The sequence below is a fragment of the Schistocerca piceifrons genome, chromosome 1 (assembly GCF_021461385.2).
Source record: "Schistocerca piceifrons isolate TAMUIC-IGC-003096 chromosome 1, iqSchPice1.1, whole genome shotgun sequence".
Lineage (NCBI taxonomy): Eukaryota > Metazoa > Arthropoda > Insecta > Orthoptera > Acrididae > Schistocerca > Schistocerca piceifrons.
The window spans coordinates 884,165,822-884,742,537 of NC_060138.1; the positions used below are offsets into that span (position 1 = coordinate 884,165,822).

A 576,716-nucleotide genomic window follows, 5' to 3' on the forward strand; every position below is an offset into this window, starting at 1 on the left:
GAGAAGTTGGGAATTATAAAATATGTACATGACAATTTTAAGGAATTATATCCAATTGATAACCCTTACTGAGCAATGACAATTCACTTTACGATTAACATTGCAATCAACTTTTAATTAAGAAAACGCTATTAAGCAAATGCAAAATAATAATAATGCATCAATAAATAAAAACCAAAAGGCCATGGAGGCTTTCACTAACAGAATATTTCTACGCAAGCCAGAGCCAGCGAGTATTCCAAATTACACATCAGGCTCGAACCGCAGTCAACACAAAATATTTATAACACCGACAGGTATAACTTACACTCTTGGCAATTTGATAAAAAAGGGTGAATAAATACAATTAGAAGCAGAACGCCTCTGTAGCCTCACCTAAGCAAGAAAACAACTTGTCTGCGCAGTGAACACAAAAGCACACACGACTGGCAGTCTTCGTGAATTATCCGCAATGCACAAGGGGAAAATGCCGCAGACGTGCATAAGCGTAAGGTAACATCAATTTCATGAATGTAACTATCAGGAAACATTCCTGTACAAGTGGACCGGCTAAATCACAAACACCCTACAGAGCAAAATAAGATGCTCACCAAACCAGTCCACATGCTTCCGCTGCGCCACTCAGCCTATGTACGTACAGGGACAAACAGCAGGGGCGAGTCGCACAAAGTACGGCCCGATTCCGTCAGGTGCTTGTAGCCTTAAAGAACCCACATACACGCCATTCACAGCTCTGATTAGCAGTAAGGAACAACTATGGCCGAGTTAGAGAGGCGCTAAGTCAACGTACAAGAGATTGAGTGTCCCCATTCCCCCCTCCCTCCCTCCCCCTTGTGGGGTAGTGATCGGGACGTTGCTTGGCGACAGGCAAAGAAGTTATATTGCGCTTTCGACCACCTGTCAAATGCGTGCACAGGGTACATACACAGATGAGCCAGTACTTATGATCACTGCCCACCACAAGACCCAGTGCCATCTGGAGGCAATACGGCCGCGTGACGTCGAAAGAACGGAGCAGAGGCATTTGGAAAATCATCTGAACCGTCAATGATGGACAGCAGCGATCAGAACCAGTCATCTGTCCACCCCAATACTTCCAATACGGCACTCTACTAGCTCCAGTTGCTCCTGGGGCATCACAGGGTACCTGAACTCTTTCGAAAGTTCCCACCAGCAAGTCCCTGATGTGACACAAACCCTCAAAAAGTGCGTACCACAATGAAAAAGTTTCAAAATGTCATGGCTTTCTTCAGTGATGACTCAGATTAGATTGCGATCTTTCCGTATTTTAAATGGGAATGTGAGTGTCACTTCTGACGAGAAACATAAATTAGATCACTTCCTTGACAGCATGTGTTTCTGAGAAGCATGTGACCTACACTGACAAACTGACCACTCCTAAATATGCAGTGCACCGGGTCGACTACTCGGCCGCCTTGGCTGCACGTGGCCGTCTGGTGAAGTGGTGACTCTGTTTCAAGGCACTGGACGTTCCCCAGACAACCCATTCTCGGGTCGCACGTTGGCCATACCACAGACCAGATCTTTGTGATCTATAAATACCCTCATGCCTCCTTAAAAAATCACGACATTAGGCCTCTTGTGGGAATGTGTGAGCGTGTATTGGTACTTGGTGACCTCAGTGTAAAGCACGAGGCATAGGGCTGTCATACTGTGAATCTGAGTGGCATGAAGGTGTGTTAAATAATTAGGTTCACGCTACTAATAGTATCGCTGTGCCTGATTAACCGACCCGTATTTCTCGCAGTTCGCAACATCATATTCCTCGCAGATGGCCACATAGACCACATATTCTGGATATCTATGTTGTGAAAAAGTTTTTGGGACAGGGCGTCTGTGCATCATGAGCTCAGCTCCGATATGCCCTGTAAAAATTCGGCCAGCGAACTGTGAATTTTTAAGTTTTAATTCAGCTGAAGGCATGATTTAGAGAGTAGCTCAGCCGATGTGCTAAGCAAGTAATTCACTGCGTAGTATTGTTGACATTATGTCAGAGCACTCCGGCTAATGTGATTTGGGACACTGGACATGACCGAGATGAGTCGAATAGCCAAAGCCACAATACAGTTTGATCTAGAGCGAACTAACATTTTATAACTCAGAGTACTTGCATGCTACCGACAAACTTAGTCTCGCAAATATAACTGGGCCTAGCAACCCCTGCTCGATGCCGAGAGAGCTAGAAAAAGCTGACAGACCAAATAATATGAAGAACCCACCCGTCCCCTACCCTCTAGTACGATTCTGTCAGAAATGTAGCTATAAATGTACAAATAATCGAGCTTAGGGAATCAAGGCATTCAGTCGTCTCAATGCTCTCTCCGTGTCTGAATGAGGTTTTTTTTCCAGAGAAACCACAGCTAACACTTGGTGATGAAGAACGGCTGGCCGCCTATCCACTCATCGCGTTCCGGCACAAGTCTACATCTACATCTACATCTACATCGATACTCCGCAAGCCACCCAACGGTGTGTGGCGGAGGGCACTTTACGTGCCACTGTCATTACCTCCCTTTCCTGTTCCAGTCGCGTATGGTTCGCGGGAAGAACGACTGTCTGAAAGCCTCCGTGCGCGCTCTAGTCTCTCTAATTTTACATTCGTGATCTCCTCGGGAGGTATAAGTAGGGGGAAGCAATATATTCGATACCTCATCCAGAAACGCACCCTCTCGAAACCTGGCGAGCAAGCTACACCGCGATGCAGAGCGCCTCTCTTGCAGAGTCTGCCACTTGAGTTTATTAAACATCTCCATAACGCTATCACGGTTACCAAATAACCCTGTGACGAAACGCGCCGCTCTTCTTTGGATCTTCTCTATCTCCTCCGTCAGACCGATCTGGTACGGATCCCACACTGATGAGCAATACTCAAGTATAGGTCGAACGAGTGTTTCGTAAGCCACCTCCTTTGTTGATGGACTACATTTTCTAAGCACTCTCCCAATGAATCTCAACCTGGTACCCGCCTTACCAACAATTAATTTTATATGATCATTCCACTTCGAATCGTTCCGCACGCATACTCCCAGATATTTTACAGAAGTAACTGCTACCAGTGTTTGTTCCGCTATCATATAATCATACAATAAAAGATCCTTCTTTCTATGTATTCGCAATACATTACATTTGTCTATGTTAAGGGTCAGTTGCCACTCCCTGCACCAAGTGCCTATCCGCTGCAGATCTTCCTGCATTTCGCTACAATTTTCTAATGCTGTAACTTCTCTGTATACTACAGCATCATCCGCGAAAAGCCGCATGGAACTTCCGACACTATCTACTAGGTCATTTATATATATTGTGAAAAGCAATGGTCCCATAACACTCCCCTGTGGCACGCCAGAGGTTACTTTAACGTCTGTAGACGTCTCTCCATTGATAACAACATGCTGTGTTCTGTTTGCTAAAAGCTCTTCAATCCAGCCACACAGCTGGTCTGATATTCCGTAGGCTCTTACTTTGTTTATCAGGCGACAGTGTGGAACTGTATCGAACGCCTTCCGGAAGTCAAGAAAAATAGCATCTACCTGGGAGCCTGTATCTAATATTTTCTGGGTCTCATGAACAAATAAAGCGAGTTGGGTCTCACACGATCGCTGTTTCCGGAATCCATGTTGATTCCTACATAGTAGATTCTGGGTTTCCAGAAATGACATGATACGCGAGCAAAAAACATGTTCTAAAATTCTACAAGAGATCGACGTCAGAGATATAGGTCTATAGTTTTGCGCATCTGCTCGACGACCCTTCTTGAAGACTGGGACTACCTGTGCTCTTTTCCAATCATTTGGAACCCTCCGTTCCTCTAGAGACTTGCGGTACACGGCTGTTAGAAGGGGGGCTAGTTCTTTCGCGTACTCTGTGTAGAATCGAATTGGTATCCCATCAGGTCCAGTGGACTTTCCTCTATTGAGTGATTCCAGTTGCTTTTCTATTCCTTGGACACTTACGCCATACTTGTGGCGTGGCGGCTGCGGGACTTGAGAAACTTCATTGATGCTGGGATTTGGTTGGTAGCCATCCTTCACCCTCTGAGAGACTTGGGCCGATGGACTGGAAACTGTTTACGATCTGGCTGGGAAGAAGGAGCGGGAATGGGCGGGAGGTGCATCCTAGTGTCCTCCTAGCCAAACAGGCGTCTTCAGCCACTGGCGGGGAGGGGGGGGGGGGAGGGGGAGGGGGGGATGACCCGGGCATTGATGCATTCCACCTAACTGCACAACATGGGAACCACTAGGACGTGCAGGGGTGCATAGCTGGAGAAACTCCATAGAGCCTAGGTGGGCTGCACTCGTTCCTCGCCTGCTGGCGACCCATGTGGTGTCACGACAGCTGCCGCACGAGACCCAGGACAATGAATGTCACAGGTGGGGTGTCAACGCATTATGCAATTGGCTGCACCTGCATGCACGCAATTTGGCTCTGAGACCAGCCAGCATGCTGTACAAGCTTAAATAAACGCCTGTCAATACTACTACTGTTTAACTGAACGCCTTGGCGTGAATCTGCCCTCTCCCACACCATTTCTCTCAACCATCCTGATACATAAAACTCTAAAAAAACTCCTCCCGCATAGCCCATGAAGGCCCAAAGGTACCGACTAGCCGCCGTGTCATCCTCAGCCCGTAGGCGTCACTAGATCCGGATATGGAGGGGCATGTGGTCAGCACACCACCCTCCCAGCTGCATGTCATCCGAGACCAGAGCCGCTACTTCTCAGTCAAGTAGCTCCTCAGTTTGCCTCACAAAGCAAGTGCACCCGGCTTGCCAACAGCACTCAGCAGACCGGATGGTCACCCGTCCAAGTGGTAGCCCAGCCCGACAGCGCTTAATTTCGGTGATCTGACGGAGAACCGGTGTTACCACTGCGGCAAGGCCGTTGGCCATCCTGATACATAGCAGCTTGGAGTTGGTTGGGTCGTTAAATCTCTCACCATTATTCGGATGTCCTGGACTTGGCAGTGTCTAATGCGATGCTGGAAGGTATATGACGCCTACTTCTGACACAAACAGGAATATTATAATGATCTTGTAGGGCAATACTTAATCTTTAAACAGAAGTAGACTCGGCTATCAAGTATTTTACGCGACCTCCATAACTTTGTCCGCGAGGTACTGACACTGGCGCTAGGTATCTGCCGCCCCCTCTCCCCCCCCAGAAATCAATTATGTTATCGTTGTACAATGCAGGACATGACGGCAGTGGCACCTATTTCGCGACCCTGGTGATCAGAGAATGGTGAGAAAATGCTTCGATCCGCCTCGAAAGCCTTCGGAAAACCTGGGCGATGACCATGCATCGGAAGAAGACCGCCAGTAAAGTAAGGCCACTCCACTGTGAAATCTCACCGAAATAGTTGGAGTACACTGCCATACATCATCAACGATGTCGCGAATGAGTGGCAAGAAGCACTATTTCTCGGACGCGTAACTCTTTGAGAGCAGAACTAGCAGACAGGGCATCTGAACGCAGTGGATGAGCATCCTGCATCTCCACCTATCAAGCCTCAGTGCAACCACAAAGCACTCGGTCCCGATCTTATTCTTACTCCTCTTCTCGAACATCTCCCTCCCCAGATCATTACCTTTCTCACTTACCTCTGCAACCCCTATCCATCCTTATTCTATTTCTCCTCGGCGCAGAAAGCAGCCGTTAACAAGCCTAAGAAAAACCTGCTCTTTGCTGTATCTTGTACGCCCATCTCTCTCCCTGATTTCTTCGGTAAAATTCTGGAGCGCATTTTCCTGCAAACTCACTAGAAAATCCTTACTGTGTGACGGTTTACCTGTGACTAATATTGTTTAGGCTGTAATTATTCTCGGCGAGAATTTTCGTTTCCATCGTTAATGAAAATCTTTGTGTGCTTCATAAAGTTAGAAGCATCTATAAAACGTTATCGCTTAAAAGGCAAGTGAAACTCCAAGAGGAGGAAATGTTTGTGAGAAGCTGTTGCAGATAGCCATACGAAAAGTTAGCAGTTCATGGAGCAGGGAGCGGTGAGGTGCCGGGGAACATAATATAAGTTCTTTTACAATTTTTCTTTATTTTTCAGGGGTATTAACAAAGTAAATTTGGCACAATTTAGAAATACAGTCTTCAGTGTAAGTATAAGGGACAACAAATTCACTATTTTCCAAAATTACTCTTTTACAATTTTTTGAAAGTAACATACAGAAGAAAAATTTCCATTATTAACAAACTATCTCCTTTTCAGTAGTCAGAGCGCCGATCCAATAGCTTGATACATCATTCACAGCAGGTTCCTCAAACAGGATCAAATCAGTTACGAAAATAACTTCACACGAGCAGCCTAATTTAATACACCATAAGGGTGCAGAGTTACAACAAGCTTTATAATTAATTACCAAAGGGATATAAACACAACTTATTAACAACGAAAATGAAAATTCTTGCCGAGAATAATTATAGCCTAAAAAATACTGGTTACATAGTTGGCCATGTAAACTATTATGTATATCAGAAGATGATTGTTCACAAAGTGATTCATGTCATGTCCAAGCAAGCTTTGGCCTGTACCTCTTAAAGAAAATTTATGGTTCTGCAGAAGCACGTCTTGAAACAGCTTACCTAAAATAGCAAGATTGTTCTCACCACATAAAAATACCTACAAAAAGTTGCTGATGGCCTCTAGCACCGTTACCTTTACCTTTCTTCTCCAAAGTAGTCATGAGCATTACAAGACAACTGGACTTTAAGGAGTCACGCACAACCAGTTCATGTTTAACAAAATTCAGGCTCACCAAATTCAATAGGATCCAAGTATCCTGGCGAAATTTCTGTAATGCCCGTCATCGGTCACCAAACAGCTCGCTAAGCACCCATGAGCATGCCTCCAGAAATCGCGACCACGCGTTTGAGGCCCACTCGACTGTAGACCCGCGTCGATTGGCTGTGCATCGCGCAAAGGGAATAATTATGGGTAGAAGCAGGATTTTTTTCACATTCTGTACAATTTTGCGACAAGGATACTAATTTTCGCCTTATTTCACGATATCTGTATTTCCATACCACATTAATGAAATTCAAATTAATCATTAAAGTATTTATTATTGTGGCTCTGAATTATTTAAATGAATAGTAGATGTACAAGTTACAAAGAAACATACAATAATAATTTCATTATATCCCTGATTACATTACACTTACATTACATCGTCACTGGGCCATCCTACCAATGCTTAACTTCGTGACAGGTAATATAGCTGACGTTAAAATGCAGATAGCTTTCATTAGTCGTCTCCGGTCGTTGCCAAAGAAATTATGCTTCAAAAAAAATCTCTCTGCGTCAACGGACGAACAGGGAGTAAAAATAGACTTTACTAAAGCATTTGAAAGCTCAGTTGCGTTAATTTCAATGCTTGCAGTGACAGAATTGTATGAATCTGATGACTGGTTTTGGTATCAGTTTGATTTAGCAGAATATCTTCAAAAGCAAGGCTCCCAGCAATAATATCAGACTACGAAATGTTTGTATAGATTGATTGAATTATGTTAACTGTATGAAATAAATCATTCAAAAGTCCAAATAACATGTTAGCATCATTTGGGAACATGTGCTTTCCAATTCTGTTAGCGACTAAAATATTAACATTCACTTTTTAACAAATCATTCAATTCCTCGATAATCTTGCTATCTAGTCCATCAACACGATTAGAAGCAATTACATTCGTCCTATCACAGTTCTGTTATTTTTGAAATCAGCATACAAAAATAGGGATAATTAGACCCTTCTAATTCTAAATTACTTCTGCAATAAACTCACAGTTTTCAAAAATAAATGCTGCTCGGAATTTTATCAGGTTGAAAAACCTGGCATCTTCCATTTCTGCCAACCAGTTTATCGCTGGAACAGATTTAAGACACACCGGTTTGAACAATGTATGGAGGATATCTAATTTTAAACCAAATTCCCTATTTTGTCAACAGAGGCTCGGAGTACAATGAAACTGACATATCTCGGAAGCTTTCTTCTAAGTGTGAGCGGAATAAGTGTTTGATTTTCCTTGATATTTGGAAACAGTTCTTTGTTTTCAACACAATGGCATTAAGCTCTTTCAGATTCTTTTGCAAGACATCACCGAACGAGTTGAATTTATGAGCCCAGCAACTGATGTGAATTAAATGTTCTCCCATAATTCCTTTCAGTGGTTCACAGAATTTTAACATACATGAGGCAGAATCAGTTATTACACATTTAACATTCTGATGGTTAATTTCAAAAGTATGCAACGTATGCAAGATCGCTTGAGAACACGTTCTGTTGTTCGCAGCATGTAGAAACGCAATTCTAACAAAAATATTTCCTGTTCAGATATTGGATCTCGAGTTTTGATCAAGACTGGGAACACACAGCAGCATGAAGAGTCGGTACTATCGTCGCAGATTAGAGCCAAGTCTGAATAACCACCAAAGCGGCTAAAAGAGTGTACCACGTCAAAAATATACATGTTTCCGCGTCTGGTAGGGAAAGGGTCCCAAATAGTCAACGAACAGCGTATCCATAGGATTCTGCTCGCGATTAGAACATAACAAACATCTACGACTGTTTGTATCTGGCTCCGTAAACTTGCACTCCGGGAACTGAGCCACAAGATTCTTCACGGAGGAATTCGACATAAGCCTCGTCATACGCTCCACAATTTTTTGAATCATTTTCTAAAGCGCTCCCCCTCACAATGATACGTGGGTATTGAAAGACAGCTGGCACAAGCTCCTTTAATAAACAAATCTTCAGCCTTCCATCATGGCTGCTGTATTAGCACTGGAGTCCTTTATTCACCTGGTATCCAATTGTTGACTTTCTTTTCGTTAACTTCTTCTCGATGCGCCCCAGATGCTTACCCTCGTTCTGCTTTCTCTGTAAAGTTTCGAATAAGGAGGGAACTGCTATCTGAATCGTGGCATTCGAAGAAGACTCAGCGGCATTTTACTCCATCTCCAGTACACGACTTAGGTCTTCCGCCTGTTCGTTATTGAGCCCTTTATGTGTCTCCCTGAAATCTTAAATGCAGACATGCGGACTGCCCAACGGTCTATTCTCCCGGTTTTTACGGGCTTCGCCAAAACCCAGCTCAGGATTTTATCGATCTCCAATTCGAAGCATGTAAGCTCGAGACAGAAGCAAAATTTACCTAAACCAAGTAACTCGCCTATGGCCTCCAACTAAGAAATTGACTTTTTCATTTCAGCAGTGGACAGAGTCTTGGGCGCGTAAGTAATAGGCTCACGTTTCCCACCTTGCTTCTGATGTACAACTGCTGAAACACTGGCATTGGATACATTTGTTTGGCCGCGGTGGTCTAGTGGTTCTAGGCGCGCAGTCCGGAGCCGCGGGACTGCTACGGTCGCAGGTTCGAATCCTGCCTCGGGCATGGATGTGTGTGATGTCCTTAGGTTAGTTAGGTTTAAGTAGTTCTAAGTTCTATGGGACTGATGACCACAGAAGTTAAGTTTCATAGTGCTCAGAGCCAAGCCAGCCATACATTTGTTTGATGTACACATTCTTTCATAAAATCTGGGATCACTTGAACCGACACGTTACGCAGATCCGCCTTTATCACGTCAAACGCTGCCTCTTGGCTCTCAGACCAAGAAAGAGCCTCACCTTTTCTCTGAAATTGATTTAATGGCGCAACCAACTGCACAAATTTCGGGATGAATTTTTAAAAGAAAATTGATCATCTCAATGAATCAAGCTATGCACTTTTTGCTTTTCGGTGACGGATAATCATTAACGGCCTTGATCCTTCTCCCATCAATTTTGATTACTTGAGTGAAAACCAAGTGTCTCAGGAAGGAAATTTCGAAACGTGCTACATTAACTTTGGTAGGGTCTACAGTAAGACTGGCCTCCCATGGGTGCTCTAAAAACTGTTCTTAATTGATCAAGATGTTCTGCAAAAGTTCTAATATAAATGACCGCATCAACCAAATAATCCCATCCTCAGGATGGGATACAGACGTGAGATAGCACAGCAGTTTCTGTTGCCAAACCAAATGGAGCTCTTGTGAATCCAGAGAGGTTTAAATCAGTACAGAATTCTGTAAGGGTATTGGATCTTTCTATTACAGGTACCTGGTAACAGGCATGAGTTAATCTAGTACAGTGAAATTGCAGGCTCCAGTGACCCACGTAAAGCAGTTGTGGAGATCCGGGAACAGAACTGACTCTAATACAACCTTTTATATTCGAACCCAGTAATCCACAACTAGTCGTTATCCCTTTTCTGCCCCCTTGGGAACCAAAAGCAAGTGGGCCGCATTTGGCGAAGTGGAGGGCCTAACGACTCTATCCTCTAACAACTGATTAATAATCTTCTTCGATTCTCACATCCTATTTGGAGACAGGCGGTAAGGCGACTGCCGTACTAATACCTGATCAGTTAATTGAAAGTACTGTTCAATCTTGTCTGTAACGCCCAATCAGTTTGTCGAAACATCCGGGAACTGATGCAGCAATTACAACATCTCACAAGCTCCTCTGGTTTAAGATAATACAACTGAAATTTACTACCAGCCTCTTCCCCTGCTTTAATTTCGCAGACCCATTTATGCTAACACCATCTGTACTTCTTCTCAGGCCGAAGTTTAAAAAGAAAAATTTTCCCAGCATCATCAAAAATATTTTTGCTTTTATTATAAAGTTACATCCAAAAATAACGTAAGAGAAAGACCGCTAGCTACCTGGAAATCCAACGGTCAATGAAGATCCCGAATTTTTAGGATGTTCCGAACCTTACCGAGCAATGCTGAATTTTTCCCATTCACGGTACAGCATGTTGGTTAACTGTCCGCAAGGGTGGAAATTCAGATATGTCCCAGTGACTTTGGTATCAATGATAATCCATTAAGATTACTCCCTGAATCTAGTAAACTACAAACCCAGTCACTATTAACAGAAGTGAAAATGAAGGAAAGGCCGTGATTCAGCCCCATGTTTTTGTTAAGTCCTTTTGACGGCCAACCGTTTCACCAATACCGTCAGCTGTTCTTAGGGTCCGGCCGCTGAACTTTACATGTCAAGCCACGTGCCCTGGTCGATTACATCAAAAACAATTCCCCGACCGAAAATAGCCTTGCCTGTTCCTTTCCACCACAGATTAACTGGACATGCTGGTACTGATTCGTAATCAGTTGTACTCCTCTTACCATCGTTAAAGTGACAGCTTTCCATGGCCTCTGCTAATTGATCACGTTTCGCAGAATTCTCAGGCTTCCCCGCGAAAACCAGTCGCCAGCGGTCAGGGAGCATGCCTTCCAAAACATTGTTAACTGTGTCATTTTCAGCAGTCTCTAAACGCTGCATGTCAAGCCCTGCGGATATACTCCACATTGCGGACAAAACATTAATTCCAGCTCTAAAGTTTAAAAGAATGCTTATTAGTTAACTCTTTTCTGCACATACTGGAGAGGTTTCCGAGGACGATTTTCCTATACAGTCGCTCCAGAGACCCCTGATCGCTAATAATTTGGTCAACTAGTTCATTCAATCTGTCTGAGCTGAGAGGGCAAACCACTTGAAATACAAGTAGGTGCAAAAATTGGATGACATCAGCATGATGCTGTAATCTGACAGCTAACCACAAAACTGCACCATTTCCACACTGGACTCAATACACAAAATCTTTGTTCCCCGAAGTATCCCAGCTAATAGGTTCGAGAGCTTATTAAGGCAAAGCCACATCACATTTCACCACCGCCCGGCACATAGTCACGTCCCGCACTTAATTTAATCCCGTCCTTCGACCCGTGCTGCCACTACAAGCCATCGGTTAGAGTTTAAAGTTCCAAAACGTATTCAGTTGGTGTCTGCTCCATGTCAGTTTTTGTTGTTGTTGTTGTGGTCTTCAGTCCTGAGACTGGTTTGATGCAGCTCTCCATGCTATTCTATCTTGTGCAAGCTTCTTCATCTCCCAATACCTACTGCAACCTACATCCTTTTCAATCTGCTTAGTGTATTCATCTCTTGGTCTCCCTCTACGATTTTTACCCTCTACGCTTCCCTCCAATACTAAATTGGTGATCCCTCGTGGCCTCAGAACACGTCCTACCAACCGATCCCTTCTTCTAGTCAAGTTGTGCCACAAATTTCTCTTCTCCCCTATCCTATTCAGTACCTCCTCATTAGTTATATGATCTACCCATCTAATCTTCAGCATTCTTCTGTAGCACCACATTTCGAAAGCTTCTATTCTCTTCCTGTCCAAACTAGTTATCGTCCATATTTCACTTCCATACATGGCTACGCTCCATACAAATACTTTCAGAAACGACTTCCTGACACTTACATCTATACTCGACGTTAACAAATTTCTCTTCTTCAGAAACGCTTTCCTTGCCATTGCCAGTCTACATTTTATATCCTCTCTACTTCGACCACCATCAGTTATTTTGCTCCTCAAATAGCAAAACTCCTTTACTACTTTAAATGTCTCATTTCCTAATCTAATTCCCTCAGCATCACCCGACTTAATTCGACTACATTCCATTATCCTCGTTTTGTTTTTGTTGATGTTCATCTTATATCCTCCTTTCAAGACACTATCCATTCTGTTCAACTGCTCTTCCAAGTCCTTTGCTGTCTCTGACAGATTTACAATGTCATCGACGAACCTAAAGTTATTTCTTCTCCATAGATTTTAATACCTACTCCGAATTTTTCTTTTGTTTCCTTCACTGCTTGCTCAATATACAGATTGAATAACATCGGGGAGAGGCTACAACCCCGTCTCACTCCCTTCCCAACCACTGCTTCCCTTTCATGTCCCTCGACCCTTATAACTGCCATCTGGTTTCTGTACAAATTGTAAATAGCCTTTCGCTCCCTGTATTTTACCCCTGCCACCTATAGAATTTGAAAGAGAGTATTCCAGTCAACATTGTCAACAGCTTTCTCTAAGTCTACAAATGCTAGAAACGTAGGTTTGCCTTTCCTTAATCTTTCTTCCAAGTCAAGTCGTAAGGTCAGTATTGCCTCACGTGTTCCAGTATTTCTACGGAATCCAAACTGATCTTCCCCGAGGTCGGCGTCCACCAGTTTTTCCATTCGTCTGTAAAGAATTCGCGTTAGTATTTTGCATCCGTGACTTATTAAACTGACTGTTCGGTAATTTTTACATCTGTCAGCACCTGCTTTCTTTGGGATTGGAATTATTATATTCTTCTTGAAGTCTGAGGGTATTCCGCCTGTCTCATACATCCTGCTCACCAGATGGTAGAGTTTTGTCAGGACAGGCTCTCCCAAGGCCGTCAGTTGTTCTAATGGAATGTTGTCTTCTCCCGGGGCCTTGTTTTTACTCAGGTCTTTCAGTGCTCTGTCAAACTCTTCACGCAGTATCGTATCTCCCATTTCATCTTCATCTACATCCTCTTCCGTTTGCATAATATTGTCCTCAAGTACGTCGCACTTGTATAGACCCTCTATATACCCCTTCGACCTTTCTGCTTTCCCTTCTTGGCTTAGAACTGTGTTTCCATCTGAGCACTTGATGTCCATACATGTGGTTCTCTTTTCTCCAAAGGTCTCTTTAATTTTCCTGTAGGCAGTATCTATCTTACCCCTAGTGAGATAAGCCTCTACATCCTTACATTTGTCCTCTAGCCATCCCTGTTTAGCCATTTTACACTTCCTGTCGATCTCATTTTTGAGACGTTTGTATTCCCTTTTGCCTGCTTCATTTACTGCATTTTTATATTTTCTCCTTTCATCAATTAAATTCAATATTTCTTCTGTTACCCAAGGATTTCTACTAGCCCTCGTCTTTTTACCTAATTGATCCTCTGCTGCCTTCACTACTTCATCTCTCAAAGCTACCCATTCTTCTTCTACTGTATTTCTTTCCCCCATTCCTGTCAATTGTTCCCTTATGCTCTCCCTGAAACTCTGTACAACCTCTTGTTTAGTCAGTTTATCCAGGTCCCATCTCCTTAAATTCCCACCTCTTTACAGTTTCTTCAGTTTTAATCTACAGTTCATAACCAATAGATTGTGGTCAGAGTCTACATCTGCCCCTGGAAATGTCTTTCAATTTAAAACCTGGTTTCTAAATCTCTGTCTTACCATTATATCTGGAACAAATCTTGAAACGGATTGGCTAAATGGATTAATTAAGATTAAATAGGTAGTATTTGCTTACGTGAAGGATTGTTATCCCTTAAGAACTCAATATTGGCCTGCACTGTAAAGAAGTATTTCGAGTACAGCTGCACCTAACTTTTCTGTATTCTGTTTGCTCAGCTGTCACAAGCGGTCCAACGCACCAAGCAGTCTCTTGTGTTAGTTCCATCACGCTTGCCTCAGTAGTCTTCCCCCTTACAAGGATCTCATATTGTAACAGCTCTTTTTTAATGTGCGAGATGCCAATCACTTCTCGGGTGCCCATATCAGTATTTTCAGGAGTTAGTATTGACCACAGGGTTATAGTTTTTATGATTAGAGATCTAAACTACTGAATACTTTTTTTGCAGTTCGAATTTTGTTCGAAACCACTAGTTTGGGAAATATTTTGATATTGAAGAGCTCTTTTGTACTTGTAAACTATTATACTACTGTTAGCCCAAGAACACTGACGTGAGAGGGGTGGTGGTGGTGGTGGTGGGGGGGGGGGATGTAATATTTTTACCAAAACATCGTAAATATTAATCAACATTTTATTAATGGGTAGTCAGAATTTATAGTTTATACATTAGTTAATTACAATTATAAGGTCTCCAATGGTGTGTCATATACAAAATAAGGGTAAACTGTCTTGTTTTACACCCCATACCGACAGTACGAGATTGGCGGGAACCCAGAATTAGTACCAAATGCAATCGTCGGGTCTAAGATGTTTTAGTAATCTAGGGTTAAATGACTGTATGAACCAGTATACGTATTATTATAGCTCCTTAAATGAGAATATACTGATGGTCTTTTTTTTCGGCTGTCAGGAACCACACCGAGCGATAGCGGTTTTACCACCACTCGATGAGAAGGTACAAATATTGAGGACGCAATGATCAAACCATGTGCTTAAAATGTTTTGCAGAATTTTTTCACTGAAAAGTAAGGAAATGGTTTCACAGTATAAGGTGTTAAATAGGAGATGAAAAAATTGCTGAACCCATGCTTCCATCTTTACTGAATATTGCGAAGGGCATGTGAACATTTTACTGCTGATAATAAGGGACTGACGCGAAAAATTCGGTGAAATCACCATCTAGGAAGAGCAATCAGGAGGACCTCACAATAATGGGATTACAGAAGACAATGACGGCTGAGAAAATATAGTCAAACAGCAGAAGTCTCTGCTGACGGCTAGCTGCTTATAAATCAGGTTACATCGCCATGACAAAACTGTCTCTCTACTCCACTGTTGATGCACAAGGCTTCAGCTCAGATATTTTAAGATATATGAGTGTGACACGGATAAAGGAGTCTTCATTTGTTATCAGTAGTTATTTTAAACCGGGTAGGGGGTTGGGGGAGGCTGCCTGTTGATCATTAGTGGTCTTCTAACGAATTGTCTAGTGTTTCTTTTCTGTGCTTCGCTGGAGACTCTTCGTCGCGGCGGTAGGAGCTGCCAGCTCTTCATTACGAGATTGTCCTCCGCACTTGGGATGGGCTGAATACTTCTCGCCTTTTGTGTGCGTGTGTGTGTGTGTGTGTGTGTGTGTGTGTGTGTGTGTGTGCACCGGACGCTCGCCGGCGCTGCTGACGCGATAGCGACGCGCGCCGCGGCCACCAGGTGTCTCTGGCGGCGCCCGGCGTATCGACCCGCCGGCGGCACCCCTTTAAAAGGGGCGGAGCGCCGCGGCGCCGGGGACGACTGTCGGCGACCGGCTGCCTGTGAACGCACAGGCGCCTCCTCCTCTCGCAACTCGCTCGGCCACAGCTCAGCCACAGCCACAACGCAGCCGCCGCTAGCCGACGCTGACTCTGACGCTGTCGTTGACCATTCATGAGAGCGGCCCTGTTCACGGGGTGAGTGAGCGCTCGCTGCGCGCCCTCATCAGAATGCCGGCGGTGTCCACCGTACCCGCCCGTGCCGGAAAACTTACCCTCTCTGTACCCTCTACCGCTGATGCGGCTTTCTTTTTCATTTTTGGTAACTACCATGCCGCAAATACTACGCTTTCGCATTTTCAGCGTTTTTCATCCAGTATCATGTAACATCACCATACAACCCGCGTCGGGTATAACGTTCATGCTTGGAAGCGTCAACACGTGAGGACAGTACCAGTTGTCGGAGCTAGAATTCGCGACCACCCTTTCGTAATACTTTAATTACGTAAAATATCAAGTAGAAGTTTGCACAGCGCATGAAAAAAGTACGTAATGCATTAAAAGCTGCTTTGGTATTTGAATTATTAATATAAAGCACAATTTGAATCCATAGGTCCGTAATTACATGTTAATGTGTGTTGTCACACATAATGGACTGCAAAGTCGTGTACGTACTGTATCACCCATTTCACAGCAACTGTTATTAATATGTCGGTAGAAAGCACAGCGTGCGATAACTTTCTAGCACAATTTCATAAACTGTTTTATAATACGCCATCCATATCATAGCTATCTGAATGCACTATCCAAATCTTTTTTCAATAATTCTGAAATTTAAAACATTATACTCTCACGTATGTCTTTCATATTTCAGTTGCAACTACAAAATGGAACTCATGTATCAAATATTCTACTGCACCCGAAATCTTCTTTTTGCGTCTCTTCGTACATTTTACGATATGTTTATTTTAATATTTGTGCACCATGTTCGCAGGTGTATGCAGTATGTAGAAACAAATCACACGCTCGTTCGACGGAGTCAGATGCGAAACTCAATAAACTGATAACGCTCGTTCATTACAACCTTCTTCATCGCAAATTCTTTTTATTGATTTGTAGGTCCCTTATTTATTCCATCTAAGCAGAAAGAGAGTTATGCCTTTTATGCCTCCCAAGGAAGTACGTCACTTTCCATAAATTTCTGTTCCCACGTATCAGAGCTGTCTATATACTCTCCCTTCTCTGCCAGTTACCTCCGAGTGTCTTATCCGTGTGATTCCCTTCCTCGTTTTCCTTACAAACTTAGCATCTATCTGTGTGTGCCACTCTGTCAGTTGTTAGCTGCCCCTCTGTGTTTGAGCGCGCCAGATTCACTTGCATTCAGATAATGACATTTTGTCCACGTAACGCCGCTTTGATTAGCAAACGAGGACTGAGTTATTCGTTTGTGAGGGGCGGCTAGAATGGCCGCTATTATCGGTAAATTGATCGGCCCATCGCCGGCTCGTCCATTCATTTTATGGTGGATGACGTCCGTGATTATCCACTTTCATATCTGAACTCACTAGAATGCCTGCCCGGCCGAAAGACGACTTGAGAGAAGCGACTAATACACAGAAAAGAAATACAAGGACATTTCAACTATATAGGCGCCTTGTGAAAGTGTGTTACAATTATATAACCTGGCTTATTGGCCCGGAGGACAAGTGTCGGAGTAGAACTCCAAGGTTCAGTGGTTTTCTTACGATGAGCTGTAGGAGATGCTTTAATTTTTCTTTTCTTTTCACGTGATATTAACCTCTGGAAATACTCATATATGCTTAAGTTTCAAAATGACTGCGTCTGTCAATTGTGTGGTTAGACGCTATCAAGGTTACACCGAATCCAGCATCACTGCGCTAGTTAATGCACTATAGCAACGCTGGCGACAGAAGTAACTAGTTTTATATAAAAAGCCGTGTTGTCTTCATGTATCTGAAGACAAGCGGTTCCCAACATTTTTAGCCTTGCGGATCAACTATTTTGTAAAAAGAAAAAAACCTTAGAGGCCCAGTAACTAAATATAAAAGTGTGTTTGTGTGTGGCTGTATGTGTGTGTGTGTATGCCAGTAGCCTTAATTAGTAAAATATACTGTACAAGAAGGATTGAAAAATATTTACATTTTTTTATAAATAAAAGACTTGAATTATAACCAACTACATGAAAACACAAAGGATGTGTGTGATGTCCTTAGGTTAGTTAGGTTTAAGTAGTTCTAAGTTCTAGGGGACTGATGACCTCAGATCTTGAGTACCATAGTGCTCAGAGCCATTTGAACCATTTGAAAACACAAAATCGAGTGGTCAGTCTTAAAAAGAACGCAATGGGATTTTTGACATTATTTGTCACCCTCAAGAGAATTAATTACCTGTCTTAAAAAAGGTTAATTTTAGCCACAAATCACAATCTACATTCAGTCTATTACCGCACTTAAAAAAAAAAAAATTGAAGAGGCTCGTTCACAAAGACAGTTTCTAGAAAAAGGCCCACCAATTGTATCAGTGATTAGTAATTCAGTAGTAACCACACGAGGACTGAGCGAACTGGTATAGTCGCTAACGCTCTCAACTCGCATTCGAGAGACAGAACTTCCGTTCTCGGTTCGGCCATCTTTATATCGGTTTTCTGCTGTCACCAAAGGTCGCCTCCAGTAGCAAGAAATCTGAACAATACTTCCTTTCTTATAATCTTAGCCTTGGTCGGTATGCAGATCACCAATCATCCTTCCTTCATTTAATGCCACGGTACAAAACGACCAAAATTCAAGCGAGTCGCTCTTGTGAACACTTGTGTCCGAGAAACTACCAGATTACGATCGGATTGTGGCATGTTATGTAGCAAGTGAATAAGACAGCCGAACAGTTGGAATAAATGGTGGTTTTCAACCAACCTTAACCATTGTATGTTAACCCGGGACCTAGAAACGACGGAGAGGCTCCGTTCCCGCCGCAGCCGCAGTGGCCCACAAACCCACGGCAACTACCGCAGTCCACTTCACCCTTGTGCGGTTCGGCCCCCGATGCCCCCCCCGCCCCCCTCCAGGGAACGTCTCACACCAGACGAGTGTAGCCCCTATGTTTGTGTGGTAGAGTAATGATGGTGTACGCGTACGTGGAGAACTTGCTTGCGCAGCAATCGCCGACATAGTGTAGCTGAGGCGGATTTAGGGGAACCAGCCAGCATTCGCCGAGGCAGATGGAAAACCGCCTAAAAACCATCCACAGACTGGCCGGCTCACCAGACCTAGACACAAGTCCGCCGGGCGGATTCGTGTCAGGGACCAGGCGCTCCTTCCCACATCGGAAAGCAGTGCGTTAGACCGCTCAGCTAACCGGGCGGGCGTACCTTAACCATGGTTTCAACGGATTTAAAGCTGTCTTCTTCAGAAGGACAAGAAACGAACTTCCACTAGCATTAAGTTGGTAAAGCGATATAACATCGCCACATGAAATGTCTCGGCAACGATCTGTACATCCATTTCTAGAAGTGTAAGGCCCTTAAAATCAAGGGCTTGTTACACCAGTAAAATCAATGAGATACAATTCCATATCACGTCAAGATGACCCACGCTATATGTTCACGCCATTAGTAGCCAGCCAAGGGCGCGCGCCAGCCCTGTAGCGCAGTCTGTAGGGGCGTAGACTTCCAACAACATGGTGGCACACGATATTGGTAATTTTCAACATTAAAAAAATACTGGCAGTCCATCTTAGCACCTTCTTTTGATCCATCATTTCTGTCTGTTTCTTTCTTTACAAAAAAAAAAGTCTCTGATCTTGACGACTAACGAGCGAAACCATGAAGCTCCCGATAATTTTTATTTTGTCTTGGGCTTCCGATTAGAACTCACGGCCCAGTGCCACGCTGCCCGTTGGAAACCGCCGCTGTAGACAATTCCAACTATCCAAATGTAGACCTACATACCCATCATCAGAAGTATCCTGTTTTCACATGGTATTATTTTTTGGTTATTGTAGCGGTTAGATGATCAGTTAGCGGCTGACGGTTCGTCGTTCCTGCTGCGTAAGGAATTTTATAATGGAAGAATACGCTGACTTACGACATACTTTCAACGTACTTGTGTACCGTGACTGAATATGAGGTGTCTGTACAACGCAAATCTACGGAACCAAAAGCTTGTTGAAAGCCAGTGTGCTTTGACCTTTCACATCTTCATGACTGTCACTCAGAATAATATGTTTTTACGAACGCAATTCCTTGTTACATGTATTCACTAACTCCCTTTTCAACATCGATTTTATTCACTTATTTGAATTTGGTTTTGCTCTGATGACTTCAATTTGTGCATCGTTCGCCGTTACTATGCTGTAACGGGCCGTAAAATGTTTTGCACACTCTGGTGGTAATAAAGGCTCATTGTGCTGTCAGTGTTAGTGGATTTTTTATACGAATGTATAGGAGGATTAAAAATAGTTGAGAAACTACACGCTCTACGACTGCAAATATCATTTCTTGTGCAGATAAATTAGGTAAATTTTCAAAACTGATTATTTACAGACAATTATTATGGTAAAGCATACTACTTACTACATCATCCACAACTGGAAGTCGTAATATAACAGAAACGTATAGTATAACTGAGTATTCACAGCAATTAAGAATTTGAAGTTATTTACTGGCTTTTAATTTTTGTGCATATAGTTCTAAGTGTGTTTGGAATACGTTTCGCTCTTCTGCGCTACTGTTACAAGAGGAAAGTACTAGCAGTACTTAACTACACGAGAGAGAGAGAGGTGGGTGAAATGGGAAAGAATTGACACTCCATAGAAGGTAACTAGTTTAGATGCTAATGTAATACAAATATTCATTAAAATATTTAGGTAGCTACGTCAGGATCAACAGGTTACATTAAGGTGTACTCAAAAGACCTCAGAACAATTGTTAAGGGATCCGAGACAAGTAAATGTCCTGACGACTTACGTTCATAAGCGAGAATGAAAGACGTTGACAGTGATCATGAAAAGCTCGCTCACTGATTTACGGGAAGGCAATAAAAGAAAGTTTCAGCAGTGATATTGGATATGATGTATCTTGAGAGGAGAACTATTTCCATTGCTCCCTCTCTTAGTCTGGATTTATCGCTAATATATCGCCCAGTGGAAAATCCCAAGCGACTGAAAAAAACCGTACGTGACTTTTGTACGTTAAAAGAACTGATCCGCAAAATAACAGACCAGTATCCTTCGGTTGTTATTCGCAGCATCCTAACAGCATAAGGGTACGCCGACGATATTCTGCGTCCCGTTTTGTTGCACTTCTTACGAGCCATCCTGTTGCCCGTCTTGCATTTCAACAAGAAAATGCCCACCCGCACACGACGAGTGTTTCTACTGCTTGTCTTCGAGCTTGCCAAACCCTGCCTTGACCAGCAAGGTCGCCAGATCTCTACACAACTGAGAATGTTTGGTGCATTGTGGGCAGGTCCCTCGAATCACCTCCGTATTTTGACGATCCAACACTCCAATTGGACATAATTTGGCACGATATCGCTCACGAGGACACCAACAACTCTGTCGATCAATGCAAAGCCAAATAACTGCTTACATAAGGGCCAGAGGTCGACCAACACGTTACTCACTTGTTCAATTTGTGAAGCTCTTTCTCTTTAATAATTCATTTCATTTTTCTGAAATTTTAATCATTCGTTTGTTTGTACATGTAAATCACATCTACCGATTTCCGTCCCATCCGGATAATTCATCCGTCGTGCGTCGTTCTTTTTTTTCCCTTAGACTGTACGAGATCTGATCGAAAAGTTTAAAGAATGGGCCTGTAATTGTACAATGGTGGTACTTACATGCTACTGTGATGCATCTCCTTCAAAATAGTCCCCTTCTGACTGAACACACCGACTCCAACGGTGTTCCCACGTTTGGAAACATTCCTGGAATTTTTTTCCTGAAGTGTGTTAAGGACGCTCTCCGTATTTGCCTGGATGTCTTCAATCGAGTAAAATCGCTTCCCTTTCAGAGAATATTTCAGTTTAGGAAACAGGTAGAAGTCCGCAGGGACCAAATCAGGGGAATATGGCGGTTGTGGAAGCACAGGAATTTTGAATTTGGTCAAAAATTCAACTATGCAGAAGGCACGATGAGCCGGAGCATTGTCATGGTGTAGCACCCAACTCCTGTCTTCCCACAATGAAGGTCTTTTCTTCGGCACCTTTTCGCACAAACGCTCAAGGACACATTTGTAGTATTCCTGGTTAACTGTCTGTCCTACAGCGGTAAATTCATGATGCACAATACCGGTAGAATTGAAAAAAATCACCAACATTGTCTTCACCTTTGACCGACTTTGCCGTGATTTTTTCAGTCGTGGTGAACCTGGAGTCTTCCACTGCGGAGACTGCACTTCGGTTTCAGGATCATATCTGTATACCCACGATTCGTCACCTGTAATTACCCTGTTTAGCAAATCTGGGTCATTTTTAGTCCGATTAATCAGTTCTTGGCACACTTCAAGTCAGTATTGTCTAAGGCCACCTGACAACAATTTTGGAATGAATTTTGCGGACACTCGGCGCATGATCAGATCTTCAGTTAAAATTGACAGAACTGCATAGAAACTTAAATTAAGTCTATCAGTTGTCTCCCTAATTGTAAGGCTACGATCAGAGCGCACTAAGTCGCGAACTTCCACAACATTTTAATTCGTTTTTGGGTGGAAGGACGGCCGGACCGCGGTTCATCTTCAAATGATTCGCGGCCATTTTTAAATCTGCTGAACTAGACAAGAACATTTGACTGGCTCGTACACTTATCTCCAAAAGCTGTTTTTAATAGTTCATAAGTCTCAGAAGGGCGTTGAGGACAAGGCAATGAATCACTCTCCACCCTCCGTGTACCCCCCCCCCCCCCCCCCGTCAAACCAGTAACCAGTAGCGGATCCATTCTTAAAACTTTCCAATCACACCTCGAATGTATGACTTGTCACTCATTACCATTTGCATTTACTGCTGATTCTCTTTCTAGTAAAGGTAATACTGTTAGTGCTAATGTGCAGTCATGTTCAAAAGTATCAGAAAGACCTTAACTATGTTCCGCCTGGTTCATTTGCAACCCACATAACGCAACTGTCCTGCAGGTCCTCTGATTTCTCTTCATTGCAGCCATTTGACTGTAAAAAATAGTTACTACAACAGACCACCAAAGAAATTTGTTCTGTACACCAATCAATCCAAACGAAAATTAGTACCACGATGATGAAAATATCAGGAACCACGTTATTAGGAAGACACAGCCTTTAACAGCTATAAAGTCAAATTTATTACAAAAAATAGCATTTCAAAAGGCAAATTTCAACTTGTAATTACATGATATAAAGCTTATAGTGGATTAGGTGCCGGGTTTCCAATCCAGCAACAGTTCTCTCTGTTAACTAAGCAGGGTTTCAGTTACAAATAGCGAAGTGTGCTCTCGTTTAAACCTCAAATGATGTGGCGCAAAATTTTGTGTTGGGCAGGGACTGGAAATCTGCACCTAATCGATTGTTAACTAACCACAGTCAGGTGTTAGGTATCGAAATTTTTCACTATTAGCAGGATGACTGAAACTGAAATGACGAGACGAAAAAGCCTGGCCTTCTGGGGACTCGAATGCAGCACCTATCACCGATGTTTTGTGCCACGATTAATCGTTAAATATCAGTGTGCTTCATCAGTAGCGAGATGTGCGTATGTTTGAACTGGAAATAACGCAACGAATAGTTCTGTGCTGACTGAGATTCAAACCCGCAGATATAATCGCTCTTGACTACACACCAAGATGCGTTAACCATGGAAATTTCTTCCACCAATAAATTTACATATTTTCGTGATAGTTTCGAAGTACTTACTGGATAGGACACAGGACTTTACGTAGATAAAACCATATCGAAGTCAAAAATCTTGCTAACAAATGAAGTTCTGGGCAGGCTCGTATTACGAACATTTCTTATATTAAATTAGACTTTAGTCCTAGGGTTATATGGTAAGTTGTAATTGGTTCGTTATTAGAAAAGTGTATATTTTTATATTGCTTCTCGTTAGTTTACTGAATACAACGGAAAAATACGAGAGAAGGTAATCATCAACAATATATTCTCTCACGTTAACTAAAAGAGACTGGTAATGCTCAGGACCCCACGCCTATAGAAAGCTACTGGTTCAGAGATAAAGATGTCGATCCATATTTTAAGTACATTTTCATTCACAAAGAAATTTTGTTAATGGTTGATCGATACTGGGCGAGAAAGACAAACGTGTGAGGCGAAAAAGGGTGTGCTGTAGGCACTGTTTCCCAGTCGAGCTCCGAATAGGTTGTTTGGAGAAATCAGCAGTTCGCTTGGTAGCTTTTTCTATATGGCGACGACGAGGCGTCTCATAAGGGCATGATCCATTGCGACGTGTCGAAACCTTCTCAGAAACTTTTCTCACCGAAAGAACACATCGAAAGAAATGCACTGTCAAAATTTTAGCTGCTAAAGCGCATTTCAAGTATTTTTTTATGTTGAAGTTATTACCGCTTACAACAGTGGATTGTATAGCCCATTCTGCGTAGCGCACTAGTCGGCGAATAAGCAGAGCAGCCGTGACAAGAGAACATGGTGTCACACAATGAAAAATCCAAATTTCAAGTTTTGGGTACTGCAGTCATACTAAAAATGTCTCAAATCATAGATTTTTTGAATAACTTGTAGTTCATATCGACAGTTATGACAGCGTATTTGTTACACAAGTATATGAATGTTTGGTGTCTGTTCTTTCGGACATATCCGAAAGAACAGACATCATGCATTCATATAATTGATTGACTGGTATAGCTGGGCAATGGATCGACCTTTTTCAATGAGGATGCACAAATACGTCCTACCTCATGTGGGAATCTCAGATTAGCGAACATGAAGAAGATGGACAGGGACTGCGTATAGGTGGCGCTTGATGGGAGTGTGAGTCGGCCGTGAGGAGTGCCGAGATAGTCCTCGCAGCTGTGATAACGCTGTGTCCCGGATGGCGCAGCGGTTAAAGCACCTGCCTAATAAGCAGAAGATCCCAGCTTCGCGCGGTGCTCATTTTCACTCGTCGCCGCTGATTCCGCGTGATTTCCCTATGCACCTGACAGCAGTGATCCACTGCCTTTTCTTTCCTTTCCTTTCTTCCCCTCTCCACCTTCAATCTACATATGCCACACAAGTGACTAGAAAATCAAGGCAGTATATGATGTTACATTCAGACGACTTACATCAAATGGGACTTTAACTTTTTGACATGAAATACGTATTTTATAACAATACCTGCAACTCAGTTTTATGATAATTTTCGAATAACGTATATTTTACTAACGTTGAAACAGGTTATTGTTTGTTCCCTGTAGTCGCCGCAAAAACTAGATGGATGGCCAAACCAAACGTTTCCCCTACATCAGATACACCTGTTTAAAGAAAAATTAATGCTGTCAGGCACTTCACTATAATTATTAGTTTTATTTACACAGAATCGGGATAGAGTAAGAAATGGTTGTGGCCATTTTCCATATAACGCTCCACACCAGGCATACTTCATCAAATTAATAAAATATGGTGATGAAAACTGACAACGTATAAATGACTGACGTTTAACAACAACATTGGAAATTATGTTTGTCCGAAATTTTCGAAAAAAAAAATGCTTTACACTGTGGAAACATTACCTTGTTGAGAGGCTAAACGCACTGTTGGTTCCGAGTCGTATTCGAGTTACGTTATTATTCGTTATTTTCACTGTCCTCCTAGAAACAGAGGTGTCACTGTGTCCAATCCAAGAGCCTAACAAAAGCATTGCATTAATTTCTGCAACTGGTAAGAACACGCTTCAGCTGTAATATTGAAAATTATTCTCTCATATTTTTCCAGATTTTCCTACGTCCATTGCAAATTTTTGCAACTAAACAGTTCTATTTTTTTAAATTTATGTCCTAAATTGCCTTGAGGTTCATGAAACCAAATACAAAGCTGTGGAAAAATTAACCGGTGGTACTTATCACTGGTATTATTGTATACGAATGTGTCATAGCATTCATTGACTGCACAAGTAAGTCTGTCTTTTTTTCGTTTGAAATGAAGAAGTGCACTTTGCTCGTAGATCTTGCACGAAACCTGACTGACTGCCTTGGTATACAGCATTTTAAGAGACAACAAGAAGCTAAATCTTCACATTAGCTAAGAATTTCTCTGTAGTATTACCTATTACTGAAATCTCTAAACTTTTACTTTAAGTAAACTTCGCAATTTTGCGAATTCCTCTTCAGTATAATTTCCTGAATCTGTGTAACCAAAAGTTACAGTCTGGTAGATCTCTCTCATCACAAGCCGTTCTAAATCTTTTGAATAGTTTATCTTTCACACTTTTGCGAGTTTATTTTTTGCGCATATTTCATACTTCGCATATATCTTTCATTTATTTATATAGTTTATGCTCAGATTTTACAAAATGAACCGAGCATTACAAATTGCTTAACTATGAGCACTTTCTCTCTCCTTTGTTCATCCAAGGAAATTTACATTGTTTTATTTGGACTTGGAAGGTTTGTACTTGAACAACGGTTCAAACCCGTCTCCGGCCATCCTGATCTAGGTTTTCCGTGATTTCCCTAAATCGTTTCAGGCAAGTGCCGGGATGGTTCCTTTGAAAGGGCACGGCCGATTTCCTTCCCAATCCTTCCCTAATCCGAGCTTGTGCTCCATCTCTAACGACCTAGTTGTCGACGGGACGTTAAACACTAATCTCCTCCTCCAAGAAATTAACTGATAAATAACACATATGTAGGTCTTCAGAAGAAATAGGTGATATCGATTGCGTACGATGTTCTTCATATTTCGTCTCTGCAAGATTTAAGACATTATCAGATTCCACATTACTGCGAAAGTATAGAACCTGGACAAAGATACATGCTGTTAGTAAGCTTATACGAAAAAAAAACATAAAGAAAATCATTTCTCAAGTAACCTACCGGAATGCAGCCAGATGAAGTCGTCGACAACCGTCGATATTTTGACAGGAGCGCACACAGTCATTTTCAAGGCTAAACAGGAGCAAGTAAGCGCTATTTTCACCGAAACTCCGTAAAGATAACACGCACATGCACTGTAACACTAGCGCCACCACAAACCAAAGATGACCGACGTTGGAAATTATCGATGGTTTTTGATAACTAAGAGAGCAGGATTCCATCCAGAATCCAAACAAAAACCACCATCTCTATTTATAATGTTATTTGCTCATTTAATTTCAACAGCTTCCTTAATAACAGTATCGTAATAGATGGAAGTGCATACCACAATCTCCGTGGTGTCATATTCTGTAGCATGACCGGTGTCAATCAGTGCTCTGTAATGGTGTATTTTCTCGGCTGTCGTCAGCGTGTGTGCCGCTTATGCTCAGTACACCAGTTCTCCACAGTCCTAATAGTCTGACCAATATATTACATGCCACAATTACAAAGAACATTCCCGCCATACGTAAACCAAGATCATTCTTTACGGATCCTAAAAGGACCCTGATACTAGATAGTGGTCGAAAAACACACTTCACATCATATTTCAACAAAATAGGACCAATCCTGTTCAAAATGCTTCCTGAGTAAAGCAAAATGGCCTTAGATTTTGGTGCCACCTCGGTATTATTATCTATTACCCGGCGTAAAGTTGGTCAATAGCTCAACGCACGTCTAATCTGTCTTTCGCCATAACGATTCTGACAAAAGATTACATCGAGATGGGCTAACTCAGCTGACAAACTCTCAATGTCCGTGATGATATGCGCCCTGTTAACCAAGGTACGAAGTACCCTTTCATATTGAGCCGGATGGTGACAACTGTTAGCCTGCAGTAGGCTTCCTATAACCAGCATGTGTCAACCAACGTACCATCCACCTTCTTCGTGCCCAACACATCAAGGAAGGGAGACAGTGTGTGTGTGTGTGTGTGTGTGTGTGTGTGTGTGTGTGTGTGTGTGTGTGTGCGGCTGCATTTTTGTGAATTATTTAAACACTGTATACGCGGGAGAAACTAAGGTCTCAAAATTAACTCTGTTCCACGCCCATTGTTAGCGATACCGCAAAGGGATCTTCTAATTGTTATGGATAATAAGTGAGTGAATAGTAAGTGTGACCAACTGTTCAAATGGTTCAAATGGCTCTGAGCACTGTGAGACTTAACATCTGAGGTCATCAGTCCCCTAGAACTTAGAACTACTTAAACCTAAGTAACCTAAGGACATCACACATATCCATGCCCGAGGCAGGATTCGAACCTGTGACCGTAGCAGTCGCGCGGTTCCGGACTGCAGCGCTTAGAACCGCGTGGCCACCGCGGTCGGCGACCAACTGTGAGAAAGAAACTATCAATGAAAACTGAAATTTGCCTCACAAATCACAATCCTGTCGTGTCATTTTGTCTGTTTACCGATGTGCCAGTAACCAAGGATATGCACCTGCCGTGTTTCGCACGTGCGCTCTGCTACAACATACGGTAGGGGTGTACATTTCTCCTAGCTAGCTACGAATTTGAAAGTTTCAGAATTGTTAAAAAGCAGCTAAAATTTTCATATTGCGCTTCTTTCGGTTTATTTTCTTGTATAAAAAGTTTTAGGGCAGGTTTCGACGTGTCACATTGGACGATTAGTTGTTGGCAACGGGTTCCAACTGCGATTGACGCAACACTGGGAAGCCGTTCGTAGCATCTTGCTTTTGTCACCAGGTGCATAAAATTACTTTTTTGAGATTCACATTTGGCCGCAGCTTCAGATACTCTTTGGCAGACCCAACCGTTATTCTCTTTTTATGAATTTAACACAAAGGTTCAAACGTTTGTGTGCCCATTCTGATTTAAGTTTTTCGTTACTTCATTAAAGCGGTTAAATCAAATGTTGGGATACATCCTTCCAGAAGACACAGTCGATTTTCGATTTCCTTCCCTAATCTTCCTGAGCCTAGCTTCTGCTTCGTCTCTAATGAGCTCTTCATCGGTGGGATGTTTAACCATAATCACCCTTGCTTTCTTTTTTTCCGATCATTGCCCTCTGAATGCAGGTGTCTCGCGAAGGTTATATGGTCGCAGTTCATCACATTTGCCAATAATTCGATGGACTACAGTGGTCAACCGTAATAAAGTCATTCATCAAATCCTGTTGGCCTTTCTTTTTTGTTTACTATCTCCTTCCTCCCCTAAAATACTGTACCATAACAGTTCAAATTTAAAACAGTAATTCATATAGAAATATACCCATCCTACCCTTTTATAAGTTCGTGTTGATGGTAATTATATGATTTCATTACAGTGATTACAAAATCAACTCGAATGTACGCGTTGGTTAGTCAAGGCAGCTGGTGGATAGCATTGTGGACGAATAAGAAGATGAATGTTTTAACAGGCTGTAATCACCTCCTGGGGTCAGAATTTGCATTCGATCTGGAGGAATGTTCGCTATGACAAAATCATGCTCTAGACAATCTGGGTAGTTCTGTGGACTTTTGGGGTGATTCTAGCCCTGTATGCTTGAGGGCTGGGTCCCATTCACACATCCAGCCCAAATTTTAACAAGCCTCAATTTAACAAGCCTCAACATATTTTCTTCACTCTGGTATCGTCAACTGATCAACGTAGGTTTGCGCCATTGTTAGAAACCCACTTCAAACTTGAAGTCCCTTGGCTACCGACTGGAAGTGAGTTGTAGGTTGGGCCATGAGAGAAGCGGAAGTCGCGGCAAGTAGCAACTTTGTCACCAGTAAGCTTTCTTGCAGCAGAAATTTTATTTTTTAATGGACCAATCGTAATGTAAAATCACAGGGCACCTATTTCTTACAGTATTTGAACTTCATATGATGAAAACATTAGTGCTGGACTTGGATGCGAACTCAGATCCCCCCATTCACGAGATCTTACTTCTTCGGGAAGCCACAGTTCAATGATTTAGTTGTTTCCCCAGTATTCAAAACTCCTCAAGCTCTCCACTAAAGATACCTGTCTGGTTTCGAGACTGGTCCGGCCAAAAATTTACATCATGTCATTTGAAGTTGTAGCACGTCACACTAAAGTGAAAAATAATTACCATTTCCCACATGTCTCCATTCGTTAGGAACAATTACGATCGGTGCCGGTTCTGACTCCCAGTCAGACAGTGATATTTTCATCATATCATTTCAGATTCATGTATGCCACTCCTAGCTACTGGTGAAAAATAATTCGATAGTGAAGCCCTCTCCGGGTGCAGTCAACAGCGATGTTAGGTGCAGGTTTTACTCTCAGTCAGCACAGAACTACCTCCGCGTTATTTCCAGATCAAACATACGCATATGTCGCTACTGGTGAAGCACACTGATATTTAGAAATCGTGCATTGTAAAAAACAGAGGCCATACATGCTACCCACATCAAAAAAAGTTTTGCATCAACCCGGTTCCCATAACTCCAGGACATAGACGTTGACTGTGGATATTCTATCACAGACACAGTCCCTTTGACTGTTCAGAGATATCACTAAACCCGCCCATAGATGAAACAACCATGCATGAGCAGCGCCTATTAGACGGAGGGGTCCGACAGCCGATCAGTTCCAGTGATTCCACCAGGAAGGAGGTACATGGCTCGTGTTGTTTGTAGTTCAACCATGCCTAGACGGTCAGTACCGCGGTTCGATCGCGTCCGCATTGTAGCTCTGTGCCAGGAACGGCTTTCAACAAGGGAAGTGTCCAGGCGTATCGGAGTGAACCAAAGTGATGTTCGGACATGGAAGAGATATAGAGAGACAGGAACCGTCGATTACGTGCCTCGCTCAGGCCGCTCAAGGGCTAATACTGCAGTGGATGACCGCTACCTACGGATTATGACTCGGAGGAACCCTGACAGCAACACCACCATGATGAATAATGCTCTTTGTGGAGCCAGAGGACGCTGTGGCACGACTCAAACTGTGCGCAATAGGCTCCATGATGTGCAACTTTACTCCCGACTTCCACGGCGAGGTCCATCTTTGCAACCACGACACCATGCAGCGCCGTACACATGGGCCCAACAACATGCCGAATGGACCGCTCAGGATAGGCATCACGTTCTCTTCACCACTGAGTGTCGCATAGGCCTTCAACCAGACAGTCGTCGTAGAAGTGTTTGGAGGCAACCCAGTCAGGCTGAATACCTTAGACACAGTGTCCAGCGAGTGCAGCGAGGTGGAGGTTCCATGCTGTTTTGGGGTGGCATTATGTGGGGCCGACGTACGCCACTGGATGTCATGAAAGGCGCCGTAACGGCTGTACGATAAGTTAATGCCATCCTCCGACTGATAGTGCGACCACATCGGCAGCATATTGGTGAGGCATTCCCATCGTACACATTTTGTTAATGATTTCCTTCAGGATAACGACATCGCTCGACTAGACTGGCCAGCATGTTCTCCAGGCATGAACTCTATCGAACATGCAAGGGATGGATTGAAAAGGGTTGTTTATGGACCACGTGATCCACCAATCACTCTGAGGGATCCAAGCCGAATCGCCGTTGAGGAGTGGGACAATCTGGACCAACGGTGCCTTGATGAACTTATGGATAGTGTGCCACCACGAATACAGGCTTGCATCAATGCAAGAGGACGTGCTACTGGGTATTAAAGGTACCGGTGTGTACAGCAATCTGGACGACCACCTCTGAAGGTCTCGCTGTATGGTGGTACAACATGCAATGTGTGGTTTTCATGAGCAATAAAAAGGGTGAAATTGATATTTATGTTGATCTCTATTCCAATTTTCTGTACGGCTTCCGCAACTCTCGGAAACGAGGTGATGCAAAACTTTTTTTGATGTGTGTATTCGAGCTCCAGGAAGGCAAAACTTTTCTTTACATCATTTCAGTTTCTGTAATCCGACTAATAGTGAAAAATTTCGATATCTAAGATTTGATTGTGGTAGTTAACAGTCGATGAGGTGATGGTTTCCAATCACCGTCCAACACAAAATTTTACACCACATAATTGTAAGTTTAAAAGTGAATACTTTGTTATTTGTGACTGAAACCATCTTTAATATATTACGTGGTTGGTTAACAGTGAGAATAGTTGCTACTTGTGCGTCTCGTCACTTGGTCCAGTACAAAATTTTCTTCATGTAATTACAAGTTGAAATTTGGCTTTTGAAATATTATTTATTTTCATAAATTTGGGTTTGCAATTGTTAAGCGCTGTTTCGACTCTAATAACGTCGTTCTTGATATTTTCGTAGTCGTGGTATTAATTTGCATTTGGGCTGATTGGCATACAGAGCAAAGTTGTCTAGTGATTTGTTGTTGTAACCACTTTCTATACTCATACGACTGTACCGATATGAGTTGAGAGGATCTGAAAGACTGTTATGTCATGCTCATTGGTCTGCCTCATGAGCTGTAAACCCGAGGCGAGTCGAGCATCGGCAGAAATATCCGAAGGCGGAATACAATGCGAGCGCCTCGCATTCTGCCGCGAATTTCTTCCGAGGCCATACTGAGAACATGGCGGGGATTGTCTGGCCCGCGGCCGCTGCTTCCCCACCCGTTCTCTGCACAGTTCGCACAAGGAGGCACTTTCATGTGATGCGTGCGAGAATCGCATTCACCATATCAGTTGCTCACAATATTTCTGTGATGTCCTGATTTCCTGACGATTTTCATCCTGGGAACCGAAGCGCAATTGACCCATGAACAGTAAGTTCTCCTATTCATTCTTGATTTTTTTTAACTGTGTTGCAGAAGTATCTTTTTAGGCTGTTCGCCAGTTTACTTACCTTCTGACCTGACTTCAGTGTCGTTTTTCATAATGTGACTACCAAAGTAACATCATTCCGATTTTAAATTGATATTAAAGGCATCTTTTTTCCGAAATTATACTTTCCTTTTTAAAAGTTTTGTGTGCCGAAGATAATTAATTAAATAATGCCGGCCTCTGTGGCCGAGCGGTTCTAGGCGCTTCAGTCCGGAACCGCGCTGCTGCTGCGGTCGCTGGTTCGAATCCTGCCTCGGGCAATAATGTGTGTGATGTCACTGGATTAGTTAGGTTTAAGTAGTTATAAGTCTAATGGACTGATAATCTCAGATTTTAAGTCCCATAGTTCTTAGGGCCATTTGAACCATTTGAATTTAGTAATATCAAAGTTATGAGAGAATTGAGTAACCTTATCCCTGAGTCTTCTTGTATTTTATTATACTTGATATAAAAAATTAAAAGTTAAAAATATGTTACTTTAAATATCAATGAGGTCATATAAAGATCGTATTGGTTATCTCTCTCCGCCTTTTTCAATTTCATTAAGTTGTAAGTAAACAAAAGGAAAGCTTTCACATGGCCAGATATTGGTCTTGTTGAGTAACAGGCATTCTTTGTCGGTCTTTTGAAGGCTTTTGTCACTGTACGCAACAAGAGGCTTGTATTGAAATTGTGTGTTTATGGAATATCGTCGCAGTTATGTGACTGTATTCGTGATTTCCTGTCGGAGAGGTCACACTTCATAGTAACTGACGGAAAGTCATCCATCAGAACAGAAGTGATTTCTGGCGTTCCCCAAGGTAGTGTTATAGGCCCTTTGTTGTTCCTTATCTATATAAATGATTTCGGAGACAAAGCGAACAGCCGTCTTAGATTGTTTGTAGATGATGCTATTGTTTATTGTCTAGTCAGTCATCAGAAGATCGAAACACATTGCAAAATGATTTAGAAAATACATCTGTACGGGGCGAAAATTGGCAATTGATCCTAGGTAATGAAAAGTGTGAGGCCATCCACATGAGTGCTAAAAAGAATCCGTTAAACTTCGGTTACACGAGAAATCAGTCAAATCTAAAGGCCATAAATTCAGCTAAAGAGCTGTGAATTACAATTATGAACAACTTAAATTGGAAAGAACACATAGAAACTGTTGTGGGGAAGGCAGACGAAAGACTGCGTTTTTTTGGCAGAACACTTACACAATGTAACAGATCTAAATGAAGAGACTACCGCTACTACGCTTGTCCGTCCTCTTTAGGGGCAATGCTGCACGGTCTGGAATACTTACCAGATAGGATTAACGGAGTACATCGAGAAAGTTCAGAGAAGGGCAGCACGTTTTATACTACCGAAAAATAAGGGAGAGAATGTCACTGACATGATACAAGATTTGAGGTAGACATAATCAAGACAAAGGCGTATTTTGTTGCGACGGAATCACGAAATTTCAATCACCAACTTTCTCCTCCGAATGGGAAAATATTTTGCTGATGCCTACCTACATAGGGCGAAACGATAATCATAATAAAATAATGGAAATCAGAGGTCACACGGAAATATATAGGTGTTCACTTTTTCCGCGCGTTGTTCGAGACTGAAATAATAGAGAATTATCGCGAAGGTGGTTCGATGAACTCTCTGCCAGGTACTGCCACTTAAGTAAGCATGATTTGCGGAGTATCGATGTAGATTTAGATGCAGATGTAAACCATGAAATGACACAATGTTGATTTGACATGCTGAGACTTCGGTTTGTGTCATCCTCCGACGAATCGAGGTGATAGTATCCAGAAAAAGCAATTTCACTTGACATATTTGTAGCATCACCCTGTAAACTTCGCCATGGGAACATACACAGTTCCCACAGAAAGTGTAAAATGAAACAGACACGGGGCGAGCAATGCACCACATTGTTTATTCAAAAATGGTTCAAATGTCTCTGAGCACTTTGGGACTTAACATCTGTGATCATCAGTCCCCTAGAAGTTAGAACTACTTAAACCTAACTAACCTAAGGACATCACAAACATCCATGCCCGAAGCAGGATTCGAACCTGCGACCGTAGCGGTCACGCGGTTCCAGGCTGAAGCGTCTAGAACCGCACGGCCACACCGGCCGGTCATTGTTTATTAAACACATCAGTTTTGGCATACCAGCTACTCCTATCACAGACTTCTAGAGGTTGTAGTTGTAGACGGTGTCTCGAGGAACAAATAGAAGATAGTAACCAGTGTCCGGAAATGTCGTCCATAGACTCTACAGAGCGTCGAAGTTCCAGGCGCCAGCGGCTGCCACTAGGCAACAACTTCGTCAACAAACAAACGAGACTTTGTAAGCTGACGGACCGCAGGTGGAACATCGTTCAATGTTGCTTGGTATTTAGTTATCACAAATTACTGACACGAACGCCAGTGGAGAAGATGAAGCTGGCTGCTGCGTAGACAGGCCTTGTCTCCCATAAATGCGATGCTCTGTTGCCTCGGTGGCTGACAGTTTATTCTGTTGCCTCGGTGGGTGACGGTTTCAGACACGGGTTTCCATCCGCCGTTTATTCTTCTCCTGGAATCCTCTAATATGTCTAGTTTTTCCGGTATACACGAGAAAAATAATGTGCAGATAAACTCGTGTCCGAAACCGCCGGCTACCGAGGCAACAGAGCTTTGCATTCATAGGAAACAATGCCTTTCTACCCGGCTCCATCTTCTCCACCGGCGATCGCGGTAATCCAGCCACTGAACAACAAACAACATTGCTAGACATACTACCTAGCGCCTGTAAACAAGCAGAGTGTTAGCTGCCAGTGGAGTGACCTAGCTCCAGACCCCGGCGCCTGTAACTTCGAAGCTCTGTAGCGTCGGTGGCTGACGTTTCCAGACACAGGTTGTTGTCCTTGATGTGCTCCTCAAGACACCCTCTACAATCTCTCGAAGTCTGTCGCGATACTTCTGGGACACCCTGTAGAACAATTATCAGGGACAGAAAACCACCAGCTCCGTTTAGCGAGGGAAAAGTTGCTCAAATAATATCCTACGTTCGGTAATCATAAATCTTTGTCACCTCCAAAAAAATCAAACTGTGACTGTGAAACGTGGTGATGATGCTAATCCTTCTCTACATACTCATCTTTAAATTTTCTCCAGCGATGGATAACGCGGCAGGGATCTTGGTTCCTGAAGTTTGCAATTTTGCTGTTCAGGAGGTGTTCCGACTTGAAAACCATCTCGTCATTATTCTGAAAATTCCTGCCACTCAATTGTTTCTTCATCTGAGGAAAGAGGAAGAAGTCAGTGAGTACCATGTCAGGAAATACCGAGTGATGCAGAATTTGGCAACCCAAAGGAGCAATATGTGTGACTGTCCTGTGCAGAAAGAGCTGCGGCGTTACCGGGGAGCAAACACAACTCCTTGGACAGCTTTCCACGACGCTTCGTCTTCGCAGCTTTCCGTAACCTCGTCAGGAGACTGATAATATGATAATATCCTGCTGTGACGGTTTGCCTCTTACAGTCAAGTGTTAAGCTGATGCATAAATTCGTAGCGTTTCTGTTTTGCATGTTGGTACTGTAATTTTTTATTTGTAGTTACTATTGTTATTTGAGCTTACATTTTGTTATTTTGTCATTTGGAGATAGTGAGTGGAGTTGCCGACGCTAAAAAATGGAGTGTCAAGTAGAGAAATTACAATATTTCCGACATATTCTTTTGTTTGAGTTCAATAGAGGGGTGACAACAGCGGAACAGCCAGAAAGAAACGTTTGCGCCGTGCGTGGGGCTCATGCCACCGGACAGAACATACGAAGAAAACGGTTTTCTCGTTTAAAGGAGGATCGTTTTGACATTGGTGACCCTCTACGTTCAGAAAGACCTTCGGGGTTTGATGAAGAATGTTTGAACGCATTAATCCATAATGATCCACGTCACTGTACTTGAGAACCGACAAATGTGATGAACTGTGACTATTCCACGATCGTACATTTGCGTGCAATGGTGCAGATTCAAAAATCGAGTGTATCGGTCCCGCATGCTCTATGACAGAATCAAAAAAATCACCCTGTGGCCGTACGTGCATGTGTGCTTAAAGAGATTCAAATGGCTCTGAGCACTATGGGACTTAACATCTGAGGTCATCAGTCCCCTAGAACTTAGAACTACTTAAACCTAACCAACCTAAGGACATCACACACATCCATGCCCGAGGCAAGATTCGAACCTGCGACCGTAGCAGTCGCGCGGTTCCAGACGGAAGCGGCCACCCCGGCCGGCCATGTCTGCTTATTCCTTATCAAATGGCTCGTGAACAACACCGACCAATCCTATCCTTTATCGTTTCTGGTGACCAAAATTAGTGTCCTTATACTAATACAAGGATAAAAAAGGAATGGTTTAGCCCAAACAAAGCAGCAAATTCCCCGTACAAAGACCTACGCACATCACCAAAGATAATGTGATGCATCTGATGGAACAGCGACGGTGTGGTGTGATACGAATTGCTTCCCCGGAGTGTAGCCACCACTGCTGACATTTATTGTCAAGAACTGAGACATCTTGCAACCGCAACCCAAGAAGAACAACCAGGAAAACTGCGTGAAGTGATGCTACTCCATGACAACGCACGCCCGTATTCTGCTAGACTGACAAAGAACACTATACAGGAGTTTGGTTAGCAAGTCATTCCATACCCACCTTAAAAATTTGATCTTTGTCCTCAGATTTTCACCTTTTCCGTTCTGTGTCGAACAACATCCAAGGAATACGTATGAATGTGCGTTCAGAACATGGTTCGACGAGTTCTTTGCCTCAACACCATGTGATTTATGATAATATATTATTGATCACTCAAGTCTGTGTTATGTATATCTGTTGTGTTTAGTAAACTTATGGAGGAACGTTAAGAACTTATGCACCAAAGCAGTACTATTATCAACACACAAGAGGTGCCCGAAAAGACACTCATAGTAATTTGTCCAATTGTGGTTGGATCTTAATTTCGATGGTGATGAATCCACATGTTACCACTTGTTGTTTGCCCTCTACTCTTCCTCTCGTAATGATACACTCAGCACTCGTCTATGGTGATAGTCAAATGGTTCAAATGGCTCTGAGCACTATGGGACTCAACTGCTGAGGTCATTAGTCCTCTAGAACTTAGAACTAGTTAAACCTAACTAACCTAAGGACATCACACACATCCATGCCCGAGGCAGGATTCGAACCTGCGACCGTAGCGGTCTCGCGGTTCCAGACTGCAGCGCCTAGAACCGCACGGCCCCTTCGGCCGGCAGAAGGTGATAGTCATCATGATCATCATCATCATGTACATTTTGGGTTAGTCATTTTTGCTTGTTCCGTAACGAAGCAGTTTAAAGGTCATCGCACCATCTTCTTCGTGGCCGTCCTATATTCGTTCTACCCCAGGGTCTGTAGCCGCAGGTTTTTCTTGGTGTACGGCTTTGAATTGTACGTAGTTGATGGTCATGCCATTTCTTTGCATAATATTGGATCTTTTCTACGTACTGTTCCTAGGACATGGAGCTCCTTTTTATCTCAGTGTTCCTTTCACGACCTTCTAATATGTATCCTGCCATAGGTCTTAGAAGTTTCATTTCTACCGCTTCAGTTCTGTGCAGTTGTTTGGTTGTTAAAGTCTTTCCTTCTGATCCATAAAACTGTAAAGCTCATAGTCTTATAGAATGTAAGTACTATCTCTCTCCTGGCTTTGCTCAGGAGCGTTCTCTTAGTAGTAACTAACATGTGTGAGTATCTTTGTATCTTTCTTAAGGATCGTTATCATAAGCATAAGAGATATCACAGCCCACATAGTTGACTATATGGATTGTTATTCTCTATTACGATTTAAGCTCTAAGCTTTTATTTTACACATAATGCCATAATTTTTGTTTTCTTTGCGAACGTGGTTAAGCTGTACTGTTTTGCTACAATTTAAGGACCATACAGCTCGTTGTGAGTTGTCTTCAAAATCTGTGTATCTACCAGTAATTTTTATTATTATTGTTATAAAAGGTGGAGCCCTTCCACTCCCATACCGACGTGGTGATCATCTCGAAAGATCTACTGCCATATCCGTATTGTTAGTTGCGAACCGAGGAGTTCACTGGTTGTGGGGCCGTGATGGTGTCCGTGCGTCTGGATAGGATTACCCACTAACACGCGCAAGGGCAGAGGGAAAAAAGAAGCTAGGCAAGCACCAAGGAGGAAAAACTTCTACGACAGTCTGACCTGGTAGTAAGAGCAGTAGCGGATTTTTTTGCTATCTGCGACTGTTCATACAAGGGTAATGTTAGTTAGTGATTGGGTATCGTGCAATACTAAGCACCAATGTCACAGCTTAGATTCTTCAGAAGAGTGTCTGTCAGAATCGACGTGAGGTACTGTTGGGCTGGGCACCGATCATGTCTCCTGGACCACCTGCCGCGTCTGAGTGCCTGTAAAGGCCATTGTCATCATATTAGTGGCCGATTGGTCACAGAATCGATCGCACATTGTAGGAGGTTGTGTGAGCTATGTTTCTGTTTAGTGTGCAAAATTTGGCTTCCCTGCTATGACTGATTGAGCGGCTGTATGATTCTTCTGGCTGTGCCAGTCAGCTTCGCTGCGATGTAGGGGTTCGCCATTATTTTCGTTGTTTTTGTGCCTTGGCTTGCCATGGGAGATTATGTGTCCCTACTAATGCAAAAAAACCTATTTGCTCTATTTGCTTGAGCTGGAGGAAGTATGTAATACTCAAAACATTGATCCTGTACTGTAAGATAATTACAGAAAGACGATCTTTCTGTTGGGTAGGCAAACGGTCCCTAGCCCCAAGAGCTGTCCAAATCACTTGACCCTACTTTTCCATAACCAATAGCATCCGAGGTACGAGCCCGGAAAAAATCCCGAAGTAATTTGAATTAAGACGTAGAAAACGTTAGTGTAAAGCAGCTCATTTTGATCATGTTGTTATGAGAATTCTGCATATCACAGCCAACTGGCTGCAACAAGATTTTAGTTTAACATGGTTTTGACACCTAGTTTGGCTGTTTTTATAAAAAATCGAAATAATTACCTAAAAAATTACAAAACCATTAACATAAGAGAAAAACCAAAAATAGATGGTTATTATACCGAAAAAACTTTGAGAAGACTATTCTCACATGTAGTAACAGATGAACAGATTTACGAGCAAAATGCTCTCATCATATAAAATACTTCAAGAGAACATAATATTTAAACCGTAGAAAAATTGGAGCTGACATAAAACCGTTAACTGTCAGTAAAATTATATCTACATGGCGTAGCACACTAAACGCCGCTAAGAGCCGTAAGAGATGGCATCAAGCCAAGAGGCTCACGGGCTGCAATTGCCACGACGTGGACACGGCACAAGTCGCACCATCTATTAACAATCGAAGAAATCAGCTGCTTACATTACAAAAATATTTTAAATAAGTGTTCATTTCATAAGCCAACAGCCAGTATTATAGAAACCGAAATTTATACATGATAATGCAACAGCAGTTGCTCTATACATTTTGTATGAAAACGAATTGCAAAGCAGTAAATACAAAGGAGAGAGGAAGATGATATTTCTGAGACCACTTCAAATGGTTCAAATGGCTCTGAGCACTATGGGACTCAACATCTTAGGTCATAAGTCCCCTAGAACTTAGAACTACTTAAACCTAACTAACCTAAGGACATCACACACACCCATGCCCGAGGCAGGATTCGAACCTGCAACCGTAGCAGTCCCGCGGTTCCGGACTGCAGCGCCAGAACCGCACGGCCACCGCGGCCGGCTCAGAGACCACTCCGACGAAAAATTATCAATTATCTGAAGAAGATTGTGACGTCGGTATCCTGCACACAGAGAAGAAAGACTTCAGACTTATTGTGCTTGAAGAATTAGGAATTTTGAAACACGTTTCGCTTAGTGACGTTTCCAGTCTGAATGAGCAGTTGCAGTTACCTAATAAAACTTTTTTCAATGGTATAAAGCCATTACTTAGAAACGCCTGAAATTGACTCCTCTTTTTCCTCAGAGTAGTATAGAATATCGTCTTCGTCTCTCCTTTTTAATTATTATCTCGTAATTCTTTTTCATACAAAATGTATAGAACAACAGCTATTGCACTGTGCTGTATAAATTTCAATTTCCATAATGCTGTTTGTTGGCTTGTGAAATGGACACTTATTGTCATTTAAAATGTTTTTGTAATGTAAGTTGGCCGAGCGGTTCTAGGCGCTTCAGTCTGGAACCGCGCGACCGCTACGGTCGCAGGTTCGAATCCTGCCTCGGGCATGGATGTGTGTGATGTCCTTAGGTTAGTTAGGTTTAAGAAGTTCTGAGTTCTAGGGGACTGATGACCTCAGATGTTAAGCCCCATAGTGCTCAGAGCCATTTGAGCCATTTTTTGTAATGTAAGCAGCTGATTTCCTCGACTGTTAATAGATGGTGCGACTTTTTTAGTCTCCACGTAGTGGCAACTTTGGCCTGTGAACCTCACAGTCTGATGCCACCTCCTGGGCCTACTTCCTAAAATGGTTCAAATGGCTCTGAGCACTATGGGACTTAACATCTGTGGTCATCAGTCCCCAAGAACTTAGAACTACTTAAACCTAACTAACCTAAGGACATCACACACATCCATGCCCGAGGCAGGATTCGAACCTGCGACCGTAGCAGTCACGCGGATCCAGATTGAAGCGCCTAGAACCGCACGGCCACACCGGCCGGCCCTACTTCCTCTTACAGCCCTTAGTGGCGTGTAGTGTGCTATGCCATCGTGATATAATTCTACTGACAATTACCAATTCTGTGTCAGTTCCAATGTCTGTAACTCTTATATGGTTTAAATGTTATCTTCTTACGAAATATTTTATATGACGAGAGTATATTGCTCGGAAAACTGTCATCTGTGACTATATGTTAATATAGTCTCCTCATAAACCTGTTCGGTATAATAACCATTTATTCTTGATTTTTTTCTGTGTTAATGATTTTGTAATCTTTTGAGGTAATTGTTTGCATTCTGATGAAGACACCCATAGTCGGTGTCGAAACCAGGTTAAAGTAAAATTTTGTGGCAACTGGTTGGCCGTATTATGCAAATCATATTCTTTTACGATTGCTGTCTCACAGCCATGTTTAAAATTGTTTGTTGTTGGTATAAAGTTAAGCAAAGTAAGGGACCGATGCTCATAGACAGTGAGCACGTGGAAGCGGCTGGGCAGGGCTAGGTCGGTCCGCCGGAAGGAAGCGGCGCCCCGGGAGAGCTTTGCCTGATCCTGTTTGCCACAATGGATATCTCATTACGAGCCGGCGCCGCGTGGAACCACGTAACGTGATTGGCAGCCATTACGCCGTGGGGCGGCGTCGGCCAAGCAGCAGTCTCTACTCAGCCGCCGCACGGCTGCGAGGACGCGTTCTTTTCTCCATCGGACGTACTGATGATTTATTTGTCAAACTGATTGTTCTGGTCAGTTGAATGGAGAGCACAAAGGGCTGTGTACTCATTTGCCAAACACAATACGTGTGATCTGGAAAGGTTTTCTTTTGTCACGAATGTAAACAGAGCAATGGCCACAAAGATTTGCCGTTATTGGTCCCAAATATTTACATTCAGGTTGTCAGCATTTCGAACTGTTTAACACCACCCCACGTCTCTTCCCGTCAGTATTAATCTTTTCATCTCTATGTGCGTTCTGTTTACTACGTCCTGAAGTACATATTTATGCATTGCATCCTTTTTTGCCTCTACAATTCTTTCCACCAAAAATGTAGAAAGGAAGATTACCGTTTAGCGTCCCGTCCAACGACAATTTCATTAGAGATGGAAAACAGGCTAGTACTGGACACAAAATCGGTAACGACTAGTTCAAACGTGACAGTCTTATTAGGCCAATCGAGAAGCTATTTGGAAGTGACTCTGCGGCTCCAAGGCTCGGAAACCTATTAACGGATGAATCAGTGTATGCCGACTACATGTTAATTCACGTAGTAGCCAGATGAAGATGTTGGCTGAGGATGATACGGTGCTAATCAGCATTGAATAGCCTAAATAGCCTGATCGCGGAATTAATTTGCTGAATGTTTGCTATTGTAAGTTTCGAAAGTTGAAAGTTCAGTGTTGTAAGCGGCTTCTTTCATCGAATGTCGAATTCTTCTGTCCGTACAATGTTTCTGTTAAGTTACTACATAGTGTGCTCAAAAATTAGCGGAAATTTTAGATTTTTTAGATAATTCTATTTACTCGTCTTAATCAATGTTATCCTCTTTAAAATTGTCCCTATTAAATATTATATACTTATGATAGCGTTTCTTCTTCCAGTCCCCGAAACACTTCTAGAACTCGGTCTTTGGAATTGCTTTTAGCTCTGTCACTGATTCACTTTTAATATCTTTTATTCTTGTATAACGATAGTCCTTGTAGGTTTCATTTATTTTGAGGCGCAGAAGAAAGTCACAAGAGGCCGTGTCAGACCAATACAGAGGCTCGGGCATCATTGGAGTATTGACTTTGGTCAAAAATTCACGAACCAACAACCGTTTGAGAACGTGCAATTACAGTTTTGCCAGCCCCATTACCTGTTTCGCCACAACTCTGGGCGTAATTTCCCAACTGCTTAACGCGAACGATGTTGAACTTGTAAGTAATACTACTTATTGATCGTTCGACCCTCTGGAAATAGCTCATGGTACACTATGTCGTTAAAATCGAGGCACGCTTGTCGAGCTTTCTTCATTGTTGACGATCTAGAATGCTTCGACTGGGACGACTGAGTCGTAATTTTTTCGTCGTACCGCTAAAACCATATTTTATCACCCGTTCTGACAAGTTGCAGTACCTCTGCATCATTGTTGACTTCATTTAGCGACTCCCGAGCAACATCTGTTCACCACCGTTATAGTTGTAAATTCAACATTTTCGGATTGAATTTGCTGCCACACGTTTCATACCCAAAGCATCCGTGAGAAATTTCATGATATGAGCCAACATCATAAATAATTCTCTGTTCAGAATTATTTCTTTCACTTTTGTCATGATTTCATAGGTTGATAATGTGGTGATGTGTCCACGGTCCTCGTCATGTACAACGCCTTCATGGCCTTTTTAGGAAAGCTTATACCATTCTTAAACTCTTGTGTTGCTACTAACAGGCTCAGCAAAAGGATTGTTTAACATTTATATATCTTTGCTGTACTTTTATACGAAAGTTACAGCAAGATTTAATAGAACTTGCACCAAGTACTGGGAGATGAAGAAGCTCGCACAGGATAGAGTGGCATGGAGAGCTGCATCAAGCCAGCCTCAAGACTGAACACCACAACACCAATAATATCATTTTTATACTAAATAAATCTCCGATACCACAAAGACACATGTCTTTACTTCTTGGATGCACCTCGCATAGTGATGCCGCAGAAGTCACAACTTGCTTCTTATTAAGTGTTAAATAACATGAGACTAGCGTTTATTAAGTTAATATATTTGTTGGTGTTGCTACCATGCAAAAATTCAAACGAATTTAATCTGTTTTGAGGAGGAGGAGTAGGAGGAGGAGGAGGAGGAGCTGATTAGTGTGTAACGTCCCGTCGACAATGAGGTCTTTAGAGACGGAGCACAAGCTCGGATTAGGGAAGGATGGTGAAGGAAATCGGACTTGAGCTTTCGAAGGAACCACCCCGGCATCTGCCTGAAGCGATGTAGGGAAATCATTGAAAACCTAAGTCAGGATGGCCGGACGAGGGTTTGAACCGTCATCCTCCCAAATGCGTGTCCAGTGTGCTAACCACTGCGCCACATCGCTCGGTTTAATCTGCTTCATCTTTAAGAAACTGTACTTTTAACACATACGGCCAACGCCTCGTCACATGTTAATTAGACAGTGACATTAGGTCAAATTTCATTAAGTATAATCAGAACTGGGCACACGTGGTCAGAAAGCTAAACTTCTCTTAACAGTTTTGAGCATTTGAACGTTGTTTCTACTTCTCGTGTAAACAGTGAACAATAATAGTGTTTTTTTTTGGGATCTATCTCTAGATGATAACATTGTTAAAAGACTCATATACGACAAGATATTTTGACATGTGCTAAAACACAGTCCTGTACATTATATTATTTGATCATGCCCTTAAGCCCGAAATTGCAATAATGAAAATAAGTAATTTCTACAGTGAATGTCTTTTAACAAGTATTATATCACTGTGAAACCCAACCATGGGAAAGTTAATTAACTCATAAAGCTATCTTTATGGATGCACTTCCAAACGTAAGCCACTTGTTCCTAGGAAGTGTGGTCGAGTCTCCATTTCTCTTCATCTCTTCCATCAGTAACTCTACAGCATCTCATATTTGTGCCGTAATAGTTTGCACATCAGGAATTTGAGAATTAAATATTACATCCTTAACATAAGCCGACAAAAAATGTTGCGGGATGTTATGTCTGGTGAACGTGGTGGCCATAATTTTGGACCGTCTCCCGCGATCCATCTGTCTGAAAACCTTTCATCCAAGAAAAGATGAGCTAATTCCTCTGCTGTGGCGATGCACCGTCTTGTTGAAACACTACCCACGGTTGAAATTCCTATAACTGAGCTATCAGAAGACATGTAGAAGTGTTTAACTTCTCATTAACTTCTCATGGTCAGGGTTCACAGTCAAGTAGAATTTTTGGAATGATATCATATTCACCATTGGCTGTAGAAATTATAATTTTTATAGTCAACGGCGAGTATGATGTCCTTTAAAAATGTAGAAGTGTGTCCATGACTTAAGCTACCATTTGCAAAAACCGTATGGACATGAAGTAGTACATCCACAAAAAATCTTCGTGAGCTAAGATACGATTTGCAACAAATCACATAGCTGTATCTAGCAAAGATCCCTAGAAATAATTGTTTATAATCAGGAAATACTTTATGCTCACCATGAATACCTGAAATAAAATAAATACTGTGTTTTAGTACATGTCGAACATAACATCTTGTCCTTGTATCTGAGTCTTTTAACAACAAACCAGTATTATTGTTCAATGTTTACAAGAGGCAGAAACAACGTTCAAAGCACTCAAAACTGTTAAGAGAATTTTAGCTTTCTGACTACGTACGCTAAGTTCTGAGATTATATTTAATGAAATTTGAGCGAATGTCACTGTCTAATTAACATGTGACGAGGTGTTGGCCGTATGTATTAAAAGTACAATTTCTTAAAGATGAAACAGATTAAATTTATTTGAATTTATGCATGGTAGCAACACTAGCAAATATATGAACCTAATGTCATTTCTGGAAACCCAGAATCTACTCTGTAGGAATCAACATGGATTCCGGAAACAGCGATCGTGTGAGACCCAACTCGCTTTATTTGTTCATGAGACCCAGAAAATATTAGATATAGGCTCCCAAGTAGATGCCATTTTCCTTGACTTCCGGAAGGCGTTCGGTACAGTTCCGCACTGTCGCCTGATAAACAAAGTAAGAGCCTACGGAATATCAGACCATCTGTGTGCTGGATTGAAGAGTTTTTAGCAAGCAGAACACAGCATGTTGTTCTCAATGGAGAGACGTCTACAGACGTTAAAGTAACCTCTGGCGTGCCACAGGGGAGTGTTATGGGACCATTGCTTTTCACAATATACATATATAAATGACCTAGTAGATAGTGTCGGAAGTTCCATGCGGCTTTTCGCGGATGATGCTGTAGTACACAGAGAAGTTGCAGCATTAGAAAATTGCAGCGAAATGCAGGAAGATCTTCAGCGGATAGGCACTTGGTGCAGGGAGTGGCAACTGACCCTTAACATAGAAAAATGTAATGTATTGCGAATACATAGAAAGAAGAATCTTTTATTGTATGATTATATGATAGCGGAACAAACAGTGGTAGCAGTTACTTCTGTAAAATATCTGGGAGTATGCGTGCGGAACGATTTGAAGTGGAATGATCATATAAAATTAATTGTTGGTAAGGCGGGTACCAGGTTGAGATTCATTGGGAGAGTCCTTAGAAAATGTAGTCCATCTACAAAGGAGGTGGCTTACAAAACACTCGTTCGACCTATACTTGAGTATTGATCATCAGTGTGGGATCCGTACCAGGTCGGGTTGACAGAGGAGATAGAGAAGATCCAAAGAAGAGCGGCGCGTTTCGTCACAGGGTTATTTGGTAAGCGTGATAGCGTTACGGAGATGCTTAGCAAACTCAAGTGGCAGACTCTGCAACAGAGGCGCTCTGCATCGCGGTGTAGCTTGCTGTCCAGGTTTCGAGAGGGTGCGTTTCTGGATGAGGTATCGAATATATTGCTTCCCCCTACTTATACCTCCCGAGGAGATCACGAATGTAAAATTAGAGAGATTCGAGCGCGCACGGAGGCTTTCCGGCAATCGTTCTTCCCGCGAACCATACGCGAGTGGAACAGGAAAGGGAGGTAATGACAGTGGTACGTAAAGTGCCCTCCGCCACACACCGTTGGATAGCTTGCGGAGTATAAATGTAGCCGTAGATGTAGAATGAATACTAGTCTCATGTTATTTAGCACTGATTGCTTATTTCTGCTGCTTATCTTGCAGAAAAAAATATTATTGCTCATATTTTGCAACTGAATTTTTATTCTTGTCCTTAGGCAATCAAGTTTCACTTTACTGTAATGGAAATATACAGTGGTCTACAACTAAATGAAACAGTAAATTTTTTGTTCAATTTTAGACTTTTTTTTCAAGTTAGGTTGTGATTCATAGCTTTACATTGCCTGAACACGTTTGATTAAAATCAAGAATAAAAATTCATTTGAAATAGGCGAGTAACAGTTATATTTAACTACTAGGTAAGCAGCATTGAAGTATCATCTGAAGAAGAATAATGTTAACGGCGTGTATGGTTTCAGTTAGTCCATTTAGTTCTACCCTTCTACTGGTCGAGGTTTCTAACTTGTTAGACGCCTATCTTTGTGCTTCCTATTTGTTCCTGGATGTCACAACAAGAACTGTGCTGCCTGAAACATAATCCCTATTTACTAGAGCTTACCGTGTTTCCTCCACCAAACTGGAGAAAGTTTTTCGCGAAAACCCTGTGCTAGTGTTCTTTTAACTGTAAACACTGCGTGCAGCGCATGTTTACACGAAATTTTGATGTTACCTGTTTTACGTAACCTCGGCATTTAATTACGTGTGGATGGTGCTTGCAGTGAATAATGACATGCCTGCAGTGAGTACCGAGTGTGGCGTGTCTTCCACAGCTGGAATCGCGAAATCTAAAATCAACAAAAGCAGGCATGTTGTCACTGTGTTTCGTAAACATTGACAGGTCGACACTTGAAGCGTTTAATTTATTGTGTATCTGTTGCGGATCCAGACGACACTAGAGAGATATGTTTGGTTTTAATTTGACGTCGGATATTCTGGACGTACCCACAATTCAAATAAGGTACAGAGTTCTCATAGTGCGTATCTCAACTACGCGAAAAGTTACATGGCTGATAGAGAATACTATACATTTGTAATAGGTAGGAAGTGGTGTAGTCTTCTACAATAGAGAGAATTGGCACAACTACTAAAGACCACGTCATCATCTTGTAACATTGGCTAGTGTTTCGATCACTGCTTTATTTCAGTTAATAAGTCGTCCTGATGGAAGCTAGTTAACAGTGACCGAAACATTTATCAGTATTACAAGATGATGGCACGGTAGGCATTCGATCAATATAATTAATTCCTATTTTCTGCTTATAGTGGCTGTCAAAATAGCTGTACTTATGTAACATATTTGTAAAGAGGAAAAATACTCTGTAGAAGAAAAATTCGAAGAAGCTACATGACACTATGGCTCATCTTTACTAATACTTATGCATATGATCAAATGTAATAATTTATTTAAAATGTCTGATTTCTACGGCCTTGTTATTAAATTTTAACATTCCTTCACTTCTTTTTCACATAAAACAAACGTATAGTTGGCTTAATGCTGAAAACGAGATCATCATCATTACATATGCGGAAACAACTTGCATTTGTTGCATGTTTGGAAAGTCTGTGTGCGTTTGCAGATGTATTCAAGGTTAAAGAAACATGCGTTTGAAGCATTTTATTAGAGACATGAACCAATTACGCTGACATGCTGGTAAGGCTTACTTGTAAATACTGAACATACATAACTGTTAGAGACTGAAATGGCTCTGAGCACCATGGGACTTAACTTCTAAGGTCATCAGTCCCCTAGAACTTAGAACTTCTTAAACCTAACTAACCTAAGGACATCACACACATCCATGCCCGAGGCAGGATTCGAACCTGCTACCGTAGCGGTCGCGCGGTTCCAGACTGTAGCGCCTAGAGCGCTCGGCCACCCCGGCCGGCGTAGAGACTGAGGATGTGTATTTCTTAGGTATTGAAATTCTTGAGTCATTAAGCGATTGAGATGTGCTGGAGTATACCTTTTCCCACTATACGTATAGCTATAATGTGAACCGATCATTTGACTTTTCAGATCCTCGACTATTCAGAAATTCGTCCGAAAGATGCTATTTCCGAGAAGTCTCCGTATGAACTCTAGTCTTATTGAACCTCAATCAATTTTGCAGCTAAAATGTATTTCTTCCAGTTTTGTGTACAGTTCTGTTCTGTGTCGATTATATGTTAAGTTTCTGGGTGAATCGAGTTCTATCGCGAATACCTACTTCTCGTGAATGGTGCGAGTTATGTTACTTGAGCACTCTTCAGGGACCGATTGAAAGCTTTCCACAGGTTTCTTTGGGAAAGTTCAGAAGACACTTGGCCATTGCTCCAATTCGTCTTGATCATTTCTGTGTTACAGTATAGCAGATATTTTTTCATAGCTTCATGCCTTCTTTATTACCAATAGCATCATTGATGGATTTTAACCGTGGGTCGCTAGTTTGAAAAACATATCTCCTCGAAGCTTAACGAGTGCAGGAGTTTTTCAACTTCACACACTGCATTAGCGCTCGATTGAAGTCTCACTGACACAAATGCAAAGGACTCCAACATTTTCCTCGACACGTTAAGAAGAATAGACTAGAATATATACTGAGCTGAGGCTCTTAAATTGTTTAGTTTCATTTAATTTATAGTTTCTAATTTCTTAACCTCTGATCAAAGAGACAAATGTATACAACTTAGAAAAATTAAAATTCTACTCTTTTGTAACAAACTCCTACTCCAACAAAGCACCACTTACGACTTCTTTTTCCATTTCATTACACGGAGTACCCAATTCGCATTCCTCCACGAGACTAATTTTCCGGGTGATCGGGCCTAGAAAGTTCCACCAGATCTTCGTCCCACAAACTTCCATTACACACTTGTTGCGTCCAGCTCCTAACCACAAGGGATGCCTTTGAAACATCTGTTCCTTCTGACCTTCTCGCCGGGAACGTCAAAGGCTGGACTACTTTTACTTTTAGCACTGGGTTGAGATTGCTCCTCTGACAAACCTACATCCAGTCACATCTCCCCTGTAAACGAAAGAAGTTTCAAAATCTGTCCTGCTGGGCCTCTTCCCACACCAAACAGCACCCAGGCCAGAAAGCGCTGCCTTACGAAGAAAACCATTGAAATGAAGACTTAAGATTACCACTGAAGTCACACAGAACTCAGCAACAGATTTAAGCAGCCTCAGAGTTTCAAGGAACGTACAGATGACCTAGGCAACAAACGTCTCCAAACAGGTAAACATTAGTTTGAATCTCTGTTCATATATAACTCTGGTGCCGAATGTGGTCTTTAAACTGATTTTAAGGAGATACAGTTGGCCAATAGAGGGAATCGGAGTCATTTCTAAGCTAATAATGCCCCAAAATGAGCGGTCCTGGACCACGATAACTTCAACACGTTGCTCAGTTTTCTCGCACCTTATCCTCAAATTCAAGTGCCATTCCTTCTCGCTAGGTGGCACGTAATACTTTTCGGACTGTGTCTGAAATGTAGCTCTGGAACACCAACTAAAGAAAACTGCTATTGCTGGAACCAGCATTAGTACTGTGCTTTTAGGATGGGACCATGCTCGTTACTATCACACCAGTTGTGTGACTGGATTGAAGAGTTCCTAGATAACAGAACGCAGCATGTCATTCTCAATGGAGAGAAGTCTTCCGAAGTGAGAGTGATTTCAGGTGTGCCGCAGGGGAGTGTCATAGGACCGTTGCTATTCACAATATACACAAATGACCTTGTGGATGACATCGGAAGTTCACTGAGGCTTTTTGCAGATGATGCTGTGGTGTATTGAGAGGTTGTAACAATGGAAAATTGTACTGAAATACAGGAGGATCTGCAGCGAATTGACGCATGGTGCAGGGAATGGCAATTGAATCTCAATGTAGACAAGTGTAATGTGCTGCGAATACATAGAAAGATAGATCCTTCATCATTTAGCCACAAAATAGCAGGTCAGCAACTGGAAGCAGTTAATTCCATAAATTATCTGGGAGTACGCATTAGGAGTGATTAAAAATGGAATGATCATATAAAGTTGATCGTCGGTAAAGCAGATGCCAGACTGAGATTCATTGGAAGAATCCTAAGGAAATCCAATCCGAAAACAAAGGAAGTAGATTACAGTACGCTTGTTCGCCCACTGCTTGAATACTGCTGAGCAGTGTGGGATCCGTACCAGATAGGGTTGATAGAAGAGAGAGAGAAGATCCAACGGTGAGCAGCGCGCTTCGTTACAGGATCATTTAGTAATCGCGAAAGCGTTACGGAGATGATAGATAAACTCCAGTGGAAGACTCTGCAGGAGAGACGCTCAGTAGCTCGGTACGGGCTTTTGTTAAAGTTTCGAGAACATACTTTCACCGAAGAGTCAAGCAGTATAATGCTCCCTCCTACGTATATCTCGCGAAGAGACCATGAGGATAAAATCAGAGAGATTAGAGCCCACACAGAAGCATACCGACAATCCTTCTTTCCACGAACAATACGAGACTGGAATAGAAGGGAGAACCGATAGAGGTACTCAGGGTAGCCCCCGCCACACACCGTCAGGTGGCTTGCGGAGTATGGGTGTAGTAGTAGTAGTTACGATATAGACTATACGTCACCACACTTATAGCATATTTAAATTATGTCATCTCATAAAATTAATAGTAACTGAAGTCCTACGTTTTATCGCACTGCGTCGTCCGGTTCGGTGCCTAGTTTCTCAGTACTCTATTTTTACTTTCCAGACAGATTTCCCACCCATCCCAAATGACGATGTGGTAATATAAATAGCATGCGGCATAGAAATAAAATGATATTAAATCAATGATAAATGGTGTACAATGTAAACTCGAGACTAACATCAGTAAATAAAAGAGAATTCTCATGGTGATCTTCAAATATTATACTCTCGCAGCTGATGGAAATACAAACACAAAAAAAGAAGTGTGGGATCTTAGTTTGGTCCAATTGTAAGAGCTGGTATCTTTAGCTACAACCCTTTTCCTTAGGTATGAAATAAGATCAATTTAAAATAAAAGTGAAGAATTGGCGATAGACACAAACAGAACGGAACAACAATCAAAAAATTTCTGTTATAGAGTTTAAGTTTTTGATTCTACAAAAATCGTTGCTCTTATGTAAAGAACGGTATCTAGCTTACGGAAACGAGAGTATTCGTGCAGCTAGCGAAAATGGGATTTGAAGACCAAAGAAAATTCTTCATTTATGTAGTCATTCTGTTCGTAATCAACAATTATTAAAAGTATTTACAATTCGCTTTTTAAACTAAATCTATATTTATTTTATCATATAAGTTTACCTTTACTCATTTACAACATAATGAGAACTAGAATTATTTTGATTTCAGATTGCATCTAGAAGTGTTGTCTGTATCCAAATTTTCCACAGGATTTCTGCTTTTGGCACTCGTGTTTTCCACCTAATTTCACTTTGGTTTGCAGCGCTGTACACTTCTTGTCGTAAAACATGACAAAATATCGTACCAACAATGTTTATCTACATTCTCCCAGCTAAAACATATGCCTAGTAAGAAAGAGACCACAGTGTAATATTTAAGGCACGTAAATGCCGACCCCGGCTATGCGACTGTGTAACTTTAGTTTGAAGGCTACCTTTATTGCGGCTTCTTGATTACTCCATTTCCAGTCACACGTGTTACATACTCTTACGAGCCAAAACATTATGACAATTGCCCAACGTGAGAGTTACGTACGCATACATCTGACGCGTCTGTTCTGTCGGACATGTCTGACAGAACCGAGACTACTCATATCTAAAAAAAGAGGGGGAGAGCTCCTCGACATTTGTTTCTGTGCGAAGTAATGAGAAGTAACAGAAATGAGAATAGCGAGAAACCTAATATCTTAATTGGGCATCCCAAAGTAGACGAAGTTAAGGAATTATGCGAACTAGGCAGCAAAATTCCCCACGATGGACGTAACAAGGAAGACATCAAAAGCAGACTAGCACTGGCATAAACAACATTCCCGGCCGAGAGACGTCTGCTAGTATCAAGCATAGGCTTTAATTTGAAAACGAAATTTCTACATACATTTGGAGCACAGTATTGTATGGTAGTGAAACATGGACTGTGGGAAAACTGTAAAAGAAGAGAATCGAAGCATTTGCGATGTATTCGTGGTAGGCCGAATCATACCAACCACAAGACTGATGACTCAAACAAAAAGCTCAATTAACAGTCAAGAGTGGCACAGGTAACATATCTTTTGAAACCAAAATGTACAGGTTTTCCTTCAAAACATCCTGCGAGAAGGAAACTGCTGAGCTGTGCTGCGAAAAGTGAGGTTTGAGTTTTCTTTTTTATAGTTAGTTTTAACTACGAAGACAGAGAATTTCAACCATTAGATAGGCTGTTTCTCCTATGTATATTATTTCTCCTCATACACAACCCTAAATAAAAGTTTTATTCACAACTATTTATTGCATTGTTTTGTACCTGGAAGCTGGTTTTAATAGGAAACGTTGCATTTATGGCTTATTGGCTCATGATTAGGATATACTTCGGAATCTGAATCCTCCAAAACTTTGTTATTCCATCCCTTCATACGTTAACGCTACGATAAAAACCGTCATTGAAGCTGTTACCCTCAAAGATCCATTAGCTGGAGAGGTCTTTCATACCCTGTATACCACTGATCCCATTTACCCTCTTATTTTAAGTGACTTCAGTTCCCAATAACAATAAACAAGGCTCAAGGTCAGAGAGAGAGAACAGGAGATGGACAGAGAGGGGGGGGGGGGGGGGGGGAATGAGAAAGTGGACATAGAGAGGGCGAAGGAGGAGATGGACTAAGAGAAGGGGTGGACGTGGTGGACGGAAAAAGCGAGAGGAGGAGGAGAAAGACGTAGGGAGCGGGCAAGAGGAGATCAGGATGTGTTTCGAGTCCTAATTCACATTTAGAAATTGCGAAGCTTTGCTGGGTTCGCTAGCATTATTATAAAGATAACAGAGCACCGCGCGTGAAAGACAAGACGTATGTGAAGCGAAGACAAATAAGTCAGCCTTTGCTAAATAATAAAAAAAGAGCCGAGTAAAATGACTGCTTAAGAACGACGGTAACAAGCAGTCTTTTTTACCCATGTTCTGCTAGTACCTCTTGTTGCGAAAAATGCTTTTTTGCCAAAGTTGAGGTTTGGCACTGCGCGATTTGCTCGTCTGCAGTTGCGAAATGAATTGCAAAGTTTTTAGGTACGTTTGTGCTGTTTCGGAGTGTCGTTCCAAGGGCCACCCCGTACTGGCGGAATGTCGAGAAATGACATCGTACGGCAGGGGGCAGCGCTACCGCGGCGTGGATAGGGGTCGCGGCAGGCAGTAGGCGGCAGGCGGCAGGTGGATCCGCGGCAGCGGTGTTAACTACGGCGCTAATGAATGCGGCGCTACGCCCCACAAACGCGGCCACTGTGGCGCTAATTCGCAGCCTGAAAGCGGCAGTGATGAGCTCATGAGCGCGCGTAAATTGCGCCGTTTGTGGCGGCAGGCGAGACCTGCGCCGCGGCCGGAGCAGCACCGCTTAATGGCGGCCACCGGTACCGGCATCGCCATCGCCAACCGAGCTGCAGCGGTGGCGCTGCGGGCCTCAGTTATTGACTTCCGATGACGCCGGAGGCGCGCCCGCAACCACCCGGCCGCCTCCGAATGGGCAAGAGGACGCCGCTCTGTGGGAAGGGGACAAAGTCAAATCGAGGGGTGTAAAATAAGTAATGCACGACATTTTTTCTGAAAGGAGGTTGCTTTTCTTCAGGATTCCAATACATCATATTATTCCCCCCCCCCCCCCCCCCCCCCCCCCCCCATGAACCATGGACCTTGCCGTTGGTGGGGAGGCTTGCGTGCCTCAGCGATACAGATAGCCGTACCGTAGGTGCAACCACAACGGAGGGGTATCTGTTGAGAGGCCAGACAAACGTGTGGTTCCTGAAGAGGGGCAGCAGCCTTTTCAGTAGTTGCAAGGGCAACAGTCTGGATGATTGACTGATCTGGCCTTGTAACAATAACCAAAACGGCCTTGCTGTGCTGGTACTGCGAACGGCTGAAAGCAAGGGGAAACTACAGCCGTAATTTTTCCCGAGGGCATGCAGCTTTACTGTATGATTACATGATGATGGCGTCCTCTTGGGTAAAATATTCCAGAGGTAAAATAGTCCCCCATTCGGATCTCCGGGCGGGGACTACTCAAGAGGATGTCGTTATCAGGAGAAAGAAAACTGGCGTTCTACGGATCGGAGCGTGGAATGTCAGATCCCTTAATCGGGCACGTAGGTTAGAAAATTTAAAAAGGGAAATGGATAGGTTGAAGTTAGATATAGTGGGAATTAGTGAAGTTCGGTGGCAGGAGGAACAAGACTTCTGGTCAGGTGACTACAGGATTATAAACACAAAATCAAATAGGGGTAATGCAGGAGTAGGTTTAATAATGAATAGGAAAATAGGAATGCGGGTAAGCTACTACAAACAGCATAGTGAACGCATTATTGTGGCCAAGATAGATACGAAGCCCACACCTACTACAGTAGTACAAGTTTATATGCCAACTAGCTCTGCAGATGACGAAGAAATTGAAGAAATGTATGATGAAATAAAAGAAATTATTCAGATTGTGAAGGGAGACGAAAATTTAATAGTCATGGGTGACTGGAATTCGAGTGTAGGAAAAGGGAGAGAAGGAAACATAGTAGGTGAATATGGACTGGGGGACAGAAATGAAAGAGGAAGCCGCCTTGTAGAATTTTGCACAGAGCACAACATAATCATAACTAACACTTGGTTTAAGAATCATGAAAGAAGGTTGTATACATGGAAGAACCCTGGAGATACTAAAAGGTATCAGATAGATTATATAATGGTAAGACAGAGATTTAGGAACCAGGTTTTAAATTGTAAGACATTTCCAGGGGCAGATGTGGACTCTGACCACAATCTATTGGTTATGACCTGTAGATTAAAACTGAAGAAACTGCAAAAAGGTGGGAATTTAAGGAGATGGGACCTGGATAAACTAAAAGAACCAGAGGTTGTACAGAGATTCAGGGAGAGCATAAGGGAGCAGTTGACAGGAATGGGGGAAATAAATACAGTAGAAGAAGAATGGGTAGCTTTGAGGGATGAAGTAGTGAAGGCAGCAGAGGATCAAGTAGGTAAAAAGACGAGGGCTAGTAGAAATCCTTGGGTAACAGAAGAAATACTGAATTTAATTGATGAAAGGAGAAAATATAAAAATGTAGTAAATGAAACAGGCAAAAAGGAATACAAACGTCTCAAAAATGAGATCGACAGGAAGTGCAAAATGGCTAAGCAGGGATGGCTAGAGGACAAATGTAAGGATGTAGAGGCCTATCTCACTAGGGGTAAGATAGATACCACCTACAGGAAAATTAAAGAGACCTTTGGAGATAAGAGAACGACTTGTATGAATATCAAGAGCTCAGATGGAAACCCAGTTAAGCAAAGAAGGGAAAGCAGAAAGGTGGAAGGAGTATATAGAGGGTCTATAGAAGGGCGATGTACTTGAGGACAATATTATGGAAATGGAAGAGGATGTAGATGACGATGAAATGGGAGATATGATACTGCGTGAAGAGTTTGACAGAGCACTGAAAGACCTGAGTCGAAACAAGGCCCCCGGAGTAGACAATATTCCATTGGAACTACTGACGGCCGTGGGAGAGCCAGTCCTGACAAAACTCTACCATCTGGTGAGCAAGATGTATGAAACAGGCGAAATACCCTCAGACTTTAAGAAGAATATAATAATTCCAATCCCAAAGAAAGCAGGTGTTGACAGATGTGAAAATTACCGAACTATCAGCTTAATAAGTCACAGCTGCAAAATACTAACACGAATTCTTTACAGACGAATGGAAAAAGTAGTAGAAGCCAACCTCGGGGAAGATCAGTTTGGATTCCGTAGAAACACTGGAACACGTGAGGCAATACTGACCTTACGACTTATCTTAGAAGAAAGATTAAGGAAAGGCAAACCTACGTTTCTAGCATTTGTAGACTTAGAGAAAGCTTTTGACAATGTTGACTGGAATACTCACTTTCAAATTCTAAAGGTGGCAGGGGTAAAATACAGGGAGCGAAAGGCTATTTACAATTTGTACAGAAACCAGATGGCAGTTATAAGAGTCGAGGGACATGAAAGGGAAGCAGTGGTCGGGAAGGGAGTAAGACAAGGTTGTAGCCTCTCCCCGATGTTGTTCAATCTGTATTTTGAGCAAGCAGTAAAGGAAACAAAAGAAAAATTAGGAGTAGGTATTAAAATTCATGGAGAAGAAATAAAAACTTTGAGGTTCGCCGATGACATTGTAATTCTGTCAGAGACAGCAAAGGACTTGGAAGAGCAGTTGAAGGGAATGGACAGTGTCTTGAAAGGAGGATATAAGATGAACATCAACAAAAGCAAAACAAGGATAATGGAATGTAGTCTAATTAAGTCGGGTGATGCTGAGGGAATTAGATTAGGAAATGAGGCACTTAAAGTAGTAAAGGAGTTTTGCTATTTGGGGAGCAAAATAACTGATGATGGTCGAAGTAGAGAGGATATAAAATGTAGGCTGGCAATGGCAAGGAAAGCGTTTCTGAAGAAGAGAAATTTGTTAACATCCAGTATTGATTTAAGTGTCAGGAAGTCATTTCTGAAAGTATTCGTATGGAGTGTAGCCATGTATGGAAGTGAAACATGGACGATAAATAGTTTGGACAAGAAGAGAATAGAAGCTTTCGAAATGTGGTGCTACAGAAGAATGCTGAAGATTAGATGGGTAGATCACATAACTAATGAGGAAGTATTGAATAGGATTGGGGACAAGAGAAGTTTGTGGCACAACTTGACCAGAAGAAGGGATCGGTTGGTAGGACATGTTCTGAGGCATCAAGGGATCACCAAGTTAGTATTGGAGGGCAGCGTGGAGGGTAAAAATCGCAGAGGGAGACCAAGAGATGAATACACTAAGCAGATTCAGAAGGATGTAGGTTGCAGTAGGTACTGGGAGATGAAAAAGCTTACACAGGATAGAGTAGCATGGAGAGCTGCATCAAACCAGTCTCAGGACTGAAGACCACAACAACAACAACATATTATTCCCCACTCTTTTGGCTAAAAATGTTGTTGTTGTTGTGGTCTTCAGTCCAGAGATTGGTTTGATGCAGCTCTCCATCCTACTCTATCGTGTGCAAGCTTCATCTCCCAGTACCTACTGCAACTTACATCCTTCTGAATCTGCTTAGTGAATTCATCTCTTGGTCTCCCTCTACGATTTCTACCCTCCACGCTGCCCTCCAATACTAAATTGGTCATCCCTTAATGCCTCAGAATATGCCCTACCAACCGATCCCTTCTTCTAGTCAAGTTGTGCCACAAATTTCTCTTCTCTCCAGTTCTATTCAATACCTCCTCATTTGTTATGTGATCTACCAATCTAATCGTCAGCATTCTTCTGTAGCACCACATTTCGAAAGCTTCTATTCTCTTCTTGTCTAAACTATTTATCGTCCAAGTTTCACTTCCATACATGGCTACACTCCACACAAATACTTTTAGAAGTAACTTCCTGACGCTTAAATCCCTCTTCTTCAGAAACGCTTTATTTGCCATTGCCAGTCTACATTTTATACCCTCTCTACTTCGACCACCATCAATTATTTTGCTCCTCAAATAGCAAAACCCATTTACTACTTTAAGCGTCTCATTTCCTAATCTAATTCCCGCAACATCGCCCGATTTAATTCGACTACATTCCATTATCCTCGTCTTGCTTTTGTTGATGTTCATCTTATATCCTCCTTTCAAGACACTTCCATTCCGTTCAGCTGCTCTTCTAGATCCTTTGCTGTCTCTGATAGCATCACAATGTCATCGGTGAACCTCAAAGTTTTTATTTCTTTTCCATGGATATTAATTCCTACTCCGAATTTTTCTTTTGTTTCCTTTACTGCTTGCTCAATATACAGATTGAATAACAATGGGGATAGGCTACAACCCTGTCTCACTCACTTCCCAACCACTGCTTCCCTTCCATTCCCCTCGACTCTTATAACTGCCATTTGGTTTCTGTACAAATTGTAAATAGCCTTTCGCTCCCTGTATTTTATCCCTGCCACCTTTAGAATTTGAAAGAGAGTTTTCCAGTCAACATTGTCAAAAGCTTTCTCTAAGTCTACAAATGCTAGAAACGTAGGTTTGCCTAAATATTTTATTCAACATAATCTCCGTCGAATCTGACGATCTTGGGCCACCATACTGGAAGGGCGTGTGTGCCTGCATGATACCACTCTACTGGTCGACTTCGGAACTAACGTCTTGAGGCATCAATAGCCTCCCCGTCATTCACTTACTGCCTCCTGCGGTGTGCATCCTTCATTGGGCCACGTACATGGGGATCAGAAGGTATGAGATCCGCGCTCTACGGTGAATGATGAATCATAGTCCGATGAAGTTTTGTGAGCTCCTCTCAGGTGTGCAGAATTGTGTGGGGCGTTGCGTTGTCATGGAGAAGAAGAAATTCGTATGCATTTTCTGTAGCGATGAAAACGTTAGTTTCTTCAGTTTCAGTAACACAGTGCACTTCAATCGTAGCATCAAAAGGAATGACGACAAACAGAATACTCCCTTCAGAGACCCCCAAGACCACCAGCATGGCATTACCGGCTGAAGATGCGGCTTTGAACTTTTTCTTCGGAGGAGAGAAGGTGTGGCGCAACTCCATCGATTGCCGTTTTGTTTCTGTTCGAAGTGATGAACCCATGTTTCATCGTCTGTGACGATGTCCGACAAAATATTGTCACGATCAGCATCGTAACCCGCAAGCAATTTTCGCACAGATCGTCCTTCGTTCCTCGTTTTGGTCTTCTGTAAGGTGGCGAGGAACGCACAGAGCACACACGCTTGAGACCCCAACTGGTGAACGGTTGTGTCAGCACTTCCAACAGAGACATCCAGCTGTGCCGCAAGGTGTTTGACTGTGAGCCGTCCATCATCGCTGATGAGCGTGCCGCACGTTCCGCCTTTTTGAAGGCTACGTACAGCATCGTCACCTATCAGAACTTCATGAAACTGTGGCGACTGAAGCGGAAATATTCCACGATGTCCCACAACAAATTCAGCATTTTTTCAGTCGAAAATAACCGAGAAAAAAATTGTTACTTTAGTTATTGAAATTCAACCTTACAAAAAGAGTCTCAATGGTCACACAAAACAGGGGAAACAAGAGTTATAGACTAAATTACATCTAGCCATACAGGCCTTCATTAGGTAGAACACACTTCTGACATCGGTTGCAAAGCTGTTACAAACTGACGGCAAACGATTCTTGTGCAATCCCTCGAAGCAATGTGGTCACACGTTATTGGTTATCCGCAGCGTGTGCTAATGTTCGCGAACAATAGTGCATACACTTTCTTCGCTTATCTTAAACTCCACCGCTCTCGGTCTCATAGACTGCCGCCTGTCACCTGCAAAAATCCGTCTCTGTCGTGTCATACCAAAATAGAACACAAAATGGAGCAACAATTTAACATCGTGTTTTGCTTCAAATTAGGGGAAACGGCGAGGGAATCTCTTAGAATGTTAGTCCAAGCGCACGGTGTTGAAGCTACGAGTAAAAAGTTTAAGCGCTTCCGAGGGGGAAAAGGCGGTGTCGAGGATGAGCTGCGTTCGGGTCAGCAGACACAATCCCAGACATCATCGAATGACTGTAACGAATGCTTGCGGCTTATCAGCGACTGTACCGTATTTTTGAAAGAGAGCAGAAGGGTTGAAGACAAGCAAACATATTGTAAGCACTATTTTTCACAAACATTCGCAGACGTTGCGTATATCTAACAACGCGTGACCATGGTGCGTCAAGCGATTTCCCAACAAGCTTTCGCCACCAGTTTCCAGCAGCTTTACAACCGATGTCAGAAGTTAGATGTAGCTAGTGGTAATCGATTTGACAGTCAGTAAAGGCGTGTTGTTTGTAATTAATGCTCACTTTTTTCCTGATACCGTTCATCGAAATTTTTAGACACAATTTATAGCTCACTAATGACGAAAAAACTGCAAGTGCTACATACAGATTTCCCAGAATCTTCGTTCAGTGGAAGAGGGGTCAAAATAAGCGAGTGCGTGTCTCGGCTTAACCGTAGACATTCAACAGCTTCTGAGAGAACGACAGGCAAAGTTTCCAGGATACTTTAAATGCCTTTTAACGAGTAAACAGTCCAACCATTACCGAAACGATCGCACAGTGACTAGCGTCGTGTCTTCACACTTTTTCACCCTGTGTTCGAAACCCGATTACTACTTTTATTTTTATTTTTGTTTCTCATTTACAAGTATCTACCCACGTCTATAGAAGGTTACTACATGAATGCTTTCCAATGTATATTGAAATAGCATTGATCTGATGGAACAACTTTTTTCTGGATAGAAACTAAAGGAATGAATTAAAATTTGTGTCAAGGTCAGGACTTGAATCTGGATCGCCTGCTTACTAGACAGATGTGTTATCCGCAACACCATGATGGCACTGAGGTTTTTTGTTGGGGACAGCACTGGACTAGGGTGATTTGTGCAGTTGTTTGAGCAACAATGCCAGGATGATGTAGTATGTAACACATATGTCTAGTAAGCAGCAGAACCAGCTTCAAGTCCTCGCCTTGACACAAGTTTTAATTCATTCCTTGAGCTTGTATTCTTATTGAAATAACTTTGTCATTATTCGTCTACTAATTGTGTATCTGATGAATGAATTAAAAAAGAAGAAAAAAGAAATAATAAGTAAATGGAAAAATTATTTGAAATCGTTTATGGTAAACTGGAGTCATAATCAATCACAAGTGCCAGTCTTTGGGAAAGTGATCCATTTTGCGTTGCTTGTCGTGAAATTATTGCCAATGTGTGAAATCTTGAGCAATGTTAATGACATGTCTTTCCTGACTGAGATTCATATGAAGAAATGTCGCTGGGACAAACGTGCCTTCACACAATGCTGGTGGTGTCCTATGTTTTGAATGTTTCTATGGTTGGTATCATACAAGTGAGTTCCCATAACCTTTCTGAAGAATAAACATAAGAATAAAATAAAAGAATTAAGAACTGATATAAGTATGAAATATAAGAATACGAGAATTTCAAAAAACTGTAACCTCTGAAAATACTCTATATAGACATATATCATGCAATAAATGTATGACTCTTGTTGTGAAACCAACTTGCAATGATAGAATTAATATAATGCCCTTGTATCCTCCAACTCTATAAAGAAACATTCGTCTAGTAACCTTCTACAGACATGGCTGGATAAATGAAAAAATAAAAATAAAAATAATGATCGTGTTTCGAACACTAGACGCGAAAGTGAGAGATCGTGACGTTAGCCACAAAGCCACCAACTCCCTTGCTAAAAGACATCTAAATTACATAGAAAACGTTTACGGTCGTTTCTCAGAAACGGTCGTGTATGTACGGATACGCGGAGACACGTTTTCACTTATTTTGGCTTCTCTTTCACTGAGCGAAATTTCTCGGATGTTGGGTTATGGCACTTGCCGTGTTTTCCTCCTAAGTACTGCGAGCTGGATGCTACACGTATCGATTACTGATCTAATATTATACTGTACTGGCGAAATTGAAAAGGGTTACACCGAATACTTCGTCGAAATATACCAAATCGATACTCCAGTAATCCTACGCCTTCGGGATATGTGGATTGAAACTGCCTCCTTAATATATTGACAGATCTGTGGCCGCCGGTGGACATTAATAGGAAGCTTACTGCCATATTTTAGAACTTTGAGAAAGGTGGAATCACTAGCATGAGAGATGTCATGCTGACTGATAGTGCAGCTGGCTAGTGCAATGACTGCTGAACAAGTGGTGATGAGATATACGACAAATATATCTTCCTTTCTAAAAGTGCACGTTTAGTTAGCTCATTATCAAGAGGTCATCATATAATAAAGGTCACTCACAAGACGTTGCTTTTGGCGGTGAACGCTGCACGTAATTCCGCTCTCCAGGAAGCTCATTAAACTATGACGTCAGAGTAAGGCTAATGCACGGCTAGCACCATTCTCAAAGGGATAATAATGGTTGTGTAATGAGCATTACATTATCGTTATTAATTACCCCCAGGTGGCGCGAAGACACGGGAGAGGCAGGGTGCTTAGGAGCACCTGTCTTCCGGGAGCTTTAAAGGGGCCGAGGCTTTTGTTAGTGTTGGCTGTATTGATCCTCCGCAGAGTGTCAAACGATGTTTGTGGGAGGACAATTGTGCTTTTCTACGACAACAAGAATAACGCAAAGTAAAGAACAGTTGTCGCTATATTTTACGTTTCTTGAAATATTTTGTCGGATTTTTTTCCCTAAAACAACTTTCGTCTTCGTCAGAACAGTCAGTGATGCATATGAGCTATTTTATATAGCTACCTGGTACATGTTTCCATAGTAATTTCTTTCTTGTTTACCTGGTCTCTTAGCAAAGAGACAGACTATATACAAAGGCAACGTAGCTGTGAAGCGAGTGAAACAATCGTCCACCATTCTGTGTTTAGTCAAAATAAAGGACCCTTTCCTTAGGACAGTCGTAGAAAATCTGTAAAATAATGACAGAATAAGCATATAAACACCCAACTCTTCAATTTTTGGTAGTCGCAGCCAGAAAATAACTAATCTCATTACATGTAATGTGCGCATTATATGCTTTGTCTCGTAGTATGTAGATCATATATTATTATCACCAACTTTTAAATCGCGCAGTGATCGCCATTCAAAGATAGGGGAAATTAGAGCTCGTACTGAAGCGTTCAGACAGTCGTTTTTCCCGCACGTTATCCGCGAGTAGAACAGAGGGGAGGGGGGGGGGGAGGGGGGGATATGACTTTGGAGCGAATAGTGCCCTCCGCCACACACCGCATGGTGGCTAGCAGAGTATATATGTAGATATAGTAATTTCAAAAATTTGTATATATGTGTTGTTGTCCTGGGCGATCAATTGTGTAAGTTTATAGGGAGAAGGTGCAGTTTGAAATTTTCGGCCTGGGACAATTCTTGGCATGGTTTGAGCACGCTCCGTTCTGTAATACACATATATCCAACGCAAAAACAAAACAAATATCGTGTAGTAGGAATGAATAACCCTCAACTGACGGAGAAGACCACAAATATTTAACATGTAATTCAGTACGTAAAGAGAGATAAAGATATGGTTCAAATGGCTCTGCGCACTATGGGACTTAACTTCTGTGGTCATCAGTCCCCTAGAACTGAGAACTGCTCAAACCTAACTAACCTAAGGACATCACACACATCCATGCCCGAGGCAGGATTCGAACCTGCGACCGTAGCGGTCGCGCAGCTCCAGACTGTAGTGCCTAGAACCGCTCGGCCACTCCAGCCAGCGAGATAAATATAGTTACGGGGGATAGGAATGGCGTTGTAGAGGAAGTAGGAGAAGAAAGGGTTACGGGAAAATACGGGATTGGTAGTAGCAGTGAGAGCGGAGAAAGACTAATGGAGTTGTGGAATAAATTTCAGCAAGTATTAGGGAATACTTTGTTCAGTAATTATAAGAGGAGGATGTATACTTGGAAAAGACCCGGAGATATGTGTAGATTCCAGGTGGATTACACAACAGCCACACAGAGATTCTGAAATCAGATGTTCGACTTCTATCTACACCCAGTAGCAGATATAGACGCAGATCATAATTTAGTAATGATGAAGAGCAGACTGAAGCTTAAGAGAATCATATATTGAAGTACTGAAGAATGATGAAATGCATTTGAAGTTCGCTAAGGATGTGGATAAGGCGATAAGGAATATCAGAGTGTGAAGGGTAGTCAGCAATCACAGATATTGGACAGACAAACATAGTTACAATGCAAGTAACTGCAAGGAAACCTTGGTTAAAAGAAGAAATAATTCAGCTGACCGATTGAAGAAGGAAGAACGAAACTTCTTAGGGAGAAACAGGAATACAGCAAAATAAAACCCTTCGGAATGAAATAAATAAGAAGTCCAGAGCATTCAAGGGGAAATGGCTGCAGGAAAGACGTCAAGAAGTCGATAGAGAAATAATTATCGGAAAGACTGATTCACATTTAACCTTCGGTTAAATTAAAACCAATGGTGGTAATATTAGGAGTGAAATGGGAATTCCACTGTTAAACATAAAGGAGGGAGTGGATGGGTGGAAAGAATACGTTGAAGGCCTCTATGAGGGGAAAGACTTGGTCGATGATCTGATAAGGAGTCGATAGGGAAGACATGAGGGATCCATTATTAGAATCAGAATTTTAAAGACCTGTGGAAGACATGACATCAAATAAAGCTGAAGGAATAGACCACATTCGATGGGAATTTCTAAAAACACTGCGGGACATGGCAACGGAAGACCATTCAACTTGGTGTGTAGAATCTATGAGACTGGTAGCGTATAATCAGATTTTCGGAAAAAAACATAATCCACACGATTACGAAAATAACAAGCACAGATGGCTGGAGAACTTACACACAGTGAGCTTAACAGCTCATGCATCCAAGTTGCTGACGAGGATAATATACAGAAGAATGGAAAAGAAAATTGAAGATCGAAAGAAGTCGATCAGTTTGGCGTTAGAACAGTTAAGAGGACATGAGAGACATTTCCGACACTGCGCTTGATAATGGAAGCAAGACTACAGGAAAATCGAGATTCGCTGAGCGGAGTTGTTGATCTAGAAAAAACCTTTGGCTATGTGAAATGGTACAAGATGTTCGAAATTCTGGGAAAAATGGGAGTGAGCTACAGGGAGAGACGGGTGATATACAATAAGTACAAGAACAGTCGGAAGAATAAATCTGCGAGACCAAGAACGAAGTGCTCGGAATTATAAAGTGTAAGACAGGGATGCAGTCGTTCGCCCCTACTGTTCAATCCATACATAGAAGAAGTAATGGGGCAAATAAAGAAAGGTTCAAGAGTGGTGTTATGTGACAAGTTAGTGAGGAAACGGAAGAGCAAAGTTTTCAAATTTCGAACAGCCGGGATTACTCAGTCATTCGAAGTATCAACAACCAGCAGCCGGGAAGTGTACACACTTCAACACTGTTATCCCGTCAATAAGCAGAAACCTTGACACTCTTGTGTACGACTACAGTGGGATTAAAATTCAGGATGAAAGGATGTCAATAATAAGACTCGCTGATGACATAACTGTCCTCAGTGAAAGTGAAGCAGAATTACAGATCTTTTAAGTGAAATGAAGAGTCTAATGAGTTGACGAGTACACAATGTGGATGAGCGTAAACCGGAAAAAGAGAAAAATAATAATTAGTAGCATAAATGTCAAAAGCGAGGAACTTAATATCAAAATAGTGGTGACGAAATAGTCGAAGTTACGGAATTCTGCTGCCTGGGAAGGAAAACAAAATGTGACCGACGAAGCAAGGAGGTTATAAAAAACAGACTAGCACAAGCAAAGAGGGCATTTCTGGCCAAGAGAAGTCTATTGGTATCTAAAATAGGCCTTAATTTGGGTAAGAAATTTCTGAGAACGAACGTTTACAGCACAGAATTTTATGGCAGTGAAACATGGACAGTGGGAAAGCCAGAACATAGGGGGGAATGACGCTAGAGGAACGTTGAAAATCAGGTGGTCTGATAAAGTAAGGGATGATGTGGTTCTCCGCCGAATCGAAGAAGAACGGAGCACACTGACAAGATGAAGGGACAGGACAATAGAACTCGTGTTAAGGCATGAAGGAATAACCTCTTGGTACTAGACGGAACTGTACCGTATAAAAACTGCGGTGAAAGACAGAGGATGGAATACATCCAACAAATAATTGATGATATTGGGTGCAAGTGCTACTTGAACAAAGTGACACAGAGGAGGAATTCGTGGTGAACTACAATTCATGCTGAAACCTTCTTCTACTGGATCAGTTTCCCATTTGCTGATTTTATCGGCTCATATCTTACGAAACGACATCTGAAGTTCCTGAATCAAAGTATAATTTTCACATCACACGTTGGACTTTACGTTTAGCGGATTCCCTGCAACATTTATACGTCTGTATTCTGCGAATCATTTTAAAGTCGTTAACAGAGAGCACTTTTTGTCGTACCATACGGAAAGTTCTTCCCTTTTCATTCAGGCTGGGGCGTGGGAAGTATGTCTGTGTGCTGATATTTGCCTAATTTTGTGTGCCCGATTTCTACGGGGTAGATTCCTAGAGCGCCCAGCAATATTCGTAGTCTACAATTTAGAAAAAAAGACTGAAAGACAATTCGCAAAGTTTTCTAAGTTTTCCCGAAATATACAACGTCTTTCTTTGTCTGTTTGCCAGTTAAAATTTTTCAACACTTTCTAGCCAGTCAAACAAGCCTGCATCTTTTCGCACAGCCCATTTTTGTGCAAGCTCAATATCCTCCGTTATTCCGAGCCGTATGCAGGCAGATGAGCTCACATTTTCACGGTGGGTAGAATCTATGACATTTCAACTAACATTGCCAGGTAACTCGTTATTGGTAACATGGATATAAGCGGTGCCATTGCACTCCAGGTGCTACTGCAGCGTATGACTATACTCTCTATACAGGAACATAAGCTGTATCCTGCCTGTATCTCGTCGAAAATCTTGTTGGACATCCCATTGAAATGCATTTTAGGAGGAAGACGTCGATGTGGTACTGAATTAAACCTTTTCCAAAGTCTATAGATACCGAATCAACCTGACTTCCTCTATCTGTGGTACCGAGGACATCACGTGTGGAGAGAGTTTCACTTAGTCGAACTTTTAACTCATGCTGATTAACGTTATTTTATACTTGGTAGGTCTAATGTTTGAGCTAGTGGCCTTGCCGCAGTAGTAACACCTCTTCCCGTCAGACCACCGAAGTTAAGCACTGTCGGGCTGGGCTAGCACTTGGATGGGTGACCATCCGTTCTGCCGAGCGCTGTTGGCAAGCGGGGTGCACTCAGCCCTTGTGAGGCAAACTGAGGAGCTATTTGATTGAGAAGTAGCGGCTCCGGTCACGTAAACTGACATACGGCCGGGAGAGCGGTGTGCTGACCACATGCCCCTCCATATCCGCATCCAGTGATGCCTCTGGTCTGAGGACGACACGGCGGCCAGTCGGTACCGTTGGGACTTCCAAGGCCTGTTCGGACGGAGTTTTAGGTCTAATGCTTGAACACAGAATTACAAATATGAGAGTTATATAGGTTGGTAGTTATGTGAGTCAGTTGAGCTCTCCTGTTTTGATAGATGTGAGTTTTCCTCTCATGGGAACGTATATCCGCTTAGATGACCAGCTTTAATTACGGTCAAGAGTGCAGGTAATTCAATAGAAAATTCTATACGGAACCTAACTGGTATCGCGTCTGGTGCTGGGAACTTCTTGAGTATTTAGCGCAACTTTTTAGGGAACACACACTTCCCGTTTACACTCATACTTTAGGGTAGGCACATGGCTAGCTTATGGAGATCGGAGTTAGGCGGCAGAGAAGAAACGAAGGAGAAGAAAAGGTTCTTTGATCAGATGGTTCAAATGGCTCTGAACACTATGCGACTTAACTTCTGAGGTCATCAGTCGCCTAGAACTTAGAACTAATTAAACCTAACTAACCTAAGGACATCACACACGTCCATGCCCGAGGCAGGATTCGAACCTGCGACCGTGGCGGTCGCGCGGTTCCAGATTGAAGCGCCTAGAACCGCTCGGCCACACTGGCCGGCACAAACGATGACAATTTATTTTAACGGAACTTGGAATTGCCACATAAAATATTATGAACGTTGTTCACATTTAATTTAACATTCGGTTTTTGTCTCGTGACAGTTCATTAAAGTTAGGGTCTATTCATACTTATCACTAGGATGCTAGGCAAACATTCGCTCACTGGTACGTGGGACAAGCCTCGTATTTGAAACGGCGAAACTACATTAACAGTGGGAAAAGGATCATTTAATCCGCATGCACACATCGACAGAGAGTGAATAACACATACTTCTACAACCTACTGCCACGAGAATGTCCAGAGAACAAACAGAGAGGGCAGGGATGAGCATCGGCTGTGAGGCAGGCTGTCGCCAAAATCGCTTTAAAAATGGAAAAATAGGGATCGAAGGAAACCTCTACATGCCTGTAGGTGTGCAATGAGTGAATAGCAGCATTAAATGGTAGGCCTAGCTATCGAATTTTGAAGTCCTGTCGTGATTCACATTCGCTGGGCGAATGTATTTTTCTAAAGGCTCATCTCGCCTGTGTAAAGACGCCGTGAATAGGCGAGGAATAATTGATAGAGACATTTACAGTCGACTGTTTTGTGGCTTGACAGCTTTGTGGTCAGTTCAATTGCTCTTGGGTAACACGTGGTGATGTAACGAACAAAGGCTGTAACGTCGAACACAATTTCTATCTGTTTAAAAGAATAATAAATTCAACATGCTATTTATTACATGGCTTGTGAAAGAGTACGTAGTCAAACTAGTAAACGGGCAGTTCATCCGAAACTACCACTGTGTTATCGTGAAGTAAAGCACGCTATATCAAGTTCATTCCGTACGCAAAATTAAGTAAAAGGAACCAAAAAAATAGTCGCGAGACACTTCCCTAACATAACGTATATGAAACACTTAGATTAAGTCCTTTTACGAGCTTAACCATTTCATTCCGATACCACGATTCATATTCTAATAGGACCGCTCATTAGACATCTATGCTCGGCAAGCTACTTTACGGTGTGTGGCGGAGGGTATTTTGTGACCAGTATCACTTCCCCAATTTTCTTTTCCACTTGCGTATGGTTCGCGGGAGATAATTATTGCTGGTAAGCCTCCGTGTGGACTCGAATCTCTCTAACCTTACCTTGATGGTCTTTTCACGAGGTGTTCAAGAGGGAAGTAATATATTAGCTGAGTCTTTGAGGAACGCACGCTCTCGGAAATTTAACAGTACACGATTCCATGATGCAGAACGCCTTTCTTGCATCGTCTGCCACTGGAGTTTGCTGAGCATCTTCGTGACCCTGTAACAAAACGTGCAGCTCTTCTTTGGACCTTTTCTGTTTCGTCTATCATTCGTATCTGGTACGTATTCTATACTGATGAGCAGTATTTAAGTATTCGTCCCACGAGTTTTTTGTAAGTTACTTCTTTTGTTGATGGACTTCATTACCACATAATTCTTCCAATGAAGTTCAGACCGGCATCTGCACTATTCGCGATTAATTTTATGTGGTAATTCCACTTCAGATCGGTCCCTACGCATACCCTTGCACACTTTATGGAGCGATTGTACAGCAATTCTGTAATCATACAGTAAAGGGTATTTCTGTCTATGTATTCGGAATACGTTACATTTGTTTATGTTGAAAGTCAGTTGTCACTCCCTCCACCAAACGATCTTCTACAGGTTTTCCTGCATTTCACTGCAATTTTCTAGTGTCGCGACTTGCCTATATCAATAGCACTACCCGCGAAAAGCCTCGTGGAACTTCCGCAGTTATCTGCAAGATGCTTTATATACATAGTAATGGTCCTATAACACTCTCCTGGGGCACGCCTGAAGTTACTTTTATGTCTGAAGACTTCTCTCCTTTCAGATTGACATGCTATGTTCTGTTTGTTGGAAACTATTCGATCCAATCACACAGTCGGTCTGATATTGCATAGGCTCGTATTTTATTCGTTAGGCAACAGTGCGGAACAGTTTCGAATGCCTTCCGGAAGTCAGTCAACACAGCATCAACTTGAGCGCCTTCATTTACTGCTTTGCGGGTCTGGTGGACGTGCAGAGAGATGGGTTTCACGCTGTCGTTTTCGGAACCTGTGTAGGTTACTAGAGAGGAGATTTTTCGGTCTCCAGAAATGTCATAATACACGAGCGTAAGACATGTTCCAAAATTCTGCAACAGACCGACGTCAGAGATATAGGCCTACAGTTTTGTGTTCCTGTTCGACGACCTTTCTTGAAAACGTCAATAACCTCTAGCTTTTTCGAATCATTAGGTACGCTTCGCTCCTCTAAGGACGTAAGGCGCACTACTGCTAGAAGAGAGGCAAGTCATTTCACGTACTCTGTATGGAATCTAATTGGTATCCCGTCAGTGTAGTGGCCTTTCCTCTGTTGAGCGTTTACAGCTGCTTTTCTGTTCCTTGGTCACTTATTTCGCTATAGATCATACTGACGGTCGTGCGGCAATTTAAAGGAGTATTTACTGTGTGATCTTGCTCTTTTCTGTGTCATACTTACAAGGTCGCCATAATAGTGACGAAGTCCGCGATTTTACCGTTCCATTCTCGGCCAACTGGAATGGAGAGGAGAGGTACTATTAAAAGTAGTAAAGCCAGCCACGTCCTGTGACGCCCAGGCCTATCGTACATCTTTGACCCAACCCACTGCCCTCTTTCCTCTTCTATTCTCATCCACCAGGTGGCAAGGCTCATCCACGACAACTCTGGTTGCCCAAGGAAACGTTTGAAATGCACTCTCTCACGTTCAGCCATTAATGGTCATTCACGGGAAAAATGGGGAACAGATATATCCTTCAGAAGCGAAATAAATGAACTGATTGACCAGTCCTTTCTAAAAGGTTTGTTATTAACTTCACTGAGTGGTGTGTTTTTTGAATTCAGTACTGTAAGCATTCTTAGAACTTTTATATACCATATATTATATTCGTGAAACTAACCTGATTGAACCGTTTCAGTCTTAGAAGTGGTCTGACAATTGAATGCTAGTAGCAACATCCCTCGATTTTTTTTCCAATACTAAACACAGATTTCGACATTCCAGTTCCTGCCGCGTCCACAACTCTGTGGATAGCGATTCTCGTGGCGATGACAGTCCAAAGAAGGCACTTGCTGACAGGTATGCGTTGTGCCCAAACATGAGTGAAACAAATCATCGTTGACAAATACAACTACGCATGCTTCACAGAAACTCCAGAAGACTTCGGAGAACACCAGTGTGGCTCCCAGATAAGTGGACGATTCCGACACAACGGCAAATTTTAGAAGATAGATTGAAGAAAAGCAAACCAACGCTTATGGAATTTGTAGCTTTACAGAATTCTCTTTAGGTGTTGACTGGAACACATTCTTAGTAATAGAGATAAAATACAGGAAGCGAAAGTTGCAAAAACTTGTGCAAAAACTAACTGCAGTTATAAAGGGAATCAGTGGTTGAGAAGGGAGTGAGATTGGGTTGTAGCCTATCCCAAATGTTACTCAGTCTGTACTTTGAGCAAGCAATGAAGAAAACGACCACAACAACAACGACAGCTTTAAGAAACGGTCAATGTTTCTGTGGTGCTGGGATACGTATTGTGACAATCCTTTAGGACTGCTGTTATTGGAGGCAACAAACTTTGACATTTTGGAAGCCTAGGGTCAACATCTGCCTTTTTACGCTATATCTTAAGAAGCTTCCTAATATTGCTTGTGTACTTTGTAGTATCTCTGGTGGGCCCAACGGTACCGACTCACCGCCGTTTCATCCTCTGCTGATGGCGTCCTTGGAAACCATATGGAACGGCGCACACCGGTCTTCCGGCCGTTGTCAGTTTTCCTGAGCTGGAGACGCTACTGCTCAATCAAACAGGTCCCCAACTGGCCTCTGCGAGGCTAACTGCAGCCAATTCCAGTCCTCTACTGGTTGTACCGGGCATCGAACTTGGGTTTTCTGTATAGTATGCTGACCACTCAGCTAGGAACGCGGACGTGGGATAATAACTCTACCAAGTGGAATTATTCCGATACGTACATAACAGTGATGAAATATTTTACAGAACAGTCCTGATCGCATAAAAACATACTTTTATCCATAGGTGGAGATCGATTAAAATATTTTATAGAACAGTCTTGATCGCATAAAAATACACTTTTATCCATAGGTAGAAATCGGTTTCGACCCAATGTTAATCATTTTCGGACCTTACTCCAGTGACTATGTGTGGAGACGATGACACAAAGTAGGAACTATGGGTGGTGGTATCCACTGGTACTGCTCCGTGGCATCATCTTGAAACGTCCCCTTTGAAACAATTAACATGACTGTGCTTAAACTGACATACAATATTTTTAGCGCAACGCAATCTGACTTTCAGAAATCCCTACAAAAGAATGGCCCTGACTAACATTAACCTATGCATTTCACAAATCGCTTACCTCACAAAAATCTTGGTTACTCGAACTACTGCAATACAGCGAGCGCCACTACTGCCAGCTAAATAAAAGATTCAAACTACAGAAGGCACTAATTACTGATAGGCATAGTTAGCAAATGAAAGATTTTGATAGAGAACAAACAATGTATTTACCTTAATAGTCATAATATATATAGCAGTTCATGACAAATTACAAAACTCCGCCATCTCTCTCCCCACATCCACCACTGCTGGCGGCTCACCTCCAACTGCGCAACGCTATGCGCTGTTCATATCCTGCTGCCGCTGCCCAACACTACAACAATGCAAACTAGACACAGACTGCACACAGCACAGCCAGTGATTTTTATACAGAGGTGGCGTTACCAATAAAAAAACCTAAACAGCCTACTTACAATCTCCACACGTCGTCATTGGAGTATGGTACGAAGATAATCCGCATCGGGTTGAAACCAGTCACAACCTATGGATAAAAGCGTGTTTTTACGCGCTCAAGACTGTTCTGCAGGATGTTTCATAAAGTTTTGACAGTTTCAAACTTGAATTACACACAAACTAATCGCCAAGCCAAGTTTAACATTTTACACAAAATAAACAGTTATTCAAGTTCACTTATAGTACTACATCGGACAAATGACGACCTTTAGCGGCTACTCGACGCATTTTACCCAGTTCTGGAACACATCTTCCGCAACTGATGAAAAAATTCTGGAAATTCCATCATGAATTCGATCTTTTAACCGTTGCAAGCTCCTCGACTGGTCGGAGTACACTGTCGCCCTTAGGCAAAAGACTGGCACGGTTAAATCAGGCGAGCGAGGCGGCCATTCGACAAAAGGTAGTTTGGAAACTATGCGATTATCAAACGTTTCACGGAGAACTTACAACGTCTTGTTCGATGTGCGGCATGTTCAGCGTTTGGATACGTTTTCGCAACGAACGACGAGCGCTTGCCTGTAAATTGCTACGCACATATTCGATGTTCTCGAGACTTCGGACGGTTTTCCGAGGGCCGGTTGACTTTGGATTCAATGCACTGGCAGCTACACGAGAGTTTCTTACTCATCTGACTATTCTTCCACGAGCAGGAATTGGATATCTTAGCTGAATCTTGAAATGCTTACGAAAGGAACGTTTCACGTGAACGACAGATTCACTGAAGCGAAAATGGCACTCCACCGCTATCGCACGATGTAGCTTAGATCTGTAAGACATGATTACTGACCTATATAGGGGATGAAACTTGACTCTCTGCGCTACTAATAAACGGCGCCACCGTCACTGTATCTTGTTTTTAGAATGCGTTATTTACATTTGAAATCGTTAAAACAGTGTGAAACACCTTGTACATAATATTTTATTACTATTTCATTGCGGTCGCCGCTGTTACCAGTATGTTTACAACGTCATAGGTAACAGTTTCTCTACATATTTACTGGCTAAAAAAGGTTGTAGATACTGTCTGAGACATTAAATTCTTCTTTATTCATTTAAGAGTAGATTTGAAAGAAATGAAACCAAGTCAAGTTTGTAACCGATTTGTTCCCATGTGAGCTGAGAAATGTGCGAGATGGTAATGGTGCCTTATTTATCAGAGTAAGGCCTGCTGAAATTAGAAGATCACACCAGATGCCTCTTTCTCCCAATACAACAACAAAAGCCCGCAAAGATGACACCTCTAGAGACAAACGCCGGAACTCTCTGACGTGTCGTCTTGCTCTAATTTTTAATTTAAATTTAATTTAATTTTATTTTATTTTTTGTGTGTGAGCTATTAGCCGTCGTATTTCGTGTCTTCTTCAATGCGTTGCAAATACGTATTTCGTGGTACCCCCGCCCCCCCCAAAAAACTGAAAGGTGATCTCATATGCTTCCCTAGGTGGCCAATGACACTAGGTTCTAACATAACACACTCGACCCAATGGTTCACAGAACACATATCTCCGTTCTACAGTCCCTTACAATCGCTCTTCACGTGTTGTATGTACTTTTTTCTCAATCTCTTCTCCTTTTTTAAGGGAATAAAGTCGGACTGATTTGATATGGACCTAAAAGATATAGCATGGAATCGGCCATGGTACTACTGAATTAACCTATAGATGTTCATTTTAAATCATTTAGAGTGACGAAATTAGAAAAGAAAAACTTGTTTTACTATGGCGTATATCAAGTGTACATGTTTAATATTACAAGACATGCACTTTCATTATAATACCTTACTGAATTCTCTGCCCGTATTTCTTAAAATCATATGAAACAAAATGAATTGAGTAGCCTAGTTGCTGATTAAGTTGGCGGCACAGATCGTGACCTCTTGTGACCCATCTTTTAACAGCTCTCTTTACCTTTACATTCTGTGCAGTCCCCGCGCTACTCACTCCGACAGTGAAACGAATAACGAATACGTGCTTTTAAGAACGTAATGCTTAACAGGAACTTGAACAACTTCTTTGACATCGTAGTATCGTCCTGCGTGCGAAATAGATAGGTGTGCATTTACCTTGGAACGTAAAGGTCTAAAACCGTCGCTTGTGAAATGTCAGCGGACATTAAAGGTAGCCTTTTTAAGACTCGGGTGGCGGGACACTAAAATAAGACCTCCGGCGAATGCCTCGTCACCGTTCAATAATAGCGAGCAACAAATATGGCCACTCTCTTAATGCGCCGCCTTCTGCAGAAGAAGCAGAACTGTTACCGCGTCCTCTCACTAGCTACATGGGCTACGTGTCAAATAACAGACAGGAAAGTAAATCAACAGCATGACATACGGGAGACATAAGATATCTTATTAGAAAGGACAGGCTTTTTTGGGTTGCAAGATTAAGAAAAGGCAAACCTACGTTTCTAGCATTTGTAGACTTAGAGAAAGCTTTTGACAACGTTAACTGGAATACTCTCTTTCAAATTCTGAAGGTGGCAGGGGTAAAATACAGGGAGCGAAAGGCTATTTACAATTTGTACAGAAACCAGATGGCAGTTATAAGAGTCGAGCGGCATGAGAGGGAAGCAGTGGTTGGGAAAGGAGTGAGACAGGGTTGTAGCCTCTCCCCGATGTTATTCAATCTGTATATTGAGCAAGCAGTAAAGGAAACAAAAGAAAAATTCGGAGTAGGTATTAAAATTCATGGAGAAGAAGTAAAAACTTTGAGGTTCGCCGATGACATTGTAATTCTGTCGGAGACAGCAAAGGACTTGGAAGAGCAGTTGAACGGAATGGACAGTGTCTTGAAAGGAGGATATAAGATGAACATAAACAAAAGCAAAACGAGGATAATGGAATGTAGTCAAATTAAATCGGGTGATGCTGAGGGGATTAGATTAGGAAATGAGACACTTAAAGTAGTAAAGGAGTTTTGCTATTTAGGGAGTAAAATAACTGATGATGGTCGAAGTAGAGAGGATATAAAATGTAGACTGGCAAAGGCAAGGAAATCGTTTCTGAAGGAGAGAAATTTGTTAACATCGAGTATAGATTTAAGTGTCAGGAAGTTGTTTCTGAAAGTATTTGTATGGAGTGTAGCCATGTATGGAAGTCAAACATGGACGATAAGCAGTTTGGACAAGAAGAGAATAGAAGCTTTCGAAACGTGGTGCTACAGAAGAATGCTGAAGATAAGGTGGGTAGATCACGAGCCTAATGAGGAGGTATTGAATAGGATTGGGGAGAAGAGAAGTTTGTGGCACAACTTGACTAGAAGAATGGATCGGTTGGTAGGACATGTTTTGAGGCATCAAGGGATCTCAAATTTAGCATTGGAGGGCAGTGTGGAGGTTAAAAATCGTAGAGGGAGACCAAGAGATGAATACACTAAGCAGATTCAGAAGGATGTAGGTTGCAGTAGGTACTGGGAGATGAAAAAGCTTGCACAGGATAGAGTAGCGTGGAGAGCTGCATCAAACCAGTCTCAGGACTGAAGACCACAACATCAACAACAATATCAACAGTGATCTCATTGTTTCTCCTACTTAATTTAACTGATGCGCTGTATGTTCGAAGACATACTGTATGGTAAAAAGCAAGATGAACGAGGAAGAACCAGAAATAGTGCTCGATATCCTAAAAAATTTGTAACAGTTTCTAGAGATTAACCAGACACTTGGTAATTGTTCTAAAATGACTGAAAAACACACCAGCTTAAACCAAAACCTGCAGGGAAGCATTCCTGACAGTTAATTTAGTTATTGTACTAGCTTCTTGTACCATTAACAGAATATGTTTCTTATTTCTCATGTGTTTCCGTTTATTGGTAGAATTTCAATATTCATCTTCGGTGCTGCGAGACAGCATATTTAAGTGTAACTTATCTGCAAGGGAAAGATAATCTTGGTTTCTTCTTAATATGATCCTTCTCTGTAACACGTGATTCAGGTTTATCAGTGCTTCTCTTTTCAACCACCTACTCATGTTACTGATGAGACTGTGAACGACAGTGCCTGTCGGTGGATGTTTCTTCGGGACGAAAATTTATGTTGGTGCGTTCTTGCAGTTTTTCTATGTTCCAGAGTTTTATATTTGTATTGTGAGACATATATTTGGTTTTCAATCACACAACGTGTATGCACACGATATACATCTCTCCTCTAGTGCAGTTTTCAAAAAGAAGTAAATAATGATACTTATAACCCCCCCCCCCAAAAAAAAAAATTCCCGTTATCTACGTCATTGAGTAAATGAAGTGTACGACAATCGGACGAGTGAAAGGGGCCGTTACGTTTGACACGCAGGCGGTCTTTAAACTGAGCTGCACGCATAATCTGCACGCAGTAACTATGTTTATAGGGAACCATTTCTTTACCATTTCTTTGCCATAGTTTACTTGTTCATTCTTCCAGATTATTTATATAAGTCAGTTTCCTTCCATTATTGACGGTGCGAATATTTCAACTATTAATTAATTTACCCAGAATTGTTCAAAACAACTTCCTACATTCAGCTTTTACTCACGCTCACATAAGACATTAGTTTTCCATGTGCTACCAAGACTGCCGTCAACGTAACACTCAACCATCTTCGAACAGCACAAAACTCACAATTCTATACACTTCATGCATTACGAAATTACTTTCCATGAATATTCAATCACGAATAAATTTCAGATACTTTTCGTTATCACTTTCACACTCAATCCTTCAATACTAAACTCCTTTCTGCGAATCTGGGCCTCAGGCCGACCCCCGTCCTTGACCACCAGCTGCCGACTGACTCTCTCCAACGTATCCAAAGTGAGCAGTCTACCTGGGATTCCTTGCCCATTGTCCCGTAACCCTAACTTCCAGAAACTTCTAGCTCATCAACGGTATCGAAGTCACAGAAATGAGCTGATCTTTAGTAAGGAAATTGCTCATGGTACACATACATCCTGTTCGGAAAGAATCTTATTAAAGACCAAAAACATAAAAACAGTTTAACGTTAATTAGATGTAAATATCCGGAACTGAAAGTCATTAAGATTTACATCTGGCCTTCTATTTCCTCGCTTCTGGCATAGAAAAAGATGAGACTTGTAAGGAAAATAGTGTGAAATGATCTGAGTGTGATCGGTCGGTTTAATGTCTTGCTGAACGGACATGTCCCCCTCGAGGTGTAGCAGGACACAAGCTTCTACCGGGTCAGGAGGACGATAGCACACGTTGCCGGGGTCATTATTCATGTGACGTCAATATTACTCAATCGAGGACACCACGACAAGCTTGAGCTGTTCTTTGATCCAAAGGGAAGTCAGTAGACTGTCGACTGTACCATCAAGTGCCACCAACAGAAGTCTGTGTTATTTTTTCCCACTATTAGGGCACCCAATGGCAGTTTACCTACGCCCAAAGAATAAGTGGACTACAGAGAGTAAGTTACACATTATTGTAGCAGGCTAAGTAACCTTTATTCAGTGCTGCAATAGACTTCACGTTAACGACGCTACATGATTTTGTTTTTCAACGTAGTCTCCGAGACTCTGTAGACAGCAGCCAGAACATTCTACTAACTTTTCAATTCCTTCACGATAGAAATCCGCTCCTTGGTCGCGAGGCTATTGGAGAACCGCTGTATGAACATCCTCATCATTGGAAAATCTCTCACTCTCCCTCTCCTCCCCCCCTCCCCCCCCCCAAATGCTTCTTCAGCTTCGCAAAAAGATGGGAAGCGCATGGTGGAAGATCCTGACTTCCCTATCAGCACCTCACACATCTGTGCTGCCATGGTCTAATTGTTAGCTAGCACCATTTGACTACAGCTAGACGTGATATTGGATTTGGTCAATATAAGGGCAGAATTTCATGGTGCAGCTGTGTGAAATTTAGAGATATTGTCCTCAAGAATATTGCCGTACCACGTATGTACTTCAGATTTGGGGTATCTTTCCAGCAGTAGCAAAATGTGATGCACCTGTTGTCGGTACCATAGCAGAACTGTGCCTGCAGGAAACCCACAACGTGTACTCTCCTCTGACATTGTGCCATGATTTTACGGAGTGTCTGTCTCGGTAGTTCAGTGTCGGGCTGCTATGCTGCGGACCCAGGTTCGATTCCCGGTACTGCTAGTGATTCTTACTCGGTGGGAGGATTGAAATGGGGTGCACTCAGACTCGTGATACCAGTTAGGAAGTAATTGACCGAGTAGTAGCGGCTTCACGGTCTAAAAGCCGACAACGGACGGGAGAACGGTGTGCTGACCCCATGCCTCTCCATACCGCATCCGAATGAGGCCACTGGCAGATGATGACACGGTGGTCGGTCGGTCGCAATTTTTCCCGTTTGGGTTAGAACGCGGAACTTGCTTCCTGTGTCCAGTGATAGAGAGACGAGTCCTAAAATCTCTAGTATTGCCCTATATGTTATAAAATAATGAAATACAAAATACAGTTTATTATAAAAGGCATTATCTTATTATCGTATGTTATAATGACCATCTGATACGTTAACTTCTTAACAATAACTTTATTTTATTATTTAACTTGACTTTAAGACCAAAACTACAATAGCTGAATTCAAATAAAGCTACTGGAAATGGCGGAGCTGTCATTCAAAAAGAAAAAAAAAATATCGCGAGACTGTGAAACGAGTTCAGACGCACTTCTGTAGTGCAGGTAAGATATTTTAATTATATGGGTTATGGTGATTTCAAACCTAGCCAGTGAGAACACACTGCGTCGAAGCAATATGGTGTGACCAGGCCTTGGTAAAGCAAGACCTGAACTTCGATTCTTTGATAGGAAGGGTGCTTGTAAACTGAATGAGATTTCTAAAAGAGAGTCATTAAAAACATACATTGTAAAATACTCCAAGAGATAAAATGCATATCAGAGCGAAATAGTACAGGGTAACGAACGTATACAACGGGAGATATCACGAATCGTCAAAAGCCTATTTGACTGGAGGACTAATGTAACAGAAATGAAAAAGCTGAAGCGGTAAACCTTGCAATAAATATGTCTAGTATCTCGGGAAAACTTCTGAAGAAAATGAAGCGAGCAGCAGAAGACAGAAGAACATGTAGAATATCTGTGTAATAACCTGGCTACAGGCATAACAAATGGTTCAAATGGCTCTGAGCACTATGGGACTTAACATCTATGGTCATCAGTCCCCTAGAACTTAGAACTACTTAAACCTAACTAACCTAAGGACAGCACACAACACCCAGTCATCACGAAAGGCATAACATATAATAATAATAATAATAGTAATAATAATAAAATTCCAGGAAATTCATGAACAGGATTGCGTGATATGACCTACAAGTATTGTTTAACCCTCTGCGTATGACTCTCGAATGACACGTGCGTTTTGGAGGGCTACAATAGGGAAATAAACTTCGAAGCATCATGATAGAAACAGAAAAGGAAGTAAAGGAAGATGTGATGGCAGATACAATACTGCGAACAGTATTTGACACAGCACGGAAAGACCCAACTAGAATTAAGTCCCCTGGATCCTCATCATTATTGAGATCCTTGGGAGAGCCAACCATGACAAAACCATTCCACTTTCTTTGCATCATATAAGAGACGAGCGAAATAGCCCCACATTCCGAGAAGAATGCAATAATTCCTATTCAAAAAGTAAGACTTCTGGCGACAGGTGGAATATCACAAAACTGTCATTTCAAGAAGCCATAGTTACAAAATCCTGCCACGAAGTATTTACAGAACAATGGAAGACGACCTCAGGAAAAATTAGTTTGGGTTCCTAATAAATGTAGAAACACGCGAGAAAATACTGACCCTACGAATTATATTGGAACTCAGGTTGAAGAAAGGAATAAATACGTTTACATCATTAGCAGATATAGAGAAAGTGTTGATAATGCTGCCTGAAATGGATTCTTTGAAATTCTCAGTGCAGCATTAATAAAATACACAGAGTGGAAAACTATTTAGAATTTCCAGCAGTTATAAAAGACGAGGAATGTGAAAGATGAACAATACTTGACAAGTGAATGAGAGAATTTTTTTAGTCTATTCCCGATGATATTCAATCTGTACAGTGAGCAAGTAGTAAAGGAAACCAAGGAAATATTTTGAAAGAGTATTTAAGTAGAGCCAAAAGAAATAAAAAGATCTTCGACGTTTGTCGATTACACTGTAAGAACAGCTGAATGGAATGCATAGTGTTTCGAAAAGAGGTTATAAGATAAACAAGATGCAAAAGTAAAACATGGGAAATGGAATGCAGTCGAATTAAATTGGGCAATACTGAGAAAATTAGATTAAGAAATGAGGCACTAAAAGGAGGAAATGAGTTATTTGGGCAGCAAAAAAGCTGATGATCGCAGAAGTAGAGAAGATGTGAAACGCAGAAGAAGCAAGAAAAGTATTTCCGGGAAAGAGGAATTCCTTAAAGTTTGTTTTACACTGACGGAAAAAAATCGCAACACCAAAATATAAGTAATGTAGAGTAATGAAATTTCTGGAATAAATTTGTGTAGGTAACATATTTAAGTGATTAACATTGCAAAACCGCAGGTTAATGTAAGCTCGAGATAAGCCATTGCAAATGTGAAAATACTGGTACATTAATAACTGGTGTGACCGCCAGAATGTTGAACGAACATGCATGCGTTGTGTTGTACAGGTACCGGATGTCAGTTTGTGGGATGGATTTTCATGCTTGTTGCACTTGGTCGGTCAATTCAGAAATGGTTCAAATGGCTCTAAGCACTATGGGACTTAACATATGAGGCCAGCAGTTCCCTAGACTTAAAACTACTTAAATCTAACTAACCCAAGGACATCACACACATCCATGCCCGAGGCAGGACTCAAACCTGCGACCGTAGCAGCAGCGCGGTTCTGGACTGAAGCGCATAGAACCGCTTGGTCACATCGGCCGGTGGTCAATTCAGGATCGGATAATATTGTTTATAAATGACGCTGGAATTTTCGTCCGATGATGTCTGACACGAGCTCCACTGGAGTCAGATCTGATGATCGAACAGGCCAAGGTTACATGTCGACATTCTGAAGAGTTTGTTGGGCTACAACAACCGCATGTAGGCGAGTGTTATCCTGACGGAAAACGCGTCCTGAAATGCTGTTCATGAATGGAATGGTTTGATTGAGTAACTGATGACGTACTAAATTAAACTGCAAGGAAAGGAAATTTATGGCAGAACTTCACTGGGAGTAGGCAGCGGTTGACAAAACACCTAGACGCACCAGGGAATCGTCAGTTTGGTAATGGACAGAAATGTGAAACATGGGAGAGAAGTGTAAAAGTTACAGCGAAACATCAAGGCACGAATACAGGAATCAGGTTCAAATTATTCGAAGACGGAGGTGTTTGAACGAGACATCCTAGCTTTTAGAGCAGCATCAAGCCAGTCTTCGGAGTGAAGGTCACAACAGCAACATGATGCAACAAACAGGAATGCGTAGTACAGGGATGTTAAGCGGTTTACTCACATTTCATCCATGAATGGAACGGGAAGATGTCTTATTACGTATTGCAATAACAAATATTTTCGTAGGACGTGGAAATCAGTTGCTGAGAATAAACACAGGAGCGCTATATAACTGAACATTGCATGTCTGACTCTAGTGAAGAGATGAGGGTAAATGTAGCGTAACCAAGATGTCTGCATTCAAAATTACGGCAACGCCGGATGGTGCAGCAGACGAGCCGAAACAGCAGGCGGTGACCTCTGCAGCTGGGGCTTGGGACAGCACGTGCGGCCCAGCTGGGCCTGCTGCCAGTCGACCGGTCGATCCTGCCATCGACCCGACCGCCCAACCGGGACCATTTGCGTCACTCGCTGCATAGCGGCCGCCTCTGCCGAAATTTGTACTCCAGTCGCAAGCCTATATCTGTGCGCCGGAAACCACACTAGAGTGTTGCCTGGGATTATAATATCGACGAGTCTCTTTTCTTTCCCTTACATTATCTGACAATGAGATTGCCGAAGCTGAATGTATGAACTGTATGTCGTTTCCTCCTACACCAACGTCAGATACAGAACTGTGTAACACGCTGTTGAATAACAACGTAGTGTATTTGTGTGGAGCTAGTTCACTGTACAGGAATTTGTTGTTTTTTTTTATTTTTAATTTTTTTTTAAATCAGGAGAAAAGAAAGGGCCAAATGGTCACAATACATTTTGGTTAGATACAAGGGCGTTTAGTGCTGGAGCACTTTAGTGTAAAATGTACAGATTTTATGAATGGTAAAAGCTGACTTGTGACACAGATGAATCATGGAGAGTGAGGACAAAAAGAACGCATTAAAGCTGTGAAGAAAAAAATAAAATAAAAACGTGGCAAGATATTTCTGTCAAAGCGCAGTCACAATCTCATGCATCAAGTTGAATTTTTCTGCATATTTCTGATGACGCAACAACATGCAATATCTCAATATCTTCTGAATAACTGTGAAGAACAAATGAATGTTCGCTGTGCCTACTACTGTCCTTAATGACAGATTAAGCGTACGAGAGAAACGGTGAAATATATAAGAGAAGAAAACTAAAAAAGTAATCAATAAAATGCTAGTGGTACGTCAAAGTTGAATCTTTCGAATAACTTCCGTTAAAAGAAATGTCACACAAAGCATACACTGGTTACTCTTATTTATTCGTGTCATTTTACTTTGGATGTGTACCAACAATGCTTTCATTTATGGCTTTTTTTATAAAAGCTTCTTTTCACGGCTCTTCGGCGCAGGTTATTTACATAGGCAACTATTTCCTGTCTACTCAACGCAATTTTTTTTCTTTTTTTGCGATTTATACTTGTACAAAAGGACCATTACCTTCAAAGTAATAAGTACTCAGTTAAATTTTCGTATTCATAAGTAAGCCATAATATTTAGTGAATCATAGTTCACCACTTTCTTGTATTGCTTCATAGTTCCATTGGCGTCGTAAACTATCTTTAGCAATTCGCACAGAGCAAATCGCGTATTTAAAAAGCAGCAGAAAAATGCTCCCACCGGAGCACAACAAAGGCGAATATGCTCCCGTTTTGGCCGGCCGCGGTGGTCTAGCGGTTCTAGGCGCGCAGTCCGGAACCGCGCGACTGCTACAGTCGCAGGTTCGAATCCTGCCTCGGGCATGGATGTGTGTGATGTCCTTAGGTTAGTTAGGTTTAAGTAGTTCTAAGTTCTAGAGGACTGATGACCACAGTAGTTAAGTCCCATAGTGCTCAGAACTATTTGAACCATTTTTTTTGCTCCCGTTTTGACTCTGACTGAAAAGTGGGGTATCAGATGTCTAATTCTACCATTCTCAGTAGCTACAAAAAAGTGCAGCCTACGTCTGACTCCCATGAGCTCCCCTAACAGTCACTCGCTCAGACCCACTGGTCCATCGCTGTAAGGCGCTCTCACTTGCCCACTCTCACTCACTCATTCAGCCCAACTCACTGTCGTTATTTCTTGGTGCCTCTGTATCTGTCCCTTGTCTTACAGCCACAGTCTCATTTCTTCTGTCCTATTATTACTGTCTCCCTCTTGTTTCCTCTTTGTCCATTCCTTCGCTCTGCTGCTGCCTCTTCTCACTGTCACTATCTTTCTCTTCCCCGTTTTCATTGCCATAGACTCTGTCTTTCATCACCACTGACTCACCCACATCCACTTTCTCTTTCTCTTTATTCGCCTCCCACTAGCACTGCGTCCTTCACTCTTTTCCCAGTACTGTTCTGTCAAATGTGTTACACTGTTACTGCGTCTCTCTCTTTCTCTCAAATCGTCGCTTACTTTTCCGTCTTTTTCCCACTGCCACTTCTCCTCTCTCAGCATAAGAAAAGAGCACGCCAAGATTTTTAAAGGTGCTGAGGAGGACAGAACGAGGCACCTGGTACCCCACTTTTCTGTCAGTCTTTTAATAAACAGGAGCATATTCGCCTTTTTATGCTCCGATAGGAGTATTTTCACGCTGGTTTCGTTGTTTACCCAAGTGATAAGATCTTTAAGGGTCAGTAACATTATGATAGTTTACTTAGATGAAACTGAAATAACGCAAAACTATTTCATTTTACAACTCATACCGGATTTTATGTGAATAAAAATTTTGCTTATGCTTCAGCATTACAACAACATGGGGTTCCCAGAGCCCTTATGATGATAAAAGAGACAGTTTACAGCATATTTTTCCGTAATACGTCTGTTTCTAAACTACGTTTACGCCTCACACTGGATTTTACGTGCGTACATAACCTGTACTAGCAGGGTATTTTTGAACCTTTGTATCTCGGAAGCGGATAAAGATAGCAATATGAGATCGAGACCTTAGGAACATGTCTTAATGATTACACCCATCTGCTGTGCATAGGCATCTTGGTATCTCGGCTCGATTTTGTTAGGTCAAAAACTATGTTTTTGGGGTGTTTCTTGCTAAAGGATAAAGATTTTTTAAATCGGGATGCCGGCACTTTTAGATAAATCCCTAGATAAAGTATCGTTAATAACTAAGCAACTTTCTACTGTTATTAGCTAGATTTTGCCTTACACCGGATTTCGCGCGCATTGTGTACAAGTATGGCAACTTTGAAACTCTGTATCTCTGAAACGGATAAAATTATCAAGAAAATGTTCAGGGTTGTTTGAAACTGTGATCTTAGGACTGTGTGCTAACGTGCCTCAGCAATGCCTCTGCGACGTGGATTTCGTCATCGCTGGCGGCGCAGTGTTCCTATTTACAAGACATTGAGGGCGATTGATATTGACCTCGCTGGAGAGTTTAATAAGCAACAATTGATGGGAGGTCCTAATGTGTTTCGTGGACTACGATTGCAGTTCACCTGTGATGTTCAAGCTGTTTTTGGAGGCAGTACATGGTTTACTTTGGCAGTTGTATGGGGCAACCACGCAGACTGTGGTGGCCTTGAAGCTTTTCCAGACGCTAACACCTTGACTTGGAAGACATGGAGTATGTTACAGATTTTGAAGTCAAGGAAACATTACGCAATTAAATTTTTTGGAGAAAATTAAAAACCAAGTACTCCTTTTTTGAATATGCCCATTGTTTTATAGGACAGCTGTGGCCTCAAACAAGGGAGAGTGATAACCGTCGTAGGAACACGGAAAACAGTTTCAGGGAGTCGAGCACACTGTACAGATGTTGCATTTTTACAGTTGTCACCGTACGAATGCTATCTGAACCAAACAGAATTGACCTGGAACCAAGTTAAGGTGTTTGTGGCGAAAAAAAAAACATACTGGAACTAATGCACGAAGCTTTGTGACATGTCACTGGCGAACGATGGCGAAATGCAGAACAGCACGTCATAAAAGAGGAGGAGGAGGAAATGGGGACATTTTGGTGGTTTGGGACTCTGTTGTTGATCGCTGAAATGTACCGCTTTCCTCGGAGTCCGATGTGGAAGAAGTTCAGAGATTACCAGACGACTGACTTGTAATACCTTCAGTGGCTTCTATATGTAACTACATGGTGAAATCACAGCAATGCGCTTTTACGCCCCACATAGCTCATGCAGAAAAATTACCCTTGTTAAAGTCAGGGATGACTCTGTTGTTGATCGCTGAAATGTACCGCTTTCCTCGGAGTCCGATGTGGAAGAAGTTCAGAGATTACCAGACGACTGACTTGTAATACCTTCAGTGGCTTCTATATGTAACTACATGGTGAAATCACAGCAATGCGCTTTTACGCCCCACATAGCTCATGCAGAAAAATTACCCTTGTTAAAGTCAGGAATTTTGATTACTCTAGTTTTTAATTACAGTATTATGTTTACTAAGATCGAGAGCATGTTTTCCTTCAGATCACCTAAGAAGCGTATTGCCTGAGTTTTACCATTATTTCCTTCTATTCAAAAATTAAATGACATTCAAGACTATATTATTCTCTGCTCATCGCTTTTTACGTCTTTACTACAACTGTTCACATCACTGCAGGTCAGTTGTACCAGGTGGCTAACCACTGCTTTCCAAGTTAAATGCGCCAATAAGGCTGTTGTCCCGTGTTGTTGCTGAGTCGAAGTACGCGTAACGCTCAGCATAAAACTAATCCTCATTATCGTGCTGGACTGTACTCGAGACATATTGACTTCTGCTCCACGTGGAACGAAATCCAATGAGGTTCTAGCAAGTGCGGAAGAATACATAGTGTAATGTTTACATGAGGTTTACCCTTATGATGAATGGAGTACAGTGAAGAATGTCTAGAATCGGGCGATGGTAATTTCATCAGTAACAGAAATAGACTAGTCTTACACATTGACTAATAACTGAAGAAGGGGTGTCTGTAATTATGCTTGGATCGTGGACCTATTATACATAGATGTTAAAGCAGATGATGGGGAAGCCAGAATAGTGAAAACAGCAGTTGTTTAAGATGAAAAAAATAACGTCCGTCAACTTCTGCATCATTCGAGAGGAAATATAAATTCATTTGTGAAAGCGCCGGATGGGGGGAGGGGGTGTAATGGCTCAGGAGCGGCTTTTCAAGTACGTTATTGATGGTTACAACGTCTGTGTTTATACAGTGTCTATATTTTCACGTTACATGCATGCATGCATATCTGAAGAAAAAGACACTGTTCTGACGATTACAGCTGTGGTAAATAGTACGAAATGGGTTCACATTTTGCGAATATGGATTGGCATCAGCTGTATGCGATACATGAAGATTTTTGCCGGACCGGAAGTCGAACCCGAATTTCCCACTTATCACTTGTATGCCCCTGTCTGAACGGCATTGTAACGTGAAAATACATGCATACATGTCTGCAGGGCATTGCAATGTGAAAATTCGGGCGCTTCATGGTTACAATGTCTTTGTTTGTATAGTGTCTGGATTTTCACATTACGATGTCCCTCAGACCTATACGCATCGTTCCTAGAGGCGTGCTCGGACAGCCGAAGTGGTTAAGGTGACTGCTCGCGGTAAACGGGAAATCTAGGTTTGGGCCCCACTCCGGCACTAATTTTTCTGTTTCGCAAATAGCTGAGGCCAATCTAGATAAGCAAAATGCGAATCCATTTCGTAATTTTCAAGTACTACTCCGCACCAAGTACTCTCCAGCACTCACACTCTTAGATATATGAAAAACATTCATCGCTTTATCTGCTCGGAGAGTTGAAAGCTACTCTTCACGTTTAGATGTCCATGATCTGAAAAGTTGCAACACCTTGCGCACTACCAGGAAACACAGCACTATTAGATAATGTAAGCACCGGAACATTCCTAAAAGACCGGGAAGTATCACAAACGCTTAGGCTCCTCAGCAAGGTGACTCACGACACAAAGGAACAGGGAGAGTGAACTTACGTCCCATATTGAGTGTGTCCGACTCGTACGAAAAGCTGTCCGAGCATGATTTCTGGACTTTTTCTGCACTTACGTAAGCAAATGTCAAGCTTGTTCCTCATAGTGAGCTGGCGAACACAACTCCAAAAAGCAGAAACGCGAGTACATACCGATCAATGTTTACATCATTCGTAGACATATGAGGTAAATAACGTACCGCCCTTATGGTTACTGACGTCTGTTACGGCATAAAGAGGATCCGGCTAGTGAATGAAAAGGAAAAGAATGTCAGACTGTAACTGTGCAATTACTCATTATTTGCGACCTGTCACAAGTGGAACAAGCACTGACAACAACAAATGCAGAGTAACGTGAACTGCATAAACAAGATAGCGTGTACAACTGCTAATGCTAAACGTTTTGTAAACAGAGTGAGTGCAGATGTGAGGCTGCAGCCGTGCAAGGCTTACAAACTGTGAACCACAGATCAATGGATGCAAGACGTGGTCTGATGAGTCAATTATTACTCTGTTCCTTGCCAGCGGACATGTCTACTGGTGGGGAATATGAATGGAAGCAAACAGTCTAGTTATAAGTATATTTATGCAAAACAAATCTGTAATGTATGTATTCCTTAACCGGAAATGAAAGTGACAGAAGCGAAAGCTCCAGATGGCCAAGCCTTTGGAATAAATTGCTTTTCTGGGGATGGTCGCGCAATACGTGAGCCCATATATCAGCATAATTTCAAGGCAGCGACAGGCGCAGCGGAATGATTTCAGAACTATAATTTGAGGGTAGTGGGGCCGAGGTCCTACGTAATGACTTTTTTACTTATACTGTAAGTACACCGAAATAATGCTCAATATATATTGTCTTTATAAATACACTCCTGGAAATGGAAAAAAGAACACATTGACACCGGTGTGTCAGACCCACCATACTTGCTCCGGACACTGCGAGAGGGCTGTACAAGCAATCATCACACGCACGGCACAGCGGACACACCAGGAACCGCGCTGTTGGCCGTCGAATGGCGCTAGCTGCGCAGCATTTGTGCACCGCCGCCGTCAGTGTCAGCCAGTTTGCCGTGGCATACGGAGCTCCATCGCAGTCTTTAACACTGGTAGCATGCCGCGACAGCGTGGACGTGAACCGTATGTGCAGTTGACGGACTTTGAGCGAGGGCGTATAGTGGGCATGCGGGAGGCCGGGTGGACGTACCGCCGAATTGCTCAACACGTGGGGCGTGAGGTCTCCACAGTACATCGATGTTGTCGCCAGTGGTCGGCGGAAGGTGCACGTGCCCGTCGACCTGGGACCGGACCGCAGCGACGCACGGATGCACGCCAAGACCGTAGGATCCTACACAGTGCCGTAGGGGACCGCACCGCCACTTCCCAGCAAATTAGGGACACTGTTGCTCCTGGGGTATCGGCGAGGACCATTCGCAACCGTCTCCATGAAGCTGGGCTACGGTCCCGCACACCGTTAGGCCGTCTTCCGCTCACGCCCCAACATCGTGCAGCCCGCCTCCAGTGGTGTCGCGACAGGCGTGAATGGAGGGACGAATGGAGACGTGTCGTCTTCAGCGATGAGAGTCGCTTCTGCCTTGGTGCCAGTGATGGTCGTATGCGTGTTTGGCGCCGTGCAGGTGAGCGCCACAATCAGGACTGCATACGACCGAGGCACACAGGGCCAACACCCGGCATCATGGTGTGGGGAGCGATCTCCTACACTGGCCGTACACCACTGGTGATCGTCGAGGGGACACTGAATAGCGCACGGTACATCCAAACCGTCATCGAACCCATCGTTCTACCATTCCTAGACCGGCAAGGGAACTTGCTGTTCCAACAGGACAATGCACGTCCGCATGTATCCCGTGCCACCCAACGTGCTCTAGAAGGTGTGAGTCAACTACCCTGGCCAGCAAGATCTCCGGATCTGTCCCCCATTGAGCATGTTTGGGACTGGATGAAGCGTCGTCTCACGCGGTCTGCACGTCCAGCACGAACGCTGGTCCAACTGAGGCGCCAGGTGGAAATGGCATGGCAAGCCGTTCCACAGGACTACATCCAGCATCTCTACGATCGTCTCCATGGGAGAATAGCAGCCTGCATTGCTGCGAAAGGTGGATATACACTGTACTAGTGCCGACATTGTGCATGCTCTGTTGCCTGTGTCTATGTGCCTGTGGTTCTGTCAGTGTGATCATGTGATGTATCTGACCCCAGGAATGTGTCAATAAAGTTTCCCCTTCCTGGGACAATGAATTCACGGTGTTCTTATTTCAATTTCCAGGAGTGTATCTTGATAAAAGGCGTGAAAACGATAGACGAAAGAAGATTTGGGATTGAAAATAATTTCCGAGAAAGAATTTTATTTACAGTGTTCACGAGAATTCTGCAAATAACTTTCCAAGAATGGATAGTGTTTAATGCGCACAGGAGTTTGTGTTTGGCTAGTTTCATTTCGGGCTTCGAGCAGCCATCACCGACTGCACGCCAACAATATATATGGACCACGGCAATTCAGCCCGGAAGTTTTAATTAATGAAGACGCCGGCCGTGAAAACTTACATGCTATTATTAATGACTAATGAATAGGTTCCCCTGTTCTTACCATGGCTATCACCCCAGGACATGTAAATCAACTGTAAAATAATAAAAGAATTAGATTTATATACGAAGTTCTTGTGTAAATCATAATTAAAATCTTTTTCTGGGAATTTATTTGCAATCGCAATTTCATGCCAGGAATTAAAATGTTAATAAGTATTGTAAATGTTATTTCGGTTTATTTGCAATATAAGTAAAGTAAAAATTGAAAATGAAAGAAATAAAAGAAACTCGACCCCAAGACATTGAGATTACTGTTCTAAAGTCTTTCCGCTGCGTTAGGTATTGCCTGAAAACTACGCTAACATAAATGGCTCATACCTTCTCCGATCCGCGTCGAAAACGCTATATTTTCTAAACGATTCGCTATCCGGAGCTCTCACTTCTGTGACTTCTTTTTTGGCCAGGGATTGCATATAATATAAATCTGGACGAAATCGGTGATAACGAGTAGTGACAGTCCCCTTGGGAGATCTATTTGAGGAGTATAAAATGGAAATTCTTTTTCTTGCCCCATATTAGAATAATGTCTGAATACACTGGGAAATGATAAAAGGGCTATCACCACCTCCAGCGCCGTATAGCATCTTTCTAAGTAATGCTGTTGCAAAACCACCGTTTCGGATTTACATGCTTTTATCATAATGGGAATTCAGATTGCTTTGGATGCCAAAGGTGGCTCTGCGCTGTATGAAGTACTTGTTGTGTAGTAGCTACCGTTCGTCACTCACACAGAATGTTGGCACAAGCCAACGAAATCATTGGAAACAGATGTGCTGCTACCAGCCAAACATATAGCAAATATACTTCTAATTTATAAGCTAAAACGACTAGAATTCTATTTCCGGAAACACCCATTTATTCAATGACACACAAATACTCAATTTGAAAAGATCATTGTATAGTATTCGTAGTCTGTAACAGCTCTGCTCTGAGTTTAAGTGCAATTGTGCATGATTCAGTCCTTAGGCACTGTTGAAGAGCGGCGGATCGTCTTCGGATGTAGACTGCGGCTGGAATCGAATCTGGCCTCTGCTGAAAACCTCTCTGGAACACTGGAGCACACTCTGCAGGAACTCTGCAGATTAAGCGGCGGAGCGTGGCTAATACTGTAGTGCTCAGTGATACTAAGCTCAGCACTACTTGTTCGCCGTGGTGTGTGAAGTGAAACATTGTTCAGTTAAGTTAGCGACCTCGGCTGCTAGAATTGATGGCGGGCTCGCTTCGCCTGGCCGTGTAGGCTGACCCATTCACCCTCTGTTGCTGGAGGGAAGTGTAACTTGCAGGGATTGGGATTTGCTGTCAACCCATGTTATTCCCTAATACTGCAATATCACTGTAGTGCACCCTTCTCTGGCGTAACGTGTTAAGTGATCCAAGCTTGTCATCAATAACCTTTTTGGTTGTCCGTCAGGTTCTTAGGCTACCAGCAAGCGCAAACTTTATGTAATTTCATCATGTCATGAACATTATCGTACAACACAGCACAGAAAGTGATGGACTGTTGCAATAAGGTCTGTAACATCATCTTTGGACACAAGTCAGTTATTGAAATCCACTTTTTTTAGCTTATGCTACTAAGAATTCGGATAAATTATGGGGTGTACGCTCATGGTCGAACTTGCAACCGATCAGTCTCTAACACACACTTACTGTTAGTTGCCAAAAGTCAGGGGAAGACACTATGCACGATATTCATCGTCTGCTACCGAAGCGTATGCGGTGCTTTAGACTTTATACAATCCTTGTGGAAATGGGCTTCCCCACGTTCTAATCGACGGCTTTCTCACAGAAAACAGTTGATCGGCTCACATGATTTAACAGAGGTGATGAGACATCCTGTGGCGAAACACCTGTGTTCGTTTTATATGGCTGTTACATGTGTGTTAACATTGTTTCTACGATTTTAAAGATCCACTTTTGAGTCTAAAACCTGGATTCTCATCTGATGACCCATACGTTTTGCCCCTATTATAGTTCCACAATGCTTAACTCCTCGCGTTCTGCCATGTTCACCCCTCCCCCCCCCCCCCCCAATTGTGTTACAGACTGCTCTCAGATGTTATGTCTACACTAACGCAATACGAAGCACCTAGTCACAAAATTCGGAAGTCATACCTGGCATATTTTCAAACGGGCCAAACCTTGTTGTGATTTTTGGCTTCTCGCTGAATGATAAAGTATGTACGCCTTAGAAAAAACGTAGGGTCCTATCAACGTTGCCGTCTGCTATACGTAGTGATTCTGTAATGATATTACAAGCTTTCAAGGATGATATAGAAGAGTAAATGTATGAGTTTGAGGCAAGGGACACTGGTCCAGAAACGATCGAGTCAAAAGCTATAAACGAAAATCGTTCTGGTTCCTCTAACAGTGGAATACATATACCGGTAGTATTATTGTTAAGGTTATAGGGTAGGGAACTTACAAACCAAAACAAGAAAAAATGTTCAGTAAAAATAGGCTCTAAAATGCGTACCTGAAAAGCTATGAGCACTTGTTCATTTTCGATACAGTGACACATATCTCTTTTACGGCAAAGCTTGGTTTCCATATTTTTGGAGGAGGTAGCATGGCCGAAAACAAGAAAAACGAGTACAATACATAGAGCTCTAAAGTGAATATCTTAAGGCTATGGCCATTAGTTAGTAGAAGAGGTATGTTCGACAGTATCTAAGATGAACAAGTGCCCATAGCTCTTAAAGCATGCATTTTAGAGCCCATGTTTTCTTGACGTTTTTTCTTGTTTTGGTCCGTACTGCCTCTGAAAGTTGTCTGCCCTGCAATCTTAGCAACAACAGTACCGGTACATGTATTTCACTGTCAGAGGTATCAGATCGACTTTCGCTCATAACTTCCGATTTGGTTACAGACCAGGGTCCCTTACCTGAAACTGATACGGGGAAAGATCGGAAAATAAAGCCCAATAATTTTACTACCAAAAAATTTAATAGCTAACAATACAAAGAAATTGACTTGAATGTTTTACATACTTCTTGCGTAGTCACCAATGATCTCAACGCATTTCTCTCATCGTAGTACCGATTTCAACGTGCCTTGTTCATAGAAGTCCGTTAGGGTGAAGTATAGCGATCTGCGGTCTGCTGATTTCACTTCAGCTTGTGTCGCAAAGCTTTGGCCGGCCAGGGCTTTCTTCGTGGGACCAGACAGATGAAAGTCTGACGGTGCAACGTCCGGACTGGATGTTGGACCACCTAAACTCAAATGTGGCGATTTTCTCACTGACAGGAGCAGCAGTAAAAGGCACGACATAACTTAACCAGAATTGTGACGTAGGCTGCAGCATCCACCGTGGCCCAGTGATCAGCAGTGACAACAATAACACACCATGCATATCTCAGATCACGGTCACAAGCATTTTCTTAGAAGATTGAGTCACTCTGAATTTTTTAGTACTGGAACACCCCTATGTTTCCACTCCATAGTGGCTTGGTTGGTTTCGGGCGTGTAGTGGTACGACCTTGACTCGTAACAAGTGACGCTTCCTTTCAGAAAGTCATGCCCTTCTGCTGCGTAACGTATTAAGTGATCCAAGATTGTCATAGCTCGCTGGTCCTTGTAGTTGTCTGTCAGGCTGATAGGCACCTAGCGAGCACAAACTTTGCGTTATTTCATCGTGTTACGAGCAACGTCGTACACCGCTCCACGGGTTATGATGAATTGCTGCAATAAGGTTCGCAGTTACAGTTCAAAATTGTTGCTTCAATGGATTCAACATCCTGTGTGGTTGCAGCTCTTACCGGCCACCTGAAGCATCGCACCACGCATGGCGCTATGAATTTCACTTGGTTTATGTCCTTTGATCCACTAAAATTGAACTACATTTCGCTGCTCTTCACAATTTGACGACAGGAACATGTGCGACATATTTGTTACGTAGTTCAGGCTTCTCTCACTCGAGCTACACATGAAAACAAAATACCCACTGTAATGCAATCTTAAAACCGAAACGCCGTGAAATGTCAATATTTCAGTTGCAATCCCTATGGAGACTAGTAAAATTTTCTCGTAGCTTGCAGAACAGACACTAGCCATTCCGGAGACTGGAAGCCTGCTGTAAGCGTCGCAACTCGGCACTCTTTTTCAAATACTTGGGTGACATCGCGGAGTCACAGAGGAGTAATCCATTAGCCGGAGATGAATGCCCATTGTCTCGCCTCGCTAGTGCTGGTTGTGTGCAATGAAGGTAAGCAGAACGGCGGGAATCCCAGATGAGCGGCGGCACTTGCGGGAAGCGGAGCTATTGTCGGCTCGGCCTGGGCTGAGGAGGTTCTCGTGTAGCTGAGGGCCGTACTCCGTCTTGGGTCCCGCGCGGCGCTGTTGAAATATGCAGGAGAGGCGGCGGGCGCGCTCTCAGCCGGATTGCAGCGGCACGGCTTGATTCACGCGCCTTGCCACTTTAAATGCAGATGCGCCGTCCCCGGAGGCTGTTCCTGCCACCTCCTCGCTGACTTCTTAAGGCGCTCACTTTTTCAACCGCACGAGATGCAATTATCCAAGTAGACATAGGACGCGCACTTTCTGACCCCGTGAATTCCGTTTACATCACAGCAGTCATAGAAAAAAAACCTCTCTAATTTATCAGTATACGAGGGCGCTCAGTAATAATGCAACATATTTTTTTTCTGAAAACAGTTTGGTTTTATTCAGGATTACAATACATCGTATTGTTCCCCCCTCTTTTAGCTACAAAACACTATTTTTCAACATAATACTTGTTCAATGCGACGGCCTCACGCCACCTTACTGGGAGGGCCCGTATCCCCGCATGGTACCACTCTTCTGGTTGACGTCGGAGCCAACGTCTTGCTGCAATAGTCTCCCCACCATCCAAGTATTGATTCCTGTGGAGTGCATCCTTCATTAGGCCAAACAGATGGAAGTTCTGGTTTTCGGCCAAAAGAAACTCAATGACAGCTCTCTGCTTCGAACGCACCTCCGTTACAGACGCCATTTTGAAGAGAACGTATAGTGCCGCCATCTACCAGAACTTCATAATACTATAAGTCTGAAGCGGGAATATCGCACAATGTCCTACAGAAAGTTCAGCATTTTTTCAACTGAAACTGACCGAAAAAGGTGTTTTGTTACTTGTCGACTACCCCACGTATAAATCAGTATCGAGACACTGTACATCATACCACGAATTAAACTAATCATGTGTGCTCTCTGCGAATCCCCGTCTAGAAGAAGGCAGAGAATTTCCAGTTTTTTATATAAATGAAGAGATGTTTGTTGTATACAACTTCATGCACAATGGTAAGAAGAGGTGGGCTGCACAGTGATGTTACAACTGTCGCCATAGGGGAGCTGGACAAGAGCAGAAGTGTTTAGCGAACAATTAACACAACAAACAGGAAATTAATTGACTAGTATTTCTCCAAACGTACGTAGACTCATTACAAACGATGGAACAAAAAGTAGAGCTCTGCCCTCAGTGTCAACAAGGAAGAGCTTTCTTGTACTGTAGAACGAATGGTGTTGTTGGTGCCCTGACTAGGCGGCGCCTATGTAAACTCCCATGGTGAAGTGGCTCCAAGCTCGACTGGGCTAAGCGGCTGCCACTGGCCGTCCTGTACTGCAGCGGCAGAGGGCGCTCATAGGACGGAGCCGCTGGAGGACTGGCTCAGCGGACGTGCACCATTGGGTCTGCCGGATTCTGCACGACTGCTATCAGCGTTAGGCGGAAACATGCAATTCCATTACCAACTGAGATACACTGATAGCGTGGTATCGACACGTGATATCACAATGTTACACAATTACCCTGCTAGCCACTAAAACTGCTGCACTGAGGACGATAGCAAATAAAATAAAAATAAAAAAAATTACTCATTAGATAAGTATTTCCTTATTACATATTATAAACGAAGTTGGGAAAGATGGTACACTAATACAACTGTACTCAAAAGAACGGCTCTATTCACCGTAAGTGCCAACCATAGCCTAGTAATAAATAATTCCACGAGTAGCACACTGGGTTCGTATTCGGGAACATGACGTCTAAAACCTGAGTCCGCCCAATCTGATTTAGGTTTTTCACGATTTCCCAAACCGCTTCAGGCAAATTCTGGGATGATTCCATTGAAAGGGCACGGTCGATTTCCTTCACCATCCTTTTCTAATCCGAGCCTGTGCTCCGTCTCTAATGACCTCGTTGTCGACAGGACGTTAAATAATAATCTTCTCCTCCTCTAATAATTTCCGAGACGCTTCAGCGTAAGTAAACGTGGTCTTTACACATTAATTATCACATTTTACATACGCATAATAAACATACTTTATGCACGCACAGAAATTTTTCTTTCGCCGAACCTCAGCTCGTTCGTGGTCACTTTGATGTATTAATAAAAAACGATGTGCGTTTGTTTGTTTCACACTTCTTCCTGGATCGATTTTAACGAAATTTGGAACACAAGCCATTTACTATCTGGAAAGAAGCACAATGTGGGTAAGAACCACCTATCTTCCGAAGGGGGGGGGGGGGGGGGGCGAGCTGTACACTCCCTTTCCCATATATATATTGCAGGAATTGAGTTAAACTGGCAAAATGTAGGAAAAATACAGTAATTATCTCACTGACGCGTACATGTGCCACGTTTGGTGGAAATTGCTCTAGGTGTTACAGAGCTATGCTGATATGTTTCTTAGCAGTGAAATACCATCGAGGCTGTAGCCAGTGAGTCTAGCACCAGGAATTTCCTGCTAATATCAAGCGTTATTTTACACATTATAGCCCATATATATATATGGGAAGGGGAGTGTACAGCTTCTCCCCCCCCCCCCCCCCTGGGTGTAAGAAGCCATAATGTGCAAAAATATACAATAACGCTTGATATTAGCAGGAAATTCCTGGTGCTAGGCTCACTGGCTACAGCCTCGATGGTATTTCACTGCTAAGAATGTGGCGGCGGTAGAAAGACAGAAACATATCAGCATAGCTCTGTTACATTTAGAGCAATTTCCACCACACGTGGCACCTGTACGCGTCAATGAGACAATTACTATACGTTTCCTACATTTTGCCAGTTTAACTCATTTCCTGCACTATTTTAGCATGGGAATGTTTGATTTAACGTATTTAAGTTGTCTAAATACATACGTGAAGTACCAGTTATATAATATACGTGTTTGCTATCTGCAAAAAAAAAAAAATTACTTTGATAGTGAGACACTCTTAGATCCCATATGGCTGAGATTCTACGTCAAAAAATAGGTACGGTTTACTCAAATCATTGTTTCCCATCCATGGTAGATGACGCCGTAATTGACAAATATCAGATGTTTCCAGAATGAGACTTTCACTCTGCAGCAGAGTGTGCGCTGATATTAAACTTCCTAGCAGATTAAAACTGTGCCGGACCGAGACACGAACTCGGGACCTTTGCCTTTTGCGGGCAAGTGCTCTACCATCTGAGCTACCCAAACATGACTCACATCCCGTCCTCACAGATTCACTTCTGCCAGTACCTCGTCTCCTACCTTCCAAACTTTACAGAAGCTCTACTGCGAACCTTGCAGAACTAGCACTCCTGGAAGAAAGGATATTGCGGAGACTTGGCTTAGCCGCAGCCTGGGGGATGTTTCCAGAATGAAATTCTGGAAACATCCTGTGCCTAAGCCATGTCTCCGCAATATGTTTTCTTTCAGGAGTGCTAGTTCTGCAAGGTTCGCAGGAGAGCTTCTGTAAAGTTTAGAAGGTAGGAGTCGAGATACTGGCAGAAGTAAAGCTGTAAGGACGGGGCGTGAGTCCTGCTTGGGTAACTCGGGTGGTAGAGCACCTGCCCGCGTAAGCAAAGGTCCTGAGTTCGAGTCTCGGTCCAGCACACAGTTTTAATCTGCCAGGAAGTTTCAAATATCAGATGTGTCTGAATGAATTTTTCACTCTGCAGGAGAGTGTGCACTGATATGAAACTTCCTGACAGATTAAAACTGTGCCGGATCGAGACTCGAAATCGGGACCTTTGACTTTCTCGGGTAGGTGATCTACCCACATACCCGCAAAGGGCAAAGATCCCAAGTTCGAGACTCGGTCCAGGACAAGACTTTAATCAAATGGTTCAAATGGCCCTGAGAACTATGGGACTTAACTTCTGAGGTCATCAGTCCCCTAGAACTTAGAACTACTTAAACTTAACTAACCTAAGGACATCACACACATTCATGCCCGCGTCAGGACTCGAACCTGCGACCGTAGTGAAACTTTAATCTGCCAGGACGTTTCACAAATGGTTCAAATGGCTCTAAGCACTATGGGACTTAACGTCTCAGGTCATCAGTCCCCTAAACTTACAACTACTTAAACCTAACCAATCTAAGCACATCACACACATCCATGCCCGAGGCAGAATTCGAACCTGCAACCGTAGCAGCCGCGTGGTTCCGGACTGAAGCGCCTAGAACCATTCGGTCACAGCAGCGGGCAGACGTTTCACCAAGTGTGCCAGTTTTTGCAGTTAAGAACCGATACAACTGTTGATATTTACGTTCGAAATTTAGTGTTGCAAATTCGACTGCACTGTACAATATGGCTAGCCGTTTCAATGTCTGGCTAGAAACTACGTTCAGCGTGATTCAGGAACAACGAAGTGGATGAAATAGTTTTCTGTTCTCATCGGGATGGTTGATTTCGGTGAGTCCTCACCATAGGGGTGCTTCATTTTGTTGAGTGTTACGGCGCCTGCGCGGGTCATAATACCTTATTACAACTCTTGTGGTCTGTATTACGACGGTAGCGGCGTAATGGCCAGCGCAAGAGTTAGTCGGTTGGATGGAAACACCCACCGAAATTAGTTATCCTGAAGTAGGGGTATGAGGCGGCCACCGAAATTAAGCATTCCGATGATTTGGTGATTCACTAAACCAACCCTGCAGGGAACAAAAATCTACCTTCCCATAAAAGTAACTTGTTTGCCAGAAATGCCAATATCTATCTATATTATTTGTGCTGCGCAATCACATTTGCAACACTGAAGTATCGCTTGAACATTAGTATCAACCGTTGGAACACAAAGGTTTACGTCTACATCTTATATGAAATGTAGAAAAATGCGCCGGTTCTTAACTGCAAAAGACAAATAAGTGCAGAAGGGGTTGATTATGATACAGCCAGTTGTAGCACTGACAGATGTCCCTTTAAGATGTTAACTTTTCACCCTGAACATTTTTTTTTTCGTACGATGCACTATTTTCGAGATATTTAGGTCTCTCAAGTTAACACAGACATCACATATATATAACTCATTATTTGTACGGAGATACAGTGGGAGTAAAGTACCGTTACCATTCCTCAGGCGGGAGAGGGGTCGGATGTAAAAAATGTTAGAGAGCGACCAGTTGAAAGAAAATTGGAATGTGTAGAGATGATAGGAAATACAAACCTCATAACAAACGCCAAAAGTGTTTGTTCTATTTTCACACGTTAAAAGTTGAATCATAGTCCACGCATTTCTCATAATTCTTACCCAGGCAGAGTTACACGTTTCGTCAGAAAATGAAACTGTGGAGCCAAATTCACTACAGGTAGAAAGGAATGTATGTGACAAATACATGGGAAATACGTTGAATATATGTGAAAAAATATATATTTGTGAAATACGAGGGTATACTGGAAGGCAATCCCTCCCAATTCCTAATGTGAAAACTCTTAAAGCGTTTTGAATAGCAAAAATATTATTAACTTTCTAAAACTTTATTCTTCAGGTGTATATATTTATTTATCAACATAGACATACGGGCGACGAACATATTTCTCCCAACCAGAGACCACTTTGTCGAATTCGTTCTGTAAAATGTTGTTGACGGAGCCACAATCTCACCTATCCTTTCACCACATCGTCACTATGAAAGTGAAGTCCTCGAAGGTAATCTTTAAGTTTTTGACTGAGCCAGAACCTCACCTCTGCTTGCACCGCTTCATCAAAGTTAAGTCCTCAAATGTGCTCTTTAGGCTTCGGAAAATTGGATGGTGCCAAGTGAGGACTGTATGGAGAGTGATCGACGACTGAACCCAAGGTTTCTGCAGGCTGCAGGTGTCGCAGCGCTTGTGGCTGGTCTGTATTGTCATGCTGAACGATAGGAAGCTCCATGTGTGAACGCTTAGAAACTTCGATTACAGCACGCTGATTCTCGTGCATCGACACAGTTACGTTACACACCGCCATGTTACACGCAACAATTCGGAGCCCTTTAGCGGCAAACGCTTGCAGGCTGCGTCAGCGAAGCAGAAAAGTCGACCGAGTAGTACGCATGACATATAATACAGCAACCGATATTGAGAATATAATAGAACATTTCAAGGCGTTGCTGTTCAGCATGACCTCGTACATGTAACATTCGGGTACGCGGGTGAGGCCACGGGCGAAAAGCTTGTAGAAGTATAATTGTCAGCAAGAAATGGCAGTGCACGCACGAGCGGATAAGAAAACCGATATGTAGCATCGAAGTCAGTAAGGTAATAATAAAACAATGGAATCTACACGACTGAATGTCATCAAAATGAGCAGTTGGGTCATGCGATTAATCGTCCAGTTACTTCAACACCCGATCGCGAACTACTGGGGCACCGTAATGTAACTTTCACCGTTACCGAGATCGATGCGTTCAGAAACTCATTTCGGAACCTTCATGTACTACGCCATTCTTTTGAATCGTTAGTAAGCCGCCCGGGGTAGCCGTGCTGTCTCAGGCTTCTTGTCACGATTCGGGCGGCTCCCCCCGTCGGAGGTTCGAGTCCTCCCTCGGGCATGGGTGTGTGTGTTGTCCTTAGCGTAAGTTAGTTTAAGTTAGATTAAGTAGTGCGTAAGCCTAGGGACCGATGACCTCAGCAGTTTGGTTCCGTAGTCGTTACCAAAAATAAATAAATTCGTTAGCAGACCTCAAAAGTAGGGAGATTTGGTGTCTCGCGTAACAGACTACGCGGGACAGGTCATGACATCTCTAAAAATCTGGACATGACACGAAAATCGGTAGATCTGGCACCCTTAGGTACCCTGACGGTGGGGAATGATTTTGTCAGTGTGGAGTTGTCTTCGGTCGCGGTGCCGGCCGCATAGTTTCACGTGCTGCAACTTTTGTCGGGAACAAAGGAGGGAGTACTTGTGAGAAACGGCGCTGCGTTGTGTATCAGCCACTTAGGAGAGCGGCCGCAATAAAAGCCGCACCGCACTCTCTCTGCAGTCCGCGCCGCCGCACTTGGACCGCGCCTCACGTCCGCCGCCTCCGCCGCCTCCAGTTGAGAGCCCCTTTACGTCCTCGCCGAGTTCACACGAGAGCGCGCCGAGAAAGTACTCCGCCTGCACTCTTTTCCGCCCATCTGCGAAACCACAGGCGCGCTCTCTTCCCGTACCTGCTGTAAAGCTGCCTTTTTCCCACCCCTGCAGCGCCATTACCTGCAGTAGATAACGACAGAAAGCGCAACGGACGTCTCCTGTTTCGGTTTGAAATGCAGCACGTGCATTCCTACAAAATTCACCAAAGTCTCTTCTGCCTGCTGCCATTCTACAGTGGTCTGTCTCACACGCTCCTGACTCAGGAGTCAGAAACTTCTCTCGGTTATAGCAAAGGCGGCAGAGGGACAGAGATTATCGGGGAAATGCACTTCGTCCACTAAGGCTGCCGTCACAGTGGCACCGACATCGTCGCGTGACACCGACGAACGACGTCGGTCGAAGACGCGCGATCTTTTCAAATCAGTACCACAATACGTGCACCGTCTCTGTACAACGGATCTCAACACCCTACGTAGAAACTTCAGAAGGCGGTCGACCTAGGCGCTACTCCCACGCGCAAAACATGGTTTTTGAGACACTTTTAAGTTCAGTACAAGAAGGATGGATGTTTTGGTGGCCTGAGGATAATAAATATCATTATAGACATATATCTCGGAATACGCGGCCTGAAGTCGCTGCTATATCACACACCACGAGATGAAAATTCTGGTTCACAAGATGTAACGCTTTTCTTGTATTTGACCAAATGCAAATACACTCCTGGCCATTAAAATTGCTGCAACACGAAGATGACGTGCTACAGATGCGAAATTTCACCGACCGGAAGAAGATTGTGTGATATGCAAATGATTAGCTTTTCAGGGCATTCACACAAGCTGACGGCACCTAAAACGTGCTGACATGAGCAAAGTTCCCAACCGATTTTTCATACACAAACAGCAGTTGACCGGCGTTGCCTGGTGAAACGTTGTTGTGATGCCTCGTGTAAGGAGGAGAAATAGGTACCATCACGTTTCCGACTTTGATAAAGGTCGGATTGCAGGCTATCACGATTGCGGTTTAACGTATCGCGACATTGGTGCTCGCGTTGGTCGAGATACAATGACTGTTAGCAGAATATGGAATCGGCGGGTTCAGGAGGGTAATACGGAGCGGCGTGCTGGATCCCAACGGCCTCGTATCACTAGCAGTCGAAATGACAGGCATTCTTATCCGCATGGCTGTAACGGACCGTGCAACCACGTCTCGATCCCTGAGACAACAACCATCTGCACGAACAGTTCGATGACGTTTGCAGCAGCATAGGCTATCAGCTCGGAGATCATGGCTGCGTTTACCCTTGACGCTGCATCACAGACAGGAGCGCCTGCGATGGTGTACTCAACGACGAACCTGGGTGCATAAATGGCAAAACGTCATTTTTTACAGGTTCCGTTTACAGCATCATGATGGTCGCATCCGTGTTTGGTGACATCGCGGTGAACGCACATTGGAAGCGTGTATTCGCCATCGCCATACTGCCGTATCACCCGGCGTGTTGGTATGGAGTGCCATTGGTTACACGTCTGGTCACCTCTTGTTCGTATTGACGGCACTTTGAACAGTGGACGTTACATTTCAGATGTGTTACGACCCGTCGCTCTACCCGTCATTCGATCCCTGCGAAACCCTACATTTCAGCAGGATAATGCACGACCGCATGTTGCAGGTCCTGTACGGGCCTTTCTGGATACAGAAAATGTTCGACTACTGCCCTGGCCAGCACATTCTCCAGATCTCTCACCAATTGAAAACGTCTGGTCAATGGTGGCCGACCAACTAGCTCGTCACAATACGCCAGTCACTCGATGAACTGTGGTATCGTGTTGAAGCTACACGGGCAGCTGTACCTGTACACGGCATCCAAGCTCTGTTTGACTCAATGCCCAGGCGTATCAAGGCCGTTATTACGGCCAGAGGTGGTTGTTCTGGGTATTGATTTCTTAGGACCCATGCACTGAAATTGCGTGAAAATGTAATCATATGTCAGTTCTAGTATAATGTATTTGTCCAATGAATACCCGTTTATCATCTGCATTTCTTCTTGGTGTAGCAATTTTAATGGCCAGTAGTGTAGCTTTACGTTATGAAACGTAACCCAATATTTTTGTAATAAACGTTTTTCGTTCCATTGTTATTACAAATTTGCAACATTGTTTCTTTTTAGGGTTCCGTACCTCAGTGAGTAAAAACGGGACACTTATAAGATAGCTCTGTTGTCCGTCTATCTGCCTGAACCTGTCACGCAGCCAAAAGATGCGGCCAGTTATGTCACACATTTTGATACTCAAGAACTCACTGATCAAAACCCACAGGGTGCTTCCCGTTGACATAAGCTCATGAAAGCTTCCCCGGTAAAAAAAAGAAAAAATTCGAAAATGGTTAATTTGTATTTACACCACACGAAAAAATATCCTTTTTTCATTTGTTATTTACTTAAAACTTAAAACTAAACCATTCTCGAAAGTGTTGGAATTCCCATGACATGTCTTGCGAGTATCAGTGTCATTAACAGGCCGAAATGTCGAGATTCTCGAGTCCTGGGATGAATGAACTTTCATTACACACAATTGTGTACGGGACCCGCAGAGCGAGAGTCCTACTCGCACCTGGACACATGTCAACTATGAAACATATGTTAACTAGACTATCTCGTCAGTTCATACGCACAACCCTATGTAATGCTGAAATGACCAATAGATAGGAAGAGAGGCAAACCCACCTTTAAAAAAGGAAACGGGGGGTATTGTGTTGTCAGCAGAGAAGCGGCAACAGCAGAATGCGTCGGTCGGAGAGCTCAGTCACTTCTCTCGTGGGCCAGTTATTGGTGTCACCTCAGTAACAAATCCATCAGGGACATTTCAATTATTCTATAGCTTAGGCAGACACCATTTACAGACGGAGAGGGACCGTGGAGAATTGCGGAGAATGGTTATGAAAAATCGCATCAAATCAGCGGAAGGAGTCACTTATGATTTACGTAGTACTACCAGCAGACCATCCGGTATAATGACTGTGAATAGGGAGTTATAAATCATATGGTAGAATGGTCGATCAGCTACTCATAAGCCACTTATTTCTGTAGGCACTTGAGGTGGTGTAAATAGCTGAAGACGAGTGATTTGGACTGATGAACGATGCAATGTGCTGTGACAATTCTATGGAGAGGTTGGGTTCGGTGAAAGCCTGTAGACAGTTAAATACCATCATGTGTAGTGCCAGCAACTAAATACAGAGGAAGCGGTGTTTCGGTATGGGGGCGTTTTTGGTAGTTGTGTTGTGAGCGTTTAAGAAAATTCTAAATGTGAAAGTCTCTGCAATTCCATCTTTGTACAAGATCGTTGAGGGACTTCCGCTGTTCAGTACAGAAAGTAAAATTAAAAAACGCTTTCGGCGGTCTATATTTTGAATTCAATTTACACTGAGATGACAAAACTTACGCGATATGCACATACACAGATGGCGGCAGTATCGTGTACAGAAAGTATAAGAGGACAGTGCATTGGAGGAGCTGTCATTTGTACTCAGCTGATTCGTGTGAAAAGGTTTTCGACTTGATTATAGCGGCACGACGGGAATCGACGTACTTTGAACACGGAATGGAAGTTGGAGCTAAACTCGTGGGACATTCCATTTCGGAAATCATTAGGGAATTTAATAGTCAGAGACCCACAGGGTCAAAAGTGTGTCGAGAATACCAAATTTCAAGCATTACCTCTCACCACAGCAATGCAGTGGCCGACGGCCTTCACTTAACGACCGAGAGGAGCGGCATTTGCGTAAAGACGCCAGTGATAACAGCAACACCGCGAGAAATAATATCAGTAATTAATGTAGGACGTACAACGAACGTATCCTCTAGAACATTGCGGCGAAATTTGGCGGTAATAAGCTATGGCAGCAGGCGGCTGACGCGAGTGCCTTTTACAGAAGCACGGTATCACCTACAGCACCTCGCCTGCGCTCGTCACTAAATCGCCTGGACCCTAGATGACTGGAAAACCGTGTCCTGGTCAGGTGAGTCTCAGTTTCATTTGGTAAGAGCTGATGGTACGGTTCGAGTGTGGCGCAGACCCCAGGAAGCCATAGACTCAAGTTTTCAACAAAGCACTGTGCAAGCTGGTGGTGACTTCATAATGGTGTGGGTTGTGTTTACATGGAATAGGGTTGGTCCTCTGATCCAAATGAACCGATCACTGACTGGCATTCCTTATGTTGGTTACTTGGAAACCATTTGAAGCCATTCGAGGACTTCATGTTCCCAAACAAGGATGGAATTTTTATGGACGATAATGCGCCGTGTCACCGAGCGATTGGTTTGAGGAACAATTAGAGTGAACGATTTGGCCACTCACATCGCTTGACATGAATACCATTGAACATTTGTGGGACATAATCGAGAGGTGAGTTCCTGCACAAAATTCTGCACCGGTAACACTTTCGCAATTATGGACAGCTGTAGAGGCAGCAGGGCTCAGTATGTCTTCAGGGGACTTACAACGACTTCTTGAGTCCTGCCACGTGGAGTTGCTCCACTACGCCGGACAGAAGTAGGTCTGACACGATGGTGGAAGGTGTCCTATGACTTTTGTCACCTCCCTGTGTTTATATGACCAGTCTACGGATACCAGTTACTTAATGCTGGCATTGTTTCCACTGCACATGAGGTTGGATTCCTTCTACTTGTTGGTCAGGAGGCCTGAAAACGGCGTTGTGCAAAACCGAAACTGGTCGCGTAAATAAATTACATCCGACGTATAGACAGCTGAAAGTGTTTCTACTTTTACGTTTCTAAGTGAGAAAGGAAATGAAAACATTTTACAGGTTGGTGAACTCCATACAGTAGAGGAAAAGTTCGCAGACCACGAGTGTATGAGCATGACAGTGACCACAGAAGGAGTATCTATGAGGCAACGGCTTGTTGCCAATAATATTCCTGAAGCAGACTGGACTACGCAGAGTCCCTACCTGAGCCGAATGGAAACATTTGGGATGAGTTGAACATCTACTTCACTCCAGATTCTAGTTTCCAACATCACTAACTTCTCTAACTTCTGCTGCTGCTGGTGAATGTGCTCTATTCACCCACACGTACACATACCACATGTCCCCAGCAAAGGCGCTGCAGTCTGGAACCGCAAGACCGCTACGGTCGCAGGTTCGAATCCTGCCTCGGGCATGGATGTTTGTGATGTCCTTACGTTAGTTATGTTTAACTAGTTCTAAGTTCTAGGGGACTAATGACCTCAGCAGTTGAGTCCCATAGTGCTCAGAGCCATTTTTTTTTTTTTGTCCCCAGCAGAGGGTAGACTGTCATAAAGGCGGACGGGTGACACACCAGATATTAGCGCCCTTTCATAAGTGTCCGGGCACTTTTCAGTACACAGTGAACAGATAATTTAAAATTATTCGCTTAAAATTAACTGTGAGTATAGGCTGATGGAATCTGATGATTTTAGAGAAACTTCAGTTAAAAAATTATATTCTGCTCATTCTAACCAGTCTTAGTGAGAGATGCTATACCGAGTAGCACTGTGACAGAAACGGAGCAGATGTAGAACAACCTCGATTTTTTTTAAACATGACATTAAATAATATTAATAAAATATAATTATCGTATGGTAATAACTTGGGTCTTTTCCACTAAAATGTATTTTCTAAAGCTAGATTATTTCTAAATATCACCACGTATCATATAGAGAACGTATCAAAACGTTTCTATGTAGCTGTTTCAGTAACTGAGAAAAGAGTGAATTGTACTCGAGTATCCCTCGACACAGCTATAGCTTACTGAAAGCATTCGGTATCGTTTAATAGAAAAGCTACAACGCATCCATCGCGACAAAAACCGACGAAGGATATGGGACGCGCTGTGACCAAGTTGTTGGCTCAGGCCACCGAGCGGCATTAGGCAATGGCGACCGTTGTCGGTGGGTGTGACTGAAGCCTGGAGAGTATCTCGCTAAGCCATCGATTGACCGATTTTTGAGAACTGCTCGCTGTCTGGGTAAGGACCACGCAACATTAGTAGAAAACGAAGAGAAAACCTGTAGAAGAAAAGCACGTTTCATCACAGCTTGTTTGGCAATCGTGAGAACGTAACGGAATTTTCAAGTACACAGAAATTTTAATTTTGACGTGGCAACACGTCGCTCATTCATGTTTTATGTGCTCGTAAATTGAATGCTTTTGTATTCAGCTGGCACAAGATGTCTGTAATAATCTTAATGAAAATCTGAAGATGGTAACTTAGTTTTATCGAAACCGGTTATCTAAGGTTTTTTTATAGCGATTTCAGATAAGAAGTTCTTCTTCTCCTAAGTAATAACGGAGAAGCTCATCTTCTTCCAGTAACAGACACCACAACGGAAGTGGCACAGAGAGTTATACTGCCAGCCGAAGTGGCCAAGCGATTCTAGGCGCTTCAGTCTGGAACCGCGCTACCGCTACGGTCGCAGGTTCGAATCCTGCCTTGGGCATGGATGTGTGTGATGTCCTTAGGTTAGTTACGCGTAAGTAGTTCTAAGTTCTAGGGGACTGATGACCTAAGATGTTAAATCCCATAGTGCTCAGAGCCATTTCAACCATTTTTAGAGTTATACTACCGAAGGTGTGGGAATACACAACCCAAGAAGAGTCAGTCAACATATGACAGAACCATCAGATGAATCCGAACTCATACGACAGTCTTTCCCGCGCACAATTCGCGAATGGAACAGTAAAGCGGAAAATGATTGTGGTATACAAAGAGCTTTCCGCCAGACAACGTAACATATCTTACCGAGAATATATACAGATGTCCTTCATGCATTAGCTGAGCTACAATGGTTTCCATTACTTACACAGAATTTGTGGATACAACAGTAACTCACGGGAAGAAGAAGCAACTCACACGAAATCCGATGATATCTTAGCACAATAGTGTGGCAAAGTTCAAATGGTTGAAATGGCTCTGAGCACTACGGGACTTAACATCTGAGGTCATCAGTCCCCTAGAACTTAGAACTACTTAAACCTAACTAACCTAAGGACATCATACACATCCATGCCCGAGGCAGGATTCGAACCTGCGACCGTAGCGGTCGCGCGGTTCCAGACTGAAGTGCCTAGAACGGTTCGGCCACATCGGCCGGCCATCCATCTGCAATTGCCTACTGTATCTTATTCTTACCACTTCTCTATAGACTGTTACCTCTGTTAGCATATTAACTATTCCTTATCGCTTCAGAATGAATCTGATCGACTGATTCGTTCTTTTAATTAAGTGGTTCCATATAGCTTTTATCTCTTCAATTCGATTCTGCAATTCTTTATTAGTTAACCAATCTAGCCATCTAATTTTCTTCATCCTCCCGCGGCACCCTATTTCAAAGCTTCTTCTCTCTTCATTTATACACTGTTCATCGTCCTTGATTCACTTCCGTATAATGAGCCACTCCAGACAAATTCTTTCAGAAAAGCGTTCATAAAACTTTATGTTTGACGTTAATATCTCTTTTTCAGAAATTTTCCACTAGCTGTTGTCATTCTGCATATTATATCCTGTACAGTCCTGACCTCGTTAATTATTTTGCTGGCCAAATAGTAAAACTTGTGCTATCTTTACTGCAACATTTGCTAATCTATTTCAGTGTGATGTGATTTAGTTCGATTTTTCCACTTATATTCACACCCATACCATTTCTTTAAACTGGCCCGTCCCTGCCAGAATATCAATGTCTTCGGAAACTTTAAGGCTTTTTTATTTGTTCTCCCTGTTTTTCGGTTCCTTTTGCAACGATATTCTTTGTTTGAATCAGTGCTTGCTCTGGGTACATACTGAATGGAATTACACGAAGGAGACCCTACTATCCTATCTTACTTCCTTTTTTAATTATTGTTTCCCTTTCATGCCTTTACTCTCTTAAAATATTTTCAAAAATTGTTCAAATGGCTCTAAGCACTATGAGACTTAACATCTGAGGTCATCAGTCCGCTAGAGTTAGAAGTACTTAAACCTAACCAACCTAAGGACATCACACACATCCATGCCCGAGGTAGGATTCGAACCTGCTACCGTAGCAGCAGCGCGGTTCCGGACTGAAGGGCCTAGAACCACTCGGCCACAGCGGCCGGCTTAGAATATTTTTAAAAAATTGTTAAATATCGCAAGGTCTAGCACATCACCTTAGAAAAAGTTACACATCGAGTAACATAGTTAACTATGAACGGAATACTTCCTACATGTAAAACAGACTGCTCGAATTTGTGAACAAGTGTTTCACGTGACGTATCAGTACAGAGGGCGGACAAAAATCTGGAAACACCAAAAACATAACACATCACCAGTCTGTAAGGTGTTCTAGGGAATATTATACGAGTACTGTTATTTCCGCTAAACAGTGACCTATTCAGGTAACGATGATGGAGGTGGACAGCGATCACGCAACCTTTTACCCAAAGTAGATCACATAGGTTCAATAATACAAAGATGTGATGACTGTGCTGGCCGGGGAAGATGTGACAATTCATCCTCGTGCTCATACAAATAGTCCTGGACTTTGCGACCTGTGTTAAGAGGGACTCTGTCGTGTTGAGTCACAGAATCACCACTGGTGTACGAATATCGTACATTGGGATGGACCCGATCAGTCAGAATGGTCATATGTCCTTGGCGATAATGCGACATTGCAGAGTAACCATGTGGCCCACGATATGGCTGCACGAATCGTCTCCGAATCCCCGCCATGTTTCGCCCTTGGGACGTAAACACTAGCAGAAGTTGGAAACGGTGTGAAACAAGACTCATCCGACCAAATGATTTTCTTCCATTGCTCCATAGCCCAGGATTTATAGACGCGCCATCACGTTTTCATGTTACGGGTGTTTGCGTCACTGATGAGGGTTTTGTTGTTCCAGCTCCCTGCTTTGTAGCTCCTTTTGTGTTGTTTTGGTGCTGACAGGGTTCCCGAGCACGACATTCAGATCTGCAGCGACTTTTGCAACTGTCGTACTCTTACTTTTCATCAGAATTCTTGGATCACGGAGTCCCGGGTTCGATACCCGGCCGGGTTGGAGATTTTCTCTGCCTGGGACTCGGTGTTTTGTTGTCCTCATCATTTCATCCTCATCATCATCATTTGTTACAGTGGCTAGATTGGATTGTATAAAAAATTGGATTGTGAAAAAATTGGGTCTTTGTACGGACGCTGATGACCACGCAGTTGTGCGTCCCACAAACCAGAATGGTTCAAATGGCTCTGAGCACTATGGGACTTAACTGCTGAGGTCATCAGTCCCCTAGAAGTTAGAACTACTTAAACCTAACTAACCTAAGGACATCACACACATCCATGCCCGAGGCAGGATTCGAACCTGCGACCGTAGCAGTCCCGCGGTTCCGGACTGCAGCGCCTAGAACCGCACGGCCACCGCGGCCGGCGGTGGCGCTTAAAAACGTAATTACTCGTCTACGATCACTCAATCGATCTAGCACAACTTGTCACGAAGTACGAGCGCAGTTCAGTGTGGGGGAAAAGCTTCCTAGTAACACGCCAAGACAGAAGCTTTTAGCAATGCAAACAGCCCTTGTTTCGATACAGGAAGGTGAAAATAGAGAGAACAACGCGTGGCCATTGTCAATTGTGTGCTTCATTAACATAAATTAATAAATACTTGACTTTAAAGCACTCAAAAAATATTATTCTAAAGGTTAAAAGTCAAACTTAAAATACCCTGTCTGCTTGAGAACTGAGATGTGAAACTGTGCACGAGGTGTGATAAAAAAGTAACGGGAATTTTTGTTTTTCTTAAAGAGTCCTTATTTATTCATCAGGAACAACTTTGTCCCCATCAAAGTAATCCTCCTCGAAGTTTTCGATGGTGGTGAGCCAAAGTCATACATTACCTCTAGAGAGAATACATCGCCATTTCATTGTATATTACTGTATTTTTCTTCTGTACAATTAAGATTGCGGCTTTTACGCCATTTTCGAGAATAATGTTCTTAGACGACAACACCTCATACCTGGTAAAGTCAGCCCGAAGCAGGTAAACACAAGATTGAGTCAAGTCAGGCAGTCAGGATTTTGGGGGAGTGGCGGTCAGTTAAGTCTTATGCCTACCTGCCTTGAGGTGACTTTACCAGATGTGAGGTGTTAGTCGTCTAAGAACATTTTACTTGATAATGGCGTAAAAGCCGAAATCGTGATTGTACAGAATAAAAATACTAGAAGTCGGCGGTTAAGGCAACATAACGGTTTTGTTTTTTGCCAAAAAATCAAAAACAATCATTGAGATGTGAGCGGGAGCATTATCGTGAGACAATTTCCACGAGTGGTTTTGCCACAATTATGGTCGTTTTCTTCGGACTGCTCCAAGCAAATGGCGTTTAACGTCCAGGTAGTATTCCTGATTGATCGTAAGACCATAAGGCAGGATCTCACTATGCGCTATCCCATTACAATCGAAGAAAACAGTGAGATGAACCTCCAAATGTGATCGAAATTGCGATTTTTTTTTTCGGTTTGGCTCTTCAGGCAGTTTCCAGTGGGATGACTGAACCTTGGTTTCGACCTCATACCCGTATACTTTTTTTTTTTTTTTTTTTTTACGGTCCTGGATCGTTGTCGACTTCATTCAGCAATTCCAGATCGATGACTATGCGACATTGTTTTTGGTCGAAATTCAACAGTTTCGGAACAAATTTGCTGCTACACGTTTCATGCCTAAAACCTCCGAAATAATTGCTTGGCATGATCGAAAGGCTGTGCAGATACCACCAGTAACCTCTCTGATGGTGATTCGGTGATTTTCCAGAACCATTTTCTTTACTTCTTCCGCAGTGTCGTCATTAACAAATGTACTAGGGAGTTCAACGTCTTCCCGACCCTATCTGAAACATATCACCCGTAAGCTCTTATCTTACTGATTGTAGATTCGCCAAAAGTCTCAGTCAACATTTCAAAAGCGGTGCTGCACTTTATTCCATTTTTCAAGTAAAATTTAATCTTTAAAATTTAATTCTTTGATCCATCTTTTTCGAAAGTAAAAATTCGTCGAATACTCGCAAACACGTATAACCTTTTCGACATCTTTCATATACCGGACTGTAAATAAAACGCTACATTTTTCAGCTTAGTTAAAGTACAGAGTCAGCGATAAAATATCAATATAGACGTATGTCAAAGTAAATTTGCTGGGAACTGTGCGAAAGATCGTGGAAAACGGAGAAGAGTTTTCGTAGCTTTCGCAGTAGTGTTTGCTCCCGTTCACTAAAGCTGTAAAAGTCAATGATAACGAATACAGAGCAGCGTCGGGAACAGCGGCGGCCATTATTGAACTGCATCCCTCCGGCGAGACGTAATAACAGGGCGCAGTACATAGCGCAGAGCTACTGTACTCGTACTGGGTCGCGGAACGGCGCGGCGTGGTGTGGAGTCCGCACGTTGTGCTTCACAGTCTGCAGGCGGTCGCTAAATTAGCGAACACAGTGCGGGTAAATTTCCCAGCAGATTCGTACTCGCTCTCGCACTTGGAAAGCTGGCGGTGCAGGCGGTGCAACTGCACCTACTCTTCATTACTGCCACGTTTCCCGTGCGTTTCAGAGCTTCACTTGTCGTTATTGCACTCCTATGTTTTGCAGTCTAGATCTATCTATACATTTCGCAAGCCAATGTACATTGTTTGGCGGACTGTACATCGTACCAATACTGTCGATTGTCTTTCTTATTTCATTTGAGTTTCGGGAGAAGGAAATATGTCGATGATGCCAGCGTAATGGTCTTCGAAAACAGGTTTTATAAATTTACCCAACCGGATTACGCCAAATCGTGGCGTCTTCCTAGGATTCCCGGAGCTTTTCTGACAGACTTTCATATGGGCTATGCCGCCCTTTTACCATCGTAGCAGCGTATCTCTGAATTTGTTCGATATCTTTCGTCAAGCACACTTCCTAATTATGGGGTTGTTGTTGAGATCTTCAGTGAAAAGACTGGTTTGATGCAGCTCTCCATGCTACTCTATCATGTGCAAGCTTCTTCATCTCCGAGTAACTACTGCAACCTACATCCCTCTGAATCTGCTTAGTGCATTCATCTCTTGGTCTCCCTCTACGACTTTTACCCTCCACGCTTCTCTCCAGTACTAAATTGGTCATCCCTTGATGCCTCAGAACATGTCCTACCAACCGATCCCTTCTTCTAGTCAAGTTGTGCCACAAACTCCTCTTCTCCCCAATTCTATTCAATACCTCCTCATTAGTTATATGATCTACCCATCTAATCTTCAGCATTCTTCTGTAGCACCACATTTCGAAAGCTTCTATTCTCTTCTTGTCCAAACCATTTATCGTCCATGTTTCACTTCCATACATGGCTACACTCCATACAGGTACTTTCAGAAACGACTTCCTGACACTCTTAAATCTATACTCGATGCTAACAAAGTTCTCTTCTTTAGAAACGCTTTCCTTGCCATTGCCAGTGTCTCATTTACTAATCTAATTCCCTCAGCGTCACCCGATTTAATTCAACTACATTCCATTATCCTCGTATTGCTTTTGTTGATGTTCATCTTATACCCTCCTTTCAAGACACTGTCCTTCCGTTCAACTGCTCTTCCTAGTCCTTTGCTGTCTCTGGCAGAATTACAACGTCATCGGCATACCTCAAAGTTTTTATTTCTCCTCCATGGATTTTAATTCCTACTTCAAATTTTTCTTTCATTTCCTTTACTGCTTGCTCAATATACAGATTGAATAACACAGGGGATAGGCTAGAACCTTGTCTCAATCCCTTTTCAATCACTGCTTCCCTTTCGTGCCCTTCGACTCTTATAACTGTCATCTGGTTTCTGTGCAAATTATAAATAGCCTTTCGCTCCCCGTATTTTACCCTTTCCACCTTCAGTAGAGAGTATTCCAGTCAACATTGTCAAAAGCTTTCTCTAACTCTACAAATTCTAGAAACGTAGGTTTGCCTTTACTTAGACTATATTGTAAGATAAGTCGTAGGATCAGTATTGCCTCGCGTGTTCCAACATTTCTACGGAATTCAGACTGATTCCCCCCCCCCCCCCCCCCCCCCCCCGAAGTCGGTTTCTACCAGTTTTTCCATTCGTCTGTTAAGAACTCGTGTTAGTATTTTGCATCCACGACTTATTAAACAGATAGTTCGGTAATTTTCACACCTGTCGACACCTGCTTTCTTTGGGGTCGGAATTATTATATTTTTCTTGAAGTCTGAGGGTATTTCGTCTGTCTCATACTTCTTGCTCACCAGATGGTACAGTTTCGTCAGGGCTAGCTCTCCCAACGCTACCAGTAGCTCTAATGGAATGTTGTCTACTCGCGGGGTCTTTTTCTTTACTTAGGTCTTTCAGTGCTCTGTCATGTTCTTCACGCAGTATCTTCATATAAGTCCTCTTCCATTTCCATAAGATAGTCCTCTAGTACATCGCCCTTGTATACACCCTCAAATACTCCTTCCACCTCTCTGATTTCCCTTCTCTGCTTATGACTGGTTTTCCATCTGCAATTAAACTTTCGTTTCTTGAGCCAGTGTGTAGGGAAAACTATTTATCGTACGGGTGCCAAACTTTTCTGACTTTGCGCTGCAGGATATTCCTTGTTAGTAGTGTTAGTGTCATGAGTTGCTTAGTCGCCGGTGTTGGTACGGCGACGCAGGTTTGAAACACTGTATTGCAGTTGCAGACAGTCAATATGGGTCTGGGCAAGGTGAGCAGAGCCTGACTCGTAAAGCTGTTTTATCAAAACAACAGGAGTAGTCCTACTGCTCTCGGCGAATATCGACGCATTAAAGGATTACGGAGATGTACTCATTCCGCACAGGGGTTGAAGAACATGATTCGGAAGTTCAAATCAATTGGCAGTTAGGGAAATGCTCCTTGGGGAGGCAGACGGCTAATTGCGTTACAAACTGCTGAAGTCACTGTTGCCGCGGCTGAGAATGCCCAACGCATGTGCGATTTCCAAGCAGTACACTTGCTGGGTTACGACAGCTGAACTTTCCATGGCCCATGGTTCGCAAAGCGCTGCGCACGCCTTTGAAACGGTATCTATGTTGCGGTTCCAGAATATCGTGGATGGAGATGGTCGACACATTGAGCAACGTTTCTAAGCTGGAACGTAAACATGGTACTCATTTAACAAATGTTACACTTACACGTGGAAATTAAAAACATGTTTCCGCAAAGTTTCTTTGCCTTCAATCACTAGTTTTTCATAGAGGCCCCCTCAAGCAGCGAAAGTTTAATTGTAACCACCCAGTGCTACCGACGCTACAACTTCTAACTAGCGGCACTAGCGCCTTAACGCGATTTCCTTAACGGATGCATTGTATTCGCCTTTTCTAATGCTGATTTTACGTGAGCGCCTACTTTTCACATCATGATCGTCATTTTCTTGCGCATTTATAGCACTTCAACGCGCGGTCGGCACTGTTACTATGGATTTGGCAGTGTTAGTGTCAGAGGTTGGCCAGATGGCCTTCTTGTCGTTACCCTGTAACCCCCAGGACCGAAGTTGCGTATCCCTGCTGGCTGCGTCTAGTATAAGCTATGAAGGAGGGCGAACGTTTCACAAATGTCTGCGAGTCGTGTAACTGACGCGGGACATGGGGACCAGCCCGATATGCACCTACTGGGATGTGGAAAACCGCCTGAAAACCATATTCAGGTTGGCCGGCACACCGGCCGTCGACGTTAATCCGGCGGGAGGACTCGATCCGGGGCTGGCACACCTACCTGAGTCCAGGAAGCAGCGCATTAGCGCTCTCGGCTAACCTGGCGGGTAAGCGCCCCATTTCGCATGGTTTCTTAGTATTACCACTAAATATTTACACGATTGGATGCGCTCAAGACGTTCTCCACCAGTTTTGCAGTCAGACACTATCGGGTGCTTTCTCTATGTTACAGGCATTATCTTACATTTATCGACATTTAAAGAGAGCTGCTTAACAGAAATTAAGTCTTACAGCAACTTCTTTCAGTCGTTCAACGGCGATAGCCCCCCTCCCCGCGTGTTACAGAACGGCTTCATCAGCGAACAGTCTTATAGTACTGCTGATCCTGTCTGGTAAATCTTCTATGTGTATTGAAAATATTCGATGTCTTACTACATCTGCTTGGAGGAGACGTGCACCGTCCAGTATAACATTCACGGTCCAGTATAACGTACTTTGTCTACTAGTGTAATATTCTCCGAGCCAATCACATATTTGCGAAGATACTGCATTTTTAATACATTGTACCTTGATGATTATTCATTATTCTAAGAACAATGTTTATCTGAATCTTCCTTTTTTCGTTGCAATTAGAGAAACTATGAATATGCGTTTATAAAACACGAATATCCAGATTGTTCGTAATTTCTTTGTTTTCTGTGTCTTGGTTTCAGAAACTGTGAACTGGAAAGTGACTGTAACACCTTTATGGCGTCCTGAGCAATGATACTAAAGGAAACAATTTAAAAATCAAAATAACTGACTTACTCCCGTACGGAACACAACTCCAGTTTTCAGTCGAAAGCCATGCTGAGTGTTAATCGACCTGGATTCTTTCAAAAATAAGGAAAGTTTTTTGAGAGTCACAAATTTTGTTGGCTTACTTAAATTATTTAATAAAGCAACATGTTTCGAGTTGGAGTCTTTATTTTCTAGCTACAATGGCAACACAAACAAAGCAATCAGCAAAAGAACAAATAGATATTAACCTTGTTCTTTAGTCTTGGCGTGTGATGGGACCATACTGCGGACAAAGAGAACGATAATATAATATGAGGGAATAGTCACTGCACTTTTTGGCTGGTTGTTCATATACAAGATTTAAATAATCACTGTCTTTATTTACATGAAATGACTTTCTTCCTGTGGTGAATTCTCTTACCTCCAATGCTATGGCTCCTTGGATCTTGTTAATCACTGTAAGCAAACTTGCAAAGGATCCTTAAAACATGTAATCACAATCAACTAAACGTTACAATATAAACAAGATGGTGATCAAAACAAAGCTTGTTTCAATTTAACCATCGATGAGTCGCTCCTGCTGTTATCTGTCACTTGCAACGTCTTCTGCACACCTTGCTAACGCATCTCTGATGTTGATCAACGAAATACATTAAAAGAAAGAAACAACTTCATATTAATAATGATACCATAAAATTATTTTAAAGAGTTAGTAAGATATTGGTGCTGGAATAGGCCTACATATTCGTATATATTGTTATGAGTTACGTATTTTATATTTTATCAGTAATGATTTCAAGTTGTAACAGAACACGCCACAAGAACATACACATTTCATACGAACGAAGTAAATGATTATTTCAGTTTTTAGTACTAACAGCAAACCAACAAACGAATATTTCCTCATACTGGGCTATCTTTCTCTTTCTCCGAAGGACAGTCAGGACACATGCCCAGCCTGTGTTTTTTGAACTATCATTTTATTATGTAGACGAAGTTTGCACCTGATAGCATATTGTTTTATTAAGTAATTAAGAAAATCAACAGAATTTGTAGCTTGTAGCGGTCTCTGAAAAAAATTTTCATATCCAGTTTTTTGATTCTTGAACTATACAGTTCATCAAGTGGACGTGCGGCTTCCTTACTTTTTCGTTGACAGTTTAGCATTGGTATTTTTATTTTTTTACTTGAGACTTGAACAAGGGTAATACTATTCGCAAACTGGAAACAATATGATTAATTGATTGTTAACATGCTGGTATATTAATGGTCATGTTTGATGTTACGTGCGGAATTTTACCGCAACGTCCAGCTGCCCATTCGTTAGGTTAACGAAAGTGGAAGACAGGATTTTCGATTTTCTACTTAGATGAATGACTGTTTTGGAGTCATCGAAATTTGTATGGTAGTTCCCTCAAACGTCTTAACAGACAGCTACGAAGTACTGTGTCAGTTATATTAATTAAATTTCGATAATGCGACCAAGCGGCATCTACTTCCTTCACTGAACTTCAGACTCAAATGCATACAGTTGTCTTCCCACTGAACTGAATAATGCTACTGTAGAGTTACTGTGCTTATATCACGAATGGCAGCTCTGTTTTCATCCGAACCACCGGCGAAGAAATCATACAGCATTTGCTTGCATTACCTAAATTCAGGCAAAATTCGAACTTGAAAACACGGCTGAGGATTCTGATGAACCGATGTCAGTACGAATAACGAACAATACCTGAGATGCCAGTTAAAATTACTTCATCGAATCAATGAAATGATAATTAAATCAAGACCCTATGCTGTCGACAGGCGTCGATATACATCAACGGGGACAGTTGAAAGTGTGTGCCCTGACCGGGACTCGAACCAGGAATCTCCTGCTTACATGGCAGACGCTCTGTCAATCTGAGCCACCGAGGGCACAGAGAATAGTGCGATTGCACGGATTTATCCCTTGCACGCTCCCCGTGAGACCCACATTCCCAACTTAACGTCCACACACTACATTCGTAGTACCCCTGCCCACTACACTCATTACTCGCGGCAGACAATCTTACCGAGTCCCGTAAGAGTTCGGGCAATGAGTGTGCATTCGCCACAGAAGAAGAAGGTCGATGGCAGGTTAGCCTTAACTATATACAGATGGTACCTGTTCTTTCGGGCAAGTGCCAATCTCACGTATCAAATCCGAGGTCTATTTGCAGTGATGATGTAACGTGCTAGTAATAGAAACTACTTACCTGTTGTGAGAATAATGATCGAACACCACTGCGATTCTTCTCGGAAGCAGTAAACTACTTACAGATACAGAGATTGGCATTATCCTTCTGCTCACGTTAAAAAGAAAAATGACGACGTTATAAATTACGGTCACAGACTCACAGCAAACCGTACTGTGACATTCCTGGTACTTATACAAATTTCTCATAAGCTGTACTGTGAAACTAGTTTCATGGTTCCTCCGAAGACTTCACATTCAGTCACTGAATGCAGGGATGTCCGCTCCCTTTCGTCATCCTGTAACAGGTACGTATGTATCCTATCATGTAGCCTAAAAATGCACAGGACCCTAACGTAACAGTAATGAATCAATCTCACATTGATACTAGTATGGAAAGTGTGAAAGAAAGGCTAATATCTGGCAACATATGTGAGAGCAGAGAAATGAGATATCGGTTCCTTAATTCCGACTGCTCACAAAAACGTGAAACCTCTGGCTACAGAACACCATGCGGCGAGAAACGAAATGCGTGACGTGGGTGCCTTCACCGATAAGGTGTTCTCTGCTCGCGCCGTAATAAGCGTGGCGGAGAGATTCCTCTCTGCTCTGAATACGTCGCTTCGTCGCACATGACCCTCCCACCCCGACCCCGCCTCCTTCTCTCTCTCTCTCTCTCTCTCTCTTGTCTAGCGGATAGCAAACTTCTGAACAAAGTAACGCTATGAGGGATCGATGTTGTTATTAAATTATGCAAACGCGTTTACACTGCGCTCTGAAGTAATCACAAGGTCTTCGTTTCGGGAAAAACAAAGCAACTGAAAATCACACTCAGACGCGCTGACGCAATAAATTTCGAACCTTAACACACAAGAAGTTTTCTTCATTCGTGTCATGGGTATCACATATGAAGAAAGCAATTTCTAGAAGCATCGTTAGAGCGAATGCTACAATATTTTTTGTATATTTGTATTTTACTCGGCACGCCAATAATGTTCTTCCACTTCTCCCCTCCTTGTGATAACGTCGTTATCGTATCAGCGATAAGTTGTTCAGTGCTTTCTGTTGTTTTATCATCTCATGGCTAGATAATCCTGATTACGTTCTGTGCATTACTAAATAGTTTCTTGGAGTCTCGGTGGGCCTGTGCCGATGCCCTTTCTGTTGTTATGCTGCAAACTATTCCCTTTCTTTGTCATCAGGGTATTTTCAGTTTTCTCGTTTATTTGCGAGCATCAGTTAAGTTTTTAGTTGGTCATTCACCATTATTAACGGCCATGGATTTACAAGATCCAGCATGAATAAAATAACGTGTTTGTTTAATTTCAGGCTAAAGAAGTATAAATTACAATGCGCAGTTAAAATCTGCACAGTTACTAGCACTATTTAAATGAGTAACTGACACACAATAGACCATATTTCTCATCAACTGCTCCACTGCATTCACTGTTGTATTGATAAAAGAAAATGTGTGAACTAGAAGAAGTTAACTGAATTCAAGTTGGTGACAAGAGCTCTGTACACTGGCGTGCAATGCTTATGGAGGAATGTAACTTCCACGTGGTGTGTCACTGCGACGTAAAATAGGTCGATGAAACTTGGACCATGCATAGAAAAAACTGCTGTAGTATATCACGGAAAATAAAACAAATACCCAATGCGACGGACAGACAGACGGACAGAAATGACACTTTTATTCAAAAACAATGACTATACTGAAGTCATCCCCATTCATGATGATCTTCTGGACATTACGAGCAGTGGGACATGGTTCTTAATAGGGTTTGTCACCACCAAACACGGTGATTCATACTCTGTAACGTGCTCCCATGCCGGTCACAATGCTCTTGTGGTACAGCGTTCCATTCATCCACCAGTGCGAATGAAAAGCACTGGAGGGTCGTTGGTGGATGTGGACGTGCAGCAATAGACCTCCTCAACACATCCCATACGTTCTCGAAGGGGTTTAAGATGGGGAAATGGGTAGGCCAGTAACGGACGAACGCACTATTGAAAGAGGCACATGGCGGAGAAGTACAGTGCTGCACTAATGCGAATCAGTGAATGTACCGTGTTCAAGCATTTAGAGGCCAGAACGCCCATGCAATATTATGGCTCTCCACACCACAACACCGGGATCATAAAACCGATCATGTGTGACATTGCTCGATGTAACCTCTTATAGGGGGAGCTGGGAAAATGTAGTGCACCCATGAATATCGTTGAACGACGTCGCTGTTTAGTTCTTTAACTCGACCTCGCTGTTTAGTCCTTTAACCCACAATCAACCAACCAACGCCCCAACCAGCCAGCTTCCTCCCACACATGACTCATGAAATAATCATGACAAGGTAATCAGGGAACTTAGACTTCATAAAAAAGCGTACCGAAAGTTGTTGCCACGTACCGTTCCTGAATGGAACGGGCAAAAAGGTGGAAGAGATGATTGAGGTACAAGAAGTACCCTTTGCCACACACTGTAACGTGGTTTGCGTGACGTACAAGTAAATGTGGAAAAAATCACTACAAAAATTCTGTCATTTGCTAACGAAAAGCGTTAATAACATGTGTATCGTACAAGCAAACTGCACATACGTGGCGCCTTCACGGTAACGTGTCTGCTTGAATCAAATGCAGTGTCTGAAGTAATCTATGGATCAATAGTGCGAACCTGCTCTTTTTTTTTACTTTTGCAGTTGTTGTTCAATGCATCGAGTTTCTCTGCTTCTCATTCACCCCCCACAGTTTGTACTACCACTTCTGTTACTACTACTACTATTAGTACTACACACCCACACACACGCATGCACGCACGCAGAACTGTTGGGTGAACTGGGTTTAAACGGATTGTAAGCCAGGCATGCGCCGCAAAAATTAGGGTGCTCTCCAAAATAATGAGTGAGGAACCATATGTTTACTAACTGACATACGAATCACGATTACTTTGATTTATTCCAATAATTATTAACAAAACAAACGACAAACATTGGTAACAACTCAATAAGACCTAGATATATTGACATGGGGGAATACTAATAATTGTGTAAATCAATTAATTGCAATTGTGAAGTGCCCATGGTTTGTCATGGTGTTAATTGAAAACAAATAGTACTACAGAAAGGAAAATCTCAAACCTGTGGTAGAGTTGAAAGCAGACTGTTCTTTGAGCCGAAAACAAGTAGTCAAAGAAAAGTTTGAAGTGATCGAAATGTTACAAAATTACTTTAGTTTCCCTATTCCTCATCTTTTGGTTGAGGCTTGATCTCACTATAGTATTGTAGGTAGGAGCTGAAGTAGCTGTAAAATCAGTCATTCGCCGAACCAACGACTCTCGCCAATGGCAAAGTGCAGATCTAGCACGAAACTTCTCTAAGTCCTTTGCTACATCAGCTCTCAAGATGGCACTTACAGATACCAAATCAGAAATCAAATGAGGTTGACTATTAAGCAGAAGATAAAGTGATTTTTAATCGAATGTTTACTAAAAGGAAGCCTCGCATTGCCACGTATTGCGTTTCTTACTGAATTCTGATTGGCTGGGATCTGGATGTTTTCAGCGCTGATTGATAAAAATGTTCCTTAGAACAAGCTAGACCCGTTCGCTTGCCTCTACTCTTTTTGATTAATGTTCGATTTACATCTTCCACAGAAAAAAGCCGCTTCGCGTTCCGTCTATTTCTTTTGGTGACCAATGAGGCAGTCTTTGTCGGCACAGCCGAACTTCTCTATCTAATCTGCAGTTTATTCAAATGAGTCAATCACTGCGATTCTTATGTCACGTGTATATCTTTTTTGTACAATCAACATGTCCAGCGGTATCTAATATCTTCAAAGCCCCCATTTCATTTTCGAGATGTTTATCTGTGGCATCCAATGCTACCAGAGAAAAACTCTGCTGTCTACTTTTGTGAACAATAATGCTTTATGTTAAAACGCTTTTCTCTCTCTGGGTAGTAAAATGTTGGCAGTAGGAGCTTGCGCCACTCGAGATCCTATCTGTGTGTCCACGAAGCTTTAGGCGCCATGAGATGGAGTCACAAAGAACTGCCTGGTCGTGGGCTATTGATCCTCTATTCTCCTTTGGGAGACTTCCTGCGAAATGGCTTTAAGGGTGGCAGCTGACTTTTACTGTCCCTGCACCATCTAGAATGCTTTCAACATGCTCTCGCTGCTACAAGGCATGCAAATCTGAACCAGAGTAGATGAAGAATAAGGTTGCATTAGTCACTTCCCGACAATCACTAGTACTGCAGTTTATCATTTTCCTCAGCGTCAATGAAATATTCCGATCAAATGGGTCTTTCACTATGAATTTGCGTATGTTACATCACTGTTTCCAGAAAAACGGTCGTGAGAAATACACACACACACACACAAACCAGAGTGCACACAGAACTGTACTGATAGATACACACGAAGACGACCGGTTTCCCTTCTTTCACAAAGATTTTTTTTTTTTTTTTTTTTTGTTTCAGGCTGCACTTCTGCTCTGTCTCTAAGGAACTCATCGTTAGTGGAACATTAAACATTAAAAGATTTTCTTCCTTATTCTGTTCACCTCACAATTTTTTCTCTTACAATGTAGAAACGTCACTGGTGAAGTGTACTTTTTTGGCAGCATTCGACATTTATTGGGTAGAGGTATATGACGACAGTTGCTAATGTTTGTTGTTAGATTCTCTTGAAAATGTTATAGAAGCTGTTTAAATGATAGGACCGATTCTCCAGCACAGCGCTTTTCTTTCCTTATCGCTACATAAACCGACCCAACCACGATCGGATCATTGTCTGAGCATTATGTTTAGAGTATTTTTTCACTTTTACTTCGAAAAAAGGAAGGATAATTACAAATATCATCCCGCCGACGACAATGTCGTTCGATACAGCATTCTTTCGAGGTAATTTCACTGCAAATACTATCATGCTTTGCATTCTACAATATCGTTAAAGAAATTACTTTATTCCATTAAAATTCGTAAGAGTCTTAATACCACTACAAATAAGGGAAGCAAGAATTCCAACCATTGAGCAAGTAGTTGTCCCTTTAACTGAACTATTTACGTAAAACCGCCTCTATTATATAGAGAAGCGTGTATGATACACTGTGTATTCCCAGATAACGTCAGATACACCATTTATGATTCTTCATTTCTAATTGTCAGACACAGGCGATCGAGAACAAACGAGTTTACGAAGTTATTTTAGTTGCAACAGGGTACACAGCCACCGTAAATTATCTGAATTATGACTTTTACAGGGAATTACTGTCACTGGATGGAGTAAAACATAATCGCTGGAGGTTGGTCACATTATCAGACTTTACAATCAGAAGAATCGAAACCACTGCATTTAATACATTAGTTACCCAGTGTGCAATGGTTGTATGAGTGTAAACACATAGTTGATTTTCCTTGTTATCTGCTACTGTTATAAATTACTGCCCTTGTATCTCAATCATTTATTTACAAAGCAAAATAATTGCAGTTAGGAAAATACTATTTTGTAGAAAACATACGCCGTATCTGTACATAAAGACCTCAGAAAAAAGCATACAACTAAAAAATGAATGCAAAGATGGTAACTTACAATATAGCTCAATCTGCTGTTTAGTAACATCTGTATATCTGATACAGCGTTAAGGTATCGGAAATATGCCTTTAGAGTGTTTTGTGTCACCAATAATCAACTTGTATTAAATTCGGGCAGCGTGGGTGACATTTTGGGTGTCCACATTTGACTGGAATAGTAATAAATTACTGAATTCAGGTAGCAAACATTTATCAGATGAGATGACATGGTTTCAATCATTAATTGAGCAAACGCTATGACCTAAACCACCTGTGTGTAGAGCGCCAGAATTTAAACGTTATACAACGTAACTAAAGTGCGCGTCATTTATGTTGGCGGCCGAGTTTAGGTTCGTTCTGCGCATCTGACGTCACAAAACACAGTCAGCCAATGAACAGAGAACGACGTTGCCACATCTCGACTGCAGTGCAGAGCATGGACGAGTGTCTTCAGTTTTAGGAACGTTCAGTCATAAATAAAGTAATAGAACAAAAGCAATATCTTGATAGCAGACATTCTTTTATAGAAAGTTTGGAAAAAGCATTCTTTATACCAATTGCTTCATATTCTATTAATTAATTAAATCAAACAAGCAATAAGACTCCTAATTCAGGCGATAGCAAGGAAAGGTGTTTGTATCACTCTCACGAACCGCTTTTTCGCAATAAAGAACAGCGGTAATTGTTTATTTCCTATTGTACTTCGACGAAGTGTGAGTAATTCATAGTCATACCAACAGTGTTTGTCAGTATTTTGCTGTTATACTCCTCGTGGCGTTATGTAGTCAGAGGAGGTGCGTTAGTGTAACGGTTAAGGTGTTGGGCTTCGTGCAGTGCTAAATATTTTCATTATTTAAAAACGATATCGAAGTGCCTTACTTCACGAATTATATTCGTTTGAATGCAATTTTTTTAAATTTCTAGTGCTTTGTCTCTTCATTAACCCTTTCACTGCTGCAGACACGTGCTCGCCGCATTCCGCACTGTGCGCGATTTTGTCATCACTGCACTGCTCGCCTGTGCAGACACATGGTGTTCCCACTGCTTTGACACACTTATCATTCGATTTCACAAAAACTATTTGGCCCAAAAATTTGATTTTTACACGTCTTCTTGACTGATACCTTCCCCCCATATGACTTAATTTTGTTTCGATGTTCAACGCAGTTATTATGCACCATTAAATGTAGTAAACCATTGCACGAAATTTTGAAGAGTTTGCAGAGGTAGAAGTCCATAGCGTACACTTTCCGTATGGTCGATTTTAGTTGCCACAATGTTGAGAATGAAATGTGGACAAGATACCTAAATTTCATATAAAATTTGCTGTATAACAATATCTCATTTAATTTAAGTACGACATAGGTGTCGTATGTAATATTGAGAAACATTCCGTCTTTCGCGACTGTAATAAAAGTATTATTTACACCAGATGCGTTTGTCTTTATTTTAAAGCACTTTAATCAAGGAAAGGTATGGCACATACACAATGGTACTCATATTCTCTTTCTTGTTTTTGTTCCACAGTCGCAGTTTTACCAATGGTACTGAAATATATTCCTCTTCTGCAACTGTAATAAGGGGCTTATTTAGACCAGACGTGTTTCTGTCTTTTGAAGCATCTTCAGTGGACAGTATTTTGTCTCCTCCATTGACAAGTCATCTTTCGTAGTTTTGTGCTGCGGTAACACAATATTCAACGTTTGTGTTGGCAGATCAGTGTTTTAGCAAATAAATGATGTTTGTGTGTGCCACACACAAAAATTATATTTGACATAGCTCAGAGCACTTCACTAATAGACGGTATATTCAAGTACTAATGTTTTTGTAAGTCCACAGTTTTGTTTAATGTATTTTGTCTAATTCCTTTTGATTGATTGAAGTGCTTTAAAATAAAGCCAAACGTGCTCAGTGTAAATAAAACTTTTGTTACAGTCGCGAATGGCGGAATATTTCTCAATATTACATACGACACCTATGTCGTACTTAAATGAGCTATTGTTATACAGTAAATTTTATATGACATTTTGGTATCTTGCCCACATTTCATTCTCAACATTGTGGCAACTAAAATCGACCGTACGGAAAGTATACGCTATGGACTTTTACCTCTGCAAACTCTTCAAAATATCGTGCAATGGTTTACTATATTTAATGCTGCATAATAACTGCGTTGAACATCGAAACAAAATTAAGTCATTTATGGGGGGAAGGTATCGGTCAAGAAGATATATAAAAATCTAATTTTTGGGCCAAATAGTTTTTGTGGAATCGATTGATAGGAGTGTCAAAGCAGTCGGAACACGATGTGTCTGCACAGGCGAGCAGTGCAGTAACAAAATCGCGCACAGCGCGGAATGCAGGGAGCACGTCTTAGTAGCAGCGAAAGGGTTAATGCGGCCGTGGTTGCTTTACTTCATGAACTGCGCGCTTCCCCCTACACGTAAGCTTGCGAACTATGCTATACTATGGCGCTGCTTCTATTGGCGCGTGCGTCGTGTGCAACTGACAACGCAGCAATCTCCCGCGTCTGGGCGGGCATGCGCGAGCCGCCAAGATAAAAGAATTGAAATATAGTGGAAAGTTGAAACTATGGACCAGTCCCGTTGACGTTCTTGGACACAAAAAGAGAAAGGTTCATGTTCTAACGCCGTTACCTCGTTTTTAGTTAATAAAATGAGAAATAGTGAAAAAGCCACTGTAAAGTATTGCATTAGCAGCTGCGGACTGGTAGCCGCAGGTGTGGCGACATTTGGCTCAGAATAACTTACTGTAAGGGGGCTGCGACAAGGGGCCAGCCGCGCGCAGCGGAAAACTGTGCCACACTGCAGTGACGACTGTACCAGGCGGGACGATGTTACCAAACCAGTACGTCTCTAGTATCGGCGACGTGACAAGGGCCAGGTTTTAGGGAAACAAATGCGCCTTAGAGCGATAAACTACGTTTCGATTTTGAATTATAGAGGGCATTCTTGCAGTGTCTCGTTGACGGTGCCTGCTGCCACCAGCACTGAGTTCCTAATAGAACTTAGTGCCTCAGCACTAGGCGCCGTCAAATGGTTCAAATGGCTCTGAACACTATGGGACTCAACATCTTAGGTCATAAGTCCCCTAGAACTTAAAACGACTTAAACCTAACTAACCTAAGGACATCACACACACCCATGCCCGAGGCAGAATTCGAACCTGCGACCGTAGCAGTCCCGCGGTTCCGGACTGCAGCGCCAGAACCGCACGGCCACCGCGGCCGGCACCAGGCGCCGTCCGACTCCTCCCAGAGGCCAGCAAGTTGAGGCCCGTCTCCGCGTGTCATCGTGGTAAATGTGTGCTGAGCCAAGGGTTCACCAGGTCTCCACGCAGTCAAGGGAAGTAGGACGCCACATAGGCCACTGCTGTGGCCTCCAGAGGCCGCTGTTCTGTCACAACACTTCCTTCAGCATCGCTGAGTGGGTACACAGTATCCAGGGTGGAAGATGCGGCCCATTTGACAGCGCCGACCCGGGACAACAGAGGGAGGCGTGTTTGGCTCGCTGAGCAACGACACGTCATGTATGGGAAAGGTATTCCTGCCACTGGACCTACTGGCCTCTCACCACCATTCACTGGTCCCTCTGAGTGCGTCTGCACCTTGTCCAGGGCTGGAATCTACAAATCACCTGCTCAAGAAATGGTTGAAATGGCTGTGAGCACTATGGGACTTAACATCTGAGGTCATCAGTCTCCTAGAACTTAGAACTACTTAAACCTAACTAACCTAAGGACATCACACACACCCATGCCTGAGGCAGGATTCGAACCTGCGACCGTACCAGCCACGCGGTTCCTGACTGAAGCGCCTAGAACCGCTCGCTCAAGAAATGAAAAAGAAATTTAAAATCATATGGCATGGTTGGCTGGAAGGTTCAGCGTCCTAATTGGAAAATATTTCTGCTATCTGTCGAGCACGCTGGCACCTTTCTGTGAAGTGGGTGAGTCGTATGTTAAGTGTGTCTGATTCATGTAGATGTCTGTAACGTGTGTGTGTGTGTGTGTGTGTGTGTGTGTGTGTGTGTGTGTGTGTGTGTGTGTGTGTGTAGCGATGTGTCACGTTTGAGTTGTACGATGTTGAGACAAGGGACAGAGTGAAACCTGCTGCCAACACCTACTCCTCTCGAATAGCACCAAGGCGGCCACCGGACTTAACACTCTCATCTGATGTATGGATTACAATCAACAGTGCCACATCCCATCTTTCCATAACGCAGTACGGTGAAGTATGAAATTTAATCCAAAACATTTGCCATAGGTCGCTTGCTTTATCGTAAATATATGTCCAAGTGATGCTAAATGTTATTATCTTTACATATAGGCAAGTGAAATTTCAATGCATTACAAACATCGGCTGTGCGCGGGACATTGATAGAATCTACGGGGAGAGCTGAAAATGTGTGTCCAACCGGGATCGTACCCAGGGTCACCTGCTTACAAGGCAGGCACTCTCACCCCTAAGCCACCGAGGATATAGGTAATAGCGCGGCTGCGCAGACTTATCTCAAGCATTTCCATCAGCAGACTCACATTCTCAACTTACTCCACACACTATGAAAGTAGTATTCCCTGCCCATCAATCTCAATGTTCGTGGCAAGGCTTATTCCCACACGAGTTCGAGGGTATGTGTGCATGCGCACAGAATTGATCCTTGGCTTGTGATCACCGTAATTATATGTGTAAGGTGTCTGTTCTTTTGGACAAGTCGATAGAAGATCCTGGCGATTTCCTGGCGTCAGCAAATTTACACTCACTAAACACGTGCACCAGCCGTTCTGATCGTATCGTCTCAGCTTCTAACATGAGAATGCTTATAGTTTTAAGACAGTCCAGTCGTTTGCACTAAAGCTTAGATTACAGCAGTCTCTCTTAAATGGCTTCCTCCACCCACTTTCCGCCATCTGACCACCTTCCTGACGGAATGATTCCTGGACCAGGTAAAACGTTCTGCGAGCCGGCGCCATCCTGCTCTGATCCTGAGTGGGAAGAGCAGAGTGTCACAGACCGAGGTCTCCAAACAGGTACAATTCACAGGGAGCTGCTTCCCCAAATCACTCGCACAGCCAGGTCGCTGAACACAACATATCCATTTTTCTCTCTGTTCTCCATCGCCTCGACTATGGCCCCTCGGGTACAAGTTCTCTACAGCCTACACATGCAATTATAAGAACATTCTGTTGATAAATTCCTCATGTAAAAATATCGTTAGCCACACATATCAAATGTAGTACTAGGAAACACGGAGATCATGACCTAAAATGTGAATATTAATCTGACTGAATAATTAAAGTGAGGGAGTGGCTTGCCACATTTCACATTGGTTCAAAGTCTGGTGATCAGAAAGTTTGCACCACCGTCTACATCTACATCTACATTGATACTCCGCAAGCCACCCAACGGTGTGTGGCGGAGGGCACTTTACGTGCCACTGTCATTACCTCCCTTTCCTGTTCCAGTCGCGTATGGTTTGCGGGAAGAACGACTGTCTGAAAGCCTCCGTGCGCGCTCTAATCTCTCTAATTTTACATTCGTGATCTCCTCGGGAGGTATAAGTAGGGGGAAGCAATATATTCGATACCTCATCCAGAAACGCACCCACTCGAAACCTGGCGAGCAAGCTACACCGCGATGCAGAGCGCCTCTCTTGCAGAGTCTGCCACTTGAGTTTATTAAACATCTCCGTAACGCTATCACGGTTACCAAATAACCCTGTGACGAAACGCGCCGCTCTTCTTTGGATCTTCTCTATCTCCTCCGTCAGACCGATTTGGTACGGATCCCACACTGATGAGCAATACTCAAGTATAGGTCGAACGAGTGTTTTGTAAGCCACCTCCTTTGTTGATGGACTACATTTTCTAAGCACTCTCCCAATGAATCTCAACCTGGTACCCGCCTTACCAACAATTAATTTTATATGATCATTCCACTTCAAATCGTTCCGCACGCATACTCCCAGATATTTTACAGAAGTAACTGCTACCAGTGTTTGTTCCGCTATCATATAATCATACAATAAAGGATCCTTCTTTCTATGTATTCGCAATACATTACATTTGTCTATGTTAAGGGTCAGTTGCCACTCCCTGCACCAAGTGCCTATCCGCTGCAGATCTTCCTGCATTTCGCTACAATTTTCTAATGCTGCAACTTCTCTGTATACTACAGCATCATCCGCGAAAAGCCGCATGGAACTTCCGACACTATCTACTAAGTCATTTATATATATTGTGAAAAGCAATGGTCCCATAACACTCCCCTGTGGCACGCCAGAGGTTACTTTAACGTCTGTAGACGTCTCTCCATTGAGAACAACATGCTGTGTTCTGTTTGCTAAAAACTCTTCAATCCAGCCACACAGCTGGTCTGATATTCCGTAGGCTCTTACTTTGTTTATCAGGCGACAGTGCGGAACTGTATCGAACGCCTTCCGGAAGTCAAGAAAAATAGCATCTACCTGGGAGCCTGTATCTAATATTTTCTGGGTCTCATGAACAAATAAGGCGAGTTGGGTCTCACACGATCGCTGTTTCCGGAATCCATGTTGATTCCTACATAGTAGATTCTGGGTTTCCAAAAACGACATGATACTCGAGCAAAAAACATGTTCTAAAATTCTACAACAAATCGACGTCAGAGATATAGGTCTATAGTTTTGCGCATCTGCTCGACGACCCTTCTTGAAGACTGGGACTATCTGTGCTCTTTTCCAATCATTTGGAACCCTCCGTTCCTCTAGAGACTTGCGGTACACGGCTGTTAGAAGGGGGGCAAGTTCTTTCGCGTACTCTGTGTAGAATCGAATTGGTATCCCGTGAGGTCCAGTGGACTTTCCTCTATTGAGTGATTCCAGTTGCTTTTCTATTCCTTGGACACTTATTTCGATGTCAGCCATTTTTTCGTTTGTGCGAGGATTTAGAGAAGGAACTGCAGTGCGGTCTTCCTCTGTGAAACAGCTTTGGAAAAAGGTGTTTAGTATTTCAGCTTTACGCGTGTCATTCTCTGTTTCAGTGCCATCATCATCCCGTAGTGTCTGGATTCGAGCCACTTACTGATTTAACGTAAGACCAGAACTTCCTAGGATTTTCTGTCAAGTCGGTACATAGAATTTCACTTTCGAATTCAATGAACGCTTCACGCATAGCCCTCCTTACGCTAACTTTGACATCGTTTAGCGTCTGTTTGTCTGAGAGGTTTTGGCTGCGTTTAATCTTGGAGTGGAGCTCTCTTTGCTTTCGCAGTAGTTTCCTAACTTTGTTGTTGTACCACGGTGGGTTTTTCCCGTCCCTCACAGTTTTACTCGGCACGTACCTGTCTAAAACGCATTTTACGATTGCCTTGAACTTTTTCCATAAACACTCAACATTGTCAAGTGTCGGAACAGAAATTTTCGTTTTGATCTGTTAGGTAGTCTGAAATCTGCCTTCTATTACTCTTGCTAAACGGATAAACCTTCCTCACTTTTTTTATATTCCTATTAACTTCCATATTCAGGGATGCTGCAACGGCCTTATGATCACTGATTCCCTGTTCTGTACATACAGTCGAAAAGTTCGGGTCTGTTTGTTATCAGTAGGTCCAAGATGTTATCTCCACGAGTCGGTTCTCTGTTTAATTGCTCGAGGTAATTTTCGGATAGTGCACTCAGTATAATGTCACTCGATGCTCTGTCCCTACCACCCGTCCTAAACATCTGAGTGTCCCAGTCTATATCTGGTAAATTGAAATCTCCACCTAAGACTATAACATGCTGAGAAAACTTATGTGAAATGTATTCCAAATTTTCTCTCAGTTATTCTGCCACTAATGCTGCTGAGTCGGGAGGTCGGTAAAAGGAGCCAATTATTAACCTAGTTCGGTTGTTTAGTGTAACCTCCACCCATAATAATTCACAGGAACTATCCACTTCTACTTCACTACAGGATAAACTACTACTAACAGCGACGAACACTCCACCACCGGTTGCATGCAATCTATCCTTTCTAAACACCGTCTGTACCTTTGTAAAAATTTCGGCAGAATTTATCTCTGGCTTAAGCCAGCTTTCTGTACCTATAACGATTTCAGCTTCGGTGCTTTCTATCAGCGCTTGAAGTTCCGGTACTTTACCAACGCAGCTTCGACAGTTGACAATTACAATACCGATTGCTGCTTGGTCCCCGCATGTCCTGACTTTGCCCCGCACCCGTTGAGGCTGTTGCCCTTTCTGTACTTGCCCAAGGCCATCTAACCTAAAAAACCGCCCAGCCCACGCCACACAACCCCTGCTACCCGTGTAGCCGCATGTTGCGTGTAGTGGACTCCTGACCTATCCAGCGGAACCCGAAACCCCACCACCCTACGGCGCAAGTCGAGGAATCTGCAGCCCACACGGTCGCAGAACCGTCTCAGCCTCTGATTCAGACCCTCCACTCGGCTCTGTACCAAAGGTCCGCAGTCAGTCCTGTCGACGATGCTGCAGATGGTGAGCTCTGCTTTCATCCCGCTAGCGAGACTGGCAGTCTGCACCAAATCAGATAGCCGCCGGAAGCCAGAGAGGATTTCCTCCGATCCATAGCGACACACATCATTGGTGCCGACATGAGCGACCACCTGCAGATGGGTGCACCCTGTACCCTTCATGGCATCCGGAAGGACCCTTTCCACATCTGGAATGACTCCCCCCGGTATGCACACGGAGTGCACATTGGTTTTCTTCCCCTCTCTTGCTGCCATTTCCCTAAGGGGCCCCATTACGCGCCTGACGTTGGAGCTCCCAACTACCAGTAAGCCCACCCTCTGCAACTGCCCGGATCTTGCAGACTGAGGGGCAACCTCTGGAACAGGACAAGCAGCCATGTCAGGCCGAAGATCAGTATCAGCCTGAGACAGAGCCTGAAACCGGTTCGTCAGACAAACTGGAGAGGCTTTCCGTTCAGCCCTCCGGAATCCCTCCCCTACTTTTATGGAAAGCAAAGGGAAAGCAGCCGTACACGGGTGTTTACCCGTCCACGTACTAGTCGCACTCAACGTTGCTTAACTTCGGTGACTTCACGGGAAACGATGTATTCAACGAGACAAGGCCAGTGACTTTCAAGAAAGTTGTAAAACTGCGTATGAGTTCATGTTTACATATTATTTCCTGAAGAGAGTTTTTTGCTCGCTGCACATATAGCTTGAAAAAATATGTACAGTGTGTATTATAACTAGCAGCGAATCTGACATGAGTGAAAATATAACAATAACAAAAGGACAAAAACTCCCATTGAACATCAGACCACAAACAAGCCGTTTGTGATATAATGGAGATTTTGTAGTTACAAGCTGCCTCTGACACCACTATAAAATGCTGTTCTACATAGTACAAATTTATTTAAAATGCAAACATTTCCATCAATTATGAACATTTTCCGCTTCACCGAGTCTATATGTTCCTCTGTCGTCCTATATATCTCATTACTATTGGTTTATAATGCATTACTTGTGTAACTAGTCTTTCCTCATTATGTTGGTATGTTGTTTCCATGTTGATGCATCCGTGCTTTATTTTTTTCCGCTTGTGCAATGTATATTAAGTTCTGGCCCTATAATATTGTTTTGTTTTCGATATCTGTGGGCACATCCTTTCACTTTCCATAAAAACTGCACGCCCAAGATTCACTTCCTTATTTTAGAATTACTTTGTAAGATTTTACCTCTGTACAAGTCTTTGTTTTGTCCCCAGTTTTCTGAGTATTGTCTCACATATCACTTGAAACTTTTTTAACTTATTAATGACATTGTTTTAATACTGATATCTAAAATACCGCAGCTTAACGTCTGAAAATGGACCACTTGTCTAATAACTGTCCATCTAGTACTACAACTAGTTTGAAGCGTACTGGAAATTTGCTTCTGAAATCCAATACTTTCATCCATAATAAACTCATAAAAGTCATGGTATAGCGAAACACTCATATACATATGGTGGTAGTATCGCGTACACAAGGTACAAGTGAGCGACGCATTGACAGAGCTGTGATTTGTACTTAGATGATTCAAAAAAATGTTCAAATGTGTGTGAATTTCTAAGGAACCGAACTGCTGAGGTCATCGGTCTCTAGACTTATACACTACTTCAACTAACTTAAGCTAGGAACAACACAAACACCCATGCCCGAGAGAGGACTCGAACCTCCGACGGGAGGGACCGCACAATCCGTGACATGGCGCCTCTAAACACGCGACCACTCCGTGTGGTTTAGATGATTCATGTGACAAGGTTTCCGACGCGACTCCGGGAATTAACAGACTCTGAATGCGAAATGTAAGTTGAAACTAGACGCATGGGACATTCCATTTCGGAAATGATTAGGGAATTCAATATTCCGAGACGCACAGTATCAAGAGTGTGCTGAGAATTCCAAACTTCAGGCGTTACTTCTCACCATGAACGACAGAGTTCAAAATGGTTCAAATGGCTCTGAGCACTATGGGACTTAAAATCTATGGTCAGCAGTCCCCTAGAACTTACAACTACTTAAACCTAACTAACCTAAGGACATCACACAACACCCAGTCATAACAACGGAGTGGCCTACGGCAGTCACTTAACGACCGAGAACAGCGGCATTTGCGTAAAGCTGTCAGAGCTAACAGACAAGCAACACTGCGTGAAATAACCGCAGAAATCAGTGTAGGACGTACGACGAACATTTCCGTTAGGACAGTGCGGCGAAATTTGGCGTTAATGGGCTATGGCAGCAGACAGTCGAAGCGATTGCCCTTGTTAGCAGCACGACACCGCCTGCAATGCCTCTCCTCGTCTAGTGACTACATCAGTTGAACTCTACACGACTGGAAAATCGTGTCCTGGACAGATGAGTTCCCATTAAAGTAGGTAAGAGCTGATGGAGGGTTACAGTGTGACGCAGACCCCACGCAGCGATGGACCCAAGTTACCTACAAGGCACTATTCAAGCTGGTGGTGGCTCCATAATGGTGCGGGTTGTGTTTACATGGTATGGGCAGAGTCCTCTGTTGTGAGAGAACCGGTCATTGACCGGAAATGGTTATGTTCAGCTACTTAGAGACCATTTGCATGCACTGAAGGATTTAATGTTCCCAAAGACTACAGAATTTTTATGGATGACACTGCGCCATGTCACCGGTCGACAATTGTTCGTGACTGGTTTGAAGAACATACTGGGCAATGCGAACAAATGATTTAACCATCCACGGAACATTTGTGGCCGGCCGCTGTGGCCGAGCGGTTCTAGGCGCTTCAGTCTGGAACTGCGCGACCGCTACGGTCACAGGTTCGAATCCTGCCTCGGGCATGGATGTGTGTGCTGTCCTTAGGTTAGTTAGGCTTAAGTAGTTCTAAGCTCTAGGGGACTGATGACCTCAGATGTTAAGTCGCATAGTCCTCAGAGTCATTTTTTTTAACAATTGTGGAATGTAATCGAGAGGTCCGTTCGTGCACAAAATACTGCACCTGCAACACTTCCGCCGTTACAGATGGCTCTATAGCGGTAGTGTGGCTCAATATTCCTGCAGGGGACTTCCAACGACTTGTTGAGTCCATGCCACGTCGGGTTGGTGCAGTATGCCGGGCAAAAGGAGGTCAGACATGATATTAGGAGGTTACTCCCATGACATTTATAACACTTGTGTGGCTCCTGGTATTAATTTGACGTATTGTTTAAGTTCCCAGTTCGATTATCTTTCAACATACCTCGAGAGCTAGTACAAAGTGGACTCTCTGCATCCAGCAATAATATAAGACGTGGGGCAGTAATTTCGTATTAGTGGGCTGTGGTCGCAACGAAGCAGGGAGCAGCGGCCACGCCGGGTGTGTGCCTCAAGGCCTAGGTCGAGACGGCGCGCGTCTGCCCCCGCCGGCTCGATGCGGCCCGGCCCGCGGCGGCTATTGATCGCGGCGGTGACTGGCGCTGCCGCCGCGCTGCTCCGCTGCCCACGCCGGCCGCCGCTGGCGCCAGCGACGCCCACAACCGCCGCCCTGAGGCGCCACGGGTCGCCGCACGCCGCGCACCCACACAACAGCTCGGCCTGCGTGCTGTCTCTGCCACTACTTCATTACCCTTCACCAAGTTTTCCGCTTTGCACTGAAAGAGTTGGCACAGTGCTAAGAAGTTTGGGACGATGGTTGTTCAGATCACCACCCGTTCGTCAAGATTTGGGTTTCACGCGATTTCTCCAACTTGTTTAAGGCATATGCCGGTGTGGTTTTGTACAGGACTGGACGATTGAGGGATGTGGATCGGATGGAAGATGTGGTTTTCAGTAAGTAACATACTTCCATGAACCATAAATAGAAAAAAACTGCTACAGTATAGCCCAGAAGACACAAAGGAATTAAAAGCATTAGCTCCCATTGGACAGTGATTTATATCAGAGGGTGAAGTTGAGAATTTGTCCCAGACTGGGTTTCGAACTCGGGTCTCCTGCTTACGAGGCAGATGCACTGACGTCTGCGCCATCTGGACACAGTGATCACCACATCTATACGGAGTACCCTAGCACGCCTTCCATCAGACCCAAACACTCACCTTCTACCATACACTATTGATGTAGAGCCCCTGCTCATTATCCTCATTACTCGCACCATGTCACCGATTCCTGCAAGAGTTCCAGCTTGGTGTGCATCTACACTGGAGGGATGTTCTTTCGGAGAGGTCTGAAATCACGGACACCACAAGTTATTTAAACTTCGCTCCTACACGTGCTTCACTGCCATTAACGGATTTCATCAGTTCCATTGAGGAAGTCATTAGACGTCTCCCTGTGGAGTGTGCAGACGAAATTCGACGTGAATCTTGCCGAACGTTGTTGAAATATGCGCCACAACCAAGTAAAATCTCGCCAGCTGAAAGAGCTGCTCTCCGCAGTCTCAGAGAAGACACTAGCACAGTCGTACTGCCTGCGGATTAGGGGGGCTGCATATCCGGAAATTTTTAGAAGAAGAAATACGGCGGGAAAATTTCAGAGGTCACCACACCACAAAATTATATATCACTCATGGAAAAGCTCCTGTAGTAATTGGTGTTAGAGCTGCTGGTTTTTTAGACTGAAGTCAGCTGATAGGTATCCCTGCATAAAGAAAGTCCCTCTGACAAAGGAATTACCTTCAAAGGAGGTCAGGTGTCCAAGTACTGAAGGAATTGTCACATTTCATGAAAATATAAGAAGTTTTAGAAATAAAATTAGTGAACTGCTTATAGGTATTAAATCTAACATTATTGGTCTGTAGGAGCACCACTTAAATAATCTGACAATTCAGAGGCTTCCTTTATCAGGATGTATATTAGCTGGCTATTTTTCAAGGAATTCGTTGCGGGGTGGGGCAGTGGCCGTGTATGTAAAAAAAAAAAAAAAAAAAAAAAAAAAAAAAAAAAAAAAAAAAAAAACAGACTTCCATTTGAGTCTGCAGATGTATCGCGGCACTGCACTGAACATGTATTTGAATGTTGTGCAGGGACCGCTCAATTTAGTGAAACTTAACTTCCAATTGTTGTTATTTATAGATCCCCTAACTCTGACATCAGAACATTTCTGCTCAAACTAGAGAGGGTTCTTGGTTCACTCTTGGTTCACTTTATAGATGTACGAAAAATTAGTTATAAGTGGTGACTTTAATATTAATTTTTGTGCAAGATAAAGGACGTTGGAAGATCTCCTAAATTATTATCAACTGATGCAGACTGCCTTTTTTCCAACCAGGATGCAGAAAACAGTAGCACAACTATAGACAATATTTTTATTCATTCATCATTATTGTATGGGCCTTCTGTTAGTAAAAGAGTGAGTGGCATTTCAGACCATGATGCACAAATTTTATCAAGGTTTTTTACTCAAACGAGTGCTATATATAAGTACAAACTACGTAGAAAAGCTAATCCGATGGCAATAAAGAGTTTTTTAAGCTTCGATAAGGAACAAGAGTGGCAGGATGTTTATAGCGCCGATGACATAGATGAAAAATATAATGCTTTCCTTAACACATTTCTCATGCTCTTTGAAAGTTGCTTTCCATAAGAACGTTCTAAACAGACTACTAGCAGTAAACGGCAGCCTGACTAGTGGGTAATGATATTATGTAGAACAATTCGGGAATTATATCAAATCGTTAGGTCACAATAGAGCTACAGTAGCACATTACAAATAGTATTATAAGGTGCTGAAAAGTGTTATTAGGAAGGCAAAAAGTATATGGTAAGCAAATAGAATAGCTAATTCATAGAATAAAATTAAAGTCATATGGTCAGTTGTAAAGGAAGTGTCTGGTCAGCAGCACAAGATCGACGACATAAAGTCAATTCATAATGAAAATATTTCTGATAATTCAGATATATGTACAATATTTAACAATCACTTTCTGAGCATTGCTGGTGAATTAAATAAAGTTTCTACAGGGATCATGTAATTCTCTTGGAAAATGCCTTTCCCAGACTGATGTCTGAAATACTCCTTTGTGATACTGACAAGAGGGAGATTGAGCCAATAATCAAATCACTGAAGACTAAGGACTGTCATGGATGTAATGGAGAACCTAGCAGAATACTGAAGTACTTTGCTGCACTTGTAAGCCCTGTATTTAGCCCTATTTGTAACTTTTCCTTTAAGAATGGTCAGTTTCCTGAACGATTAAAGGGTGAAAGGGTATGTTAGACAATTTTAGTTTCCTGTTTCATCAATAATTGCTAAAGTTATTGAAAAGGCTATGTATGTAAGGCTAATTCATCATTTTATTTCACATAATTTGTCATAAAATGTACAGCACGGTTTTAGAAGTGGTTTAACAACTGAAAATTCTACATTCTCTTTTGTCTGTGAGTTACTGGATGGGTTAAACAGAAGGTTTCGAACGCTAGGCATCTTTTTATGATATAACTAAGGCGTTTGATTGCGATGATCAGAAAATATTGCTGCAGAAGTTGGACCATTGTGGAATACGGGGAGTATCTCACAATTGGTTCACCTCTTACTTCAATAACAGACAGCAGAAAGTCTTCTCCACAGTGTTGAGAATGGCTATTATGTGAATTCTGAGTGCGGGGGGGGGGGGGGGGGTTGCCCTAAGACTCAGTGCTGGGGCGACTCCAGTTCCTTATTGGCAGTTAAGGATGTTGTGCGCAGCAATGGGACTGTTTCAAATAGTGCAGTTCAAACATAAGTCTATGGCTTGTAGAAAACAAGCTAACGCTAAATCACAGTAAGGCACAGATTTTGCTGTTCCTAACACACAATTCAACAGAACACGACGTTTTAATTTCACAGAATAGGCATGTGATTAGTGAAACTAATCAGTTCAATTTTTTAGTTGTTCAGACAGATAGTAAACGGTCGTGGAAAGCCCAGGTTTGGGATCTTGTTCAAAGACTTAATGCTACCATTTTTACTATTCTAACGGTATCTGAAATAGGTGATAGTTCTACACGAAAAGCAGTCTACGTTGCTTATTTTCATTCGTTTATGACGTATTGTCTTGTATTTTAGGGTAACTCTTCCCATTCTCAAAGGATATTTTTGGCTCAGTAACGGGAGTTTCGGGTAGTAAGTGATGTAAGTCAGCGAACCTCTTCTCGACTCCTATTCGTTAGTCTGGGTGTTCTGACGTTGGCCTCTCAATGTATATATTTTTTTACTGTCGTTTCTTGTTAACAAGATTTAGCAGCTTTCACTCGATTAATACTAGGCAGAAATCCAAACTGTAGTTGGGTCGCATTTCCTTGACTCTTGTGCAGAAATGCGTGCAGTATACTGCTTCATCCATTTTCAATAAGCTAACAGAAAAATTAAAAAATCTTAGCAGTAATCCACGTGGTTTCAAATCTAAACTGAGTAGTTTCCTCATGGGTCACTCCTTCCGGTCTATCGAGGAGTTCCTTGGAAAATTAAGCTGATTCCTGTGTTATATTGTTGATTGGGTTTACATAACCTTATGGCTTGCCTTTTTCTTTGGTTTCATAAAGATTTTATTTTACGAGTATCTGTTACGACTTCCATGTTGTAATTTCATGTACTGACACGTTCCCATCAGAGATTTGCTCCTCAATTTGGTACTAGACGTGTAAAATAAAATACAAAATAAAAAAAGTGTAGAAGGCAACCGAAATGAGTACTCTACGAGACGGACAGAAATGAGACTTTTACTCAAAAAAGACAATAACTACTCTGCAGTCACCGCAATTGACAATGGTCTCTTTTTTTATAGACTTTTTTATAGATTTTTATCAGCAGTCCAATGTAAAAACTATACCGAGGTTGCTTATGAAACTAAAAGAAAGCAGACTTTTCCTATTTTCGTGGAAGAAGGCCATTTATTATTGTCGCAAATGTGTTTTCCTTTTTATACACATGCTTGATTATAGATGCACTGACGTCAAATGAGGGTGTTTTCCATCGCAGAACGAGAGGCCTATTGGAGGCATTGGGGGCCTGCCTAGTCTGTGTCAGGTCGCCACCACAGGTGTGCTCCCTAACCATTAGGGACGGCTGTGTCACTATACTTTAAATGAACAAGTTGCATTTGAGGTGTCTGTCCTTTTATGTCCTCTAGTTGACTATGCACACTACTGTGTTGGCGTAGGATCATCGCCTTAAGGTGGTGGCCAGATGGACCATTCTTCAGATGGGCAGGGCTATGCTACTTAATTTCCCTTTAGTGTTTTCTAGGACTGTCTCCTGAAAACATGCCGCATATCGTGAATGGTGCAAAGGGGCGGTAGTGGGGACACGTCTGCTGTGAGCGGTCGCCGGACACAGCCGCTCTCTGTCTAGAGGGCGGTGCGTGCGCGCTCTCTCTCTATATTTTAGATGAACAAGTTGCACTTTATTGTGTTGGCTTAGGAGCGTGGCCCCAAGGTGGAGGCCAGATGGTGGGAAGCTGAGTGCGGCCAGCGACCGCAGAGGATGGCTGCAAAGAGCAGGCAGCGAGGGCACAGAGAAACTATAATATGCTTGGTGGGGCAGCTGGACATTTCAAGAAGCCTGTGTCCCCCCCGTAGGTGGATGGAGGGAAGAAGAGGGCCTCGATTTTCGGCAGTTGGTGGATGACTATAGAGGAGAACGCATGTTCAACTACCGACACCTCTGCAGTCTTTTATGACGACGAGTTTACCCAGTGCATGTTCTGCATTATGACCCATTCATTACGAGTGCTTGTTTCCCACAATTTCGAAGCGTAATTAAAATTGTGACGCATTTTTTCCATCAGTTGTGGTATCGTGTTTTGGAATCGGTTGCCTGGGGGGTGGTTTCCGAGTAGCCGTCTTTATCGAACTCTGACGCCAAACAACGATAGATTCTGTATGCTTACAGCTAATGCACTTTTTAAACTCCTCTCTGCCAACACCAGCATCTCGTCTGTCGAATATTGTTCCTGCCAAAAAGAATAAAGATAGTACCTTATACCCCTGCCTTTCTCCCGCCAGCTAGTAGGTTTAGAGTAGAGTCTGTGCTAGTTTAGAGTGGTATTGCTAAATTTTTTCTCAGAAGAATAATACCAGTTGTATTGTCTCGTCAGTTTTTGAGCTGTATTGCGCTTTTATGCTGTCCTTTTATAGCGCTATGGATATAGTTGAGTAATTAGGCCTGATCTTTGTGATTAATTATGTAATTAGGATCGATATTTGTGTCAGTTTCCTAACCAAAATAAATAAAGTACCCTAACCTAACATTCCTCTCCCACATCTGGACAGCTTCCATGTGTTAGGGGGTGCACATGGTCTTCCCATCGAGTGCAATCAGGGTTCGAGTCCGGAAAGCGCACCACCAATTTTAATTTCCCATCAATTCCAAGCGTGTCTGGTGGTTTAATTGTGTTAGGGGGCGCAATTGGGGTTTCTGCCCGGGAGGTCCAGGGTTCAAGTCCTAGAAAGAGTACTGCCAATTTTAATTTCCAGTCACTTCCCGGGTACGGGGTGGGGTGTGATGTCAGCACAGCCCTGAGACAAAGTAATTCCCGCCAAAATTCGAAATTCCCACCAAAATTCGAAATTCCCGCCAAATTTCGAAATTTTCCTCAAAATTTGAATTTCCCACCAATACGGTAGGTGCAGGCTGAGAAAACACGTGACGTCATCTGGGGGGGGGGGGCGCCGTCGGGGGCGGGAGCCGCCGTGCTCGGAAGCAGTGGTTGACGGGGTTTGGCAGAGGCAGGGGTGATTAATTGATCAATTTAATTAGTTTGCATATCAATTTGATATAAAAATAGCACCGAAAACCCCACCATGCTACTACTTGCATTGTATTGAAGCCTGCTGAAGGTGCATTACAGCAGAAACTGTGATGCCATTGCCATCACTTAAAATCTAAGTATTACAGACTGTATAAGGTTTAGAGCCATAAACTAAGTCTGCCAAAACGCAGACATGTGCTATTTTTTTTAAAAAAACGTAAGTCTGTCATGAAAGGCATGTTTGTTTACTTTAATGGGTTGTACATTCCTCTTCATTGTGTGAGCCCCTGACATAGGTGCATCCCTCGGCAGCTGCGTTATTCACATTTTGTTTCGTTTAGGAAATATATGACGCTGCAAAGTGTAGGCCTGTATCCATTTTACGCAATTACAGAAACCTAATCCGCTAATATAACTAACAATTATACTGAAATACTTATCATAGATTAACTTTCAGTATTTGATTCTGTACCATAATCAAAATAAGTCACTGCATATATTGCTTGATGAGTACAGACATCAGTGTCATCCGAAGTCTACAACTTAACGAATAGATATACGAATGATGAGAGGAGACACAATAATTCCCACGGTCAATCCAACTGAGAACTCGTCAGCCATCATGAAAAGAACATAAAAAAACATTACGAATCTGATATAGTCCAAACATATTTTATGTAATTAATATGCCTTCATAATTAAATCGCTAATGATTATTTACATACATGGCATAGTCATGTGTTACATATCGTTTGCTGTTGAGCTCCCTACATGACCAAGAAATAGGATGACGACAGTTTTGGGGTTTGTGAAAGACATTTCACCTCATCACGAAGGTCTCACGCCCGCCCCGATAGCTTGTGTTTTTTAATAAACAACTTTGCTGAAGGCGGTCAAGATAGACGCATCCGTTAGATGTGTCGTCAATAAGTGCAGATTTTGTGTGCTCTTATCGAGTCGGAAGCTGTTTCGGCCGATATTCGCATGTATATGATGTAGTCAGCTCCTGATTACGTCAAAAGTATGTCAGATTTATTAGTCATCTAGTGTGTTAATATTTCTCACAAGAAATATTGCAGCCTACCTACTTTCACCGCTGTACGACGTTTCCCAAGGATAACACTATAAATGGTCTTCAGGATTACAATGATCTTCAGCGACAATGAGACGCGACCACTTATTACAAATATGGTTACATTCCAATGCGCTTACTCCATTGACTGAAATTTCAAAGGAATGTAAATAAGGACATTTATTACATGCACTTATTGCAGAAGTTCACCGTGGAAACGAAGCTGATTCTTGACGTTTCCGTTTAGAGCTGCCTATCCGCAGTGGCGTAATTCTGTTGAGCTAGTGATGCAATTCTTACGTGTATTACACCGCCACAACAGTACAGTAAACGAATGATACTACCCGAAGAAATGAACGTCAACAAGAGACGCCTCGGTTACACCCTCAGTGATTCTTACTATAAATAGTCATAGTTACCAGTAACCCATTGCTAAGTTTTGAATAATGTAAATGTAAATTAAAGTTTGTCAAGATAGTCATGATAATATTTAAAGAATCATCCCAACTTTTCCCGGAATGTCTTCAAGACGTATCGAAACAAACTAGAGAGCCTTGGAGTTGATAATTACTGCCATCCTCGATTATGAATTCATTACTTGTGTTGAACAATTTATATCTGGCACAAGTCGCATACGAAGTGCTCGTGCTGACCTACTCTTGAGTGTGTATAAACTGCGTGTAAAGTCACACAATCTGCAATGAACAGAAACAAATACCAGGCGGTATCCAAGAGCTTGTAATTTATAAGACATCACGGAGAAAGAATACAGTTCTCTGCAGAAAATTAATAATAGTCTCTTCTCTGCAGAAAATTAACAATAATCTCTCAACATGTCTTTCGGTCAAAACGAATATCTCAAATGTAGATGGAGCCTTATCTCGCATCTTTTAGTATCATTTTAGTGAATTTTACGTAGTTTATGCATGAAGTTAAAGACTGTTAACGAATCTCCGTATCAAAATATGAAACTTGACGTGACTGGTTGAGACATTTGTTGAAATAGTATTAAATAAGATAAGTAATTTTATTAATGGTGTCAATAGTTCTTAATATATTCCACTGAACTAATTTTATTTCGTAGGAAGTGCTATTAATGAAACAGATACGAGAATATGTCTACTTATTATCTAATTCTTTATGTTTATTCCCGAAAACAATTACGTACACGGAGTGGCCGTGCGGTTCTAGGCGCTACAGTCTGGAGCCGAGCGACCGCTACGGTCGCAGGTTTGAATCCTGCCTCGGGCATGGATGTGTGTGATGTCCTTAGATTAGTTAGGTTTAATTAGTTCTAAGTTCTAGGCGACTGATGACCTCTGAAGTTAAGTCGCATAGAGCTCAGAGCCATTTGAACCAAGCAAAGCCAATTTCGTCAGCTTAAACCATAATTTTAAAGGATCCGCCGGACGGGATGGCTGAGCGGTTCTAGGCGCTACAGTCTGGAACTGCGCAACCGCTACGGTCGCAGGTTCGAATCCCGCCTCGGGCATGGATGTGTGTGATGTTCTTAGGTTAGTTAGGTTTAAGTAGTTCTAAGTTCTAGGGGAGTGATTACCTCAGAAGTTAAGTCCGATAGTGCTCAGAGCCATTTGAACCATTTTTTTTAAAGGATCCATACCTAACAATAAGGAACATCGTATGGAGTATTCCTTATCGGATGAGAGAAATGTGCCGCAAAGAAAAAGGCTACTCTTAATAAGACATTATATTGAATATATAATCACTGATTACATAAAATATCCACGCACATAATACTCTTTATTAACGAGACATTGTTCTGCAGAAAGATCTCTCGTTTCTTAGTGAGGCCTGTTGTTGACACGTTAGTACTGCATCTTTCTGACAAAATGCTGTGTTATTCCTGTGGAACTGCAGTAACGACACTGTTTAGTTCTTAACAGACTCGACAATCGACATCGATTTAGTGCTACAAACAAAAACCATTGTTACTAAAAGCGTTTTATCTAAATGTGTATCTTAATGCTGTTGCATGACAGGTACCAGTTTTTGTTTCCTTTCAGATAAGAATTTCATCAGTACATAAAAGAAAATAACAGTTGCCACCTGCAACGAATCTTCAGGAAAGGAACTGCTGCTCCAGTTCATTATTACTTCTATTTTTTTCTCTTTGGCTGTCACACAGTTGATAACATTATTTCATAGACTTTCTATTGCAAAAACACAGCAAATCCGGGTGTTTAGAAAGTTAAAATAAAAACTAATGAAGCTTTGGCTAGTGTTGAAAGTGTCTTGAATGTATTGTACATACGCATCATAGCATAAAAAATTTAAAAAATGGTTGTAGTAGAAGGAGCGATGGCTAACCAGAGAACTGTACACTGATCAGCCAGAATATTATGACCACAGATCTAGTATCGTCATAATCCCGTCCAGGCGATAGCAGCGTCACCTGACGAGGAATGGCTGCTAGTCGGACACACGCACCGTGCATGTAGCATCAGTGAGCCTGTTGTCCGTGTGTAGAATGGTGAAGGCGCGCGATCTATCTGTGTTTCACCGAGGACAGATTGTAATGGCCTAGAGGCTCGGCACGAGCATTTCGTAAATTGCACGACCTGCCGGGCACTCGAGGACAGCTGTGGTGAGTGTCCTCTACACGTGGCGTAACGAAGGTGAAAATCACGTGCAGACGTCGTGGCGTTGGGCGTCCACCCCTCATTGCAGGTGTCGGACGTCGTAGTCTGGGCAGACTGCTAAAACACAAGACGGGTGGCGAACTGTGGCGGAACTAACATCAGACGTTAATGCTGTGCAGAGGAGAAGTATGTCTGAACACACTGTGCACAGAACACTCCCAACGGTGGGCCTCTGCGGCCGACGATCCATGCTTGTGCTCTTTTAACACCACGACATCGGCAGTGGTTCAAATGGCTCTGAGCACTATGGGACTTAACATCTGAGGTCATCAGTCCCCTAGAACTTAGAACTACTTAAACCTAACTAACATAAGGACATCACACACATCCATGGCCGAGGCAGGATTCGAACATGTGACCGTCCAGTTCCCGACTGAAGCGCCTAGAACCGCTCGACCACACGACATCGGCAACTACGACTGAAATGTGGACGTCACCATCGGCAGTGTACGTTGGCGCAGTGGCATAGCGCTGCATGGTCTGATGAACCCCGATACCTTCTTCATCATGCAGATGGGAGGGCGCGAATCCGTCGTCTTCCAGGGGAACAGCTTCTTGACACCTGTACTGCGGAACGGAGACAAGCTGGTGGCGGCTCCATTGCGATCTGGGGAACACTCACGTGTGAATCCACGGTACTGTGGAGCTCGTGCAAGCACCATGATCGCCAAAAAGTATGGTACCCAGTGGGCAGACCACGTATACCCCTTCAAGACGATCATGTTTCCCGGAGGCAGCGGCAATTTTCAACAAGACAATGCGCCATGTCACAAGGCCAGGAGTGTGATGGAGCGATTCGAGGAATACAGTGGCGAGCGACAGTTGATGTGCTGGCCCCCCAACTTGCCAGATCTGAACCTTATCGAACTCATCTGGGATGTGACTGAACGTGGCGTCACAGCCCATTGTACCCCATCCGCGCAATTCAAGGGAATTAGCTGATTTGTGTGTGTAGATGTGGTGCCAAAGCGCTCCAGCGACCTACCATCTGGGATGTGATTGAACGTGGCGTCACAGCCCATTGTACCCCATCCGCGTAATTCAAAGGAATTAGCTGATTTGTGTGTGTAGATGTGGTGCCAAAGCGCTCCAGCCTCATTGTTTCCATGGCACGACGCGTCGCCGTTCTTATCCGTGCGAAAGTTACACATGCTGACTGTTAGGTAGATGGTCATAATGTTGCGGCTGATCAGTGTACATGTAATACAGATACGAAACAAGGAATCCTGTCCGATTTATTACGATTTCATTACTCTGGAAACTGTTTCCCACTGCACTGGTGCCAGTACTACGTAAAATGCACCAGCAGTAAGCTGAAGTCATTTTTCACTTGGGAAACTCTAATAAGCTTACGTGTGGCTCCTTCAGCTAGCTCATATTAAACATAGAGTTGGCTCTGCGATAGCGTCTGTCTTTCTAACTACTCTCCATAGATTACATCAACACAAATGCGTATCTTTCGCAGCATACTTCGTGAGTAACATTTTTCTGTCACTTAGCTATGTCGGTAGGTATGTAGTCACCAGAGTTTCATTGAGTGAGTATTTTATATCCTGAAAATATGTTCATGGTAGTCTCGGAATTCTTAGTAAGTTTCGAGCCCTCATTAAAAGACGAATTTATTTTCCGTTGTGAAAATATTTGAGGCACTCAAGTGTATGCACGCGTCTTTCTCTGAGAAGGCCATCCTCTTCCATACCTATGCTTCGATTAGCACATCCATAGTTGGCTCTAGCCACGCAGGGTCTGAAAACAGACAAATACTACCCTGCACCCTCCCATCCGATGGCCAGATACCTGAAATGAATACTTTGAACTACTCGTTGTTGGTGTTTGAGCAGTGAATTCAGTTTAGCCATAATGATTCATCGTTGCAAACTGAGGAAATATAGGAATGTCATACAGATACTGTTAAAGCTTTATCTTTTTTATGGTTAGACATACACGCCTAGGATCATCGTAGGGCTCGCTCTGCGATGCATGTATCGGAAACGTTGTCAAAGAATCGCTTATATGTCGTCTTCGGAAGTTTGTAGCTCAGGCAATTCCATCGTGAAAAAGTTCAACGACAGGCAATTCCATCGTGAAAAAGTTCAACGAGCGAACTTTTCTCGGAGCGAAAGAACTTGAAGAGAAAGTTCGGAAACTCGACTATGCTGCACAGACACAGAAGTTTCTATGCAGAAGTCCGCTTGATCAACGCAACACAACTTCAAAGTTAGCGGAATTTTTATGGTGCAGTTTAACTGAAATGCTGCATTTTATTTGTATCTGCTACTGGGGTACGAGGTGAGGGCTAGACTCGCAGCTGCACCACATCATCTGTTGCCATAAAAAACAGGTCAGCCACTGTAAGAACTGCACAACATGAAGCACTGAATTCGCATTGGAAGGGAAGAAACTGGATTCAGGTATTATGGGTAAAATGGGAACCAGAACTTAGGTAAATGTTGCTAATCCTCTATCTTTCTTTTTTGATTCTCTTAGAACAAAGTGATCACTCATTTGGTGAAGTTCCATGTTGTGGACAGAGACGAGCAATCGGGTCCGCCCGACCGCCGTGTCATCCTTTGACAATGGCGCCATTGGGTGTAGTACGGAGTGCATGTGGTACGCACACCACTCTCTCAGTCCTTGTTGGGGTTCTTGACCTTGGAATCACAACTAATAGGTCGAGTAGCTCCTTAGGTGGCCTCACGAGGCTGAGTGCACGCCGTAACAGTCATCTCACCAAGAAAAAATTCCAGGTATTTCCAGGAGTCGAATATGGCAATCACCCGCGCTGACAACTCAGCTATGGATGTGAATTGTCACCTACTTACCGAATTAAATTTGCAAGGACATGTAACGTGATGTTAAAAGACAAGTAACTACACTTGTTTACTTCCTTCATCCAACCCCAGTCCTTCTTCCACTAGTTGTGAGTAGGGCACAGATTTTAATGCACTAAATAACAGCGAAATAATCAAGCATTTATGATCTAAAACTCATTTAAATACTACTTTAAAAATAAAACATAACGTTGTATAATTTATTTAAAAACATTATTGTTTTTTATGTAGGGGAGAGCGGGCCAAGTGGCCAGGGTAAGGTATTACTGTTTTTTAAGCGGAGTAGCAACAGGCGGAAATAAATAGCAATGAGTGATTGTAATCTGTAACTATTGATGTATTATATCGAATAGTTTAATCACCATAAGATCCAGTTAAGTACTTCAAACAACATGATTTTCACAAAGTGGTGAAATAGCCACTTTGACATGAATGGGCGAAATGGCCAACTGGCCGCTTAGTCTTAAACTAAAAAAAAAAAAAAAAATTAAGGATAAAAACTCTTTTAACTAACCATTAAATATATTTTATTGTAAAACATAATTCGAAATAAATTGTTAGAGCTTTTCACAAGAGAAGGTCAAACTGCGGTCCTCAAAGCCTCTGTAGAGCTCGTGAGGCCAGAGTGGGCACAAGTGGCAGTAAACTCACTGCTATTCTGTCCTTGAATTTGAAAATTTTTCTTCGCAGTACAGGCACTATCTTTCTTCATCATTGTCGTCCAAATGAGTCCTTATGGGGGTTGGATTTCGTGCTCTTCACATGTTTCTTTTTACTGCCTTTCATCTCTTCGGCTGCTTTCCGTTTATCCTTCTCTTCACTTTCTTTTCCTTCTCTTTCATTATTTGCCGTTTCCAGGTCGCTCTTATATGGACTTGCTGTTAAGTATCGTCGCGGAGCCCATTTCTCGACCGCTGCTTGAACGTTTTCCCACAAAGTTGCCAGAAGCCACCGCCCAGACGGCCACTTTGGTCGCATTGACGTTATTACACAAAGACTGTGTATCACCTAACAATATAACCGAAATTTCAGTGACTAAATTAGTATTACGGAGTCAAGATATGTTACTTCCAGCACAATTTCATTTAAAACACGTAAGTCACTTTCCCCGTCCATAATAAATAGTCGAACTGACCGATTACTTTATATTAGGGTAACTAAAATCCACAAAAATTATCATAAATCTGAGGAGCGGACGTGAAGCAGATTAGACTTCATGGGGTGAATGGGCCCTCCAGGGAGAATAAATTAAAGCATTTCCCGCGCCAATAACAGCATCTTACAGTCCCAGGACCCCAATGGCTACTATGCGCCATGCCCACTTTCCCCGGCTCTCCCCTGCCATGGAATGAAAAATTCACTTCTGAACAAACCGTTAGTGTAGTACTTACTTTTTGCAGTGTTTGAAATTAATTACCACTTATTTTTGAAATCTCTGCATGTGTCTGAAACAAAAAAGTACAGTAAAACAATAACACCTATCAAAACAATAAGACCATTTTTTTGTTATTGCATACCACCCTCTTAAAGTATTCCAAATTTTCTAAGATATACATTTGTTGCCGAGGATCGTTTTGTACCTGGAAAATCTCCTTAACACATCACAGGACGTCACAGAAGCGTGTTCGACGGCGACAAGGTCACTGCAGGCCAGCTTTGGTTCATTATCTTCAAATGTCATGGCGTTCCCGGAAAGACTAGCACTAATTTTGCACACTGTAGAATATAAAGGATTCCACTGGAGAACACTTCGGAATTTGTTGTTCACTTTGTCAGCCACATGACTAAACTCACTCTTCACATGTTGCACAATAGCCAGGGCCACACATAGTTGGTTACTAACAGTTTGCAGTCATGTGATCACTTTTGATAGCATTGAAAAGTTGGCGTTGATGGATGCCAAGTTTCCGGACTAGGTATCTTTTACAGTTCTGACAGCAACTGATTCATCACTATCAAGATCACAAAACATTGACTTTATTTTGATGCAGCTGTTTCCGTAATATTCAGGAGCATTAAACTAAGAGCCCCACGTGTTAGAATCGGCTGAGGAGGAAGGGGCAGCTAAGGTGATTGTTCCTTGAATTTCTGCATCCGTAACGGAGCTGTCACATACATTTTTGCTGACACATGAAATTAATTTGTCCTCAGCACGGTAATCTGAACGCACCTTTTCTGTAACTCTGTGTAATACATGTGCAAGGAAGGTGACGTACACCACACTGGGGTAGAGAACCTGAAGTCCCTTCGCAGCTTTAGCCACGTATGAAGCACTATCTGTTATTAGTAGCAAAACGTCTTTGCTCACACATTCCGGCCACAGTAGCTTCTTAGAGTTGTTAAACAACATGGCAGTTGTCGAGTTGTTTAATCTCTCGAGAGCTTCACACGTTAGGAGTAACATTTCTCCAGGCCTCCCAAGTTTTAGAACACCAACAACATTTGCAACACACTGCCCACACATATCTATGGACATCCACACCCTTACGTCACTAATACTAGCTCGTATTTTGTTGAGCACTTCCTCGTAGAACAGGGATAAATAGTTCGTTCCCAATGTAGATTAATCTAGAACTGAATGTGTTGCGTACTTCTCCACGGACTATCCGAAACGTGGATTCTTCAGTTTCTCCAATTGTATGTTGCAAGACACCATAATCACTCAAGCCCTTAAAGAATGGTTGCAGGATTGGAGATGTTTGTGTCAGCTCGAATAACAGCATTTTTCTGCTACCATTTTGAGCACTTTTCTTCACACAGCCGTTGTGTTTCGCTATATTACAGTGTTGTTGCGTATGAAAGGGCTTTTCTGCACTAATTTTAACTTCACATAGTTTAAAAAATAATATTTCTTCGGCAGTGCTGAAGAACATTTCTCCACAATAGCGAACAAAACCTCGCAACTTCATGCAGTTGGGACACTTTAATTTCGGTATGTTGTATCTAATTGACTTTGTATTCAAATCCAATAGTATGACCACGTGTGCAATGTTCATTACATCGGCAGCTGTCTTTGTTGGCTTTGAGATCGTATTGTCCACCATACGCAACAATGTCTTGCGCCAACGAACCGAATAGCGTTTTACGATGCTTGTCTACTTTAGTCCTGATAAATCAAGCTTCGTTGTAATTGTTTCATTGATTCGTGACAATATCACCTTAAACACTGTCACGTGAGCTACATATTCATGTTTATATTCTTGTATCATTAAAGATACGACCAATAAAGGAATTTTTGGCCAAAGGTGACCGAAATATCACCTATGATGGTAAAAGTTGGCCAAAAGATGAATTATTACTAAAAAAGTTGTAAATGTGACTTTATACGCACATTAAAAATACATTTTTCTGCACTACAATACCTCAATTCGTGCATAAATTGTTGTAAAATTCATCCTAAAATTCAGGAAATAAAATGACTTCTCATTAAAATACGGGGCCTAGTTATGCGTAAATGTCAATTTCAGTTTGCTTCGCTCGTGTTTTTATTACGATATCCAAGACAGATTATCTTTTAAGAGTATGTGACTCCTGTAGCGACGGTTTTGTCATTTAACAGTTTAGTATGACTTATATTACTGAGGCCATGTGACTATCCACCACTGCTTCGTCGTTGCTGCCAAGATCAGTAATCAATTAACATATCTCCGACGTTTTCTTAGGCATAGCGGTTTTGTGACAGCTAAGTTCACGGGGGTCCTTGCATGACAGGATCCAGAACGTCATGGATTAAGACTAACAAATGTGTTACTGTGTAAGCTCAGGGGTAGGAAAGCATCTAGCTGAGACTTTGCAAACTAACTTGTGGCGTTGTTGTGGAGATATGGATCGTCCATTTATCTGGAGTGCACGCCTCCGTAGCCAAGTGGTCAGAGTGCCTAACTGCTGTGCGGACGATCCGGTTTCATTTCCTGATACTGACAAGGAATTTTCCTTGGTGGGAGGATTCGACTGGATTGCGTTCAGCTTCGTAATGCCGATTGAGGAGCTACTAGAGTGAGAAGTAGCGGCCGCAAAATTAGGGAAGTTGGAAACGGCCGGGATAGTGGTGCTCCCGTACACCACATCTGAATGAGGCCATTGGCAGGGGATGACGCGGTGGCCGGCCGGTACTGAATAGCCTGAAAGGGCCTGTAGACGGAGCTAAAGTGCAGGTCTGCTGTGAAGGGCAGGAGTTGTTGTGGCTTATGCAAACGCTCTCATCTGTGACGATCGGTTTGCTCTTTAGAATACATTGCTTCAAGCATAAAAATACGTGTTGCACGTGAACCGATATCACGATATTGTAGGTACATAACAGCAAATACCAGTATCAGTCATGTGTCGTAGCCAGTGGCGCTTGTTGGATGAACTATTCATAACCAAACCTATGGTTATAAAGGATTCGCACTATTTATGAACAACAGAAGGGTGAATATTCAACATGAACATTCAATCTCTGTGACAGATTGGCCTGTCTCCAATCTACCAATGGCCTAAATCGCAGTTAGTCTAGTAAATACCATCTTGATATAATCACTATCTCGGTTGTCTTCTACCGCTCTCTCGGCATCGTCAGCTTACTTTATTTTATCTTTCATGTCAACTACGAGTATAGTACGCTTTCCTGCGATAGCTTCCGTTTAATGTTACAGCAACCAGCCTTGGGATATTACTGCGCGAATGGTTTTCGATATTCAACTGTGTCCTAGCGCTGTGAAAATATTTTTAAAATATCCAATGGTAGTGGATGACTTACTCTATTACAGACTTACACGAGAACAGGCTTTCACGGCCAGAGTCCATTTCACTAAGATTCATCTGAGTGTGTTGGTGCTTCATGATATGATGAAACCATCGACGTATCTTGTACGATTACAGAAAACGTTTATCAGTGTGACTACAGAATTGTTCTTGCACTCTGCAAGTAGCTTAAACGGTTGAGCTTCTGAACCATCTTATAGCAAAAGATGTGCAGGTTTGTTTCCAGCAGTGGAAGGCCAATATGTAGACTTGTGTTGATTCAAATGCGTCCTATCTTTAGTGCGACCACGACTAGTTGAATATATTCCATTAGTACAGAAATTTCCAATATCAGTCTCGTTTGTTTTGTGCCCGACGTACTAGACTTACACTTCCTATTTGGTGTTCGAACTTGAATAAACTTGTCACAGTTTAAGAACACAGTCCATGGACGAGTAACAGTCGCGTGTTAATACGCCTTGACCAATAGGTCCCAATTAATGTTACGAGCCTCTTTTCTTTTTTGACTGACCCTTTACGTTGTTTGCCATAGAAACTTTAAACAAATCTTCGTCTTTCCCGGATGATATGGTTAAACGTTCCACTGAAGAATTCGAAGGGAAATGTAGTTCACAAACACTCTCTAAAAATGGTTCAAATGGCTCTGAGCACTATAGGACTTAACTTCTGAGGTCATCAGTCCCCTAGAACTTAGAACTACTTAAACCTAACTAACCTAAGGCCATCACACACAACCATGCCCGAGGCAGGATTCGAACCTGCGACCGTAGCGGTCGCGCGGTTCCAGACTGAAGCGCCTAGAACCACTCGGCCAGTCCGGTCGGCAACACTTTCTACATACTTATCATATTACAGGTTCCTTATAATCATCCAGGCAAACTTGCGTAGAGTTGTCAGTGTTAACACACAAACAACATTACATGGAGTGTCCGCGGAAATCAATGTCGGACATAGCCGAACGTATCCGTTAAGACAATGAGCTATGGCAGCAGAAGACCGACGCGACTGCCTTTGCTAACAGCACGAAATCGCCTCTGCTGGGCTCGCCTGATGGTAGAGTTAGAGTGTAGTGCAGACCCTACGAAGACATGGACCCAAACTGTCAACAAGGCACTGTGAAAGCTGGTGGTGGCTCAATAATGGCGTTGTCTATGTTTATATGGAATGGGCTGGGTCCTCTGGTCCAACAGAACCAACTAAGGCCATGTGCAGTCATTTCATGGACTTCCTGTTCCCAAACAAAGATGAAAGTTTCATGTATGACAGTGCGCCATGGCACTGGGCCACAATTAGTCGCGATTGGCTTGAATAACATTTTGGACAGTTAGAGGCAATGATATGACCTCCCAAATCGCCTGACATGAATCCCATTAAACATTTTTAGGACATAATCGAGAGCTCAGTTCGTGCACAAAATCCGGCACTGGCAACACTTCCGCAATTACAGGCGGCGAGAGAGGGAACATGGCTCAGTATTTCTGCAGGGGACTTCCAATGACTTGTTGATGCCGTATCGAGTTGCTGCACTGCCTCCTGCAAAAGGACGTAGGATACAAAATTAGGAAGTAGCTATCCCACGACTTTTGTCACCTCAGTCTACTACAGCAATTGAAATGCAAGGTATGCTGAAACGAAGCCAGGGATTTGTAGATAAATGCGGCAGTGTTACCTAGCCTGTAAACGGCGATCTCTGATGTTCACGTCTGGTTATCCTTACTGTCGCAGGATGTGTGTGTTTGAGTGCTACTGTTGTTAAAACGAAGCGTTTCTCCCCATTCTTCCTAATCGGACCCCAAAGTGGGCAAGAGGATGGCTGAGTGAATACTAATGCAGAAAAATTTCGGCAATAAGGCTACGTAGTAACTAAGGAATTGTTTATGTTGTCGGCCCCAGACCATTAGAGATGAAACTGCTCAAACTTCTCACAACATTGCAAGCTGGACTACTTAAAATGTAGGTCTCTCTTCCACAGTTGGTTGACTGGGGTAGGTCTGGGACATGCAAGTAATCGAAGTGTCCAAGTGAAAGTCTTGCAGCTGACAATTTAATCTCATGAAATTATTATTATTATTATTATTATTATTATTATTATTATTATTACCATTTTTCTTTCCCACAAAATCTCTCCTGTATCTTTTGCTGGACTAGCACTCCTCGAAGGAACGATGTATTGGATGTTGACGTTATTCTCCCAGGTCAGTATTCAATATCAGCTATGAGAGTCGCTGATGATATTGCTATCTTCAGTCAAAAGGAGGAATCATTGCAGTGTCTGTTAAATGGAATAAACTGTCTACATTGAAGCGACAAAAGTCATGGAATAGCGATATGCATATATACAGATGGCGGCAGTATCGTGTACACAAGGTACACAAGTAATGGCATGGCTATAGCATGGCATCCACGAGGTTAAAAAAGGACAATGCGTTGGCGGAGCTTTCATTTGTACTCAGGTGATTGAAGTGGAAAGGTTTACGACGTGATTACGGCTGTATGATGGGAACTAACAGACTTTGAACGTGGAATGATAATTGGAGCATTTACATAAAGCTGTCAGTACTAACAGACAAGCAACACGGCATGAAACAATCGTAGAATGTATGGTGCACAACGAGAGTATGCGGTAGGACAGTGCTGCAAAATTTGGCGTTAATGGGCTATGACAGCAGACGACCAACGCAATTGCCTTTGCCAACAGCACGACATCGCCGCCGGCCCATGTGGCCGAGCGGTTCTAGGCGCTACAATCTGGAACCCCGCGACCGCTACGGTCGCAGGTTCGAATCCTGCCTCAGGCATGGATGTGTGTGATGTCCTTAGGTTAGTTAGGTTTAGGTAGTTCTAAGTTCTAGGGGACTGATGACCTCGAATGTTAGGTCCCATAGTGCTCAGAGCCATTTGAACCACGACATCGCCTGCAGCGTCTCTCCTAGGTTCGTGACCATATTGGCTGACCCCTAGAAGACTGGAAAACTTTGGCCTAGTGGGATGAGTTCCAATTTCAGTTATTAAAAGCTGATAGTTGGGTTTGAGTGTGGCGCAGGCCCCACAAAACCATGGGCCCAAGTTGTCAACGAACCACTGTGCAAGCTAGATGTGCCTCCATAATGGTGTGGGCTGTCTTTACATGGGTTAGACTTGGACCTCTGGTTATGTCGGCTAATTGGAGATCATTTGCAGCCATTCATTGACTTGTTGTTGCCAAACAACGGTGAGAATTTTATGGATGACAATGCGCCATGTCACCGGGCCACAATTGTTCGCGATTGGTTTGAAGAACATTCTGGACAGTTCGAACGAATGATTTGGACACCCAGATCGCCCAACATGAATCCCATCGAACATTTATGGTATGTAATCGAGAGGTCAGTTCGTGCACAAAATCCTGCACCATCAACACATTCTGAATTATGCACAGCCCTCGAGGCAGCGTGGCTCAATATTTCTGCAGGCGATTTTCAAGACTTGTTGAGTCCATTCCACGTCGAGTTGCTGCACTGTGCGGGCCAAAAGGAAGTCCGACAAGATATTAGGAGGTATTCCATGACCTTTGCCACTTCAGTGTAATTACCACACACTATGGCTTGAGAGAAAACAGAAGAAAGATGAAAGCAGTGCGGACTAGCAGATATGAAGTTGCTGACAAACTTAATATGAAAACTGGGTACCAGGACATATACGAAGTTAAGGAATTCTACTACCTAGACAGCAAAATAACTCATGATGGACGGAGAAAGCAGGACATAAAGGGCAGATTACCACTGATTCAGAGGCCATTCTTGGCCAAGAGACATCAATTGGTGTCAAATATAAACCTTAATTTGAGGAAAAAATTTCTGAGAATGTACATTTGGTGCACAGCATTATATTGTAGTGAAACTTGGGCTATGGGAAAACCGGAACAGAAGAGAATCGAAACGGTTGAGATGTGGTGCTAGACACAAATGTTGAAAATTAGGTGAACTGATAAGGCAAGGAATGAGGAGGTTCTCCGCAGCATCGGTGGGGAAAGGAATGTATGAAAAACACTGACAACAAGAAGGAACAGGGTGACAGAAATTGGTTAAGACATCAAATAATAATTCCCATTGTACTATACGGAGCAGTGGAGGGCAGAAACTGAAGGGGAAGACGTAGAATCGAATATATCTTAAGACATCAAGGAATAATTCCCATTGTACTACACGGAGCAGTGGAGGGCAGAAACTGAAGGGGAAGACGTAGAATCGAATATATCTTAAGACATCAAGGAATAATTCCCATTGTACTACACGGAGCAGTGGAGGGCAGAAACTGAAGAGGAACACATAGAATCGAATATATCTTAAGACATCAAGGAGTAATTCCCATTGTACTATACGGAGCAGTGGAGGGCAGAAACTGAAGGGGAAGACGTAGAATCGAATATATCTAACAAATGATGACGCTCGGTTCAAGTCCTACGCTGAAACAACTAAGTCGGCACAGAAGATAAATTCATGGAAGGTCTCATGAAAGAAGTAAGAAGACTCAAGTCCCAATAAAAGAAAAGAGCTTGCCAACAGGACCTCCAGGAGAGATTATGAGCAACTTTGGAAAGACAAAGGATGTTGTTGGTGACTTGGAGGTGGCCTTGAAGCGTTCATGATATCTCAGTCAAAGAAACACACTCTGTGCAAGGGTCGAGATTAAATTCCGGTCCGACACAATGTTTTGCTCTTTAAAAAGTATTGCCATTCACGGATATTTCATAAACCGTTAGACTGAGATACACTGTTATGGAACATTCACCAACCTCAAAATTTATACCCCAAATGTTTAGTAATATAACAAACAAGTTTTAACAATATCTACGGGGATGATTTCATCACATCCAAGATTCTTTGCTCCTGACAACATTTCCAGATTCAGAAGTGTGCGTAAATATACATTCAACAACATGCTCGGTGAACTGACAGCTTCTGAGTTCCAATAAAGCTGTGCACATTCCAGATTAAATTAAATATATTGAATCCTGCTGTCCAGTTCGTATTTGTGAAGTTAACGTATTTCTGATGGAACTTCACATATTAATCCACACAGATACTGCATTTGAAAAACTTCTTGCACCTGATGGCAATGAATTAGCAACAATCGAAAGTGGTAGCAATAATGACGATTTTAGTGTTAGGTGAGGCTGGTACATCATGACTTTCAACATATGCTTTAAGCAGACACCACACAATTTTCGTTTAGATTATGTCGTGCAACACTTATGGATTCACAAATGGAACGAAGTCCTTGCATTCCTAATGCGTACGAATGCTTGTAAATTAACAGTTTGCAGTTTTATTCTTGAAAGTGAAACAAAAATCATCTACCTATATTCCACATTATGTTTGTAGGTGATAAAAATATGCAATGTCCGCTATAAGGAAATTTCAGGTATTTTACAAATACAAATAAAAGAAGATTGATATTCTGTGACTGAACCCGTCTCTTGTGCTTCCTACAAATCGTTGCATAATTTTTCCACACTAGTGGGCTTCTAGAAAGAATTGGTTTTAAACATTCCCGCTAGAACGAATGCCGGCTCAAACTTATAATCTAAAGTGGTCGATTGCCTGATAATACCGTGACTCTACTGGTCAGTGGATCAGAATCAAATAACTCTTTAGAGCCATAAGAAACCTACTCTTACCTCTTCAGTGGTTTAGGTATTCTGGAAGAACGTCTCATTTTATCCCACGTTTCCTTAGTGTTTGCAATATTCTGGACATGCATGAAAGTCGACAGATGTACAGATGAAATCATCTTTGCTCTTGCGGTGCATATGTTCATTTCATCTGCAAATTCTCTCGAGATGCATCTTCACAATTGTTCGCGTTGTAGGAATGTCTTCATCCCTAACTGCGTCATGCTACAGTTACCCCCTCTCAAAACTTTATCTGTCGGTGGCAACGAGCTGGCATTGGGTAAGCCATAACATTCGCGTTTACTTTGGAATCGCGAAATTAAATTCCACCGGCTTTAATTAATGCATGCCGACGAACCCTCTCCATGTTCGCCTCCCCCCTTTGTCTGTCAGTCTCTACCTCCTCCCTTTCTCTGTCCATCTCCTTTTCTTCCCTTTCCGTCCATTTCCTCCTTCCGCTCTCTCTATCCATCTCCTCCTCTTCCCATTTTGTCCAATTCTCCTCCCCCTGTCTCTGTTCATCTCCTCCTCAATCTTGTCTGTGTCCGTTTCCTTTTTCCCCTTTTCTGTCTGTCCATCTCGTCCTACCCCTTTCGCTCTCCACTTTATAACCCATACCCCAATAGAAGGTTGCTCGTTCTTAGCCCCACATTTCTTTCAGATGGTATGTGGTATGTGCACCAAGTTTCGTTGAAATCGATCTAGTGTTTTAAGATCAGTTTCTTATCTGTGGTTTTGCCCGTGTACGCACATTTCATACATATTTCACTCGTATTTAGTATGCTTCATATGTCTTTGTACATATTGTTCACCTGTATCTGTAGCGAATTCCGCGCTGCAGTTTTCTTGCGGCTCAGTGGTATGACGTCATATCTTCTGACCTATGTGTTGTATGATGATATAATTTAGTAGGTACATTCATCGGCACATTTGGATTCTCCCTGTGAAGTATGTACGAACAGATTCAGTAGCAAAGAAGTATTAAATTTAAACGTCAAGCAAGATGCGGCAGTTTTTCACGCACCTCAGTGTTTATGACGTCTTCTTTATTGAACTATGTGTCCTACATTGATATAATTTTACAGGTACATTCAGTAGTATATGTGAATACTGTCTGAAAAATGTATCGTGAAAATAGTTAATAGCAAAGAAGAAATAAATTAAAACGTCTTGCCTGATACGGCAGTTTTACTGCATGAACAACGAAAATGAAGAAAGCGATAAACTTTTTTTCCGTTTCCTCATTTTGAGGGGGTTTCCAGCGAGAAAGTTTCGTAAACGTATGAAATTATGTGTAAAGCTTCTCAAACACTGGAAGAATAAAATCTGGGTACACTTCTTTTTCAGCTCCACCCCGAAATCTTTGATAGGTATGTCGTTTTTATCTCGACAGAGATTTTTTTCAGACAGTAACTGATATATGTATAAAGTTGGGGTGAAGTCGGTTCAATGGTTTAGGAGGAAATATGGAACATACATACATACATAAATACATACAGTGTTTGTAATGTGTTTGGATGTGGATTTGCACGGTGAATGCACATAAAGCGAACATTTGAAACGTAGAGCAGACCAGACATAGCAATGCATGTACATTGTCAAAGATAAAAATGCAGTTACGCATAAATTCTAATTTGCAACAGGTTTAAAACACGCGTTCGTTTTAAATCAAGTCCTTATGAAGCAGATTTCTGTTTCGCGACGTTATTACGTCTGCTAGAGGAGACGAAAGCGTTGACGTCTTAGCAGTGAGGTTACATGAAAGAGAACAGGGAAATTTCCATCGGAATACAGAGCGTAGTGCCATAATTAGCGCCAGCGCCACAGGACCTGGAATGTCAGAGGTCGCGCTACTCGTGAGATTGCAACACCCCCTCACTCCTTTCCGTCCCCCCCCCCCCCCCCCCCACTTCCAGCCACACCACGCGCTCCGCCACGCCCACTTCCTGTGCCAGGCTGCTTCAGTGCCACAGAGAACCGATAGTTCAATCCCAGACACGCACCAATGCACGCGTGTATTAAGTCACAGGCGATTTGTAGCCCATCCTCGATGTTATTCACTCTGTGTATTGACCAAGCAGTGAAGGAAACCTGGGAGAAATTTGGTAAGGGAGCTGAAGTTCAAGGAGAAGAAATTAAAAAAAAAAATCAAGTTTGCTGATGACATTGTAATTCTCTTAGAAACAGCAAAGGACTCAAAATACAGTTGAATATAATGAATAGCGTCTTGAAAAGAGGTTATAAGACGAACATCAACAAAAGTACTCTGAGGCGATAAAAGTCATGGGATACCTCCTAATATCTTGTTGGACTTCCCTTTGCTCGGTGTCATCAGCACCTCGGCGTGGCATCGACTTAACATAACAAGTCGGAAGTTCCCTGAGGAATATTGAGCCATGCTGCCTCGGTAGCCGCCCATTATCCCGGAAGTGTTGCCAGTGAAGGATTTGTACACGAACTGAACCCTCGATTATATCCTATAAATGTTCTATGGCATTCATATCTGGCGATATGGGTGGCTAAATCAGCCGCTCGGAAAGTCCAGACTGTTGAAAATAATCGCGAACAACTGTGGCCCGGAAGCATGGTGCATTACATCCAAAAAAATTCCAACATTGTTTGGGAACGTGAAATCCATGAATGCTTGCAAATGGTCTCCAAATATCCGAACACAAAAAATGGTTCAAATGGTTCTGAGCACTATGGGACTTAACATCTGAGGTCATCAGTCCCCTAGAACTTAAAACTACTTAAACCCAACTAACCTAAGGACATCAGACACATCTATGCCCGAGGCAGGATTCGAACCTGCGACCGTAGCGGTCGCGCGGTTCCAGACTGTAGCGCCTAGAACCGCTCGGCTACTCCGGCCGGCACCCGAACACAACCAAGCCCAGTCAACGATTGGTACAGTTGGAACAAAGGACCCAGTCCATTCCGTGGAAAGACAGCCCAAACTATGATGGAGCAGCTTGCACAGTGCCTTATTGACTACTTGGGTCCATGGGTTCGTGGGGTCAGCTCTTACCAACTGCAATGCGCTCTCATTTGACCAGGCTACAGCTTTCCTGTGACCTATGGTCCAGTCGATACGGCCACGAGCTCAGGAGAAGCGCTGCGCGCGATGTCGTTCTGTTAGCAAATGCACTTGTGCAGGTCGACTGCTACCACAGCCCATTAACGCCAAATTTAACCGTACTGTCATAACTTCGTCGTTCGTCCCACATTGATTTCTGTGATTTTTCCCGCTATGTTGCTTGTCTGTAAGCACTGACAACTCTACACAAACGTCGTTGCTCTCGGTCGTTAAGTGTAGGCCGTCGACCACTGTGTTATCCGTAGTGAGAAGTAATGCCTGAAATTTGGTATTCTCGGCACACTCTTGACACTGTAGATCTCGGAATATTGAATTCCCTAACGATTTCCGAAATGGAATGTCCCATGCCTCTAACTCCAACTAAGACTCTGTTCTCAAAGTCTGTTGATTCCCGTCTTGCGGCCATAATCCCATTGGAAATCTTTTCACGTGAATCACGTGAGTAAAAATGCCAGCTCCGCCAATGCACTACCCTTTTATACCGCCGTCTACATATGTCTCTGCGTAAAATAAATGTTATGGAATGTAGTTACATTAAATCATCCGATGCTGAAGGAGTTAGATTAAGGAATGAGACGCTAGAAGCAGTAAATGAGTTTTCTTACATGGCCAGTAAAATAACTGAACATGGTAGAGCTAAAAAGGATATAAAATACAGACTAGTAAGAGCAAGAAAAGAATTTCCGAAAAAGAAAGAATGTTAACATCTAACGCAAATTTAAGTGTTAGGGAATCTTTCCTGAAGGTATTTGTCTGAAATGTAGCCTTATACGGAAGTGAAACGTGGAATACAGACAGTTCAGACAAGAAAAGAATAGAAGCTTTTGAAATGTTGATGTGACGAATAATGCTGAAAATAACCACGGCAGATTCAATAACCAACGAGGAGGCAGTAAATCGAATTGAGGAAAAAAGAAATGTACTGCACAGCTCGACTAAAAGAAGCGATAATGTGATATGGCACATCCTGAGATAGAGGAGACAGAAATACTAGAAAGAGACCAATGCATAAATACAGTAAGCAGTTTCAAATGGAAATAGGTCGGAGCAGCTATTCAGAGATGAAGAGGCTTACACAGTATAGAGTTGCATGGAGAGCTGTGTCAAACCATTCTTCAGACTGAAGACCACAGAAATATCATCATTATATCCTCAAGAGCATAAAGAACTTTTCAAAATATGGATTGTTTCATTTCAGAAAGCATCTCTACCTTCCCACTCAAAAACAGAAAGAAGAACTAAGAAAATCGGTGTTCACTGATGTATAAGAGACCTTCAGATGGGCCAGCCGACATGTTGTCAAGGTTGTTTTGACTACGCTGCAGAGGTTTCGCTGGGAAGCCCTTACACATCCTACACACAGTCCCAGTCTCCATATTTCCATGTTTTGGAGTCCTGAAGAAAGACATTCGTGGCTATCGACTAGTTTTGGACGAGGAAGCACGCATGGGTACACCATGATTCCGTAATTAACCGTAAACATTTTTCCATGAAGGCAAAGACCGTCTTATCTCAGAGTAGGATAAATGCATTAACAGTTATAGTGATTACTTTTGACATAATAAACAGGTTACTTATATTTTTCCATCTGTCTCATTTTCATTTGACTACCCCTTATAACTTGTGAGCGTAGAGACTATGTTCGAAACGATAATTTTGTTTCAGGGGGAAAAATGGTGGCAAACATGGAGATGGTCAGTACAACATGCAGATAAACATAGAAAGATAGAATTGTATTTTTAGTATTAGAAGATGGAAAATGGCTGTTGGAACAATGGTATCTCAAGAAGGCTAGATACATAATATGAACATTTATGTGAGTGGCAAGATGAAGTTGAGGACTAGTAAACAAAATATAAGTAACTAAATTTTTCATTGCGCAAATAATTCGAAATGCAAGTTCAAACACTGATTTTAGGACGTCTAGAGTCATGCGACTTAATTGCTCCGAACAGCGTGTCACGTACGTCAACACTGTCTGCAAAAGAGGTCACATGTTGAAGTTCCACTACACAATGTAAATTGCAAGAACGTATACAAAAAGTTATAAAATTAGATAATTAGTATTTTTTGTCATGCCGGCCGGTGTGGCCGAGCGGTTCTAGGCGCTTCCGTCTAGAACAACGCGACCGCTACGGTCGCAGGTTCGAATCCTGCCTCGGCCATGGTTGTGTGTGATGTCCTTAGGTTGAAGTAGTTCTAAGTTCTAGGGGACTGATGACCTCAGATGTTAAGTCCCATAGTGCTCATAGCCATTTGAACCATTTTTTTGGTCATATTATTTACGTAAGTTCCTTGTAGGGAAATTTCACTTATTGAAATTCTATTATAAAATTGTTCTTATCTGTTAACTTCCTAAATTGTTGTCTTTGCTTCTGTCCAGCTACCTCAAATTCATCTTCAATGCCACATATATTTATGGCTCAATAATTCATGCGATTTCTTGTCACTGGTGTGAGCTAGTGTCTTATTCGTTCTTCAGAGAACTGATCTTATTGTTAATGCACTTCCGTGTTCGTTATAGTTGAAACGTCCCCTTTGAAGAATTATACATGACTGTGCTTATACTGACACACAATATTTTTAGCGCAACGCAATCTGACTTTCAGAAATCCCTACAAAAGAATGCCCCTGGCTAACATTAAACTATACCTTTCACAAATCACTAAATCACTTACCTCACAAAAATCTTCGTTACTCGAACTACTGCAACACAGCGAGCGCCACTACTGCCAGCTAAATAAAAGATTCAAACTACGGAAGGCACTAACTACTGATAGGCATAGTTAGCAAATGAAAGATTTTAATAGAGAACAAACAATGTATTTACCTTAATAGTCATAATATATATAGCAGTTCATGACAAATTACAAAACTCCGCCATCTCTCTCCCCACATCCACCACTGCTGGCGGCTCACCTCCAACTGCGCAACGCTGCGCGCTGTTCACAGCCAGCTGCCTAACACTACAATGGCGAGTATTACAACAATGCAAAGCAGCCACAGACCGCACACAGCACAGCCAGTGATTTTCATACAGAGGTGGCGTTACCAATAAGAAAACCTAAACAGCCTACTTACATAGTCATTACTGGCTTTTTAAAGCAAAGCTACATGTGCTGGACTACTTGGTACGTGACAGCAGTCCGCAGCTCGTAGTCGTGCGGTAGCGTTCTCGCTTCCCGCGCCCGGGTTCCCGGGTTCGATTCCCGGCGGGGTCAGGGATTTTCTCTGCCTCGTGATGACTGGGTGTTGTGTGATGTCCTTAGGTTAGTTAGGTTTAAGTAGTTCTAAGTTCTAGGGGACTGATGACCTCAGATGTTAAGTCCCATAGTGCTCAGAGCCATTTGAACCATTTTTGAACGTGACAGCGTTGAAAAGCACAAAATACACCATCAGCTCAAGACAATGGGAGACCTCTACGTAATGCGGAATTGATTATTAGACACCTACTGGCGGACATTAATATGGGTTGTGCCTTCATGACGGCTTGAACTTTGCTGGGAACGCTGTAAATTAGGTGTGTGATTGCCTCTGGAGGAATGGCAGCCCATTCCACGTGTCGTAGAGTTTGTTCAGGAATCAAGGTGCGGTGATCAGGGTTCATACACATTTTTCTCTTCTTCAAAACGTTCTCGAGAATGTCTTGACGCTTGATTTACAGACGTTGCCCCATTGCGATTTGAGACATACGGACTTTGACATAGCACGGTCACACGTCCACTACCTAACACTGCGTGCTTACAAGTGAATGGTCGAATGCACATCTGTTTCCAGTATGAATTTTCAGTCTGCAATGGAGTGAGGGCTGATTTGAATTGTTTGGCAGATTAAAAGTGTGTGCTGGACCGGGACTCGAAGCCGGGACCTTTACCTTCCTCGTGCAAGTGCTCTACCAACAGAGCTACCCGAACATGACTCACGTCAAGTGCTGTGGCCAAGTTCTGTCTTCTCAATATTCTTTCTTCCAGGAGTCCTAGTCCTGCAAGCTAAGGAGAAGAACTTGTGAAGTTTGGAAGGTAGAAGATGAGGTACTGGCTGAAGTGAAGCTGTGAGTTGCGGTCGTGTGTCGTTCTCGAGTATCTCCGTTGACAGAGCACTTGCTCACGAAAGGCGAAGGTCCGAGGTGCAAGTCCCGGTCCGACACACTATTTTAAAACTTCCCGGAAGTTTTACACGTCTGTTGTTTACAGTTGTTGGTTCAAGCTGCCAACGTAATTACTAGATTGACGTCGCTTACATGTCAGAAAAAAATCTTCTATCTCTAGAACTGAACCAGGTACCTGGACTTTAAGTACCAGTGCGGCTCTGTAGTTAGATGATCACGAGCTGGCAACTTTTTTTAAATATAAATATGTTTGTAGTAATTCAAGTACAGGATTCGACAGCATGCAACTGACAGACTGCAGCTTCCTTATCTGGGAGTTATCAGTTTTTACAATCACTAGACCTAATCTGGGTCATCTCTTGCAACACAGCTGCATCAAAGTTAGCTCTGGGCCCCTTCCTGACATAAAGCTGTTTCTGAAAACCATTAGGAAGTTTAATAGAACAAAAGAGTAAGTTAATTTCCACTCAGGTTAATGATGTTAGTGAATTTGGTCCTAGTTTAGTTGCCTATCCGTGCATATTGAAAACAGTTTGACACCAAATGAGCCTAAGAAGTGGGCAAAAATACCTCTATTTTCTTCTTTGAAATGAAATTACGTAATTTGCATCTTACAAGGGGAGACCAGGACGTTGGGACCACAGACTTACTGTAAACTTTGTACACCTTTAGTGGGCCATTAAAACGACATAATGTGCAAGCAATAAGGTGCACTACTCTAGCAATTCCGAGAAAATCATAGGGGAAGTTTTACGAGTCTGTATAATAATTGATATATCTGTGCGTAACGTTAGAACTTCGTAAGACACACGTGTATAAGGCGACAGTTCGATTCCCGCTCAAACCTCCATTTTTGTAGTACAAGTAGCACAAATGTAAATTTTGTGATATTCAAACAATTTGCACTTACATATTCGTTCTTCCTACATTAGCAACGTCTCACCGCTGCACGCGTTAACCGCCAAATGAGGCCTGCCTCTGTGTCTGCTTCTCGAAGAGTCGAGGTGCAAAGTAGTTCCGAGTACCTTACCAGACGGCATGTATAAGGGATTTTTCTCGTTCTTTTACTTGTAGACAGTTATAAATATGTTTGTTCTAATAATTAAATTTGATTAAAATTAGTAAGCAGTCAAATACCATGAAATTCACTAAAACAACATGTAAATACACGTAGTTTCTTTAATTACATTATCTCTCAAATGTCATATAAATTAGATAATACGATCAGTGTTGAAATAAATATAGATTAAAAGTTAATTGCGAGCGGTAGTCGAACCGTTGCTTCGTGCTCGTCCGTGTTACAACAGTCGAACGCTAACCACTTTTTTTATCCCATTTTGTTCGTTATTGGTCGTTATATTTGTTGCGGGCGGACGTCCCATGACGCTTCTTCAAGTTTATCGTTGATCCATTCATTCACTTTTTTATTACAGAGGGTAGCTAACACTCTGACCGAACACAACACGTTGAGTTACCGTGCCGGACCCCTTGACCACCATGAACTCTAACGTTTGCCACTTACGCACAGATACATCCGCTACGTAATAGACTCGTAAGACTTCTCTCGCGATTTTCTCGGAATTGACCGGGTAGTGCACCTTACTACTTGCACATTATGTTGTTTTAATGACCTACTAAAGGTGTAGAAAGTCGGAAGTAAATCTGCGGACCCAGCGTCGTGGTCTCCCCTTGTTAGTGAGCGTACACAAGCACAATGGACAGAAATTTGTGTACCCCAGTGGGCATGTCACAAAAATTGTGAACACCCCCTTTACCCTTGATAATGTCCCCAATTCGGCGAGGAAGAGAGTCCACTACGTTCTTCATGAATCCGGTATTGGGAAGTAGACCTTGTAGAGATACTAAATTACAGAGGTGTTCATTGCTATGATCCGCCCAATGTACCTAAAAGTCCCAGACATTTTCTTTGGAATTAAGATCGGCTGATTTAGCGGGCCAGTCTAGATGCGTTAGGTACAGTTCATAACCTGTCTCGTTCACCTTGTGTAATATGGAGAGCATTATCGCCTTCACTCAGTGGCAAAATGTGGTGAATGTCTTCGACAGTATATCCAGCGAGGCAAGTGGCTGATTTCGCCACACACTGCTTCCTATTTTACCGGCAATAGAGCAGATCCTGTCCTTCAATAAATTCACATAACGAGCCTGTACATCCAGCGTGCAGCCGTGGTTCGTGGCTAAAGATTCCTTCCCTGCGACGTAGAATTTCCTGCAGGACGCACCGCAGTCCGCCTCCGGCCAGTTCTCGATTTGATATTCTGAAGGGAATTGTTTCATATGGATGTTTGTGAACTAGACAGAAAAAAATGTTCATATGTGTGTGAAATCTTAGGTCATTAGTACCTAAGCTTACACACGACTTAACCTAAATTATCCTACGGACAAACACACACACCCATGCCCGAGGGAGGACTCGAACCTCCGCCGGGATTAGTGGCACAGTCCATGAGTGCAGCGCCTTAGACCACTCGACTAATCCCGCGCGGCGAACTAGACAGATTGCTGCAGCATTGCACCTACTTTTTATTGACACTGAAGTTTATTTAGGAAGTTTTGCGTTTCGGTGCGATGACGCCAATAACCATAATATATTACGAGGTCTTGCTGAAAAGTAATGCCTCCGAAATTTTATGTGAAAACTTCCAAAGCTTTTTAAACAAACAAATGTTATTATAATTATTCTTCTTTACTCTTCATGTCTGCATATTTATTTCTCAACATAGTCAGCCTGGTGACGAGCACATTTCTTCCAACTAGAGACCAGTTAGTTGATACCGTCAGGCACCGTCAAACTACGGCCAGGATAAAGTAATTGTGTGGTTATTTTATAATAACAGCACCTAACAGCCGAAGCCAATACCTTAAACTTACGTTATGAGCTTCTAAAGATTATAGTTTTCCTCCTCAGTAACAAACAAAAATATCTACGGAGACAGTAACATTTTAAGATGTGCTTAATTTTAACGGACGTCGCTAAATTCGACAGCGAGCTAAGTCAACTTCGCTACTTACTGCATGGAGGCGGGAATGCGCATTGCACAGATCTTCCAATGCGGTACTTATTTGTGGTAAGGAACTTCAAATTAATTACGGCTGTTGTAATGCAACGCAGTGATTGGAAGAAGCCTGGCGCTTAAACCATTTAAAAAACTGTTGTGATGGTGTCTCATATTCAGTTTTTTTCTTGAGTCATCAGTCTTGCGAGTAGTTTGATGCGATCCATCACGAATTCCTCTCCTGTGCCAATCATTTCATCTCAGATGATTATTTGTTGTATATATTCCAATCTCTGTCTTCCTCTGTAGTTTATTCAATAGTGCATTTGATTGCAGTATAAATGCTATTACGAATCAAAGTGCTTTGCACATATAGTAAAACAAACAACTCTTAACCACATAACTGTAGTGTCACGACTGTCAGATCGCAGAGGTTGCCAGCAATCTGAAAGAGATCACAGTCGATAAAAAGTGTCCCGAATGGTGCCGACCTGTAACAATCAGTCGTCTTATTGTGCCCTTGCCGTAGCTAATCTTTTGAGGGCTCATAATATATTTATTTATGTAGGTTACCAATTAATAATAAGTTCGGTGGATATACCGCCCGAGATGTCGCCCCACAGAGCAGTATTGGCTCTCGAGCAAAGAAGTTTGACGACCACTGCGTGTACACTGCTTGACTTTGTTGACGAAGCCACAACCTCAACGCTTCATCACTATCAAAGTGAAGACCTCAAGGTGTTCTTTAAGTTTTGGAAGCAGATGAAATCGGATGGGGCCAAGTCGGGATTATATCGAGGGTGATCGATGACAGTGAACCCAAGGCGTCGGATTGTTGCAGATGTCGCAGCGTTCGTGTCTGGTCTGATGTTATGCTGAAGGAGAGAGTGCTCTATGTGTAGACGAATTCTTCGAATTCGAAACTCGAGTGCAGCACACTGTTTCTCATGCACCGACATAATTACGTTACACACCGCCATGTTAAACACTACAATTTGGAATCCTCTAGCAGCAGAAGGCTGACATGAAGAATAAAGGTGCAGAATGTTAATTACTTAAAATTTAAAGACTTAGGAGATTTCACATAAAAAATTTGAAGGCGTTACTTTCCAACATGCTCTCGTACATGAAATATGAACAAAATAAAAAATAATTACGCTAGTTAGATGCCATTATTCTTAGCTATTATTCTTAAATACCGTACGCTGCTTTCTGGCTTTTTTTGTTTATGTTAAAGTTCTCGTAAACTTACTTCGAAGTCAAGCAACTACAACATGACAAAACAGTGAAAGATACTATGAAGCTTTTCTCATTTCATCAGTGACATTTATATTTAAATATGTGTCTTTTAATAGCATTACAGTATTTTTGTAAGTTATTACTCTGTCCAGAATTCCGTTTAACTTATTAAAAAAATGACTACACTACCATACTGTTACGTCATTGGTACAAACAGAAAATGGTGAAATACTTGGAAATATCGATCTCTGCTATACCATTCCACCAAATTTTGAAGTGCTCGTCATTACTAACTGTGGTATTTTCATACCTGATTTTGAACCAAGTTTTTTGTGACGTAAATGTATGATCCTCCACTATAGGTCTCAAAAAATGGTTCAAATGGCTCTGAGCACTATGCGACTTAACTTCTAAGGTCATCAGTCCCCTAGAACTTAGAACTACTTAAACCTAGCTAACCTAAGCACATCACACACATCCATGTCCGTGGAAGGATTCGAACCAGCGACCGTAGCGGTCGCTCGGTTCCAGACTGTAGCGCCTAGAACCGCTCGGCCACCCCGACCGGCAACAGTTGTTTCATTTTCGTTAAGACCATAATTTTATTATATGTGCTAGCCCTGTTTTTAAGCATTTATTTATTAATAACAGCATTGTTGAATAATTTTTGCAGCCACAGGTGTGCCAAACGAGAAAAAGTTGCTTTACAAGTACTAAAAATGTTAATTACGTTTTTCGTACCAGTAATAGACTCTTTGAGCGGTGAAAAATATCGACATACTTTGTAATAAAGAGTTAATATCATAGAGCTGATTTCTGATTTCTGTGATCGTATGGCCACAAATTTACTCGACGTGTGCTACACAAATTTGCTGGTGTGAGAGTGTGCTACCAGTCAATTCGTTGAATAAATACAAAATTTGAGCAAATTTAACCTGCACACTATGTATGCGCTTTGTTCAAATGGTTCAAATGGCTCTGAGCACTATGGGACTTAACTTCTGAGGTCATCAGTTCCCTAGAACATAGAACTACTTAAACCTAACTAAGGACATCACACAAATCTATGCCCGAGGCAGGATTCGAGCCTGCGACCGTAGCGGTCGCGTGGCTCCAGACTGTAGCGCCTAGAACCGCTCGGCCACGCTTGCCGGCTATGCGCTTTGTTAAAGTAGTTCAAATAGGAACCATAGTTCTAATGCATACGGTAAGGAGAATGAGTAGTAATGTATACGAATAATATTGACGACGGCTGAAGTAGGGAGAATATAAAATGCAGCCTGGTTGTATTAGATTGGTGCACAAGTTCGTATCGTTTCTGTTTTCCATGTTGACATTCCTGACGATATGGGTAAATTTATCGATTGCCATTTTTTATTCTTAGTTCATTGTTGCAATTTGAGTTTACGTATTATCAATTTGTCATTTGGAGATACTGCGTGGAGCTGTGGACGCTAGAAAATGAATATTTTCGACATATTCTTTTGTTTGAGCTCAGTAGAGGGATGACAGCAATGGAGACAGCCAGACACATATCCGCAGTGTAGGGGGGTAATGTCATTGGGCAGAGAATGGGAAGAAAATGTTTTTCTCGTTTTAAAGAAGATCGTTTTCACATAAGTGACTCTCCACGTTCAGGAAGACCTTCAGTTTTTGACGAAGATCGTTTAAACGCATTAATCCGCAATGACCCATGTTAGTGTACTTCAGAACTAGTAAATGTGATGAAATGTGATCTTTCCAACGTAATGCGTCATTTTCATGCAGTAGGGATGGTTCAAAAATCTGGTGTATGGGTGTCGCATGCTCAAAGCCAAAATAACAAAAATCAACGGGCTGCCATTGTGACGAGAAACGGTGCCTTCATGCTAATATAAGGAAAGGAATGGCTGAGACCAAATAAAACAGCAGTTCTCTGTATAAAGACCTGCACGCCTCCACAAAAGATAATGTTATGCATCTGGTGAAACAGCCATGTTCGGAGCGTATTTTCATCCGGAAAGGAAGTTCCTTGAAGGTTGTTCGATGGAGAGACTATGAACGCGGAATGGTAGTTGGAGCAAGACACATGGGGCATTCCATTTCGGAAATAGTTAGGGAATTCAATATTCCGAGATCTACACCGTGAAGAGAGAGCGGAAAGTGTGAAAATCTGGGGGCGCAAGATCAAGTGCATAAGGTGGGTGCGGAGTGACTTCCCAACCTGTATAGTGTTTTTTGTCAATCTAGCAGAATGCGGGCGGCGTTATCTTGGACTAGCGTCACTTCACGCAGCCTTCCTGGTCGTTGTTCTTGAACTGCGTCTGCAACACGTCTCAGTTGTTAACAATAAATGTCAGCTGTGATGGTTACTCCTTGGGGAAGAAATTCGTAGTACGCCCTACCATTGCTGTTCCACAATTTGTATAATAGCGTGCTACGAATTGCTTCCCCAAGGAGTAACCCTCATTGCTGACGTTTATTGTCAACTGAGACGTGTTACAGGAAGGATGCGTGAAGTGACGCTACTCCAAGTTAACGCCGCCCGCATTCTGCTAGACTGACAAAAATCTCTATGTAGGTGTTGCGTTGGGAAGTCAATACCCACCCATCATATTCACTTGATCGTGCGCCAACAGGTTTTCACTCTTTCCGCTCTCTATCGAACAACCTTCAAGGAACTTCCTTTCCGGATGAAAATACGAACATGGATCGACGAGTTCTTCGTCTAAAAACCAAGTGATTTTAAAAGTCGCGGAATCGAAAAGATACCCCAGCGTTGGCAAACTGTTGGAAATAGCGAAAGATAATATATTATCGGTGACTAACACTTCTGTTACGTGTATCCATTGTGTTTATTAACCTTATGGAAAAACGCAATGAACTTATGAACCAACCCACCAGCAAGAGATACGTTTCCGAAAAAAGAGAAATTTTTAATATGTACTATAAACTGAAGTGTTAGGAATTCACAACTTAAGGTTTTTTCAATGGATTGTGGCCTTGAGCGGCAGTGAAACGTGGACCATAAGCAGTCGAGAAGAGAACGGAAATCTTTGAAATGTGGTGCTACAGAAGACTGTTGAAAATTAGCTGGGCACATCGAATAAGTATTGAGGAGGTACTGAATAAAATAGAGGAAAAAACAAATCTCTTGCACATCTTGACTAAAAGAGGGAACTGGTAGATAGGATAAGATCCTGAAGCATCAAGGACTCGATAATTTGGTAATGGAGGCAAGTGTGGGACATAAAAATTGTAGAGGGAGACAAAGGTTGATTACCGCAAACACGGTCAAATGGCTATAAATGAGACGAACAAAATTCGTGGAATACCTTCTAACATTGCGTCGGACCTCCTTTTGGTCGGCGACGTAGTCTGGACTCAACAAATCGTTGGAAGTTCCCTGCAGAAATATTAAGCAATGGTGCATCTATAGCAATTCATAATTGCGAAAGTGTTGCCGGTGCAGGATTTTGTACGCAAACTGACCTCTCGATTAAGTCCCGTAAATGTGTCGCTGGCCGTTGTGGCCGAGCGGTTCTAGGCGCTTCAGTCCGGGACCGCGCTGCTGCTACGGTCGCAGGTTGGAATCCTGCCTCGGGCATGGATGTATGTGATGTCCTTAGATTAGTTAGGTTTAAGCAGTTCTAAGTCGAGGGGGCTGATCGCCTAAGATATTAAGTCTCATAGTGCTTAGAGCCATTTGAACCTTTTGATTCGTGTCGGGTGATCTGGGTGTTTGGGAACATGAAATCCATCAATGACTGCAAATTGCCTCCAAGTAGACAAACATAATCATTTACAGTCAATTATGGTTCAGTTGAAACAAAGGACTCAGTCCGTTCTGTGTAAACACAGTCCGCGCTATCATGGAGCCGCCACCAGCTTGCGCAGTGCCTTATTGACAACTTGAGTCCATGGATTCGTGGGCTCTGCACCACACTTGAATCCTACTATCAGCTCTTACCAACTGAAATACGGATTCATCTAACTAGGCCACGGTTATCCAGTCTTCCAGCGTCCAGCCGATATGGTCACGAGCCCAGGAGAGATGCTACAAGCGATGTCTTGCTATTAGCGATGGTACTCGGGTTGGTTGTCTGCTGCCATAGCCTATTAACGTAAGATTTCGCCGCACTGTCCTAACAGGTACGTTAGTCGTCGTCCCACATAGATTTCTGTGGTTATTTCACGCAGTGTTGCTTGTCTGTTAGCACTGGCATCACTACGCAAACCCTGCTGCTCGTGGTCGTTAAGTGAAGGCCGTTGGCCACTGCGTTTATCAAATGGTTCAAATGGCTCTGAGCACTATGGGACTTTACATCTGAGGCCATCAGTCCCCTAGAACTTAGAACTACTTAAACCTAAAACTAACCTAAGGACATCACACACATCCATGCCCGACGGAAGATTCGAACCTGCGACCACAGTGGTCGTCTGGTTCCAGACTGAAGCGCCTACAACCGCTCAGCCACAGCGGCCGGCCTGCGTTGACCGTGGTGAGAGATAATGCTTGAAATCTGGTATTCTCGGCGCACTCTTGACACCGTAGATCGCGGAATATTGAATTCCCTAACGATTTCCGAAATGGGATGCCCCATGCGTCTAGCTCCAACTACCATTCCGCGCTCAAAGTCTCTTAATTCGCGTCGTGCTGTCATAATCACGTCGTAAACCTTTTCCCATAAATCACCTGAGTACAAATGCCAGCTCCGCTAATGCACTGTCCTTTTTGAACCCCGTGTACGCTATGCTACCGCCATCCCATGACTTCCGTCACCTTACTGTATGTTGCAGTAGTTATTCGGAATGAGGCTTGCACAGGGCATAGTAGAGGGGAGAGCTACGTCAAATGAGTCAGCAGACTGAGGACCACAACTCAACAAGAATGAACGAAGATTAAACACCTGGAACCAGAAAATAAAATCGGAAGAATTTCAAAGGTAGATATATCGCTATATTGCTGCATTTAATAGCTCCAAATTCGATGTTTTTCGGTATCTTTACACTCTGGTGCATCAGGAAACTATTTGATAATGCTACTGATGCATAATTTATCAAAACAGAGACGCAGCAAACGATCAAACGAGCTAAAAGAACGTCCTGTTGACGGCGAGGTCATTAGAGACGGAGCACAAGCTGGCATTCCGAAAGAATGGGGAAGGAAATATGCAGTGACTTTTACGAAGGAGTCATCCAGGCATTTGCTTGAAGCGATTTAAGGCGAATCACGGAAAACTCAAATGCAGTATAGAACCTCAAACCGAAAAAGACATCAGAGCTGCGACACTTGTTGCAAACAAGCGAAATTCCCTTGACTTTATCTCTCGAGAGCTTTAAGCCAAGTTCATTTCATTTATCGCATGCAAATTACTAACATACCTTTGAAACGCGTGTACAAACTACACGGTGCTTTTGAACAGTATCTTCTGTAGCAGCTATGTAATGACATTCAAAATTTGTAGGGCTCGTAGGTAAAAATCTTACGGCATACCGTAGTCAAATGACTTCTGCTATCAAGACATATGTCCAAGTAAATGGCAGAACCTAGCAAAATTTTTTAATGCAGCCCATTTTCAAAATAATTTAGTTCCAAATGAATCGTAATCAAACCTTGTTTGTTGCAACAGGTGATGCAGCTGCGGTGGATCGTGTTGTTGCTGGTGCTGCCGGCGGCGGCGCTGGCGCAGGCGCGCGGCGACAGCCTGCAGACGGCGCTGGACGCGGTGACGCGCCGCCAGAGAGACCTGGCGCTGCCCGCGCGGCCCTCCGGCTACTACGCGCTCAGCCAGTACCGCCACCAGGCGGCGCCCGCCGCCGACGACGACATTGCTTTCCTCGACACCGGCAGAGACTTCACAGGTGCGGCAGGCCACCAGTTCTCCTTACAAGAAACCCACGTAGATGTCTCACAAACGATTACTTTCCTACTAGACGTTAGTGTACAGATATCAAAACGAGAAAAGAACCTCACTCTAAGAAGCAACTACACAACAATAAACCTACTCCAGAATGAGATTTTCACTCTGCAGCGGAGTGTGCGCTGATATGAAACTTCCTGGCAGATTAAAACTGTGTGCCGGACCGAGACTCGAACTCGGGACATTTGCCTATCGCGGGCAAATGCTCTACCAACTAAGCTACCCAAGCACGACTCACGCGCCGTCCTCACAGCTTTACTTCTGCCAGTACATCGTCTCCTACCTTCCAAACTTAACTTTCTGGAAACATTCCCCAGGCTGTGGCTAAGCCATGACTCCGCAATATCCTTTCTTTCAGGAGTGCTAGTTCTGCAACTTTCGCAGGAGAGCTTCTGTAAAGTTTGGAAGGTAGGAGACGAGGTACTGCCAGGAGTAAAGCTGTGAGGACGGGGCGTGAGTCGTGCTTGGATAGCTCAGTTGGTAGCCGGCACGGTAGCTCAGCGTGTTCGGTCAGAGAGCCGGTTAGCCTCTGTAATAAAAAACTGAGTGGGAGGATCAACCACCGGACTTGAACAGGATGTCTTGCGACGTCCGCAACGACCAAACACAACGATCAATAACGAACAAAAATGAAAAAAAAAAAGTTGGTAGAGCACTTGCCCGCGAAAGGCTAAAGTCCCGAGTTCGAGTCTCGGTCGGGCACACAGTTTTAATCTGCCAGGAAGTTTCAGTAAACCTACTGTTAGCAATGTCCTAAGAATTTTGTTTCAGGTTATCTGCCAAGTTCTCGGGTGAAAGCTACAGGTGTCCAAGCCTCTGTCAAGTGCACGGCAGGGGGTACTCCCTCCTCCCCTGTCCTTTTATTCTAGTTGTGAAGGTTTCTTCCAATTCCATTCTCGTACGGAGCACGGAATTATTGCTTAAACGCCTCAGTTCACACTGTAATTATTAACCTAATCGTAGAGTGCGGACTTGTCGTGGACTGGCCACAAGGCCTGTCACTCGCCTCTTCCGTACATGACCCAACTTAGTGACATTAGGGAGAGTGCAATAATACTTTTTACTTCAGATTTGGGCTACTGACAAAATTACTTTTCTTTTGACATGCATCTCAGTTGATTAAATTGATGTTTGATTAAATTGTTGTTTCTTAGGTTGTCACAATTAATCTTTAATTATTCGTTATCAGACCAATTCTGTCCGACGGTTTGAGATCACCTTTGGCCGCTGTAAACAGAGGACTATGGGCTCGTGCGGGTGGACGAATTTTCCAGGTGCTAATTTGATAAATTCTACAATATCACAGGATGCTGAATACTGGCAGAGGCTGTTGGTTTCAAATTCAGGCGAAGGCTATTTACCGCGGAAGGACAAGAGAGTGTCCGCCGTTTTCGTGGAACTTGCCGCCACTTCAGCTGTCCCAGCTGCTGGGCAGTGGCCTCTGACCGCCGCAGAGGAGCTAAACAGTAACCGCAGCGCTGGTTAGGTTAGCTATACGGCCCTCTTCTTGCCGGCGGAAGCTTGCTATGTCGAGGGCTCCTCGGCTACGAAAGGGACGAGAGACGCCAAGATCACCACAGTTGCTGTTAGTTGATCGATCTGAACGGAGGTGAGTATTACGATGGTCGTGAGTTCAGGACCAGCCGTCATCTTGACTTCGGTGAGCATGATTTGTGCAACGTTTGCTGCTACTCGCGAGGTTACAGATAGTTAAATTCACCTCCGAGTTCACATTCAGTTGCAAAAAAATGGCTCTGAGCACATGGGACTTAACTGCTGAGGTCATCAGTCCCCTAGAACGTAGAACTACTTAAACTTAACTAACCTAAGGACATCACACACATCCATGCCCGAGGCAGCATTCGAACCTGCGACCGTAGTGGTCGCGCAGTTCCAGGCTGTAGCGCCTAGAACCGCTTGGCCACTCCGACCGGCATTCAGTTGCACTCGTAGCTATGTTGCCAGTCATTCAGTATGCAGTAGACCGGGAACTTTCTTAAAATCATACGGGAATAATTGTCTGAAGTGCCCAGTTTGGCTTCCGTTACCTTTCATACTACTGAAGAAAGTTGTCCGTGTTTCCTCACCACGCACTTTCTTGTTGTTCAAGAGCTGGACCATTTTAATTTAATACCTTTCATACGACTGCATGATTTATATTTTATATTCTCGTCCTGCAACAAGAAGCAGCAGGGCATGGCTTTCGTAAGTTTACGGTTATACTCGTGTGTCAGGCTACCTCGGCATTTCATTACGTGATACTGGAGAAAGAAAACAGCAGCTCTTACCAGAACATACGCGTTTTTTCTTGTCAGCAACTTACATTTGTTGTCCTGTCTGTTATGATAATTAACCATCAACTGAATCCCTTCTAGAAGAGAATTAGTTCGGTGCGAGCCAGGTCGGGGCAGGAACTGAAAATGGCTCTGAGTACTATGGGACTTAACTTCTAAGGTCATCAGTCCCCTAGAACTTAGAACTACCTAAACCTAAATAACCTAAGGACAGTACACACGTCCATGACCGAGGCAGGATTCGAACCTGCAACCGTAGCGGTCGTGTGGTTCCAGACTGTAGCGCCTAGAACCGCTAGGCCACTCCGGCCGGTGCAGCAGCTGACAGTTGGGTGAATTACGAACCGCACTCTTTCAGGGAAACAGAGAAATCGCCTGCATAAGATATTATTTTGTCATTTCTCTTCAAATTAACCTTCATTAATGTTCACGCCATCGTCTACAGCAGCGAACGACCGCTACAACCTCTTAGTAGCCCCTAAGGAATCGATATGTAACGGTTTTTAGCGTATTTCTACATTCCTCACTTACGTTGTTTCTTGAAACTTACTAACAAGAGGACCACACGGCAAAAGGATTTTTGTATTTTTTCATATTTAACCCACGTGAAGTTTAGAACTCAAATCCCAGTCTCCCAATGGAGCTCGATGCAACTCTCAAAAATTTTCCGAGGTCCTTTAATACCGTAAGCAAGATAAATTTTTCCACAGATAGCACGGCACTGTTGCAGAATATTCGCCTGTAGTGTGGGGGGCTGGGTTCAGATGCCGGCCGATGCAAATTTTTAAATGCTTTTCGAACATTTTCGTCATCTGTAAAATACATAAAGATGGCAAAAAAACTTAGGCGCTCGAGACTTGTTATGGCTGGACCGCTGGTTCCTGTCTTGTTTTCGTCAATATTTTTTTTCGTTTCTTTCCATTCAATTCGAAGACCGACATGATTTCAGTATAAAATTCATCGAATAATGTGGTAATTAAGAGGTATATTCATTTTTATGAGAAATGCACCTCTTCTTATTTGTAATCGCTTATCGCACACAAAAATCCACATCCCATTGCAAATATAAAGTCTTAGTTACCGATCTTATATAAAAGATTTTTGATAAAGATTGCTTATATTAAAAAAGAAATTACACAATCTTTGTGTGTTTCAAGTTTCACGGACGTGCTCGTAGAACAAGCACCTTTGTATAAATATTTATCACGACCAGGGATCGAACCTGGGTCACCTACAAGACAGCTGTGCATGCTACCAGAGCCAAGTGGCCGGTCAAAACAAGTCTCGCTTTTGGGTATTAAAGATGGTGGGAAAACTTTGAGAGCTGTATCGAACTCCTTTGGGTGACTGATGTTTGAGTTCTGCAATTCAGGTACCATAAATATGAAAAAACACAAAAATCCAATTTCCGTATGGTCTCCTGGTGAGTAGGCTCTCACAGGATAGCTTGCGTCTGTGTTCACGTGTTTGCCAAATCAGTTTTCTCAACACCTCTGTGAAGCTCCTCCATCGGTCAACATTTGTGCTGCCCATCTATATACATGTTCAGTACCCCTATTAGTTTTATTTAGTAAAGGTGCACATAGTAGACCAATGCTCTAAGAAGGGTCGCAAGAGCGTATTGTAAGAGCTCTTCTTTATAACCGGCCGCTGTGGTCGAGCGGTTCAAGGCGCTTCGGTCTGGAACCGCGCTGCTGCTACGGACGCATGTTCGAATCCTGCCTCGGGCATGGATGTGTGTGATGTCCTTAGGTTAGTTAGTTTTAAGTAGTTCTAAGTCTAGGGGACTGATGACCTCAGATGTTAAGTCCCATAGTGCTTGGAGCCATTGTTGCATCTTCTTTATAGACTGATTGCATTTTCCTGTATGCTACCACTGAACTGAAACCTGGTACCTGCTTTACGCACGACTCAGTGCATATTTCATATCCCGACGAATTAGTACACCAAGATATTAAAATAAGCTGAATAATTCCAGCTTGTGTCTCTTTCAGTTTTTGTTTCGTGCTGTGACAAATTTTTACACTTCCAAACGTATGAAGGCAGTTGCAAATTTCCCACCACTTTGAAATCTTATCAGCATCTGAGTGGATATTTGCGCGGATTTTTTGAGACAATGCTTCATTAGAAGAAGTTGATGTCATGGCTATCCTGTGGGAAGGATCTGTTGGATGGAATGAATAGTCTGATGAGCACACACTATGGATTGAGAGAAAACCTAACACAAAAGCAATAAGGAGGAGCAAAAGTGGGATTAACGATAAACTTAACATCGAAATTGGTCACCACGAAGCAGACAAAGGTAATAATTCTGTGACGAGGGATGAAAAATAATACGAGGGTTGACTGAAAAGTAATGCCTCCACCTTCGTAACTCTTCAACAGCACTGGTATGTGGCAGGTACTGGCTTGTTCCGTAGCCTCTTCTCTACAGCTCCAATTGGCGGAAGCCTTAGCATTGAACGGTTGTGTTGTTACAGTGCAAAGTATGGAACCCTGCGCAGACGGTCAGTCGATGCTATGTAACCAAAGTGCAGTCATTGAATTCTTGACAGCAGAAGGTGTCACCCCAAAGGAGATTCATTAGAGAATGAAACCAGTTTGTGGTGATTGTGTTGATGTGAGTGCTGTGAGTCGTTGGGCGAGTAAGTTTAAAGTTGTTGAGGTGAGAACATCTGACCTGCGTGACAAGGACTTGGACGTCCTGTGACAGCAACCACCGAGTTTCACAAGCAAAATATTGACAGATTGATTCAGGACTAGCGTCGTATCACTCAGAGAGAAATTGCAATCCCAATCGGCGTTTCACAAGAACGTGTGGGTCACATCATTGCTTTGCTTGGCTATCGGAAGATCTGTGCACGATGAGTACCCCGGATGCTGACTCCTGAAATGAAAGCGCACAGACTTGAAATTTGCCAGGAACTCCTCTCGCGTTACGAGAATAAAGGTGATGTCTTTCTCCATGCAATTGTGACAGTATATGTTTCTGATGAAGACGGTGAGAGAACTGTGAGACTGTGGTTGCGAAAACAGAGTGTCGACTTCTTCCGTGACGGCTTCAGAAAACTTGTTCATCGTTGGCAGAAATGTATCCAATTGGCTAGTGATTATGTGGCAAAGTGAATATTGGTAATTAAAGATCACATTCTAAGAATTATTTCTGCGTTTGACTTATTAAAATATTCCCATCCAAACACAATTAACGAAGGTGGAGGCATTACTTTTCATTCAACCTTCGTTCTTGACGGACGAAGCAAAGAGGACGTAAAAGCAGACTAGCAGAGACAAAGAGGACATACTCGGCCAGGAGGCTCACTTGCATCAAACACAGACCTTCATTTGAAGAAGAAATTGTTGAAAATGTACGTTTGTAGCACAACACAGTATGTTAGTGACTCATTGGCCACGGGAAAACCGGAAAAACAGAAACTCGAAGCTTTTGAGATGTGATACTTTATAAGGTTGTTGAAAATTAGTTGGACTGGTAAGATAAGGTATGAGGAGATTTTCCGTAGACTCGCCGTAGAAAGGTTTTATGAAAAACACTGACAAGAAAAATAAACAGGATAATAGGACACGGTTTAAAACATCAGGGAATAAATTCCATGCTACTGAAGTTAGCTGTTGAGGGCAAAACGTGTAGGATGTAGGGAGCAGTTGTTAATAGAGATTAAGGGGATAGTACAAGAGAGGATCTGCGAAGAATCTGAGGTGACTGCTAATATTGTCTCCATGTACACATGAACAGCAAGTGTTTCGATGCACTTTCCTGGGGCACACCCGCAGTTCCTTCTATAATAATAAATGATAATAACTACTGCTAATAATAAATACCATAGTTACCTAGAAAATATTGAATAGCTGTCTAACAAAAAGCAGATTTTACACCCAAAGGAAACATAAAAAAGATAGAAACGAACTTCTTTGGGCCATACTCCTTGGGTCAGAGACGTCCGTAGTATATTTGGGCTCTACATAAACAGTTTTCCAACTTTCTCACATTCTTCATTAGCGTAATTCGCCAACTATATGGATATGACTATCAATAGTTCGATTCGCGCAGCTACAAGTTGTTTGTAGAAGAAAATCGATGAAATAAAGATGTGAGTCAGACTAAAACCAATTAACCCTAAGTCAGACAAAACGAATGTAGTATTTTTAACTCTGAAACATCCAATCTTCGATTAACCTCTCACTGCGTGGGGCATCCGAATGACAGGATGGACGAAATTTAGCATATATAAAAGATACTCATGTCTCGTTTCTGTATCAGATTAGATTATATTAGATTTACTTTCATTCCAATTGATCCGTAGTGAGGAGGTCCTCCAGGTGTAGAACATGTCAGATAAAACAATATTACATGACAAATATTTACAACTGATCAAATAAGCTTCCGACAGATCAAGTTGTATCGGACATATACATTTTTATCACCTTTGGTTGTCGATAAATGTTCAGTGTATTGTACAGCCTACAAATAATTATAAAAATAGTCATAATAATAATAATGATAGGAGACATCAGATACCACAAAACAAATGCCTGAGATGGATTGTGGAAGTATCCAAGTGGACAACTACCGGAATCAGTCACGAAGTGATCACCAACGTGGTAAAGGACAATACAAAAGGTTATGTTCAGAAATCGTATAGAGAGCTAGAAGTACTTCGTCTAACCACTATCACATTGAAACACGTGGATAATTTACTATGCAGTTTCTCGGACAATAATAGAAGCACCAGAACAACACAAATCTGCAACAAAGATGCACAGCTCCATGGGGGTAACCCCTTAAGTTATGTTTTCACTGGGCACCACACAAACACGAGAAAGAATGATTTACTGAGAACAGCACAAGACTCAATTTCGAGTTTATTTAATATCGTTATGCACAAAATAGATTACACATTCCGGAATGCTTGTATCACTCTCTTTCTTGTATGTATAGGAGAAAATTAAGAAAATACAGGTTAGATAACTTATGTGAGGTGGATTGTTATTACCTTCCCAACCATTACATGAAACTACAAGCATTTCATGTTGTCTACATTCTATCTACAAACATGATGACAGTCAAAGAGTTTAGTCATTCCTCTTACGAGCACACAATAATATTTTACACAAGGTCTGCATCATGTGATCCATGTTTAAGTCTAGGTTTATATGTAAATAACTTTGTAGGTAAACTAGTGCACCGGCAACTGTTTAATAAAGAACAGAGATTTACTTTCTAAGGAGTTCACGTCGTTCCTAAAATGCATGAAATTAAAGATTTATAGTTAACGAGAACATGTCATTCAGCCAACATAGTTTATTGAGATTCTGCTAATGATAGCATGATATGGTTTTAAATGCATTTCAGACAGTAATAATTATAACTAAAAAAGATCTTCCTATAGTTTTCATGCTTAATAGATTTGATTCGAATTAAGTTTTTTGTTATTGGTTCATAAAAGTCTTAAAGCCAAAGTTTTTTGTTAATGGATCCTTGCGCAGGATTAGCCGAGCGGTCTGGGGCGCTGCAGTCATGGACTGTGCGGCTAGTCCCGGCGGAGGTTCGAGTCCTCCCTCGGGCATGGGTGTGTATGTTTGTCCTTAGGATAATTTGGGTTAAGTAGTGTGTAAGCTTAGGGACTGATGACCTTAGCAGTTAAGTCCCATAAGATTTCACACACATTTGAACATTTTAATGGATCCTTAATGACGGAAGCAATGAGTGAAATTGTGTTTTTATTAACTTGCGAACAGTCTCGCTCTATACCTAATAACTGGTACAATGAATCTTTCTGTTCATAAAAGTATCCAATACCAAGATGTTATTTTTATACAGAATTCACTTTTCATCGCATTTTCCTAATCATCTTCTTCAGTCCTTGAGTCTGCTTTATTATCTTAAACCTACGCAGTTATAGTTATACTCACCCATACGGTTTCAGTTGCCATCAGACCCCGATTTATTTTGTGTGTGTGTGTGTGTGTGTGTGTGGTCTTTGGAACACACTCAAGCGTGTTACCCAACAATTTCCACTTCACACTGTTGTACAACACTATTCTCATAAATTTACTTGTAGTGTGTTCATCACAAACAAACTAATTGTAAATGCTGAAAAAATGTACATAATAACCTCAACTGATCTACCCCAATGCCATTGAAATTGTAGCCAAACAAAGTTAAGAGAAAAAACTATAGAAAATGTTTGTGTTGTGCGTTCAGCGGTACTTGAAATGGGGCATACATATAACAAAGTTGCTGAGGAAACTCTTAACGGTGTGCTATGGTCAGAGGACATTAAAAGGTACAACAAGTAAACAAACAGCGGCTCAAGGATTATATGAACAGCTCCATCCACTGCTTCGCTTTGGAATCATTTCATGTGGAAGCACTGCTCATGTCATGAACTTATTTGGAATGAAAAAGGAACACTAAGGATAATTTGTGGCTTTAGTAATATGGAGTCGTGTAAACCTCATTTTTCTGAAGTTGGTGCTATAAATATCTATGTCTGTTTATTCTTGAAACAATCTTACTATGGACTATTTCCTGGAAACTGGTACACTGATATAGAACAAAGATATTATGATGCCACAAGAACACTCAGATATCAACCAACAGTTTCCCAGAACATCAGCCTATCAGAAAAGTGTAGTCCACTGTGGTGGAATAAACATTTCTCCATAGCAAATATTTAAAAGCAGATCAAAGACATTCCCAATAAAGTACTACAAAAGAATTTCTGTGTATGCAAGAACAATATTTTTCCTTCAGATGTATATCAGACATTGAAAGTAAGAATGTTTACATATTTCCCTTTTTTGTTTGTCGTGTATATTATGTCATGTTATTTTGACGTGTCCAGTAATACTTGTACAACCTGTACTTTATGGTAAAACAGGACTATTAAATGTACAATACAGTATTGTCCAAACACGTCATGGTTCGCAATTGGGAAGTATTCCTTGCCGTGAAATAGTTCAGTATCGATTGAGATACTGCCTGGGGACTAGCTTCGTATCTGCCACCAGCATAGCTTATGAACTCACGTGGACTCAGTTTAACGGGAACAGTTATGGAGGAATCTTGAAGCCGAAAGCCACAGACAAGTAAGGTGTTAAAGGAAAAGCGTTGTTTGGGTGACGTACATATCTTTTCAGGTTTTTCTGGAATATGTAAGAGTCTAATATACATTAGCACGTCTTGTGCTTAAAAATTGTCTGAGTATATACAGTATTATGTCTGGAGGTGCATTGAAAGCTTCAGAACTGAATACTATTGAGAGTTTCCTTAGCAAAACTTCAGCTTTGATTTCGAAAGAAAAGTCCAGATTGAACAGACTTAGAGACTCACACCGCACTTTAATGTAGTGTAGGACGATAATTCTAAAAATGAACGTCTTAAACTGGAGTTCAAGCCCCACATGTACAATAACAAAATTCGCAATTTTGGAAGTGATAAAAGTAAGGCATTTGTCAACTTTCGTAGTAGAATTGCGTCTGTTTCACATAAAATTTGAAATAATTTCCACATGCATTGTCCATTTTGAACCCCTAACTGTTTTAGCCACCACTGCCTGCAATTGGTGACTTCAACAACGACGAGGTCGGCATCATTTGTTCTGCCACCAGCGTATATTGGCATCCTGGAGGTCAGATGTAGGCGTGGTTCGAAAGTTTTAGTTCTTGTTCGTGACGCATATGATCCGAGAGTGCCCTTTTCGAGTCATTTGGGACGCAGTCCAGTAATTAGTTATGTGTCAGGAGCAAAAAATGTTCAAATGTGTGTGAGATCTTAAGGAACTTAACTGCTAAGGTCATCAGTCCCTAAGCTTAGACACTACTTAACATAAATTATCCTAAGGAAAAACACGCACACACACCCATGCCCGAGGGAGGACTCGAACCTCCGCCGGGACCAGCCGCACAGTCCATGACTGCAGCACCTTAGACCGCTCGGCTAAACCCTTTGTCAGGAGCAGATACCCACGCTAATTGTGAAGTAACTCCATGAGCGACGTCAACTGGACCTGCTGTGGTGCGGTTCGTCCTACTGGGGCGGGGCAGCAGCGCTGTTTGTTTGTAAGACCATTATAAATGGAGCTGATACTGATGGCGCTTCCGGACATTATCATAGGTAGCTACTATAATACGTAGCAGCTACGGGTCAGCTTCCAAGATGGTGGGTATCTTAGATGTCGACTTTCCAAAATGCACATTGATGCCAGGGCACCAGGGCGGAAATGAGGTGAGAGATTCTTGTGGGGAGACTTAGGACACGGGTGCAAGAGCTTTCTGAGCTGCCCTCAGTGCAGTAATTCAGCTGGCCTTGTGTTGCTTACCAATGTAGTGCAATAGATAGTAAGAAATAAAGGCAGGGCTGACTCTGGTCATGCATTCCCAGTTAGTAGGGATTGTTTCTACTTGAAATACCAACATCTATTCTTCACTGCCATTATTGTGGTGGTGTATGTGAAGTGGTGGATAACACGTCCCCGCAAAATCTTGAAATATCTGAGAATTAGGGGCTCATTACTTGTTACTATGGCCTTAGGGAGATCCTTGGTCATGTTAACGGAAAATGGAAGGCCGGACAACGCATCAGCCGCGATCGACCTCAATGATTTAAGAAAGGAACCAACTAAGTCCTAATACTTTGTAATTAATGTAACAGTATTCGCTCTAAAGCTCACAAAATCAGTGTCTCTCTGTACTAGTGGAAAAAGCGTTTCAGTTGCATAAGAGAATTTATGATCTTTTTCCAAACATCTTCATGATGTTACGCTATATCATAGCATCTTTGTCACTCTTATGTTTGTAAGCACTTTGTATTGTATAAAAACATGTGGTGTGTGCTGTAAATCTTTTCTGTGTCAGATCTAAAGTGTTCAGCGAGAAAAGTTTACGTCTGCAACGATAAGAATGCAGTGAAAATGTATTCACGTTTGTTGGACGAATGTGATGAAAACAAACACTCCAAACCGACATTTCACATAAGTCACATCCACCGAAAATCTATAATGCAACAAACTGTGTGGTGTGCTTATAATTATGTATTACTTATATTTTAGGACCATTAATCTGTGAAAAAAACGTTGGAATGAAAGCATGAACCGTCTGAAGATGAATCATAACGATTCGAAACCGGTAACGGTACCCTTTGAATAAAGGAACTGAAAATAAATTTGTGTCTGGTTGCTGTCTCAACACCACCAACATTTGTCTTCAAATAACAGCCATGGTCTCCAACCATGTCATCATATGACAAAATTGCAATAAGTCCTATTTATTCGCTCCGTATAGCGTATAGTTATGTGGAAAGGGGAAAAAAGTACCTTGGGGAGCTTTTTAATGTGGAATGTATTTGTTACAGACGTGTACGAACTGCTCGATGTCTTTAATCATACCTAGCTCTTCATTCAACTCATTCCCTAGTAATAAACGTGTAGCTGAGCGAATATCTACAACTGCAAGGTGTTGATTATCACTGGGGTTGAAGATCAATGCTCAAAGCGAGCTTTTTCTAGCATGTGATATCTGAGTGACCCTCCCAGGGGACACCGCCTTATAGTAGGCACCTTCAGTGCCGGGCGGGAGGGTTTGCGTGCTTCGGTGAAGTCGAGAGCTATGCCGGTGATAGCATAGCTACTGGCAGGATCTCCCAAGCCGGACTGGTCTCGACAGAGGAGCCAGACAAAGTGTGTCGCACAACATAGGGCAGGGAGGGCTCTAGAGGCGTAGTGAAGCCAGCTTCCCTAGAGGAGTAAACCTCATACAAATCCTGGTCCTCCAGGTTGGGGGTTGGGCATGGGGCTAATAACCCCATACTGTAAAAAAAAGAATATTACGGAAATTCAACAGAAGCCTCTGAAACTGGATGGAAAGCATGTATCACGACCCCGGCAAAGGAAACAGATAAAGGATCTAACAATAGCATCGCGGAATGTGAGGACAATGCTTCAGCCTGGAAGAATGAAATAAATAGCCAATGAAATTTTAAAATTCAAATATGATATTGTAGGGCTACAGGAAATAAGATGGCAGGGGAATGGGCAGATACTCATTGGTATATAGTGGACCAGAAGAAAGAACAGGCCAACTTGGAACAGGGTTTATAATAACTAGGGAAGTTAGGAAAAGCCTTCTAGAATTTGAACCTATAAATGAAAGGATGTGCAGACTCAGACTAAAAGGTAAATTTAGGAATATATCAATAGTTAATGCACATGCACCAACAGAGGAAAAAGAGGATATAATTAAAGAACAGTTCTACGAAGACTTGGAAAAAGTATGCTGTGCAGTACCTAAATATGACCTGATGCTAGTAATAGGAGATTTTAATGCAAAAATAGGGAGGAATGAACATCCGTATGGAGTTTCTGGAAAATATTCACTACATGAAGAAAACAATGAGAATGGAGACTTACTATGCCAATTCGCAGCAAGGAATAATATGATTATTAAAAGTACCTGCTTTCCACATAAAAGGATCCATCTGGGTACTTGGAAGTCTGCAGCCAATGGAGTAGTCAATCAATTGACCATATTTTAGTGATTACACGCCACTCCACGTCAGTTACGGATGTACGGAGCTGCAGAGGACCAAACTGTGATTCAGACCACTTTTTGATAAAATCAGTCTTGAGAGAGAAACTGAAACTAACAAAGGGCAACAGAATGGGAAAGATGATGAAATGGAATACAGACAAACTGAACATCCCTGATGAAGTAAAAAAATACCAAGTAACACTAAGCAGAAAGTTGAGCAATGAAGAGACCACAGTAGGAGTAGATGAAAGGTGGAACAGGTTTGAAAAAGCCATTAAGGATGCTGCAGAGGAAATAATAGGCATAAGAAGGAACAGAAGAACCCAGGAGTGGTTTGATGAAGATTGCAGGTCAGCAATAGAGGGAAAGAACAGGGCAAGAACAAAAGTGCTACAGAGAGAAACCAGAAATAATGTGGAACAATATAAAGAATTAAGGAGAAGAGCTAACAGACTGTGCAAGAGAAAGAAAAAAGAGTGGAATAAGAAGAAATTTCAAGAACTAGAAGAACTAAAGGAACAGAGTGAAATAAGAAAGTTCTATCATGCCACAGGTAAAATGAAGAATAGATTCCAACCAAAAACAACGGCCTGCTCCAGTAAAGATGGGAAAATGATAAGGGAGGAAGAACAGATAGTGGGAAGATGGGCAGAGTAGGCTGTGCACAAGTCAAAAAACAATCGAGCCCCTGGGGAAGACAGCATAATTGCTGAATTAATAAAAACTGGTGGTGAGGCTGTAATAAAGGAACTGCACACACTAATATCAGATATATGGGAAACAGAAACTATGCCAGATAATTGGAAAATTGGAATAATAGTCCCCATTTATAAGAAAGGGGACAGAACAGCATGTGAAAACTATAGAGGTGTAACACTCCTAAGTACAGCTTATAAGATCTTCACAAGTATATTAAACGAAAGGATACAGAAGTGTGCAGAAGGCATACTAGGGGAATATCAGTGTGGCTTTCGACCAGGCAGAGGAACAACTGATCAAATATTTGTGATAAGGCAAATGATGGAAAAGTTCTATGAATATGATATAGATCTTTATTTCTTATTCATCGATTTCAAACAAGCCTTTGACAGCATAAATCGGCAAGAACTATACAGAGTACTGAAAGAAGTTGGAATATGTGCTAAATTAATAAGACTAATCAGAATGACAATGACAGAGACAAGAGCAAAAGTAAAGGTCCTTAGCAGAACAAGTGATAGCTTTGACTTTAATAAAGGTGTGAAGCAAGGGGATAGTCTCTCCACGGTCCTATTCAACATAGCCCTGCATAGTGCAGTAAATAAAATCAACAAAAGAGGCACCATATTGATGAAAACTAGTCAGATATGTGCATACGCTGATGACATTGCTATAGTAGGAAGAAATACCAATACACTCCTAGAAACATACCGGGCAATGGAAACAGAAGCCTTAAAAATTGGCCTCATAGTAAATGAAAACAAAACAAAATATATGGTAATGTCACAATCTGAGGCCGGAAGAACCCCTAAAAACCTAAACATCAATGGGAAATGCTTCAATGGAGTGTCCTCTTTTAATTACTTGGGAGCCCTAATAGCAAATGATAACAGTATTGTAAAGGTTATAAGAGAAAGAATACAAGCAGGAAACAGAGCTTACTTTGCAAATATGCAGCTTTTCAAAAATAGCCTTGTTACAAGAAAAACTAAACTGCTAATATATAATTCCCTAGTCCGCCCAGTTATCACATACGGCTCAGAGGTATGGACGTTGACAGAACACGATAAAAATGCTCTAAGAAGCATTGAGCGGAAAATACTACGCAAAATCTATGGGCCAATAAGGGAGGAAGAAGGCTGGAGAATACGCTACAATGCCGAATTACAAGAGTTAATACAAGGCAGGGACATAGAAAATTTGTGAAATCACAGCGAATACGATGGCTAGGCCACTTGGAGAGAATGGCAGAGGATAGAATTCCAAAGAAAATGATGAAAGGTATGATCCATTCAGTTAGGCGAAAAGGGAGACCTAGAAGAAGATGGATCAAAGAGGTAATAATGGATATCACCAATATGGGAGTCCGGGGATGGAAAAGAGCAGCAAATAACCAAGAAGTGTGGAGGAAGATTGTTGAAGAAGCCAAGGCTCACCAAGGGCTGTAGAGCTACTGAAGAAGAAGAAGAAGAAGAAGAAGAAGATATCTGAGTGAGCCATTAGGTTTCTTGTTTACTGGAGGTGTGGCCCATTTACCTTAAGATAGCGGTTCTATGACTGTCTAGATGTAGAGGTAACCAGGTTCTTTTTGACTACTGTTTTTACCGAGATGGGGTGCGGTCAGACCCTACAATATTCTACCACTGAGTACTTCAGAGGAATTCGCGAGCTCGAGTGATGGGCGAAATCTTTATATGTATCCTTCATCATGTGGAAAGGAATTCCCAGAGTGACTGAACTGATAGAATTTTGAATAGTAGGGAAAAAAAGTTGTGAAGGCTTATAAAAATTTATGGTGACATAGCCACAAGGAGGTTGCCTTTACAGCGATCATTTTGTATCTGACTTATGTGGTAAACATCAATTTGCTATGAATAGACTATTTGCAATGAGAAACGAATTGGTGGCGTAAACGTGAGAAAGACTAGGTTTCTAAACTGAACAGTGAGTCGACAACGTCTAAATTATTCTGAAAGAAAACTGGATGCTGATTTATGGTGAGTCTTATGAATATTTTTCAGGGTTTACGCATGCTAAGGGCGCAAAAGTGTACCACATGAGCTGTTATTCGTCAGGGATGGCTTTCTCGGCCTTCTGTATCACATACTGATGATGTGACTGCCCTTGTGAGAGCAAAATGATGAAAAATGAAAAGAATATTAACGTTCCTCGTGTTCAGGAAAGCTGATGCAGAATACTTTTTAACATCCGGTCGACGAGGAAGATATCGGAGATAAGAGCAAACTCAATTGGAACAAATACTTTTCCATGGCACAATCCCAGAATTTACCTAGATCATTTTAGGAAGAACACAAAAATCTGTGTTTAGAAGGTCAGATTAGGGCAACGAAAAGAAGGAGAAGGATGGGAAGGGGTTCACCTCCAATAGAGGGGAGGGATGAGGGTGTAGGGAGAAGTAAATAGATTTGATAGGAGAGACTAATATCACGGCGAATCTTATTTTCTGGCAGTGACTATCTACTAAACTAGCATTGGAGACAGTACAGCTGCAGAATAAGTGGGATGATTTGGTCCAGACGTGGGAATGTATCAGGACTGACTGGCGGCGATATAGTGGGGCTTTTTGAGTCACGTTTGTAGGAGATGCTTTATGTGTGGACGCGGAAAAGAGGGACCCGTGAAAGGGGCGTGGGGTGGGGGTATGAGTTAATGAGCTGGTATAAAATTCGTGTAAGGGATGAAAAACATACAGTATTTGGGAAATAAGGTAGAGTAAGCGTTGTGCAAGGATTTTCATAGAGTGATTAGACTTTGGAGAAACAAATAGCCGGCCGGAGTGGCTGAGCGGTTCTAGTCGCAACAGTCTGGAACCGTGCGACCGCAACGGTCGCAGGTTCGAATCCTGCCTCGGGCATGGATGTGTGTGATGTCCTTAAGTTAGTTAGGTTTAAGTGGTTCTAAGTTCTAGGGGGCTGATGACCTCAGAAGTTAAGTCCCATAGTGCTCAGAGCCATTTGAACCACTCTTTTGAGAAACAAATATCTACGCGACATTGGCATAAGTGAAGATATTGGAAGAATGCGATCCCATGTTCGTCCAGTCAGTAGTTCTAGCTTATTCTGAGCTTCGTATTGGATGGTAAACGTAAATGGAGTTTCGACGTCACTTTAAAATTCAGACTGAGTCCAAGATAGTTCTGTGTGTTAGTTCCTTCGACATGGTGATTATAAATATTTGGGTAAAAGTCATCAATGCAGAGTCTATGTACGGTTAGTACAATAGTTATTGCCTACGATCTGGAAGTATTTGTCTAGATAAGCTAGTGGTAGCAGCACATTATGACCTAACTGAGATAGAGCAGGTCACGCTAATTTCATTTCTCGAGGGCAGGGTAGGTGGCAAAAACATGATGTGATTCGCGAATTGGAGGAGAGGAATAGACATATCAGCGTTGTATCTAATATGCAGAACTGGAGAGTGAATAGAGCATCGCGGTAGCGAAGGATGGACGTTGTAATAAAGAGGGTCTGAAGTTTGAAGAGGAGACCAGAATGCCATATGCAATCATAGGCTTCTTCTCAGAGAAGAGACACAAAATGGCGAAATTCCTTTCATTGAACTGTTTCCATAGGAATGGTCCAGTTCCACGAGCTTTTCGTCAGAGAAGAACTTGGGGTAGAATAAACAATGTTTAATAGGAAGGGATAGAAGCTGGTTTAGTTGCTTATGAATAAATTGGAATGAAAAGCGTTTTGAGACCTTACTAAACACCTAGAGAAGGCTAACAGCGCAGTACAGAGTAGTTTCATTTGAGAGTTTATTTTGGTTTAAGGACGTATATTACAGCTCAGCAGAGCAACACACGCAGACAGTCATATTATACAGGGTTTTAACGATTACTAGTAAAGAGGGAAGACATTCTATAAAGTGTCAATAGGTACCATGCCTTTAACCAGGAACATTGTGATTATTATGTAATACTTTTTTAGTGTCATTGCTATAATCGGGTTATTATGTGTTATTTACTCCAAGCAGTGGAAACTGAAGACAAGTGATAAGTCGGTGATGCCAGTAAGTTCTTGGACTGTAGGGAATTGGGAGCAATAATACTAAGGGTTATCAGGAATTGTGATGTTTCAGAGAAAGGATGCAAAGTAATAATCATCGATCAAATTGTCAGGCAGGGGTGGGTGTTATTTAGTGGGTACTGGAGCTGAAACGACTTCCAGTGAGCTGATGGAATGTTATCCAGTACTGTGAAGAATTTATAGGTGTTGTAGAATTAAATCAGATGCATGTATGGCACTAGTCTCGGCTTTTCTTAACGTTTGGCAAGTTTCGAATGTGTTTTCGTAATTAACAACAGCATGTCGATGTTATTCATTCGTGTGTCTGCAGGAATGAGTGGTGCAGCTGACAGGATTTGTGGAAGAGTAGAACTGATGGCGGGAAAGTAGGTCAACTAGGCTGGATAGGTTGGAATATGGACCGATACATTGTTTGGGCTGAATTCCTGCAGGAAAGAGACAACATGAAGGAAATTATTCATATACTTCAAGATTTCTGATTTTGAGACATGCCTGTACTGGTGATATACAAAATGCTATCTGTTGATTCTCAGTAGGCATTCTAATTGACAGAAAAAGTAATGGGTAGCTTTTGGATGGACGTTGAAACTGAGTGCACGGTGTGGGGGGACATTCCCAGAGTTATGTTGCCCTCTAGTGGCAGGAAGCGTCCAGGCTTCCATTTTCATAGGTGTCTCTGCGACAGTGATCCTTTTATCTTTGCTGGTTATCAGAGTCATTATATATTTAAATATATACAAAATGAGCGACCTGTTCATGTAATGTAACGTACATGCGCTGTATTTCAAGATGGAGAGCAGAGATGACGTAAATTAACTTCAGTTCGAAGTCCTTGGTCTGGAACATGAAGTACAATCTTCTTCTTCTTCTTGTGACTTTGTCCCGCATCGGCGCAGTGTTGACACGGAAACTAAGGGCTTTGGCGTGGTGATCGGATGCCCTTCCTGTCACCATCTCGTTACCCCGCAGGACGAAATATGTGTACCCCAACTGTGTGCGTGTATTGTTATTCAGGTAGAATGTGAGCGGAAGTTTCATAAATGCCTTCGAATCGTGTAACTGCGGCGGGTCGTGGGCACCAGCCCGGGATTCACCTAGTGGGACGTGGAAAACCACCTAAAAACCTCATCAAGGTTGGCCAGCACACCAACCATCATCGTTAATCCGCTAGGCGCATTCTGTCAGGACCCAGTGCACCTCCCCTAACCAGAAGAGGCATTTTAACATGCACGGCTGTCTGGGTGGGTTGAAACATCATGTAGCATGGTTATTGTTTAAGCGAATTGTGTACTAGCGGTACTGTTGAGATTTGGTGCATACTAGCGGTACTGTTGAGATTTGCTGCATGTTACAGGCGTTGAACACAAGCAAAAGAGCAATTTACTCAAAGACTGCAAGACCAATGCTCAGAACCAAGTCCAGGCAAAGGCGTTGCTAAACAGCAAGAAAGAGTCTGCCTGGCACAATAATCCATAACGAGTGCACCAGAGAGGCAAGAGCATCCATCATTAATACGTTTGGAGAATAGTGAAATAACATCGAGCGAGCAAACATATGGATCATTCTGTGCTTAGCTGTGTGAACTTACGTATTCCATTCTGAGGACATATGATCCACGTGATCCTACATGGAGTCAGGATTGCAGAGCGTCACTTGCAGTCTAACAAACCTTGTCCCCTAATTTGCTATTGCTGTCATTGACAAATATAGCATTCTCCGACTCAGTCGCCTGAGAGGCACACCAAGGGTGGAATAGCCCCAACTTGTACTGACTCCACCTTGGAGGAAGGTATACTGCCTGAGATGCTGAAGATTAGGTTTAGCCATCTCAACGTCTCTTGCCTGTGAGGTAGATTACTGACAAGGGAACCTCCCCATCGCAACCCCCTCAGATTTAGTTATACGTTGGCACAGTGGATAGGCCTTGAAACACTGAACACAGATCACTCGAGAAAACAGGAAGAAGTTGTATGGAACTATGAAAAAAATAAGCAAAATATACAAACTGACTAGTCCATCTGCAAGATAGGCAACATAAAGGATAGTGTAAGTTCAGGTTCGTCGTGGTCCTGTGGTTAGCGTGTGCACCTGCGTAACAAAAGGTTCTTGGTTCAAGTCTTCCCTCGAGCGAAAATTTTACTTTCTTTATTTTCGCAATGTTATGATCTGTCCGTTCGTTCATTGACGTCTCTGTCCACTATAATAAGTTTAGTGTCTGTGTTTTGCGACCGCACCGCAAAACTGTGCGATCAGTAGACGAAAGGACGTGCCCCTCCGATGGGAACCGAAAACATTTGATCGCAAGGTCATAGGTCAACCGATTCCTCCACAGGAAAACACGTCTGATATATTCTATACGACACTGGTGACGGCATGTGCGTCACATGACAGGAATAGGTTGTTGACCCACCTAACTTGTACACTTGGCGAATGGGTAAAAAGATTCTTCTACCTTGCCCGATTTAGGTTTTCTTGTGGTTGTGATAATCAGTCCCAAAAAAAAGTGATGAAAACATAAGAGTTTGTCACATAAACTGCAACAAATGAATGCAACAGTTTCACAGTCGCTCAGTTTTCCCTGTGTTCTGTCAAAACATGTTTTTAACGTTTTCAAATTTTTACGTGTGTAGACCGTTAAATCTTGCATATGTTCAAGCAAATCTGAACATGTCCTGGAATTTTGGAGATCGAATCAATGCTGCATATCTTACACATGGACTACTCAGTTTGTATATTATGCCTATTTTTTTCCTAGTTCCACACAACTTCTTCCTGTTTTCTCCATTGATCTGTGTTCAGTTTTTCAAGGCCTATCCACTGTGCCAACTTATAACTAAATCTGAGGGGGGTGTGATGGGGAGGTTCCTTTGTGAGTAGCTACAGGTGAATTCGTCTCCCACCACAGCGATGGTGTCGCTGCGATGGTGCAATGTCGGAGCCATGTTCCACTTGACCTGTGGACGGAGCTGTGAAGCTTATAGAGGCCGCAGCTGCCAATTCTAAGTGTGATGTGGGGCGCAAGTCTATGGCATCCACAAAGTACCGGCGATTGCCAGATTTCACTGCTGCCACTTCTGCTGCTGCTGCTGAGGAGAAGCCAGAGATGGTAAGGAAGTTAGCAGCGTCGGTGGAGCAGTTTATTACTCTGAGATTTATTCCACCTGACTACCATTATGACTAAACTGAATGCTCTGGAATGTAATATAACATGAGTTGCATGCTATTATCAATGTATCGGTGCCAGTGGTTAGTCACTTGAGACCCTTAGTGCCACATATATTTATTAAATTGGTCGCGAAGTAGCCAACGTCCACCTAACGTTTGTTACACGTCGTAAGCACCACAGACCACGACCTTTATATTTCTCGAAGATGTTTGGCTTTCAAAGATAGTCCTGCAATCCCGCTGTCGATGCTACTCACTGTAAGCAATCTTGGGAAGCAACAAATGAACCAAGTAATATTGGAATGATAAAGGGTGTTGCAGCAAATAAGAACACGAATCTACCGTGATAAATAAAATATAATTCACAGGCGTAGTGTCCTCCAATAAAGCACATGTTAAAGCTGCAAAGGATTGCTATTACAGTAATGTTTGGCACCCGTAGTTAATCCGAGAGCACACAAATGACAGAGTATCAAGCTAACGTCTTCCCTTACGCATCATATGATGACATATCTTTCATTTATGTTCATAAATTATCTTCATAATGAATCAGGCTCTATCCTTCAGAACAATGCAATATAAGTTAGCCCCTTCTAGAAAAAACTGTCCTCTCTTTACGTACGCAGAATTTAGATACCGGTTTCACTCACAGTTAAGCAATTAATTTTGCAGTGCCATACGGGACTTCTAATGATGGAGCTGCAACAACAAACACCCGCTCGCCTGAAGAATACCACCCTACACATTCAGTTTGGATTCGTTTCACTGCATTCGAGTCTACGGCCATCTTGCGTACAGTAAAACCTTGAAGACTTATCGTAAGGTCACACCAGCACCGAGCCATGCAAGAAATCACTTACACATGATGAAGAGACCGCATCTTGATTGCGATACGATGTACTACTACTGTAGTAACGTTCATCACAGTTCCGATGGGACTTCGTATCACACAATCAAAATCATGGCCTCACGTATGCTTTTACTGGGGTATTAAATTGCGAAATAACCTGTCACTACTCAACTGCTGTTCCAGACACTTGAAGCGGTGTACTGTACTGTAAAAGTACTTACTGAATGAATAAAATTAGTATTTCATCAGAGCGGTCAAATGCGGGTCTGTCCGTCATGAAGGACCCAGAGTGACTCTCCAGAGCGAAAGCGCAAACGGCAAAAGTAGCTCTCGCCTCCGCTTTATTCGTACCTCCGCGCCTGTAATTAATCATGTTGTTACTCATTTTATAAACTAATGAAAGAAAATATCATATAAGAGAGAAGATCGATTTCATAAGCTCTGTCCTCAATTACGTACTTTAGATTGTATTTAAAATATGTTTCTCTTAACCTGAAGCCGGCCAGAGTGGCCGAGCAGTTCTAGGCGCTTCAGTCTGGAACCGCGCGACCGCTACGGTTGCAGGTTCGAATCCCGCCTCGGGTATGGATGTGTGTGATGTCCTTAGGTTGGTTAGGTTTAAGTAGTTCCAAGTTATAGGGGACTGATGACCTCAGATGTTAAGTCCCATAGAGCTCAGAGCTATTTGAACCATCTTAACCTGAAGGGCTAAGAACAAGTGGGACTATTCTCTTTCGACGCCGATATCTCGCAATATTGCCATCGAAGTTCTACGGGGTGGGGGTGTTGCCCTCAGCATTCACGACCCCGCGCGCTTTCTGATGCCGGAACAGTATTAATTACTACCCTGAAATTGTTCTAGAAGGTACTAGAAACCTATCATTTTTCCCACGCAACTGGCACTCCCATCTACATCCAGCCACGTCAACCAGTGCGTCTTCCAGCTCGAGATGACTCAAAGCCTTCTATACCAATCGTTCGACGTATACGTGTCCACTGCCTTCTTCTTTGATTAATAACGAAAATGTATTAACTCACCCCGCCTTATGGTTGGCGTGAATTACTTTGGTTTGAATTTGGGTGAAGCCCTTACATTATTGTTATTATTAAAATTACTGTTGAAGACTTTAAATAGAACTGAAAAATAGAGTATATATATTTATACAGTACTCTGTAACGTAGTTGCTACATTACAGGTAGTAGATATGCATCTGCAGGCCAGGCTGAAGACTATAAGAACTAGGAGGTTCCGAGAGCCGCAGACTGTGTCACAGCTGATTTTGGTGGTGCCACCATTGGCAGTAATTCACGTCCTTTTAATACAGCAGCGTTCCAAGGCTCCAGTGAGTGATGTGGGCATCCACGCAGGGACCAGCCGAAAAGTTTCTATCTACATCATGGCACCCAACTGAGAAGTTGTTTTGATGTTCATCACTCATGTTGCTGTGGCTGGACCGGGCTGAGAAGTGTCTGCGGCTGTTTGCCATACAAGTGACACGCTGGGCTCTTGTCAGCGATTGGTGTGGATCTGAAGATACTTAAAAATATAATTCTAGCCTCCTCCTTGGATGTCGACTGGATCACTGTATTCGCTTTTTCCTTGGAATGAACCATCCATTTTGCCTCCCCATTCAATTTTGAATGGAAGGGGGCAGTAGGAAAGTGCTGGATGCCCTGTAATTCACAAAACACCATAATGTAGGCAACTGTCGTTTAAAATTGCTCTTGGTTGACGTTTGATGCCATAATTGTGGCCTCGGCTATTCTAGAAAGGATCTACCTCACATGGCAATTCTGAAGGCAAGTCCATCACAACAAGCTGGTTGAAGCCATGTGTAACTCCGGAAATGCATATCCTCCTATTTCCATCCATTGCACTGCAAATTTTTTCCTTATTTTGTTACCTGAAGATATAACATTTCTGTGTCTTTGTATATTGTAATTGTTTTACTATTTGTATATTTATGCATTTATGTTGGTTTGTTTTGTGAATATTATTTGTATTTATACGCTGGGTCTGGCCTAGGGAAAACTATGCTATCGAACGAATACATCGATAGGTCGTGTGGAGAACCAAAGTGTTTAGGATCTTTGGTAGTATTAACTCGGTCGCGTGGAGCGTGGGCAGAGGGGAGTCTGGCTGGGGTGGTGCAGTGGAGCAGGTGTGTTGCGTGACGCTCCCGCGAGTTGCCGCGCTTTCGGGATTGGGCAGCATGTAATTGCGCTCGAGTTGCTATGATAGTTTCTGACACGGTGTCGCGGACGGGAAGCATTAGGTGGCGCACATCAAGAGCCCGTTTCGCCTGGTGACCGTGTCGAGAAGAAGGCGCGCCAACATCCAGCTTCTGCAACAGCGACGGCCGACAATGAGTGACTGTCGCCACCTCCTCGATCGACGGCTTCAAACCTTCAATCAACCAACAAGGAAGACTGGAAGCACGTAAAGTTTTAGAACTGTATGGCAGACCTCAGCTTTTCAAACTGTTCCATTTTCATAACTAAAGTACAGCAACGTAGCATGAACCTTTGTTGCTCATTGTCCCAATTGCATTACCAAGCAGGGTCCCTTCTTTTTCCGGAATGAACCCGAGTGTCGTTGAAATTCAAACGCCAGCATCATTCGATTTCACTGCTTTAATTTCAAAGTTCAGTTAAGGTATTCATAGCTGGCTACAATATTTAGATTACACAAGCACATATTAAGAGTGCGAGTTTTGTTACCGTATTTTAGCTTACCTGTGACTGTAGCTCAGCTTGGTACGTACTAAATTTTACTATTGTTAATTGTTCAGAATCATTTAATTCAAGTTCAAAGTTAAATCTCTTATTTCTAAATTGCGTAGATTCAAGTAGCTTTTGAAATGATTGTTGAGGTAGTCCAAGACTAACCGTATTTTACTGAATTTCGATGTGCTTCAGAAAGAAAGCTCACTATTAACTTCAGTCACTAAATTAACTTTCGATTTTCCGGTTTTATTAATTCTTTTGCTAAATTAAGTCAGAGTGTAGCGAAATTTATTACTTCTGACAAACTTTCAGTTTTCATACTACACGTGTCAACCTTCAGTTGCCACACTTCTAGTGCTAATTATATGTGTAATAACCTTTCTTTTTCAGTTACTATAGTAATTGTCCTTAGGACTGGCGACCGTAATTTCCCCCAAATCTCAAATATCTAATTACCGCTAGTTAATTGTTAACGTAACGGCCGCACATTCACTTTCTTTATTAACTTTACCCCTTTTCAAAATTAATTTCCACCAGTTTCATTTGCATTTTTCCTTTCATTGAGATATAATCCTTTCCTCCCTCTTTACCGACAAATTAACTTCGGTGGCGATTGCTTTCCCCAAATTTCCATTAGGTGCACGCGGTTTAATTTTTCACTCTCATTAAGGTCGATAAGTGAGGGGGAGGTTACACATGGAGGAAAAAATCTTTGGGAGACAAACTTGTTGGGAAGCCCTATCTGAACATAAGTAGGCCAGGTGCTCAATCTCTTTGTCTATTATTGGTCAACAAATATGACAGTGGGAGAGAATCTTCATGCAGATGGTTCCCCAACACCCCACATGCAGCAACTCAATTTCTGTGACATATAGTAGATTGAAATCTTGGGCAGCTAAGCGATGCCTTTAGGATAAATAGAGTTGAGCTGGTCTGTGGTCTTGCCAGCCTAACTTCGTACTTTTCGAGATTTGTTGAAGCGTTGTATCTTTATTCAGCTCTGCCACAGTTGTTGATGCCGTGATGAGAAATTTTCCTTCCAGTTCAAAGCCTTGAATATGAGATGTTTCTTTCACAGTGTCACAAAATACCCCAGTCCAGTAATGAAACACACCAGTGATTTTCCTGGGCAGTATGGGCTTTTTAATATTAGTCAAAACTGGATTAGAATTTTATTTGTTTGAGATGGTATGGGATTAGTTTCTTACTGTTTAGTTATTTCTTACCAAGATGTAAGGTCTTATAGTGCGGGTATATTAACTGCCTTATCTCCACGTACAGATGACCGTGTTTGTTTGAGGGTATAAAAGGCTTTACCACACTCCAGTGATCACACAAACTTTAAACTCTTCTTCCAAGTGCGTTGAGGAGGTTCGAATTCTGCTCTACGCTGGCAGTGAACTTATTACAGCAGTTTACTTTTCCTGTGAAGTATTGTGAGTAGGAGTTACGCTGTAAAGGACATGTTAGTTTTCTGGTGGGAAGAATACTCTTTTTTTCTGCTTATTAAAAATAGATATTCCACACAGTGTTGGAAAAGTGACACTGCTTCAGGTTGCATTTCAGGTACATGTTCTGCAATATAGTGAACCACATGTGGATGTCCTGCAGATGTTCACCTGTACGAGGGGACTTCCGAATTTAAGTGACATATTATTTCTTTCTGAACAATTATTAACAGATACGCCCAGGAACTGGAGGAATTGACAGAATGCCATTTTTTTCCATAAGCTGCGAAGTTTCCCTTTAATTCCCTTGTGGAGAGTGTGGGAAATGGGTCAGGCTTGGGCCAAAGTGGGGATTGCGGTTGGCTTGTCATAAAATTGGTTCTGTATGTCTTTTGCGGAGCCTAACCCAGGAGAAACAAAGTCAGAGAATCTAGTATATAAAATTTTGTACATAAATCAAATATCAGCAATTAATGAACGGCTTCGAATGGAATATCAGAGACTACTATGTGGATATTTTCGGCAAGAGAAAATTCAAACCAATTGAGAGTATCTAGGCCGAAAATGAACCAATGACCGAAACTGAAATCTGTCTGGCTTATACACATAACTGAACTGAAACTTCAAAGGTTTCCTTTATCTATAACTTGTATACAGGGTGGTCCACTGATAGTGACCGGGCCAACATCAAACGAAAAAACTCCAACGAACGAAACTCGTCTAGCTTGAAGGGGGAAACCAGACGGCGCTATGGTTGGCCCGCTAGATGGCGCTGTCATAGGTCAAACGGATATCAACTGCATTGTTTTAAATAGGAACCCCCATTTTTATTACATATTCGTGTAGTACGTAAAGAAATATGAATGTTCTAGTTGGACCACTTTTTTCGCTTTGTGATACATGGCGCTGTAATAGCCACAAACGTTTAAGTACTTAGTATCGTGTAACATTCCGCCTGTGCGGACGGTATTTGCTTCGTGATACATTGTTGTTGTTGTTGTTGTGGTCTTCAGTCCTGAGACTGGTTTGATGCAGCTCTTCATGCTACTCTATCCTGTGCAGGCTTCTTCATCTCCCAGTACTTACTGCAACCTACATGCTTCTGAATCTGCTTAGTGTACCAGCTGATGTAAAATCATTGTCGCTGACAGCGGTTATGTACCAAATAGTTTTATCTTGTGACTTCGGTTTTACGTTGTTGTTGTTGTGGTCTTCAGTCCTGAGACTAGTTTGATGCAGCTCTCCATGCTACTCTATCCTGTGCAAGCTTCTTCATCTCCCACTACCTACTGCAACCTACATCCTTCTGAATCTGCTTAGTGTATTCATCTCATGGTCTCCCTCTACAGTTTTTTCCCTCCACGCTGCCCTCCAATACTAAATTGGTGATCCCTTGATGCCTTAGAACATGTCCTACCAACCGATCCCTTCTTCTAGTCAAGTTGTGCCACAAACTTCTCTTCTCCCCAATCCTATTCAGTATCTCCTCATTAGTTATGTGATCTACCCATCTAACCTTCAGCATTCTTCTGTAGCACCACATTTAGAAAGCTTCTATTCTCTTCTTATCCAAACTATTTATCGTCCATGTTTCACATCCATACATGGCTACACTCCATACAAATACTTTCAGAAACGACTTCCTGACACTTAAATCTATACTCGATGTTAACAAATTTCTCTTGTTCAGAAACGCTTTCCCTGCCGTACGGTTTTACGTATCTCATGGAAAGAATGACCAGGAGAGCATCTGTTTCTTAATGTACCAAATAGTTTTATCTTGTGACTTCGGTTTTACATATGGAAAAGAGTGACCAGGAGAGCAGTTGTTTCTTAATTTTTGTGACAATGATTTTACGAGTATATCAGTTGGTCTGCCTCGTGTATCGTTATATCCAAATGTTTTATAAATATTAATCTACATTCAGGTATGTAATGATACTGCACTAATAGTAATGTATATAGTGTAACTCATGTAAGCCCCCCCCCCCCCTCAAACCTGTCTTGTTATATCTTCACAGATCCGATGGTGGCACCTTTAGTGTGTTGAAACCGGTTATCCAGTAAACAGTATTTAAGCGATCGCCCCACTACACACTATGTGTTCACTGCAAAATCCCTGAAAGCTCAGGTGGGCTGAGTGCGACAACTTCGTGCGCCTTTCTCAACCATGCACAGAATGTGATGTTGTCAACGTCTCTATGGCAACACCTCGCTGTTGTCGCAGTTTTGTGGATACCTCCTATTCTTTCGCCTGCAGGTGTTTGCTGTTCGTAGCTGAAAGCTCACAACAGTTCTGCCAGCTGTCTGGGAATTTCTTACGGCGACTCGGTTATAGAATTTCCATAATAATAATGAAATATATAAAACGTTAAATGTTGTAAGGTCATAATAATAATTTGTTTACGTTAGTGGTTAGTAGAGAGAGTGCTTCTGCCGTTTGGGAGCGGACTCCGATGGTTCCCTCTCCCTGTCTCCCTGTCCACCTCCCACCCTTCCCCTTTCCCCCAGCCCCCTAACCTGAGCCTAAGTGAAAATCTAGCGCTGCCAATAAAATGATTTGTAATGAGTCCAAGTGGTGGGCAAGAGACATTGACGATGATGTAGCTGAAGAATAGCGAAATAACACAGAGCGAGAAAGTACCTGAATCTGTCTGTGCTTTTCTGTGACGGCGTACTTATACGTTACTGGAGACCACTAGCTTATTTGGTTCTAGGCGATGAATCTACGATCTGGAGCATTGTTCTTGATATAAACCCGTGGAACATGTTACTACTAGTGGTGCAATGTGACAAATCATGTCTTCTGAGAAGCTAATGCTGTGACTAGCTGAAACAACTGAGAACTCATTTATCTCCAACTCAAAAACTGTTTGAAAGATGAAAGCGCATGGAACATAAATTATTCTACGTAAGTCTTTAACAGACGGTGTGACACCAGGGAGGATATCTGATGCCAGAAGGAAGTGCCGTATCTACAATCACCAATGGCTCATCACATGGTCGCCAAAGTGTTCCTATCAATAAAAGTTTGGAAATTACTCACTTATCATGGAATATTATCCCTGTTACAACGACACTGCTACCATCTCTTCGGCAGATGTTCTAAGTATAATATAGTGCTAGCATCCAATCAGACCTCTTGCTGCCTTCCTCACTGGCATATTTCTGCTCTTATCCAAATAAGGTCACAAGCTGCATTGATACATATGATTTTTAGGTTTGCAAGTGACTGTGTGTGAGGAACAGACTCAACACCCTAGAGGTTATTCAGGTAGCACACAACATGGAACTCCAACAGTTTCAATACCAGTGATCTGACAGGCTATAAAACGGGAGTTCCTTATTTAGTGCATCATACAGAGATGATACTGTGAATTTGTCAAACAATGATATAGAACTGGACGCTGTATTGAATTAGCTACATGACTTGACCTACTGACAATGACACAGTCATAAGTGTCAAAAGCTGTGAGCTCTGCAGGAGTTCCAGATACTCGAAGCAGAACTCTTGCATAGAGTTAGGCTTTCAAATAATGATGATGAACAATCACTATTGGAACAATCAAGCGTTCACTTGGTCCTTTTCCTCAATAAAGAGGAATGGTGATAGAAAGGTCATAATGGTGGTAGCTTATTGGAGACAGTGTCTACTTATAGTTTCCAATGGGTAATAGGGTAATGTATGTTCTAGCACGTTTTGTTAATGCGAGTTGCATACATTCAGGGGCAAGCATACATTCAGGGGAAAACGATTAATTTATGACCCCATCAAATTCCCCTTAACCTATTGTTCAGCTAAGTGGTTTATGCCCCGTCATGCTTGATTTATGATCCCCTGGTGATAATCTGTCCTTCTGAGAAACCACCCCACACATCCCCGTCCCTTTCCCCCCTGCTCCACCTTCTGGGAAATTTCCTCTCCCCCTTGCTGATACAAGCACACTTTTGATACCAAATGAACGGATTAATTAATTAAATAGATCAATTAAGTAAACCCTCTCCCTCTCGGAAACCCCCAGCTCTCCCCTTCCCCATCTGGAAATTGGCAGTCTGTGGTGGAGAGGAAGGACCTCTCAACAGGAAATTCAAATCAATGTCTATTACATACCAGAGCACATACAGTTTATTTAAAAAGTTCAATTTTCAGTGGTTGAGACTCTTTATTTGGTGGAAAAACCTCACATCCAGCAACTACATTTCCTCATTATGTAATTACCCTGTTGCAGATTGAAACTGTTGTCTTGTCAGAAAATTTTCGCTTGTACACTCATCTTGACATGTAGGGATTGTCTGAGCTACTGCACAATGCAACCATCAGAAGATGTCTCCTCACTACATCTCCCCCTTCCCCTCTCTCCCAGACTCCCAGAGAAAAAATTGGTGGAGAAAAGACTCAATCAGTGTTGGAGAGGAAGGATCTCTCGACATGAAATTCAAATAAATGTCAATAATATATTGATGCATATTCTTTATTTAATCAATTTCTAGGAGCCAAGGCTCCCCCACTTGGATAGAGCTCACATCTGCACCCCACACCCCACTGCCCTGACATAATAACTGTACACGCCACGTGGAGTGGCCGTGTGGTCTAGGGTGCTATGTCACGGATTGCACAGTCCCTCCCTCGGGCATAGGTATGTGTTGTTCTTAGCATAAGTTAGTTTAAGTAGTGTGTAAGTCTAGGGACCGATGATCTCAGCAATTTGGCCCCAAGTAATGGAATGAAGTACAGTATAGTAGGCACTGTTTGGGGTCCCTGCATGTGCGTCTATGGCCCACACGCCTCCACAAAGGTCAAAAACTGCCCATTTCCTAATTACAAACCGCTATATTGAATACCACATTCCAGATATCAGCGTCCTTTCATATCACTTTCCCAGACAAAGTATCAAGTGACGGAATTCTGTTCATCTGGAAATTCCAGACTCACTTCCTGTCTTTCCTGTCTCTGCCCCTCTCAAGAGGCCACTTCCTATTTGTTCGTGTGAACCAACGTCTCCAAACATGCAGACAGAGGTTTTCATCTCTCCTCAGAATACTGTTGGCAAATGCTGGGACAAAGGGAGAGCTGACGCAATTTCAATATCAAAAATAGAGGGAAATAGTCCATTTGCACAGCCCTATCAAATTAATTGTTTAGAAATTTACAGGAGTCAAATAGATTGCTTAAAACACTCACCACTGCCTTACGATGATCCTCCTTCATAACAAAAATTTATTTTCAGCGTTTGAGTATCACATGCAAACATCATAAACATCAAGTAATTACATATGCGCCACAAATACACTGTAGCGCTAAATACGAGTATATCTGAGGTTCTGTACACACCGACGGTTGAGAACATTAGCGGCCTCCTCCACTGCAACGTTTGCACTAAACAACTCAAGTGAAAAGATCCAACGGATCACAAACACTTAGGTTCACGAAGAGCACACTGTCTGCTCAATGCTGGGAGCTGTTGTCCCGCCGTCTGCCGCCGGCAGGGAAATCGCATTTTCTCAAATGGCTCTGAGCACTATGGGACTTAACATCTGTGGTCATCAGTCCCCTAGAACTTAGAACTACTTAAACCTAACTAACCTAAGGACATCACACACATCCATGCCCGAGACAGGATTCGAACCAGCGACCATAGCAGCAGCGCGGTTCTGGACTGAAGCGCCTAGAACCGCTCGGCCACAGCGGCGGCGTTGCATGCCCATACACATGCCAGCACTACCAAACACTCAGAGGTCAGAGAGACTGTCACTAAGCAGTCAATGCCCGCCCGGCGAGCCACGCAGTCTAACGCGCTGCTTCCCGAGTGGGAAGGCGTGCCGGTCCCCGACACGAATCCGCCCGGCTGATTAGTGTCAAGGTCCAGTGTGCTGGCAGCCTGTGGAGGGTTTTTAAGGCAGTTTTCCATCTGCCTCGGCGAATGCGGGTTGGTTACTCTTATTCCGCCTCAGTTACACTATGTCAACGATTGCTGTGCAAACACTGTCTTCAAGTACAGGTACGCCATAATTACTCTATGACGCAAACATTTGGAGTTATACTCGTCTGGTATGAGACGTTCCCAGAGGGAGTCCGCTGGAGGCCAAACCGCACAATAACACTGAGTGTGGTGTGGGGAGGCGGTGGGGTAGGTGGACCTGTTGTGGAGTCGTGAGCCACTGAGGGCTACGGCGGGACGAAGCCTCTCCGTCGTTTATATGTCCTCACTTCAATACATACATACATACATACAAGCAGTCAATCGATCATTTTACATCGGAGGAATAACCATTTAGTGCAAACACTTGTCACTTTTAATCTTCTCGCACATTTCCACTTCTCTCACCACTCCCGCAGCACACTGGTCACTTCGCTAGCCCCTGCTACCGTGGGCAAGAGCAGATAGGTCAGTGTATTCTTTGTACCTAACTGCCTGTCACAGCCTGAGCTACCCGCGACTTCCGGTCGCTGACTCCTCGTACCACTCCTGCCGCCAGCTGCGACACACTACGAGTCCAGCAGCAGCTTCTTGAATGTATACATTAGTTCTAATCAATGCCACCTCGACGTAGACCCTCCCCAGTTTTAAAAATCCATTTTATCCAATCCGAAACCAGGACGTTGTTGACCATAAACCTTGAACTTCTCATGAGAACTGTAGATTTGTCCCCTTTATTCGAAGTATTTACGAAGACAGATGAAATCGGAGCAGACACGCGTTTCCAAATCGCTAAAGTATCGTTAATCGTTGTGAAATGCTGTGACAGTGTGTCATAAGCTACATTTCCTTTAAGTATTCTCTTATGAGGTAAAAACTATTCTAATTAGTTTAGTATCTGTTACATCCTGCATCACAGGACTTGAATATTAAACTCGGTTTTGGCTAATGACGTAGTGCTAAGGTCTACCACTGTGACAGGACGACTTCTCACTTTCGGTCGCTCTTACCAAAGTAAACAAATGCATAGCCACACACGATGTCTCTTAAGGTAACAGCACAGAGAAGTCGTAAATATCAGGTTTATAGCAAGTATCACTTTATAAATTCGGTTATAAACCTGATTTTATTACCATGGTTGTCTCTCCCTGTGTAGGTGGGAGATAGAAATTTCGTTAAAAGATATCGCCGCAAGTAAAAAACGCCTGATTATCGCTCCAACTCCCGAATCATATCTGTTTTACCCTAGCTATCGGTTTCACCCAACAGACAGCACGTCATCGATATCAAATTGATAGGCTAATTAATTAAAATATTCATGAGAGTCACTTTGAGGCCAGCTGCCGCATTACACTCGGCAGGCAGCTCAAATGGGAATCCCTGCAGGGAACACAATGTTCCTTTCGAGGAACGACATTGAGAACGGACAATTAAGGCTGACTGCAGAGGGATTCTACTGCCGCCGATATAAATTTTTCCTAAGGACAGCGAAGACAAGACAACAGAAATTAGCGCTCACAAGGAGGCATAAGGTCAGTCTTACTTCCTCGCTCTATTTGCGAGTGGAACAGGAAGGGGAATGGCTAGTAGTGGTACAGCGTACCCTGCACCATACACCGTATCATAGCTTGCGAAGTAAGCATAGAGATGTAAATATACATTTAGTCTAACTATTAAGATCTCAGTCCATTCATTTATAGGCATACGAAACTCACAGAAGAATGTTCTCTCTTATTTATCTTGAAAACAAAAGATGCAACTTCGGCTGCGGATTTTGTCTCGGTAAAAATCTTTATATTAGCTCCTAATTTTCTCGTTACGAGACAAATGCGAGAATTTGTAATATGCTTGCCCACAAAACTTAGCAGAAGCGGCATAGAGCTCACCTCTCAACTCCCCTTTCGTCAGAGTATCGCTTACCTACAGTATTCTCACGAATCTTCCAGTCTTTGATATACAGCATCTGAATCCACATCATTTCCACGAGTAAGAGAAGTTCCCTGCCAAGTCACAGACCCCTGCTAATTCCCTCGAAATCCCATCACTTTCCGACAGCATTGTTCCATTGGTTAGAAGACTGGCAATTAGAGAGCTATCAAAACGAGAAAAGTAGCCCACTAACACACAGTCATGCTGAGTATACGCTTACTGCATAAAGAAATTCAGAAACATAACACCTACAATTCATCGATATCGAATGACGCTCTATAAATATCAGTCTGTACATGTCCTGAACTCTTTTATCGTGTTCCCATGATTACTACACTAGAAATACGACAGCGTAATGGGGCCCGAGTCTTTGTCGACAACACTGTCTCTCTCTCACTCTCCTCGTTATTTTTGTCACATCCAACGCAGTAAAACCAGAACTATAGAAACTACGATTACGTCACGTGGTAGAGAACTCAATAAGATATTACTCCTTGTCTCTCTTGTGATATATTGGGAAGCAAATACCGTCTGCATGTTGACATCGACCAATGTGCTGATCTCATCAAACACAAATGTATTGGTCCAGGAGCAGGTGAATAGTGATCGAAGTCGCTTTCACGGACTTGTGTAAAGTTTTGTGGCCTGTACTGCAGAAAGACCATGTCGACTATCAGTCATTTGCAAATGGTTCTTGTTTTGGTGTTTCATAAGCAATTTGATAATTGTATTTTGCTGTAAGCAATGTATATCTACAGCTGTGTACACAAGCATACATTGTTTCTCCGCCATGTCTTCGAGGTCTGTGTCAGGTGCTAAACCAACATTAAGACGTTTCAACCCGTTGGCTCTAACAGAAAGCTGGACATCACATTGTGGAAACTATGCTACTCCCACTATGCAGCGGGTGGTTAATATAAAAGACAGAGGTGGTGTTTTTTACTGACGAAAATGTGGGAGACATCACAACATATAGAAACTGGAAGAGTTTTCAGCATTGTGGAGCGTTTCCAAACAGAGATAGTGACATCTGCATTTAATCTCATCTTCCACCGTGATGATGTAGTAGATGTCTCGGTGTTCTCTTTCAGAGAGACGAGGAGTATTGATTTCTTATATTGCAGCCATGTACGTGATCACTGTTTCTGTGCTAGCCATCCCCAGCAGGTTTTGCTCCTACCAAGACTCTCTCTTTCTCAAACAAGTGATGTCAGTAAATTATAACGTAGTAATCAACATTGTATCAGCTGACAGATGGGATGGAAAAGACACCATTGATATGGGACCATAATAAGCACCACAGTTGTAGTGTGAGCAGTTTTGCAATTTCAGCAATTTCAGCAATTTTTCCGTAATTTCAACGCCAACCAATGACACAACAGCATGCTTCCTAGTTTCAGTATCGTCGCTAAATCACTCCACTACTAGTTTGTGAGTACCATTGACTGGATTGCAAATGTAGATAGATGACTGTGCAGTACGTCCATTCATGGTTAATTCTCGGACGTATGCACAAAATTACACCAGATGGCGTCCTATATCGATGCAATTATGTTATCTACGTATTTCTAATAGTTCTTCAAAATGGTTCAAATGGCTCTGAGCACTATGGGACTCAACTGCTGAGGTCATTAGTCCCCTAGAACTTAGAATTAGTTAAACCTAACTAACCTAAGGACATCACACACATCCATGCCCGAGGCAGGATTCGAACCTGCGACCGTAGCGGTCTCGCGGTTCCAGACTGCAGCGCCAGAACCGCGCGGCCACTTCGGCCGGCTTCTAATAGTTCTATTTTGTGCATATTTGTATCTGAGCGTATGTTGCAGATGGCTCCCCTGACCCAAAGTAGACCCGAGTTAGTGTTCGAGTGTCGATCCGTCATGCATTACATCCAGAGCAATGTTCGGAGGCGGATCTACAATACTATATGTTCAGGATAGATAGATCCATGATGCATTACATCCAGAATAATGTCTAGAGGTGAATCCACATTGCGCTATGTCCGGGATAGAGCTCGAAGTAGATCTACCACAATTATGTCCGGACATCTATTATATGTGCGAAGGTGAATCCACCAGCGGCTCAGGTTTATGGGAGCAACAGCAGAAACCAACCCTGTACACATGTCAACACCCTGTTGCAGATCCCTACACGATGGAGTGGAAGTCAAATGAACATGTAGAACTGTTTCCAGACTTTGAGCTTCCATCAGGTGTAGCACTACATGAGTCTGTAGACATGCTCTCTGATGGGTCGGAGCAGTATACGGAATTGTTTCCAGACTTCGAGCGTCCAGTACATCCATCATCTGCTCCACACATTGAACCTTATATTGGGACAAAGCGACTGTTCTATCCAAAATGCAGGCATGTGGATCATTGAGAAGAGATGAAGTCTTAGGATTTTTTAGTAGTTGGTATATAATACGCACCAATATTCTCGTAGGAAACCAAACAACACATGGGTATATCAGCAATATTACCGTAAGCATATGGTAAACTGTCAAAAAAATATGAAAAATGACATAAAATAAGTAAAATTTGAGAAAAACGAAGTATTGACGTGAAATAGGTAAAACTGGGGGAAATACGATGAAATATCTGTTGAAAGGAGAGGTGTGACCTGGCAGCAAGTGGAGGAAGAAAAGTGGTGGGAGGACCGAGCCAAATGGAGAGGACTCGTCAGCACCCAGACCCGGCAGTAGCTGGAGCGGGATTCGGATATAGATAGATAGACGATGAAATATCTAAAATCGTGAAAACCATGCAAAATTACGGACATTGACTGAGAATACATAAAATTAGAGAAAAAGTAGCATGAAATGGCTACTGACCGACATCAGAAAAACTGCATGTTCTAGAGGAGAGCGGACTGATGCCACATATACAGACCTTAATAGTGGAAAGAGGAGGCGTTCTAGAGAATGGTGTCAAGGCGAAATGGCCATATTATACTGCACATGGGCAATACAACCATACAACAGGCCAGGACTTCTGTGTGCAAGAGGAAGGTTACCACAGGCAGTGGTAAGATGCAGTAAGAGTGTTACATCCCCTCTGGCTACTGATCGTGGTGTTTGTTTCCTTGTAACCTGGCTACTGATCGTGGTGTTTGTTTCCTTGTAACATATTGTTGTTTCTTTGTACGCCGGTTATAGAACCGTTGTGAACATAACATTATCTCTTAACCATAATCGGGCTTGAACTTCGTAAATAGCAGGCGTCATATACCTCCGGAAACCTATGTAGTATTTGAGTTAAAACGAATCGGTGTTTTCTTTGGCGTGCAAGGAGTTGCTTTATGAACTTACAGTTTGTCGCCATACTTTATCACACAGAAACTTACGGGGAGAATGTATGCTATGTGCTGGAGTTATACTTCTTACATTGGAGTATTAACAGCGTTGCATTCCACATGACTAACATAGGTCAGAAACCGCACAGTTCTAACATTATAGCGCGTTTAAGGGCAGAACACTATAGCCCTTGGAATGTGTTTATATTGCATGATCATTTCTCTCTTTCCGATACCTTTTTGGTATGGACACCAAACACTGGAACAATACTTCAAAATTGTTAGCGCAAGTGATTTACGTAAACTGCGTCAAACTCTGTGTGTGTGGAGCTCCATCATGTATAAACCACACATTTCTTTTTAACCATCTGTTATATCACCACAACACTCTCTCTGCTATACACCGATAAGGGGTGCTAACCTCCTCGACATGCACGCATCTGGATAGATCTTGTGCACATGGATAGGTGCTGTGAGTAAGACTGGTGTGGAACGATTTTCACTGAATGGCAGTTACAGACTCAGCTCGCTCTCTTCTTTCATGACACATGGAATATAGCGGGTATAGTACCCTCCTACCTCTGAAAAAAAAAAAAAAAAATGAAATGTCGTGTGGCTAGGGCCTCCCGTCCTACCTCTGATCTGTTGCAAATTAAATCGGCGACAGTGTTGCAGGGAGGGTTGGTCGATGACAATGCAGGAAGATCTTTCGATCTCCAGCTTTATCCTATGAATGTGAGAATACTCTATGACCCCCCACAACAAAGGGAAAGATGACCAGTCGTAATCGTTAATTCTGCATTATGGTCAAACTGTTAGAAATAAGTAGGTAACATAAATGCATCGGTGTAGGAACTTGTCTGGTATACCTTGGTTTATGTATCCGAGAATTAACTGTGAATGAACCTACTGCGCAGTCACTTATCTACATTTGCAACCGAATATATTGTACTCGAAAAGTATAGGCGGAGAGGTTTAGCGATGATACAGAAATTGGGAAGTATGCTGCTGTGTCATTGGTTCGCGTTGAAATTACGGAAAAACTGGTAAAATTGCTAAAACTGGTCGCACTAACAATTGTGGTGCTTATTACAGTACATCGTCCCATATCAATGGTGCCTATTCCATCGCATCTACTGGTACGCTGTTGATTACCAAATAATGATTGACTGACACCCCGTGACTGAGATGAAGAGACTCGGTGGGAGCAACACCTCCCGGGGATGGTCAGCACCGAAACGGTGATCGTGTACATGGCTGCAACATACGGAATCAAAGCTCTTGGTTTCTCCGAAATGGAACACGGAGACAGCTACTAGCCTCATCTCGGCGGAAGATGAGATTAAATGTAATGTCATCACCTCTGTTTGGAAACGCTCGACAATGCCACAAACTCTTCCCGTTTCCATATGTTGCAATGTCTTCCAAACTTCAGTCATTAAGAAACACCGCCTCTGTGTTTTATTTTAACCATCCTGTGTGTAGTGGGCGCAGCACAGTTTACACCATGCGATGTCCAGCTTTCTCTGGGAGCCAATGGATCGAAACGTCTTAATGTTGGTTTAGCACATGACACAGAGCGCAAAGTCATTGTAAAAAAACTAATGTAGGCCTGTGTACGTCGCTGTAGACATGGATTGCTTTCATGTGTTACAGCAAAATACAATGTATCAAACTGCTTATGAAACAACAAAACAGGAACCCTTTCCTTCGATAATCGAAATGTGCTTTTGATGGATCAGCACATATTAGAGGTGGGCCAAACGGTTATTCTGGAGTAACCGTTATCACAGTTCCAGTTATTCTTTGATAACCGTTATCGTTAACGGTTATTAATAACTGCCAAGTTATTTTTCGCTAGCGAATACCGATAACTCCGACAGTTAAATAACGACATAGTTGGAATCCATCAGTTTAGTTATCAGTATAACTGCGAGTAGTGTGAAATAGCAGGAATGTCGTATGAATCGTGTCATAACCTTAGCTTATTAACTCCGGGTACATTTTAGTTGATGTTAGAACGATTATTAGTGTTTCATATTATATGTTTGTAGGTTATCGGTCGTTATTAGAAATATTATCTTCGCAGCTGCGACAGAAAGTACGCGGAACTTCGCCAAAGCACTGATTAAGTAAAATGTTAACAACGTGCGTTTTTAAGTGTGAAGTAATATGTAAACTGAGTACTGTAGGTTAAATTCGAAGCTTAATTTCTTGTGCTGCTCACATAATAGAATAAAGTGTACAGCCTTATGATACAACAAAAAATTTACGTAATGTGACAGATTCGTTTACTCCTGTGCTGTAAAAGCTAGTCCTATTGGGGAAAGTGTGAGTACGCTAATCCAAGTTTTATGTCAGATTTGCAAACTGCTCGATTTCTCCAGCGACAGCATATTTATAACATATGAAGACATGCAGATCGAAAAGGTTGACAGTGTTACATTTCTGGGACTACAACTCGATAATAAATTCAGTTGGGAAGGGCATAACACATTTTTTCATTCTATTATTTCATAAGGGAGCATATTCTATGGTAGCTTATCAAACGTAGCAAAAGTTTTTCGCATGTAAAAGCGTGTAATAAAAATCGTTTGTGGTATCAATTCAAGAACATCATGTAGGAACCTGTTCAAGGAACTTTGTATTCTAACCACTGCTTCCTAGTATATTTATTCCTTTATGAAATTTGTTTCAAGTATTTCCAACCAATAGCTTAATACATAATATCAGTACTAGGAATGGGAACAGCAATCTACATAAAGACCTAAAATTAGTTACCTTGGTCCAATATTCAGGAAAATGCATTTTCAATAAACTGCCAGCAAGTCAGCAACCATTAAAAACTTGGTTTCAGATAAGGCACGGTTTACAGTGTGTTTGAAAGACTATTTGATGCAGAAGTGTCTGATTCCACCCGTCATCAATATGCCGGAAATGGCTATTTTAAGTGTGTCTATGACGTCACTACATACACGTCGCAACAAACACGAAGATACATATAAATAATACAATAACATTTCCCACCAAAAATACAATCAGACCAATGGGACAACTGCGGGAAGTTGGGGGTTTTATGGTGAGGACAAGCTAGTAAAAAAAACACACCATGATCCCAAAACACAAAATGAAGAACAAAAAGAAAAAAAAATACAGCATTCTGCTACACCAACAAAAATCTGCAGGAATCAGACACTTCCCTTGAACAATATAGGTCAACTATAGGTGACCATACCAAAACACCAATACCCACAACTAAAAGTACGAAAATTGGAATCAGACATTTCCCTTGACCTACATAGGTCAACCTCAGATGACGATACTAAAACATCAACACACACAACTATGAAAATGGGAATCGGTCATTTCCGGTGACCTATATAGGTCCACCACAGCTACTGATGCCAAAAAACCAACACCTACAACTGCGAAAAATAAAACCACAATCCCAAAAGTCCACAAATCAATCATCCCTACATAAATTAAATCACATTCAATACTTCATAAATACGCAAAACATCACAGCTCGAAAAAAAAAAATATTAATTACCACCAGCAAATTCCGGCACTGCAACCTAGATCGACAGCCCCCTCCCCCCCCCCCCCCCCACACACACACACACACAAACACACACACACACACAGACACACAAAAACCAACTCATAAACACCGTGCCGTAATGACATTCACACACCACAACACCTTTACGTCGAAGCAGACGTGTGGAATCAGACGCTTCCATTGACCCCTCCTTCTACTCTGTAGATGAATAACGTAACAGAGACTGATAGACCAGCTTAGGTAAAAATTCTGCTATATTTCAGTTTTGACAGCACTTGGTTGCAACAGTCAAGATCGGGTATTCTGTGTACGATAAATTTATTAAAAGTACGTAACTGTGTTTTATTCTGTCAGTGTACCAATTCTGTAAATATTAGCAGTTACTGTGATATATTCACATATTTTGACAGTCTCCTGACAAATGATGAGGATAATAATTATTATATTCCACTGTATTATGTTATACTTTCTGACATGTTATTTGTCATTCGCGATGGCCAGCGGCTATTTCCGTAGCAGTACGAAAATATTTGTTCGCTCCAGTTACTATCCTCTCTGGAAATATCACCTGGAACTACGACCTTTAACTGGAGTCACCGAGTCAGGAACGTCTACACACACAGTTATTCCGTTACCAGCTTCCAGGTTATCTGTGGTGGTAGCCCGATAACTACCAGAGAACTAGAACTACGAGCCAATAACGATAACTGCCAGAGGAGAATACCGGTCTCTGACAGTTATTTCCATAGTCGCTCGAATTCCTAAGTAACTTTCCTTGTACTACCCGTCCAAGCTAAATTAACACGTAAGGCGGTGGCTTAAGGGAACGACCGTACTTGTTAATGCCTGCATTGCACCTCCTATCAGCCACGGCTTGGACATTAACTTTATTTAATTGTTTATGCTAAAAGTAACGAAGGCCCACGAAATAGTACACAGTTCTTATCAAAAGATGGCGCGCAGTCTCACAGTTATTCCCATGGTCTATAGAACGCCTTCAAAATGCGCAGTACGCTCTACGGTCAACAGATGGCGCGAGGCACTGTTGACACTAAACAGTTATTGAAATAACTGCCAGAATCAGAGGAACGGTTATCGCAGTAACCGTTACTTCTCAGTAACCGGTTATTTCTATCAGTTACGTTATTTTTTGCCACCTCTAGCACATATGATCGATGTTACACGCAGACAGTATTTGTTTCCTTGCGTTCTCTACCATGTGACGCTAGTGGAGTTTTTATACACTAGTTCGTAGTTTTGCTCTGTTGGATGTTACAACAAGAAAAGAAAGAGGAGAGAGAGAGAGAGTGTGTGTGTATGTGTGTGTGCGTGAGAGAGAGAGAGAGAGAAAGGGAGACTGTGATGTCAACAAACACTCGGACGCCATTACACAGTCGTATTTCTAGCGTGGTAATCATAGGAACACGATAAAGGAGATTAGGACATGTGCAGACTGATATTTGTAAGCTGTCATTTGAGATCGATGAATTGTAGGTGTTATGTTTCTGAATATCTTTGTACAGTCTGTGTATACTCCGCATGGTTGTGAATTTCCTCCTACACGTTAATGTGCTAATTTTCTTGTTGTGATAGCTCTCTACCTGTCAGACCTCTAACTAATGGAACAGTCGAAACACGATGGAATTTCGAGAGAATTAGCAGGGTCTGTTACTTGGTAGGGAACATCTCTTACTCATGGATATGATGTGGATTCGAATGCTATATATCGAAGACCGAAAGATTCGTGAGAATACGGTAGGTAAACGATACTCTGACGTAAGGGGAGTTGAGAGGTAATCTCTATACCACTTCTGTTAAGTGTTGTTGGCAAACATATTACAACCTTTCGCATTTGTCTTGCGAAGTGACTCCAAAGAGAAAATTACAACCCTATATGGAGATTTTTACTGAGAGACAATCAGCAGCAGGAGTTCCGGTTTTAGTTTTCTTGTTACAAACGAGACAACATTCTTCTGTGAGCTTTGTGTGCCTATAAATGGATGGACTGACGTGTTAATGGGTAGACTAAATTTATATTTGCATCTATATGCTTACATCGCAGTCCATAGTACGGCGTGTCAAGGTTTTTACCCTGTACCACTACTAGTAATTCACTTTCCCATTCAACTCGCAAATAGAGCGAGGGAATAAGACTGCCTAGGTGCCTCCTTATAAGCGATAATTTCTTTTAACTTGTCTTTGCGTTCCTTACGTAAAATGTATGTTGGCGGCAGTGGAATCCTTTTGTGGCCAGCTTTAAATGTCGGTTCCTGATAGTGTTCCTCGAAAGGAACATCGTCTTATCTCCAGGCAGGAATTCCCACTTAAGCTACCTGGCGAGTATAATAGGACTGCAGAAGAAAAAGTTACTCGCCATGCAGAGTGACTCTCACAATCAGTTTAATTAATTAGCCTATCAATTTGATATCAGTGACGTGCTGCCTGGTAGGTGGAAGCGATGGCTAGGGTACCACAGATGTGATTCAGGAGTTGGAGCGGAAATCAGGCGTTTCTTCATTGCAACAATATCTTTTAACGAAATTTCTATCTCTCACCTACACAGGGAGAGGTGACCATCGTAATAAAATCAGATGTATTGTAAAGTGACATGTCGTATAAATCCAATAATTACGACTTCTCTGCGCTATTATTATGTCGTGTGACTAGAGCCGCCCGTCGGGGAAACCGTTCGCCGAGTGCAAGTCTTGCACACCGATGGGGATGAAATAATGATGATTAGGACAACACAACACCCAGTCCCTGAGCGGAGAGAATCTCCGACCCAGCCAGGAATCGAACCCGGGCCCTTAGGATTGACATTTTGTCGCGCTGACCATTCAACTACCGGGGTCGAACTTCTTTGTGCTGTTCCCTTAAGAGACTTCGTATGTGGCGATGCATTTGTTTACCTAAGAGAGACCGAAAGTGAGAAGTCTTCCTGTCACAGAGGTAGATCTTAGCACTACGTCATAAGCGAAAAATTAATGTATTATTCTAGTCCTGTGATGCAGGACATAAAAGATTTTTTTTACCTGATGCGAGGCTACTTAGAGGAACTATAACCTATGGCATTAGCGATGCGAAAACACATGTGTCCCAATTTCTTCTGTCTTCGAAAATAATTCGAATAGTAGGGAGATACCTACATTTCACGTGAGAAGTTCGAGGTGTATGGTTAACAACATCTCTGTCTTGTATTGAGTAAAGTGGATTTTTTAAACTGGGGGGGTCTATGTGGGAGTGGAATTGGTTAAAACTACTATACACATCGAAACAGCTGCTGCTTGATTCGCAGTGTGCCGCGGCTGGCGGCAGGAGTGGTACGAGGAGTCAGCGACCGAAAAACGCGCCTGTGACGGACGGCTAGGCACAAAGAATGCTCCAACCAGCCTGCTCTTGCACACAGTAGAAGAGCTAGCGAAGTGACCAGTGTGCTTTGAGAGTGGCGACAGAAGTGGACGTGTGTGTTGCGTGAGAAGTGTTTGTGCAAGACTATTATTCCCCCCATGTAAATTGATTGAGAGTTCAGTAGAGCTGGTGTGTAGATGCCAGGGGATGGGCATGAAGCTGCCGGTACAGCTGATACGTGTGCGGCTCTCTCCTCACCAGCGTCCATGAGATGATGTGATATCCCTGCCGGCAGCAAATATTATCTGCATAATATTTGCGTCTGATACTTAAGTGTTTGAAATATGTTTTTATTACGAAGAAGGATCCTCATAAGGTGGTGGTGAGTGTTATAGATGATCTATTTGACGCCTGTTAATTGTTAAACAATTCATTTGATAGGACAGTCCAAATGGACTACTTCCCTCTATTTTTGATATCGAAATTGCGTCAGCTCTGCCTAAATTCCCAAAATTTGCTAACAGGAACACAGTATTCTGAGGAGAGAAGAAAACCTCCATCTGCGTGTTTGCAGACATTGATTGACACAGACAATCAAAAAATGGCCTCTTGAGAGAGGCAGAAACAGGAAGCGAGTCTGCATTTTCCTGATGAACAGAATTCCCCAACTTGATGCTTGGTTTGGGACCACAAGTTCAAAGGAGGCTGATATCCAGTCGACATTGGGCAGTTTTTGACCCTCGTAGTTTCGCCCTAGACACACATGCTGGAGACCCCAAACAGTATCTACTATACTGTACTTCATTCCATTCCTCGGTGCTCACAGTTATTACATCATGGGAAGTGGGTTGAGGGGTGCAGCTGTGAGCTCTACCCAAGTGGGTAAATGAAGAATATGCATTAACATACAAATGACATTGATTTGAATTTCGTCTAATGAGCTCCTTTATCTCCAGCATAGAATAAGTCTTTTTCCTGACCATTTTTTTCTGGGAGTGGGCGGGGAGGGGGGGGGAGGAGTTCAAATAGCTCCGAGCACTATGGGACTTAACAGCTGTGGTCATTAGTCCCCTAGAACTTAGAACTACTTAAACCTAACCAACCTAAGGACATCACACACATCCATGCCCGAGGCAGGATTCGAACCTGCGACCGTAGCAGTCACACAGTTCCAGACTGAGCGCCTAGAACCGCGAGACAACTGCGGCCGGCACAACAGCTTCAATCTGTAGCATTGTAATTAGGACATTTAGTTGGTGGATGTGAGCTTTTTCCACCAAAGAAAGAGACTCAACCCCTGAAAATTGAACTTTATAAACAAACATTGTGTACTCTGCTACGCAATAGACATTGATTTGAATTTCCTGTTGTAAGATCCTTCTTTCCTCTCCAGCACAGGCTGAGACCTTCTCCCACCAATATCCAGTTGGGAGGGGAGGGGGAGGTCCGGGGCGTTTCCCAGAAGAGGAGGGGTAATTAATAGATCAGTTTAGTTAGTTAGTCTATTAATTTGACATCAAAAGTGAGCTTGTATTGGCGAGTGGGAGAGGGAGGTGTTGGGGCTATCTCAGAGGTGGGGGAAGGAGGAGGAGGGGGATGGGAGGAGGGTTTCTCAGAAGGACAGATTACCCCCCAGTGGTGTTATAAATCAGACATCAAGGGGTCTTAATCCACTTAGCAGAACAGTAGGTTAATTGGGGGTGAATGGGGTCATAATTCAATGAAGTTTGCCCCTGAATGTATACTTGGTGCTGAATGTGTGCAAACCACACTAACAAAATGTGCTAGAAAATACATTAGCCTACAACTCCCATGAACTGTGCTAACATAATCTCTGTTCACACTGCAGAAAAACTAAGTAAATAAACGTCTTGTGACACAAAGTGAGCTGCAGGGTCCTACACCTTTTAAATTGATGACACTATGCATGTAGACATTATTGCTTAGTAATTCAAACAACTGTCACATTTTTTCAGTTGTCCTAACAATGATGGTTTATACCACTTCCAAATCATTATAACTCATAAAAATTTACAGAAGTGACAAGGAATTCACTTAAGGTCTTGATATCAGTTGCTAGTGACTCAACAGGTATAAAACTTAACCATTCTACTTACAGGACTAACAGCGGTTTTTTGTGATATGTTTGCAACATTGATTACCTGAGAACAAAAAAGTAAATAAAATAAATAAATTACTGTGGTGGGCTATTCCACAAGATTTCATACCAACTCTGTGATCAGTCTGTTGTAAAAAAGCATTATTACATTTTTACAAAGAATCTTACAGCAGTCCTTCATGTTAACCTCTTCTATCAAGAAACCACATCTCACACAACAGATAAGAATTGGCTGCAAAAGCTTCGGTCATTTGGGTGGCTTATGTATTACTTACAGGAATAATCTGTGCTCCTCTTTTAATCATCTCCGTTTGCTTTTTTTGTAAGAAAGTATGTTCACTCCAAAGGTAATCTGCATCCAATGTTTGTGTAGAATGATCATTTAACAATGTCATCATCTATCATGAAAATATGAAGTCTACAACATAAGTTGAAATGAGTGTTACCAACCTTTTTCCTGCAAGAAGGAGCACCCTCATCTTTACTCCTGTTGTTTCCGTTCACTCAGTAATGCCAGTATTTTAGCTGTACACAATTAAATACTTAGGATTTTGAAAATTACTTTCATTTTAATAGTATAGCTCAGCAGTGTTGTGTTGTCATTCATTCTTACATGTCTTTAAGCCACAGACACTGAACGAGGGCTCCAGTACTGCACTAGTCCTATACTAGTATGCAACAGGAAATTAATAAGGAAATTATATTACTTTGTTTTGAGTATCCTGTAATAATTTAGCACCAGGAATTTGTTACTCTAGATTCCAAATGATCAAGTACCTTACAAAATTGTGGACCTGTTTTGGATGCCCCTAAGACTTGTAGGCTTTCTGCTAGCACTATCCTGCCTATTATTATTACATTCTTTAGACAGTTATTAAGAACATGAATAAAAAATGATCAAATATACATCTCATTTCACTACCTTTATTGTTACAAAACACACAGCTTTCAGCCCATAACTTTGGTATTACAACACAGGTGAGCAGCTCACATAGGCTCAAGTGACCATTCACAACTACACAATTAGCCACAAAACATACTTTTGACTATAATAATCATTGTATCCAGACATTACGACTATCAAATTGACTGTATGAACATTATGACTTACACAGAAGTTTACACAGTGATTACTGGATGCAGGCTCATTTAGTACTTTACATAATGACAACCAGACCTAGGCTTACACAGTGACCACTGAACTCAGATTCACACAGATCTTAACATAATGACTACTAGACCCAGTCTCACATAGAACTGTATATAATGGCACTTTGATTCAGACCCACACAGAGCCTTACATAATGACAGCTGGACTCGGACTAACATAGAACTTCACATAATGACAACTGGAGTCTGACTGGCTTTGTGTGTGATGCCTATTTAATAATGGACATCAGGTTGTTTTTATGAAACAGTAACATACAAAGCTACTACATTTTAAATATTCATGTGAAACACACAAAAAAAAAACATATAAAGCAGAGACACAGTTTTGTTTGCAAATTGTTTTGATGTCCTTAAATTAATAGGTCCCTTAAATAACAGTTCTGTTTTATGGGGTGGAAGAACTTTCTTCAAATTTAAATATCATAATCTAAGTGTCTCACAAACTAATATGCTCTTCTAGGAAAGTTTTGTATTTTTGGAATCAGAAAATTGAGGGCTGCAAGAGACAGATTTTGTGAGGCTTTCATTTCAAGATTTTTATCATTCTGCAATACACTAATTCTGAGTAGGAAGAACTTTTGTAATGCTAAGTGTTTGGAAAAAGTAAAACATTTGTTTGAAAGAGGAGTATGAGGGCTTTTAAATAAATTGTCAGTCCTGAAACAAATATTAATTAGTGGACTCAAATTTTGAAGTGCTCATGGTTTAAATGACTCTTGCATCATGATATTTCTTCAAATCAAATGTGTTTGAAAAACTAATTATACTAGCAATCTGAAAACTATACAAGGAATTTGAAGTACTCATGGTTTAAATGACTCTTGCATCATGATATTTCTTCAAATCAAATGTGTTTGAAAAACTAATTATACTAGCAATCTGAAAACTATACAAAGAATGGTAAAATTTATCAAAATGCAGCTCTTGAAAAAGTATTTAGAAATTTTATATATGTGTGCCTTACGTATAGAAAAGGTTTCAGAAAAAAAGGTTTGCTTACAGAGTGGGCTTATAACAAATGAAACCATCTTGTTATGTTTTGATCTCACTGAACCATTACCAGTAACTAATTTTTAGGTCAATGTGCAGTAGTGTGCAAGCTCATGTCATGGTATTTTGTGTTACTGGTAGGTTCTTCCCTTGACATACACAGATATTGTACAGTTCATAAAAATATTTTGGTTTCCTCTTCTGTCACCAGTGAAGCACACATAGCCAAAATACTGTTAATGCAATGGACTGCGTAGTAGTTATTAGAATATTACAGAAGACAAGGTATTACCTCCAGTAACACACTTTCTGGTGGTTATTTTCAGGTTATGGACAACCGGAAAATATTGGTGCTGGCTACCAAAAGACCATATCTTCAGGAGCTGCACCTTACCCTGCAGTGCTGTCAGATGTTCCAGTCCATCCACCACCAAATCAGCTAGAAAATATGCTACTTGATTACATGAAAGATGCTTACGTAAAAGATGGCGATGATGAAGAAGGAAATTACTATCAGTATGGAATGGATACTGATGCTAAACGCTCACTTTTCAGAGAGAGAGAAAATGATGACAGCGGTCAAGATGTAGAATATCATCAAGTCTTACCTACATATTATGACAGCGAAAATAAGCAAGAAAATGTTTTACTACCTTCATTATTTCGAGAAAGATTTCTTACTCGGCCAGAAATTGACCAGGTTGTTGAACTGGAGAATATGAGACGCTATGCAGCAAAAGCCATAGCAAAGCAACTAGAAACTGATGAGGAAGAAAAACTGGAGAACAAAAGGAATAATGATGAAGAGGAGGAATATCTTTCACTCCTTCGTAATCTGTGGGAAAAGTATAAAGAAACAAAACCTCAGCTTCTAGATTTCGATGATCTTACACAAAATGATATTCAGGAAATACTGTCTTCGTTAAGGAATGATAGGTCCAGTTTGCATAAAAGACAATATGGTTATGGCTCAGGATTTGATATTTTTAATAATGCAGGACTTATGGGTCAGTGGGGAACTGGTTCAAACAATTTTGCTAAGCGAAATAAGCAACGTGTTGAAGGTCCTGGCCAACAGGGAGCAAACTTCTTATACTCCCTAAAGTTTGTGGCTCCAGAGGTAAACCGTGAAGCAGTTGAAACTCTCAAAGATAATGAAGGTATTGAGCTACCTGATGAGCGAGATGAAGATGTACTGCGTTTAGCATCAGGATTTGCAAGAAATAACCCTGAAGACTTGATGCAAATATATGGCAGACCAGCTACTATGGATGAAATTTACAGTCCAAATCAGGAAACGTATCAAACATTATCTTTAGAAACACCAGATATTGGTTCCAGAGCATCTTCTACAAAACACTTTTCTTCTCTTGCAAGGGATGTCAATGAATACCAGCAACTTTCACCTCCTAACTATATGGTAATTCCAGAAAGGACTTCAAATAAGAGATTCATCTATGAAGCTAAAAGGAAACGTTATCCTGTAACAAAACGCAGCTCAAACTTTTATGCAAGTCCACCTATGCTCCATCACAAGTCATTCAACTCTGAAGGAATTAAGGACACTAATAAGAAGAAAAGTTCTCCTATAACAGGTGTTACAGACCCAAAGGTCGCCCAGGAACTTAATCAAATATTCTCTTCATCTGCTACTCATGATGATTCGCCTAAGGCCAGTGAAAAGAAAGTAGATTCAGGAACTAATTCAAAGGTGACAACTTCTAAAGACCCAAAAGATCCAAACCACGAGACAACCACAACTCATTCAGTCACAACAGTGAGTGTGCAAGAAAATACCCAAAACAATGACACAGAAACAGGTACCAAAGCTGCCCATAACAGAACATCAGGACCTAGAGAAGAGGGTAATCATAAATCACATGCCCATGGAACATCTTTACATATGGAAAAAGAAACAGCAGAACCAATAACAATGAGTAAGATCCAAACACCTTTGGAAATTAAGAAAAAATCCATTGATTGGTCAGATTATTTTGGCATTGACAGAAGACGTAAGAAAACTGCACCTGAGACTGTAGAGACAAAAGATGGCGATGGCAACATGATTGATGATAATTGGTTATTAAATCAATATTACAGAACTCTTGCAATGGTTTCAAATCCCTTAAAGAAACGAATGGCATCACATGGTCATGCAAATTCTCCTAATAACAATGACAATAAAAGAGATACTGGTAAACAACAAGCTTACAGTACAGACATATTTTCAAGAAGTTCTCAAAGAGAAGCTACCAAGAAGAGTTTGAATACAAAAGAAGATACAAGTATTGATGACATGGATACAAAACTTCGAAATATGGAAGACCTCATTGTAAATGAAGCAGTAAAGTACACAGGTTCACATGAGGGAACCCAAGATCCTAAGGAAATTCAGGAAATGAAAGATAAAATTATGTCCCGATTGGCCGCAGCATATAGTCTAGAGAAAATGAGATTGGCATTAGCTGAATTTAAATCAAGCCTGCAGGCACAGATGATGTCAAAATATAATCCTGCAAATCTAAAATCTTCCTTATCTAATGATAATACTCAGGAAGAGAGTAAAATGAAGCGAGTGGCTGTGAAAAAGGAAAAAGCTGAAGATGACAAACATAATGACGATGGTGATAAAAAGAAAAAGAGAAATGGTATTAAAAACGACGCTGAGGAAGAAACATCAGGTGAATTTTTAGATGGACCAGTTGATGTGGAGCCAATGTCAGAAGGCTATATGGGAAGATCTTCCGACGATTATGGTAAGTACACTTGTCTTTCCTGGTATCTAGAGCCCAGATTTTCAAACACTGTAAAATTATAAAACATGGTTGCATTCATGCAGTATCATATCATTTAATATGCACAATGAAATATCAAAACAATAAAAATATGCCATGTCAGAATTCAATTCTATATTTATTTCTATTATCTTCTGAAATTGGCTGAAAGCAAGGGGAAACTACAGCCGTAATTTTTCCCGAGGGCATGCAGCTTTACTGTATGGTTAAATGATGATGGCATCCTCTTGGGTAAAACATTCCGGAGCTAAAATAGTCCCCCATTTGGATCTCCGGGCGGGGACTCCTCAAGAGGACGTCGTTATCAGGAGAAAGAAAACTGGAGTTCTACGGATCAGAGCGTGGAATGTCAGATCCTTTAATGGGGCAGGTAGGTTAGTAAATTTAAAAAGGGAAATGAATAGGTTAAAGTTAGATATAGTGGGAATTAACGGAGTTCGGTGGCAGGAGGAACAAGACTTTTGGTCAGACGAATACAGGGTTATAAATACAAAGTGAAATAGGGGTAATGCAGGAGAAGGTTTAATAATGAATAAAAAAATAGGAGTGCGAATAAGCTACTACAAACAGCATAATGAATGCATTATTGTGGCCAAGATAGACAAGAAGCCCACGCCTGCTACAGCAGTACAAGTTTATATGCCAACTAGCTCTGCAGATGACGAAGAAATTGAAGAAATGTATGATGAAATCAAAGAAATTATTCAGATAGTGAAGGGAGACGAAAATTTAATAGTCATGGGTGACTGGAATTTGGTAGTAGGACAGGGAGAGAAGGAAACATAGTAGGTGAATATGGATTGGGGCTAAGAAATGAAAGAGGAAGCCGCCTGGTAGAATTTTGCACAGAGCACAATTTAATCATAGCTAACACTTGGTTCAAGAATCATGAAAGAAGGCTGTATACATGGAAGAAGCCTGGAGATACTGACAGGTTTGAGATAGATTATATAATGGTAAGACAAATATTTAGGAACCAGGTTTTAAATTGTAAGACATTTCCAGGGGCAGATGTTGACTCTGACCACAATCAATTGGTTATGAACTGTAGATTAAAAGTGAAGAAACTGCAAAAAGGTGGGAATTTAGGGAGATGCAACCTGGATAAACTGACTAAACCAGAGGTTGTACAGAGTTTCAGGGAGAGCATTAGGGAACAATTGACAGGAATGGGGGAAAGAAATACAGTAGGAGAAGAATGGGTAGCTTTGGGGGATGAAGTAGTGAAGGCAACAGAGGATCAAGTAGGTAAAAAGACGAGGGCTAGTAGAAATCCTTGGGTAACAGAAGAAATATTGAAATTAATTGATGAAAGGAGACAATATAAAAATGCAGTAAATGAAGCAGGCAAAAAGGAATACAAACGTACCAAAAATGAGATCGACAGGAAGTACAAAATGGCTAAGCAGGGATAACTAGAGGACAAATGTAAGGATGCAGAGGCTTATCGCACTAGGGGTAAGATAGATACAGCCGACAGGAAAATTAAAGAGACCTTTGGAGAAAAGAGAACCACTTGTATGCATATCAAGAGCTCAGATGGAAACCTAGTTTGAAGCAAAGAAGGGAAAGCAGAAAGGTGGAAGGAGTATATAGAGGGCCTATACAAGGACGATATACTTGAGAACAATATTATGGAAATGGAAGAGGATGTAGATGAAGATGAAATTGGAGATATGATACTGCGTGAAGAGTTTGACAGAGCACTGAAAGACCTGAGTCGAAACAAGGCCCCAGGAGTAGACAACATTCCATTAGAACTACTGACAGCCTTGGGAGAGCCAGTCCTGACAAAACTCTACCATCTGGTGAGCAAGATGTATGAGACAGGCGAAATACCCTCAGACTTCAAGAAGAATATAATAATTCCAATCCCAAAGAAAGCAGGTGTTGGCAGATGTGAAAATTACCGAACAATCAGTTTAATAAGCCACAGCTGCAAAATACTAATGCGAATTCTTTGTAGACAAATGGAAAAACTAATAGAAGCTGATCTGGGGGAAGATCAGTTTGGATTCCGTAGAAATATTGGAACACGTGAGGCAATACTGACCCTACGACTTATCTTAGAAGCTAGATTAAGGAAAGGCAAACCTACGTTTCTAGCATTTGTAGACTTAGAGAAAGCTTTTGACAATGTCGAGTGGAATACTCTCTTTCAAAATCTGAAGGTGGCTGGGGTAAAATACTGGGAGTGAAAGGCTATTTACAATTTGTACAGAAACCAGATGGAAGTTATAAGAATTGAGGGGCATGAAAGGGAAGCAGTGGTTGGGAAGGGAGTGAGACAGGGTTGTAACCTATCCCCAATGTTATTCAATCTGTATATTGAGCATGTAGTGAAGGAAACAAAAGTTCGGAGTAGGTATTAAAATCCATGGTGAAGAAATAAAAGCTTTGAGGTTTGCCGATGATATTGTAATTCTATCAGAGACAGCAAAGGACTTGGAAGAGCAGTTGAACGGAATGGATTGTGTCTTGAAAGGAGGATATAAGATGATCATCAACAAAAGCAAAACTAGGATAATGGAATGTAGTCGAATTAAGTCGGGTGATGCTGAGGGAATTAGATTAGGAGATGAGACACTTATGGTGGTAAAGGAGTTCTGCTATTTGGGGGGCAAAATAACTAATGATGGTCGAAGTAGAGAGGATATAAAATGTAGACTGGCAATGGCAAGGAAAGCGTTTCTGAAGAAGAGAAATTTGTTAACATTGAGTGTAGATTTAAGTGTCAGGAAGTCATTTCTGAAAGTATTTGTACGGAGTGTAGCCATGTATGAAAGTGAAACATGGACGATAAATAATTTGGACAAGAAGAGAATAGAAGCTTTGGAAATGTGGTGGTACAAAAGAATGCTGAAGATTAGATGGGTAGATCATATAACTAATGAGGAGGTATTGAATAGAATTGGGGAGAAGAGGAGTTTGTGGCACAACTTGACTAGAAGAAGGGATCGGTTGGTAGGGCATGTTCTGAGGCATCAAGGGATCACCTGTTTAGTATTGGAGGGCAATGTGGAGGGTAAAAATCGTAGAGGGAGACCAAGAGATGAATACACTAAGCAGATTGAAAAGGATGTAGGTTGCAGTAGGTATTGGGAGATGAAGAAGCTTGCACAGGATAGAGTAGCATGGAGAGTTGCATCAAACCAGTCTCTGGACTGAAGACCACAACAACAACAACAACAACAACATCTTCTGAAATAGTAAGTAACAAGTAATTTCTCCAAAGTTTCTTCACTTAAGCTCACGTATTTGTAAGAACACTTTTGTACGTAGAAAATGTAATTTATATGTTTCAAGAAGTGGAAGGTGCATACTTAAGTGAAGAAACTTCCGAAAAAATCAGAAAAAACTGTAAGTCTTATACGTTGTCTCCACAAAATATTTTTTTGTCAACTTTATAAACTCAAAATCAGGATTTCATCGGATAACTTGGTTCTCATTATCTTTTACTGCAACATCTACTTCTCCATAGCATGATTGCAAAGACTTTTCAACCTTTTCAACAATTTCAGAGAGTTCATCAGTTATCTGTGACATGCAATTTCATTACTGCCGCAGAAAATGGGTCAAATTTGAGTTGATGTAAATCAGGTCTTGCTTCTATCTGTTCTCTTTAATGACACTTCTGTGCCTTTAATACGCATCCAAAATGTCTACAACTCAAAACAAAACAAAAAAGAAAAAAAGAAAGAAAAGAATTAGGATACCTAAGATTTTTCAATATAATGCAGCAAGTAGATTTTATCACCAATAAATTATGGTGTCCTATCGACTTCATCAAAAGTATCACAGTAAAAGATGGCAATGGCAAGGAAAGCGTTTCTGAAGAAGAGAAATTTATTAACATTGAGTGTAGATTTAAGTGTCAGGAAGTCATTTCTGAAAGTATTTGTACGGAGTGTAGCCATGTATGGAAGTGAAACATGGGCGATAAATAATTTGGACAAGAAGAGAATAGAAGCTTTGGAAATGTGGTGCTACAAAAGAATGCTGAAGATTAGATGGGTAGATCATATAACTAATGAGGTATCCCAAATGGTTAAAATAGGTTGTGGTGACTAAGCTAAATCTGCCAGTATACCTATCACCAAATGAGGCAACAAGGACAAATGCTTTCAAGAATACCTTCGAGTGGAAAAAAGTCAGCATATGGCCAAATTAATACTATCAGAATTATTACCAAGCCTTTGTATTTCGTGCATATATTTATCTTATTTGTGAAGGATATCAGCGTATTTACATTGTTATATTCCAGTCGTCAGCCACTTTTTCAGTTACATGATGTGGCACATGTGTTAAATACGTAACTTGGTTTAGGTTCAGATAAATATTTTTATTGCTTTCTGGCCTTTATGCCACGCTAGGCAGCATCATTTAGTAACGATACAGACCCATTTTACACTCTACAGAAGTATAGTGGTTGACCGAACTATGAAGTTTGCAGATTTTAATGAAAATTCGTGAAATTACTGTAGACATGTTCAGTACTTTTGGTGAAACTCATAAGAAAACAACACCAATAAAAGGTGATATTATGTAATTTATTGCAATATATACACAGAGACAAGAACATTGATATAACAAGCTTTGTAAATGTCCACATTCCTGCAGTTATATTGATGAAATCTTTGAATCATGGATTTCCTCCCCAAGTGGCCAGAACATGCAGACATGCATGTAACATGCATTTGCATGGAAATATGGGCTCTACTTAGCTATAACGTAATTAGTAGAAGGGGATCGCTCCTATAATTGCCTAAATGGCATATGAGAAAAGTTAGAGAAGTATTTGATTCTTATGATAAGAAAAAAGATGTTACATTTGACATTAAAAATGTACACACACACACACACACAAACACACACACACACACATGTACACACATCCTTGGCATTCATTTATCATCCACTGCTGGATATAAGCCTCCTCCAGACTTTTCCATTCATTACGATCTTCAACTTTTTGCATCCAAATTTGTACTGTGTTTCTTTGTGTTGTCGATTCATCTTTCATTACGTCATTCCTCAAGTTTTTTTTATCATGATGACTACAGTACAGAGTCATCTTAGTCCATTTCCTATAAATTAGTCTCCTCATATGACCACCACATCTCTAGTTCAGTTTTGTAACAGTCAGCATCATGTATTCAGTTCCTGCATAAAATTGTTTACCTGTCTATCAATTCTCATTATTCCCTGCATGCATATTTTTCCATTTCTCACCATCTGTCCATTTAAAATTCATGTTCCACTTCTCTAAAAAAAGTATTGGCAATATATAAAAATTATAGACTTTCAATTTATGGATTATTTGTAGTTTACAGTTGAATTCAGTTACTGTACCCAAATGAACTTCAAACCATTTTCTCCCTCCAGTTTATTTATTTAACTGGTCATCCACTTTGTTTTAATTTGTGCTAAGTATACAATTTGGTCAACTATTTCTATAAATTCATCATTATTATTGGTATTATTGTAATGGAGTGACAGGAGAGTGGAAAGACTGATTGATTATGTAGGTTAGTGTTAAGAAAATTTGTTAAGAATATAATTGCAGGGCGAAGAATATATCAGTGAGGTGAAAGACTGCATCCATGCCTTATATCCTTTTTAATCTGAGTACTTCACTCTTGGTCTTCCAATCTTATTCTCCCTTGATACCTATTACTTGTCTTTCCCTACAATTTGCTCCTATTTTTCTAAGAATTTCCAACACCTTACACCGTTTTACATTGTCAACCATTTTTTCTACGTTAACAAATCCTATCAGTGTGTTTTTATTTTACACTCAGCCTTGCTCCCATTATCAAGCACATTGTCAGAACCGCCTCTTTGCTGACTTTACCTTTCCTAAGGCCAAACTGATCGTCATCTAACTGATGCTCAGTTTTCTTTCCCATTCTTCTGTGTATTATTTTTGTCATCAGCTTGAATGCATTTGCTATTAGTTGTTGGTAGTCTCGTACTTATCTGCCTTTGCTATCTTCTAAATTGTGTGGATGATATTTTTATGAAAGCACCAGTCTCACAGATTCTACAAACCAGTTTCAGTAGACATTTGGTTGTCATGTCTCCCAATGATTTTAGAAATTTAGCCTAGAATGTTATCAATCCCTTCTGCCTTACTTGATCTCAAGTTTTCCGAAGCTCTTTTAAATTCTGACTAAATTAGTGGATCCTCTATTTCTTGCATATTGACAATAATTTCTTCTATCACATTCCCAGACAAGTCCTCCCCATAATCATTCCTAAGGGATATTTATTGCTATTTTTCCCAGAACTTCTCTCTTTCGATGACCAAATGAAATATTTCTCCTGTTACCCAAATTTTCTTCACAGCTACCTTCCTACATCTGCCTGGCCAGCGTCTGTAATTGCCCTTTTTAGAGATATTTACTCCTCTTCAACTGGATTGCCTACTGTGGTATATCTTATCACAGTATCCACATCCATAGTGAACTTCAAATGTTTCCCGTCACTCCTCAGTACTTTAAAATCGTACTTCTTTCCACAAGGATCCTTGCAGACGATTCTCTTAAACTTAAGTTTACTCAACACCACTAAATTATGTTCTGAGAGTTTACCAGCACTTGGGTACGCATTACAACCTAAGATCTTTGTCTGACCATGATGTAATCCAGTGTCTCCAGGTCCTTGCCAAATATACCTCCTTCTCCTACAATTATTGAACAGAGTATTTGCTACTAAAATCTGAAATTTATTGCAGAAATCAATTAGACTTTCTCCTTCCTCATTTCTACTGCCACGATCATGATCTTCTGTAAGCCTTTCTTCTACTCTTTCTCCTACAACTGCATTCCAATTCCCCATGATTATTAGATATTGATATTCCTTTACATACTGAATTCGCCAATCAATATGGTCAAAGACTTCCTCTGTCTCTTCATCTTCTAATTGCAATGTCGGCCTGTACACGGAACCATTGCTGTCAGTCTTGGTTTGCTGTTGATTCTGATGAGAACAAGTGTATCACTGAACCGTTCAAAGCAGCTTACTCTCTGTCCTATTTTCTTGTTTAAAATGAATCTTATCCACAATACGCCAGTTTCTGCTGCAGTAGATATTACTCTGTATTTGTCTGACCATAAATCCTTTCCATTTCACTTCACTGACCTCCACTATATCTGGACTGAGCCTTTGCATATTCCTTCTTCAGATTTTCTGGCTTTCTTAGCACGTTCAGACTTGTAATTTTCCAGCTCTGGCTTGTAGATGTAGAATGTTACCACCCCCCCCCATTTGTTATTCAGTCTTTTTGTTATGGTTCCTTCCCTCTTGGGAGTTAACTACCGAAGCTCTGAATGGGGGACTAATCCGGAATCTTTTGCCACTGCAGAAATTATCATGATGCTTTTCCAGTAAAAGGCCACATATCTTGTGCATTTGTATTAAGTGTATTTAATACAATGGTTTTCATTGCCTTTTGCATCCTCATGCCATTGATCATTACTGATTATTCATCCATTTAGGGGCACTTTATCTCTCCAAGGGCAAAAGAATGATTTTAACTGCTGCTACTCCAACACATTTGACAAGGCCATTGGCACAATGAGGGCAATTTCTTATGCCTGAACACTTTGTATCATAATATTTAGAAGTGTCACATAGATATCCAAAACACTTAGTTCAGCATATTTTGCACTGAGAATAATTTCTATATTTTGGAGTGCACAGTGTACAAGATTAGTGTATATGGCTTATTTCGATTCTATTATATCCTATGGAATAACATTCTGGGGTGCAACCAAATGTCGCTTGAGAGAGGTTTTTAAATTACAGATAAGGACCATTAGAATTATTACACACAGCTCTCCACAAACACACTGCAAACCTTTTTTCATGCAGCTAAACATACTTGAGTACCATCTTTGTACATATTAAAAAGCATACTCCATGTTGTGGTTGGCAGGAGAGCCAACGCCGTGTTACTAGAGGAAGCCGAAAGGCACGCGTTTTAGCTCACGCAGGCTGGCGTGAGGTCTGGAACAGGACAAGGAAATTAGAATTTACAAAAAACGGACATAGCTGGTGGAATACTTAACTTTAATCCATTAATGGTGAATGTCGCTCGGGACGGTACATTATTCACTGTATCAATAGTAACTGGTAATGGCGCCTTGCTAGGTCGTAGCAAATGACGTAGCTGAAGGCTATGCTAACTATTGTCTCGGCAAATGAGAGCGTATTTTGTCAGTGAACCATCGCTAGCAAAGTCGGCTGTACAACTGGGGCGAGTGCTAGGAAGTCTCTCTAGACCTGCCGTGTGGCGGCGCTCAGTCTGCAATCACTGATAGTGGCGACACTCGGGTCCGACGTATACTAACGGACCGCGGCCGATTTAAAGGCTACCACCTACCAAGTGTGGTGTCTGGCGGTGACACCACATTCCTCCCTTGCAAATTGGCGTACGGTTGTGGCATAAGGCTTCCGCCCACCATGGGGAGGACCCCATGTTGACGTATGCGACGAGGTGGGGAGCCTAACAACAGGCAAGGCTGTGCCACCCGCACCCTGCCATTCGGTCGATGGGGAGCTAGGAAACGCCTGAAAACCTGCTCCAGGGTGCACGCCAACATGCAGTGTATGCACCCGCAGAGAGACAGGAGGGGCTGAAGGGTCGACCTCCATCAGGCCGGGGCACCCGAGAGCGAAGACGAAATACGGTCCGGAGCGGGCAAGAGTTCCATGTCGGAGGACAACTGGTCACGGGAAGCGATTGGCGGCATGTGACCCAGGGAGGCGCCCGGCGGTTGCAGTGACGCATCCACTGTGGGCATTGCTGGCGGGAGAACAGGTGGCAGCGGTGGCGGCGGCGGCGGCGGCGGCGCGTCGCCATGGGGCAAAATGGAAGGCAGCATTGGTAACACCTGGGGCCGGCGCGAGCCAGTAGATGGGTCCCCAGGGCGCTGACCAGACGGCACCGTCGCTGAAAGCAGACGGGGAGCAGCAGATCCCGTGTGACGACAGAGGTGCAGCTGATTGAGATGCCGACGCACCTCACCAGAGGCCCCCAAAACCAGATACATAGTGCGGCCGAGGCTGTGAAGAATGCGCCCTTCGAGCCAACGCCGTGAACATCGATGGTGACGGTAGTAGACAACGCTGCCTGGGGCAAAAGCAGGTGTCTGCCGCTGCACAGGAACCTGATGCGGCGGATGTAGCAAAGACATCAAGGTTCGATGAGGGCGACCGTGGAGAAACTCAGCCGGCGAGTGACCATCTCGGGGCTGAGAGTGATATGAGGACAAAAAGAGCAATAACGCATCCTCCTGAGAATGCGACTCTTTCAACTTCAACATCTGTGACTTGAAAGTCCTGACCAATCGTTCAGCGGCACCGTTTGACTGTGGCGAAAACGGCGCGGACGTCAGATGTTGAATACCATTGGCCTTGCAGAATGACTGAAATTCTGCGGACATGAATTGTGGGCCATTGTCGGAAACAATAGTCTGTGGAAGACCTTCAATGCAAAAGATAGCAGATAACGCCTGGATGGTGGCAGATGACGTCATGGAAGACATCCGGACAACAAAAGGAAAATTACTGAATGAATCTACCATAACCAACCATCGAGCATTCCAGAATGGACCAGCAAAATCGATGTGTAAGCGTTGCCATGGGGAAGTGGCTTTTGGCCATGCAAAGAATTTCCGCAGTGGTGCTGATTGTTGTTCGGCACACACCATGCAAGAAGAGCACATATTCATAATCGCGGCATTGATTCCGAACCAAGTACAGTGCTGACGAGCAAGTTGTATCATTCTCACTATACCCCAATGTCCTTGGTGGAGAAGCTGTAAGACAGAGGGCTGTAACCAACGTGGGACCATGACCCTGGACTGATCATCATCAGAACACAACAGCAAAACACCACGTCGTACAAAAAGTCTCTCCTGGTGAGCAAAAAATTGGCGAACGAACGGGTCCCCGATCCGTGACTTTGACACGGGCCATTGTGTAGCAACAAAACGCAGAACGGTAGCAAGGACAGGGTCGGCAGCTGTGGCTGTAGCTACACGACGAAAATCAATTGGAAACGATTCGACTGCGTCATCTGTTTCCGAATCAATGAACATGCAAGCAAGTTCGGAGGAATCAAATGCTCTATCCTCAGCAACAGGCAAACGGGACAACGCATCAGCATTTCCGTGCTTAGCAGTGGACCGATACAAGATACTGTAGCGGTACTGCGAGAGGAAAATAGACCAGCGAATGAATTTCTGCGCTGTATGGGGAGGTACAGCCTTGGTCGGATGAAAAAACGATGTCAAAGGTTTGTGGTCTGTGATGATGGTAAAGTGACGACCATACAAGAAATCATGAAACTTTGTAACACCAAATACGAGAGCCAATGCTTCTTTCTCGATCTGTGAATAATTTCGTTGCGCAGACAAGAGCAATTTGGATGCAAAGGCAATAGGGCGATTGTGCGATCCATCTTTGTGCGCAAGCACAGCACTGATCCCGAAATCTGATGCATCCACCATCAACAAAAGGGGCTTCTGGGGATCGAATGGCGTAAGGCAAGTATTGGAAAGCAACGCCGATTTCAACTGGCGAAAGGTGCATTCGCATTACGTCGTCCAGATGAACGGAACACCTTTACGGCGTAAGCGATGAAGCGGAGCTGAAATGGAAGAGGCATGTGGCACATATCTGTGATAATAGTTAATTTTTCCCAGCACACTCTGTAGCTGCTTCAAATTCTACGGCGAAGGCAAGTCTTGTATGGCACGGAGGTGCTCGGGACTGGGATGTATGCCTTGGGCATTGAGTACATGTCCCAGGTAGGGCAAGTCATGAGCAAAAAACACACATTTGTCCTTCCACAAGCGAAGACCATTTTGTCGCAAGACCCGAAATAATGTTCTGAGATTGGCTAAATGTTCTTCTTCCGTCTTTCCGGAGATCACAATATCATCCAGTTAGTTTGCTGCAGTAGGGACCGACGCACAAACAGTTTGTAGATATTGCTGAAACAATGCAGGGGCGGATGCACACCCGAATGGCAGTCGTTTGAATCGATACAAACCAAGATGCATGTTAACCACCAAAACGCGCTGGGATTTTCATCCACCGGTATTTGCAAGTACGCATCTGCTAGGGCCAACTTCGAAAAATATTTACCCGGGCACAGTTTGTCAAAAAGATCTTCTGGGCAGGGTATAGGAAAAGTTGTAGTCACTAGTTGTGGATTCACTGTTGCCTTGAAGTCCACACAAAGTCACAATTTTCCGGAAGGTTTTGGCAAAATTACTAAGGGTAATGCCCAGAGAGAAGCCTGCACACGTTCAATTACACCTTGTGATTCCAAATCGTGTAATATTTTTGTGACCTCATGACGCAATGCATGGGGATCATTGCGCGCTCTGAAAAATTTCGGTTGCACGTTTACTTTCAGTTCCAAATGTGCTGTATAGTTCTTAGTGCAACCGAGGCCCGGTGCAAAAATATCTGAAAATTCTTCACATAGACGAGAAACACTGTTGGAAGGCACAGTCTGGTTCACTGATAGGACCTGATTTACGATAGACAAATTAAACAACTGAAATAAATCGAAACCAAACAAATTCACTGCAGAAGAAGAACAAAGGACGTAAAATGACACAAGTTTTGTTTGTCCCTTGTATGTTGCAAGAAGGCTGCACTGTCCTAACACAGGGATCTCTTGACCTGAATAGCTAGTTAACTTAACAGTTGCGGCACACAACGGAGGTGTGCACAGCAGTTTGTAAGTGTCTTGATTGATCAGTGAAACTGCAGCCCAGTTATCGAGCTGGAATGGTATCACTTTGCCGTTAATATCCAAGTCCACAAAAAGTTTATTGTCCTGCTGACGACAAGAGCGACTGTCTCGTGCAACGTGAACTGACACTGGTACAAAATCACTTGCGACTTGACGGGAGTTCCGGCGATGTCGACGCACACTATTTGTGGGATGAACACAGTCACTGTCAGAGAGAGTGGCACTGGGCGGAGTGGAATGAACTATATGAATTTCCATGGGCGAAGTTTCACGAGCCTGAGTATCCTTGGTTCGATTCCGATTCCGGCACGAAGCAATGGGCCTGGAATGATTTTGAGTTTCCAATCTGAGCTTTTTCTGGCAAACACTTTGAACATGTCCTTTTTTATTACAGTAAAAGCAAATAGCTTGGCGTGATGGGCAATTCTCACGCGAATGTCTAGTAGCACACCGCGGGCATGATTTTAGCACTGCATTTTCTTGCCGGCATGGTACACATGGCTGAGAGCCTGGCGGCAGCGGCGCGGCCGGGTGCGAGGGCTGTTTACTGTTCCGTGCAGCTTGCCCGGTGGGCCGGTTAACCTGACACACGGGTGACGAAGTTTCAAATGAGTCCTGAGCAAAGTCAAGTGTGTCCCGCCAATCCAATATGTCCATCACTTGTTGAAGGGAGGGATTGACTAGTTTCAAAATCTGTTCCCTTATACGAACATCAGAAACGTTCTGTGCAATTGCATCAGGTACCATAGTATCTGAATAAGGGAGTCCACTCCCGATTAGTCTGACCTGCCGTACGTTTTGTACGAAAGAAGGTATACCGTTTGGCAACTACATTGACTGATTCTTTGAAATATGCATCTAATGCAGACAAAATTTCGTCGCAGGACAGAGTTGCTACGTCATGTCGGGGAAATAATTTGACTATCACGCGGTACGTTTGTACGCTGACCGAAGACAACAAAAATGGCTGCCGCTCGTTACCTTGAATTCTGTAGGCAGCAAGATGGAATCCAAATTGGCGTGACCACTCCGTCCAGCTTCCCAGTGCAGCATCAAAAGGACGAAAAGTTGGTGCACCTGCGTGTTGTGGCTGCATTAGCGGTGGAGCGGCGGCTGCCGCGTCATTTTGCATTGCACGTTGACCCTGGACGAGCTGTCCAAGGGCATCCAGTAAGGCCTGTGTCTGCTGATTCTGTAAGCGATGAAATTCGGACAGTACATTTGGAGGTAGTGGCGAAGCCATTACACAAGTAAATCAGGGCAGGATAGTTAAGAACGCGGTATTGCCTCGTCGCCAATGTTGTGGATTGGCAGGAGAGCCAACACCGTGTTACTAGAGGAAGCCAAAAGGCATGCATTTTAGCTCATGCAGGCTGGCGTGAGGTCTGGAACAGGACAAGGAAATTAGAATTTAGAAAAAACGGACGTAGCTGGTGGAATATTTAACTTTAATCCATTAATGGTGAATGTCACTCGGAGCGGTACAATATTCACTGTATCAATAGTAACTGTAATGGCGGCTTGCTAGGTCGTAGCAAATGACGTAGCTGAAGGCTATGCTAACTATTGTCTCGGCAAATGAGAGCATATTTTGTCAGTGAACCATTGCTAGCAAAGTCGGTTGTACAACTGGGGCGAGTGCTAGGAAGTCTCTCTAGACCTGCCGTGTGGGGGTGCTCGGTCTGCAATCACTGATAGTGGTGACACGCGGGTCCGACGTATACTAACGGACCGCGGGCGATTTAAAGGCTACCACCTAGCAAGTGTGGTGTCTGGCGGTGACACCACACTGCATACAAGAACACAGTTGAGTAGTTTACATGTAAATTCAGATCTTCGTGACTACAATACACACATATATATATATTAACCTGCATGTAGGAAGAACAAGAAAAACAAAAAACATGTGAGCCACTATGGAATAAAGCTTTATCATGCTCTGCCACTCTGCATCAGGGGAAGAGAAGATGAGGGAAAATTTAAGTCAGAATTAAGAAAGTATCTGATAAATAAATGTTTTCATAGCATAGAGGAATATTTGGAATCCTTATATCACCAACTAATAGTTGTATTGTCAATATCATGTTGTTCTCATTGTCAGTTCTATGTCTCGTTTATAATCTTTTAACTCTAAATTATGTGAAGCAGGGTTATAAATTCATCACACACAGTACATGTTAAAAGAGCATGTAAAAGAACAGCCCATTAATTCAATGTTTTAATTTTCAACATATTATATAATGTTAATTTTATGTGTTTGATAGAAATTTGCAATATTCTGCTGCGCATATTCCGGACAGTATTATGACAATTCCTATATCATGTAAATGATACAAAGGATGATCATAAATGAAATCAAAAAATGAAATGAAATGAAAACTTAACCTCAGTAACAGCTCCTGACAGATGCTGTTTCTTAGGTTTCTAAAATATTACATTTCCAAATAATAAAATTAAATAGCCCGATGCAGACATATGAGCTACACAATCACCTGCCCAGTAAGCACTGGCAAAACAGTCTAATGGATCAATATTTTTGGTCATTCCTTATGTTAACTTCAAACCTTTTGTTTGATACAAATACAACTATTTCAGTACTCACAAAGCATGCTTAAACTGAGTATGATTGCAACCCTTTTGAAATGTGCTTTGTTAAGTTCCTGTACTTAATATCATGACATGCAACTTTTGCTGGTTCTGCTTTCAAATAAGTTCCATTGGGGTACTGTAAAACTATATGCCCAATGTGATATTTACTAACTAGAGATTCAGTACAGCTTTTCTGGCTAAGGTTCACTATATTCTGAGTATAATTATACTCAATATTCATCCCAGAATAATTTTTTATTTCACCTATGTCTTTTATTTGAAACTGGTTGGATAACAGGTTCTTGATTTCTTGTACTTTCTCTTTATTTTTGCCACACATTTGCAGATAATCAAAAAACACAAATGTAGATCATATGAACTGTTGACCAGCAGAATCTGTTGCATAAGTTAGAGGCACTAGGAGTAAGGGGAGTGGTTAACAAATAGATTTGTTCATATCTGGAAAACAGAGTACAGTTAGTAGAGATCACACATGTCTCCAGTGGATCAAAGTACATTAAAAAACATGTATTGGATCCACAATACATCAATACTGGGGTCCATCAAGGAAGTGTACTAGGCCCAGTATTGTTTCTGGTATATATAAATGATTTCCCGCAACACATCATCCATGGAGAGAAGATATTGCTTGTTGATGACAGCAACATATTAATCACCAGTAAGAAACCAACACAAATACTGGAAAATTCTATTGAAGTGCTGAGGGATGTCTACAAAAGTACATGGGGAAACAAAGTAACCCTCAGCATAAAGAAAACAAATTCAGTCTGCTTTAGAATAAATAGGAAACAGAGTCCCTTAAATTTAAAACTAGGTAACGTCTCCAAAGATGATGTACCTACGACAAAATTCTTAGGGATGCACGTTGACAAACAAATGAAGTGGAATGAACATGCTACGAAACTCTTGAAAAAGATAACCACAACATGTTATGCTTTTAGGGTCCTTGAATCTGTATGCAGTGATGAATGTCTGAAAACTGTATGCTTTAGTTATGTTCATTCAGTAATCAGCTATGGTATAATTTTCTGGGGAAACAGTGCTCATAATTTACAAACAGTATTTAAAATCCAAAAGAGAGCAGTAAGAATTATAATGGAAAGCAGTAAGTAGTCCCACTGCAGAGAACTTTTCAAAAAGTTTGACATTGTAATTGTTCCTTGTGAATTTATATGTCAAATCATAGTGAATATCAATAAAAATGTAAAACATTATAGTACAAATTGCCATTTCATAACTATAGAACAAGAACAAGTCACTGTCTTCACCTAGACAGGAAAAATAGGTATAAGACTCAAAATAGTTTCTTTTATGAAGGTGTAAAAATGTGTAATAAACTGCTGCAGAAAATAAAAGAAACAGATAACATGCACTGCTTTAGGAAAAATCTTAAATTGTGTTTGCAGAAACACTGTTTTTACACTATAAGCAAATTCTTTAGTAAAAATTATTGTAAATAACTTCTGTCTCACAATGTTTAAGTATATGTAATGTCTTGATAAAGAACAAAAATGATTGTAAATAACTTATATCTCACAATGTTTAACTACATGTTGTAGTGATTTGAGACTTTTGGCATAAATTCGAGAACCACTCGGCCTAATTTTCAGAATTTGACAGAAAGGTTGGAATTGAATATTAAAGACAAATGTAATAGTGTTGAATTAGAACTTAATGAAAAGTTAGGATCATTTGAAAATATGTTTAATGTTAATTTTAATGCTGTAAAGCAAGGGTTGAGTACTTTGAAAGCAAGTTTTCTTTATCTTGTAGTCATATAAGCAGGATAATTTAATGCCAATAATTCAGTCACAAATTACAAGGGTTAATACACAAGTAGACAATGTGGAAAGGAACTTCAAAGAGAAATTAATGAACACTGATATCATAAATATAAATAGTTTGGAGGAACAGGGTGAAGAAATTATAGATTGAAAAGTTACCGAGAGAGTAACATTCGGAAACTTATCTCATATTCTATCTTCTGAACTTAATGATACCAGGAAAAGTAAAGATGACCTATGGAAAGAATTCAAGCTTATCCAGGTTAAAGTAGACAAAAGGGTAACTTCACCTAATGTGGTATTAACTAGTGAAGTGGTGACTACTTTGCAGTGGGGAGACTTTCATAAGAAGTTTAAAGAGAAGTACTGGTCTACCAGGGCTCAAGGAAAGTTAATATCAGATCCATGTTACCTGGGTGGAATCATCTACCCCCCCCCCCCCTCCCCCAGGGATGTTAACATTCTAAGTTAATGGGCAGAGTGACGACTGCAGGATCCTGAGTTGTTTTCAGTGTTTCTTCCAAAATAGTTCTCCCACTGCGCCACCTCACTCGGTAGGATAGTGGGACTTCAATTGTATATATAGACATAGTATCTAGTAAGAGTACAGAAGTTGAGATGTAGAGGAGGACCCTAGGGAGTGAATGATGCAGTAAAAAGTGAATACAAAGTGTAGAATAGATTTTTTTTTTTACCAGAGAATACTTAATTATAGTATACATAGGAATGTATAGTAAGGGAATGAACCATGAGGCCTACTCAGAAAGGATAAGGGGGGCGTACCTGGCATTTGCGAAGTGTATAGAGCAGGCATACCTACGTGGAGATAGGATGCCTATGGCATATAAAATAGGGATTTTTATAAAGGGGCTTACCTACCAGAATGGAAAGAGGAAGTGCTCTCATAATGTTGACCCACAAGCAAGGTATAGGTATTTATCCTAGGAGAAGGGGACAATATAATGACAACAAAAGTCACAAATTTTATAGGGATTATTCTGGAAAGTTTGAATTATATGCACAACTAGCTGTATTATGTTTCGTGTAAGTTTATGAGTGTCAAAAGGAACACTTCCATTTTCCCCAGAGTTCCTCCAAACTACAAAAAATAGTAAAAATAGTATATACTAAGGGAAAGTAGTACAAAAAATGAGAATGGAAAGAATGGAAAGTAGATTACTCGTGTATCACAAACATTGGAGTTTACAATTGGAAGTGCATATATAAAAACAAAGATTCTGTAACTTACCAAATGAAAGTGTTGGTACATTGATAGAAACAATAATAAACACAAACACACACACAAATTTCAAGCTTCTACAATGCACGGTTGCTTCATCAGGAAAGAGGGAAGGAGAGGGAAAGACGAAAGGATGTGGGTTTTAAGGGAGAGGGTAAGGAGTCATTCCAATCCCGGGAGTGGACAGACTTACCTGGTGAAAAAAGGTACAGGTTTACACTGTCCCTTTTTCCCCCCAAGGTAAGTCTTTCCGCTCCCGGGATTGGAATGACTCCTTACCCTCTCCCTTAAAACCCACATCCTTCTGTCTTTCCCTCTCCTTCCCTCATTCCTGATGAAGCAACTGTGGGTTGTGAAAACTTGAAATTGGTGTGTGTGTTTGTTATTGTTTCTATCAATGTACTAACACTTTCGTTTGGTAGGTTACAGAATCTTTGTTTTAAGATATATTTTTCCAACGTGGAATGTTTCCCTATATATATATATATATATATATATATATATATATATATATATATATATATATAAGAATACACACAATATGAGAACTGATTAGAACCTCAAGTGACTGCTCATATCTCAATATCAAAGTAAAGTAAGAACAGAATAAAGAAATGCTCATCAAAGGATTGTTCTAGACAGAAAACAAGGTTGTTGTCGAAGTGAAAGATGTATGTATTACCATATATAAGAAAAGTCTATTGTTATTATATAAAATGTTGTTATGAGTGATGTTATTTACTAATTATTATCTATAAAATATTACGTGTCGGGGGGGGGGGGGGGGGGGGATATGCAGTGATTCAAGAATTTTGGCATAAATTCTAGAACTACTCAGCCATCTATCATCTTGAACATGATATTTTAGATATAAGTGCAAGAAAGTTGAATCCTACCTACTGCCCATCATATGTCTTCTGTGTGTGAAGGTTTAAATTTAGTTGCAGGAAGAATGTAGATGCAGTGCTCGAACGGCACTGACAAGTATCTTTCAGGCGATCCATGGAAATTTTAGTGAAAGTACATATGAGAGGACCATAGAGTAGTTATGTAACTCTGTGATAATAGTGTCAGTGACTATTGTTAGAGAGAAAAAAGAACTTTTATCTTAGCTTTTGTGAAGGGAAGATGTGTATTCTGTTTCATGTTGTGAATGGAGGTGGTTTTTAGGCCAACTTTCTCTCATATGTAACATATTTTGTTTCTAATACTTGGAGACATGAGAGGCTTACAAAACAGTATTTATTTATGTGAAGTGTGGAAATTGTAAAATGTCAGAAGTTAAAATATATTAATTAATGCCAATGAAACTTTGTACGTCTACTTATTTTTATAAGTAGGATGAGTCTTAAGGAATTCCTGTATCTAGCAGCATACTTTGGAGAAGAAGTGAAAGAGAGTTTGCAGCAGCAAGCTAACCAGCAAGGAAGGTCAGCCGAGCATCTCAAGGAAGTCATCTCAGAAAAGAAGTGGGAGTTAGTATATCTACTTCACACTTAAATCATCGTCCAGAGCATTAGAATAACCTGTATAAATATGTGAATGTACACAAATTGACAACATCCATACATTTTAAAATGTCTGTGGATGGCTAAATAAATAAACAGAAAAATACATTGGTAATTACAAAAATGCACTTATTGACATTACAGTAAGGTTACCAAAACAATGCTCGCACATCACAAATATCATGCTTAAGATGATATAGTACACTACTTCAGCACTTCACTATGGGGACCATTTCCTAAAACATGTTGTTTCTGTGACTGGCAGCAGATGTTACTGTATAACAAAAACAAATACAATATGTTCCCGTGCTAGCAGGTCACTAGTTCCTAACATCTCATGGCAAAACGTGCTGACTAAGTTTTCAATTAGCTTCAAAGGTGGTGACGCCTTGGCCAATGTACGTTGTTTAATTAGGCAGTGTTGTTTATACAGGTCATTGTTTGGTACAATATCAGTACAAAATATAGATTTTTTGTTTCAATACCTGTATCTGATAAACTTTAACAACTGTAAGTGACATGGCAATGACAAAAAGCAGATGTAACATCAATTTATTTTCAGTGTGTACAGATACGTTCTTAACAACATTGTTATGTTTTTTCTGGAGGCTTATGTGTTGTTTGTTTGTGCCAACATCAAAAGAATAAATTGTTTCATGAACAAAAGTTAATGCAAACATGAAGTAAAAAGTTAAAAATTACATCGTCCTGGTAAAATTAAATAAAGTATGTTATGTACCTATATGATGAAAAATGGAGAATTAAATTTATACTTCTATAGTCAGAATATTCTGGATGTTGGTACTTACTGACAATGTGTGTGATTCATAAGGAAAGGAATATTATTTGTCAACAAACTCTGGGCATTCCTAATAAACTATAACAAAATGGAATGAAGCTGCCAACTGACTGAGTTATGAAACTAGTACATATTAATGCAGTCTGCCTCTAACTCTTTGTCAACATCTGCATCTACATCTACATCTACATACATGTTCCAGAAGTCACCATACAGTGTGGGATGGAAGGCATGTCGTACCACTACTAGTCGTTTCCTTTCCTGTTCCACTCAGAAATACAGTGAGGGAAAAACGGCTGTCAGTATACCCCTGTACAAGCCCTGATTTCTCATATCTTATGGTCATGGCCCTTACATGAAATGTTCATTAGAGGCAGTAGAAACGTTCTGCAGTAAATTTCAAATGTCTCTCTAAATTTCCACAATAGAGTTCCTCTAAAAGAGTGTCATCTTCCATTCAGGGATTCCCATTTGAGTTTCCAAAGCATCTCTGTAGTATTTACATGTTGATTGAATCTACCAATAACAAATCCAGCAGCCTACATCTGAAGTGCCTTGATGTTTTCCTGTAACCTGATCTCGTGGGGATCACAAATAATCAAGTAGTTCTCAAGAATGAGTATCAGTAGCATTTTCTGCAGATGGACCCTACTTCTTTCAATAAACTGAAGTTGACAGTTCAGCTTTCCTGCCACAATCCTTACCTGTTCATTCCATTTCATATCTCTTTGTAACGTTATGTCTAGATATTTAATCAAACTGACAGTGTCAAACAGCACCCTACCAATGATATATTGAAACATTATGAGATTTTCTTTTCCGCTACTCATATTCATTGACATAATTTTTTCCACATTTAGAGCAAGTTTCCAATCATCACACTAATTAAAAATTTTGTCTAAGTCATTTTGTATCCTTCTGCAGTGACTCATTGACGACACTTCCTGTATGCCACAGTACCATGATCAAACAGTTGTAGATTGCTGTCCACCCTGTCCATCAGATCATTTATGTCCAGCATATAGAAAATAACAATGGTCCTATCATACTTCCCTTGGGAACTCCTGATGATACCCTTGTCTCTGATGAACACTCACTGTCTAGGACAGCATGCTTGGTTCTATTACTTAAGAAGTCTTCAAATCACTTATATATCTGGGAACCTATTCCGTAAGGTCGTACCTTTTTTAAAAGTCTGCATCTGAGCTTGTGTCAAACACCTTTTAGGAACCTAGAAATATAGAACTTGTCTGTTGCCCTTTATCTGTAGCTAGCAGGATATCATGAGTGAAAAGGGTAAACTGAGTTTCAGGTGAGCGATGCTTTCTGAATCTGTGCTAATCTGTGAACAGAAGCCTTTCTTTCTCAAGGAAATATTCAAATTAAGAATATGTTCAAGAATTCTGGAGCAAACTGGTGTTAAGGATATTGGTCTGTACTTTTGTGGATCTGTTCCTTCAACTTCTTATGTACAGGAGTCACCTACACGTTTTCCAGTGACTTGGGACTTTGAGCTAGGTGAGACATTCAAGGAAAATGCAAGTTAAGTAGGGGGCCAATGCCATAGAGTACTCTTTGTAAAACTGAACTTTGATTCCATCCTGACCTGGTAACTTATTTGTTTTCAACTCTTTCAGATGCATCTCCATGACAAGGATAACTGTTACTAAGTCCTCTGTATGGGAGTCTGTGTGATGGTCAAATGATGGTATATTTGTACACTCCTCCTGCATGAATGATTTCCTGTTGCTCTCTTCTATTGCCACACCAAACTGGTTAATGAGTGACCAGATAGAAGCCATCAACCGTTTAACAGTTTTACATACTGTAGGGCCAGAATTTTAGTTGTTGCACACTTTGAGGAGGTCATGTGAAAAGAAGTGTGAATTGAGTTTTGCATCACCAGTGTTGTTGTAACCCATGCAACTACATAGAAAAACACTGAATTTTAATCAGCCAAAGGAATAAGTTGATTATAGAAGTTTATATAGCAAAAGGTTTTAACCTTACAGAAGATGAACAAAATTATAGAATGGAGCAGCAACTACCAGTTTCCACCATATGTGGGGATTTACAGATTCTGAGGTGGCTTTTGACAAATCTGTACTGACTGTTCTAAAGAGAGTAGGAAATCCATCAGTACTAGAGCTTACATTAGACTTCATCAGATTAGAGTTTCTTCAAAAATGGATGAGAAGCCTGGCTAGGTGATTCCACATTAGAACCATTCTCAGCAGCACCTCCATGAAACTGAAGTAGAATATATGTGATGAAACATATTGTAACCACCTTCATGTTGCCGTACTTTTTGCATTTAGTGTAGGAAATTTCAATAATGAACAGAAGAACATAATATAGCAAGATTGAATGTAAGCCTGAAAATATGTTAAATAATTTATCATCAGTACAGCAAAATCAAAACAATAGAAAATCAATAGAAGACAGTAATGAAGATGTATAAGAAGACTACCTTTTTGCATTAGGGCAGTTGAAGACAATGGATGGATGGTCTGTAAAGGAAAAAAAAAGAAATATGGTTGGGGTGTTCTTGTGAAAGTAAACAATATTTTAAATCAAAGAAATGGTAAATTTACCATTTGTGTGTATTAAGAGTTTTGTCTTATGGCAGTGGGACATAGACTTCCAGTAAAAAAAATATATAAAATGAGAGTTTCTCAGTGACCAAAGGTGAGATGTATGTTTGGAATTATTAGTAAAGACAAGGAAACAGACAAACCAATCTGAGAACATACTGGAGTAGAAAACATGATTATGGTTGTAATGAAACTGAAATGGAGGTGAATGGAACATGTAGGCCAGTTGAATGGGTGATAGAGACAGTAAGGAACTTCTTTGCTACCTTCCTGGAAATAGACCAAGATTATGATTTCAAGGACAGTGGATGAGTGACATTAGAGACACACAGTAGCAGAAACTATTGCTGAAGACCATATGCGTGAAAGGTCTAGAGGAGGCCCATTTATGAAAAACTGTATCTTAAACAGCTAATGATGATTAAAGTTATAAAGAAACTACAATTCAGAAATAGCTGTTAACCACCCTGGTACACAGAGCATGAGTCTTACACAACATGGAAAGTCTGCCAGCAATAACATGAAATCTTATGCAAGAACAGAACACAAATAAGACGCACTCTCCTGCTGAGTTAGAAGAAGGAAGAAAACAATCCAGAAGAAGAAACATCTCACAAACCCTCACACAGGATGGGCAAGAAGCATGACAGCTGCTTGCCTGGCCTCATCAGGATGTGTGTACCTGGCACATCTATTAATTCCAAATGCGACGCTACCCACAGCTAAGGTTGCCAGGACTTTGGAGGAAAAATAAAAAATAAAAATAAAAAAATAAATTAAAAAAATCCCAGACAATGATTAAAATCAAGAATATACTTGGGGTAAATCAAAGATCAGCTAGGGCTATGGGCACCTGCTGTCTACAACACTGGTTATGAGTGTGACAGGCAGTACATTGGTCAGACACAGCAATGCATCTCACAGTGTTGTTGCAAAGTACAGCATCATCAAATGATGCATGTTAGACTCCAAACTAATGAAGGTGCTATGCCTTTCCTACAGGTTTCAGGATTTTGTCTTCAAGGAGGCTGTGGAAATAATAATGCTAGAGGATCTTCAGTTGCGACAGCAGTATGCAATTGAGTTCAGAATGTGGTGTTATCAAAATACATCATGAATGTTCAGATGTGAAAGTGGCAGACGCAGCAGTTAGAATAGACAGGCAGCACCAGCACTTGATGTCTGGACTCCATTCCGCTATTCCCTCCCCCTCCCTTCCCCCTCCCTCCTCCCCCTCCCACCCAAATCCCAATCACTTGCCACAACTGTGGTGCTGGAGCCAAGTGATTGGCTCACCTTTGGGTCCGCAGCATAGGAGCCTGTGGTCCAGTGGCTGTAAAGGGATGAACTGAATCCAAGACTTCCACTTAAAATGATGGGCAAGAAATTTGTTGAAACATTGCAATAGCATAATGCCACACAACTCAGCTGATAACTTGAGAAGATTTCATCAATGAAATTCGCCAAGAAAGCCTGAATCCCATACCATACATATTTTTTATCAACTAACTTATCTGTACTGCACAGCATTTTATGTAAGCATCATTACCATTACACTGGCTGAACACATCAATCGGCATACATAAACTGTCCACTTTGGGGACACCGAGAATCCAGTTGCTGAGTATACTGTAAAGAAAGACCCAGTGAACTTGAGTGATTGTTATTTCACACAGGCTATTTGAATGCTCCTATGCAATACTAGTTTCCCTGAAGTCCAGAACTGGAAACCTGCCCTCCAACACATCCTCATATCCTGACATCCTCCTAGACTTAATGTCTGCTAATACATACTCCCCCTCTTTCTCTTTTGTTGCATTATATTATTATATTTTTCATTTAATGCATTTCTTTTGTTTCCTTTATTGCTTTTGTTTTTTCATCTTTGTTCTATTTGTTCCCCCATTCTCGGTCTTCTGTCCTAATTCTTAATTGCATTTCTCATTGTGCTTCCTCCTAATTTATTTTTACCTCTCAGTCTGTCATCAACATATTTGCAGAGAAGCTGGCACAGCAGTTTCTAATGTAATATCTCCAACCTCCCACTCTCTGTGTTGTACCCACTTCATCTTTGTCTGACCTTATCCTCACTACATATTGGTCCCTCTCATCCTGGTATCTGAGTGACTTGCCCTTCCTTTTAACCTTCCTCAGCCTATCTCTCTCTCAACCATGTGGAACTACCTAACAATTCTGAAACCTGTGATAATATCATCATTTTCACTTTTGTGTATGTCTGTAAGCAGTACTAAACTTTTTCCTTATAAATGGAGTATCAGACAGCTGTTCTGTCTCATAATTTATTAATTTCCTTGATTAAATTTTCCTTGATACATTTAACTGCTTTGTGTCTTTTTAAATTTTGTAACTCAGATGTCAATAATCTGCATGTGATGTGTGATTTGGATATACAGGGTCTTTGGCAATTTCTGTTACAAACTTCTAGGGCCTGTACAGAAGAGTGAGCACACAATATTTTCAGTAGGAACCCATGTCTGGAAATGTACCATTTCTGGTCTACAACTGTTTCAGTTCAGATATGTAAGGTGTCCATGTCAAATGAGGGAAAGAGAAAAGTTTCAAGAGTTGCTAGTCCTCATATGCTCTAGGGTAGTCAGGATGATGTACACTATGTCAGATGGTCACCTGATGTCACTAAATGTCTGTTTTGGTGTGAAACCTATTCAATGTCTGTGCATCTTCGATACAGTAAATACGGTTTGGTATATGTTTTCAGAATACACAGAAATGCTTCTTGTGTATTTCAAAGCTCAAGATAACTGAAGAGCTGCTATTCAGCTGTATCATGAACATTTTCTGCAATGTAGCATGCCATCACACAAACATTTGCCCATGTTATGTAGTGGCTCTGAGAAACAGGTAACTTCAGCATGAAGAGGCAGGACTGTGCTGCTCTATGGCAATGCTGCACATCCAAATTTGAAGCAGATGTACTGCATCATGTTGAAGAGGACCCATTGATGAGTACTTGAACAATTCTGTGTGCAATGGGTATAAGTCACAGTATCGTCTAGGATGTTCTGTGTGACCAACAATTACATCTGTATCACTTGCAAAGGGTAGAGAGAGAGGAAGATCTCTGGCACAAGTTTTGGGTGCTGTACCAGAAATTGAAGAGATGCCAAATGGGATGGAGAATGTATATCAGAGCATTTTAAGTAGATACAATGTCTGTAACAATAGTGGTGGTTGCCACACCTAGCCACTGCTGTAATGTATCAGTACTGTTCTATACATACAGTATTCTGGGTACTTTTTTGTTTTGTAATGATGTAAACATGTAATGTTTAAGTCTTAATACAAACAAATGTGCTTAAGTCATAAATGAATGTTTCATGGTGTTTCCTTTCGAATTGTTACATAATAATCATACTGTGTCACACCTAATTCAGTCCCTCAAGAACAAGCGGATGAGTTGAACATCTGAATTGAAACCATCACAGTACAGGAATGGTATGTTTCTGGTCATGAGTTCATATTCAGAATATTATATACTCATTGCACACTCCTAGAAGTTTGTAATAGGAATTTCTGCACACCCTTTATACAGACTGTAACTGTTTGTGCTTCTGCACGTTCATCTTGGCATGCACCAAATAATTTAGTATATAAAGAAACAAAGATGATGTGACTTACCAAACGAAACCACTGGCATGTCGATAGACACACAAACATACACACAAAATTCAAGCTTTCGCAACAAACTGTTGCCTCATCAGGAAAGAGGGAAGGAGAGGGAAAGACGAAAGGAAGTGGGTTTTAAGGGAGAGGGTAAGGAGTCATTCCAATCCCGGGAGCGGAAAGACTTACCTTAGGGGGAAAAAAGGACGGGTATACACTCGCACACACACACATATCCATCCACTCATATACAGACACAAGCAGACATATTTAAAGACAAAGAGTCTGGGCAGAGATGTCAGTCGAGGCGGAAGTGCAGAGGCAAAGATGATGTTGAATGACAGGTGAGGTGTGAGTGGCGGCAACTTGAAATTAGCGGAGATTGAGGCCTGGTGGGTAACGGGAAGAGAGGATATATTGAAGAGCAAGTTCCCATCTCCAGAGTTCGGATAGGTTGGTGTTGGTGGGAAGTATCCAGATAACCCGGACGGTGTAACACTGTGCCAAGATGTGCTGGCCGTGCACCAAGGCATGTTTAGCCACAGGGTGATCTTCATTACCAACAAACACTGTCTGCCTGTGTCCATTCATGCGAATGGACAGTTTGTTGCTGGTCATTCCCACATAGAATGCATCACAGTGTAGGCAGGTCAGTTGGTAAATCACGTGGGTGCTTTCACACGTGGCTCTGCCTTTGATCGTGTATACCTTCCGGGTTACAGGACTGGAGTAGGTGGTGGTAGGAGGGTGCAAGGGACGGGTCTTACACCGGAGGTGGTTACAAGGATAGGAGCCAGAGGGTAGGGAAGGTGGTTCGGGGATTTCATAGGGATGAACTAACAGGTTACGAAGGTTAGGTGGACGGCGGAAAGACACTCTTGGTGGAGTGGGGAGGATTTCATGAAGGATGGATCTCATTTCAGGGCAGGATTTGAGGAAGTCGTATCCCTGCTGGAGAGCCACATTCACAGTCTGGTCCAGTCCCAGAAAGTATCCTGTCACAAGTGGGGCACTTTTGTGGTTCTTCTGTGGGGGATTCTGGGTTTGAGGGGATGAGGAAGTGGCTCTGGTTATTTGCTTCTGTACCAGGTCGGAAGGGTAGTTGCAGGATGCGAAAGCTGTTGTCAGGTTGTTGGTGTAATGGTTCAGGGATTCTGGACTGGAGCAGATTCGTTTGCCACAAAGACCTAGGCTGTAGGGAAGGGACCGTTTGATGTGGAATGGGTGGCAGCTGTCATAATGGAGGTACTGTTGCTTGTTGGCGGGTTTGATGTGGACGGACATGTGAAGCTAGCCGTTGGACAGGTGGAGGTCAACATCAAGGAAAGTGGCATGGGATTTGGAGTAGGACCAGGTGAATCTGATGGAACCAAAGGAGTTGAGGTTGGAGAGGAAAATCTGGAGTTCTTCTCCACTGTGAGTCCAGATCATGAAGACGTCATCAATAAATCTGTACCAAACTTTGGTTTGGCAGGCTTGGGTAACCAAGAAGGCTTCCTCTAAGCGACCCATGAATAGGTTGGCGTACGAGGGGGCCATCCTGGTACCCATGGCTGTTCCCTTTAATTGTTGGTATGTCTGGCCTTCAAAAGTGAAGAAGTTGTGGGTCAGGATGAAGCTGGCTAAGGTAATGAGGAAAGAGGTTTTAGGTAGGGTGGCAGGTGATCGGCGTGAAAGGAAGTGCTCCATCGCAGTGAGGCCCTGGACGTGCGGGATATTTGTGTATAAGGAAGTGGCATCAATGATTACAAGGATGGTTTCCGGGGATAACGGATTGGGTAAGGATTCCAGGCATTCGAGAAAGTGGTTGGTGTCTTTGATGAAGGATGGGAGACTGCATGTAATGGGTTGAAGGTGTTGATCTACGTAGGCAGAGATACGTTCTGTGGGGGCTTGGTAACCAGCTACAATAGGGCGGCCGGGATGATTGGGTTTGTGAATTTTGGGAAGAAGGTAGAAGGTAGGGGTGCGGGGTGTCGGTGGGGTCAGGAGGTTGATGGAGTCAGGTGAAAGGTTTTGTAGGGGGCCTAAGGTTCTGAGGATTCCTTGAAGCTCCGCCTGGACATCAGGAATGGGATTACCTTGGCAAACTTTGTATGTGGTGTTGTCTGAAAGCTGACACAGTGCCTCAGCCACATACTCCCGAAGGAGGAGAGGGATATGTGTGTGTGTGCGAGTGTATACCCGTCCTTTTTTCCCCCTAAGGTAAGTCTTTCCACTTCCGGGATTGGGATTGGAATGACTCCTTACCCTCTCCCTTAAAACCTACTTCCTTTCGTCTTTCCCTCTCCTTCCCTCTTTCCTGATGAGGCAACAGTTTGTTGCGAAAGCTTGATTTTTGTGTGTATGTTTGTGTTTGTTTGTGTGTCTATCGACGTGCCAGCGGTTTCATTTGGTAAGTCACATCATCTTTGTTTTTAGATACATTTTTCCCATGTGGAATGTTTCCCTCTATTAATTCTTAGTATATAAAGAGATGTAATAGTCAGTATTTCAAGTTTTTTTTAAAAAAAAAATATGGTCTGAAGCATTCAAACTTCCTTGCTCCAGACATGCACTTGACTACTTTTTTATGCCACTTAAAAATACCTTTCACTGCCAAGGAATTGCCCTTTAACAGTAAACCATAGGTTAGATGACTGACAAAAATGCATAATAAGGGCTAAGCAGTAGCCTGTCACTTACAGTTGTTGTAATTTGCTTAGCAGGCAGGTGACTTGAACTAATTTTGTACATATGTAGTTGTGTGAATTCCTCATGTTAGCTTTCAATCAAGGTAAATACCAAAAAGTTTAGTTGATACACTACCATTGTCATTTATGAATAGATTGAAAAGAATATTTGCAATTTTAGAGACTTCAGGACAGAAGCTTATCTAACATCTCATATGATGCATAGAATGATTAATGTGTTATTAATAAATGTATTATTTTTCTATCAGTTTTATAAGATTTAACCATTGACAGTTTTGTGCCTTTATAATAGAAGAATATTTTAACAGAGTTCAATGTCTGACATAGTCAAAAGCATTACTAAAGTTCACAAGTGTGGTAATTACAAACAGTCTGGATTTAAATGAAAATAAAGTAAAAGGAACAATATTTTCACCTCTTCATAGCTGAGAAGACAGGTCTGCAACCATACTAAGAGTTGTTAAGAATGTTGTTCGTTGACAGATGACTATGGATTTGGAGGTGCATGTAGTGTTCTATTAATTTTGATAGGATTTCTATTAAGGAACTGTGGTAATGGCAACATGGTGGAAAATAGCCATTAGAAAAGATCCAATTTATGGTTGCACTATTAAGTCCTCAATTTTTAAGTTACAAAATTAGATAGACCATAAATGTCTTCTTGATTTGGATACATAGTTTTGAAATTTATTTTGTGATGTCATTTATTTTACCCTCTCTTCATTCATAGCAAAAAATTATATTTTCAAAATGTTGTAAGGCATTTTCAGTATATTTCATGTACTCAATTTTGTCGTATTTACGATTGAATTTCATTGCAGTGGTACTGTGCACGCCATCAGCCCTAATAAAATGATCATTAAATTTATTCAGTATTATATTAACAGTATCTGACACACTTTTACAATACTTACTTCTACCCTATTTGGCCTTCACAACATTTTACATTTTGTATGAGTTGTTGATGCTGTCATTAGCCTAGAACATACTTAATATAATTTATGTCCTGGTTCTTCTTTTCAATTCTATGGATTTGGTTGTATCTGCACCACAGTTTTCATATCTGTTATAATAAGTAATAATTAATATTTTAGTCATCTATACAGTCAATGTGTATGACTTATACTTAGATGCAGAGTGATGTATACTTCTTGTTGCTTTATTTTGCTTCACTAACTTAGGGCAATAGATTTCAAGAATGTTTAAAGGATTATGAAATTGCAGCTATAAAAATTACTCAGTTCAACCTGGTTATTGCTACAGTTTACCGATCACCGTCCGGGAATTTTGAACTTTTCTTAAACAAAATGGAGTCATTGCTAAATAAAGTAAATAAAATGGATTGTGAATTGATAATCTGTGGTGACTTCAATATTGACTTCCTCACGAATAGTGGAAATAGGGAGAGCATTTTGAACCTTGCAACGTCCTACAATTTAAAGGCTGAAGTAAAAGCAGCTACCCGAGTATCAGAAACTTGTCAAACAGCTCTTGATCAGTTTCTAGTAAAGAAGAGTTTACACAACACCTCACTAAAAATTTTCAATGCAGGTTTTAGTGATCATCTTGCTCAAATATTAAGCATAAAAGTACAAGGCAGTATTATTAACAACATGTCTTTTAGAACAGCATATCGAAGTTATAATCAGCATAATGTGAACTACTTCAACAACTTATTACAGAAAGAAAAATGGCTAGGAGTGTACAAAATGAACGATATAAATGAAAAATTCGACACTTTCATTGATACATTAACCCATTTCTTTGAACTTGCATTCCCACTGAAAACATTAACCATACAGGGAAACTCTAGAACAAACAGCTGGATCACAAAGGGAATAAGGGTTTCATGCCAGAAGAAAAGACTACTTCATGAAATATGTAACTCAAAAAATTCCTCACCTGTAGTTCGCGCATACTATAAAAAATACTCCAAAATATTAAGAAAAAATAATGCATAATGATGAAATCATTCATAATTCAGCTAATAAATCAAAGGCTATGTGGAGTGTTATAAAAAAAGAATGTGGAGAATACAGACAACCTTGGAAAAATATAACACTATCACATAAAAATAAAAAAGTAACAAACCCCATAGAAGTAGCTAACACATTTAACAACTTTTTCACAGGTGTTGCTGAAAATATGTTACAATCAAACTTTAAGAGCATCCAGGCAAATGAATATAAAATAAGTACATGTAGAGGATCAATGTACATCAGTTCTGTTTCACAAGATGAAGTAGATAAAGCAATAAAAGGACTAAAAAATTCCAAATCGGCAGGTATTGATGGTATACCTGCAACAATGTTAAAGAAGAGCGCATCAAACCTAATTGAAGTACTCACACATTTATGCGACTGCTCACTTCAGTCAGGCACTTTCCCTGATGTGTTAAAAACATCAAAAGTTATTCCTGTATATAAAAAAGGGGATAAAGACAATGTAAATAACTACAGACCCATCACAATTTCCTCCTGCATCTCTAAAGTACTGGAAAAAGTTATGTATGAGAAACTTATAAAATTTATAAATAAAAACAGCATCCTATGTAATGAACAACATGGATTCAGAAATAAGAGGTCAACGACAACTGCTGTCTATGAGTGCATCAATTCCATCCTAAACCTGATGGACAAAAAACAGGAAACAATAGGAGTCTTTATTGACTTGTCAAAAGCTTTTGACATGGTGGACCATAAAATTCTGCTATCAAAGCTAGAAAGATATGGTATTCGAGGTCTGTCCAACAAGTGGATCAGTTCCTTCCTGACAAATCGTATGCAGGCAGTGTGCGTCAAGCACACAAATATTGAACTAAAAACTGTATCTAATCACTTATCTGACTATAAACAAATAAAATGTGGTGTACCCCAAGGATCCGTATTGGGACCCCTTCTGTTTCTTCTGTACATAAATGATCTAAGCTTAAATATTGATGCACACAAATCAATCATATTTGCAGACGACACCACGATTCTACTAAAAGGAGACGACGATGAACAGTTACAGCAGACAGTAAACACGGTAACGAAACAACTTAGCAGCTGGGCACAGAGTAATCAGCTTGTAATAAACAGTAAGAAAACCGTTGCTCTAAAATTCCACAATGTTCCTAACAAGGACATGTTTATCCCATCAGTCTCTATCAATGACGAACCAGTTGGTAACAGTACTGAAACCAAATTCTTAGGACTTTGGCTGCAGAGTAACATCAGATGGAATAAGCATATTGAATGTCTCAATTCAGAACTGAGCAAAACATGTTATCTTCTTTGTTCATTAAAATCATGCTGTAGTGAGAAAACAGTATTGAATGCATATCATGCGTACTTTCATTCTCGTCTTAGATATGGGGTCACCTTCTGGGGAAACTCTAAAATAGCTAATAGCACTTTTAAACTACAAAAAAGGGCCATTAGAATCTTGTTTGGGTGCAAGCCTAGAGACTCTTGTAAACCCCTGTTTAAGAAATCTGGTATTCCCCCATTACCGTGTGTATACATTATGGAAACCGTTTTGTTCTTTAAATTAAATGTAATAGGCAAGGACCAGAGGCTACAAAAAAACTGTGATATACATGAGCACTTTACCAGACAAAACAGGAACTTACATATGACTCAAATCAGCACAGCACTGTGCCAAAAAGGTACTTTTCACATGGGAGTTAAGCTTTATAACAAACTTCCTGAAAACATAAAAGCTATCACTGAGGTCAATACATTTGGAAAATCTCTAAAGTCATATTTACAGCATCACTGCTTTTATTCGATTGAAGAATATTTAAATTTATAAAATGTGTTATATAAATTCTTGTGTGTAAAGTGTATTATTATAAGCTTAAATATGTATGCCTTGAAATTACTTTCAGCCTGTATATTTATAACTTGACTTGTCCAATGTCTTATGCATAAGCTGCTATGTAGACAACAGGACCAATAAAATACAATCTACAATCTACAAACTATGTTAATCAATATTGAAATGCGTCCCGAAAATTCTCACTTTGAAGCAGGATGCTATTCCACTTAGTTTTTTGTATCTGAGTCCTATAATTATTAAGGTTTTGATTGCTCAGTAGTTTAACTTACTTACCCTTGACACTGACTAATGTATGACACATAGAAACATGCAACAGAAAACAGTATTTGTACTAGCTTCAGAGCTTTTGAAATTTCTTGACTCGAAAGTGAGTCTCACCATTGCCATGTGCATGTGCATTTGAATGTGTGTGTGGTTTTGTGTATGAGAGTGGGTGCACTTCAACCAGAGAAAGAGCAAGACCTCAAAAGCTTGTATAAGTTCTTTTTTTCTGTTGCGTATTTCTATGTATCACACATCAGTCAACTCTGAGCAGTTGCTTTTCTTGTATATTACATGTTATTCTATCCAGCAATTTCCATTTTTGTTACCTTTGATGCTGTCAGATATATGATTATTAATATTTTATTTCATTAAGTGCCTTTTGGTGTAAAGGGAAAAGATTATTGAACAACCTTAACTTATATTAACATTTTTTGAGATTGATCACAAAATTGTCAAGGCAGGAGATTGTCTTCTAGGGTTAACTAGATTCATAATTTATTTTATTTTATAAATAGGCTACCATTTTGTTCAATTCTGGTGGGTAACTTTTCAACATATGCCAATTTTAAGTATTAAGAAATATCCTTTTTTATTTTTTCTTATCCCTACAGTCCATTTTTCACTATAGAAGGCACTCCTAGAATGAACCACATAAATATGCTTAACAAATAAACTAAGGCTGTAATAAACACACTCATTACATACTCTACTGACAGCTTCATCATCACAAAGTTCAAAGAAAGTGATGGTTATCAAGAAAATCATTGTGAATCCAGTCAGTATATCAAAACAAAACAAGTGCCCAGGTAACAAATAGATCACACATCGGAATATAGTAAGTGATGTAAGTGAGTGGGTGGCATGTGAAATATGATGGTTGTGGTATTGGTGATAGGTATGTGAAGTTCTCTTTTGGATGTTGCCATATCCAAGTATTTCAGCTGTTCACATCAAAAATTTCTCAGTTCTTCTTTACGTATTTCTTTATTCCAATTTCTGAATCTTTATCAGTGGTACTTGTCTGAACAACAGGATAACCTAAACTTGTATGCCTCTGATAGTACAAACAGTAGGAATTTAGCAGTATGACATTGAGAGCCCCTTTCCTGTCCATTATTTTCTCAGGTAACAAGCTGCAAAATCTACATTTTTGTGAAGGTGAAGCCCATGCTTTGCGTACTTTCACCTCCTGGTTCCACCAACTGGACAGTCTCCCTATGAATCTTCTCCAAAATAGATCAGAAACTTGTTTAGCTGCTGCACAGCCCTATTGTGCAAGGACTGTTCATGTTCATATGTAAGCCATATCTAATCCACACTTCTTGCAAATAGCTTCTGCTTCTAGTATTCACAAGTCAATTCTGGTACTATAGTTTTAATTGTTAAACAGACTTTGCACTGTTGCATGCTTCCTTGACTGCCAGTAGATTCATCTAATCTCCATATTAAAACTTTATAATTGATATATCCACACTATGTTTCCAATATTCAGTGTTTGTGTCCCTCTCACATTACCTGTTGATTTTCACTCATTTCAAAATTAACTCTTTCAATAAGCTTTGAGAGGAGTAAGATATAAAAAAGACTATTTACTTATCTTATTTTGTAGTTGGCACCAGTTCTTCACGTCTACTGGTTGATTATTTAGGCTGAAATTTTTGGCATTGTAGGCTCCAAATGACATTATAACTATTGAAGAACTGCCTGTTTTTATCTTGATTTTTTTCACGTTTTTCTATATCACATTGTCTTTACAATCTCCACTTTTAAATTGAAAATTACATTGTTACTGCCAAAATTTAAAACACATCTGATCACATCTTAACAGAGTTAAACATAGTATTCCCACAACTCAAGTTCCAATCAGATACACTATTGCAGTACTCAGGATAAACAAGGGTAAGCACAGTCATAATTAGCTTTGAATTTGACATAATCCAGTAGCTTGAGAACCAAAATCAGTGTATGAAAGCAGACATGTATATATCTTGTTATATTGTCTACACTAGTAAATGTCTTCCACACTATTTGCTAATTGTCCATACAAAGTAACATACATATGTAGAGACCTAGAAGATTCATTTACAATTGATAAAAAAATACATACTGATTTAAAGTTACATAATGTATTGGGAAGTTAATCACCCTAGTTGAAAAAACATACATTTATGTGAAATAACACTGTCTTTGCAGTCTTGACTAACAATTTACAAATCTTAGTCACAACACTGATGTAGTCGACAGGCACCTGATTACATTACCCAACATCTATGGTCTCTTGTAAATCAACTGGTAAAGCTACACAGCAGCGTTTGGAGTGAATCTGCCCACATCTTTCAGTTCCGTCCCTAGAGTTCTTATCACATGCTCCAACAGATAGGTAACTTCCTGTCAAGCATTCACATCAAATCCTGAAACATTGTTTTGTGTACTAAATATGCTGTTCAATACCTTCTTCACATCACATGGCATAAGCTCTTTCTATTTATATTCCAAAAGCAATTGTGTTGATTTATGTCAGATGAGATTAAAAAGTGTTTGTATATGAAGCTTTAATAAACAGAGTTAAATGCAATGAAAAGATGAGCTAACAAGATGATACACACAGATATACTAAGATACTATTCCTAATTTTTACAGTACAAATTATGAACATTGTCCCTTTTCAAAATTGCAAAAGGATGTACTCATTTAGTCCCATGGCAATACGTGTCAAATTCTAAAGCACAAATCTATTATAAAACATAATTATATAGTGTATCATAGATTTGAACTCGGTCAATAGCAAAGACAGAACTTTAGAAATTACAGCATCTTACATACTACATTCCTGATAAACAAAACACAATTATATAGTTGTATGAATCTGCAAAAATAGTGTATATTTTATTGCAGACTAGGGGCCACTAACTATCCATGTTCAAAGATCTTGTCTTCTATGCTAAAAGTTAACAGCACTTGACGTTTTAGCAATCTGCTTTACTTACCATTAGCTCCTCTTATCTTTTTGCCTACAACCAGCATTCCCAAAAAATTCTTACTATACTTAATCTTGTCTTTAAATTGTTTGGATATACCACAACTTGGGCTACCTGTATCAATCAAACAGTTCCCTTCCCACTTATCAATCTTAATTTTAATGTAAGGACACCCAAAATCTGAATTGTCTTCTCTGCTATTACACACTTCATATAAAAGATCACTTTCTATTTCATCAAATGCTACATCCACACTATCTTTACAGGGTCTTATCAACTTTTCTGGTATCATGGCATTACATTTGTTAATCATGTTATCAGATAAAGACTGAACACAATGAATGGATTTCATAGCACAAGTAACATCATTTATTACAGAAAGAACACAAAATATATTACTGTCAAAATTACACTTCTTACTTAGATCTTTCATTTCATTCCACCAATCTGGATATAAATTCTGACTAACCACAGCTAACTTATTCCAGAATGCACCTTCATCTATGTTATCATCAATCTGGTTCCAAAAGAACTTCAAAAAGTTTCCTCATTTATTCTCTCAGCTTTCATATAACTCACCTTTACTGTCTGGATCATTACTCTGGATGACATTAATGAAAAACTGCTTTTATTGGATTAGTATTCCATGACTCTCACTTACATCATCACATACAACACTTATATTATCTGTATTGACAACATCATTCAAAAATAACTCTGAAACTTCATTATTCTTAAACTCCACAAATATCTGATACTCATCATCATCATCATCATCATCATCATCATCATCATTACTGTCATCACCATATTATTCCAAAATTATTTCATCAACAGTGTCATTAACAACACAAGTCTCATCTCTATCAGCATCTCCATTCATTTGTGATAAGCTACAAATCTCAGACTTACCAACCTCACTTATTTCACAGCTCTCATTCACATCTACATAAAAAATATCACCTAATTCTGATCCAATACAGTCATCACCTGATTTACATACACCAATAACACTGTTTTCTGAGCATGAGAAAAAATCATTAGTACATACTACGTCAAAATTCTCATTACTCTCACATTGTGGTTTGTGATTTTTTTACCTACATCACCATAATTAAACATAGTATCCCAAAACTTTTGATCAAAACATAAATGAGAAATCTGATATTCCTTCTGTTTAATATCAGATACCTGTGGCAAATTATTAACACTGTTATTTCAGTTATCCCCATTATTCCTATTCTCCTGTTGTTCAAAATTTCTGTCTGTTAACGTTTTCACCCTTATAGAAGAGACCATTACCATTGTTTCTCTAGTTATTACCATTGTGATCTCTATCATTCCAATTGTTATGGTACATACTTCTTTCTGCTGCCGTATCCAGCCTGTCAACATATTGTAAAAATTGTTCAAGACAATTGTCAGGTCTGTGTACTAAATCCCACTGCAACCTTTCTGGTAATCTACTTTTCAGTGCATCAATCAATTTCATTTTGTCAAATGGTTTTTTCAAGGTGTGCCAATTGCTTAAGTTGATTCTTAAAAAACTATTCCTTTAATTAGGACCATTCAAAAATTCACTTTTAATTCTCCCCTGTTTAGCTCGTGACCAAAATTTTTTTAACATTTTTTTCCAAACTTTGATGTGTTTCCACTGACTTAAATTTAAATTTACCCAAGACAGAGCTTCACCTTCAAGACATCTTTCAACAAATTTAATTTTTTGATTGTCACTCATGCCTGACACAAAACTATCTCTACAGTGGTGCAGAAAATCCACTGGACGTAAATTATCTGATGGAAAACTTCTGATAGGAGTGTTGAACCATGCAATACTGTTGTTTGAATACAGATTTTTGTGAATACAATTTTCCTGAACTGCTGAAATTTTTTGATCTAAAATATTTACATTAATTTGCAAATTGTTTTCAACATTTAAATTTTTTTGCTCTAAACTACTGAAACACTGTTCCGTTTTTTCTGCTACAGCCTTCTATCTGACTCTGATGCCATTAACATTCTTCATCTGTCTTACAGATTTGACAATAAACTCATTTTCCAAACATGAACTTTTTCATTCACAACTTTTAACCCCCCTGACAACCCATTTTTTATCTCTGAAACCTGATTACTAAGTTGGTCTGTTTGGTATTGTACCCCATCTATTTTACTATTGTTTTCAGTTTTCAAGTCATTTAATTGTCCATGTAGTGAAGTAAATTTTTTGGTTAACTGATCATTAGCTGCACGAAATTTACTATTGTTATCTCTCTTCATTTCCTCTAGTTTTGTCAAAATTAACAGCAAAATATCAGTTTTTAATGTTTCTTTGCTGAACACTTTCACTCAGCTCAAACATGTCCTGACTGGGTCCCACAGCTTTCACTTCTACATTCCTACTACCCTCGTCTCTATTCAATTCGTTAGCAACCAGATAGGTCCATGAACAAATTAATTTCACAAATAATTTGTACTTATCTTTCCTTGTTTTATGTCCCTCGTTATAGTCGTAAAGTCTTTTTTCATTTCATCCAGTCCGTCATTGTTGGTAGTCTCCTGTCACTGTTGATACGACTTTGTTGTACAGATCTCAGTCTTCTTTCTTTGAGTGATCAGAAGTTCATTTATACATAAACTGCAAATGGCACAAGTCACTGTCCCTTCTTCTTCTGTAGCAGACAAAACTTCATTACCAGTCAATTGATCCCACCAACTTTTTCTTACCCTCCCTCACATCACCTGTTGATTTTGACTCATTTCAAAATTAACTCTTTCAATAAGCTTCAAGAAGAATAAAATTAAAAAAAAACTTTTTTACTTAGCTTCTTTTCTCATATTTGGATGCAGAACTTCAGCTCTAGGGGTTGATTCTTGAGGCAGAAATTTTTGACTATCTAGGTTCCAAATGACATGATAACTATTGAAGAATTGCCTGTTTTTATCTTGATTTTTTTTTCACATTTTTCTATATCACACCGTCTTTACAATCTCCAATTCTAAATCGAAAATTCCATTGTTATTGCCAAAATTTAAAACATGCCAAATCACATTCAAGACATGCCCACTACTAACTCATTCTGCAGTACTAACAATATTCCTAAGAGTTTATAAACTTTCTTGACAAAAGAAAAATTTTCACCAAGTTATATCATTATCTTATTGTGCAATTAATAACAGGAATTTTAAGTGTGCCGAATATTTCATAATTTCAAATGTTTCTAAAAGAAGAGTAATTTTGACTGTACATACAGAGTTAGTACATATCACAAAATATAATACATTATATACAAAATCATATGAAATTCTTTTAGTTAAACAGATGAGATAATATGAACTGATACAAGATTCGAAAATATTTTTGGTATCGATAACTTCTGTTGAATAAAGGTAATGTTAGAGTAAGGTGTCCCTTTACAGTATGCTAAACATTATTCCATTAGTTAAGCAAAAAATTACATCCATTTCAATTATATGGTGTTACATTAACTGTTTCTTTACTGAGTTTTACACTTACGTTATGCAAAATGGGTGGCTTACATGTAACTTCTATTTATGCTTAACAGAAACTGGTTGCCCTGTTTTGGATCAAATCTTACAAAAGTGCAGAAGCATTGGTTATGCATCTGAAGACCATAACCAAGTTTTTTTGAGTCTGTGCAGCCTACATCAAATTTGTAATATTTGTGTAAGTATCAGGAAAGTATTTCCTGCACACTATAGTAAGTAGACTCTTACCTGGCCGCAACTTCATCAGAAATAAACCAATATATTTACCTAAATATGTTGTACACTCCATTGAAAATGGCATTACTTTTCATGGAACATTCAGCATTAAAGGTAGATAGTTAAACTAAATCAGTTTTTAACTTTACTAGTAAGATGATAAATTTGAGTATTTCAGGAACATGATAGATTAATAAACTTTTATGTCAGTGTTTATATAACAGCAGAACAGCAAAATACACTGAGAGCATGTAGAATGTAAGGAAAGCTCATCAGTGTTCATGGTCTATCTTGTGACTGATATTGTTAATGACAAGGAAAGGAAAATTGTTGAAGTAATATATGAAACATGAATGGAAAAGTTAAAACAATTCCTTTTTTGTAAAATACAAATTAGTAAGACACACACAGTATTCCTACCATAGGAGAAAAATATTGGGTATTCTGTAGTATAGTAAGAATGGTTGTCTTAAAAATTAATCCAGGATTACACAGACTATATGTAACATCATGGAACACTGATGATTATGAAGTAAAATACATCACAAACGGTATTGAGAGATTTAAACAAAGTCTCCAGTGTGTCAAAATGTATATGTTTTCAATGAACAATAAGCTCCCCAGCACAAGTTGGGATCAGTTTTGAACATTGTGAAACATGTGACAAAACAACACATTGTGGATGTAAGAAATTTTGTCAAAGTTACTTTGTGAACTGATCATAAACATCCCGAGACAAAAGCTGCTTTTCATTACTGTTTTCTGAAAATCAGAGAAAATGGAGATTTTAACAGCATATTAGTAGCTGACCTGCAATTTCTAAGTACAGAATATCATCTCTCAAAATTAAACTATTAGTATTATTAATTCTCTTAATGATAAATATTTCAGTGCTTACTACAGAGTCAGTTGTAAAACAAACAATAATAATTAAGTTTTTAGCCCCTTTTTAAGATCTGGCTTGCCAAAAGAATTCTTAAATCACTATGGGAGAATGGCACAACAAAGTGATTCAGTATTTAGTGAGTTGATATATTACAAATCCAAGATGCAACAAATGTGATTTAAAATATAGTAAGTTACTAAACACTGAATCTCATTGTTGTTTTTCCCTCACAAACTTAAAAATGTTTTTATCAAGCCAGATTGTAAAAAAGAGATAAAACAACAGTTAAGGACAGCTCACTCCATCTTGCTGTTGTCAGCATTTAAAAATATGAGAAAGGAATGTATAACAACATTTATAAGCATTTAATATAGGGAAACATTCTCAATGTAAAACAGCATGGACTTCAAAACAGATTGTCAACTGAATAAATGATGTTCACCTTGAAAGATGGTACATATCAATAGATAATCTCCATGAAACTTGTTAGTATATTGTGCTATGTCCCCTACAAGAGATTACCAATGCCTTGATAAGATCACTTGGGTGGTGATGCTACCATTTATTGTCTCTTGACTTGCCTCTTTCTTCATACCTATTTAAAGTTTACATAGATGGAAAGATTACAACAGTCCTTTTGGAATCAAATTAGGAAGACTATTGCATATGCACAACATATCCTATGCTGGTGATCAAATAAATGTTATGACTCAAACACAAAAGCTCATCTGGTTTTTATGGTGTTTCTAATAGAGCACTGAAGACTTGTTCTCATATGATAAGCCCAGTCTTATCCAAAATACTTAATGCATCACTAATTCAAGGCGTTTTTCCAGAGAAGCTGACATATGCCATTGTTAAACCCCTCTTTCAGAAAGCTGACAAGAGAGATAAAACTACTGGCCTGTTCACTACTGACATCATTTTCCAAAATTTTTGAGAAGGTGATGTATTCTAGGATAGCATCTCACCTTAGCAACAGTAATATCCTCAGTAAATCACAGTTTTGGATTTCAGAGGTGCTGCTCTACTGAGAATGCTATTTACGTGTTCACTCACCAGATTTTACAAGCGTTAAATAATTAAACAATGCCGGTTGGTATTTTCTGTGACCTATCTAACACATTTGACTGTGCAAAGCAGAGCATTCTTGTAGATAAATTGATTTTTTCAGGGATTGATGATACAATACAGTCAACCAATAGATAATTTCATATCTAACCAAAAGAAAACTGAAATTCGTATTTAGTCCAGGGACATAATTCTGACCAGGGAGAAATAACTTATGGGGTTCCCCAAAGCCACCATTGCTCTTCATATATGTAAACATTCTGTTTAATATAGAACAAGCAGAATTAGTTCGTTTTCCAGATGACACTGTTATTGTAAGCAATCCAAGCATACATACCGAAATAGAAGAAATGGTAAGCAAAGTTCTTAAAAGTATCATTGACTGGCTTTATGAGAATGGTCTGATGCTCATTTTTAAAAAGACACAATATATTCTGTTCAGCGTATCAAGGTGTACTACACCACTGCTACGTGTAACACATGGTGAGGCAATAATAAATAGGGTAGGAACTTCAGTTCTGACGTGTCCATGAAACAACGTAGTTCAGCTACATTTACACTTATAATAATTTCAAATCTTAGGGAGAGACAAATCAATAAGGTGACATATGAGGTTATTCTAAATGATGGACTCATTTTCAAAATTTCATATTTATTCAAGAACAGATCCAAAATGAACAAGCTTTATACCAATGAAATAGGAAGTTTCAAATTTTTTTTATAATGTTTGATATCAATTTAATAAATTTAATAATTTGTAAAAATTGTAATTAATTAGTTTTTATAATTATTTGATAATTAAAAATGTAATAAATGTCATATATGTTCAATGTGGCCATTGTTGGCAGTACAGCAAACATCAACATGGTAGCCAAACTTGTCCCATACTACTTGCTGTTACTGAGTGCATGGCAGCAGTGATCCGGTTCCGCAGATCATTCAGAGTGGGTGGTAGAGGTGGGACGTAAACAGCTTCCTTCACATAACCTCATAGGGAATAGTTGCAGGCTATAAGAGCAGGAGAACTCGATGGCCAGAAGTGCAGAGCCAGGTCCTCAAGTCCCGTGTGACTGATCCAGCACTGAGGAAGGGAGTCATTCAAAACACCTCATACATCATGGCGACAATGGGGCAGAGCTCCATCCTGTTGGAAAATAGAGTCCTGGGAATCTTCCATAACTTGAGGGAACAGCCATTGTTCGAACATGTCCAGGTATGTGATTCCCATTACAGTACTTTCTGCAAAGAAGAATGGGCCATAAACCTTTGCACAGGATATGTATGTTGATCTTCAATGAGTCTCTTTCATGTTGCAATGGGGAATGTGCATTTTCAAAGCCCCACATTTGAACATTGTGTCTGTTGACTTTTCCACTGAGGTGGAACATCACTTCATCACAAAAAATTACACGCCATAGAAATGCGTCATCCTCCATCTTTGCTAGCACATAACTACAAAATGCGAGATGCTTCTCTTTGTCATTGGGGTTGAGAGCCTGCACAAGTTGTAATCAGTAGGGCTTGTACAGCAAACACCATCTCAGAAATTTCCATAAAATTGGTTGGGGTACTGATAGTTCTCAACTGGCTCCACTGGTAGGCTTACTGGGACTGCCTACAAAACTTTTGAATCAGTCGAACATCATTCTTTGACATGGTCAGCTTGGGCTTTATCCTTTGTACACACTCCCAGTCTGTTTAAATTGCTTAAAACAATGGCTAAAGCTTTTGTGAGTTGGTGGCTGAATACCAAATTTATTATGAAATGCCCGCTGCACTGCAATTTGTGACTCACTTTTTTGCACACTCAAGAATGCAGGAAACATTGTTCTCCCCAGTTTCCATCTCACTCACAACTGACAGCAAAATGGAATGACAGCCCTATTGCAGTGAGAACTCTACCAGCTGCTTCTGATATCATCACCATGAGCCCACCAACCACCACCTGTCAAAAACTTTGAAAATTCCTATTTTCATTGACATAAAGCTTGTTCATTTTGGATTTGTACTTGAATACATAAGAATTTTTGAAAACGGGTCCATCATTTAGAATAACCATGTGTTTTCAATATTTGCATTCCAATATGTCATACAGAATAATGTTATGGGGTAACTCATCTTTAGTATAGAAAGTCTTCATTGTGCAAAAACGTGCTGTAAGAACAATATGTGATGCTCACCCACAATCATCTTGTAGCCATGTGTTTAAGGATATGGGCATTCTGACTATTGCCTCACAGCATATTTATTATCTCATGAAGTTCATTATGAATAATCCACTAAAGTTCAAAAGAAGCAATGATGTACATAATTACAATCCCAAAAGGAAAATTGACATTCATTACTCCACATTAAGGTTGTTATTAGCACAAAAAAGGGTGCATCATGCTGCAACAAAAATATTTGATTACTTACCCAGTCATATGAAATGTCTGACTGATAGCAAAGTTTAATTTGAAAACAAACTGTGGATGTGTCTGTATATTACATGTGTCTATGTATACTTATAAATGTTCAGAATGTAGTCATACTGTATGTACAAATTATTTTGCAATGTCAATATAAAATCACTCAGTCCACACCATTACAATCTATTGTGCAAAATGGTCCATGGGACATGTAACTAACTAACAGACAAACCGGAGAGCAGTGAACAATCTAAATCTTTTGAGCTCTGCATACACACTGACAGAAATGAAAAGTATTATATCTTTATGTCGAAGTCCAGTATTTGTCAAATTTTGTGGAAATGTTCTTAACATACAACTAAACTTTTACTCCATTTAGGACTAATGTCTGTCATCAAAATCAGAATGGGCACAAACACTGTCTGTAATTCATTGCAGCATGGCTGTATACAGCCTCTGAATGCTATCTTGATGCATTTCTTACAATGTGTGAAACACATGCTGCATCAATTCATGAAGACTGCAGGCTGGAGGCTGATACCAAAGTATACATCTTTCAGGCACATACAAAACATGCTGTGTGTGTGACAAATTAGGTGATGAGGCAGGCCAGTGAAGGATATACACATTCCTCAAAGTATTAGTGGTGTGAACTGCATTTTTGTGCTGAAATATATCATTTGGTACCTTGCTCATGATGGGTATAACAACAGTATTCAACATTAATGTTGTGTGATAGTTAACATATAGCCTCTCTTCAACAATTATCAAATCAGTCCATTTCTCATATTCAATAGCTCCTGACAGCATGATTGAAAGAGTTGGAGAGGTATGGATCTAGAGAATCACTGTTTCCTTTGATCTTTCACTAGGTCATCTATGGTAACTTTGGTGTCAATCTGACCACTCAACACAGATGTAAGACTCACACTCAACACAATAGAAGGCCACTTAATGACCCGATGACTTTGGCTTTACATCATACAAGTCTCTGTTACATGTGGTAAGGTGTCAGTGGTAAACAATGCATGGCAGCTGGAAATCTAAACATAGCTTGACGTAATCTGTTCCCAAAAATCCATGGTGACACTCTGTCATTAACTTCTGCCCAGATTTCAGCTGTTGTCATCTGTCAATTTATCAGAGCCATTTGAATGATTCTATGATCTTCTCATGGTGTAGTCCTCCTGAATTTAACTTTTCAACACTTGTTCTGCTTTAATTGCACTACACCCAGCTGTCTGTGTGATGCGTCAATATCTCCCACACCAATGATTTGACCTTTTTCAAAGTGTGGAAAATAGATGTAAACTGCAGATGCATGTCCTCTGGGTATGCTGTGTTGTGACCACCACCTGAAAAGTTCCAGTATCATTAGACACACCCAATAGCCAAGATGGACTTACATTATTCTTCTTTTGTAGGGAGGACTGTTTTCTGTACTGAAAGTAAGCTCACATCAGGATGAAATTTTAATGAACTTATCCCACAGGCATGAAAAAACTGGAGTATCAGTTTGATAGTTTTCAGCCTGTTCCCACCTTGTGCAGAAGAGTATCTAGGGTTTTGATAAAGAAAGAACTTAAACTACAGGAAACATTTCCTTAGACCTGTAAAAGATGGCTGCATAGAAGATAAAATTGGGAACTGCTACACAATGGGATAATGAGGTGTAATATCTATTATAGGAAAAGCTGCACAGAATAAAAATAAATGTAGTAAACATGTTCCACTACTGTCAGGATCCCAAACCAAGCCTTGTATTATAAGGCTTTTAAGAGTATACCAGTGGGCAGAATGAGGACAAGATGATGAAACTGAAATGCACTTAAATAAATATTCACCCCTAACTTTTTTCAACATTCCTGATTTATGTAGGTCCACGGAACATATAAAAAGAAATGGATGAATACCTTAGATAAACTGGAATGATTGTTTGATAATAATGAGTGTGGGCAGAAAACAATTGAATGTATTCAGAGTGATGGTAGAAGACTTTGGTGAAGAAATAAAATAAGTACAAGGCTAACTGAAAAGCTGCAAACCCAGAAATACTTAACTGCTGGCTAGTTCTGGCACTGCTTCTTAGTGGTTAGGTGATGAAATGGGTAGAATTATAGACAGGTGACTGCCCCAAGAGCCCAAAAAGAAACTTCATCCAACTCCATAAACAAGTAAATTTAACTATACGTCATCCTCTAAACTAGCGTTTGAACTTATAAATGATATAGCCAAAGGAATAACATCATTGAAACTGTGGAGACCAACTGTGCTCCACTGCACATAAAAGACATGCTTGGGTTCACTGGCTGAGCTGTCAATGGTGCTATCACTGCAGAAGACTTAATAAGCTTGGAAAGCTATTGAAATGAATGTGAGTGATGTCTATATTGTGGACAAATTGTCAACAGATGTCAGATATTTTACCTTTGCTTGAATGACTGCTGATAAATGAACTTGAAAGATTAAAAATTTCGAAAAGTGTATTTATAGGTTTGGGACAAGTGACAGCATGATAAAGTGATTATAGTCCCTGGGTAAAGATTAGTTATCAATGCAAATTAACTCAAAAACTTGGGTTCTAAAAGCAAAGAACATGTCAGCTTGTGAATCTGTTAAGTCTGTTTTTGTACCTTTGTCTACATTCTTACAGCACAAAATAGCTAGTGGTAATTTACTACTATATTACTAATTTACCCTTCCTTGTTATGAACTTTTTCATATTACTTACCTGACCTATTACTTTAATATAATGATTTAAGTTGTACTTCCATTTATTATTTACCAACATATCATTACACAGTTAATGTTCCTTATCGTTACCACCACTAACATTAATAATACTCTCTGGTATTATTGTTTTTAACTTTCTTGTAATATTTTTATGAGCAAGGTGAACTTTGTTCTGTTTAGGGAGATTCATTTACTCACTGTTATTTCTGATACTACTAGCATAATTTCTGTGCAACAGCCCCTCCAGTGTTAAATTCAAGTATAAACTGTTTCTTCAAATATGATTTACTACAGCTTGCACCTAGCAATCATGTAGCCAATAATCACAATCTCTATGATATATTTGTGACAGAAGCCCAAAGAGAGTAATCTTTACTACTCAAACATCTGCACCTGGAATGTTTGCCCACAAACGTACTTATAACATATGCAAGAAATAAACCCCTGATAACTACATAAAAGCACTTTAAACACATCATCGTACCAAAATTTTCAGCTTAGACACAGGAGATAGTCTGGGAGAATAATTCTATTACAATCAGCAGACACAAATGACTAGCTTCATGGATTTGCTAACAAACTTACTTGCTTATATGAAAAATATGTTTCCCAATGTCTAGGAAAATGAAAAGGAAATCTTTACCTCGGCTAATGGGTAAGCTAAAGCAGTTCACGAATCTCACTAAATTGGACATTAGACATACAAATGATACCTTAGCCCTGAAAAGGAGTCATTCCGTGAGAAATGATAAACTTAGATATGACCATGCCTTATGGAAAAACCTGCATGGTTAAGATTTAGACAAACGGAGTGAGATGGCGCAGTGATTAGAACATTGGACTCGCATTTGGGAGGAAAACAGTTCAAATCTGCATTTGACCATCCAGATTTAGGTTTTCTGTGATTTCCCTATATCACTTCAGGTAAATGGTGGTATGCTTAGTTGGAAAGAGTACAGCTGATTTCCTTCCCCATCATTGAAACTATCCAATCTTTTGTTCTGCCTCTCATGACCTCAATGTCAGTAGGACATTAAAACCCAATCATCCTCCTTCCTTTTTAGATGTAGACAAAGGAAAAGCTACTGCTGATCCCACTGTCTGATTAAGCAGCTAAATCAGCAGTTCATTTTCCCAACAACTGCTATTGAACATTTAAACAATATTTCATAGGGGTAAATGGTGGTAGGTACAAAAAATTCTGTCTTAACTTTGTTATTGATGCTATTGTCAACAAATGAACTATGAAGATCAGTTCAACAGCCACTGGACATGATGACATCACACTCCATAATGATGAAGCTTGTTAATGTCCCACTACTGCTCACCACTCCTTGACCACACAAGCTATCACAGCTACTTTGTGACAGAGACTTGTCAAGCCACTACCAAAGAAGGATGATGCCACACCATCTTTTGCATATTGCTCCATTTAAGTTCTTCCAGAACTATCCAGACCATTATAATATATGATGCACAACAAATTTACCAATTAAACTCTGTAGATAAAATATTATCCATCCTCACAAAAACAGAATACTGGTCAATTTGGAGGCTGCAGAGCCTGTAGAACAGGTACTGAGCAGTCATGCGACCCACCACCCTTGCCCCATCACTAATGTAAGTCATTTCAATTAGCTAGTGTGTACATACCATTTGACTGTATAGAATCAGTGCAATAAGATGGATAAGTATGGAGATGTGACAGAATGCCAGAAAATGGCTGTCCTGTTTGAATGCACCCATGTTCACTTTGTGACTGAAGTTGCCTGGTATGTTGCTATACCAATGCAAAGAAATAGTGCATCAGCTTCAGCAATTAACTTGGAACAAGAAAAGTGCTCTCAAATAGATTATAACCCACAGGGACTTTAGACAGGTATCACATCTTTTCAGTGACAATTGCTTTCAAACCTGGCAAAATAACTGCTGTCAATGGGGGCAGGTCCTTCTCAAACAGTTTCTGAGGAAATATTGTGAAGCAAACTTCACAAAATGAACAATTTGTGTTGGCTTCCTCACAAAGGCCATTGCTCACTGCATTACATGCAGCTTGAATACTTCTGCAGGCCAAACAGCACAGAAACTGGACAGTAGCTGGTTGGAGGTGCTGAGAGTTTTCTGATGAATCACAGTTTTTCCTGTTCCCAAATGATGCAAGACATTAAGTGCACTGATGGATGAATCAGCCATTTAACCCACAGTGTGCAGAAGATGTGGTAAAGGTTGGGGGATGGTTCTGTTATGTTTTGGAAGTATCTTTCATATCATGACTAGGTCCCACTCATTCAAGTTACTGTGAACAGAAAGCTTCAATAGGCCAAACATCAGTCAAGCTGGACAATAACTGAATGGCAATGTACAGTGTTATTGTGGTTTGCAGCTTGTGGTCTTGCGATAGCGTTCTCGCCTCCCACACATGGGATCAGGGATTTTCTCTGCCCTGAGATGACTGGGTGTTGTGTGACCTTCATCATCATTTCATCAATATTGACTCGCAAGTCGCCAAAGTGGCGTCAACTAAAAAGGACTTACAATACTGTGGACAAACTCCACTGCATGGGGACTCCTGGCCAGCAATGCCATACAATCATTTCATTTCATTTCAGCGTTATCATGAACACATACAAAGATGTTTATTTCAGCATTCTTGATGACCAAGTTTTTCCTTTTTTTCTGTGTCTTCATGATGAATGTGCTGTGGACACTCCCATCTTTCAAGATGACAACAACCATGTTCACTGGGCTGCAGGCATATGCTATTAGTTTGATGGGCTCTCAGGCAACCTATCACACCTCAACAGGTATGCTAAAGCAACTGATCTTAGTCTCATAGAAAATGTGAGGGTCTATTTGGAAGAGCAGGTGCAATATAGCCAGCAGCATCCCTGCAATTTGGTAAAAAGTAGAGCAAATGTGTATGACACTGTTGGCTGGGAGACCCTGAAGACAAGATTCACCTGCGTAACTGAAAACATTTCTCTGCCCTTCATTATCATTGGCACCTTTCCATCACAAAATGTGAAGGTCATGTGTTTAAGTGTTTCTAGTACATGTAGATGACTAATGGGTATGTATAACATTGTGTCATATTTGTGTTGGATGGCTATGAAAGGAACTCAGAGGAGGAACCCAGATGAGTGAAACCCAGTGCTGGCACATAACTTACTCCTGTTGAGAAGCCACCGTGGGGGCCATTGAGCTTAAACATCCCCACCGAATGGACAGATCACCATAAACAATTTCTCATGCCCTCACTTCATGAGAGACAGCAGAGTGGTTTGGAATTTAATACAAGACATTGACGCAAAGTCAGGCAATCAGGAACTGTGCACCAACATCCCTTCTCTATGCATTGAAGACAAAGAGGCAGCAGGTAATAGCATATAGCATACACAGAAAGTTACCTATACATATAACATGCAATGCCACACCTGGCATTACTCAACTTCGGAGATCTGACGACAACCAGAGTGTTCAAAGAGCTGAGAATATTGGCTGCAATATTATAGCTCTGTGGGGTCTAACCATCAATTATGGATTCAGCTGAATATGGCATCCCAGAAGAAACACTAGACTGTCCTTTCCACTGAAACGAGGCCATTATCAAGGCCAGAGGCAATGTGAAGCCATGTTATTTTTTTGGTGTTTCCTGGAGGTGACAAATTTTTTGTCTGATGTGCTTACTTACTTACAGACATCATCATAGCATGACATCAGCTTCAATAAAAGTAACATTTGACCTATCGAGAGACAAGCTGCAACTGTGGCGCTCTCTCTCTCTCTCTCTCTCTCTCTCTCTCTCTATCTCTCTCTCTCTCTCTCTCTCTCCCTCTCTCTCTCTCCCTTTCCCCATGATTATCTCCATCACTTAGTTGTCCACTTTTTCTGTTTCATTTTTTCTCTGCTCTTCTCTCTTTATTTTCCTTTTTCTATTTCTGATCTCCCTCTCTTCTTCCTTTTTCTACATAAAAACAGATATTGTGCTATGCCCATGGTGTTAATATTGAAGGTGAGTGACATAAACTGGCTAGTAAATACCTAAAGATTAATTTCAATTATGCACTATCTACATCATTACCTTTATGCTACTTTAATTGACTGTCCTTACATAAGATGGGAAGATGTCACAGTTTTTATGTTAGGCTCAATCCAAATGAAGTCATGTTAAAATAATATGCCGTTTAAAGTAAAACAGTATCATGCATGAATGATTAAAGAAGATGCTGTACACACATTATCATGTAACTGAGTGAACTGCGACACACAAAACTACTCTAAAGTGAAATGTCTTCAAAAATTATAAAATGTAGCACAAATGAACAGTTTCTAAACTTAGGTAAATGAATGCTATTTGCAGAAGCATAGAACCTTTATTGAAAATTAAATGCACTTCTACATCACAGATGGAGTTGCAACAAATGGTAATTTTTACACTCACTGCTAAATTTATACTGACCCCAGTGTCAATCTGCAGTAACTTCAGTATAACCTCTGACATTTTTTTGAAGTTTATTCTTGTCTACATCTGCAGTAAACTTACAAGTAATAAAAATGTTATTCTAGCAGTTACTTACTCCACTACTACTGATTGAAGTGTTTTAAAAATAAAAACTGTTCTTAGCTTTGGAACTGTTAGTTTTTCACCCTCAGGAAAGAAAGAGTGATAGATTTAAGAAGAGCAGAAAGATGTGGCAGGTCACTCAGACCCAAAATGAGAGGGACCTACTTGTAGTGAGGACAAGGGGAGACAATTGTTCTTCTAATTCAGTTCATTACCTTTCTGTAGTCAAATTGTAATTTTGAAATGAAAGGAACAGCATCATCCAGCTTGTACAGAGAACATAGTATCTTTACATAGCTACAATTTTGTGTTCAAATCTGAAAAGTTCTTCTTACAATTTAGGTTAATGCTTCATTGCTAAATTACCTATAGATGAGACTATATTTTCAAATAAATTCCATTTACACCTTTTTTATAAAGTTCAAATGTGTAATATTCAAATTTTGTTTCTAAAATCCATTGTCAAAAAAATATAAATTAATATGTTGTTGTGAAAACATCTGATAGGTCATTAAATCATTTTCTTCTAGGGACCTGAAGTAGGAGCGCCTTCTTCATCAGCATGTGACTTAATGTTCATCACAGAGGCTGATTCAATTTGTGAAGAGGAAATTAAATGCCAGAGAATGTCTCACCGAATCTTGACACTCCTGCATAGAGGTCATCCTATGGGCATCACTGGAATATCTACAGATCACTGTTCCAATGATTCATGCCTAGCACAATATTTTCTTACATCACCTTTACCCAACAACCAACCCCGATAAATTAATGACCTGGAATGTTAATTTTCTCTATAATTTTTCCCCATAGAGTTACACACATGAGTTGTGCAAATGTTGCTCTTGAAGATTTAGTTTAGGAAAGAGATTTCTGTATGTGCGGAAATCATAATATGTGTTATATACCATAAAATATTTACAAGACAAAGTAGTAGGTAGCAAAGCTGCACAAAATGTATTACAGAACTTTTGAAGAAGAAAATTATTATGATTGTCTCTCCAAAAGTTAATCATAAACAAAACAGAACAGTGGCGTATTATGAAATACAATTTATTTAGCAAGTGGCATATAGCTGCAAACAGAATAATTAAGTTGTCAAACTGCATTCTGTGGTATATAAAGGTCCTCTTACCTAGAGGAAAAAATTGTGGACTTTCATGTAAATGCAAAATTGTAATGTGATTACCTACACTGATAGTACTGCATGAACATGTAACTGATGCAGTAAAATATGTGTCAATGAAGTATGCTTTAAAACAGAAGTGTAAAATTAAATTAATGCCACTAACTACAGTCATGTGGACCACTATTTTCCACAACAATGGAAATGAGCAACAGGATTCATGTGTAATAACCTCTATACTTTGTCTAATACCTCTCCTTAAATTGTACACTGATTGACAATTGTGTCTGTTAATTTTCTCTTTTGTATGTTGTTTTGTTAATAACAGCACTAGTATTAAAGAGAAACTGCTTCTTACAGCTTCTAAATACTGAAAAGCATTGTTGAAGACCCAGGGTTTTAATGCCGTTTAATCAGTATTTCGTTTATGGGGTTTAAATTGTATTATGTTTTTGTTTGTTAATTTCCTACCACTTCTCTTTGTATGTTGGTTTTAAGATTTTTTTATGGAAGAATGAAAAGCTTCGTAATTTAATTCATCAAATTTATGACATCTAAATATATGTCAGGACTTTTATTATTGTCTTGTGAATAAAAATATTCATTATATCCTTAACAGACCTATGTGGATGTATTAAAAAGTGGTTGATTGATAGATACATCTTATTTTATTTTATTTTCAGTTTTATTTTTACTCAAGTGGTTCATCTTGCTTTGGAAAATAGATGCATGATACATTGCCTATTTCCTCAATTGAGTTATCAATGTACATGATATATAATCATAACATTTGTACCAAAACACAATCAGTGCACAGTATTTTACTAGCCAAAGGCAACAGCTGATGAATTGTGATGGATATAATATTTGTAAAATGACAGAAATGAAAAGAATATATATATACTTTGGTAAATGATTAAAATTAAAATCATAAATGAAATCTGTGCCCTGTTACAGCTGTCTGTAATGTACCATGATGCAAGAGATGAGGCTTATAATTATGTGATGCTCTGAGCCCAATAAAAATGAAGTTAAGTACTTATCAATTCTAATGTGGTCCATCTGCCTGGAAGATGCAGCTTATGACAGCTGAAGATGGAATGATATCCTACATGTGCAAGTGTTATCACCCTGTTTCAACCCTGAAAATATACTTCTATGACAATAAGTCGTTTCTGAGAAGAAATAAATATAATTTTGAAGCAATTTTTTGCTGTTTTTGTGTTTGACAATTCTTTCTATTTTTTTGAGAACTAGAATATGAGATAACACATAACCCCAAATATGAAACATTACCTCCACAATTATCTAATAACAATTTCAGTTTTTTTAAAAATATAATGCTGCAACTTAAATTTCTGATTTAATAAAAATCAGTTGCCTAACCAATGGCACCAATACCCAGAGCAAGGGGGAGTGGTGACCCCTGTAGCTCTTAGAAAACATAGCAAAAATAAAGTGTATACAGATGTTTTCTCTCAAGAAAATGATTTAAAAGTCAGTATTACAAAGATTTTTAACAGGTTTGGGCTAGAACTTTTACAGATACTTAAAGCTCCCCCTTTGCCTTCAAAACTATTAAAAATACTCCATACTACTAGGTCTATCTCCCCCACCCCCCTCCCACCCTCCCACCCCACCCCTCTCACAACAAAGTATCATAATGGTGCCCTTGTGCGTAGCCACTGACTTAAAATTAGATGCTATTGTGAGGAATTTGGAAACTAGTTAATGTAAATCTGTAAGTTGGAAGGAAGTGTGGAGGGTAAAAATTATAGAGGGAGACCAAGAGATGAATAAACTAAGCAGATTTAGAAGTATATAGTTGTAGTAGTTATTCTGACATGAAGAGGCTTGCACAGGACAGAGTAGCATGGAGACCTGCATCAAACCAGTCTCTGGACTAAAGTCCACAACAACAACATCAGTTCTATGCAGACTGTGGAGTGTGAACAGTTTTCTGCTGGAGGTAAAGAGGTGATTTGTTGCAGATTTTAAATGGAATATGAGATATGGAGGACGCTTTACCTTGTATTTTTCCATAGTATCAGAGCACTAAAGTAAATATGAGAAAAGATGTTGGTTTGTTCAAAATGTTTTAAATACAGTAGCATTTTTCTATTTGAATGTTTCTATCTGATACTAAATTTCTTTCCTTTTTGAATTAATAGAATCTATTTGGAAATTTTAACTGATGTTTTGAAATGGATTCAGTATTTTATCATATATAATGTTACAGGAATCACTGAAAGAGGAATAGATATGAATGCCTTTCTTACACGTCCAAAATGCGTAGGTTCAAAAAACTTTTTCTTTCCCATTTACGTGGTTTTATAAGGAAAATGTTAGAACAATGGTGATCATACGTCTTCAGGAAACATTTGCATCTGTCATAGTTCCTGCAAACTTTACCTTTCTTTGATGTTTGTTATGAACTTCCCACCTGTTGTTGACAAAAATCATTTTTTGTTCTGATGCAGACCACTAAGTGTGTGCATCCATTTTATGCAAGAAAGGAAGCTCAAGCTAACCCTTAAGAACTAAAAAATGTATAAATCTGGTTCATGTAGATCTTTGACCTAATAATGGCTTGCTTAATAATTGTTGCCTAGTAGGTGTGTTGGGCTTAGTTCTTGATAAATGAGGACTCTACTGTGTGATAATATTTAACTTTTCTTTTTATTTTCTTCATGTCGTACTTCAATAAAATGCAACAAATCCAGTACTCATTCTTTATCATCACAGTCTTAAGATAAATAGTTCACATGCCATAAAACACAAACTTTCATCACACTACCACCATTTTTCTAACTGATACACAAAAATCCTTGCAGCTTGGAGATATTTGAGAGTATTAATCCGCAAACTGAAAGAGCTTAATACAATATTCTATGTTTTGTAAATTGATTTCAGAATAAACCACATAAATATGAATAAGGACAATAGTTTCAAATTATAATTACTGTTTCTACATCTACATCTACATGGATAGTCTGCAAATCACACTTCAGTGCCCTGCAGAGGGTTCATTGAACCACTATCATGACAAGTCTCTGTTATTCCAATCTCAAACAGGGAGTGGAAAAAATGGACACCTATATCTTTCCATAGGAGCTCTGATTTCCCTTATTTTAATATGATGGTCATGCCTCCTTATGCATCATCAACATTTTTTCGCATTCAGAGGAGGAAGTTGGTGATTGTAATTTTGTGAGAAGATTCCACTGAAATTAAAAATGGATTTCTTTTAATGATGTCCACCCCAAATCCTGTATTATCTCCATGATCCTGCATCAAGGCCATCACAATCTCTCCCCTATTTTGGGACAATACTAAATGTGCTGCTCTTCTTTGAACTTTCTCAATGTACTTTGTTAATCCAATCTGGTAAGGATACCAGATCAGGCTGCAGTTCTGCAAATGGGGACAGACAAGTGTAGTGTGGGCAGTCTCTTTAGTAGAGCATAGTGTAGGCACTCTCTTTAGTAGATCTGATACATTTTCTAAGAGTTTTGCCAATAAAATGTGGTCTTTATTTTGGCTTCCCCACAACATTTTTTATATCTTCTTTCCAAATTGAGTTGTTCGTAATTGTAATTCGTAGGTATTTAGCTGAATTTATGGCCTTTAGATTTGATTCATTTTTCATGTAAACAAGGGTTAACAAACTGCTTTTAGCACACATGTGAATGATCACACACTTTTCATTATTTAGCATCAATTGACAATTTTCACACCATACAGATATCTTTTCTAAATTGTTTTACAATTTTTTAAATCTTCTGATGACTTTCCTAGATGATAAATGACAACATCATCTGCAAACAACCTAAGATGGCTGCCTAGATTGTCTCCTAAATCATTTATATAGATAAGGAACAGCAGAGGGCCTATAACACTACCTTGTGGAATGTCAGAAATTACTCCTGTTTTACTCAATGACTTTCCATCAATTACTATGAACTGTGTCCCCTCTGACAATAAATCATGAATCCAGTCATATAACTGAGATGATATTCTTCACCTCGCAGTAGAACTTTCAATGTACAGTTATTTGCTGGATGTATTCCAATCTCTGTCTCCCTCTACAGTTTCTGCCCTCCACAGCTCCCTCTGGTACCATAGAAGTTATCCCCTAATGTCTTAATGGATGTCCTATCATCCTGTCCCTTCTCCTTATCAGCATTTTCCACATATTCCTTACCTCTTGAATCTGCACAGAACCTCCTCATTCCTTACTTTATCAGTCCACCTAATTTTCATCATTCGCCTGTAGCACCACATCTCAAATGCTTCGATTCTATTCTGTTCCAGTTTTCCCACAGTCCATGTTTCACTACCATACAATGCTGCACTCCTGATGTACATTCTCAGAAATTACTTCCTCAAATGAAGGCCTATGTTTGATACTAGTAGACTTCTCTTGGCCAGGAATGTCCTTTTTGCCATCACTAGTATGCTTTTGGTGTCCTCCTTGCTCCATCCATCGTTGGTTAGTTTACTGCCTAGGTAACAGAATTCCTTAACTTCATCTACTTTTTGATCATCAATCCTGATGCAAAGTTTCTTGCTGTTCTCATTTCTGCTGCTTCTCATTACTTTTGTCTTTCTTCAATTTACTCTCAGTCCATATTCTGTACTCATTAGATTGTTCATTCAATTCAGCAGATCGTATAATTCTGCTCCACTTTTACTCAGGATAACAATGTCATCAGTGAATTGTATTATTGATATCCTTCCACCTTGAATTTTAGTTCCACTCCTGAACCTTTCTTTTATTTCCATCAGTGCTTCTTTGATGTACAGATTGAATAGCAGTGGCAAAATAAAACACCCTTTTTAATCCAAGCACTTCATTCTTGGTTGTCCACTCTTATTATTCCCTCTTGGCTCTTGTGCATATTGTATATTACCCATCTCTCCCTATAGCTTACACCTATTTTTCTCAGAATTTCAAACATCATGCATCATTTTACATTGTATAACACTTTTTCTAGGTCGACATATCCTGTGAACGTGTCTTTATTTTTCCTTAGTCTTGCTTCCATTATCAACTGCAATGTCAGAATTACCTCCCTCATGCCTTTACCTTTTCTAAAGTCAAACTGATCATCATCTAGCACATCCCTAATTTTCTTTTCCACCCTTCTTTACATTATTCTTGTCAGTACCTTAGATGCATGAGCTGTTAAGCTGATTATGTGATAACTCTCACACTTGTCAGGTCTTGCAGTGTTCAAAATTGTGTGGCTGATAGTTTTTTGAAAGTCAGATGGTATGTTGCCAGACTTATACATTCTACACACCAATGTGAATAGTCATTTTGTAGCCAATTCCCACAACGATTTTAAAAATTCTGATGGAATGTTGTCTATTCCTTCTAACCCATTTGATCTTAAATCTTCCAAAGCTCTTTTAAATTCTGCTTCTAATACTGGATCCACCCTCTCTGCTTCTTATTCTACCACATCAGACAAATCTTCCTCCTCATAGAGGCTTTGAATATATTATTTCCAGCTATCTGCTCTCTCCTTTGCATTTAACAGTGGTATTCCCATAGCACTCTTGATGTTACCACCCTTGCTTTTAACGTCACCAAAGGTTGTTTTGACTATCCTGTATGCTGAGTATGCCCTTACAACTATCATTTCTTTTTCAATTTCTTCACATTTTTAATGCAGCCATTTCATCTTAACTTCCCTGCAGTTCCTATTTATTTAATTCCTCAGTGACTTGTATTTCTGTATTCCTGAGTTTCCCATAACATTTTTGTACTTCCTTTTTCTTAAATCAACTGAAGTATTTCTTCTGTTGCCCACAGTTTCTTTGTAGTTACCTTCTTTGTACTTATGTTTTCCTTTCCAACATCTGTGATGCCCCTTTTTGGAGATGGCCATTCCTCTTCAACTGTGCTGCCTACTGAGCTGTTCTTTATTCCTGTATCTGCAGCCTTAGAGAACTTAGAGTATATATCATCATTCCTTAGTACTTTGGTATCCCAGTTCTTTGCATATTGATTCTTCCTGACTAATGTCTTAAACCTCAGCCTACTCTTCATCACTACTATATTGTGATCTGCATCTATATCTGCTCCAGGGTACAACTTACAATCCAGTATCTGATTTTGGAACCTCTGTCTGACCATGTAATCTAACTGAAATCTTTTTGTATCACCTGGCCTTTCTCAAGTATAGCTCCTCCTCCTGTGATTCTAGAACTTAGTACTCACTATTACTAGCTCAAGTTTATTACATAAATCAATTAAGTCTTCTCTGTCAATCCTTGTCCCAAGCCCTTAGTCTCATGTAACCTTTTCTTCTTCTCCTTCTCATCAACTGCATTCCAGCCCTCCATGACTATTAGATTTTCATCTCCCTTCATGTACTGTATTACCCTTGAAATATCCTCGTATACTTTCTCTATCTCTTCATCTTCAGCTTGTGATGTCGGCATGTATACCTGAACTATCTTTGTCCGTGTTGGTTTGCTGTCGATTCTGATAAGAACAACCCTATCACTTAACTGTTCACAGAAACACTCTATGTTCCTACTCATAACAAATCCTACTCACATTATACCATTTTCTGTTGCTGCTGCTGATATTACCCTATACTCGTCTGACCAGAAATCCTTGTCTTCTTTCCATTTCACTTCACTGACCCCTACTATATCTAGATTGAACTTTTGCATTTCCCTTTTAAGATTTTCTAGTTTCCCTACTATGTTCAAGCTTCTGACATTTTACACCCTGACTCATAGAATGTCATCCTTTTGTTGATTATTCAGTCTTGTTCTCAGGGTCACCTCCCACTATGCAGTCCCCTCCTGGAGAACGGGGACTATTCTGGAATCTTTTGCCAATGGAGAGATCATTGTGAGCCTTTTTCAGTTACAGGCAACATGTCCTGTGGATACACATTACATGTCTTTAATGCAGTGGTTTCCATTGCCTTCTACATCCTCATGCAGTTGATCATTGCTGATTCTTCTGCCTTTAGTGGCAGTTTCCCACCTCTAGGACAAGAAGGGAAATGCCATGAACCTCTGTCCACTCCCTTCCCTCTTTGACAAGGCCATTGGAAGAATGAGGGTGACTTCTTATGCTGGAAGTCTTCAGCCATGAATGCTGATTATTAATCAAAATTTAAGTGGTGGTGGGACTTGAACCTGGGACCAATGAAGTTTTGATTAACAATCAAAGACACTAGCTCTACACTTTGTGCAGTACAGTGCCAAAAGCATTCTGGAAATCTATAAATGTGATATCAATAAGAAATTCCGTGTCAACAGCACTCAACACTTTATGGAATAAGGAGTTAGTTGTGTTTCACAAGAATAATGTTTTCTAAATCTGTGTTGACTTTGTGTCAATAGACCATCCTCTTCAAGGTAATTCATAATGTTCAAATGCAATACATGTTCCAAAATCCTACTGCATATTGATGTCAAATTAGTTTGTTAATAAAAATTATGTTATTATCATATAGCAGTTCTGTTTGTGGAAGAATATGAGATTTTGGTTTCTAGATTTATGGAAATCAACCAGCTCCAGTACAGTAGCAGTGTCCCCCTCCCCCCCTCCCACTCCCCAGCGAACATGTGAACAAAATTCTGATACCAAAATAATGGAACAGCCCAAAGCTCAAATTTTGAAAAATGTAAAATAATTAAATTTTGTGAAGTTAAAGGTATGCAATATACATTGAGGAACAAAATTCATAGGATACCTCCTAATATTACATCAGACCTCATTTTGTCTGTTGTAGTTCAGCAACTCAATGTGGCTTGGACTCAATAAGTCATTGGAAGCCCCTGCATAAAAACTGAACCGTACTGAACTCTATAGCCATCCATAACTGTGAAAGTGTTTCTGATGCAGGATTTTATGCATGAACTGATGTCTTGGTTATGTCCCATAAATGTCTAATGAGATCTATGTCAGGTGATCTGAATGACCAAACCAGTCACTTGAACTGTCCAGTATGTTCGTCAAACCAACTGCAAAGAATTGTGGCCCTGTTATATGGTGCATTGTCATCTATAAAAATTCCATCATAGCTTGGGAACATTACATCCATGAATTGTTTCAAATTGTCTCCAAGTGGCTGAACATAATCATTTCCAGTCAGTGATCTTTTCAGTTCGACCAGAGGATCCAGTCCATTCCATGCAAACACAGCCCACACTATTGTGGAGCCACCACCATCTCACACAGGGCCTTGTTGACAACCTGTGTCTGTAGCTTCATGGGGTATGGACCACAATCAAACCCTACAATCAGCATGTACCAACTGTGAAATTGGGACTCATCTGACCATCATCCAGTCATCTAGGGTCCAAATAAGGTGGTAATAAGCCCAGGAGAGAAGCTGTAGGAGATGTCATACTGTTAGCAAGGGCACTCATATTGCGGTCCCTCCTGCCGGGGTTTGAGTCCTCCCTCGGGCATGGGTGTGTGTATTGTTCTTAGCATAAGTTAGTTTAAGTAGTGTATAAGTCTAGGGACTGATGACCTCAGCAGTTTGGTCCCTTAGGAATTCACATACATTTGAACGTCTTTTTGGCATTCACATTGGTCATCTACTGCCATATCCCATTAACATTAAATTTTGCCACACTGTCCTAACGGATACATTCATCTTACATCACACATTTATTTCTGCAACTTGGTGTTGCTTGCAGTGAGCACAAACAATTGTACACAGACACTACTGCTCTCTGTCACTAAATGAAGGCTGTCAGCCATTGCACTGTCCATTGTGTGAGATAATGCCTGAAATTTGGCATTTTCAGCACACTCTTGACACTGTGGATTGCAGAATACTGAATTCCTTAATGATTTTCAAAATGGAATGTTGCATGCATCTAGCTCCAACATTGAAAGTATGTTGATTGTTATCGTGTGGTCATCATCAAATTGGAAACCTTTTCACATGAGTCACCTGAGTACAAATGACAACTCCACCAAAGCACTGCTCTCTTATACCTTGTGTACATAATACTACTGCCATATGTATATGTGCATATCACTCTCCCATGACTTTTGTCACCTTACTGTATGTGAGTGTTGTAGCAGCGATGACACATAACTAACACGAACAACGTAAATTGTAATTGGCATAATGAATAAAATTTGTTTCTAACAGACTCATTACAGAGTTTTAAATTCAATGACAGTGATTATTTTGCAGTATACAAGAAGAAAATTTAAGTTTGAGTTATCTGTATAATAAAATTTACAGAGAAACCTGTGCACAAGCATATCCTTTAAACCATGCAGCAATAAACCTAAACAAAATTCAAATACATTAAGCAGTTTTCATGGATCTTAAAAGGTAAGGTATTATTATAACACCATACCAATTAGATCAAATAGCATAGCTGATAGATTTCTGTACAAAAATACCACAAAGACTACTTTGTAGATGAAATAAAAAATGAAAATAATTTAACTAATTGGCTGTACATTTACTCCATTAGGCACTCTAAATAATTATTCAGTGTCTTATGGCAAAATAATGAAAAATTGTCGTATAATTGATCATTGGCAAACACAAAAGCAAAATTTAAATAATGTCTTCAAATATCTTTTTGATATTTTGTTTGCATCTCACTCTTTTATAAATAGTCAGACTTGTTTCAAACATTCTGGTGGGTGTGAATCAGCAGTCAGTAACACCTCAACATTACAAATATTTTCCACAATTGTTTGTTTTACTATTCTGATTGTTGCTATTGTCACAGGGACATGTCTTTTATCACAAAAGTCCTTAGATGTTCTCAATTTTCTTTCCTCTTGATCATCGGAACAGCAGTAACTATATAGGCTAATGAACTCTCAATGTATTTCCAAACACAGACATAAACCCTTGGACATAAATGAATATGACACACTTTAGAACACATTTCCCTTGCCTTAACTATATTCATCCTCTACATCATCAATATCAACAACATCATCTCAATATTATTGTAAACATCACCATATTATCACAAATAGCATCATTATTAGCACATCTCCTCTACCATCAGCATCTCCTCAATATCTCACAAAGATCCCACTTCAACACAGTGTTGGGCAGTATAGCATTTCTTTTAATATTTCCAAAGTCATGCTAAAACATTCCCTTTAAACTATACATTCCAGAAATGCAATAATACTGGTACATAAAATATCATTTCTCCAATGGAAAGTACAGGATAGAACAATGACAATATGATGAAAAAGATAGACTGCTGTTCAGCGTATAGTGGAGATGCTGAGTCGCACGCAGACAGGCATAACAAAAACAGTTAAACAAGTAAGCTTTCAGGCAATGTGCATGCACACACACACACACACACACACATACACATGCACACACACATACACACACACACACACACACACACACACACACACACACACAGGGATGTGACAGGAAGGGTATGACAGCTAGTGCAGTCAGGAGGCCACAGGAAGGAGGGGGTGTGAAGGCAGTGGAAAAGGAGAGAAATAAAAAGGCTGTGCATGGGTTGGTGGAACAGAATGCTATATAGTGCTGGAGTGGAAACAGGGAAGAGAGTACATGGGTGAAAGGGAGGTGACTAACAAAGGTTGAGACCATGGGGGTTAGGGGAACATAGGATATATTTCAGGGAGAGATCCCACCTGCACATTTCAGAAAAGATGGTGTCAGTAGAAGGATACAGATGGAACATGCTGTGAACAGTCACTGAAGTGAAGAAATGTTATGTCGCCCGGCATGCTCAGCATCTGATTGGCCCAGCTGTTTCTCCACCATAGTTTGTTGATGGCCATTCATGCAGACAGACAGCTTGTTGGTTTCACACCCACACAGAATGCATCACAGTGGTAGCAGCTTATCTTGTAGTTTACATGACTGCATTCATGTGTAATCCTGCCTGTGGCAGGGAAGGTAATGCTTGTGACCATACTGGAGGAGGTGGTGGTGGGAGGACGTGTGGGACAGCTCTTGCATCTACGTCTATTACAGGGTTCTGGGCCATTAGTCAAGAGGCTGGGACCAAGGCTGGAGTAGGGATGGACAAGGATATTGGGTATATATAGTTCAGTGGGTAGTGGAATACCACTGTGGGAGGTGTGGTAAGGGTAATAAGAGTAATAGGTGGCACTTTCCTCATTTCAGGGCACAATGAGAGGTAGTTGAAACAATGGCAGAGAATCTGATTCAGTTGCTCCAGTCCTGGGTGGTACTGAGTCATGAGAGGAATGCTCCTTTGTGGTTGAACAGTGGGACTTCAGGAGGTGTGAGGTGACTGGAGAGATAAGTCATGGGAGATCTGTTTCTGTACAATGTTGGGAGGATAATTTAGGTCTGTGAAAGCTTCAATGTGACCCATGGTGTATTTTGAGAGGGACTGCTCGTCACTACAGAAGCAACACTTACAGGCAGCTAGGGTGTGTGGAAAGTGTTTCTTGATATGGAGTGGGTGGCACCTGTCGAAATGGATGTATTGCTGATGGTTGATAGGTTTGATATGCATGGAGGTACTGATATAGCCATCTCTAAGGTGGAGGTCACCATCAAGGAAGGTGGCTTGTTGAACTGAGGTGGACAGGTGAAGTGAATGGGAGAGAATGTGCTGATGTTCCAGAGGAATGTGGATAGGATGTCCTCACCTTTGATCCATATGTTGTGAAGAAGCAACCTGGGATATTTTTACTTCCCCTCTTGTTTTGCCATCTGCCACCTTAAAATTCATTTCTTCATTTCTGCCTAATTGCCATTAACATATGTGACTATAATCTGCATTTCCATAAAAGAGAAAGGTTGGCCCTCAGTCATAAAGAATGTAACACCAGATCTAATTTTGTGCCTTGTTGTATGTGTGTAATTGATTTTCTAATTTATTTTGACTATTCCTAGTTAATACTTTCGTTAGAAGGTGAAATCAGTAATTGTTTCATAACTTAAATTCTATTTTTGACCTATAAACTAATATAAATTCTGTACTAATTATAAATATTTGGAAGAACAACTAATAGAATTCTTAAAGTATTTATTTAGCTCTATTCAAAAATATATTAGCAAAGGTAGCCCTTAATGAATTCCAAAGTAATTTCCAGTCTCATCAAAAGTATTGTTTGCATAACCATATTTGTTAATTTCATGATTTAAACAAATAGTACGGCTTAAGCCTTGCAGAAGAAGAAGAAGCTGTTAAAAGGATACAATTTTTTGATGTATGCAGTTAGTTGAAGGAGTTAAGTTTTAATTGTAATTTCTAAAAATTAAACAGTGAACAATGTGAAGTTTCAGTGCCTATTATTGTTATAATATATAGGGGTCCAGTTTTTGGTCCCACACAGTCAGTCCGCAGCCGTGTTTCAGACAAGAAACCTGTGTTGGTTAGAACAACAACAATGCATTAACTTAATGAACAAATAAGTGTGACAAGAATAGACTGTGTGTTAAAACAATGACATTGTCTGTTAAATTTGTTTGAAAGACAGTGAAATGTGTGGTTAGGTTTTTACTGCTCGTAGATCTTCAACAGTAAATATTGTGGCAGTATGTTGATGTTTGCCTGAAAACTATTAATGGGGCTTATTGAAAGTTAAACAATAGTGCACTGGCCATATAACTGTGTATTATGTGGGTTGTGAACAGTGAAAGTAAAGAACTGTGAAATGCAAATGTGCACCTGTAGGCTACATCGTTTATTGTAGTCAGTGTTGAACTTCCACACCCCATTTTTCAGCCATATAGCAACACAGTATGTCAACTCTGAGGACAATTAATGAAGAAATAAAGTAGGTGAACATCACAATGTCATCAACAAACCTGCACTATATGAGGGGTTTGGGTTTCTCAGTGGTTAGGAAGGATTCCTTTAGCTGGTCCATGAATATGCTGGATAGGAGGATGCCATGTAGGTGCCTACTGCCATACCACAGATTTTTCTGGATGTGGTGCCTTCAAAAGTGAAGTAATTTTGGGTGAGGATATGTTGGTCATAGTGACCAGGAAGAGGTTGCAGGTTTGGAATCTGTCAGGCCTAGTGTTCAATAGCAACAAGGCCATGGGCAGTAGGGATTTTTGTGTAAAGACAAGTAGCATCAACAGTGATGAGCAGGGCAATGTTTAGTAAAGGAACAGGAAATGTTGAGAGTAGGTGGAGGAAATTTTTTGTGTCTTTTATATAGGAGGGTTGGTTGTGGGTAATAGGCTGAAGGTGTTGGTCTGTGACGACATAGGTTCTCATAGTGAGGGTACAGTAACCAGCTACACAGGGCATTCGTGGTGACTGGATTTATGGCCTTCAGTGAACACATAAAAGGTAGGAGTGCAGAGAGTGGTAGGGGTGAGGAGAGAGATAGGCTCAGAGGATAGGTTCTGGGATGAGCCTAAGGGCCGCACGGGATTAGCCGAGTGGTCTAAGGTGCTGCAGTCATGGACTGTGCGGCTGGTCCCGGCAGAGGTTCTAGTCCTCCCTCATGCATGGTTGTGTGTATTTGTCCTTAGGATAATTTAGGTTAAGTAGTGTGCAAGCTTAGGGACTGATGACCTTAGCAGTTAAGTCCCATAAGATTTCACACACATTTGAACACTTTTTTTTTTTAGCGTAAGGGTTTGAGGAAGACTGGAGGTCCTATTGGACTTTTGGAATGAGGTCATTGTAGCAATGTTTGTAGGTGGATGAAGCTGACAGCCGTCAGAGTCCTTCTGTCAAGTAATCCTTGTGGCTCAAAATCACAGTGGTTAAGCCTTTGTCAGCAAGCACGGGTCAGTTTTTAAGTAATGGATTGTGGTTCATTCTGTGGATGTAAAGTTTGCTTGCTTGTTGAGGGATCTGGCAGATAATGGTGAGCCAAAGTTTAATGTTAAGAAATTCTGGAAAGGGGAGGTGGGTACAGGAAGTTGGGATGGATCGCAGCTGATCGGAGGAGTGAAGTGAGTCAGGCAGGGTTCAACACTGGTTTTGGGAGTAGTCTGGAGGAGTTGATGGCAAAAAAGTTTTTCCACTATATGGAGTGGGAGAAGGAAAGAAGGTCCTTAACAAGCCTATCATAATTGAACTTGGGAGTGGAGCAAAAGGTAAGGCCTTTGAAAAGGACTGATACTTTTATGGGACTAAGGCTTTCAGAGGAAAGGTTTATAACTGTGTTTTGAGTCTCTTTATCATCTGGATTCTGTATGGTTGTGGGAGGGAGTTTTTGAGGGTGTGGTAAATATAATAGCTCTGTGGGGCAGGGCTTATCAACTATGAGGGGATGTGGAGAAGGTTCGGTGGCTGTTTTGGTGGATAGTGGTAGTCCAAGGTGGGAGTAGGAGGTAAACAGGTTGAATGTTTTGACATGGCATTGTGCATGCTGCTCTAGTTCCTTGAGGGGGGGGGGGGTTGAATGTGAGAGATGGGATACAGAAATTTGGAGTTGCAGAGCAGGAGAATTTTACAGTTGAAAAGGAGGCATTGCAAGGCGTTTTGGGCCTGATTTCCATGGTTTTGCAGGACTAGGTTGGTGATGGCTAAGGATTTGCAGAATCTGAATGAATGGAGGCCATTGTGGAAGGAGAGGATGTAGCTGGAGATAGGTAATCTGAGTAATCCGATGGTAAGGCCGTTTGGGAGTCTGGCAACAACACAGGAACAGTATGTGAGACCTTTCCAAAGGCCTTACCTTTTGCCCCACTTCCAAATTCAATCATTGAAGACCTTCCTTCCTTATCACAGTCCCTAAGTGGAAACACATTTTTGCCACCAACCCTATCAATCAGGTTCAACCCAAAACCAATGTTGATTTCTGTCTGACTCAGTTCACTCCTCCATCCAACAATGATCCATGCCCACTTCCCCCACCTCACCCTCTGTTAACTTTTCAGAATTTCTCTCCTTGAACTTTGCCTCGCCTTCATTCTCCAAATCCCTCAACAAGCAAGTAAACCTTACATCCACAGACAGAACCACAATAAATCACCTAAAAGCTGATCCTGAACTTATAATGCTACCTGCTGAGAAAGACTTGACCACTGTGATGATGAACCACATGGATTACTTGGCAGAAGGACTCCAACAGCTGTCAGATGTATCCACCTACAAACCCTGCCACACCAAGCTCATTCCAGAAGTCCAACAGGATCTACAGTCTCTCCTCAAATCCTTAGCCCCATCCCAGAACCACTCCCCTGAGTCTATGTCTCTCCTCACCCCTACCACTCTCCACACTCCTACCTTCCACATGCTTCATAAAGCCCATAAACCCAGACACATGGGTCAACCGATTGTTGCTGCTCAGTGTGCCCCAACTGAGAGAATCTCTTCTCTCATAAAGCAACACCTTCAGCCTATTACCTGCAACCAAACATCCTATATAAAAGACACAATTTCCTCCACTGACTCTCCACTACCACAAGGTGCACTGCTCATCACTATTGATGCTTCTTGCCCTTACGCTAACTTTCCTACTGTCCACAGCCTTGCTGCTTTCAAGACTACCTTTTCCAATGCCTGACAGATTCCAAACCTGTAACCTTCTTCCTGGTCACTATGAGCAACATATTCTCATCCGCAGTTACTTCACCTTTGAAATCATTACCTACAAACAAATCCATGGTACAGCAATGGGCAACTGCAACCATCTAGAGAAATCCTTCCTAACCACTCACAATCCCAAACATATCATGTGGTTCAGATTCATTGATGACATCTTCATGGTTGGTGCATCTCTATTAATGAGCAGTCCTTCTGGAAGTACACCAAGTGTCTCACTGAGGCCTTTACAGACTCAAATGACCCTCATAACCTTGTGCAGAAATAGATCTCCCATGCCATAGCTCTCCAGTAACCCACCACATCCCAGAGTCCCACAGCCCAGCTACGAAGGGAAATTCCCATCATGATTCTGTATCATTCAGGATGGGAGCAACTGAATTAATTTCTCTACCAGATTTTTAACTCTCTCTCAATATGCCCTGAAATGAGGAACATCTTATCCACTATCCTTCCCACTCCTCCCACAGAGATATTCCACCACCAACTGAAACTATGCAATATCCTTGCCCATCTCTACTCCACCATTTCACCCAGCCTGTTGCCTAATGGCTCAGATCCCTCTAAGAGACCTGGATGGAAACCTGTCCCATACATCCTCCCACCACCATGTACTCCAATCTAGTCACAAGCACCACCTTCCCAATCAAAGGCATGACTACCTGTGAATGCAGTCTTGTGATCTGCAAGCTAAGTTGTAACTAATGTGCTGTGTTCTATGTGGGCATAACAACCATCAATCTGTCTGTTTGCACTGAATGGCCATCGACAAACTTTGGCTGAGAAACAGCTGGACACACAGTTGCTGAACATGTTGCCCGACACAATGTTCCTCACTTCAGTGACTGCTTCACAACCTGTGCCATTTGGAATCTTCCTGCTGACACCATCTATTCTGAACTGTGCAAGTGGGAACTCTCCCAGCAATATATCGTCCATTCCCATAACACTGCTGGCTTCAACCTTTGCTAGTCATTGTCCTTCACCCACATATACCCTTCCTGTTCCCATTCTAGTGCTACACAGCTTTCTGTTCCACCAATACATGCACTGTCTTTTTATTTCTCTCTTTTTCTGCTCTCTTCCCCCCTCCCTGCCCCCCTTCTGCACCCATCCGTTTAACTTCTGGACGGCACCAGCTGCCCAAGCAGCACTTTGCTGTTCCCCACCACTGCCCTGCTATCCTTGCTCCCCCCCTTCCCCAGCCTTTTCCTTAATTCCACCACCCAGACTGCTTTCCCCATCATGCACAGTCACTCATAGTCTGGCTTTGGGTGTCAGAGTTGTGTCATGTGTGTGGGAGTTGTGTTTGTGTGTGTTTGCTGAGTGTGTATGTGTGTTTTCTGCTTTGGACAAAGCCGTTTTGGCTGGAAGCTCTCTTGTTAAGCAGGCTTTTTGTTGTAACTGTCTATGACTCAAGATCTCCACTATATGGTGATTAGCAATCTATCCTTTTCATAATATCATCATGATTTCTCCAAAATATTTACAAGTCAGTAACCATGTGACACAAATTCATTTAAAAGTAGCATGGTAAGTCTCAAATATACCCTAAACTGGACAAGAAAGAATCAGAACATTCCAGACTTTATTAACATGTCTTTCTATGAAGTTAGGCCGGACAAAACATTAAATAAATATAATGCAAGATCTGTAAGTAACAAGCACAAGTGAAAACAGGAAATTGCTTGTTCCATTTTAAAGTGGTATAATACCTTTGAAAAAGTGTCAAACTTTACCTACAAACCTCCTCAACATACAGACAGAATGGAAGTACATATTACACTTAAGATTATTTGATGCAAAAATATTATTTTATCAAAACCATTAACTTGTAAATATCTTTCAGTGAAAAACCATTTCCCTAATACAATCCAAATTTTATTTGTAAGTTATATTTTCTTCTTCTAAAGCTGTAGTGACTCCTCATCTCTATGACTTCACTGTTCATTACAATTTGCCTACACAATTTTATTTCCGACTTTGCTTCAGTGTCATTATTTAATTTGTATAGATGGTTTTTGTAATATATCTTCTCATCTGGTACCATGAATAAAGTATTATTATTATTGCTACACACATTTCTGTGCTTTCTGTGCTTACTCAGGTTCCTCATTAACCACTTTCTGTTATTACAAATACTTCTCTGGGACTTCATACCAGATGATTTTATGAACCTGACATACTACCATAGTGACACTAACTCCCTATCCAATATACATCAACATTATCATTCTCAACATCACAAAGCCCTGACAGATTTCCATTAATCCTCTCTTCTCACAACATATTCTCCTTACTTTACAACTTATGCAGAATTCCATCAACAACAATAAACTCACCTTATTGAACCATTGTGACAGTAGTATAACATTCAGTTCCCCATCCCCATATTACAGACAACAATTTCAGCAACATCATCATTATATTCAACATCACACAGATGAGGAGGACAAGAGCATATTGATTTCTCTTAAAATTTTTGTTCTACAATGACTGAGAAACACTTCACATTATTCATGGAACAACTGCAAATAATTAACACTATAACTTTTGAATTATTTCATTTATAACTAATTGTTAGTACAGCCATCCAGTGGAAACCAAGCTAATTAATTCCTTGTTTTTCGAATGATGATCATATAAGATAATTGGAAATAAGAAATCAATCCACCAAGCAGTGACAGGAGAAAACACATATAAAGGTACTGAAATTTGAAACATTTCAGGGTCAGTGGCTGCTTCTTTTGGCAGAAGGTTTGAAGGAGAAGGAAGAGGTGTGAAGAAAAAGGACTGGTAATGTTTCGAAAACATGAAGAGTTCAGAAAAGTTGCCTAGAACCCTAGGTAAGGGGAGACTTACTGGATTGGGTGAGAAGGGAAGACTGATGTTGGGGCTGCATCAGATGAGATATGAAAACCTGAGGGCTTAAAAGCAGAAGATAAGATTATTGCAAGACAGAGATTACTGCTAAAACATCATGTGTAAGCTAATAAGAATGTGGAGTGAAGTGCATTGTATGTGATAGAGATTGTGTGGTGGGAGTGTGTGTGTGTGGGGGGGGGGGGGGGAAGGGGTGAATGCTGAGTTGCAGATAGGCAAAACAAAAAGACTGTCATGAACACACACACACACACACGCACGCACACACACACACACACACACACACACACACACACACACACACACACACAAATGCAACTCACACACACATGACTGTAGTCTCTGGCAATGGAAGCCGCACTATGAGCAGCAGCAACAGTGTGTGATGGGAGTGATGAATGGGTGGGGGTAAGGAGGAGGCTGGTGCAGGGAGAGGGTAAAGGCAGTGAACTACTGCTGGGGAGCATGCACGGATAAGGTGCAGAGAGGGTAGGGCAGCTATATGCAGTCAGTGGGTTAGACAGTTGGCATTGATGAGGGAGGGGGGGGGGGGGGGGGGGGGGAGGGGGGCGGAGTAGCAAAAAAGGAGAAAAGTAAAAAAGACTGGATGTGATGGTGGAATGAGGGTTGTGTAGTGCTCAAATGGAAACAGAGAAGGAGCTGGATGGGTGAGGACAATGACTGATGAAGGTTTGAGGCCAGGCGGATTACAGGAATGTAGGATATATTGTAGGGAAAGTTCCCATCTGTGCAGTTCAGAAACATGATGTTGATGGTGTAATGGTACTTGAATTACGTAACCATTATGGCACCTCACCTTAACCTCTCAATACCAGCAATATTCTACTGTGTTTCTGTAAAATAATTAACATATTTTTGTGACAACATTCAGATTTGATTTATTTGATGTAGAGGTACTTTGATACATCGATATGTTTATATTGCCTAGTGCCTAGTTTATCCATTATTTCATGAAATGACTTTATTAACTTTGCTCTAATGACACCTGCCACATAATATAACTTTGTTATTGCCCGAAAATGCAATATTTAGTAGTGTGAGCAACACTACAATCATAATTAATTTTTGACCTTTGTTGTGGTAGGGTTGTTAGAATGGGTAGGATCCTCATAGCACAGGCTGTGAAGCAGTCAGTGAAATGAAGGATGTTGTGTTGGCCAGCATGCTCAGCAATGGGTGGTCCACTTGTTTCATGTTTCTTGGCCACAGTTTGTTGGTAGCCATTCATGTGGACAGACAGCTTGTTGGTTGTCATGCCCACTTAGAATGCAGCATAGTGTTTACAGCTTAGCTTGTAGAGCACATGACTCTGGTTTCACAAGTACCCCTGCCTTTGATGGGATAGGTGATGTTTGTGATCGGACGGGGCGGGGGGGGGGGGGGGGGGGGGGGAAGGTGGCAGGAGGATGTGTGGGACAGGTCTTGCATCTAGGTCTATTACAGAGATATGAGTGATGAGGTAAGGGATTGGGAGCAGGTTTGTGTAGTGATGGACAAGTTTATTGTGTATGTTCAGTGGATTGCAGAAAACCACTGTGAGAAGAATATTGGGCAAGGTATTTCTTGTTTCAGGGCATGACGAGAGGTAGTCGAAACCCTGGAAGAGAATGTAATTCAGTTGCTTCAGTCCTGAGTAGCACTGAGTTATGAGGGGAATGCTCCTCTGTGGTCAGTGAGACTTTGGGAAGTGGTGGGGACTGAAAGGTTAAGGCACGGGAGATTTATTTTTGTAAAAGGTAGAGAGGGTAATTACAGTCTATGAAGACTTCAGTAAGACCCTCAGTATATTTTGAGAGGGACCACTCATCACTGCAGATGCAATGGCCATGGGTGGCTAGGCTGTATGGAAGGGACTTCTTGGTATGGAACAGGTGGCAGCTGTCAAAGTGGAAGTGTGGCTGGTGGTTACTAGGTTTGATATGGGCAGAGATATTGATGTAGCTGTCTTTGAGGTGGAGGTGACTAGGAAGGTGGCTTGCTGAGTTGAGTAGGACCAGATGAAGCAAATGGGGTAGAAGCTGCTGAGGTTCTGAAGACAATCAGATAGAGTGTCCTCACCCTTGATCCAGATTGCAAAGATGTCATCAATGAATCTGAACCAAGTAAGGGGTTTAGGAAGGATTCCTCTAGATGGCTCATGAATAGGTTAGCATAGGATGGTTTCATGTGGGTACCCATAGCTGTCCCACAGATCTGTTTGTATGTAATGCCTTCAAAGGAGAAGTAATTGTGGGTGAAGATACAGTTGGTCATGATGACTAGATAGGAGATTGGGTGCTGGGTACTGGGTAATGTAGTCTTCAATAGCAGTAAGGCCATGGGCATTAGCGATGTTAGTGTACAGGGAGTTGGCATCAATAGTGGTGAGCAGGGCACTGTGTGGTAGGCCGACAGGAACTGTGGAGAGTCAGTGGAGGAAAAGGTTGGTATCTTTCATACTAGTCCAGTCCGGTCACAAATATCACCTATCCGATCAAAGGAAGGGCTACCTGTGAAACTAGTCATGTCATCTACAAGCTAAGATGCACTGTGCTGCATTCTATGTGGACATGACAACCGACAAGCTGTCTGTCCATACAAATGGCCACCAGCAAACAGTGGCCAAGAAACAAGTGGACGACCCTGCTGCTGAGCATACTGCCCAACACAATGTCCTTCATTTCAATTACTGCTTCACAGCCTGTGCCACATGGATCCTTCCCATCAACATCAGGTTTCTGAATTGTGCAGGTGGGAACTTTCCCTGCAATATATCCTACATTCCTGTAACCCTCCTGACCTCAACCTCTGTTAGTCACTGTCGTTACCCATCCAGCCCCTTTTCTGTTCCCATTTGAGCACTACACAGCCCTCACATTCAGTCTTTTTACTTCTGTCGTTTTCTGCTCACTTCCACCCCCCCCCCCCCCCCCCCCCCACCATTCCATCTGTCTAATCTGTCTAACCTACCTACTCCACATAGCTGACCTACCTTCTCTCCACCTCATCCCTGCACACTCCCCAGCAGCACTTCACTGTTCCCCATCCCTACCCTACTATTCCTTTCCCTCCCTGGCCCAGCCTCTTCCTCACCCCTACCAGTCATCACTCCCATCATGCACTGGTGCTACTGCTCACAGTGTGGCTTCAGTGTCCAGAGACTGCACTTACATGTGTGTGAGTTGCATGTACATGAGTGTGTGTGTGTGTGTGTGTGTGTGTGTGTGTGTGTGTGTGTGTGTGTGTGCGTGCGTGCAGGTGTGTGTGTGTGTGTGTGTGTGTGTGTGTGTGTCTGCACCTATGTTTGAAGAAGGCCTTGCTGGCTGAAAGCTTATTTGGGACAGTCTTTTTGTTTTGCCTATATGTGACTCAGCATCTCTGCTGCATGGTGAGTGGCAACTTTCCTTTCATAATATTGTTACATTCCATCCTGGATTTTCTGTTATTTGATTGGGAAAGCTGCTTTTCAACTAGGCTGGTGGGGTAATTACATCCACTGAAGGCTGAGGTGAGAATGGTGGTATACTGCTGTAGACAGTTCGCTTCTGAGCAAAAATGTTTGTGTTGAATGCCAAGGATGTATGGGAGGGCTAGTTTGACACTTGACACTGAAAGGATGCTAACGGTAAAAATGTAAGTTACTGTTGTTTGTTTGTAGGTTTTGATGTGAACAGAAGTTTGCAGTTGGCCCTCGGTAAGAAGAATGTCAACATCAAGAAAAGTAGTATGGGATTCATAATAGGACCATGAGAAATTTAACTGCGAGAATGTATTTAGAGATTCTGAAAATGTAAACGTTTGTTCTCTCCATGAGTCCATATAGCAAACGTGTCATCAACATATATAAACCAGACCAGGAGCTGAAGGCTTATGAATCTCACCAGAAAATTGCACTATAAGATACAGTGTTTCACCACATATTCCATAGGCATTTTTCTCCCGAACATCAGTTCCTCAGATTTCTGCTGATGGGAACTGGTGTTACAACAGTCCTGGGTTCTAAGACCCATCTGGTCTTAATTTATGTTAATTTCTTTAATCTCAGCATTTCTTCTCAGTAACTCTTCTTCAATCACTTTTAATTGTTTGTATCTTTTATTTTATGACCTGTCTATTTCCCCCCATTCTTGCCCTCACCTCTACAACATACAATGCACTTAGCTTTCCTCTCTTATTGAATTACATGCAATGTTTTGTCAGTAATATTTGTTTTGCATTTTATTCTATCTTCCACTGTTAAAAATCTCTTAGGTTTTCAGACCTTGTCCTGTACATTTCCCAACAATCAGCCTTTCCTTCTCATCCCTTCACGTAAGTTTCCCCTGACCCCTGGGTTCTGGGTGGCTCTTTCCCAAATGTCGCCATTTCCTAATACTTAACCATTTCCTAAACCTTCATCCCTTTTCCTTTCCCTTCAACCCTTCTGCCAGAAGAAGGAGCCACTGATTCCAAAATCTTGCTAATTTCAGTAGCTTGATAAGTGTTTTCTCTCTCTACCGCTTAGAGGGTAGATTTTTTTTCCACCCAATTACATTATATTTTCAAAAATTGATTGTTTTAGTAAACAAGGAACAGAGTTTTGCAAATTACTCCAGAATATTTTCAACTTTAATATGTAGGCCACAACTGGCATTCATTCAAAATTACACTGTATAGCTAAATTAAACAGAACATTATTGAATGCTTGAAAGCTCCAAAATAACCAATCAGCTATGGAGAACACTAATAAATCAAGTGATAGTCTGTAGCGAAACCATTAAGTGCATCCATCGTAACATTGCCCACATCATAGTTGAAATTTCAAAGTCCACATTACAAATAAAATTTTTCAAATACAGCTAATAAATGTTTTTAGGTTCTCAATAAGGACCAAAATATTGTTACACCTCTTTCATTTTGTGTAGAAGTTATTGACCTGCCATGAGGGCTCCATAACCTCTCATGTAGCATAATTCTGGACCTGAACTCAAAAATAAGTTTTTCATGACACAATCCATAACTGAATATAATATTGTTACATCTTTTAAGTCTACCAGTAAACCAAAACTGTGTCCTTTTTTATCACTAACCAACATGATTTTGAATAATGTAATCTTCTTACTGGAGAAATTTATTTGTCCAGATCACAATAAATGAATTACTGTCATCTTCAGATCATCTACATACATAGAACACTGTGTCACTGCATGTAGTGTACTATCATTTCATCATGGATGTATTTGACAATAACTCATTAAAGAAGACACTGCAGTCTAACATTATTCATTACAAATAAAACTATGATTGTGACCAAGATGCTCAAAAGTTACTGATCAAATACATTTGGCTCACTGGATATTGCTTGCATGTGTGGCACAATCATGGTTTTATTGTATAATGTGTAGTGTTTCAATGGAGCATTTTCTTCAATGAGTTGTTCCCAAATCATGGTGCACTACATAAAGTGGCACAGTGGGCTGTGTATGTGGAGAATCTTAAGGTGGTAATTAAATTGCTGAAAATAGTTATCTATTTATAGATGTATTGAAATCTGTTCTAATAAACTACTCCAGCAAGAAGATTACATTATTATCTATCTGTGCAAACTGATTACAGTATCAGCATTGTTACAGTGTTGCTTAAAGTAAACACAAGCCACTAAAATTTGTGAATTGAAATTGAAAAATTTTCCATCAAAGTTATGGAGTTGTACAAATTTCATCAGTTTCAGCATTACTACAACTTCTCAGGAAAAGAAGAGCATTTGAAAATTTTGGACACACTGTCCACACTGATTGCTGCAACATGACGGGTTCTATACAGTTATTGGAAACTAAGATCTTATCTTTTACATTATGGTAATATTTCATTTTGTCAACGTTGTATTCTACTTCAACCACTAAATCTGATTGTGACTCTGTTATATAATTATTTTTAACATGTACGCTATCATTGTTTAAAATTTGCAAATTTGTTAAATTGTCTTTAATGCTATTGATGGGTCATGTTGTTGTTATGGTTTTACTTTCTTTCATTTCATTAACTTAATCAATTACTGTTTTTTATTTCTTGACTCAAATTTGCAAGATGTTGTGTATTTTATTCAAGATGTTTTGAATTTTATTGGGGATGTCATGAATTTTGATCAATCTTTAGTTCTACTTAATAATTTCAGTTTGAATTGTTCAGCCCATTTTGATAAACATATTTTCTATATTTGAAAATCTCCTTTCCATGCTATCAAACACTTTTTTTTCTTGTTTAATTGTCTAGGTGCCATTTCCCAAGTCTATTAAATTCTCACACCCACCCATTTCTACTTTAGATCTTTGCTGAGCACTTGTCATTGTTCCTACACTTTCCCATGAAAAATCGTGTAAAACAGTGCACTCATGTATCCATCAACTTGAAGTCTAGTCTGAAGGTTAATTACTGGACATGGTAATTACCACCGAGCATCAGTGACTGTCATATTTCAGTATCAATCCATCAATAATTCTTACACTGGTGCTCTTATCCATGCAAATTTACATGCAGGTGGACAGAAACAGTCTGAAAATCTTGTAAGAATGTTTCAGTGGAGGTTGTGCTCACAAATAATTGCTTAGAAAAAATGTGATACTTTGCACTTTTACCAAGCTATTTAGCATGAAGTTAGCCAATCATGTTTTTGCATGTAAAAATTCAAGGACTTGGATGAATTAAAACGTTGTAATGCACAGACACCTGTGGGTCCACGTGTTACCACATCTTCAAATGCTCATTGCCAATTAACCTGTGCCTTTTTTGTAAATGAGCAAAAGCTACATTTGTTTAGTATGAGGAGACCAAGGAAGAACATGTTAGATGACACTATCATGGGTGGCAGCTTGAATTTGTGTGTGTGATAACCAGATTGGCTAACTTCAATGCTAAATAACCCAGATGTGGCACAACATATAAATTAATTTTTAACACAACATCCACTACACACACTTACAAGCTCTCAAGACTGACCAGTCTGTATATTTATCCCTTTCAGTGTGCAAAAACATAACATGCACAGCAGAATTCAAATTCTAGTGTAATTAATCCCAGACTTGAGACCACAGGTTGTCACAAGTTTCTCCTCTGTTATTAAATAAAAACAATTGATTGTTCTCAAGTACATTTTTATGAATTCTATCACTAAGTTTGTGTATCCATTTGAAGTGAGAAAGGAAGTTCAAGATAATACTTAAGAACTAAAAAATGTTCTCGTCTGGTTTTTGTAGATCTGGTTCAAAATTATGGCTTGTTCAGTAATCATTGTCTAGTAGGCATGATGGATCTGGTTATTGGTATCTAGTGGCAGTGATAATTTTTCTTGCGCTTGTGTGATGCGATGTCAGAGTGAGTGAAGTCTTTCTTCAGTGGATGGTGTTTTTTATCTTTGCTGTCACATTATGTAATTTCTTAGAATTAATTGATTTCTCTTTTTGGTAAGTAATTTTGAAAAGATTCTGTAATCCCTCCCTCACATCCTTTGCCGATTGTCTCTATCTTTATAGTTAACTTTTTTAATAAGCTTAGAGAGGCTTAGAGAGGAGTAAGGTTTACAATAAACATTTTACTTATCTACTTTCTTGTAGTTGGCTCCAGTTCTTCACGTCTATGGGCTGATTCTAGAAGCTGGAATTTTTTGACATTATAGGTTTTCATGGTTCCAATTGATGTAACAACTTCTGAAGAATTCCCTGATAAGTAATTTCTGTTTTTATTATTTAAATTCTCTCACATTTCTTTTTATCACACTGTCTTTACAATTTCCACTTCAACAAAACTGTAAAATACATAGTTATTGTCAAAAATAAAAACACATTTGATGACATGAGAGGCATGCCACCAATAATACCTTCTACGGTACCATCAAAATTCCAAACAGTTTACAAACTTTCTTGACAAATGACTTTCTATTAATTTCTATACCATTATATTATAAAGGAATCCAGAAATAAATTTACTAATTACTGTCAGATTGCATTACTAATAAAAGAAAATTTAAGTGTGGTGAATATTTCATAATTTCAAATGTTTCTAAAAAGAAAGTAATTTTAACCGTACATTCAAAGCCAGCACATATCAAATGTAAGAACTAAAATAAAGTAATTTTATTTTATACATTTTAGCCTGAAATATAGTACATTGTGTACAAAGTCATATGCCACTACTTTAGAAAAAACGTTTGAGATAATATTAACCTGTTAAAATAATCATAATTATTTCTGATATCAACTACTTCTGTTGAGGAAAAGTAATGCTAGAGGAGGGTGTCCCTTTACAATATCCCTCCCCCCCTCACAAAATTTTGAAACAACACGTTTACAATATTTTTTGACAGACTATAAGGTTTGCCAAATGATAGAATACAGATGTATAGAAGTAGCTGATACATATCATGTTACAGAACACAAAAGAAAAATATTTACTATACGGGTCATAATCTATACATATATCAGGACATGGCTTTCATATTTTCAGATCTGTGGAACATACTGTCACAAGACAAATAACACAAAGTCAGAACTACAAGACAGAAACAAATACAGAGACTACATAAAATTACTACAATTACAAATTCCAAGTTTATATCCATAAAATCACTCCTCCAAAATTTTCAAAAGAGAAAAGAAAGGAACAATTCAGAGCTTAAGTGTATGACAAGTGAGCTGACTTGAAAAACTCACAACAACGACTACATCTAGCCTCAATCAACAGTTGCAAGCTCTCCTTGAGTACACATACAGTCATGAGACCAGGGGTACCCAAAACAGAGTTAAGCATAAGTTTGCCCAAAACTCAAGTTCCAATCAAATATAAAACCACAGTACTCAGGATAAATACAGGTAAACAGAGTCATAATTAGATTTGCATGATGACATAATTGAGTAACCTGTGGACCAAAATTATTGTATAAAACCAGACATGTATACATCCCGTTAGACTGTCTATACTTGTAAATGTCTTCCATGCTATTTGCTAATTGTTCATACCAACTAATCTTAATACATAGAGACCTAGAAGATTAATTTACAATTGATAAAAATATATATACTGATTTAAAGTTACATAATGTGATGGAAAATTAATCCCTCTACTTGAAAAAACATATATTTATGTAGAATAACACTGTCTTTGGCAGTCTTGGGTAACACTTTACAATCCTCAGTCACAACACTGATATAGTTGCAGATGCTTGAGTACATTACCCAGCACATATGATCTCTTGTAAGTCCACTGGACCAGCAAGGGCGCAGCCATATAACAGTTTGGGGACAAGATATGCCCAAATCTCTCACTTTCCTCCATAGAGTTCTCATTATGTACTCCAATGGATAGGTTACTTTCTGTCTAGCATTCACATCAAATCCTGAAATATTATTTTGTGTACTAAATATGCTGTTAAATATCTTCTTCGCATCACATGTCCAATGCTCTCACTGTTTACATTCCAAAAGCAATTATAAAAGATTTACATCAGATGAGATTTAAAAGTGTTCAAATATGAGACTTTAACAATCAGAGCAAATGAAATGAAAAAATGAAATAATAAGGTGATACACATAGATATACTAAGATAATATACCTAATTTTTACAGTATGTGCTGGTACTGACCCATTTCAAAATTGCTAGAAGAATCTACTCATCTATCATCATAGCATATATGTATCAAATTCTAAAGCATAAATCTATTACAAAACATAATTATACAATGTATAACAGATTTTAACTCAATCAGTAGATGGGACAGAACTTTAGAAATCACATCATCTTACACACTACATTCCTGACAAACAAAACACACTTATATAGTCATATCAATCAGGAAACACTTCTTGTAGACCAGTGATCATTATGCATCTATGTTCAAAGGTCTTATATTCTATACTAAAAGTTAACAGTATTTGACATTTTGCATACTTGCTTTGCTTACCAGTAGTTCCTCTTATCTTTACACCTGCAATGGGCATTCTTACTATACCTTATCTTGTCTCTAAATTCTTCAGATATACCACAAATTGGGCTACCTGTATCAGTCAAACAGTTTTCTTCCCACTGATCAATCTTAATCTTAATGTAAAGACACTCAAAATCTGAATTGTCTTCTCTGTTATTAGACATTTCATGTAAGAAATCACTTTCTATTTCAGCAACTGCTACATCCACACTGTATTTAAAGGGTTTTATCAACTTTACTGGTACCATAGTATTACTTTGGTTGCTCGTGTTGTCAGGTAAAATTGAACACAATGAATGGATTCCATAGGCACAACTAACATCATTTATTACAGTAAGAACACAAAATATATTGCTGTTAAAATTACACAATCCTGCTTAGATTTTCTTTCACTTCATTCCACCAATTTGGATACAAATCTTGACTAACCACAGCTAACTTATTACATAAATGACATTTATCATGGCTGCGCTTACCCTTGATGCTGCATCAAAGACAGGAATGCCTGCGATGGTGTACTCAATGACAAACCTGGGTGCATGAATGGCAAAATGTGATTTTTTCAGATGAATCCAGGTTCTGTGTACAACATCATAATGGTCACATCCGTGTTTGGCAACATCGTGGTGAATGCACATTGGAAGCATGCATTCATGATCACCATACTGGCATATCACCTGGTGCGATGGCATGGGATGTAATTGGTTACACGTCTCGGTCACCTCTTGTTCGCACTGACGGCACTTTGAACAGTGGACGTTACATTTCAGATGTCTTATGACCCATGGCTCTACCCTTCATTCGATCCCTGCAAAACCCTACATTTCAGCAGGATAATGCACAACCGCATATTGCAGGTCCTGTACGGGCCTTTCTGGATACAGAAAATGTTTGACTGCTGCCCTGGCCAGCACATTCTCCAGATCTCTCAACAATTGAAAATGTATGGCCAATGGTGGCTGAGCAACTGGCTCATCACAATACACCAGTTACTACTCTTGATGAACTGTGGAATCGTGTTGAAGCTGCAGGGGCAGCGGTATCTGTACACACCATCCAAGCTCTGTTTGACTCAATGCCCAGATGTATCAAGGCTGTTATTACGGCCAGAGATGGTTGTTCTGGGTACTGTTTTCTCAGGATCTATGCACCCAAATTGTGTGAAAATGTAATCACATGTCAGTTCTAGTATAATATATTTAATATATTTGTCAAATGAATACTCATTTCTTATCCGCATTTCTTCTTGGTGTAGAAATTTTAATGACCAGTAGTGTAGTTTGTACCTATCTTTGCTTTTGATGTCTCTGGTTGAAGTTGTAAAGTTCTCTTTCATTCAATCCAGCTCGTCATTGTTGGTAGCACATTGTTACAGTTGAAATGACTTTGTTGGGCAGGTCTCAGTCTCCTTTCTTTGAGTGTTTGGGAATTCGTTCACACAAAAACAGCAAATGACACAAATCACTCTTCCTTCTTCTGCAACAGACAAGACTTGAATATCAGTTAATTGAGCATAGAAGATGCCATCACTTGTAATCCACCCCTCCCTTACATCCTTCGTTGATTATCTCTGTCTTTATAGTTAACTTTTTTAATGAGCTTCGATAGGAGTAAGATTTACAACGAATTTTTTCTTATATTCTTTTTTCATAGTCGGCTCTGGTTCTACACATCTAGGGGCTCATTCTGGAAGCTGAAATATTCTTGCATTATAGGTTGTCATGGTTCCAATTGATGTAATAACTTCTGAAGAATAGCCTGAGTAGTAATTTCTGTTTTTATGTTAATTATTTTCTCTCACATTTTTCTGTATCACACTGTCTTTACAATTTCCGCTTCAACAAAACCAAAAATTACATTGTTATTGCCAAAAACAAAAACATGTTCGATCACATCAGAGGCATGTCCACTAATCATAAACCACTCTGTGGTACTAGCAATATTCCAGAGAGTTTGCTAATTTTCTTGACAAATGACTTTCTATTAATTTATATACCAGTAGATTATAAATGAATCCAAAATAAATTTAATAATTAGCATCAGATTGGGTTATCAATAATAGAAATCTTAAGTGTGCCAATAATTTGTAATTTCAGTTTTTTCAAATAGAAAAGTATTTTTAACTAAAGATTCAAAGCTAGCACATATCGTATGTAACAACTAAAGTAAAGAACATTCTTTTTATACATTTTAGCCTAAAATATAATATATTGTGCAATTCTGTTAGAAAAGCAGTTGAGGTAATATTAACCTGTTTAAAAATTCATATGATTAAAAGTAAACCTAGAGGTGAGTGTCCCTTTACAAGTTGAACCAATAGTTTTGTTCATTCATTATATGCTATGTGTACTCTACTTATGTGGTGTACATCTATGCCTATATAATTGGATTAGATTAGATTAGATTAATTATTCATTCCATAGACCAATAAAAGAGGGAATCCTCCTGGCTGTGGAACTTGTCAGATAAACACATTACAAAAATGTAATTAGAAAAACTTGAGGTTCATTAATTTTAATGATCCTCAGTCAATAAACAGAAAAATTATGTTCATGAATTAAATTTAAACTTCTAATATTTACAGGTTTAATACTTACATCTACTTTCATTAAATCCATCATTCAGACATTTGCTAGTTTCCTCGCTGTTACAACCAAGTATTGTCAAAAATTAAAGTAAATTATTCATTTCAGTGATCCTCAGTTAAGAACAGTCAGATTATGTACAAGATTTAAAATTAAACTTCCACTATTTACAGACTTAAGACTTACATCTGCTTTCCATACATGCATCATTCACACAGTAGGTAGTTACTTGGCTGTTACAACCAAATAGTGTCAAAAATTGAAGTATAATAAATTTTCATTAAAATCGTCTACTGCACTTGTTGAGAAACTCATGGATGGAATAGAAGGAGTTGGCCACCAAAAATTCTTTTAAATTATGTTAAAATTGTGCCCTTTCTGAAACTAAACTCTTAACGGTTGCTGGTAACTTATTGAAAATATGAGTTGCTGAATACTGGACTCCTTTCTGGGCAAGAGTAAGTGTTTTTAAATCTTTGTGTATATTGTTCTTATTCCTAGTATTGATACTGTGTACTAAGCAGTTAGTTGGAAAAAAAAAATGTATTATTTACAAGAAACTTCATTAAGGAATAAATATACTGAGAAGCTGTGGTTAATAGGCCCAATTCTTTGAATAGGTTTCAACATAATGTTCTTGGATTTACACTACTCATTACTCTTATTGTACACTTCTGTACTCTAAAAATATTTTCTCTGTTTGCAGAGTTAACCCAAAATATGATACCATATGACATAATGGAGTGAAAATAAGCAAAATGTGCAATTTTTTTATATTTATATCTCCTATGTCTGACATCATTTGCATTGCAAACACAGAGTGGTTTAGGCACTTTAGCAGTTCGTTAGTATGTTGCTCCCACCTGAATTTATCATCAAATTGTAATTTTACACTCTCAGCTTCAACTATTTCCATGTCATCATATTTTATACACAAACCAGAAGGAAATCTGTTGGAAGTTCTGAACTGCATATAGTGGGTCTTTTCAAAGTTTAATGACAGTGAATTGGCTATGAACAACTTATTAATATCAGTAAAAATTTGATTAGCTGCCCTTTCTAAATTTATGTTTGATTTACTATTTATTGCAATGTTTGTATCATCAGCAAATAAGACATACTTGGCATCTGGTAATGTAACAAGTGACAGGTCATTAATATACACAAGAAACAGTAGTGGACCTAGTATGGAGCATTGGGGAACACCACATGTAATTCCTTCCCAGTCAGATGATGTCTAATTGCCTACTGCTGAAGTGTTACATAATGAAACCCTTTGTTTTCTATTAGTAAGATATGACTAAAACCACTTTGCAGCACTACCAGTGACACCATAGTATTTTAATTTACTTAAAAGAATGCTGTGATTCACACAGTCAAATGCCTTTGACAGGTTGCAGAATATGCCAATTGCCTCTAATTTCTTGTCCAATGAATTAAGGACATTTTTGCTGTAAGTGTAAATAGCTTTCTCAATATCAGAACCCTTAAGAAACCCAAACTGTGACTTTGACAGTTTGTTATTTTCACTAAGGTGCTTAAGTAGATGCCTGAACATAACCTTTTCAAAGATTTTTGAAAAAGCTGGCAAAAGTGAGATCAGTCGGTAATTTGATATTGTTTCTTTGTCCCCTTTCTTGTGGAGAGGTATAATTTCAGCATATTTAAGCCAGTCCGGGAATGTTCCAGTGACAAGTGATTGATTACACAAATAACTTAAGATATGACTAATCTCAGATGAACACTCTTTTATTAACTTTGTTGATATGTTATCATAACCACTAGAATGCTTTGATTTCAAGGACTTTATAATGGATTCTATTTCCTTGGGTGAAGTAAGTGTCAATTCCATTTTACTGAGATAGCTTGTGTGCACTGATCTCAGATATTCCATTGCATTATTTACTGAATCTGACAACCTCACGTTATCAGTAACAGAAACAAAATACTTGTTTAAATGGTTTGCAACACAACATGCGTTTGTTACCAGGGTTTCATTTATTTTTAGAGCTATTTGTTCCTCCTCATTTCTGGTCCTACCTGTCTCTGACTTACTATATCACATATTGTTTTTCTTTTATTGATGGATGTATTTATCTTCTCTCATAATGAAGGTGTTTAGATTTCTGGATAACCTTCTTCAATATTTTGCAGTACATTTTGTAATGAGCTATAATGCTAGTATCAAAGGTGTCCCTACATATTAGATAGAGTTTCCTTTTTGTCTGACATGATATCTTTATCACTTGTGTGATCCATGGTTTCTTATTAGACTTCTGGGGAAAACAATTTTCAGCTAAGGTGCTAACTTTATTCATGAATGTTTTGTATTTTCCATTTGTGTCTTGGATGTTGTAAACATCAATCCAATTAATTTCTTTGAGCAACCTCCTAAATTTCTCAGTTTTTGACTGTTTTATTGGCCTTCTGTACTCAGTTCTGATAGAAGTTTTACCCTGCCAATTTTCAAAATTAAATGTTAGGTGTTGCATGTCGTGGTCAGATAGCCCATTTACTACTGGTTTTGTAATGTGGCTTAGTTGCCTATAATTGTCTATAAATATATTATCAATGGCAGTCTTAGAACATTTGTATAACCTAGTTGGGAAATTTACAGTAGAAATTAAATTGAATGACAATGTAACTGATTTCATTAACTGTTCACTGACAGTGTTTTTCAGGACATCTATATTGAAATCACTGGCAGCTACTAGTTATTTGTTTTTTAAATTTTAGATGAGATAATAAATCTTCAAGACCATTTATAAACAGGTTCAAATTTCCTGAAGGTGCTCTGTATATGGCTACTATTATAAAGGACCTATTATGAAATTCTATCTCTGTTGCACATGCTTCTATGTGCTGCTCTAAGCAAAATTTATTAATGTCAGTATTCTTAAATTTAAAACTGTTTTTAACAAATGTGGCAACTCCTCCTTTCTTCATCTTTTGTCTACAGAAGTAGGAGGCTAACTTAAATTCTGTAAGGTTTAACATATCTATACCAGTGGTCACATGATGTTCAGATTGGCAGATTATATCAACTGGGTTCGATGACTCTAATTCATCAATGCACATAAGTAGTTCATTAATTTTACTTCTAAGCCCTCAAATATTTTGATGCAGTAAAGATAGTTGGCATTTCACATTTACTGAGATGAAATCAGGTGGAAATAAAATTTCTGCTGATTGCTGTAAATTTTTAACCAACAGCTGTGTTCGCTGATCCAATGTGCCAGGATTATGCTGTTTGATTTCTTTATCAAACTGAAGGTTTGTTTCAATCTTTACTTCTTTCAGAACTGACCCAATTAAGGATTTACAGACTGATCAGCATAATTCTACAGCAAACCTAAGCAATTGGGACAATGAATGATGGCAACAAATGATATTGTCCCATAATGGAACAAATTCCCAGGCTCCAGAATGAAATACAGGTCTTGCAGTTACATATTTTGGAAGATACAACATACATGGTTCACAGTAATGGAAAATGTATTGTATGTATTGTATGTAAAGGCCTTTACAAATGTCTGCTTGTGTCTGTGTATGAGCAGATGGATATGTGTGTGTGTGCGAGTGTATACCTGTCCTTTTTCCCCCTAAGGTAAGTGTTTCCGCTCCCGGGATTGGAATGACTCCTTACCCTCTCCCTTAAAACCCACATCCTTTTGTCTTTCCCTCTCCTTCCCTCTTTCCAGACGAAGCAACCGTTGGTTGCGAAAGCTAGAATTTTGTGTGTATGTATGTGTTTGTTTGTGTTTCTATCGACCTGCCAGCGCTTTCGTATGGTAAGTCACATCATCTTTGTTTTTAAATATATTTTTCCCGCGTGGAATGTTTCCCTCTATTATATTAAAAAGAAAATAATTTTAACTGTACATTCAAAGCTAGCACATATAAAATATAGCAACTAAAATAAAGTAATTTCTTTTGATATATTTTAGCCTGGTACAAAATTATACACAATTCTTTTACAAAACAGTTGAGATAATATTAATCTGTTTAAAAATTTGTACTTATTCTTGATATCAGCTACTTCTGTTGAGGTAAAGTAATGCTTCATGAGGGTGCCCCATTACAATAGCACCTCACCCCCCCCCCCCCCCCCCCCACAAAATTTTGAAACAATTTGTTTACAATATTTTGTGATAGAATATAAGATTTGCCAAACGGTGTACAAAATGATGCCAAAAGACACATTATAAATGTACAGAAGTAGCTGATACTCAACATATTACATAAAACACAAGAAAAACTTCTACTCTGCTAGTCATAATCTATACATATATCAGGATATAGCACTCAGGTTCTCAGATCTGTGGCACAAACTTTCACAACAAAAATACTACAAAGTCAAAACCACAACATTAAAACACTAAACTGTGGAAATAAATACAGAGAAAATGTAGATTACTAGAATTACAAATTGCAAGTTTACATCTATAAAATCACTCCCTAAAAATCTTCAAAAAAGAAGAGAAAAGAACAATTCAGAGCCGAAATGTATGACGAGTCAGCTGACTCTCACAATGACAGGTATAGACCAGAAGAAGGATTATGGCACAAAATCAATCAGTCACATAAATCAGGCTATTTAAGAATGTGGTGACTCATGAAAGGATAAAATAATGGAAAAAGTTTAGGGTCTAAGCTTACAATGTGGGGACTGACCTATGAATCGAAACCAGCAAAAAATGTTTTGACAAAACAAAATGAAGTAAGTTTATAATCATATCAATAAGTTCAGTCATATGTAAAGAGAATTTTTAGGAAGCATCTAGCCTCAATCAACAGTTGCACGCTCTCCTTGAGTCACACACACAGTTGTGATAACCGTGGGTACACAAAACAGAGTTAATCATGAGTTAGCCCAGAACTCAAGTTTCAATTGAATACAAAATCACAGTATTCAGGATAAACACAGGTGAACAGAGTCATAATTAGATTTGAATGATGACGTAATTTAGTGCTTCAAGAAGTTCTGCATAAATTCTAGAACCACTTGGCCTTCCTCTGTCTCAAACCCACAATATTTTAAATAGAAGTGTGAGACAGACGAATACGATGTACTGCGCATTGCATGTTTGTGTTTGTAGGTCTAAAAACAGTCACAAGCAAAATGTGGACATGGCAGCCAAACAGTGGCTGACAAGTACCTGCTCTACAATCCATAGGGTTTCAGTGTATGTGTAGAGAAGAGCCTGTGCTATTCTTTGCTGGTTTAGTGACTGTGATGGTTGTTAAGGACAAATGACGAAATGACATAAGACTTTTAAGTAATTCATGTGTTAGACTTGCTAGCAGCAAGACATGTTCATAAATTATGTGGTTGTTAAACCAGCTCTATTGTAAATGTTTTTAATCAAGTTTAATGCGAGAAAAATTGGTTGACATGCAAACTTTCAAATTGTAATGTATCTTACTTCGAAGTTAGAATTAAAATCGGGGTTTGTACTCATCGATATCTGTTGCAGCCATGGTCCTGGAGACAACAACTGTAAAAATAGACTATTAAGTCAAAGGAATATTTAATCAAGTATTAAGTTTCAGAATATTGTTTATTGTAATTTTGAAAAATGTAGCCTTACTTACAAAACTCAAACAATTTCTAACATACTTACAATAATGAAATGAATCTTACTTAGCAAGCTACATGCTTTCTGTCCAACATCACACAAAGTACTGCCCCCACCCCATGCCAACATGGTTGTCACTACTTATATATTGTTTAACAATCTACTGTATTGTTGCAAATGGTTTGTTCTTTGATAACATATCAACGAAATCATACTAGTACAAAATTTTCAAGTGCTACAGCACTATTCACTGCAATTTACGTTATCATTTACATATAATACTGAATAACAGATATATTATTATTGTATAGTACAAGTAAATTCTTGGAGTATAGTTCCTCAGCAGTTAACATAATTCACCCTACATACATAGAATGTAATGTCTGACCAATGTCCAATCTTTCCATTTTTTATTTGTCAAGACACTTCCAACACCTCCTTCCCACCTTTACAATCATTCAAAGATTAATTAATGTATTTTTTCAGGAATATTTGTGCAATACAGTTGTTGATTTTCCCTTCACATTAAGTGCTAACATATAACAGAATGAGACATAAGAGTGTGGTTACATATTACTTTGAGTGACAATATACAATAACTTGAATAAGTGACTAATACATCACATGGGTTGTGTTTTATAAGTGATTCAAACATCACAACAATTATATTTGGGCATTATACATTGGTAATTGGTTCATAAGTGATAGATACATCACAAGAATTATGGTTGAGCATTATACATTGGTAATTGGTACATAAGTGATAGATACATCATGAGAATTATAGCTGAGCATTATACATTGGTAATTGGTATGTAAGTGAGAGATACGTCATGACAATTATATGGTTGGGCATTATATATAAAACAAATGTAAGTAAATTCAGTATCTTCAACAGCGCAGAAATGATAGCTTGTATCCTGGATCCTCCTATACAACAGGCTTTAGTCAATGATAAGGGTTGACAAGTTAAATGAGAAGGGTCTCAGCAATAGAGACATATGCATGTGGACAGAGGGAAGGATAGCTTGGTACTCTGATGAGAAGTAAGAAATGAAATAGAAAATTCAGAGTGTTGGAGTTGAAGAAGAAAAGATGACAGACCCCAAAGACAGGAAACCCCCCCCCCCCCCCTACCCCCCTTCCCAGGACCCCCACTGTTCCAGTACTTCACTGTGGCGCTAGGGGGAGAAGTGTGTTTGATATTCCCCAATAGAATGGACATGCCACAGCTTCACCTTCCCAGCCTCAAAAATGAACCCCAACATTCCCTACTGTCTGGTTGACGATGGGTAAAAAATTAGCATTCTGCAAGACAGAGTAATTGACATATTTAACACTGTGTTGGTTAATTGAAGTAACAAATGCTAGATACAACCAGCTGAGTTACAAGCAGTTCCTTTAATATCTGGTTTAGATCAAACATAATTAATTACATATACACGAAAATATAGAAACCAGTGACATAACTGGTACATAAACATGGAAAAACTAAAGTGACGTACAGAATTACTTTGTTCCTCTGATATCTGTTGCAGCTCAAACATATTCAGTATATAAACACGAAAATATAGAAATGAAGTACACAAGTATCATATCAAATTACTGCATATTCCATATCAGTAAATAAACAAAGTGAAATGCCGTTTTGGGTGGATCATCCAAGTGTTATAATGTTCACATTATGAGAAGAACTTTGTCATGCATCAATATATTTGCTAAAGACCATAAAGTCAAGAGTGAAAATGACAAAAAAAAATTATGTCACATTTTTAAAATTAAGCAGGAGGCAGGTCTGAGATATAAAAATTTGAGTTACTGAAATCTTAGCGAAGTGTCATATGTGTTCCCTTTCCAATTGACAAGGCATTACATAAAGTATTATTTTAAATCCAAGGGCATTTTTCATGTGTTTAAAGTGGAGGTAAAAGAGATTTCAAGCAGCAGCGTATATAAATAAACAGTCATAAGTTTGAGAATACATTGACAATGAGTCATTATAGAGAATGATATTGCACGTAACAGTATATCATTGTATTAAGTACAGGTAAAAAGATATTTGAAGCAGCAGCACATATAAATAAACAGTCGTAAGTTTGAGAATACATTGTCAATGAGTGATTATAGAGGATTATATTGCATGTAACAGTATATAAGTATATTAAGTCTAGATAGACCAAATTAAACAGATGATGATACTGTGCATCATATCATGTAAAGGTAGTTGTCAAGCAACCTACAAGAAACAGTAATTGTTAGCCTTTCAGACATCAGTTTTCATGGAAAAATTAGGTCAACTTTCAACTGTTGAAATACACTAAGACATAATAACTGTACCATTTGCAGGACCAAAAGTCCTTTCTTCCTTAGAAGTCAAACTCAGACATTAGAGTAACTGAACCAACATGAACATTTCAGGTCAGGGAACCATAAGGAGAGATAGAGGGATTTGCCCACAACAACTGTCAAAGGAATCACGTTTTCGTAGCTTAGATGTTGTCATTCCAAGTTTTTCAGCATCTTCCTGAAGTGACTGTGAGCCAACATGGCCACATGAAACCATAGACTCAGATTTACATGGGTAAATTAAGTACCAGCAGGTTATTTCCAGAACATATACTGCTCAACAACCAGTTGACAGACTTTTTGTTGATTGTCACCACATTACACATGATGCAGCAGCATCAGATCAGCAAATAAAACTGGGCACAGGTAAAGGTAAGTTCCAACATAGGTTAAGGCAATTTTAAGATATTATCCACTGTTTTACACACTGTGGTTCTTTTGATGTATGAGCATTAATGTCTCCTTTTCGTACTAAAATATCATTATTCCTTGCTTGTAATTGTATTCAAGTGGCAAAAAGGCTATAAGATATATAGAAAAAGTTACTCCATTAGAATTTTATAAAGATAACTTCAAAGAGCTCAATATTATGTCAGTCCCTCGCCCCTATATGTATAGTTGCCTTCTAAGTGATAAAGAGAAGGTACATAATTTTAACCTTAGGATGTCTGTACAGCAACACTACACAAGAACTGGACATTCAAGTGATATCACAACAGTCATAAATATCTATGCTCCAAACTTTTCCCTAGTCTTCCAAAAGCTGCCCATTCTGTTCCCTGTAGTACATTTAAGGTTGTTCTAGCAGAGTGGTTTTAGAAGGAAGCATACTACTATAAGAAAAGAGCATGAGGAATCAAATTTAAGTGACATAAAGCCCTGACTACTGGCATAATAAGTTGTGGTAAATCACTGGTTCTTCCAAATATAATTTTCACATTATACATAACAATGTCTCACTGATGTAAATAATGTAAATAATTTCTATTTAAATAATTACCCCAATAACATGTGCAATGTTAGAAGGTGAATAAATTTTAAGTTCTAGTTCTAGGATGAGTCTCTGTGAGGTTGTGATTCAAAATGTTTGCTGCAGACCATTTGCAAGTCTGTTCAGCAGTCATGTGAGCTGTGTCTGCAAGGGTTGAACTTGAAACTTTGCTCAATATACTTGACTCGTCTGGAAAGTTTACAATTTTTTGAAGTTATTGGAAGATCACTATGTTATATAGTTTAGAAACAAGAAAAGGCCAAGTAACAATCCCTGGTTCAATACACATGTTGTTGTACAACATTATGAGATTGTATACATTCCCGAGATGCAGTCTGTTAATGTGACACTCTGTTTTTGATCATGGAAGTAAGACTCCATCTGTGCAAGTGGTGTACAATTAATAATACAACCTTTTAGATTGCCAAGCATGATTATGTTACTCACACAGTCGAAGGCTTTAAAAAAGTCACAGCACATACCACAATGATTATTTTTCATATTTAGCTCTGCTAGCAGTTCATTTGTGAAATGTAGTATTACTATATGTGTGAAGAATCATTTACAAAATCCAAACCAAGAGGTGGATAATAAGTTCTCTTTTTTTTAAATGACTAAGTATTCTATCACAGATCATTTTCTCAAATTCTTTTGAAAAGATCTGATATACTTGTCTTCAGTTTAATAAGTGGATGTTACTAAAGCATAGCTAAGTCTCCCATGAAACATGCCCAAGTCATTAGCAGATAAAAAAGATATGTTAAGGATTATTCTATCAACTCAGTGCAAGATGTTAATTTTTTTCTAGAAACATCATCATAGCAAGCAGAATTACTACTCTTTACAGGCTTCATGAATTCTGTACTCTTCTTAAGTGTTGTATTTTTGATATGATGATGATGCATGCAGTGTCTGCACAAGTAAATCTAAAGTATCTGTGTTTGGTTGTAACAGTGCAGAGTGTACTACTGACTGCAGGCGCTCATTAAATTTAGTAGATACTGACATAAAAATGTCATAATTTCTGCCAGAGCTATTTTTTGGGCTTCAGTTTCATTTGCATGACTGGTTTTGTTCATCTCTCTTTTAGTAATGTTCCAAATAGGTTTGCATTGTTCTAATCGAGTTTTATTTTCTGAGCATAGTACATGAGTTTTGCTTTTTTGATAACAGAATGGAGGATTTTACGACATTGGCTGTAAAGGAGTTCAAATCTACTGCTTCTCCTCTGAATTATATAGAATTCTCTCTTCCCAGCAGAAGATAATTCAATCCCAGGAGCTATACACCTCTTATCTTTGGATATGTTTAATTTACTTTTTACTTGTTTTAGCAGAAAATAAGACTGTGTGTCATATGTGTATGTTTAAGAGTTGAATTTTCCATTAACACTATAAGTTTGATCAAATTTCTCTCCAGAAGTCTTGCCATAATTTTTCTCTAAATGCTATGACTGAACAATTATTTATGATTCTCCAATACAAAACTTTTCTTCTATGATCTGTAGCTAACCCATCAGTAAATTTTATTATTAAAACTTAACATTCAGATTTGAATAAACTGTTTACTATTTGTTTTACAAGCTAAATCTCTGCAGGTTGTTGGACCCAAACAAAGATTGCAACAGCTCTTGCACTATATGTCTTTCAGTCCTCCAGTCCTCATAGGGAATCTCAATGTGGAAAATATTCCACAGTTGGACATCAACAACTCTGGGTGTCCTGACAGAAAACCAATACTACAGTTTTCATGTATAATAATTTCTAGTTAAGTCCATGTTACCTTAATAAAACTATTTCTAACTTGTTGATGAGCCTTAAGGTACTTCTTGTTATTGAGACACAGAGCTCATGAAACAATTCATAATTACAAAACACAGCATAAAGTGGAACTGCGTAGTGAATGCCCATAAACATAATTTCGACAAGGTGGGCCCCTACTAGCAGGGAACAAACTTCACAACAAGTTATCACACCACAGTAAGACACAAAAAATTTTAAGGAATTCTAAAATGGCTCTAAAAATGTATCTTTTAAATAAACAGTATCACATTGTTGATTAATATATACAATCTTAAATTATATAGAAGCTAGTGAAGCTAGGTGCCTTCTAAAATCTTGATAAGTTACTGCAGGATTCTTCACTAACATAATCAGTGTTAGTGTATGTCATATAAATTGTAAATATTTTCTAGTCTTTAAATTTGTGCCATCTGTACAAATGCTAAAATCTGTAAACTATAGTCATAGAGATGCCACAAAAACTGGAAATATTACTCTGATTTTATAATTATGTAGAGTATGTGTTGTTAATTCATAGGAAAAGTGGCAAGACTTATTGTAAATTTGTTTCCTTTTACCAATAAATAAATACATTAAATTAAATTAAAATGAAAATAAAATTTAAAAAAATGTAAGCCGTGATCTACACAATGATGTAAAAATACCCTTGCTTTCAGACTAGAAAACTGATATAAGTTGTTTAGAAGAGCATGAATCAATCAATCTGTTTTGCTTATAGTTTTATGTATGTAAACTTATTCATAGTGGATATACAATCCATAATCATCACATAAATTCATGTTGTCTAATCTCATCATCTCACAGAAATTGACTTGTCTAGTATCAATTTGTGACTATGTACAAAAATGATGAAACGGACCAATAAATAAATCAATTAATCAATCAATCATTACTTACATGGAACTGTGTAATATGGGTAATGTGGAGAGAAGTAAATGTTACAGTTAAAGTGATTCAATAAGGCTACTTAGTATGATATCTTTTATTGAGACACAGCAGGACAGTAAAGGTTCTTTTAGAGGCCTTAAAAGTATGCATCAATGAGCAGTCACTAATGAGTACTTACTATTCATATTTTAATGTACATCTGAAATACAGCCCCATTTTCTGGGGAAATTAACCCTCAAGTGAGCACACCAATTTTTATAACACAGGTGGGCACATGATGTACTTTGTACACATGTAAAGAACGACTGTGTTTATGTTACCAAGGTAAACATGCACTATCAAAATCACATTTTAATCTTAGTTTAATTAAACAACAATACAATACACTTAAATGAGCTAAATCATAATTAAGGAAAAATAAATTAAACTTTCATTAATTTACTCTGTTACCAAGTATAAGTGCTACTTCAAAGTGCTGACCCACTCTTGGCATCAAACAGTGCAGTTGCATCAGATCCTTGTCAAACACTTATTCAATTATTATCTGCTAGACTACAGCCCAATAATGAGATTGTCCTGTTTGCTTGGAATCTGTGACATTTTCTTCCATAGAGAGTAAACTTTTTGTCACTTGACTCACAGTTTACTTTATATTACTGCTGCTCACTAGGTTGTAAGACAACACAATTTGTCATTGTGTTTGCTGTAGCAAAAATGAAGGAAAATGTAGGGCTTGAAATTGCAAAATAACAATGGAATAGTACAAGACAATATTACATGAAATTAGAATTATATTAATACCTGCAGCTGCTAACGAGTATTGATATATATCAATGGGGACAGGTGAAAATGTGTGCCCCGATGGGGACTTGAACCCGGGATCTCCTGCTTACATGGCAGACACTCTATCCATCTGAGCCACTGATGACACAGAGGACTATCTCGTGCGAGACCCACATTCTCACCTTGTATGTCCATGCACTACATTCATAGTGTCCCACCCTAACACACTTATTACTTGTGGAAGACATTCTTAATCAATCAATCATTACTTACATGGAACTGTGTAATATGGGTAATGTGGAGAGAAGTAAATGTTACAGTTAAAGTGATTCAATAAGGCTACTTAGTATGATATCTTTTATTGAGACACAGCAGGACAGTAAAGGTTCTTTTAGAGGCCTTAAAAGTATGCATCAATGAGCAGTCACTAATGAGTACTTACTATTCATATTTTAATGTACATCTGAAATACAGCCCCATTTTCTGGGGAATATGCATGCATCCACACAGAAGAAGCTCATGGCCAGTGTTGTGAGAACTATATACTTATATGGATATGGTGTCTGTTCTTTTGGACATGTCTGAAAGAACATACACAATTGATGACCTGCAGCCATCTAGAATGAAATTATAATTATATTAATACCTTCAGCTGCTAACAAGCATTGATATATATCAATGGGGACAGGTGAAAATGTGTGCCCCGACCAGAACTCAAACCCGGGATCTCTGCTTACATGGAAGATGCCCTGTCCATCTGAGCCACTAAGGACACAGAGGATAGTGCGACTGCAGGGACTATCTTGCTCACACCTCCCACGAAACCCACATTCTCACCTTGTATGTCCACACACTACATTCGTAGTGTCCCACACCAACACACTCACTACTCGTGGAAGACATTCTTACCAAGTCCTGTAAGAGTTCGAGGAATATGTGTGCATATGCACAGAAGAAGAAGAAGATTATGGCCGGTGCTGCCAGAACTATATACTTAAATGGATATGGTGTCTGTTCTTTCGGACATGTCCAAAAGAACAGACACCATATCCATATAAGTATAATATTACATGAGGTTGGCGCACTTTATGGTAGGTGTGATCACTTGAGAGTTAATAACTGTTAGGGTCATTATGGTTGTTACACAGATCATAACTAGACATTTGTGAGAAACACTGAATGTACTACAATTATGGACAGAATAATGTGTATTCAAGAAAATTTGTTGGCAAAGACAGTTATATAAGAAAAAAATTGACATACACAACTACAATATCAGATTGAAAGGAAACTTTGTATTTCAAACTGACAAAGGTTCTCATAAACAACATACATCCTATATGGGGAAAAATAATCAGTAAGTTGCTTGATGAATTAAAGTGTATACTAAATATAAATGCAAACTTCAGTAGATATCATTTGTAATTTTTGAATCATAATACATAGACTACATAAAAACTTGGTCATTCCTTTATAAATATGTCAACTTGTACACTGTACTGCATATGGTACAAGAGCCATATAAATAAGTAAATAACTCCAGATCTATTATGGAGAAATATAATACTTTCTTAAAACAAAAATTTCATATGTATATTAAGTAAATACATGTATAGTAGGTTTCTACAAGCATGACTGTTATTCTCCATAATGAAATATATGGAGTGTGAATCAATAAGAGTATTAATTATTGTATACTGATATGGTTTCTGAGTATTCAAGAAAAACGTGGATTTTCCAAATGAAAGCTTGGCAGAATAACAGCTGTATAATGGAAAGTAACTGCAGTTAATATTTATATTGAAAATGTACTTTCTCCTAAATAAATAAAATATATTCCAGTTACCTAAATGTTAGCAATGTATAATACCTGATTTAGAATTTTAATAGACATGATTATACATTTTACATTCCTGTTAGTTTTCCCTATATAGTATCAGGTGCATAAACTGTATGTATGTGTGTGTGTGCATGTTTGGAGTTGACGATGTATTCATAAAATGAGAATACAGAAATACAGTAACAAACTTTACAGGTGAAATAGGTTATACAAATGCATCAATATCTGAATATTGTTTAACTGCAAGCATTACCCATGCAGCATCCTAAGATTAAATTACTGTTGCAAAACCTTTTTCTGATGTAGTGCTCTTATTGACTGATGATGGAAATATTTTAGTGTTGCAATAAAAAAAAAGTGCATGAAAGTATGCTTAAAGCTACAGAAAACACAAGGAGCTATTTTGGAGGAAGTCTGACTACAATAATAATGGAAGAGAATGCAATCTTATATTTAACTCATTGGCAGGAAGTGGAATTATCAGTAAAACATCGGAGACATTTGAAACATAATATCTTATCTCATTATCTGGAGATTAGATTGAAGAAGTACTGGGCCAGTATTTTGTGATTAGACTGCAGCATATACTCTGATAACATTTATAGGATGTTACCAAACAGTTTTCTGTGAGTTACAATGTGACATAAATTTCACCTGTTTACTCAAAGTAACTAGATACAAATCAGTATATCAGGCAGTGTCTACAAATGAATACTGGCCAGAAAAGCAAAGAGAATGTCCACTCAAGAAAATTTTCAACAAACAGTCAACAGTAACGAAGAAAATAACAGAGAGCATTATCACACACAATCAGGTAAAAATAAATATTTTGCAATTCTGGAACAACAAAAGAGTTAGCATGTGTATACTAGCCATTTAACCAAATATTCTTAGAAAGACAATTTCTTAAAACTTTTTCTTTGCATTGACAGAAGGACATGTTACCAATGGAAATCAAGTCATAGAAGCCATCACACCAACAGGTAAATGTACATTTGATCCAGTACATTTGTCAATGAATAGTTTTAAAGATATGAGCTAACCAAATATTAAAAGAATAGATCAGATGAAATTATCTTTCTTCTGAGATTTTTCTTGTGCCAGATATAAATGATTGCTATGAGCAACATTTGCACTAATACTGTTTTTTCTGTTTTAACAAAATATTTCATCTTTCTTTTCGACAGAGGGACATGTTATCAATGAAACTGAACAAAGCAATGAAGATTTTCATCATGCTGCAACAGGTAAAGATGCACTTATTGTTGGGTTTCATTCTGTTGAAAGTCTCAACATTATTAACTACCTTCTAAAAGCAACAGATTAAATAAAATGGATTTCCCTTCTCAACAGAGTTTCACATGCCTGTATATTCTGAGAGGACCACTATAACTATCCAGCCTCGAAGAACAGGTATGATTGACGATGAAAATCTTTTAAAAATTACCTATTAAATTATAATTTTTATCTGCATTTATTACCCATTTTTGCTTGCAGATGATGACCGTGTCCCAATGCCAGTGTCTTCAGGTAATGTGTCAAAGATGAGAATAAAAATATGGATTAGACATCCTTCACATTAAACATGCATTTATTTGTGTAAAAAATCACTTGTTACTTTAACAATATGACCAAGTTCCATTTCCATAATTTTTGTTGTTGTTCTTTTTTAGTACTAGGCAAAGACTTCATTTGATTTTTTCATTGTACTTTTACACATCATAAATTTAAAGAGATTTTTGAGTGGTTTATTTTTTTGACATAATTACATATTAGTATGAAAGAAATGTACCGGTACATTCATATGTGAAAAAGATTCATTTAATGCAGTAGGAGAAGCCATTCTGACTTCCCATGAGCATTGGTTAGTTTTAACATAAATCTTTTTTTTTCTTTATCCTATATGGAAGAGTATGGTTAGTTTCACATGTGGTTTAGAACAACTCATTTTTAATTGAACAGTCACTGGTTTTTACCTTGTTTCACAGATTTTATTGTTATTCCTGCACAACCTAGGTTTTGGGTTGTAAACTGATTTTAAAATACATTACTGATTCCAAAGATGATAATACAAAGATAAACATGATGATAAGATAAAGATAGTCATCTCAACTTCTTAATGTATCAATCCTTGGCTTAATGTAAAATTATTTCAATGACTATTTTTGCAAATTATATATGGAATTACACAATTCAGCAATTTCACTAACATGGCTAAACACACCTTTATTATACAGTTCAGCTATTACACTAACACGGCCTAACATACCTAGGAATATAACAATATTATGAAAAGGAAAGTTGCCACTCACCATATAGCAGAGGTGCTCAGTGACACATAGGCACAAAAAAAACTGTCACAAATAAAGCTTTTGGCAATTAAGGACTTCATCAACAACAAGAACAACAACAACAACAACAACAACACACACACACACACACACACACACACACACACACACACACACACACACACAACATAACAAAATTTTTCAAGCAAGGCAAGAAACAGTGAATGTTTAGTTAATTTGCAATGTTTCATCAAGAACCCACAGTTGATTCAATTGAGATTCATTTCTGTACTGGTATTCAAACGAAGGGGCTGCTATACTTAATTATAAATAGTAACAAAGGTAAAAGATCCTTTAGTTCAGTAACATTACCAGTTACATTTTTTAATCATGGTACATACTGCATTTCTTAATAAAGAAATTGGTCTGAAATATTAGGAGGTGTTAATACATAACTTTCATGTTTACTTTTTACATTATTTTAACTACATGTTATATACGTTACACTGTTGAGTTAACAATAATAGATTTTTGTTGTAAAGCATTTCACATGTGAAGACTTTTCTCATACCCAAGTATTACTTTCCTTTTGTTTTATGACAGATTACTTGCAACAAATTTAAATGCAAAATATATCCAGTAACTATACACTTTCATATTATAGACATTTCCTGTGTATAACATGAAGTTCCTCAGAATAACAGCTCATAAAAATTGGTAAGTGATTAAAAAAAAACACAAAATGAAGCTTTATTAATTCAGTATTCATACATGGTATGTGCAACATAAAAAGCAAATCATACTGGTCCTAGGTAATAAATAATTTCCAGGTTGTCTTTCCATTTAAATTCTCATTAATATTTATATCTACATTTACATGTTTGGAGGGAGACAATCCATAACTCTCAATCATGACAAACATTTACTGGTGTTGCCCTACATTCTGCTGTGACAGTATGAAGATGATCTTCTTTTCTTAGAACTAACTGGGAGATAATTTGTGCAAAAACATGTATGAATGTTTATTGAAATATTTTTCATATTGTTTTATTTCAGCAAACTGGCAAACTACCAGCTTCACACATTTCATACCATTGTCAGGACTTGACTTCTTGACTGTAGCTGATCAGCTGATTATACAGCAAACTGTTGAATTACAAGACAGTAAGTACTTACAGTTTTGAAATTATAATACTACTTTCATTCTGTGGTCTCTTAAAAAAGCAAATTGGGAACACAAAAAATATATATTTTTAATATTACTGTAGTTTTAGAATGATCAATAGGTTTTGTGTTATTAACCGTAATACAGGTGCATGTGACACAGACTGTTAACCCACATTTTGCAATGGCATTCAACATAAAACTAGCCAGTTTTAACCTAGGTGCTGACAATATTTTATCTATATTTTGAAAGCAATGGAAGGAGAAGTGCTAGCATTAAGTTCATTAATTAATCAGCTAGTGGACAAATCCAGCATTGCCCAGGTATTCATTTTGTCAGTTTTCTATTATAAATGGAAACAAAAAGTGAACTGTGTTTGTAGTGAAGTATCAAAAATATTTCATTTCCACATATACATGAGAAAACATTTGAAATTATGAAACCATCTTACAAAGAAATATGCATAAGGTTCAGGTGTGCAAGTACAATATCCAAGATAAGAAACATGAATCTGACAGTTTCTGTACACTGGGTGGAGCTACTTGACGTGTCTACAATACGATTTTGTAAAAATCTTTTGACATTTCCTCTTTACAGCTCTATACACAGCTATCATATTTGCCTACTGCCTTTTGTGCTCCACAGATACAAACTGTGTAAAGCACATGCACACACACACACACACACACACACACACACACACACACACACACAGAGAGAGAGAGAGAGGGAGAGAGACATACATTTTTATAATATGTATGGATTCACAGATCACATTCCACAAACCCAGCCTTTTCATAAACCCCATCATCCAGAAGAGCCTTCAAGCAGGATGTGTCAAACTGCAATCAAAAGCATCTGGACACCTGGCTGAAAATGACTTAGAAGTGCATAGTTCATTCCCTTGGTAATGCTGGAATTCAATATGCTGTTGGCCCACTCTTAGCCTTGATGACAGCCTCCACTCTTGCAGGCGTACATTCACTCAGGTGTGGGAAGGTTTCTTGGGGATTGGCAGACCATTCTTCATGGAGTGCTGCACTGAGGAGAGGTACTGATGTAGATTGGTGAGGCCTGGCATGAAGTCGGCGTTCCAAAACACCCCAAAGGTGCTCTACAGGATTCAGGTCAGGACTCTGTTCAGGCCAGTCCATTACAGATGTTATTGTCATGTAACCACTCTGTCACAGACTGTGAATTGTGAACAGGTGCTTGATTGTGTTGAAAGAAGCAATCACCATCCCTGAATTGCTCTTCAACAGTGGGAAGCAAGAAGGTACTTCAGACATCAATGTAGGCATGTGATGTGATAATGTCATGCAAAGCAACAAAGGGTGCTAGCCTCCTCCATGGAAAACATGACCACATCATAACACCACTGCCTCTGAATTTTGCTCTTGGAACTACACATGCTGGCAGATGACGTTTACCGGGCATTCGTCATACCTCCACCCTGCCATCAGATCACCACATTGTGTGCCAAGATTTGTCATTAAACAAAACATTTTTCCACTGTTCAATCATCCAATGTTTACACTCCTTACACCAAGCGAGGTGTCGTTTGGCATTTACCAGCAGGTGTGTGGCTTATGAGTAGCTGCTTAACCACCAATTCCAATTTTTCTCATCTCCTGCCTAACTGTCATAGTACTTGCAGTGGATCCTGATGCGATTTGGAATTCCTGTGTGATGGTCTGGATTGATGTCTGCCTATTACACATTATGACCCTCTTCAACTGTTGGCAGTCTCTGTCAGTCAACAGACGTGGTCGGCTTGTACTCTTTCGTGCTGTACGTGTCCCTTTGTGTTTCTGCTCCACTATCACATTGGAAACAGTGGACCTATGAATGTTTACAAGTGTGGCAATCTCACATACAGAAGTACAACGCAAGTGACATCCAATCACCTGACCAAGTTCCAAGTCTGTGACTTCTGTGGGGCACCCCATTCTGCTCTCTTATGATGTCTAATGAATACTAAGGTCACTGGTATGGAGTACCTGGCAGTATGTAGCAGCACAATGCACCTAATATGAAAAATGTATGGTTTTGGGGGTGTCCAGGTACTTTTGATCACATAGTGTATATTAACAAGCAGCTTCAGGTTCTGGAGGCTACTTCTATGAACTACATTAACAAAAAATGTTGACTGGTGCTTGCTTTCTTACACTGACATTTATGGAAATTACTTCTGTATTAAATTATAAATGAACACAAAAATAAGAGAAAAACAGTTGATTTGAAAATAAACACTGCTTCCCCTCTTATGCAACTGAGATTCATTTTTATCTAATACATCAAAGAAGGCAATCATGTAACTTCATACAGACCACTGTAAGGTGTCTGTCTACTTCCTTAGTGAACCTGTGTTCAATACAAACATTACAGTTGCACAGAATTTACAGCTATGAATCGAAATAATCTGATGAGCTATAGAAGGAGTGCCTAATTTTGTTTTTGAGTATTTGTAGATATTCACTTTATTGACTGGTGTTAACTGGCAAGCTATTATAGTTTTTAGCAATATAATACAAAACTTAATTCTGAACCCAAGGCAGAACTGCATAGTCCATATAGAAGTAATATTTATTTCTAGTGTGGGGGATGCCCTCTACAATATATATTGTTGATGGGCTGTAAGTACAATATCTGTGACTTGACCTAGAATCAGTGTTGTACAGTTGTATGTCTTTACCTGTGTACATCTACTGTATCAGGTCATACCTCATTTATATCACAGTGGCACTGTACTCCATTTCCACACTAGTATTGTGGTTGTGAATTTTATAGTTCTTATGAATTCATTCTTGTTGTTATCAACAAATAACACATGTACTGGCATGTAATTGTAAGAACCCTAGATCCATGAAGAGGCTTCTGTAAAATGTTTGGTTAAAAGCTTTACACAATATACATACTGCATATATCTATAGAATGAACACTTTTTTGATCTTATCTACATCGTCCAAGAAGACTATGTGGCATAGGACAGTACTGAGTAAAAGAATGCAAAGTGTACTAGCAGTATCACATAATGTATTTACGTGCAGGCTGAGTGAAAAGCATGTTTATTTTCTAACAACGTACTATAGATGGACATATAGACAAACAATGTTATGAATAAAAAACTGATATATGATTCTACTACTGCTGAGTAGATCTACTCTTTATAACTGATTGAATAATCACTGATGAAATCAACACATAAGTGGTCTGCATAGTTAGGATTCTGATGAGTTCATCATCTGGTACCCTGAAACATTATCACATGCATAAATGGGCATCCAGCACTTAACTAAATGAGATAACATGTGGAAAGACTTGAATGTTTTGTTTTCTGCCATCTTCAGTCAATGAGTTCAATGTCCATGACTTGGATTTATGTATGTATGAATGTGAAATGATGCTTCTTGCTTCCTCCATTGGATAATAATAAAAATGTTTTATTTCCTGATGAGAGTGCAGTTTACCATAGCTCATGAAATCATTTATTTGGACAAAAGATAATCTTTCATTTTGTGAGGAAACAGAGTGCAGTCCACCACATGTTATTATTTTGACAGGGTGAATGGTAGATCAACTTCTTTAACTGTATTTCTTTGATGGTCTTGTGAAGCAGCACCTTCACATAATTAACATATAGTTACATCCAGAATTAAGGGCTAGAAACATTCTTGCACTTTAACTACAGATATTTACTTCCAGAATTAATGGATAGAGGAATAGCTGATGTCACTGCACTTCAGCTAAAAATAGTCCACTACATTTTGCTGCAAGTGTCTGCGAACAACTAAATGAACTGAGGCACTGAGAAATACAAGGGCCAAAGTACAGTCACAAAGTTTTGAGAAAAACAGATGTTTGTGAAAACAAAATTTGTAGATAAACCACCAGTCTCATAAATCCAACTGGTTTCTTAATCATGTCTCAAAATCCTATGGGGCATAATAAAAGAACCATTCACAAACAAGAGTACATGAACAATGATAACTAAAAAATGGAGCATAATGTGGAGGACAATAAAACACTTTAAAATCAAAGATGGTAAAATGGTGTATATTAAACTAAATGAAAGTCAAAATCTACATTGGCTGTTTATTATCTTTTCATACACGGAAAAACACAATAAACAGTTATTTGGACTTTCGCTCTGTTTAATGTAGAGTACTTTACATTCCTAGAGTTTAAAATGTGTAATTGCCCTTAACTTTATGTACAAGTTGTTTAGTTGTGGTTGCCCAACCTGTAAGGTTATTTGTAGTGAAAAATGGTGTTCACTTGGCATTTGGAAGGACAGCTTCTAAATTGCTGCAATGCACTCAAGAACATAATGTCATATCAATCTTCACACTGAATATGAAGAATTGCACACTGACTTTGTTGAACAATCAAACTTCTACCTTTGTAACAATGTCAATACATTATTCATAATAAAAGTAAATATTCACCAAACATTCTTTATTCAAAATAAATGTTGAAATCTGAAAAAGTACATATATTGTTCTTATATATATAATAATGCTGTAAGTTTACTATATTTTGATACTTTGTAAGTATACCTACTTGGCAGTGGTCTCTTCTTCCCCAGTCTGTAGTCTCAAAATGGAAAATTTGCATGATGTTTTAACTACATTAAGAAATAACAGATGCGTCACAATGGTATTTCAAATTTACTAGTATGCACATCTATTTTCTTCAACATACACAATTGAGTGATGACCAAGCTCTAAGAACTGAAAGCAATTTTTGTGTTATTGCATTAGTAGCTCTCACAAAAACTGCCTTGTTAGCTTTAAACCAAAACAGTATCATCAAACTACCAAGTAACTTAAAGCACTCTCAACTTTCAATGTTAAAAAACAAAAGTAACACTCAATGGTAGCTCATTTACATAGTCCATGACTGTTGTCTATACTCAATTCATTTGTGCATAAAATTACTGTACAAGCCACTGAACTCACCCTGAACACATTACTAGAAATGACCCACTAATCGAAGTTCAATATTTATGACAGTGAGCCTAAATGTCCTTCTCACTAATGGAAGTTCAGTATTTATAGCAGTGAGCCTAACTGTCCTTCAAATCACAGTTCACCACAGATAATACAATAACTATTATATTTAGGATCTTTTCACATCAGAACAGGTAACATTATTGTACAATGCAAGCCACTGTCTTTCACTGATGCAAATACCAGAAAGCTGGTAATGAGATCATAAAGGGAAGTACACTTTTATCATGATGTTTACTTGGTGACAGTGGTACATAGACTTCAATTGTATAGTTTTAATGAAATGAGTAAAACAGGATGTTAGCTGGTAGAGTACCTTGCACAGTTTTTTTTAACAGAGAGATGTAGATCATATGAATGCTCCTGGAAATCTGAAGGTTTTTGTCATGATGTAATACATATCAACTGCCATAATGATATTTTGTAATCTTGATACTTAACTGTAATTTATAAAACTGTGTTGTGAAAATTTACTACTTTAGATGATTTATAAGTCCCAACAATGATTTGATTTAACTGCAGTATAGTTGGTAAAGAAAAAATACAAATGCCTCAGTTCCATTTGATTATTGCACTCTATGTATATGCAGTGGATTAACTACTTACAAGTAATTTGTAAAATGCCTGAAGTGAAATTTTTTGTTGTCAGTATCCCTCATAGGTATGATCTCATGGAAAACTCTTGCGTGAATACTGAGATTATTACCGCCAACAGACTTTTCGCTAAGATATGTCAAGGTTATCCTAATGCTACATATGTTGGGATAAATAGTGATTGCAGAGAGCATTTTACAGAGCATGGACTTCACAGAAACATCAAAGGGAAAGAAGCCATGAGTGCTGAAATATCGAATGCTATTAAAGACTCTAAAGTTGAACGAAACACTATTACCCTGTCTGAAAACAGCCTTATTAAAGTATCAACATTAGCGGAAATAGGAAGAGCTGATGTCCCACAATCATTGGTAGCAATAGAAGATGCTTTGACGTTAGAAGAAGTAAAAAAATCTGAAGTGTCATCCAGTACAGCAGCCACATCAGCCAAATTGTCAGTAGTGTCGAAATCATCAAAAACAGCTGAACCATTAGCATCAGCAGCAGATGTACCACCCTCCCCAGCAGGTTAAAAATCAAGTCCAGAATCTGTGACTAGTCCATCAATCAGAAGAACAGAGGCAAGAACAGTGGTACAAAATGCCACTCAGATATCATCAACAGAAGAAAAATCAACACCATCAGAGCTTCATTTATCAGCTTCATATGCAGCTTCAGCGTCCACAGTAATTTCAGTGCCAACTGTAGTTCAAGATTTAAACGAAAATACAGTTTCAGCAAAAGTTCCAGTATCAATTGGAACATCACTTCCAGTATCAATTGGAACATCACTTACAAAACCAGACTCAGCATCAAAACTGGCAGCATCCCCAACATCCTCTGAATCATCAGCTTCAGAAACACCTCCAGCATCCACTGAAACAGCAGCTACAACTACAGATACGAGAAGTATGGTGGTACGTCCAGGGGTAAGAAATACAAGGAGCAGGAAACGTGTAATTCTTAAGGATTTTTGGTACCCAGCCTCGGCAAGGAACAGCCAGTAACATTGAGAAACATGAGTACAAACTCCTCTCAATCTAATATCAATAATTTAAAAATAATGAGCCTTAACATACAATGCATTAAAAATAAAATATTAGAGCTTGAGATTGCAGCCAGTGAACCTAGTATAGATTGTATTTGCATTCAAGAACATTGGTGCATGAGTTATGAACTAGAAGATATTTGCATTTCCCCATACAAATTAGTAAGCCATTTTTGCAGGAAGGAAACAAGACATGGCTGTGTTTGCATTTATGTAAAACATGGAGTAAAGGTTAAAAATATGACTGTAACTGAATCCTTGAATGAAGAAAAACATTTTGAGGCTGCAGCAATACAGTTGAATATGCAAAAGAGTAAATTAATAATAATGTCAGTGTACAGATCACCATGTGGTGATCCTGAAATTTTTTGAAATAAGTTAGAGGCATTGCTCAAAATATTACATCATAAAATATCAACAATAATTATAAGTGGAGATTTTAATGTCAACTTATTGACTGAAGGTGCATCCAAAGATCAGTTCCTGAATGTTTTACATAGCTTCAATTTGTATCCACATATAACTAACCCTACAAGAATAACAAACTCTTCAAAAAGTCTCATAGATAATATCTTCACAAATATAGATGCCATAGATACAGATGTAATAAATGTTGACCTAGGAATATCTGATCACAATGCACTTATCTTTAAATTTCCCATAGCCCCTGTGACCAAAAATAGTTCATACCAAATGTACAAAAGAACCTTCTCCACAAATAGTTGCAGTCACTTCATAAATACACTGACTAACCAATCATGGGCAGAAGTACTGTTACAAACTAGCACAAACACTGCATATAAAGTTTTTTCTTCCCTGTTTATGTTGAATTTTGGATGTGTTTTCCTAAGAAACTTGTCAAAACAAACACATATGGGCATACACATGCTAACTCCTGGATCACAACAGGTATTAGAAATTCCTCCAGGACCATAAAAATGCTTAACTATAGACTGAAAAGTTGGACTGACCCCAAGTTTAAAGAATATATAACAAATTACAAAAAAATATATAGAAAAGTAATTACAAAAGCAAAATTACTAAGTAATGAAAAATTAATAAGAAAATCAGGCAATAAATCAAAAACTATTTGGGAAATTGTGAAAAGGGAAACAGGTAAGGGCCTCAAGGATCAGGAAATAGTACTCAAAAATAGTGAAAATATTGAATTAAAAGATGAAACTCTGGCAAATTACATTAATAATTACTTTTTAAGTGTACCAGTGTCATTAAGTAAAAACTTTACTAAACATGAGAAATTAACAGCCCCAAAAGTAGACAGTAGTATTTATTTATTTATTTTTTTATTTATTTATTCTTTGCCCATGGACTCCAGCTGAAAATCCAGCTGAGAGTATTGGGTGTGTCATACAATAGCCTATTAACATCAAACTTGATTTCAATATATATATAAATGAAACAAATGATTAAACAGAAATAGTCCATAATAATACAAAGGTTTTACATGTTTCACATTATATGTACACACAAATCAAAAAACATACATAAATGATAATTTTTACAGGTACATTTCAGTAATGATATATTTAAACACATCTTAGTATTCACTCAAACTGTATATACATTTCTCTGTGAGATATAGTTTCAAATGATTTTTAAAACATTTTAGATCTGTTTCTTTTTTAATGATTTTGGGGAGTTTATTAAAAAACCTTTTGCCTGCTTCTTCTGGGGCAGTCATAGACAGTTTTAGATTTCTGTTTATCATGTAGTAATTTTCATTTCCTCTTGTACCGTGTTTGTGTACATCTTTATTTAGGAGGTGTTTATCACTTGACCTTACCACCATTATGCTTTGGTATATATACAGTGAATATACTGTCATAATATTATAGTGTACAAAAGCTTGCCTACAGGTCTGTCTTGGTGGTATTTTTGCAATGCATCTCACTGCCCTTTTCTGAATTGTGAATATCCTTTTTAGGTAGCCAGCTTGTGCATTTCCCCATATATGAACCGAATAAGACAAATGTGGGAAGACAAGTCCATAATACATTGATCTGAGGACTTTATCATCCACAGTCTTAGCTGTTTTATGCATAATGAAGATCTGTTTGTTTATCTTTTTACACAGTGCATCTATGTGCTCCCCCCATGCCAAATGTTTGTCTATTATAGTTCCTAGAAAATTTGTGCTGGTTACTTCTTTAATAGTGTTTCCATTTATATTAACATTTATATTATAATTTTCACTATGCTTGGTCTGAAATACTACATTCATTGTTTTAGACTGATTCATAAACAGGTTGTTTTGTGTTAAATATTTATTTGCATTTTCAATAGTCAGGAGTGCTTCCTTCTCAAGCTCCTCCTTTGTGTCAGCTGTGCAAATGATTGTTGTGTCATCAGCATACATTATAAGTTTCTGATTTATATAGTTAGGGAAGTCATTTACGTAGAGTATAAATAGTATTGGCCCAAGCACAGACCCTTGCGGCACACCGTGTTTAACTGTTTGTAATTCTGATATGTAGTTTGTTATGTTTCCCCCACTAGTATGTCTGATTTCTGTGCATTGTTTCCTATTTGTAATGTATGATTTAAGTATGTCATAGCATTTTCCTCTAATTCCATACTGATATAATTTCATCATTAATTTTGAGTGGTTCACACAATCAAATGCCTTAGATAGGTCCATAAAAATCCCATAAGTCTTTTGTTGCCTGTCAAGTAAATTAAGAATGTGCTCAATTATATCTGTTGATGCTGTTTTTGTTGACTTCCCTTCTCTGAAACCATGTTGTGATGAATGCAGTATACTGTACTTTGTTATAAAACTTACAATTCTATTCTTTATTATCATTTCATAGATTTTAGCAAATGTTGAGATCAATGATATTGGCCTGTAATTTCCTAATTCATCCCTGTTCCCTTTCTTAAATATTGGCTTCACTTTACTCACTTTCAGTGAATCTGGAAATATACCTTCTTCTATCGCAGCATTCAGCATGTGTGTCAATGGTTTTAATATACATTCTCTGCATTCCTTTATGAGATGTGATGTAACACCATCCAAGCCAGAAGAATGTTTAATTTTAAGTTGTTTTATTAGGTTTGACACTTCTGCATCTGTTGTAGGTATGAAAACCATAGTATGATTTGTATGTGGGGGGTTTAACAATTTACTTACTGCATTTGTTTTATTTTGACTTATTAATTCGTCTGCTACAGTAATATAATATCTGTTAAAAGTATTGGCTACTTCTAGAGGGTTTGCGTTGCTTTTCCCACTCATCAGTGGGCAGATGTCCTCTGCCCGATTTGTTACTTTTCCTCTCTCTCCATTAATGAACGACCATAAACCTTTTGAGTAGTTCTTTCCCTTATCTATAGACATCCTGATGAATGATGCTTTAGTTTCTCTGATAAAACTATAGTACTCTTTCTTTTTTATTTTATACAGTGTGTTGTAGGCCTCATTATTTTTTTGTTTGGAGAGGTCATAATACACTCTCAGATTATTTCTGGCATGGATTACTTCTCCAGTCACCCAGCTTTTCTTTTTTTGTTTCTGTTTGACAAGCCTTTTACTAACAGGACATGTAACATCATAATAATAATTGAATAAAGAATAAAACTGGTTCCATTTGGTGTTTGCATCTTTAGCTGCATATATTGTTTCCCAGTTTTCTGCCTCTAACATCTTTTTTAGCAGATTTATGTTATGTGGGTAGTTCTGTCTTCTCATCTCCCATATCTTCTGCACTGAATCACTAGTCTTTATATTTATGTCTATCATGATTGCAAAATGGTCTGCTAATGTGGAGTTTATTACCTGTGTGTCACAATAGCATGTAGGAATATTTGTTATTACATGATCAATAATAGTTTCACTATGCTTTGTTACTCTGGTTGGTTTATCTATTTTTATTTTTAGATTGTATATGCACAATAAGTCCAGTAGGGTCTTAGTATTGTCTGTATTTTTACTCGTGTCTATGTTCAGATCTCCTATAATGATCAAATAAGCATATGTTTTTGAGAGGTGTTGGATTATATCTTCCAGCTGTTCAAAGAAGGTTTTAATTATACCATTTGGTGATCGATACAAACCTAATACACAACATAAATTCCCAGCAATTTTAGTTTCCAGTGCTGTAGCTTCAAAGCTCAATTCTATAGCATATTTTGTTATATTTATGGCTTTAGTTGATTTATAGTTAGAAAAAATAGCAACCCCACCACCTTTATAGGAAGTTCTGCAAAAACTGGCTACTTTCACATAATTCTTCAAGTTGTACATTCCTATGTGATTTTCTTTTAGCCCATGTTCTGTAACTACTAGAATGTTTGGCCTATACTCCTGTAATATTACCTCTAGTTCCTCTGTTTTATTGTTTATGTATTGAACATTTTGGTGAAGTATTCTAACAGTTGGCTTTAAATGTAATAGTTCCCCTTCCTGTAATATACTAAGCACTTCACTTGCTCCCTTTGCTTCTGGTACTATGCAGTGATTTTTTTCAGTTTGTGTCATTAAACCTGGAACGTATCTTTGTCCGGTGTTTATATTCCTCTCACTATTGTCACACTGGTATTTAAAATGGACAGTTTTACTTACATCTTTTTCCATGTTCTCTTTCTGCTTACTCGGTACCATAAAAAATTGTCACTTAGTGTAGCAGATCTCCTAGTTCTCAGGCATCTGTCTTGATTGGAAGCTGCTTCTGCTGTTGATCTCCCAGGCCTCAGGCACCTCTTCTGTGTGGTTGCTGTTGCTGGTGGCTCCTGTGCTCGCCGACTTGGTGACTGCCCTTCTTTGTTAGCTGCTGCAGCTAATGACCTTCGTATGTTTTCCTCACATGCATTTTCATTGCCTTGAGGTAGTATTATGGGGTCTGCTGTTCTGGATGCTGCTGCTGATGACGACAGCTCTGCTGATGATTGTGGTGATTCTGCTGCTATTGGTTTATCAGACACTGCTGCTGAGAACATCTGAGCCTTTGCTGCTGCTGCTGGTGTTTGTTGTAGCTCTACTGCAGATAATGATGGTTCCACTGTTACAGACAACTCTTGTTTTGGCGGAATTGGGATTGGAGACACTTCCATTACAGATGACTCATTAATAAATTTAAGTATTTCGGCACTAATAATCTTTTTCCCTTTTACGTTCATGTGGAGACCATGTCTTGTGAAGTGCTCTCTGTGAACACTGTTTATCTCTACAAAAGTCGTATTCTGGAAACCTCGACATATTTTCTCAAATAGCCTGTTTGCTTTAACAATCTCTATGTTTACACACGAGTTTTCCATCAGATCGTGCCTCCTGGGGATACTAACAATGTAGAAATGCACTTGAGGCATCCTTTTGTATGTTGTTAACTCCCACAAATGATAATGAAATATTTGTGATAAAGAGTCTGAAATGAAAAATGTCTGCAGGTGTGGATGAAGTGCCTGTGTCAATAATAAAAAAAGTTGCCCAACAAATTATAAAGCCCCTGGTACATATTGCCAATTCGTCTTTCAGCGAAGGTGCGTTTCCTGAGAGGTTGAAAATCTCTGAGGTTTGACCGTTGTTTAAAAAAGGAGATCCATTCAAGGTAGAAAATTATAGACCAATATCCCTTCTCCAATCATTTTCAAAAATTCTAGAGAAATTAATGAAAACCAGACTCTTAAATTACTTAGATGCTCACAAACTTCTAAACTGCAATCACCATGGCTTTCGCTCAGGCCACAGCACAGAATCAGCTATCCATGCCTATACCAAAGAGATTGTCAGGAGTCTCGACACTAAAAAATGTGTAGTGGGAATTAACTTAGATTTATCTAAAGCTTTTGATACAGTAAATCACAAAATTCTGTTAAACAAGATGGAGGCAATAGGTGTAAGGGGAGTTGTGAAGCAGTGGTTTGAATCTTACCTTCAAGATAGAACTCAGGTGGTAGAAATCATCGCAGAGCATAAAAATCAGAAAATCAAGTGGGTCTCAGATGCAAAGAAATTGCAAATAGGTGCCCCACAGGGCAGTGTTCTCGGTCCTTTATTATTCTTGCTTTATACACTCCTGGAAATGGAAAAAAAGAACACATTGACAACGGTGTGTCAGACCCACCATACTTGCTCCGGACACTGCGAGAGGGCTGTACAAGCAATGATCACATGCACGGCACAGTGGACACACCAGGAACCGCGGTGTTGGCCGTCGAATGGCGCTAGCTGCGCAGCATTTGTGCACCGCCGCCGTCAGTGTCAGCCAGTTTGCCATGGCATACGGAGCTCCATCGCAGTCTTTAACACTGGTAGCATGCCGCGACAGCGTGGATGTGAACCGTATGTGCAGTTGACGGACTTTGAGCGAGGGCGTATAGTGGGCATGCGGGAGGCCGGGTGGACGTACCGCCGAATTGCTCAACACGTGGGGCGTGAGGTCTCCACAGTACATCGATGTTGTCGCCAGTGGTCGGCGGAAGGTGCACGTGCCCGTCGACCTGGGACCGGACCGCAGCGACGCACGGATGCACGCCAAGACCGTAGGATCCTACGCAGTGCCGTAGGGGACCACACCGCCACTTCCCAGGAAATTAGGGACACTGTTGCTCCTGGGGTATCGGCGAGGACCATTCGCAACTGTCTCCATGAAGCTGGGCTACAGTCCCACACACCGTTAGGCCGTCTTCCGCTCACACCCCAACATCGTGCAGCCCGCCTCCAGTGGTGTCGCGACAGGCGTGAATGGAGGGACGAATGGAGACGTGTCGTCTTCAGCGATGAGAGTCGCTTCTGCCTTGGTGCCAATGATGGTCGTATGCGTGTTTGGCGCTGTGCAGGTGAGCGCCACAATCAGGACTGCATACGACCGAGGCACACAGGGCCAACACCCGGCATCATGGTGTGGGGAGCGATCTCCTACACTGGCCGTACACCACTGGTGATCGTCGAGGGGACACTGAATAGTGCACGGTACATCCAAACCGTCATCGAACCCATCGTTCTACCATTCCTAGACCAGCAAGGGAACTTGCTGTTCCAACCGGACAATGCACGTCCGCATGTATCCCATGCCACCCAACGTGCTCTAGAAGGTGTAAGTCAACTACCCTGGCCAGCAAGATCTGTCCCCCATTGAGCATGTTTGGGACTGGATGAAGCGTCGTCTCACGCGGTCTGCATGTCCAGCACGAACGCTGGTCCAACTGAGGCGCCAGGTGGAAATGGCGTGGCAAGCCATTCCACAGGACTACATCCAGCATCTCTACGATCATCTCCATGGGAGAATAGCAGCCTGCATTGCTGCGAAAGGTGGATATACACTGTACTAGTGCCGACATTGTGCATGCTCTGTTGCCTGTGTCTATGTGCCTGTGGTTCTGTCAGTGTGATCATGTGATGTATCTGACCCCAGGAATGTGTCAATAAAGTTTCCCCTTCCTGGGACAATGAATTCACGGTGTTCTTATTTCAATTTCCAGGAGTGTATAAATGACATAAAAACTCCTAATATTTCTACCAAAATAGTGTTGTTCGCAGATGACACTAGCATAATTATAAGTGATGATAAAAAATCATTTACCACCACAACTGATATAGTCCTGAAATATATTCAACATTGGTTTAATGCTAATGAGTTAACACTTAATCTAAGTAAAACAAATTATATACAGTATGGCAAAGCAACTCAAGATATGGACCTCCAGTTAAAACTAATGGATAAGAAGATAGAGAGTGTACAATCCACAAAGTTTTTGGGCATGCACATTGATCAAAACTTAAGCTGGAAAGACCATCTCTAGTACTTATCCCACAGGCTCAATTTGGCATGTTTTGCATTGAGGATATTATCTAGAGTATGCAGCACAGTCTGTACTAGACTAGTGTATTTTGCTTACTTTCAGTCCATCGTGTCTTATGGCATAGTGTTTGGGGTAAAACTAAATCAAGCTTAACAGATATCTTCAAATTTCAGAAAAGAGCTGTATGAATCATAACACATAACTCTCCAAGAACTCATTGTAGGCCCCTTTTCAAAGAACTGCAAATACTCACAATACCATCACTGTATATTTTTAAAAGCATTCTGTGTACAAGAGCACATATGAAAAATCTACGTACAAATGAGGACTGCCATAATTATAATACTAGAACTCGTAAGAATTTGTATGTAGAATGGGTAAGGACAACACAAACCCAAAAGCATCTAAGTTATTTTGGAATAAAACTTTACAATGCTCTGCCAGTGTACATGAAGGCAATAATAGATGAAGTAAAATTTAAGACTGAACTTAAAAATTACCTTTTAAGCAAAATTTTCTATGACGTAGATGAGTACTTTGATTGTGTGTAAATTTATTGCCAAAAATTTTAATTTGTATGTCTAAACTTGCACTTTTAAAAATGTTTTGAAAGTGATATTCTATTATTATGTCTGTAGTACTTGTACTAGTATAACTTTGTTGTGACAATTCCTACATCATGTAAATGATATACAGGAAGATAATAAAATGAAATGAAAATGAAAATGAAAAGTAAAGCAGACATTTTTGAAATTTTGTTAATTTATATAAACTTCAAATTAAGGTCTTACATGAATAACAAGAATGGTTATGCAGTTCAGAAAAATTTGAGCAACACAAATACCTAGTTGTGTCCTTGAATCTAACAAATATATTGGTGTATAAGTGAACACTGGCAATCCCAACCAGAAACAGAATATTACATATGTACTGAATAACTGGAAACAGCAAATTCATGATGTAGAGGATCTAATATCCAGGTAGTGCATGTAGGTATGCAAATAGCAAGCTCAGTGCCAAGAAAATGGACTTCAATAACTTCTGTGTATATTTAAACCTAGAAGTGGCTGATTTTGGGCTAGCATATGCTAACGTAATTGTCACATTTCCCAGATGGCAATTTTTAAAATTTCATCAACCAATTGGAAATCTGTCCACATCACATAGTGTGCCTATGAGAAAAGATTGCTTTATGAGGAAACATCAACATTCATATCAGAGATGGTAGTGATAAAAAGAGAGAATTTATGAACTTAGTAAGCAGCTGTGGACTATTTGTGGCAAAGTATCAAACAACAAGACAACTAATATGTCGAGACACAATTTTCACAAACCTAAATGGTTGAAGCTATGAAGCAAGTATGGTTGACCCTATACCTGTAGATCACAGTGTCACAAATGAAACTATGGTAAACTCACTGAGTACACAACAAATCCCCAGCTGGCATTCAAATTATGTATTCACAAACAGGGTTATTACAAAAAGAAGCTTATATGCTTTGAAAACTACAGTGTCTTCTGCAGATTACCACAAAATATTTGAAGAATGGGCAGCAAATGATGCACTAAGTTGCATGTTCCATAACCTTAAATTAAAACTTGATGAAATTTTTCCACTAAAACCCAAGAGATATTAAATAGCCACAACAAAATGCATATAAAATACTGTCAAAGTAAAGAGGTGGGATACCCCTGAACTAGCTAAAATAAAATTATTTGTCCAAATACAGTACTCAATGATGTTAATGATATACTGTACTGCAGTTATTTGTTGTCCGAAAGAATGTTCAGAAAGACAGTAGAAAATGTGCAGATGGAAAGCAATACCAAATTTACTGAAGAGGCTCATAATCCTTGAAATGCAGAATGGGACTTGGTTAATAAATACAGGAGAAGGCCCACTCTTGCTCTAACTCTTTAAGTTGAGATGAATTTAATTACTATTTTACAGAGATAGTGGAAAGCTCAGTTGATGAAAGTCCTCACTTTTGAACAGATCATGCAGTTGCCATGTAATTCAGAAATAAATTGAACTTGGTCATGTGGGTGAGAGAGAGTATCCAAGAGACACAATAAAAATTGTGAAAACATTACTAACCCTCAGGGAGTCCTGATACTTATGGCACGTCCTGTACTGTATTGACAACTATAATCTGCGAAACTGCACAACCACTGGATTTCCAGTATATACACTCTTTCATGTAAGACAACATGGTTTTTGGAAGGGTATATCAATGATAACAGCAGTACTTGATGTATTTACAAATATGAGTCAAGGTGTCTACAGCACTGTTACTCTGTGACCTCAGTAAGGTACTCAACTGTTGTGCACATAATGCCTTGCTCAGCAAGCTAAAATTCTATTATGTTGGAGGATCTCTTCTGCAAACTCTTGAATCCTACCTGAATAACAGACAACAAACTGTATCAGTACAAGTAGCTGGCTCAGGTGAAAAGATGTCATTACATGGTGTGCCACAGGAATCTGTAATGTGCCTTCTGTCATTCCTGATTTTTGTTAATGACACAGGATCCAAACGGTGCACTTTGCATTTCACAGATGCTACAACCTTATTCTCAGAAGGAGAGGATGTTGCTCAGTTTCATTGACAAGCAAAAGTACTATTTAGTGAAGACAAGGAACAAGATGGAAATTAATGACAACAAAACACAGAGGGTGATATGCAGCCTTAGTGATACTTGAGCACTGCATGACACAGCAGCTATTAAACTTCTGGCCTTTTGCACTGATATCAAATTAACCTGGAAACAGCATGCTAACATGTTCCAAGCTTTCATGGGTCCTGTGTCTAATGAGGAATTTAAAAAGTATAACATGAGTACAGTAACTGCTAACATTTTACTGTGCAATGTTCAGCAGCTACATTAATTATGCAGTGTTGGTGTAGGGCTATTTTATAGCTGCAAGAATGTGATTTTATTGTAAAAGACAGAAATGGAGATCATTCCTCAAGCAGAAGACTGACCAACGTAAACAAGTTTTGTCCAGGTTAGGATTTCTGATTGTTTACAGCCAGTATATATTAAACAATCCCATTCACATGAAGGTAAATGATAAACCTTGAGACATACAGAAAGAGAAACAAAGTTCATCAGCACTGTACTTGCAATAAAGATGGTACAGATAGGCTACGATGCCAATCAACAAAGACACAAAATAGCTTTCCAGGGTGGCCCCAAAACTATTAAATGCACTACCTAAGTACATTGAAACGTAACAGCCCTTTAAGACCCACTTAAAACAAACATTTTCCAGTCTAATTCAGGATTGCACATGTAAACAAAATATGTAACTCTAGAAAAAATTATACCTGAGGAAAGAACTGTTTAATCTCTCTCACTTCAAAGTGTAGAAGTTCTGTAAATGAAGGGAACAATTCCCATGAAGGTATTCTCTAGTAATTAATAAAAAATGTAAATGTATTATTGTAACTCCTTATTAGAGAATTTATTCTTGAATAAAATAACAAACATGTACTAATATTGTAGTGTACCAGCTGTTCAGGAGTAAGTGTAAAATCAGATATGTATTTTCAATTTTTTTGTATCAATTTTAATTGTTAATTAATCAAATATTCATTTTAAGCAATGCCGAGGATTGTTCTGGATTGTTAAGAAAGTATAAATAGTTACAGCAATGTTGGCAGTGGAAGTCAGTATTTTGTGTGATTTTGGACAGAAAGCATATAGCTTGTTGTGATAATTTATTGTAAGTATGTTACAACTTATTTCATATTTGTCAAGATGCCTTTATTTTGAAATTTTATTTTTACTTTATAGTAAAAACATACAATTACTGTTCCAGGACTTTTGCTGTGATGATTCCCAGCTACAATGAGTAAAAATAACCCCGCTGAAATGTACATAGACATAATGACTGTACCACTTGTAGGACCAAACGTCCTCATTTCTTTACATGTCAAACTCAGACTTTAGAGGAACTGAACCGACATGAACATTTCAGGTCAGGAAACCACAAGGACAGATAAAAGGGACTTGCCCACAATAACTGTCAAAGGCACCTTGTTCTTGTACCTTGAAAGTCGTCATCTCAGATTTTTCAATATCTTCTTGTAGCGACTGAGAGCCAACATGGCCACATGCCACTGTAGAATCTGATTTACATTGGCAAATTAAGTACCAGCAGGCTACTTCCAGAATACATACTGCTCAACAACTACTTGACAAATTTGTCATTGGACATCACCACATTAGACTTGATGTAGCAATATCAGATCAGACAGTGAATAAAATTGGGCACTGATAAGGTAAATTACAACATAGGTTAAAGCATAGGGTGAAGTACTAGTGGTTAAATATGAATGAGTTAATGATAGGAATAAAGTGGTTAGTTCAGCCACTCTAAAGGTATGATAAATACACATTTTCTCATCAGTTACATATTAATGAATCAACTAGACTTCACTTGAAAGTAGATGTCTGCAAGAACCACAACTATGCCATGAATATGAATATCTCAATCTTTAGTTTTTCCTTGGCTGCTCATTACACATGAATCATTAGTAGTCATCAGTATATTTTCAATAAGATATTGGAGAAATTGAACCAGTTTTCATTAAGAATCATATTTTAAGCTAAAATTTGTATATATTGAAAAGCATTGACTTGCTGTAACATACAGCAGTATTGAACAGTTCAGATTTGTGTAGACATTGCAACAAAGAACACCTCGTATCTATATAAAGGAGAAATCATGACTTATACAGATACTAGACATGTAGCAAACATTATCCCTATTTTATTGCACTAGGATGGCAAAAGAATAATTAGATATGGCTACCAGTGGTTTGGTCATTGAAATGGTAGAAAATTACATGGAAAAAAAAAACTATGTGAGTCTTAAATCCTGGGAATCAGACACTTCTGTCCCAATAACTCTTTCCAACATAAAATTCCATTTTCTTAAGAAATACAAACATAATAAATTTCTTTCTGATAACTGTCCCTTTTCCAATTACACAGTAGATCTAATACATGTTAAGGACAAGATCATGACAGAGAGTATTTTCATAATTGATAGTAAATCAATGTCTATCCAGTGACTTTCACATAATTGCTATAGTAACAGGTCAAACCAAATGGGAACACATATATAACGCTACAAACAGTCTAACCTAATTGTAATCACATCTCAGTTGTAAAGTGATAGTATACTGCCATAAAAGCACAGATGTCTTAAGTAAACTTCACACCAACTCTAAACATTTTCTCAACTTTTCACAAAACCATCAGCACAATGAGAGTACAACACTATCATCACAGTGAGACTATCACATCCGCACTGTAAAGTAACAGAACCTTGTTATAACTGTACAGAGATGATAGGTAAATATTACACCAACTCTCCTCAAAATTCATAATCTGGTTGTATTATTAAACCACACATTATTAAACCTGCCCAAAGTTTTTACTTGTATCCAGATAACCAGAAAAATGGCATCTTGCTTAGTATAAAATACATGCACCAGTTGCTTTTGGCATCCATTCTCTAACTATTTCTCCAAATCAGAAAGTGGAAGAAGGTGAATTTGTACAGAAAAGTAAGAGAGGATGTGACTTGAAAAGGAAAGAGTCACACCAGCTTGGAGCCTTGGGTTAACCACCACCAGATTGCAAAATGAGCTTGCAACCTTCTGAGGAACAACAAATCTTGTGATGTTATATGAGTGATGAAGGCTGTTTGTATAATTTCAGCTGTGTAACATTCCTGAGTCCAAATACTCTTTTGGCCTTAGGATATACAAGTCTATAAGCATTTGGGCGTGGGTTTTCAACAATTTTAAATGGTCCTATAAAAATATCAAAATATTTCTTTATTTCTCTATTTAGTGTTTTAGATTTGGTGTAACTTTTGTCAACACTAGATCCCCAACTTTGAATTCCGTGTTTTTTTATCTGTTTGTCATGCCATTTCTTTCTTTCCTCATAATAATCTTTCATAGTTTTTTTAACTATCTCCTCTCTTTCTGCTGCTGTTATACTTTTACAAGCTGGAAACTCTATAAGTTCTTTGATTAAGTAAGGTGGTTTTTGATCAAACATGATCTAATAAGGAGAGTATCCTGTGGTAGTATGTTGTTTGCTATTCATAATGTCTTCAAATTCATTAACATAACATAACCAATTTGTGTGATATTTCAGACAGTAAGTTCTACACAATCTACCAATTTCCCTCATGTACCATTCAGTTGGGTTGCATTTAGGTGAATAGGATGTTATTAAGATATGTCTGATGTTATGTTCTTCTACAAATTCCTTCACAAGGGTTTGAAGTAAATTGGCTCCCATTGTTAGTTAAATGGCCATAGGTGTACCCACTTTAAATGAAGAAGTCCTTTACAAATGCAGAAGCTATTTTCTTACTAGTTGCTTTCTTTAAAGGATAAAATTTCACATATTTAGAAAATAAATCTACAATGATGAGAATATACTGAAATCCCCATTTAGCTCTTGGAAGTTGACCATACAAATCTATCCCTACCAAATCCAACTGTTTGTGTGAAACCACATTTTGTAAAAATCCCTTGTTGGTTTTGTTACTAACTTTTGTTCTTTGACATCTATCACAGCAGGTGAGTAACGTCTTAACTCTCCTAGATATATTATGAAAATATATACACTCTTGTATCTTTTGAATACATTTTAACTTGAAACAGTGTCTGATGCTTTCATGTGTGTACTTTATGAAAGTATTTATGTGAGAATCTGGGCAGAAAACCTTCCAAGTATCACTATCTGTGCTGTGTCTATAAAATAAAATACATTTGAAGACCTGATAATACATTTGTACTTTCTCATGACCTTTCTTCCCTAAATAACCTTTTACAAGCTTCCAATGATCCTCATCATTTTGGTATCTTCTCAATTGATTACAAATTTTTCTTATCTCACTTTCCTCTTTGACATCTTTAAAATACATTATTTTAAACTTTCCCTCTTGACTATTGTTTCCATTATCATTTCCATTCCCCACTGGCATTCTTGACAGAGCATCAGTGATGACATTTTCCTTGCCCTTTATAAAATGAACTGTGCATTTAAACTGCTGTAAGAATATCGAACACCTAATAATTCTCCCATGATACAATTTACACTCTTGTAAGTAAGTTAATGCTTTATGATCTGCATAAACTTTAACTTCATTCCCAAACAAATAACTTTTAAATTTTTTGAATCCCCATACAATTGCCAAAAGTTCCTTTTCAGTAATCATGTAATTTCTCTCATGTTTTTGTAAGATTCTGCTTGCGAATGCTATAGAATGATGTTCAATTTTCCCGTTAATTTCTTTCTCTTGGAGCAAATGTACCCAAAGTCCTTAATCACAACTGTCTGTCATCAAACAAAATGGTAAAGGTAAATCAGATTTGTGGAGGATTTCACTTTCTGCCAATTCTTTCTTCATTCTGTCTAAAGCTATCTGGCATTCATCAGACCAATCCCACACTGCAATTTTTCTTAACAGGTTGTTCAAGCAAGGTGCATTAAGTGCCTGTGCTTTCACATATTTTTGATAGAAGTAAAAATAATTTTTATTTCTAGGTTTTGGGAATTTTGTTATGTCCTCCATCTTTTCTCCATCAGGCAAAATCCCTTTTTCATTTATGAAGTGGCAAAGAAATTTCAATTCTTTATTTGCAAACTTACATTTTTCTAATTTCAAAGTCATACTCCCCCCGCCCTCATTTTCTCTCCAGTTTCCTTTAAAATTTGAATATTCTCCTCCCAGGTCTTACTTGATATCAAAATGTCATCCACATAAATAATTAACTTTTCTAAGAGTTATTTAACCAAAACAAAGTCCAATCCCGTAATAAATTTTGCCGTACATACATTTAAACCGAATGGTTCAACACAATATTGAAAACATTTCCCATTAAACAAAAATGCATTCTATTTTCTAGAATCTCTTTCTAATTCAATCTGATGAAATCCAGGCTAGTCATATATTTTACATTTTCAAACTTATTTAGTAGTTCATCTATACCTTCATGGTGTTCAGTTTCTCTCTCCAAATATTTATTCAGATGTCTAGAGGCGACCACTAAATGAATACCCCCCATCTCATTTCAAAACTACCGCTAACAGCTTATTGTAAGAACTAAAACTTCTTTCTATTATTTTCTACCTTTTCGTTTTCTGAAGTTTTCTTTCTACCTTCTTTCTCTTAGGGATAGCATATGGTTTTATGAAAAATGGGTCATGAGCTTTCGATTTTAGTCTACATTGATACCCTTTTACTCTACATGGTTTTATATCAAATATGTCATTTTAATCGCACAAAAAATTTTCAAGCTCTCTCCTGTTCTCTGCAGGCTTTCAGTTTCAGATACCTTTTTAGCTACTAGTTTACTGTAATATTTAACACTGTCCTCATCAATACCAAATTCTTCCCCCTCCTCACAATAACCATCACCGTTAGTCTCTTGTATCTCTCTAATCAGACTACTTAGACGATCATCTTCCATTACAATACTCATTTCGCCATGAATTCCACTCTTTGGTTCAACAAATGTTATTTTCATATCACTCCAGACAAAATTTACATTAGCTTTAACAATCCAGATCATACTTAGTATCAAGTTTTCATTCAAATCATCAATTACTAAGCATCCTAGAACATCATTAATCTTAAATTCAAGTAATACCTGCCTGGTAATCAACTTACTGCTTTTTCCTGTTGCCCCTTTTAACCTTACTCTTGTTACTGGAAATTCTGTGAAATTTTTATTATTTTGGATCCTGTCTCTTAGCTTCCTCAATATTCTACATCTACATCTACATCTACATCCATACTCCGCAAGCCACCTGACGGTGTGTGGCGGAGGGTACCCTGAGTACCTCTATCGGTTCCTTCTATTCCAGTCTCGTATTGTTCATGGAAACAAAGATTGTCGGTATGCTTCTGTGTGGGCTCTAATCTCTCTGATTTTATCCTCATGGTCTCTTCGCGAGATATACGTAGGAGGGAGCAATATACTGCTTGACTCTTCGGTGAAGGTATGTTCTTGAAACTTTAACAAAAGCCCGTACCGAGCTACTGAGCGTCTCTCCTGCAGAGTCTTCCACTGGAGTTTATCTATTATCTCCGTAACGCTTTCGCAATTACTAAATGATCCTGTAACGAAGCGCGCTGCTCTCTGTTGGATCTTCTCTATCTCTTCTATCAACCCCATCTGGTACGGATCCCACACTACTGAGCAGTATTCAAGCAGTGGGCGAACAAGCATACTGTAACCTACTTCCTTTGTTTTCGGATTGCATTTGCTTAGGATTCTTCCAATGAATCTCAGTCTGGCATCTGCTTTACCGACGGTCAACTTTATATGATCATTCCATTTTAAATCACTCCTAATGTGTACTCCCAGATAAATTATGGAATTAACTGCTTCCAGTTGCTGACCTGCTATTTTGTAGCTCAATGATAAGGGATCTATCTTCCTTCGCAGCACATTACACTTGTCTATGTTGAGATTCAATTGCCATTCCCTGCACCATGCGTCAATTCGCTGCAGATCCTCCTGCATTTCAGTACAATTTTCCATTGTTACAACCTCTCGATACACCACAGCATCATCTGCAAAAAGCCGCACTGAACTTCCGATGTTATTGACAAGGTCATTTATGTATATTGTGAATAGCAACGGTCCTGACACTCCCCTGTGGCACACCTGAAATCACTCTTACTTCGGAAGACTTCTCTCCATTGAGAATGACATGCTGCATTCTGTTATCTAGGAACTCTTCAATCCAATCACACAATTGGTCTGATAGTCCATATGCTCTTACTTTGTTCATTAAACATCTGTGGGGAACTGTATCGAATGCCTTGCGGAAGTCAAGAAACATGGCATCTACCTGGGAACCTGTGTCTATGTCCCTCTGAGTCTCGTGGACGAATAGTGCAAGCTGGGTTTCACATGACCGTCTTTCTTTAAACCCATGCTGATTCCTACAGAGTAGATTTCTAGTCTCCAGAAAAGTCATTATACTTGAACATAATATGTGTTCCAAAATTCTACAACTGATCAACGTTAGAGATATAGGTCTATAGTTCTGCACATCTGTTCGATGTCCCTTCTTGAAAATGGGGATGACCTGTGCCCTTTTCCAATCCTTTGGAATGCTATGCTCTTCTAGAGACCTACGGTACACCGCTGCAAGAAGGGGGGCAAGTTCCTTCGCGTACTCTGTGTAAAATCGATCTGGTATCCCATCAGGTCCCACGGCCTTATCTCTTTTGAGTGATTTTAATTGTTTCTCTATCCCTCTGTTGTCTATTTCGATATCTACCATTTTGTCATCTGTGCGACAATCTAGAGAAGGAACTACAATGCAGTCTTCCTCTGTGAAACAGCTTTGGAAAAAGACCTTTAGTATTTCAGCCTATAGTCTGTCATCCTCTGTTTCAGTACCATTTTGGTCACAGAGTGTCTAACCATTTGGTTTTGATCCACCTACCACTTTGACATAAGACCAAAATTTCTTAGGATTTTGTGCCAAGTCAGTACATAGAACTTTACTTTCGAATTCATTGAACGCCTCTCGCACAGCCCTCCTCACACTACATTTCGCTTTGCATAATTTTTGTTTGTCTGCAAGGCTTTGGCTATGTTTATGTTTGCTGTGAAGTTTCCTTTGATTCTGCAGCAGTTTTCTAACTTGGTTGTTGTACCACAGTGGCTCTTTTCCATCTCTTATGATCTTACTTGGCTCATACCCATCTAACGCATATTGTACGATGGTTTTGAACTTTGTCCACTGATCCTCAACACTATCTGTACTTGAGACAAAATTTTTGTGTTGAGCCATCAGGTACTCTGTAATCTGCTTTTTGTCACTTTTGCTAAACAGAAAAATCTTTCTACCTTTTTTAATATTTCTATTTACGTCTGAAATCATCGATGCAGTAACTGCTTTATGATCGATGATTCCCTGTTCTGTGTTAACTGTTTCAAATAGTTCGGGTCTGTTTGTCACCAGAAGGTCTAATATGTTATCACCACGAGTCGGTTCTCTGTTTAACTGCTCAAGGTAGTTTTCAGATAAAGCACTTTAAAAAATTTCACTGGATTCTTTGTCCCTGCCACCTGTTATGAACGTTTGAGTCTCCCAGTCTATATCAGGTGAATTAAAATCTCCACCCAGAACTATAACATGGTGGGGAAATCTACTTGAAATATTATCCAAATTATCCTTCAGGTGCTCAGCCACAATAGCTGCTGAGCCAGGGGGCCTATAGAGACATCCAATTACCATGTCTGAGCCTGCTTTAACCATGACCTTCACCCAGATTATTTCACATTTCAGATCTCCGTCAATTTCCTTCGATACCATTGCACTTCATATCGCTATAAACACGCCTCCCCCTTCACTGTCCAGCCTGTCTCTGTGGTATACATTCGAATCTGAGTTTAGGATTTCATTACTGTTTACATCTGGTTTCAGCCAACTTTCTGTCCCTAGTACTAACTATATGGGCGTTGTGACCGTTTATTAATGAGAGCAGTTCTGGGACCTTTCTATAGACACTCCTGCAGTTTACTATTAGTACATTAATATTGTTATTCCCTATTGCATTTTGCCTACTCCTACTTTGCCGTGTCTCAGGAGGCGTCTTGTCGGGCCTAGGGAGGGAATTCTCTAACCTAAAAAACCCACATGTACTCCGCTACCCTTGTAGCCGCTTCCGGTGTGTAGTGCACGACTGACCTATTCAGGGGGACCCTACATTTCTCCACCCGATAGTGGAGGTCGAGAAATTTGCACCCCAGATCTCCGCAGAATCGTTTGAGCCTCTGGTTTAAGACTTTCACTCAGCTCCAAACCAGAGGACCGCGATCAGTTCTGGGAACGATACTACAAATAGTTCTCTCTGATTCCATCCCATGAGCGAGGCTTTCCATCTTCACCAATTTCGCCAACCGCCTGTATGAACTGAGGATGACCTCTGAACCCAGATGGCAGGAGTCATTGGTGCCGACATGAGCAACAATTTGCAGTTGGGTGCACCCTGTAATTGGGCTGCCTGTATCCAGAAGACAGTTTCCTATCCAATAATTAATCGGTACAACAATATATGGACTTCCAAATTCTTTGCCCATTTCACTGACCTCATTTTCAAATAACAAATCCTCTTCTATGTCCTGAAAATTCAACCCTTTATCACAGTCACTACCTTTTATTACAGATTCTACACATTTACTAGTCATATTACGAACAGGAGATGGTTCCATGTTTTTCATGGCAATTTTATCATCTGAGTAAACATTTTGACAAATTTCACTTAAGAACTTACACTTTTGATCACCTTACTGACATTTGCTACTATAGTCATTGACTACACTTAGTATTCTATCACTAATTAGATCTTCTTTTCCATTTTCACAAACACATTCAGACACAACATCACTAACATCAACTGGTAACATTAATCTATCAGGCACTGCTCTACTGGCTACTAACTCATTACTCACACACACACCAGGAATTCCAGAATCATTCAGCATAAAATCATCAACTTTAACTTCTACATAAACCATCCCATTCAATTCTGTAAGTAACATATCATCATCATCATCACCATCATCATCTGAAACACTCTCATCACAAACATTATCACCACACGTAATATTATTTTCAACACCAAGCTAATCTCTCTCTTCACACACTTCTTCAACAACCTGAACAGTATGACTACTCTGTTCTACCATATCCTCATTTTCCTGTCTATTATCTACAGCAATTTCATCTGGAATTACTCTGTCATTCTCATATCCATTGCCTAGCACATGAACATCAGCTTCATACATACAGCACCAGTATCAGCATTTTCACTCATTTCACAGTCATTCAACATTCTCACTAAACGATACTCATCAGATCTGTTTTCATCACTAACAACAGCTACTACTGCATTACTACTGTTAAAGAAATTTGTCAAAGTTGTTTTCTTCTAATTCAAATTCAGATTTCTTACTTTTTTGTTCATCTTTGTTTTCAGATACAAAACTTTCCCAAAATTCCCTATCAAACTTCATTCTACTCACTTCAGGTTGTATTCTGGGTATAAAATTTTGGTATGTTCTATTTGTTCTGCCCCCTCCCTTCTGAAATTACTACAATGTGACTGATTGTAATTCCCATGTATATTTGCCCCATTTCCCCAGGCTCTGAAAGAGGCAGGTCTTAGTTTACCATACCATTTCTTCTGTTTTCAAAATTGTTACTATTGTTTCCCTGATTTTGCCCCCACTACCTATTTCTTGGTTCAAAATTCCTGTTCTCTGGTCTCTGCCTATCATTCCTCTCCCCATTTCTTCTAACATCATTCCAGAACCTGCTATTAAAATCATCATTGAAAGCTCTGTTATTGTTATACCTGCTATCATCAGGTCTGTCATTACATCTGTCATTTCCCTCCCAAACTAAGTCCAATTTATCTATATATATAAGAAATTGTTCAATTGTATCATCACCTCCATAGACAAGACTCCACTGTACCCTGTTCAGTAATCTTTTAGAGCATCTATTCGGATCATTTCATCGAGTTGTTTATCAAGATGTACTAAAATTCTCAACTGTTGTTCACAAAAGGTTTTTATGCATCCACTACCTGGTTTGAAATTTGGCCCATTCAAAAATTCTGACTTTTTTCTAGCTTGTTTAGTTTCTGACCAGAATTTCTTCATGAAACCTCATTCCACCTCATTAAATGACATTTCAGGTTTGATTGACTGGTTCGCCCACGACAAAGCCTCCGCATCTAAAAACTTTTTAAAAAATTTAATTTTCAAACTATCGCTCATTTTATCAAGGAAATTATCTTTTATCTGGTACATGAAATCAACTGTATATATATTACCCTCCACTGAAAATGTTTTTATGTTTACATTGTTCCACAATGGACTGTAACTACAGAAAGATTTTACAGCAACGGAATCTTCGATTTCTTGAAATTTAGATTTGAAATTCGAAATTTCACCAAAACAAGTGCCTACATCTTCTTTCAACTCGGCGTACTTCTGATTTGCAATTTTAGTGAAATTTTGTTTATTTTGATCTGTTTCTGTGAATTTCTTTATGAAATCTTTGTTGAGTTTTTTTAATTGTAACACTTCTACAGTAGGAACTTTTTCAAAAATTTTCCACGGAATCTAGGCACTCTTCAAATTTTTGATACTCCTGAACCAAGGTGACAGTTTCTCTCTCTACAGTCAACAAATTTCTGGAATTTTCATCTACTTTTTCCCAGCATTATTCTAAACTCTCTTTTGTCTCGCAAATTTGGGTTCCTTGTTTGTCTAATTTTTATCAGTCGAATCAAGCTTTTAATCAAGAGTGATTCTATGCTCGTCAATTGACTGATTTTGTTCTTCCATAATCTGAACTAACCTATCCAAGGATGATACATTAGGTTCAAATCCACGAAAGGGTAAACATACACTACTGTGATCAGTATCCTCTCCGATTTCATTGTCTTGATTAACTACACTATTATCAGTGATATCTGCGCTGGTTTGCAAGTTTCCATTAACTTCCCCATTATCTTTAACTGCCCTATTGTTGTTAAACTCCCTATTATCCTCCATAATGACAATGCAGGCAAAAAACAATTTCCATAAGTAAAAATTCAAATACATTTTGTACTTACAATAGGTTCTCCAGGTTGCTTTTTCACATAGATATCATTATGTCCTTTGTAGTGTTACTCACTTTCTTCATTGTTCTGGTCTCTAAAAAATGGAATATTATTTCAACAAGTGGGTTAATTCTGAAACAAAACACAAGATTAGTTTACAGAATTACACTGTATCCCAGTTCCTCCACCAATTATAACATTCATAAGGGTTATTTTTACTCATTGTAACTGGAAGTCCGTCACAGCAAAAGTCCTGGAACAGTAACTGTAGGTTTTTACCATAAAGTATTGATATGTATTATAGTTTCAAAATAAAGGCATCTTGACAAATCTGAAATAAGTTGTAACATACTTAGAATAAATTATCACAACAAGCTACATGTTTTCTGTCCAAAATCACACAAAATACTGACTTCCACTACCAACATGGCTGTAACAATTTATACTTTCTTAACAATCCAGAGCAATCCTCGGTATTGTTTAAAATGACTATTTGATTAATTAACAATTAAAATTGATACAAAAAAATTAAAATACATATTTGATTGTATACTTACTCCTGGACAGCTAGTACACTACAATATTGGTACATGTCTGTTATTTTATTGGAGGATATTTATTTTTTTATTATTTATTTGTTTAGTTTTGGTCCTGTGACATCTTGTACAGGACAGGTCAACAAATGATACTGAAAGTTAAAAATTACACACACACACACACACACACACACACACACACACACACACACACACACACACACACACACACACACACACACTATACAATGCTGTAGACTACAAATATCTATATTGATTCAACGTTTCATGTACAACTAGTACACTTTAATAAACAAATAGTTGCCATAAATTGTTTATTAATTTAACATTGTAAAATTCTGTTTCATTCTGAGAGGTATTCATTTACAGAGTAGAAACTGTGGTCCATCAAAAATGACTTCAGCTTTTTTTGAACAACCTGTCTTGCTTTACCAACTTGAAGTTGTTAGGAAGGTGGTTGTACAATTTTGTGCCTCTATGAAGGACACTTTTCTGGTAGTCTGATGTTGTTGCATATGAGACATGAATGTTATTGCCATTTCTTGTTGTGTAATTGTGCACAGAGCTTTTCAGCTGATAGGCATTTGCAGTTCTTAAACATTCTCTTACAAAGACTATTGTTTCAAATGTATATAGGCATGGAAGGTTCAGTATCTTTAGAGTAGGAAAAAGAGAGTGACATGGACCTTGCCTCTTTATGTTGCAGATGATTCTGATAGCTCATGTCTGGTTTTGAAAACACGTTGACTACAGGGTGCATTCCCCCAAAACATTATTCCATATCTGATTGCTGACTGGAAATGTGTGTGATATGATTGTATTACTATTTCTCTATTACAGCTTGTGGTTAGTATCTGTAGCATGTAACAGATTGATGATAGTTTGGTTGTAAGAGCTTTGATGTGTGTATTCCACTTGAGATCACTCTGCAGATATATTCCTAGGAACTTAACATCATCAGCTAATTTTACATTTTTGTTGTTTATTTTCAATGCATGTTCATTTTGTTGTTTATAGTGGGATATATGAAAGTTCATGGCCATCATTTTCTGAGTGCTAATTATAAGTTTATTTTTTTCAAACCAGTGTGTTAGCTACTGCAATGACACATCTATTGTTAATTGAAGCTCTTTTTGGTCTGACTCTGTAATCAGAATACTGGTATCATCTGCAAATAAAGTTTTCTGTTTGGCATGGACAGTGTCATTCAGGTCATCAATATACAAAAGAAAGAGGATAGGACCTAATGTTGATCTTTGTGACACACCATATTTGATGGTAGTTTTTTCTGATGTGTATGTTGTTGTTCTTGAAATATTTTCAGTTATTGTAGCTTGTTTGATAACAGCTTTTTTTCCAGCTAGTAAGATATGATCTAATCCATTCATTTGGGATACCTCTAAATCCCTTTCTTTCCAACTTATGTAGTAGGATATCATGATCTAAAATGCCAATTGCTTTGGATAGGTCCAAGAATATTCCAGTAGCCATTTCCTTTCCGTCTACAGCTTTTACAATGGAGTGCAAATATTCATAGACTATTGTGGTTGTGGACCTAGATTGCCTGAAGCCATGCTGATGATTTGACAGCAACTCTAGGAACCTATTGTAAAAGAGCTTCTCAAAGATCTTTGAGAAGCCACTAAGCTGTACTACAGGTCTGTAATTGTTAACATTGTCTGTGGCTCGCTTTTTGTGCAAGGGGGTTACTTTTGCAATCTTTAGAAGATTTGGTAAGGTACCTGTGGAAAAGGAGTGGTTAACAATATGCTTCATAGGTTCTACAATACGATATCTTGTTTGGTTTATAATACAATCTGGAATCTTGACGACACCACATGAAAGTTTCTTTAATGAGCTCATTGCCAATATGAGCTCACTCTGTGTGACCTGCTTGAGAAACATAGACCCCTGTGGGAGGTTTACAGTTCTCAACTTAGTGCATATTAGTATTCTGAAAGTTGATACATGTTCCATGTGGCCCATGTTTTGTTTTTTGATTTGCGCATATATTCATCATTTCCCCTTTTCTTTGCTTCTTTAATAACTTTGTGTGATTTTGCATTTATAATGATATATTATTTTGTTTTTTATACAAATGTAGAAATCTTTCCCTTGCACTGGAGATTCTTATGCCCTTAGTAATCCAACATTTGTTTCTGGTTAGTTTTAATTTACGTTAGTGGGAAGACTATGTCCAAATAGTACTTAAATGAGGCATGAAAGTTATCACACATTCTATTTACATCTGTTTCATTGAACACATCATCCCATGTTTCTTGGTTTAATATGTTGCAAAGGTTTGCTATATTGCCATCACTGAAATTCCTGAACTCAGTTATTTTAATGGGAGACATTCTCTCTGAACATAATTCCAGTGATAACAACACAGCCTCATGATCACTGTATCCCATCTTAACTGCTTCACTACTGTATGGAGAAAAGAGTTTCTTGAATAAAAATTTGTTCCGGTGCAGTTTTATTATGCCTAATGATTCTTGTTGGTGTATTTAGTGTGGGGATTAAGTTGAAACTCTTTGTCATGTATAGTAATTTATCTTTGTAGTTTGAGGGTTTCAAAAAGTCTATGTTGAAGTCTCCACGAATGATTTTCTTTTTCTTTGGTTCAACAATATTTAACATCATTTCAAATTTACACAGGAATTCTTCTATGTCAGCATCATGAGATCTGTATATAGTTATAATAACTAGTTTAATGTCAGGAAGTTCAATAACCACAATTTCAAAGACTTTTTCTTTATTCAGTTCAGGATATGTTTGGATTGCTGTATACCTTAAATTCTGCATTACAACGATAGCTATCCCTCCATGTTTATAATAATACTTTCAAACTAAGGAAAAACCAGGGATCTTCAGTGTTTCTATTTGTGGTTCTTCTAGCCAATGTTCTGTTATGCAGATAACATCAACATTTAGGTCAGAACACAGTTTTATTTCTAGTTCTTGCAATTTGTCAGTCAGAGACTGAACATTATGATACATTATATGAAATGGCAGAGGGTTGGATTTAATTTGCTTACTGTAGCTACTGCTTGTAGTCATTTCTGATGAACCACTCACGTCAAATAAAGTCCTGGTTTTGTTTATGTTGTGTTGTTCTTCTTTGCTCTGTTTTCTACTAAAAAATCTGTCAGGTGGGAAGGCAGTACTCTTTTCCTTCTGCCCTGCTCAATGGACACAGCTGCTGGTGTTGTTTCTTGTGTATTTATAACAGAAGCTGGGACCTCTGATGGTATTGTTTCTTTTGTATTTATAACAGAATCTGGGACTTCTGCACCTGTATACACGATGCAAGCATAACGATTTCTTGGGTATCTTCCTTGAGAGGTATCTGGTGTTGACACTGATTGTGTAGGCCTACTGTCAGTCTGGGAGCAATCTTCTGATGCTGTTCCTGTGGTTTGGGACACTTCACTGCACTTTGATTGACTATGATTAGTGTTATGTGAAACTGTTAGTACTGTCTGAGGTAGAGGAATGGTTGTTAAATCAGGTGTGCAATGAGCACTTCTCAAAATTTCCACGATTTTTTTACTGGGAAAAGATTTTCCCCTCCTATTGAAGTGCATGCCATGTCTGGTAAAGAATTCACGGTCCATGTCCCCAGTAGGGAGAAATAATGCATCCTGAAAGGCTTGGCAGATTTTGTAATACAGTCTGTTGGGTTTTTCTCAAATAAAAAATTACAATAATACACTAACATTTTTTATTAATTACTAGAGGCTCCCTTCATGGGAATTTTTCCCTTCATTTACAGAGCTTCTACACATTGAACTGAAATAGAGATTAAACAGACATTTCTTCAGTTACAATTTTTTCTAGACGAGTTGCATATTTTGTTTATGTGTGTGGTCCTGAAATAGACTGGAAAATGTTTGTTTTAAGAGGGTCTTAATGGGCTGTTACGTTTCAACGTTAGTCTTTACCAATGGAGCAATTTAGAAATAACATTTTGTGTAAATTGAAAGAGCAGCCTTTGTACAGTACTGAAGAATTCTTCTCTCATTATAGCACAGTGTAAGTCTGAGCTTCAACCCAGTACCATGACTACAACTCCAATATTGCTCTTTCATTACACTATGCTCTTGTATTGATTTTGTAGTTGTGTTATTACTGTGAAGTGTACTGTAATATAGATCTTAAGTTTAAGATGTGTTATAGCATCCATATTAATTCCATAGCTCAAATTGCAATATTGTATTCATTTTATTTTTATAGTATTAATGTATCTTGACACTATATGACCACCCAAGACAGGTGAATGATGTAGAATTATTTATAAATTCATAATCTTAATAATTATTATAAATTGTAGAAGTAAATTTTAGTGTGACTGGTCTTTAATTATGAATATCTTTTATGTTAATTAGTTTTCAGGAGACTGAAACAGTTTACTAGAAACAGTGAAATGAGGACTATCGAATGAGTGTTGTCAGTACTCACAACACTCACCCAGATCTCATAGAGCATATTGTTGTTAAAATTCAATTTCTTATTTCCCTTAACCAATAAAGTTTTCAAAAGAAAACTAAATATGCCATATCATTATATATTGGTAACTTCTAACCCAACATATAAAATTACTTGAAATACTATGGAAACAAGAAATTAATCATTTCACTTATGTACTACATGTCTGCCACAGTTGTGTAAGTACAATAAGCTGAAAGACAAAGGAAGAATATTGTTGTTAAAAGGTCTGGGACAACAGCAAGCAGAATAGTTTCAAATTAATATGTTTTGAATTTCTGCATAGCCTTTACATAAGATAGCCAATAAAAAGAAGTATAGAACAATTAAAAAACAAACATATAAATCAAAAATTAAAAAAAATAAATACCATAGGAGAGATTTGTATGTGTGAACTAGAAAGAACTGAATGGTTTGGGAACACTGTGTTTTTGGTGACACCCCGTTTTATCATACACACAATCTCATCGAAGGTATGTCCATTGTTCTCTACTTCTGAAATCTTTAAGGTCATTTTCATTTGCTTGGAACTACATAGTACGAGAATTTTAAATATTATTGGTTTTCTGTGAATCACTTGTATACCTGCTCTGTTATTCTTTTGGCAGTATCAGGTATGGACCTATTTGCTCTGTTTACCCCTATACTTGCATCATCACCAAAAATTACATGTTCTGAAGAGTTCTCCAAAGCCCCACAGAAATTATTTATACCAACCATGGAATGTCACATTTCATGTTTCCCGACCAACAATTTGGCCTTATTGCTGTCATACCATCTGTTAACTTTTCCTGTTTTCTATTGTAAAATAATTACCCCATCCATATAAGGGAAATGCATTTATTTTGAACTCTATTAGTTTCAGTGTCCTTCTATGATCTATTCCATCATGAGCCATAAAAAATCACAGTAGATACCAAGAGGACACTTTTTCTTCTTTAGTTCTACCAGAAGTGAATTCATGGGACATATATTGGTATCTCAGAAAAGAAGTGCTATATAAACCATAGTGAGCTGTTGTCAGAAGGCTAGTTGGAAAAATGAAGTTCAGTATTCTATTGTAATTTACATTCTCAAAAATTTTTGAGAATGCAGTGAGAGGCACCTCTAGAGGACACTGGCATATGTACACTTTTATAAATGGATGTTGTCATTGAATACTTCAGTCTTTCTGTAAATATACCTTGAATGATTGAGAGTAACTGAAGATGGTCACTACCAAGTCAGCAGTAGGCTTCAATACTTTGGTTTGAACACCACCATACCCAGAAGAGTTATGGATTTTCAGTGACATAATAATTTCTGTGATATTTTGAATTTTACAAAACTGCTGTCTGGTGATGAAGTGCACAATAAGTGTTTAATTAAATGTAATACTTCTACTTTCTGTTGTCAATATTTTCTCTCTGCACTTTCAGCTACTGCTAAGAAGACTTCATTGAATTCGGTAGCCAACGATATCAGGTGAACATTGTCTGTCTCACAGACATTTCACAAATATAGCCATAAATTTAGTTAAAACTAAATGCAATTCCAATAGCAAGGTAAAAATCCCCATGAATGACATGACAATGTTCCTTTATCCAGTAACTGAATCAGAGGTCGAAATGCTATAAATAAGTTAAAAAATAAAATGTCATGTGGGTGTGATGGGATTCCTGACAAAGTCATTAAGCAAAGTGCAAGAAACATAGCCTCACATCTCACTGAAATTATAAATGAATCTTTTAAGACAGGGGTGTTTCCATCAAAACTTAAAATATCAACTATAAAGCCACTTTACAAGAACGGTGATAAATATGATGTTAGTAATTTTAGGCCTTTATCAATGTTATCAGGTTTCTCTAAAATAATAGAAAGGATCATGTATCATAGACTATACAAATTTCTTATTAAGAATAGAATATTGGTTACTGCGCAAAATGGTTTCCTTAAAAATAAATCAACTGAAACAGCTGTCTTCAATTTTTTGCAACTTGTTCTAAATTCCATAAATAGAAAGGAATTAAACTGTGGATTGTTTTTAGACTTATCAAAGGCCTTTGATGTCATAAACCATAAGTTACTGCTTAGGAAGTTATATGCCTATGGGATACGTGGAGTTGCCCACAAATGGTTTGAATCATATCTGTCAGATAGGTATCAGAAGGTGGAGATAAGCCATGCAAATAGGACACATTCATCAAGATTCGAGAGAGTTTTGTACAGAGTACCCCAGGGATCTATATTAGGGCCATTACTGTTTTTAATATTTATCAATGACCTACCAAGTCAACTATCTGAAGCAGAGGCAGTACTGTTTGCTGACAATATAAGTTTGTTTGTTAAAGCAAATAGTGAAGCTGACTTACAGGAAAAAGTCACATTAGCAACAGACGAAGCAGACAGATGGTTTAATGAAAACAGACTCAGTATGAATGCCAAAAAAACAACGTGGATCAACTTCAGACATATTACAAATAAATAAAAACTAACCTTACAGTAGAACTGGGTAAGTGTAAGATTGAACAAGCATCATACACTAAATTCTTGGGAGTATGGTTTGATGAACACTTAAGATGGGAAAAGCATGTAATATCATTGAACACAAAATTAAGTCAAACATGTTATATACTTAGAATGCTTAAAAGCTCATGTAATATTAAAACAGTGTTATGTGTTTATTTCTCATTCATGCACAGTTTATTAAGGTACGGTGTACAGTTTTGGGGGAACAACAGTCTAACAAAACATTCATTTAGACTACAAAAGAAGGCAGTCAGAATAATAAAAGGTATAAGATATAGAGACTCTTGTGGACATGCTTTCAAAGAATTAAAAATCATGACACTACCATCCTTATACATATATGAAAGCATATGTTTCTTAAAAGAACACAAGGAATTTTGTACATTAAACAGAGAATTTCACAACTATGAAACAAGGAATAGAAATGATTTCCACAGAGAAATTCATAAAACAGCTACGTATCACAAAATTGTACTTTACCAACCCAAAATCCTCTACAATGCTCTCCCCAAAGAACTAAAAATAATACCAAAACTGCACATATTTAAAAGAGAATTAAGAAACATCTTATTGAGCAATAGTTTTTACAGTATTGAAAAGTTTATGAATCACTGACAATAAAAGCACAGTTAAAATTTCCCTGACATAATAAATATGTGTAATTGCTCACATTTAAATACTTGCTGTTTCTATGAAAGTGTGAAACAGTGTTAATGTAAGAATGGAAATAATCTTTGATGTGATAATCACTAGCTTTTTTTTTGTATGTTGTTATCCTACTTGTATATTTTTATTTTAATGTTCTTATAGTTCTATGAACACAAAATAAGCAGTCTTGCATATGCGGATGACTTAGTTGTGATGGCAGATTCGACTGAAAGTTTGCAGAGTAATATTTCAGAGCTAGATCGGAAATGTAAGGACTATGGTATAAAGATTAGCATCTCCAAAACGAAAGTAATGTCAGTGGGAAAGAAATATAAACGGATTGAGAGCCAAATAGGAGGAACAAAGTTAGAACAGGTGGACGGTTTCAAGTACTTAGGATGCATATTCTCACAGGATGGCAACATAGTGAAAGAACTGGAAGCGAGGTGTAGCAAGGCTAATGCAGTGAGCGCTCAGCTACGATCTACTCTCTTCTGCAAGAAGGAAGTCAGTACCAAGACTAAGCTATCTGTGCACCGTTCAATCTTTCGACCAACTTTGTTGTATGGGAGCGAAAGCTGGGTGGATTCAGGTTACCTTATCAATAAGGTTGAGGTTACGGATATGAAAGTAGCTAGGATGATTGCAGGTACTAGTAGATGGGAACAATGGCAGGAGGGTGTCCACAATGAGGAAATCAAAGAAAAACTGGGAATGAACTCTATAGATGTAGCAGTCAGGGCGAACAGGCTTAGATGGTGGGGTCATGTTACACGCATGGGAGAAGCAAGGTTACCCAAGAGACTCATGGGTTCAGCAGTAGAGGGTAGGAGGAGTCGGGGCAGACCAAGGAGAAGGTACCTGGATTCGGTTAAGAATGATTTTGAAGTAATAGGTTTAACATCAGAAGAGGCACAAATGTTAGCACTGAATAGTGGATCATGGAGGAATTTTATAAGGGGGGCTATGCTCCAGACTGAACGCTGAAAGGCATAATCAGTCTTAAATGATGATGATGATGATGATGATGAGTTCTATTAAAATTGTAATGTCCAAGTGACAGGTAAATTCAATTATAAATTTTCATGTACATATATTTTAAATTGTAATGTTTATTGACAAGCCCTATGTCATTTTGGTGATGTACTACAAGGACGCTAATAAATTGAATTGAATGGAATTGAGCTGCTCTCATAGGGAAGCTGAATATCATTTGTCTTACCAAATTTATTTGTTTGGTGGCTGATAATACTCAAAGTGGCTTTTTCTTGGAATTTTTGTGTGTAGTGAATGGTTTTTGCTTTTTGGTGGCATTGTAAAGAATTTTGCAGCATTACCTGAAATGAATTTTTAACTATTGATTTGAACTAGTCACCTAGATTAAATGAGACTCTCTCCACCTGGTGCACAATACTTTAGTCTCAGAATTGTTCAAAAAACAAGTTTTTCTTTGATACCAATGTTACTGTTTCTGAGTTGGTGTAAATGAAAAATTTATACATAGTGCTGCTTGAACATTCTTAGGAGAAAAGTTAATTTCTCAACTACTGTATATTCTGGTAAGCTTTTTTCCCTCTTGTCTATCCTCTAATTCCAATTCAATAGCATAACTGAGTTGGTATTTATGATTATCTGAAACAAGTTTTTCTTCTGAACTGAATGTGATTGAGGGGGAAGTTTTTTGTTGCCATTTGACCCTAATGGTCAGTTAAACAATTTATTATGTGATCCAGATCTAACTTATGAAAGGCAGTTGGGTTTAGGAATAAATTATCAATTCATACAGCACTGCTGGACATGTTACTAATTGTGGGCATCAGCAGTCCTGAGTGCCCACAATCAGTACTGAAAGCCCCAGACACAGTATCTGCCCAATTATTTCAACTAAGCACAACAAGTATCCACCTCATCTCCCCCCGCCCCCTCCCACTCCCACCTCCCATCTCCACACTCAACCCACAACGTTAGCTTAATCAAGTTCAAAATCCTTCCTGTTGTGGCCTATAGCCTACACTGCTAGAATTGATATTTTGTACATTGTCAAAACTATTACCAAAGTACAGATTTCAAAGAGCTGTTTATTGTGAAAATTGCCTTAGTTTATGGTATAGAATGTAATACCATTTTTTGTGTATCACTACTTTTCCCCTTTTACTATATTACACCTAAAGTACTGGTTTGTAAATCACAAAAGAATTTTGTGTATTTAGAAAAGGCCTGGAGAGACTAGGAAGGTTCAGATAGATTATATAAGGGTGAGGCAGAGATATTAGTACCAGATTTTATACATGAAACCCTTTCCAGGTGTAGACATGAACTCCAATCCTAATTTATGTGTTATGAACTGCAGATTGAAACTGAAGAAACTGCAGAAACATTAGAATTTCAGGAGTTGGGACCTTGATGGTTTTGAAAATACCAGAGACTTTTGAGAGTTTCACAGGGGCATTAAGCGACAACTGACTGGAATAGGGATATGAAACACAATGAAAAGTGCTGAGAGATGAAGTAGTGAAGGTGCAGATGATCAAATAGCCAAAAGACAGGGCCCAATAGGGATCCTTTAATAAGGATCTGCTGTTCTTCTGTGACAAAGGCTGGAATTTACATACCAGTACGACAACTGGATGTCCACTGAGTGGCAAAAGGTGGCCTTTTCAGATGAATCATGTTTTATGCTCCATCAATCATATGGACCTTGATGTGTAAAGCGTGAAATGTCTGAAAGCAAGCAGCCTGTGAGTGTTATGGTCTGGGGAATGTTTTCATGGGATTCTCTGGGGCTTGGGGGGGGTCTCATCATTCTGGAAGGCACAATGTATGAATACAAGTACATATGTGTCCTTGAGGACTATATCCACTCCTACATTCAGTTTCTTTTCCTTGGCATCATGGTGTCAACCAGCAGGACAATACAACATGCCACACAGCTCACAGTACATGTATGTGATTTGAAGAGTACCAGGATGAGCATATCATATACCCCTGGCCACAAAATTCCTCAGAATTAAACCCAGTTGAGAATATGTCTTAGCCATGGATCCTTAAACAAGAATCTTAGTGCAGCAAGCCATGGCAAGGCTCAACATCCCTGTTCCATGTATAGTTGCACTTAAATAATAACTACCCAGCGTACATATATTTTAAGAGTGTCCTATAAGAGACATGCTGATCTAAATCTCAGACAATATGTTACACCTCCATATCAAGAAATCCTCAGTCTAGTTACAAATTTATTTTCATCCCCCATATTTTCATATACAGAAATCCTGACTAACTTGAACTGGCATACTCTTGAAAATATACATGAAGGATAGCACAAAAGCGTACTACAACAGTTTCATAAACCAGTATTACATGAGAAATCTATGAATACACTATATCCCATTCACATAGAGATCTCAAAGACTAGATTAGAATAACTGCAGCATGCAAAGAGCCACTGAAACAGTCATCATTTCCATACTCCAAATGTGAATGGACTGAGAAGAGTCTCTAATATGGGGTACAATGGAAAGATACCTCTCCAATACACTTCACAGTGGTTCATATGTAGTTGAAGGTGTAGCACACTTTTAGATGTAGAATATATTTGTCAGTTGAAACTTCCACTGGAGTGATGTATGAAAATTTTTACCAAGGCTGGGATTCGAAGCCAGGTCTCCTGCACACTTGTCAGATGCATTAGTCACTACACCAACATGGCACAGTGGCTTTGCATGACTGCATGCTTACATCCTTGTCCCAGATTCCCATTCATGTCTCAGACCATTTGGCACTACTCTGAACTCAAACAGGATTACAGGGGCCCTCTAACTGTATTGGAATAACACATCAGCATTGAATGGAATGGTGGATTCTGCCTGAAACTGAGGTACAAGTGCTTTAATCAGACAAAACTATATGATTCCACAGACCTTTCAAAGTCTCAAACATCTGTTATCTGCCACAGATAACTCACAGTGCCAAAATCTTGATAAAAATTAAATTAATTCCAGTTCATATGCCATCGACCATGGTCCTTGCTGTCAGTGGGGTGGCTTGTGTACCTCAGTGTAGTACATGCATCCATAACAGAGGGAGGGGTACCTGCACCAAAAATGGCCTTGCTGCACTTGTACTGTGAACATCTGAAAGCAAGGGAAACTACAGCTGTAATTTTTGCCAAGGGTATGGAGCTCTGCTGTATGGTTAAATGATGATGGCATCCAGTTGGGTAAAATAGTCTGGAGGAAAAATAAACACCCATTCAGATCTCCAGGCAGGCACTGCTCAGGTGGATGTCATTATCAGGAGAAACAAAACTGTCTTTTTGCAAATCAGAATGTGAAATGTTAGATCCCTTAATTGGGTAGGTAGGTTAGAAAGCTGAAAAAGGGAAATGAATAGGTTGAAGTTAAGTACAGTTGGGATTCATGAAGTTCAGTGTCGGGAGGAACAGGACTTCTGGTCAGGTGAATACAGGGTTATAAGTACAAAGTAAAATAGAAATAATGCAGGAATGGTTTTAATAACGATAAGAAAATAGAAATACATATAAGCAAATGTGAACAGCATAGTGAACACATGATTGTAGTCCAGATAGAGATGAAACCCACACCTACAACAGTAGTACAAATTTATATGGTAACTAGCTCTGCAGATGATGAAGAAACTAAAAAAAATTATGGACAAATAAAATAAAATAATTCAATAGTAAGAAAAGGAAGGGATGGAGGAATACTAGATGAATATGAAATGAGGGAAAGAAATTAAAGAGGAAGCTGCCTGGTAGAATTTTGCACAGAGCATAATATAATCATCAGTAAGACTTTGTTTAAGAATCATCAAAGAGGACTGAATATGTAGAAGAGACCTGTACACACCAGCAGATTTCAGATTGATTGTATAATTGCAAGACAGAGATTTAGCAACCAGGTTTTAAGCTGTAACACATTTCCAGGTGCAAATGTCATCTCTGACTACAATTTATTGGTTAGGAACTGTAGATTACAAGTGAAAAAATTGCAAAGAGGTAGAAAATTAAGGTGATGGGACCTGGATAAGTTGAAAGAACCAAAGATTGTTGAGAGTTTCAGAGGGAGTGTTAGGCAACAATTGACTAGAGCAGGGGAAAGGAATATAGTAAAGGATGAACAGGTAGCTTTGAGTGCCAAAATAGTGACATCAGTAAAGGATTAGATAGAGGGCTATTCTCTGTTCATCATAAGAATGAACCTGGTGTATACTAGCACAAACACAATGATTGGTCACAAGCGGTAGCACACTTACACTGGTGTTGTTAAGCTCTTGGAAGTAGGAACTACTTACGTATTTGATACATTATGAGTAAGAAAGGATGTATACCACAAATGGTAGCATAGCAAATCTGCAATGTGTTGTGGTTGGTGGATTGATGGTTCAAGTCTCACCTTCACCTTTTTTCCATTAAATTTGAAATATGTACATCTTATGATTGTAAAATTCATCATCATTTTTTGTGAATAATGCACATCTTCTTGTTTCTAATTACATATTGCACACAAAATTCCTGTTTTCATGTCAAATATAAATTTTTAATTATTTATATTTTATGAAATATTATTAATAAAGGTTGCTTAAATTAAGAAAACATAACAATGGCAAAAATGAAAAACCAAATACTCTTTATTTGGACTATGTCCATTGTTTTATACCACAGATGTAGTCTCACAGCAACCAGAGTGATAAGTGTCATAGAAACGTGAAAAATAAGTAATTCTCACAGCATCGAGCATGACATGCAATTCTACATTTTTACACAAATTCTCCACATGTTACTGTCAAATGCTGGTGGGATACAGAATGGTATGTCATAAAAGAAAAGGAGAAAATGCAGTGCCTGCATGGCTTTGTGGATTCTGAGGTTGATTGAATCATTATCAATGTAGCAGATGAAAGTTCCAGAGCTGAAATTTATTTCTCAGATTTGGATAAGGAAGGAGCTGAGAGATTACCAGATGATTGAATGTACTTAATACCAGCTGTGGCGTCAGTATTCAACAGTATGGTGAAATCCCTACAGTATGCTTTTGCATCACACATAGCTCACACAGAAGAATTATCTTGTGTTTAAGTTAGGGATTTTTATCACTCATTTGTAATTAGGATGTTACGTGAGAATGAAAGCATTTTATGCTTTCCGTCTGGTCACCTGAGAAGCTTGTGGTAGTTCTGGAGTTTTGCCAAGTATTATTTCATTCTCCTTAAAAATTAAATGACATTCAAAGCTATATTGTTTGTTTGATTGTCTCTTTTTATGTCTGAACTGCAACTGCTCACATCATTGCACATTAGTTGGACCAGATGGCTGGCCAGTGCTATCCAAGTTTAATGCACTGGTGAAGTTGTTCTTCTGCATTATTGCTCAGTCTATGTATGTATAACATGGCACAAAAAAGATCCTTATGATTGTACTTGACTGTACTGGACACAGCTTGGCTTCCTCTCCAGTGGAATGAAATCCAGTGAGATTTAAGTAATCACAGAAGAATATATGACATAATATTTACATCAGGTTTATTCTTATGATGAACAGAGTATAGTAGAAATTATTTGATAATGAAAGAGACATTGAATTTAATTGATGAAGGGAATAAATATAAAAAAATGCTGGAAATGAATCAGTTGAAAAGGAATACAAACATCTAAAAAATTAAATTGAAAAGAAGTGCGGAATAGTTCAGCAGGAAAGGTTGGAGGACAAATGTAAGAATTTAGAAGCATATATCATAAGGGAAACCAAGATACTGCCTACAGGAAAATGAAAGAGAAAGTTCAAGAAAAGAGAAGCAGCTGTATGAATATTAAGAGGTCAGATGTAAAACCAGTCCAAAGCAAAGTTGGAAAAGTTGAAAGGTTGAAGGAGTTTATAGAGCATCTACACAAAAGAGATGAACCTCAAGGCAATATCATACAACTGGAAGAGGACATAGATTAAGATGAGATGGGAAATACGATACAGAAAGAACAGTTTAATAGAGCAGTGACAGACCTAAGTTGAAACAAGGCCCTGGTGGTAGAAGACATTCTGTCAGAACTACTGATAACTCTGAGAGAGCCAACAGTGACTCCATCTGGAGTGCAAGATATATGCAACAGGCGAAATGCCCACAGACTTCATGAAGAATATAATAATTCCAGTTCCAAAGGAAGCAGGTGCTGACAGATGTGAATGTCAAAAGATGGAAAGATTGATAGAAGGAAGCCTGAGGGAAGCCCTGGATCTACAATATTTCTGAATCAGAGCAAAAACTTGATATGCCCCCCCTCCCATGAGTGTTTGAGATGAGATGTAAAAAAATGTAAAAAAAGTCAATGTTTCAAAACATCTTTCTGGAGATATCAATATAATAGAAGGAAACATTCCACGTGGGAAAAATTATATATAAAAACAAAGATGAGGTGACTTACCGAACGAAAGCGCTGGCAGGTCGATAGACACACAAACAAACACAAACATACACACAAAATTCAAGCTTTCGCAACAAACTGTTGCCTCATCAGGAAAGAGGGAAGGAGAGGGGAAGACGAAAGGAAGTGGGTTTTAAGGGAGAGGGTAAGGAGTCATTCCAATCCCGGGAGCGGAAAGACTTACCTTAGGGGGAAAAAAGGACAGGTATTCACTCGCACACACGCACATATCCATCCACACATACAGACACAAGCAGACATATTTTGTAATGGAAGTCATCAAACCTATATTCAGGACAGTGTGGTGCCTCTCCTGTTCCTAGTCAGCAGTTTGACATCCTAACCCTCTTTAAAAGTCTCACAATTAAGACTGAATGGGATTATTTGTAACTGGGAGAATAAGAACCCTTCTGAAAATTTTCACTCTTTATTGCCTATTAGTTAATAACTTTCTCTTTTGTGTTATATAAAATTAAGTATAGGAAACATCAAACCAGCAAAGACAAGAGACAAGTAAGACAGTACACATTTCTTCAATCCTTAGGTCCCAGCATTTTTTCTCTCTAATGCTGCTACAACTTTATGCAGCATGCTTTCCTTTCTGTGATAGAATCTGTTACCTCATCAAAGTTCATCAAACATTTTGCAAAACGAAAAATCAGAAAGTTGTTGTCTAATACTGAAAAGGCTGTTAATATGAATGACTAGTATGGTTACTTGTTCTGAGTACGTCTTTTTTGTCACTATCTGCTAGATAAAATGAAAAGGTGTTTCTAGTATTGCAGCAATTGTAACACAATTGAGAGTGAGACCGTTTTCGCACAAATGGTCATTTTTTTCTACCTCATTTATATAAATAACAAACAGAATGTAATTCACAAAATACCGCTGTATTGGCACAAATGGTCATTTTTTTCTACCTCATTTACATAAATAACACATCAGAACATAATTCACAAAATACCAGCATCAAATGCCTATGGGGCCTACTACAAGCAAAGAGTTTTATATTTGGAAATACTGTCGCATTTCATTCATATGCTCCAGTTTCTTAAGCATGAAACTGAAAAGTAGTAGTATGACATTTTTATATAAATTTGGAATTGTCATATTCTTCCATATAATGTATGTGATGCCTCCATTTCTTCTCCTTCCTTGTTCTAATGAACAATTTTGTCATCACTAATTATGTAACTTTCCCTGCCATTGTCAATACCCATTCTCCAGTTAACTTCACTAAACCTGCCAAAATCACCAGTTCACTTATCTTGTGTTTATTCTCCTGTTAGGTATTACTACCTGTTCATACAACACATTTGCAGCACTATTCCGAGAATAGAACTTAAGCGGCTGCTAACCAGGGACTGTACAACCAGCCCTTGGTAATTTAGCAATCTGACAAAAATCTTCCGTCAAAATTTCAGTTTTTTAGAAACACCAAGAAGATTAATATTTAATCTTTCTTGCCTGTTATCTCTGTTAGTCATTTATTTCCACTCTGGTAGCCTGAATCTATGGATTTCACTAATAATTATAACAATGCTGATAATTAACACACCCAATCAACCACACAAACAAACAGTGATTGGCATACATGCATCTGGATTTATTTGGATAAGGTCATATAGCCCTGTCCCTTGTTGCCTGCAGGAAAGTCTTTATTTCTAGATGCAGCAGGGATTCCTCTGACAGAGACAGCATGCACATTGTGCATACATTCAAAAATCAATTTATGACTCTTTCATAAGTCAACTTAGAATACATTCAAACACCAACAGGGGTGTGTTTCAGTATTTCAGTAGCATATGAATAATTGATATATGAATGTGCACTAGATGCTAGATGCTCCATGAAACAAGGTTAATTTCTTCAAGAACAAGGTACACCCTGGAGTTTGGGCTGCTCCCCCCCATCACCCTCTGACTTTCCCCCCTAATAGATCCAGATGCCTCCAGGAAGATCAGTTTTGATTCAAAGAGAATGTAGGAACATGCGAATCAATACTGCTCCTATGACTTCTCTTAGAAGGTTGGTCACGAACGCGCAAAACTACATTTGTGAATTTGTAGGCTTAGAGAAAGCTTTCAATAATGTTAACTGGAACACTCTCTTTGAAATCCCGAAGGTAGCAAGGGTAAAATACAGTGAGTAAAAGGCTATTTACAGTTTGTACAGAAATCACATGTCTATTGTAAGAGTTGAGGGTCTTGAAAGGTAGTAAGGTGGTATGAAGGTTTGTAGCCCATCACTGCTATTAGTCAATCTATAAACTGAATAAGCAGTAAAGGAAACCAAAGAAAAGCATGGAGTAGGACTGAAAGTCCAGGGAGAATAAATAAAAACTTTGAGGTTTGCTGATGACTTTGCCATTCTATCAGAGACAATAAAGAACTTGGAAGAGCAGCTGAATGGAGTGGATAATGTTTTCAAAAGAGGATATAAGATAAACATTAACAAAAGCAAAACAAGGATAATGGAATGTAGCCAAATTTAATCTTGAGGTTGTTATAGTAGAAGATGAGTTTTACTATTTTTGCAGTAAAATAACTAATGGTGGAGAGAGTAGAGATGATATAAAATGAAAACTTGCAGTGGAAAGAAAAGCATATCTGAACAAGAGAAATTTGTTAACATCTTATATAGATTTTAGTGCTAAGAGGTCTTTTCTGAATGCATTTATATGGAGTGCAGTCATGTATGGACATGAAACATGGAAGATAAACACCTTAGATGGAAGATAAACACCTTAGACAAGAAGAGATTAGAAGTTTTTGAAATATGGTGCTACAGAAAAATGCTGAAGATTGGATGACTAGATCATGTAACTATTGAGAAGATACTGAATAGAACTGAGGAGAAAAGAAATTTGCGGTGTCTTTTCTTCTCATCCCTTATGGTAAGTCTCCCCTGACTCATGGTTCTGGGTGACTTTTCCAAAATCTACCCCTTTTCATAGACCTTTTCAGTCCTTTTCCTTCACCCCTCTGCCTAAAGAATGAGCCACTGGCTTCAAAAGCTTGCCAATTACAATAGTCTTTTATGTGTGTGTTGTGATGCTGCTTGGTGAGTAGATTTTTTATCTATCCAGTTAAATAAACTAGGAACTGGGGCATTTTAAGTGAAAATAATGCCAGCTGAGTAGAAAACTGCATCACACACAAGATTTTAGGTCTGCTATGATCATCGGTAACATGGAGAATCATGTTTTGAAAGATGACCTTTATGTGAACACATGAATAATGATATGCCAAACACAAATGAAATACATGTGATTATTTGTGACACTCAAAGTGCTCAAAACAGGTATATTCAATCATATTTTGTAAATAATCATGTATATATGTGAAAGACAGAATTATATGGTAAAATAATCAGAACTATATGTTAAATTTTACTGTAGAAGACAAAGGCAAGGCGATTATAAATAAATCTCAGCAATTAATGGAGTGTTAATGCAAACACGGGTAAAATAAACATAGTCTAAAATACGAAAAAATATTAGGAACCAGAAGAAATTAGATGAAACAACAATATCAATAAAGATAACATATATACCACCAGAGGGCCAGAAAGATATTTTTTTTTTTTTTTGTAGGGCTACAGAGGTATTGAATAGAATGGGAGAGAAGAGAAATTTGTGGCACATCTTGACTAGAAGAAGGGATCAGTTGGTAGGGCATATCTGAGGCATCAAGGGATCACCAATTTCGTATTGGAGGGCAGCGTGGAGGGCAAAAATTTCACGGGGAGACCAAGAGAAGAATACACTAATCAGAATCAGAAGGATGTAGGTTGCAGTAAGTACTGAGAGATGAAGAAACTTGCACAGGATAGAGTAGCATGGAGAGCTGCATCAAACCAGTCTCAGGACTGAAGAGCACAACACACACACATGGAAAGTGGAGGAAGAAAGACTGTGGAAAATAATGATAAACCAAGGGGGAACATTAAGTGAAAATTATGACTGTATGAACAGTATTATCAAAGTACTGGTGTGAGCTGGAGTAATACTTCCTATTTCTGGATAACCTTATCTCTGATGTTGCAAATAGGAAAATAATTGCCAGGAAGTGACTGAAGGTCTCTCTATGAAATAAGAAATGTTAATTACTGCACAATAAATGATATGTGAATCCCCTTGCCATAAAAGTTGCATGCTGAGAAGAATGAAGTAAATGAAATAATGAATAAATAGCTTTCCCGTCCATTGCAACTCTTATTGTCTGATTTAGTATCGGTAATGTCATGGTTAATAGTGATGATAGATGTTTGAATTACAGTTGCTTTTGACTTCTGAGTCTACATCTAAATAACTACTCTGTAATTCACACTTACGAGCACTTCAGAGGGTTCATAAAACCACATTTGCACTATTTCTCTACCATTCTACTATCAAAGAGTGCATATGAAAAACGAATTCTTTAAACCTTTCCATGTGAGCTTTGGTGTCTGTTATTTTGTTGTGATGATTATTTTTCTCTATGTAGGCTGGCATCATCTAAAAAATTTGTACATTTTGAGGAGAAATTTAAGGACTGAAATTTTCTAAAAAAAATTAACTACATTGAAAACATCTTTGTTTTAACAAATGCCACCCTATCTCACATATTGTATTCATTGCACTCTGTCCCCTGTTTTGAAATACTGCAAAACAAGCCAACTTTCTTACTACTTTTTTGATGTTCTCAGTCAATTGTATCTGGCCTGGATTGCATGCCACACATCAGTACTACAGAAGAGCATGAACGAACACAGGGTAGGCAGTCTGTTTAGTAGATCTTTGCATCTTCTAAGGATTTCACCAATAAGATGCTTTCTTTGGTTCACATTCCCCCATCATGATCTATCTAACGGTTTTCAAGTAAGTTATTCATTACTGTAATTTGTAGATATTTGGTTGAACTGACAGCCTTTAGATTTGTGTGATTTATCAGGTAGCCAGTATTTAATGGTTTCCCTTTGGTGCTCACGTGGATGATCTCCTTTTTGCTAGACATTTTGCAGTTTATTTTGTTCTTCTGATAACTTTACCAGACAGTTAATGACAGCAGCATCTGCAAACAATCTTAAACAGCTGCTTAGAATGTCACCTAAAGCATTTACTGTATATAGATTAGGAGCAGCAAAGAACCTATAACTCTTCCTTGGGCAATGCCAAGTACACCTTCCATTTTACTTGACAACTTTCTGTCAATTGCTGTAAGTTATGACCTTTCTGACAGTAACAAATCCAGTTGCACAGCTGAGATAATAATCCAAAGACAGGCAGTTCTGAGGAATGGTGTCAAAAACCTTCTGGAAATCTAAAAATGTGGAACCAGTTTGAGATCCCCTGTTGATAGCACTCATTACTATGTGTGAATGAAGAACTAGCTGAATTTCAAAAGAATGATATCTTCTGAACCCATGCTGACTGTGTGTCTGTAGATCATTTATATTATTTGAAAATATTATATATTCCAAAGTGCAACTGCAAACTGACATCATTGATGTGAGTCTGTAATTCAGTGGCTTACTGATATTTCCTTTCATTAATGTTGGTGTGAACTGTGACAGATTTTACTCTTTAGGAGTCTTTTGCGAACAAGCAGTTGTATATGATAGCTAATCATGGAGCAGTTATTCAGCATACTCTGAAAGTAACCTAATTCATATACAATCTAGACCAGAACAGTTGCCCTCATCAAGTGATTTAAGCTGTTCACTACACTGATGGTATCTACTTCTAGGTTCATCATGTCAGCATCTGTTCTTGATTTGAGTTATGGAATATTTGCCCCACCTTCTTTGGTGAAGGAATTCTGGTAAAGCAAGTTTAGTTTAGTAACTCCACTTTAGTGGCACTGTAATTGGCTACACTGCTATTGCTATTGTGCAATTCTTGCTAGCAGTATACTATATGTATGACTAAAATCTCTGCCAGATTTTGAGACAGAATTTTGTTGTGTGAACTTTTAAAAGCACCTCATATTGAAGTTCACACTAAGTTTTGAGCTTCAGATGTTGATTAAAACATCACCAGTCTTGGAGATTTTGTATTCTTTTGAATTTTTCATGCTGTTTTCATTGCTTCTACAACAGTGTTCTGATGTTTTTTGTATTGTGAGAGTTGGTTGCAGCTCCTGTTGATGTATTTGTTATAAATCTCTCAATTGGCATCAGTACTGTTCCTTTTAATTTAAGCCACATCTGGCCTACACTTACCTAGTTAGTTCAGAAGAAAGGAAAACTTTCACCTAGAAGGGTGTCATGTAAATTAGTATCTACTGTTTTAAACAGACACATTTTCCATTTATTTTTGTTGGGTTTTGGGTGGTGCTATATTCAACTTTACTACAGCAAGGCTTGTAGTCCTTAATGCGTGTACCTGTCATGATGCTACCTATTTTCTCAGGATTATTTGTTGCTAAGAAGTCAAGTATGTTTTTGTAACATATTTACACTTTGAGTGAGCTGCTAATATAATTAACTGATCATTCAAATTAATTTCTAGAGAAAGTATTTAGTACAATGTCAGATGGTATCTTATGCCTACCATTAAATTTAAATATGCATTTTTGCCAACTTTTTAAGAGTAGATTGAAGCCACCATGAACTACAATTGTAAGAGTGGGGCACCTATTCGAAACGGTGGTCATGTTTTCTTTGAACAACTCAGCAGCTATATCATCTGAATCCTGGGATCAGTAAAAGAAACCAATTATTAGTTTATTCTGGTTGTCAAGTGTAACCTCTACTCATACTAACTCCTGGGAACTATCTGCTTCAATTCCTTTACAAGGTAAACTACTTTTAAAAGTAAAAATCATAGAACCACCAACTGTATTTAATGCAAAATTTCTGAACACTAGGCCCCGTGCAAAAATTTTGTTTGAGCTTGAGCCTGCTTTTAGTATATGTAAAACTTCGAGTCTTAATGATTTATATTAGTGTTTGGCACTATGGTTCTTTCCCTTTATAATTACAATGCCAATTGTTGCTAGTCTACGCTAATCCAATGTTTGCTTTGCACCCTTTGAGACTGAAGCCCTTTCTGTACTTTCTCAAAATCCTTTAACCTAAAAAACCACTCAGTACATTCAACATAGTTCCTTCTTCCTGCTTGTAATGGACCCCTGACCTATTAAGCAGAAACCAAAACCTCACTACCCTGTGATGTAAGTTGAGGAATCTGCAGCCTACATGATCAGAGAACCATCTAAGCCTCTGATTCAGATCCTCGACTTCACTCTGTACTAAAGGTTCACAATCAGTTCTGTTGATGATGCTGTGGATTATGAGCTCTACCTTCATCTCATAAGCAAGACTGGCAGTCCTTACCATCTCAGACAGCCATCCAAAACGAGAAAGAATCTCTTCTGATCCAAAACAATACAAAGAATTAGTAGCCATATGAGTCAGAAACTGGAGTTGCCTGCATCCTGTGCTTTTCATGGCATCTGGAAGCAGCCATTCCAAATCTGGAATGACTCCCCCTGGTATGCACTTAGAGTTCACACTGGTTTTTGTCACCTCCTCAGCAATCAGATCCCTAAGGGATTCTATTCCATACCTAACAATGCAGCAGCCAACTACCAGTGATCTCCCTCTGTGAATGCCCATATCTTGCAGGGTGAGAGGCTTCCTCTGAATCAGAAGAAGTGACTGCATCCAGTTCAAAATCTTTATGAGCCTTAATTGGTATACTCAACAAACCACTTCCTATGGTTTTTAAATATGCTACAGGACACCCACTGTTAAAAAGGAAATGAAGGAAATATTTTATTTTAATTACACAGGAAAACGAATTAAAAAAAAAAAAACTTTTTTTTTTACTTTGATAGCTGATATTTATAGATTTTCATGAGCTGAATCCAAACCTAGCTTTAGTTTTTTTTTTTTTGTATCACTTATAGTTTTCAAACAATATGCTTTTTTATTATATAGTATAAAAATCCTATGCTATATATGGGGAAATTAATTAAATACTTTGTTACAACATAAGCATGGTTTGTATTTGCAGTAAGCTACTTAAAACAATGATATGTGTCAAGAGAGGCTGCACTTGTCAGCTGGAATTGGTTTGTATTGTCTTTTTCTTTTGTCTTTCAAGCTTCTTGTGTAGCTTTTTCTACGATGAGTCACTTGCTGAACTTCTTGGTGAAGTGACCAACAGTAGTCCCCCGTGGATCTATGCAAAAGATTAAGTACAGCAACATACAAATTGCGCATTGTTTCTTCTTATAGAAATATGGAAACCATGAAGTCAGCGTATTATGGTTACTTGCATGCAATTATGGCATTTGGAATTATATTTTGGGGAAATCAGCCACTGGCTAAAAAGTACTGTGTGTACAAAAAAGAGCCATAAGGATCATGTGTGGAGCCACATGCAGGAATCTTTTTAAGAAGCTTGAAATACTTACATCCACTGCACAATATATATTCTCGTTGATGTGCTTCATAACGAAAGAAAAATTCATCTTTAAACTGAATAGTGCATATCACAGTCACAATACTAGAAGAAAACATGATATCCACTATGAACAGCCAAATCTAAGTATGCTGCAGAAAGGAGTCCATTTCAGTGGCTGTAAGATTTTTAATGCCCTCCCTTAAGAATTAAGTGTTTGGTAGATGATGATCTCTTGTTTAAAAAAAACCTTAGTGCAATTCCTATTCCAAGGATCATTTTATACAATAGAAGAGTTCCTGAACTACAGTGTTTAGCATTTATTGTATTGTAAAATGCAAATGTATGCCCAAATTTGTATTTGTAATAGCGAATATTTTTATTGTAAACATATATTTTGCAATATTTATTTCTCTGTAATACTTTTTATTTTGTAATCTTTACCTATCTCTAAAATGTATTTTTTGTAGTGGGACCTAAGTAACTGTTTACTGTTTTTTGTTTTGTAATCTCTATCTATCTCTAAAATGTATTTTTTGTAGTGGGATGTAAGTTACTGTTTTTGTTTTGTTTTATGTATTAAATTCTGGCCCAAAGCTTGTAAAATTGACACATTCCATATCCTGTGATAGTGTCACAACATGGAACATCGTAACAAGAGATAAATAAATAAATTTATGGTCCAGCAGCCTTGGTAGCGTTTTTCTGTCACTAATTTTGACTGAATCAATAAACAGCCTCCAGTCTTCCTTTTTGTATTCTATACCAAACTCATTCATCCGACCGGAAATGTCTGATATGTACAGTACACTAAATCACCTTCTTGATGCAAAACCTTGGAAAATTAGTGCTCTCTCTTTCTATACTTGTATAATAAGCTGGTTCTGACTGCCAATAAGTTCTTTTCTTTTAATCTAGAGCCAAGAAATTCTGCTTTTCCTTTTGTTAAGCCCGGATCCCTAACCAAATTCTTAGGCTTGGACTGAGTAAACAATTTGGACACTACACTTTCTGTATTAAATGGACTTCATCATCATCTGGTTCATCTAAATAACATTGTACATCAGAAAATACTTCTATTGGAATAGCATTTAAATCATCTGGTTGTTCAGGAACCGGCAAATCTAAACTATGCCCTACTGGTTGGATGGTGGACAGAAGGTTAGTTTCTTGTTTTTCGAATTATGACCAGTAATATCAACACTGCAAAAGAAGCAATCATAAGACTGATTTCTATCTCCCTCCATATAATAGTAACAGCAGATCTAAAGTCTTTTTTCTCCTTTTTGGACCATTTTCTCAGATCTTCAACACCCACGTAACATACCATATGTGACACACAAGATTAATCTTGATCAGCAAGTTTAGATCCAAAGTATGAAAAACAACCCTTTTTCAGAAAGTCTGTAATGTTTCTTTGGTGCTTTTCATCACAAATTCATCACAAATGTAACAAAAACTGTCAGCAGAGTTTTTACAACCACAATTAGACATTATGCTGAGGACATGTACAGGAAATGGGAAAGTGAGGTTAGGTTGACAGTAAACAAAACACCATCTGTTAACACAAAAATAGTTTTGACCTTTTTTGCCAGCAAATGTTTTTTAACAGTGCTACCAACGTCATCTACATTCATTACACCTAATTTTAAAAAATGCTGTTAAATTCCTTGAAAATCGCTTAATTTAATAAATTTAACTGTAAAAAGTATGATATTTGGATTTCCCACGCTAAAAAACATAATAACAATGTATTTTCAGCAAAAATGTTTTTCCATCGATGGCCTGTATTATTGGTTGATTCAGCACCTTCCAGTGTTTTCTAAATCTTTTAATAAAGTTTTGTGAAGTATAACACAAGCTGTTTTGACAGTGTAAAAAGTCTCTGCAGAAGAAAACAACTTTTTTGTCTAAAAAGCAAAGTCATCCTCTAATATATGGGCTTTCTGACATACATTGCTGTGTTCATCATAAAAGGCCTCTGACTAGATAAAAAATTTTGGTAGTGATATCATAACTTTTGCATAACAAAATGACAAAAGTGCAACACAGGATTGAAACTTTCAGCATGAGGAAACATAAAATGAAAATCTCACAGCATCCTTTAATAAATCTCCTCCTGTTACTAACCTATACAAATGACATTACAATGTCTTTAAAATATGATTTGATTTTAAAATACTGTTAAAAGTTTTTAATGTTTACTGATCACATATGAAAATGAAAGACAGAAGTGCAACTTCATACAGCTCAGATGATAGCCTACTTGAACTGGTGTACAACTGACTAATATCAAGCAGTTCATGTTTTATTATGACAAAAATAGATAAATTTATACATACTTTTCATTTCATGGATTCATTATGAAGAGACTGTCAAGGTTGTGGAACATGTCATAAAACAGGAATATATAATACATTTAAAAAGACAGCTATGATATGTTCCTCCCGCATAATTTAAATAATGCAAAAAAAGGAATTAATAAAATCACTAACACTTTCAATGATCAGTTCAGTTACCCAGGGGCCTTACCTGGCATTTTAAAAATTACTATGATATGATAAGTTTATAAGGCTGGAGCAGCCACTTTCATAAGTAACTATAGACCAATTTCATTGATTTCATTGCTTGGCAAATTACATGATCATGTCATTGTTGACTTCTTGACCAAATAGAACCTTTATTCTAGAAATAGGCAACATATTAAAAAACACACACCATGGAATCTCAAAAGAGTGATCCACCATAACAGCACAGCACCTTTTTCCATGAACTGCTAAACATACTAGATATGTGAAAGGCCTTTGGTTCTGTGAATCTTGTAGTATATTTATCCAAATTATGAACTTACTTTCTTATCTCCATGAAAGAAGACCATTTGCTAAACTATGTTATAAGAATGAAGGTAAGAAACTTCAGCACACAAAACTCTCAACTGTGGAAAACCCCAGAAAAGTATACTTGTATCATTTTTGCTTCTATGTGTGAATGATATTATGCAGCTGCAGGACTCAAAGTTAATGAACCACATTGACGATATGCTATATATTAGCTGGGGTCACAGTGAGCAGCTAATATTTCAAAACAATACGGAGAGTTTTGAACAAATCACAGAATATCTCAGCATAAAGAACTATGCTAAATAAGGACAATACTCTTGTGATAAACATGATCTCCCCCTTCGTCCTGTTTCCAGCTGTTGTCAACAATAAGCAAAGTCTTTTCTGAAATATGAGAGGAGTAACATTATAAAAAATGTTTTACTTAACTTATTTTTTCCTGTAGATCTGGCTCCAGTTCTTTTGTCTAGGGGCCTGATACTTGAATCTGAAATTTTAATATTTTAAGTCCTCATGGTTGAATTGATTTCAATAATTTTGAAGATTGTTATTGCAGAGTTTTTGTTTTTATGTTAGTATATTTTGCCACATTTTAGTATATCATACAGTCTTTTGAATTTAATGTTGTTGTTCTGTTGCGGTCTTCAGTCCTGAGACTGGTTTGATGCAGCTCTCCATGCTACTCTATCCTGTGCAAGCTTCTTCATTTCCCAGTACCTACTGCAACCTACATCCTCCTGAATCTGCTTAGTGTATTCATCTCTTGGTCTCCCTCTATGATTTTTACCCTCCCCTCTGCCCTCCAATACTAAATTGGTGATCCCTTGATGCCTCAGAACATGTCCTACCAACCGATCCATTCTACTAGACAAGTTGTGCCACAAACTTCACTTCTCCTCAGTCCTATTCAATACCTCCTCATTAGTTATGTGATCTACCCATATAACCTTCAGCATTCTTCTATAGCACCACATTTCAAAAGCTTCTATTCTCTTCTTGTCCAAACTATTTATTGTCCACATTTCACTTCCATACATGGCTACACTCCATACAAGTACTTTCAGAAACGACTTCCGGACACTTAAATCTATACTCGATGTTAACAAATTTCTCTTCTTCAGAAATGCTTTCGTTGCCATTGCCAGTCTACATTTTATATCCTCTCTACTTCGACAATCATCAGTTATTTTGCTCCCCAAATAGCAAAACTCCTATACTACTTTAAGTGTCTCATAACCTAATCTAATTCCCTCAGCATCACCCGACTTACTTTGACTACATTCCATTATCCTCGTTTTGCTTTTGTTGATGTTCATCTTACATCCTCCTTTCAAGATACTGGCCATTCCGTTCAACTGCTTTTCCAAGTCCTTTGCTGTATCTGACAGAATTACAATGTCATCGGCGAACCTCAAAGTTTTTATTTCTTCTCCATGGATTTTAATACCTACTTCGAATTTTTCTTTTGTTTCCTTTACTTCTTGCTCAATATAGAGATTGAATAACATCGGGGAGAGGCTACAGCCCTGTCTCACTCCCTTCTCAACCACTGCTTCCCTTTCGTTCTCCTCGACTCTTATAACTGCCATCTGGTTTCTTTACAAATTGTAAATAGCCTTTCGCTCCCTGTAATTTACCCCTGCCACCTTCAGAATTTGAAAGAGAGTTTTCCAATCAATATTGTCAAAAGCTTTCTCTAAGTCTACAAATGCTAGAAGCTTAGGATTGCCTTACCTTAATCCAGTTTCTAATATAAGTCGTAGGGTCAGTATTGCCTCACATGTTCCAATAGTTTTTGGAATCCAAACTGATCTTCCACGAGGTTGGCTTCTACCAGTTTTTCCATTCGTCTGTAAAGAGTTCATGTTAGTATTTTGCAGCCGTGACTTATTAAACTGATAGTCCGGTAATTTTCACATCAGTCAACACCTGCTTTCTCTGGGACTGCCCATTCATCTTCTACTGTATTTCTTTCCCCCATTCCTGACAACTGTTCCCTTATTCTCTCCCTGAAACTCTGTACAACCTCTGGTTTAGCCAGTTTATCCAGGTCCCTTCTCCTTAAATTTCCACCTTTTTGCATTTTCTTCAGTTTTAATCTACAGTTCATAACCAATAGATTGTGGTCAGAGTCCACATCTGCCCCTGTAAATGTCTTACAATTTAAAACCTGGTTCCTAAATATCTGTCTTACCATTATATAATCTATCTGAAACCTGTCAGTATCTCCAGGCTTCTTAAATGTATACAACCTCCTTTTATGATTCTTGCCTCGCGGGTTTAGCCGAGCTGTGTAAGGCGCTGCAGTCATGGACTGTGCAGCTGGTCCCGGCAGAGGTTCGAGTCCTCTCTCAGGCATGGGTCTGTGTGTTTGTCCTTAGGATAATTTTGGTTTAGTAGTGTGTAAGCTTAGGGACTGATGACCTTAGCAGTTAAGCCCCATAATATTTCACACACATTTGAACATTTGAACATGATTCTTGAACCAAGTGTTAACTATGATTAAGTTGTTCTCTGTACAAAATTCTATCAGGTGGTGTCCTCTTTCATTTCTTACCCCCAATCCATATTCACCTACTACATTTCCTCCTCCCCCTTTTCCTACTACCGAATTCCAGTCCCCCATGACTATTAAATTTTCGTCTCCTTTCACTATCTGAAAAATTTCTTTTATTTCATCATACATTTCTTCAATTTCTTTGTCATCTGCAGAGCTAGTTGGCCTATAAACTTGTACTACTGTAGTAGGCATGGGCTTCATGTCTATCTTGGCCACAATAATGCATTCACTATGCTGTTTGTAGTAGCTTACCTGCACTCATATTTTTTTATTCATTATTAAACGTACTCCGGCATAACCTCTATTTGATTTTGTATTTATAACCTGTATTCAACTGACCAAAGGTCTTGTTCCTCCTGCCACCAAACATCACTAATACCCATTATATCTAACTTTCACCTATCCATTTCCCTTTTTTAAATTTTCTAACGTACCTTCCCGATTAAGGGATCTAACATTCCACACTCCGATCCATAGAATGCCAGTTTTCTTTCTCCTGATAATGACGTCCTCTTGAGTAGCCCACACCCAGAGATCTGAATGGAGGACTATTTTACCTCCGGAATATTTTACCCAAGAAGACGCCATCATCATGTAACCATACAGTAAAGCTGCATACCCTCGGGAAAAATTACAGGTGTAGTTTACCCTTGCTTTCAGCCGTTCACTGTACCAGCACAGCAAGGCCGCTTTGGTTAGTGTTACAAGGCCAGATCAGTCAATCATCCAGGCTGTTGCCCATGCAACTACTGAAAAGGCTGCTGGCCCTCTTCAGGAACCACACGTTCGTTTGGCCTCTCAACAGATACCCCTCGGTTGTGGTTGCACCTACGTTACAGCTGTCTGTATCATTGAGGCATGCAAGCCTTCCCACCAACAGCAAGGTACATGGTTTAATAAGGACAGGTAATTTGTTGTGAAGCTTTATTCTCATTTGCCATGGTCCGTTTTGCTTAAACTGTGCATGAATGTTCTGCATGATTTTTATCTTGGAAGATGAAATGTTTAGTACAGTTGGTAGACACATACAAAAGGAAAAGTGATGACACTATCATATCTTTTGAAACTATTAGGTGCTTATAGAGTGAATAATAGATTGAGAAGTGCTTAAAAGGGACTTTAAATTTTCATCAAGATAAAATGTACTGTGAAGCCGCGTTTAGTATCCCCAGTTCCTTGAACAATCTTCTGCAGTATTTTCTTGAGTTCACATCTGAAATAAGTTATGCAAACTTTTTCAGACAGAAAACTTCAGCTTGACTTGACCCAGAGCTCAGGGTTAGAGGGACAGTGGTATTTATTTCATTTTTGTAAGTGTCTGTAAGCAGTAGCAAACATTTTACCTTCTCAAGGTGAATACAGGGCAACATTTTTGTCTCTCGATTGAATAGTTTTTTGAATGAATTTTCTTTTAATAGAAGTATCAGTTGGTTAGTTGTAAATATGATAGCCTGTACTTTGTTCTAATTATGACAACTGATCATGTTAATTAGCAAAAGAAACTTATGACATCATAATATTAGCATTAGTTGAGCTCAGCAAATCATATGATACCACCACCACTGACACACTGATAACAAAAATGTGACTCCTAAATTTTTTGGATTGTGTACTGAATTGATCTCTAAGGTTCCTGAGAAACAGAAGACAGTGCAGTGTCTGTGTGTGTGAAAAATCATCCCAGAAGCATGTTACCTCAGGAGAGCTATAGAGCCGAGATTGCAGTGTATTATTTTTCTACCATATGTTGCTGTCAGCTCATTAATTCTAACCTTCTGTAGATACTATTCCTATCATAATGATTTCCAGCTTTACTTAGTGGCCAGATGTGAATACTATCACTGTCCACAAGATTGATGACCTGCCTTCACTGTTCAAATGGTCACAAAACTGGGACTTAAACTAAATTTCTGAAAATTCAAAACAGTTTTAGTATTTCATGAACAGTTAATTTATCTTCAATTTTATGAATTCTGGCATCTATACTTCTTGACAGTAACACCAGTAGCACAACAGTAACAGTGAAGTATCAGTGTTAACATGGACTATCATCTAATTTTGATGGAAAACACTATTACCACGTGTAAGAGGAATTCTGCTTGTCAATATGCCCTAAAAATGTCCCATGTGATGAGAACAGAAAATTTTCCAGATACTCATTTTATTCATTCATTTATTTTTGTACTGGTACATCTGATTTTATGTTAAGTAGGACTTCACAGCCCTATCCTTATTAGGATAAATTATTGGTTCACTTTTCAGTGTACAATTTATCTTACCAGTACTCTATACCACTAAACATTCTTATTCTTAATCGGCTGTCTGAAATACAATGAATGAATCAACCATGAAGCTAGAATTGTTTTGGAAACATGGATTTTATATCAGTGAACACTCCACTGCAAAATGAAAATTTCATTCTGGAAACATTGATTTGTATCATACATTCGGATGTGCTCATTTGACATAAAATATAAAGAATCAGTTAATGACAGAGTCTTGTCTGTAGCACTATGTCTATGATGATATAATGAACCACTAAACTGTTTACATAACTTGAATACTTCAGACCTATTTTTGTTACTAGTATTTGTTACATATTTTAATAAATAGTTTTCTATGTTTTTAGACTTTGAGACAAATCCTATGGCATAACTGCAGGCAGTCAGCCTGAAGAAAGTTAAATATTTTACATACTCTTTAATTAAATTGCTTTGACAAGAAGCACAACAAGTTTTCAAAACTCAAAAATGTTTTGAATAATTCATTTATTTCAGTTTTGGCAACTGTTGAGTCTGAAAATCGTTATCTTGTAAAAGTACCACATGGAGAAGTTCTTTACTATGCTGCTGAAGCTTCAGGAACATTACAACGCATGTTCTGTGGTTCATCAAGAGGCTTCTACATGAAATTATTTGATCAGACTCGCCAGCAAGCAATTTTATTAAAAAGAAGACTGGCATGTGCAAACTGCTGTTGTGGGTGTTACCTGCAGGTACATAATTATAACGTTTCAAATTCTATTATATTTATTTCTGTTTCAATTAGTTTCCAATTGTGACTTATGACTAGGGGAAAAATTAAATTTGTTCAGATGTTTAGTAATCTGTACATTTAACACAATGACAAATCAAATCAGGAAAAAGATTATTGTTACATAAATGAATGAAAATGTAAATTGATCACTTAAGAACTGATAGCAAGAGCAAACTGGAGGGAAGCAGTGACTAATAAAAAGTAATATAAGGTAAGGGACCCATAAAGAATCAAAATAAATTAATGAACAAGGTCCTATTTAATGGCATTTGTGGTTAATAAGAATGGATTTCGAATGAAGTATGAAATTTGCAACCATAATACTAGGAGCAAAAATAGTCAATGAAAATTACATATGCATGTCTAGGGTTGAAAAAGTTTTTCCATAACCTGGTGCAAATATTTTGACAGATTGTCACCAGACATCAGGGAACTAGAAATATTTATATATTCAAAACTAAATCATAAGCACACTTCATTAGCCATGACTTCTATAATATAGGAGCATATTTGGATTTACGGATGTAGTATTTACCTGACTCTTAGGAGAGGTTTCTTCCCAAATCCACCATTCAATAAATTCAGAGTTGGCTTATATTTTCAGATGAAATTATTTTTCTGAGGTTGTTTGTAAGGGTCATCTTAGATTTACAGATGAAGCTTTGTCTATTGAGGTCATTTTCAGATTTATTTTTAAGAATTCAGAAGGGCTGGCCTGGTGAAATGCTAGTTTCATTCGAACAGGCCCAAGATTCTCTGATATACCAAAGTGCTGGATAAATTATTGACATTGCTTGAACTGTCACATGCCATTCAACCTGTGCTGCACTAAAGCAAGGGATAAGCCAGAAACTATGAACTAGCTGCTACAGCTATTTATTGCTCTGCTTAATATTTGACTATTTTATGAAACGCAGGAGGAAATGGTGCTAAATTCTATCATCTTATAAACTCATTTTGTATCTAGGCATGTGTGCAATAGAAGTTCTCATAAAAGTACGGATAATGTGCACAAACATTAATACCAGTTTTTAAGTATAATTAACATTCAAATGCAGAAGTGTTATCCTTCCAAAAACATTACTTGATTCTGAATCCAGCGGATATTTTATTTTATTATGAGAGACTGTTATGATTTACTAAGTGGGTTGCAAATTAGAAATTTAGTTGCTGTTCACATATTATAATTTTATAAATGTTGCATTTTCAGCATACTGCTGTGATTTTGCTCTTGAACTGTTTACCCCTACACTTTCTACCATATTTATGAAATGGTGATTAAACACATTTGTTACCTGTGAATCATTATTTATAGCCCTTCCATTCAGTTCAGTAGTGATGTCTTGTTATGTGGCTGGTAGTCTTGCCTCTTGTTGCCCTCCATTCCATATAGCCTTAAGTCTGTTGTCAGAAGTACTGTTTCTGACATTTTGTGGATGTTCCTTGATTTTCAATAACATTACTTAATAATGTAAGTGGTTTCTTCAGTGTGCAACTACTACAGGATTCCTACTTGTTCTTGTCACAAGATACATTTCCCTTTCCCTTTTACAAGATACTTTAATCCTTCTAGTTTTTTTACATGGCTATTTAGTATCTTTCTGATTAGCTTAAGCAGAAAGCTATTTTCAGATAATGATATGGTTGGAATGGACTAGATTAAATTTTATCTTAGCATTTGGTTCATTATAAATTAAATCCCTTGTCATCTCCTGTAGACTATTCTTAAAAACATTTGTCCTGGAGCCATTAATTACTCTACGTGATTTCCACTGAGGAGTATTCATACTGTAAGTCACTAAGTTATTTATCCTAACTAACTGTGCATCGTGATCAGAAATTAATCCATCATATATGTATTAGTTGCTGTAGTTACATAAAACCTACACTCCAGAAGCTATTGCAGTCCATGATTCACATTTGCTCAACGATAGCTCTAAGAAAGGTTGGAGGGGGAACACTGGTACCACCTTAGTTGGGAAGTAGATGAGTGTGAGGAGGAGAGCAGTGAGTGGGCAGCAGATAACATAATAATGCAAACCTTTAGAATCTATAATGTGTAGTTTGGCATTTTAGGAATACCTACCACATTTAAACTGCAGTTTGTCTAAATCAATTTGTACTCAGAATTGAATTGACATTAAAACTGGATAGATGCTAAAAATAGTATTCATTTCTGCAGGACATAGGGGCTAGTTGTGTACTTACGTGTTTTTCACTGCAGTGTTGTTGACACTCACTGTGATGTATGATGGGAATGATGAGGGTGTGTCAACTGATGATTCTATTGAGCTATTCTCACGTCATTATTGAAGCAAAATCTGATAAACAGCTGTGTTCTCAGGTTCCACAGTAACTGTAACCCAAAAATTTGAAAATATTTGGAAGAAACAGACAAATAACAGACAATTTGTAATAATGATGGTATAAATTTCATGACTGTTTCTTTGGGTGATGATAATTAATAAAATTATGATACCACAGATGGCAGGATTAGTTAGCAAGACATATAGGATAGAAAATGATCTGCAAATCAATGTAAACTATTTTTCTTCATTTATTTTATTTTTACTTATATTATCAAAATGTAGACAATCAATAAATGGCATAAATTTAAAATAGGTGTAAGTTAATCTTCTAGGCAGATACTTTATGTCAATACAAGTTTTTAATCAGGTAAATATGGTAAATACTGCATAGCAACACAGTTTATTAAATTCAACAAGCTACTATATAAATATGTGTGTGTATTTATTTCTTGTTTATTCATTCATTCAAAAAATCTTTCCAGATTCTGGAACACAGAACAAACACAAAACAGAACAGTAGAATGACACAGCAAAATGTACTATTATTCTAGTGGACAGTAAATTTTAGCTTTACCCATGAAAGAGCTTGCATTCCTCGCAGGAGCTTCACTGCCTTGTTTCAAGGCTCTTGTATCTCAAATTTTCTAAAAATTCTGCTACTGAATAGAAGCAGTGATCTAATAAGAATGCTGTTAAGGTTTTACAAAAGTGTGTGAATGATGATACAACTTTCACCTTATGCTGAAGACTATGGTAAATTTGTGTACCACTGTTTATTGTGGAAGTTTTGTAGGCTGATGTCTTTACTGACTGGATATAAAGCTTTTCCTTCTGTCTTGTATCTTATTCATGGATATTAAAATTTTCATTTATGTCTTTAAGTCCTTTCTAATGTACTTACAGAATTCTAGTATGTACATATAGGGAAGTGGGAGGACTGACAACTTTTGAAAGAGAGGTTAGCAAGAATCTGTTTATTGAGAATGTTGCCTTTCTTTTCTGGATTCGGAAAGTTAGTTAACTGGGTGGTGTATTACCCCAGAATGTAATTCCATACAGTAGGATGCTATGGAATTCAGTGAAGTAGGCAATTTGGACAGAGCTAAAACTTGCTTTAATAGAGAATAACCATAGACTATAGTGTATTTTATTTAGTGTTCCATTTATTTTGTTTATGTGTGTATGCCATTTGAAGTTATTTTGTAGCCATATGCCAAAATCTTTGTTTCCAGAGAAGATGAAATTTTCTCTGGAGTTTATTGTCACACTGGTGTTGCATGCATCACCTATTAAGCAGAAATTGAGACAGTTTTTTTTGTATTTATCAGTAGTTTATTCCCCTCAAATCATCTATTTACTTGTGCTGTAGTTTTATTTACAGTTGCTTGTAGCTGACTTGGGGTGTTTCCTTTAATAAGGATACTTGCACCATCTGCAAAAAGAATTTGTTTGTGACTCAGAGTTTAGATATATATTGTTTATGTAGAAGAGAAGGAGGATTGGCACAAGAATGGATCCCTGAGGGACTCCTTTGTTTAGAATTTCTGCATCTGTGAAACATATCCTAGTATTTTCTTTTAGTTCATGTTTTATTTGTATTTTCTGATTCCTATATGTCAAGTATGATGTGAACCATTTTAATGCAATACCAGTAATGTCCTATCATGGAGCTTGTCCAAAAGTATGTTGAGGTCCAGTATGTAAAAGGCTTTATTGATGTCTAAAAATGCAAGTGGCACTTTGTTTTTTTATCCATTGTTTGCAGGACATTGTATATAAAATCATAGAAGACACTAGGTGTTGATTTATTTCTCCTAAATCCATGCTGAGCATTAGTGACTTTGTTTTTCTCTAGAAATTTCATTACCCCATTATACATTACTTTTTCTATGATTTTAATAAAGCCTGGTAATAAGGCAATTGGTGTGTAGTTTTCTGCATTTGATTTTTCTCCTTTCTTATGAATAGGGTACACTTTAGCAAGTTTGAAACAGTCTAGAAATGTATCAGTCATAAAAGATGAATTGATAATATCTGCAAGAGGAAATGAAATGTTTGTAATAGTTTGCTTTATGATGCAGTCAGAAATACCATAAGTCTTTGATGACATTTTCTTAAGTTTTGATGCAACATGGATGATTTCATCTGGAGCTCCTCCACCAATGTAGATTGAAGAGGAACATGACTGCACTTTGTTTTTCAGTTTCTTTATAGTATCTGTTTTGTCACTGACTATTAAATTATTTATAATATCTGCATAGTAACACCTGGAAAGATCTGTGATGTGTTGAGGATCAGTTACATTGTTCTCATGATTCAGAGTGTGATTTTGCATTTTAGGGGACACTTTATTTGCTTCCTTCTTTATTACTTTCCATACACACTTGCTATGATCTATCAGATAAAAATAGAAGTAGAGTAAAGTTAAAGGAAGAGCAGTATTCTTTGAATTAGTTTTCATAATTTTCTATGTGAGTAGAGATTACAGAGGTTACTTACAATCTTTGTTTCTGCCATCTGAAGTGGCGATTTATCGAACAAAATGTGTGGATCAATGAGTGAAGGTGTCAACTTTGACACATTGCCTCATTTATAATAGATCTCTGACCATCCAGACAGCACAATGTCTCTCATTTTAATACTGCCCTCTTTAGAGAGCAGGCTGTAGAGGCAGAAAATTATCACTTTGTGAGATGTTGCAGCATTTAATTCATCAGTCTCATAGTGAACTTCATTGGCAATGCAGTGGAAAATGCTGATGAGCATTAATAATGCAGTCATACGTCCACTACCAATTACCTGACATTAACTCACAGATTATTTGTAAGTAGCAATTACATTAATATTCTGTGAACAGATGAATGACAAGCTACATTTTTGAAAACCAATATCTTAAAACGGATATAAAATTAAAATATATATTATTGTTACATCTTCCATCTCACATTCAATTAAAGATCCAAACAATGGAAAATCCTGGATGGAGTGTAACAATACTATGAAAATAATAGTGGCTATTGACCATATAGTGGAGATGCTGAGTCACTGATAGGCAAATAAAAAGACTGTCACAAAATTAGCTTTTGGCCAAAAAGGCCTTCGTCAAAAATAGGCAACAGACAACACACACACTCATGCAAACACAACTCACACATGACCACAGTCTCTGGCAGATGAAGCCAAACTCAGTCTTTTTTTACATATAATCATTCTTCCTGGCATGTGCTCATGGTAACTGTCATTGCCACTGTGAAGATTTCTGATCAGATACAATTAATTACAGATCAGAGTTTCAGGTGAAAAAGAGAAATGGTCTCCTGAATGAAATGAGCAGTCACTAGCAATAATGGCTCCACACCTATGACCCATGGTTTACACCTACCAAACACAGGCCATTAGTGTTTGTTCTTGAAGTGGAGACACACATTAAATACCATATTCAATATTTTATTGTAAATGCGACTTGTTCAGTGCTGTACATCAAGCACAGGCCAAATCCTTGTTGTCGGTGTTGCTAGTGATAGCTTGCGACAGTGAACTTCATGAGGGACTTACTGAATGTTCCAGTATGCAGAAAATGTAAACTACCTTGATCTGGAATGAGATTTTCACTCTGCAGTGGAGTGTGCACTGATATGAAACTTCCTTGCAGATTAAAACTGTGTACTGGACCAAGACTTGAACTCGGGACCTATGCCTTTCATGGGCAAGTGCTCTACCAACTGAGCTACCCAAGCACAACTCACGCCCTATACTCACAGCTTTACTTCTGCCAGTACCATGTCTCCTACCTTCCAAACTTTACAGAAGCTCTCCTGTGAACCTTGCTGAACTAGCGCTCCTGAAAGAAAGGATATTGTGGAGACATAGCTTAGCAACAGCCCGGGGGATGTTTCCATAACTAGATTTTCACTCTGCAGCGGAAGGTACACTGATATGAAACTTCCTGGCAGATTAAAACTGTGTGCTGCACTGAGACTCGAACTCGAGACCCGGGTTTCGAGTCTCAATCAGACAGTCAGTCAGTCAGTAAGTCGATTGCTTGACTACATTTGTAGTTATAGGACACAAATCTGAATTCTTGCTGCTACTGTGGGAATGTGTGTTTGGATACCTGTGTGGCAGTGTGTGTGAATGGGTTTATTTCTACCAGAGAAAGAGCAAGATCTCAAAATCTAGTGTGAATACTGTTTTCTGTTATATGTTTCTATGTGCTACACGTTGGTCAACTACAGGTGAGTGGTTGCCTTACCCTTATTTTATGTATTTTTCCATTCAGGAATTTCCACATTGCTAATCTTGAAGTGGACGTACATACCAAATACCTTATGCAATATGTAATAGTTAATGATGAATCAGAATAATTTCTACAACTGTTAATTTAAAAGAAAGAAACCATTATTGATAGAAAGGGTGAAGTACAGTGTATCACTAGATCAGGGCTTCACAACATACGTGCTCGCGGAGCAAGCTGTGAGCAGCAAGGCGCGAGCACGGAGCAGTGCGAGCACGCCACCCCCACTACCAGACCAGAGCGGAGTGAGGAGAGTCACGTGGGACACACAATAGCTGCTGCCAGTCAATGTAAATCCGCGGCCACCTGCAGGGATATCACTCACGAATTATTACTGCAACAAATGAAACAAATAAAGGAGAATGTACACGTGTCACATAACTTTATTAGCTTAGTGTATGCCTCTACATTCGTATTAATTTGTGAACTGTTACACAATAAAAGGTGTCACTGAAGAATGGGATTCTCAGTTATCTTGTACTTTTTGCCCTTTACAATTGTGTCTATGTTCGGTGTAATTGTTCTTGTGCATTGTAGGCGCAGCGTGCAGTTTAAATTTCGATCAGACAATGCGTTTCTCAGGCGCGTCTTGTTACATTTCATTGCAGAGAACAGTTGTTCACAAACATACGTGGAACCGAACATTCATATTATTGTAGCCGCCAGTTTGTGCAAATGAGGAAATCTATCCTGAGGGAAGTGTCTGTAAAATTCCAAAATGTTTTTCTTGTTCTCAAAATTGTATTCTCTGTCACACTGCAGGTCAATAATTTCTACTTACAGCTCAGGATGAATCTCAATATTCGCTGAATATGGAGATGAGAACAGATCAAAATCACTGTCTAGTGCTGTCAGATCTTGAAAGTGTTGATCAAATTCTTCCTTAAGGGCAACTAAACTATGTGAATAATGTTTACAGTCTTTGTAAACATCTTGCATGGATGATAATTTAAGAAAATGGGCTAGATTACCTGTTTCCAGTTGACTCACCCAAAGTGTCAGTATCATTTTAAAAGCTCATATTTGATCTATGAAATGAGTAATTAGCAGATCTTTACCTTGTAGTGAAATGTTCAAAGCATTCAGATGGCTAGTTAAATCTGCTAAGATCGCGAGATCATATTTCCATGAAGGCTCTTTCAATTCAGGAACACACATGTTATTTATTTCCATGAACATATTTATCTCATCTAATAGGCAAAAATTCGATTTAATAATTCGCCACGACCAAGCCAGCGGACCTCGTTGTAATAAGGCAGGCTACCGTACTGGCTTTCTACATCCTCAAGAAAGCTTTTAAATTGCCTGTGTTGTAGCCCACGCTTCCTTATATAATTGGTTGTACGAACAACAACACTCATCACATTTTTTAGAGTGATACTCTTTGCGCATAAGTTTTCCTGGTGGATCACACAGTGAGCGCCCCTTATTTCATTCAGCACGGTCAGTTTCTGCATTTTCTCCTTCAACAGCGCAACGAAATATCGTTTTTTCCCTGTCATCACTGGTCCACCGTCTGTAGACACTGAAACTAAAGAATTCCATGACAATCCTATATTTTTAACACTTTCTTCAACACTACTTAAAATATCACCTCTGGTTGTAGTGTTCTTCATGGCTACTACATCGAGGAGCTCGTCCCTCACCTGAAGATCTCTATTAACACCACTAATAAATATGGCAAGCTGAGCTGTTCCAGTGATATCAACACTTTCATCCAGAGCTAGAGAATACGCCATAAAATCTTTACAGATATTTGCAAGCTGGCTCTGGACGTCGTCTGCCATGTCCTGTATGCAACGCATAATGGTCATGTTAGATAATGGCACAATCCGAAACTGTTCAACTTGAGATGGACACAAATGTTCCACTGCAACTACCAAACATTCTTTTATTAAATCGCTATCAGTGAAGGAGGGCAGGGATTTCGCTAAAAGCAAAGCAATTTTGTAACTCACTCTGAGAGCTGCCTCAGTTGATTTTTCTTCGTCATCCAGATCTTCTTCAGATAATTTCCTTTTAAGTTTAATAACTTCCTGTGCACAATCTGGTCCATCACATTTTCCACTTCCGTAGTCTTTCGCGTGGTACAACATATAATGTCGCTGAAAATTAAATTTCCTAAAAGAATTAAGCGTTTTGTGATATACTAAAGATTTTGCAACACCATCTTTTTCTGTAAACAGATACAATTCCTCCCAATGGGGGTTGAACTGCGAAAGCATGGTTGGGGTTACACAACGGCGGCTTGACATGATTCATAACCAGTGAAGTGGCTCTTAGAGCTGATCGTAGTACTTTAAACGTTACACGGTCGGCGCGAATTCAATAGGCACGCTGCGGCCCTATTCAAACGTGTGTGTGCATTTCCCCTCCCTCCCCTCCCTCCCCTCCCTCCCTACTCCGCAACCTTGCACCTGCTCGTGAGCACGTGCCTGAGCAGACGTGAGTACTCATGCTCAAAACTGGACAGTTATTAAGCCTTGCACTAGATAATCTAAATATTATTATAATTTTTTGGAGCAGTTAATAACATGTGTTTTTAATTTTCCTTTGAATTTATAGATAATTCCAAATTTTTGCACCATGTCTAGTGGGAAGCTATTTCAAATTAATCAATGTCAGTATGATATTGTCAGTCTTAATTTGGTCATAATGTAGGCCATGTTACTTAAGTAGGGTACAGTGGCTGCTTTTGCCAGTCAATATAATACCTGACGCATTCAGTACCCCAGAGGCTCTCCTTCATTATGAGATTCATGGAATATTTTGTGTGAATGAATGAGTGAAACTTTAACTTTATAAAATGTTTTTTGTCTTTTTTTTTCAATGTTGACATTTGTCAGATTAATTCATGACCAAATTTCTGCCTGTTGGTTGGGTGTAAACCATTGTGTATAGGGTAGGAGCCATTATTACTGGTGACTAGTCATTTCATTTACGGTAGTATTTCTCTTTTTCAAGTGTGGCTCTACTGTGTAATTCTTAGTATTCTGATCAGAGTCTTAATTTTAGGACCATCATATAAAGATTTTTCTGTTTACAGCTTTAGCTGTATAATTTCTTGGTCTGTTGGAAAGTAAGGAATGGGTAAATCTAGCTGGTAATAGTTCTTTTCAACAATGATAATGATGCCAATAAGGCTGGAAGTAGCCTTATTGATTTAATACAAACACAAACAGCTGTTATGATTGATAGTATTATGTTTCAGGCCTGCAACACTGTGTTATGGTGAACAATCTTATGAGAAGGAAAATATACACCACTCTAGAATGGAAGGTTATTGTAATATCACCTGTACAAAATAATTTTCTCTAAAAGCTGTGTAAATTAGTATATTATCTGATGTTTTCTGCACAGATGATGTTACAGATTTTGATGTGTGCAGTGTCACTACAGTTCCTCATAGTACAGCACTCAACAACACTAAAGCACTGTTATGCAGATGTAACAACCAACACATACGATAATGATTTTTTTCTATTATGTAAAACCCAAGACTAAATCAAAACATAGAGGAAAATACACGTCCTAATGATAGTCATTGTAGCCATATTCATTAATAAATAATGTATTTTTTTGTACTTTTTAACAAAGTATTAATAGCATTTTATGTCTCAAAAATATGATATTTATATCATGAACTAAGAATGAAATATTGCTACATAGAAATGGGTTAAATTTACATCTACATCTAAATCCATATCTACATCTACAACAATGCTCTGCAAATCACACTAAAGTGCCTGGTAGAGGGTTCATTCAACCACCTTCACAGTAATTCTCTATTAATCCACTCTCAAACAGCTAGTGGAGAAAACAAACACCTATATTTTTCTGTGTAAGCTCTGATTGCCCTTATTTTATTATAATTGTCATTTCCCCCTGTGTAGATTGCAGCAACAAAATGTTTCTGCATTTGGAGGAGAAAGTTGATGATTGAAATTTCATGAGAAGATCCCACCACAATGAGAAACTACAAAAGAGAATAGACAAGCATAGTGTAGGTAGTCTCTTTAGTAGATCTGTTGCAACTTAATGTTTTCTGCCAATAAATTGCACTCTTTGGTTGGCTTTCCTCACAAAATTTTGTACGTGTTCTTTCCAGTTTAAGTTCATAATTTGAATTTCTGGCTATTTAGTTGAATTTATGGCCTTAGATTTGATTGATTTATTGTGTAAACAAAATTTAACGTGTTCCTTTTAGCCCTCATGTGGATAACTTCACAGTTTTCGTTAGGGCCAACTGCCAATTTTTGCACAATAGACATATAACTAAATGATTTTGCAGTTGGTTTTGAACTTCTGATGACTTTTCAGGATGATAAGTGACAGGATCATCTGTAAAAAACAAAGAAAATGGTTTATGATGGCTGCTCAGATTGTCTCCTAAATTGCTTATATAGATGAGGAACAGCAGAGAGCCTATAACACTACCTTGAGGAAAGCTAGAAATCACTTCAATTTTCCTTGATGACATTCCATCAGTTATTATGAACTGTGACCACTCTGACAGAAAATCACAAATTCAGTCACATATCTGAGATGATATTCCATAAGCACGCAATTTGATTACAATCCACTTGTGAGGTACAATGTCAAAAGCCTTCTGGAAATCTAGAAATATGGAATCAATTTGAAGTCCATTGTCAATAGCTCTCAACACTTTTTGTGAGAGTAAAGAGTTAGTTTTGTTTCACAAGAACAACGTTTACTGTATCCATGTAGACTGTTGGTGGTGGGGGGGGGGGGGGGGGGGGGAGGGGGGGGACCCCTCGTGACCCATGGGCTGGACTACTGGACTAGTTCAGCTGGCAGGATGGGGTTCTCCCCATGAACCACTTTTGAAATGGTGCCCTGGATGTCTGATTTGTATGTTGATCTCAACCCTAAAAGTACCCAAGGTAGAGCTTCTGACAAAAGTTAGTTATGGCATCTGAGGACTGTCTTTAAAGCACAGTGCCACCATTCCACCAAACTGTTGGTCTGGGGGTGGTATGAGGTGGTGTGGATTTTGTGGATACAGCAGAGCAAACAGGTATGACTCAAATTGCTGGCCTTGGTCAATTGTCATTGTGGCTGGGCAGCCGAACTGAGCAATCCAAGAGGAGACAACATTTTTGGCAACCTTCTCGACTGTGATGTTCAGCAAAGGTATGGTTTCCAACCATCAAGACAAGCTATCAATAGAAGACAGGACATATGTAAAAACTTCTGATGGAGGAAGAGGGCTCATGAGATTGATATGGATGTGCCTGAAATGTCCTGGAGGAATGTGAAATTTACCAGCAGGGGGACCATATGGCAGCTGATTTTGTTGTACTGACAAGGGAGGCAATTACATGCCAAGTCTGGCAGTCTCTTTTGATATCTTTCCAAAAAAAAGTGCTCTGTAATGAGACAGGTAGAGCCACGAATGCCCGGGTGTGTCAGGTTGTGTAAGGCATTTAAAACTTGATGGTGTAAGGGAGCTGGTAACACTGGGCACAAGACCCCAGTCAAAGAATTGCACCAGACCTCATCAGCGACACCGGGGTACGTTCGTGAACATGAGTGAGGTGGACCAGTCCACAAGTAGTGCTTGGGTGCTCTCATTTATTGCCTGAAGAGTAACTAGAGTAGATAAATTGATGATGTTGGACACTGCATTGATGCATGACAAAAATTGGCAGTGACATTTTCCAGGCCCTTGATATAGTGGGCGTCTGTCGTAAACTGAGACACCAAGCTGAAATGTCAGAAATGATGAGGGGGTAGGTCCTCCAGGTGGAAGGCATCTGTGAGTGGTTTGTGATCTGTGAGGATATAGAACATTCATCCTCCAGAATCGAGGCAGAATTGTTTAACAGCCTTATAGATGACCAGGAGATCCCTGTTGAAGGCGCAGTATTTCTTCTGTGCAGCAGACAGTTTTTTAGAGAAGTTCAGGAGTGAGATGATATCACTGGAGCATTGTTGAAGGACAGCTCCCACTGCTGTGTCACTAGTGGCCAAGGTAATCAATAGCTTAGCTGAGGGGGCAGATGGGTGAGTATCAGAGCCCAGACCAGGGAAACCTTTAGCGCCTTGAAGGCTTCGAGCATGGGATTGGAGTCCTGAGGTTTGCTTGCCTGACAGTGCAGCTGAGAGAGGAGCTTGTACTGCAGCTGATGAGGGCCAGTGACAGCAGTAGTAGCTGATGGTGCCAAGGAATCAGTGCACGTCTTTGTAAGTTGAAGATGGTGACATAGATGAGATGGCCCTGCACATGAGCTTTTGGAGGTTTATACTGTCAACAGATCTGTGTAGCAGAGGAAGGTTACAGACGTCTGCCATAATTTTAACTTATCTTTGTTGACTTCTACACCATTCGACTCTAAGGTCTTCAGTACCATGGATAGTAAGGCTCATGCTCCTTGGCTGTCTTACTGAAAACAAGTATGTCATCAAGGTACGTGAAACAAAACACGAACTAGTGTAGGATGGAGTCAATAAATCATTGCAACATCTGGGCAGCATTTTTAAGGCTGAGTGGCATGTAATGGTACTGGAAAAAACCTAGCAGCATGATAATTGCAATGTCAGTTATATCCTCTGGTGCCACTAGTTTCTGGTGGGAGGTGCATTTACAGTCAATTACACTGAAGATGGAAGCACCCGAAAACATGTAGGTGAAGTCGTTGATGCTTGGCAATTGGTAATTGTCTATTATGGTCCTCACAATTAAATGCCTGTAGTCTCCACACATGAGAAATGAGGCATCATGTGTGGCAGTGAGGTGAATAGGTGATGACCAATTACTGTTTGATGGCTGTAGTATACCTGCAGCTAACAGATCACTAATTTGCTGTTATGTCTTGTGTAGTTTAATAGGGTTGAGGCATCTGATTTTATGCTGCATAGGAGGGCCATCAGTAGTAGCTATCTTATGCACTGTCCCATCCATGATGGAGAATACTGAATGCTGCACATGAAGGGGTTCCTGCTTAACATACATGTCCGTCATGTGGGGAGTACGCCTACGGATCGAAATATGACCATTGAGGTGATTAGGGAATGGGAGTGTGAAACTGACTTGTTTGGCTCACACGCATGTTTTGCACAAATGCTGGGAGACTGATAGTGAGCACAACGAGTGGTGAGCAGGGATGCATGGTGAACATTGACTGTCACTAGTGTGCGTGGAAACTGGCATGAGCACGAGCGGCACTGGGTGAGCATGAGGAACAGAAGTGTTGGCTGAACCACATGGCTAGTGTGCGGGGTGAAGGTGATTGTTTATCAACAAGCTGTGTGTCAGTCTGCATGGAGGAGGTGGGCCTGTTGCATGTATGAGGGCAGTGTTGGCATTCGGGCACACTGACCAGTACACATGGCACAGGGAGGGACTGGCACAGTGTGAGTGGTGTGCCTGCCACAGAAACCAGTTTGTCACAAGCAAAATGTTTCATAGGACTGACCTGAGATGTGGTTGGGCCAGAGCTGGCAGAAGAAACTTGTCGTGTCACTGGTGTCATGACTCACAGGTTCTGCAGCTAAATATGGGCAGAGACTTGCTTGCTGGAGGTGAGCAAAATTCGGCCTTGTAGTTTGTCATTCTTCCAATGGATTTTCATTACAGACTCACACTCTGACAGTAAAACATTCACACTCCTCAGAATGTCACCCATGAGGATGAAACACTTGTGCACCAAACTATTCTCCATTAACACACTTGAGCAGGAGAGCGAAAGGTGTGCACACTGTATATGTGTCTTTGTAGGATCATGCAGCACTGTGTCTTGAATGATGTTTGGAGAAAGTTTGTGGTGTGACAGGAGATCCATCTGTAGGATTGGCTCATCTATGTCGGGTATGTAAAAACTCCAGGGAAAACAGAAGGGTTGTGATAGGTGAACTTTAACTTTGACTGAGTCCGAAGATTTTAGGGTCAAAGCATTGATTGCTTAGAGGAGTAAAGTCTATGGAGAACATGTGGGTGGAGCCATCGATCTAGGGATTATAGGTATGTCCGTGCCTGTCTCAACCAAAAAGAGAAATGTCTGTAATGTATAATGGGCAATTGGGAAAAATGAGGGAATGTATGGAGTGCAGCGTAGGGGCACACGTGTCTGATACTCCAAATTCAATCAACACTTCTATGCTGTATTGCTGAAGACCCTGTGATACCAGCACTGTGGGTAAGCTGGATATGGCAGAGGCAGAGACTTAGTGAGAGGGGGCAGCTTGTCATCATTGATTGCTTCAGGTAGGTGGTAGGTATACTTGTGCGTATGGGGTGTACACGATCTGAGAATGTTTGGACAGTTGGGAGTGTGAGCACAGGCCACCACGCATAATGAAGGATGGAGGTGTGCAATGGGCAACCATAGGCAGCAACAGAGTTGTGACGTTGTCTGGTCCCCAAGGTGTTCTTTGTATAAAACATTTAGGATGAACTACTGGGAGAACAGGCAAGGCACCGTTGATGAAGTCATACTTCGGAGCCAGTGGCAGATAGAGGAGCAGGTCACAGTTCAGGTGTGAGTGGTCGTGAAGGTGTGTCATGAGGCACAGGAACCTGGAGTTGTCATCGGAAATGTGGTGTAGCTCGAAAATGTGCTCTACTAAAGCGAACCATGACACAGGGTTGTCTTGTGACAGGCATCCAGGGGGAGTAGATGGAGGTGAATTAGGAACCTCTGGGAACACTGAATTGTATTTGTGAACCATGAAATCTCATTCTGGCCAGGGAATGGTATCAAGACAGTCCAGAACAGCAGGCACGGGTGACCCCGCAGAGAAAATGGGCATAACATTGGAGGGAGGTCTAGGTCCAAAAACATGTTTGTCACAATAGCCATGTGTTTGATCCCTGAACATACCTGTTGTGTCGTGGAAGGCCATCGTGGCAGGCATGGTCAGTACCATGGAACAAATGGGTGGAAGGGTGGCAGGAGATGGAGTTCTCAAAAGTAATAAGCCACATAGGGGTTTCGCATTGAAATGTCCAACTTTGGAGAAAACGCAGAAGGCCATCGGAGCAGGCACAGCCAGTACTGTGGAAACAGCAATTTGGATTATGGCAAGAACTGGAAACCACTGTGTGTGTGCAGGGGTGGTAGAGGGGGGATGGATTGTAAATGCATGCAACATGAATTAAAGTCCATGACACACGGTGGTGGCAAAGTTCGTTGTGCAGTGATGTACAATGCTGGATGGGGGTGGGGGTATGCATCCATTGGTTGCACAACACTAGCAAGAGGGGCTGGCCCTTAAACTGAACTCACGCTACTATGGTCAACTGCCTGCAAAGAAGTCCTGCGGAGTGCCCATGGTGCACTATTAGTGATGATATGTCCTTGGCTAGTATTCACAGGAGTCATAACAGGTGCAGAGGATGGCTAATTCAAACATGTTGCATGTTGCGGTAATGGTGGCATTGCGTGTGGCACAAAAGTAGCACTCATGGGAGCACGCTGTGAATGAATATTCAGCTGCAGAGGCAACCTAAACTGTGTGTTCAGATTGTGAACGCAAGAAACGTAGTTCTGAATATTGTCTGAGTTGAACTGCACATGGTGACAAACGCAATCTGTCGCTACAAATCCTGAGTCCATTGTTCTGGTCAGAGGTGTAACAAACAACCATTCCGGTGAGACAAACATCTCATGTGACGTGGGTGTAGAATGTGAATTGCAGTCAGCAGATGAAAATCCAGCCATGGGAGATGTGATGAATATGTCCAGAGAGTTGATTTGAGCTTCCAGGTCCACAAGGAAAGCATTGTGTGGAGTAGTCATGGCTGTGAACAATCACTTGTAATACAATGAACTGGCATAGGAGACACGGAACATACTCAAAATTTGTAACGGGGTTACCAATGTGGGAATGTGATGGGTCACTGTCCCAAAATCAAACACTACCACTTTATATTTCAATACAGATGTATATTTAAGTACAAGCATCTACATGTGTATATACAACAAGTCACATAAACAGACTGAATCATCTCAAACTTTTGGTCCAAAGAACACAGGAGTATAGAGAGAATCTTCGTTTGTGGGTCTATGTTTGTATCGATGCCACAGAACCATTGAGGGGTTATGGGCATGGGCTGGGGAGGCAGGCAAGACAGACTACAAAGTATGTACCTGTGTCAATTTTTCCACCCTGTTTGGCTGTGGGCATGGTTCTAACACAGCTGACATGGAGGCCATGGGTCACATAGATCGGTGTGTGTGTTGCTGTTTTAATTCATTGATTGTAGCATAAGCTGTATTGGGCTCCTGTATAAGCGACTGAATTCATAGTTGCAATGATTGGTTTTCTTTGTGAGCATTCAGGAGCTGTAAGTGGTTTGTAGACAGCCTTGTCCAGCAGTGCTGTGAATTTTTTTTGCACTATGTGGCACTGCTGTGGGAGGTGGACTGGTGGACATCGGTGGTACATACCAATGATTTAGTATGAGCAGGTGTGGCCTCAGCCAACCGGAGTGGCCAAGCGGTTCTAGGCACTACACTCTGGAACTGCGCGACCGCTACATTTGCAGGTTCGAATACTGCCTCGGGCATGGATGTGTGTGATGTCCTTAGGTTGGTTAGGTTTAAGTAGTTCTAAGTTCTAGAGGACTGATGACTTTAGAAGTTAAGTCCCATAGTTCTCAGAGCCATTTGAACCATTTTTAGGTGTGGCCTCGATGATAATGTGCATGTGATGGTGATACAATGCAGACCATTGCAAGTCAGGGGAAAGTTTGAAGTGCCATAACAAGTGCAGCCTGAGAACTGGTTGCCTGACATCAGCTACACAGAAGGTCCACATACATCATAATTCATTGCTGAAAGTTACTGTTCTGGTTGAAGAGCCACATACACGTATGCCAGGAGGTGCAGAGGTTCTGAAGTGGATCATGTCAAGAGAAGATGCTGTGGGAGTGTACTGACATCAGACCCTATGTCAATCAGGAAGTGAGTGTTGTCTACAATGTCTGTGATGAAAATGTGACCACCTCTTGTCAGGGTGATTGTGACAGGAAGGGAACTTGTAGCATGGTGGGTAGATGCACCTATTTTTGACCATTGGTAGGGTTTGGGCACTGGCATGCAGATCAGCATTTTTGTGCCTTATCACTGAACGTTCAGTAGTATTAGCATGCAGCATCAGTGTTGTCCTAGTTGCCCATGGGTTTTCTTCATGACGGCTGAACTTTGATAATGCAGGAGTAGTACAGGTATTGTATTGTGGTGAACCGACGTAGCAGTGTGACTTGCTATCACGGTGCAGTCCGTCTGGGTGGCTGTGCACAAAGGCCTATATACTGTTGTCCAGTGTGACTGTCTTCCATCAGCTTTGTGAGCCAGATAGCCCACAACATGTGAACATTGATGACCTATGTGTCAGTCAAGTGCAGACATGGTGGTTCAAATGCTTCAAATGGCTCTGAGCACTATGGGACTTACCTGCTGTGGTCATCAGTCCCCTAGAACTTAGAACCACTTAAACCTAACTAACCTAAGGACACTACACCCATCCATGCCCGAGGCAGGATTCGAACCTGCGACCGTAGCGGTCGCACGGTTCCAGACTGTAGCGCCTAGAACTGCTCGGCCACTGCGGCCGGCGCGGATGTGGTGCCACAGCTGTGACGGAGTGCTATTGTCAATGAATGTGCCATCACAAGGCATGCTTCATATGGCACATGATGTAGTTGTTGTTCTGTTGGGTATGTGAGTCTTCTCAGAATTGCTCATTTCACTATCTCATATGGCACATGATGTAGTTGTTGTTCTGTTGGGTATGTGAGTCTTCTCAGAATTGCTCATTTCACTATCTCATATGGCACATGATGTAGTTGTTGTTCTGTTGGGTATGTGAGTCTTCTCAGAATTGCTCATTTCACTATCTCATATTTATTGGAGTGCGAGGGTGGCAGAATAATGTCACTTGCTAGTTTGGTGAGCTTGCCTGAGTGACGTCATAGCACAACAAATTTTTCTGAATTGTCTGCAATGTCACAGAGTGCAAAACAGCATCCAACTGTAGCAAACCATAATATCACATCATTGTCATGGAACGGTGGAGTTTAATGATCAGCCAGTGAGGGGGCATGACACGCTGTTCATCATGTAGCAAATTTGGTGGCCATGGCATCTTGGTGCTGCGATTGTTTGTCAGTTGCTGTTAATCTGTCATGATATCGAATGTTGCCTCAGGCGAGTCCTTAGAAGCTAGAATTGAAGGATAACTGCCAAGGTTGACTGGTGAAATTATTCTGCTGAGGTCAGCTTTAGTGGTTGTTGCCATTGGAAGTAGGCCAGTTGACAATGTGGGGGTGGAAGCCCTTCGTTATTGTTTTGGACTGGCAGTGTGGTGGTTGGGCAAGGTGTGATTTGCTGCATGAAATTTTCTGTACAGTGAGGGCACTGTATTGATGTATATATGGAGCACCTATGTAGTGTTCCTATTGTCAGACCTGTAGAGTAACTATTGCTCCAAGTCATCATTGTCAGCAAACAAGATACACTAGTACTTTGAGGCTGATCAAAATATTAACTCTTTTTATTACATCAATAGTCACTGTTATTTCACACATCCATGGTGCTCACACCAGTGTACATCAAATATATGGCAAGATGACGTTGTAGTAACCGTGGTGTGAATGCAGGTGATCATGATCATGAATGCAAATCATGTATTCACAACTCAGGGTCACCAATATTGTGAGTTTTCATCATTTTAGCAGTATGATAGTGAATTATTACCAACTGTGCTGGATTCTGTACACATCATTTTATTTCTACTTAGTACAATGCACAGCATCCGTTCGATGTGAAAGCAGAGAGCACACTAATTATGACTCCCAAAGAGATGGTATACATCATCCATCAGAGATAATGTTAGAGTCCCCACATGTGCTTCTTCTAGTTTGCCTTTCAATCAGCTTTCTAAAGTCACAAATCAGATGTGGTCCTTGCTTTTTATTTTTGCAAGTATATTCAAATGCTTTCCTCAAATAGTCATTAATTAGTTTAATGAAGTACTTGGCCCTGCTATTGACCTAGCTTATGTCTGCTGACACAAATCTGAGTGTACAAGCTCGAGAATTTTTGTAGCTCTAGAGGTACATAATGGAAAAGGAAGTCTTGTATGATTGCCCTCTGAGCAAATTGCTCCTGTAGTATTTATTGCTCCCTCATATAAAACTTTATGAGCCAGACCTTTGTGTAGTGCATGCATTGCTTCAGAATGTAAATGACCTTGTCCTTTTTGCCACAAGTCCACTCTCACATCGGTATCAATGATGTGTGTTGCTTTGGATCAGAAGAGATTGTCTCTGGTTTCAAGCAGCTAACAGAAGTGGTAAGGACTGCCAGTCTTGCTTGTGAGATGAAAGCAGAGCTCACCATTTGCAGATTAGTTGACATGACTCTTTTTTGGACATTTAGTAGAGAGTTGAGTAGAGGGTCTGAAACAGAGGCTCAGATGGTTCTGAGAAAATGTAGGCTGCAAATTCCTTGACTTGCGCCATAGGGTGTTTGGGTTTCAGTTTCTGCTGAATACATCAGGAGTCTACTACATACAGGAGATGATTACACTGGTAGCAGGGTCTGTGTTGCATGGAATGAGGGTTTTTTAGATTAAAGAGTCTTAGAGAAATACAAAAAGGGCTTCAGTCTCAAAGGGTGCGATTGAATATAAGAAGAATGTAGATACAGGAAGTGATGGTATAACAGTTGTGAACTGTTGTAGCTGTGTTGGGAAAGTAGCAGAGCTTGAATTGCTAATAGAAAGCACTGGTGTTCAAATCATTGTAGGCACTGAAAGCTGGCTAAAGCCAGGCATTGAAAACTAGCTAAAGCCAGAGATAATTTCAGCCAAAATTTTTGCAAAGAACCTAATGGTGTTCCAAAAGGCTAAACACAGTTGGCAGTACCATGTTTGTTGCTGTTACAAGTAGTTTATCTTGTAGCAAATTGAAGCAAATAGTTCCTGTGAGTTAGTGTGGGCAGAAGTCATTCTTGGTACCCAGAATAAATTAATAATAGGTACCTTTTACCGACCTCCCAACTCAGATTATACAACTGCTGAAACTTTCAAAGAAAACTTGTGTTAAATCTCAAACACATACTCAACTCACACAATTATAGTTGGTGATGACTTTAATTTACCCTCAGTTTGTTGACAAAAAGACTTATTTACATCTGGATGTATGCATTAAGAATCATCTGGAATTGTGTTAAATGCATTCTCTGAAAATTATTTCAAGCAATTAGTTCATGAGCCCATGCGAATAGTAAATGGCTGAGAAAACACACTTGATCTCTTAGTAAAAAATAATCCTGAGCTAATAATGAGCATCAAAATAGATACAGGGATTAGTGAACACAGAGTTATGATAGCAGGATTGAATACTGAAATCCCCAAATCCTCCAAAAATAAACATAAAGTATACCTATTCAAAAAAGCAGACAAAAATTCATTTGAAGCCTTCCTGAGAGACAGTCTCCACTCCTTCCAAAATAACAATGTAAGTGTAGACCAGAACGGCTTGAATTCAAAGAAATAATACTGACAGCAATTGAGAGATTAATACCAAATAAATTAACAAATGATGGAGCTGAACCCGCTTTGTACACAACATGATTGGTGATCTCTTACAGATTCTCAAAATTCGAAATGCTTATAATAATTTCCACAATGACACTTTCTCTCAAAACCTGGCAGAAAATTCAAAGGGATTCTGGTCATATGTAAAGTATACTAGAGGCAAGAGGCAGTCAGTGCCTTTTCTGTATGATAAGAATGGTAATACTATAGATCTCAGTGCTGCAAAAGCAGAATTACGAAACACAGCCTTTTAAATTCCTTCACCAAAGTAGACAAAGTAAATATTCCAGAATTCGAATCAACAACAACTGCCAACATGAGTAACTGAGAAATAGATATCCTCTAAGTAATGAAGCAACTTAAAACACCTAATAAAAGCAAGTTTTCTGGTTCAGACTGTGTACCAGTTAGGTTCCTTTCAGAGTATGCTGATACAATAGCTACATACCTAATAATCATATACAATCACTCGATGAAAGATCCATACCCAAAGACTGGATAGTTGCCCAGATCAAACCAATAATCAAGAAAGGCAGTAGGAATAATCAACTAAATTACAGGTCCATATCATTAACGTTGATGTGCAGATTTTGGAACTTATATTGTGTTCAGACATTATGCATTACCTCAAAGAGATTGCTCTAAGTACACACAGTCAATTATGATTTAGAAAATATCATTCTTGTGAAACACAACTAGCTCTTTCCACACAAAAAGTTGAGTGCTACTGACATGAGACTTCAAATTGATTCTATATTTCTAGATTTCTGCAACACACAATGGCCTGCAGTGAAATTGCGTGCTCATGGAATATCATCTTAGTTATGTGACTGGTCACATTTCATAGTCATTGACAGAAATTCATTGATTAAATGTAAGTGATCCCTGACTTCCCCAAGGTAGTGTTATAGGCCCTCTGCTGTTACTTATCTACATAAACAATTTAGGACATAATCTGAGCAGCTGCCTTAGGTTGTTTGCAGATGATGCTGTCATTTATCATCTAGTAAACTGATCAGAAGATCAAAACAAATTGCTGAATGACTTAGAAAAGATATCAGAATGAAATGTAAATTGGCAATTGACCCTAAATAATGAAAAGTGTGAGGCCATCCATATGAATGCTAAAAGGAATCTGTTAAAATTTGGTTACATGATAAATCAGTCAAATCTAAAGGCCATAAATTCAACTAAATACCTTAGAAGTACAATTATGAACAACTTAAATTGGGAAGAACACATAGAAAATGTTGTGGAGAAGGCAAACCAAAGACTGTGTTTTAGTTACAGAAAACTGCAGAAAAATGTAACAGATCTATTAAAGAGACTGCTTAAATTATGCTTGTCCATCCCCTTTTGGAGTGCTGTTGCAAAGTCTGGGATCCTTACCAGACAGGATGAAAAGAGCACATTGAGAAAGTTGAAAGAAGAACAGCACATTTTGTATTATCACAAAGTAGAGAAGAGAGTGTCACTGACATGATACAGGATTTGGTGTGGACACCACTGAAACAAAGCTGTTTTTCATTGCAATGGATTCTTCTCACAAAATTTAAATCACCAACTTTTTCTTCCAAATGCAAAAATATTTTTTGCAGCCAACCTACATAGGGAGAAACGATCATCATAGTAAAATAAGAGAAATCAGAGCTCACATGGAAATATATAGTTGTTAATTTTTTCAGCACGCTTTTTGAGATTGAAATAATAGAGAATTTCTATGAAGGTGGTGTGATGAACCCTCTGCCAAGCACTTAAGTATGATTTGCAAAGCATCCATGTGGCTGTAGATTTGGATGTAGATGTAGATGTAGGTCTGACTGTAATGCTGCTTTTGTTTCAAAATTAAGGTCATATGGTTTGTCTAGTCAGTAAATTCCAGCTGCTAATGATGCATTAACAACCAAATTTTTAGATATGTCATACATATGACAGCCTTTCCTATTGTATAAAACTGAATGGCATTTTCCTACCATTTTAATGACAGGTACTAAATGTGTGCGTAGCTGTGATGTGTACAGATTATTCTCTACATTAATTCTGTCATTATCGTTTCCCATGAAAATATTTACAAATGAATATCCTCTTTCTTTTACCCATAAGTTGTCGTGATATGTTATTACAAATTGTGTGCCTATCACTGTTTTAAGATAATTTTTGTCATTTGGTTATTTGGACATGTGCTCTGATATGCTTCAGTTTATATACCATTCTGTCTGAATACCTTCATCTTGAGCTGCATTTGAAAAGAACTTCTAGGCTGACAAGTTTTTGCCATATGACTGAATCTGTTACAACTATGTCACCTGGGATGTGTATGGAATGTAACAGTATACTTTTTCTTGTTGACTCCCTGAGCATCACCACTTGTTGGTGCTTTATTACAGACATTATCATTTTTTTTTCTTGCAATAATTTACTTTTTTATGGACTTTCTTGGTATAGGCAAACTTGAATTCTCTTCAACTTCGCTGGTGAAGCCATTTATTTTTGTGATGTGGAAATTATTTCTCATGTGCATTCTTCTTGTGATGAACTATTTTCATTTTAATTTGTCAACAGTGTCTCTAGTAACCCTAACTGCCAGAGGAGTCCAGAGTGTTTGCAGACTGGTTTTAGCTTGTCCTACGCTTCTTTAGTTGTAGAGTACAACTTTGGCTCTTGCTACACCCATTTCAGTTACATCAGTTATTTTGCCTTGATAGATCCCACATTTTTTCATGTTCCAAGTATGCCTATATAGCATTTATATAGTTTTTGCTTCCCATTAGTTTTTAGTTGGGAAAGTTACTTGATATTTATGGTTACCATTGTATCAGTGATTATATAATTCCAGATTACCATGTGCTGCTGCTTATTTTGATTACCCAATGATATTGTAATTTTTAGAATATTACATTGAACTGAGTAGCCTGCAGACATAACCTGTCAGTAGAGTAACTAAAAGGTAGTTTCTGATTCAAACAAATATATGCTACTGCACATGAACATTAGCAAGGTAAAACTGCAACATGCACTCTTGCGTAAGTTACTACACAGAGTAAAAAACTTAAGAGTATCCATGGTTACACCATATCAGTAAGGTATCAAGAAATGCAGATTCTAAATTCCCCTGGCACCCACGGTAAATACAGCAGAAGTTGATGGCAAAATTACTGTATTAAATAGATAACTGTGCATCTCAGAGAAGCTCTTTTAAGGAGCTCAAAACATTACTCTCTCTTCCAACAACACACACTCCTTAATAGTTTTTATTGCTAAAAATCAGTTGCAGGTGAACTGTGACCTACAAAATCACAATAGAAGACACAAACATATTTTTCATTTAGACCTTTCCTCCTTTTTTAGAGTACAGAGAAGAATTATGTACTCTGGTACAAAATTATTAAAGATACTCTTAGCTATCATAAAGCACTTAATTGGGAACCCCAACCAGTTCAGAAGAAAATTTGAAATATCCCTTGTTAGCCAGTCTCTCTATGAATTGTCTAAATATCTGGATTCCAGTATTGTAAAGTACTGTTAGTTACATGGCAAGTGAAATTAATAATGATCATAGACTGATGCTCTGTGACCAGTATGTAACCTATTAATGCCTGATTTCTAAAGTGAAGATTCCAGTACTGCACCTTGTGAAGTTATACGTCTTCTGCCTATGAATTTATGTGTCTTTTGTCTTTGGCAGGGGAGCCCACTATTTGTGTTCAACTTTTGGTTGTTTGCAAGCTCAGTTCTTATTTACACTTTATGTGAGTAATTCTCTTTTATATGATGGGAAGACATTACTGGTGTAGCTGCAAGTAGAATATCCATACAGGAACTTTACATTTGACTTAAAACAAACTTGAACAAAAACAATAATTGAAGATATTAACACAAATTATATTTTGAAATACTGCATAAATTTCTACTTTTTGATGTACAAGAAATTATGACACACTCTATATTTTTTCATATTTGTGTAATTTAGAGACTTATGAGTTGCGGTTTCTTTTTATATGGATGGGTAAGCAGCCCTTCGTAAAACTCCCACACTGGGATATGGGGTTTTAAATCAGTGTACCTTTTCCTAGGTAGAATGCTGACCAGGGCTTAAGAGATCTACTTCCCCCTTTTTTTTTCTCTCTACTAAATAAATTCCAACACAGAGGGTTGTTGCTTCCACTCTCTGAGTCAATGTAGGGAGTGCTTGGTCCCACAGTACCATACGAAATTATTGCAGTTATTGTTAATGTAAAAAATCCTTTTATGGGAAATATCAGGAAAAAGGGTTTTCCCTAAACACCTTGCACCACACAGAGTCTGAATGTAAATACAAAAATAGTAATATGTTCAGATCCAAAAGTATCAGATGGAATTTTAGTAAATTAGGATGTTTGACAAGGGTTCAGACTATTAGCCACTTGGTTTAATTTGTATACTGATGACCTAGCTATAAATTAATAAGATTAAACATAGTTAGAAATAAAAATAAGACCTAGAATGCCATTTAATACTCTCTCATGTAATGACAATTAAATAATTATACAGAAAACAGAAGACAATGTAAAAAGAGCAGAATATAAATTGAGCCAAAATGTGATATATTACAACTTAACTGTGCCTGCAAATAAGACAAAAATAATCAGTTTCAAAATGATGAAAGAACCGAAAAATATTCTGAACAACTACCCCACTTCAACTATCTAGGACCCAATATTAGTCTTAACTATGACAAAGATATTGAGAAGAAGGTTAATAAAAATCAAACTACCTCTGAAATGATTCTGAAGGACTTTGGGAAGAAAAACAAGAAAGAAACACAAACCAAATTCTGTAAAGTTATGGCTGCACCTACTCCTGTACATGGTTCTGAATCATAGACAGTAAAAAAAAAATAAAAAAAAATAAAAAAAAAATCACATATACAGGCCTCAGAGATGAAGTTCATGAAACATGAAAATGGCTGCAATAAAATGGACAAAATAAGCAACTAAATTGTAACATAAGATTTAAAAATAGTTTCATTTAATGACAAGATAGAAGAGAATAAAATAAACTTGGAAGATTATGTTGATAGAATGATAGAAAATAGATTGCCAAAAAACGTAATGAATTTTAAGCTAACCAGAAAGAAAGAACTTGGCAGACCGAATAAGAGATGAAAGGATGGATGACAGAGATCAGAATATGTGAATACAACACTTAATCCCTGGAAGGAGATGATAATGATGACTGATGTAATTTCATAGACACCTATCAATGTCACATATGTATCCTTGGTTTTCGTAAGCAGGACCAAATTGTCCTGTATGTAAGAAAGTGTGAGGAAGGAACTGTGGTAGTATGAAGTAACATGGGACTAGTTGATTACCAGCTGTGGACAGTTACTTGTTCAAAAAATGGTTCAAATGGCTCTGAGCACTATGGGACTTAACTGCTGTGGCCATCAGTCCCCTAAAACTTAGAACTACTTAAACCTAACTAACCTAAGGACATCACACACATCCATGCCCAAGGTAGGATTCAAACCTGCAACCGCAGTGCTCGCACAGTTCCAGACTGTAGTGCCTAGAACCGCTCAGCCACTCCTGCCAGCTAGTTACTTGTTATTTGGATTGTTTTCACTCCTACTATGACAAAAATGGAATGTATCATCTACGTCAGAAGCACATGAAGAGATTTTTCTTGGATGGTGTAAACAGTCAAAATGGAAGTAGGCATTTTATTCAAGCATCTAGTAAAAACCAGATCAACAGAAGAAATAATCCTTGCACAATCGTGCCAATGTTAGACATTGATACTCCTCTCCAAATTAATTCAAAGTGCAAAATAAAAGCTGTGTGCTCAAAAATGCCTTCGTTAACTAACTCTTCTCGGTAACATCATTTTGGGAGCTTGGTATATTTCTAACTGTTCATTCCAGAGCAGCATGAGGAGTTTATTTCAGATGAAAGAAACAATTTCTTTTTGGAACTCAGAATGCAATGAAGTAACCTAATATTATATTACCAGCAGGAAATAATCAGCAGCTTTTTCAAAGTAGTGACATTCATTTCTTCAAATTTAGATCTAGTTGATTAAATTTCACTACAATAAGAAGCATGAGTTGCTTTTAGCAGTAAATGATAGTTTCTTGGTAACACAGTCTATAAATTAATATGTTATTATGTTCTTGCACTTTGTTAATGTGTAACTTGGCTCATTCAGCATCACTGAAGGTCCTCCTTCTTGATGAAGTCTAGAGAACATTATGAATAAAGTGGAATGTTGAGTCATAGACAGGCATGAAAGAAAGACAGCTAAACAAGTAAGCCTTCAGCCTAAAAGCCTTCTTCAGAATTGGACAACACACACACACACACACACATTCATGCAAATGCATCTATCTCACACACAACCACTGTCTCTGCCTGCCAAGGCCAGACTGCTGGTAATCTGGGTGGTTGGGGTGAGGAGCAGGCTAGGAGGGAGAGGGATAGCAGGTTAGGGATGGGGATTGTAAAGTACTGATTGTGGGAGCATGCAGGGATAAGGCGGATGGAGGGTAGGGCTGCTAGATGCAGTTGGGAGGTTAGACAGAGGGCATGGTAAAGGGTGGGGGGTGGGGGGGGCAGAAAAGGGGACAAGTAGAAAGACTGTGGGTGTATTGGTGAAATAGAAGGATGTGCAGTTGCTCAGTACTGGAACAGAAACACAGAAGGGGATAGGTGAGTAAAAGATAGTGACAAACAAAGGTTGAGGCAAGAAGGTTTATGGGAACATAGGATATACTGCAGAGAGAGTTTCCACCTGTGCATTTCAGAAAAGCTGGTGTTGATCAGAATGATCCAGATGGCCCAAGCTTTGAAGCAGTCATTGAAATGAAGAATGTCATGTTGGGCAGAATGCTCAGCAACTGGCTGGTCCAGCTGTTTGTTCGCTATGGTTTTTTCAGTGACCATTCATGCAGATAGGCAATTTGTTGGTTGTCATGCCAACATACGAGGGTTGTTTTTTAAGTAAGGGCCGTTCACGCGTATAGTCCCGTAGTTTACGTGGACGCCGCAACAAGCCACCGTGCCACTTGCCGGCATCCTTCCCGTTCACACTGATGCAAGTTGCAGCTCTGTAGCTGATGTGTACGCATTGCTATGCTACTTTATAATGTTTACGATTATTGAATCGCCCGCCGCGTGTGAGATACGGTCAGTGATATGTTTTTTGACCACGAGAAGCTTATCAGCTGCAGAAGTTCATCGTCAGTTAACAGAAGTTTATGGCTTGAATGCAATGAGTGAAGGTAAAGTGCATCAATGGGTTAAAGAGTTTAAAAATGGCCATCAAAACGTCCATGACGAAGAACGCTCAGGCCGGCCGTCTGTGATCACTGATGATTTGGTGGCTGCAGTCGAAACAAAGATTCGTGAGGACATAAGATTCACAATTTCCATTCTTTCTTTGAAATTTCCACAAGTTTCAAGATCAGTTTTGTACAAAATTGTGTCTGAAAACCTAAACTTTAAGAAACTGTGTTCTCGGTGGGTACCCAGACTCCTCACAGAGGACCACAAAGGGAAGAGATTCACCACTTCATTGGACTTTTTGATTCATTACGAGGAAGAAGGGGATGACATGTTGAGTCAAATTGTCACTGGAGATGAAACATGGGTATCCCATATCACTTCCGAAAGCAAGCGACAATCGATGGAATGGCGATACACAACCTAACCCGTCAAGGTCAAAGCCAAACAGACGCTGTCAAAGCGCAAGATCATGGCAACTGTGTTCTGGGACTGGCGCGGTGTTTTGCTAGTGGACTTTATGCCATGAGGAATGACAATCAACTCAGATGCCTACTGTGCAACTCTAAAGAAGCTCTGCAGATCAATTCAAAACAAAAGGCACGGCATGCTGACAAAAGGAGTTTTGCTCCTGCACGATAACGCTAGGCCTCACACCTCTCAAAAGACTTGGAATTTGATTGATTGTTTTGGCTGGGAAGTTTTGGACCATGCACCATACAGCCCCGACCTTGCTCCTAGCGATTTTCACCTTTTCTGGTACCTGAAACACCATCTTGGCAGGCAGCGCTTCAATGACGACGATGAAGTGAAAGCAGCCGTGAACTCTTAGCTGTCGGAGCAGGCGGCCGAATTCTTTGAAGAGGGAATTAAAAACTTAGTTGTACGGTATGACAAGTGCTTAAATAAACAAGGCAACTATGTAGAAAAATAGGTAAAAGTGTGTAGAATCAGAAAATAAAAGTTTTTTTACAAAAGTATTTGTATCTTTTTTAAAAAATAAAAACAGCCCTTACTTAAAAAACAACCCTCGTAGAATGCAACAGAGTGGTTGCACCTTAGTGTTTAGATCACATGACTAGTCTTGCAGGTATCCCTGCCTTTGAAGAGGTAACCTTCCAAGTGCACCTAGTTACCCTTCCCTGTCGCAACCCGATCCCTGTACACTCTCACAAGCAGCACTTTACCATCCCCTCCCCTACCCTGATATCCTCCCCCTCCCAGATTCCTCCTTACCCCACCACCCAGACTGTTTCTCCCATCATGTACAGTTGCTCACAGTCTGGCCTTGACAGCCAGAGACAGTGGTCAGGTATGTGAAGGTTGCATTTGCATGAATGTGTGTGTTTGTGTGTGTGCATTGTCTAATTCAGAATATGGCTTTTTGGCTGAAAACTTACTTGTTTAACACTCTTTTTGCTGTGCCTGTCTATGACTCAAACATTTCTACTATATGCTGAGTCGGATCTATCCTCTTCGTAATATTCTCATTATTCCATCCTGGATTTTTCTTTTTTTGAACATTATGAATAAACGAATGAAACCCAACAGCTTTTCCTTCAAAACAACTACTTACTTTTTTTAAAAAAAATTGCTTGAGCATATTTTTCTGGGGAATATCATTAAGCAGTACTGTGATTGTTTATTGTTAATATAATTCACTTTAATTTTTTTTTTATTTTCTTGCTTCTTGTCAATGTGTACCATGGCCTGACTTTCTTCATTCTATCTGTACAATTTCTCACTTCATGAGTTTGATGGAACACAATGACTGAATGAACAAATGAATTCTAAAAGTCTATTGTGTCCATTTTGAACAAAATTTGCCCACTCTGATCTTTCAAAACTTCCATCAGAGTCAATCAAAGGATTGAAAATCATTGCACATTACTGTTATTATTTATACTGTTATTATTGTGTTTAATACACTACTGCAATACCACTGTTACAACTCATTAATGTGTTATAATTATCAGTACACATGCGACAGTGTGCTTTATGAGTATGTTTGAAAAACGTGCTCACAGAAACAGGATTCTCCCAGGGCTCACATCTCAGGTTCTGTTGGTGACAAAAAGGGAGGTCAAGTGTCCTGAATAGCCCTTCAGTTAAAGACCATTATATGCCCAGCAGAAGGATCCTCTTAGTGTAACTATCCTACAGTGCAGGGTCAGAGTTTGAATATTACACGTAAAAAACAACTCACCAGAATGGAAGCAAATTGAACAGACTGTTACAGTACTACAACTCTTAGTTCATTGAGGACTAGCCACCACACAGATTCTAACACTGTTATAAGAATGTACTGGAGCAACTTTGTGTCTTACCATAGTACACTAACTATACCATATGCAACCATTCCAGATTAGACAAAGAACAAGATAATCATTATGTCAGAAACATAACAAAGTAGTAATCTCCACATAATGGATAATGTGATATGGATGATTATCAAGTACTAATGTCTGCCCCCGGTAGCTGAGTGGTCAGCATGACAGACTGTCAATCCTAAGGGCCCGGGTTCGATTCCCGGCTGGGTTGGAGATTTTCTCCGCTCAGGGACTGGGTGTTGTGTTGTCCTAATCATCATCATTTCATCCCCATCGACGCGCAAGTCGCCGAAGCGGCGTCAAATTGAAAGACTTGCACCAGGCGGGCGGTCTACCTGATGGGATACCCTCGCCACATGCTATTATTATTATTATTATCAAGTATTAATATTTCAAACCCTTAAAACTCCATCATCTGTTAAAGATATACAAATGTGTCATATGCTATTTTAATTCACGTATAATGAAAGTATATTATACCAAGTCATTCATTTTTGTTTATCAGCCAATACACAAAAAGCAATGATTGGAATAACATAATAACTACTATTATCCACCTTCATAAGATCATATTGTATGTTTGAAGTAAATATGTAAGTTTGAAAAATAATGAAACCCAACACATGTAAACAAGCCATCAAAAGGCACTTCCTGTGTAATGTGCAATATGACTGCAAAGGTTAATGGAAATCTATGTTAAAATCTATGCCAAAAATTTGGTGGGAAGATTACACTTAGTTTTGTTGTTGTGTAATTAAATAAACTGACCAACTCATTGTTTATTCTGAGTATCTGATCAAATTAAATTTTATAGTTGTTTCCCACCTCATTTGTATGTGCAAACAAATTGTAATGTTTATAGAGTACTGGTTCGGTATGTATCGGTATGTCAAATTGACTTGATGAATTGCTTTTCAATCATAACCAGTGTAAAGTCAACAATGGCATAATTTTTTGGAAGTAAGAAGAATGGGTAGCTTTGAGGGATCAAATAGTGAAGGCATCAGAGTATCAAATAGGTAAAAAGACGAGGGCTAGTAGAAATGCTTGGGTAACAGAAGAAATATTGAATTTAATTGATGAATGGAGAAAATATAAAAATGCAGTAAATGAAGCAAGCAGAAAGGAATACAAACATCTCAAAAATGATATCGACAGGAAGTGCAAAATGGCTAAGCAGGGTTGGCTAGAGGACAAATGTAAGGATGAGGAGGCTTATCTCACTATGGATAAGATAGATACTGCCTACAGGAAAATTAAAGAGACCTTTGGAGAAAAGAAAACCACTTGCATGAATATTAAGAGCTTTGATGGAAACCTAGTTCTAAGCAAAGAAGGGAAAGCAGAAAGGTGGAAAGAGTATATAGAGGGCCTATACAAGAGCGATGTACTTGAGGACAATATTATGGAAATGGAAGAGGATGTAGATGAAGATGAAATGGGAGATATGATACTGCGTGAAGAGTTTGACAGAGCACTGAAAGACCTGAGTCGAAACAAGGCCCCGGGAGTAGACAACATTCCATTAGAACTACTGACAGCCTTGGGAGAGCCAGTCCTGACAAAACTCTACCATTGTGAGCCAGATGTATGAGACAGGCGAAATTCCCTCAGACTTCAAGAAGAATATAATAATTCCAATCCCAAAGAAAGCAGGTGCTGACAGATGTGAAAATTACCGAACTCTCAGTTTAATAAGTCACAGCTGCAAAATACTAACACAAATTCTTTACAGACGACTGGAAAAACTGGTAGAAGCCGACCTCGGGGAAGATCAGTTTGGATTCGGTAGAAATGTTGGAACACATGAGGCAATACTGACCCTACGACTTATCTTAGAAGAAAGATTAAGGAAAGGTAAACCTATGTTTCTAGCATTTGTAGACTTAGAGAAAGCTTTTGACAATGTTGATTGGAATACTCTCTTTCAAATTCTGAAGGTGGCAGGGGTAAAATACAGGGAGCGAAAGGCTATTTACAATTTGTACAGAAACCAGATGGCAGTTATAAGAGTTGAGGGGTATGAAAGGGAAGCAGTGGTTGGGAAGGGAGTGAGACAGGGTTGTAGCATATCCCCGATGTTATTCAATCTACATATTGAGCAAGCAATAAAAGAAACAAAAGAAAAATTCGGAGAAGGTATTAAAATCCATGGAGAAGAAATAAAAACTTTGAGGTTCGCCGATTACATTGTAATTCTGTCAGAGACAGCAAAGGACTTGGAAGAACAGTTGAACGGAATGGACAGTGTCTTGAAACGAGGGTATAAGATGAACATCAACAAAAGCAAAATGAGGATAATGGAATGTAGTCGAATTAAGTCGGGTGATGCTGAGGGAATTAGATTAGGAAATGAGATACTTAAAGTAGTAAACGAGTTTTGCTATTTGGGGAGCAAAATAACTTATGATGGTCAAAGTAGAAAGGATTGGCAAGGAAAGCATTTCTGAAGAAGAGAAATTTGTTAACATCGAGTATAGATTTAAGTGTCAGGAAGTCGTTCCTGAAAGTATTTGTATGGAGTGTAGCCATGAATGGAAATGAAACATGGACGATAAGTAGTTTAGACAAGAAGAGAATAGAAGCTTTTGAAATGTGGTGCTACAGAAGAATGCTGAAAGTTAGATGGGTAGCTCACATCACTAATGAGGAGGTATTGAATAGAATTGGGGAGGAGAGGAGCTTGTGGAACAACTTGATTAGAAGAAGGGATCGGTTGGTAGGACATGTTCTGAGACATTGAGGGATCACCAATTTAGTATTTGAGGGCAGCGTGGAGGGTAAAAATCGTAGAGGGAGACCAAGAGATGAATACACTAAGCAGATTCAGATGGATGTAGGCTGCAGTAGGTACTGGGAGATGAAGAAGCTTGCACAGGATAGAGTAGCATGGAGAGCTGCATCAAACCAGTCTCAGGACTGAAGACCACAACAACAACAACAAGTACATAATGAGGTGAGTTGAAGAGATTGAGATTCACTGTTATTTGTGATGGACTATCTCTCACTCTGAATGAAACATCTCAAAAATTTGTAAAAGTGTACCTGTTATTTTGAGTCACATTGCACACTGATGGTAATTCCACTGGCACTGATTATATCAAGATCACCAGGACATTAAATGATGATTTAAGTAAACCTATCTGTTTTCCACCCCCTATGAACTGTATAATTTCAACAAGACTTATTTACAGCATGTTTATATCATCTCACTCCAAATAATTTTTAAGCTGTTACATCTCACACACTTCCTCCACAGATAACAAATGGGGCAAATCAACTGGTTCTTTTTGCATTAGATGTGGCCTTTGGTGCACTCTAATGGGCTTATGGAAGCACAATTTAGCTCATGGGGGTTCCTGAGAAAATAAAAAATCTGTCATTCATCAATTTTTGCCATCAGCATTGGGTATCTAAGTAACTAATCACAGCAAATTGCTCAAATTTTAACAGATTATTCTCTTCTGGTAGGCATTTATCTAGAAGTGCAATCTTCCTGTTTTTGAAGATCTTTATCTGTTATTGAAAAACATGGTTTTTGGATACTAAAACCAAGACACAGATTCCAAGACAGCTATCCTCATGAAATGGATGAATATTTTGTGATATGTTCTTAAGGTACTAATCTTGGACAGCCTTGAAAATTTTCTTGTTATTTAATCTGTTTCTGAGATTTAGAAGTTCAAATTTACACTCCATGTTCACATAAAATCTGGTGTGAGATGAAATCTAAATAACAAATAACAACATCAAATTGTTCAAATTTTAACACTATAGTCTCTAGGAATTTATCTAGAAGTCCCATATTCCTGTTGACATAAATATTTACCCACAATCAAGAAAAACCCCAAAACATTGTTTCTGGGTATGGTAATTGTGACCAAAACTGAGCTATGAATTCCAATATGGCATGGACAACAAATGACTGTTTTTTACATTTAACTTTGAAAATATTCTTGATATCTTCATCTGTTTCTGAGATACAAAGTTTCAAAGTTACCCTACATGTACACCTAAAATACACATATAAAATCTGGTGTGAGGTCAAAATATAGTTTAAAGAATGGTGTAGCATGGAGAATGTGCAGCATATTGTCTCCATTATCTTCAGAAGTGTTCCATGAACCCAATGTTGTACTGAAGCACATACAAAATTTTTGTACACGTAAATTCCACTGTGTGGTGTAAAATTAGCTTTGCCTTACTGATATTGCAATTCCACATAAGTGAAATATCAAAATTTTAACTGTGCATAGAGTCCTTTTCACATGATTTGATTTAAGACACACCCTGTTGTAGATGGAACAGGTAGGAACCGACAGAAAAATGCATGTATCAACACCCAAAATAGGCTAATATTCTATTGTTTAAAAGACTGTGAAAACTGGATACCAAATGCCTCATTTTACTTTCCTCAGCACCTTTAAAAATTTTCTCAAAAATTTTTGCATGTGAACATATTTGCACTTGTTTATGTTGAGAGACAGGAGACATTAGCAGTGGGAAAGAGACAGAAAAGTAATACTAGACAGTGGTTGTGGTATAGAAAGAACAAGGAGACAATCAAAATGGCACTATGACAGAAAGAGAGAGACACAGTGACAGTGGAACATAGTTGACACTGATAGAAAGAAGGAGAAAGTGGAAGTGGGTAAGAGCCAGTGACAGTGGGAGACAGAGCCTGTGACAATGAGAATGAGGGATGCAAAAACAGTGACAGTGAGAAGAGACTACACCAATGGGAAATAATGAATGAGATAGTAGTAATAATAATAATGATAATAATAATAATTTATTTGTCTTCCAGCCATTACAGCAATAGACAAAGTCATACACATAATTCAATATGGTGCATGCCATAAAAGAACAGAATTGTTATTAACATTACAATTTAATATCACAGGTCATGAAATCCTTTATATTGTAGAATGGGTTTACAACTAACCAGTCATAAAGTGTTTGTTTGTATTGTTGTTCTGGTAAATTTTGTATAGCTTGTGGAAGTTTGTTAAATAATTTGTGGCCCATAAGTTCATAACTGTTAACTGATATTAACAGCCTGTGGTAGGGTGTATAGATACAGCTGTTTATCCTAGTGTTGTAACAATGTATATCTGCCCTGCATTTTACTTTAGGTAAGTTCTTTTTTGTGTAGATTAAAACATAATAAATATATAGGCTTATTACTGTCATGATTTTTTGTTGAGTAAACAAAGGTTTAGAATGATCCTTGTATGGTGAGCCTGTAATTATCCTAATGGCTTTCTTTTGCAGCAATAGTATATCATGCACACAAGTGGAGTTTCCCCATAAAATAACAAAATTTTTAGGTACACAGTGCATTAATTGCCTTAACAAATAGATTACCCTAGACAATTTACCACTAATATACTTAATATGTGGATTCCAATAAAGTTTATCATCCAAATATACCCCCAAAAATTTAACACAACTAGGATCATCTGATGGAAACTTGACTTATAAACTAAATACCATCTGCTGGGTTCTGATTTCATTAAGCAAGAACCCATTTGCTTTAAACCAGAGTGAAGCTTGCTCAATTGTCTCTGTAACACATGTTTTAAGGCTATTAAAATCATTACTGCTATTAAGAAATGTTGTATCATCAGCATAGAGTAATGTTCAGATTCAGATTCAGATTCTTTATTAGTCATTCAGCATTGTTACATGCAATAGACTTCGTCAGTTCACTTAACCTATTAATTTTACCAAAAAAAATTTTACATATTTAAGTTGATATTGGGCATTTCTAAAAATTCTTCTAATGAATAGAATGGATTAGTTAACAAGAAGTTATGAACATTGTCTTTAAATAATTTGTCAGCCTTGATTGACCCATTTTTAGACAATTTGTTATATATTTTAATTGCCATATACTTATGACTATTGTTAGTTTTAGCTAATCTGTTTTGTGGCAACAGCAGAGAAGTACACGTTCTTGTATAGTAGCCATGTCTTTCATTTGTTACACTTAAATTAGGTAGTTCAGCAAGTATGTAGTTAACACTGTCAAGAATATATGAATTAATTACTGTTAAAATTCTATATTTAGTGAACAATGGTTTGCAATGTGTTCTATTATCTACCTTAGCCATTACTCTGATTGCTTTCTTCTGGATCACCATAATTTCATTTATTTTTCTGCTGTTTCCCCAGAGTATTAACCCATACCTTAAAACAGATTGAAAAAAGGCAAAGTATGCTGTCCTTACGTACTCAAATGTCACACAACACATCAGTCTCTTCAACAAATATATAACTCTTGACAACCTAATCACTATGTGATCAACATGAGAGTTCCATGTTAGACTGTTGTCAAGTACAATACCTAAAAACTTTGCCTTTTGTTTTTCTATTTTTGTAGTCTTTGATAGACTGAACCACATATTCTGGGTCTTTTCCCCATTTAATAGCAGACCATTGGCATTAAACCATGATGTTGCATTTTCTTTTGCCAATTTCATATCACTTACAAGGTTATCAAGTACATGGTTTACAGATAGAAAAGTTGTGTCATCTGCATACATATATGTCTTTACATCTATATTTCCTGGTAAGTCATTTATGTGTACAAGGAAAAGAAGTGGTCCCAATTTAGATCCCTGTGGCACTCCATGTTGAACCTCGAGTATGTTTGACAGATGACTTCCTGAACTCACCACCTGGTTCCTTTTATTGAGGTATGATTTGATGAGTTTTAAACTTTTATCACATATCCCATAGTACTCAAGTTTAGAGAGCAGAAGTGAGTGGTCAACACAGTCAAAAGCTTTGCTCAGATCACATAAGGTTACCTGTGCATGCGCATGGTCCTCAAATGCTGCTAGAATGTCTCTGACTAAGAGCTCTATGGCATGTATAGCTGACCTTCCTTTTCTGTAACCAAACTGTGATGCACTTAACATACCATTTAGTTCTAGGTACTCATACATCTGCTTATATATTATGCCTTCAAAGACTTTTCCTAGTCATGGAATTAGTGAAATTGGTCTCTAGTTTGCAGGATCTGATTTGACACCCTTCTTAAAGGCTGGAGTTACCTTGGATAGTTTGAGAGGATCAGGAAAAAACCCTTGTATGAGACACAGGTTTATAGAATGTATTAATGGTGCTGCAATGTAATGTATGATTTCTTTCAATAGATTGTTTGACATATTAAAAATATCTGTACTGTATGAATTTTTCATTTCTTTGACTATTTTAAGAACTTCATGTTGGCATACCTCTTTGAAGTGTTTCAATGATGATCCGGCCCTATTATGATTTAGGTTTGCTCTCTTCAGATAATCTATACATGTTACATTGGGTTTACTGATCAGCTTTTTGATATCATCAGTACAGCTTACAAAATATTTATTGAATGTATCTGCTGGTATTGGGACTGTCTTGTCAAAGTTTCTGACTTCACCTTTAACAGTATTAATTACTGACAAGGCTGTTTTGCATTGGTTTTTACTATTTTTTATGAAATTTGTGTTGTATCTTAGTTTCGCTAATTGCAACTCTTTCTTATACAGTTTCTTAGTGATTTTTTTGAGATCCTTAATTTCATTAGAATTGTTTACTTTGGCAAGGCGCTTCAACAGCAGTTGCTTATTTTTTAGATTCTCCAGTTCTTTGGTGTACCAAAATTTACCTTTTCTTGTTTCATGGTATTTCTTTTGAACAAGATGGGCTTTTAAAATACCTGTTAAGTAATTGTGGAATGTTTCATAAACTGTTTGGGCACTGGAATCACAGTTTTGAAATAATTTGTCCCAGTTTGTTATGCTCAACTGGTGTGTTAGTTGTGTGAGATTGTGTTTTGTTAATATTAAGGTATTAGATTTTGTTAACTTTTGTCCAGCCTTGCTCTCATCCCCTTTTATAAAATGTCTTAACTTTACTATTAACATGGAGTGGTCTGAGAAAACAAACTCCTTTACCTTGGTGGAGTACATATCACGAGCACAGTTGACAAAAGCATTATCCAAGCACGCTTGTAGTCTTGTTGGTTCTGAATTTACATGATGGAAGTTGTGCTGCCTTAGCATATTCAGTAACTTATTTACACTGGGTTTGTTACATGTTACATCAAAGCTTGAATTAAAGTCTCCCCCAATTACAGTTACATACTGTTTCCATTTCGTTATGTAGCAGAGTACACTGTCTAAATTATCTAAAAAAGTTTTATCATCTGAGTCAGGGGAATGGTAGATACATACTATGATAAGTTTCATTATATCACATGATCCTGCTAATTTCAAAGTGTTTCTCTACACATGCCCAACTAAGATCTAGTTCTCTACACTCTATTTCATTTGAAACATAGATAACAGTACCACCATTACGGTACTGAGATATGCAAAAACTGTTTCCATATTTATAACCTTCTGGTACATAGTATTGTATTTGTTCTGGTTTAAGCTAATGTTCTGATAGACATAAGAAAGAATACTTATTCTGTGGCAATGACTCATCCAGAATTTCAACTTTATTTTCAAGACCCTGAATGTTAAAAAATAGGATGTTGTTGTGACTTATCTGTGAGTTAGCAGGCTGGTTTTTCACATTTTTATTTTCTTCTTGGCTTGAAACATAAAAAATTATCACTGAATGACACAGATGTATTTTCCCTTTGGCTCCTCCTTAAGCATTGCTGTGTTGCTGCTCCAGTCGTTGTTGGTTCTGTTACTGCTGCTGCTTCTGCTGATAATGATGGTGCTGTTGCTGTTTCACTTATTTCTGGTGTTTGTTGTTCCATAACTGCTGTGCCTTTCTGTGAATTATTAACATTTGGAGTGTTCACTTGCATTAATAAAATTTCACATTTGTCTTGGAGAGGTGTAGCTTCACTAATAGCAGATTTCACATTGGATTCTACAGGATACACACACTTCCTGTCCATGAGAGGTATGACTTTTCTATCATCACACTGCACATTTGAGATTTTATTTACAAGTTCTAAAATTTTGGTTATTATTACGTTTTTCCCAAGTACATTTAGATGGGAACCATGTGTTGTGTGAAATCTTTTCCCTAAATTGCTGATGTTCACAAATGTTACATTTTCAAACCGCTTGCAAATATTTTGCATCTCTTTATTTGCTGTTTCAATTTCTTTATTTACACAGGACCATTCTATCAAGTCGTAACAGTGTGGCACTGAAAAAACAATAACATTTGTTCCTCTCAGCTCATACAGTTTTCTTTTTAGCGAGATTAAGAGATCGTTTTTTTCGTTCCTAGCTATATCATTTGTTCCCGCCAGGAAGATGGAAAAGTCCTTTTTGCTCAATGAGGAAATTTTTTCTTGACTCAATGACGTAGCAGCACTGAATTTTGCTCCTGGTTTTATTGTACAGTTAAAACTAAAATTCTGACTACTTGTACGCCGAAATTCAGCGGCTGTATTTCGTCCTTGGCTGTCGACATAAAGTTCAATTTTACCGGTACTTGCTGTTCCGAGATTGCCTGTTTCCTGCCTATCTTTGCAGTAAGCGAAGTCTTGTTTGGCACTATTTATTGTGTCTTTTTTGCTAACACATGTCGATATTGTCTCAGTAGAGCAGCTTAGCGGTGGAAGATTCTTCGAGAGCACTTTCGCATATGATCTTTTACTTAGCTGCTGCTGAAATATTCCATGTTTTACCTTATTCACAAAGTCGTTTGGTTTTCCACATGGTACACTCGCACTGTTAACTTCACTTTCACAATCCGTAGTCGAAAGAGCTTGAAAGTAATTTTCGTTCACTATATTTATGTTTCTTTCGCCGTTTTCTGTATCTTGTATTATCTGTTTGCGTCTTTTGTACTTCACTTCCGTCCAATTCTCCGACATATTCGTACTTTCATGGCGCGAGTTTTTCATGTTCCGTTCACTTTTTTCTTCTTTAAGTTTCTTGATATCCATCTTCAAGGAACTGATAATAAATTGTAAATTAGACGCCCGTTCGCTGAGCTTTGTAATTTCATCCTTACAACTGTCACAATTTTTCTTTTTCACGGCAAAATTCACACTTTTTCTCGGACACGCACAACGAATTTTTACACTAGCCGCCATCTTGCATTTAATAACCGATGGTCGGTCATTTATCATTATTAGGAAAAGGAAAGGGCCTAGCACGGATCCCTGCGGAGCACCTACCTTAACTTGTTCTATACTGGGCATTTCTTTCCCAACACAGACGGCTTGCTTTCGGTTTTGTAAATATGATCTTAATAGCTTAAGGCTGTTACCTTTAACACCATAAAAGTCCATTTTTTTGAGTAGTAGTGTATGTTCTACACAGTCAAACTGCTGTTGCAAGATGGCCGCCGAGTAAGTGACGCCAGAAACCATTTCCAGAAAGTTAAGTGATTTAGACAGGAATATAATTTAGTTTAACGCTGACAACAAATTAAATACGTGCATTAGTGTATCGTTTAGTCTTGCCGTTAAAGGTTTGACTTTTATTTGCGTATTTTTTCAGGAAACACGAAAAGATCGTAACTTCGCGAAGTCGTGCTTAGGCTTAAATTTTGTAAACGTGTTTGTTTCTTGTTTCAAGGTAATTTAACTAGTTTCTCGGTAACAAATAAGTAAACTACCGTAAATAGCGTATAACTCCATTGTTTTAATACAGATTTCAGAAAAACAGCGTAACTTTATATCAGAAACTTGCCTATATACATTTGTTTATAGGCCTATTCTCGTAACATTTTTGGAGAATCAAAGTTAAAGTATCTCATTTAATTGCCATTTTTTCATTCCATCGAGTGAAATATATAATAAATAGCGTATACCTTCGTTGTTTTAATACATATCTCAGAAAACCAGCGAAATTTTAAATCAGAAACTTGCGTATATACATTTGTGAATAGGCTTAATTCTTGTAACGTCTTTTTTTTATTTTCGGTAATTTAATTGATTTATTCTAGCTAAAGTATTATTTTTTGCCATGAGTTAGTTCCGGGGTTTGGTGTGATGGATGCAGTAGTTTTTTTCACTGGGGGGACTGCAGTGGCGTGGGTGTTGGGAAAGTGGATCAGGCTCATCAGTGGTTATGTAGGATTTGCAGCAGAGATAGGAAGATAGTGGAACAGGAGGGGAAAATTGCTGCCCTTCAGGCTGAGCTAGATCAGGCTAGGGAAGATCTGGACAGGTTAAGGAGGGAGAAGGGCAAAGAGAGGTGGGAAGTGGCAACAGGTAGCAGAAGGAACAGGCCTAGAACTAAGTCTGACAGTTTTGTGGTGAATGTCAAAAATAAGTTTGACCTGTTGCTTCAGTTAGAAACTGATGAGCCTCAAGCAGAGGTAGGTGTAGACAGGACACAACAAACTTTCAATAGGAAATTGAAAAAGAATGTAGGAAAGTCATCGAAAAGGAAGAAAGTTTTGTTGTTAGGCAGTTCTCATGCCAGAGGTGTAGGCCAACTTCTGCAGGAGGAATTAGGACCAGAATACCAGGTCACAAATTTTTTCAAACCAAGTGCTAGTCTGGATCAGGTGACAGAGGATTTAGGTTCACTCTGTAAAGGATTTACCAGGGAAGACACCGTGGTTATTGTGGGAGGGCCAGGGAACAGCATCGACAGAGATCCTGGGTACAGTATAGAGTGTGACCCGGTAAAGATTGCGTCGGCATCGAGACACACCAATGTTGAATTTGTATCTGTCCTGAGACGCCATGACCTGCCTCATTTGAACTCTTCTGTTGGGAGAGTTAATTTGGAGTTGGAACAGCTGCTTGTGTCGGGTGCGGGGGCTCATATTGGTGTGGTTCCTGTTGATTATCTCAGTAGGTGGGACTATACCAGGCACGGCCTACATCTCAACAGGAAAGGGAAGGGGAAACTGGCTGGGGTAATAGCAGGAAATTTAAGGGGGGGAGGCACTGCCATGAATGGTAAAATACCAGTGGTTACAGGTGTTGGAGCAGCACCTTTTTTAGGATAGGTAAGACAGAAAGATGTCAAGTTCTACGAGAGGTCAGGATTGAAACAAATCTTCAGTTTAGGAAAGAAATTCAACAGCACAATTCTAGCACATTGGATCACCAATCACAGCTATCAATTATAAATTTTCACCAATCACCAGAAATTTTATCTCCACCAAGTTGTATCTCAGTCCTAGGTAATTGCATTGATGAACTAAAGTCACCCAACCCAATTGACATAATCTGCCTCTCTGAACACCATGTGACCACTGGTATAGGAACTAGGCCTAAGCACAATGAGAAACTCAGACAGGAGAGTACTGCAAATGTTAGAATAAGGAAAGGTTCTCATAAAAGTACAATTAAAAATAATGTAAGTATATTTCATCGAAATATTGGGAGTTTAAAGAATAAAGTAGATGAGCTTCTGGTTTGTTTGGAAGATTTAGTAGCTGAGAATGAAATAGATATACTATGCCTGTCTGAGCATCACATTGTTACTGATATGGATAAGGTAAATGTAAGTGGTTATAAGCTCTCTGCACATGTAATGAGAGAAAATATGGAGAAAGGGGGAGTTGCCATATATGTCAAAAGTTATCACTGTGCAAAAAGTATAGAAACAAAAAAGTTTTGTGTAGAGAAACATACTGAAGCATGTGCCTGTGAGCTTAAATTAAATAAAGGTACATTTATAATTGTAACTGTATATAGGTCCCCATCAGGAAATTTTCATCTATTTCTGAAAAATTTGGACTCCTTGTTGTGCTATCTGTCAGACAGGGGGAAGCAAATTATTATTTGTGGGGACTTCAATGTAGATTCTCTGAAAGAGGGTAATAGGAAAAATGACCTTGAAGTATTACTCGGTTCTTTCAATTTGACACCTGTTATTGATTTTCCTACTCGGGTGGTAAAGGATAGCAGCTCACTGATAGATAACTTCTTTATAGACCAAGATAAGTTTAACCAGATAAATGCTCAGCCTGTTGAGAATGGTCTTTCCGATCATGGTGCACAGCTAGTTACAATATATGACATAGCTCCATTCAGCAATACTAAACAGTCCTCCAAAGTAGTACGTTCAGTCAACAATTTAACAATTGCAAATTTCAGGGAAAGCCTACAGCAGTTAGACTGGGATGAGGTGTACCGTGAACCTGATGCCAATTTAAAATACAATTTATTTCATGACATTTTTGTAAATGCATTTGAAAACTGCTTCCCCAAGAAAATAGTTAAATATACTCGTAAGAAACCTTGTAACAAACCATGGCTTACTAAGGGTATAAAAATATCTTGTAACCGGAAAAGGGAAATGTATCTGACAGCAAGAAAGAGTAGTGACCCAGAAACTATCAAAAATTATAAAAACTACTGTGTTATATTAAGAAAAGTTATTAAAAAATCCAGGAGTATGTGTATCATGTCTGAAATCAGCAACTCTGATAATAAAATTAAAACAATTTGGAATATTATTAAAAGAGAAACAGGTCAACCAAGAGCAGAGGAAGACAGTATTACCATCAAATTGAATGAAAGCTTTACGACAAAAAGTCAGAAGTTGAAAATATTTTTAATAATCATTTTCTAAATGTTGTGGATATAGTAGGATCCAGGTGTTCATTAGAAGATGCTAGGCTGTTAATGGAAGAGGCCATACCTATGCAATTTGATACAATTGAAATCTCACCCACTTCTCCCTCTGAAATTAGGAAAATAATAAACTTGCTTAAAAGCAAAAACTCACATGGAATTGATGGCATTTCCAGCAAAATACTAAAAGCTTGTTCTCAACAGATAAGTAAGATTCTCAGCCACCTGTGTAATAGCTCTCTGGAACAGGGCATTTTCCCTGATAGAGTGAAATATGCTATTGTTATACCTTTGCATAAAAAGGGGGATAGATCTGATGTCAACAATTACCGTCCAATCTCCCTTCTAACAGCTTTATCCAAAATTTTTGAGAAAGTAATGTATTCAAAAGTAGCTTCACATATCTGTAAAAATTAAGTACTAACAAAATGTCAGTTTGGTTTCCAGAAAGGTTTTTCAACAGAAAATGCCATATATGCTTTCACCAGTCAAATTTTGAATGATCTGAATAACCGAACACCACCCATTGGGATTTTTTGTGATCTCTCAAAGGCTTTTGATTGTGTAAATCATGAAATTCTGCTAGACAAGCTCAAGTATTGTGGCATGAGTGGGACAGTGCACAAATGGTTTAATTCGTACCTAACTGGAAGAGTGCAGAAAGTTGAAATAAGTAGTTCTCGTAACATGCAAAGATCAGCACATTCCTCAAACTGGGGGACTATCAAGAATGGGGTTCCACAAGGGTCAGTCTTGGGTCCTTTGTTGTTCTTATTATATATTAATGACTTGCCATTCTATATTCATGAAGAGGCAAAGTTAGTTCTCTTCGCTGATGATACAAGTATAGTAATCACGCCTGAGAAACAAGAATTAACTGATGAAATTGTCAATACTGTCTTTCAGAAAATTACTAAGTGGTTCCTTGTGAATGGTATGACGCCATTAATAAATATAGACCTTAATCAGAAGCATATAGCTAGGCTAGAATATTCCAAATTTTTAGGTATGTCCATTGATGAGAGATTAAATTGGAAGAAACACATTGATGATCTGCTGAAACGTTTGAGTTCAGCTACTTATGCAATAAGGGTCATTGCAAATTTTGGTGATAAACATCTTAGTAAATTAGCTTACTACGCCTATTTTCACTCATTGCTTTCATATGGCATAATATTTTGGGGTAATTCATCACTGAGGAATAAAGTATTTATTGCACAAAAGCGTGTAATCAGAATAATAGCTGGAGTCCACCCAAGATCTTCCTGCAGACATTTATTTAAGGATCTAGGGATATTCACAGTAGCTTCTCAGTATATATACTCTCAAATGAAATTTGTTATTAACAACCAAACCCAATTCAAAAGTAATAGCAGTGTGCATAACTACAATACTAGGAGAAAGGACGATCTTCACTATTCAAGATTAAATCTAACTTTGGCACAGAAAGGGGTGAATTATACTGGCACTAAAGTCTTTGGTCACTTACCAAATAGTATCAAAAGTCTGACAGATAACCAACAAGTATTTAAGAAGAAATTAAAAGAATTTCTGAATGACAACTCCTTCTACTCCATAGAGGAATTTTAGATATAAATTAAGAAAAAAAAGAAAAAAAAACAAAAATATTAAAAAAATAAAAAAATAAAATAAAAAATAAAAATAAAGAAAAACAAAAAACACAAAAAAATAAAGTTGTTATATTAACTTAAGTATGTTGTTAAATTAACCTAATTATGTCATGCATTGGAAAATTCGACTCATTCCACATCATTACGAAATATCGTATTCATGATCCATGGAACTAGTATTAATCTAATCTAATCTAAATCTAATCTAGTCAAAGGCTTTGCTTACGTCACAAAAAAATCACTTGAGCAAAGCATTTATCTTCAAATACTTGATGGATATATTTAACAACATTGTCTATGGCATCAATGGTTGATAGGTTTTTCCTAAAGCCCTACTGTGATCCACTTATTAATCCTATGACTAGATTAGATTTAGATTAGATTAGATTAATACTAGTTCCATGGATCATGAATACGATATTTCGTAATGTTATCAAAGTAAACCCCCCCCCATGAACCATGAACCTTGCCGTTGGTGGGGAGGCTTGCGTGCCTCAGCGATACAGATAGCCGTACCGTAGGTGCAACCACAATGGAGGGGTATCTGTTGAGAGGCCAGACAAACGTGTGGTTCCTGAAGAGGGGCAGCAGCCTTTTCAGTAATTGCAAGGGCAACAGTCTGGATGATTGACTGATCTGGCCTTGTAACAATAACCAAAACGGCCTTGCTGTGCTGGAACTGCGAACGGCTGAAAGCAAGGGGAAACTACAGCCGTAATTTTTCCCGAGGGCATGCAGCTTTACTGTATGATTACATGATGATGGCGTCCTCTTGGGTAAAATATTCCGGAGGTAAAATAGTCCCCCATTCGGATCTCCGGGCGGGGACTACTCAAGAGGATATCGTTATCAGGAGAAAGAAAACTGGCGTTCTACGGATCGGACCGTGGAATGTCAGATCCCTTAATCGGGCAGGTAGGTTAGAAAATTTAAAAAGGGAAATGGATAGGTTGAAGTTAGATATAGTGGGAATTAGTGAAGTTCGGTGGCAGGAGGAACAAGACTTCTGGTCAGGTGACTACAGGGTTATAAACACAAAATCAAATAGGGGTAATGCAGGAGTAGGTTTAATAATGAATAGGAAAATAGGAATGCGGGTAAGCTACTACAAACAGCATAGTGAACGCATTATTGTGGCCAAGATAGATACGAAGCCCACGCCTACTACAGTAGTACAAGTTTATATGCCAACTAGCTCTGCAGATGACGAAGAAATTGAAGAAATGTATGATGAAATAAAAGAAATTATTCAGATTGTGAAGGGAGACGAAAATTTAATAGTCATGGGTGACTGGAATTCGAGTGTAGGAAAAGGGAGAGAAGGAAACATAGTAGGTGAACATGGATTGGGGGACAGAAATGAAAGAGGAAGCCGCCTGGTAGAATTTTGCACAGAGCACAACATAATCATAACTAACACTTGGTTTAAGAATCATGAAAGAAGGTTGTATACATGGTAGAACCCTGGAGATACTAAAAGGTATCAGATAGATTATATAATGGTAAGACAGAGATTTAGGAACCAGGTTTTAAATTGTAAGACATTTCCAGGGGCAGATGTGGACTCTGACCACAATCTATTGGTTATGACCTGTAGATTAAAACTGAAGAAACTGCAAAAAGGTGGGAATTTAAGGAGATGGGACCTGGATAAACTAAAAGAACCAGAGGTTGTACAGAGATTCAGGGAGAGCATAAGGGAGCAATTGACAGGAATGGGGGAAATAAATACAGTAGAAGAAGAATGGGTAGCTTTGAGGGATGAAGTAGTGAAGGCAGCAGAGGATCAAGTAGGTAAAAAGACTAGGGCTAGTAGAAATCCTTGGGTAACAGAAGAAATATTGAATTTAATTGATGAAAGGAGAAAATATAAAAATGCAGTAAGTGAAACAGGCAAAAAGGAATACAAACGTCTCAAAAATGAGATCGACAGGAAGTGCAAAATGGCTAAGCAGGGATGGCTAGAGGTCAAATGTAAGGATGTAGAGGCCTATCTCACTAGGGGTAAGATAGATACCGCCTACAGGAAAATTAAAGAGACCTTTGGAGATAAGAGAACGACTTGTATGAATATCAAGAGCTCAGATGGAAACCCAGTTCTAAGCAAAGAAGGGAAAGCAGAAAGGTGGAAGGAGTATATAGAGGGTCTATACAAGGGCGATGTACTTGAGGACAATATTATGGAAATGGAAGAGGATGTAGATGAAGATGAAATGGGAGATATGATACTGCGTGAAGAGTTTGACAGAGCACTGAAAGACCTGAGTCGAAACAAGGCCCCCGGAGTAGACAATATTCCATTGGAACTACTGACGGCCGTGGGAGAGCCAGTCCTGACAAAACTCTACCATCTGGTGAGCAAGATGTATGAAACAGGCGAAATACCCTCAGACTTCAAGAAGAATATAATAATTCCAATCCCAAAGAAAGCAGGTGTTGACAGATGTGAAAATTACCTAACTATCAGCTTAATAAGTCACAGCTGCAAAATACTAACACGAATTCTTTACAGACGAATGGAAAAACTAGTAGAAGCCAACCTCGGGGAAGATCAGTTTGGATTCCGTAGAAACACTGGAACACGTGACGCAATACTGACCTTACGACTTATCTTAGAAGAAAGATTAAGGAAAGGCAAACCTACGTTTCTAGCATTTGTAGACTTAGAGAAAGCTTTTGACAATGTTGACTGGAATACTCTCTTTCAAATTCTAAAGGTGGCAGGGGTAAAATACAGGGAGCGAAAGGCTATTTAGAATTTGTACAGAAACCAGATGGCAGTTATAAGAGTAGAGGGACATGAAAGGGAAGCAGTGGTTGGGAAGGGAGTAAGACAGGGTTGTAGACTCTCCCCGATGTTGTTCAATCTGTATATTGAGCAAGCAGTAAAGGAAACAAAAGAAAAATTCGGAGTAGGTATTAAAATTCAGGGAGAAGAAATAAAAACTTTGAGGTTCGCCGATGACATTGTAATTCTGTCAGAGACAGCAAAGGACTTGGAAGAGCAGTTGAATGGAATGGACAGTGTCTTCAAAGGAGGATATAAGATGAACATCAACAAAAACAAAACAAGGATAATGGAATGTAGTCTAATCAAGTCGGGTGATGCTGAGGGAATTAGATTAGGAAATGAGGCACTTAAAGTAGTAAAGGAGTTTTGCTATTTGGGGAGCAAAATAACTGATGATGGTCGAAGTAGAAAGGATATAAAATGTAGGCTGGCAATGGCAAGGAAAGCGTTTCTGAAGAAGAGAAATTTGTTAACATCGAGTATAGATTTAAGTGTCAGGAAGTCATTTCTGAAAGTATTCGTATGGAGTGTAGCCATGTATGGAAGTGAAACATGGACGATAAATAGTTTGGACAAGAAGAGAATAGAAGCTTTCGAAATGTGGTGCTACAGAAGAATGCTGAAGATTAGATGGGTAGATCACATAACTAATGAGGAAGTATTGAATAGGATTGGGGAGAAGAGAAGTTTGTGGCACAACTTGACCAGAAGAAGGGATCGGTTGGTAGGACATGTTCTGAGGCATCAAGGGATCACCAATTTAGTATTGGAGGGCAGTGTGGAGGGTAAAAATCGTAGAGGGAGACCAAGAGATGAATACACTAAGCAGATTCAGAAGGATGTAGGTTGCAGTAGGTACTGGGAGATGAAAAAGCTTGCACAGGATAGAGTAGCATGGAGAGCTGCATCAAACCAGTCTCAGGACTGAAGACCACAACAACAACAACATCAAAGTAAACAGATAATTGTTGGTAAATTATGCATTCTAGAACTTTTGAAAAAACTGGGACTATGGATATTGGCCTGTAACTTGAGACAGAATTTTTATCTCCTTTTTTATGTACTGGAACTACCCTAGGCAGTTTAAGCTCATCAGGGAAAAAACCCTCCAATATACACTTGTTTATACAATATGTTAGCGAGTACACTATACAGTCTATTACTTTCTTCAGCATGTTACAAGACAGGTCATATATGTCTACACTGTCTGATGATTTTAACTGCTTCACTATTCTTAACACAAAACCAGGTGAGACCTCAGAAAAATTGAAGATAGTTGTGTTTGTCGATGACCTAGCAACACTGTGCTGAACTGATTTCAGGTTTAATTATAGCACTTCCTACTTCCTCAACTGATTTAATAAAAAATTCATTAAATTCCTGGGGAGAGATACTAATTTTGTCACTTCTCTTATCTTTGGCGACACTATTAATTAGTGTCCATGCTTCTTTGCACTTATTGGTGGATTGCTCAATATTTCTGAGATTGTATGCTTGTTTGGCTTCCACAATTGCTTTTTTGTACTCATTTCTAGATCTAACAAAGGCTAATTTAGCATGGTTGGTTTTCAGATTTCTATAAATATTGTACAACAACATAACTTGGTTTTTCATAGTAGACAGCTGTTTTGTATACCATGTATTTTGTCTATTTGGAACTTTTGCTTTTAGGACTCTGTCAGTTACTTTGCATTTCTTTATTGGAATGTAGTCATTAAAGTGTCCCAAAAATGCTTTAAGAAACCTATCAAACATTACCTTTGCTGGCAGATAATGGCTTAGAGTATAATGTGTGTCATCATAACACAGGCCAAACCAATCTCTGTTAGAAAGGGACGTATGAAACCTGTCAATTTTCTCATCTGTGACTGGTCTAGTGACAACAACTTCTGGGAGAGGCTTATTTGCGTTACTCTTATCAAGAGGGAACCTACTTGTATAATTTAAAGATACTCAATCATGATCAGTATATGGAAACACTGTCACAAAACATGATTCTTCTGTTGTTTTAAAATTTACAAAAACATTGTCATGACATGCATGTTCTCTTGCAGGCTTGTTATTGATTGAATGTAAGTAGCGCTGTCTTAGTAGGTTTTGGAGTTCAGTGACAGTATGTTTTTGTTTTGTAACATCGAATTCAGCATTCACATCTCCACCAATACCATAATGTATCTATCCAGCATCTGTAAGTACATGTAACAGCAGGTCCAGTTTTTCTAAAAACCTGGCGACCTGGTGACCTGTACAGGGAAATTACAACTAACTTAAACCTGTCTATTACTATACCAGCAGCTTCAAAGTTTTGTTCATCACACAGAAAATCTAGATCTAATCTATTGACTGTGCCGCTAAGTGACTTGTTAACATAGATTGCCACACTACCTCTTAAATGCAATTTTCTGCAGTAGCTACTGGCTAGATTATAATTATCAAATTTAATAAATGTAAGTTCACTCTCACTAGCCCAATGTTCACTTAAACAAAAGATATCAAACTTATTTTCCAATCCAAAGTCATTGACAATAAATTCTTTAACCCCTACTCCTTCAATGTTAAGATAACAGGTTATAAAATGAAACCAGTCTTTCTTTACAGATGCACTATTTTGCTGAGAGGCTATTAAATCTCTGGCACTATTTATCTTATGGGCTTCTTCCCCCTGCTGCCTTCTACTAAAAAATCATTTAGATGTAATGGAGGTACAGTTTTCCGTTTGCCCACTACACTTGATACTGCTTCTACTCTTGGAGGTCCCTTTCTTCTTCTTGTTCATGACATGATCTACGTAGCTAGGTTCCCACTGTAGGTAGTTCAAATGTTGCTGCAGAATGGACAGCTGGATCACATGTTGGTACACTTGTTGCTGAATATGCTGCCACCTTTGCTGTTTCTATTATCTTAGTTCCTGAATGGGGTGTTCTACCTGTTGTAACTGTAGTTACAGCTTCTTCTCTCCCAACACACTCTTTTGTGATCAGTGATACCTGATGTTGTGTTACTGCTGCAACTGGAGTTCATGGTAGGGAAGATACTTTGCAGGTGTCCTTTACCAGTGGTAGTGGAATAGGATCACTTTTCTTACATCTAGGAGAAACACTATCCACTAACATTTTGATCTTTTGACTAAGCAGCGATTTTCCCCATTTATTTAAATGCATTCCATGTGTTGTGAAGTGCTGTCTTTCAAGATCATCAATACTGAGGAATTAAGCATTTGAAGTGGTCTTGCAGATCTTTTTATACACCCTGTTTGCTTTTTGTATTTCTCTGTTCACACAAGAAGATTCAGTAAGGTCATGTTTGTGTGGTATGCCTACAACAATAACTTTTTGATCCTCTGTTGTACATAGCGCATCTCTTAGCACTCTGTTTGCTACTATTAGTTCATTCTTATACACATCATTTGCGCCACCCAATATTACAATGCATTCACTTTGTGTCACATAATTATTGTTTTTATAGTCTTTCAAAACTTCTTTTAGGCCTGCTCCACGTTTCACAACACTTGTAATATTGAGATCACGCTGTAAACAAAGAATTCCTGCAATTCCTCTTCCATGGCTGTCAGCAAGCAAAACTGTAGGCCTACTAAAGTTTTTAGGAGTCACTTAGTTTGCAACATCGAGACAGTTATGTTTTACTGACTTATTACGCTTTGTAAATTTCCTGCCCAACGATTCCTATTTGTAGTCTTGGTGTGAGTTGCTTGTTTCAACATTTTTAATTTCACAATCCATAATAAGATGTTGAAATCGATTTCTTAACGGAACTTTTAACTCACTGGAAACAAATTTAGGTTTTGCATATTTCTTTGGTTCACTGTTCTCCTGAAGTTGACCGCGTTCTTTATGTGATGGCTCAGTTGGCTTTTAATAATGTTTTCCAACAACAGAGCATGTTCTCTTGTGGCTTTCAGTTCTTTCTGCAGTTATTCGAGTACTATGATCTCATGATTTGCACGGCACATTTCACTCGCTGCCAGACGTCCGTTACACTTTGTTCCACACATACATGAAATGTTTTATTGATTTATTTTTGCAAATCAATGCGAATGATACCAAATATGCAACACTGAACAAATTCTAATGCCACTTGATACAATTTTGTCGCATAACTTGCACCTTATAGACCCTAAATACTTGCAATTTATGGACCGATTTACTACCACATCTATATGCATTGCCAGCTAGCTGTGCAGATACAAACAGCAGTAAGAGAGAGCAAGAGGGAGACAGTGCCAGTGAGAGATAACAGTAGTAGTAGGAAAGAGCAAAGGAGGCCATGACTGTGAGAGAGGAGACAGCCACAGTTAGAGAGACACAATGAGTTGGGCTAAATGAGTAATTGTTAATGGGAAAGTGGGATGGATAGGTATGAGGAACTTACACCAATGGACCAGTGGGTACAAGTGATTTACAGTATTGGGAGTTTGTGCGAGTGAGAGGTGAGTTTTGTGTTAAAAAGAACATGAATATGTTCACAAGCAAAGACTTTTTGGAAAATTTTTAAAGGTGACAGGAACATAGAATGAGGCAGCTTGTACCCCTCTTTTCAGTGTTTTAAACAGGAGTGCATGTATGGTTTTTATTATTTTCCAGTATAGCCATATCAGATTACTGTGCACTTAAATATGACATAAGTGGAAGGCACTTAAATATGACATAAGTGGAAGTCATCAGATTTTTGATAGTATCTAATCAAAATTTTAAATAAATAAACATTGATACATGTTCAAGGTAAATTGTCATATTTCATGTCTAGCTATCAATACCTGTTAACAGTATAAAGTAGGATAGATTACTACTCACCACAAGGAGGAGGCACTGAGCGGCAGACAGGCACACTAAAAGAATACTGCTTAATGCTACCAACAATTGGATTAGTCTTTCATCAGATATAGACAAAACAAAAAAAAAACACATTCAGCATTTATAGCTCTCACACATATGGCCATTTTAATCACCAAGCACCAAGGCCTAACTGTGACAGGAGGGAGCAGAGATTTTGGCTATGTTGGACGCTAGGGGTACAGAAGAGGTATAGGGTGGGAAGGCAAAGAGAAGAGGCAGCTGATAATATCACGCAGTCAACTTTGAAAGTGACTTCCTGCCATTTTATGCCATTATGAATAGCAATAAATTCAATTTCATATTGTTGTGTTCCATCTGAGCTTGTTCATTTTATAATAATACCTCCCAAAAAACTTATATAATTGAGGCCATGTCCTTTGAAGACTGCATGAATAGTTTGTGTATAAATATTTTCTCCATGCTTTAATAATCTTATATATAGGGTCTCATCAACAACAATCACTTCGTGCTATCTAAATATGTAACACATTACTATGCTTTTGTGATACCACAGTACTCGACTTTTACTGGAATCTAGAGCAAAATGATAAGTAGGGCTTTGTTGTTGAGATGATGTGTGTTAAATAATCAACTGTTTAAATATTTTCTATGCTCTTTTGAAATTAAATTCCGAATTTTTTTCCATATGTTTCAGGAAATGAAGCTGTTTACACCAGGAGGTGTACTACTAGGATCAGTTGAACAGGAATGGACATTGATTAATCCTTCATTCGTTGTGCGAGATTCTGATGGGAATATTGAATATGTCATAGAAGGTCCACAACATTTCCCATGCACTAACTATGATGGAACAACATTCAGAGTATGTTTTACTAGAGAGTAATTATTTTTATGACTAACTTTTATGTCAAGAAAGGGAAAGTTGCTACTCATCGTATAGGAGAGATGCTGAGTCACGGATGGGACCAACAAAAATACTGTCACAATTGTTGGCCAAATACTTATATTGTGGCAGTCTTTTTGGTGTGCCTTTCTGCAACTCAGCATCTCCACTGTATGATGAGTAGAAACTTTTCTTTTCATAATATTGTTATATTCCATCCTGGATTTTCATTGTTTAACTTTTATGTCATTTGCTATGCAATTATAATGGTTTGAGAGTGAAAAGTGATTACTTGGTGACTAGTTACTTTTAATGCAACTGTAGGACTCAGCAATGTCACTTGTGAATTAAGCCTTTCAGGAGGATCTCGGAAATGTAGCTCATGTAAAAAAATAGACAGTTTATGTAGCAGCTTGGACCAGATTATTAATTATGCAATTGATGATGAGATCAGGCACACAGCTGTGAATGCTGCTTACACTAGTGTAAATACTGTAAAATTTCATGAATGGTATGGTAAGCATTGAATGAAGCATTCTATGGAATGGGTTAGTGGTGATAAAACTGTAAGTACCCAACAACAAGCCTTCCCTTCTCAACCCATCCGCTAAGCCTCTCCTGATCCAGGATTCTGGGTGACTTTTCCATAGCGCGCCACATTTTCTAAACCTCACCAATCTTTTTTCTTCAGCCCTCTTCCTTTCCCTTGAACCCTTCTGCCAGAAGAATGAGCTCCTGGCTCTAAAAACTTTCATCTTTCCATAACATTTGTACATGTTTTCTCCTGCCACCACTTGGTGAGTAGATTTTTTGTCTTTTCCACTATATTATATGTAAATAATTAGTTACTTACCTTGTTGAATCAGAAGTGGTGATGATTACTGGTCAGATTTATATACTACCATTCTTTGCTGCAGAAGTCCCGATATGATTTTTATAGATTACACCACCTGCTTATATGATTGCAAGGATTTTGCTTAATAAGAAAATCTTCTGACAACTTGACTTAACTGAGGCGCTTGGAGACCAAAGAGCATGATTAAAAAAATGTAGTTTTGAGTGAATGATGTTCAAAGTTGAGACACTCCAGAAAATTCCATGAACAATTTAAAGAAAAAATGATTATTTGCACACTTTTGAAGCTTTATTGTAAATCAATGCTGAATTTTGTCAATTTAGGAAATTTTATTACTAAAATTCATAGATCACAGTGACATTAATAAGAACACTTTAATGGCATGCAGTAACTTAATACGAGGGTCTTTTCTTTTTCGGTCACTTAGTATAGAAGCTACACGAGTGGCAGGAAGTGGACATGCACTTTAGGCTACTGCACAACTCTTGCACTACACACTCTGTCATTGCCAACCTCAAGGCATCAGTCTGCATTGCACTTCAGCCACATAAACACAGCTGCCATCATTGTTGCTCTCCTCAAGTGTGGATTACGAAATGTAATTTGGTTTCTGCAAGCAGAAGGGAATAGTGCAGCAGAAATTCATCAGAGAATGAGCCGAGTGTATGGTGATATCTTCATGACTGATGGCATTGTGTGTGAAAGTTGCCAAAAGTTAAAAATGACCAAAATGATGTGCATGATGAAAGGAGCCAACAATTAAAATCTGTCGTTACAGCTGACCTTCTTGAACGAGTTGACAGAATGGTACAGTCTTGACCTAGCACCCAGTGACTTTCACCTATTCCCTGAACTGAAGATGTGGCTAGGAGGGCAGCACTTGCAAACTAAGGAAGGTCTTCAAAGCAACATTAATGCTCATTTGAAATCATTGGCTGCAACATTTTTTGAAGAGACTGTTGCAAAGCTTGTCCACAGGTACAATAAATGTCTCAATCTTTTCAGTGATTATATTGAAAAGTAACCACAAGTGTAGAAAACTTTTGGTAATAATATAATTGTTTTCTATTAACTTGTCTTTTATTTACAGCCTATTGGAGGTTAAAGGAAAAAAAAAAGAAAAAAGAAAAAAACTGCCCCGTACTAGAGTTGAACAAGACTATGAGTCTGCTCGGGGTCTGTTTCCAACATACTGTCATGTTCATTTGCTAAATGACATTCAGCTTCCTCATAATTTTGACTCACTGGCTTCAATGTTCTTGCAGCTTCATGGTGCACAAGTTACTGCTAAAATTCATGACTCACTCATGCCACAAAGGAAAGTACAGTCTGTAGGTCTCTGTACTTCAGATATTTTAACTTAGGTTTTTCATCATTTATTTCTAGATCAGGGAAGACACTGATATTTCTACTGCAACAATGCTCTTTCTTGTTATCAGCATTTTGAAAATATTCCAGCTCTTCATTGAGAGATTCTTTGTAAAACAAGATGAAGGGTGATTTCTTTTGAAAATGAAACCACTGCATTTTTCTCAAGTCTTCTTGAGATAACCATTGAGTCCACTTAATATGATGAAATTATTTTCAGTTATCTGGACTTGGAAATGAGCAATGCCAACTCATCAGGTACAAAAATTCAAGGATTTTATCTGGCAACCTTTTCAATAATTCCAAAATCATGGTCACGTTCTATATAGGAATGACCAGAAATTATGAATTTGTGGTCTACAGTTTCAATGTTTGTATTCTAAGTAATGTAATGCCAGAACTTTACAATGGATTAACTTTAGCTTGACTTCCAATATTTTCACTGAAAGCTTTGTTGTGTTTGAGTGATGTGGGCAACTACTTAAAGAGTGTAAAGTACAGGAAGAAATTTCTTGACACCCATGAGCAGCTTGACTCTCATGCCAAATGTACAAAATTTGTAGGTCCACAACTGTCTTGCATAATATGCCCTGCTCAAAGGATACATTTCTGTTCATGAACTGTTATATTTTGAACTTTTTTTGCCCTGAATTTTCCCTCTCTAGTTGTCTGTGTCTTATGCAGATGTAATTCCTTTACAAGAGTCAGAGTCTGAACATTTTTGTGTCTCCATGAGCTATAAAATTCTGCAACTTGTCAAACAACACACAAGTTTTGGTACATAGAAAACCAGACTGAAGGCAGCATTGAACACATATCTATAATTCTCTTTAGCAAGTGGTTAATTATTTTCTGTGCAGAACTCATTATAGAGTTCATACATTTTTGTTATATTTAGCTTAGAATCTAAATAATTCATGACAGGAAATTACATTCTATTACAGCGACTACCACATTTTGGAAACGAGTTTGTATGGTCCATAACAATCTGATCTTGTTCATCAGGAAGGTTTTTCCTGGTTATTTATGTCCTATTCAGTCTTTTGATGAAACTTCAGTGGGAGAATCCTTAGACAAGACACTGACAATGTGTTTGTTCCTTACCAATAACATTAACAAGAAAAACTACTTACATACTCTGAATCCTTTCCGAATATTAAGTGCAGCTTACATTTTTTTGCATCCATATTGATTTCTATACTCTTTTCCTTCATTCTGAAATCTAGAACTTTTATTTCTTTTCCAATTATCTGGTCTTTTTAATTTTGAAGTGGGAACAAGTAGGACTGCTGCTTACTAGTTAGCGATCCAGCAGGCCAATTCTGTTGCTGCACTCATGCACTGTGTTCCAGATGTAGGATATGGTGGTGATAACTGACAGAATATATGTTCACTCAGTTGTACATTTATTTGTGGAAAAGGAATGCACCACCAGTGTACAATATTCTCTAATACTGAAAGTCTGTGATCTCACAGTTGTGTGACTGCAGTATCAAGTGTTGAACAATAGGTGTGTCTGGACACTATTCCTGGAGTGTGTACACTCCTTAGTGATCGAGCACATTGTCTGATTGCACAGCTGTAGGAAAATGATGGACACATGAGCAAACAAAACCGATAACCATCTTCCTGATCCACATGGTGCTGTGTACTTAGGGATCATGAGGAAATGGGACAATGCTATCTAAAGAATCCCATATGCGTTGTTGAGAGCCTCACATTAAGCTTGACCGATGTGGCCCATGACAAGCAGAATCATACTTGTGGAGAAGTATCTACACTGTTCTGTTGCTCAGTTTGCACCGGTCTCTGCTTTGTCTTGTGTGTGCCCATGCAAAAGGTGGTTTTGCCAAAATTTGCCCTAAAAGTTAATCTGTGCTGGGTAATTACAGCTTGTGGTGGCTGCAGCTATGGTGTATGCATTTCTTGGCATGCATGCCACACAGATCCCCCTTTGGGGAGTGGAATTTGGGAGCAGAGAGAAGGTGCCAGTAATCAGCTTTTGTCTAGGATGTTGGGTGTTCATGAACTTTCTGATGACATCAGCAGCAACATAATGGTGGTGGGTCAGTCTGCCATGACTGTGTGGTGGCCAGTGCCTTGACACATGGCTGGCAGAGCACATGGTGGGTGATAATATTCTTCTCGGGTATGCAGCCGGATCATAACGTCTTCATGACACAATATTTCCACGGTCCAACTGGCCACCATCTTCAGGTGAGAGTGCTGGTGCACGATCTCGCCGGAACTGACTTCCTAGCGCAAGCTGCGGCCTCTATATAGGTCGCAGAAGACCCACAACGCGTGCGCGAGAAGGTGCCTTAACTGCCCTCTAGCGCAGTAAACATTCCACGCCACCAGTGGTGGAAATAGGCGAAATCGAGATACCTGACATCAAAAAACAACGGTCTGTGTTTCGATCGTCGGAATAAAAAAATTTTTTAATTTTTGACAGCGATATCTTGATTTCGCCTATTTCCACCACTGGCGGCGCAGTATGTTTACTGCACTAGAGGGCAGTTACGGCACCTTCTCGCACATGCGTTGTGGGTCTTCTGCGGCCTATATAGGGGCCGCAGCTTGCGCTAGGAAGTCAGTTCCGGCGAGATCGTGCACCAGCACTCTCACCTGAAGATGGCGGCCAGTTGGACCGCGGAAATATTGTGTCATGAAGACGTTATGATCCGGCTGCATACCCAAGAAGAATATTATCAATTATTACGCTGGGAAAGCCTTCGTAGCCACACATGGTGGGTGTTCAGCTTGGAAGACGCTAACACACAAACAAAGTCTGGTTGGCAGTTAATACTAGAAACAAAGGGTTCACAAGTTGCACAGTTTACACCAAATAATGAAATAAAGCTTTCACAAAGTAGCACTGTTCATAGTCACAAAGTTCACTGACTCAGTCTGATATGGAAGCACAGTGTGGCACCTGACCTGGCCTTGACACTCAAGACAGTGGAGGAAGAGGAACTGCATGATTCACCTTAACTTTGGTGAATGTAGTATCGTTGTGACTCAAACACAGGTCCTGAAACTGCAGTGATGGGTGAAGTCCAGAGTTCAGTGTGAACACAAACATAGAAACTGGTGCAGCAGTTAATCCAGCCTCAATGTCTAATGCAATGGAGGCAGAGAGATGTGGTTGCAGGTCCAGGAGCTGTGATGGACAAGCTACCAGTAACACTGGAGCTGCTGACCAAAGCTCAATAGAGATCAGCAGATGATACAGCCAGCTGGAAACAGAGTCTCTACAGCAAGTGACGGCTCACGGGGCATGTTCTAACCCCACACAATGACTGGGGTGCATGCAGAATGCATTATGCAGTGTGACATTTTTAGTACACAATCCAGGAATTTAAAGCAGATGCAGTGGCCATTCCAAGTGAGGTAGTCCACTGGCAGCTTGGCTAGAGGTGCAGACGTTATGGACCAAGTGGTTGCACTGGCTGTGTGGGCAAGGTGGGGATGGGGAGCAGGGGGGGGGGGGGGGGGGTGAGCTGAGGCACAAGTCGCGATGTGGCATCCATGCATCAGTGGAAGTGCGGGTGTGGGTGTTACTGGAGTGTCTCCCTATCCAGTAGTGGGGGAAGTATCATTAGTCAACAGGTTCTCTTATACTACACTCCTGGAAATGGAAAAAAGAACACATTGATACCGGTGTGTCAGACCCACCATACTTGCTCCGGACACTGCGAGAGGGCTGTGTAAGCGCACGGCACAGCGGACACACCAGGAACCGCGGTGTTGGCCGTCGAATGGCGCTAGCTGCGCAGCATTTGTGCACCGCCGCCGTCAGTGTCAGCCAGTTTGCCGTGGCATACGGAGCTCCATCGCAGTCTTTAACACTGGTAGCATGCCGTGACAGCGTGGACGTGAACCGTATGTGCAGTTGACGGACTTTGAGCGAGGGTGTATAGTGGGCATGCGGGAGGCCGGGTGGACGTACCGCCGAATTGCTCAACACATGGGGCGTGAGGTCTCCACAGTACATCGATGTTGTCGCCAGTGGTCGGCGGAAGGTGCACGTGCCCATCGACCTGGGACCGGACCGCAGTGACGCACGGATGCACGCCAAGACCATAGGATCCTACGCAGTGCCGTAGGGGACCGCACCGCAACTTCCTAGCAAATTAGGGACACTGTTGCTCCTGGGGTATCGGCGAGGACCATTCGCAACCATCTCCATGAAGCTGGGCTACGGTCCCGCACACCGTTAGGCCATCTTCCGCTCATGCCCCAACATCGTGCAGCCCGCCTACAGTGGTGTCGCGACAGGCGTGAATGGAGGGACGAATGGAGACGTGTCGTCTTCAGCGATGAGAGTCGCTTCTGCCTTGGTGCCAATGGTGGTTGTATGCGTGTTTGGCGCCGTGCAGGTGAGCGCCACAATCAGGACTGCATACGACCGAGGCACACAGGGCCAACACCCGGCATCATGGTGTGGGGAGCGATCTCCTACACTGGCCGTACACCACTGGTGATCGTCGAGGGGACACTGAATAGTGCACGGTACATCCAAACCGTCATCGAACCCATCGTTCTACCATCCCTAGACCGGCAAGGGAACTTGCTGTTCCAACAGGACAATGCACGTCCGCATGTATCCCGTGCCACCCAACGTGCTCTAGAAGGTGTAAGTCAACTACCCTGGCCAGCAAGATCTCCGGATCTGTCCCCCATTGAGCATGTTTGGGACTGGATGAAGCGTCGTCTCACGCGGTCTGCACGTCCAGCACGAACGCTGGTCCAACTGAGGTGCCAGGTGGAAATGGCATGGCAAGCCGTTTCACAGGACTACATCCAGCATCTCTACGATTGTCTCCATGGGAGAATAGCAGCCTGCATTGCTGCGAAAGGTGGATATACACTGTACTAGTGCCGACATTGTGCATGCTCTGTTGCCTGTGTCTATGTGCCTGTGGTTCTGTCAGTGTGATCATGTGATGTATCTGACCCCAGGAATGTGTCAATAAAGTTTCCCCTTCCTGGGACAATGAATTCACGGTGTTCTTATTTCAATTTCCAGGAGTGTAGATAAAATATATGATGAGTTGCTGGAATGGAAAAGACTTAATTCAGCTTCACTTGGTTAATCAAGACTTCAGCCACCTTGTCATTGTACTTGATGATGATTGTTCTTTTGCCATGGATGAACACATGGTGTGACCCTGAGTAGCACAGCTGAATTGGTGGCTGTACCACATTAGAGCACAACTTTACGAGAGTACAGTGCAGCAGATCGGTGTTGACAAATACTTTTCAGGTGCCATGCAATGTTGGTACATGTGGTTGGTGGACAACCATAGGGGTGCACAGATAGTCTACCAATAGTGGGATCAAGGGATTGTGTGATGGTGGTACTTCCCCATGAAATCTCCACGAATGGTGACTTATTGGCTGTAGACGAGATTGGCAGGTGATGCACTGATCTCTTCCTTATGTTCACAGACTGAGGAGTACCAGTAGGAGTGCTTCTATCCAGGCGAAATTGTGGCAAGTGAGGGAGACTTTCAGGAATCTATGGAGCTGCCTCACCATACGATTAGATGCGGGGTGGTAGTTACTTGTTCTGCAGAACTGCACACCACAAGGTCAGGCGATGTGAATGAACAGCACACACACAAATTAGTGCAATTGGTCTCTTCTGACGAGACGGGGGCATCTAGGGGGCCACCCAGGTGTCAGCAAGGGTTGTGTTGATGGTCTCAACAGTGATATCGACTATCTGCATTACCTTTAGCCAATGAGTGAATGATCCACCATCGTTAGCAGGCACTGCTTGCCATGGAGCAGAGGCAGCAGGACCATGATTTTCACATGGACTTGTGCAAAGCATCATATCGTGCCAGGAAAGGAGCTGACAGGTGCACAGACATGCCTCCCAACTTGGACATATTGGCATGTGGTTCAGGTGTGTGCCCATTGTCAGCAGTCTTTTTGGGGCCCTGGACAGGTGAAACATGTAGCAACAGATGACATGGTATTGTAGATGCCAGTGTACGATAGTCTGACATGGTCGAAATTGCTGTGCTGGGATTTCTCCAACAGAAATGGGCACTGTGTCCCTGTAGATACGTCACATCAAATCTTACAGGTGGAGCCAGAAATGGGCACTAGTTTGAGTCATAGGCCAAGGGAGGCATTGTGGTAGAGGCTGTCCAACTGATCATTGCTTTCCTGTTCTTGGGCAATGTCCTCAAAGTTCACAGGAGATACAGTGGCAGAAGCACAGGACAAACAGTTGGTGAATATATTGTCTATCCTGGAAATATGGCGATTATCTGTAGAGAACTAAGACGTACTGTAACTGCTGGGACTGCTGTGCCGAAAATTTGGTATTGTTAACCCAAAATTCATGAGTGATGATCTTGTGGTCAGTGTAAATAATGGAGGATTGGGCTTCTACTGATGGATGGAAGTGTTTTGCCAACTCATACACCACAAACAACTCATGGTCATAGGCAGTCCAAGTGTGTTGCAACACCTGTAGCTTCTGAGAGAAAAAGCTGAGTGGCTATCGGCTAATGCTGATGTGCTGCTGAAGCACTGCACCTATGGCAGTCTGACTAGCATCCACAACCACAGCCAGTCCAGTGTCATACACTAGGTATAGAGCAAGGGGAAAACAACTCTCTATATGTCTCTATATGAGCACAAACTTCTTGTGTCTTATCTTCGTGATTCTTATGTGCAATATATGTTTGCAGCAGTAGACTTGTAAAACAGTCAGCTTCAAATACTGGTTCCCTATATTTTCTCAATAGCTTTTCTCAAAAAACAAAGCTTGTAAGGGTCTCAATTCCAATTTGAACATTCCTGTTTTTCTCCAGAATTATTCTTCATAGCACAGACAGTAAACTCATACTCACTGTCTACATGATCTCGAGACTGAGAAAGACTACTATGGTCACAGTCACAATCACCATTATAACTTCTTGATAATCAATAAAATGTTTATTTCTTTGCTGACACAATTTCATAATCAAAATAAATTCATTTCATGATTTACTTGACATTTTAAATTAATGTGGTTACAATGACTGTATTTTATCAACATTTTCATTTTCTGATGAAATTAAGAAACTTTTCACATATAACATATTTTAATACTTCTTTCTTATTCACTTCAGGTTTTGACATTTAGCCACAAGAGTTAGAAAAGTAATTAACGTGAACTGTAACATTTTTTCACTTAATAATAATCATCTTGATGTTGAAGATCTTTTGTCTGTGTTTAGGTAACAATACCACATATTCTCACTTAATGATTTTTACAAAAATTAGATAAATTGTGTAGCATTAAGAATTCACTGTCTTATTGTTTCATCCAGTCAGTTATTTCATTAATACAATACAGAATGTAAATAAATTAAAAATTACAGAACAATATGCATATCTGATAAGCAATAATGTAATACCATGAACCAAGATAAGAACTGAAAGATTAGTTATGAGAAATGAAACATACAAGTGTACTATTATGTGTATTAATTGTGTATATCTTATTGCTTACTTGTGGAATCTCCAGTTGTCATGTTACAAGGGGTGTGATTGATAAATCACCCTCTCCTTGGGCACATCATACGCAGGAATGCTCCTGACAAGAGACTACTTGCATGGCTAATTAACAGAAGCATCACATCTGACCAGATCAAGCCATGCTATCCCAATGCCTTCCAAAGTTTTCTCTAGGAAGTCTTTACCAATAAGACACACACACACACACACACACACACACACACACACATACACACACACACACAAGAAAAAAAAGAAACAGACTGAAGCATGATACACACAGGCCTGACATACTGATGTACCCCTAAGAAAATTACAAAATTCATCAGGTAAAACAGAGTAATTGTGCTGAATGAGGCGACATTTCTTCTAAAATATTAAAGTCTTGTGCTGAGCAAATAGAGTTACTCATTAGCTCTCAGTACCTTTGCAATCATTTTATAACTTGAGCCATACACTGATCAGCTAGAACGTTATGACCACCTGCCATTAGCTGGCATGTCCACCTCTGGTACGTATGACAGTGGCAGTGCATTATAGCAGGAAGCAATAGGCCTTGGTAGGTCATTGGAGGGAGTTAGCATGGCATCTGCACACACACAAGTCACATAATTCCCGTAAATCCCAGGGAGGAGCGACGAGTTCTGATACCACGTTCAACCACATCCTAGATGTGTTCAATCGGGTTCACATCTGGAAAAATGGGGGGGGGGGGGGGTGAGCACATCAATTGTTGTAACTTGGCACTATGTTTCTTGAACCACTCACTCCATAACAATTCTGGCCTTGTGACATGGCTGATTATCTTGTTGAAAAATGCCACAACTGTTGGGAAACATGATCAACGTGAAGGCATATATGTGGTCTGCAAAAAGTCTACAATACTCCTTGACCTTCATGGTGTCTTGCACAAACTCCACTGGACCCATGGATGCCCATGTGAATCTTCCCCAGAGCATAGTAGAGCCACCAGCGGCTTGACTCCATCCCATGGTACAAGTGTCCAGGAGCTGTTCCCCTGAAGAAAGTATTAGGATTTACAGGACCATGCAATGCTCTACCACTGCATCAACATCCAGAGTTGATGGTCATGTGTGCACTTCAGTTGTAGTTGCTGATGGTATGCTGTTAACTTTGTCATATGCATGAATCGACCACTGTGGAGGCCCATCGCTAGGAGTGTTGATGCACTGTGTGTTAAGACACTTTTTCTCTGCCCATCATTAAAGTCTGATGTTAGTTCTGCCACAGTTACCTGCCTGTGCTATTTTACTGGTCTGCCCAGCCTAAGATGTCCCACATGTGAAATGAAGTGTGGCCATTCAACTGCCCAATGTCTGGACATGATTTCACCTTGTTTTCACCACATATTGAAGACAGTCACCACAGCACTCCTTGAACTCCTGACAAGTCATGGATTTTCTGAAGTGTGTATGCCAAACCTGTGGGCCATCACAATATGCCCTTGGTCCAGTTGAGATAGATCACTTGTCTTTTCCATTCCACACATGGACAGCAGGTCCACTGATACTATGTGCCTTATACATGTGTCTGACTAATGGTCACTCCTTACCAGGTGTTGCTACTATCTCCTGGAAAGGTTTACGTCAATAGCAACATCTACATTTATCCTCTGTAAACCACTGTGAAGCGCATGGAAGAGGAGGTTACATCCCATTGTACCAGTTGTTAGATTTTCAACCTGCTCTATTCACCTATGGAGCATGAGAGGAATGATAGTTTAAATGCCTCTTAGGATGCTGTAATTAATGTATTCACCTACTCATGATCCCTATATTAGCATTACATAGGGTTCTAGTATATTCATACAACCATCATTGAAAACCAGTTCTTGAGACTCTGTAAGTCTTAGGTTTTCTCGAGATAGTTTATGCCTATCTTCAAGAGTCTGCCAGTTCAGTTACTTCAGCATCTGCCTATTTTCAAGAGTCTGCCAGTTCAGTTACTTCAGCATCTCTGTGACACTCTCTCATGGGTCAGACAAACCTGTGACTATTTGTACTGCCCTTTTCTGTATACATTCAACAATCCCCTGTTAGTCCTATCTGGTATGGGTCCCACACACTTTGGCAACATTCTGAAAAGTATTTGAGGAAGCAGCCTATGAAAGAAAATTGAGTCATTTAACTGAGCAGAACATGTTAATTACCTATCAGTTATATTTTTGTAATCTTAAAATGGAGGAAGATCTGTTCAGCATGTTTTGCCCTTAAAAACACCTCTCATAGTGCTCACTTAAGGAAAAGAGCATTGTCTTATGTCACATATTTCCATATATCTTTGGTTCAGTGTACATGTGTTAAGTGAAGTGTTCAGTCAACAGAAGTGAGTAGTACAGATACTGTGTGAAAGATGACTGTTCAGCTTGTAGAAATTATTTTAAGGAACAGTTATTGTACTGATCAACATTTTGAGGCCTTTTTGCATTGTACTGCCTTTTTATGTGATTTCTCCTTATAGAACTCCCTCAGGAAAGCTGAGTATATTCTTCAAGCAAGCAGAATCACTGTTGACTTATCTGTTCTCAAAAACCAAAGAAATAATCATGCTTTGTGATTTTAATACAAATTTTCTTTCCTGTATTAATGATTGGGCAGATTCTGAGAATGCAATGAGGTCTTTTATTCTGATTTTCCCACAAGAGCAGCAACATAATAAACATGTTTGGAAAATCTCATAGAATGTTCATTAAACTTGAAATTAACAGTTAAAACAAGAAAATTAAACACTTTGAGAGTTTGTGAAAGGGAGACTGCTAAAACTACATATGATACAAAGTATGTCATAATGGCAGCATGGTAGATGAACATGAAATAGTTGTCCACATCTTCAACAACCACTTAATGACAGAATGCAATCAGACCAGTTCTAAAGGGTCCTTCTAAGAATATCATTACAGAACAAAGTTAATCAGATGTATGTACTGTATATAATTAACAGATGAGACTGAAAAAATGATAAGACAAATGAAAAACAAAAATTGCTATTGGCATGGGCAATACAGCGACCAAAGTACTGAAGCACTGTTGTAAATTCACACTTAGGTGACAAATTTCAATGAGATAATGATATGCATATAAACATATGATGGTAGTATAGAAGTATAAAAGGGCAGTGCAGTGGTGGAGGTGTCATTAGCATTCAGATGATTCATGTGAAAAGGTTACTGACGTGGTTATGACCACATGATGGGAATTAAAATGTTTCAACATAGAATGATAGTTGGAGCTAGATGCATGGGCATCCTATTTCATAAATTGATAGGGAATTCAATATTCTGAGATTCACAGTGTCAAGAGTGTGCCAAGAATACTGAATTTCAGCAATTACTTCACACCACAGAGTACTCAGTGGCTGATAATTTTTACTTAATGACCAAGAGCAGAAGCATTTGCATAGAGTTATCAGTGCTAACAGACAATTAACATTGCATGAAATAACCACAGAAACCAAAGTTGGATGTGTGACGAACACATCTGTTATGACAGCACAGTAAAATTTGACATTAATGGTCTATGGCAGCAGATTACTGAGATGAGTGCCTTTGCATAACTTTGTCTATAGCAGCTCCCCTGGGCTCATGACCATATCAGTTGGACCTTAGATGACTGCAAAACCATGGCCTGATCAAATGTCTTAAGTCTAGTATAGACCCCACAAATCCATGGAACCAAGTTGTCAACAAGTCACTGTGTGAGTTGATGGTGGCTCCATAATGGTCTGGGCTGTGATCACATGGAATGGACTGGATCCTCTGGTGCAAAAGATCGTGTCATTGACTGTAAATGGTTATGTTCAGTGACTTGGAGACCATTTGGAGGCATGCATAGACTTTATGGACCCAAACAATTATGGAATTCTTATGGATAATAATGCATCATGTCAAAACTCTACCATCTGGTGAGCAAGATGTATGAGACAGGTGAAATACCCTCAGACTTCAAGAAGAATATAATAATTCCAATCCCAAAGAAAGTAGGTGTTCACAGATGTGAAAATTACCGAACTATCACTTTAATAAGTCACTGCTGCAAAATACTAACGTGAATTCTTTACAGACGAATGGAAAAACTGGTAGAAGCTGACCTCGGGGAAGATCAGTATGGATTCCACAGAAATGTTGGAACATGTGAGGCAATACTGACCCTATGACTTATCTTAGAAAATAGATTAAGGAAAGGCAAACCTACGTTTCTAGCATTTGTAGACTTAGAGAAAGCTTTGGACAATGTTGACTGGAATACTCTCTGTCAAATTCTAAAGATGGCAGGGGTAAAATACAGGGAGCGAAAGGCTATTTACAATTTGTACAGAAACCAGATGGCAGTTATAAGAGTCGAGGGGCATGAAAGGGAAGCAGCAGTTGGGAAGGGAGTGTGACAGGGTTGTAGCCTGTCCCCGACGTTATTCAATCTGTATATTGAGGAAGCAATAAAGGAAACAAAAGAAAAGTTTGGAGTAGGTATTAAAATCCATGGAGAAGAAATAAAAACTTTGAGGTTCACCGATGACATTGTAATTCTGTCAGAGACAGCAAAGGACTTGGAAGAGCAGTTGAACGGAATGGACAGTGTCTTGAAACGAGGGTGTAAGATGAACATCAACAAAAGCCAAACAAGGATAATTGAATGTAGTCGAATTAAGTCGGGTGAAGCTGAGGGAATTACATTAGGAAATAAGACACTTAAATTAGTAAAGGAGTTTTGCTATTTGGGGAGAAAAATAACTGATGATGGTCGAAGTAGAGAAGATATAAAATGTAGACGGGGAATGGCAAGGAAAGCGTTTCTGAAGAAGAGAAATTTTTTAACATCGAGTATAGATTTAAGTGTCAGGAAGTCGTTTCTGAAAGTATTTGTATGGAGTGTAGCCATGTATGGAAGTGAAACATGGATGATAAATAGTTTGGACAAGAAGAGAATAGAAGCTTTTGAAATGTGGTGCTACAGAAGAATGCTGAAGATTAGATGGGTAGATCACGTAAGTAATGAGGAGGTATTGAATAGAATTGGGGAGAAGAGAAGTTTGTGGCACAACTTGACAAGAAGGGACATGTTCTGAGGCATCAAGGGATCACAAATTTAGCATTGGAGGGCAGTGTGGTGGGTAAAAATCGTAGAGGGAGACCCAGAGATGAATACACTAAGCAGATTCAGAAGGATGTAGGTTGCAGTAAGTACTGGGAGATGAAGAGGCTTGCACAGGATAGAGTAGCATGGAGAGCGCATCAAACCAGTCTCAGGACTGAAGACAACAACAACAACAACCATTGTTGGGTCATCATCATAGTCTAACATTCTCAGCATGGTGCAGAAGAAGGAGTGTTATTGGCTAAACTCTTGTGGATACTAGGCTAAACTCTTGTGGATACTATCGGTGGCCCATCATCATTGCATAGACAGGCACTATTCCACACTTGCACTGGAGAAGGCTTACTGGTTGAAATTCCTCCTGCTGCTATTGGTTGGTCATCACCATCAGCTAGATGCAAAATGGACAGAGCAAGAGAAGGAGAATGTTTACACAAAATATTATTGTACACCGAGGTGAATTTGAGTTGCATTGTTTGTATTGCTCTCACACCGCAGCCGCATATTTACTTCCTTGATGGTGGGGAGGCATGACACTGGAAGCCTATAGCCATCCTATCAATTGAATTACATGTGTTCTTGGAAATTTCAGCCACTTCTCAGACTTTTCTTCTGTAAGTGGTGGTTTCCTTAGTCAGCACACATACATTATTAAAATCGATGTCAGGACCACAGTTCTCATGATGTTCTGCTACGACCGATTTTACACTTTGTTGTAGCCATGTGTGCCATACATGTTCCTTACTGTGTTCTTTAACAGTTCTTCCCATTTCGCTTGTATACTCTTTGGCACAGCCACATGTGACTTGATAGATATCTATATTGTGGAGGCACTCAGGTGCATCCATTTTTTTTTTTTTTTTTTTTTTTTTGACTAAAGAAAAATATCTAGATACCATTTTGCTTTAGAATTCTGCTTATGCGGTCAGTGACCCCAGAAATAATGGTAACTAATGGAATGCAAAGGCTGTTCCTCATCATTGTTATTAGTGTGATTAATATTTCACCTAAAAGCCCTGTTGGTTGGAAAACTATCATAGCCATTTGCCCTCACTGTCCTCTTTAAAAAATCCAATTCCAATTATAGGTTGTCATCATCGCTGGAACAGAAGACACCAATGATAATATAGTTCATTTCTCTGTAAGTTGTTGGTCTGCTCTCAGCACTGCTAAGAAAAACAGTAAAAGTAAAGGATAACAGCATCAGTGTTTTGCCTCAAATTATTGTTTCATATATCTTACATATTTGAAGCTACTTTATACACAGTTTTACATTTGTTGCAGTTTCCTTTGCAATGTATATTGGCACACTATTTAATTTTTTATATCAAGATATTCTTGAACACTGTAAGGGCACATACTGATCAGGCATCTTTTTAATTTTCTTTTAAAAAGAGACATACTTTCTATCATGTTTGTACATTGCAATAAACTGTTGTACAGTATGTACCCAGCATTTACAGGTTCTTTGTCTGTTAATGTTAGCCTACTTCTTTCTGTATGATAGTCATTCCTTCTTCTTGTATTGTGCTCATGATACTCTCCATTTAGTAAAATTTTTAGCCCCCTGAATTTATTCAGATATGAGTTACATATTATAGCATGAAGACATTCAACAAGTTATGATGTAAACAAAGAATTGGGAATTTAAATCAGTTCAAAAGAAAATTAGAAGCATTCCTCATGAGCCACTCTTCCCATAAATTACTTGAATTTTTAAATTCAGGAATTTTATGGTGTAAGCCTGTGTAAGTATGATACTAAGGCATACTAGAACCACAGCTGAATGATGTATGAATTGGTTGTGCATGAATCATTTTATTGCCTAGAGTGAATTTACAGAGCTTCTACCTTTACAGTGCCAAAATTTCATTGCTAGTCTCTGCATTTTCTCCTACAAAGACCCTCTTACTGAGACATCAGAGAAGTTCTGACCTCTCAAAGCTCTTTATATTTCCACTGAGCTTGAGGCATTTGCTTGCTTTATTGTTCTTTGTTGATAGTCTTCAGTGTTGACGAGATATCTTGTTATACTGGCTGAAAAATGGGGTGTGGAAGTTCAACACTGACTACTGTAAATGATGTAGCCTACAGTTGCACAGCTGCATTTCACAAATCATTATTTTCACTGTTCACAACCCTACAATATTATACTGTTGATATGGCCAGTTCACTATTGGTTAACTTTTGATAAGCCTCATTAATAATTTGCAACCAAACATCAGTATACTGCTACAATAGTTTACCATTGAACATCTATGAACAGTAAAAACCTACAGTTCTTGCAGAATAATATGGTACATATAACAGTACTCAACAGACACTGCTATTATTTTAGCACACAGTGTATTTGTGTTACACTTATTTCATGGTTAAGTTGATGCATTGTTGTTGGTCGAACCAATATAGGTTTCTTGTCCGAAAATCGCATATGGACTAACAGTTAGTACCAAAATTTGGGCCTTTATATATCCTCACAGTAATAGGTACTGAGACTATACATTGGTTAATGTTTAAGTTACAGAAATTACAATCAAAATGTAACTCATTCAATTAACTGTATCTATCAAAACGTTCCTTCTTTATAATAGTTTCTTCTACCACAAAGATTAGGCCAAATTATTTGTTTAGATGATGAAATTAACAGATATAGTTATACAAACAATACTTTTGACAATATTGGTAATTATTTTGGAATTAATTAAGGGCTGATTTTACTAATATGTTCTCAAAAAGAGCCAAATAAAAACTGTAAGAATCCTAGTAGTTCTTCCAAATGTCTGTAATTATTACAGACTTTATATTTGTTTGTAGGTTAACAATAGAATTTAATTCATCAAAAAATTAGTGATTTCACCTTATAACAAAAGATATTAACTAGGAATAGTCTAATTAGGAAATTGATGACATACACAAAACTGACTGAGCACCAGGCTTTCTCTTTTACGAAGATGCAGATTGTATTCACTTATGTTAATAGTAATTAGTCAAAAATAAAAAAGTGGATTTAAGGAGGCAGATGGCAAAACAAGAAAGGAAGTAAAGAGATCCCAGCTTGCTTCGTCACAAGCTCCTCATGCAGACTACAGAGCACTGAGGGTTGTACCAACATTGAATGATGGGTGAGATTGCCAGACCAACTGTGCCTTGGCTTGTGCATGAGCAAGACACATTTGAACCATTTCTCATTGAGTTGTGTGTCAGATGGCTGCCAAATTATGATCGTGAGCTTGTTTGAGGTCTCTGGGGCATATGTGGGTATTCATTGTCTGGCACAGAGCGGGGAGAGGTTGTGTTAGTAAAGAGTGTACAGGTGAGTATGAGGTGTTGAGTTGACCATCTGATGTGGTGATTCAGGGGCAACACCCAGTGCAGCAGATGGCAATGACAGCTCCATGAATGGCAGACTAGGTGGTACTGACACCAGGGATGAGGTTGTCAGTACTGGCGTAGCCTGCTTATCTGTGTTGGAATCTTGTGGTCTGATGTCTGCAAGGGGCATAGTGTAGTCATCCTGTAGAACCCATACAGGTTTGAGCCAATGACACTGTTGTTGCTGTGCCGTACACTAGCATGTTGAAATGTTATTCGCCACAGGACAGCAATTTGTTAGGCCCTTTATGAGATGACCGGTGAACTAGATGTATGGTGTCATTAAATATCATTTAGAACTCACACTGGTGAAGGTGCTCATAAATCAAGGTTACTGGCTGCATGTGTGGTGATGGTGGCAGCACATGCATGCGTGTGAACTCAGTCTGTAAATATTGGCAGCAGCATAGCATATAGGCTGTGCAAAAATCTATAGGAAGTGATAGATTTTTGCTGCATGGGACCTAAATGCTAAGGAGTATCCATGGCACTGCCTCAAACCAGGAACCTACCATGCCACATTAGAGCCACCTTCATAGTCCTGTGCCACCTCTCAACCAGCCTGTTTCTTTGGTGGTGATGAGATGTGGTGCATGTGCAATTGATACTGCACAGGAAGCACAGGGCAGTGAAGAGGGAGAACTCAAATGGCTGGCCTTGGTCCATGGTGATATGTTCTGGGATTCTGAATTGCATAATCCACATTTCTACAAATGGACACACTGTTGCTTCCACTGTAATAATGCTCATAGGTACTGCCTAAACCCATCTTGATCTTCTGTTAGTTGCCAAAAACAGGTAACAGAAGCATTCCAACTGAAGAAGAGGTTCAATAATATTTATATTTACTTGTTTGAAATGTACTTTTGGTACCAGCAAGTGTCTGGGATGTGACTGGTTGTGTCAGCTGCTTTTGCTTCATTGGCAGCCTAGGCAGACTTGTGCCCAGCATCATGTCTGTGACTAGGTGTGTTCTGATTCCTGGGTGGCTCAAGTTGGGTAAAGTGTTTAACACTCCCCATCAATAATTGTATGGCACAATTGGGCGTATTCTATCCTGGGATAGATCACACAACAGTGTTAGCTCACTATTGGTTAAGTTCAGTGTTTGACTCAAAGATAAATCATCTGATTTGCAATGATTTTGTCAATGGAAGGATCACTGACTTGCCCTATAGCCCTTATTTCATAGCCGTATTGTAACAAAATTGTACTGATCTAAGAGAGGTAATGTGCAATTGTGTGGTCTGCCCCTTTAACATGGTAGATATCAGTAGTGTACTGCAAAATGAGGTCTAGTAGGTGGAAATCGCATAGGCTGATTTTGATTGTGTCCATGAACTGTCAGTATAAACCATTACATTGTGCACTTTTATGTCCTCTCAAAAATGTTTGATCAAAGCATAGAACTTGGGCAGCTTGCAGTTAATGGCAGACCACTCAGACTAGGGTGGCATGAGCTTCCTGGAGAAGAATCTAGATGCCTGCAGTACATTGTTGAGGATTTGACACAGGACAGCCCCCCTCCACAGTATTGCTAGCATCTATCGAAACAACAAGTCACATGTCACACATTTAGATTGGGCCAGGATATGGTGATAGCATTAACTAGTGATTGTTCCAGGGTCTGTAATGCTACTACCCATTAAACCCTTTTTTTGCCATGTTTGACCTTTCTGGGCAGTGTGTCTGTCATTGGTGACTGAAGCAGCTGCTTGTGGTAAATTGTAGCAGTAAAAGTTTAGTGTCCTGAGGAAATGGCATAAGTTGTGGTATGCCTGTGGTAGAGGCAGATTCTTTCTCTTATAATCACATTCCACCATGGTGTGGATGCAACCCGCATTCAGGGTTTGGCCCAGGAATGTGACCTTAGGTTATTTAAGTAGATATTTAGCTTCATTAATGGTAAACTGCTGCCCCCCCCCCCCCCCCTCCTTGACCTGCTCAAAATAAACTAGAGGGCTTTGAGGTTATTGCAATAGGTTGAAATATAATCTAAATGCATGTAGCAGTGGGGGAGGCAGAAGAAGGGTCCATCAATGAGTCACTGCCACATTAGGGCTGCTTTCTTCAAGCCATATGGCATATAATGGTAATTGAAGGGGCTAATAATGGCAGTTTTCACATCATCTGAGGGCACTGGGATCTGCAGGTGTGTCTGTTTACAGTCAATTAGAGTGAATGCTGTGGCCCCCAGAAGTGTATGAGTAAAATCTTGAATGTTAGGAATCTGGTAACAATCAGGAATTTCCCTTGAACTAAGAACCCTGTAATCCCAAAAGAGCCTCATGGTACCATTTCTTTTCAAGACAAGTTTGATCATGGCGGCCTACTGACTGCCTAATGGTCACATGATTCCTATCTTGAGCAATTCATCAAGAGCATTCTTCATGATCTGCAGATCTGCTGGACAGACACATAATTGTTTGTAATATCTGAGTTGACTTTCTGTCATAACAGTGTGGTGCACTGTACTGTCTTGAAGCATGTGCATGAATGCTATGGAGCAGAAGGTCGGGAGAATGGAAGCACTGTTTGTCAACACTGTGCATTGCCTTGTACTAACCTGGAGGATTGTTGTCCCATGGCACCAGTGTTTATAGTGGTGGGGTGGGTCCTTTGTAATGAGTATAGTTGGAAGGCGACCCATTTGATATAAACAAATGCAGTAAGGATAAGCACCACAGGTGGTCATGGGCCAGTGCACATGGCTGCTGATTATTTATTTGATGCATCAGGTCATGTCAGTATGGAGTGTGGGTGCTCATATCCAATACATGGCATGGAGGTGATGGAAGGAGCAATATTTAACACATGATGTATACTGTTTATTGAACTGATTTGGAGCACTGTCTGTTGGTGTATTCACCTTGTTGTCTAATAAGAGGTCCATACTGGCAGTTATAGTTGACACATGGCTGTCTGTGTGATCATTGTGGAGATCAACAGCACTCTCTGTTTTTTGTGATGTAAGCCAGAACCACTGTGGTGATAGTTACAAAGTGTGTCAGCCACACTGTGCAATCTGACTGAATATTATCAAATGCTGATATGTCATGTATTCAGAGGAAAACACAGCATCACCAGTATGGAAGTAGGGTATCAAGGCATGTTAGAACCACTGCCATATCACATATTATTTGGTTATACATGAATCGTTTTATTGCATACACTGAATTTTCAGAGATTCCACACCATTAGAATGACAAGGACGCACTGCTAGTCTCTGATTTTTCTCCTCCAAAGATCCTATCCCTTGAATGTCAGAGACAGTTCAACTTCTTGCAGCTCACAATGTTCCCAGAGACCTATTACCTACATGGCCGGCAGAAGCCTTTATCAGTAACACTGCAGGATAAGTAGTAATGTACTGTAAGAGAGACTCAATATTTACAGATCATGATAAAATGATAATTGGAGAAGAATGTAGTCAGTAAATATTAAACTAACAATAGCAGATAAATAGCAGCAATCTAGGTTAATCAAGAAGAAAGCATCTTTTTCCGAAGTAACAGCCCTCTTTCTAATTCAGGCCTACCGGATTAAATTTATGTGGCATAAAAAAGAAAAGCATTACTCAGTAAAGTTACAGTTTATTGTTAATACAGATTTTGTTTCTATGATTTCCTTGTGATTTGTTATTCTTTGTCTTGCCACATTCTGTTCTCCACAACAAGATGTATGGACAATGGAGCAGGAATGAATGTAACTTCACAAACAATAATAACTTTAAAGTTTTTCCTCTGAAATCCACATTTAGAATGCCTGTATTTATAAGAAGACTGAAAAGAGGCAGAGGAAGACCTCTCAATGGAGAAAAACAGTTCCCAAACATGAACAAAATTTGGCAAGCAGAAAAATTCATTGTAATAAAGAAGAGACAGCAAATACGAAATTAAATTGCCGTACAATGACAAAGAAAAGGTAACCAATGGAAAAATGTAGGTAACCAAAAGCAAATGATTATCAGAAAAAAAGATCAGTTAACAAAAACAAAATATCACGGAACAATGACAAGCAGGAATGATTGATAACAGATATGAACAAAACAACCCTTAAATATTACATATTTCAAGAAATGTCAAGAGTTTCTAATAAAAGCTTCTTTTTTTATTGTTGTTTATTATTTGTTTATTGATTATTTCCTTATGAACTTCTAATAATAATTTCCATCTGAAAATAATGTGTGCAATGAAACATTGAATTATTCAGTAGTCACTCTCTAAGTTCACCGAGTAAATATTACTTAATACACCTACATAAAAAAAAAATATATATATATATATATATATGTGTGTGTGTGTGTGTGTGTGTGTGTGTGTGTGCACGCGCGCGCGTGCGCACTTGGTCACACACATACTCATACACAATCTGTTGAAGATGTTATAGACAAACAGCAAATTATTTGCTTAAATTCTTCTGTTTTGCAGGTTCTTAGCCGAGATGGCCTGACCCAGCTTTCAACAATTGTTCATGAATGGAACAATTTGACTGGAGATTTTAACATAATAGTGACATTTCCAACAGATAATTTGCATCCAAAGATGAAAGCTGTCTTTTTGGGAGCTGGATTTCTTTTGGTAATACTTTTAATAATATTTACTATACCCCGCCGGCGAAACATTGCACTTGACAGTTCGCTTTTCGTCTATTTAGGTTGGCTACACTGTAATAGCGATGTTGCAACAGCAGCCTCTATACACACAGCAGACGATACAGTTTTCCGTCCCGTCTCGTAAATGCAAGCGATTGAGCAATTACAGTGTATATAAAAACTCGTTTTTAGTTGTACTACAATGACAGGAAGTAAACAACCGTATAACAATACATGTAAAAGCATAACAATGCGCACCCTTTCGATAACGGAGCAAAGAAATACAAAAAACAAGCATCTCATGACTGGTACTTTCAAATCAATAATGTACGTAGTTTACAAAATAAATAATAACCGAGATTGCAATAAATAACCAATATTAGTAATTTTTCACTCACCAATTTACAGCGATAATGGCGCAATCCCATCCAGCTCGCCATCGTCACTGTTGTCCGACTCATCGCCAAAACTGTCTTCATCATCGTCATCAGCAAGACAAATCATTAATTGCTCATGGCCACTGATAATTCCTTCTATTGTCTGTGCTGCTTGTATAAGCTTCTCAATGTGCTCTACGTTTTTTCTCCATGAGGCTGCATCCACAGTCACAAGAGCTTCACGCAACAGCTTTTCCACCTCTATTATTGTAAAGGACTTGTTGTTGTTCCTTACATACATTTTTACATCACTCCATATTAACTCAATAGGGTTGAAATGGCAGTGATATGGTGGCAGCCTTATTACAGTATGACCCTGTTCCTTGGCAATTTCGTCTACTACATATGTAGGTGTCGTAGGCTTATTTTCTTTAACAAGAGAATACAACAGAACCTTTGTCATACTCATATCCACTGCAATATTTCGAGCCTGTAACCACTGCACCATAACTTCTTTCCGATCATTTGTGGTTGGGGCTTTGTTCTGTATCACCGAATGATATGGAGCATTGTCCATCACAATTGTTGTAGGGACAGGAAATTGTTTTAAAAGGTTCCTGAACCACTCAACAAATCGTGTGTGATCCATATCTTCATGGTAATCACCAGTCTTTTTCGATCTAAAAACTAAAAGTGCGTCAGGGACAAAACCACTGGAGGAGCCTGCATGAACCACAATTAATCTAGCTCCTCTTCCCGTCGGCTGATGGCCGCTACTGCTGGGTGTGTTATCCGTCCAACATTTACTGACAGCTTCCCCGGCATTAACCCACGTTTCGTCTAGCCAAATTATGGAATGACTACGAGCGGTAACAATATGTGCCCTCTCTAAGAGTACTTTGCGTCCGTCTAGCATTTTGTAACGGAAACCCATATTTTTAGCACAAGTTTTAGTGATGTTTTACCACCCCTGAAGAGTCCACTTTCTTTTAAAGAGATTAATAACTTAGCTACAGTCGGATACTCTTTTCTGCTGTAGTAAGCATAAACATGCCTACGAATTGCATCAGTCTGGAAAGAATCTGAATCTGTGATAGGACTAGGCTGCTTTTTCTTCTTTCCCGAGGTTGATAAAAATGTATCATTTGATCCAGACAGCTCGGAATCATTACGGCTCACTTCAGTATCTTCCAAGTTTTGTAGTAATACTCCCTTACTTACTACGGTTCTTGCACTAATACCAAGAGTTTTCGACGTACGTTCCACCACTTTGTCGGCAGGAATTGATGGCTGTCCATGAATGCTTACGTAGTTTTTCTCCTGCTCGTAAAACTCACGAGTTCTGCGTAATAACTCCAGTGCCTGGCTGTTTAGCGGCACCTCTCGACGCAAAGGATTGTCACTAAGTGAACGAAGTCTTTTTGGTGGCATTTTCCAAGTATGTACACTCACAACGTAACAAAAGTCACAACGATATAGCACACAGTACAACGAAAACACGTGGTAAACAACATACAATTCACGTTGTATACACATTCACTAAACAAAGAGGCAACGCGGGAACTTTGACATCACAGCACGTGAGTAACAGCAGTGCTCACTGCGCTGTGATTGGCTGGCGCCCCACGCTGAACGCCTAGCGCCTATCGTTCTTCACTTGTTACTCTGTTACGCTGCCAACTTCATGCGCAAACATCAAGTGCAATGTTTCAGCGGCCCAGGTATAGTCTAATTAATTGTATGAGAGGATTATTTATAAAATTTATACTTCTGAGAATGTTAATGCACATAAAAATGAAAGATGACAATAAGATACATTGGTGAGCTCAAGAAAACATGAAACATAAAAACTGAACTCTTTGGAAACTTGTACAAAATGAAAGAGATAGTGAGAAATTTAGGCTGTTATGCAAAAAACCTTAAAAAGGACAGAAGATTAAGGTTTATATCTGTTGATATTGAGTTCATTACAAACAGAGGGCAAGCTTTCTTTTGGGAAGAATGTGAAAAGAAACTGATTGTCCCCTTGTAAATGAACTATCTCAGTAGTCACCATCTTTTCTCTTTGATACTTGTCTCATTGTACATGTCTTACTCTATCTTTATTTTTCTTTATTAGTGTAGAACAGAATAAATATATATGTCTACACCCTGGGCAGTCCCCTGTGAACCACTTGGCAGAGGATGCTTCTCACTGTACCAACTGTCAGAGTTTCTTCTCATTCTCATATAGGGCATGGGAGACTGATTGCTGAAATTCCTTTTTTACGCTCTCTTTTACTCTAGCCTTATCTTTGTTGCTGTATTAGATAATTGGTACGTAAGGGGATTTGCTGTGATAGTAGATTCCTCACTTATTATTGGCTCTTAAAACTCTGTAAGGTGACTTCTTGTGTTAGCTGCATTTATCTTCAAATGTCAGCTCATATAGGTTTTTTAGTATTTGCATGATATGCCTACTTCCCCATGACTCAGACAGATCTGGTACCATTTGTACTACCCTTCTCTGTGTATGTTCAGTGTCCCTTCATTGGCATGGGCGTCACACACCTGAGCAACATTGTAGAATGGGTACAAGGGCATTATGGAAGCAATCTCATTTGTAAGCTGACTATATTTTCCTTGAATCCTATCAGTGAACCAAAGTATGCCAACTGATTTTCCTACAACTGAACCTATCCATTTGTTCCATTTCATATCACCGTAAATTGTTAGACCCAGATGGTTGTATGAGTTGACTGATTCCATTTGTTATTCACTGATATTTCAGCCATGGGGTTTTATGTTTTTGAGTTTCACAATTTCACAGTTCTGATGTCTTAAACTGAATAGCTAATCTTTGCACCACTTTGATATCTTATGAAGATGTGAAAAGACATTTGTGCTGGTTTCTTCAAGTAGTACTTCATCACAGATAACTGCATCAGGTGCTTAAGTTGGAGGTTGCTACTAAATTGTCTGTTAAATTTTTAATATGCAACATAAAGAGGAGATGTCCCAGCACACTTCTCTGGGGCATGCCTGAAGTTACTTATACATCCACAATGACTTTTCATCCATCATAACATGCTATCCTCACTACCAATAAGTCATCCACACACTCAAAAATTTCATTTGATACTTAATATCATGACATGTGTAGATTTGTCTGTCTTCTATCACTTCAGTTGTAGGTATAAATTTTATGGTCTGTGCTCTCTTCCAGCCAGTGTATACCATTGTATATTATGCATACATATTGTGTTTACAAGTGTAAGTAACTCAGATGCAAAATCTGTATAGCATCTGACACAGATTTTGTTAGCTCTAGAGGATTGTTCAATTTAGTAATTTAAGCTTGTCTCAATGACAGTGGGACTAATATCTATAATTACAATTGTAGCTACACTTTACTGCTCCGTAAATTGTTCACAGTATGACAAGTACAGTATGATATAGAACAAGTAAGCACAGTGGTATGTGGATTATGTAAGATGATATGATGTCAAAAGTGTTATGGATTAATATGCAATGTGGTATGATAAGGTTAGATGAGGACAATCAAAAAATTGTAACACACTGTGGTCAGATTAAGACATGATGAAATAATATACTGTAAGTGCACACACTGTGTTTATCTATAATTTGTTTTTAGGCCCAATAATCAGAAATAATTTAGCTATACAATTGATAGTCAATGGTTTCTATGACCACAATAGCATACTGATTTATTTAGCTGAGCAAAACTTGTGAAATGCCTCTCAGTTTGACTTTTGTAAGGGACTCTATACTCAGAAAAGAATACAAGATCTCATAAATGAAGTCCTAACAGAGCTAAACTTGTGTAGCTTTGCCAAAACCTTTTATTGTGTTGATTACAAGATTTACTCAGAAAATTAAAGCGTTATAGCAGCAATAATGTGCTTTTGGGTATACAGTATGGTTGTTGCTTCCAATTTATGCATAATAGTTTGATGACAATCAAGCCATCCTTGTCAGGTCCCATGAGTTTTCCTGTTATGTATACTTGGTGCTTAAATTCGAACCAGACTGGCTGGAAAAACAACTCTGCTGTATACACATTAATCAATAATTTTATGGCTTTAATGGAAACCTTCTTTGTTGATGGAAACCTTAAAGCCATAACAGAAAACAGAGGGTTTCATTCACAGACTGTATCCCAAGCATGAAAATATCTCCACAATGGGAAACCATAAAATGTGTAACACCACAGTGGTTGGTACAGAGCCCCTTCTTGTTTGTAGCTTACATAAATAATAATCCTCCATTGATTTTAAAGGGCAGTTCAAAAATCTACATCTATATCTTAGTCTGTAAACTAGCATGACATGCATGGCAGAGGTTATGTCTGAGTGTACCATATTAGGGTTTCTTCCCATTGCATTCATGTATGGAGTGTAAGAAGAATGACAGACTGAATGCCTCTGTGTGTGCAGAAATTCTTCTAATCTTATCCTCATGATCCCTGTGTGCTGTGTGAGCAATTCACAGTGGATTGTAGTATATTCCTAGAGTCATCATTTAAAGTCAGTTATTGAAACTTTGTTAATAGACTTCCTTGCGAGAGTTTGCATCTATCTTCCAGAGTCTTCCAGTGCAGTTCCTTCAGTATCTCTGTGACACTCTCCCATGGATGAAACAAACCTGTGACAATTCAAGCTGCTCTTCTCTGGATACATTAAATACCCCTGTTTGTCCTATTTGGCATGAATCCCATACACTTGAGCTATATTCTAGGACTGGTTGTATGAGTGATTTGTTAGCAATCTCCTTTGCAGACTAATTGAAATTCTCCAGTACTCTACTGATAAATGAAAGGCTAACACCTGCTTTTACCACAACTGAGTCTGTGTGATCATTCCATTTCATATACATAGAAGATGTTACACTCAGGTATTTGTGTGAGTTGGCTGAGTCCAAAAGTGTCTCATTAAAATTATAATTATAGGTTACTATTTTTTCACTTTGTGAGGTTTACAGTTTTACATTTCTTCCCATTCCATTCATGTATGGAGTGTGAGTAGAATGACTGTCTGAATGCCTCTGTATGTGCAAAAATCTTATCAAGATCTGATCAAGAGCTTCTTTCAGGCAGTACTTCATCATAGATAACTGCATCATCTGCAAAAAGTCTGAGGTTACTATTAATACTGCCTGAAAGGTTATTAATGTACAACATGAACAGCTAGGGTCCCAACTCCCTTCCCTGGTGCACACCTGAAGTTACTTCTACATCTGATGATAAATCTCTATCCAAGATAACATACTGCATCCTCACTGCTGAAAGTCCTCAACCCAGTCACAAATTTCACTTGGTACCCCATATGATCATAATGTATGTGTGGTACTGAGTTAAATGCTTTTCAGAAATCAAGAAATACTGCATCTATGTTACTGCCTGTATCCAAAGCTTTCAGTATGTCATGTGAGAAAATTGCAAATCAGGTTTCACACACTTAATGTTTTTGGAATCAATGCTGGACGGCATTGAGGAGGACATTCTGTTCAAGGTATCTCATTATGTTTGAGCTCAGAATATGTTCTAATATTCTGCAACAAATTAGTGTCAAGGATTTGGGTGGTAATTTTGCGGATCACTTCTACTACCCTTCTTATAGATGGGTATCACCTGTGCTCTTTTCCAGGAACTGGGCATAGTTTATTTTTTGAGGGATCTACAATAGATTATAGTCAGAAGAGAGGCTATGTCATCTGCAAACTCAGTATAGAATCTGATGATGATACCATTGGAATCTGAATCTGAATCTGAATTGGGCCCTGGAGCTTTTTCAGTTTTAACAATTTCAGGTGACACTAATATTTGTTTCATTCATCTTTTCAGTGATACAAGGCTTAAGTTGGGGAAATTCTCCTGCATTTTCTTTTGTGAAGGAGCATTTGAAAAATGGAATGAAGCATTTCAGCTTTTCTTTTTTACCCTGAGTTCCATGTATAATATTTGCTGATGATACAAGCATACTAATCAAGAGACCAAACACAGTCCTGACAGACACGGATCAGATGATAGGTGAACATGATGTTAAATGAGTCATAATTAACAGTTTGAGTCATAATGTCATAAGGCTCATACAATTTCAAACAAACAATAATGATGTTTTATCACCAGAAGTAGATGTTAATAGTCACATACTGCATGAAGCACAGCGTGTAAAATCCTTGGTGCCCAGCTGAATAACAAATTGAAATGGAGTCAACACTTAGATAAAACTAATTGACAAGCTCAGTTTATTTTGTTATGCTATTAGAAGCATTGCCTATTGCGTTGATCTGAGTCAACCCTTTTGGCTTATTCTGCATATTTTCACTCCTAGTTACCTTGTGAAATTATTTTCTGGGACTGTGCAAATGAAGTATTTGTTTAGAAGAAGTGAGTAGTAAAGATATTATTCGTAGTAGATACCCATAAATTTTGTAAAGTATTTTTCAGGATCATGAAATTCTTACACTCACATTATAACTAATTCACATTACCAGCTCTGTTGCCCTCAGTACCTTGCATGCTACTCTTTATCATGTTCCTCTTTATCATTGAAACTGGTTGAAAACAGTTGGTTACAGAAGGGTAGCTTCAGTAACATAGTCTGTACAGTATGCTGAGAATTGCAGTTACTTTCAATACCATTCTCAATATGGTTAAAATTTAGTGTTTCTTGTCAGTTCTATTCTCACAAGTTCTGCTAAATGCAGGTAAATGAATAGTGACATACCGCACTTATTCATACTTCTCATTACACAGTCCTAGTGCAGCAGGATTAATCTCAACAAGATAATCAGTAATTGTTTAGTGTGGCAAAAGGGCAATTAACATTATAGTCACTATGTAAAATGGCAGGGCAGTTCCACTAGAATAACACAATATCTTTTGGATTGAAAAGAGGCACCAGAATTATACAAGATTACTTAGTCGCCATAAGTTCTCATTAGTTACCACTGTATATGATGGCAGTTGATTATCACTATACCATTAGGTCATTGTTAAGAGCTAACACCATGAACCACATCCGACACATACTCACAACAGTAAATAATTAGAAAGTAATGTCACCATGTTATTAAGAGACAAACAAAGGGACATGAAGTCTGACTTGGGCATGTTACATTTCATGAGTTATTAACTCTACCAAGCTGCCTGCAATGAACTATCCCACTCCTACCTATACAGATGTTGCATCTATTGGTATTGGTTAAAAACAGTGTTGGTTGCAATTTCAGTTTTTTTATTTGCCAACGATGCATTTTGCCTTATTTAGGCATCTTCAGGTTATCTTTTCTAGATGGACACGAGAGGCACCAAGATCTGCATATCATCATCCTGTGAACGGGAACGTGTTATGAAGATCTTGGTGCCTCTTGCATCCATCAAAAGATAACCTGAAGATGCCGAAATAAGGTGAAACATGCCATTGAAAAATAAAATAATAAAATTGCAACCAAGACTGTTTTTAACCAATACTGTGAAGCACTGGTTTGCTGTATGCTACATATGGATTGGAATAATTTGGATGTTGCATTTGTTTTCTGGCCAGAGTGCAGACTGTGTGGCTCAAATGGCACTAGAACAAAGCGCTATTTTGTAAACTACATAATACTTTGAAAATTGGTTAGGTTGAATTTGGCTGTTTTGAATGAACTACAAACTTTCACTAAAATTTGGCTTATAAAAATGTTACTTATTAGAAATTTAGAAAAATATATGGATGTTATTATGCTTCCACAGTCTGAATCCCCTTGTTCACAAGTATAGGCACCATACTGAAACTCGTGAAATTATTAGTTAGTGAGTTATATAATTAGTACTATACATCATACTGTACAGAAAAATTAAAGTAAAAGAAGTAGGTAGCTGAAGTTCAAACTCCAACAATAGTTAGGGCAAAATCAGCCACAAAAATTGGTAGTGTCTCAGAACTACAGGTTTAATTATTTCAGAAGGTAATTGTTATAACTTTTAATCACTAATAAATGGCATGGATATACAAACGTAGAAACAATAGCTGGTTACATGCTACCAATTCCGTATCGGTCATTTGACTGCCATGCCGTGACATGCGGCCTGCGCCGTTCATAGCTAGGTGGCGCTCCCACACTCAGCCGAGTTGCGGAGTGCCTCTATCGCCGTTTGCACGTACTGATGTGGCGGCACTCTTAAATGTCATGGCACTGTCACAACACTTTTCCCCCCTTGAAAAAAAACACACACTTCCTGGGAGACACGGACAGTGCGGAGACATCCATGGCCTCTTGGGAGGCCCCGAGAAGATCCCGCGGAGAAACAAGAGAGTACGGTCAAAAATGTCCAGGACGGAAGCCCGTGCGTGGAATGTGCCTCCTGGATGAGATGATGGGTGAAAACTCCGGAGCAGCATCCATAGATGTCGTGGACCTGGGGGTGTGCTCCAGCGAGATGGGTCCCAGAGAAGGCGGCATCGCGACTGGGGCCGGTTCCGGTGGACTCGGAAGCGGTAGCGACGTCGGCTGCAGCAACACGCACAGGAGATTGGCAGCAGCAACAGGACTGGCTTCTTGGGCTGGTGGAGGTGCAGGAAAGGGCGGTGGCACTGGCGTGGCCACCACTCGTGGGCGCATCTGGGCATAATGGCGAACAACCATGCCGTCGTCCGTATGTATTTCACAAAGCCGGCGGCCGCGAAGAGTGTTGACCACCCCTGGAATCCATTTAGGGCGAGATCCATACCCTCGTGCCCACACGTCGGCGCCCACCGAGTATTTTCCCACACGAGGGGACACAGTACAAGGCCTGACAGGGTGAAGCAGGTGCAGTAGAGTGTGCGGTTGGCGGCCATGCAAGAGTTCAGCAGGGCTGCGATCACCAGCGATAAGAACTCAGAAAATGCAACAGAGCGTCATCTGTGGAAAAATCACTAAGGGATTTTCTCATCTGGCTTTTGAAAGTGCAGACAAGGCACTCGACCTCCCCATTTGATTGCGGATGGAAGGGCGGTGCTGTAACTTGATGAATCCCGTGACCAGTACAAAAATCACGGAAGGCCTGTGAAGAGAACTGAGGGCCATTGTCCGTGACGATCGTGGATGGAAGACCTTCTAGCGCAAAGATTTTGGACAAAGCCAGCGTCGTCACCGCAGTGGTGGGCGACGGACATCAAATAACAAACGGAAACTTTGAGAAGGCATCAATCAACAGCAGCAAATAAGTGCCGAGGAAGGGGCCGGCAAAGTCAGCGTGCACCCGTTCCCATGGCTGCGCCGGGACAGGCCACGGAGAGGGCATTGTACGTGGTGCAGCCAGTTGTTGAGCACACTGACCACACGCAGTAACCATGTGGGCGATGTCTGAATCAGTACCGGGCCAATAAATGTGCCTGCGGGCCAGGGACTTAGTCTGAGAAATCCCCCAATAGCCTTCATGCAACAGTTTGAGAACATCTTTGCGAAGAGAGGCTGGCACCATGACCCGTGGAGATGTGCCATCCATGGCCAGAAGAACAACACCATCACGAACAGACAGACGAAGGCGCAAAGCATGGTAGTTGCGAAGGGGATCCGATGCCCGGCCCTTGGTCCTGTCCGGCCAACCCCGTTGAATAAAACCGATCACCTGATGCAGGACTGGGTCCCGCGCAGTAGCTGACGCGACCTGTGAACCTGTAAGCGGAAAACCCTCGACCGCACGACGTTCTGCCTCATCAATGTAGAAACAGAGTAGTTCATATCGATTGAAAACCGGAATGGGGCCCATCGGCAAACGCGTCAACGCGTCAGCGTTGGCGTGCTGGGCCGTGGGCCGATACTGAATCTCATAGTAAAAACGAGACAAGTATAAGGCCGAACGTTGCAGGCGGTGAGTTGCCTTATCCAGAAGCAACGCCGATGGGCTGAACAGAGAGACCATCGGCTTGTGGTCGGTGATGAGGTGAAACTTAGAACCATACAAAAAAAGCTGAACTTTTTTAGAGCATAAATGATAGCGAGCGCCTCCTTTTCGATTTGAGAATAATGCCGTTGCGCATCGTTGAGGGTCTTGGAAGCATAGGTGATGGGTCGTTCTGACCCATCCTCATACCGATGGGCGAGAACAGCCCCTAGGCCATAATGGGATGTGTCAGTTGCCAGAACCAAGTGCTGACCCGGACGGAATGTGGCAAGACGAGGTGCCAACTGCAAATGAGCCTTCAGGCAGACAAAAGCCTGCTCACACTCATCGGACCAACAGAAAGGAACGTTTTTGTGTAACAGCTGATGCAGAGGATGAGCTACCGCCCCCGCGGATGGAATGAATTTGTGATAATAAGCAATCTTGCCTAGAAACGCCTGAAGTTCTTTTACCGTAGATGGCCGGGGTAGAGCGGTAATGGCCGCAACATGCTGACGTAGAGGGCGTATACCCTCACGGGACAAGTGGAAACCAAGATACACGATGGAGGGTTGGAAGAACTGTGACTTGTCCAGATTGCACTTCAACCCAGCCAAATGCAGAACCCGAAACAGGGAACGCAAATTGCGAAGGTGCTCCCCAGTGGAGGCCCCCGTGACAACAATGTCATCCAGATAGTTTATGCAGCCGGGAACGGAAGGCGTGAGCTGTTCCAAAAAGCGCTGAAAAATGGCCGGCGCGCTAGCGATGCCAAACGGTAACCGCTGGTACTGATACAACCCACAAGGAGTGTTGATGATGAGAAATTCCTTGGAAGACGCATCCAACGGCAACTGATGGTACGCCTCCGATAAGTCAAGTTTAGAAAAGAACTGGCCCCCAGCGAGCTTGGTAAATAACTCCTCAGGACGGGGAAGAGGATAAGTGTCAATGAGGCTCTGAGCGTTGACAGTGGCTTTAAAATCACCACACAATCGCAGACTCCTGTTTGGTTTAGAAATCACCACGATTGGCGATGCCCATTCGCTGGAGGTAACAGGAAGGAGAATCCCTGGAGCTGTTAACCTGTCTATCTCAGCCTTGACAGGTGCACGCAACGCCACCAGAATAGGGCGTGCCCGGAAAAACTTAGGGCGAGCTGTAGGTTTAAGAGTAATGTGGGCTTCAAAATCCTTGGCATGACCCAGACCAGCAGAGAACACGGACGAGAATTCAGAACACAATCCATCCAGCTGTTGATACGGAATATCCTCAGATATGAGGTGCACATCACCATCAATGGAGAACAACTGGAAAGCATCATAACCGAACAGGTTTTCAGTGCCCGCATGATCCACCACATAAAATGTGAGGGGCCAAACAACAGACTTGTAGGCAGTAGAAGCATCAAACTGGGCAACGATGAGAATTTTCTGTTTATTATAAGTTCTCAGATTTCGCGTAACGGGGGACAAGGGAGGGGAGCCCAACTCCAAATACGTGTGAGAATTAATGAGAGTTACTGCAGAGCCAATGTCCACTTGCATGCGAATGTCTTTATCCAGAACACGAACAGTAACAAACAACTTATTTGTTTGAGAAAGCACACAGTTAACATCCATGTCAGATGTCTTGTCCTCATCGACAGGAACTTTAGGGGACTGACACACAGAAGCAATGTGGCCTTTTTTCCTACATGAATTACACGTGGCCCAACGTTTTGGACACGCGGCCCTGTCATGCTGTATGAAACAACGTGGACAAGAAAGAAGTGCGGAACGAACCTTCTTCTGTGGTTGCTGTTTTCGCTGCGAGTGTGGCGGCCCAACGTGACGTTGTTGACACGAGTGAACTGCCGCCATATCGTCGGTCCCCTGGGAAACAGGCAAATTGTCTGTGTCGAAAGTGGTCTGTATAGCGCCTACATCACACCATGCATCTATTTGCACACCAGCAGTGTGAGACACTTCAAAAGATTGCACGATGCTTACAACTTCCGACAACGACGGGTTTGGCAGTTGTAAGGCACGTTGCTGAACTTCTTTATCAGGAGCAAGCCGTAGAATAGCATCCCTAACCATTGAATCAGCATAAGACTTATGATGAGTGTCCGTGACAAACTGACATTTCCTACTCAGACCGTGTAGTTCCGCCGCCCAAGCCCGGTAAGATTCATGGGGCTGTTTACGACACCGGTAGAACGCCACGCGGGCGCCAATGACGTGGGTGTTTTTTCGGTAATAGTTAGACAATAAGTCACACGTTTCTTGGAAGGACAGAGAGGCAGGTTCCCACAGCAGGGCTAACTGAGATAGCAGCTGATAGATCTGTGGGGAAATCCAAGATAGAAATAACGACTTACACATAGGAGCGTCGACAATGCCAAAGGCCAAGAAGTGTTGCCGCAAACACTTCTCATAATCCTCCCAGTCTTCAGCGGCCTCATCATAAGGAGGGAACGGAGGTGGAGAAGAGGAAGACAGACAATGAGTAAGTGACATCGACAACGCCTGAATAGCAGCCGTCAGCTGTGTTGCTGTTCAATGAGCACTTGCATAAGCTGTTCCATGTCTGCCCCGACACGAACACACAAATCCACAACACAGGAACAAAAATATCCAACCTCATCACCAAAAAGTGTTATAACCTGTAATCACCAATAAATTGCGTGTATATACAAACGTAGAAACAATAGCTGGTTACATGCTACCAATTGCATATCGGTCATTCGACTGCCGTGCCGTGACATGCGGCTGGGGCCGTTCGTAGCTAGGTGGTGCTCCCGCCCTCAGCCGAGTTGCGGAGTGCCTCTATCGCCGTTTGCGCGTACTGACGTGGCGGCACTCTTAAATATCGTGGCACTGTCACAACAGTAATTAGCTTCAAATGATTTAAAATATACTACTGGAAAGTCAGAATGCTTATCTTTTGAATGGTGTAGGTCATTTCATTGGATTCTGTCAATTATTTTACATGTTTTTTTTTCACTTATTGAACTGTAACAGTATTTTGAAGCATCTATAACTTTTAATTAAAGTTATCTATAACCAAATTAATGGCATTAATGGAGTCAAGGAAATGAGAAAAATTAACAGAATGATGGGGATTTTACTGCCCGGGGACTGGGTGTTTGTGTTGTCCTCACCATTTCATGATCATCATCAACAACAGTGACTAGATTGGACTGTGTAAAAAATTGGACTATGAAAAAAATTGAGACTTTGTGTGGGTCTGAGTACCACGCAGTTGAGCACCCCACAAATCAAACATCATCATCTTCATGCCACAGATCCAGTTATTGTATGAAACACAAGTATCAACATAGTACTTGTTTGTTTGATTATGAGGATATACAATCAGGAATCTTCCTGGTCATCATTCTTATAATTTTATCGTGTTTATAGATGAGCTGACTGACTTTTCAGAAATAATATGATAGGTAGTCATTTTTTTAATTTGTATACCAACAAGTGGTTATTTTGTAATCCTGTTACTACACAATATCTTTTAGTATCATTCAAAATTTATTTCCTCAAGCATTGCTTTCAGTATCCACTTCACTAACCTTTGGTGCTAACCCAACTGTTACAGCAATTTTAATTCCTATTGGTTCTTTAAACTGGCTGATGTCAATTAAAGAAATAAATTCTTTAACTAAAGATTCTGCTGCTCCTGAATCCAAATACAGCTGCACTTTGATATCTGCGTACCTACCATTTTAGTAATACCCAAGGAAAACCGTCTTCCCATCCACTTATTTCTAGCAAATTAGTATAACGTTTTTGTGATAATTGTACTGGGCGTTATGTTCTAACATGACCTAGTTCCCCCATGTGCTGATATGATGAGGTCTAGGGGCAGCATCTGTGACTAGCAAACAAAATGTCTTCTGTTCTGAGTTTGAACCCAGGCACTACTTAAATTTTGAATAAAATATCATCAGCATTATCAGTCAAACACTTCTGACATAAGGAATCACCCTCATTCTGCCAAGAGCCTCATCAAAGAGAGTGGATGAGTAGATGGAGTTTCAGGGCACCCTCTTTCCTTTAGGAGAAATACTGCTCCTAAAAAGTGGAAGACTCAGCAATGATCAACAGCATGAAGATGCAGAAGGCAGGGAAGCTACTCCATTAAAGACCCACAATGTGTATTGACAGGATATGTGACCTATATCTGGAAATGTTTTTTGATAATATCTCCTTTGATACAAGATTCCAGATTAGTCTCCGATTTAGATCTCTAGAAGTAGACTGCTGAGACATAAGTTAGCAGTTATGTTAACAGAAAGAGGACCTTCTGCAATTAATGAATGCACAATAGATGGAATCGTAAAACCAGGGTCAGATTTTTGAGATGTATCAGCATCAATCAAGAAAGACTGCAACACCTTGACAGATAAAGACTTTGTAGTTGTAATGGCTGGAGCAAACGATGTCAGTAGAAACGAGAGGGAGACAGCAACATCAACACTGAAGAAAACTCTGGAAACATTGACCCACACCAATGTGATTGTTGTCAATGTGCCTCATCGACACAACTTGCCTCAGTGGTCCTGTGTTAATAAGGAAGTGGATCAAACCAACCAGGAATACAAAGCTATTTGTAAGCACTTTTTAAGTGTCTTAGTTATCAGGATAGTATTAGATAGGTTGAGCTCTGTTTCAACTGAGATGTCAAAAAACTTACAGTGCTAGACCAGGTTAGATACTCCAGCACCATTAGGTTACAACCTGGTCAGCTGCTTTACGGTAACAGTATGTTAAGTCAGTCAGGTAAACACGTAAATGAAGTGAGGTGAAAAGAGGAGTTTAAAATAGGTTTCCTCAATATACAGGGTATGACAGATAAAAACCTAATTGTTAATGAATTTTCCAATGAAAACATGTTTGATATCTTATGTATAAGTGAACACTGGTGCAAAGAGTAAAAACTAGGTACAAAGTGCTGGATGATTATACTTTAGTTAATTGCCATAGTAGGAAACACCACTTGAATGGTGGAGTAGCAATATAAGTAAAAGCACCGCCTACACAAAAGTATAGTAAGCTAGATATCAACACTCCCTGTGAGGAACTGCACTTTGAAACATTGGGTACAGTAATTGAGTGCCTTAAAATATTAGTAGCAGTAGTCTATAGGTCACCTAGTGGAGACCCCAGTATCTTTCTTGAGAAATTTGATGACCTATTAATGTCCCTCTGTACACCAAAATGGGAACAATATACTATTGTCATTGGAGGGGACATCAACTCAAGTTTTGATATTCTGCAGGACAAAAAAACTGTGGCAGATTTCAAAAATGTACTTAGGCAATATAACATGTACTATACTAACTCCAAACCTACCAGAGGCCCTGCTTGTCTTGATAATATATTTACAAATATTAATAGAACTCATATGTCTTCAGATGTTGTTAGTTTTCATTTCTCAGACCATAATGCAGTATATATTAGTCTTAGCAATGTAACTCCAAACTGTTCCAGCCCAAAAGCTAAAACTGTAACCACAAGACCTAAGAACAAAGAAAGGATAGATAGATTTAGACTTGCTCTCACTTGTATCAGTTGGGATGCCCTATTTAGTAAACTACAACATTGTTTTTACTGAGTTTTTCTCTATATTTTTAAATACATTTGATAATAATATTCCTTTGAGAAAATGTACTCTAAATATTAAGGATAGTAGTTGTTATAAGAGAAGGAAAAACAGGGAATGGTATACTCCACAGTTAGGGCAAATGAAAAACTCAATTATGTTCTATTCTGGTATGTACAAGAACACAAAATCTGAACTACATGAAGAATTATATTCCAGAGCTAAGTGTAGTTATAGACAGGCTATTAATGATGCTAAGAAGCTATATAATACAGCCCTCATTCAAAAGTCTAGAAATAAATGCAAAAAAGCCTGGAGTATAATTAACTCTGTGGCACACACTAAAGGAAAAGACGTTATTGCCATACCCCCAGATGAATTCAATAAATTCTGCATCCAATCTATTGAAGAAATATGCAGCTCAATAGACAAACCTCCAGAAAATGCCCTTGACTTCATCGATAACTATTTTGAAAGGCCCCACCAGAGCATTTTCAACTTTACAGAGGTGTGTACCAATACAATTCTGAAAATAGTTAAAAATTTCAGAGCCTCAGATACCGTTGATTACTATGATTTATCATGTAACTTATTGAAAGATATTACTGACTGCATAATTGATTCCTTAACCTACTGCGTAAATAAATATATAGCTGAAAACAAGTTTCCTGATGTACTAAAAATATCTAGAGTGGTCCCAGTATATAAGAAAGGTGATAAGAACTGTCCTGGTAGTTACAGACCAATATCATTAACTCCTGTTTTCTCAAAAATTCTTGAAACTATTATGTATAATCAAGTTAACATGTATTTAGATAACTTAAACTTAATAAGTGACAAACAATATGGATTCATGAAAGGTAAATCCACAACAGATGCTATGGATTCTCTTGTAAAATTTGTTCTGGATGTGCTAGGGGTTTGCTCAGGCTGCATTTTGTGAACTAAGCAGAGTGTTTGACTGTGTGGACCATGATACTTTACTGAATAAGCTATCCTATTATGGTTTTGCTAATAGCAGCATAAATATGATTAAATCCTTCCTTGAGAACCGCCAACAAGTTGAACAAGTTGTATGCATTAACAGGGAGAAGTCAGATCTGATTAATGTTAGGTCTGGCATGCCACAGGGCTCAGTACTTGGACCTCTATTGTTTTTACTTATGATTAATGACCTGCCATCTTTTGTAAAAGATGCCGATGACACAACTTTTTTAAATAAAAGCTCAGATTTAAACACACTAAAAAATATAGTTAAAGATACGATTGCTCGGAGCTCATTATGTTTTAGAGTGAACAGTTTTCTACTAAATGAAAGTAAGATCCAGGCACTTTCCTTTAGCTTAAGAGAGAATCATGACTTAGAAAGTATAAAATTTTTATGTGTTATAGTAGACAACAAGTTGACATAGGAACCACAGGTCAAACATTTATCTGCCAGACTCTCAAGAGTTATCTATTTAATTAGAAACTTAAAAAGACATGTCCCTAATAGTTATATAAGATCACCATATTTTGCTTTCTTTCAAAGTATCCTATCATACAGAATCTTATTGCGTGGCAGTAGCAGTCACGTAAAGGGCATTCTACTTTTACAAAAAAAATTAGTAAGAATAATAACCGACTCAGATAAGTTAGAACACTGTAAATGCTTGTTTGTTAAATGGCAATGCCTGATGGTAATAAACTTGTACATCTATAATGGTCTATTGTATGTTAGGAACAATATTTCAAATATATCATTAAGAAGGGATGTACATTGCCATAACACCAGGAACAAATCATGTTTAGATGTACCATATCAAAGATTATCCAAGTCACAGAATTCATATTTAGTTTTTGGACTTAAGTTGTACAATAAGTTAAGTATAGATTTAAAAGAGTTACCTGTCAATATCTTCAAAGCTAAGTTGTACAGAATACTAGTAAATAATCCTTTCTACACAGTAGATGAATTTTTTGAAACTGAAAATACTGTCTATCAACACTGTATCTAGCGGATAGCCTTAAGTAATTCAAACTAAATTGTATTTAGTAATTAATGTTAAAAATTTAAGTTATCTTGACATAGTCTATTGCTTTATGTGTTGGACAACAATAAAATTTGATTGATTGATTGATTGACCATGAGAAAAAGACAGAATAAGCAATGAAAAGGTAATTTCTATGACTTGAAGCATGGAATGCCAGATATTTGAATGTATTAGGAAAAGTAAAAAACCTGAAGAACGAAATGCGAAGCCTCACTCCAGTGGAAGTTAGTGAAGTGGAGCGGAAGGAAGATAATGGTTTGTGTATGTAGGGTAATACAAACAGCAGCTGAAATGATACAATGGGAGTAGAATTCATTATTAATAGAACAGAGGGTGAGTTACTGTGAACAGTACTGTGAAAGGATTGTCCTCGTTAGAACTGACAGCAAATTGATGACAAAAACAATAGTTCAATATACATCCTGATGTTGCAAGCAGGAGTTGAATAAGTTGAGAAAAAATATGAGGTCATTGATCAAGTAAGTCAGCATGTAAAAGGTGGTTGTAATACAATAATCATGGGTGACTGGAAAATGCTAGTAGATGAAGAAATAGAAAAAAGAGTTATGGGAGGATGTGGGATTGGTAGTAGGAGTAAGAGAGGAGAAAGAGTAATAGAACTGTGCAATAAATTTCAGGTAGTAGTAATGAATACACTGATAAAAACTCACAAGAGGAGGGCATACATTTGGTAAAGGCTCAGACAGATTCTAGCTGGACTATATCATTATCATACAGTCTTTGTAAGGTATATTCAGAAGCAGATGTTGACTTAGATCATACTTTAGTGATGATGAAGAGCATAGTGAAGCTTAAGAGATCTGTCCACAAGAATCAATGTGGGAAAAATTGTAATTATAACCTATAAGGAATGGTGGGATGAGTTTCATATTCTACAAGGCTGCAGATATTATGATAATGAGTACCACAGAAGGCAGTTCTGTTGACAAAGAATGGACATACCAAAAAAGGGCAATTACAGAGGTTTGACAGGAAAACATAGGTACAAGGAAGGTATCTGCAAAAGAACCAAAGGTAGCACATGAAATACTATTTCAAATGATTGAAAAAAAGGAAATACTCATGGAAAAACAGGAATACTTCAGTATAAATAAGAAATGAAATAAAGTAGAAAGTGCAGGAAAGTCAAGGTGAATTACATGCAGAAAAAAATGTGAAGAAATCAAAAAGGATTTGGTCACTAGGTAGACACATTCAGCAGATAGAAACGTCAAAGCAACATTCATTGAAATTGAAAGCAAATGGTTGAAAGTTAAATGTGCAGTGGAAATTCCACTCTTAAATGTAGAGGAGGGAGGATATAGCTGGAAAGAGTACATGGAAGGTCTCTATAAGGTGGAGGACTTGTCTGATGCAATGATAGAAGAAGAAATGGGAGTAGTTATAGAAGACATAGGGGCTCAAGTATTTGAGTAGAAATTTAACAGTGTTTTGGAAGAACTGCTAGCAAATAAGGATGTAGTGATAGGCAACATTCCTTCAATAACTGAAATATCATTGGGGGAAATGGCAACTTCTCATGTAGCTGTGTAGAGACCATGAGACTAGAGATATACTCTCAGACTTTTGGAAAAATATCATCCACCTGTGGAACATTGCTTCACAAATAAACTTCGCTGGTGGCCAACTTGACTCTTGTGCTTGAGGCTTTTTGAATAAGTCATTCTGAGGACTTCACTACGTTTGGATGCTGTATTGTGAATATTCATATCATAAATTAAAGTAGTGCTATGTAGCCTGCATAGCTTTAGAAGCCTGTTTTTACCTAGTGTAACCATCCCCCATAACCTGTGTGGCTACATTGGTGACTCCTGATCATCACACTCAAGCCTTTACTGGAACAACAATGCTGACAGTATGCCTACATTGTGCTGCGCAGTTTCCAGTGGCAGACAATTTTTCTCCAGTCACAATGCCAGCCACTGTGGACAACATCTCACATGCAACTCATGTGACAGAAATTGATGATGACATTCTCTTGGACAGTGGGGTGTGCAACAACACCAAACAATGGAAGTTGACAAACAATTTACACTGTGATTTTGCATAGTAAGTGTTTATTTCACAAACTGGGCTTCATCTGAACCATGGCAATCCAACCAATTGGATACACGTTTCATCATTTTCAATGAGACAACTGTGCCACATGTGAATATGATCACTTCAGAGCTCATACAGCCAGTTACATCAACTTCCATCCAATTTATCGTGCATCATGTCATGCCACTTATGGACAAAACTTCCTTGGTGTTTCTTACGATATGAACATTTGCTGTGGCTGCTATGGCCACAGGTTTGAATCCTGCCTTGGGCATGGATGTGTGTGATGTCCTTGGGTTAGCTGGTTTAAGTAGTTCTAAGTCTAGGGAACTGATGACCTCCGATGCTAAGTCTCATAGTGCTTAGACCCATTTGAAGCATTTTAAACATTCTCCATCCAGTCCTTTGGCATCAGGACATACCACAAACTACCACCTTCCCAGCCAGAACGACCTACTTGTGGTTCACTATCATCGGCATTATCTTCATATCAGCTGGCAACATCAGTGATGATGCTGAGTTCATCACATTATTAAACCACATTGAGGGAGACATACCATCACAAAAAATGATATCTGCATGTCACCAGCAGATAATAAATATGAGACAGTGAAAGCTGCTCTTCTCCACCTCCTCACACACTACCCAGGGGAGCAAATTCATCACATTATTTACCAACAAAGACGTAAAGTACTCGACCGCATCACAACTATGGCATCGCCTATGCACACAGATTGACATTCATTTCTTGCCTGACCACATACTATGTACTATGTGGGTTGTGAAGTTCCCCATGCAAGGTGACCCATGAATATGAACCCTTGGACACACACACCTTAAAGTTGCTGATTGAATACATTTGATCATATGACAAAAACAATGTATTAATAATGTCAGTAACAATGGCAGCAGTCATAATACTCATTTTCCATGACAGCTCATGCAACATCCCACCAAATACAAGCCACACCAACTCTGCCTGACTACTGACGATTCTGATACCACCACACCTGACCAAAGTGAAGACCTTCACATGACATCAACAAACCTTTGCCTGCAACTGCACAGAACACCACCCTTCCCACCACATTTATGCAATGCAACATGCCACTGACCTTGCTGCAGCAATAACTGTGCAGAACACCACCAACTGTGTCACATCCACACAGCTGCAACATGCAGCTGATCATACCACAATCTAGTAGAATTGCTTCTACTGGTATCATGCTGCCACTACCCAAAACAGCAGACCACCATGCAATTTCTGTCATGGAAACAATGATGGATTGCAATTATCCTGTTTACTTCACTGGTGCAGTCGCACACAATAATTTTGTCTATGGCTAACCAGCTGCTGACAATTCCTCATTGACACAGGCTCCAAGGTCAGCATTATGCCTGCATCTACATTATGTGCATCACTTGTCTACACACCTGTTCATCTCCGCATGGGGAGAGGTTTGATAATCCATATTTGTCTCACAGGTTCATGCCCTCGATCTTGGTCTCACTGAACATTTCACCTGGACATTACTCATCATGGACATGGTAGAAACTGTTATTAGCACTGACTTTCTAAAACATTTCAGATTGATTCCAGGCCGCTCCAGCAACAGGCTCGCCCATGTGACTAGTTACTGCTCCATCTTTGGCATCCTCAGCTGTGCCCCTGTGACAGCTCAACATAATGGCACAATGCTCTCACACCCTGACCTTCTTTGCACAAGGACATTCCATACAACCATCAGACAGTTTGGGAGTGCTTCAGTACATCTAAGCAGTTGCAAAATTTCCACCAACTTTATGCTGAAACAAATCTTCAATTATGCCACAACAACACCATCAGGAGCAAGATTAAAGACATTGAATACAAACTCCTTTCAGCATGGCAGCACCTCACACACAACATACCGTTGTGGTACTTCCATCATCACCCATGGACACACCCACAACATTGCTTACAGTGTTGGTTGGTTGATTTGAGGATAGGGGACAAAACAGTGAGGTCATCAATCCAATTGTATTTGGGAATGACGGGGAAAGAAGTTGGACCTGCCCTCTTTCTCCGACTAACTGCTTAGTACACAGTATCAATACTAGGAATCATAACAATATACATAAAGATTTAAAATCACTTAGTCTTGCCCAGAAAGGAGTCCAGCATTCAGCAACACATATTTTCATTAAGTTACCAGCAACCATTAAGAGTTTACTTTCAGACAAGACACAATTTAAACATAATTTAAATGAATTTCTGGTGGCCAACTCCTTCTATTCCATCCATGAATTTCTCAACAAGTGCAGTAGATCATTTTATTGAAAATTTATTATACTTTAATTTTTGACTATACTTGGTTGTAACAGCTAAGTAACTACCTACTGTGTGAATGTTGGATGTATGGAAAGCAGATGTAAATCTTACGCCTGCAAATAGCGAAAGTTTAATTTTAAATATTGTACATAATTTGACTGTTCTTAACTGAGGATCATTGAAATGAATAATTTACTTTAATTTTTGACAATACTTGGTTGTAATAGCCAAGTAACTAGCTACTGTGTGAATTATGGATTTAATGAAAGCAGATGTAAGTATTAAACACATAAATATTACAAGTTTAATTTTAATTCATGTACATAATTTTACTGTTTATTGACAGAGGATCATTAAAAGTAATTCTAATTACATTTTTGTAATGTGTTTATCTGACATGTTCCACACCCAGGAGGATCCCCTCTTTTGTGGGTCTATGGAATGAATAATTAATCTAATCTAATCTACTGCAATCTTCCAAAAGGAAACATCCCACCATATGTCAAACCAATTTAGGGAAATCAGTTCATGCTTTATAGACTTGAAAATGCAGCTTAGTCATGGCACTGCTTCATTGATGGACTGCTCTTCAAGCTCCTATTTTATTATGTCTACCTATATGACATCTTAATTTTCTCACACAACAACCACCTCAAACAAGTTTTTGACATATTCACTCACAACAGTGCCATAATAAATGAAGACAAGTGTCAATCTTGTCTCAAAGAAGTCGTCTTTTTAGACTTATCATATGAGACACCTTGAAGCTGCTCTGGTTCCTGTCTCATAAACTCACACCATACCAAAGCAAATAGTCAGCTTATGACAGGGAGCTAATGGCACCCTACAAGGCAGTGCAATATTTCGGGCAGGACATTGAAAGATGTCCCTAATTATTTTCACCAATCACAGTCCTCTTGTTGACTACATGTGCAATCCACCCAAGGACCCTTAATCCCAATGATATCCACAGTTGTACTATATAGCCTAGTTTACAATGGATATCCACCAACTCAAAGGCACAGAAGAGTCATAGAGAAACATTTCTCACACATCTGTGTCTTGTCTTCCATTATCAATTATGAGTAGTTTGTTGAGACAGAACAAAATGAAAATCAGTTTAAAGTCCTCACCCATGATCTGGACATAAAACTTAGAACTGAACTTCATCATATTCCAGACGCAACCCTCCACATACTATGAGATACTTCTCAAAGTAGGCTACTGTGTCATCCTCAGCGCATAGGCATCACTGGATGCGCATATGGAGAGGCATGTGGTCAGCACACTGCACTACCAGCTGTATGTCAGTTTTATGAGACTGGAGCCACCTCTTCTCAATCAAGGAGCTCCGCAGTATGTGTCACATGGCCTGAGTGGATCCTGCTTGCCAACAGCACTCAGCAGACCCAATGGTCACCCATCCAAGTGCTAGCCCAGCCCAACAGTGGTTAACTTTGGTGATCAGAGCACTGCGGCAAGGCTGTTGGCATCCAATCTAAAGGCACCACACAATTCAGAACCACTGCATATCATTCAAAAAGTAAGGGATGGTGGAATGATGGCGTAGCACATTTAAAGGTGGTCCTCATATGCCCAGTAGACTTGGGTCAGTTGTGCTTCCTTGGAGCCCTCTGGGAATCTGTTTAACTCACAAACATGATTTTGAAACATCACTTGTTGAACTCCTATATGTGGAGGCACTGTCTCTCCTGGTAGACTTTGTACTTCAGTCCCCAACAGTTATGCCCATCAATATGCCACACCTAGTTGCTCATGTTAAAAGCACATAACACACCTCAGAGTACAGCCAGCTCTTCCACACTCAATACTAAAAATGTTTGTCCACAAAGCTGTCACAGTTCATGACTTCATCATCCTGAGAGATGACATAGTATGTTCTGCACTGCAGCCTCCCTACACAAGACCACACAAAGTTCTCTGATAAGATGATCAAATCTTCATCTTACTGAATGGTAAATCAGTGATCACATTCATTAACTGACTGAAACCTGTGAGGACATTAAACAATGCTGCACTCAATGACAACATGGGCCAAGCACCTTCCCTCCCAATGCCCAACATTACTCATGCAATCGACACTATACTGCTGACTTTTGAACTCCATCTACACATCAGTGACTTCCTTCCTGAGGATATCACTGTCAAAATTATAGACAACCTCACCATTGAAGGACACCAGACCACAGATGGTTCTACCACAATGCACTTGCAAAAAAATGTTTCACTGACATGTGACTTCAATGCAAAAGCCCTCACTTCTCAGTTCTCCAACCATGGTGTCCTCTTGGTGATGGTCCATGCTTACCCCTGATGGACTTTGTTCCATTGTCGTCATACTCTCCACTGGGTAACACACCACCTGTGCCTTCTACTCCCATTGCTCCCACACACTTGCACTATGTCTGGCCCCACTGTATTCCATCTAGAATACCTCATCACACAGCAGCCTCAATTCTGTGGATGACAATGCTCCCAGGAGGTCTACCCACCTGTGTATCATGCCACTATCTTGGCACTGTCACTTCATGCAGCTTCCCTTGCCATGCTCTGCACAGTAGGAGAGGGGGGGAGGAGGGGGAGGGGAGGGGGAGGCTCTGTGAAGACACTGCTTCACAAATGAACATCACTGGCAGTTGACTTGGCTCCAGTGCAAGAGACTCTTTGCGATCATCTGGTTTGAATACTGTATTCTGACTGCTAATTTCATCAATAAAATAGTTCTACACAGTCTTAGTACTGAGTCTAACATGAGAAACTACACACACATTACCAAAGACAGCAAGGGCATACATGTGTAAGAACTATGACTTGATCAGCTTAACAGCTCGTGCCTCCAAGTTGGTAACAAGAATGATATACAAAAGAATGGAAAAGAAAACTAATTATCTGTTAGATAAGGCCTGGTTCAGTTTTAGGAAAGGTAAGGGCATCAGAGAAGCCAATAAAAAAATTAAAACAAGTCACATTCATAGGATTTGTTGACCTGAAAAAAGCATTCAACAATGTAAAATAGTGAAAGATGTTTGGAAATCTAAGAAATAGTAATGTAAGGTATAGGGAAATATGGCTTAATGTGCAATATGTGTAAGAACAAAGGAGGAACAATAAGAATGGAAGAATCAAGAACAAAGTATTTTCACTGAAAATGATATGACAGGATGCAGTCATTTCCCCTACCGTTCACTTTCTGTGTCATAGAATAGAAATAAAAGGTAATGTTCAGGAGTGGGATTATAATTCAGGATGATAGGATATCACTGAAAAGATTTGCTGATGACATTGATGTTTTCAACAAAAGAAAGGAAAAGTTACTTGACATGCTGAATGGAATTAACAGGCTCTTGGGCAGAAAACATGCATTGAGAATAAGTTTTAGGAGGCTTAAGTAATAAGAAGTAGTATAAATCAAACTAGTGAGAAATTTACCATGAAAATTAAGGACAAAAAAGGGGAAGAAGTGAAGGAATTCTGCTACTTTGGAAGCAAATAACACATGATGGATGAAGCAAGGAGGACATAATAAGTAGACTAGCAAAAGTAAAGAGGGTATCTCTGGCTACAAGAACTCTACTGGTATCAAACATCAGCCCAAACTTGAGACACAAATTTTTAAGAATGTATTTTTAGAGCTCAGCGATGTATAGTACTGAATCATGGACCATGGAAAAACTGAAACAGAAGAAAATCAAAGCATTTGAATGTGATCCTGTAGAAGAATGTTGAAAACTAAGTGGCCTTATAGGATAAAAAATGAAAAGATTCTCTGCAGAACCAGTGGAGAAAAAAATGTATGGAGATCATGGATGAGAAGTAGAAGCAGGACTTAAGGACTTGTGCTAAGACAGCAGGGAACTACTGGAGAGACCTGTAGAGTAAAATAACTGTAAGGAAAGACAGAGATTGGGATACACCCAGGAAATAATCGAGGACATAGCTTGAAAATGCTTTTCTCAGACGCGGAGGTAGGCACAAGAGAAGAATCATGGTGGGCCAGATTTCTTTATTTTCATGAACATGATATTCATGGTTATTGTTTTGTCACTGCATTAATTTTAATATTATTTTTATAACCAGTTAAACTTAAAGCACTTGATGATGAGAAATTAATTGTAGTAATTGCATAAACTAAACTAGAGTTGGTAAAATACTAAACTGTTGTACATTAATTTCTCACACTTCAGTTGTAATGCCATACAAACACTTTGTGTAGAAAGTAATTTATGACACTTTACACTCTGGGTGTTGTAAACTTATATATAGCTTGAGCAATTCTTTCTCAGAGGCTGAGGACATTGTTTGTGAAATAAACTACACTTTTGACTACGTTAGTAATAACGATGTGAAGAAGCAAGTATTTTGTGTGATATCCTTGTGTAAGGGGTTACACGTTCATCTACTTTGATACATTAATTTACATAAGTGTAATCCTAGTCTTAAAGCTGGTGACAAAAATAATTCAGCTGAATAAGTTATTTTGTGTAGCACATGATAAGGTTTATGGTTTGCATAATTAGTCCTGTAATTAGAGTTGCTACTTGGTCCTAGACTGGGTATAAATATGTAAAAACTATGGTGTTAACATGTCTAAGGATAGTTCACATTATTACACAGAGCTGTAGACAGTTTATAATGAATTAAAATTTGATTCAATTTGTTACTTTTCCAGGAATATATGTTCTTTGAAACATCAAAACGAACAAATAGGTGTCAGAAATGGTGCCGATAAAGGAGATCAGTTTCTTATCGCTGTTTCTATAAGCAGCCAAAAGAAACGAGGCAAATTAAAGTTTTATACTGGGTGCTGCTTATGGATGTAGTATGTCATCTGCAGTGTTGTTCAAGAGAATCAGCCTTTGGAAATTCTGTAAGGTTTTTGGATCTGTCATAAGAGAATCTTTTATACTTTGTGTATACATTATGTACATTGTGTAAAAAAACTACATATACAAAATTTTAGAGTGCTTAGAGGAGACAAAAGCAGACACCTTTGTATGTGGCAACAATATCACAGTTGTACCATTTACTTACTGATCATGCACAATGGTACCGATGCTAGTGATTTTCAGACATGGTACGCAAATTACATATGATGAATATTGTGTTAAGGATATTGCTGAAAACAGCATCCACTTACATTAATGCATATCTGGTATCTCCATGCTAATGATGGTCTAAAGCAATAAAAAACAGACATTTCATGAATAATGACTACAGCTTCAGTGAAGTGGATGATCATCTCATCTGGAGTGTCTACTGAAGTCCTGTACACTATACACTTCGCCTCTCCCCACATAAAGAAATCATAAGGAGCTCACCAACATTTCTAAAAAATAATATTCATCACATTTCAGTTTAATACTATCTCTGAACATCACTGGTGTCAAAATCTTTACTGATACCTAGCAGAGAAATGGCTCACCTGTGACATATGTGTTATATAAAGAAAGTGTTCTTTTTGAGGCCTCCAAAGAACCTAAAACTTGATGTACAGAGATTTCTTTACAACTTCTATATCTGGAACAACTCAAAGAAACAGTTATAAAATTCTGATTTACTACATTACATATACAACCAATATATTAAGAGTTTTGCTTGGTATCTAAGCAGTGTATGTACAGGTTTGTGTAATACTCAGATTTGTAGGTGAAGATACTCTTATTTTATGTGATTTATATGGTATTTTATAAGAAATATGTTTCCCTCCCAATGAGTGAGGTGTCCAAATAAAGAATATATCAGTAAAAACTAATTATCAAAAGTAAAATATAATCTCATGACACAGATCAATGTGAATTAAACTCAGTAGCAAGGTGAGAAAACCATCATTTAAGCATAAATTCTAACCAGTAAATAATTTTTTTAGCTGGTTTAATGATAAACATAATATGAGGTTATGTTATCATAAGGATATTATTTAAATTAGATTACTTTGCTGCACCTGTCACTCTGTACATTAAACAGTTATAGCATCAGCATCATCATCAGTATGCCAAAAAACGTAAAATTTTAGCTTGTATGGCACACAGAAAAGAAATAAGGAAGATCAGAATTTTCCATCCTGTTTACATTAAGGCCATTACAAATTTGCCACTATCTCAGATTAACAAATGCCTGGAATTTTACCTGAGCCACTTTGAAGGATCTATACCAGCATGTACATAAGAAAATGTAAATCAGTATATTTAACTGGTTATTTGAACACTGGCACCTGTCCATCATTTCCTCTTCAACCACCACCACCACGACCACCCAGAGAAGAAAAAAAGAAACTAAAAAGTAGAGGCAGAAAAATGGTCATACAAATTGTTTTGCTGGAGAATAGGATCATGTTATAATGCCTGTTTAGAAAGGAAGACAAATTTGTACTCTTTAATATTAGTGTTTTTAGGAGCTATATTATTTTATTGACACACAAAACCACTGAAACCATTGCATTTGTAAATGAACAGCAACTAAAACTTTAGCAAAAATTTTGTCATAGTGAGTGCACACAACAAAAGGATTTCACTTGTGTTCCAATGGCTACATCAATTATTGACACAATGAATTACACATTTTCATTTCTTACAGTAATTGAGTGTGTGTTCTGCTGGTATATCAGACTACTTCTACAAGCAACAATACAAATAAAGAATTATGTGCATCTATTGCACAGTTTAGATATACTGCAAAACAAGATGAGAAAAAGATAGTCAAGAAGAGAGCAGAAATTATATATGTGTGCAGTACTGATAATCAATTGTATTTGTAAAGCTATACATCAAAAATTTCATATTTTTTCTTAGCTAATGGCTTGCGTTTTGTCACAAGAAACACTTCTTCTTAAAATATGTGTGTACTGTTGTCTGTTAATGATATGAATTAACACCTTATGTATTTCATATACTAGCCACTAATGTAAACAAAGTCTGAGTTACTAAGACTGTAATATCAAATCATTGTGGTGAAATAAATTCTTCTTTGCCTTCCTAGAAGACTATACGTTCTAAAGGAGCAATGTAAAAGTAAATCACTATATTTAAGTGGTTATTTGAGCACTAGTTCTTGTCCCTCACTTCCTCTCAATCACTATCACCACCACCACCCAGGGAAGAAAAAAAAGGTACTAAAAACAGAGGTAGAAAAATGCTCATAAAGATGGTTTTGCTGGAGAATAGGATCATGTTATAATGCCTGTTTAGCAAGGAAGACAAATTTGTACTCTTTAATATTAGTGTTTTTAGGAGCTATATTGTTTCATTGACATACAAAACCACTGAAGCCATTGCTTTTGAGAATGAACAACTAAAACTTTAGAAAAAATTCTGTCATAGTGAGTGACACAGCAAAAGGATTTCAATTGTGTTCCAATGGATACACCACTTATTGACACAATAAATGACACATTTTCATTTCTTGCAGTAATTGAGTGTCTGTTCTGTTGGTATATCAGACTACATCTGCAAGCAACAATACAAATTCTAATACTATGTCCAAACTTGAAGTCAAATTAATTTAATTTTATTTATTCATCATTGGAAAAATTTCTCTGCATGAGTGGTGTCATTATAAATACATATATGCATTATTTATAGTAGAGGTACATAATGGATGTATAATGGAAAAACAGCTTACCCACATACGAAATTCATGAGACACACACATATAGGTGTTATTTGTCACTGAAGTATATGAGGCATGATTAAAATAACAGAAAGCCTAAATGCAATAAGAATTTTCAGTAACTTGTGCTCCTAGTGCATATGCAGAGATACAGTGTTGTTGTTGTTGTTGTTGTTGTGGTCTTCAGTCCTGAGACTGGTTTGATGCAGCTCTCCATGCTACTCTATCCTGTGCAAGCTTTTTCATCTCCCAGTACCTACTGCAACCTACATCCTTCTGAATCTGCTTAGTGTATTCATCTCTTGGTCTCCCTCTACGATTTTTACCCTCCACGCTGCCCTCCAATGCTAAATTTGTGATCCCTTGATGCCTCAAAACATGTCCTACCAACCGATCCCTTCTTCTAGTCAAGTTGTGCCACAAACTTCTCTTCTCCCCAATCCTATTCAATACTTCCTCATTAGTTATGTGATCTACCCATCTAATCTTCAGCATTCTTCTGTAGCACCACATTTCGAAAGCTTCTATTCTCTTCTTGTCCAAACTATTTATCGTCCATGTTTCACTTCCATACATGGCTACACTCCATACGAATACTTTCAGAAATGACTTCCTGACACTTAAATCTATACTGGATGTTAACAAATTTCTCTTCTTCAGAAACGCTTTCCTTGCCATTGCCAGCCTACATTTTATATCCTCTCTACTTCGACCATCATCAGTTATTTTGCTCCCCAAATAGCAAAACTCCTTTACTACTTTAAGTGCCTCATTTCCTAATCTAATTCCCTCAGCATCACCCGACTTAATTAGACTACATTCCATTATCCTTGTTTTGCTTTTGTTGATGTTCATCTTATATCCTCCTTTCAAGACACTGTCCATTCCATTCAACTGCTCTTCCAAGTCCTTTGCTGTCTCTGACAGAATTACAATGTCATCGGCGAACCTCAAAGTTTTTATTTCTTCTCCATGAATTTTAATACCTACTCCGAATTTTTCTTTTGTTTCCTTTACTGCTTGCTCAATATACAGATTGAACAACATCGGGGAGAGGCTACAACCCTGTCTTACTCCCTTCCCAATCACTGCTTCCCTTTCATGTCCCTCGACTCTTATAACTGCCATCTGGTTTCTGTACAAATTGTAAATAGCCTTTCGCTCCCTGTATTTTACCCCTGCCACCTTTAGAATTTGAAAGAGAGTATTCCAGTCAACATTGTCAAAAGCTTTCTCTAAATCTACAAATGCTAGAAACGTAGGTTTGCCTTTCCTTAATCTTTCTTCTAAGATAAGTCGTAAGGTCAGTATTGCCTCACGTGTTCCAGTGTTTCTACGGAATCCAAACTGATCTTCCCCGAGGTTGGCTTCTACTAGTTTTTCCATTCGTCTGTAAAGAATTCGTGTTAGTATTTTGCAGCTGTGACTTATTAAGCTGATAGTTCGGTAATTTTCACATCTGTCAACACCTGCTTTCTTTGGGATTGGAATTATTATATTCTTCTTGAAGTCTGAGGGTATTTCGCCTGTTTCATACATCTTGCTCACCAGATGGTAGAGTTTTGTCAGGACTGGCTCTCCCACGACCGTCAGTAGTTCCAATGGAATATTGTCTACTCCGGGGGCCTTGTTTCGACTCAGGTCTTTCAGTGCTCTGTCAAACTCTTCACGCAGTATCATATCTCCCACTTCATCTTCATCTACATCCTCTTCCATTTCCATAATATTGTCCTCAAGTACATCACCCTTGTATAGACCCTCTATATACTCCTTCCACCTTTCTGCTTTCCCTTCTTTGCTTAGAACTGGGTTTCCATCTGAGGTCTTGATATTCATACAAGTCGTTCTCTTATCTCCAAAGGTCTCTTTAATTTTCCTGTAGGCGGTATCTATCTTACCCCTAGTGAGATAGGCCTCTACATCCTTACATTTGTCCTCTAGCCATCCCTGCTTAGCCATTTTGCACTTCCTGTCGATCTCATTTTTGAGACGTTTGTATTCCTTTTTGCCTGTTTCATTTACTGCATTTTTATATTTTCTCCTTTCATCAATTAAATTCAATATTTCTTCTGTTACCCAAGCTACCCATTCTTCTTCTACTGTATTTATTTCCCCCATTCCTGTCAATTGCTCCCTTATGCTCTCCCTGAATCTCTGTACAACCTCTGGTTCTTTTAGTTTATCCAGGTCCCATATCCTTAAATTCCCACCTTTTTGCAGTTTCTTCAGTTTTAATCTACAGGTCATAACCAATAGATTGTGGTCAGAGTCCACATCTGCCCCTGGAAATGTCTTACAATTTAAAACCTGGTTCCTAAATCTCTGTCTTACCATTATATAATCTATCTGATACCTTTTAGTATCGCCAGGGTTCTTCCATGTATACAACCTTCTTTCATGATTCTTAAACCAAGTGTTAGTTATGATTATGTTGTGCTCTGTGCAAAATTCGACCAGGCGGCTTCCTCTTTCATTTCTGTCCCCCAATCCATATTCACCTACTATGTTTCCTTCTCTCCCTTTTCCTACACTCGAATTCCAGTCACCCATGACTATTAAATTTTCGTCTCCCTTCACAATCTGAATAATTTCTTTTATTTCATCATACATTTCTTCAATTTCTTCGTCATCTGCAGAGCTAGTTGGCATATAAACTTGTACTACTGTGGTAGGTGTGGGCTTCGTATCTATCTTGGCCACAATAATGCGTTCACTATGCTGTTTGTAGTAGCTTACCCGCATTCCTATTTTCCTATTCATTATTAAACCTACTCCTGCATTACCCCTATTTGATTTTGTGTTTATAACCCTGTAGTCACCTGACCAGAAGTCTTGTTCCTCCTGCCACCGAAATTCACTAATTCCCACTATATCTAACTTCAACCTATCCATTTCCCTTTTTAAATTTTCTAACCTACCTGCCCGATTAAGGGATCTGACATTCCACGCTCCGATCCGTAGAACGCCAGTTTTCTTTCTCCTGATAACGACATCCTCTTGAGTAGTCCCCGCCCGGAGATCCGAATGGGGGACTATTTTACCTCCGGAATATTTTACCCAAGAGGACGCCATCATCATGTAATCATACAGTAAAGCTGCATGCCCTCGGGAAAAATTACAGTATAGTCGATAAATATTCTGAGTCTCTACTTTTCTATTATGTGTCCTTTGATGGTGCTTTTTTTCTCCAATTACTCCGTGCTTTTTATTGGTAACATAACTAGTGCTACAAACACCACACAGCTTGTGATTAATGTATGTGGAATAAATCTGTATTTGAACATTCAGACACAAGGTGATGCCAACATAATAGGAATACATTAGTACTACTGTTCTGGCTTCGAGGTTCCAAATCATACATTTGTGCTGCTTCTGTGACAGTCACATTGGGTTTATTTTCACACACAAATGAATACTTCAACATCAATTACCAAGCTAGACTAGATTAATGGGATGACTTTAAGAGTCATGACAAAACCACCACCCTTTTGGCATTGCTGTCCACTTCTACGGTTTGTGGAGCTTGAGAGCCAGTTCATTTTAGTGAAAATTTCATCAGATGAAATGAAGTACAGTTACATGGTTGCAGCACTAATGGAAAACTTGGCCACCAAGGTGCAAGATATCCTCACACCTCTAGAAGTGGAATGATATGCTGCTATGTAGAGTGTTCTGATTATGCACCTGTCTCAGTCAGAAGCAGAGTGCCTGAGAAACTTCTACAGACAGAAGAACTAGGAGACCACACTCCATTGCACCTCACACAGCATTTACACACACTAGCCAGGACACTGCACTTCATCTTAGCTCCAATGGTGAAGTGTTTTTCTTGTTCATTTTGGGTTTTCTGTAGCTGCTGGCTTCCTCCTTGTAGTTGTAGTTGAGTCAGAACACATCACGGAATCTGCCACCTGACATAACATCTGATATATATACCTCTTTCCATTAATCCAGTCACCATAATTGATTCTCTTAAGCAGAGGTCCAGTTAATCAGTGTCTCTGAAATCCCATGGGTAGCTGCGGAAAGGTTTGACTTCTTCACTTTCTGCAGCTGTTGCTGGAGCAAAAGAAGATATCTCCTACTCCAAACATGAAATGCACGCATGCTACATTACTTTTACAACACATATTTTTCCTTGAATGGATGTGCTGATCATTAGTGTGACTCAAAAATGTGAGTAGAACACAGGTGAACATCATAACAGGACACCTCCTCTAGCATTACTTTTCCTCAACAGTAGTTGTAAATACCAGTATTATTTTTTGAATTTTGGACAGGTCAATATTATATCAGTTGCTTTTCTGAAAACTTTCATATAATTTTCAAGCTAAAATTTATGAAAAGGAATTACTTTATAAAATATTTTAGTTTTGATGTTATAATCGATAAGTACTAGTTGTGAAAGTATAGTTAAAATTATTTCTTTTAGAAACATATGAAGTTAGGAGTTGTATGTACCCTTAAAATTGCTATTATTAATTATGCAACTCCATACTGTTTACTATGTTTATTTCAGGATCCATTTATGAAATAATAATTGAAATGAATAATATAACAAAAACTAGTAGGAATTCATTTGCTAAAAAAATTGTAAACTCTTTGGAATATTGTTACTTCCGCAGAGGTGGCAGAGTGAGAGAGTCGTAAGCTTGCCTCTGATGTGATCTCTTGCTGTAATAGGTGCAAACAATGTAATTTTGCCTTTGTTAATGTGAAAAATCAAAAAACTCTATGATATACTAAAATGTGTGAAAATCGGTGGTAAACATATTTACATAAAAAAATTCTGCTACAAAAATCTTCCAATTTATTTAGTTCAAACCAAGTGAGGACATGATGTTAGATTTTCAGCTTCAAGAATCAGACCCCTACACAAGAAGAACTGGAGCCATCTCAACATGACAAGCTAAGTAAACTGGAACTTGAAAGTTTATTGTAACTGTCGCTCCTCTCAAATCTTCATAAAAGGCTTTGCTTACTAATTACTTGAATTGGGTATTGCTTAAGGTGGACAATGTATGGAAGAAGGAAGGAGGAGGGAGATTACTGGCGTGGGCATCATCCAGGATTAACTATTAATGAAGTTTGTCTGTTGCTGAAATTATTTTATTTCTTTGATTTTTGAAATTTATGTATGAATAAATTTTTGATCACATGAAATAGACTAAAGGCTGCCCAACAATTGATCTTTGTACCAATGGTGATGATGCATTACCAATAATGATGAAATGAATCTAATAAAAGTGAGGAGGACTTTACAACCACAACCAGGGACATCAAAAAGGAAAAATAAGTACAAACTATTTGTGAAGTTAATTCGTTTGTGGACTCGTGTGCTTCTTAACAAAATGAATAGGGTCAAAAGAAAAAGTAGGGTAGAAGCTGCAGGATCCAGTCAGAATGTGTTTAAGCCAAGTGAAACCATAGACAGTAAAGAAACAGTGAAGACTGATTCAGATTTTCATTCTGCAGCAGTGTGTGCACTGATATGAAACTTCATAAAAGATTAAAACTGTGTGCCGGACCAAGACTCAAACTTGGGATCTTTGCCTTTTGCGGGCAAGTGCTCTACCATTTGAGCTACCCAAGCATGACTCACACCCCATCCTCACAGCTTCTCTTCTGCCAGTATCTGGTAGAGCACTTGCCCATGAAGGGCAAAGTTCCCGAGTTCGAGTCTCGTTCTGGCACACAGTTTTAATCTGCCAGGAAGTTTCAGTGAGGACTGATGTTTTGTAGTTAATTTTGGTGAAACTAGAGGAAATGAAGACAGATACAAACAGTAGATTTATTTTCATTTATTTGTTTAAGTGGGTTACAGTGTGTTCCTCTGTGTCTAATGGCATGGGCTGTGTGGGTGGAGAACGTGGAGCAAATCCTAGAACGCTGATGCTGAAGTCTTGAAGTGACGTCGGCAGTCATAGTCATCGGCTGGTGCAGGAGCGCTGATCTGGAAGGGTGTCGTTGGCAGGGAACTTAACGATTACCTTTCCACTTGGCCTAACGTAAGCATGTAGGTTACCACACATAGCACTTCGAGAGATTTTGAAACGTTTCACTACACGTTGTGACACACCACGTAACGAGTCACACAAATCGTCACACAAATCGTCACACACAAGCAGCACTAATACAGTATCACCACTAATGACAACAGATAAATTGCAAATGTCATTAGGATGAACGTAGGTAGAGAGCTCGTAAGTGGTGCCTGCTAACGGAGAGGTATACCGAGCCAGTGGGGTGGGGAAACCATAGCTCGGTGAGGGCAGTGTACTGCGAGCAGAGGGGTGAATGCCAGACGGTGAGGTCTGAGTGGGCGTGGCAGGAACCTGCGGGCTACACCGGTTAGAAGAGGAGTGCGTTGTGCTGTCACACGAAGATGGAACTGTTATATTAGATCCCTGGGAGCTGGGGCCTCTGCTATGGGAGCTGGGAGTTGGAAAACCCTGGAATGAGTATGGGCTCGTTGACGGGGTTGGTGTAGGCATGAGTTTACTCAAATCATCAGCAGAGGAAGAAGGCCGAGGGTGGCCAGAGAGTGTGGTCTCTTCAACAGTGGGTGAGGTAGGGGGAAACTTGACACGAGCAGGTTTAATCCTGTTCAGGGAGACAGTAGTTACTGAGCCCTTAATTACAATGTCCATTGTGTTACTGGTTCGTTTGACAACTCTATATTGACCTGTGTAAGGGGGCTGTAACGGGGCTTTTACAGAGTAATCGCAAAGGAACACAAATTCGCAAGTGTCGAGTGCCTTGGGAACATATGTGTGTGGCAGAGTGTGGCTGGAAGGGGATGGGGGATGAAGCTTGGTACAGTGTAACCTCACCCATCCTACCATGGACGGCAGTTATGATGGTTTGGCAACTGGAGTAGGAGCAACAAGTTCGCCTGGCAGTGTAAGCGACAGGCCGTAGACGAACTTGGCCACTGAGCCTTTAAGATCTTCCTTGAAAGTGGTCCACAAACTAAGACAAATAGCAGGACTTCTGTCCATAGGAGGTCCTGGCAATGTAGGGCCATCTTAAGTGTCCTATGCCAACGTTCCATGAGTCTGTTGCTTTGGGGGTGGTAAGCTGTTGAATGAATTTTCTTGATGCCGCACAACCTACATAGTTCAGAAAACAAGGCAGACTCAAATTGACGGCCTTGGTCAGTCGTCAAATAAACAGGGCAGCCAAAGCATGAAATTCAAGTGTCTATGAAGGATTGTGTCACTGATTCAGATGTAATATTGGGTAGCGGGGCAGCTTCCATCCAACGAGAGGTTCTGTCTATAATAGATAGCATGTATCTGTAATCCTCGGAGGGGGCCCACCAAGTCAATGTGAATGTGCTGGAAGCAACTGGGAGGAGCAGTGAAGCTGCCTAGTGGGGGTGATGTGTGCCGCGAAACTTTATTTTGTTGGCACGGAATACAAATAAGGACCCAGGCTTGGCAGTTGCGACATGCGTTGCACTCTGAAATATGCACTATGAAATAAGTCTGGTAGAGGCTCTCACACCTGGATGAGCTAGGTTGTGTAATTTGTCAAACACTTGTCTCTGCAGAGGTTTGGGTATGAAGGGACGCAGCGTACCAGTTGATTCATCACACCAAACCTCGCCTATGACACCGGGCAAGAAGGATCGCACAAGTTTGAGTGATGAGCTGTGGTCGGAAATAAGGTCCATAGAGTCCATGTTGGCAGACTGCAGCTGAGGCAAGCTAGAGAGGTCTATCAGAGTTAAGAGAGTGTCAACACTAGACAAAAAATCTGCGAACACATTATCTGCAACCTTGCTGTATTGTATGTCAGAGGTAAATTGCAATATAAAGCCCAAAGCGTCTACGTGGAGGGTCAACCAGAGGGTTCTTTACAGCAGCAACCAAAGGTTTATGGTCAGTTAAAATGTAGAAGTCCCTACCCTCAAAGTCGGCACAAAAGTGTTTCACAGCCTTGTAAATGGCCAACAGCTCCCTATGAAAGGCTGAGTACTTTTTCGAGCGCCGTTGAACTTCTTAGAAAAGAACTGCAAAGGAAAGGTAGTATCTCTGATGGTTTGGCTGAAGACAGCATCTATTGCGGTATCACTGGCATCTGTGGTAATAAAAAACGTAGCATCCGGATGTGGGTGGGCAACAGTCACTGTGTTTGCTAGTATGTGCTTCAGTTTGTCAAAAGCTTGTTCCATGGCAGGGGTCCAGGGGACCGGGTGGATACCAGTCGTATTTTTTCCAGCAAGGGCATCTGTTAGGGGAGCCTGAAACTCAGCTGCGGCAGGCAAGTGCCTCCTATAATTGTTAACTGTTCAGATGAACCTGTGCAGCTCCTTAAACGAGTGAGGGTGTGGCAAATCCAAATCAGGTTTGATTTTATCCTCAGAAGGAGTGAGGCCCTTAGCTGACACGATGTAGCCTAAGAATCTTACTGAAGTCAGGTGCAACTGCAGCTTCTTATTATTCAGTTCAACACCGGCAGAGGTAAAAGTGTCTTTAACAATCTGCAAATGTTCCTTGTTCTTTTGCAAAGTAGGACTGAAAATAATAATGTCGTCCAAGTAAACGAAACAAAAATGCAGATGAAACAACACCTTGTTTATGAATCTTTGCCAAGTTTGTGCAGGCCAAAGGGCATGAACCGGTACTGGAAAAGGCCGAAAGGTGTTGTAACAGCTGTCTTTTCAATATCCTCTGGTGCCATCGGAATTTGATGGTAGGCCCTCCTACAGTCTACTACCGAGAAATATTTGGTGCCTGCTACAGCATGGTTAAAATCCGTGATGTTAGGAACCAGGTACTTGTCTATGATAGTACAAGAGTTCAACTTAGTATAGTCACCAACCATACACCAGGTGCCATTGCTTTTTGTGATGAAGTGGATAGGTGAGGCCCAGCATCCGGCAGATGGTTTGATGATGCCAGCTGTTAAGAGATTGTCTATTTGTTCGCGAGCCACTTTCATGAGTTCTGGCTTGAGACGGCGTGGTCAGCAAGAGATAGGCAGTCTGTCTTGCAAGCAAAGTTTGTGGGCGGTGCCATCTGTAACCATGGAAACGCATGACGCGGTACACAAGGCGACTGTCTGTGGTACAGTTTGCACAGCAGCCACTAGGCTGGGTCGTGGCGTAGACAGCGAAATTTTGCATAAGTGCCAACTGTTGGTTGGCTGGGAGTGACAAACAAGTGAGCTACATGAAACAAGGTTGGTACACTGTTTATTAGTAAGCGAAGGCGCCGCTGCCGAGCTTGGTGGTGGTAGCAGGCGCGAATGAACAGCTGATGGCAGTAAATCAAAAACATTAACCTGCGCCTGGGAAATTAGCTGCCCAAGCGAGGAGGGGGATGAATGAGCGCTCAAATTAACACAGTTAGAGCTGGCAGGAGCGCGGACACTGTACAATTTATGTGGCACATCGTCACAAATGCACTTGGGCGCGAGAACACTGTAGTGGCACCAACTAACCTTGTGTTTTACCAGGGCATCGTCTGCTGCAAGCTGCTGCCTTGCAGAAGATAACTCGTTACTACACTTCCTAGCCAGGTGGATCTGTTTAGCAGTACTATTGACACTCAACGAAGCACACGGGATGTGTTCCTGTGTAGGGTGGTAGAACACTGTATTCTTGACTAGTTTGGGCCACAGTTTGTGGTGTCGTAGAAAGTCGATGCCCAAAATAGGATCATCAATGTCAGCCACCAGGAAGGACCACTTCAGGTTGCACTGAGGTGAGAGGAACACTGCATATGAAGTAGAACCTATTCACGACAAACTAGATGAGTTTACAGCATGTAGAACAGTTTTGTGTAGTCGGATCTTTTTGGTAACAAGACAAGATGGACGTAGAGAAACATCTGCGCCCATGTCGATGAGAAAATTTTTGCCAGAGTTCAAGTCGCAGACATAGACTTGTCCATTCGAAGCATTAGTGTTGGACACAGAATGGAGCATGGGACGGTGCCTGTTGTTTACGTTGAAGGAGGTGGCGCCGCTGTCTACCTACGGTTGAAGTTTGGGTAGGAGCATGGCACTTTACAATTGTGTGCTTGTTCCCCAAATTTTGCAGGGAAGAAATAGTATTTATGGGCGGATGTCTGCTCCTGCGAGTAGTCAGACAGCGGTGGCCCAGAATCTTCTTCGGAGTCAGATGTGCTGTTGTTGTGCGGACGTGAAGGTGCCGGTAGTGTGGCGACCTTGACAGACTTAGATTTAGTGGGGTGACCACGTTGGGGCCCTGGTTGTGGTTGGAAACTGGCATAGGTGCCAGACTGCTGGGCACGGCGTTCATGTAGTAGAGTGGACTAAGCTCGGTCGGCAGCACACAAGCATTTGCTATTTGATCTATCTTCATAGGCAGAGATGGTCATTTGGACAGACAGAGGCAGCTTTGGTGTGGCGTCTGGCATGTCGCATTCACCGACGAGAAGTCGAAGGCATCGCCACAGCTGGGATGGAGATCTGTCGCCGAGGTGTTCCTCATAGACAAGCTGTTGAACATTTTACTCTTCTTGTCTTGGAGACACGTTCCAGCATTGCTTGTTTAGCTGTAGCATACTTCTTGTTCGGAGGAGGTGGCCTACTCAGGTCATAAATTAAGTCGACACGGTCGTGGAGTTGGTTCATGAGGCATGTGAAATGGGCATTGTCATCAAGTGCACAGACACAGAAAATTTGCTCGACCAGGTTGAACCAGAATTCTGGGTGAGCAGATTTGAATGCCGGAAGTTTCAGTAGATTTGATGAACTGGCAGTCGAAGTATGCGGGCAGCCACTCGTGGACGCAGAAGTAGGCAAGTCAAAGTTAACTCTGCATCATGAGAGCAGTAGAGAGGAAGCAGACGTGCCAGCTGTGTTCATAGTAGCTGGATCGGAAGCGAAATCCCTTACCAGGAAGCCCGGTGTGGAGGGAAGTGGGACCGGTTGTTGCGGCAGAAGGTCAAAGTGGACACGGCGATTGCTCAACACGTTATTATGCAATTGGTCCTCCACATCTGCAGCAAAATTGTCCATCACAGAATCACTGATGAGCTTGTTGGAACCTATTGCACTCAAATTACTGCACTGATGAACACTCGGAGTAACAGGCTGGTGAATGTCATTCACATAGTGTGCAACCGGCATGGAGTGATACACACGTGGAGCTTGCGCATTCAAAAAGGCATCCTGTTGTGGCACATTATGAAACCTATGCTCCCCACTATTTACAGTACTTGCATTAAAGTTCGGTATCAGTGTGTAGTGGTTTATTGTACTGTTGTGCGGCAAAAACTAAAGCACTTCGGGGCTAATGAAGCCGGAGTCAGAGACCGCTGGCGACATGTTCAAAACCACTGCACCTGATGAGTTCCCTGGGTTCTCGAGGCTACAGTACTGCGGAAATTCACGTCGGGCACCAACTACAGCTGGCGTGAATGAATTTAGTTGCTGTCGCTGGTGAAAACCGGGCAGTGGTGGCATGTTGTAGAAGGCCATTGTGTAGCAGACAAAGGTCCACGCAGAACACGGAAGCTGGGGGTCACCACTGAAGGAGAAATCAAGGTGGTAAGGTAATGACCATGGTTCTCTCTTCTAATCATCAATACTTTTATTACATGACAAACGTACAGGTCAAAGACTAGGTGGGAACTGTGGTCCCGAAAGTATACCAAACAAAGATCAACTTGAAGACATAATACACATATGATGTTCTTGCCTATTGATCCATGGATTGACGTCACAAATCCAATACTGCGAGGAATTCGCATGGATGTAGGACGTGTCAGAATTATTACAAATAATACAAAAGGAATACATAAAACTACCTCTTGCAAGTGGATATGTGGTATAAGACAAAATACACATTAACAGGTATAGAAAAAATTAGATTAAAAAATATGTTAGCTCTTAATAGCTAAATGAAAGACACAGTAATGTTAACAGTGATTGTGAGTATCATAATGCACAATAGTACATCAAATTAGACAATGAAAAAAATCAATTACAGTTAACTCTGCTGAAATATTCTTCTACCGAATAGAAGGAAATATCTAATAAATACTGTTTGAGCTGTTGTTTAAATTTGGGAAGCTCGTGGATAGATAATTTCAGTGATGGTGGGAGAGCATTGAACACCTTGCAGCTCATATAATGGACTCCTTTTTGTACAATAGTAAGGTTTTGTGATTCATAATGGAGGTCCAACTTCCTCCTGGTATTGTGGGTATGGTATGAATCATTGGTTTTGTACGATTGTCCATTTTTACCAATGAAACATAACAGGGAGTAGATATATTGGCACGCAGTTGTCAGTATCCCTAATTTTCTGTAAAGGTTCCTACAAGAATGTCTAGGCTGGACTCTGCTCATTATCCTAATAAGTCTCTTTCGGGCAATGAATATTTTTTTGGATAGTGGCTGATTACCCAAGAACACTATGCCATACAGCAATAATGCAGGGAAATAACTAAAATAAGCAGTTTTTGTGGTGTCTTTGTCACATACAGTGGAAATAATATGAACAGTGAATGTTGCTGAGCTGAGTTTTTTGTGGAGGTGCAAAATATGTTCAGACCATTTTAGACTCTTGTCAATGTGTACACCCAGAAACTTGGTTGACTCAACTTGTAGTAACTCAGTACCATTAAATATAATACTTAACTTATCCTCAACTTTTTTCCTGACTTGGAAATGCACAAACTGGGTCTTATTAACATTTGGTGATAACCCATTATTTACAAACCAATTACATACTTCACTACAGACAATATTGGCTGATTCCTCAAGATTGAAGTTGGGAGTTTTGTTTATGAGGATAGAAGTGTCATCTGAAAAAAGAGTAAAATGGGTTTTCGAGCTAGTATGCAAGGGAACGTCATTGAAAAAGATGAGGAAGAGAAGGTGGGCAAGTACAGATCCCTGAGGAACACCACAACCAATAGAGCCCCAGCTAGATGACACAGAGTACCCCTCAGAGTCGTTCAACATGACCTTTTGCTTTCTTCCAGCTAGGTAGGATTTAATCCATGAACCAACTGAGCCACTTATACCATAATATTCAGCCTTTGCTAAGAGGATTTCATGATTAACACTATCAAAGGCCTTAGAAAGGTTACAGAAGATACCAATAGGAGATAATTTATTATCAAAACACTCTAAGATTTGATGGGTGAAGGGAAAAATAGCTTGTTCTGTTGATGCACCCTGTTGAAGTCCAAACTGGCTATTGTTTAATACCTTATAATGCATGAGGTGTTCAATAAGTCTTTTCTGAACCAATTTCTCAAGAATTCTAGAAAAGGTTGTTAAAAGGGAGATAGTCCGATAGTTGGTAATGTCGGCTTTATCACCTTTTTTAAAGAGAAGTTTGACAATACCGTACTTTAGTCTCTCATGAACAATATGGTGAGTTAACTGAAATAAGAACAGATAATAATAGCAAATTTATTTCACTACAAGTACAATTAAATGACTTAAAAACTGAAAACAATAGTAAAATGGACAGGGTGCAAGATCAAATAGGTCAACTTAGTAATCAAGTTTCATAGGTAAAAAATGAGTTGTTGAAGGGGTTAAAAAGTGTGAATGAAAAAGTTGATGTTATAGAAAATGAATTTATTGTTTTAGAAAATGAGTTTGCCACTGAGTGAGTGAAACAATTAAAGAACGTTTATGACACCACAGTTGGACAGAAGCACTCTGTCTTCAGGCCACGAGTGGCCTACTGGGACCATCTGACCGCCGTCTCATCCTCAGCTGTGGATGCGGATAGGAGAGGCGTGGGGCTAGCATACTGCTCTCCCAGTTGTTATGATGGTATTCAAGACCGAAGCCGCTACTATTCAGTCGAGTAGCTCCTCAATTGGCATCACAAGGCTGAGTGCACCCCAAAAAACGGCAACAGCGCATGGCAGCCAGAATGGTCACCCATCCAAGCGCCGACCATGCCCGACAGCGCTTAACTTCGGTGATCTCACGGGAACTAGTGTATCCACTGCAGCAAGGCCTTTACCACAGCTGAACAGAAGGCCATAGCAGAGAAACTGTGTGAGTTTGGGCCTGCCACGCAACAAAATGTTGCCAATTTAAACCAAAAAAATTTAAATGTAGAAAACAATATCCAAACTAATGTAATAGTTTGAGATCAGTAAATTTCAGCAGTTCAGGAAAGTTGTAATAAATAAAATCTCTGAATAAACAATGGTACTGTGTAGTCCAACATTCCTATTTAAAGTTTTCTGTCAGATAACTTACATCCAGGAGATTTTCTGCACCACTACAGAGATAGCTTTGTGGCAGGCATGAATGACAATCAAAAAATTAAATTTGTTAAAAGATTCCTTGAAGGCACAGCTCTGTCATGGGTAAATTTAAATTCAAGTCAGTGGGAAAAATATCAGAGTTTTGAGAAAAGTTTTTTAAATAAATTTTGGTCAGAAGCAGAACAGAAGAGAACCAAAAGTGAATTTTTGAATGGTCCTAATTATAGGAATAGGGACAGCACCTTGAAAGAGTTTTTAAGAATCAGCTTAAAAAAATTAGCACATCTTGGCAAACCATTGCATGAAATGACCTTGACTGACACTCAAAAGGAGATTGCAGTGGGATTTGGTACATGGACCTGACAATTGTCTTACACGGTTTTTACAATATGTTGAGAGGCTGGCTAGGATTGCAGAAAAAAGTATATACCATAATAATCAGAATGTTTGAAATCACAATTGGAGTAATCACAGAAACAGAGATAGTGGTAACTTATACCAGGATCAAAGTGTCAATAGAGAGAAAAATTCCGAACAGTAGCAGGATAGGAATAATGGGAATAACCACGGGCATTTTTATAGGAGGAACATGCATAGAAGTAACTACTCAGGAAATTGCAGTTAACCTATATGAAAGTCCACAGTTTTGGGGCAAGGAAACACAACAAGCACAGGACCCCCAAGTTACATTTATGATTAGACAGTAATAGCAGAGTTGATGATATGGCACATGTATCTGAAATTGAACAGAAAGAATATCAGATTTCTCATTTCTATTTCCATCAAAAGTTTTGGGATACTATGTTTAATTATGATGATGCAAGTGCTAATTACAAACCGGAATGTGAGAGTAGTGAGAACTTTGATGTAGTATGTACTAATGATTGCTTCTCTTAGGCAGAAAACAGTGTTGTTGATGTATGTAAATCGGGTGATGACAGTATTAATTGATTGATTGATTTTTATTGTTGTAGAGACCTCAGAGATCATCTGAGGCATTACAAAAGTCAATATTACATAGTATAAATGTTACACAAATAATTACAAAACAAGAAAAATGTTACACAATATAAATATTACACAAATAATTATAGTACCTTCACACAAAAACAAAACAGAGAAACTTCTGGTACAAATTGATATTGCATAGTAAATTTAGCCAATTACAGACTTACTCATAAATAGAAGCACATAAAAACTGACCGCAAAGTGTAGTCATACCATATTCTTTGCCTCCCTTAAAAATTCATCAGTTTCATAAATGCTGAGCTCAAGAAGAAATTCTTTTACTTTTTTTTTGAATTGTTGAATTGGAAGATCCATGATATGTTGGGGTATGGCATTAAAAATTTTATGGACTTGTATAAGAAGCACTTTTTTGTTTTTTTATAGTTACATCAGAAAGAAACTAGGTCCTGCTTGTTTCTTTTGTTATAATTACGTCGCATGTCATACTGTTGATAACTTGGATAGTTTTCCTTAATATGCATTGGATATGAACTAGGTGGTACTTTTTATGTAGATGTGAATGAGAGGTGTGAAGTAACTGAGATTGGTAAGTCTGAGACAGGTGGCTTATTGGGAATGAATGTAAGTGAGGTAAGAGACTTTGATGGCGATGAGAGTTGTATTGTCAGTGATGTTGTGGATGAAATAATTTGGGAAGAATATGATGATGATGTGTATAAGCTTTGATACTGTTTAAGAATGATGAAGTTTCAGAGTTGTTTACAATGGATGTTGACAATACAGGTAAGGTTTGTGATGTATGTGATGTAAGTGAGGGTCATGGAATACCAGTCCAGTCAGAACAGTTTTTCATGAATGTCACACAGAGTAATGATCCAAACAGTAAAGGTGAGTATCTGTGAGCCTGGAGTATAAAGGTGAAAACTTACTGAAGTTTGTTTGGTATCAGATTCATGATAATGTAGATAAAGGTATATTCTGGAATAAGTTAGCTATGGTTAGTCAGGATTTGTATCCCAATTGGTGGAATGAAATGAAAGAGGATCTAAGCAGGAAGTATAATTTTGACAATAATGTGTATTGTGTTCCTTCAGTAACAAGTGATGTTAGTTGTGCCATGGAATCCATTCATACTGTTCAATCTTTACCTGACAACATGAATAATCAAAGTAATGTTATGATATGAGTAAAGTTGATAACAATTTGTGAAGACAGTGTGGATGTAGCATTTGATTAAATTGAAAGTGATCTTTTGCACAGAGTGTGTGACAACAAAGAGGATGATTCAGATTTGGGGGGGCCCTATATTAAAAGTAAGTTTCAGTGTTCAATTGATGCATGTAGACTGATTTGTGGTATATATGAATAATTTAGAGACAATATCAAGTATAGTAAGAATTTTGTGGAAATGTCCTTTTTTGGGTGTAAAGGTAAGAGGAGCCACAGGTAAGCAAAGCAAACTGGTGAAGTGTCAGGTACTTTTAACTTTTAGTATAGAAGACAAAAGCTTTGAGCATGGATACTTAGTGATCCCTAGTCTGGAGGAAAATATAATTCTCAGTATGGATTGGATAGTGAAAGTTGGGTCTCATTTTGGATGGAATGTTTATTTTGCATCCTAAAAATAATACTTATGTGAAAACACATTTCTGTATTTAAAACTGTGAGAAAAGTTGTAACTAATGGTGAAACTTTGTGAACCAAGGTGAGTACCAGATGTTTTATGATGATACAAATTTTTATGAGACTGAGGATCAGGATGCTGAAAGTGTAGTAGATTCTAAAGTGAGGGAAGCTAAAACTCTTAATGACCAACAAAAGAAACAACTTAGGAATTTGTTATTGGAGTTTAGAAATGTGTTCAGTGAAAGACCAGGGAAACTGAAAGCCTACCAGTGCATTCTTTATCTTGGAGATCATCACCCTTTCTTTCTCAATCCATATAGTATACAGTTTTCAAAAAGGAAACATGGGGAGAAAGAAATTCAGAAAATGGAAACATGAGAAGTAATTGAGAGAAGTAGGAGTATTTGCAACAACCCTTTGGGTGTGGTAAGTGACAGAGATGGTGGTGTGAGAATTGTTTTGGACACTAGAAACCTTGATATGTTTCTTATGAAAGGAAATGCCCATCCTGAGAACATAGATGAGCTGTTACACAAATTTGATTATGTAAAAATCATGAGTAGTTGGGACTTGACCTTCCGATTTCACCAGATTCACTTGAAATTAATTCTAGAAAGTATACTGCATTTTTCTATTGAGATAATTGTTTTCAGTACCATATGGTGTTGTTTGGGCTAAATGTATCTGTAACTGAATTCATAAGAGCTCTGGATTCTGTCTTGGGAAGTGAAGTGAGATCAAAATTAATTGTGAATGTTGAAATTTTGGTCACTGAAAAGACATGGGAACAACATTAGGATCTGTTAAGAGATGTGTTTTCAAAATTTGAATCAGGAGTTATGACTTTGAAAATAGCTAAACACAATTTGGAGTGAAAGAAGTAAAATTTTAGGGCATTTTATATCTGAGAAAGGAATTGCACCTGATAAAGAGAAACTTGATGCTATTGCTAATTTTCCTGCTCTTCGCAACAAAAAACAACTTAAAACATTTTTTGGGTTAACTGGATTCTGCAGAAAATTTTGTAGAAGCCGAGCTTTGAATGCTTCATACCTATGTGAACTTTTGAAGAAGACTGCCATTTGGGATTGGAATTAGGAATGTGAGGACGCTTTTGATGAGATTAGAGAACACTTGTGTCAAAGTCAAATATTGTTCAGACCAGATTCCTCTCTTCCTTTTTGTACTATGACAGACAGTAGTGATGTTGGTTTGAGTGCACATTTATTTCATGAGGTTGAAGTTGAAGGTGTTATTGAACATAGATCTCTTGCATTCGCTAGTAGAGCGTTGCAGAAGCATGAAAAGACATACACTGTAACTGAGAAAGAACTTTTGGCAGTAGATTTAGCATTCAACAAGTTCAAACACTATTTCCTAGGTCACAAAATCATTATCTGTGCTGATCACAAAGCATTATGTTGTCTTCACGAGTGTAAGCTGAACCGTAACAGAATTACTCATTGGGCCTTGTTTTTACAGCAGTTCATTATGAAATCAGATACATTAAGAACACAGAGAATGAAGTTCCTGGTGTTTTGTCTAGGCTACCTTTAGGGAGTGACTCATCCAGCAGCTTTGGAGAAGAAGAGAAGGAGTTTAAAATTATATACTTGAGAGGTGTGAAAAAGGAAAAATAGATCTTAAAAATCTGCACAGAATTACGCAGGTATCAAAATCATGATCAAAACTGGAAATTGGTTAAGAGCATGTTGGGTAAAAAAGGAGGAGAAAAGACTGAACAATATTATAAGGCACACAAGAGTATTTTATTCAGAAGAAATAAGACTGACTGAGATGATTGGAAACTGTGTTGGCTGGAACAATGCACTGATACTTTGTTTATACACATGAGGGTTTTGGTTGTTGTGGATCAACCAAATGTACACAAAAGGTTCAGGAAAACATCTATTTTTGTAACATAGGAAGAAGAGTCAATAAGAAGAATTCCAGCTGTGACAGATGTCAAGGTGCGAAGGTAAGTAGAGGGCAAATGTGACCACACGGCCTAATAGTAACCTAGACTTTGTATCTGTTGACATCTTTGAACCATTGCCTAAGTCTAAGAATAGATTTTGTTATCGAACAGGTATATGTGGGCAGGTGGAAAATGGAAAGAATAATTACTTGAATAATTGGAAAATTTGATTGGAAAGAATATGTTGGTTTTTGGGTCCTTATCATTATAAATAACAACCCGTTAGTCCACTTGTTAAAACAATGAGCACATTTATTGTCACACTTCAGATATATGCCACTACACATCGAAAGTAACACACAGACAGAACATAATGGCCACCATGGCACATAGAGTTTTTTGTGCGCCAGAGATGTTATGCCACATCAGTGTTGCCACAGGGCCCCCCTCCCCCCCCCGCCCCCCTCCCCTCCCAGCAGTGCGGAGCACGAGGCTCTGGCTTTTGTGGGGGGAGGGTGCAGATGTCGCGCCGTCTTCGTCCACAGGGGGAACTGGGCTGGGCAGGGCCGGGGTTCGAGCCCTTTTTCATGGAAAAATGTAATCACGGTGCTACACAGTTGGGAGTATGTGGCAACCAGTTCGTAAGGTGACAGGGGGGATGGGGGGAATAGAGAGAGACATGGGGTACAACACGTACAGTGTCTCCGTGGTGTCAATGAAAGATTGAATGAGGGAAGGATTTAAGGAATTGGGGTTCGGTGAGGAGTGGAGAACGGAAAGTAGGTAGGTGTCATCATCGGCAGAGCGGGGGAGAGCGTGGATGACTAAGAGAGAATCAGAATCATTTGTGGTAGTTATACAGATGTCAGACGTTGAAAAGTGAGAGACGTCAATGGAGACGGTATTGGGTTGTTGAATGTCGGGTGAGAAGTGTGTGATGGGAGTAGCAGGAGTGGGTGGGGTGTATGGCTGAACCCCGGACTCTGCCCAGTGAGGGTTCCCGGCATTGGGGAAGGGGGCATGGCCCACGTGTAGTCCCTTGAGGATGTGGTGGTGTGGAGGTCATCATCCGTCGTAGTCGGTAGCGTTGGGTCACTGGAGGGGTTGTCGTCTGCAGTGACCCACGCCGGCTTGAGTCAAGACACTGACACTGTCGAAGGTTTGCCTTTGATACAGATGTCAAACGTATTCGACAAGTGCCTAAGTACCTTGTAAGGGCCTGTGTATGGGGGTTGCAGGGCAGCACGCACTGTATCGTCCCTAAGCATCACAGCTTCACACTTGTCTAACCGCTGGTGCACGGATGTTTTGGGTGGAGTGTGTGATTTTGGAGCAGCTGCTCTCTGCACTCATTTCGTCTGTTGTATGTTCTTGATTAACACGGGGTATTCGATGGTATCTTGGAGCAGTGAAGGCTCGACAAACTCAGCTGGTAGGGTCAACAGCTTGCCATAGAGCAGTTCGGCCACCAGCACTGCAGGTCATCTTTATCTACAGACGTATATCATGTCGGGGTCACCATTGTGGGTTTTTGGGACCTTATCATTTAAATAACAACCCTTTGATCCACTTGTTAAAACAATGAGCACATTTATTGTCACACTTGAAATATACGTCATTACACATCGAAAGTATCACATAGACAGAACATAATGGCCGCCATGGCCCAAAGAGTTTTTTGCATGCCAGAGATGCTATGGCACGTCAGTGTTGCCACAAATAGTTGAAAGAAATTTGACGATAATTTATGAATCGGTGCACACTCCTGGGTAAACTTTAAGTGATACTAATATAAACAGGCCTTCCATATCAATACATTAAAGGTCAATATTCACAATTTCTATTACATACTGCTTCACATTAATTCCATTGTGTTTAGCCTTGATTGTGCCAATGTCAATGCAGGACCACTCCCCCAGATATTGAATAAATTCTTCTTGTCTAGTCCAAATCTCTTGATGCAGGATCATGGTGGTGAGTGAAATGATGAACAGATAATAGTGGACATCTTAAATGTATGAATAAATTTTGTTTTCTAATAACTTTTTATAACACCTTTAATTTACGGTTGAAATACACACTTTTAACAATGCTGGTACAATGGATTCAAGCATACATCAGTAGGCTACACTACCACTTATCAAAACAAAAAAGGTAAAGATACAGGAATTAATAAATTGAAGAGTATATTGCTTTTTTTGTTTCATATAGATATTTAATGATGTATCAAAACATTATCTTTACCACAAAAGACCTTGTTAATTTATCTTTGTCTGTGTCTATAACACATTCAGTTTACATATAGCTTACATTTAGAAGAAAAGAGAAGAACAAAAATTACAATTACAGTAGAGTCTCGATTATCCGATCTTCATTTATCCAACCTTCTGTATTATCCTACCCCTTCACCGCACCGGCCGTGCTCCAGCTGACAACAGGTCAGTGACTAACGTGTTGTTTGTTGATACTCAGTTCATTGTTGCCAACTGCTACTCCTCACTCTTCAGTGCTAACTTAGATCTGTAGTGGAGTGGACGTGTTGCACTTTGTTTATTGTAAAAGATTGTGGTGATGGCTTCAAAATGGGAAAAGGTGGTCATTTTAATCGAAGAAAATCTTAAAGCTTTAAAAAGAATAGACAATGGTGAAACTTTATTAAAAGTGGCACAAGATTATAACGTTGGAAAAACAACAGTTGGAGACTGGAAAAGGAACTGCAATGAAATTGAGAAGTGGTGTTCTCAGCGAGCAACAGCGGCTGTTTTGGAAGATTGGAAAACCATGAAAAAATGTGTTTATGAAAAAGTAAGTGAAGCTTTGTTCCTATGGTTTACTCAACATAGAGATAAAGGTGTACTCATGTCGGGACCTATTTTGCAGGAAAAAGCCTTAAAGTTTCGTAACGAACTAAATGAAGGTGAACCTGATTTCGCAGCTAGTGTAGGCTGGCTTGATAGATGGAAGACAAGATACATAATTTGGCAAATTAATGTCTGTGGTGAAAAGATTGCAGCAAAATTTGAAGCTATTCAATTGTTTAGGAATAAGCTTCACAAGGAATTGGACAAGGAAAATTTAACAGGCGATCAAATTTTTAACTGCGACGAGACTGGTCTCAATTACAAAATGTTTCCGGAGAAAACATTAGCTTGGGCCAAAAAGGCAGCTCCAGGCTACAAACGTAGCAAAGAATAGATTGACAATTCTTGCATGCAGTAACGCCACAGCAAATTTGAAAAAGAAACTGTCTATGATAGGTGAGCCAAAAAAACAGAGAGCATTTAAAAATGTGTCTAAAAATGCTTTACCGGTGAAATATTACAACCAAAAAAATGCTTGGATGAGCTCAAACATTTTTAAAGAATGGTTTTTTAATGAGTTCATGCCATAAACTGAAAAGTTTTTGAAAGCCAACAACTTCCCCTCAAAGCACTGTTGCTTCTAGACAATGTCACTTGTCATCCTAATGAAGATGAACTTCAAGATCAAGATATAAAGGCCATGTTTTTGCCTCCAGATGTCGCATCCTTATGTCAGCCTATGGACCAAGGGACCTTTGAGACACTGAAGAGAAACTATTGCGGAAACTTGCTTTCCTCTTTAATTAATGCTATGGACAAGGGAGAAGACATACTAGAGCAGTTGCACCATATTAATTTGAAAGATGTAGCTTATGGCGTGGCCCAATCTTGGGAGAGTGTTGGAGGAAATACAGTTGCAAAATCCTGGAAAATTTTGCTACAGGAAAATCAAGGAAATTCACCAGATCATGAAAATCTACAGCAGCAGACCATACCATAAAATACTACCCCACTTTCATTGTTAATTCTGGGATGTGCTGACGCCACAGAAGATGACATAAATGAACGGATTGTCCAAGATGAAGAATTGGAAGTGACAAATAAAGAAACAGTCAACATGGTAAACGAAAAAGAAGAAGACAAAGAAGCAGATGTAGTGGAGGATAGTGCGCCCAAGATTTCTCACAATGAAGGACACACGGCCTTAGAAGCTGCTTTAAAATATGTAGAGCAACTGGAGGAAACATTGCGTACTGAGGTTTTGCTTCTTAAGAAATTGCGTGATTTAGTGGTAAAAAATAATAATAATAATAATAATAATAATAATAATAATAATAATAATAATAAAGGATAAATAGCAGGCAAACAAAAGACAATTACTAACTTCTTCACACAGTAAATATCTATTCAGTCTAATGTGATTTGTATTGTATTAAACGTATAACTCATTTGGCCTACTTTAGTTTAATTTTTGTGGGTTTCTTTTGTATTCTGACCTTCCCACTTATCCGACCTTGCCACGGCTGGTTTAGGTCAGATAATCGAGACTCTACTGTAATACAATGCACCCCCACCCACCCACCCACCTACCCACCCTCCTCCACCACCCCACTGACATTATATGGAGATGCACAGTGTCTGAGCTTATTTCCCTTTTTGAGGGCTGATAATTATGATTGGTATGGGCATAACATTTATTTTCGGCCATTGGAGTTATACTGAATTTTAAACAATTTATATGGGCATGTCAGCTTCTTTAAACACACACATATATAAGTATTCTTTCCTAACAAAGTGCTTGCTGTAACCACATACTCTCATCACTGGCAGTCAGCATTTGCGCAGTGGTCAGCTTGCGAAAGTATGCATGCTCGGCCCATCATTCTTTGTCATCACAGTTCACACTCGTATGGTAAGTACGAGGGCAGAGTGTCCATTTTGTGCATTTATAGTAGATTTCACTACACAAATTCATGAAACTTGTGTTCAGCAGGTGATCCATTGTGAAATCTTTGATGCGGTGACAACAGGTTTCCATATTAGTGGTCCAAGGAATTTATTTTCACCTCACCACTCTCATTTATTCAGTGGGGAGACTACCTGTACATCTGACATCCATCAACAAGGTAAGTTCCTTGGTGCTTTTACAATGTTGTTGAGCATAGAAAATTCATGTTACACAAAGTATTGCCATGTTTGGTTTACCACACACAAATCCACATATTGTTTTAACACATCTAGAGTTTACACTTTGCAGCCAGGTTTTGTAGGTTTTTGTGCTTTGTTTTTGAGCATCTTTCATACAGTTGCATTACATAAAGTTTCTGTAGTGTCCTTTCCACATACTGTACACATAACTTCATAAAATACAAATACAATTCCAAAATACACTTATCCTATTCATTTGCTGACATACGATTGTCGTTGCTAATATAAAATACAGTTTGTAACATATTCTCTCCTCTGTTTATATACAGTGTGATCCATTGATCATGACTGGGCCAAATATCTCATGAAATAAGCGTCAAATGAAAAAACTACAAAGAACAAAACTTGTCTAGCTTGAAGGGGGAAACCAGATAGTGCTATGATTAGGCCACTACATGGTGCTGCCATAGGTCAAATGGATATCAACTGCGTTTTTTTAAAATAGGAATCCCCATTATTTATTACATACTCGTGTAGTACATAAAGTAAAGTGAATGTTTTAGTTGGACCACTTTTTTTGATTTTTGTGATAGATGGTACTTAATAGTCACAAGCATATGGCTCAAAATTTTAGACGAACAGTACGTAACAGGTAGGATTTTTAAATTAAAATACAGAACATAGGTACGTTTGAACATTTTATTTCAGTTGTTCCAATGTGATACTTGTACCTTTGTGAACTTTTCATTTCTGAGAATGCATGCTGTTGCAGCATGATTACCTTTAAATACCACATTAATGCAATAAATGCTCAAAATTATGTCCGTCAACTTCAATGCATTTGGCAATACGTGTAACGACATTCCTCTCAACAGCAAGTAGTCAATGTGCTGATGCATGTTGTCAGGCCTTGTCGGTGGATCACGATAGCAAATATCCTTCAACTTTCCCCACAGAAAGAAATCTGGTGACGTCAGATCTGGTGAACGTGTAATCTTCGACGACCAATCCACCTGCCATGAAATATGCAATTCAATACTGCTTCAAACACAGGTGAGCTATGTGCCAGGCATCCATCATGTTGGAAGTACATCACCAATCTGTCATTCAGTGAAACAGCTTGTAGTAACATCAGTAGAACATTACGTAGGAAATCAGCATACATTGCACCATTTAGATTGCCATTGATAAAATGGGTTCAAATTATCCTTCCTCCCATAATGCTGCACCATATATTAACCCGCCAAGGTCACTGATGTTCCACTTGTCACAGCCATCCTGGATTTTCCGTTGCCCAATAGTGCATATTATGCTGTTTTACGTTACCGCTGTTGGTGAATGATGCTTCGTTGCTAAATAGAATGCCTGCAAAAAATCTGTCATCGTCACATAATTTCTCTTGTGCCCAGTGGCAGAACTGTTCACGATGTTCAAAGTCATCACCACGCAATTCCTGGTGCATAGAAATATGGTACAGGTGCATGCAATGTTGATGTAGCATTCTCAACACCTACATTTTTGAGATTCCTGATTCTCGCACAATTTGTCTGCTACTGATGTGCAGATTAGCCGTGACAGCAGCTAAAACACGTACATGGGCATCATCATTCATTGCAGGTCATGGTTGACAATTCACATGTGGCTGAACACTTCCTGTTTCCTTAAATAATGTAACTATCTGGCCAACAGTCCGGAAACTTGGATGATGTCGTCCAGGATACTGAGTAGCATACATAGCATACGCCCATTGGGCACTTTGATCACAATAACCATACATCAATACGATATCAACCTTTTCCACAATTGGTAAAAGGTCCATTTTAACATGGGTAGTGTATCGCGAAGCAAATACCGTCCGCAATGGTGGAATGTTGCATGGTACCACGTACTTATACATTTGTGACTATTAGAGTGCCATCTATCACATAGCGATAAAAGTGGTCTAACTAAAAGATTTATATTTTTTATATAGCGGGCCCACCATAGCGCCATCTGGTTTCCTCCTGCAAGCTAGATGAGTGTCGTTCTTTGTAGTTTTTTCGTTTGATGCTTATTATTTCGTGAGATATTTGGCCCGGTCACTATCAATGGACCACCCTGTATAGTATTATTGCTTGTGATTTTGTTTTTATTTTCATTGCATTATTTGATTCCAACTATGTGAGTACACATTTTACTCTTGTTTGGTTATACATTCTTCATATAACATTCATACAATAATAGATTCTGTTTTCATTTATGGCCTAAATTGAAATACATTTCATTTCAACTTACAATGACTTCTTTGTTGGAGCATATTTATCAATTCAGAAGAATCAAAGAAGTAAACAATAGTCGCTACAATAGATACTACGTGCTGCTCAGATAACTACACATGGCCTTGCCTCTCTAGCACCCACACACTACAGGGTTGTGGAAATTCCATGGAAAGGCATATATGTGCTCAGTTACATCTTGTTAATAGATTTAACTGTGATCCCAAGAACAAACTAGTTTGTTGTTTATAAACACAACTCAAATATGATGATACCAATTGTATTGAATACTTACTCAGTGTTTAAAAATGCAGCTCAATATTAACTTGTTAAGTTCATTGTATAAAGGACAATCATTTCATATGCTGAGGTTTACAGAGTCGTATTATCAATATTATATGTTACATATAATGATTGTAAAACAATTCTTACATGAGTAGCAAACATGCATAAAAATTTCAATGTGACTCAGGTGTTTTACACTTTCATGGGTAGTCAACACACACAGTAGTCAGAGTTCAACTCCTTGATTATTTGGTAGTACTCAGCCTCAGTTCAGCATCATGATATGTGATGTACTGCAACTGTTTCCTTCTTCACATATCTTCACACTATCACATTCATATGTATAATAAATGTACAATGATATTTACTTGCAGTGTGGTCCTTTCGTATGTTTATATGGTACCTAACACTCTACAAGCATTTATCTTTCCTCACTTTAGGACGTGTCGATGCATCGTTCCCTGGAAGAAAAAAAAACTTAATACTAAGTCAAAACAAAACCTCCATAGGTAAGTGTATAGTGGATTGATGGCTACTAATACCTTTTTCATATATTCAACCATGTATTCATTCACTTCAGTGTGCAGTCGTGTTATCACAAAACTTATTTCATGTCATGTGTGCGCCTCTACTTACCTTATAAATCTGAAGGGTAAACTGTACTAGAGGCTTGGTGTGACCTCTTATTCAGTTTGCTACTTATACTATACTTGTTTGTTTACCTGTAGCAAGACGTTTCTTGTCCATCAAGTATGATCAGCACATGCACTTTTAATACTTAAATCTGTAGATATTGTGCATATATAGATATAATGTGTATAGTAGCATAGCTTAAGTAAATATCTTGCATTTAGCATCCCTTTCCTGTTTATATAATCACTTAGCTTATCTTTGTGTGTGTGCATTGTGTAGATAGTTCTAGATGTAGTTGACACTCTCTCTTAACTTTCTGTGTCCCTGTTTATTCAATAGCTTTACAAATGCTAGTACAGGCTGTAGCTCATCACTGTCTGGCATGCACATGCTTGGGGTTTGTTGACTAGCTTGCTCCCCAATGGGCATGTGGTGTGTTGCTCTGATACCACTGGCTTCACGGCAAGTTGTGTATTGCATTGCACGCTACCGTGAATTTCACAAGTTCATTTACTTTTTTTACAACTGGGCTATCCACAATGTGAAGCATTGTATTTACATTATCAACATCTCTAGATCCACAAAAGTAAAATTCTTCCATTTACAACCACTCATCTTATTGTTTACACATTTGACATATAAGAAAAAGAACCCAACTAAAAAATTTTCTTAACAACTAACAACATAAATTCTGGAATGTGACTTTCCAGCAAACTAAATCTAATATTATTATACATATATACAACTTAGAGGGTACACAGCCCTTCTTCAATATATTAACATTCTCAAGTCTTTATGTGGATAAAGACCCTTGTCATTGCCCGTGTTCGTGTGTACCAATTTGTATGTTCCCGGGTAGGGCACTTTAGGAATTATTTGTGATCCAGTGCATGGGAGTTGCCTTTTAGGGTTCAGTTTTCCAATTTTCTGCAATTGGGATGTATTCTAAGTAATACCTTTTGTTCTATATAAAACTGTGTTGTATGTTGCAGCTTTCTGTCGTAAATTCCTTTCCTATATTTAGCCCAGGTTTCAAAGTTGATTACTGCTTGCCATATATTATCCGTCAGCTATAATTCCTGTATTGGTATCTTGGGCAAAGGTTTCTACCACTCATCTACTTGTTTGCAATTGAACATCAGCTGATCCAGTTGATGTGTGGGGAATATTGTTAACAACTTGTAATAAGGGACTGACATATTCAATCCACTTGGTATTTTTATGAGGTATATAGGTCCTCACAAACCTGTTAAATTCCTTAAACACCCTTTCTATGTGGGATGTTTTGGGATGAAATTTTGATACTAAAATGTGTTTGATTTGTTATAATCTACAAACTCTTTCCATTTACACCCAACAAAATATGAGGTAGTATCTGTTAACGTGACTTCTGGCTATCCTACCCTTGCAAAATAATCCTCTTTGATTCATCTTATAATTGAAATGGCTGTAATATTCAGTACATCATACAGTTTTACATATTTAATGAAAACAGCATACAGACCTACTATGAACTTTATTGCCCTTTTACCCCTCGGATAGGGTCCAGCCACATAAAAGATACCTTTCAAGAGGTTTTTTTTAGCCACAATTGGATGTAGTTCAATCTTTTTGAAGGTATTAGAATGTTTTGTTTTTTGGCAGACAATACACTTTCTTACTGCCTGTAGTACTCTCCATTTAAGGTTGGGGAAATAAAAATATTTATCTATTTTGTCAGTGCATTTTACAGTGCCATAATGGCCCCAAGTATTGTGTTTGTATGAGGTAAAATCATCCACATATTCCTCTGGCAAACACACACCATTGATCTTGATCAAGATGGTTTCTATGGAACAGAGCACCTTTGTGAATAGTGAAAAACATTTTTAACTTTGATCACCATTTGGCACAAGTTTCACTTTTACCTTACTCCATCGGGTCTTCCTGCTGTAATTGCTCCATGTTTTCACACATCTGGACATAGTATGGTCAGAGTGTTTTGTCTTCCATCACCATAGCTCTTATTTCACCTTCCTGCTCTAAAAGAACATTACATTCCTCTAAGTCTTGTGGTAATTGAAAAAGAGCATCAGCTATTATGTTCTGGTCTCCATTTATGTACACTATTTCAAAACTGAATTCAAGAAGATTCATACACCACCTGGCTATCCATCAGTGTAGCAATTTAGTAGTTAACAAAAACAATAGGGGCTGATGGTTACAAAACACTTTTGTGTGTTTATCCCAAAGGAAATATTCAAACTTTTTAAAGGACCAAATTACAGATAAACCCTAGAACTCCATAACTGAATATGAACATTCAGCTGAGGATAAGGTGCAGCTGAGGAAGCTAATTACTTTATGGATGAATTTTCCCTCTTCTTCTACCATTTGAGGAAGGCATGCACCCAAACCTTGAGAAGACACAACAGCACATAAGCAAAAACCCTGCTTTAGATCTGGTTAACATAAAATGTTAGCATTTAATAAGGCTTGTTTGATGTTCTCAAAATCTATTTGACATTGGTTGTCCCATAATGAAGATCTGTTTTCCAGAGAAGATTAATTAAAGCATCACTGTTCATAAGTTGGTTAGGGATGAAATTCCTTAAAAATGAGACTAGGCCCAAGTATGCCTACAACTGTCTCTTGTTTTATGGAACAAGAGAGTTCCTAATTGCTTCAAGTTTTTTAGGATCATGCAGTATGCCTTCGAAGAGATTATGTGTCCTAAAAATTTTACCTGTTCTTGTCTGAAATTAGATTTCTTGAGATCTACTGATACTCCATTTTCAGAAAAGTGGCTTAATACTTGTTCAGTTAATCTTAACTGTTCTACCCAAGTGGGTGTGGTGACTAAAAGATTGTCCACGTATACTGTTACCTTAATGAAAAGTTTGGGTCCTAGCACTTTCTCCAGAGCAGGGATAAATACACCTGCACTTATATTCAAGCCAAACAGTAATGATTTAAATTCGAAGCTCCTGCCCCCACATACAAAGGTGGTATACTTCCAACTTTCTTCATTTAGTTTTATTTGCCAATATGAAAATCAGAGGTCAGTTTTAGTAAGAAATTTAGCATCATGGAATTTCATAAGCTGTTCCTCTAAATCGTCTGGACGTGTGCGAACAAGTACAATAATTTTATTAATGTTACTTGTGTCATGGAGCAAGTGCATCTTGCCATCTGGCTTACACACAGCAAAAATAGGACTATAATAAAGGGAAAAATGATGATCGTATTATACCCCATTCAAGCATCCTGTTAATCTCTTTTCTTTCTTACTGCTTCCCTCTTTGTCTACGGTATAGAGTATGAAGTAGAGCAAAATGTTTTGTGAGGTTATACTTCCATTTTGTACACGAAACCCTTAATAATACCTGGTCTTTTCTCAAATACATGTATATAATCAAGTGTCAGTTCCCTAAGTTCCACTTGCTGTTCTTGATACAAGCACTTTGAGTCACCTAGCTTTGTGTTTCTTGTGTTGACATTTACCTCTTCTGCTGCAATTGAACCTCAGAGTCATGAATAATTTCAGTTTTATATCTATCAGTACTTCCCCTAATTAGGTCTATTGCAAATAATTGGTTATTTACAATGAAATGACATTGGATCTTTCCTGAATCAGTTTGTACTTGGTATGTCCTAAATGTATCCATATCCATTAAACAACTAGATGATGTTGTGTTGATATTAGAAACAGTGTACAGGTCCCTATTAGGAGACTAGGAGCTGTTCATAAAAAAGTTTGACTCCTTATTATGCGGTCTGTCAGACAAAACGAAGAAGTTATTAATCTGTGGTGATTTCAAAATAAACTTTCTAAGAAATTCTGATAGGAAAAGGGAACTAGAAATGTTATTAATGAGATATAACTTAGAATCAGTGATCCATTTCCCTACATGTATAGCTCAAGACAGTACCCCTCTAATAGACAATGTATTTGTACAGCAAGAGGATGTAAAACTAACACATGCTTCCCTTTGATAAATGGATCATCAGGCCATGATGCACAAATGGTTAATTTAAAAAACTTTACAGAGTGCATTGCTCAGAAACCAAGTAAAAGTGGAAGGCTGGTCAAACCAGTAACTACATAGCACTTCAGGGAAAATTTAAGAAATGTTTATTTGCAGATGTACATAATGAGTCAAATGCCAATGATAAATGCAATGTATTTCTTGATAAATGTATACCCATTTTTGAACACTGTTGCTCCAAAAAAATTACTAAATGTGACACCAAACAATTTTCAAAGAAACTTTGGACCACTACAGGTATTCAAGTGTCTTCAGAAAGAAAAAGAAAATTGTATGGGACAGCAAGAATTAGTAAAGACCCAGAACTAATTTTACACTATGAAAATTACTGTAACATACTGAGAAAAGTTGTCAGAAAATCAAAAACATATGCATATGAGAGATGAAATTAACAACTCAGGCAATAAAATCATACCAGTATAGAATGTTGTTAAAAGAGAGACAGGAAAAGCAACCACTGGGGTAGGTAGTATTACTATTAAAGAGAATGAGATCATCTTAATCAACAGTACACAAGTAGCTAACGTATTTAACAACCATTTCTTAAGCGTAGGTGAAAAAATTGGTGAGAACAATTATAAGGAAAAAGCCAAGCAGTACAGGAAAGATCAGTTTTGAGAAACCCTAGTCAGATTAATTTTCATCTATCAGCCTCCTATTTAGCTCAGTTTCAACATCCCTTACAGCAGTGTTTAAGCATTGTCAACATGGAGCTGAAAGACCTCCACAAACTCCATGTTTGTGTGCCCATTTTCTGCTCCTATTTTATCCAGGTCACTCCTAATACTATTTCTCGGATTTATAGTCAGGCTGTTTCCTGCTTCCCCAACTATAATTACCTGATCTTGCTTGTCAAAGTCTCTGCATAGCTTACCTGTTTTCTGTCACCTGGCAAAGGCTAGCACTTCATTTCACAAAACTTGTGACCTGGTACCCTGCACCTAATTTCTCCTGAGCTGTTGGCCTACACCCCTCCCATGACTGCTAACTGGAAGCAGAATTCTTCTTTTCCTATTCTGATTTGATCCTGACCTGTCTGTTCCTTTAAGCTAATATTATGCATCAGCCTACATTCAACTACATCAGGATGAGGCCCTTCCACCACTGCTTCAAATAGCAAGCCAAACTGATTTACTAACTGAATTTCTAAAGTTTTTTAATAATTTCCCTTTGTTACACTATTATGTGTAATAAGTATGTATTGAGATACTGTGTCCGACCATCAGAATTTTTACTTACATTACTGTAGTTAATCTTATCACAAAAAGTAATCAAGTCATTTCTCAGTTATTTAAATCACACTGTTATTTGAATGAATTTTATAATGAATTTTAAAGCTAATTATAATACAGTAACCTGTTTGACCACTTTTTTAAGAAGTTTCACAGTTGAAAAACTCTGTTCTGTTCACGGAGGTAAAAAAAAGGGAGGTGTCATTACATTACAAACTTGAAGCCCATGTCTGCCATCTTAACTAGCCCAAATTGTTAGGTTTGTGGGTGTTACCAGAAGAACACCTGTGAATGCACAAGAAATGCAACATTATTCTGTAGCGACGAGTACACAGATGATCTGATTTACTCTTTAATTTTTATTAGTGTTTTTTATATTGAGTTGTGTTTTGAGTTGATTGGTGTTCGAGCTTGAGAAAAACTAAAAAGTTATTGCTTGACTACTACACTGCATCTCTTCAGCAGATGGAGATAAGCTGTAGTTGACCAAAGTGGTGACCCCATATATTGAATTCCGGTTTTGACGAGCAAATGCAGCACCGATGGTATCGTCTAGCACATTGTAAGAGCATCTGCTTGACACACAGAGTACTTCAGATCGGTATGATGCTTTTTTGAAACACATCGAAGATTTATGAAGTGACATTGAAAACCAGGAAAATGCTGCTGTCAACTTTTCTATCACATCAGAAAAGTCGTTTGGCAGATGACACTAGCAAGATCAAGATATTCCCACTGCAGTTCATTCCTGATAAACCAGAACTATGGCTTCCAATGCTCGATCTGACTTCCCAGCACCATGACATTGTAAATGAAGATACCAAATTTATGATCACTATTAGTGCACTCGACAGTAAAACGCCAACGATCAGTGTGGATATAATACTCCACCCACCCGCCACACAAAAGTATATGCATTTTAAACAGTTACTCCTTGGGTGACTATGTTGGCCAGTGAGACAACGTATCCAACAAGCACTACATGGTGAAAAGAGAGGAGACATGTCGCGTTCAGAATTTTGGTGGCACCTGCGAAGCTTAGTTGATGACACCGAATTGCCAGACACAACACTGCAACTTGTATGGTTGCCAGAGGCAGTTAGAACAGCTGTAGTGCTTTCTGACACATGCGATATTTCATAGTTGCTCTCACTAGCTGACAATGTCTATGTCTCGTTAGATGCAGGGCATACATCGTCTGTGATGTTCGAACCCTGCAGTACAGATGTTCAAGAAGCTGTGGCGATACAACAACGCTAGCAAACGGATGTTACTCAACAATTGGACGAACTAAGAAATCACATTGACCACTTGTGATGACAGATATCAACAATGCTGGGAGGCAGAGCAGCCTCATGCAAGAAGAGCAAGGAAGACGGCAATGTCTCAAGGGAACATATCTGCTGGTACCACTGTCGCTTCGGAAACAAGGCGATGCAATGCACATCACCTTGCACTCACCAAAATGGCGATAGCAGCCAGCAATAGGTGCCACCAGTTTGAGCACCAGTGCCTACCACTGTGAGTTGAGAGCGTTGACAGGAAACTACTTGTGGGTAACCTTTCATCTTTGCCTTCGCTTTCCCACTGACTTTTTGTCACAGACGCTAAATCCATCCATGCTTATCTAATCAAATCAGGCATAGACGTCAGTGCATTGCCTGTTATAAGTTGTGATGTGAAGGTGCCTCCATCTCAATCAAAGCTCACAGCAGCAAACCAGACTTCAATAATGCCAGATAGGTGTAGCCTCGGTTTCCAAAATCATTTACCATGGACTTTCATGATTGCCGATGTGTCAGACGCAATACTGGGTGCGTATTTCTTGTTTCATCACACAATTGAAGTAGATGTTGGCTTGTCAAGCATCCACCGGGGTAAACAGGGCATTAGAGGCATCCTAGGACGAGGTTAGATGCCCACATGTAATGACAGACAGGAAGTGACGGCACATGTAGCAAACTGTGAATCCATGCCGTGTGCACAGACAGTTAAGCACAACATGGTCCATCACATGAGCACTACACCCACTCAACCAGTATATCAGTGCCCACCCCAGTTAGCTCCTGATCATTTTGCTGCAGTGAAGGCAGAATTCAAAGAACTCTTGTGCTCGTGAGTCATCTGTAGATCTGACAGCCCGTGGTCATCACCACTTTATCTAGTAAAGAAGGAAGACAGGATCTGGAGAGCATGTGGAGACTACTGATCACACAGTACCCGTACTATTCCCGACCACTATCCGATACCATGTATTAAGGATTTTACGCATGCGCTGGCAGGTGCGACCATTTTTAGTGTCATTGATTGACAGAAAGCATATAACCAGATACCAGTAGTGCCTGCTGATATACCGAAGACAGCTGTCACGACACCATCTGGCTTATTCGAATAGCTCCGTATGCTGTTTGGTTTGAAAAATGCGGCACAAACTTGGCAATGGTTTGTCGATGAACTACTAAGAGGTTGACCGTACTGCTTTGCATACCTTGATCATATCCTGGTCTTTTTGGCATGTGAGAAATTGCACAAGCTGCTTTTAAAGACTGTTTACCAATGCATTGATGCATATGGCATTTCTGTCAATGAATTAAAATGTTTACTTTGGTGACATCAGGTGCAATTCTTGGGAAACTCAGTGACAGCAGCCGGCATCATTCCACTGCAAGATAAACTGGGCATTGTCAAAGAGATGGCAGGCGTGACCATTTTTAGTGTCATTGATAACCAGATACCAGTAGTGCCTATTTATTATCTCAACTATGCAGGTTTCTTGGACCAGTTAATTTCTACAGACAACATCTGCCTAATATGGCAGTCATCCAGGCACCTTTGATGTCAGCACTAGCCAGCAAGGATGCAGTGGGCAAACGGTCTTTGCAATGGAAACCAGAGATTTTGATGGTACCTGGACATCATGGGACCTCTATTGCTGTCAGAAGGATACTGTTACCTCCTCACTGCAGTGGACCGCTTCACCAGATGAGAGGAGGTGGTTCCATTATCGGACATTTCAGCAGAAACAGTGGCACAGGTATTTATTTCATCATGGATCACACATTTTGGCTGCCCTTTAGATGTCACCACAGACCAGGAGTGTCAATTTGAATTGATGCTGTTCTCAGAATTGGCCAACCTTTGCAGTTTTCGCCATCATCACACAACGGCTTACCACTCAGCAAGCAATGGAATGGTGGAACGCTGGCACAGAACATTAAAAACTGCTTTAATGTGCCACACACATTCTTGGTCATCAGCATTGCCACTGGTTTTGTTGGGCCTTCGTAGAGCATTAAAAGCGGGTTTACAAGCATCCATTGCAGAATTGGTTTATGGTGAACCTTAAGACTGCCCGCAGAATTCTTCACCAATCAAACTGGGGCATGACAGACCAAACTGCCCTATGTACTGCAAACGGTGCACGAGCATATGGCCAGATTTTGCCCATCAGCTGTCTCAAGAGATGGGGTGATAACAATGTTCGTGCACAAAGATCTACAGTCATGTACACATGTGATGCCACAGACAGATGCCTTCAAGTCACCACTGCAGCCCCCATATTCTGGGCCCTACAGGGTTCTCTCCCAGGATGAACATACTGTACATATAGATCAAAATGGGAAGACCGAAATGGTATCGTTGGAAAGCATCAACATGCTGAACACAACGTGTCACCTTCCACACTACTGGACACAAATAATACTATCTTGGTGCTACAAGAGGAGATAGAATCATCACTGCCAGCACCGGAGGCTGAAGAAGTCCAAGCAGTGCCTTCAGTACACATGAGAGCTGGATGTCAGGTTAAACATAAATACCCCTACATTCCTGGAACTCCGCTCTTCAGTAGGGGGCCTGTGTGGGAGTAGCCAAAAGAACATCTGTGAATACACAAGAAATGCAGCAACATTCTATGGTGATGAGCACTCAGACGATCTGTTTTACTCTTTGATTTTATTATTATTCTTTGTATTGACTTGTGTTTTGAGTTTATTGTGTTTGAGCTTGAGAAAAAATGGCTCAAATGGTTCAAATGGCTCTGAGCACTATGGGACTTAACATCTGAGGTCATCAGTCCCATAGAACTTAGGGCTACTTAAACCTAACTAACCTAAGGACATCACACACATCCATGCCCAAAGCAGGATTTGAACCTGCGACCGTAGTGGTCGCGTGGTTCCAGACTGAAGCACCTAGAACCGCTCAACCACAACGGCTGGCTGAGAAAAAAAAATAGTTATTGCTTGACTACTACATTGCATCTCTTCAGCAGATGGAGATAAGCTGTAGTTGATCAAAGGTTTACCATGGTGATAGACTACTTCCCGTGCTGTCACTATGACGTGCCCATGCCCAGTTTTGACACTGTTGGGTGCTTTGATTGTGTGGAGACATAGTTGTTTCACCAAAAAAGCCAGCCTGTGTCATTTACGGGTGTGCTAATCAAACTCATCTTAATCTCAAGTTAAAAGGAATTACATTTCATTCGTAAGTGAGGCAGTTCAAGCAATATTTTCTTCTGTGTACATGAATTATTGTTGCACTATTTACATTTATTGTAATGGTTTTATTTCTATCATTTGACCTTATATTTGCCTTATTTTTCTCAGTGTCAGTTATTTCTCCTCCTTCCTATGTCTTTTATTGCCTTCCATTGCTAGAGGAAAAGTTAAGCAACTGTGATTCCAGAAAAACGTAAATTTTGCTGTAAAAAAGAAATCATATGAAAATTGTAAGGACAAAATGAAGGAACTGAATGAAAGCTTACAGTGCATAATTGGTGGTCTGAAAACGGATCTTTAGAAAATAGTGAGCTGAACCTTCTAAAACTTGTCCATTACAGAAACTTGGTGACGTGTGCAGTGCAATAACACTAAGACCAAAGTGCAAAATCTGAAAACCTGTAAAAGTAATGCAAACACATTTCGGTACTTTCACACGCTGATAGTGAAAATGCAACATATAGTTCGCATGAAACATGGGAAAAGCAAAAAGGCACTGTGAATTATGTAGGAGAAGAAAATTTACTGGCAAAAACAAGTGTGAAAGAGGACAATGTAAATGTGCCAACCAAAAATTGTGCTGAAGTGTTTAGTAAAACAATACAAAACAATTCCTGTATTGTGAACTTCAATAACAGCAAACTGTTTGTGTTTCAGACAGCCATGGTCATGGACTTGCGAGTAAGCTAAAAGAAACAACTAAAACATATTCGTGTGGTATAGTGGAACTGGGAGGCCCGCTTGGTGAAATTAAAAAAATTGCTGCATCCACAGCGGTAAAAAATCTGCACGGTAAAGACCTTGCTGTGCTTCTGGGAGGTACAAATGACATCTCCAAAAATAAAACAGCGAGTGCTACGTGTGATCTAAAACAACGTCTGAAAAACCTCACTCACACAAACGCAGTATTGGTCAGGGGCACCGACTTGTAAAAAATATTGGGGGACCCGTACTGGGGGGTCTTGCCCTGGGAAATTTTCTAAATTTTAGATGAAAAATAGTGAGTTTTAAAGTTTTTTTAAGCATTTTAGTCATATGATCAACATTAGAACCCCGAAAACTGGACTCTCGATAGCACGACACTCTGGGAAACTTGAGAAACCTGACACATTTTTTGGCTTTGAAAAAACAAAACATAAACATGCACAGTATTTTCATAAAAAGCTAATTTAATTTACAGTAATAATCATGCTTATAGATTATTACAGAGCAGTGAATATATAACTCTGAAGAAACTAAATTTATATTTAAATAAATCCTAAACTATCAATAAAAGAATAAAACATAAAATATTGCTGTCGCACAGTAATGGCACTTTGATTATTAAGTGAAATAGTTAATTTAAGCTTACTTTCAATAAGGCTCAGGGTTTATTAAATAAAAGCAATATCTCAAAGTAATGCTTTAATACAGTTAATAAAGTTAATACAGTATGCCTAATACTTTCAGTCAAAAAGTATGTAAATAGTGGGTTTTAATTGGGTCTTATACCTTAAAAATATTTAAGTATTTGAAAATAACTAATACAGTACTGTAGTAATATAGTAATCCAGTACTAATATTTCGAAACTGAAAATTTGACATTATGTATGTATTTAATTCTCTATTTTACAAAGATTTTTAATGTTCCTCTAAATGCCATTATTAGGGCTAGAGTGTCTTTAGAAAGGTGCAAATGTTGACCATCTGACTGAAACTGAAAATTTGACATTATGTATGTATTTAATTCTCTATTTTACAAAGATTTTTAATGTTCCTCTAAATGCCATTATTAGGGCTAGAGTGTCTTTAGAAAGGTGCAAATGTTGACCATCTGACTGGATTACTTTATATGAAATTCTGGCGGCAGCACCGTCCAACGCACGAAGGGCTGAACTGCGGCACTGCCGACACAAGTACGGGCAGCTGTACCGTTACGCCAAATTTCAGCAACGGTGGGTCGCACACAGGACTGCATGGGGACAAAAGCAGGCAGCCAGTGCGAGCTAGTCAACGCGATGCGACACACGGTTCTCAGTTCTCCAGCCGTGGACCACGTGTGTCGAGTCAACGTGACTCCACCATAAATGCGCACGCGCGGTCGTAAACGCAGTCACCGTTCCGCAGCGTGCACCATATTGTTAAAGTGTCCTTTGCTCCTTCGCGGACATTACGGCGCCCCCGGTCGCACCAGGAGCAGAACATTCAGTGACGCGGCCTTTTGTTTCGCTCGGCCCACGCGGTTGCGCCACTGCTCATCACTGGACTGTATACCTTCCCGGATCGGTGATCAAGCCGTGCCGCCAGTGCAACGCACCTGTATGGACGGACATTAGCGACGAATGGTATTTGTCATTTATTGTAACGGTAGGAAGAATAAATGTGTCCTGTCCCGAAACTGCTTTAGTCGTTTTTTGTCACCAAGCCTCTCCCTTGAGCATAGTGCGTGGGCGCAGCGATAAAGCCGGTTCACTGCACGTGAGTGACTGTAAGCGGAGATACCACATGTTCCCGTTTCAAAATCATTGATGACTGGTCAGATATACAATTCATACAAAACATCTCGGTGGACATGAAGAACAGCCAAGTTGTTCAATCGCTTCTGTCCCATTGTTGATCGGAAATATGACTTCAGAAGTTTAAGGGCGCTAAATGACAATTCTATGTTGCTGTCGTGATTGGAACTACTTGGAGGAGCTTAATACACTTCACTACTTCACATAACATTTCTCCAACAACAGGCTCTTGTGTAATGTACTTTCTTACATCACGCATGATTTTTAAGACCAGTTGCTTTTTTTTTAGCTATTTCAGCTAACATCTTCACGTGCAAGTGCAGTCTCTCAATGTCTAGGTCCTTTTTGAAAAACTCAGTTGATTTTCCCAAATTTGTTTCACCTGTGTTTACTAAAAGCAAGCACTTTGTTCAACTGCAATGACCAGTGTGAGTCCAGCTGAAGCAAACTGCTCAGTATGGCAAGACTGCACCATTTCACAAACTTAAATGTAAATAGCTTTGTAGTATTCCTTTGGGGTTTTGAAAGTGTATGGTGAGCTGGCTTTTTTGTTTTCATACATCTTTGGTATACTTTGATTCCGAGGAAGTGAAGGATCGTCAACTTGTGGAGATTTTTCTTTTAAACACACTTCCCAAATGTGTTCAGAAATATCACACCTTCCATTCAGTAAACAAATCAAGCCCTCATATATTTTTTTCCAGGTTAGCAACACTTAGATGAGGGCATTGAATTTTCCTTGACATCCTCTACTAGGTTCACTGCATGGCAATAAAGACATTAAAGAAAAAAAACTGGAATTGCAACATTGACTCAAGGTAGCCTGCACATTTGTGACCTGCCTCTGTTTTGTCCTATGCAGAAAATGTTTCAAAAAACACTACAAGTTCTTCAAAGTTTTTCAATATTCTCAACATACTAAAAGCTTGCATACTCCATTGAGTCGGGCAAAGGGGTTGTAGAGCAGCTTGGTCATTGTCACTCTCATAGTGTATGCTTCTGAAAAGTCACATCCTTTTGTTGGATTCCCTTACAGCGTTTATTAAATCCTTGGCTAAAGCCATAACATCCCTCATAGACATAAGATGGCAGTGACTGTCTACAATTGACAAGTCTAAACTGTGAGCAGTGTAGTGCACATAACATGCTTTTGGTTATATATCCAAAACTAACTTTTTTTAGTCCTTTGAACTTACCTCAAAAATTTGAGGCACCATCATAGCACTGTCCTCTTAATTTATCCATTGACAAATCAAGAAGAGCAGAAACATCTTATAAAATACCAAACAGAGTTTGTGATTCAGCGTTGGTAGTCTTGTATAAGCCAATAAAGTCTTTGTTGATGATTAAGGACTCATTGACAGTATGAATACAAAATGACACTTATTCGTGAATCAAAGCATTATTTGTTTTGTTAACCATAATAGAAAAATACTAAATCTTCTTGATTGAAGCCAAAACCTTTCTCAACACAGACTGTCATAGTAGATCAATGATCTCATTTTGAATATCATGAGACATCCACTAATACCCCAAATGCCCTAACCAATCTTTAAATTCAGGTATGTCATTCTTTCGGAGTTCAAACAACTGAAAAAAATGGGTTTACATCTTCATGCCCTCTAATTGCTACTCCTTGTAATAATAGAAATTGCACAGTACTAAAAATTGTCTCAAGAGTTAAACGGTCTTTCATCATAAGACTATCTAACTGTCCATTCAGTTGGGAGATCACACTTCGGTTAGTGAAAGAATTTAGTTTCAGAATACCTTCCTTATGTGTAAATGTGTTTTCAAGAAAAAGGAATTTTTCCAAAGCCTTTTTCTAGTTTGAAAACCCCACAGAAGTAAATGCATCTTCTTTTTTTGAAGAAAATTGTAATAGATTTTTAACACCTGCCTCTTTGCAGGTTTTGCAAAAAACTTTTTCGGTAGATGCTTCATATTCTAGACATATATATTTGATCAACCAAGCTTTCTAAAATGATCTTCCCTTATTGGATTGTCCAGATTTTGGCTGTGAGCGGTTATCACCTGAAGACAACAAAGCAATTGATGAGACAATATTTCTTGGAGGTTGACGTGCAGTATCAATAACTTCCAAGCCGGCATTTTTGGTAAAAAAATTATCCATTGCAAACTTAATTCACAATAAACAAAAAAGAGTCCAAAGTAAACAAATAAAACATAGTCATACAAAATAGTCCACTAGACACTAGAAGCAGAACACTAAACACGTCTGCAGCATGCACTGAACGAAACTATACACACTGAATGACTGCGACGCAGGGTGGGCTTTATATAGCTGCAGTGTCATAATGTCTCAAAGCACCAGACTTTACCTGAAGGTTCACACACCAGGACAAATTCTAAATGTGCCTGCACCACCGTAACACTATCCTGATTCACACCACTCGTTTTCAGTTAACCTGCTTACCACCATAATAATTATTTGTTTTAACTCATTACTGAATGTGTTTTGAAAGGTAACTATTATCAAACAAGGAAAATAAATAATTCCAACATACAGACATATTCATTAATCAATTAGAAACACTGTTTAAGATTCCATTACTGAAAGAACCACTGTAGTTGTCAGAGGAGATTTCAACATAAATCTTATGAATGAAAGTAGGCTAAAAAATCAGTTCCTAAATCTATCATGGCAGTTTTGATCTGTTTCCAAACATAAACAAACCCACAAGAATAACATATAATACTAACAGTCTTATAGATAACCTATTTTAAAATGTACAATCCACAGAAGTAAAAGTAACAAATACTGATTTGGGATTATCAGACCATAATGCTCTTGTCCTCAAAATTCCTTCAGTGCCACTGCAAGGAAAAGAAAAGTGTACTTCAGATATAAAAGAAATTTTTCCTCTGAAAACTGTGTACAATTTACAAATATCCTAACTAATGAGTCCTGGGCAGTAGTTCTGTCCCAAACAAATACAAATGATGCATATCACACTTTTTCTTCAATTTTAAAAAGGATATTTCGAAATATGCTTTCCAAAGAAGCTATCAAGAATCATATCACATCACAATACAAAGCCAAGTTCTTGGATCACAGCTGGCATCAAAACTTCTAGTGGAACTCTAAAGAGACTAAATTGAAAATTGAAGACATCTACAGATACACAATTCACAGAATATGTTAAGAATTACAAGAGGGTATATCGGAAAGTAATTGCCAAGGAAAAATTTATGAGTAATGACAACTTAATAAGACAGTCTGATAACAAATCAAAAGCTGTATGGGGTATTGTGAAGACTGAAAGAGGAAAAAGATACAAAGACCAGGATATCATTCTATTGAAAAACAAGATTTGCAAAATTACATCAACTACTATTTCATAAATGCAACAACTCCATTAAGTTCAAAATTTACAAACCAAAAATACCTGAATTTTCAAAAGCTGCTTGCAGCATGAGGATAGATCCAACAGATAAACATGATGTGTTCAAAGTCATAAAAAGCTTGAAACCTAAAATGTCAGCAGGAGTAGATGAGATGCCTGTTTATATCACAAAAATGACAGCTGCACAAATCACAAGGCCCATGGCATATATAGACAACTTATCATTTAGTGAAGGAGTGTTCCTAGAAAGGATGAAAATCTCAAAAGTGAAGCCATTGTTAAAAACGGTGACAAGCATAAAGTAGAAAACTATTGGCAAATATCCCTCCTTCCAGCATTTTCCAGAATAACAGAAAAATTAATGAAGCACAGAATCAACAAATATCTAAATGGCCATAAGTTACTAAATAGAAATCAGCATGGCTTCCAGGCAGGTAAAAATACAGAAACAGCACTACTGTGCCACATTGAACAAATAATAAAAATTCTAGAAAAAGACCACAGTGTAGTAGGAATAAATTTAGATCTACCCAAAGCATTTGACACATGCCAATCTCGGCATTATTTTAGAAAAACTGGAAGCATTAGATATTCATGGGACATGGAAAAAGTGGTCTGAATCATACCTACAAAACAGAACACAGATTGTAGGACTGATGTCAGTTTACTCCAACCACAAAATAAATTTAATATCAGATACAAAAAAAGTGGAATTAGGAGCGCTGCAAGGCCATATTCTAGGTCCATTATTGTTCCTTGTCTACATAAATGACTTTCACACCTCAGATGGAGCCATACTATTCACAGATGACACTAGTGTGACACTAGGTGCACCAAAGCAAATGCTGCAAACAACTACTGATCAATTAATAAAGAACGTCCACACTTGGTTCAGTGCAAACTGGTTAACATAAAATTAAATAAAACAAACTATATACAGTTTGGGAAAATATGCCAAAATGTAAATCTTGATCTAATGTTGGATGACAAGGCCATATACCAAGTGACATCAACAAAATTTCTGGGGATTCATATAGATGAAAATCTTAATTTTAATGACCATGTAATGAAACTTGTGCAGAAATTTAATTCATGCTCTTAGAATTATTGCAAATGCCTGTACTGCAGAAGGTGCCAGGATAGCATATTTTGGCTATTTTCAGTCACTTGCAACATATGGAAAATATGTTGGGGTTCCACCACTTGCCATCTAAAACAAATCTTTCTGTTACAGAAGAGGGCTATCTGAATTATAACACACAGTCATCCACAGACACAATGCAAACACTTATTCAACAAGCTTGAAGTTCTAACAATACCTTCGTTATATACAAATGTGTTTTATATGTCAGGGCCCACCTTGCAGTTTTTGAGACTAATGCCGACTTGCATAACTACAATACTCGAAATAGCACAGAACTCCATAGTCAGTGGACAAAAAGAACACACACACAAAGGCATGTGAGCCATATTGGTACAAAACTCTACAACATACTGCCAGCAAGCATCAGAAAGTTAGAAGATGAAAAGAGATTTAAAGTAGAATTTAAAGGATTTCTACTTGAACAATGTTTTTACTCGGTAAATGAGTATTTTGGCCAATAAATAATTCTGATAAGGTTTGTATTAAGGCAAAACTGAAAACACTGTCTGTCATCCCCTAAAGTTTCTGTTAATGTTGTATATCTCATGGGCAGCTGCTGACTGTGGTAAAATCTTTATTGAATTATTGTAGTGAATTTTAGGGCTTCCTATTTAGGGAAGATAAAAGTAAAGCCTTAGGACAAACGGACTATGAAGTTGCAATACATGTATAAAAAGTTGTATTACTGTGTCTTGTATGATCAAGTATTATTCTTTGTAATATTTTGTGAACAATTTTGTATGTATTATTCTTTGTACTACTTAATGTAAAAATTTGTATATTCCTTTTGCACAAATTGGTTCCCATAAATTTACAGGTACTTTTGGACAACATCCATACAATATTTATTATCGACAGATGGATAAAAAAATAAAATAAAATAAAAAAATGAATGTGCAAATGCTCCAACATCTGACCCATAATATATCAAATGTCCATCCCCACACAACAAACGGCTATGTGACTGCTTTGATCTGATGCCCTAAATTCCTCTCACCGATAATTATTTTTCGTTGTTCACATTTCCTCACCCTTTAAAAACTGTTCTGGTTAGAACAGCCAGAGACATTGGTCACATGGACGTGAGCTTTCTCTGTATGAATGTGTATGTGTGCTGTGCTTCCTTTCTGAAAAAGGTTTTGGCTGAAAATTTATGTATTTGCACATGACAGTTAAAATCCCCAGTGTTTTGAACAGATATTTACAATGAGCTCAACTAGTATTTTTGGTTATTATACTTATGGTTCCTTTCCAGAGTCTGAAAATTGTGTTCATATTTTGTGCATTTTTTCCCCAAAAAAGAATGTCATAGCTAACAACTGAGTGTACATATGAATAGTATGTAACTAAAAGACACTGCGTGTCACAGACTGATGATAGGATTCTAAGGGCATAACTTGTTGATGCCATTCTGTTTGTAAGTACCCTTGTGTGTTCATACCACTTCAATTGAGAATCAATATTCATTGTTAGAAATTTTGCATTTGTTATACAGCCTATAGAGGTGCCACCTACATTTAATTTAACATTGTAATTTTCCCTCTTCAAACTAAAACTCATGGCATTACTTTTCTTTATGTTCTATGTCACTTTATTCCATATTGACCAAACGTAAACTTCCTTGAGAGCTTAATTTGCAAGGAGTTCTCTCATTTTCTCAGTTACTATAATATTGGTGTCATCAGCGAAGAAAATTTTTTGACCGTGAGTAACACTGCTGGGAAAGTCATTGATGAATATCAGGAATGGTATTTATCCTAATGCGCTATTTTGTGGAACCCCTATTTTAATGTATTTTGGTTCTGAGAAGTGTTTTACTAAATGTTTAGATCTGTTTGAAGAATGTGTTATCTGTACTCTTTGCACCCTATCTCTTAGGTATGATTGAAACCAGACATTAGCTATCCCTCTTATGCCTAATGCTTCTAATTTATTTAATAGAATCTTATGGTCAGCCATATCAAATTCCTTAGCAAGATCGAAAAATATGCCTGTGACACACTCATCTTTGTCAAGAGCATCAAGTACAACCATTGTGAATTCTACTATGGCTGACTCTGTATTTTTGCCACTTCAGATACCAAACTATGATTCACTTAAAAGATTGTATTTATTCAGGTAATTCTTTAATCTTTCTTTCATAATTGCTTCTATTATTTTTTAGAATGGTGACAGCAGAGAAATGGGCCGGTAATTTTCTATGTCTTCTGCATTGCCTTTCTTAAGCAAAGGTACAACTCCTGTCTGTTTCAACTGCTCTGGAAATGCCTCTGATGTGCAGGATTCATTTATTATATTTGTTAAGGTGCCTTGTACAATCTCTATGCATTGTTTCAGTACACACACTGGGAGTTCGTCTAAGTCTACTGACTGTTTATTTTTTAGTTTTTGAACAGTTTGATGGACTTCATTCTTTGTGGTTGGAAGCAACATCATTGTATTTAGTGCAGCATTATTTACAGGTGTTATATTATTTGTTTTGGGAAATTTTTGCTGTAACTTACCTGCAATATGAAAAATATATAGTTTGCTAAGTGTTGGGCATCATTTATTACTTTTCATTTTATTATCTTCCCGTAAATCATTTACATGATGTAGGAATTGTCACAACAAAGTTATCATACAAGTACTAAAAACATAAAAATGGAATATCACTTTCAAGGCATTTATAAAAGTACAATTTAGACATATAAATTAAAATTTTTGGCAATAAATTTACACATAATCAAAGTACTCATCTGTGTCATAGAAAGTTTTGCTTAAAAGGTAATTTTTATGCTCAGTCTTAAATTTTACTTCATCTGTTATTTCCTTTATGTACACTGACAGAGGATTGTAAAGTTTTATTCCAAAACAATTTACATGCTTTTGGATTTGTGTTGTCCTTTCCCTTTCTACATATAAATTCTGATGACTTCTAGTTTTATAATTGAGGCAGTCCTCATTTGTATGTAGATTTTTCATGTGTGGTCTACTATACAGAATGCTTTTAAATATGTACAGTCATGGTATTTTGAGTATTTGTAGTTGTTTGAAAAGGGGCCTACAATTAGTTCTTGGAGAAATATGTGTTATGATTTGTATAGCTCTTTTCTGAAATTTGAAGATACCTATTAAGCTTGATTTAGTTTTACCCCAGAATACTATGCAATTAGACATGATGGACTGAAAGTAAGCAAAATACACTAGTATAGTACAGTCTGTGCTGTATACTCTAGATAATATCCTCAAAGCAAAACATGCCAAATTGAGCCTGTGAGATAAATACCTGAGGCGGTCTTTCCAGCTTAAGTTTAGATCAATGTGCATGCCCAAAAACTTTGTGGATTGCACACTTTCTATCTCCTTGTCAATTAGTTTTAAATGGAGGCAATATCTTGGGTTGCTTTGGCATACTGTATATAATTTGTTTTATTTAGATTAAGTGTTGACTCGTTAGCATTAAACCACTGCATATATTTCAAGACTATGCCAGATGTGATGGTTAATGATATTTTATCATCACTCATAATTATGCTCATGTCAATTGTGACCAACACTATTTTGGTAGAAATTATTGGGTCTTTTATGTCATTTATATAAGGCAAGAATAATGAGGGTCCAAGATCACTGCCCTGTGAGACGCCTATTTCCAGTTCCTTTGCATCTGAAATCACTTGATTTTCTGATTTCCCCTCCCTTAGCAGTATGTTATTCTGGGTTTATTTGCCTCTCCATTTTTCCTTTTTTCTAATATCCCAGACTGCTTTGATTTAATTCTCTGTATATATATTAGTTTGTCATTAAGAGACTTTTTTCCAGCAATCAGCACCTCCCAATAAATCTTTTTGTATCTATAATATAACTTTAGGAATTCTGGACCATTGTGACTCTTTTTCATGGACTTGAGGTATTTAAGTGTTTGGGAGGACTTCTTCATCCCTGCTGTTATCCATCTGTTTTGGGAGATGTTGATACAAACATGCATACTTTTGGAAATGCTTTTTCAAAGTTCAATTTAAATACCCTAATGTGGAGAATTTAGAGACTTTCATATTCACGTTGGTTTCCTTATACACTGCATCCCAGGTTTGTTTTGCTAGTTCCTTTGAGAAATCTTTTATTTTGATTTCTGATTGATGTCGTTTGTAGGCTTCTACTTTGGGGAATGATTTGATGCCTGACTTTACTTTTGTTATTTTACAGAGATGATCTGATAGTCTGAGAACTTTTACAGCTACATCACATTTTTCCCTGTCCATCTCTGTGGCCACATGGTCAATTACCGATGCAGTCATTGTAGTAACCGTTGTTGCACTATTGGCAAATAGGGACATGCCAAAACTTTGAAGGATATTTATAAGGGTGCTGCTGGATTTATTTATGTTTTTAGTGTTGATGTTAATGTCCCACACAGCGTTATGATGACTACTTGAGACTTTATCTAGAACTTCTGTTTATTTTTTGAAAAAAGTGTCTACACTACCACTGGGAGATCTATACACACATAAAATGATTAATTTCTTGGTGATATCAATGCCTGTTAATTCAATAGCTGATATTTCAAAGTGTTTTGTCTTCATTTGCTGTACTGAGGTCATGCCTTCATTTGAACTGTGTTCCTTTTCTGAGATAAATGCATTATCCTCCTCCCCTGAAGCAGTTCTGCAGTAAGAGTTTGCCGTTTCATGCAATGATAACACTACATGTGGGATGTCTGTCTCTCTACACTAGCGCTCAGTAACACAAACTACTGTGCAGTTCTAAGACAGGAGCTCAACTTCTAATAGTTGTATTTTATTTTTTATTGATTGCATGTTTTGATGGAGAATTGTTAAGTCTGTGAAATGTCGCATGTTACTCTTTCCAATTGTTTGTTTTTCTCTGTGATATCTGATGTGTGTGATATTTGGAGTGTTAAAATCTGTCTTGTGAGTGATTGTTTCAGTATTTTTTAAAGTACTGTAGATATTCTTTAGGCTGGGCAACCTGGTGTCTGGATTTATCCTAAAGAATATGTACTTTTCTTACCCATGACAACAAGTATTTTATCATGTAAGGACCAAAATGCACCCACTATACTTTCATGAGTCAGCTGCACCAATCTTCCCTTCCCAGTTCTGTTTAGGTGTAGGCCATGCCTAACGAAATCCCATTTTTGATAGTCCTGACAGGCACCAGAAAACATGACTAAAGTTGTGAATTTTAAATATTTCCCGGCAAATTGACTGTTCAAACAAATTTCGGGCTTGCAGCTGGTCGTCGTTCAATACTTCGCACGATATTTCAACTGGGCACCTGCCAGTCATCTTCAGGTGAGCTGTCACAGACTGCACAGACTGCAACGGCTCATCTGAAGATGACTGGCAGGTGCCCAGTTGAAATATCATGCGAAGTATTGAACGACAACTGGCTGCAAGCTCGAAATTTGTTTGAACATGATTGAAGTTGGCTGCCCTCAGAGCCATCCCTAACCCCACATTGACTTGCCTCACAGCTCTATCAAGGTGTGGCTGGCTGATCATGATGCTGGAACGGCTCAACAAAGTGTAAGTTGGTGACATAAGTCAGGGAAGCTATCTAGTCCAGATCACCACCTATGTCATATGCCCCATCACTGTTCAAACTGTTTCCCACCCCACCCACTATCACTACATGATCCTCTTTTGTAAACTCCTTACATAAAGCCCCTAAGTCCTCTATCAAAAGACTTAGCCCTGCATTTGGATTGAAGACACTGGTGGCCTGGTACGCTGCCCCTAAACTTTTCTGTAACTGAGGGCCTACACCTCGCCCATGGCTACTACCTAACAGCAGCACTTTCTTCTTCCTAACACTTTGTACACTCCTAGACTTCTTGGCCTCGGTTGAAGTGTGCTGCAAATTTTCTGCTCATTGTTCTACCTGAGGCTCTTCTACACTTAACACTAGAGATACAATGACAGAAGGATGAATTAGTAATTACTTTGCTTTTAGATAATTTATGTATCAAGCAAGTTTGGTCAGTGTTTTAAACGTTTATAACTTGGAAAACGTAGGACTAGATCGCGTCTATCTAACTAGTAGGGCCTAAACAATACAAAATGTGTTAGTTAAATACGATTCAGAAATGTTTAATTAAACTTTCAGTGCGACAGTAGAAACTGGTGAAACTAGTAGCTGTTTTTTAACGAATTTTGCACTATCAAGAAATCTTGAATTAAATTTTGTGTTTATGTCACGCAAAAATTCTGGTTATGTCGCAATTATAGGGACTTCAGATAACACTCAGTTGTCCAACAAGAACGGACACTATAGCAAGTATATGAAACAAAGAAAATTTAAATTTGACACTACTTCCTCTTAAATAAGTTCTTTTAGCCGATGAAGAAAATACCGGTACCTGATCTCATTCGGAGGCGATCTTGAATACCTACATACATGTTAAAGCAAAATATACATTTGAAGGACTCTTAAACGTTTGAGACCATTCCATTAATCACACTGATAGCAATCCACAATGCTGGAAGATGTATAAGAAATTACATCCTTTCTTTTTTACCCTGTAAATTGCTATTGTTGGCCACACACTGAATGACGCATCACAGGTAAGATTTCGAAATGAAAATATGGGTAACTACTGCGAGAACAAGTTACGTTACCAAGGTCAAATGTGTCGTATTACTTGATTGATTTGATTTATTATTGGTCCTGTAGATCATACAATTTGTACAGCAAAGCACATCATGATATAGGACAAGCCAATTTGAAAAATTATGTTAAGATTATATATGACGAGAGATGACAGTAGTGGTACATAACTCACATAGCAGAATACATACAGGATATATAGACAAAATATAAAAAAGGTGGTGTGTGATGAGAGATGACAGTCGCACATACTGCACATAGCAGAATACATATAAGAGATACAGACAGAATATGGGCACCAAACAATAATTAAATTATCTTACTAAGTAGAAAGTCTACAAGTGAATATACGGCTTATTACAAGTAATTAAAATATTGTGGTACATAGTTCACATAGCAGAATACATATATGAGATACAGACAGAATATGAGTGACAAACAGTAATTAAATTATCTTACTGAGTAGAAATATCTACAAGTGAATATACAGCTTATTACAAGTAGCCTAATTAAAATATTGTAGTAGCCTATATAGTTCACATAGCAGAATACATAGGTCTATATGAGATATAGACAGAATATAGATAAGATACAATAATTAAATTATCTTACAAGTAGAAACATCTACCACTGAATAAACAGCTTATTGCAAGAAATTAAAATTTTGTTTCAAGAAATTCATGTACGGAATAGAAACAGTGATTTAGTAGCAATTCCTTTAATATAGTTCTCATTATTTTTGGGTTTTTGCTTGTTTTTATGTCTGTTGGGAGGTGGTTGTATATTTTAATGCCCTACATTTAACCCCATTCGCATATAATTTTGTGTTGTGGGCTATAATTTGTAACTGTGTTTTGTTTCTGGTGTCATGTGTGTGGTGGTCTGCATTTCTGTCGAGGGCATCCAAGTGCTGTACTGTAAAACAAGCTAGTTCCAATATATAGAGGCTATATAGAGGCATGGCAGTGGCAGGATTTTTAGCTGTTGAAATAGTGGTTTACACTGTTCAGTTCTTTTTTTACATTTCATTATTCCTGCTACCCGTTTTTGTAACTTGAAAATTGTGAGAGAATAAATGCTCTTTCCCCAGAAGATTAGGTTACAGCTCAAGACAGACTCAAAAAGGGCATGGTACACCAGCTTCAAGGTATCTACACTGCCTGTGTCTTTTAATGATCGTAATAGATAGCAGGTTTTACTAAGCTTTTGTGACAATGCCTCAATATGAGGTTTCCAATTTAGTGTCCTGCCTGTACGAAATGTCATCTTTGCCGATAACTATAACTGCATTGAAGGGGGTTAGATTTTGTCTAGTATGGAAGTTCATACTTACAGTTGTTTGAGTATTTATGAGTAGTCTGCTTCAAACCACGATTGTAACTGAGAAGTAGTTTCATTAACTGCATCTTGCAATGTGTCACCTCTAGTGGTTATCAGGATATTTGTGTCGTCCACATACAGAAAGGAGCTGGCATTTGGTATGAGTTCTGGGAGATCATTTATGAACAATATGAAAAGAACAGGGCCAAGGACAGATCCCTGAGGGACGCCATTTGTTGTATGTAGTATATCTGACCTGCAGTACCTGAATGTCTCTGATTTTCTTATTTCTACATATAGCTTTCGTTGACTAAGGTAGCTATGGAACCAATTGTGGGCTACACTCTAATCCCATACTTATGGAGTTTCATAAGCAGCAGCTTGTGGTTGACCATGTCAAAGGCCTTGGACTGATCAAGAAATATACAGACAGCATGTTTTTTATGGTCAACAAAACTTGAGCACTTTTCTAGAAATGCATACAGAGCATGTGTGGTGGACCTATTTTTCCGAAATCCATATTGGGAAGATGTGATTATGTTGTTAGAATTTAAACACGTTTCTAATCTAGTTAACATACAGTATTCAAATATTTTTGAGAAGGCAGATAGTATAGCAATTGGCCTATAGTTTGTCATGTCCGTTTTCTCTCCCTTCTTGTAGAGAGGTATAGTTTTAGCAAGTTTTAGCTGGTTTGGAAATGTTCCCTGTAGAAATGAGGTATTTATGATATTTGACAGGGGTACACTGATGTAATATGAACACTTATGAAGTAAGAAGCAGGGTGTCAGATCATGCCCTGCAGAATAAATTTTTTGACTCTTTTTTTAATAATATCTTCAATTTCATACGGTGTTGTAGGAGATAGGAAAAAGGAGTTCAGACGAGTATTTTTTTGAGAAAAGAGTGTGCAGTGTTTGGAGAGTTAGTCAGGAGATTTGTGGGAGGAGAGTGAACAGTATTTGAAGAGTTGGTTAGGAGATTTGTGGAAATTTCTGAAAAATATCTGTTGAATTTATTGACAATTTTATGTGCATTTTCAGTTTTTTGTCCTTCTATATTTAGTGTGATTTTATCCTCTATCCTTAACTTTCTACCAGTCTGTTCATTTACTATATCCCAGATAGTCTTACATTTGTTGGATGAACACCTAATTGTTTTATCATTATGAGCTTTTTTAGCCCATTTGATAAGTCTCCTGTATGTGTTTTTGTAGTTTTTATAGTATACCTTGAACTCTCTGGATTTGACAGTGCTCAGTTTGCTAAGTCTGTTCAGCAGCCTCATCTTTTCTGATGAAGTTTTAATACCTTTTGTGACTCAAGCATTCTGTTTTTTGTTAGTGATAGTCTTTGTTTTCTCTGGGAAATGGCAATTAAAGTAATATTCAAATATCTGCAGAAAATTGTCATATTTTTCATTTGTTGTTGAGGAAGTAAATACACTTTGCCAGTCTTCTTTCTCTAAGCTAAGTACAAAGCTGTTTATGTTGCTATCACTATAACTTTTACATTTAATAACTGTTTCTCCAGTTGGGAGTACATTGAGTGGTGGATTAAAATACATTGTTAGTGCACTGTGATCTGAAAAAACCAACATCTATAATTTTTACAGTGCAATCAGTGTTAGTAGCAACCTGATCAAAACAGCTGTTTAATCTTGTAGGGCATATAATTTTCATATTTACGTTGAATGACATCATTAAATTTACTAATTGGGACTTTCTAGCAGATTCTTCAAGGAAATCAATGTTGAGATCACCACATATTATTATATTTTTTGAGTTGTTGTGACAAGCTTTTTCTAGCAATAGTGCAAAGTTTCTGAAGAAGACTGAAAAGTTACCACCAGGTGATCTATACACACACATGATATACATATTTAGGTCGGCAAGTACTACCCCAGCTATTTCAATGTCTTTGTCTAAGGAATACTCTTCACAGGGATGGAAAGCTTCACAACTAATGCTATTTCTTACGTATATACAAGTTCCACCACCTTTGTAATTTTTCCCACAATAGTGGTGGACTAATCTGAAATTTTGAATATACTGATAATGTAATTCTGACTCTTTTAGCCAGTGTTCACTAATACATAGTAAGTGCGTGTCTGACAAAACATTAGTATCACTTGTAAGAATTTAAAGTTCACTTACTTTATTTCTGAATCCTTGTACATTGTGACAGTATATGTTAAGGTTGTCACGTTGTTCTATGTGAGGAAGATTTATGTCTGCTGTGTCCTCTTGCGAAAGATGTCACTTGACCATAAAAAATCTTCGTTATTAGCTGACACTTTTTTTGTTGTTTTTGACGATCTTAACAGAGATGTTGAGATCTTGCTGCTTGAAGCTGTACTCCCAGATGAAACGTGACTCTCCAATGACGAATATGATGCAGTGGGAGTATGTTGTGATCTCGTAGACTTTCCTTGTTGAGCTGTTGTTCGAATAGCGGTATCCAAATTTTTACTATTAATAACTCGCCGCTAGTTTCTTGTGATTTTGTAGGTGAGGTTTTCCTGTCTGCTTCTTCATTAATTGCAAGGAAATTTTTTGATGCAGCTGTTTCTTTTTCTTCCAATAGAACACTTTCATTAGGCACATATGCTTTTAGTGCTATTGGTAGCGTGGTGTTTTCACATATTTTGGACGTTTCTGTTAATAATGCGTTAGCAAGTATATGTCTTCCTCGGCGGTTTCTGTGCATTCCATGGCGAGTAAAGAAGCTTCTTTCTTCGGAGCTAATGTCTAAGAACTTGACATGTTTGAATGCTTTACAGATTTTCCGAAACTTTCTGTTTGTAAAACTTGTTTCGGTATTTACACATCAACTTTTTATTAAGTCGTGTCTGTGTGGAATGCTAACGAAGATCTTTTTTTTGTTGCCCAATTCTTTCCAACGTTTGGCGCAATGCTCTGACTGCATTTTCGACTCGTTTTTATATACATCATTAGCTCCAGCAATAACTGCACAGACATCATTTGGGTGCGTGTTGCAGTCTTTTAACTGTTTCCTGGAGGGGAGCCACGGGTTTAACAGTTCCTTTAACTATAAATTCTGAACGCATTCAAGAACAGAAATCGTTCAAAATAGCCCTCCTGACGCAATGTTATTCATGTAAGCGTTATAAGTTTTAGTGTATAAAACAGCTGTTGCACGCACATGACAGAAATAATAAACAAGAAGCAATCGTAAAACAAGTCTGCTAATGTTTTGGCCTACTTAAAATGGCGGCAGGCCCCGCCCGCTCAGAAAAACGATGTACAGCGTAAGTATGTTGTGCCTCCCCCCCTCCCCCCGCCTGTTTTTGCTTCCATGGTTCTGTCTGCGGATATTGGTTGTCTCTATGAAGAAAGTCGTAATTCATGATTTTAAAGACGTGATCTGTGATGTATATACCTCGTCTATTTACATTCATTTGTTAAATGTGGAACTTGACAAAATTTGCTAAGCAGTATTTAATATTTACTGTAGAATGTACGATAATTCTTATCAATGTTTAACATCTACATATGCACGAACAACTTATGAATTTGTTGAAGATACTGATAAGACTAATGCTGAGGAAGAGTGTGAACAAATCAAGACTTGGTTTGCAGATGAGGTACTATGTATACTGCTTGTAAATGTGATCTGTTTTCTTCTTTGTTTATTTACTTATTTTTAAAAAATGTTTAATGTTACTTTTACACTGTTAAGGATAATAATGATACAGGCTGAAACCACCAAATAACTAATCGAAAGTAGATGCATTAGCTCTACTACACCAAATATTGTATAAATTATCAACAAACATTTAAAAGTTGTTAATTCTTGTGGCTATGATGGTGTTTTAGCAGAGAATTAAAATCCTGTACTAACCTGATGGCAACATCCCCTGAGTTATCTTTATAATTAGCCAAGAATCAAGGCATATTTCCCTAAAAATTTAGTTACCATATGCCCTACAGCAAAAAGTGAAATTAATTTTTTTTTAAGCAGATTAAAATGAACATTCGAAAACATTTACTGCTTTGACCTTGGGCTTTCAAACACTAGGACAAATACCTTATTAGACATTCTTTCTATAATTTATCAAAATATTTTCCTTCTGTGGCGTAAATTCAGGTAAAATGTCAATGTGGTACAAGTTTTAGATTTTCCAATATGTAAGCAACTAATATTGCTTTATGAAGATATTTAAGGTACGTGAATACTTAGCATGAAGTAATAGATATATGTAGTAGCGGTGTAGCTTAAGAGAAAGAGCAGCAGTAGTTTCAGAGGGACACACACACAATTATTGCGTATATTTTACAATAGCTTATGCATGTCATGTGTGTTATTCATACAGTTTAGTGGCCCTTCATGTGTGTTCAGTGCATGAGTGAATATCCTTGACATAACTGCTGTGATTCAAATGCAAATTGTGACATTTCAGTTTGTGTGTTAAATAACAGGTGGTGTTCATTATGAAATTCCTGTTGCTTAGGTTATAGGTATCACATACATTCTCTTTTTTTCCAAGTGAAATTTTAAAATTTATCACAAAGAGCTACGGTGTCAAATTAGATTGCCAACCAAACAACAAACCTGAAGCAAAAATGGTTCAAATGGCTCTGAGCACTATGGGATTTAACATCTGAGGTCATCAGTCCCCTAGAACTTAGAACTACTAAACCTGACTAACATAAGGACATTACACACATCCATGCCCGAGGCAAGATTCGAACCTGCGACCTTAGCAGTCGCGGGGTTCTAGACTGAAGCGCCTAGAACCGCACGGCCACTGCGGCTGGCTGAAGCACAAATGAAAAATGTTTCACAACCTTCAGAAACAGATGAGCAATAGGAAGAAAGAATGGAAACTGCTCAAATAAGCAATATTCAAGCCTATTCATCTGACACAGTCGTGAAAATGGAAGTGAGACTGGATACTATATGAATATGTACTATTCAGTCAATATGAACCCTGGATGTTGATTTCCATCTTCTTGTATTCCATTACAGTGCTAATTATGACTACAGGTTACATTCAAGGGTGGTTACTGGAAAGGTGCGTAAATAATGCAGTCACCAGCCAGTGTGTTAGGGGAATAGCTTGAGAAAGAGGATGAGGAAATGAATAAATTCTTGTACACTGATTCAAGTAGGAAATTGTTTATTAACAGTTAATATTACCGACAACTAAAATGCATACCTTAAACGACTTACATTTAAGGGAAATTAGTTAAAACAGGATCTTCACAGATTTTTTGTAAATTCCTGCAACACTTTGTCAATGAAAACTTCTTTATTTTCAAAAATTAATTTTCTGTGGATGCTCATCATTGATAGGCCATTGAGACGACTTTGTACCACCGTGCTTCTCAATCAGGTTTTTATTTATCTTAAACTGCTAAAAGACTGTTCAACAGTGCATGTTGTAAAAGGGAGAGTAATCAAAATTTTCAAAGCTTTTTGGATTCCTGGAAAGAAATTTTTCATTTCTTTAATTGTATCACAAATAGTTAGTTCCTCTTGGTTCTTTGTATCACATGGATGATGTAATGACTGTATACGCATCATAGTTTTCACTGTCCTGTCAAATCTCAAATTAAACATATTTTTAACTTATTAGTCTCAAATATTTTATTGCTTGCTGCACACCAAACAGGTATTGTCTATACCAGGGCTTAACAACTGGCCGGTTTTGAGCGCCAGTACTCGCGTCTGCTCAGGCACGTGCTCGCGAGCAGGTGCAAGGTCGCGGAGTAGGGAGGGAGGGGAGGAAGGGGAAATGCGCGCGCACGTATGAATAGGACTGCAGCATGCCTATTGAATTTGCGCCGACTGTGTAACGTTAAAAGTACTACGATCAGCTCTAACAGTCACTTCGCTGGTTAAGAATCATGTCAAGTCGCCGTTGTGTAACCCCAACCACGCTTTCGCAGTTCAACCTCCATTGGGAGGAATTGTATCTGTTTACAGAAAAAGATGGTGTTGCAAAATGTTTAGTATGTCAAAAAACGCTGAATTCTTTTAGGAAATTTAATTTGCAGCAACATTTTATGTCGTACCATGCGAAAGACTACGGAAGTGGAAAATGTGATGGACCAGGTCGTGCACAGGAAGTTATTAAACTTAAAAGGAAGCTATCCGAAGAAGATCTGGATGATGAAGAAAAATCAACTGAGGCAGCTCTCAGAGTGAGCTACAAAATTGCTTTGTTTTTAGCAAAATCCCTGCACCCATTCACTGATGGCGATTTAATAAAAGATGTTTGGTAGTTGCAGCGGAACATTTGTGTCCATCTCAAGTTGAACAGTTTCGGATTGTGCCCTTATCTGGCATGACCGTTATGCGTCGCATACAGGACATGGCAGACGACGTCCAGAGCCAGCTTGCAAATATCTATAAAGATTTTATGGCGTATTCTCTAGCTCTGGATGAAAGTGTTGATATCACTGGAATAGTGCAGCTTTCCATATTTATTAGAGGTGTTAATAGAGATCTTCAGGTGAGGAAGGAGCTCCTCGATGTAGTAGCCATGAAGAACACTACAACCCGAGGTGATATTTTACGTAGTGTTCAAGAAAGTGTTGAAAATATAGGATTGTCATGGAATCTTTAGTTTCGGTGTCTACAGACGGTGCACCAGCGATGACAGGGAAAAAATTAGGTTTCGTTGCGCTGTTGAAGGAGAAAATTAAAAAACTGACCGTACCGAAAGAAATAAGGGGTGTTCACTGTTTGATCCACCAGAAAAACTTATGTGCAAAGAGTATCACTCTAAAAAATGTGATGAGTGTTGTTGTTCGTACAACCAATTATATAAGGAAGCATGGGCTACAAGACAGACAATTTAAAAGCCTTCTTGAGGATGTAGAAAGCCAGTATGGTAGCCTGCCTTATTACAGCGAGGTCCGCTGGCTTGGTCGTGGCGAATTATTAAATCGAATTTTTGCCTATTAGATGAGATAAATATGTTCATGGAAATAAATAACATGTGTGTTCCTGAATTGAAAGAGCCTTCATGGAAATGTGATCTCGTGTTCTTAGCAGATTTAACTAGCCATCTGAATGCTTTGAACGTTTCACTACAAGGTGAAGATCTGCTAATTACTCATTTCATAGATCGAATACGAGCTTTTAAAATGAAATCGACACTTTGGGTGAGTCAGCTGGAAACAGGAAATCTAGCTCATTTTCTTAAATTATCATCCATGCAAGATGTTCACAAATACTGTGAACGTTATTCACATAGTTTAGTTGCCCTTAAGGAAGAATTTGATCAACGCTTTCAAGATCTGACAGCACTAGACAGTGATTCTGATCTGTTCTCCTCTCCATATTCAGCGAATATTGAAGAGAATCGTCCTGAGCTGCAACTAGAAATTATTGACCTGCAGTGTGACAGAGAATACAGAGACAAATTTCAGAACAAGAAAAACATTTTGGAATTTTACAGACACTTCCCTCAGGATAGATTTCCTCATTTGCACGAACTGGCGGCTACAATAATATCAATGTTCGGTTCCATGTATGTTTGTGAATAACTGTTCTGTGCAATGAAATGTAACAAGACGCGCCTGAGAAACGCATTGTCTGTTCGAAATTTAAACTGCACGCTGTGCCTACAATGCACAAGAACAATTACTCCGAACATAGATGCAATTGTAAAGGGCAAATAGTACAAGATAACAGAGAATCCCACACTTCAGTGACACCTTTTATTGTGTAACAGTTCACAAATTAATACGAATGTAGAGGCATACACTAAGCTAATAAAATTATGTGGCACATGTACATTCTCCTTTATTTGTTTCATTTGTCACAGTAATAATTCGTGAGTGATATCCCTGCAGGTGGCCGTGGATTTACATTGACTGGCGGCAGCTGTTGTGTGCCCCACGTGACTCTCCCCACTCTCTGTTCTGGTCCGGTAGTGGGGGTAGCATGCTTGCGCTGCTCCGGGCTCGCGCCTTGCTGCTCACAGCTTGCTCCACGAGCACATATGTTGTGAAGCCCTGGTCTATACCGAACCTCATTCCAAGCAATGGTTTGGTTTTTACTTTTTTGACGCATTACTATAATGCAAAACATAAACTCAAAAATATGAAACATTAGTTCCATATGTGTTGGACCTATGGTACATCAACAAACAACATTCGACATCTGAAATTAGTCTAATGCAGAGCTATGAAGCTCAAGTAAAAGCAAACAAACCACACCCCACAGGCCAACAGTGCACCTTGCCTTTTTCAAATGTCTGTGCTTTCTGGGCTTGCAGTTTGATTTGACTTTAAGATACACAACTATTTAATGTTTGATTTACAACAATTCTTCAAATGAAGGCAGCCATGCCCAGGAGGTCTGAGTTGTCATGTCACGAACTGTGCAACCAGTAAGAAATAAAAAAATTAAAATTGTTGCATCTTTAGGGGGGGGGGGCAGCTGCCGCCCACCCCCACCCCACTGCCCCCTGGCGACACCATTGGTAATGGTGTAATGCAGCAATGTAGTAATGGAGATTAACGTGTACCCCCATAAATTAGATGTGAGACAGAATTTGAAAAAAAGTTAGAATACACCAGTACAATACAAAAGTGACAAAATGTATGTAACTATATATACCTACATCTGTACTCTAGAAACCATCATGTGGTGCATGGCAGAGTGTATGTGCCTTTGTACCAGTTATTAGGATTTCTTCCTGTTCCATTCAGATATAGGGTGCAGTAAGAATGATTGTTTGAATGCCTCTGTACATGCAGTAATTATTCTAATCTTTTCCTCATGATCCCTACGTGAGCAATATGTACGGAGTTGTAGTATATCCCTAGAGTAATCATTTAACACTGGGTCTTGAAACTTTGTTAACAGACTTTCTTGGGATAGTTTACATCTGTCTTCAGGTGCCTATCAGTCCAGTTCCTTCAGCAGCTCTGTGACTCTCCTATGGATTAAGCAAACCTGTTACCATTTGTGCTGCCCTTCTCTGTATACATCCAGTACACTCTGTTACTCCTACCTGGTATGGGTCCCACATACTTGAGCAATATTCTAGAACTGGTCACATGAGCAATTTATAAGTGATCTCTATTGTAGACTGATTGCACTTCCCCAGTATTCTACCAATGAACTGAAGTCTACCACTTGCTTTACCCATGAGTGATCTAATGTGATCATTCCATTTCATATCCCTACAAAGTGTTACAGCCTGGTATTTGTTTCAGTTGGCTGATTCCAACAGTGACTCATTGATACTATGGTCATAGGATACTACTTTTTTTTCATTTTTAAAGTGCAACATTTAACATTTCTGAACATTTAAAGCAAGTTGCCAATCTCTGCACCACGTTGAAATCTTACCAACATCTGACTGACTATTTATGCAGCTTCTCTCAGATAGTACTTTATTATAGACAACAGCACTATCTGCAAAAAGCCAGATTTTACTATTAATATTGTCTGCAGGATTATTAATATACAACATGAACTGTAAGGGTCCCAACACACTTTCCTGGGGCACATCCAAAATTACTTCTACACCTACATCTACACTCTGCAAACCACTGTTAGGTGCAAGGCAGAGGGTACATCCCATTGATGATGACTCTTCATCCAGGGTAACAAGCTATGCTCTCCCTACCAAAACGTCCTCAGTCCAGTCACAAATTTCACTTACTGCCCATATGATCATACTTTTGGCAATAAGCATAGGAGTAATATTCAGTCAAATGCTTTTTGGAAATCAAGGAACACTGCCTCTACTTGGTTGCCTCAATCCAAAGTTTCAGTACATCATGTGAGAAAAGTGTGAGTTCGGTTTCACATGATTGATGCTTTCAAAATCCATGCTGGTTGGCATTTAGGATGTCATTCTGTTCAAGATAGCTCATTATGTTTGAGCTTGGAATATATTATAAAATTGTTCAACTAGTCCATATCAAGGATATTGAATGATTGTTTTGTGGATCATTTCTACTACCCTTCTTGTAGATGGGTGTGACCTGCAGCTTTTTCCAAGAACTGCATATGGCTTTCTGTTTAAGGAATCTACAACAGATTCTAGTTAGAAGAGGGGCTAACTCAGCCACAAATTCAGTATGGAATCTGACAGGGATTCCTTCAGGACCTTGAGCTCTGTTCAGCTTTAACTATTTCCGCTATTTCTCAATATTACTGACTCTAATACTTGTTTCATTAATCTTTTCAGTGGTACAAGGATTAATTTCAGTTAATTCTCCTTTGTAAAGGAACATTTGAATAGGGAGTTAAGGCATTTCTGCCTTTGCTTTGCTGCCCTCAATTTCAGTTCCTGTCTCATTTGCTCGGGCTGAACATTAACTTTGGTGCCATAAACAGCCTTCACGTGTGACCAGAATTTCTTTGAATTTTGTGACATGTCATTTGACAGTTTTCTGCTATGGTTGTCATTGAAGACGTCATGAATTGCTCTTTTGATACAAGAGCATTCATTTTCGAGATCAGCTCCTGTCTCTGGATGTCAAAACGAAAAATAAATTGTTGAAACACAGATTTATGCACCAATAATTCATTGTTAAAGCTATACAACGTAATACTATTATGTTGCTAATCAGTATGAATCTTGAACTAGGCTGTTTCAAATACACAGTGCCAACACCACTTTACTTTTGACTGCATACTTTGTATCAGGATTCTCTAAATTTCCTTCAGTTACATGTTTCACTTCTGTTCCCCTTAGCAACAATAAATTATGTCTATAATAACATATTTTTACATATTTGGTATGTTTTTATTACAGATGTTATATACTATTAAACTACTGTATTATAAGCAGATATACTGACCGAGAAAACTATCATACACCATTTCATATGTTTTTCCTCAAAATAGTGAATATGTAACTTCAAGTATAATTACTTCCTTTTAAATCAGATAATCCTATTTTTGCCAAGTTTTAATGTTTTGATAATTGCTTATACTTTCATAGTATACCCTTCTGCATTTCTAGACAGCATTGCTCTAATCATAATCTCATTTGCTCATTTCTCAATGATACAATGTCACTTCTCACAAAGTATTATATTAACTAACGTCTCTACGTCATTAACTTCTTTTTCTTTTTTTCACTCTGACCACTGTTTTCTTGTCATTCATTTAGCTTTATCTGCAAATGTGTGTTTAACAGCTAGGATTTTAAAGGCTTTGTGATCTCCAGTAGTATCTTCTGTGGTATCTGTTTCTTATAAATCCTGCTCAATTTCTTCTACTTTTCTTTTTACTTTTTTCTTATTTTTTTATGTTTGGTAGATTTTGCTTGATTTAGTGTTGCCCGTTCTGCAGATGTTACCATAGAAATTCAAGCTTCTATCTATCTATCTATTTGACTTTTCTTTTTAATGCATATACCACTTAAATTAAGGGTCCCATATATTTTTCTGAGCATTTTCTACTTTTCATTTCCAATTTCATCAATTTTTGAATGGCTTTGTTCAAATGCAGTTTCTCAGACATATAATACTTCAGGCAAAACAACAGTGTTACAATGCTGCTTGCTTGTTGTAGTGATTCTATGTTATTCTAAATGCTTTCATACTTCCTTAAGTTTGGGAGCTCTTTTTCAATTGGCTTTACCATGTAGTTAAGATGGCACTATGATTTCTACAAGATATTTAATAGAAAGCACATATGAAATTACGTGAATGCACAGTGCATGTTCTTTCAGACATGTCTGAAACCACACATTCATATAGCTGATTCAGCCAGATGGGCAGTTGATCCACCTTCTTCATTGTTGATGTGCAAGTATGTTTGCCCTACTGCAGAAAGCTCAGAGTAGTGAGCATGGAGGAAATGGATAGGGACTCAGTTAGGTGGCACTTGGGCGGGATTGTGGATCAGCTGAGAGTATGACAAGCTAGTCCACGCGGTTGCCATAACACTGTGTCACAGATTGCGCAGTGGTTAATGGACCTGCCTAGTAACCAGGAGATCTCGGGTTCAAATCCCAGTCTGGTACACATTTTCATTCACTGCTGCTGATTACAGCTAATGTCGTGATGCAGCTGATATCAGTAACCCCTCCCCTTTCCTTTACTTTCTCCCCAATTCCACCTTCAATTTACATATAATGTATGAAATTGTTCCAAATTTTGTTTCTAACAAGGATCTTCTGACATTTTGGTGTAAATTTCCCATTAAAGAGGTCTTCTTATAGGATATTTGGAATATTGCATTTGATGCTATTTTATTTAAAAGGTGTCTTGTGCAACTTCACATGGTATACTTGATTTCTTCATTAGGCTTAGTGAAGATAGTTAGATCATCATCAGATGTTTGCCCCTACACTTTGGTTCACTGTCCTTAGGTTCTGATGTTTTACCCTCAATTTTTTTAATCACTTTGTCCAACAGCATAACTGAGGAGAGCCCATCTCCTTGTTAAGCTCCTAAGAATACTTCAAAAGGCTTAGAAATTTCATGAAGGAATTCACTTGAAGACATGTGTCTGTTATTTTCTGGCATGTTAGTTCTCTAGCGCTCCTGTCTACAGTGACCTCTTCTAAAGTGTTCAAAACTGTTTGTCTGTGGACAGTGTCACATACTTTCTTCGTGTCCACAGAGGTGGCAAATGTGTTCTACTTCAGTTTATTCTTGTGGGAACAATGCTATTGCTGTCCTGTGAGAGCAACAAGGCAGGTTCTCTCTAACTGAGCAACACAGTCTTTTAGTTTGTAGCATATGGTCATCTATGGATATGAGGTGTGATAAGAAAATATGGCAAATAATTTTATTAGAAACAAAATAATGAACATAAATGGAATTTTGTGTGATTCCTTTTCATTGAAGTTCTTGGTTAACAATGCACTTATCCCACCACTGAATTCATGCCTGGAAGCATTTCTGGAAGGCTTGCTTTGAAAAGGGCAGTCAGCTGCCCCTTCATGGTCCTCTCAGTGTGAGGAGTGGTATCAAAACGTTTTCCTTTAAGCATTTTTAATTTTTGCAAAGAACCAGAAGTTGCCTGCTGCTAAATATGGTGAGTAACACAGGTGTGGGCAGACAGGAATACTTTTTTCCAGCCATAAACTCATGAATCAAAAGTAAAGTGTGACATGAGACATTGTTTTGATGAAGAATGAAGCCAATGGCCCATTTTTCTGATCTCTTTCTTCATACATTGTTCCACAAGTATTGCAGTACATCCTTGTAAAATTCAGTAAAGTAAGTATAAATAGGCCAAAGTTTCATCTCCAGTTACAATTTTGGACACGGAATTAATTCTGAATGTAGGCAGTTCTTCTACTGCATGCAAACTGACACGCGGTTGTTCTTCTGTTCATTATTTGAGAGACTGGAAACAAATTTTGCACTCACTCATCTCATTTTTAAATTATCAGTTAAGATGCTTTGCACAGATCTGTACAAGATGCTACATTCTTTAGTAAGATCTTAAATAGTTAATTGTCTGTTTGAATGGACAGTTTTTGCCACTTCTTGCATATTTTCTTCTGTTTTTGAGGTTAATGGTTGTCCTGAATGCTGCTTGTCTTCTACTAACTCATTTCTGCTTTTAAATCACTCACACCACTTGTAAACTCATCAGAGTTATAGCATTATCACCATATTACAATTGCAGCATTTCATGAGTTCCTTTCACACTTTTTTGCACCTTGAAACAGAATATAATGTTCACATGTTGTTCAAAATCAATGACGTGCAGCAGACATAATACAGATGACCTCAGTCTAGCATTTCTGGGTGACAAGTCAGAACATGTTGCAAGTTGATGCTGCCTGTCTCAATGGATCAGGCTATAGAACAAATAACATAAAATGATTGTTGCATCAGCAGACCTGCTAAAAAAAATTCATTCTTCATATTTTTTTATCATATGTTGTATGTATTGTGTATGCCTAATAAAAAGGTTTTTGAACTCCATGATGTGCTTCATTATCCAACACTATTGCATACTAGTCTTTCACAGTTAGTGATCAGACTACTGTGTGCTGTTCATTCGTGTTAATTATTTTCTTCCATTCCAACCATGTGGCATTCCTGCACTTATTACATCATTAACCTTTCTGATCATTCTGCTATTCCCTGTTCTTCACTAACAGCAAACATAGTGTACATTTGGCTTCATAATTGATCAAATGTGACAGTAACATTCCACAAATTGGTGTTCCATTGACAAATGTGATTGCACAACAATGTTTTACAATGGACAATCTTCTTATTGACTTTGCTGTAGAAACTGGCTGTGGTGTGACTTGTGCAACCTCACATGAACATTTCCATCAGCTCAATCCAATTAATCTTCCAACAACATCATGCTTTCATTTGCATGCACCAGATTCAAGCTCACTCACTACACATCATCTGTTGAACGCATCTTAGGACTCTGTCATTACTGTTCACTTTGATATTCATTATCTCTGACATGAGAAAACTGGTTCTTGGCACCAACTTTCTTTGGGACTTCCAACTCATTTCCTCACTGCACATGGACAAGTTAACACACTCACCTTCTAGACATTCTGTCAAGGGACTCTGCAATCCTGCTGCCCTGACATAGTGTCATGAGGGTGTCGATCCATGACCAGATCTTACAACTCATCCATCTTCCATGAGCAACACCTGTTACAAAGCACTGATTACAAGAAATAAGAAATAGGTTCTGGACATCCAAGAGCTACACATGGACACTTATTCAATGTTGACTATATTCTGGAACAATAGTGAAATGCTTTACCACTGCATCCATGTGGCCAAGAATGAATTTTCTGTGGTGTGCTGCCTTCTCAACCATGTTTGTTCCTTGACTCCTGCTTCTACCCATGGAGCTGCACTGCCCTGTACCAACAGGAGTCAAGTGATACACCCTCTGTGACCATAGAGGTACTACATGTTAGTGATATGCCTTCCACTTCTGCACCATTCCCTACCTCTCAATGCTCCTCCATTTGGGACCTGTTTGTTACGTCTGTGGTTAAGAATGGAACAGTGCACTGAATCATCACCATCACTGGGGCCCTGGTGAGTCAGTGCCCTCACACATTGAACCTACATCGTCTCCATATAGCAAACACCACAATCAATGAACTACTTCAAGTGAACATTGTATGCATTTTGGATGGTTGCTGAACATCACTGATCCACCTTGTCCCTAAAAAAATGCTTCAGTCAGACTGTGTGATGATTTTCATGCCCACAATACTTGCACCATCATAAATAATTACTCTGTACTTGACATTCAGGATTTCATGTGCTACCTCACTGGTGCTATAGTGTTTAGCATCGTTGACTGCAAAAAACAAACTTACCTACAGATCACTATTCCCATAGAGGACGTCCACAAGAATGCTATAATGACTCCTTTTGGCCTGTACAAGTTCCTCTATATTCCATACAATTTCAAAAATGCCACCCAAATGTGGCAATGGTTTATTGACGGTATACTCATTCAGTTCTCATTTTGCTATGCATATCTTGATGACATATTAATATTCTTGCCCAACTTTGACACTGATTTGCTCACATCAAAGAAGTCCTCAGTGCACTGGTTGATAACAATATCAAGAGAAAGAATAACAAGTGTCAACTTTGCCAAATGCAAATAACATTCTTAGACCACATTGGGAATGCCTTGGGCATCTTACTCACCCCCAAGCACATAGATCTTTCTTCCACTTACGTCCACCTTCAGCTACCATGAACTTTGTCATTTTCTGGGAATCTCCTCACCCAAGAACTAAACGGCAGGAACACCTCTGGGTGACATAAACTTATGTGGACACTGGATGCGCTTGGTCAAGCCAATTTCCAATGCTTAACTCTGTTACCACAGGTGGAAGAAACCTGGCCATGGCACTGTACTGGAACAGGAAGTAAATGGCTTACAACAGTCCCTGTGCTTCTTTCCCACAATCTTACACAATCACAATGTAAATGGTCCACTTTTAACAAAGAAATTTTAGCAGTTTGTGAAGCCATGCACTACTCTGATCCCTGACTGCTCATGTATGCTACCTGTAACCCTCCAAATGACTAATGCGTGAAGTGATACAGACATTTAGAGTACATTGCACAATATATAAGTGATTTCTGGCAATTAGAGGGTGCAGACAACATTGTACCTGATTACAGCTCATGCATTCATGCTATTTTTGGACACATTGATTATCAGGAATTTGCCTAGGCATGACATAACAACTAGCAGTTCCAGGACCTGGTGAACAATCCTATGAGGCACCTCCACATTGATCCCAGCTTCATACCAGGTGTGTCTCATCTGGTCCTCTATGATGCATCACAGAACTGAATATGCCCCGTGTCCCTCAGCCTTTCTGTCATCTGATTGTTGAGCAGCATCCAGTCTTGCAGTTCTTGGAAGTGACCAGTCACATGTCTTACTGCCAAGCATTTTGTTTGGCTAAACATTAAGAACAACTATACGTTCTGAACAACAGTGTCTGTTGCCTTTCAATGAAGCAAAACCTCATCACACTTGCAGACACCTATAGGCCACTTCAGGGTCAGTTCCAGGATATAAATGTAAACCTCTTAGGCCTCCTGCCTCTCTTAGCTGGCTGCCACTATATCCTATCAGTCATTACTGTGCGACACGATGGATGGAAGTGACCCCTCATCCTGACATTATGGCAGATACTGTTGTGAAGGCTCTGGTGTCTACTTGGTTCTTTCATTTTGGCTGCTCATCATCTATCATCACACGCTAGGGTAGACAGTTTGAATCTTCCTTATTCCTTGTACACAGCATCTTGTGTGACTACACTCACTATCAAACAACATCACATCATCTGCAAAGCAACAGGGTCATTGAGAGGTGGTAACAAGCTCTCAAGGTGGCCCTAATGAGCCACTGAGGTAATTGACTGATACCCAGCCCTGGGTATTCTTTATGTGCACATGGCTCATAACCATGACCTAGATGCATTCCTTGCCACACTACTTTAGAGTGAGATGTTGTCACAACTGGGTGATTTTGTTTTGCTCAAACTCCTCCACATTGACTCCTATGCCCATCCTTGTTCAACAAGTCACACAACACACATTCTAACTCCACATACCTAATGAAACAGTATTTTTTCACTACTGCAGCAATTGTAACACATGTCAGATAATCAAGACTTTTCATAAGAACCATCAGTTTAATGTGCCTCATTTACATAAATAATATGACAGAATTCACGAGGTGCTGAAATAGAGTGCATATTACTGCAAATAACCTGCATTATTTAAGAAAACTGAGAAATCATCTTGCCTGGCTGTCATATGCTCTAGTTTCTCACGTACAAGATTAACAAGATGAAGTATGGCTTCCTTTGATATGCAAATGCTGGATATAAATTTGGAATCTGCACCATTTGTTTTTCTTTTTCTTCCTCATTCTCATGAACAGTTCAGCCAAAATTTCTTCATCACTGTCTGCATCTGTCACTATCCCTACCATCTTGAAAACTTCCTCCCCAGTTAAGCTCTCTAATTGGCTAGAAATCACTGGTTAAGCTATCTCAAGTTTATTCTCCAGTTAGGCATTATTCCAGGTTCGTATAATGTGTTTCTCATGCTATTCTGAGAATAAAGCTTAATCAGTTGCTAAGCAGAGATCATACAGCCAGCTCTATGTACTGCATTTCCACATACTTAATGTTTTTTTCAGACAACAAACCTGCTCAATAAACCTCTCCTGAAGCCTGTTTGATACTTACTAGTCACTCTGTTTAAAACATTATGTACATACTAATGTAGTTAATGGGGTCTGGTCTGTCACCTTTCTTATGCAATGAATGTGTAATAGCTTTTCCAGGCTTTAGGAATTATTTGAGTTTTCCATATGTCTGCTAAGAGTGCATAAATTCTTCTTATGAGATCAGCTCCTGTTTTTAACATTTCTGCAGTTATACCAGCCTCTCCAAGCATTTTGTTATTTAAAATATGTTTGAATTATCTTTCTCATTTGTTAGATTGTGTTGGAATTAGGTTGTGGATTTGATATAGGGTTTTCAAAATGCAACCTTTCCCCTGGAGGATCAAGTTCAGTAAATTTTGAAATTAATCAGCAAATATAATGTATTATCCTTTATAGTTTGCTTCTAGTTTTCCATTAATTTAATGAAAACACAATTTTTGTGGTTTATACCCAGATAAATCCTCACAGAATATCTTGTAGAAATTTTGGGTGTTGTTCATCTGAAAATATTGCTTTATTCTATCAGTCAGCTTTTGTTGTATGCATGTTTTATGCAATTAATTGTTTTTGGGGTCAATTTTTGTATCTTCAGAAGAGACTCCCATGTGTCAGCTACTTTATGTCCATTACAGTTATTCCACACTTTGGTTTGCTCTTCGACAGCTTTATTGCAGGTCCTGTTCTTCTTCTTTGTTTATGTTCCGTGGGTGGCTGCCCCAATTTCATGGCTGATGTTGGAGGGTTGAAGCAGAGCAAACTTCAATCTTCTACCTGCCCTTATGACATCTCTCCTAATAATTACCTTTTTTTGAAAATTTCAATTCGATTCTTATTTTCTGTAGCATGTGTATGACCAGATTCCTTTCAGTTTCATTCCTCTAGTTAGAGTCTCAGATCAGCTGAAACCAAAGATGTAATTAGTTTTGTTTAAAACCATGTTTATCTACATCTGCATCTTCATCTATACTCTGCAAACCAGTATGAAGTGCATGGCAGAGGGTCCATCCTATTGCATGAGTTATTAGGATTTTTTCCCATTCCATTCATGTACGGAGCATGGGAAGAATTATGGTTTGAATACCTCTGTGTGTTCTGTAATTATTCTGATCTTGTCCTTTGATCTTAAGTCCTCCAAAGGTCTCTTAAATTTTGATTGTAACACTAGATCCCCTATCTCTTCTAAATTTACTCCTGTTTCTTCTTCTGTCACGTCAGACAAATCTTCTCCTCATAGAGGCCTTCAATCTACTCTTTCCACCTATCTGCTCTCTCATCTGTATTTAAAAATGGAATTCCTGCTGCACTCTTAATGTTTCCACCATTGCTTTTAATTTCACCAAAAGTTTGTTTTGACTCTTCTATAAGCTGTGTCAGTTTTTCCAACTATTATTTCTTTACATTTTTCATGCTGCCGTTTCATCTTAGTTTCCCTGCACCCCATATTTACTTCATTCCTCAATGACTTGTATTTCTGTATTCCTGAATATCACTGAACATGTTTGTACTTCTTTCTTTTATCGATCAGCTGAAGTATTTCTTCTGGTACCCATGGTTTCTTTACAGTTACCTTCTTTGTACCTATGTTTTTCTTCCTAGCTTCTTTGATTACCCTTTTTAGAGGTGTCATTCCTCTTTAACTGTACTGCCTACTGAGCTATTCCTAGTTCTGTATCTACAGCCTTAGAGAACTTCAAGTGCACCTCATAATTCTTTAGTACTTCTGTATCCCACTTCTTTGCATATTGATTCTTCCTAATTAACCTCTTAAACTTCACCCTAGTCTTCATTACTACTGAATTGTGATCTGAGTCTATATCTGCTCCTGGATATGCCTTACAAACCAGAATCTGATTTCAGATTCTCTGTCTGACCATGATGTAATCTAACTGAAATCTTCGCATATCATCTGGCCTTTTCCGAGTGTACCTCCTCCTCTTGTGATTCTTGAACATAGTAGTCACTATTACTAGCTGAAATTTTTTACAGAATGCAATTAGTCCTTCTCCTCTCCCATTCCTAACCCAAGCCCATACTCTCCTGCAACCTTTTCTTCTACTCCTTCACCTACAACTGCATTCCAGTCCCCCATGATTATTAGATTTTCATCTCCCTTTTCCTATTATATTATCCTTTCAACATCCTCACATACATTTCTCTATCTCTTCAGCTTCAGCTTGTGACATCGGCATGTATATCTGAACAATCATTGTCAATGTTGGTTTGCTGTTGATTCTGATAAGAATAACCCTATCACTGAACTGTTCACAGTATCTCACTCTCTGCCCTACCTTCCTGTTCATCTGACCAGAAATCTTTGCCTTATTTCCATTTCACTTCACTGACCCCTACTATATCTAGACGGAGCCTTTGCATTTCCTTTTTCAGATTTTCTAGCTTCCCTACCACATTCAGGCTTCTGACATCCCATGATCCGACTCATAGAATGTTATCCTTTCATTGATTATTCAATGCCAGTATCACAGAGTTAAAGGCAGAAACCCCTGCAGGAGTCCATGGAACACATCAGTTTCTGAAGGTATATTTTCCAGAAAGCAGAAGGTTGAGTGGTTTCTGAAGTGCTGCTAAGTGCAGAATATGACATTTGTAATAACTGAGCAGTCTTAAGAAATGACACAGTCATTTAAACATTTGTGGCAGAGAAAGTTGTTGGATGTCATTAACTCTTTCAGCAGAGGTGTGATTCCAACTTTGTTACTTTGTATCCCAAGAATAGTATTTCTTGCTTGGCAAGAAAGCATTTTCCTTATTTATCATTGTTCCAAAATTTTGCTGCATGCCAAAAACCTGTCATAAATGATGATGATAGTGTTTGAGACTTTGGGAAAAAATTAGAATATCATCCATGTAACAAAATGTAAATGACAAGTACTGCAGGACTTTGTGCATAAAATGCTGGCATATTTGTGGTGCATTGTGTTCAAAGAACCAAAACAGCATAGGTATGGCAGTTTTATACATATCCCTCTTTGCCGTTGGTATCTGTGAGAAGGCATTTACTCATTCAATAATACTGAAGATACATGAGCCACCACATTTGAGTTAAAGTCCATTGCATTCAAAACTGAGTACCTATATGGAATTCTGCAGGAACGGTGGCTCCGATAGTTGCCACACAAGTGCCATGTTCCATTTTTCTTCTTGAGCACGTGTGAAGGAGAAGCCCATGGGTTGTGACATTTAGGAGATCTAGACACTGAAGTATCTGATAGCATTTTACTGAACTCAGACTTATCTGCTTGAAATTTATCAGTAGGTAGGTGTCACGGTTTTGTGGTCTCTGGATGACATGGGGTTGTGGGAATGAAATGTCGTGTAGAGTGGCAGCAATTTTTAGAGGCCAGCATGGGTCATTAAGTGCAGGATACTCATGTACACTAAGGTAAGCAGTTTCCGGTGTGCCAGCAGGAGGGGGAGGGGTAGGTAGCTGAGCAAGGGTTTCTCACAGCAGCCGAACACTGAAAGGAATGAATTCACTAATTCTTCATCCATGGCGGACACTTTTCGGCATAATACTGCACTACTCTTGCACAAGTTAGCACTGGCACTCTATAAAGCACTTCTGTGAGCTTGTATTTCAGATATTTGTGCCTCAAGCATGTGACTACTCTCCTGTAGCTTTATTACCTTAGTAGAAGAAGAAGTGAGCATCTTCTCATATGCTGTTGCATGTGGAGTCTACATGGATACTGCAACAGTAATGAATCCTGTTGACATGGTCATTGCGGACCTCTTCAGGTGGTCTGATATGGTGTCAAGCTGCTATGCCAAAATGTTTATGAAACCAGCACCATCTGCACACCTGGCTATCACTAGAAGGTGAGTGAGTGTGAGTGGCATCTTCATGTCACTGCAACCTGGTGTAAAGGTGGGCATTTCACTGATGAGATGGCTCTGACATTGAAGTGGGCACAGGCACAGAAATATTGCCCTTGAAACAGTTGAGACTACTGTGCTTGAATTGGGAGTGCCCAACGGAAACTCATATTTCACTTCAAACAAACTTGGATCTGTGTAAGCAGTTGCCGCAGAGTTTGGTTTTCATACTAGTTCATCAATGGGAAGGTCAGGAAAAGCTGATAATATTGCCCACACATTGCAGAGTCAAACATTGAAACCAAAAAAAGATCTAGTGATTATTCAGATAGCGAGCTTTGTCCTGTCAATGTGTGCAGTGGGTGAAGCACTTTGGAGGAGGAAGTACCAATTGGTGCCTCACTCTCCACAATGCTTTTAAGGACAATTCTGGAGGTGGCACAAAGTGTTCCAGGTATCATTCTGAAGAACAGCAAAAGATTGTTTGTGAAGCACATCCACCAGTTGTTCACAAACTGTGAAGTCCAGTTGCAGAATCACGATAGTAAATTTCTCCATGTCAGATTCAACACTGTGGAAGGGAAAAATGGCAGTGACTTCAGTTAAGCACAACTGTGCATTATTCAGCCATAAAGGTATAATTTGTATATTCCTGTTTCCCATCTAAATACTATTGTCAATGGCTGGAGCTGGCACCAGAGTTGATCTCTGTTGTGAAGTGTCAGGCTCTTCTTTAGCAAAGATGGTACACTCCATCTCTGTTGTGAAGTCTCAGGCTCTTCTTTAGCAAAGATGGTACACTCCATAGCAGAGTTGCAGTATGTCAGAATGCATGCAGAAGGTAAACTGTTCAGCTTCTGGTTGCAACTTATGGGTACTTGAAGTATACTTGTCTGAAAAATTACCTTCAATCTTACCATGTTTTACAATCTTTTATAATTTCTCAAGCATTCTATGTTATCAAACATGTTTTTCACACAGAAGTTCCAAATGTAAAATAAATTATTGACTTTGTTCTGTATAAAAACAAACAATTTTTAACTCTGTAGCTGTGCATTACAGTGGAAAATATTCACTATGTTTGTGTATGCTGAGGGTGCAATATTAATATTTATGTTTACAGCAGCAATATTAACTTGAGTCTTTATACATTTAGTATATGCAGTGAGTAATATATCGTTTCTCTGCCCACAGACATAGAGACAATAAATACTCTGTTGATACCTTAGCAATGAAGTGGCAGCTTAACTACTGGGCTTAACTAGAAAATTGACCAGTGGATATTCTGATATGCTTTTAAGTAGTAAACAACACATTATAATAAATATTACTAACACATGGTCATATTTTAATACTTTTCAATTTTTCAGTCATTCAACAGGTATACTGGTTGTGTCGCAAGAAACTGCTTACATGGTAAAGGAACATATGTCTGGAAATATGACAGAAAAAAGTTCTCATACAGTGGTACATTCTACATAAACAACATTGATGGTTACGGGCAGTTTTCTTATCCTGATGGCTCTGTGCATGAGGTTTGATTAACACAATTTATATTAACTGACTAGAAATGATTATCTCTTGAGAAACATGTTATATTCTTGTCATACCTATAAAACCTCAATAGAATTAAATATTCCACCAAATGTGAACTGAAAAGTAAATTATGTCTCACTAGTGAGAGTTAAAAGGTGAATGAAATGAGATCAGTGAAAATTAATTCACATCATTTTCCACTGATGTTATCTTCTTATCTCACATCTGTTAATAAATTGGGCATTGTGTCTCTTGGGGGGGGGGGGGGGGGGGGGGGTTAAAAAGTGTTTGCCACATTACCGTCACTGCATCAAGCAAATGGCCACCAATAACCATACTGCAGGTCAGACACCTATTGGCACTAATTGATGATTAGGATTAGGATTAAAACTTCAAAACATATAGCACAGTATTATAAAAGTTACCTCTGACTGATTACAACTGCCAATTTGTTTTACCCATTCCAAACCACACAGTATCATTAATGTGTACTGAAAAAATGATTGTTATAACCCTAACTGAATCAGTGCAATTTTTAAAAAGTGTTATAATTGTTGTCATTTCAAGAGGTAGTACATTTGGTTTCAAAGAATATTTCCTATTATTTTTTTTTATTTCTGTGACTTATAAAAATGAGGGACAGTCAGTTACAAAATGTTACTGAGAAAATCAATTATGATCTGTTTTTAGTCATCCCTTAAATCATAACATAGGCAACAACACTTGTACATAAGATATGTGGTACATCATCATAATGATGTCATGGAGGATCATACCCTTTATACAGCCTGTACAAGGCTTCATGTCATCTCACCATAATGTAAAATTCTGAGGACCAGTGTAAGTCATTGATTGGCTTGGTTGGCACAGTGCCAAATACCCATGTGAGTCTGAGGAGCACACCCCTCTAAGCACGTCGCAGGTTTTGTGTGTTCTGTGTGCACCAAAATCTCTGCACCCAGAGAGATGCTCCAAAGCCTACGATGGATGTGAAAATGGTGTCATGATAAATTCTCACTGCATGCAGCAGTAACTTTTAGTTAGCTATCAAGTGGTGGGCAGTTTTGTGCATAATGTTGTTGCTTTGCTTCTGATTGTTTGTGTTATATAAAGTTAAATTTTTCCTCTGGTTGGACTCAAAGCTATTGATGATCATTTCCCTGATGACAGAGGTGATTTCTAATTTAACTGTAGGATTTCTACATAATGGAAGTTGAGATTAAGGAGAGTTTATTTTGTTTTCTGTGGATCTATGGTTAATTTGATGTTTAGTAACTATCATGGCATCCAGAAGAGGACTCATTTGTGTTTCCTTCAACTCTGGTCTTGAGACCTGTGACAACACAGCCAAGACATCGTTGGCATATGGCACCACAACTTCAATTTGGTCATCTTCTTCCGATTGGTACAAGAGATGTTTGGCTGCCAAATCCAAAAACACTGGCCCAAAAATAGATTCCTGGGGGCAGCCTTTGATAATTCTTTTACTACTTTTTGCGCACCATTGACCATTCCACAAGGAAATCTATGAAACTTTAGTACATACACTGGGAGACCTGTAGCTCACACACCTGGGCAGACAACATGGACCATCATAAATTATCATATGCTCCCATGATGACAACTAATATCAATATTGGGTATTTCTTGTTACATGTACCTACTATTTCAGTCATGCTTTTAGATGCACCTTCAGTGCATTTCCTTTTCATAAAACTGAACTGGCACTGTTTAAATCTGCGAAGCTCTACATGAGAGTGCAACCTGTTACACAGGAGCCTTTCCTACACCTTTGGAAGTGTGTTAATGAAACAGATTGTTAAATAGCTTTTTGTATTAGGTGGATCTTTATCCATAGACTTTTTTTGTTATATCAGCTCTGATAATTTTCAGTTAGCAGGTACCCTGCCTATAATCACCCATTTGTCACTATACCTACAGACCACAGTGGATGTAAGTCGGAGCACTGTGGCAAGTGTAGTGTACAACAACATTCAAATGGCACACCTGCTGCTATCTGAAGTATCTGCAAGAGGCAAACAAGCCACCAACCCTCGTCACCAGTGACACCTGATGTGGGTAACATCTTTATAATAGCATGGCCCCCATTGTTAAATGTGTCTGAGGTATGTTCATTGTACCCTTGTTGATGTCACTCCAAAACACAATAAATGTATCTCTTTTGTGGTGTTCATAGTTGGAATACAAGTGGTTGTTGGCTTGGCTATATTGACCCAGGCTCATCCACTGGTTGTTCACCTGCTGCCATTTCCTCCCAATGCTAAATCTGCGGAAGACTGGGACACATACAAGAAATGGTTTTGCCAAATTTTTGAGGCATTCTGGGTGGATAACATGGAGGTCTGTAAGGCTCTTTTGTTATCATTGATACCCACTGGTATGTATCACTTACCATGCCAGTTAACTCCTGTGCAAGAACCAGTGACACTTTCTTGTGAGAAGTATGTAGTTTGCTGTCCTCCTATCACCAAAACATATACATGTGGTAACTGCAAATGCTGAATTCTATTAATGGAGCAAACAGCATAAGCAAACATAATGAGCTTGGGAGCCTGTGCTTCTACACCTCAGTCGTAAGTGTTGTTTCATCATGGCTAATTCTTAGGAGCCTTATGCAGCTACATGGTCAGAGATGCTATCATTCATTCAGCCCCAGATAAGGAGGTCCGTCAAAGTGCCATACAACTTTAGCACCCAACATTTTGTCTCCTGTGCTGTGAGCCTCCAATTAGGGGATCTCACCATTGGTGACAGCATGCAGCCTCAGTATGTGGAGCCTAGTGCACTGGGGACAAAGGGGTAGCTGCAGTACAAATGAGATAATGGAGCTAATGTGGACATGATCATCATTGGCAGGAGGAACAGTGAACCACACTTCCTTCATAGCCCTCTTGTTTTGTACGGCGTGAATGGGCAGCCTGCCCCAGGTGATGGCCCTCTTCCATTAATGTAAAAAGAGGGTAAGATAGCAGTGGTGAGGATACCACCATCACCCCACTCCCTCTTCTCCTCCTCCCAGGGGTCATTTCAGGATTCAACAGACTTTGATAATCACACTGTTTTGTTGTTTTGTTTGTCGTGGTCTGTAGGCTAGAACAAACTGTTCATTGAACTGAGGATGA

General features: G+C 39.6%; 1 protein-coding gene across 4 annotated transcripts; it reads left to right on the top strand.

Annotated features, from left to right (window-relative positions):
- Positions 1–15,858: 15,858 nt before the first annotated feature.
- On the top strand, positions 15,859–282,927 carry LOC124716706. Of its 4 annotated transcripts, XM_047243251.1 has the most exons (5): positions 15,859–16,005; positions 178,304–178,535; positions 227,031–229,460; positions 268,773–268,894; positions 281,125–282,927. In XM_047243251.1, the coding sequence occupies exons 2-5, from the start codon at positions 178,307–178,309 to the stop codon at positions 281,359–281,361; spliced, it is 3,018 nt and encodes a 1,005-aa protein (XP_047099207.1). In that variant the 5' UTR covers positions 15,859–16,005; positions 178,304–178,306; the 3' UTR covers positions 281,362–282,927. The 4 variants fall into 4 exon arrangements, with proteins under 4 accessions (XP_047099207.1, XP_047099214.1, XP_047099228.1 ...); XM_047243258.1 differs by lacking the exons at positions 15,859–16,005; positions 178,304–178,535 and adding an exon at positions 220,464–220,567; XM_047243272.1 differs by lacking the exons at positions 15,859–16,005; positions 178,304–178,535 and adding an exon at positions 220,476–220,539.
- The last annotated feature ends 293,789 nt before the right edge of the window (positions 282,928–576,716 follow it).

Bases quoted from the DNA above. Each gene is read 5' to 3' on its own strand.
- LOC124716706 (XM_047243251.1), top strand. From the start codon at position 178,307: ATGCAGCTGCGGTGGATCGTGTTGTTGCTGGTGCTGCCGGCGGCGGCG. The intron at 229,461-268,772 runs GTAAGTACACTT...TATGCTTAACAG, and splicing joins AAGATCTTCCGACGATTATG to AAACTGGTTGCCCTGTTTTG. The intron at 268,895-281,124 runs GTAAGTATCAGG...ATTTTCTTCTAG, and splicing joins ATCAAATTTGTAATATTTGT to GGACCTGAAGTAGGAGCGCC.